Source organism: Ceratotherium simum, chromosome 3, assembly GCF_057802395.1.
Source record: "Ceratotherium simum simum isolate JZ-2026a chromosome 3, ASM5780239v1, whole genome shotgun sequence".
Lineage (NCBI taxonomy): Eukaryota > Metazoa > Chordata > Mammalia > Perissodactyla > Rhinocerotidae > Ceratotherium > Ceratotherium simum.
The window spans coordinates 39565374-40109719 of record NC_141902.1 but is presented as its reverse complement, the minus strand read 5'-3'; the positions used below and the strand labels follow the sequence as shown (position 1 = coordinate 40109719).

Below are 544346 nucleotides of genomic sequence, written 5' to 3'. Positions count from 1 at the left end.
TTCTATTGGTTGCAGCTTGTATTTACGGTCCTACTGAACACAAAGCAACTCCAATCATTATCTCCTCTTGGACACACCTGCTTTCTCATGGCACTGTGCCAAGTTCTGCATGGAGAAAGGCATGAGGCACCTGCCCTCCAGACACTGGCTACGTGACTGAGACCGCTGTTTAGGGCATATATTAAATGCACACACATTAAATAAAGAAGTTAAATACTTCTATTATACATAAACAAAAAGAGTAAGTGTAGTTAATGAAAGGGAGAGAAGAGGGTGTGGTGGGAATTACATAGTAGGTTGATAGTCTTGTTACAGAGTGGGCTGAGAACCAGGAGAACCTTGGCGACAGGGAGCTGGAAGTACCCTATAATTATTTCATTCTGTAATTATTGCCTGACAATCATGAAAAATGGTTTAAGGAAAACATCGTGGAGGGGAACATCTTACAGAGACAATGACCTCTGAGGTACTTGGAATATTTCAGCTATTGCACTCTCAGACTCTTTCGTGAATCTTGATTTTAACAGCACATTCATTAACTCTTTCACTCAACAAATATTCACTGAATTTCTACTAGGGGCCAGGTCCTGAGCCAGACATTGAGGACACAAGAAGGATCAGGGCCTGCCCTCAAGGAGCTGAAGTCGAAGCATGTGGAGAATGAAAAACAAACAGGAAGTTGTAACACAAAGTGGTGAGAACCACCAGTGGGGTGAGTGCAGGGCGTTGTGGGAGCACGAGGAGGGGCAACTAGTCCTGTTTTGGGATTGTGGATTAGGGAAGGCTTCCTGGAGGGAGTGGCATTTAAACTGAAAACTAAAAGACTGGGAGATAGTCAAATAGACTCAGAGTTAAAGGGGTGAGGGTGGAGTAAAGCAGTCAGGAAAACTGTAAGTCATAAAGACGGCTAGAGATCAGAGCAGGAGGGAGCAAGTAGCAGGAAAAAATGAGGCAAGAGCCAGGGGGTGAAGAGTTTGGACCAAGATCATCTTCAGGCATCTATTTCCTCTAAGTCTTGGATCATAGTCATTGCCTGTAATGTCAGTGCTTAAAGTTGATTCCATTTTGCAGAGCTGAGCAGACTTCACATGATTTGAGAAGAACTTAAAGGACAAATAATTCTCCATCCTGGAGGCCAGCTTTGAGCCTGCTGCTTTTTCAGTACAGACAAAAAAAGAATTTGATTGCGGAGTGCTCCCTGCTTGCATTGGACCCCATAGGATGGGACTTAGCTTCAGATTGCACTAGAGCATGGAGCTTCCTAAGGGGAGGCAGGCCACTGCTTGGCATAACAAGGGTGTTCAGGAAATGCTTGAGCCCGGATAATGGATGAATCTGTGGGAATGTGAGAAAGAGCTTTGTCATGGATGAATCTGTGGGAATGTGAGAAAAAGTTTTGTCATTTTTCACCAAGGTGGAGGGAGAAGGATCAAGATTAGAAACAGGGAGAATGAAAGACTGACTTTAGAAATAAATTCCTTACATTCTATGTATTTGTGCATTTTCTAGTTATCTTTTCAGCACTGATTTCTAGCCTAGTTCCGATGTGGTTAGACAACATCTACCTGATTTTAATCCTTTGCAATTTGTTGAGACCTGTGCTGTGGACAAACGTATGGTCCATTTTGATAGATATTTCACTTGCTCTTGGATGTATATTCTGTAGTTTCTTTTTTTTTTTTTTTTTTTTGGTGAGGAGATCAACCCTGTGCTAACAACTGCCAATCCTCCTCTTTTTTTGCTGAGGAAGACTGGCCCTGGGCTAACATCCATGCTCATCTTCCTCCACTTTATATGGGATGCCGCCACAGCATGGCCTGCCAAGCAGAGCGTCGGTGCGTGCCTGGGATCCAAACCAGTGAACCCCGGGCCACCACAGCAGAGCACGCACACTTAACCACTTGCCCCACCGGGCCGGCCCCTATTCTGCAGTTTCATGGCACATTGTTTATACATGTCCATCAGGTCAAGTTTGCTAATAAGTTGCTCAAATCTATATCCTTATTAATTATTTTTTTTGTTCTATAAATTACTGATGGAAGTGTGTTCAAGTCTCCCATTATGATTGTGGATTTATCTATTTCTCCTTTTAATTCTGTCTAGGGGCGGGTATTTTGAGGAAAGTGGCTATATACATGGGGGTGGGCAGGGGTAGGGAATCACAGTAACTGTGGGGCACTAAGATCTCTAGGCCTGAAGGAGTGAGGGGAGGGAGAGATTGTTGGAAATAGGAGACAGAAAGAGCTACGTGGAGAGGGCTGCCTCCCAGGACCTGACCTTTGGTGATGCTACAAGAAGAGGATCAGGAGAATTAATGTCCCAATCTTGCTCTTCTCCCACCCTCCCCCTTCTCTTAGGAGAAGAACACAACAGGGGACCAGAGAGCAAGGAACCCCTGTATATAGTCCACACTGCTCAGCTTCCAGGGTACAGGGCAAGACGGAGAAGGATGCAGATTAGATCTGGAGGGGCAAATGGAAAATATCCATCATAGAAAGTAACTAATCCAACCTGCTGACTTTAAAGGTACTGAGCCCCCACGGAGAAAGGCCTGGCCTGGAAAAACAGTGGGTGAGTTGCAGAGCTGGGCTGCGGTGCAAGTCCACACTCCTCCACTCTCCGTGTGACCCAAAGATCTCTTTTCTAAACGGCCTATTTCTCATTTACGGATGGTGTATGCTACAGCTACTTCTCCACGTACAGTCCACACTCCCCAGGAACGACTTCATAAATGGCTTCTTCATTCATTGTTGGGTGTTGCACATTTGACAAGAGAGTCAAGGTTCTGGCAGTTTAAAGGGGCTACAGCTCACACAAAAAACTTGCAGCAAGTATAGGTGTGCAAACATAACCGGTCTTGCAGAATGTGTCTGAAGTTCTGCAGTGAAGCCCAGCTGCTCACACACTTTCTCTGGGAGGTGTCCAGCTGGGGCACAACAAGGAAAAAGGAAGCACTCCCATCTAGAACCCCAGCTCAGCTCCTTGCTTTTAATGAGCTGACAGATCACTTCTCTCTCATCCTACTTAAATGCAGAAATAGCTGTGGAAAATAGGCCTCGACAAATCCTCCAGGAAATTTGAAAAGTCACATGGTCTTTAAAGCCCTTTTAAACTAGACTGCAGAACTGGCTGGCTAAGAAAACAGTGACTCATGGAGACTCTTTTTGTAGACATTAACTGAACTACACATTCAGGATGAAATATCAGGGATTATGTTACTTGACTCTCAGTTTCCTTATATATTTTTAAACTTTGTCTCCTTTGTGGAATAAGGAGAGCTATCCAATTCCTTGGGTAATAGACTTCTACCAAGAAAACCATTAAAACTATCAATGATTAATCTCATGCAGATATTAGCATTATCACTCTACAATTTAAAACTAAAAACACTAGGGAATCCTTGTTCAGCTTCCTAATTTTTCATTCATTTATTCAGACGATAAGTCCACAAATGTGCCCTGAGCCCCTGTGCTTGCTGCTGTGGGCAGAACAAAGGATAACAAGCCATGCTTGTTTGTCTGGAAATACATGCCTTCATTTGTTGGAAAATATTTTCTCAAATATACAATTCTAGATTGGCTGTTTTTTCAAGATATCATTTAATTTGTCTTCTGGCTTCCATTGTTTTCATGGAGATGTCATCTATTTGTCTTATTTTGCTCCTTTGAATGTAATATGTGTTCTTCTCTGGTTACTTTTAAGATTTTAAAAATCCTGCTTAAGCATTATTCACTATAGCCAAGAAGTGGAAGCAACCCAAGTGTCCCTCGACTGATGATTAGATAAAGAAGATGTGGTATATATATACAATGGAATACTACTCAGCCATAAAGAAGACAAAATCGTCCCATTTGCGACAACATGGATGGACCTGGAGGGTATTATGTTAAGTGAAATATGCCTGACAGAGAAAGATAAACACCATGTGACTTCACTCATACGTGGAAGATAAACTAACACATGGACAGAGAGAACAGTTTGGTGGTTACCAGGGGGAAGCCTGGGGGGTGGGGATAAGGGGTGAAGGGACACATTTATATGATGACTGACAAACAATAATGTACAACTAAAATTTCACAATGTTATAAACTAGTATGACATCAATAAAAAAATACTGCTTAGAGTTCTTAGCACTTCTTGAATTGGTAGCCTTAGTTTGGTGACATTCTTGGCATTATCTCTTCAAATATTTCTTCTGCCCTATTCTCTCTTTCTCTCTTCTTCTTCTGAGACTACAATTTCACAAAGAATTTTTTCTAAAAGTCTTTTATGTTTTGATCTGTATTTTCCATTTATATTTCTCACCACGCTTAATTTGAGTCTCTTCTATTGGTCTGTTTTCTACTTCACTAATCCTCTTTTCTCCTGGGTTGAATCTGTCATTAAACTCATCTATGATGTTTTAAATTTCAATTATTGTATTTTTCAATACTAGAATATCCACTTGATTATTTTCTACATATTTCAATCATCTGCTGAAATTCTACAGGTTGTCATCTATTTCCTTGAATATAATAATCACTATTTTTAAGTCTCTGATGAATAACTCCAATATCTGGATGTCCCTATGGGCCTATTTATATTGCCTATTTTTTTCTCTTGATTCTCAGTCATTTGCTCTTGTTTCCTGCTATGCTTGGTAATTTTTGGTTGAATGTTGGATATTATGACAACAATATACAGAGATAATGTCAGGTTTTTGGATAATGCTAATATCCTACAGGGAATTTTCTTTTTGGCAGGCAGTTAGGATACAGCAGAGCACCATAATCCAGGCTGATTTAAATGGAGTTTCAGCACAGGCAAAAATAGACAAATGGGGGCCGGCCCCGTGGCTTAGTGGTTAAGTGCACGCGCTCCACTACTGGCGGCCCGGGTTCGGATCCCGGGCGCGCACCAACGCACTGCTTCTCCAGCCATGCTGAGGCCGTGTCCCACATACAGCAACTAGAAGGATGTAGAACTATGACATACAACTATCTACTGGGGCTTTGGGGGAAACAAAGGAGGAAGATTGGCAATAGATGTTAGCTCAGAGCCTGTCTTCCTCAGCAAAAAGAGGAGGATTAGCATGGATGTTAGCTCAGGGCTGATCTTCCTCACACACACACAAAAAAATAGATGAATGGAACTACATAAAACTTTAAAACTTCTGTTCATCAAAGGACACAATCAACAGGGTAAAAAGGCAACCTATGGAATGGGACAAAATATTTGCAAATCATAAATCTGATAAGAGATTAATATCCAGAATCTATAAAGAACTCCTACAACTCAACAACAAAAAAATCAAATAACCCAATTTAAAAATGGGCAAAGGATTTGAATAGACATTTCTTCAAAGATGATATAAAAATAGCCAACAAGCATATGTAAGATGCTCAATATTACTAATCATGAGAGAAATGCAAATAAAAACTACATTCAGATGTTACCTCACACCCATCAAGATGGCTAATAACAAAAACAGAAAATAACAAGTATTGGTAGGGATGTGGAGAAGTTGGAACACTTGCGCGTTGTTGGTGGGATTGTAAAATGGTGCAACCACTTCAGAAAACAGTATGGCATTTCCCAAAAAAATTTAAAATAGAACTACCATATGATCCACCAATCCTATTTCTGGGTATATATCCAAAAGAACTGAAAGCAGGGTCACGAAGAGATATTTGCATACCCATGTTCATAGCACTATTCGCAATAGCCAAGAGGTGGAAACAACCCAAGTGTCCATAAATGGATGACTGGATAATCAAAATGTGGTATATACATACAACGGAATACTATGCAGCCTTAAAAAGGTTCATCACATGGATGAACCTTGAGGACATTATGCTAAGTGAAATAAGCCAGTCACAAAAGGATAAATACTGTATGATTCCACTTATATGAAATACCCAAATTAGTCAAATTAATAGATACAGAAAGTAGAATGGTGGTTACCAGAGGTTGAGGCTGAGGAGGGAGAGGGCAAAGCTGAGTTGTGTTTAAGGGGTATAGAGTTTCAGTTCTGCAAGATGAAAAGGTTCTGGAGATCTCTTTCACAATAATGTAAACATTTACAACTTTACAACTTTGTTAGATAAATAATACTGATAATACTAGTCTCCATAACAATGCCAACAGGAATAAAAAAGCCCCACTGACTGAGTGTCTAAAAGCAAACAAACAAAATTGGGTTTCAGTCTTTGTGAGTGTTGGTATATTTCGTATTTACATTTACTCCCGGGGTACAGCCCTTCAGGGGGTCCAACAGAAAACCTGCAGTATTTATTGGGGCCCTTCATCTTTGGTGGCCTTGGAACTCCAATTTTTATCCTCCAACCCTGTGAGGCTGCCAGAAGATCTGCTTAGATTCTCAAGCTGTCATCTGCCAATTATGAATCAGCAAATGCCCCAGAGGGAAAAGTGATGCTCTGTCAGGCTCACCTCTCTGTGCATCTCTTATCTCCAAGATCTTGATCCCTCAAATCCCTGCTGCCTTGATGCCTTCAGAGAGATATTTAAAATATTTTATTCAGCTTTTCTAGTTATTCTCAACATGGGAGATGGTATCAAGCTGGTCTTCTATATCTAGAAGCAGAAATCCTGGAGAAATTTTAAAAAATTGAATAGAGAGACTTTCTCAGGGGTGGTTTGGATGATAGGCTAATGTGAAATCAAATGTATGGGATTTTAGCTGGAAGACCCTAGTGTAAGCCCAGTCTTTACCATAAACTGTGAGATGTTAGGAAAGCCTCAAGTCCTGGGAAGGCTAGAGATAAATTTCTTGTGTGTGGACAGCATGTGTATAGGTAGGTTATGATGTGTATTTTTGGCTTCATCCTTAGCTCTGTTTTATCTCCATCTCTATCCATCTTTTATCCTTTGCATCATTTTAATATATGCTCTTCTGAAACATCATGTTTCATTGTTAGTCATCTTTAATTTTTTCTGGAACGAGACAGTATGCTAATTGATTTATTCATTAATTAATTCATTAAAGTAAGCATGTTTACTCCCTGAAACTGTCTTCTCACCGATAAAATTGGAATAATGATCCCTTACTTAGTTTACAAGATTGAGGTTCAGATAATATGAGATAAGGTATGTGAAAGTGCTTCGTAAAGCAATGTACCAGCAAATTAATTTGGACCTGGGAGTCACATTGAATATCTTTTCTTCTTTGCTCTCCATATCCTGTTCATTTGCATGTCTTGCCAATTTAACCTCCTACATTTCTGTCAAATCTGTCCACCTCTATCTTCACCAACACTCTCCTGACCAGGCCACCATCATCTCTCACTTGAACCATTATGGTCGTCTTTTATTGGTCCTTTCTCTTCCACTTTTGTCCCCTCTAAATAATTTTCCCTATTTTAGCCAGTGTGGTATTTGAAAAATGCAAATCTGTGGTATTTGAAAAATGCAACTCTACTCCCTTGCTTAAAATACCATTCAATAGCTTCCCAGTGCTCTGAGGATAAAATTCAAAACCCTTAAGTCAACTCTGCAAGATTTCGCCCTTGCCTTGCCTTGCCTCTCCTGGTCACAATCGGTGCTCCAGACCCACTGGCCTTCCTTCAATTGCTGCCTGCCTTAGTGCCTTTGTACTAGCTGTTCTCTCTCCTCCTCCCCGCCCTACCCCTTTCTCCATTGCCTAGCTAACTCCTACTTATCTTTCCAGTTTCTCAGCTTAGATATCATTTTCTCAGGGAAGCCTTCCTTGATCTCTACACCCGGGTCCTAAAATTCAGAACTTCTCTTTTATAGAGCTTATCACAATGGCAAGTGAATAACTAACAGTGTAGAAACTTAGTACTGTTGGTTTCTCCCTGCTGGAACATAAGCTCCTTGGTGGCAGGACCATCTATCTAATTTATTACTACATTTCCAGTGCCTAATACAGTTCCTGATGCACAATGGTACTCAATAAATATTTGTGTCATGAATGAATAAATGAATCCTTCTTAGGTACAAACCAGCTGAAGATCTGTTTTTCTGCCAGAGGCTGGGGAGTTGAAAGGTGTGGGTGCAGTAGGAAGCAGGACAGAACTTTCTGGTAAGCCCTCCCCTCCATCCTCCTCACATTTCCCATTCACCTTTACTCAGCTCAACCAAAACGCAGCAGTATCTGTCTCATCATGGGCTCGCCCAAAAGTGGCCCAACCAAAATACTGCCCGAGAGTGGATATTTGTGAAGCTCCATGGAAATTGTATCAGGTGAGAGAAGATTCTCTTTGCTAGTACCAGGAGTGGAACAAACCCCCAAGAGGGAGCCAGTCCATGACTCCCCCATTGCCCTCCCAGGTAGGGGGCTCACAGTGGTGAAAACAATCTTCTGGTCAGCCTTTTCTTTCCCTTGTAAGTTTTGTTATTTTTTCAACATTAACATATAATATTTTCTTGTGGTACAAAGATACTAACGGATATACAGAAAAAAACCTTACTCCTAGGCACTGAATTTCCCTATACAGAAGCAACAACTTTCCAGAAATATTCTACATAAACACAAGCAAATTCATATATATTTCCCCCCTTATACCAAGGTAACATACTATTCATGCTGTTCTATACCTTGCTTATTCCACTTAACAATATAGCTTGGAGATTGTTCCATATCAGTTTATATAGAGCTGCTTCATTCTTTTTCACACTTGTACAGTAGTCTATTGAATGCATGTCCCATAACTGATCTATCTAGTACCTTAATTATGGACATTTATGTAGTTTCCAATATTTTGCTATTATAAATACCAGTGCAATGGATATACTCATATAAATTTCATTTTACACCTGTTTTGTTATTTGCATGATAAAGATCTAGAAGTAGAATGGCTGATTCAAAAGTACAAGCATTTAAAGTCTTGGTAGACATACTTAATTTCCCTCCACAAAGCTGCACCAATTTACACCCCTACCAGCACTATAAGGGAGTAACTGTTTCCCCAAATCATAACTAACTCAGAAAAGTGTCAAACTATTTTATCTTTACCAATTTGATAGGTGAAAAAAATGATATCCCAGGGTAGTTTTATTTTACATTTATGTTAAAGGAGTCTGGACATCTTTTCACATATTTAAGAGACATTTGAATTTCCTTTTCTGTGAATTGTCCGTCATATCCTTACCCATTTTTCTACTGATTTGTTTTTCTTTTCATATTGATTTGTAGGCGTCTTTTACATTAAGGAAATTAACCCTTTGTGATATGAGTTTCAAACATTTTTCCCCAATTCGTTGTGTATCTTTTAACTTTGTTTATGAGTTTTTCCATGTAAAAATTTTGAAGAAATTGAATTTATCAATCGTTTCTTTATGGTTTTTGGGATTTGTGTAACATTTTAAAAGGCCTTCCCCAAGTGGACTTAAGAATAAGTCTCTTATCTTTTCTTCTAGTACTTTAGAATTTAATTTTTTACATTTAAAGTTTTGATCCATCTGAAATTTATTTTGTTGTATGGTGCAAGGTAGGAAATCAACTTTATTTTGGCAAGACAGTTATCCTCAAACCATTTACTAGTGAGTCCTTATTTTCCCCATGGACTCAAAGTGCCACAGTCAGCACATACTTAATGTACACATTTTGGTCCATGTACTTTTTCACTTACAGTAACGTCATATTACGTTTTAACATCTAGGAAGCCTGGTCACACTACATTAGAAATTAGAAATGTAGTTTGACCAGGCTTCCTAGATATTAAAACATATTCTAGATGTTTTAATCTAAAACATCTTTAGATCTTTTTTAGATTTTTTAGATCTTTTAGAAGTTTTCTTTCTAGTTTCAGAGAAAAAACTTGTTAGACTTTTTATTGGGAATGCATTAAATTTAAGATCAGCTTACTAAATTATCTTATCTTCTATAATCATTTTTTAGTAGATTCAGGTTATCCAGGTAAAAATCATATCATTTTCAAATAATGAAAAATTTACCGTTTCATTTCTCATGAAGAATCTTTTTTGAGGGGAGTGAGAAGGCAGAAGCTTCATTTTTTCACATAATAAGATTCTTCAAATGAGCAATAGTTCAAAGTTGTAAAGGTATAAAAGGGTAAACAGCAGAAAAATCACCTTCCTAACCCAGTCCCCAGCTCCCCTCCTCACAGAGAAACAATGCTCGTTGTGGTTTCTTTATATCCTTCTATAGACACCCCATATAGACGCAGGCCAGCACAGCTGCCCCTGAGCCGGGCTTTAGAAGGCCAAAGAGGGCCAAATAGGAGATCCTCTCCTGTGTCTTGTCTCCTCAGTGACTAAACAATTGAAATAGAAAGACATAGGCCCTGCGTCCCAAGGTATCTCCAAACCTTCTCTGGCAGAGTGTCCCAGACCCGGCAGGATTGAAAGAGCCAGGGCTCTGGCTTCTGCTTTTACAAACTTTATTTTTCATCAACATATTCTACCTCCTTATCTCTTTCACACAGATGAATCCCAGACATACACGTTCTCTCTTTATATTATCAAAACAGCTCACGAACTTGCAGCCCATGGTATGTTTAGGGCCAGAGATTTTGAGTTGGATATGGGCCTCCTGTTTGTGGAGTCATCTCTTCCAGAGTCTTCCAGGGCTGTCCGGATAACATCTCTGAGGGTCTCTTGAGGCCACTGAAGCCACAGGCTTAGAAGTTTCTTTTGGGCTTCTTCAGCTGGCAGTTCTTCCCCCACTCTACCCCCCACTTCAGCCTGCCAGGCAGACCCCTGCCTGGGCCTCCTGGCACAAGAGATAAAATGAAAAAGGGTAACTCCCAGCAGCTGGTTCAAGAGATACCAGCAGGGAGGGAGTAGGAAAGAAGAAACATGTGGGGGAGCTCACAGGAGGAGCAGAAGCAAACTCCACTATTTACAGATTCTTAACTCAAGAAAAGTGCCTCCATCATTTTCTGCCTGGAGGACAGATTCAGAGAGGGAGCCCAGAGGACAGTTCAAGACAGGCATTTCCCGTGATCAAGTGGATAAGAGCAGCCTGCAGCCATGGGACAGGGTGAGCCAAGCCAGCACTCCACAGGGCTTACCGGACTGTCAGTAGCTCCTCCATCATTACATGTTTTCATTAAAAGTAGCAGGATGATGGTGGAGGTGATGGTGGTGTTTCTACAGTGTGTGAGGGTGTGGTAAATGGGTGCTGGTGATGGTGGTGTGACTATGGTGGGGGATGGTAGTGGGTGTTGATAGTGGTGAAGGTGATGGTGGTAGGGCTATGATGGGAGGATAGTAAATGGGTGCTGCTGATGATAGAGGGGCTATGGTGTATGGGGTTGGTAGTAAGTGCTGGTGGTAGAGGAGGTTGTGTGACTCTGGCGGGGAGGGTAGTAGTAGGTTCTGGTGGTGGTGGAGGTGATGTGGGGCTATGGTGGGGAGGGGTAATGGGTGATGTAGTGGTGGTACTGGTGGTGGAGCTATGGAGTGGCAACAGAGTAGGTTGTTGGTGGTCATAGTTGTGGTGATGGTGGTAAGATGGTGATGGTGGTTAACATGGATTTATATTCTGATCCCAGGATCATCGTAACATGACTGTTCTCACTGGGTTGTGATGCATATGGGGGATGACCCTGAGAAATCATGAGGTGATCCCTCAAGGCTGAACAGGAGAGAAGGGGAGGTAGGAGTCAGGGAACCCAACCAAAACGGGCAGAGACAGACAGAAAGCAAGAAAATAGGCAGAACCAGAGGATGCAGAAACCTCAGGGGCCTCTGCGTGGGTCTGTTAGAACATTTATAAGTCTCACTGTAAATTCTCATTGTAAAGTGAGAATTGCCTGATAGACGATCATAATAGTCTCAGCCCCCCTCTTTGTAGGGTTTTTCTGGGCTGCATGGTGCCATGGGTTTGGTGAGCCTTTAGGTGAAAGAGCCATGTATGATCTCAAGTGAGTTCGTTCTAAACTCTGGGCCTCACTCTTCTCATCTATAAAACAAGAGATTTGGACTTGGTGACTTCAAAACCAGCTCTAAAAAGTATGATTGTGTTCCAAGAAAAAATGAGCAAGGGTGAGCAAAATTCTGGATTTTATTCATTGTTTTTGGATTGGGACCAGAAAAGGAGGTCAACAATGAGAACAAGCATTGCTCTTATTAATAATAATAGTAACAATCTCATTTAATGGGACTCCCTATGTCTCTGACACTGTGCTACTTGTATTATATACATCACTTAATTTAATCTCCACAACTCTGCAAGTAGGGATGATTCTTGTAAGAGGAAACTGAGGCTCAGAGTGGTTAAGTTACTTGCCTGTCGTGGCACAGCTAGTAAGTTGAGCTAAGGACTTGAAACCTGGTCTCTTTGACTCCAGGGTCTGCTTTTACTTACGCTGTCACAGTTACCTAGTCTCCATGATTTCTCTCTTTTCCATGGTAGCCCTGGGAATCAAGAGCTGTGACTTTCAGGCAGCAAGAAACAATGAGGAACACCATACCAAGGCCATTAGCTCCCAGCGCCTCATCGTGAGAAGAGGGCAGCCCTTCGCCATCAGCATGCAGTTCCGGGTTCCAGTCCACAAATTTCTGAAGAAGGTGGTCCTCATCGCACAAACTGGTAAGTGGGGCAGGCCTAGACCCCTTTGACAGCAGGACTGAGGGGTTCTCTCTCTAGCACTCCCTCAAAAAACCAAGGAGCAAATGGACCACACCGCACCTGGGCCTCAAGAAGTCTGCCCACCTGGCAGGGCTGTTGTGAGGAGGAAATAACGTGTACAGTAGTCCCTCTTTATCCACAGGAGAGATGTTTCAAGATCTCGAGTGGATGCCTGAAGCCACGGGTAGTACCAAACCCTATATGTACTATGTTTTTTCCTGTACATACATACTTATGATAAAGTTTAATTTATAAATTAGTAAGAGATTAACAACAATTAATAATAAAATAGAACAATTATAACAATATACTGTAATAAAAGTTATGTGAATGTGGTCTCTCTCACAAAATATCTTATTGTCGTTTACTGACCTTTCTCGTGATGCTGTGAGATGATACAATGCCTACGTGATGAGATGAAGTGAGGTGAATGATGTAGGCATCATGACGTAGCGTTAGGCTACTACTGACTTTCTGATGATTTGTCAGGAGAAGAATCATAGAGTCATGATGATGTGGATGGTTGGATGTCAGGAGCTGACGATGTCGATGGTTGGGGATCCAACGAAGGGATGATTCACGTCCTGGATGGGACAGAGTGGGACAGGCTAGATTTCATCATGCTACTCAGAATAGTGTGCAATTTAAAACTCATGAATTGTTTATTTCTGGAATTTTGCATTTAATATTTTCAGACTGCTGTTGACTGAGGGTGACTGAACCACGGAAAGTGAAACCACGGATATGGAGGAACCACTGTGCAATAAATAGTGTTTATTATGATTCAGAAGTTGTTCAGTAGCATTATACTAAAGGGTTCCTTTTAGTTGCAAATATAATATCAGTTTTGTAGAAAAGCCTGAATGGGAGCTAATCCAGCCTAAATATAACATTTAATTGCTACTCTTTATTGAATCTGTACTACATGTCAGATATCGGGCCAAGTGCTTTACATGCAATATCTCATTAAGACCTCACATCGGCCCTACGAAGCAGGTATTATTACTACGCCCATTTTATAGACTATGATCCTTTTCTAGACGCAGGTCCATGGGTCTAAGAGCCTGTGCTCTCTCATCACTCTTTAATGTCTCCCATTACTGGATGGGCTGCTTTCATTCCCCTCCAAAACCAATTTTTACCTTCCCCAACTTTGTGATACTTGACTTTATTACTCTGAGTTGTGACCAAGAGGTCCAAATGACCAATTCATTTCTGTGTGACTGCAGGAGAGCAGCCTTCCAAGGCCAAGGGGACCCAAGCCACACTCCCGATTTCCAGGCCGGGGGACCCGAAGGGGTGGAATGCAGAGGTGGAGAAGAGAGATGCCCAGTCCTGGATCATCTCTGTGACCACGCCCGCAGACGCTGTCATTGGCCAATACTGGCTCCTGCTGCAGGTCTCAGGCAGGAAGCAACACCTCCTGGGCCAGTTCACACTGCTCTTTAACCCCTGGGCTCGAGGTGAGTTTGGACCTGGGCCAGTCTGGGCTGCAAAGGGACTCGAGGCACGGGAGCTAGGATGCAGATCAGGCAGGAAGCATCTGGCCAGGCCCCGCAAACAGCTCCCACTAAGGGCAGCACCAGCACTCAGTTATTGCGGTGCCTCCTCAGCGGGTGAATGGCCTTTCAGACTCAGGGTCCTGTCTTGGTGTCACCCCTGGCAGAAGCAGCCTGGGGCTTCCCACTGAAAGCAAAGGCTTCTCTCACCACCAAACGCTGGCACTGGCTCAGGCTATTTGGTCCCAGGAGTTGAACTTACCAAGAGGACCCTAGGAGAGTTACTCTTTATTGCAACAGTACAGGGACTGAGGACTGGAAAGTGCTTTCAGGAATGGAGGGGACCCGAGGGACAGGCTTCTCTGTTTCCTCCCTGTGCTCCCGCAGTCTATCTCCAGGATGAATCTAGGTTTTGTGGGACCTGAGGTTTATGTACTTTGGAAAACCCTCTTTAAGAAAAAGAATACATAATTTTGAATTGCTAAGGTCACTCCCAGGGCCTAAAGGGGTCTATGCTAGTGAGGGGCCCAAAGCTTCAGCTTCATCAGCTTCACAGTAAATCTGCCCCGTTTCGCTATCTCTTCTCTTCATTTGCTTGTTCTGTTCTTACTACAGACCGCTGGGTCCTCTCCACATTAGCCCATCTAGATCTCTGACTGAAGCCACAAATTAAACAGCCAGCCTCCTGTAGCTCAGTGGCCTATGGGTGGGTTTTCTTGGGGTCAGGTGATCTCCTGCACCCAACCCCACCTCTGGCAAAGCTCAGCCCAGGCTGTTGGGGCTATTTCATCTGGAAAAGGCCATGAGACACGGTTGATGTGCCCCAAATAGGAGCCAACAGGGCATCTCTTCTTCCTTCCCGTTCTGAAGATTGAGTCTGTCTTTCCCTTTTAAATCTGCCACCACCCACCTTATTCCTTTGGGCTCCCTGAAGGGTTGTTTGGGGGAGTGGAAAACATTTTCTTCCGGCTTTCCTATCCTTGCTACTCCAGACAACCAGCACATAGCCTTTTGCTTTCAAGAGTTTCACTGCCAGCCTGAAGGGGCCTCGTTACAAGGCAGGGCTGGGAAATGGGAGGCAACATGCGGAAGGAGAAGAAATCTTCCCAGGTTCCTGTGGCCCCTGTCCCTGGACCCCAGTTCCTGACTCCCTTTCTATGTGGCACCCAAATCCCAGTGGGCTCCCTCTCTCCACTTCTCTTGCCCAGAGTGGGGTTCTCCAATCCCCCCTCCTTCAGATGGCCCTACCTGTCTTCAGTTCAGGCCCTTCTTTCCTACCTCCAAGGGGGTGGGCAGATGGAACAATATATTGGAACTAGTGTCCCTTCAGGTGTCCCTGCCCCATGCAAGTGAGTGTGGATTCAGGGCCCCTTCACTTGGGGGAGGCCCTATGACTCTCTGCATACAGACAAAAAGACCCTCAAGCCATTTCCCTCCAAAGCTGAGGCTTTAGCACACCCGCCTCCTCGCTGACTCTGAGCCCACATCCAGAGCTGGGCCCTGGCAGCAGAGCAAACACACAGCAAAGATAGTCCTGGGACAGTGCTCAGTTCAGAGGGAACCCACAGTCTTGATTCCATGCCAGGAGTCCTGCTTCTGTGCTTGGCTTGTAGGGACCTGCCTGGGGAAGACCTCTCTATGTGAGTATATGTGGAGTGTCTTTCTGGGCAGGAGTGAGTTATTGGCTCTGCTCCTCTGGAAGGTGATTGAGAGATTTTCAGAGATTATCTGGGATGTAGTCTCATCTTAGCATACCGGGACATGGGGCTCTCCTGGATTCAAAAGGAAATTTTACATCCTATAATGAAAGTCAGAGTCCTATTCATAAGCCAGGAACTTTATAAAAAGGGGCTGAACCCAGGCGGAGAAGAGGAGGGGGGTGCTACCTGTGCTCCGATAAAGTGCTTCCCAGAGCCCTGCAGAGCCTGGGGCCAAACACCTCAATTTGAAGTGATTTCCAAAGACGTGATGTCCAGCTGATTTCATAGAGAGTACTCAGGATGGAGGGGCAGGAGTCGAGGGCTCCTTGGGCACATAATTCTGTGATTTTAGGCCCCAGGTTTTTCAGAGCTTCCTGATTTCTAATGCCCTATCCTTCTATTGCTTTGAGTACCCTCACCCCAACTGGATGCCTGGGGGGATGCCTTGGAGATCCTTTTCTCTTTTCAGTCCCCAGGAACCAGTCTAGCCACCCCTCACTCCACCCCCAGCACCAGGTGTGGAGAGAGACACTTGGCAGCAGAGCAGGTCCCCCTGCTGCTCCCAGCTCCCTAGAGTGGGTGACAGCCTCCTTAAAGCCCCCATTCTCCTCATGAACCCCAGCCCGACCCTTGGATGAGGACAGCAGGAGAGGCTGTGAGTCCTAGGCCCTCCTGGACTCTCCCCAGGGTGGAAGCCAATGCTCTGGCTCCCACTTCGCCCAGCCCCACTGCTCCCTCTGGCCCTGTCTTGCCAAATGCTCTTCTTCCCTTCTGCTGACCCTTGTCAACCTGTTTGATGAAATACGTTTTTTTTTTTTTTTTAAGGTGAACTTGTGGGAGATACATAACAGGCCCCCTGGGAAGCTCCCTGGGCTACTGCCAAATTCTCTTGGGCTGATTGAACTCTGGCTGCACATGTCATTGGGAACCAGTAGGCTTTTTAACATTGGCTTGTTCCTATCTGCCTGGCTGGCCATGAAGGCCACACCTTGGCTGACCCAGGAACTCGGACCCCTCTCCCTGCTCTCCACCACAGAGGAGGCCATGTCCCAGTGGGGACAGTGAAAAGAGGGAGTTCCTCCTCAGTCCTCATCAGGCCCAGGGATGAAGGGAAGGCCTGCAGCCGAACTTGACCTGGGCAGGGAGAGCAGAGGCCTGGATGTGGGGGCAGGCCTAGCACCCCACAGGCCCTCATCCCTGCCTGCTTCTCACCAGAGGATGCTGTGTTCCTGGAGAATGAAGCTGAACGCGAGGAGTACTTGTTGAACCAGAATGGCCTCATCTACCTGGGCACGGCTGACTGCATCCAGGAAGAGTCCTGGGACTTTGGCCAGGTACGGGGGCCTCCAGGGAAGGAGAGGGGACGGTGATTGCCCCTTCAGTGTTCAGGCTAGACAGAGCTGGCAGGTCCAAAAGCCCCTGGCCATGAGGCCATTTCTTTAGGCCGTTTCAGCCATGTGGTGCCACTCTTTCCTCAGGGCCACATCAGACCATCCTCCACAGCTTCCAGAGTTATCTTCTTAAAGACCATGCAAATCAAACCTCTGTTAAATCCCCACTCTACAAGACAAAGACCAAGTCTGTTGGCTTGACACACAAGGCCCTTCACAGCCAGGCCACTGCTTTCCTTTCCCCAAGAGCCACCCACGCTCCCGCTCCTCAACATCCCCTGAACATACAGGCTGACTGTTCCCTCTGCTTGGAATAGCTTCCCTTCTTTATCCCCTGGAAAACTCCTACCCATGTTTTAAGACCCTCTGAAAGCCCTCCTCAGCCCCCAAAGGCAGAGTGAATCTCTCCACTGTGCTCTCTGCTCTGGGTTGGCGTCTCTCCCAGGGCCCTGGCCACGTGGCTGAGATCTGTAGTCTAAGTGGCTATGTGTCCCTCTCCACTCCTAACCGCGGCTGCTCAAGAGCAGGAGCTGCCTTGGTGTCCTCCACACACAGTTCAGTGCTGACAGGAGCAGTAGGTGTGTACTAAATGGAAAACGATGGAAATGAAAGGAAACAGCACAGCCCTAGTCCTCTAGAGCTCACACTCTATCAGGCAAGTTAGACAACAGAACAGGCAAAGGACTGTGCCCAGGCACAGGGACCAGGAGGTGCAGGGGGACAACGAACGAGGCATGGGAGGAAGGAGTGGAGTCTGGGAGAAAGATGAGCTGACACAGGCTGTCTTGTGGGATGGAGACCCTTCACCATGGCCCTGTGTGTTCCTTACAGTTCGAGGGGGATATCTTCGACCTCAGCCTGGCCTTACTGAGCGAGGACAAGCAGGTGGAGCAGTGGGGCAACCCTGTGCGTGTGGCCTGCATTTTGGGCGCCTTGGTGAGTGAAAGGCGGGGGAAGGGGAGGCCAGAGTGGGAGGAGATGAGCCGGGAGCCCTCTGACAGAGCTGCCCACCTCTATGGCCCTGGAAATCTTCAAATCACCAATGGTCCCCTCCTCCCAGGGTTTGGGAGACAGTTCCTGGAGAAGGGTCTGAGTGAGGAGTGGAGGACAATAGCATCCACAGCGGGAGGGAAAAGCAAAGGCCGGTATCATCTCTCAGGACACAAGCCAGCCAAGGACTAAAACTGGCCTGGATTTCCTCAGAGCACTCCTCCCTCCCCTGCCTCCTCCCTACCCCCCACCCCCAGCCCAACCTGGAAGCTTAAGTCCCTGGGAGGGAGAGGGAGGATCCATCTTACCCAGTGTTTGCTGCTAAGGTGGTCAAAGGGGTTTGGTTTTATTTCTAAATTATTCCTAAGAATATGGAGACCATGCAGGTAGCTTGGTGCTTTCCCGTCGTCCCTAAAATGTGTTCCCCATTTCCTTTGTGCCTCTGCACTCCCCTCTGGAGAGGTGGTGAGGGACGAGGCCAGCCTGTGAGGAAGAGGAAGCTTGGGATAAGTGGGCCTCAAGGCCCCAGGTGCAAACACTCTCAAAGGAAGCAGGGCCAGGCAAGCAAAGGAGCAGTGAAACCAGCCCCCAGTGAGGGGCAGCTGGCATGCACTCTTGTGGCTCCAACTTTCTTTGCCAGTGGGTCCAAAACCCCTGGCTTCTGAAGGACTTGTTAAAAAGGAGGATTCCCGAGCCCCACCCCTAGAGGCTATAACCCAGTGGGCAAGAGTGGAGCTCAGGAACATGCAGGTTTAACAAGTTCCAGGTGATTCTGATGCAGGTGATCTGTTCACCACACTTGGAGAACTGCAGTGAGCCCTCCTTACTCACCCCCGGAAGCTGTTCTGTCCTGGCACTCACATAACATCCACACATTTCCCCAAACAGCTGCATGCTCATAAGGAGAAGAGTGTCCTGCCCATCCCGCAAACCAAAGACGCCCAGGAAGAGGCCTTGCTGAACAAGCGCCGGGGCAGCGTGCCTATCCTGCGGCAGTGGCTCACAGGCCAAGGGCGACCTGTGTATAGTGGTCAGGCCTGGGTGTTGGCCGCTGTTGCTTGCACAGGTACACACCAGCTTGCCTGCTGTACCCACAGGTCACCTGGGCCACTATACAGTGTCTGCCCTGCCTCTTGGGTTGCCCCATGGCCCCCCATGTGGTAGGGACATCTCCAAAAGTAGGTATACCTCCCCCTCTCCCCCTCCACCACACACCACCTTCTGCTCCTTTTTCCCTCAGCAAAGTTGGGCCCATATGGCAAACTCTGCTCCCAAACTCACTTTCTCCCCAAAACTCCCCCCACTCCTGCCCCAATAGACCAAGCCCCCAGTGCTCTGTTGTATATTCTGTAAGCCTCCCCCTGCTGTATACCCTGCCTGCTGTGTAACTTGTTCGTACCTCATTTCTTGGCCTGTATACGACCTGTGCCTGGGTGTCAGTTCTCACTTCCTGGTGCCCATGCCCCTCCTCTTTCCACAGTGTCACTGGGAATTTAAGACAGTGCTTGCCCAGAGGAGACACTGAAAATGCTAGCTGTATCCCCCCCACCTCAGGCCTCTCTGTTGCCCTCTGACTCTCTGCCCCCTTCCACACAGTGCTGCGATGCCTGGGAATCCCTGCCCGCGTTGTTACAACTTTCAACTCAGCCCAGGGCACCGGCGGGGGCCTGCTTGTAGACGAGTACTACAATGAGGAGGGGCTTCAGAACCGAGAAGGCCAGAGAGGCAGAATCTGGTAAGAAGCCCAAGGGGGATGAGGCCTTGGACCCGGAAGGGCTCCAAATAGGCATGGTATAACCCCATGGGAACCCCCACTGCCTTCAAGACTCTTGAAGGCTGGACACTGATGGTCAGTCGTAGCATGCATGCCCCTTCCTAGAAGTGTTGTAGTTACTTTTACACAGTGTCCTCCCATCCCCATGGCAACAACAACTCTGCCATTTCTAGAACCTCCTCAGGACTCCTTTTTTTCCCACTTGAATTATTCCCTTTGCTACTTTCAGGATCTTCCAGACTTCCACAGAGTGCTGGATGACCCGGCCTGCTTTGGACCGGGGTTATGGTGGATGGCAGATTCTGTATCCAAGAGCTCCTAATGGAGGCAGAGGTAAAGCCTGGGGGTGGGCCTGGGCTGCACAGAGCTGCACGAGGTGAAGGAGTCCCTCGGAGTGGAAACAGGAGCAGCAGGTGGTGCAAAGGGCGTCTGCATCCCCTAAAACAGGAGAAGCGGAAGGAATGATAGTGGCCAGCAGAATGCTGACCTGATGCCAGCAGGCTCAAGGGAACAAAGGTGTCAGCCATCTTGGCCACAAGGCTGTGGGGAGACTAGCCCCACCTCAGAGCAACAGGCGAGAGGTCTGAGTCTCCATGAAGGGCAGAGGGTCTTAAGATAGCTGGTGGATGTGCCAGGTCCAGGGCCTTGCGGGGTGGGACTCCTCAGATTCTGGATATGGATGAAGAAGGTATCAGGATAGGCTCAAGCTCAGAGAAGGAATCTTCAGGAGCCATAAAAGGATGGCTCTTCCATTCCCAGAAATAGTCACAGAGCCTGGCTCATAATCAGTGCTCACTAAAGGTGACCTATTCCTTTCATATCCTAGTCAAGTTGTGTACTACGTGCCTCTGGGGTTCTACCTGTCCACTTTCTGAGAGGGCTCCTGCCACAGGCCATGACCAAAAAGTATTGTCATTAAATAGTTGTGAGTTTCACCTCTGCAATGCCCTCTCAGAAACTGCCTAGTGCCCACCTCTGACCTTGATCCCAGGGGAGGGAACATAAGGTACAGAATGGGGACTGAGGTTATGCAGGTCTCACCCAGGCAGAGGTCTTGGTGTGGCTCCTCTTGCTCACTGACCTTTCTCTCCCTCAGTCCTGGAGGCCTGTGATCTGGTCCCAGTCAGAGCGGTCAAGGAGGGGAAACTGGAGCTGACCCCTGCAGTATCAGACCTTTTTGCCATGGTAAATGCCTCGTGTGTGGTCTGGAAGTGCCGTGAGGAAGGCACACCGGAGCTGACCAACTTCAACACTAAGTATGTTGGGAACAACATCAGCACCAAGGGTGTGGGCGTTGACCGCTGTGAGGACATCACTCAGAACTACAAGTATCCTGAAGGTACTGTGTGGGGGAGGGGCCCAAGCTTCTCAGAACCTGAAACAGAGGTTTCAAAAGAGAGGAAGGGATGTGCCAGACAGATGCAGGCCACAGATAGCTGCAGTCCTTTCCCAATCATATAAAACAGGATTTCTCAACCTCGTTTGACACTATTGACATTTTGGGCCGTATCTCTTTGTTGTGGGGGGCTGTGCATCATAAGACATGTAGCAGCATTCCTGGCCTTTTTTCACCAGATGCCAGCACCAGCCCCCACTACAATCACCACCAGTTGTGACAACTGAAAATGTCTCCAGACATTTCCAAATGTCCCCTGAGAGGCAAAATTGCCCCCAGTTGAGAACCACTGCTATAAAACAACACACTTAATACCAAACCCAGCTGTCAGATGTTCTCCCTCTCCTCCTCTTGTCCAACGCCCCCCCAACCCCTTCCTCCCTCCATGTTAGTTAATGGCACCACCGTCCACCTATTTGTCCAAACAAGAAGGATTGCATTCGCCTTGAGTCTTCCCGCATCACCACCCCACATTACTCTTACATCCATTTCCTCACCTCCTTCCCCATTGCCTACGGGTAATCCAGGGCCTCATCATCTCTTGTCTGCAGTATTGCAACAGCCTCCTAACTGGACCCTCTGTCTCCAGTCTCTTCATCATTATTCCCTTTCCAACTTTCAGTTTCCAGAATAAGCTTTCAAAGACACAAATGTAATTATGTTACTCTCCTGCTCCAGAATATTCCATGGCCCCCATTGCCCTTAGAATAAACCCAAACTTCTTCACTTGGGAAGATTCAAATCCCTGCAAAACTGTCCTCAGTGTGACTTATCCAAAAGCTTGCTCTCCTACTGTTTAAGGGGCAAATTCATAGCACTTGAAGAAGAACTTGGTCCTTGAGTGACTTGGAAGAGACATGCTGTATCTGTTGTGGATCTGCCTAACACAGACCTTTTTTTAGCTAAATATGGCCTTAGAGGCGTGCAAAGCTCTTGTGACTTTGGCATTTGAGCAGCAGTGAGTAGATGAATTTTAATCCTGGGCTTTTATTAGAAGAGTCTATACCTGCTGGGTAAGAGGCCTGTTTGATTTCTTCCATTCTTCAGGGTCTCTTCAAGAAAAAGAGGTGCTGGAGAGAGTCCAGAAAGAGAGAATGAAACATGAGAAAGACAATGGCATCCGTCCTCCCAGTCTCGAGTCTGCCGAGCCTTTGTACCTGTTCTTGGAAGCGCCCAGCTCCCTACCCCTGGGAGGGGATGCCCAGTTCTCTGTTACCCTGCATAACCTCAGTGACCAGGAGAAGAATGTGCAGCTGTCCCTTGGGGTGCAGGCGGTGTACTACAACGGCATCCTTGTTGCCGAGCTCTGGAGGGAGAAGCAGCTCCTTACGCTCACTGCCAACCTGGGTAACTGTCGATGGCCCCGCCAGACACCCCACACACCCAACTCCCACTCTGGGCAGGCAGCAACCATATTCACTCCTTGAAGGTCTGAAGGGATGGCTTCTAGCCTCTGGTGCTCTCTCTCTTTCTCTCAGTCATTCAACACATATTTATTGAGCTTCACTCACAAAAAACCCCCACAATTCCAATTGCAGTCAGATAAGTAAACAGACCATGGTAGCAGCATAAGAAGTGTTTAATAAGGTAAACAGAGTACAATGACAGGTGAGCACTCACCCAGGCTGGAGCAGGCTGCCCCCAAGTAAATCAGACCGTACTGGGTCTTAAGGGACAAGTAGGGTAGTGATGGACAGAAAAGTGAATCACGGGCATTCCAGGCAGAAGGAACAACATGTGCACAGGTTCCTCCTCTTCCCCGAGATTCTTATTTAATTGGTTTAGGATGGGATCCAGGCACTGGTATTTTTTTAAAGCTTCATATGTTATTCTAGGCTTGAAATTCCCTGGACTAGAGCAGTTGTTCTCAAATTTTGCTGCACATCAAAATCACCTGGGGAAGTTTGATGCTTAGCCTGCACCCCAGACCAATTAAATCAGAAACTCCATGGTTGGACCCAAACATCAAAAAATTTGTAAATTCCTTGGGTAATTCTAGTGGGCAGGCAAGAAAGAAGCAGTGGAATGGAGCTTGTCTACATTACTGCATCAGCCTCCTAACTGGACCCCTGCCTCCATTCTCTCCACCGTGTTCTCTTTCCAGGAGTAGGAGGGGTGGAGTGGGGGAGTAGTGTGAGGGCTGGCCTGGGCCAGACCATCAAGGGGCTTGTAGATCATGCTAAGGAGTTTGAGCTTTATTCTCTGGGCAATGGGGAGCTGGTGAAATGTTTTAACCAGGGGAGTCAATGTGACCAGAAATTCATTTTAAAAAAAGAACTTCTGGTGGAACGGAATGGAAGGGGTCATATTAGAGTAGTGCTTCTCAACCTTGGCTGCATGTTGAATCACCTGGAGAACTTTAAAAATACTGATGCCCGGGTCTCACTGCCAGATTCTGATATAATTGATTTGGGACATGGCCTGGCATTTGGATTATTTCATAAATCTCCCCATATAATTCTAATGTGCAGCCAAGTTTGAGAATCACTGGATTAGAGGTTGCAAGGTTTTGTAATAATAAGTCAAGAAATGAAGGACAAACTAAACTAGCAGCACTTTGAATGAAGACATATTAAGGAGGTAGGATAGGCTAGACTTGTGAGTATGTATATGTGTGGTGCGGGGAGGAGGGGTTGGGGGTTGCTTCCAGTTTTGGTGAGCCTCTAGACTAGGGAAAATGGCGAAGAGCAGGTTTGGGGAGAAAGATTATGAGTTGTGTTTGTGACACGTTAGGTTTGAAAGCCCATGAGACATCCAAGCAGAGATGGCCAGTAAGCAGCTGGAAACCTAAACCTAGTATTCAAAATAAAGGCTAGCCTGGAGACCAGATGTAGGAATCCCAGCACAGAGCGGGCAGCCAAGAGTCAGAGCATTGATGAGCTCACAGGGATGGGGGAAGGACTGTGAGAAGACAGAGGGTGAGGAGGGAACCCAGGGCAGCACCAGCATGTAGGAGGCAGTAAGGGAGAGAGTGGAAAGTAAGGGAGAAGGCAGAGAGAGGAAGGGGGCATCCAGTAAGGTCAACAGAGAGGCCATGAGATATCAAGGCTGGAAAGCATCCATTTGACAATGTGGTCTTACTGAGAAGCACTGGAGAATGCCAGCTTCCTGGGAGTTAAATGGATTGAGAGCTGAGGAGGTGAGACAAGGTGTGCAGTCTTGCATGGAAGAATGGATGGAAAAAGAAGAGAGGCTGGTTGGTAGTCAGCCAGGGACACTGGGTAGAGGGAGGGTGTTTGTTTTCTTTTAAGATGAGAGAGAGTGGACTCTGCTTACATGCAGAGGAAAATACAGGCGGTCCCCAACTTACAATGGTTCGACTTAACGATTTTCCACTTTTACAATGGTACAGTGCAAAAGTAATATGCATTCAGTAGAAACCGCACTTCAAATTTTGATTTTTCTTGGGCTAGTGACATGCATTTTGATCCTCTCTCATGATGCTGGGCAGCAGCAGTGAGCTGCAGCTCCCAGTCAGCCATGCAATCACAAGGGTAAATAACCAATACACTTATAACCATTCTGTCCCCATAAAACCATTGTTTTTCACTTTCAGTACAGTATTCAATAAATTACATGAGATATTCAACACTTTATTATAAAACAGGCTGTGTGTTAGATGACCTTGCCCAACTGTAGGCTAACGTAAGTGTTCTGAGCACATTTAAGGTAGGCTAGGCTAAGCTATGATGTTCGGTAGGTTAGGTGTATTTTTTTTTTTTTTTGAGGAACATCAGCCCTGAGCTAACATCCATGCTAATCCTCCTCTTTTTGCTGAGGAAGACCGGCTCTGAGCTAACATCTATTGCCAATCCTCCTCCTTTTTTTCCCCCAAAGCCCCAGTAGATAGTTGTATGTCATAGTTGCACATTCTTCTAGTTGCTGTATGTGGGACGCGGCCTCAGCATGGCCAGAGAAGCAGTGCGTCGGTGCGCGCCCGGGATCCGAACCCGGGCCAACAGTAGCGGAGCGCGCACACTTAACCGCTAAGCCACGGGGCCAGCCCTGGTTAGGTGTATTAAAGGCATTTCAACTTACAATATTTTCAACTTACAATGGATTTATCAGCATGTAACCCCATCATAAGTAGAGGAGGATCTGTAATCAGCAGAGAGGGAAAGACTGAAGCTTCAGGAGAGATGGGTTATAACCGACGGTGCAATCCTTGAGGAAATGAGAGGCAACTAGAATAATTATAACTCACATTTATTAAGCACTTATTTTTGGCAAAAATGGAGTTGTGTTCTATACGCATTATCTCATTTATCCTCACAACAGCCTTATGAGGAAGAAACCATTATTATCCTCACTTTACAGATGAGAAGACCAAGACACAGAGAGGTTAAATGATTTGTCCAAAGTTACACAGCTAGGCAGTGGTGGGGTCAGGATGGGGCACAGATTTTAAAAGCAGAGGACTCGACTGGGGCAGGAGGTACACTTCATCCTCCTGGTTGGGGGGAGGGGCAGTGACAGCAGGGGTAGATGTCTACATCTATAGGTTAGGAATGGGAACATGCTTGAGAGGATTCCTCAAGGATGAAGGATGGCTTCATTTTCTCTGCAAAAGGCAAAGAGAAGCAGAGAATGGGAGGGAAACTAAGTAAGCATATATTCAGCAATGACTGTGTGGCTGGGTCTGAGATAAGCACTTCATTTGCAGTTATCTCATTTAACAACACAAGCCATCCCACCAGGTAGGTGTTATTATTAGACAAGGAAACTGAGGCCAAAAGATCTTAACTTGTTCTGGTTCACAAGGACCTATCCACAACCCCATTGAGGTGATCTGCCAAGAGTGTTAGTGGAGGCGGTGATGGTGGTGTGGGGTGGGTTCTTAAGTGAGTTCAAATTTGAAATTGCTGTGAGGAATGAAGCATCTCTCTGGCTTCAATGAGATCCTGACTCCTTTGCATTGTGTGTGTAACTATTGCTTGTTTCCAGAGCATACACACTTACCCTTTTGCACTGACTCCACCTGTCATGTATTTCAGTTCAGAAAATCACCAACAGCCTGTCCTTTTCCTGCTTTGAGCGAAGCCCACCGGAGAACAGCTTTCTCAGACTCACTGCCATGGTAACACACTCTGAGTCCAGCCTTAGCTGCTTTGCTCAGGAAGACATTGCCATTTGGAGACCACGCCTTGCCATCGAGGTAGGCACCAGTCCTTTCCTGAACTGCTCTTGCTTGCTACTACTGAGGTCCCCATTTCAGAAGGAATCAGAGCCTCTCAAGCTTCAGAGCAGATGACCGTGCTGGAGGATTACCAGAAAATGCTAGGTTAAGAGCTCCTTCTCTTGCAAGAGATGGTTTCTTACATATACTATTAAGGTTTAAATCTTCCAACTTCTTTAGTTGGTTAAGCAAAGCTTTCTAAAATCAGGACCTTCCCAGTTGCTGCCTCCATACTTACAGAGATAAATAATAGCCTTTGTTTATTTAGCACTTTATACATATGCCAACATATTTTCCCCTTCTTTCTTTCTTTAAATACAAAAGCCCTGTGAGGCGGAATTTTTTCCATTATTCAGATGAAGGAACAGTCCTAGAAAGCAACATGCCCAAGATCATAAAAATGGGATGTTTTAGAGGCTTATGGCTCTTGGTCCAGTCCTCTTTCCACGTGTCTACCCTGGCCAAAATAAATGCAATCTGGTCCTTGCCCTCAAGGAGGTTATAGTTGGGTAAAGGAAACACAACATTTGGTCTTCTATGTAAGTGCTTTAATAGAGGTACAAAGTCACTATGGGATAAGTGAAGTAAAGAGGATTCATTCCAGCTGTGGGTTTAAGGAAGACTTCATGGAGGAGATGGCATTTATGCTGGGCCTTGAAAGAGGGGTAGGTTTTCAGTGCAGAGCTGGGGGGAGGCCATTGTGGGCAGCAGACTGAGCAAAGAGGCTGAAAGGAAAGGAGCTCGAAGGGTACACAGGGGATGGGAAAGTGCCCGACATGGCTGGGATGTCTTTTGGTCAAGGGAAGAACAGATGAGGTTGGAGAAGCAGTGGGGTCAGACCACGAAGGGTTCTGAATGCCAAATGAAGCTGAAACCTTCCAAGATTTCTAAGTGGAGGAGAGGCACCATCAGAGATGGTCAGTGATGGATCAAGGGTGACAGTAAATGCAGAAAAACCAGGTAGAGGGGTAAAGAATTCAGCTGTGGAGTTTGGGTGAGGATGGCAGACATAGGAGAGTAACTGAGAAGGCTACAAGGAGGGTGGCCAGGGCGGGAAGCAGTGAGTGCAGCTCTCGCTCTTGGTATCTGCTCCACGTTTTGCCTCTTCCCACAGATGCCAAAGATAGCAGAGCAATACCAACCTCTTACGGCCTTGGTCAGTATCCATAACTCCCTACATGATCCCATGGAGGACTGTGTGATCTCCATCTTTGGAAGGGGGCTCATTCACAGAGAGAGGAGCTACAGGTAAGAGACTGCAAGCTTCTCATTGCACTGAAACATCTCAACTGCTCAGAAAGGCAAGGACCAAGACTAATGACCGTCTTTTTGCCGTGTCCATAGAGACAGAGCAAATAACCTCCAAAGTTGAACTCAAGGATTAGGGCCTCTCTCACCCGGGGGCCACCATGTCTACAGGACTATGGGAGAAAGGGAGGCTGTGTACCCCTTGAGCACCCACCTGACCCTGGTTGCTGCCCTGGTCATGCAGGAAGATCTTGGGTGTTGCTGGTGATTGCAGACAAGGGGGCTATGGCTTGGTACTGGAGAATATCACAGGGAGGGCAGACTGCCTTCCGGTGCAGCCAGAGAGCTGCATTGTACTAATGACAACTACGATACAGAATTTTGTTTATTTAAACATTCCCTTTTATTCCTCTTCCCTACTCCCATTCCCACCACCACCCTTCATATCCTTTTGTTAATATGTGTATCCTATCATTACTATGTGTAAAATGTGTACTGTTGCTTCACAAGCTGTATTTTTAACTTACATAAATGATGTTATATTTAATTCTTTTTCTTACTTTTCACTCAGAACTATGTTTTTAAGGTCCATCCACATATGTCAAGTCCATTGTTTCTGCTACATGATACGCCACTGTGCACATCCTCCATTTCTTACCACTCTACTCCAAAGTGATGGGCACCCACAGTGCCTCCAACTCTCAGACACCACAAACACTGTTACACATCCTCGCGCATGTCCCTTTATATACTTGTTTGAAACTTTGATGGGGGAGGGGAGATATATATGTCCAGGAATGGAATTGCTGAGTCACAAGATACGACCTGGTTTGACCAGGTACTATCAGATTTGTTCGCAGAACGGCTCCAGGAGTCTGCACTCCCTCCAGCAGTACATGACAGTTTCTATACTCCTTCTGTTCCTCCACTCTTGGCAATACCCAGCTCTCTTTTTTCCAAACAAAACAAGGTAATATCTCATTATTGTTTTAATTTGCAACTCTTTGTATGTTTATTAGCCTTTTCCACTTCCTCCTCTGTGAAGTTTGTTCTTATCTTTGTCCCTTTTCTTTTGGTGTTCCTGCCTTTTTTCCTTGTTGATTTGTAGGAGTTCCCTGTATAGTCTAGGTATTAGTCCCTTGTTGGTTTTAGATGTTGCAAGTATCTTCTTTCATTATCTCTCCTTCTCTCATGTCCACTGCATCCTTCGTTGAATACAGAGTATACAGTTTAGAGTTCATGATGCCTACTCCTACCATCCCTGAGGGCCCTGACAGGTAGTCTGGTTACTGAGCCACTGCCTCAGACTCATGAAACTCAAAGAGTCACTCTTGCCAATAAGTTGAGAGGAAGGACTGCCAACATTTAACCAAACTTTTGTGGTCTCCCAGATCAATTATGGGGCAAAGCTCCTCAAAGGAAATCTGCACCATTCCCTCAGTCACCATAAGAACGTCCACAGGCAGGCCAGGGGTTGCTGATAGGGCTCCAAACACCACCAAATGACATATTGACATCTTCCCAATATGTCTGCTGTACCCACTGCACTTAGCAACGTGAGGGTTCCAAAACTATAGCTTTTCCAAACATACCCTAGTACTATTACCAAGGGTGGGACCAGACTGAAGTCACAGGTGATAAAAGAAACAATAGATGCAGCTTGGAAACCCTTAGAATAGGATATTTCTCTTCTCAACCATGCAATTGCTTACCGTAGGGTGGGTCCTGTCTTCCCTTGAAAGCCACCTCTGTTTTAACAGCAAGGTACTTAGATGTTTATTTCTTCACAGTCCACTTCTTCAAATAGGGAAGGATCAGAGTCACTGGGACCAGCAAAGCAATGAACCTGGGACAGAACTAGCACCTGCCTTTTCCTTTATTTCAGATTACATTCAGTGTGGCCTAGAAAAACCTTGCGCACCCAATTCCAGTTCACGCCGACGCAGGTGGGACTCCAGATGCTCACTGTGGAAATGGACTGCAATATGTTCCAGAACCTGACCAACTACAGAAGTGTCACTGTCGTAGCCCCTGAACTTCCAGCTTATACTTCCAGCTCTAGTGTCACTCTCCCCAACCACCCCTTTGAATCTACAATCTAAAACCAAACACGCTGGGAAGGGAAACTTTGCTTATCAGACAAACGAATCTCCACTGAGGTTGAGCAGAAGACTGACCAAGAACAAAACTAGATCTCCATAAATCAATTGAAAAGACATTCATTTCTGTCACCCCAGCTTAAGGGAGCCGTGAAGACTAGCTGTCTTAGATTGGAAACTACTGTGCTTGAGAGATAAAAGGAAGCCTTTGAAAAGGTACTCAGATAACTACATTCAGATTTTTTGGGTTCACGGTTTTTCATAACCATTTTACTGCTCACTAATATATTAATTAACTTACAGGTCAGGAAAAGAATCTAACATTTAAAGCATTCTTATATTTCTGATAAAGTGGGACAATATTAGCTAAAAATAGAATTTTCAAGTAATCCTAAGATTACACTGATTGGTGCTATCCCTGACCTGACCATTATCCTTAAAGATCCAAAGATGACTGAACAAAGTTATAAAATAAACAACAAAGAACCTGAGAGCAGAATGATCTTCCAGATTCAACTACAGATAAGTCTTTACTAGAGTTCTATATTCATTAGGTATCCCACAATTAAAGTCTGATGTTAATAACATGAATTTGGTCCAGCAGAGAAATATGAACATTATTAAATATTTTGAAAATAGGCCCTATAAGAAGAGACAGAAGAACTGGACTCCTTTACCCAAAGTTTTTTTTTTTTTTTTTTACAATATTTTGTTGCTTTGGCACTCTCTCAGTTTGATTTTAGTTCTTTCTCTTTATGACACTTGTTAAAAGTACAGAATGGCACTTTATACAAGTAAATTAGAACTCTTGACTTAAGGAATTTCAACCCCAAGTACACACTGCTCACTCAAAAGAATGGCTGCTGTTGCTATTGCTAAAGAGACCATGGGGACATGAGAAGGGCAGATGTGATGAATTACACCTAAACAAGGGAAAGGAGTGGCATGAGAGGTTGTGGAGACCTGCAGTACAAGCATAAGGCCCAATTCAGGTCACCAGAATATACATTATACAGGTGTACTTTGCTTTCCAATATGTGATCTTCCAGACTGATGCAAAAATATACTTAAGTGGCAATGGTTTCACAAAAAGATTAACTGAAGAGTCCCTTAAAATTATATAAACTCTCTTATACATTTAAAATTTTTTGATTTATAAAAATTTTGTATTTACATTTGAGGACACATAATATATATCAGTGAACAACAATACAGGTATGTATAAGAAAAACAAATCTGTTCAATAAGGTGGACAAACCTAACAAACGAGCTCAATACCGAAAAATAATTTTAGAGGCATAGAGTGACCTGGAATAATATTCAGAAAGACTTAATGATAAGAATAATGATATTATATAACATGCTGAAGTACTAAGCGGGGCTTTGGAGTCATTTTCTCTAAATAAATTAAAATCAATTGTTTAAATGTACTTCTAAATATACTTCTGATCAAATCAGATCTTTAGACCTATAAACTCAAATGAAAGCAATTTTCTAGTCTCAACCCACTGTATTTCTGGTAGAAAGAAACTCTGGAAGGGTACTCATTTAACCACTGGCAGGTTAGCATTTTATTGAGACTACCAACATCTTTAACCATAAAACGACAAACTTTATTGCAAATAGGGAATAAGGCAGCTTCCCTAGGAATCTCTGAGAGGCGATTCAGGAACACAAACTCATGCAATTATCTTCTTTATCTAGCACAGAAAAATATATCGTACTCATATGGTTTATAAATAATTGCCAGTCCAGCCTAACCAACAATCTTTGGTAATAGTGTCTCTGGATAAGTATAGAAAGGGACTCCCTTTCAATCCAGAAAGCATTCTAGCCCCATTTTAAAAGAAGACATCAGAGCCTGGCTGTGACAGTAAGGAAGGGAAAGAGGAGAGCACAAACGAGCCTGAAAACTCATAACTCAAGTTCATTCTGGGTGAGCTCCTTGATTCTGTTCATGCAATGGTCAACGGCATTAATGAGTAAAGGGATCCAACTATCTTCTGGCTTTGGGGTCACATGACTCGCTCTGCAAATGGAATGGGAAAAGAGAGGTCAAGTTTATTATACTGTCAAGGGAAAAACTATCCTCAACAGGGAGCACAGAGGAAACTATAGTAAGAAAAGGCAAGTTCCTTTGCAGAAACACAGCTGCTCCACAACTGAAGTTGAAAAAAGACACCACACACACCTTCTTGCACTCCTTGAAATGGGGGTTTGGGAGTTGAGAATGGCTGGACAGGTTTATTCTCAAAAAGCTATCTGGGGAGAAGTCCTCATACTCACTTTGTAATTTCAAGTGCCTTCTTTAAAACGGATACAAGTTTCGCAGACTAGAAAAGAAAGAGAAGTTACTCACCCCAAAACCTACCCTAAAAAAGAAAGGAGAGCTAAAATATTTTAAAACACTCAAATAATAAAAATGGTAAAAAAAAAAAAAAAAAAAAGAACCTTGAAGGAAATATGCAAAAACAAAAATGCTGATTAGATTAGGGTGGTAGGCTTATGGGCTCTTTTCCAATTAGCAAAATCTTATCAATAGTGTTGCTAAAACATTTTTATAATTTTTTTTTAATTTAAAATATTTCTTAATTAAAAAAAAAAAAACAGAAAAAGGAAGAACATAACCTGAATTTGTCCCAGCTGTTGATAGCTCAGACTATATAGCAGAAACAACTAATTTTTCTTTTTAAAAAAATCTATGTACAGAATTTTAAGAACCAATAGCAAGATAACATGAGGATGTACGTATGCCACCAATACATAGTACATATTTTAAAATTTTATTTAGGGTAATTGACAAGGCATATTGCTAAAGATGTTTATTTCTTAGGAAGTCAATTTTTAAAAAGTGAACAGGGAAAAAGAAGTTAATTCCCAAAAGGATCCCATTCTACTTCAAAGTGTTTGCACATTGTGAAGATACATTTGATGAATCTAATTTCCACTACCTAATTTATCAAATATTGTTAGCATTGATACATCTAGTTGTAAAAAGCCATTTGGCAGTTTTACTTCTCTTTCCAGTAACATTAGAGATAAGAACTTGAATTTATAAAAATAAGAGAACAGAACTCTCTCTAGCACAGGATCCAGGACTAGAAAGAAAACAATAAAATCAGATTTTTATAAAGAACTTGACCCTCCATAGTTAACTCACACAATGTGTTTACATTAGAACACAGTATGTGTCTAGAACACTTATTTTTGCCTATACTAGAAATTAGAAACTTGTGACTTCAGGTTGAGAGGATCTTTAAGTACTGTAATAATTAAGATGTTGTTTTCAAAGCAGCATTTTCTAAGGTCTTTGGGTTTTTCCAAATGATTACCCAAGTGGTTATGGAAGAGAGTACTACCAGAGCTCATGGCTATTATAATTCAACTTCAGCAAATATTTATCAAGGAGAAACACATGAAAGGACTGCCACATTACTGTTGCACTTGCATCAAAGTGTAACAAATATATTCCCTATAGCTTAGAGGAAATACTAGTGATTAGTGAAATTCTACCTATTAGGTCTATAGCTTTTCCCTCAAAGACAGTACTTACGTTGATTCGCACAGTCAGGTGGCACATGGGTGGATATATGCTCAGAGCCAAGTCATCCACACTAAGGGCAGAAGGCAAAAATAACCATTAACAAAAAAAAGAACAAAGCTCAGCTAGGTGGTTTCCAGTCCAGAACTAAGGATGTGACTAGTGAGAAAATGACTGTCCCAGAAATGCCTATCAGTTCCTTAAATTGGGCAACCAGGCAACCAAGAAAGAATCAATTCAACTGGTATTTACCGGACACATACATACCCCGTTTCACTAGGAAGCTGGGGGGAAAATACTCCTTAGCCTGTAGGATGGGACATGATTAATTCAGTTAAAAATGTGAGGATCTGAAACCATCAATTTAATAACTGGTACAGGCGGGGTTCATCTCTGGAATGCCACTAAAGTGGGCACCACTTTAACCAAGTGATCAAATTTAGTACCACCAATAATGGAACAAACATCATGTGCCTCCCCAATATGATGCAATGAGAAGCACAAAACACTCAACTATGTGATACTGTTGCCAAAAATCTTTAATCTGAATATAATCTACAATCATGAGAAAACAATCACATGAATTCAGATTGTTGGATATTCTACAAGACAAGTGACCTGGATTTTTAAAAATTTTAATGTCAAAAAAGGACAGGGACTGTTCTAGTTCCAAGAGACTAAAGTGATGACAACCAAATTCAATGTGACACCTTGACAAAACCCTGGATTTAAAAAAAAAAACCTATAAAAGACATTTTAGAGATAACTGAAATATTATATATTATTATTATATTCAATGTCACATTTATTGGATGTAATAATGCAAACAAGAATAAGAATGTCTGTTCTTAGGAGATACATGCTGAAGTATTTAGGCGTGAAATGTCACTGATGCCTGCAACTTACTCTCAAATGGTTCAGGGGAAAAAACGGCACATCTATCTATAGAGAAATAAACCAATATAGAAAAAAATGTGAACAACAGGTGATCTAGATGAAGGACGTATGGCTGTTCACTGCAATACTTTTTCAACTTTCCTGTAGGTTTGAAATTTTTCAAAATAAAAACCTGGGGAAAAACCTTGGGGTGAGAGCACAAGCTGAGACCAGAATGCTGGTGCTCAGAAGTTTCACGTGGGGATCATGCTTACCTAGGGCTGATCTCATCAGAAATATCCACAATGTCGTCCAGCTGGGCCACCTGATCCTTCTTCCCATTCTCTGCCACTGAGATCCGGATTTTCTTCAGGCCGGCTTTGGATGCTCTCACCAGTGCAAGGCATGGGATTATAAGTTCCTGGTCTTCCTCTGACCAATATAAGTCCCGATTGTTTAGAGACACCAACACATCATCCTCTTCATCACCATGGTTGTCAGAGGTGTCCTCCTCAGTGTCATTCAAGAGGCCACAGTAAGGGTCATATTCATCCACAGCCTAAGACACACCATGATATATTTGAATGAAAAAAAACAACCAAACCTATTGTACTTTTCAGTATCATGTCTGAGCTGTCCCCAAATCTCAGCCAGCTACTTCACTAAGGGCTACAGAGTTGAATCACTTCATAAACCTTGTTCTCACTCTCCTAGTCCAGCAATGGAACAGAGGGGAATGGTACTAAGTCACACATGGGCATGGGGTGGGAGATGGGAGATGGGGGACAGGAGTGAGGACAGGACCTATGTGGTCAATCGTCTCTCTTTATAATCAATTCTCATCTACTAGTCACAGAGTTGCCTTCCAATGGTCAGCAAAGACAAAGGTCGCCTCACTCGCTCCATTTCCTCATGTGCATCCTTCACAAAATCCACACTCTTCGTCAGCATTAAAAGGGCTGCAGCTTTGTTATCTATGAGTGAAAAATCAGAAGCACTAGTATTACAGCAGAAATCTAATAATTTTCTTAAGTCTGCAAAGGGCAACCAATAGTGTTCCCATCTGAAGGGAGTGCCAAGGACAGTCAACAAGCGTAGCGGTTTAATGTAAAACTCTTCTCACATACATCCTCTGGGTGCCCAGACTGGGGGGCTAAAAAGCTTCTCCTCATTCACCACAAGAAGAAATAAAATGGTCACATAATGTTTCCCATCATGGTCCTCTTAAACAACCACTGCTTTTGGCCTAGCTGGCCCTACCTTATAACTGCTTCAGTGTGTCCCATAATACTGCTTCTGGGGCAGGACCAGGAGAGAAACACACATTTATTCAAAGAGAGGGCCACAACAAGAGGGGAGTTTGAATTTATAAGTATGAGAACTAAAAAGACTGGCAAAAAGTATTACTACCTATCTTTTGACATTGGTGATAAACTATATAAACTCCACCAACTTCCTTACATAAGTTAAAATACATACATGCTATAAAACTGGAAGCTAGATATGAGAGGTCTGTCTGCTTTGGCCAGCAGAGTCAATGGCTCACTTCCCACTTTCACCCACCTCTTGGTATCCGAGGCACCTGCTGGCAAGCAACCCAGACACTGTTGCAGGAAATAAGGTCATTGTTCTCGGGGCTGAGGAAAGGAATCAACAAGGATATATCAATAACCTAGGTTCCTATCTCCTAAAAAACTCCTTCCTGCTGGTCATTATTCTCAGCTATCAGTAACTTTGCTGTTGAAATGAGTTTTTTCCCTCCCTGAAGCAAGGAACCCCATTAACTGATAACCCAACCATGGCATCACTACCTCTGAGCTGGAGTAATGAAAAGGACTTCCACAAGCTGAGCCATGCCATCCACGACGTCCAGAGTGGCGCTCCGTACCAGCTTTCTCAGGGTGATTCCTGTAGCCAAACCCAAAGACTAAGCAGCCTGGTCTTCTTTCCAGAAGTCACGATCTGCTTTCCTGAGAGTTTAAGCCCTACAGAACTTGAGGTAATGTGCACCCAAATGCTTTAACTGGAATGCCAACACAAAACTCAGGTCTTATTTATATCCCATGTCATTTTCTTGCTCCTCCCACCACTCCTTAGTGCTCTTCTCCGAAGAGATCCGGAACAAAATCCTTCCATGACAGCATGTATTCATTCATTAAGAACAGTGCTCCCTTGACAACAGTGGATGAAACACTTAAGAGTTTAAACCATTTGTGAGTAAGCCTGAAGATCCATGAGACATGTATTCATTTATAATTTTGGCATGATTATAATCAAGGCATTAATCTACAGGCAGGGCTGGGGGTCACGTAACCTATAAGGGAGCTCAGAAACAGGGTGGGATGTAAATGGGTAGAGGAGCCTGGGGATGACCTGGGCCTGTGTCTGGGGCTGAGATTCAGCCAGCATCTGTGGTGATTATAATGGGTTAGAGAGGGAGGAGCCAGTGAGAATTAAAAACCTCAAAGTCAGGAAAGGCTGGGGAGATGGGAACACAGCATCTGTACCTTAGCATAAAGGCTTATTTATGGAGGTTATTGATTATTATAAAATTATCCTTGACTGCATTTTATGGGAGAAAATTACATTATATGCTCAAATTGACATAAGCTGTCATATTAGCAAAGATCTAGCCTATAAACTGAACATTTATGTGTACAGAGAGGCTTACCCTGATCCTTGGGGAGTGAATAGTATACGGCAATGATTGCCTTGATGGTAGCGTGGACTTGTTCACAGAACCTCTGGGTTTCCTATGAGGTGATGGACCCGTTTCATAATGAAAAAAAGGAAACAGATTATATCAATGCAGTCAACCCATCTACTGTGGAAGAGAGCAGACATCTGTACAGCATCATCAAACATTTTCTGAAGTCCTATTATGAGTTAGGCCTTGTGCTATTCTCAGCACATACCAGAGAGGAGTGAGCTGGACACCAGAGACTGAGCTGACAATTCAATAAAACATTAAGAAACAGCAGGAAAAACTTATTTCTGATACTCTATATCCCAAGGTATTCATGATTTGCTGTGAGGTATTCACTGTATCTTAGACCAGGAGTTAGCAAACTATGGCCCACAGGCCAAAGCAGGCCCACTGCCAGTTTTTATAAATAAAGTGTTACTGGGACAGAGCCACACTCTTTAGTTTATGTATTATCTATACAGATCTTCCTTGAATTAATGATGGGGTTACATCCCAATAAACCCATTGTAAGTTGAAAAGATCAGAAGTTGAAAATGCATTTAATACACCTAACCTACCGAAGCTTAGCCTAGCTTACCTTAGCTGTGCTCAGAACACTTACATTAGCCTACAATTGGGCAAAATCATCTAACATAAAGCCTATTTTATAATAAAGTGTTGAACAGCTCATGTAATTTATTGAATACTGTACTGAAAGTGACAAATGGAATGGTTCTAAGTGTATCGTTTACCCTTGTGATCATGAGGCTGACTGGGAGCTGTGGCTTGCTACTGCTGCCAAGCATCACCATCACAAGAGAGTACGTACTGCATATTGCTAGCCTGAGGAAAAGATCAAAATGCGAAGTACAGTTTCTACTGAATGCATACTGCTTTCTATTGAATGAGTATTGCTTTCACACAGCACCATCATAAAGTCAAAAAATCGTTAAGTTGAACCATCGTAAGTCGGGGACCGTCTGTAGTTGTGTTCGCACCACAAGGGCAGAGCTAAGTAGTTGGCCTGCAAAGCCTAAAATATTTACTATCTGGCCCTTTACAGAAGAAGTTTGCCAACCCTACCTTAGACCACTAACCAGGTGTCTGATCTCTCTGTCTCGCCATCTGTCTCTCTCTTAACAGAATCACAGTACAGTCATATGCTGCATAATAATGTTTCCAACAATGATGGACCACGGTGGTCCCATAAGATTAGTACTGTAAAGCCTAGGTGTGTAGTAGGCTATACCATCTAGGTTTGTGTAAGTACACCCTATGATGTTTGCACAACAACAAAATCGCCTAAGGATGCATTTCTCAGAATGTATCCGTCATTAAGCTAGTCATGACAGTATACCTAAAGGTAATTAGCATGGACTCTACAATGCTCAATGCTGACTATTTTCCTTCTAAGCAGTCACTGGCTTTCTCTTATCTTCCTTGTCTTCGCTTCTCTACTAAACTCTAAGCCAGTGCTATGCAAAATTGGTCCACAGATTGGTGCTAGTCCATAAACGGTTCATCACAGTCTAGGATGGATAAGTACGGTGAATGAGAGTGTTCAGAAACTTTTGTGGCAATTTGACACTGCTTCAACATCCAAACATAATTTTATAAAAATACCAGTCCATATGGACTGGAATTAAAAAAAAAAACAAAACCATTCTTCAGTAGGACTAACATGCTGAGATTCTAAGAAAGCAATTGTGATTCAAATATATATATAATTCAAATAAAACCAAATTCTAATTTTTCATCCATGAGTGAAACCACTGTCCTGAGCATGTACAGAAAAACAGTTCTATGCTGCCACCTCATGGTATCTTACTAGCTATGAATTTTAGCAGCAAGTCCTAAGTGTATTTGAAAGAAAGCAGTCAGCAGATTGAAGGTAATACTACTACTCCTTTTGAAATAAATATTGACTTTCACAAAGCTTTTAAAGTGCTCTCATACAATTCATCTCTTGTTTCCTCATCACAGATCTCTGAGGTACGTAGGGGGAGAGAGTTTATCACCGTAGATGCAGCAAAAAAGTTTTTTTTTTCATTTCAAAACATCTGAATATATAGATTGAGAAAAAGAAGGAAACTACTGACTATGGAAACCAAATATGGCAACGAATATGTCATTCTAAAATAACCCTACTCCCAAATTAAGTACATCTAGCTCTAGAAAAACTGGTCACAGCCAACATGTTTACTTTCATTAGTTTTATAATAAAGTTATTATAGTTACAGTTATTAAAAATGCATACATTCTTTGTTCTAGCAATTCCACTTCTGAGAATTTTTTTTACAGATACACACACAAAAAAGACTGTAATTCACCACAGCACTGTTTATAATAGTTACAAGTTGGAAACAGCTTAAATGTCTACTTAGAGTATTGGCTAAATAAATTATGGTTATATCCACTCTATTGAATACCATGCAGCCATTAGAAAGACCTGAGCAACTTTATATGTGCTGCTAAGAATCAATTTATATGTGCTATGATTGATAATTTTTTTAAGAAAGGAAGGTCCAGAAAAGTGTTTATGGCATCCTTTCATTTGTGTAAAAAGAATCATAGAATATATATGGAATAATACAAAAGTAACTGGGGAGGGGAGATATAAACTTTTTAGCACACTTAACTTTGATATCTTTTGAATTTCACACTGTATACATATGTTACTGATTAAATATAAGAAATAATACAATACAAAAAGGGTATTATGTAACATAACAGAAAAGGCATAGCCTAGACATCAGATAGACTCTAATTTAAATCCCATCTCCACTGCTTTTTTACCTTAACTTGAGCCTCTGAGCCTGCTTACTCATCTGTCAGATGGGGATCATGCATGTGAAAACACCTAGCAAATAGCAAGTGCTTAAAAAAATTATCAGGAAGGAGATGACCAGGATGAACTTCAAATTGAACCAATATTTAGAAGACTTTCCCACTCCAAGCCAGGTACTGCACTTGGCAATTTGGTCTTCGCAACAATCCTGAAATCTTATTTGACAGGTGAGAAAAATAAATTCCCTGGCTTAAGTGCAAAAGGTGGAAAGAAAATGAGAGCATTCCTAAGGAATAAGGCGGCAGCACATTGATTCCAGGAAGGTAAAGCCCACCTGTGGAGACGGCAACGGAAGTCGAGAAAAGGCTTCGGTCAGAGTCGTGGCTTCCCTTGACACTTTCACAGCGGCCTCATCTAGGGGTGACAGACGAGGAAACAGGAGTCAACATGTTAGCGCTAAAAGGATGATGCTGCAGCTGCTGCACGGACTTGGAAGATAACGCGCTCCCTTCTCCACCCCTGCCGGCTGAGAAGTCTCAAAAACACCTCCAAAAATCAATGTTTTATATCAACCCCTGAAATGCCGAGGATGTACCGGTAAGGTGAGGTATCCCCACAGAGAGGATGCGGCGGGGGGAAAGCGAGAGGGAAAGGGGTCGGGACGCTGGAGGACATGACAGATGGGAACAGGAGAGGCACTCACTGAGTCTTCTCCAAAACGTCCCCCGATTAAACTCCTTGGTGGTCTCCTGGGCTTCACCGACTGGTGGGTGAGGCGTGTGGGCCGGGTAATGGCAAAAAGACGAGAGAGGTAAGCGGAGCCACCTCCTGCCCCCACCTCCTCCGCCCGGGCCCCCGCCTCCGCCGCCGCCACAGCCTGGCCTCTCCCCCACCCCAAGCGCGCCCCTGCCGTCGCCTGTCCCAACTGCGTCAGCTCACCCCGCACTCCAGGCAGAAGCAACCGCAGCTCCCTTGCTAAGTGCCGGAGCTGCTCCAAAGGCGGAGCCAGGGTAGAGAATGCGGCTGCAGGCGCAGCTGCGCCCGCCATCTCAGTAGACCTCCCAGAGCCTGCAGACAAAAGCAGCCAAGGCAGCTGCCCATGTCCCACTGCGGTAGCCGCTCCACTTCCGGGCGTCACAGACCGGGATTCGCTTCCGGCAACAACCCGCCCCCACGCCGCCCCGCCCCGCCCCGCCCCAAAGGCCCGGCCACACCCCTCCGGTCCCCAGAGGCCCGGCGACGCCTTCTTCCGCCCCAGAGGCCCGGCCACGCCCCCTTGCGCCCCAGAGGCCCGGCCACGCCTTCTCCCGCCCCAAAGGCCGGGCCACGACTCCACCTCCCCGTCCCCAGAGGCCGGGCCACCCCTCCTTCCGCCCTAGAGGCCGGGCCACACAAGCAAGGACCTCTCCGAGTTACTTCTTATTCGTTATTCATTTATTTGATTAGTTGAAAACACCCCCGACTAAGGAAGCAGAGAACCCATAACCCTGCGGGAAAAGAGGACTGGGAGCTAATATCTCAAGCGTAGTCAGGGTCGGGCCCAAGTTCGCACTGGTTCTCCGCCCCTAAAGTGGCACCCGTAATGGCTGCTGAGTTCCAGACACTGTGCTAGATACTTTACATGAGGTAATCTTAAAAAACACACTCGGCCTCAGATACTCCCATACACCCAGTCCCTGCCCTGTGGATCTCCTAGATTAGGGCTTTCTCTTCACAAATGTAAATCAACCCTTTGCCTTCTTGGGGAAGGAAGGAATCAACATCATTTAGACACTTTTCTGCAGTCCATGCTGCAGAAATCAGTAGTGGGTAATCCCCCCAACTCCCAACCATCCAAGCAGCAGCAGCCCACCAATACTGGCCTTTCACCTGTTGCTGGGGCAGAGGCCTGGGCTACTGAGGCGGATGGTGAGATGGCCTTCAGGAGCTCAGGTGGCTTTTTAACTGCACTATGAAGGTTCCAAGCTCAGTAGAGTTCAGTGTCCACACACAACGAATGAAAACAGGTGTCAGCAGTGTCAACCAGGTCCGCAGTGGGGAGAATAAAAAAGCTAAAGTGCCATATGTCATATGAAGAACATAGCAGGAATAAATCTGCCAGATGTACAGCAGTACCATCAGCAGGTGAACAAGTATGACTTTCAAGTATCTTCCTTGACGGAGATGAGACCTGAAGTTGTGACCAAAGCACCGCTGCAGCAAGCTCCAACACAGGTAAGCCATCAAGGGGATGTTAAAAAACACCAGCTGGAAAGAGAAGCAGGACAAACCATTCACTTAATAGCAAGCCCCTGGAAGGGTGGGGTCTCACTAACACATTATTGGTGGCTCCTAAGAATATGTTGCTTTCTCTCTTGGGGGTTAACTCTCTGATTCTTTAAGCTTCAATCACACTTGCATATAACACAACAGTTGACTTGTAGTTAGCTGTATATTTGCCTGTATCCTTCTGTTCATCTTAAAGGCAGGTATCATTTCATTTATGTTGAAGCCCTCAATAATGTTTAAGGTAGAAATGAATTGAATATGTGCAGGTCAATATATATACTTGGGGTTTTTTTTTTGGCACAGTGAGGGAGGAACTTGGGTGTCAATATTTTTTTATCTGTATTTTTATTTGAAGTAGCCTGATGAATACTAGAATACAAATTAAAAGATTTAAGTTATAATAAGGTTAGCTGCTGTATGATTCATTCATTCATTCATTCACCAGATAATTATTGAGCACTCATTATGTGTCAGGCACTGTGCTAGCTCTAGACTAGGAACATACTGGTGAGCAAGTCCGAAAAGATGCATCATAGAGGTTACATTCTAACAGGGAGAAGAGAAACCAAAAAAAAAGATAATTACAGATTGTGATAAATTCAATAAAAGAAATAACTGAGTCATGAGAGGGTAATTGGGAGATGGAAGGACTGAAGCCTTCCATCTCTGAAGCCTGAAGGACAGGAATGAGTCAGTGAAAGGAAGGACATTTCAGGCAGAAGAAACAAATGAAAAGCAGTCTTGGCCTATTTAAGGCCAATAGGCCTGGAACAAGATGAGCCAGGTGGAAAGGGGGGCAGTCAGCAGGACCCAGATCATGTCACTGCTCTGGTTAAAGGGTTTTAAGCTGAGAAGTGAGCTGATTAAGGTTTTAAAAGGACCACAGTGGATGCTCTGTGGTGAACTGATAGTAGAGAGGCAAGAGCAGCAGTGGGAAGACCAGTTAGGGGGTTAGTGCAGTAGCCCAGGCAAGAAATAATTATGACTTAGACTAGGATGGCGTAACAGAGATGGAGAGAAGGGTGGATTCAAGATATGTATTGGAGGTAGCTCAAACAAGGTACTACTTGCTGATGAACTAGATACAGGGTATGAGGTAAGGGGAAGAATTGAGGATACATCCTGGAGAAACTAAGTGAATGGTGGAGCCATTTATTGAAATTGGAAAGAATTTGGGGAGGAACAGGTTTGGGGGTAGAAATTAAAGGTCTTATTAGAGATGTAATATTAAGTTGAGATGGCTTTTAGATATCTAAGGGAAGATGTGAAATGGCAGTTGGATATATAGGCACTTGAAGTGCCGAGAAGAGGTCTAGGTCAGAGATGTAGATTTGGGAGTCATGGGCCTACATGACACATAAAATCCGTTATTAGTGTACTTTTATTAAAATATAAATATATACCCACCTTTCGGTAAGGATCAGGTTTTACTTGGTATAAGAGTGCGCCACACACAGATGGAGGGCCAGCCTCCATCTACATAATGGAAAACTGAACTGGACCCGGGACCTACTCACATATACAATGTGTACAGAGAATGTTCTGGCTTGTAGTCAGTGTTTGCTGGGCAGAGGTCTTCCCTAATCCTGCTGATCATGTTTTACTATCCTATTACAAGGCTGTGAACTCATTCTGAACAATGTTTTTGGATCTCTTCCAAAACATCAGATCATCACTTCAGATTTTGGTCCATTAGCCCCATTAGGTGAGTAAAATAAATTGTTAGGTAAATAGTTTTCAGACCTATTTATAGAGATTTGCTACAGGTCAGAGGTTTTTGTGTTGGAATCTTTGTGGGTTTTTTTTTTTTTTTTGCTGAGGAAGATTAGCCCTAAGGTAACATCTGTTGCCAATCCTCCTCAGTTTTTTTCTTGAGGAAGATTAGCCATGAACTAACATCTGTGCCAGTCTTCCTCTACTTTATATGTGGGTTGCTGCCACAGCATGGCTGATGAGTGGTGTAGGTCCGTGCCTGGGATCCGAACCGGAGAACCTGGGCCACCAAAGTGGAACGCACCGAACTCAACCACTATGCCACGGGGCCAGCCCCTAAAGGAATCTTAATCCAAGTGTAAATCTAATGTATGAGTGTTTCCCAAACAAGTGTACTGCTAAGACATCACTAGAAAGCCAAGTCTGGTTTTTGCCCAGTGTAGCTTCCAGTGGGTAACTGACCCGCTTTTCTTGTGCGTCTGTTTTTCCTTTCCTCCCTCTGAAACATTTTCCTTCTTCATTATCATAATCAATTTTGGTTTACTCAGAAGTCTATCATTTATTCTACCATAAGTCCTTTATTTCAGTTTTTGTCAATGCAAAAGCACAGTGAAACAAACAACAAAAACAAAAACCTCTTTCACCTCTTATAAACTCTGCTTGCCAAAAATGTATTTTAGATATTTACAAGACAGTAGTGGAAGAAAGAGCTTAGGAAGCACTCTAAAAGCAAACAAAACACCAGATATTAAAGATTGCCCTGCCAGTAAATTAGGAAACATGATCTATGGTGTTTAATTTGGGATTTTGGATTTAATTTGTAACTGTTACGCAATTAGTCCAACAAGGCCAAGATGTTCTTAAATTGCATTTCTGACTTCTTACCTGGAGAACTCCAACTATAAATGTTATGCTGCCTTGTAGGAAATGTCCATCAACAAAGATCCCAAAGGAAAAGCAGCAACCCAATTTGCCCTTAATGATTTCACCAACAAACCATGGTCCTGAAAGAAGCATTGGACAGGAAAGGAGAAGATTAAATAACTAGGACTCTGATTACATACATCATGAGATGCACTTATACGAATAACAAAGAAATATGAGACTAGTCATCTATAAGCATTTTATTTGCATAGCTTTTCTTCTTTGCTAATCTCTTTGTTGTACCCAATGTCCCAGCTAACCAACTGTTTGCTCCTTTGCTCCATATTTCTCTGGATTATAAAATCATGTGAGTACATGCTATACCTGGAATAGATTCCAGAAACAGACTGGAGTACCTTCACAAATTTTAGAAAATTCTGTTGCAATAATAACCTCAATATAATGCATTAACATTTCCTTTAAGAAGCAAAGAGGTATTCCACAAAAGTTAATTTTCCAGGTAACTGAGATTTACTCCTTTAAGCAATAAAACTTCAACCACTGTAATCTTTCTGAAATGCACTTCTTCTTTCTTGTTAATATTAATGAATGTATTTTAACCTTTTCTTGCTGACCCACAGTCTTTACTTTGTACATCAACTACAGATTCAGGGTTAACGTGTTAACTTGCTTCTTTAATTTTTCATCTAGAATGCCAGAATGACTTTTCTCTCCTCCCTACTATTATTTACTTCCCCTTCCCAGTGTGCAGGTTTCTGGAAATACTATATGTCAAGAGTGATTAAGGGACAGTCAGACTTCCTTTCTCAAAATGCAAATATCATCATTTGCTGGTAAGAGTAGAATTCAGCTTTAAAAAGTCATTGGTAATTTTCTCAGATATATATATATAAACGCCATTAGATACATATTAGCCTAAAAAAGTGTTTTTCCTTCAAGTTTCAACTTTTAAAAATGGAGCAACTTCTGCCCTTTTAATGTTTTCTTTTACAGCCAGGAACCAAATCACGTGCTTTGCCTCCTAGTGTAAGAAAATTGTGTAAAACAGCTTCAACCTATCTTCTAACAAGGAAACGGAGCTCCACAGGGGAATCTGCCATAGCTTGTTATATAGACTTGTGAAGTGTCATATTTCTTATTTAACTACTTTCTGTTCTCTGGTGGGAGTTAGAATGAGCAAAGAAAAGTCCAAAGGTGGAATAAAAGTGTAAAACAAAGACTAAGCAACAAATAGGCTAATCTACTCCTAATTGACTTTTAGTCACTAAGGAACATTAGTAAAAAGTATTAAAAAGAGACTAACAGTGTTTTCTGCTTTCAAGTGGCTAAGTGACTTTGTAAGTATTGTGTATAATAATTAACATAACAGAAGAGCTCAGATATGCCTGAACTCATTGCTCATCTCAGTTTCTCTTTTTTTTGAGCTGAGTTTTTAGGAGCAACACATTAGTAAATATTCACTGAACTACATACCAGGCATTGTGCATAGAGGTGAACAAGATAGACAAGACATTCAAATGAGAAGAGAGATGATAAACACAAAAGATAATTATAAATTCTGATAAAGTAATGAAGGAAATAAAAAGTGTGATGAAATAAAAGATAAAACTTTAAGGTAGTCAAAGAAGGCTGCTCTGAGGAGATGGCTTTTAAGCTGAACTTCTACATTCTATTAGGTTTCTACACGAATACTAATTCTGTAATGGTCTTCTCAGCACACTTAAGTTAACTTGGTATCGACTGAATGTCCTTTAAGCATGTTAGGAAAGAACTTTATTTCCTAAGACCATGTCCCAGGAAATGACTTATGAAGGAGCAATGTGCTGTCTATTATGCTCGCAAGGGCCTAAATGACTCTATTTTCAAAATTCTCAATATATTCTTTGGCAAAATTCTCCACAATCTCCAGGTTTCCTAATTGACTTACCAAGCACTGTATATAGGGTCAGCAACAACACAGAATAGTAGAAGATGTTTATTTTGCTCAAGACATGAAGGGAAAATGAAGTCAAATTTATAAGTCCTGGAGGTCCTAAACAGAATAAATTTGAAAAATACAGTACAGTGAACACATGCAAAGTTCAATTTCTTTATAACATTTTCTAGAAGACTTCCATGGGCTATCTACTACATATTCAGCAAATTTTTTGTTACATGATAACTCTACAGATGAGACCACTTTAAATTCACAAGTTGGCAGGAAACCTGGTGAGGCAATTCACTTAGAATTGCAGAGGGTAGGAAGTTCAAAGCAATGGTGTAGCTGGGAGACATGCACACACACACATATATATATATTTTTTATTTTATTTTATTTTTGTGAGGAAGAGCAGCCCTGAGCTAACATCCATGCCAATCCTCTTTTTGCTGAGGAAGACTGGCCCTGGGCTAACATCTGTGCCCATCTTCCTCTACTTTATGGGACGCCGCCACAGCATCGCCTGACAAGCAGTGTGTTGGTGCACGCCCGGGAACTGAACCCGGTGTGCACTTAACTGCTACGCCACTGGGTCAGCCCTGATATATATTTTTTAAATGACTGAAAACAAGAGAGCAATACCTGCCAGAGGACTATACTCTTTCATCTTCATGTAGGCTTGAAATATAGTGCTGTGCTCAAAGAATGAGCGTTTATTTTTTATGGGATTTATTATCCAAATGTACAAACTTCCGAAAGGTATATCAAAATATATCAAAAGCATATCAAAAAAATATCAAAATTTCTCCAGTCTACTCTTAAGTATGAGCGTCTATCCAAATATTCCTTTCCCATATGTGATATAGCTCTCAATTCACAGCTATCTTCTTACTCCACTTGAAAGGGATTCCTAAAGCTCTCCAAATTAACAACCCTTAAAATACAGTACCAAAAAGCCCAAGCATAAGGGCTTCACACAGAGAAGCTCCATTCTGTGGCCACAGACTAAAGTACCCAGATCCTCAACCTTAGCCAGCCATTGCAGTCATGCATATGGCTGATTGTAAACCAATCAGCAGAAGACTATGACAGGAAGCTCAGTGCACACTAAGCAACACTAGAGGTGAAAACTATATAAAGAACAGGTCCCAGTGAAAGACAGCCTGACATAAGTTAAATAGTATATCTTTCCTAATGGCCAGAATATTCATTTTTTACTTATAACATTGTTCAGCCTGCTGACAGTTAATTTCATACAAAGCCTGATAATGTATGACCTTTCTCACTTTGTATGTTACATACTTGCTACTCATTCCTCTCTCAGCTTCTTTCTTGTTCTAGTCTGGTACTTCTCAAAATATTAATCTACATATCCACCTATAATAATTATTATTTATTATAAATAAATAATCCTTTAGCCTTAGAGGCAGTTCTGCTTTAAACTTTAAGCAATTATTCTCTACTTTGGCTGAACATTAGAATAACGTGGGGGAACTTTTAGAAAATACTCAGGCCCAGGTCTCACCCTCCAGAGGTTCTGATTTAATTGGCCTAGGGAAGAGAGGAAGCTTGGGCAGCAGCCCAGGTGATTCTCAGCAGCCAGGACTGAGAAATATTGCTTTAGACACAGCTGTGCTTCTCAGCCTTGACTGCACATTGGAATGATCTGGGGAGCTTTAAAAAATACTGATGCTTAGGTCCTACCTCTAGAGATTCTGATGTAATTGGTCTAGGGTGCTGTGTAGACACTGAGATTTAAAAGTTCCCCGGGGGTTTCTAAGGTGTAGTCAAAGTTGAGAAATGTTGTTTAAAGAAAAGAACTGACCTAGGGTCAGAAGACTTAGGTTTTGAGTCTCTCCTCTGTCCCTGATTAGCTATGAGAGTTTGGACAACGTGCATAACCTCCCCAGTCCTTAGTTTTCTAATCTTTAAAATAGGGCTAATGATACCTACCTCACAGGATTGTTGTAAGGATTAAGTGAGATAATGTAGGTAAAAATATGTTGTAAATTTTAAATAACTACACAAAGATATTGGTAACCCCACATAATGAGGCTGGGCCCCTCCCTCAAACATTTATTTATTTACATTATGTGCAGGAAAATATATGTGTGCAATAATGCTCCTCGAACTTTTTCATAGAATTTTAAAATATATATATAAGAGGAAAACATTCAGTAGGATTTGTGTAATACCTATTCAGTTAAACATTTTACTGATAAATCATTACTACAGGGGCCAGCCCGGTGGCACAAGCAGTTAAATGCACGCGCTCCGCTGCGGCGGCCCGGGGTTCGCCGGTTCGGATCCCGGGCGCGCACCGACGCACTGCTTGGCAAGCCATGCTGTAGTGGCATCCCATATAAAGTGGAGGAAGATGGGCACGGATGTTAGCCCAGGGTCAGTCTTCCTCAGCAAAAAAAAAGAGGAGGATTGACAGATGTTAGCACAGGGCTGATCTCACACACACACACAAAAAACCATTACTACAGTACTCCCCTCCCCCACAATCAGTCCCTAATCCCAGGGATTTCATCCAAGACAGGAAGGGATAAGGAAAATTTAATTCAACAAATATTTATTGTCTATTATGCACAAACTCAGTGCTGGGTGCTGTGGGAAACAGAAAAGAAGTAGACAACAAGAGCTCCTATATTGAGGAACTTAGTCTGGTTGAGGAGAAAATGTATATACATTTGAAGTGGTTAAGGGAAGCAAAGTGAATGGCTAATTAAGTATAGAATTGATAGTTAGGAAGGACTTTAGGGATTCAGAGAAGTGAGAGCTCATTATGACCTGGAATGGCTGGAGAAAATGGTATGGAAAAAGAGGGTTTGAGGTGAACCTTAAAGGAGGCAAAGATTTAGATAAGTTTAGGAAAATAATTTAAATTAGAGGTAATCGCCTGGGCAAAAGCACAGAAGCAAGAATGAGCATGGTATGTGTAGAGAACAGTGAAAAATCATCTAGGCTGAAATAGAGGTAACTGGTTGAAGACATGGTTAGTTAGATAATACCAGATTGTGGAGGATCTTTAATGTCTGGCAGAGATGTTGGTCATTTAGAGCTATATTGTGATTTCCACCTCCCCATTTTGGTTGAGCCTCATTTTACTGCCATGTAGCAGCAAAAAATTGAATTTTTTTTTAAAGATAAGAGTATTGTGGAAAAGGATGCACCTCACAGAGCTCAGACAAAGACAATTTATATTGACATTTATCACTTGGTAATAGTGAGCACATCATGTGATACTTTAAAATATTGTCTTCTAAGAATAAAGGAACCAGTACTAACCTTTATGCTCTGGATATCCTCGATGCCTAAAAGTAATGAGAATGGTGAGCTGGATCAGCACAATCATTACAAAAAGGACCCGAGCCTGCAGAGAAATCGATGTTAATGTGAAATAGATACATGGGTAGAGCTTCAGTTAAGGTTTTTAAAATGGCCCAACAAGAAAGGAAATGACATCATTAGCAGAAATGACTATATAAAAAAAATATATGGTCAAAGAGAATCAAACATCTGATCCACCAAAAAAGAAAATTATAAGTTGCCTCAGCATTACTCTTTCAGAATTTGGTTACTTGATCCAATGGTGAAACTAAGTAATTTTACACAGTTATGAAGTGATCAAATTAAAATAGTCCACTTTCATTGTGCTAGAAGATGTATAATTTGTTTTGTTTTATTTAAAGTTGTATAAGAGTGGGCCGCCCCCGTGGCTTGGCAGTTAAGTGAGCGCGCTCCGCTACTGGTGGCCCGGGTTCGGATCCCAGCCATGCTGAGGCCGCATCCCACATACAGCAACTAGAAGGATGTGCAACTATGACATACAACTACCTACTGGGGCTTTGGGGAAAAAAAGGAGGAGGATTGGCAATAGATGTTAGCTCAGAGCCAGTCTTCCCCAGCAAAAAAAGAAGAGGATTAGCACGGATGTTAGCTCAGGGCTGATCTTCCTCACACACACACAAAAAAAAAGTTGTATAAGAGTGGAAAAAAAAAAAAAAAAAACGAGTACACCGCAGGTTGAGTGAATAGAGACAGCACTTGCTTTTACTTTCTCCATCAAGAAGTCATTCACTTGGAGATTAACTCACAGTAAAGAGATATGTCATCTAGGTCCTTGTTTCTCAAAGTATGGTCCCCAGATCATCATTGGAATCACCTTGAGCCTGTCAGGAATGCAGAATCTCAGGCCCCATCTCAGCCCTACTGAATCAGAATCTGCCTTTTACTAATATTCCCAGGTAATTCAAAGAACATCAAAGTTTCCAAAGCCTGCTCTGAGTGAGTATTAAAAATCCCACAAAGAAAAATAAGTGACACAAAAGCAATTTGTAAAAATAAGATACAAATGTCCATTAGTCATATTTTTAAAAAGCTCAATCGTACAAGTAATAAAAGTTAAAATAATAATTCACATTTTAAGTCTGTGAGGCTATACACTAAAGCTTTCTCTGGGAGGAAATTAAAGGAGGTTTCAATTTTCTTCTCAACATTATAGTGCATATCTTTTGTGTATTTTATGTTAATACCCAGGATAGGTGAGATCTAAGGGAAATAGAATATAAATTGCCATAGCTTCTCTGGAAGACAATTTGACAGTGTATATTAAAAACTGAAAAAAAATACCCATTTATTCATTCAAGAAATATTTACTGATGGCCTACTTTCTGTTAGGCATACCAAACAGACAAAGATCCCTGCCCTCATGAAGCTTATATTTTAATGAGGGAGGACAGACAAAAAACAATTAATATAATAAATAATAAATAATTTGTGTAATTAGATAATAAATAAATATATAGAATAGTGTGTCAACTCCTTGTTCCAACAATTCACTTCTAGGAATTTATCCCAAAAAACTAATATATGCAAAAATTTTGTGGCAAGCAGTATTTATTTGGTAGAGGGAAAAATTAGAAAGAAATATCTAACAATAGGGAAGTGGTTAAATAAATTAAGGTATATCTATGACAATGTAATGCAACCAGTAAACATCATGAGATAAAATGATATAAATTTATGTGAGAAAATAGTCAAAACAAATTCCTCAGTGGAAAAAAATCAGACAGCATAAGAGAATGAAAAGTATGTTACTACCATTTTATATTAAAAACTCATACACCAATGTATATGAGAGAAAAATAAATAGAGAGTATCATAAAGACAAATACAAAGGTTATAATGGGTAGTGTGATAAAAGAATGATGTGGGGCTGAGTTTACTCATCTATTTCTAAATTTTCCAAGTTTTCTCCATTAAGCATGTGTTATTTTTGTAGGAAGAAATATTATCTTGCAAAGATCCTTAATCCTACTTAGCACAGTCTCTATAATTCCCTTAGTTATCCTGGTATTATGGCTTTAGAACCAGGTCCCAAAGCAGGTATTACTTATCCATTTTCTCTGCTTCTTTTAATTCAAATCAACTTAAAAGCATTTTACTCTTCTAGACAAATAACTAAACTTTTAATTTTAAGGTTCAGCTTTCTCATCACATGATTATATTATGTATGACTTTGGACCTACCAAATCCAGTAAAAAACACAAATAACGTTAAGTTGAATTTACTCACCACGGTGCAGTGGTCAGTAAGGAGAATAAATGATGCCAGGGGATCAAATTTGAGATGAATACCCTCTTGAAGAGAAAATATGTGCTGAACACTCTTACTTCTTCCAGCAGAATCCTAGTTATAAGCACAGCAGAGAAATAACTCTCATATGTGTTTCAATATGTATAATGTCCCAAGATCAAGTTTCCAACAACTTTTGTCAGTTATCTCTGAATAGCTAATTTTTTTCATTTACTTTTGATTCTTCCTATAAGTACTTAAAATAGAACTTCTTTTAAACCTTGTAATTCCAGATTTGAATTGGAAATATCAGCATGTACTCACAATGTATTTTCTCTTAAAAAAAAATCTATATTTCCCTTTGTTCACTGAAAAGGCCTAGAAATAACAAACCCAATAGCAATGAGCTAGCTGGGATAGTGCCCAGATTGTCTCAAAATACCTTTTTTTTTTTTTTTTTTGCTGAGGAAGATTAGCCCTGAGCTAACATCTGTTGCCAATCCTCCTTGGTTTTTTTCTTGAGGAAGATTAGCCCTGAGCTAACATCTGTGCCAATCTTCCTCTACTTTATATGTGGGTCACCACCACAGTGTGGCTGATGAGTGGTGTAGGTCTGTGCCCAGGATCCAAACCCGTGAACCCCAGGCTGCTGAAGCGGAAAGTGAACTTAACCACTATGCCAGCCACGGGGCCAGCCACTCAAAATACCATTTCTCACTACAAGGAACTAGTGCTCTTTAGAGAAAAGGCTGATTCCAGTTCTTGAGTAAGAAATGCACAAGAAGAGCCTGGACTACTTTGTCATACCAGAAAGCAAGGAAACTATCAAAGATTACAGGGATTGTATCAAAGGAGTTAGTGGCTAACTTGGAGAGGCTCCCACTAGCCAAAGAGGAAATAATTTGAGCATCAAAAAGAAAAAATGCAATGGATTGAAACATACCAAATATATTTTTTTTAAACTTTGAATTCATAATGATACTAAAAGTAAAACACTCATTTAGGTACCTTTGACAGACGCTAGAGAAGCAACTCATTGTTCTGAAAACTAATTTAGTAAAGGGGGGATGGGGGAAGAATTAAGAATTTATCCTGCCTTTCCTGTATGAACTCTATATCTGGGTACCAAATAGGTGAGGGAAATTTTTCCTTTATAGGATTATTCTAATTAATATTCCTATAATAAGGAGTGGTAAGTTGAATATCACCATTTTATAACTCTAATGAAATAATGGATCTAGGCGAAGATTATCAACAGCTGCTAGAAATCTTTTGGTGAAAAGCTGATTGGGTACTTCATAATAAATGGAGAGATAAGCCAGCAGTGTGCTGGAGCTGACTTGACTAGCTCACAAGGGCCAGTTGTTAAATTTTCAGAAATTTTGTTGGTGTTGGGTTGGTAGCTTAAAACCAGCTATGGTAGGCATATTTATACCATGGAAATTGGTATAAATCAGGGAAATGCTACAAATCAGGGTCCTCCTCTTCAAACTTGCCCCAAGCTGGTTGTTAAATATTTACCAGCATACCATTGGATAAGGTTAACAGTACCTGAATACACTGATCATCTTAACATTAGTGAAAGAGAGACAAACAAATTTATAGGCTTCTGATAAAAGCATAAAACACCAAATGACCTATTCTTGCCAAAAAACAAACAGACTCAAATCTGATCAAACCTCTAAATCTAACTACCAGTTATAGAAACTAGAGGAAGTGGAGAAACATGCTAAATGACACCACATGGATATAAACAGCAAAAGTCCAGAATACAGGAAACTCTACAGGATAAAAGATCCAGTTTCCAAAGCAAATAAATTGCAAGGAAAAAGAAAAGGGAGGGAAGAGGGAACTTACAGAGAAAGAGACTGAAGAGACAAATCAGCTAAATGCAATATTTGAGTCTTGTTTGGATTCTGATTTGAACCAACCAAATGCAATATATATAGCTATGACAAATTGGGAAAACTGAATACTAGCTGGATAGTTTGATAGTAAGGAATTACTGTTAATTTTTCAGGTGTGATATGGTATTATGGTTACATTTTTAAAAAGTCCTTATCGTTTAGTGATTCATACATATTTACAGATGAAACGACATCTTGGTGCAGGGAGGAGAGAAGTGGATGGGGTATAGATGAACCAAGATTAGTTATGAGTTGATAATTGTTGAAGGCGGCTGATGAATACATGGGAATTCATTATATTATCATCTCTTTCATATATTTTTAAAATTTCCCATCATAAAAAAGTTTTTAAATAGCAAAAAGAACTTGCACTGGTGTTTATCAAACTTTTATTGCTCAAAATGTTCTTACTTTAAATGATAAATTCTTGTTTTAAAGCAGAGATTTTCTTTAATTTTGAGATACAGAAATTTCTAGAGGCTTTAAATTGGCAAAGTAGGCAAAATAACCTAAAGTACTGGTTCTTAAACTTTGTGCACATTGGAATCACCTGAAGGGGCTGTTAAAACAGAATGCTGGGTCCCATTATCTCCAGAGTTTCTGATTCACAGGTTTGAGATGGGACCCGAGAATGTGCATTTCTAACAAGGTCCCAGGTTATCTTGATGCTACTAGTTCAGGAACCACACTGAGAATTGATCTAAAGGTCTAGTTGCTACTAGGCTGCCAGGAACCTAAAGATATTCAATAAATATAGTGAGTAGATAAAGGATAAGATAATAAATTGATGTCTGCTCTCACAGTTTTTGAGTTTCAAATCAGACTTATCTGTAGTGTCTGTATTTAAAAGGACAGAACTTTCCCACTGATGAATGAGGGGACCAGGTTCCCTATTCAATATTTAGTAGACTAATTTTTTAAAGTTATACATATAGACAGAAAACAGATGAGTGGTTGCCTGGAAATGAGAGTGGAAGGAAGGCACTTGCAAAAGGGCACAAGAAAACTTTTGAGGGTGATATATCATATTGATTGTAGTAATGGTTTCAAGGATGTATATGTATGTCAAAACTCATCAAATTGTGCTCTTTAAATATGTTGAGTTTTCTGGATGAAAATTATACCTCAATAATGTTGTAAGAAATGTTAAAACATAAAAAGTACATGTGGGGGCTGGCCCGGTGGCGCAAGTGGTTAAGTGCGCGTGCTCTGCTGTGGCGGCCCGGGGTTCGCCGGTTCAGATCCCAGGCGCGCACCAATGCACTGCTTGTCAAGCCATGCTGTGGCAGTGTCCCATATAACGTGGAGGAAGATGGGCATGGATGTTAGCCCAGGGCCAGTCTTCCTCAGCAAAAAGAGGAGGATTGGCAGATGTTAGCTCAGGGCCAATCTTCCTCACAAAAAAAAAAAAAAAAGTACATGTGATTTCATATTTTTACTAGGGATTCAACTAAGCAGCCAGAGATGTTTCAAGGAATGTGAGCTTTCTTCCTCATAAAACTCCAGAAGCTGGAGATCTGAAGCAATCCAAGGATTTGGGAGTTCCCATTCCTATAGTGTGTGACACACACACAAAAAAAGATAATGAAAATAATTACATGTGTTTTCTGAGGGATTACTTGGTAATCTTCAAACCAACACTTAACATTAGAAGATTAAATAGTTAAAAACTCATCAAATCAGCAAGTTGTAGAAATTGACAGATTTTTTTTTTTTCCAGAAACTTATTTTTGAGCACAATCTATCTCCTAAAGAGTTTCATAATGTTAAGAAACTGCTCTATTTTGGTAATGACGATCAATTTCTACTCTGGCAGGTGCTAGTGAATTAAATGCCCCCAAGCTGAATCAGAATAAGGACAGGCAGACTGTTACTGATGAGCTATCAATGCATACTCCCCAAACAAAAAATCCTTTGATGCCTTGAAAATTCTCTATCCTAGAGCTTTCAAAATAGTGACGCAATTTTCCTCTACTTGGAGACAGCAATCAAAAGCATGGATACACAAATACATGTTTTCTGACTTATTCTGTTATCTTTGGGTATATTGGGGAATTTGTTCCCATTATTAAAAGACTCTGGCCAAAGTTGGAAGAAAACAAAAGACTGATTCCCTGGGATTAAAAAAGGGGGACTGTGGCCAGTAGTTGCACACTCTTCTCCTCTGCCCAATTTTTAGTCTAATAGTAGAATTACTCCTGAATGCCCATTTTCAGAATATACTAAATCCAGTGTATTCAAATTTTTTATTAACTTAGTTTCATTTTTATCAATTGATTGAAAAAAAAAAAAAAAGAACCCAAATCAGAGTTCAATGTGGTTACAGCCTAATCATTTATATAGCAAGTTGAAAATTACTAACTTACCTGGACGATTACTTCTATGTTATGTGTCCTATTACTATAGTTTCTTGGGTTCCACTTCAGTATGAAAATAGGACCAGACAAATGAATAGCTTGCCCTAAATGAACTCCATCAATCTTAACTGTGACAGAAGTAATGGAGGATAAGGAAAAGGCTAAGACTCTAAAATGAGAGCATACATAAATGCATGGTTTTAGGTATTTGTCATTGTTTTTATAAAGGAGAATAACCCTACTGTAACCTAAAAAGTTATAAGTATAGGCAGAACCATCACATTGTACAACTGTTCATATGACCACTTTTCATATGATCTGGTTTCTTTCTGAATGGTGGCTTTTGGAATTGTATAATTCAGCAAATGTGAATTGGTGACAAATTAGAAACTATTCTTTTATTTCTTAGAAAGGAAAATCATTTTCTTTTGTCAAATCGAGCTGGAGTAGATCCAAAGTTCTTTCTGAAGAAACTCCTGAAGTCCTGGTTTTTCTCACAGGAAAAGAACATAGGTTAGACATCTCACTTTGTTAATCTAACGTCAAGCCTACCATCTATTCATTTGGTTCCCAACGTCACAAACAGAGCTAAAGCTACCAGGCCCTTTCAGAGAATATAATGTCTAAATCTGATATCCAGCACCTATCAAAAAACCTGACTGAGAGAGGTATGTTCCAGTTCACTAGTGATCAAAAAAATAAATTAAAACACCCTGGTACCAGTTTTTCTAGATTAATTAGTAAATCTTTTTTAAAGCACAAATATCCAATAATGATAAGAGTGCTGTGAAACTGGCACTCATATTGCTTGGTGATATTATAAATTAGTATCTGTTTTAAAAAGTAATTGAGTACCTTGTGCACTGCTGGTGGGAATGTAAAATGGTGCAGCCACTATGGAAAACAGTATGGTAGTTCCTCAAAAAATTAAACATAGAATTATTGTATGATCCAGAAATTCCACTTCTAGATATATACCCAAAAGAATTGAAAGCAGGGATTTGAACAGATATTTGTACACCCATATTCATAGCAGCATTATTCACAGTAGCTAAAAGGTAGAAGCGAAAGTGTCTACTGACAGATGAATTGGATAAACAAAATATGGCATATACATACAATGGGATATTAGCCTTAAAAAGGAAGGAAATTCTGGGGCTGGCCCGGTTGCATAGCGGTTAAATTCACACGCTCCGCTTCAGCTGCCTGGGGTTCGCAGGTTTGGATCCCGGGCACGGACTGATGCACCGCTTGTCAAGCCATGCTGTGGTGGTGTCCCATATAAAGTAGAGGAAGATGGGCGTGGATTTTAGCCCAGGGCCAATTTTCCTCAGCAAAAGGAGGAGGATTGGCAACGGATGTTAGCTCAGGGCTAATCTTCCTCACAAAAAAAAAAAAAAAAGGGAAGGAAATTGTGACACATGCTACAACATGGATGAACCTTGAGGACATTATGAAAATGAAAGAAGCCAGTCACAAAAGGACAAATACTGTATGATTCCCCTTATATGAGGTACCTAGAGTAGTCAAATCCATAGAGACAGACAGTAGAATCGTGGTTGCCATGGGCTGGGGGGAGTGGGGAATCAGGAGTTATTGTTGAATGGGTACAGATTTCAGTTTTGGAAGATGAAAGAAGTTTTGGTGAGGGATGGTGGTGATGTTTGCACAATAATATTAATGCACTTAATGCCACTGAACTGCACACCTAAAAATACTTAAAATGGTAAGTTTTATATTATCTATATTTTACCAAATTTTTTAATAAAAGAATAGTGATTTTAGTTACAAAGAAAAAGTAATTGGGCAATCTTGATCAACAGTCATAAAGGAATTCAAACTCTTTCATGTAGAATCCCACTTCTAGAACTCTATCTAAAGAAATTATTCAAATGAAGGAAGAATCTATATGCATCAGATGCTCATCCCCAAATTAGAAAAAATCTAAAAGTTCACCAATAAGGTAGGAAAATGATTAGATAAACTGTGGTACATTCTCTCTGTTGAGAGAAAAAAAGTAGGAATTAGAAGACCATGCCCTATGATTATAGCTATGTAAAAACATGCCTGAAAGAGAATGTCTGAGAAGGAAAACTCAGAAATGAAAGTTACGTTCTATTACTTTTCAAAATAAAATTTAAAAGAGTATATATATTAAAAAGAGTGCCCTTATGTTTGAAAAAGGTTGTAAGTCTCTTTAATTCACATTGTTAAATTCACATGCCAACTGAATTTTCAATTCCATAAGGTTTATATAGCTTTTGCTTTTTTGGAAGGCCATGTAGCAAAAGGAAAAAAAAATATTTCTGATGTATAATAGGAATTTTTAAAAGTAGGATACAAAAGAACTATGTACATTTTAATTTTATTTATTTATTTATTTATCCCCCAAAGCCCCAGTAGATAGTTGTATGTCATAGCTGCACATCCTTCTAGTTGCTGCATGTGGGACGCGGCCTCAGCATGGCCGGACAAGCGGTGCGTCGGTGCGCACCTGGGATCCAAACCCGGGCCGCCAGCAGCAAAGCGCACGCGCCCAACCACTAAGCCACGGGGCCGGCCCAAACTATTTACATTTTGATTATAGCAATGTAAAAACATGCAAATAAAAAGGCTGGAATAAAATACACAAAAATAATAATGGTAGGAGTATGCACTTCTGGGTGGTTTTTAAAATTTCAGCAGCTTAAAAAAATTACATAATAAACCAATGTTACTGCAATAAACAAAGTTAAAAAAAAAAAGATAAAAAAAAATTACATATTTTTTAACTGAATGGGAATGAAACAGTAAGCAATTTATCTTTATATAACATTTAGATTGTTGAGAACACTAAAGTGGGGCATCTCATAGCTTTCACATGGGAATGCAGTCACAATGACTGATTCTCCATCAATATCACACTGAAGGTAAATTCTGAAAAATGACTACATACCTGATGTGTGTTGAGTGGAGGAGTCTTTCTAGTGGTTCATGGTTAGCACAACTATAGAGGAGTGACTTAGGATTGGTGATAAGAACCACAGGCCACTCGCCAAAGATCAAATCTGCAAAGCTAAAGAGGTCATGATCAAAAGCAAAGATCCGGTACCTAGAGACCAGAGGACAATAAGGTAATTTAGTCACCTCATATTATAAGAGGGCATGAAGGTTATATCAGAACAAATGTAAAAGTATAAAACTCTACTTTCTGAGATCATGAGTTTGAATGCAGAGTAAATAATATTGTTTCTCTATCTTTCTTCCCTTGCCCCTATTACTGCATACTTCACATCTGTCAACAACTGGGATCTGATCGAAGCAATGAATTTAACTGTGCCCTAGAACAATGGCTGGTACATAGCATGCACTCTTAAATTTTTAAATAAATCCTTTTTGAATTTGATTTCTATATTTTAAGATTATTTTAGGGCCGGCTCTGTGGCTTAGCGGTTAAGTGCGCGCGCTCTGATGCTGGCGGCCCGGGTTCGGATCCCGGGCGCGCCCCGAGGCACCACTTCTCCGTCCAACGCGAGGCCGAGTCCCACGTACAGCAACTAGAAGGATGTGAACCTATGACATACAACTATCTACTGCGGCTTTGGGGGGTAAAAAATGAATAAATAAAATCTTTAAAAAAAAAAAAAAAAAAAGATTATTTTAAACCTGACATTCATCATAAGCCTAATACCTGACATTCTTCATCCCATCAACAATGCTACATAATATTAAAATGAACACGATTAGAAATCTTTCATTTTTCTTTTAAAACTTTATTTCTATAATTTCAAAGAAATTAACAAAAGTTGTTTTGATTTTCTAAATGCACGATGAAAAGTATAACCGTTCATTAAAGAGTAACCAAAGTTTTGTATTTTCTAACTTTTAGAACTGAGAGGAGAAATGATTAACTATGGCAGAAACAATAGTGCTCACCAAACACTCCACGTGCTCCCCTGCATTTCCCAGTCTCCCTGTTATTAGGCTGGGACCATGTGACTAGTTCTGGCCAATGGGTTGTGAACAGAAGTGACAAGTATCACACTTCTGGTCCACAGTACTTAAGAGTGAGTGTGAGGGGCCGGCCCAGCAGCGCAGCTGTTAAGTTCACACGTTCTGCTTCAGCGGCCTGGGGTTCGCTGGTTCGAATCCTGCGCGAGGAACTACTCACCACTCATCAAGCCATGCTGAGGCGGCATCCCACATAGAAGAGCTACAACTCTACAACTATGATATATACAACTATGTACTGTGGCTTTGTGGAGAAAAAAAGAAAAAGAGGAAGATTGGCAACAGATGTTAGTGCAGGGCCAATCATCCTCAAAAAAAAAAAAAGAGTGAGTGTGAGTTTGCGCTCTCTTCCCTGCCCTGGAACTGAGGTGTTGAAATAGTGGCATTATAAGATGGAGGAAGTCTGAATCCCTGAGTCATCTTGTGGAATAGAGTTGCCCTGATTCATACCAGATTTATAAATGAAAAAATACACATCTCTTGAAGCCACTGATATTTCTAGATTTATTTGCATCCACAACAAAGCTTAGCCTAATATTACTCATACACTATTTTTTAAAACTCTTCTATTGTACTAATAGAACTTAAATGTTTGTAAGGTCAGGCAAAGGTTAGGTCCTTTCAGTAAAATTCCAGATAAAATCCCAGGGTTAGAACACAGGAGAGCAGGTGGAAAGAGAAAGAAAGGAAACAGTTTCATAATTAACATCACTTAATTTGTGACTGTAGCATTTACAAGAAATCAAGAAGCTGATCAAAGGTTAGGAAGGCTATCTGGTCAAAGGCAATCCCAGCCCAGCCCACAGCCTCACAGTCAAGAATAGACAGGTCTTGGCTCAAAGTAATTACAGTTGCCAACTAATTACAGGCTTCAAGTGTCGTTCTTATACAGTTTCTAGAAAAGACAACTGAAATAAGTAAGTACCTTCTAAGATGTAAAGCTGTTGTTTAATTAAAGTTATTAAAAATAGATAACATTCAGCTCAACAAATATTTATTGTTGATATCTTCAGAGTACTGGATTTGAATAAATTAAACAACAATTGATAATAGTTCAACAATGAGATGATAACTCACCTAGACTTAAACTATTTCACTTAAATAGCTATTCTCAAAATATATACATAATAAGATGATACTCATCTATACTTAAACTATTGCACTTAAATACTCTCAAAATATATATTTACTTCTCAGTATATGTATATTTAACTATATTATATGCTTTTGATAAATAAATTATGTTTTCTCTTAGAAAGACTTTAACCTTAATAAAACCAACTATCATCTATTTGAAGAACTTAAATCACTAACATCTTGTAGCAATAACTAGACAGGCAGATATAAAATTCAGTGGAAAAAATGACATATTTCAACTCTAGTATTTTTCAAAGTGTGGTCCATAGAGCACCTGGTGGGCTTTTTACAAAATGCAGTTTCTTTGGTCCTAACCCAGACAAACAATCAAAATCTCTAGAGGTAGGGCCTGGAAACTTTTATTTTTAATAAGCTCCTCCATTATTCTTGTGCACACTGAAGTTTGAGAATTATTTCCTCATGAATGCATCTTGAAAATCCAATGTTAACATAGTGATGGCAAACATAACTGTTGCAACAAGGTTTTTGCACAAGGACAAAGACTGCCAGATACATATATTACTTTAAAACCAGAGACATCACATGTTTTTTCTGAACTGGATCACCCATGATAGCAATAAGAAAACTATCATTGCTTTAGCAAAACTTACATGTATATGTTTTATTCTGTAGTGTAGTTCCTTACCTTCTGTTATCCTTCCAGTCTCCCACCTCAAGTTCCAAAGTGCCCTGGAAGTGCCGAGTATGCAAAACAGGCATCAGTCCACCGAGTGTATGGAGGTGCCCACACAAATAAGCTGTAGCTGAACTAACCAATGAAAAATAAATGGAATAAATGAACACAGATAACTTGTGATGCCAAACTAATAAAACTATCTCTTCAGGTAGAGCAACATAAAAGAATTAAACACAATTAACTTTGATTTTGGTAGCCTGCCTCACCTCATTATTGACCGAATTCCTGGTGATGGAGAAAGGATAGTGGATGTCGTAAAGTGTCCAAACCAAATACTGTGGTTGCTCTGACTACTTTCCTTGGCCAGTAATAAAAGCTCTTCCATCCGTTTCTGAAATGGGAGAAAAATAGAAGGATCTTTAATTAGAGCTCAGGCTGAAATCTAATGTCAACAGATTAAGCAACTCCCCTGAAGTTTTATAAAAATAAGTATATTATGTCTAGGGCTTAAACCCTATTAATTAATGACCTGTATGGACCTCTATAAGTTTCAAACTGTTTCACATGCATTATAATCCATTTGATCCTAAAATAACCGTGCTAAGTAGGGCAGATATTATCCCCATTTGATAGATAAGGAAACTGAGAAATAAAAAGTAATCTTTAAATTATATAAATTTCTTTCTTTCTTTATAAATTTCTTTATAGAAATAAAGAAGAACCACTAATCTTTTCAGCCCTGTATACTACATTGCAATTAATAAAGAGGATATTGAAACTAAACTTCTAAAACAAGATGTACATATGTCCACAGAAAGGCTTGTACCTGAATGTTCATAACAGCTCTACTCATAATAGCCGAAAACTGGAAACCATCAAAAAATTGCAGTATATCCGTACAATAGAATACTACTCAGCAATAAAAAGAAAAGAACTACTGATACAGACGATAATATGGATGAATCTCAGAAACATTATACTGAGCAAAAGAAGCCAGATACAAGAGTGCATACTGTGTCATTTCATTTATATAAAATTCTAGAACAAACAAAACTAATCTATACTGACAGAAAACCAATCAGTGGTTTCCCAGGACTGGAGATGAAGACTGACTGCACAAGAGAACCTTCTGGGGTGATGGAAATGTTCTGTCTTGATGGTGGTGACAGTTACACCAGCATATACATTTGTCGAAACTCTTGAAATATTAAAATGAGTGCATTTTATTGTATGTAAATCATCCCTCATAAAGTTGATTTCAAAAATAAGTTGTACATGTATAAATATACATTAATATTATCTGTAACGTATTTATAGCAATGAATTCCTGGAGCCTATCCTCAGGGTTTCTAATTTGGTAAGGCTTAGGTGAAGCCTGGGAATCTGCATTTTACAAGACTCCAGCTGACTTTCATGCAGATGATCTTTGAATCATACCTTAAAAAAGACTATTCTAAGTAGTAGGCTTTAAAATAATAAGTTAATCAACTCTGTCTAAAGACACTTGGTAGATAGGAAACAAAATATACCTCCATTAAATAAAATACCCAATATAACACAATGCATTTGACAATATTCTGTTCACTTGATTTCAAGCTCCTCTGAACCCTCATATCACTTTGAATCTCTTTCAGCACTTAGCAAATCCTGCCTTTTATTATAATTATTTCTATACTGGTCTTATGCCCTACCACTAGATTAAATATCCTAAGAGACCAGGGACGTGAACTTATTGCCTTTGTATACTTACATATGGGCACATATATCTTGCATATGGACATGTGCTCATTAATGAGTTGACATTTGTTGTACCAAGAAATAATGAGAGGTTCTCAGATGGGACTTTCCAGACAGTTTTCATCTGGCAACAGTTTTCACCAGCTTACAAAAAATACTTGAAAAAAGAAACCTATTTACTTCAATGGTTGCCCTTCTCTTACCGAAAAAAAAATATATATATATATATAGAGAGAGAGAGAGAGACCATTAGTTACAAATGGCAACTATGGAGATTTAGGAATATACCATATAGAATACAAAGCTGTATGCCCTGCACTCTTGAAAAGTGCATGCTGCACTTAGTACATATTTAATTAATGTTTACTGAATAAATATTAAGTGTGAGTTACTTCTTTCCCAGATTTTGAGACAAGAACAGGAACAACAATAATAGTGCTGAAGTAGCCAGTAATTTCTTCTAGCTATAACTGTAACCACAGTAAAATTTTTCTCAAGCATTTCTAGATAAGAAGTTGTTTACCTAGGATAACTTTAAGTGAGCCACATGTATCCAAGAAAAAATAATATAGGTTAGCTACAAAGGGAAGTGAGATTTTTACTGTACCTCATCTAAAATTCCAAAGAAATTATAGGGTCTCTTAGGCCCTGGATTTTGACTGGCATCCAAAGAGATGAAAGAATAGTTGCCAAACGGAGTATTGTGGACATAATGGAAAGAGCCATCCCTAAGTACGGCAGAATATTTCCTAAAAAATAAGACAGGAAAGTTTTAATGCAATCATAAAAAGACAGAATGAGTTTAAATTCCTTCCCTAATATCACACTATATTTTGCCTCCCTTTGAAACGAAATTTCCTGATCTGACAGAAATACACTAAACTAGATCCAGAATGGATAAACGATTAAAAGAAATTTTAAAGATTTTTCTCCCATCGTCTCCGAAGGTTTAGGCAAACTAATTCATTAGTAACCAAACACAAGGTCACCAAGCAAAGCAGAGAAGCAGGCAGTTATTTTAGGCAGTCCACTAAACACTTAAAAAGAAATCAATCAGGGGCCGGCCCGGTGGCGCAAGCGGTTAAGTGAGCACGCTTTGCTGTGCGGCGGCCCGGGGTTTGCCGGTTCGGATCCTGGGCGCGCACCGAGGCACCGTTTGCTATGCCATGCTGTGGCAGCATCCCATATAAAGTAGAGGAAGATGGGCACGAATGTTAGCCCAGGGCCACTCTTCCTCAGCAAAAAAGAGGAGGATTGGCATTGGATGTTAGCTCAGGGCTGGTCTTCCTCACAAAAAAAAAAAAAAAAAAGAGAGAGATCAATCAGAATCCAGTGAAATGGTACTTATCAATCATTAAAAAATTTAGTGAGGACCTAATAAGTACCTAGCAGAATTCTTGGTGTAGTGAGATACAAAAGGTGTTTACTTCTTGAGACAGGACTATGGAGGCTTAACTCACAATAAAGCCTTGCAAAGATGACGTCATCAAGTCAGGAGAAAAATGTTAAAGTTAGGTCTAGGTCAGTAAATCTTTTTCAGTTCCTAAAAATATATTGATAACATATACAGGTCCACACCCATTAATCAAAGTCCTTACCACCTTAAGTATTAACAGTGTTCAGGTGTCCATAAAGTTGGAGGGTGAAGAGCAGGGAGAAAGGATGGGTAACATAGTACACAGGGTGAGCACTCATTAAGTATTTGTTGAGTAAACGTGAAGGAAGGTACAGATTATATTGGGGGCATACCTATATTACTCAAATGTCAGAATATTGTAAGAAAATATCTAAGTGTCTCAAATGATGTTTTACCTAAGAACATAAATGAAAAAATACAAATAAACTTTTGAAACTTAATGTGCTATCAGGGAGCTATATTTAAGGCCATCAAATACATCACAAAATAAATATATTATCATAGATAATACAATTAACAGTCAATTAGTTGTCCTGCCTCTCTTCTTGGTGGTTTTTTGTGTTTTTTTTTGGTGAGGAAGATCTGCCCTGAGCTAACATCTGCCAATCCTCCTCTTTTTGCTGAGGAAGGCTGGCCCTGGGCTAACATCCATGCCCATCTTCCTCCACTTTATATAGGACGCTGCCACAGCATGGCTTCACAAGCCGTGCATTGGTGCGCGCCCGGGATCCGAACCGGCGAACCCTGGGCCGCCCCAGCAGAGCACGTGCACTTAACCGCTTGCGCCACCGGGCCAGCCCCCGTTGGTATTTCTTAAATTTCTACTTCAGGATTTTTTCCTCATTAAAATTTTTATATTTTTCCTGCTTAATGTGTTTTCAGAATTATTCTTCAGAATCTTATCATCTCACGTGTTCTCCCTTTCCTATATTTTTGACACATTAAAATTCAACTATCTAAAAATAAATCCAACTATTTGAAAGCAAAGGTTAAAATATATGATAGTTAATAACATTTTTTTTTTTTTTTAGTGAGGAAGATTGGTCCTGAGCTAACATCTGTGCCAGTCTTCCTCTATTTTGCATGTGGGACCCCACCACAGTATGGCTTGACGAGCTGTGTGTAGGTCTGTGCCTGGAATCCAAACCTGTGAACCCTGGGCCACTGAAATGGAGCGTGTGAACTTAACCACTATGCCACTGGGCTGGCCCCTTAACAACATCTTTTGAATTCTGGATTTTGGCATTCTCTGGGGCATTCTTAAGGTCAAAATTTAACTTTAACATTTTTTTCCTTCAGGTTTATATTTCCGTAATGTCTGTATCTCTAGCAAAATACCATTTATTAAATTCAGATAAAGTTTAGGTGGTTTAGAAACAAAAATATAAAGTTATGAAACTTTAAAGTGACTAATTACTTTACTTTCCCAATAACCAGTCAGACCCTACATGCTATTAATTCTTCTTTGAAAATGTTTAACTCCATTCCCATAATCACTATCAAAGATACAGATAATAGGAAATGAAAAATTTTTATCTCTGTCCTTTTCCTTTCTCACATTAACAAAAGAGGACAACCTCTTCTTCCAAATTATGGTGACTCTAATTATATGTTAGTTAACCAGTGCTTTTTGACCTATCATCCACAAATTGATTTCACCATCCCCATGTCCATGAACTTTGTTCAGGTAGGTATGTCTTCTATTCATTTCAGGCCCCTTCCATATCATGACTGGACTGTGGCAGGACTCTCCTGTTTGGTCTACATAACTCCAATCTCTCCCTCTTTTTTCCTTTTTAGCCCTATTTTTTTGTTGTTGTTGTTGTACAATTGCCCTTTATAAAATACTGTTTCCATTGTTACTCGTCTCCTTAGGAATCTATACTGGATTATGAACTATTACTCATCACATCTAAATTTCTATGCTTGTCACTTAAGACCTCAATAAATTGGCCTCAAGCTACCTATCCAGTATCATACTAGTACTCTACATGAACCTTTATTCTGGTGATACTAGTTTCCTTACTGCCCCCAAAATGCTAGCTTTTAAAGCTCTGGATTTTTGCCTAAAATATACCTTTCAGAATTTCTTACTTCTCGAAATGCTACCCATTTTCTAAGACTGGACACAATTTTCACTTCTTTTATAAAGTCTTCTCTAATTTGCAACTAGTAGATATATAAGTTCTAGAGATCTAATGCACAGCATAGTAACTATAGTCAATAGTACTGTACCATAAACTTCAAAGCTGCTAAGAAACTAGATCTTAATTGTTCTTGCCACAAAAAAGAAATGATAATTATGTGACATGATAGAGATATTAGCTAATGCTACAGTGGTAATCATACTGCAGTATATAAATGTATCACATGAACACGTTGTACACCTTAAACTTATACAATGTTATATATGTCAATTATATCTCAATTAAAAAATTTAAAAGTCTCCTCTATGTCTACCCCATGCTGACCTCTGCTTTTTGATTTCTCATAGTGATTATCACATATACCAAATAATCCAGCATTTCATCAGCCATTCTTCATGTTCTTTTCTAATTGTTTCCTAAACAATTTTTATCTCCTTTAACTAGATTTCTTTGAAGGCAGAGACCATATTTTTTAATATTAGCTCTTGTATCTCATACTATTCAACTAATGATGGGCTCTCAATAAAGACCTGCTACTTGATTGATTGACAATGGAGAACAAAGCTACTGAATACCCTGGAACTGAAAGTGAAATTACAACCAAACTAAGAATCCCAACACATTGAAACTAGAGAACTGGTTTTCTAACTAAAAGATCCTTTCACATTCACAGCCTTTTTCACATTCACGGCACATAAAGTAAATTTTAGTATTTCTATGACACACTGGGATGAAAGGACAAAGCAGCCAGGGGTGATCAGCTAGGCTCTTCAGCCACCCTAGAGGCTGAAAGAATCAGTATCTCAGCCTTCCTAAAATCCATAGTATTTTGACAAACTCTGATCCAAATGACTTCTGATGTACAGCCTGGTGACGATAGTTAATAATACTGTATTGTACATTTGTAAGTTGCCAAGAGAGGAGATCTTAGAAGTTTTCATCACAAGAAAAAAAAAATTTTTGTAACTATGTGTGGTGATGGATGTTAACTAGACTCATTGTGGCGATCATTTTGCAGTATATAAAAATATCAAGTCATTATGTTGTACACCTGAAACTTACATAATGTTACATGTCAATTACATCTAAATTAAAAAATAAATGACTTTTGCTGTGTATCAATGACAAAAAAAAAAGTCTGTGTGGACTATTAAAAATACCATTAGCTGGGACTGGCCCCGTGGCGTAGTGGTTAAGTTTGGTGTGCTCCGCTTCAGCAGCCCGGGTTCATGGGTTCGGATCCTGGGAGCAGACCTACACCACTCATCAGCCATGCTGTGGTAGCTACCCACATACAAAGTAGAGGAAGACTGGCACAGATGTTAGCTCAGGGATAATCTTCCTTAAGCAAAAAAAGAGGAAGATTTGCAACAGATGTTAGCTCAGGGCAAACCCTCCTCAGCAAACAAAAACCAAAAACTACCATTAGCCAACAAAAAGCATTAAAGTATATGAAATAAAAAGAATTAGGGACAAAGTCCTTAAACAAAAAAAAAATAACTAAATCTGTCACACACACACACACACACCAAGTCTCCTTTTCTAAATTACCAGAGGTTCTTTATATAGGAATTTTATCTGTTAAAAAATGTTTTCACCCATTCATTGAAAATTGACTACACCCTCCTTGTAACACACCGAGGTCTGTCTTTTGTTTGTTGCAGTACCTGTAGTAATTCTCAACACTCTCCAGACTTGGAATGTTGAATGTATCTAATTAAAAAGAAAAGAGCAAACATCATCTATATTGAAAAGAAAAATGCAAACATGTTAATGACTAAATAAAAATGACAGTTCTTTCAATTACACCTTATATGGTAGAATGCCAATAATTAGATTGATAATTTTTTTAAACTTAATAATAGAATTCAGATTATCTAGAAACTTATTTAAGGAACCTAGTATACTGGAGAATAATAAATACTTTGGATTATGTACTATTGAGAATAAATCAATCTGAAGTTATAAGAGTGGACTGTTGTTGCTGCTGTTTTAATTATGTGATTCTGGAAGGTAGCAAGGACTGGATTTATGCCTGATATATCGATCCAGGCCAAGTGCTTCTCAACAGCAGATCACTTGGATAACAGGGCCAAGTCCCTCTTTTCATAAATCTTAAAAAAAGATTCAGTAAGAAAGGAGTTACATATGGTAAGGGGTTAAGGCCATCATAGAACATTTAACTGGAAACAGAGCTTGATTGCCTGGTTGCAATAGCTAAAATTGTTTACCAGCTTGACTTTCAGGAATCCACTACATTTCTAATAACCTTAAAGAGTAGGCTATAAGTCCAGTGTAGGCCAATAGAAATATTGTCATGTATGTTATCCTCTTGCTAATTTCTGTTACAGTTATTTCTTAATAAAGATTAGTTTCCTCTCCTATCTTAACACAATATATAAACATATATAAGCACATACCATAAGCATTTATGCCTATACAAGTCAAATTATTCAAAGAACTTGAAAACACCAATGTGTAAGGATACATGCACCCCTGTGTTCACTGCAGCATTATTCACAATAGCCAAGACTTGGAAGCAACCTAAGTGCCCATCAAGGGGCGAATGGATAAAGAAGATGTGTATATATACACAATGGAATACTACTCAGCCATAAGAAACGATGAAATCTAGCCATTTGTGACAACATGGGTGGACATTGAGGGTATTACGCAAAGTGAAATAAGTCAGAGGGAGAAGGTCAAATACCATATGATCTCACTCATTAAGTAGTAGATAATAACAACAACAAACAAATACATAGAGATAGAGATTGGATTGGTGGTTACCAGAGGGGAACGGGGGAGGGAGGAGGGCGCAAGGGATAATTAGGCACATTTATGTGGTGATGGATTGTAATTAGCATTTGGGTGGTGAACACGAGAACATGATGTAATCCATGCAGAAATAGAAGTATAATGATGTACACCTGAAATGTATACGTTATAAACCAATGTTACTGCAATAAACAAACAACCAAAAAAAAAGTCAAATTAGATTATTATGAACTCCAAAGGACTATCCAAATTATTTACTCACAAGAGTCTGATATTTATTACTTGAAATAAGTCAGTAGCTTGGCTTGGAAATAATATACGCAGATTTGCTATTTATTGCAAAAGAATTCTACCTGTAGCACTAATCAGGATCAGGAAAAACGGGAAATGTAAATATACCAGAGAAAGCCATAAGCCAGATATCCTTTTTTTTTTTTTTTGGTTAGGAAGATTGGCCTCTGAGCTAACATCTGTATCCATCTTCCTCTATTTTTGTATGTGGGACACCGCCACAGCATGGCTTGACAAGTGGTGCATTGGTCCATGCCCAGGATTTGAGCCTGTGAACCCTGGGATGCCAAAGCGGAGCGTGTGAACTTAACCTCTATGCCACGGGGCTGGCCCCCAGATATCCTATTTTTAATTTATAATTCCTAGTTGCTTTATAAGAACTATTTATAAAGAGAGCATTTTCTGATCAAACCAATAGCTATATATTTCACTACGTAGAATTATCTGTTTAAAATGATAGCTTTTTTAAAACATATAACTAAGGTACTCATCAACAATGAATAATCAAATGAAGCAGACAAATGAATTACTTAAGTAACCAATATGGAAGTCAACCTTTATAAAAGAAACAAACCGGGCCAGCCCCAGTGGCCTAGCAGCTAAGTTCAGTGCACTCCACTTCGGTGGCCCAGGTTTGGTTCCCAGGCGCGGACCTACACCACTCTCTTAGCAGCCATGCCGTGCTGGCAGCACACATACTAAAAAATAAAAGGAAGATTGGCACATATGTTAGCTCAGGGTGAATCTTCCTCAGAAAAAACAAACAAACCCAGTATCAAGACTCTTTTGGAGAAGAGTTCATTTCCTTACTAACACAACGGTGATAATCTAAAAAATGGGAAGGGATTATCCATCTCTCTCCCCATGCATATGGGGATTTATTTGCAATTTTAATTTTTAAATGTATATACAGTAAAATTCAATCTTTGTGATGTACAGTTCTGTGGATTTTGACAAATGCACAGTCATGTATCTACCACCACAATCAAGATACAGAACAGTTCCATCATCCCCTCAAAATTCTCTCATAATGCTTCTTTTTTTTTTTTTTTGTGAGGAAGATCAGCCCTGAGCTAACAACCATGCTAATCCTCCTCTTTTTGCTGAGGAAGACCGGCTCTGAGCTAACATCTATTGCCAATCCTCCTCCTTTTTTTCTTCCCCAAAGCCCCAGTAGATAGTTGTATGTCATAGTTGCACATCCTTCTAGTTGCCATATGTGGGACACGGCCTCAGCATGGCCTGAGAAGCGGTGCATCGGTGCGCGCCCGAGATCCGAACCCGGGCCGCCAGTAGCAGAGCGCACGCACTTAACCGCCAAGCCACCGGGCCAGCCCTCTCATAATGCTTCTTTGTAGTCAACCTCTCCTCCCATCCTCAACCCCTGGCAACTGCAATCTGTTGTGTCTATAGTTTTCCCTTTTTTTTTTCTTTTTTTTGCTGAGGAAGATTAGCCTTGAGCTAACATCTGTGCCAGTCTTCCTCTATTTTGTATATGGATTGCCGCCACAGCATGGCTGCCGAGTGGTGTAAGTCCACTGAAGTGGAGTGCACCAAACTTAACCACTAGGCCACGGGGCTGGCCCCAAGTTTTGCCTTTTCTTGAATGTCATATAAATGGAATCAGAGTGTATGTAGACTTATGGGTTTGGCTTCTTTCGTTTCGTAAAATTATAGATTTTTAAACACCCACCTGCATAGGTTTTGCTAGAAGCTTTTTTTCCATGTAAAGAAAGGACCATACTAAGTTGCCCCTCAAAGGCTAACAGTGACATCTGAAGTTTTAAAATCACATATTATAGTTGTATTTCAGAGTTGTGGCCTTCAATATATCTAAACCTATGTTACAATGTCCCATTTTATAATTTTATAATCTAAATCAGAGAATCTAGGCTCCTAAAGGAAAAAAAATCTAGTCTAAAATTATATCTGAGTCTTGACTCTTACCATGATTTCCTTTGACATCGAGCCACTTGGTTTTCTCCATGACCCTTGTCTTCTTCAGAATACTCTGGTAAGTCTGCCATTCTACCTCATGCTGCCTGGATCCCCAGTGTTGCTTTGTTCTGGCATCTGTCAGGTCTCCTGTAGATTTATATAAGAATTGAATCACAATGCAAAATAAACCCCAGGAGGTTCAAATTTTTTAAAAATGCACACTGAAGGACTAAAGATACTTAAAGTAATCAACAAGTATAAGCATAAGCACTTATGAGTCCATCTATGTCCAAAGCAATCCATCTAAAATAAGATTTTTCTCAGCAAGGGCTTTGTCTGTTTCTTATAGGTAAGCAAGTGCCTATTTAATCTCCTGTGATATTAGAAATGGGTTGTGAAAAAACATGTTTTTAAAGAGAGTAGTACTTGGGGCTGGCCCGATAGCGTAACAGTTAAGTTCACACATTCCACTTCGGTGGCCCAGAGTTCACCAGTTCAGATCCTGGGCACGGACCTACTCGCTGCTCATCAAGCCATTCTGAGGCGGCGTCCCATATAGAAGAGCTACAACTCTACAACTATGGTACACAACTATGTACTGGGGCTTTGGGGAGAAAGAAGAAAAAAAAGAGGAAGATTGGCAACAGACGTTAGCACAGGGTCAATCTTCCTCAAAAACAAAAAATAAATAAATAAAAATTTAAAGAGAGTAGTACAAAATGCATCATGAGACTCTGATAAAATGAAAATTCTTTATAAGAAATGCCAACGATCTGGGCAGGGTGCCTAATATCTATGATGACCATATTTTCCACACCCAAAATCAGGATATGTGATTTGACCAAGTATTACTTTTACAGTAAGAAATAATCTGGAAGGTGTAGTCTGGACAATAAAATACCAAAATTTCTAGGAAACTGGACACTTGAAATTGAGGTCTTCCATAAAATGAAGACTGATACTACATCATATCAGCAGAGGTGTTTCAACAGAGTGGGTGGAAGATGAATCCTCCAGTGGACAATATAGACGCTCCTTCAGCTTCTTCTCCACCACAGTTTGGAGCAAATGGTTAGGGGTTTGAAGGCTCTAGGGAACCCAAGAAACAGAAGTACCAAAGGATGAAGAAAAAGTGCCCTAAGTCACCTGACGCCTCAAACAATTGACAATATAAGACCAATACTGTAAAGAAAATGGAAAATTTAGTAAAAGAAGAGAACTTTTGATTTGTGGTTAAAGAGATTTTCCTAATTCTCTCTCAAATCCAGAACTGCAGCAACAACAACAAAGAGATACATAGCAGACAGCACACTAACTTGAGAATCGTTAGCCTTGCTTCTACCGCTTTGACAAAGCCTTGCTAGTCATTTTAGCCTGGATCTAACTATCCACGGGCAAAGGGAATTATAATGTCACATCTCCTCTAGGACTCACCCGGGGCTGTGGCTACAGTGTTCGCAACGTCCCCTGGGTGAAAAGCTGCAGCCCTGGCTAGCATTCTACCATCCAGACCACAGAACAACACGACAGCACGGCAATCCTCCCTACCTGTTGCTAGGACGAGAGCCGGTTGAATGATGTCAATTGTTTCAGAACAGAACTTCTCTAAGTCTACAGCTCTGCCTGGATCGCGAAACCTGCTCAGGTGAATGTCGGATATCTGCCGAAAGCAGGTATTAAACAGAGATATCTGAGTCAGAAACAGGCAGCACGGAGAGAGGCGAACCAGACGCTCTCTCAAGGCAGAACGAAAATGCAAAGATGTAGTGCATCAACGACCCCCCAGTAAAGAATCGAGCCTCCCAGCTGGAGTTTGGGGCCCTAACAGGGGCGAGTGACGCCCCCGCAGAAACTGCCCGCGTCTCACCGCGTCCTGGAGCTCTGCACCCACTCCCACGCCCGGCTCCCACTGCATCACCTGCAGACCCCAGAAGATGTTGCTGGCCCCGAGGCCCGGCGCGGGGTGGCGGCTCCGGGGGGCGCGGAGCTGGGGCAGCGGCGAGGGCGGGCCAGCCAGACCGTAGTGCTCCAAGAGCACTGCCGCGAGCGCCGCGGCCGCCAGCCCCGCGACCACCTTGACGGCCAGCACTGCAGCCATCCCGCCTGCCCGGGTGCGGCCCTTGCTGGTCCTGACTAGTGACCCGGCGGCGCCCCCCGGGAACTGCTCTGGCCGCACTTCCGGACTCTATGGTCGCCGGGCTTACGGCGCCGCGCTTGTCCGCCGCCGCCGGCACCTGCGCCTCTCCGCGTACTTCCCCCTCGCCGCCCGCCTGCGTGTCTGGGCTGGGTTTGCAAATGTAATGAGGATGAAGAAAAGGAAACCCAGAGCCCCAACGCCAATCACGGTTGCCAAGGGGTGCCGGGGTAGGAGCCCTGGACCGGGAGGCGGAAGCTAGAGTCCTGACTCCGCCTTAGTCAATCATTCCTGAGCTCGGTGGGTCGGGTTTCTCCTGTGGGTGCTTCACAGGGTTGTGAGAGTCAAAGTATGGATGAGGACGCCTTTTAAATTGCTGTACAAATGTGACAGGAGGCTTTCTCTGGCCCCTTCTGGTTATGAACAACGTGCTTTCAAAGGTTATTGTGATACGTATGTTTTGTGAAAGTTATTTTTTCCTAAACGTGATTTCATATGCACTTTGTTACATAATATTCCAGTATGGTGGTATACCATTGATTCAATAAATTTTAAATACTTTCTATGGGCCAGGCGAAGGAGAAGAATTAGATTCGGGCACTGCCCTTAATTTATCTAGCCCTGCCTTTATTGAACTTTTGGATTGTTTATCATGTTCTGAATAAACATTTTTGAATAAACATGTTTTGAATAAACATTCTGAATAAACTTATTGCTGTTCTGAGTAAACATTTTTATGTTTACATAAAAATAGCATTTTACAAATAGCATCTTTTTTTAACCCCTCTTTTGAGTTATTTTCTTGGGGTATGTTGCCAGCATTGGAGTTATGCCAATTTAAATTCATTAAATACTTTTTGAATACCTTTGGAATGTGTAGGGGAAGGGAAAATTGCCCCCCTTCCTCTCTTGGTTCTTATGGCTGGCCCAATAGTTAACAAGAGAAAATCAAAGTTTAATACCTGTGCGTGGGGAATTCACATAAGCAGGGAAAACTCCAAAGACTGTCAGGCAAAAATGAGGTATATATGTCATTCTCGACTAAGGAGAAGGGGGCAGGGGTCTGGGCCTTCAAAAGGAAAGAAGGCAATTTACAGGAAGACAGAGTTAATGTTTGGTAAACAAATGTTTGTTGGGCCATCTAGAAATAATGGGACACAGAGAGGACTTTGATCAAATGAAAACTTGCTAGGTTTCTCCCTGTCTATCACACTTAGTTCATATTATACTATAGTAATCTGTGGTGATAGCTCCTTCTGGAACAGGCCCTTTTTTTTTTTTTTGATGTTTTAATAGTTTATAACATTGTGAAATTTTGGGTTGTACATTTTTGTTTGTCCATCACCATATATATGTCTCCCTTCACCTCTTGTGCCCACCCCCTGCCCCCATTGCTCCTGGTAACCACAATACAGTTTTCTCTGTCCATGTGTTGGTTTATATTCCACATATGAGCGAGATCATACAGTGTTTGTCTTTCTCTTTCTGGCTTAATTCACTTAACATAATACACTCCAGGCCCATCCATGTTGTTGAAAATGGGACGATTTTGTCTTTTTTTATGGCTGAGTAGTATTCCATTGTATATATATACCACATCTTGATCCAATCGTCAGTCGAGGGACACAGGTTGCTTCCACTTCTTGGCTATGGTGAATAATGCTGCAATGAACATAGGGGTGCATAAGCCTCTTTGGATTGTTGATTTCAGGTTCGTTGGATACATTCCCAGTAGTGGGATAGCTGGATCATAGGGTATTTCTATTTTTAATTCTTTGAGGAATCTCCATACCATTTTCCATAGAGGCTGTACCAGTTTGCATTCCCACCAGCTATGTATGAGGGTTCCTGTTTCTCCACATCCTTTCCAACATTTGTTGTTTTTTGTCTTGGTGATTATAGCCATTCTAACAGGCGTGAGGTGATATCTTAGTGTTGTTTTGATTTGCATTTCCCTGATGATTAGTGATGTTGAACATCTTTTCATGTGCCTATTGGTCATCTGTATATCTTCTTTGGAGAAGTGTCTGTTCATTTCCTCTGCCCATCTTTTGATCGGGTTGTTTTTTGTTGTTCAGTTGTGTGAGTTCTTTATATATTATGGAGATTAACCCCTTGTCAGAGAGATGTTTTGCAAATATTTTCTCCCAGCTGGTGGGTTGTCTCTGGAACAGGCCTTTTATCTTACGTTCTTTTAGGCAGTTAAGGGGAAGATGAGAGTTTCTTCTCGAGTCTTTAGTTCTTAAAAATAATCAGCCCAAAAATAGTCCTCAAGTTAAAGAGACACATTTTGGGGTGGCAAATTTTGTTCCCCTTTATAAAGTACCCCTTTTGAAACTTCAAACAAGAAGTTTCGTAATCCAGGAGCTAAATTGATAGATTGCTCCATCTCAATGAAACAGTCTTAGTCCTGACAACAGGTCAGCCCAGTTAAATTCATCTCAGGAAGTGGTGATGGAGGTGGGCTCCCAAAATATTGTGCAAGCAAGCAATCAAGTATTCAATAAGAGGCATTTGTATGGAAACAAAAGAAAAACAAAAGTTAATGCTTGGAGCAAATTATAAACCAGTTTCTGAGCCCAGGAGGCAGCCAGCCAAGATTTCTGGATGTCAGGGTTGAAGCATCTTTTGCAGTTGGACATCTGATGATGTCATTGGGTGTATAAGTAACATTCCCAGTGGCTTACACAGCAACAAGCACGAAAATTGTCTAAACATGGGCTATTGTGGTGATCTCCCTTAAGTTTATATCAAGTTGTTCAGCTTCAGTTTGCAGGGCTTCAGGAAAAGGGCAGCTTTAGTTCTTAAAGATTCCAATTCAAAAGTGGGAGAAAAAATAGAAGCATTAGATTGGAGAGCTGTAGCCAAAAATTTGAGTAAACTAGAAGAATTCAGGATCTAGTCCAGTTTACAGGTGGCAAATAAAACCCGAAAGACAATTAACACAACTGGAATCTAATGTCCCAAGTGTGTAGTATAGTTTCTACTGAAACATAATTTTTCTCTCTAAAACCACCCTCATTTCTACCAAAGATAGCCAAATTAAGACTAATTTCTTAGCAAAATAAGTCTAATTTCAATAAACTTGGCCTGTCTGCATAAGTATAGCAAGAATAGTGATTGGTCATAGAGGCTCTTTTAAATCTGCTTTGATGGCACTTTTCATGAGGCATCACAGATTGGACTTTGAAAGGCCTCTCAAGACTGGGAAAGCCATGCCAAGGACTTGTCATCAGACTCCACCTGCCATACCGATAGATTTGGATGAATTCCTCTCTTCTTGAGGACCCTAAAATATCCTGAGATTTTTCTACCTCCTAGGAAGTGACCTTCTTTACTCACCTAGATAGGCTGCTGAAAACCCTGGAAGCAAGCAAGGTATCAGGCTGTTTTTCCAAGGGGCTTTACTTGGCTCCATAAAGTTCCTCAGTTCCTTAAAGCTGTTTGGTCATATCTGAGTCTACGCATGTCTCTCTCAAATATGACATTCCAGTCAAAGCCTTGGTAATATAACTAATGTTTCCAATTGTGTCCTATTATAAGGAGAACAGATTCTTATTGAACTTATGTAAATAACTATATTGCCATGAAAATAAGAATACTCACTCACTAAGAGTTTCCAAACTCTGGAGGGATCAGGTAACGAGAAAAAGATAAATGTTTCAATTCTGCTTACAAAGGTATAATTTACCAAATTGTTCTAAGTTATAGACAGCTTAGAAGAAAAGAGAAAAAGGTTTAAAAAATCAGCAATGTTTCAAAAAAAAAGTCATAAAAATTATAATCATCATCATCAGTTCATTCAGTTCCATGTAATCAATTCTTGATCTTGTGTTAGCAGTTTTATGATGCCATGTTTATTAGAGTTCTGTCATTTTTCACCCAGCTCAGTTTTATGATCTGAAATTTTATCAGAAATGTGTTAAGTATCGGAATCCTTTCCATGAATCCCTCTAAAGATGAAACATTTGCAAAAGCATCAGAGTAAAACAACAACTGTCTGTAAATGACAAAAGACTTAAAGTGGCATGGTTAAAAATCTGATTACAATGCAATTGACAAGGAAATTTGGTTATTTCTGACATACAACATTTTAAGATAACTAGAATTATGACTGATAACATTATACCAGGACATATTAGATTGTTAGGCATTTCATATAATTTTTAGACACATATTAATAACATTCACCCAGGCAATATAACTTAAGAAGGTTTATCATCACTTATTTGACAATGCTTCCCATGCAAGTTAACAAAGCAAACAAACGTAATTAGTTTAACAAAACTTTGGAATGTTTCAGGGGCCCTCTGGAAAAATCCCAAAGTTTCTTCCAGGTCAAAAAGACTTCATTTTGGGGCTAGCCCAGTGGCATAGTGGTTAACTTTGCGTGCTCCCCTTCAGTGGCCCGGGATTCACAGGTTCAGATCCCAGGCACAGACCTATGCACTGCTTATCAAGCCATGCTGTGGCATGCATCTCACATATAAAGTAGAGGAAGATGGACACAGATGTTAGCCCAGGGCCAATCTTCCTCAGCAAAAAGAGGAGGATTGGCAACAGATGTTAGCTCAGGGCTAATCTTCCTCACCAAAAAAAAAAAAAAAAAAGACTTCATTTTTAGAATTTGATTTTGGGAAGTTTGTTAAAGATATCAAAGGTTTGGATACTTGACTAAATAGGATCACAGATCAATATGAAACAATACTTAATTATCTATTTAACCAGAGTGACAATAGAAGATGTTAAAAGCAAACACAGAAAGTTAAAACAGTTGGAAAAAAACCAGAGAGATCTCAGCTTTTTGAACACAGGAAATTATTATTATTATTTTTATTTTTTGTGAGGAGGACCAGCCCTGAGCTAACATCCGATGCCAATCCTCCCCTTTTTTCTTGAGGAAGACTGGCCCTGGGCTAACATCCGTGCCCATTCTCCTCTACTTTATATGGGACGCCGCCACAGCATGGCTTAGCAAGCAGTGCGTCGGTGTGCGCCCAGGATCCAAACCTGTGAACCCTGGGCTGCAGCAGCGGAGCGTGCGCACTTAACCAGTGCGCCACTGGGCCGGCCCTGGAAATTATTTTGATAAAAATAAAATCCCTGCTTTTTAGGCAGACTACTTAAAAGTAAAGAAAAACCTTCCACAATCTCTCTATCAAGAGCAGACCAAAGTTCAAGAAAACTGTCAACAAAGAGAAAACCAAATTCTCATTTTGCACTAGTTTACTTTTGATATTAAAACTCATTTACTTAATTAAATTCATTCCAATCTTAGCCAGCTTGACCATGCATAAAACTCTTTTCTCAAGGTTCCTTTTTTATAAGCCTTCTATAACTTCCTTATTTACATTCAGATTTTGTCCTACATTTTCCCTCTCTTTTTTTTTAACAAAATGCATTTCCTTTCCTTTTTTTTTTACTGAAAACCCACATTTTATTTCCTTGAATATTAAGATATTTCCCTTATTATTTTACTACCTTTACATATATTAATTAGAATTTTTAACCCTTAGAAACCTTAATTTCCAGTGAAAAATAAAGCTGTAAACAATAATGAACTGTCTTTTACATTAGCATTCTGTGGCTTGGCAAATATAAATACTTTTCATAATTTCTAGAAACATATGCTACTTTATAGTACAATCTTTCAATAAAGCACAAGACATCTGCACTAAACGACCCAAACATCTTTGGCTTCTCTGTAATAAGAAGACAAAAGTAGATAAACCTATGTTTAGTAATTAATGACAAATATTTTATCTTATTTGGAAATGATCTAGATATTCAATGAATTTTCCATCCTTTTATTTAACATAGCAAAACTCTGAAGTTTCAAGCTACCAAAGAGATTTTGGAACCTATTTTAAGTACACATGCTATAAAATATAATTATTGCTAAAAAGTTTCTCTATAAATTCTTATCTCATTTACATCTATCTAAATCATTTGCTCCCAACAATTATGTTTAGATTACCCAAGAAACTTCATGAGACATTAGACAAAGTCAGCCGTCAATTATTCTTTGCTGCCAAATTTTGTAACAGAGAAAATATGAATTTGTTTGACTTTTAGTAAACCTAGGTAGAACAAAAGTTTTATTTTTAATGCTGGCAATTCTAGAGACATGCCTATTTTAATTAGCCCAACAAACTTAAGTCATCTTTAATACTGAACGTTTTCCTAGATCATGTGATTCTGAAATTCATTTGAGTTAGTTTCTGTTATATTTTTGAGAGTACACTGAATTTATATAGCACTTGTTTGTTTTTAAGCCAATTAAATAGAGCTCCCTTATGTACTAGTCCTGATAATAACATCTTGAGGTATAAAAATATCATATATTTACAACATACACATATGAACACACACATAAACACAAACAGATGCAGAGATCTTATAGCCTCCATTTTAAAATTTTCCTTAAATTAGATTTTTGGGCAAGGGTGCTTCCACAGCAGTCTGCATCTCCAAAAGCTTCTTTCCCCCTGTATACATAGTTTTATTTTAGTTTAGGGAAGAAGGCCTATAAAAAGATTCCCATCAGCTCTGAATATCAGCTTCCAGTTTGGCCAATTTTTGATCATAGAACTACTAAAAAACTTCTTCTAAATATCTTGCCAGTTTTTAGCCAGGACAAACAGTAAATATCTCTGGCAGTATTAAACAACTCCATGGACCCAAGAGGCATCCTCAAAGGTTATTACCTTCTCAGATCCAGAGTCCCTCCCAAAGACAGCCAAAAAAAAGAACTGATGCATGTCCCAGGCAGGCAGAAAGCTAAGCCAAGCCCTTAGGACACAAAACAAGACAAGCAAGAAGGTAATAGTTATCCGTGGGAGAGATGTGGAAAGGAAGGGACAATGTGACATTTTATTTTTCTCTCTTAACTGGGCATTACAGAATGGCCATTGAGTAGAGGTAAAAGGGCTTTTATCCAGGGGACATGAATTCCCTGGGAGGCAGTTCTAGGATATATCCATAAAGGATACCGTATAGGAAGGCTGGAAGCTGGCAGAGCCTAAGTGTAGAGCCCAGTAAAGCGAGCTTTACTGTCTGTCCTAGGTACTTCTGCTAAATTCATTTTCTGGCTTTCAGCATTTATATGAGCAACACACAAACTCTTAGAGATTAGGCTGAAGTGCTCTCTGTAAATCTTACAAGAAAAAGGGAAGCTAAAACAGGCAGATGGGGCTGGATTTTAAGACAGGGGTTTTATGCTGGATTTTTGTTTTAAGTCTAAACTTTTGTTCTTTCATCTTGTTAGCGAGTCCCTAAGTTTAGTTGTTATACATTATTTTTTTCCTTTTTCTTCTTGGGTGCTGGACAATTGTACTTTCAGTGTCCTGATTTTTACAATATCTGCAAATGTCTGAAGTCAAATAGAAAGGGGTCTGAGTGGACTTTGATTTTGTTCTAATTTCTGTCTTTCCATCTTATTAAGCGAGTCTTAATGACTAGCTGTTATACCAATATAAGAGCTCTCTAAAAATGTTTTTTTCAATTTAGAAGTTTTTCCAATTTAAAGCCTCCATCATCTGGCCATTGACGAGTAGGATCTTAATAGTGACTCAAATCAATAAGCCTTTTATGGCTAACCATGGATGCAAGAGGCGTCCCCAAAGGAGAGTGCAAAAGATGCAGCCCTCCCAAGATCCAAAGTTTTCACTCTCAGAGTTAGCCTAAGTAACTATGAGGGGCCCTGTTTTTAAACAGCTGTTCCAAAACACGGGAAATCACGTGTGTCCCCCGCCCTTTTGAACAGAATAGGGTGACTTAAGAGTTCACCCAATTTTTTTTAGATTCCCTAAACTTGATCCACAGCCTACCTGGCTGTCCTCCAGATGCATACACATCCTCTGACTGGTGGAGATAAAAGACCATTTCTGGAAGGAAAGGATCAACAAAATAAAGAATACTCGTCCCAGATCTTTACTACAGTCACTTATACCCAAGAAACTAATTTCGCAAATATTTTCTCCTGCTAATCTAAATTTAGAAAGAGAGAGAAAAAACATTCTCATCACTTGCTTCCACCAGACCCCGCAGATAGAGACTCCAGGAGGCTGAAGAAGTGAGAAATAATCTTACCCCTTGCTGGCCTTCGTCAGACAACGCAGAATCTTTTCATCTGCAGCAGTTCTTGGGAGAAAGCAGTTCCAGCCAGAGAAGGCAGTTTTTTTCCAGCCAGAGAAGATCTTGCCAGCTAATGAGTATCCTGCTGACTATGCTAAAACTAGTAGGGGGAGGGAAAAATATCCCCCTTCCCCTCTTGGTTCTCATGGCTGGTACAATATTTAAAATGACATAAGGCAAGTTAACAGGAGAAAATCAAAGTTTAATACATGTGCACGAGGAATTCACACAAGCATGAAAAATTCCAAAGACTGTCAGGCAAAAATGAGGTATCTCATTCTGGACTAAAGGAGAAGGGGCAGGGGTCTAGGCCTTCAAAGGGAAAGGAGGCAATTTACAGGAAGATGAAAAGAATTAATGTTTGGTAATCAAATAAATAGATAGGTTTTGTCTAACACTGTGCCACTAGAAAACACCTGCATGGATATCTTTAAACCAAATTTGGAAGATATGGTTGAAATTATTTGATTTAAAACATAGGCAGGGGCCGGCCCTGTGGCGTAATGGTTACGTGCGCGTGCTCCACTGCTGGCGGCCCCGGTTCGGATCCAGGGCGCACACCAACACACTGCTTGTCAGGCCATGCTGTGGCGGCATCCCACATAAAGTGGACGAAGATGGGCACGGATGTTAGCCCAGGACCAGTCTTCCTCAGCAAAAAGAGGAGGATCTGCATGGATGTTAGCTCAGGGCTGATCTTCCTCACTAAATAAATAAATAAATAAATAAATAAATAAATAAATAAAAAAACACAGGCAATGTGGCATATATAAAATGCATTTGGAGAGGCTTTGGAGGAACTTCAAAGATACAAGAATCATTTTCCAGAAACAGAATACAACCAGAAGCTGTGTGATAGATAGGACCAGACACAGTGTTAAGACATTCTAGACAGAGAAACATGGTTTAAAGTCAAAGGCCAGCCATCTGAATTGCAGACACTGAATTGTAACCAAGCTGCTTCACTCACAGTGCTCAAAGTGAACAGAAACACGAATTTGTTTACTTAATGATGGTTAATGAGTCTCCAGGGAAATACTGGTTTGATCAGCTAATCACTACAAATCAGCATAAAAGGTGGCTCTCGGTTCCTGACAGTCAAAGGAGAAAGGTAGATTTCTTGTTATCTCATCAAGAGAGCAAGCAGCAATTCACCATGAAAGCAAACTTTCCTAGAACTAAAATCAAAGGAGAATATATCACTTGGACACTTTACAAATAATGTACATTGTCATCAACAGTCATAAATTCAACTATGTGACTCAAACATAAGATGTAGAAATTATCTTCAGATCACTTTCTTATACTAATCATGTTAAAAAAAATCCAAAAATATAGTAATAAATCATTGTTCTGTGAAGTCATTTCTATAGAGCTAAAGTAATGTAATCAAAATAGTTTTTTGTATATGTAAAGATTTTTAAATTATTTTTCAAAATTGTGGTAAAATACATATAACATAAAATTTACTATCTTAACCATTTTTAAGTGTATAATTCAGTGGCATTAAGTATATTCACATTGTTGGGCCGGCCCTGTGGCTTAGCGGTTAAGTGTGCACGCTCTGCTGCTGGCAGCCCCGGTTTGGATCCCGGTCGCGCACCGATGCACCACTTCTCCGGCCATGCTGAGGCCACGTCCCACATACAGCAACTAGAAGGATGTGCAACTATGACATACAACTATCTACTGGGGCTTTGGGGAGAAAAAGGGAAAAAAAGGAGGAGGATTGGCAATAGATGTTAGCTCAGAGCCAGTCTTCCTCAGCAAAAAGAAGAGGATTAGCATGGATGTTAGCTCAGGGCTGATCTTCCTTACACACACACACAAAAAGTACATTCACATTGTTGTAGAACCATCACCACCATCCATCTCCAGAACTCTTTAACATGTCAAACTGAAATGCTGTTCCCATTAAACATTAACTCCTCATCCTCCCCTCCCCATCCATGAACCCTTAGTCACCACTATTCTACTTTTTGTCTCTGTGAATTTGATTATTCTAGGTACCTCATATGAGTGGAATCATATAACATTTATCCTTTTGTGTCTGGCTTATTTCGCTTAACATAATGTTCTCAAGGGTCATCCATGTTGTAGCATGTGTCAGAATTTCCTTCCTTTTTAAGGCTGAATAATGTTTCATTGTATGAATATACTACATTTTCTTTATTCATTCATCTGTCAATGGACATATGGATTGTTTCCACCTTTTGGCTATTGTGAACAATGCTGCTATGAACATCAGTACGTACCAGACATTTTTAAAGCTTTTTAAGGAGCACTCCTTTTATTCCTTAGGAAAACAGAAATTTGAGGAAAATTTTACCTTGGTAGGCTCTGTATAAGGAAACGGAAACACCTGTAGAAGTAAGAAATTACAGAGCAAGGAAATTCTGACACAGGCTACAACATGGATGAACACTGAGGTCATTAGGCCAGTAAAATAAGCCAGTCACAAAAGGACAAATACTGTATGATTCCACTTATATGAGGTACCAAGAACAGTCAAATTCACAGAGAAACCTTTGGATCCAGGACTGAGAGTGAACTCAAGATCCAGGCCTATTTATGACCCCTAACCTCGGTCTGACTCAATTTGAACCAGCAATCTGAGTTTCACTCCACAAATGACTCCCCAGGTATGGAAATCCTCATCTCCAAAAAGAAGCTAACCTCCACAAACCTAGGTCTCCAAGCCAACCTCAGAAATGTAATCTCAAAACCCAGGACTGATTTTTCCAAAACTGATGCTAAAGACTGCAGCCCTGCCTAACTCATCACATTTTCAGGACTTTCCTGGTTCTAACATAGGGCTGATCCCCCCACAGCTGGGGGAATGACCTTAGTCCAAGACTGATAACTCCCCTCCTACTGGGGACTGCCCTCTCCACATCCTGGCTTTGACTCTATCAACCTCAATGACCCCTGCTTCTCAACTCAATATGGACGCCTCTTTCTTCAAGTACAATCTGCCACCATATGGGGTAGTCATGGTCCACAGATTCCCTGAGAGGACAGATGGCCCCAGCCCCTTTCCTCAGCTCAGAAACCAGCACTCTTGGGAGAGATCCTTGTAAATAGCAGGAGCAGAAGATGAGAAGGAATTGAGTCAGAAGATAAGAACAGTGGCGCCATTCTATAATTTTCTTTCTTTGTTGTTTGCTGCTTCTTTAAAATTTATATTTCCTTTAGTAAGCACAAAACTCAGCTTAGGTTTATATTGTTTTGCTTTCTAAACTAATCATAAGATAAGAAGTATCCCCCTTCTGAAGGGTCTGGGTTAACTTTTCCACCAAATACCCCAAAACAAACAATTATCACTCAAACTAATAAATATTCTCCTTACTATAAATGCCTTTTCAAATTTGCAGAGGGTACATGGGATTTGTTTCTGAACGTGTTCCGTTTTTACACCTGTGTTCCAACATTGCAACATTCAGGTTGTTGCCATTTTAAAATCATGCCCAAGGGCTTCCCAATATCTACATTTCCAACAGACCAAAGATTAAGCAAAATGAAAAACAATCCCTAATGTTAAAAAGGAAGGAAATATTTCTTGACAAGGAACATGCCAGGCCCAACTGAGACAATCCAGGAACTCTAGTCAACGAACAAAACAAACATAAGGCTAAGAATTATCACAGACTTAAATGAAAGAATAACAGGAAGTTGGGATATAATTTCATTAGAATTGTAAAAATAACTTGACAACTTTTACAAACAGAAACCTTCAGTTCAACCTAAATACTTAACATACACATACATGTACATATATATTAGTTTTACCTTTATATTTATCCAAGTTCTGCCTGCACATGATTTTTTTTTTTGTTTTCTCAACCTTCTGAAGCAGTCATTTAAAAAAAAAATACATATATATATATATTTGTTTTTCCCATAATCTGAAACAAATTCATCTTATCATCCAAAAATTTGGGATCTGGCCATGATTATTTTTGGCAGACGTTCAAGTTCTGAGAGTCTACTGTGGAGCCAGGAGATGGCCCTCATCAAACACGGGAAAACATCAGGGACTGGAGAGCAAGACCTGCCCACGGTGATAACCCCAGAGTTCCAGCCAGAAGAGGAACAGTACGCGGTGCTCACCAACGTGCTCCGCCTCCTGGAAGTGCGCTTTCTAGCAAAGGGCCCCGAACTTCACTGACCTTCTGGCGGGGGCAAGGGTGTCTGAAAGTGGAACCCGCCCCTCCGGTGCTGGCCACGCCCTCTCTAAGCCCCGCCCACTCGGCGGCGAGAGGTTGCGGTTTCCGTGGGGACGGTAAACAGAGCTAAGTTTTCTCCTCTGCTACTCCTGTCGTACCCATGATATGATGATACCCGCCGAGCACTGGATGCCAGAGTGGGAGGAGCTGGTGCTGGTGAGCTGGAGCTCGAGAAATGGGATCCCCAAAGTGGTGCCTGGGGTGGGAGTGGTCCTGGGTGGCCAGCACAAAGATAGGTGGAGTTCCAAATTAAAGTATCTCAAGCCAAATACCCGGGCACCAAAGACTGTTGGAGTTGAACGTTAATGCTTAGGGAAGGAGATGGGAGGCGAGTGGGGCAGAGGGGGCAGAGCCAGGACCAACAGGGGAAGATCAGGGACCTGGGCAGGACTCTAGTAGAGGCCAAACTTCTTCATATTGTCTCTATTCAGGTATAAATCAGGCGCTCTGGATAACTAATAGCCCTCCCCGTCCCACGGAGGCACTGGAGGTACGTGAAGAGAGACCTGAGCTCTTCTTTCAGGAATATTGCATTGTTAATGGGACTAACACATCTGGTGTGGAGGGACTAGGAGGAACAACTTCATCTGTCCTCTTGGGTTCAGTAAATGGAGGCCTATGAATTTAATTGACAAGAGACAGATTGAGAGGAGAAAAGGAATACAACTTTATTAATATTTTTTACAGGCACAGGTGTTCACAAAAAAGAAGTAACTCAAAGAAGCAGTTAGACTTGGGAGCTTCTATACCCTTCTTTACAAAGAAAAGAGGGCTTGGGGCTTCAAGGTAGTTTAATTGTGGGGAAGTAACTAGGAAACATATAGGAAAACTAATGGAAGATAAGACTTATTTTTTTAGTAAGTTTTGTCCATGCAGGTTCATCTTGGTGCTGGCTCTCTGTCTCTGGTGATAAGGGTCACTCGCCTCAGCCTGGTCCAGGAAAGGAAGGGAGGAATTTATGCCACCTTCACAAAGGGAAATTTATGCCCTGCTTTTAGGCAGATAAAGGCAGAGAACTCTTCGTGTATCTGTTGATTATTAGTTGCCTTTCAACTCAAAATAATCCTTATGCCAAAATGGCATATTTTGGGGGGGCATATCCTGATTCTCTTCATGGCTCTATTTTCTTTTTTTTATTTTATTTTTTTTCCCCAAAGCCCCAGTAGATAGTTGTATGTCATAGTTGCACAGCCTTCTAGTTGCTGTATGTGGGACGCAGGCCCAGCATGGCCGGAGAAGCAGTGCGTCGGTGCGCGCCCAGGATCCGAACCCAGGCTGCCAGCAGCGGAGCGCGCGCACTTAACCGCTAAGCCACGGGCCGGCCCTTGGCTCTATTTTCTAATGTAATTTTTATTTTACTCAAAACTATACATGCACTCAAGTTTAAGGAGGCAGTATTTCAACACATTTGCGACTAAGAAAATGGTGTTTACTACCAAGAAAATGTTGGGTCCTAAATGCTCCCCATTCACACCTTCCAGAGGAGCTTTTCAATTCTGGAGCTCACTCTTCTGTTATTGACCTTCACATCTCTCTTGACTTGCCAGTGGTGACAATTTTGGGCCTTCAGAATTAAGTGATATCCTACTGACTTCCACTAAAGAACTAGCTCTCTTTCACAACCACCACAAGAAATGCTCTCAAGAACTACCTTCATCCATACTCCCAGATCCTATCCCCCCAAAACAACTGTATCACAATTTTGGTTAGGTCAATATTCAGAGTTGACCTCAGTATGACTATGAAATTTCTATTCAGAGCAGAGCTGTATTGTATTCTAGGACAGGGGTAGACAAACTTTTTCTGTAAAGGGCCAGATAGCCTATGTTTCAAGCTTTGTGGGCCATCTGGTCTCTGTAGCAAGTACTCAGCTCTGCTTTTGCAGCACAAAAGCAGCCAGAGACAAGTGGCAGTATTCCGATAAATCTTTATTTATGGACACTTAAATCTGAATTTCAAATAAGTTTCACATGTCACAAAATGTTACTATTCTTTTCATTTTCCCAACCATTTAAAAATGTAACCACAGTTTGCTGACCTCTAGTATAAGCTGTTAGCAGATTATTGCCTTAAGTTCCTTTATCTCATCAAATTACTGTGAACTGCTGTGAACAAAAAGGTATACTTTATTACATGAAGGTGATTATATTCAAAGATAAATTATTTTGAACTTCAAAACATAAAACCCATATCTGAACTGCAGTATTTTGGGATCTAATCATTCAAACACTACTAGATCCATTAACAAACAACCTACAGTGAACATAGAAGAAAAATAGTTAACAGTTTACTCTTAATAGTTACTGAAAATTTTGGCATAGCCAACTGTCAAAATTGACTATAGTGCAGCCATTTTAAAATGGAGTTGGAGCTGCCTTTCCAGAGAAACTGCCTGGCTGTCTTGAAACTTGGACTGGGCCAAACCTTTGGACTGGCCCCAAATGGCCATTGTTTTACAAGCAATTGTTTGAGAAGTCAGAAGGAAAACGGACATCCTGATCACAAAGACTGAGGATTGTGGACTTTCTGAAGATAGAATCAATAGTCGATCAGTGAAGACTAGCTTTTGCCTCCAACTCCAATTAAAATTCTTTGTAACATGGGCCGGCCCCATGGCTTAGCGGTTAAGTGTGCGTGCTCCGCCACCGACGGCCTGAGTTTGGATCCCAGCCGTGCACCGACGCACCGCTTCTCCGGCCATGCTGAGGCCACGTCCCACATACAGCAACTAGAAGGATGTGCAACTATGACATACAACTATCTACTGGGGCTTTGGGGGAAAAAGGAGGAGGATTGGCAATAGATGTTAGCTCAGAACCCGTCTTCCTCAGCAAAAAGAGGAGGATTGGCATGGATGTTAGCTCACGGCTGATCTTCCTCACAAAAAAAAAAAAAAATTCTTTGTAACACAAACCTCCCTTCTTTGCCTTTAAAAGCCCCTGACTTTTTACTCCCTAGTGGGATACTAGATCTCTACCTGAATTGGGTTTACCTGAATCTATGCTCCCCGAATTGCAATTGTTTGATCCCAAATAAACATTTTGACTCTTAAACTGGATTCTGTTTTTGAAAGTTGACATATGGTGTCAGAAAGCGGGACCTGAAGCGATCTCACCTTCATGGACTGGCATCCCCTGGAAACAAGTCCGACACCCACACGAGTCCCGTGTTCACCACTTCTGTGGACCGCTGGCTCTTCCAATCGTAAGTCCTCTCAGGTTCTGACCTCTCCCCCTTTTGGTTGAACTCATTAGTTTACTTTGGGATTCTGGGGACAATAGCCCAATCTAGGGTCAGTCGACCAGGAGACAATTGTCTTAAAGCCAGCTCACAGCTATTGCCATCTGGAAGGGTTTCTCTGTTTGAGCCAGCTCACAGCAGTTCACAGCTGTTGCCGTCTGTAAGAGTTTATTCCCTATCTGGTGAGTACTCAAATTCTTTCTTTTGTGTTGTTTTTCCAAACAGCTGTAGCTAATGGGTCAGAAGCACAGGTAACAACCTGGGGCTTGCAACTGGTATCTCTTTGTCCAGCTGTGCATTAACACGGGAATTTCATCTAAAAGTTCCTGAGAAGTTCCTCCCTTGGAAACACCCGCTGGGTTTATATTTAAGAACTACAGTCCTTCCTCTTGTAAATTTTTGTCTCAGTGGACTGATAATACAAAAGATGATTTAAAATTACAGTGGCCACTTTGCAGCTCCTTAAAGCTTCTAAAACTTGTCTTTTTCTGCACTAGATTTGAGTACAGCAGACCAGACAAATTGAATGCTATCTTTAATTTGAGTCAAGCATGCCACCTTCCAGCACACCTCCTTAAAAACTATGGTCCCAGGGGGCCAGCCCTGTGGCCTAGTGGTTAAGTTCAGTGTGCTCCGCTTCGGCAGCCCAGGTTTGGTTCCCACGCATGGACCTATACCACTTGTTGGCAGCCATGCTGTAGCAGCAACTTACATACAAAATAGAGGAACACTGGCATAGATGTTAGCTCGGGGTGAATCTTCCTCAAGCAAAAAGAGGAAGATGGGCAACAGATGTTAGCTCAGGACAAATCTTCCTCAGAAAAAAAACAAACCAAAAAACTACAGTCCCAGAAGCTATAAATATTTACAAAGAACAGCAAAATCTTACTAAGCTTGTTTCATGTTCTGAGAACTTGGTTTGGTAACTGTCAGGTTGGGGGCCAAAATATGGTTGGACAGAAATGTGGCTCGCACCCCATTTGTAGCCAGATATGGCTGCGAAGAAATGGGGGTTTAAACTCCATTTGTGGCTAGGGTCCTACCAAACTGCTGCCAGCCTCAGGGGAATTACATCGACCATTAGAAGGAATGTTCCAATCAGAGAAGATAATTTAGGAAGTGCACTTAAAAGCAAAGTCTTCGAAATTCCAAAATAGCCTTATTGAAAGATTCATTGCAAAAAGCTAATGAAAGTTAAGATGTAAGAGGTACCTAAAAGAAAAGACTGTACAAAAGTCCATTAAGTTAATGGCTTTACAGACACCCTCATATCTACCTTCAAAGAAAGATCCCCATATGGGCCTCTCCCAGAGTTAATGAGACTCTGAGAGATTTTCTGATAAACTGCTACATTATTCCCTTAAACAGTCAAAGGGAAGATAAAATTTGAAATTAATGGAGTTAATACTGCCAGAAATATTTACTATTTGTCCTGGCTGAAACCTGACAAGAGATATGATAGGATTTAGTAACTGATCAGAAATTTGGCCAAATTGGAAGCTGATATCCAAAGCCTGAAAAGAATTTTTTTCTAGGCTTTCCCCCCACTAAGCTAAAATAAAACTATGTACTCAGAGAGAAAGAAGCAAATTAAGGATAATGTAATTGGATGGGTATGTCACTCTTTTGATAAGCAACTAACCTCCCCTGTTTATCTCAAAAGGCTTGTAACCTCTCCAGGAACTCTTATCTAAACCATCCCTGATTCCTAAGACTGAAGGGGAAAAAAAAAAAAAAGAGAAGAAGCTTTTGGAGATGCAGACTGCTATAGAAGCACTCTGGCCCAAAAATCTAATTTAATTTTTTAAATTTTTTTTTAAAAAATTTTTCCCCCAAAGCCCCAGTAGATAGCTGCATGTCACAGCTGCACATCCCTCTAGCTGCTGCATGTGGGACCCAGCCCCAGCATGGCCAGAGAAGCAGTGCGTCGGTGCGCGCCCGGGACCCGAACCCAGGCCGCCAGGAGCGGAACGCGAGCACTTAACTGCTAAGCCACGGGGCCGGCCCCTAAAAATCTAATTTAAGGAAAATTTTTTTTTTCTTGGTGAGGAAGATTGGCCCTGAGCTAATCTTCCTCCATTCTGTATGTGGGACACCGCCACAGCATGGCTTGACAAGCGGTGCATCGGTCCTGCACCTGGGATTTGAACCCATGAACCTCGGGCCACCAAAGCAGAGCGTGCGAACTTAAGCACTATGCCGCCTGGCCACCCCCTTAAGGAAAATTTTTATTTATTTATTTTATTTTTTTCCCCCCAAAGCCTCAGTAGATAGTTGTATGTCATAGCTGCACATCCTTCTAGTTGCTGTATGTGGGACATGGCCTCAGCATGGCCAGAGAAGCGGTGCGTCGGTGCGCGCCCAATTAAAATTCTTTGTTACACAAACCTCCCCTCTTTTCCTTTAAAAGCCCCTTTTACTTCTTAGTGGGACCCTATTTGTGCTCCCCAAATTTAAATTCTTTGATCCCAAATAAATGCTTTGCCTTTTTTTTTTTTTTAAGATTTTATTTATTTGTTTTTTCCCCCCAAAGCCCCAGTAGATAGTTGTATGTCATAGCTGCACATCCTTCTAGTCGCTGTATGTGGGACGCGGCCTCAGCATGGCCAGAGAAGCAGTGCGTCGATGCACGCCCGGGATCCGAACCCGGGCCCCAGCATCAGAGGGTGTGCACTTAACTGCTAAGCCACGGGGCCGGCCCATGCTTTGCCTCTTAAACTGGTTTGTTTTTGAAGGCTGACCCAACCAATACAAATACAACAAAATAAAACACACACACACACACACACACACACACACACAAAACAACCCTGATTTATGTTAACAAGATTGAGATAAGACCATTATAATTCAAGACTCATTAGCTTTAATTTTAAAGCATCTTTGTACCCTCAAAGAAAGATTTTCATATATGTTGGTTTCTTGGTAAATTGGATACCTTAAAAATGTTGTTTAAGTTAAGTGACACGGCATAAAATAATTATTATAATATCCTTGCCCTTATGATTACTATAGGTTCTTGTGCAAAGTAGTTCCTGGGATTGTTAAACTATGTCACTTAATTTGTGACAAAAAGTGTATGTATGTGTGTATTTATGACAGGAATAGGACCTTTGAGTAAATTTACCCAATTGTGTCATATCTTTTTTTTAAGCAGTCTGAAAATAAATAATAAATGAATGTCATATTCTTTTCCTCTTCTTTCTTCCTCATCACGTTAAGAGCTCATCATCTCTATTTCCACTAATTCTCCTTTATCGTCTTCGTCCCTCGCTCTGATCTCCTCATTTCCCCTCTTCTTACTTTGTCTCTTGCCTGGAAGGGCATTAGACTCTTCTATAATCCAACTCCATTTCTTTTCACTCAGCTCCTTCTTTCTTCTTTTTTCCTCTCCCAAAGTAACAATTATTGTGTTCTCATCTTTTTCATTCTTGACCTTCAGTTGTGGCATTAATGAAATAGGTAAGGCAGTTTTGCATATTTTAGGTAAAGATAGCACATCCATTTAAATCTCAGTCTTTTCTAGGTCTCCCTGGTTTTTATCCACGTGACTAATCCCACCTAGCCAGATTCTTTGGGTCACTGTCCTTTCTTTTATCACTTTATTCATAAAAGTTATTTTTCCACCACTGCCACCCTCCTTTTGTCATTCTCTCTCCTCCAGGAGTACCCCTTGGTTTCAGGTTGAAACCATGCTCTTCAGGCAGTATAGCATTGTGGCTAAGAATCTCAGACAAACCTGGGTTGAAACCAATTAGCTGTGTGACTAGGCAAATCTTGTAACCTCTTTGACACACTGTTATCTTACCTCTAAAATGGGAACTATAGTAGTCTCTGCTTCACAAGACTGTTTTAAGGAGTAAATGAGATAATATGTTTTGGGTTAGTGGATTTTCTTATGGGCTCACTGCCTAAACCCTTTCAATCTCCATCAGCTCAGGTTTGTCATTCCCCGTATCTCTCAAAACCTTAAGCTGCTCTGTATCTCTGTCATCCTCTTCCTGAGTTCTTAAACTTCCTTCTGTTCTGAGACCACCAGTTCCCACATTTAGAACTTCATGTATGGGCCATAAATTATTTATCTCCTTGAAGCATTCTAACATAGAATAATTCACGTATAATTAAATTACATTACAATTCTTCTGGCCCAAGACAATACTACCAAATCCACATGCATCTTTAGGGAAGGAGTTTATTGCACTGAAATATAGTAAAAAGTAAAAAAAAAAAAAAAAAAAAAAAAAAAAGAGTAGGCATCTTGGCAGCCTCCTGGACCAGTGGAGCACACCCACCAAGAGCTAAAGATGAACTGATACAAGAGTTGTATTTGGTGATGCTTTGCACAGAGCAGTCAGAATTAGTCTGGAGCACTACATTTCATCCTCCCTTACCATCACTGTGAAACAAGGAAGAGAAAAGCCCAGCTTGGGTTTCAGCCAGCCACATAGCAGTTTTACTATTCCCACCACTACTACCTCTCTGTTACCTGCCTAGTTTTCAAACAGAGGAGTACTAGTTACCTTAACCAATAAATCAATATTTGTAACAACACCATATAGTATTTGTATGGCACTTGATAGTTGATAAAGTAGTTTCATATATATTTTCTTGTTTAATTCTTGCAACCACCTATTCAGGCAAATTTTTTTCACCACATTTACGGATGAGAAAATTGAAGCTCAGAGACTCTGTGTGACTTGCCTAATACTTTGCAGGTAGGAAGTGGTGAAATCAGGATTCAAATCCCAGGCATTTTGGGTTCCACAGTCTTTCCCATGTATCACACAGCCTCCCAAGAGTATAGGCTAAACTGAAGAAGATAAGATTTGCCTTTGGGCTTTTTTAGTTGCTTTTTTTCAACCCTTTCTTTCTCATCATTCCTATTTCTGGTGGCAACTATAATGTACCACCCAGACCCCCCTTTGGGAATGAAGGACTTACTTCCCTAGCTGCTAGGAATGCTGCCAGCTGTACTGCCTCAGTAGGAATTGCCTCTGCTGAAGAGGGCTGCCTTGCTCAAGGTGACCCCTCTTGCCAGGGCTGCCCACATCTAACGACTGATCAACGTGAGGGTATAAAGACCTACCCACCCTGGTCTCAACTCTGAAGAATTAGTCTAGCTTCAGAAATCTCCAGAGTTAGTTGAGACCTTCATTCAGATTGCATTGCAGCTCAGCTTCTCCCTCAGCCCAATCATGTTTCCTTCCCTTTCTCTCCCCTCTAAAGGTGTTGACTCCAAGAACTCTCCCTAATAAACAGAGTCAGCTTTTTTTGAAACCCAACCTCTAAAACCACATACAATTCCAAAGAACTTGGTTTTCAGGCATCTGTTAAACTAATCCCTACTAAGAGGTAATCTGATAAGAAGTCATCCTCCACAAACATAACTGGCATTTCAATAAGGTCTCAAGCTGAAAATGCTAAGATCCCTAGGAAGAAACCTCTAACAATGAAATAAATATGAAAAGTGCTAGCTTCTAATCTGGCTTTGGAAATTATCGTGGAACCACTGCATATTTTGTGAGTTGATTTTTAAGACTGTATTTTAAGAACCATTTATAAATTTCAATTACAATAATTTGTATCTGTGTAGTATTTTAGTCTTTTCTGAGTTTTTTCAGAAATATTGAGCATCCATAATATAGTAGGCAGCCACTGTGTGCTATAGATACAAATCTGAGACAAAATTCCTACTCTCAAGAAGCTCACAGTCTAGCAAGGTCAAAAGGCATCTAAATAACTCTAATGTCACATGATAAGGGCTGGGCCAGAGCCATTTAAAGTGATTGCACAGAGGGAGCAATTCTATCTGTTGGAGAATAAGAGAATCAGAAAACATCTCAGACAGAGTCATATATAAGCTGATCCCTAAAAGATAAGCAGAAATTCCTTTATAGAAAGAGGTGTTGTGGTGGGGGAGGGGGCCCTCTAGGCTGAGGAACTAACCTATGCAAAAGCACAGAAGTATGAGACTGTATGTGTGTGGATAGTTTAAGGTGAGGAGTGGCAAGGGATATTAGACTAGCAAAAATCATTTCAAGCCAGATTGAAAAGGACTTTGAATGCCATGCTTAAAGATTAAATTTTATCCTATAGAGCAGTAGTATAATATATTTAGGTAAGAGAGTCACAAGACCAGATTTATATTTAAGAGTAATTCTAGTAGAATAGAGGATGAGCATGAGCAAGAAGTGGAAACAGCAGGCCAATTAGGAAGGCTGCTCTTCCCTAACCTGGATGAGGACTATCAAGATTTGTACCAGGCAGGAGTCATGTAGGCACTACTATCATCCCACATAAGAAAATATCCTGGAGAAAGAGGTCAGTTGAAATGGAATCACCCAGGGGTTCTCAACTCTGGTTGCTTATTAGGATCACTTAGAAGAGGTTTAAAAAAATGGACGCTCAGGTCCCACCTCTCTTTTTTTTTTTCCTGAGGAAGATTCGCTCTGAGTTAACACTTGTGCCAATCTTCTTCCATTTTGTATGTGGGTCACCGACACAGCATGGCTGACAAGTGGTGTAGGTATGTACCCAGGATCCAAACCTGTGAACCCATGTCACCCAAGCAAAGTGCTTGGAACTTTAACCACCAGGCCACGGCGCTGACCCCTCACCTCTTTTTCATTAAATCAGAATTATAGAGTGAGGCCTGGCATTGGAAATTTTAAGAACTTCCCAGGTGATCCTAATATGTAACCAGGGTTGAAAAGCTCCAGCACAACCCATGAATGAAGAGTCTAGGAAAAACACAGTTCTGAGCATGGCTGTCCCAAATGACTGTGTCATATTGGGGCATTGAGAAAGCTAATTAATGTATATTAGTCGTTAATAATACTTTAAACAGTAAAACAGCACCTGCAAATGACCTTGTAGCTTATTTACCTATAAAAGTTACTGTGAACTGATGCTAATTAAGAAAAGAAATATGTCTTTGCATAAAAATCAAAGAAATTCAGGGCCAGCCCCGTGGCTTAGCGGTTAAGTGCACGCACTCCGCTGCTGGCGGCCCGGGTTCGGATCCCGGGCGTGCACCGACGCACCGCTTCTCCAGCCATGCTGAGGCCGCGTCCCACATACAGCAACTAGAAGGATGTGCAGCTATGACATACAACAATCTACTGGGGCTTTGGAGGGAATAAATAAATAAATAAAATCTTTAAAAAAAAAAATCAAAGAAATTCATAATCCTGTTCTAAACTAGGCCAAGCCACACTTGGGTCTAGATCAGAAAAGAGCAATGATAATTCATAAGTCATTATCTATTTTATCTGATTCATGCCCTATAAAATGGCTAATATAAGTGTACGAGGAGGTTAAATATGTGCCAGATACCTGATGAATATTTTTGTTTATTTAATAATAGACATTTATATTACAACATATAAAGTGGTAAAAGAGACAAAATTTTTTTTACAGGAGGTAGGAGAGTGAAGTGGTTAAAGGCACAAATTTTGAAGCCAGACAGACCTAGGTTTTGAAAACTAAGGTTTTCCAACCTAGTAATTGCAGGTCTTTGAACAAGTAACCTCAATTGTTCAAGTTATAATTTCTTTGTATGATGGTGATAATAGGAACTACATCACGGGATTGTTTTGAGAGTTATACTTTAAAATGCAGCTAAAGTCTTTAACACAGTAGCTGACATTTCTATGTATATGTCTTGGTTCCTGCACTCAAGGAACTAACAAATCAGAAAGGGAGGTAGATAGGCCGTGAAAAACTGTGACATAAGGCAGTATTGTTATAAATAATGAGTTAACAGTTAACACATCAATTAGGAATCTTTCAGTTTCAAATAATAAAAACACCTTTAGCTATCTTAAGAAAAAAAGTTATCTATTGAAAGGATATCAGGGACTCACAGATTCTGCAGGAGGCTGGAGACAGGCTTGGAAAAAATGCAGAAACCCAAGGAACTGCAGAGGACCAAGAAGCAGAAGCAGAAGGCACAACTGTCTTTTAGCAAGAATAGTTTGAATGGACACTGCTGCCTGAGAATACCAAGCAGGAATGAATTCTAGTCACATGTTTGGCAACACTGTCTCCTTCCAACAAGACTTCCCACAATGGAAAGACCTCACACACACACATACCGCCTCCCCACTCCACGCGCACACACACACCAAACTGAGAAAGTGCCGCTGGATGCAGGACAGGCAGAAAAAACAAAAACGTCCATCCTGGACACTAGCAGGCATTGTATTGAACAATGCTAGGCACTGAGGGCTTTATATGGAGTGTCTCATTAATCTTCACAACAATTATATGAGATAAATTGTCTCACTACCACATCTATTTTATAGATGAAGAAACCAAGTCTCAGAGATGTTAATTAGCCTAAGGTCATATAACCAGCAAATGGTAATAAAGATATTCAAATCCAGAAAATTTGATTCCAGAGGCGAGGTATGCAGCTACTAGTTCCTCCAAGAGGAGGGTAAGATCCCACCATATCTGGCTAGATCAGGGAAGACATTATCAAGGAGGCTTTTTGAGCTGGGTGGATAGGCTATCTATCTACCTATCTATCTACCTACCCATCTATCTATCTATCTATCTGGGTATTTGGCATTTTATCTACCTTAATAAACAGGTAGATTAAAAACAAAGCATTTTAAGTGACGTCAGCATCATGGCAGACTGAGCTTCCCCCACTGAAGTCTCCCCCTCTAAGACACAACAAAAAGGACATTCATATTCCAGCAGAAGCTATTCACACAACACAGGGGACGTCTGAGGCACCGAGGCAGCTGTACACCCGAGGACTGAGGTGCTGGAATCTCCAGAGTAAGTGGAAGGAGGTAAGAGGAGCTCCCTTCCTTCCCCAAGGACTGCGACCCAGAGACTGAGACCATGTGGCTCTCAGAGGAGAGGGAGGGGCGGCTCGCTGTGTGAAAAATGGTGCTCTCCAAGACCCCTCACAGCCCAAGGGGATGCCCCTACGGAGGGAGCGGAACTGTTGCAAGGGTAGTTTCAACAAGCTAGACCCTCAGGAGAGCAGAGAGCAACAGCGAGGCGAGAAACCTCTGAGATCAGGGAGGTGAAAGTAAGTGCCCCTCCCCCACCCGGCCCGCGTGACTGGTGCTTCAGCACAGCAGCCCTTCAGCTCAACCCTGTCCCCAGATGCAGCGGCCCCCAGGTGCCCAGCCCGACCAGCAGTGGGGTGAGCCTGCACCCCCACACCAGAGGCAGCAGCAGCTTAGTCCCCACCACGCCACAGCCCCAGCTGCTCCAGCTGGACCAAGGCATGGCCCCAGCTTCCCCGGCTCCACCATGTCACGGCCCCAGCTCTTTCGGCTGGAATGTGCCCCGCCCCCAGCTCCTTTGGCTTGACCACCCCCGGTCCCCCCCGGCTCTAGCTGCTTCGGCTTGGCCTGTGCGCAGGCTCCAGCTGACTTGGCACCAGCAACTTCGGCCCACCGCACTCCAGTTCCAGCTTCTTTGGCCCAGTGGTGCTCCAGTTCCAGCTTCTTTGGCCCAGTGGAACTTCAGCTGCAGCTGCTTCAACCCACCCACACCTGAGCCCCAGCTGCTTCAGCCTAGCTGCATTCCAGCTCTAGCTGTTTCCATGCTTCCCCCCCAGCAGCCTCCACTCAGCCACACTACAGATCAGCCAGGGGCCGACAAGAGTGCCCATGGATAGAGGCGGGCCAGAATACACAGCCCTTGACCCCCACTCAGCGGCAGCAAGAGGAAACTGCAACCATATATTTTCACTATGAGGAAACGTAAGCCAACACCAACAGGCCCCATGCAAAAATATATTAAATCTCCAGACAAAGAGGAAAACAACAAGCACCCAGAAGTCAACCCAGAAAGCAAAGAAATGTATAACCTTAACGACAGAGAATTCAAAATGGCCATCATAAAAAAGCTTAATTAAATACAAGAAAACACACACAGACAATTCAGTGAAATCAGGAGTTTCTTCACAAAAGAGATTGAAACTATAAAAAAAAACAATCAGAAATCTTAGAGATGAAAAACACAATAGAGGAGATAAAGACAAATCTGGAAGCCTTAAGCACCAGAGCTGACAATATGGAGGAAAGAATTAGCAATATTGAGGACAGCTATGCAGAAGTGCTCCAGACGGAGGAGGAAAGAGAACCATGACTAAAAAGAAATGAAGAAACTCTCCGAGAAATATCCAACTCAATTAGGAAATCCAACATAAGGATTATAGGTATTCCAGAGGGAGAAGAGAGGGAAAAAGGAGGAGAGAACTTGTTCAAAGAAATAATATCTGAGAACTTCCCAAACCTAGAGAAGGAGCTGGAAATACCAGTAATTGAAATCAATAGATCTCCTAACTATATCAATACAAAAAGACCTTCTCCAAGGCATATAGTAGTAAAGCTGGCAAAAGTCAAAGAAAAAAAAAATATTAAGGGCAGCTAAACAAAAAAAAAATAACATACAAAGGATTTCCTATCAGGCTTTCAGCCGATTTCTCAACAGAAACTTTACAGGCTAGGAGAGACTGGAACAATATATTCAGAATTCTAAAGGACAAAAACTTTCAGCCAAGAATACTCTATCCAGCAAAAATATCCTTCAGATATGATGGAGAAATAATAACTATCCCAGATAAACAAAAGCTAAGGCAGTTCATTGCCACAAGACGCCCACTACCAGAAGTGCTCAAGAAGGCCCTCACGCTTGAGGAAAAAAAGCGAAAGGGGATTCAAAGTTTTGAACAAGGAGGTAAATAGGTCGACGAAACCAGAAAAATTGCAGTCCTCTATCAAAATAGATTAGCAAACACTTAATTATAAAACCAAAGATCAAGGGAGGGTAAGCACTAAGCATAAATATAACCTCATCATGTTAAACACGAACTCACAACACAAGAAGGAACAAGATGTGACAACAATAACACAGAAGGGGAAGAAGAAAGGGATCAAATCGACTTAGTCTAAGGGAATAAGAGGCCATCAAAAAATGGACTGTCACATCCACAAGATTTTTTATACAAACCTCATGGCAACCACTAACCAAATAATCAGAGCAGAATCACACACGATAAAGAAAAAGAAAACTGGGCTGGCCCCGTGGCTTAGCAGTTAAGTGCGGGCGCTCCGCTGCTGGCAGCCCAGGGTTCGGATCCCAGGCGCACACCGACGCACTGCTTCTCTGGCCATGCTGAGGCCACGTCCCACATACAGCAAATAGAAAGATGTGCAGCTATGACATACAACTATGTATGTCATACATCTACTGGGGCTTTGGGGGGAAAATATAAATAAATAAAATTATAAAAAAAAGAAAGAGAAAACTAAGAGAACCCCCATACAGAACTACCAAACTGCATTGGTAGTCCGAAACACATGGGATGAGAAACAAAAGAAATGCAAAAGAACCAGAAAAAGAGTGATAAAATAACAACAACAAGCCCCCATATATCAATAATCACCCTAAATGTAAATGGACTGAACTCTCCAATCAAAAGACACAGAGTGGTGGGATGGATTAAAAAACAAGACCCAACGATATGCTGCCTTCAGGAAACACATCTCAGCTCTAAAGACAAACACAGGCTCAGAGTGAAAGGATGGAAGACAATACCCCAAGCTAATGGCAAACAAAAGACAGCAGGTGTTGCCATACTTATATCAGACAAAGTTGACTTCAAGATAAAACTGGTAATGAGAGACAAGAGGGGCAATATATAATGATAAAAAGGATACTCCACCAAGAAGACATATCACTTTTAAATATATATGCACCCAATACAGGAGCACCAAGGTACATAAAGCAACTATTAACAAACCTAAAAGGAAATATTAACAACAACACAATAATAGTAGGGGATCTTAAAACCCCACTCTCATCAATGGACAGATCATCCAGACAGAAAATAAATAAGGAAATAATGGACCTAAATGAAAAACTAGATGAGATGGACTTAATAGACATATACAAAACACTCCATCCAAACACAGCCGATTACACATTCTTCTCAAGCGTGCATGGAACATTCTCAAGAATAGACCATATGTTGGGAAACAAGGCATGCTTATATAAATTTAAGAAGATTGAAATCATAACAAGCATCTTTTCAGACCATAATGCCATGAAGTTAGAAATCAACTACAAGGAAAAAACCAGGAAAGTGACAAAGTGTGGAGACTCAACAACATGCTACTAAATCACCAATGGATCACTGATGAAATTAAAGGAGAAATCAAAGCATATCTGGAGACAAATGAAAATGAAAATACACCGTACCAACTCATATGGGATGCAGCAAAAGTGGTCCTGAGAGGGAAACTCATAGCAATACAGGCCCACCTTAACAAACAAGAAAAAGCCCAAATAAGCAACCTCAAACTATGCCTAACAGAATTAGAAAAAGAAGAACAAACAAAGCCTAAAGTCAGCAGAAGGAGGGAAATAATAAAAATCAGAGAATAAATAAATGAAATTGAAATTAAAAAAGCAGTAGAAAGGATCAATGAAACAAAGAACTGGTTCTTTGAGAAGATAAACAAAATTGACAAACCCTTAGCCAGACTCACCAAGAAAAAAAGAGAGAAGGCTCAAATAAATAAAATTAGAAATGAAAAAGGAGAAATTACAACAGATACCACAGAAATATAAAAGATTATAAGAGAATACTATGAAAAACTGCATGCCAACCAATTGGACAATCTAGAAGAAATAGATAAATTCCTAGACTCATACAACCTCCCAAAACTGAATCAAGAAGAAATAGACAACCTGAATAGAGTGATCACAAGTAAAGAGATTGAAACAGTAATCAAAAACCTCCCCCAAAATAAAAGTCCAGGACCAGATGGCTTCTCTGGAGAATTTTACCAAACATTCAAAGAAGACTTAATACTTATCCTTCTCAAACTATTCCAAAAAATAGAGGAAGATGGAACACTTCCCAACACATTCTACAAGGCCAACATCACCCTGATACCAAAGCCAGGCAAAGACAACACTAAGAAGGAAAACTACAGACCAATATTGCTGATGAACATAGATGCAAAAATCCTCAATAAAATACTGGCAAACCGAATACAGCAATGCATTAAAAAGATCATATACCATGATCAAGTGGGATTTATACCAGGGACTCAGAGATGGTTCCACATCCACAAATAAATCAATGTGATATACCACATTAACAAAACGAGGAATAAAAACCATATGACCACCTCAATAGATGCAGAGAAGGCTTTTGACAAGATCCAACATCCATTTATGATAAAAACTCTCAACAAAATGGGTATAGAAGGAAAGTACCTTAACATAATAAAGGCCATATACAACAAACCCACAGCCAACATCATACTCAATGGGGAAAAACTGAAAGCCATCCCTCTGAAAACAGGGACAAGGCAAGTGTGCCCACTCTTGCCACTCTTTTTTTTTTTTTTTGCTAAATGATTTTTTTAATAATTTTATTTATTTATTTTTCACCCAAAGCCCCAGTAGACAGTAGTATGTCATAGCTGCACATCCTTCTAGTTGCTGTATGTGGGACACGGCCTCAGCATGGCCAGAGAAGTGGTGCGTCGGTGCACACCCGGGATCCGAACCCAGGCCGCCAGCAGCGGAGGGCGCCCATTTAACCGCTAAGCCATGGGGCCGGCCCTTGCCACTCTTATTCAACACAGTACTGGAGGTTCTGGCCAGAGCAATTAGGCAAGAAAAAGGAATAAAAGGAATCCAAATAGGCAACGAAGAAGTGAAACCGTCGCTGTTTGCAGATGACATGATCTTATATATAGAAAACCCTAAAGAACCATTAGAAAACTATTAGAAATAATCAACAACTACAGCCAAGTGACAGGATACAAAATCAACTTACAGAAATCAGTTGCATTTCTATATACCAACAACGAACTGACAGAAAGAGAACTCAAGAAGACAATCCTATTTACAATTGCAACAAAAAGAATAAAATATCTAGGAATAAATTTAACCAAGGAAGTGAAAGACCTATACCATGAAAACTATAAGACACTATTGAGCGAAATCAATGATGACATAAAGAAATGGAAAAATATTCCAGGCACTTGGATTGGAAGAATAAATATAGTTAAAATGTCCATACTACCTAAAGCAATCTACAGATTCAATGCAATCCCAATCAGAACCCCAAGGACATTCTTCACAGAAATAGAACAAAGAATACTAACATTCATATGGGGCAACAAAAGACCCCGTATAGCTAAAGCAATCCTGAAAAAGAACAAGGCTGGAGGCATCACAATCCCTGACTTCAAAACATACTACAAAGCGATAGTAATGAAAACAGCATGGTACTGGTACAAAAACAGACACACAGATCAATGGAACAGAAATAAAACCTCATATCTATGGGCAGCTAATCTTTGACAAAGGAACTAAGGACATACAGTGGAGAAAGGAAAGTCTCTTCAATAAATGGTGCTGGGAAAATGGACAGCCACTTGCAAAAGAATGAAAGTAGAACACCTTCTTTCGCCATACACAAAAATTAACTCAAAATGGATCAAAGACCTGAAGGTGAGACCTGAAACTATAAAACTCCTGGAGGAGAATATAGGTAGTACACTACTCGCCATCAGCCATAAAGGGATCTTCTTGAATTCCATGTCTACTCAGACAAGGGAAACAAAAGAAAAAATAAACAAGTAGGACTTCATCAGATTAAAGAGCTTCTACAAGGCAAGTGAAACCAGGATGAAAATGAATAGGGAACCCACCAGCTGGGAAAAAATATTTGCAAACCGTATATCTGACAAGGGATTAATCTCCATAATATATAAAGAACTCACACAACTGAATAACAAAAAAACAAACAACTCAATCAAAAAATGGGCAGAGGAAATGAACAGACACTTCTCCAAAGAAGATATACAGATAGCCAATAGGCATATGAAAAGATGCTCAACATCACTAGTCATCAGGGAAATGCAAATCAAAACCACACTAAGATATCACCTTACACCCATTAGAATGGCTATAATCACCAAGACAAAAAGCAACAAATGCGGGAGAGGCTGTGGAGAAATGGGAACCCTAATCCACTGCTGGTGGGAGTGCAAAATGGTGCAGCCTCTATGGAAAACAGTATGAAGATTCCTCAAAAAATTAAAAACAGAAATACCTTATGATCCAGCTATCCCACTACTGGGTATCTACCCAACGAACCTGAAATCAACAATCCAAAGAGGCTTATGCACCTCTATGTTCATTGCAGCATTATTCACTATAGCCAAGACATGGAAGCAACCCAAGTGTCCCTCAACTGATGAATGGATAAAGAAGATGTGGTATATATATATACCATGGAATACTACTCAGCCATAAAGAAAGACAAAATTGTCCCATTTGCAACAACATGGATGGACCTGGAGAGTATTATGTTAAGTGAAATAAGCCAGAAAGAGAAAGACAAACAGTGCATGATTGCACTCATATGTGGAAGATAAACCAACACATGCACAGATAGAACTATTTGGTGGTTACTAGGGGCTGGGGGGTGGGGGGTGGGCACAAGGGGTGGAGGGATGCACTTATATGGTGATTGATAAACAATAATGTACAACAAAAATTTCACACACACAAAAAAATTTTACACAAGGAATAAATAGTTATTAAGAAAATACAGTTAGGTAGAAAGAAGAAAATAAAAATTTCCACAATTATGCAATCCTGGGATACCCAAGAGTAACACTTTGGTCATTAGTATTTTTCATTAAATATCTAGGTGCATTTTTTGTCTTACAAAAATAGATTCATAGTGTTTTAGTAACTTGCTTTTTCCAACCGATAATATATAGTGAATATCTTACCAAGTCAATAAGAATGCTTTTACAACAGTGGCTTTCAAGTTGTATGGTCTCAGGATCTTTTCATACTCTTTAAAGTTGGGGATCTCAAAGATATTCCTTTTATGTAGATTATATCTACCGATATTCACTGTATTAGAAAATAAAACTGAGAAAATTTTAAAATATCTATCGATTTGTTTAAAATAAGAATTATCAACTCAATACATGTTAACATAAATAACATTTTTAAATAAAAAATAAGTTTTCCAAACCAAAAATGTATTGAAAAGTGTGGCAATGTTTTGCATTTTTGCAAATCTCTTTAAAAGAAGACAGCTCGGTTCTCACATCTGCTTCTGCACTCAATCTATTGTGATATGTTGTTTTGGTTGAAGTATATGAAGAAAATCTGGCTTCACACAGATACATAGTTGGAATAGGGAGGAATATTTCAATAGTGTTTTCAGATAATTGTGGATATTCTTCTTTGAAACTACACCAGAGCTGGGCAAATAGTAAAATCTTAAAGATCAACTCAATGTGGAATCTGAAATCATATCAATGAAATTTTTGTACTCCATAACATTAAATTCTATTGGTCTATTCAGCAACATGAATGGATCTTTTACCTATGCTTGATCTAGTAACATCCTGCATTTGTCATTTGGAAAATATTGGTTCAGTGAGTTAAACAGATCTTCCAAATGTCAATACATTTCAATATACAATATCCAAAAAATCATACATGTTAATATCACCACCAGTTTCTTTGGGACTTTGTCAAACTCACAGTGCCAGAGACAAGTTCTCCACAAAATGTTTATTTGAAAGCTTGATTTCTATCATAGAGAACAAAATCTGTTAGTTGTTTTTCTTGAAGAGAAAGGCTCACTTGTTCATATCTGAGAAAATGCCTGCCAAATATCTAAGTCTGAAAACCCTAGGGAATCTGTCAGTTGTTCTTTTAAGTAAATATGGTTTTCCATGAAAAAAAGTGGCCAGTTCAGGTAGCAAATCAATCACAGAAGTGCTTCTCAAGTCAACCATCATACTTTTTTACACAGCAGGAAAGCTTTATGTGTGCTTCCTCCTTCATCACATACAGAATATTTAAAAGACTCATGAGTGGGCCAGCCCCATGGCTTAGCAGTTAAGTGCACGCGCTCTGCTACTGGCAGCCCGGGTTCGGATCCCGGGCACGCACGAACGCACCGCTTCTTCAGCCATGCTGAGGCGGTGTCCCACCTACAGCAACTAGAAGGATGTGCAACTATGACATACAACTATCTACTGGGGCTTTGGGGAGAAAAAGGGGGGGGAAAAAAAGGAGGATTGGCAATAGATGTTAGCTCAGAGCCAGTCTTCCTCACAAAAAAAAAAAAAAAGAGGAGGATTGGCATGGATGTTAGCTCAGGGCTGATCTTCCTTACACACACACAAAAAAGACTCATGAGTTGAGATTTAATAAAATTAATAATTTTTACTGCTTCATCACAGACATTGTTAAGAGAAACACACTTTTTTGTTTTAACTGCAAGAGCATGGTGGTGAAGAAATTACTAATTCCTACTTTGTAAGTCACTTTGCTGACTAGTTGAGTTTGATGCCACTAGTTTTATTTTGTGGTAAGGGGCCAGCAGTTTCACCTACTATTGCTTCTGCACTATAAGTACAAATACCAACATGGTTTTAAAAAAAGGCACATAACTTCTTTGTTATTACTGTACTATAAAAAGTTTTTACTTCACAGAATTCCAGAGTCTTGAGAACTCTTAGAGGGTCTGTGGACCACAATTTGAGAATCAATGTTCTACAACATTTTTAATGGCTGCAGGGTATTACATTGCATGGGTGACTACAGTTAATTTAGCCGATATCCTTTCTTGTTGGACTTTTGAGTTGTTTCTAATTTTTCTCCATTTCTAGTAATGATGTAGTTAAAATTTCACTTGCATCCTGAATTATTTCTCTAGGACACAGTCTTAAAAATGGAATTGCTGAGCCAAAGAGTATGCATTTAAAAAAAAATGCCTTTTGGGGGCCGGCCTGGTGATGTATTGGTTAAGCTCACATGCTCTGCTTAGGTGGCCCAGGGTTCACAGGTTCGAATCCTGGGCTCGGCCAACGTACCACTCATCAAGCCATGCTGTGGTGGTGTCCCACGTACAAAGTAGAGGAAGATGGGCAGAGATGTTAGCTCAGAGCAAATCTTCCTCAGCAAAAAGAGGGAGATTGGCAACAGATGTTAGCTCAGGGCCAATCTTCCTCACTGAAAAAAAAAAAAAAGGCTTCTGAATATTACCACATTGTCTTCTTGTGGGTTTACCAATTTACATAACCACACATGAGTATCCTTCCAGCTTACCAATAATGGTTATCATTTTTTTTTTAAAGCATTTTTTTTTTTCTGGGAAAGATTCGCCATGAGCTAACATCTGTTGCTAATCTTCCTCTTTTTTTCTTTTTTTTCCTCCTTAACGCCCCAGTAGTTATATATTCTAGTTGTAAGTCCTTCCAGTTCTTCTATATGAGCGACTGCCACAGCACCGCTACTGAAAAGACAAGTGGTGTGGTTCCTTGCAGGAACCGAACCCAGGCTGCTGAAGGGGAGCCTGCCAAACTTGAATCACTAGGCCATCAGGGCTGGCTCAACAATGGTTATCTTTAAGAAAAAAAAAAACTTACCAAATTTTTAGGCAATATATAGAATCCCATTTTTGCTTAATTTGCATTTATTTGCCTACTAGATAGGTTTTTAAATACATTTATAAAAATCGGTAAGTTGCATATTTATGTATTTTGCCCTTTTTCCTATTGGAATAGTCTCATTTGGGGTTTTATCCTTTAGTCTGTCATGAATGTTGTAGACATTTCTTCCCAGTTTTTGTTTACTTTTTAACTTTGTGTAGTTTATTTTATATGTAAGTTATTAATTTTGATAAAATTACTTATCAGTCTTTTTATATTTTCTCCTTTTGGTGTCATGCTTTAAAAAGCCTTCTCCATCCCAATATTAAAGAAATATTTACTTATTTGCTTTCTTTTTTAGTAGTTAACTCATCAATTCATTGGGAATTATTCTGATATATGATTTGAGATGAAGATCTGACTTAATCTTTTCCCAAACAGTTTATTTATTCTTTCCAGAGTGTTATGAGCTTTATTATTATTTTTCCCTTTGTTAAAAAAAATATTTTAACATCATTTGTTTTGTAAACAATTTAAAACAATATAAATGAAGCTAAAGTAGCTCTTGACCACCTTCCTCCTCTCTTGGTCCTCAGAGCTAACTATTATTAGTTTGTTCTCTTCCCTTTCAGGCTGTTTCCTTCGTATTTACATGTAGGTAAGCACAAATATATAGTCTGTGGCAACTTGGTTGTTTTTCCCCCCTCAATTAATTTATCTTTATCTTTTTACATAAATCTATCTTGTTTTTTTTAAAGAGCTGCATCGTGTCCCGTAATGCAAATGTACCATGTTTATTCTGTCTTCCCTCTACGGAAGAACGACTAGAAGGTTTCCAATTTTTCATTTCTTCAGCACCTCCCCCCAAAACGCTGGGGCTCAAGCTTTCTTGTGGCACGTACAAGTGGCCACAGACTACATTCCTAAAGATGGAAGAGCTTTGAGTACTTTTTCATTTTGCGGGCTCTGGGGAGCCACTGCAGGTACGTCGAGAGACAAAACAAACCCAGACCAACAACCGGGCCAGGAGACCCAGAACAGGTCCTTGGCCTCTCACAATTTTCTTCCTTTCACAATGGACGCTGAATTTGTTTTTTATCTCGCAGACGCAACGGTTCCCAGGACCGAAACCGAATTTACAGCCACTCACCCACCAAGCACTATGATTAAGAAATTACGGGAAGGAAAACCTCCAGCCGTACACGCCACGCCGTGATGCTTGCTTCCGGGAAGCGGAACGGAAGCCGCTCTTCGATTCTGCGTCAAACCCGACTTCAGGGGCCGTCGTAAAAGTGTCGCCCCTCGTCTCTCGAACCGGTCACAGGTTTCCGCTTGTCTCCGGCCGGGGGTCTGGAACTACGGGCGTCAGTTTCCCTCAAGATGGCGGAGAAGGAGGCGGTGGGTAGGGAGAGAATGGAAGTCAGCACGGAGTTGCCCCAGAACCCTCAGCGACTGGCGTCTGTAAGTCTTTGTGGGCAAGTTCCTCCCCTCCTCCCCAAGTCCGTCCCTACCGCGCTCAGGAAGATGTGGGACTTCACCCCTTATGGAGGCTCTGGGGAGGGGAAGTCGTATGGATTGATCTGGAAGGAAGCCACTTAATAAAAAGTTAATCATCACCCACACTCCTGCAGGCCAAGTCTACGGAAGATAATGACTTTGCCATTTATTAGTCTTGACGAGCTCAAGCGTGTCTCTATCCTGAAGTAGAAAGAACTGCTGATGTTATTAGAGGGTCTGGTGTGGGGGGCTGAGGCGGGGTTAGAGGAAGAGCCATTTTTCCTATAGACGCAGTGCTAACCTTTCTTGGTGGTAGGAATCCAGGACGCAGCACCTAGTGTTGTATTGCATAGCTGGCTGGGTGGAGCCTGATAGTGGCAGGAAATGCTGCCACTGTCAACTCATGTCAAGATATGGGGTGTAGAAATTGTAGTCCTTCATTCTAACGTCTTGAGAACCCCAGGCCTGATCCTCAGTGGAAAAACCTGTCATCTGTCGCTGCTATTTAAAGGTGAAGAAGAGACTTCCAGACATTTCAAATCAGCAATACCTTTAATTAATTTCGGAATGTATACTTTGCCCTTATATTTTGAAAGAAGGGGAGGGCAGAGATAGTGAGCAAATTTGAATCAATAGTCTGGCTACAGGGAGAAAGCTGACTGAGGAGTAGGGGGTAATATTAGGGAAGGCTCTGGATGTCCCCAGGCATCTAGTGAGGAGATATATAGAAAACATTCAAATGTTGATCACTGCATGATGTTGAGTTTATCAGTTTGTCTTTGTTGCTGCATATAGAAAAGTGTGGGATATACACCTCTTCCTGAAGTTTCTCTGGTTTGTAGTTTTAATAAAGCATTCTTGAAGTATTTTAACCCTGCAGACACTTGAGCATTGTTTTATGAGAGAACAGAGTGAGCTCCAGAAATAAGAGACCGGCTGGGAGATAAAAAACAGGTAGGGAGGGAGTTGAAATAAAGGTTTGGCCACCAACTAGGGCAGTGCTTGCAACCATCCTCTACCCCAAAAAACAGTTCAACCTCTTCACCTGGTATTGAAGAAGGAAGCATCTATTTGAGATGATAAGAAATGAGAAGACAGGGAAAGTTTAGAAGCAACTAAAACATCTGGTCTTAATGATAGCTTGTGCTTTGTACATCTTAGAAGGAGTGGAGAAACTAGGTGCTGTGGTCAGATGTGTTGCTGTAATTTTGTATTGCCAAAGGTAACTAGTGCTGATTTAAAGCTTCGATATATTAATTCCTTCCAGGTGGTACACTAAAACCTTATCAATCTGGACTTCGCTTATTTGGAATTGGAGATAATGGTACAGGAATCAAGCTAGAATTAGGAAGCAAACTCTTTACTTCAAGAAATATTAGATTTCTTTAGATAAGGCTTTGAATTTTGCAAAGTAGTAGGTTGATTTCAGAAGTGTAATAGCCTCAGGGAACTCACAGTCTAGTGACAGATAAGACAAGTGCTCAAAGAATTGTAATACAAGATACGGTGATGGTAAGTGGATGAAGACTTGTGACTGTTAAGCCTCATGATCACTTTTTTGGCTTAGATCTATCTACTTGAGGACTCCAGATATCTTCCTACTTTCCTTTTCTTTTTAAAGCTACCATCTTCAATTTTATCCTGACAGTGGAGTAGGATACTGACTTTCCAGTTTACTTCTTTGCTGTTAAGCAAAACAAGTTCAGAGATTCTTTAACATTTGAATGATTTGTATTCTAAATCACCATTCGGAGACAGGGAAAACAAAAATAATAAATATGGGACAGTTACAGAGGTTTAAGAAATCTTACCAACTTTATTAGAATCTTGTTCCTGGTTATAGTTTCTGTTATTCTTAAATCAAACTTCCTTCTTAGACCCCACGTCATTTTTCTGTCATATTGCTATCAACAAGCATGAAGGCTCTCAAATTCCTAACATCACCTAACATGCAATTAGTGTGAAATAATAGGTATGAATTATCGGACATTTATAAAAGCCATTGCTTAAGAATCATTAGAGAAGTTGATTCTGTAGGTCTGGGGTGGGGTCCAAGAATTTGCGTTTTCACAAGCATGGCCTGCTGATTCTGAAATCCTGGTCTGTGGGCCACATTTTGAGTAAGACTTAGCTAGACATTTGGAAGTTCTCAATATAGAATTGACAGTCGAGGTTGTGGGAATGGATAAGATCTTTGAGGAGGAGAGAGAGAGAGAGAAAAAGAGAGACAGTGTGTGTGTGTACATGTACGCAGAGAGAGAGCCAGACACACATGGACAGAGGGAGGGAGGGAGAGGGAGAGAGGAAGAAGGAGGAGAGACTGGAATGATTGAATTTCAGGGGTAGAAGATGGAGGAAGAGCCAGGGAAGGACCTAGAAAGGGAGCAGCCAAGCAGGTAGGAGGTGAGAGTAGTGCAGTGTCATAGGGTGTAGTTTCTACAAGAAAGTGGTTTATTGGATTCAGGAAGATGAGGACTGAGAAAACAATTTTTTAATTTTTTGAGGAAGATTGGCCCTGTGCTAATATTTGTTGCCAATCTTCTTTTTTTTCTTTTTTCTCCCCAAAGCCCCAGTACATAGTTGGGATCATAGTTGTAGAGTTGTGGGTCTTTTATGTGGGACTCCACCTCAGCATGCCTTGATGAGTGGGGAGTAGGTCCGTGCCCAGGATCCGAAGTGGTGAACCCTGGGCCACCGAAGCAGAACGCGCGAACCCAACCACTTCGCCACCAGGCTGGCCTCTGTGAGAAAAATTTTAACTCAGAGAGTATGTGGGATGGTCTGACAGAACATCTGCCTTCTGTCTTCTTTGACTGGATTTTCTTTCATAAGTCCATCTCAGAAGATGTCTCCTGGCAGGGTACTAAGCTGTTTTCTTTTCCCTGTCTATGCCCTCTGTCTCTGTGATTTCATCCAGTTCTGTGGCTTTAAATATCATCTGTATGCGTTCAGTTCCCAAATTTATATCTCTAAGTCATCTCACTTCTGAGCTCCAGAATCACAAATACAAATGCCTACTTGACGTATCTACTTGCATGTCTGATAAGTGTTTCAAACACAGGGAGCAATTAGGAAGCTGCTGCAGTAACCCAAGTTATAGTTGATGGTGGCTTGTACTAGAGAGCTGTCACTAGAGATGAAGAGAAGTGGATGGATTTGAGAGAGATTTTGGAAGTATTGTAGAAGTAAAAAGATTTGCTTATGGATTAGGCATGAGGGAAAAGGGAGGAAACAGATGACATCTGGATCCCCAGTTTTTGGCTTAGGCATTCATGGCTGTGGTTGTGCCATATACTGAGAGGAAGGACCGGGTTTGGGGAGAGGAAAGGAAGGGGACAGATCAAGAGTTTTGTTATCCCTGTCTCAGTAGATGACACTTCTATAATAGCTCTTGAATAGAAACAACTCTCTCTGTTTCCACTCCACCTCTCTAGTCCAAGCCATCATCTGTTGCCTAGGCAATTGCATTGCCTCTTAATTGGTCTCTTTGCTTCCATTTTTGCCCTCTTCCAGTCCATTCTCTGCAGAGCAACCAGAGTAGTAATCTTTTTAAGACTAAATCAGATCATGTCAGTCTCCTGCCTAAATCCTTCAGTGGCTTCCCATTGTACTTGGAATAAAATCTAAACTCATTACAAGTCCTTCAAGATTCTGCCTGATCCAGCCCCTACATCTCCCCTCATTTCTTGTTACTTTCTCCTCATTCACTTTTAGCCACCCTGGGCTTGTTAGTTTCTAAAACAAGCCCAAGCTCTATCTTGCTTCAGGCCCTGCACCTTTGCTTGCTGTTCTTTTTTCCTAGAGTGTTTGTCCTATGATTTTTCTTGATACTCACTCTGTCTAAAAGATGGGTTCCTCTTATCATTCTCTGTCAAAGCACCCTGTTTATTTCCTCCACTGCACCTATTACCATTTGTAATTACTGTATTGTCTTTACTTATTTAAATGTCTGTCTCTCCCACCAGAATGTAAGCTCCATGAAGGCAAGAATCACGTGTGACTTCTTCACTGATGTATCCCAGTATGCACTTGATATAGCAGATATTTACATACTCTTAATGAATAACTGAGGATCAACCTCAGTGATTTATTTTAGCAAGATTGGTAGTGATTGGGGAGGGAGGTTGTGGATAGAGGGAGGGAGAAGAGTGAGGAGGAATGTTAGGGTAGTGGCTAACCTCGGAGTCCAGGCTAAACAGGGAAGTAAGAAAGGCCAAGGGAATTTGTGGGATTTGAGGTATTAAAGGTTATGTTGTTGACGTAAGTGGAAGGACTGAACGTTATCATCAGAAAGGGGAATTTTGGAGTTTGAAAACATGAAGGCACATCAAGTTTTTGTCATAGCCAGGTTAGACGCGCCTCTGTGCATTCCTGTAGTACCCTTTCCATACTCTGTTGTATATAGCGTGTCTCAAGCTATGCTCAGCATTGCCTGTTTACTGTCTGTCTTTCCTTCTAGACAGTAAACTCCTTGAGAGCATGAACTGTTTCTTGTTCACATCTGAATGTCCAGTACCTAGCACACTGCTTCAAAATTTTTATTGAATGCGTGAATGAATGAATGAGGAGACATTAGCTGAGGTGGTGTAGGGGTGGAGGTAATAGGAGTTGAGGAGGTTAAGAGATAATGAGGTTAAAAAGTTTAAAATTGAATAGGGAGGATTTTTAAAAAATTGACATTATTGAGGTATAACTTATATACAATAAAATGCGTCTGTTTTAAGTGTTTGGTTGATGAGTTTTTTTTTTTTTTTTAAAGATTTTATTTATTTTATTTTTCCCCCCAAAGCCCCAGTGGATAGTTGTATGTCGTAGCTGCACATCCTTCTAGTTGCTGTATGCGGGACTCGGCCTCAGGATGAACGGAGAAGTGGTGCCTCGATGCGCACCCGGGATCCGAACCCGGGCCACCAGCATCGCAGCGCACGCACTTAACCACCAAGCCACAGGGCCGGCCCTGGTTGATGAGTTTTGACAAATGTATACACCTGTGTAACTGCCACCAAATCAGGATGTAGAACATTTCCATTACTCCCAAAGTTATCTTGTGTCCAAATGGGGGGATTTTAATTTTTTTAAAAAGTTTAATATTGTTATGTTTGTGCAATAATCAGGAAAATCAAGGAAAAAAATCACCTACAATCTCATATGTGTGGGGCTTCTTTAAAAGATAACATAATCTTTTAATAGTCGACTTAAAAATATTGAGATATAGAGGAAGGAGTGAGGAGTTACATGCTATTTTGAGTAGAGGTGTTTTTCCTGAGAAATTAGAATCTATATCATTTTAGGCCAGAGCACAGCTTTCTGTAGTAAGGACACAGAGTGAGAAAAATAGGATGAAAACCACAGTCTCTTGAGTCTTAACTGAAATGCTTTGTCACGAGATCATAGTAAGACCTAGTACCTGTTTTTTCATCGTCTCCTAATTTCTGTTGTGGGCAGCTAGGGAAAATTCTGACTTTCACTACCAAATTCTGTAGCGTCAGATGTGAAGTTAAGTTCTAAAACTGCAGATCAGAGTGACGGATTCAGTCCCACTACCTGTAAGAGGCTAGGGAAGGATAGTACCTTAGTATAGATGAGCTGGTGCTGGAGACTGACTTTTTATGTTTAATAAAAGACATTGACCTGCAAATAAAGAGGTTTTTTCCCTCAATACTGCATAGAGAGTCTGTCTGGGTAGATATGTGTCTAAATTAGTGATGCAGGATGCACCAGTGCAGTATGCTGCGCCTCCTTTCTTCATGTGTGCTGGCTTTGAGGGTTACCTCAGATATCCTTTGCTATCGTTTTACCCATTTCTCTAAAGGTGTTAATCATACACTGTTCTGTGAAACAATTTTCTCTAAGCTTGTAACTCATTGCCTCAGATGGCTTAAGACAAAATATTAAGATTTCTTTAGTCCCAGGTGATTTACTGTGAACTCCTATGTGTTCTTCTAAGGTATTCGGAGTTAACATGCCTCCTATTGAAGAAACAGTAGTTATTTGATGAGTTTGGTTTTTTAAAGCATTTGGTACAGCCTTTTTTTTTTTTTTAATGTTAAGTTACACTCCTGTAATAAGCTAAGTGCTTATGGAAATATGCTGTGCTGAATAAATGTGACTGAAAGACTCCAGAGTTATTGTGTTTCCTCCCTAAGTGCCTGCTTGCCATCCGGGAATGACATAGGCCTTGTCCAGAATGGAGTCTACTATTACTCACTTGAATATAATTCTCCTTCTAATAGTTTACTTAATGCCTTTCTTCAGAACAAAGTCTATTTGACTTGTTTGGAAAAGTGGGGCTATAACCACTTACTGTGTCTTTATGGACTACCTTTTAAAATGCCTTTGAACTTTTGGTATTTATGGGTAAACTAGAAATAACTTTAGTCACAGGAGGAAAAATCTATTAATTTATCCATTAATTTTTTGATACACACATACTCTGCCTTGTAATCTAAGAAAGGATTTTTGTTGGTTTGCAAATGTATATTCCATACAGTAAGAAGCAAATATGAGCTATGTACCCCAGAGTTTACAACAGCAGATTTGATTCATCCAAAGACTTCAAGGAGAGCTTAGAAAATTGGAGCATGAACCAATGGTCAGAGAAGAAAAAGGAGACTCTGGCTTAGGAGGGCCAGGATGCTTTCAAAGGCAAATTCTGACAGCGTGCCTGTATATTATCTCAACAGGAAAGAAAAGAGAGGGGCCTTGTTTGACCCAGCCTATTTTATCAATGCCATGAAGACATAGCAGACTTGCTTATCGTATTCTCAAACAACCTAAGGCTAGCAGGGGTAACAAATACATTATAGGACAAAAGGTAAAAATCTCCTGGGGGCTGGCCCACTTGTGTAGCGGTTAAGTTTGCGTGTTCTGCTTCGGTGGCCTGGGGTTCACCGATTCGAATCCTCGGCATAGACCTACTCGCTGCTCATCAAGCCATGCTGAGGCGGCATCCCACGTAGAAGAACTAGAAGGACCTATAACTAGGATATACAACTATGTACTGGGGCTGTGGGGAGAAAAAAGAAAAAGAGGAAGATTGGCAACAGATGTTAGCTCAGGGCCAATCTTCCTCAAAAAAAGAAAAAATCTCCTTTTTTTTAAAAAAAAAAAACTCCTTAGGCTGAATATTGTTACGAAACCAACAAGGTAAAACTTTTTTTGTTTTTTTTTGTGAGGAAGATCAGCCCTGAGCTAACATCCATGCCGATCCTCCTCTTTTTGCTGAGGAAGACTGGCCCTGGGCTCACATCCGTGCCCATCTTCCTCTACTTTATATGGGACACCGCCACAGCATGGCCTGACAAGTGGTGCATCGGTGCGCACCTGGGATTCGAACCTGGGCCACCAGCAGTGGAGCGTGCGCACTTAACCACTACGCCACGGGACTGGGCCCCTAGGTGAAACTTGATTGAGATGAAAATAAAGCCTTATACCTAGGTGCATTTGTGTATAAGACTAGGTCTCTTACATGTGATTGATATAAATTATTTTATTTTATTTATTTTTTACCCCAAAGCCCCAGTAGATAGTTGTATGTCATAGTTGCACAGCCTTCTAGTTGCTGTATGTGGGATGTGGCCTCAGCATGGCCGGAGAAGCGGTGCGTCGGTGCGCGTCCGGGATCTGAACCCGGGCTGCCAGCAGCGGAGCGCGCGCACTGAACCGCTAAGCCACGGGGCCGGCCCCGATGTGATTGATATAAAGGTTTTAGTTGTCTGCAGACTAACTAGGTCATAATGTGATGTGGCTGCCAAAAAAAGAATGTGATCTTTTAAAGCAGTTTAGTGCCCCAGATAAGGAAGGTAATAAATAGTCACACTCCTCTGTACAGAGGCATATTGTGCATGTTCCATAAAAGAGTAATCAGCATGGAGAGTGGTCTAGGTAGTATGTCATCTGGGATGGCCAAATTTCATTTCTAGAGTTGGATGGATTTCTTTAGTTTCTGTCTTCCGGTTTAGCCCTGGAATGAAGAGACTAATGAGAGACATAATAGTTATCTTCATTTATTTGAAAGGCTGTTGGGTGAAAGAGCAGAGTAAATAGTATTGGATTATTTCAGGCAACATAGGATAAAAGTTACAGGAAGGTAGATTTTGGTTTAATTACGAGCTGTAAGGATGGAAGTTGGCTGAGAGGAAGTGTTCAGACAGGCTTAGGGAGCTAACTGAAATATGTTGTAGACCGGGTTTCCCTATGAGGTAAGCAGTTGAAGTAGGGTGGTGGTGGTTTTTGTTTTTGTTTTCTTGTTTTTAAAGTTTATGAATCTGTGATATAGTATTACAAGAAAACTTTGCATAATGAAAAGATTTCCTGGTGCCTATAGATGCTCCAATTACTAATACAGTACTTGCTATGAACAATTCTAGAGCCTTCGGATTTTGTTACCATTTTAAAACAGAAGAATTAGAAAAAGAATTACAGGGCCTCTGAAGGCTCTATAGATGTCCAGCAGTTGAAGGAAATATAAGTTGTGGTTTGAGCAAAAGGAATCTACTCTACTTAAAGCAAGTTCCTTTTTCAGAATGATGTTCCCAAACAGGCATCCAAGTCCCTGGGTCAGAGTTGAAAACATATCTTTAGTCTCCATGGGGATGAGGAAACTGTTTGGAATGTTTGGGAATTTAAATGTTGTGAGAACTTGTTTTCACAGAACAGTCAATTAGGACAGCCTTCCCTTAATTCCAAATGTTGAAAAAAAAAATGTTTGGTTTTTTTTTCTGGACCTTGAATTTTAAAATTCTTGGTTTTATTCTTGTCTCAAATTGGAGAAAATACTAAAACCAACCAAAGAAGAAAATCAAACCCACTCCAGTCACCAATAATTCCTGAACATGTTACCCAGTAAAATATATCCTATGTAGTTTTTCTTATCTGGAAAAAACAGACAGAAATCTTAGTTGAAAAAAATTTTCAGTGCCAGCCCCATGGCTTAGCGGTTAAGTGTGCGCGCTCCGCTGCTGGCGGCCTGGGTTCGGATCCCGGGCGTGTACCGACGCACCGCTTCTCCGGCCATGCTGAGGCCGTGTCCCACATACAGCAACTAGAAGGATGTGCAGCTATGACATACAACTATCTACTGGGGCTTTGGGGGGAAAAAAATAAATAAATAAAATTATTAAAAAAAAAAAAATTTTCATAGTTTTGGCAGTCATCTAGGAAAAAAATCTTCGTGAAAGAGTATACAGTCATGCACTGCATAATGACGTTTCAGTCAGCAACAGACCGCATATATGACAGTAGTGCTGTAATATTAGTACCATATAGCCTAAGTTTGTAGTAGGCTGTACCATCTAGGTGTGTGTAAGTACACTCTATGGTGTTCACATGACGACGACAAAATCACCTAACAAGGTATCCCTGTTGTTAAGCGACGTGTGACTATAATTGTACTTTATCTCCTATGAGAATTCTATAAACAAAGTTTTAGAAGGCTTAATGTTGTCAACATTGTTTTCTTTGTTCTCTCTAGCAAGAAGTCTATAACCTTCAGCAGTGATTGAGAATTTTTATGTACTTGTGGTAGGCCTGTGGGGTTACAGGGATTTGGAAGGCAAATTTCCTCCCCTCAGGGAGCTGACAGTCTTGTTGAAGAGGCTAGATATACACATTTAAAGTTATCTGGCAGTAAGTGCTGTATTGGAGTTACAGGGGAGAGAAATTTTCTTAGGCTGATCAGTGAAGTGTTCATGGAGGTAGGTCTTGAGCTAGGTGGACCTTGAGGAATAGCTAAGGTGGGGTGGGGGTGGAAGGATAGAGAACTAGTAGTAAGATCAGTGGAGAGGGCATTTAAGGCATCAACACCTAGACATTCTGCCCAAAATAACCAACAGTATAAGGATAACATTTAAAAATATTAGTTCTTCACACTAAGACATGTAATGACAGAGATACAATTTAAGAACATTTAGTAGTATCCGTGAATGTGGGGCAGTTGTTAGCTAAGAGGCTTCATTTGGAGGAAAAAATTAAGAAGAAGACAAAGCTTTGTTTTTTGTTTTGTGTTACTATTGAAGTGAAATTGAGCAAGTCTTAAGGATAAATTTAAAAGAATTGTGTATTTATATTTGGTTAAGTAGAATGAGCACTGAACTCTAGGAGTTAGGATACCTATAAGTTTAGTTCCTGAGTCTGATACTAATTGGTTATTCGATCTTAGCCAAGCCAATTGACTTCTTTCCTGTGACTCAGTTTTCTCATCTGTAAAATGAGGGACTTGAACCAGAAGATCCCTTAGGTTTTTGGTGACTCTCAAGTTTCTCCTGTTCTTGAAAGTATTCTTGAAAAATTTGAAAGGAACTAGTTGTGTGCCTTCCATAGGTAGGTAGGCCAGAAAAGTTTTTTGTTTGGTGTATAGCACTGAATATACAGGTTGGTTGTTTGTTTTTTTCATTTAGTACTGTTTGAAGAAAAGAACCTTAGATATGCCATAGAACATTAGATATTATCTATCTGCTAGTTATAGTTGTTGCCGGATATGTGGAGAAAACAAGTTGTTGGTCTGTGAGTACCCTAGAAAAGTTGGAGTTAGAATATTGGAAGGTATAGTTTTGTTTAAAGGCTTTGGTAAAATATTTTTAATTTTACAATTAAAAAATTACCCCCAAAATATGCAATCACTCACTATAAGGATATTATTTATATTAGGTAAGCCAACATACAAACAGATTCCATGAAAATATGCTAAAATCTCACTACCCATCACCGTTAACATTTTGGTTATATTCCTCCTGATTTTTTCCCCATTTAAATAAATATATATAATATTTAACCAAAATGAGATTTTATACATACTGCTTTGTAACCTACTTTACTGAACTTTATATTACTAATGCCTTTCCATATTAGTAAATAAACATCTTTAGTATCAGTTCTTTTTTTCTTTTTCTTTTGAACTCATTTTAGACTTACGGAAAACTTGGAAAAATAGCACAAACAGTTCTCTTATATCCCTCATGACTGCATCCCCTAATGTTAACATTTTACATAACCATAGCACAATTATCAGGGACAGGAAATTAATCTTTATACTAACTGAACTACAGAGCTTATTTGAACTTTACCAGTTTTCCCATTAACATACTTTTTCTGTTCCAGGATCCTGTCCAGGATTCCCCATTACTTTAGTTATTTCTTTGTCTCTTCTAGTCTATAACAGTGTCTCAGTTTCTCCCTAGTCTCTTCCAGTTTGTAACAAGTGTCTTAGTCTTTCCTTATTTTTCATGACCTTGACTTTTGAAAAGTAGTGAGCAGTTATTTTGTAGAATGTTCCTCAATTTGGGTTTGATTTTTTTCTCATGATTGAAATGAGCTTATGCATTTTTGGCAAGAATAACGCAAAAATGGTACCATATCCTTCTCAGTGCATCATGTTAAGGGATTCTTTTTTTTTTTTTAATAATTTTATTTATTTATTTTCCCCCCAAAGCCCCAGTAGATAGTTGTATGTCACAGTTGCACATCCTTCTAGTTGCTGTATGTGGGACGCGGCCTCAGCATGGCCAGAGAAGCGGTGTGTCGGTGCGCGCCCGGGATCCGAACCCAGGCCGCCCGCAGCAGAGCGGGCGCACTTAACTGCTAAGCCATGGGGCCGGCCCAAGGGATTCTTTATATCAATATTTCTCATTACTGGTGATAATCTATCTTAATCACTTGGTTAAGTTGGTGTCTATAGGGTTTCTCTACTTTATAGTTACTGTCTTTTCCCTTTGGAGTTAATCTTCAGAGAGATACTTTAAGACTATTCGGCATCATTTTAAATGGGTGTATTATATCTTATAGATTTTTTTAGAGGTTTTTTTTTCCCCTTAATTGCATAAGTATTGACACTTGTCTAACAAAGTCAAACAATATAACATAGTTTAAAGTAAAATATGAAATTCCTAGACGCTTTCCTCAGTTCCTTCTCTCCATGTAACCACTGTTAACAGTTTGATGAAACTATTCCCCTATTGACAGACATCAGGTTTTTAGTTTTTTGAATAACTTTGTATATGAAATGTGTAGATTGAAAAAGCTTTAAAATTATTTTAATGTATTATATATATATAGTAAAAAATTGAAATAGTAGAAAAGGGTATACAGTAAAAAATAAATCCTTTCCAGGGTTCTTCCCAATTGTTAATTTATTTTGAATCCTTTCAGAGATTTTCTGTTCAAATGTAAGCATATATAGATATATCTCCTTCTCTTCATTTTCCTCCCTTCTCCCTTTATAAATAGGAGCATACTGTACTCACTGTTCTGTACCTTTTGTTTTTTATTTAACAATATGAGTTAAAGAATGTTCCATATTGGCATATATAGATCCGTGCCCTCTCTCTTTTTATAATGACTGCATTGAATTTATGTATCATGATTTATTTAACTCTTGTTGTGGGACATTTAAGTTGTTTCTAGCCTTTTACTATTATAAATAATGCTGCAAATAAAATACTTATATATATTTCTTTTTACACATTTGAGTTTATCTGAGGAATAAATTCCTAGAAGTGGGAATTTCTGGGTCAGAGGATATATAAATTTAAAATTTTAATAACTGTCTCAAAGTTGCCTTTGAGAGAAGATTGGATAATTTAATTCCTACAATAATAGCTAGTTTTAACATAATATATTTTACCTAAAGTTTCATTAAGTTGCACTTATTTATGGAGTCATATTGAGCTTCAGGAGAGAAACCTCAGAAAGCCTTATTTTTAACCAAATATCTGTATCCTTAGTTACCTGTTATGGAACCTTATGTAAGTTCTTAATTCTAATTATATGTTAGCTTATAAAACTCTTTGGACAAGTTTTGTGAGTTTATCATAGCTAAATAGAATTCTCATTCCTTTTCTTTGCCCTGAAATTTGTTTTTACCACTTCAAGGGGGCACCTGCTAATTTACTCTAAGATATAGTGAGTAAGTGTATTTTCACCTCGTTAAAACTCTTTATGATTTTATAAACATTATCTAGCCTTTGTTTTTATAGACTGAAGAGTTCTAATTTTCCATCCCTGTTACTTTCATTGGGTTCCTTCCTTCTCTTGATAATTTTCTGCCTAGATAATACTTCCCAGTGGCCGGAACAGTCAGTCTCACAGCTTGGGACAAGAGTGTTCCCATGCCAAAAGGGCCAGGGCTTTAGCTACATAGGTAAGCTATGCATGGCTACCCTTGCCCTATTTGCAAGTTGGGTTAGTATATGATAAATATACTTCTTAGTTGCTTCCTATTTCTGTGTAATTTCATAGAAGGTGTAGCTAGATAGATTCAAGAAGCAGAGGCATGTTCATTTTAACATATAACCATTTCCAAATTCATCTTCATTATTTGCTTGTGTGAAAAATTTGAAAAATGCATAGTGAATACCAGAATTGGATATTAGTTACTCATGTTCATTTTGAAGAGCAGAAGGTTTTAATTTTGATTAAGTCCGTTTTATCCTTTCTTTTTTCATGATTTGCTCTTTTTGTGCCCTGTCCAAGAAATCGTGGCCTGCCCCAAGGATGTCAAGAGTTTTCTCCTATGTTTCCATCAAGAAGGTTTAGCTTTTATGTTTAGGCCTATGATCCATTTCAAATTAATTTTTGTGTATAGTGTGAAGTATGGGTTGGAGTTCATTTTTTTCATAGGAATATCTGATTGCTCCTACACCATTTTTGGAAAATACTATCTTTTCTTCTTTGAGTTGTGTTGATTCCTTTTCAAAATCAATGGACTATAAATGTATGGATTTATTTTTGGACTCTTTCTTCTGTTCCGTTGATAAATATGTCTATCTTAATGCTAATACCACACCGTCTCAGTTAGTGTAGCTTTACAGGAAGTCCTGAAATTAGGTAGTGTAAGTCTCTTCTAACTCCTTGACATTTCCTTATTCATTTTAGAATCAGCTTGTTAATTTCTAAAAAAAAAAGCTTGCTGGGATTGTGTAGGATCTGTAGATCAGTTTGGGAAGTATAGACATCTTAGCAATATTGAATTGTATGATCAGTGAATGTGATATAGCTCTTAACTTATTTAGGTGTTTTAGAAATTTCTTTCAACAATGATTTGTAGCTTTCAGTGTAGAGGTCTTACACATCTTTTATTAAATTAATGCAGAGATATTTTATGTTTTTTGATGCTACTATAAATGCTGTTTTTTGAAATTTCATTTTCCCATTGTTTGCTGGTATACAGAAATACAGTTGATTTTTATATATTGATCTTGTATCTAGTGAGCTTGCTCAATTTACTTACAGTTCCTATGTGTGTGTGTTTTTTTTTGTGAGGAGGATCAGCCCTGAGCTAACGTCCATGCCAATCCTCCTCTTTTTGCTGAGGAAGACCGGCCCTGAGCTAACATCTTTTGCCAATCCTGCTCCTTTTTTTCCCTTTTTCTCCCCAAGGCCCCAGTAGATAGTTGTATCTCACAGCTGCACATCCTTCTAGTTGCTGTATGTGGGATGTGGCTTCAGCATGGCCGGAGAAGCAGTGCGTCGGTGCGTGCCTGGGATCCGAACCCAGGCCGCCAGTAGCAGAGCGTGCGCACTCAACTGCTAAGCCACGGGGCCCAGCCCGTGTATGTTTTTTTTAATTGATTCCTTAGGATTTTCTATGAAGATAATCATACTGTTTGTGAATTGAGACAGTTTTACTTCTTCCTTTCAAATTGTCATGCCTTTTTTTTGCCTTGTCTTATTATACCAGCTGAGACCTCCAGTACAGTATTGAATAGAAGAGAACAGATATCCTTGCCTTGTTCCTGATCTTTGGGGGAGAGTAATCAGTGTATTATTGCAAATATTTTCTCTTGTGGCTCTCCTTTTCATTTCTTTTTCTTTCTTTCTTTCTTTTTTTTTTTTTGCGGAGGAAGATTAGCCCTGAGCTAACATCCATTGCCAATCTTCCTCTTTTTTTGCTTGAGGAAGATTAGCCTTGAGCTAATATCCGTGCCAGTCTTCCTCTACTTTATATGTGGGACACCACCACAGTGTGGCTGGTGAGTGGAGTAGGTCTGTGCCCAGGATCCGAACCCACGAACCCGGGCAGCCGAAATGGAGCACGCAGAACTTTAACCACTCAGCCACGAGGCTTTTCATTTCTTTTCACTTTTTCATTTCTTAAACTCTGTCCTTTTTAAATTCACTTTAAAAATTTACATAAAATAGATAACTTTTTTTTTATCTTGGTGAGGAAGATCAGCCCTGTGCTAACATCTGCCAATCCTCCTCCTTTTTTTTTTTTTTTTTGCTGATGAAGACTGGCCCTGGGCTAACATCTGTGCCCATCTTCCTCCACTTTATGTGGGACACCGCTACAGCATGGCTTGCCAGGCGGTGCGTTGGTGCGCGCCCGGGATCTGAACCGGCGAACCCCGGGCCGCCACAGCAGAGTGTGCACACTTAACTGCTTGCACCACCGGGTCAGCCCCTAGATAACTTTTTATTGTACAATTCTGTGAGTTTTGACAGTTGCCAGCAGTTATGTAACCGTCACCCAAATACATAAACAGAACAGTTTCATTGCCCTAAAAAATTCCAACACTGCCACTTTGTAGTCAACCCCTGGCAACCACTGTGCTGTCCTCCATCTCTATAGTAGTTTTGTCTTTTCCAGAATGTCATATAAATAGAATCATATAGTATGTAGCCTTTTTAAAAAATTTAAATTGTTTTTAGAATATAACTTAAATTTGTACAAATATAAAACTCAGTATAAATGCCTTCTACTTACAGTTTTTATGTAAATATAAAACAAACGTGAAATACTAATAAAAACCAGAAAGCTAACCCATTTCAAATGAACAATATTAATTTAATTGTAAAGATGTTAACTACAACTAATTGCCAGTGTTGGGTTGATAGTAGAGAACTGTGCCCTCAACCCTCTTCTTTTTCCTCTGCCTCTGTTCATTTAAGCCTGCTGTTAGTGAGTGGTATTAAAAATGTTGAGTTGGATGGTTTGGGGTAATCGGACTTCACATTTAAGCCCAAATTGCCAGTGAGTAATCCTTGAATGTCTTTTTTTAACAGGGCATTTCTTGATAGTTGGAAAGCTGTCTTGTTTGACTGAAGATAAGGGTGGAATGGTGGTGTTATTGAAATCTGCGTATAGTCTCTGTTAAACACACTTATCTTGGGTATCAGGAATTTGGCACAGAGATAGGCTTTACTCAATTCACAAAGATGCTGTCAACACGAACATGGTCTTAACTGCTAAGAGGCAGTACGTAGCCTTTTGAGTTTGACTTCGTCCACAATAATGTTTTGTGATGTTGCATGTATTGATAATTCATTCCTTTTATTGCTGAGTAGTATTCCATGGTTTGGATGTCTCACAGTTTGTTTATGATTTACCAGTTGAGGGACAATTGGGTCATTACCAGTTTTTGCCAATTATAACTAAAGCTGCTATAACATTCGTGTACAAGTTTTTGTGTGAACATAAGTTTTCATTTCTTGGGTAGATACCTAGGAGTTTGATTGCTAGGTCATATGGTAAGTGTATGTTTAACTTTATAAGAAATCGCTACACTCTTTTGTAAAGTGGCTGTACCATTTTGAGTTCCTACCAGCATTTTCCTTTTCATTTTCTGCATCCCTGTTAATACAAGGATGGTATTACTAGTTTTTATTTTATTTTATTTTATTTTTTATTTTTATTTTTTGCTGAGGAAGATTCACCCTGAGCAAACATCTGTTGCCACTCTTCCTCTATTTTGTATGTTGTTCACTGCCACAGCATGGCTGCTGACAACTCATGTAGATCTGCACCTGGGAACCGAACCCAGGCCACTGAAGCGGAGCACACCTAACTTAACCACTAGGCCATGGGGCTGGCCCTTTATTTTATTTTTTTACCTACACTCTAATAAGTTGTGTAGGGGCATTTCACTGTCGTTTTAATTTGCATTTCCCTAATGACTAATGATGTTGAGCATGTTTTCATGTGCAAATAGGCATGGCAAATAAGCTATCTCTAATGATTTCTTTTTTTTTTTTTTTGTGAGGAAGATCAGCCCTGAGCTAACATCGATGCCAATCCTCCTCTTTTTTTGCTGAGGAAGATTGGCCCTGGGCTAACATCCGTGCCCATCTTCCTCTACTTCACATGGGACGCCGCCATAGCATGGCTTGACAAGTGGTGCGTCGGTGCATGCCCGGGATCTGAACCTGCAAACCCCAGGCTGCCAAAGTGGGAGCATGCGCACTTAACTGCTGCGCCACCAGGCCAGCCCCTCTAACGGTTTCTTTTGAAGGACAGAAGGTTTTACTTTTGTTGAGGTCTCATTTATCCTTTTTTTTGCTTTTATGGACAGTGCTTTTTATGTTCTAAAAATTCTTTGGCACTCATTCATTTTGATCTCTTGTTAAACACTATGGTCCCTTAAAATAATTAAACTAAGAGTATGGGGACCACTTTGTCTGTATAGCCTCTGACTGATAATAGAATCACCCTCACACACCAGGATTTGGTCTTACAGAAGGGAAGGCTAATTCTCATCCACTATAGCTGCTCTTCTTTTTTCTGCAGATATCTATGGTATATGGGCAACCACTATTCCAAGGCTATTTTTTCTTAGTCACTCACTTTCGTATTGTATTGGTGAAGGATAAAATAAGAATATATTGTAAATCAGTTTATCTGAAATTACAGAATTGTGCCATTATTTGTGCCCCTAGATCTTTAAGAAGGAACTTGTAACGAAGTCTAATTTTTCATTTTCTTTTCTTTCAGTGGTGGGATCAGCAAGTTGATTTTTATACTACTTTCTTGCACCATTTGGCACAATTGGTGCCGGAAATTTATTTTGCTGAAATGGACCCAGACTTGGAAAAGCAGGAGGAGAGTATACAAATGTTAATATTCACTCCATTGGAATGGTACTTATTTGGAGAGGATCCAGATATTTGCTTAGAGAAACTGAAGCACAGTGGAGCATTCCAACTCTGTGGGAAGGTTTTCAAAAGTGGAGAGACAACATATTCTTGTAGGTAAGAATTAGAAATTTATAGGATTGATTATAATTACAATCTTGGTATTTTATTCCTATTTCATGATGTATCTTTCTTGGTTTATTACTATTTGTAATTAATACTATTTAACGTTCTTTTATTATGCACTTATAAGTCTGTTTTTCCTAGTACAGCTTGTTTTTGAATATATGACTCATACTTAAACAGTGCTCTCACTTTTTCTTGATGTTCTTCAAAAGTATATAAGGAATAGGTTTTTGCCTTGTTTGTAATGTAGTCCATATACTCCTACCTGATACCCATGGGACCAGGTGTATTTGAGAATTCTAAATACTTTCCCAGCAGAGTCAGGCAGAATTGTGTATTCAAATACACCATTTCTATAAGAAATCTATGAATATTTATAGCCAGTGGTATAAATAAAGTTTATAGTCTCATGTCATTTCAGGTCATTTTTTGCCACCAAGTGAGATTTGGTGTCAAAGGATTGCGAACCTGTAGGAGCAGTTGGAATTTAGTTAGATAGAAGAGGCCAGTGGTAGGAAAACTGGAAGCAGCTTTTTAGGATTTTGCCCTTTGTGAAAGCAGTTGCCTTAAACATCATGGTAGTACAGAGAACATTTTTACTCCCTACTCCTGCCTGAAATTTTCAACTTTTAGATCTTAGCAACACTTTTAGTTTTTTTCCTTTATTAGAGGTAGTTTAGGTTAGGAATGTGAATTTTTAGACTTTATAAATACAGAGAATTGTTTTTTGCCTCACTATAATTCTAGGTTTGACTGGTTTATGTATAGTTAACGGTTGTTTAGAACATACTGTCTTTATCCTATTCTTTTCTCAGGAAAAAAGTCAGCTTTTGTATTTTGTGTACTATTTTGCTTTTTAGCATAGTAAGGTTCATTTATCGTTTTATATATTTTTAGTTTCAACTAAAGCATAGCATTATTTGTAGACCTCATTTCTCCAGAAGTGTCATAGAGACATTTTTAATTGTCACAAGTAGGGGAATGGTACTGACATCTAGTGGGTAGAGGCTACAGTTGCTGCTTATACATCCTACAATGCACAGGACAGTCCCCTCTACCCCCAACAAATAATTATCTGGTTCAAAATGTCAGTACTACTGAGATTGAGAAATTCCGCTCTAGATAGATCAGTAGGTCATATATGTTTTAGAGAATATTATTAAGCAATCTTTATTTCCTATTAGCCTTTTAAAATTCATTTTTAAAACTTCCTAATTCCATCTCTTCAACTCTTCTAAATAAAATATTTTAAATTAATTTTGCATGTTGCACTAATTTATATTGCTCTTAATGTTTCCCTGAAAATGTTAAATAAAATAGTACATTTTAAAAGTTGTTGTCAGGCAAGAGATTAAGGGAGATTGAATTTCTTTCATTTATTCAATAAATATTAATTGAATACCTACCATGTATCAGGCACTGTTCTAGGTGCTTGGGACATATCAATACATAAAATAAATAAAAATTCCTGCCATTTTGTTGCTTACAGTCTAATGAATTTTGTCTTTATCCAAGCGTCATTTACCAATGAACAATCAGTGTTTGTAAAATGTATTTATAAATGTAATAGGGTCAGATGGTGGCAGGTAGTGAAATAAAGCTGGCTATTTTTCAAAACACTAAGTTTGAATTGTAATTTAACAGTTTGAAACCAGGTGAAAGCTCAGAGTAATGAGGATGATTTGAGAAACAAAACTAAACATCCAAACTTAGACATTAAAATATAGCTAAAAAGAGGCTAAAATTATTTGGAATTCAGTTTTTGGAGCATTTTCATATTCAGTTTGTGCATCATACAGGAAACTCATTCACATTATATTATTGTCATTCCTTAAGCATCAGTAGGAGTCATCTAAATTTAGGAACCTAATTTTCAATCTTTTTCAGGGACTGTGCAATTGATCCAACATGTGTACTCTGTATGGACTGCTTCCAGAATAGTGTTCATAAAAATCATCGTTACAAGGTATGGAAATAGATGCATAAAATCTCTAGATTAGCAGGAATCTGATGAACATCTAGTTCAAATTCCTGACCAGTACTTGAATTCCTGCTATTACAGCTCTGAAATGTGAACCTTTAGTCCTGGTTAAACATATCATGTGATAGGACATCTACTACCTCAAGAAGCTGCCCCTTACAATTTTTTTGTGAGATATATAATTTTTATACAAAAGATTGTATAAAGCATATGAACAGTTTAAAGAATAATGATAAAGCGAACACTTGCGTAACCACTACAGTAGTCCCCCGTTATCTATGGTTTCACTTTCCTCAGTTTCAGTTACCTGAAACTGGTAAACCACAGGTAAACTGTGGTCCAAAAATATTAAATGGAAAATTCCATAAACAATTCATAAGTTTTAAATTGCACACTGTTCTGAGTAGTGTATCCACGTAATAAGATTGAAGGCTTTTTCTTTTCTTGTTACATTTTTAGACAACCTTGTTATTTTGAGCTGAAATGTATTTCTCAAATAATACTATTGATTCTGTACTCTGGACTTAGACATAATAATCGATGTTTCTCATTGTACATATAACATGCCTAAAGTCCTGTGTAAATGTAAATAACATCTTGAAATTATGTAGACTCTGTCTTCCATAGAGTTGGAAGTGCTGTTCACGTTTTTAGACTGGCCTCAACATTACCGCTTCCATCTCCGGAAGTGATGGGCTATAGGTATAGGTTATAGGTATTATTATTACTATTGTGCACAAGAAAAACAGATTGAGGAGCCTATGATATAGTGTGGTTAAAATGTTTTCCCAAGATTGCAAAGCTAATCACTCATGAAATTTACAAAGTTGATTATTGGTTATATTCCATATTTCCCAATTGTGTCCATTAATTACAGTTTATCTTATGCTGGAGAACTCAAGAAAGAATATCCAAAGTGGACTCAAAAAGGAAATTAATTTTTTCTCATTTTTACTCTGGGAGACTAATGGGGAGAGATGCTGAAGCCTCAAGACCAGAGTTCATTTCCTCAGATTAAAGACTCCTAAGCCCTATGCTTCCCAAACATTGAAATTTTGAGGGCCAGTACAATTTCACACAACTTCGGGTAAGACACAGGGTTTTTGAATTTTTATTTGGCCAAGTAAGTTTGATTTTAATTTTTAAAAGGGCACATGAGAAGCAACCAAAAAATACCTGCCATCTCCTATCATTTTATAAAGTAAAAGACATTTTAATTCCAAGAAAATAGGATAATCTCAGAATAAAGAGCAGTCCTTTATTTTTTATTTTTTTATTTTTTTGTGAGGAAGATCAGCCCTGAGCTAACATCCATGCCAATCCTCCTCTTTTTGCTGAGGAAGACTGGCCCTGGGCTAACATCTGTGTCCATCTTCCTCCACTTTATATGGGACACCACCACAGCATGGCTGGACAAGCGGTGCCTCGGTGCAAGCCCGGGATCCGAACTCGGGCCACCAGCAGCAGAGCGCATGCACTTAACCGCTACGCCACGAGGCCAGCCAAGAGCAGTCCTTTAAATTGCATACATGTAGCTCTGTGAAAGAGCTCACCACGTTCCTTCCTTTTTCGATTTCTCTCTGGACTGGTAAAAACTTGTCTGTTAATTTTTGGGAACCTCTTCACTAAGCTACCTTCAAATATTTAAAGCTTACCAGTCTAGGGCCGGCCCCATGGCTTAGCGGTTAAGTGCGCGTGCTCCGCTGCTGGCGGCCCGGGTTCAGATCCCGGGCGTGCACCGACACACCGCTTCTCCAGCCATGCTGAGGCTGCGTCCCACATACAGCAACTAGAAGGATGTGCAACTATGACATACAACTATCTACTGGGGCTTTGGGGGAAAAATAAATAAATAAATAAAAATTATGAAGCTTACCAGTCTACATCGCCACCACAAAGCACTTTTTTTTGTGTGTGTGTGTGTAGGAATATTTTCCCTGAGCTAACATCTGTTGCCAATTTTCTTCTTTTTGTATGTGAGCTTCCACCACAGCATGGCCACTGACAGATGAGTGGTGTAGGTCTGTGCCTGGGAACTGAACCCAGGCTGCTGAGGCTGAGCACGCCAAACTTAACCACTAGGCCACCGGGGCTGGCCCACAAAGCACTTTTATGGAGTATCCTTAGGTTTACCATCGTTAGGTTTTTGCAGAGCTCTTTTTGGCACTTGTATAGCTTACTCAGGAACTTTTGTCATCAGAAGGATAGGCTATTATATGACTAATGAAAAATTATGTTTATAATCTTAAGAAAATATTAGTCGTAAAAGTGAGTGTGAAGAGAATGGAACACTTTTGGTGGGAGAATTAGTTGATAGAATCTTTCTAGAATACCTGTGTGTGTGGTGAAATTTTTAAAGAAAAGCAAGAGAATGACTAATAAACACAACTCAGGTGAGTAGTTACCTCCAGGGCAGGTAAGAGAATGGGACTCAGTTGATTATACAGGGAGTTTCAGCGGTATTGATATTCTCTTAGATTGGATGGTGGGTTCATGGGTGTTTGATTTTTATACTTTGTAACTTACCTATACATTGTATATATTCTTTTGTATAATAAAACACTTCATGAAAGAGAAATGAAGCCATTAAAAAAAAAGGATTGGAAGAGATAAGAAGGGGTATATGTTGCTCCAGAGAAGAGGAAGAAAAAAAGAGTAATGACGGTGGGGAGACCCAAGATCAGATACTATGAGAAAAAAAGGACCAAGAAACCCTCGACTGACGATTGGATTAAGAAAGTGTGGTATATATATACAATGGAATACTACTCAGCCATAAAAAAAGACAAAATCGTCCCATTTGCAACAACATGGATGGGCCTGGAGCGTATTATGTTAAGTGAAATAAGCCAGAAAGAGAAAGACAAACACTGCATGATCTCACTCATATGTGGAATATAAACCAACACATGGACAGAGAAAACTGGACTGTAGTTACCAGGGCAGTGGGGGTGGGGAGTGGGCACAAGGGGTGAAGGGAGTCATATATGTGGTGATGGACAAACAAAAATGTACAACCCAAAATTTCACAATGTTAGAAACCATTAAAACATCAATAAAAAAATAAATAAATAAAAAAAAATAAAAAATAAAAAAAAAAAGGACCAAGAAAAACTTTTAGTGTCAGAATAGCCAAAATAACTTTTGAGAACAAGAAAATAACAAAGATATCACCTCACGCCCATCAGAATGGCTATAATTAACAAGACAGGAAACAACAAGTGTTGGAGAGGATGTGGAGAGAAGGGAGCTCGCATACACTGCTGGTGGGAGTGCAAACTGGTGCAGCCACTACGGAAAACAGTATGGAGCTTCTTTGTAAAATTAAGGATAGAACTACCATATGATCCAGCTGTTCTACTGCTGGGTATTTATCCAAAGAACAGGAAAACATGAATGCATAAAGATACATGCACCCGTGTGTTCATTACAGCATTATTCACAATAGCTAAGACTTGGAAGCAACCTAAGTGCCCATCAAGGGATGAATGGAAAAAAGAAGATGTGGTGTATATACACAATGGAATACTACTCAGCCATAAGAAACGATGAAATCCAGCCATTTGTGACAACATGGATGGACCTTGAGGGTATTGTGCTAAGCGAAATAAGTCAGAGGGAGAAGGTCAGATTCCTTATGATCTCACTGATAAGTGGAAGATAAAAACAACAACAAACAAACACATAGACACAGAGATTGGATTGGTGGTTACCAGAGGGGAAGCGGGGAGGGAGGAGGGTGAAAGGGATGATTAGGCACATGTGTGTGGTGATGGGTTGTAATTAGTACGTGGGTGGTGAACGTGATGTAATCTATGTAGAAATCAAAATATGATGTACACCTGAAATTTATATAATGTTATAAACCACTCTTACCACAACAGAAAATAAAGAGGTTATGTCTGATGGACAAAAGAAAGAAAATAACAAAGATAAAATTTGGAGCTATTTGTTCTGCTGTGAGTAATGTGACCCTTTGCGATCTCCAGCTTTTCAATAGTTTACCCCCTAAAAAAACCTGCAGTAAGGTGAGTAAGGTCTGAGGATCTAATGTATAACATGATGACTGTAGTTGATAACACTGTATTGTATAATTGAAATTTGCTAAGAGAGTACAACTTAAACGTTCTCACACACAAAAAAAGTAAATATGAAAAAAAAGAACATACTGCAGTACTATCTTTAAAAAAAAAAAAAACCTGTGGGGGGCTGGCCCCATGGTGTAGCAGTTAAGTGTGCGTGCTCCACTGCTGGCAGCCCGCGTTCGGATCCCGGGCACACACCAACGCACCACTTGTCAGGCCATGCTGTGGCGGCATCCCGTATAAAGTAGAGGAAGATGGGCACGGATGTTAGCTCAGGGCCAGTCTTCCTCAGCAAAAAGAGGAGGATTAGCATGGATGTTAGCTCAGGGCTGATCTTCCTCACACACAAAAAAAAAAGCTATGAATTTTTCTCCTCAAAATAAATAAAAACACCCACTGTGAAAGATGATTTTTAACAAAGAGATATGTTTCCTTTATGTTGTTAAATGAGAAAAGTGAGTTAAACAAAAACAGTATATTCATATAACCATCTCCTCTCATCAGAAAAAAATGAAGTTTTCAAATGAAGTTTATAAAGTTGTAAAAGAAAGAAAAAAATTTTCATGTCATACTTGTAAACGTTAAAAGCAAAGTATATAAAATTATGCATTCAATTTTTGGTGTTTGTTTTAGAACGTATTGTGTATATAACATTTTATCATAATTTATGTTAACCTTTTACCTATTATTGGGGAATTTATTTGCATTCCAGTTTTTTTTTAAATGGTAAACAATGTTGCAATAAATATCATTATGTGTAAATCATTTTTCCATGTGTAGGATTATTTCCTTAGGATAGGTTCTCAGAGGTGGAATTACTGGATTCAAAAATACAGACCTTTCACACAGTAAAAAGACAAACCGCAAACTGGGTGAAAATCTTTGCAAAACAAGTATTTGATAAAGGACTGGTATCCAAAATATACAAAGAACACTTAAAACTCAACAGTAAGCAAATGAACAACCCAATTAAAAAAGGGTCCAAAGATCTGAAACAGAATCTTCACCAAGAAGATATACAAATGGCTAATAAGCACGTGAAAAGATGCTCCAAATCATGTCATTTGGGAATTGTAAAGTAAAACAAGAACATACCACTACACACCTATTAGAATTGCCAAAATTCTAAACACTGACAACACCAAATGCTGGTGAGGATGTGGAGCAAGAGAAACTCTTATTCATTGCTGGTGGGAATGCAAAATGGTACAACCACTTTGGAAGACAGTTTGGCAATTTCTTACAGAACAAAACATACTGTAACCATGCAATTCAGCAGTTGCACTCCTTGGTATTTACCCAAATGAGCTGAAAACTCATGTGCACACAAAAAGCTGTGCAAGAATGTTTATAGCGGCTATATTCGTATTTGCCAAAACTTGGAAGCAACCAAGATGCCCTTCGATAGGTGAATAGATAAATAAACTTTGGTATACCCATACAATGGATTATTATTTAGCGATAAAAAGAAATGTGCTACCAGACTACGAAAAGACTTGGCGAAACCTTAAATACTTATTGCTTGAAGAAGCCATTATGAAAAGCCTACATTCTGTATGACTCCAGCTGTATGACATTCTGGAAAAGGCAACACTATGGAGACAGTAAAAAGATCAGTGGTTGCCAGGGGCTGGAGGATGGTGGTGGGAGGAATCAAGAGGTGAATGGGTATAGCACAAAGGATTTTTAGGGCAGTAAAACTACTCTCTCTGATACAGTAGTGGTGTATACATGTCATATGTTTGTCAAAACCCAAAAATGTACAACACAAAGAGTGAACCCTTATGTAAATTATAGACTTTAGTTAATAATAATGTATCAACATTGATTTCTCAATTGTAACAAATGTACCACACTAATGCAAGATGTTAATAATAGGGGAAACTGTACAGTGGGGAGAAGGGATGTGTGGGAACTAGCTGTTTTCTACTCAGTTTTTCTGTGAACCTAAAACTGCTCTAGAAAATGAAGTCTTGATTTTTAAAAATGATCTTTTAAAGGTTCTTAGTATAATTTGCAAAATTACTTTAGGAAAGAATTATACTAAATGTATGGCAAGAAGCAGTGCCTGACAACCTGCAGAAACCTTTTAAGAAACTTTTTTTATTGGTGTCATAATAGTATATAACTATGAAATTTCATTTGTACATTATTATTTGTCAGTCACCATATATATGTGTCCCTTTACCCCTTATGCCCACCTTCCAACCCCCTACCCCTTTGGTAACCACTAATCTGTTCTCTTTGTTCATGTATTTGTTTATCTTCTACATGTGAGTGAAATCATACAGTGTTTGTCTTTCCCTGACTGGCTTATCTTACTGAACATAATACCCTCAAGTTCCATCCATGTTGTTGCGAATGGGATGATTTTGTCTTTTTTTTTTATGACTGAGTAGTATTCCACTGTATATATATACCGTGTCTTCTTTATCCGTTCATCAGTTGATGGGCACTTGGGTTGCTTCCACATCTTGGCTATTGTGAATAATGCTGCAGTGAACATAGGGGTGCATAAGACTCTTTGAATTGTTGATTTCAATTTCTTTGGATAAATACCCAGTAGTAGTATAGCTGGGTCATATGGTATTTTGATTTTTAGTTTTTTGAGAAATTTCCATACTGTTGTCCATAGTGGCTGCATGAGTTTGCATTCTTACCAACAGTGTATGAGGGTCCTCTTTTCATCCTCTCCCACATTTGTTGTTTTTTTGTCCTGGTAATTAGAGCCATTCTAATATGTGTAAGATGATATCTCATTGTAGTTTTTATTTGCATTTCTCTGATGATTAGTGATGTTGAGCATCTTTTCATGTGCCTGTTGGCCATCCGTATATCTTTGGAAAAATGTCTGTTCATATCCTCTGCCCATTTTCTGATGGGGTTGTTTATTGTTTTGTTGTTTAGTTGTATGAGTTCTTTATTTTGGAGATTAACCCCTTGTCAGATATATGATTTGCAAATATTTTCTCCTAGTTGGTGGGTTGTCTTTTTGTTTTGTTCCTAGTTTCTTTTGCCTTGCAGAAGCTCTTTAGTCTGATGAAGTCTCATTTGTTTTTCTTTTGTTTCCCTTGCCTGAGTAGATATAGCATTCAAAAAGATCCTTCTAAGACTGATGTCAAAGAGTATACTGCCTGTATTTTCTTCTAGGAGTTTTATGGTTTCGTGGCTTACTTTCAAGTCTTTAATCCATTTTGAGTTAATTTTTGTGTATGGTGAAAGATAATGGTCTAACTTGATTGTTTTGTGTGTGGCTGTCCAGTTTTCCCAACACCATTTATTGAAGAGACTTTCATTTCTCCATTGTATGTTCTTAGCTCCTTTGTGGAAGATTAGCTCTCTGTAGATGTGTGGTTTTATTTCTGAGCTTTCAGTTTTGTTCCATTGATCTGTGAGTCTGTTTTTGTACCAGTACCATGCTGTTTTCATTACTATAGCTTTGTAGTATATTTTGAAGTCAGGGATTGTGATGCCTCCAGCTTTGTTCTTTTTTCTCAGGATTGCTTTACCTATTCAGGGTCTTTTGTTGCCCCGTATGAATTTTAGGATTCTTTGTTCTGTTTCCATGAAGAATGTCATTGGGAGTCTCGTTGGGATTGCATTCAATCTGTAGATTGCTTTAGGTAGTATGGACATTTTAACTACGTTTATTCTTCCAATCCATGTGCATGGAATATCTTTCCATTTCTTTATGTCATCATTGATTTCTTTCAATAATGTCTTATAGTATTTATTGAATAGGTATTTCCCCTCCTTGGTTAAATTTATTCCTAGATATTTGATTCTTTTTGTTGCGATTGTAAAAGAGATTGTATTCTTGAGTTCTCTGTTAGTTTGTTATTCGAGTATAGAAATGGAACTGATTTTTGTAAGTTGATTTTTTACCCTGCAACTTTGCTGTAACTGTTGGTTATTTCTAATAGTTTTCCAATGGATTCTTTAGGGTTTTCTATATATAAAATCATATCCTCTGTAAACAGTGAGAGTTTCACTTCCTCCTTGCCTCTTTGGATACCTTTTATTTCTTTTTCTTGCCTAATTGCTCTGGCCAAAACCTCTAGTACTACATTGAATAAGAGTGGCAAGAGTGGGCACCCTTGTCTTGTTCCTGTTCTCAGAGGGATGGCTTTCAGTTTTTCCCCATTGAGTATGATGTTGGCTGTGGGTTTGTCATATATGGCCTTTATTATGTTGAGTACTTTCCTTCTATACCCATTTTATTCAGAGTTTTTATCATAAATGAGTGTTGGATCTTGTCAGATGCTTTCTCAGCGTCTATTGAGATGATCATGTGGTTTTTATTCCTCATTTTGTTACTGTGGTGTATCACGTTGATTGATTTGTGGATGTTGTACCATCCCTGTGTCCCTGGTATAAATCCCACTTGATCATGGTGTATGATCCTTTTGAAGTATTGCTGTATTCAGTTTGCCAATCTTTTGTTGAGGATTTTTGCATCTATGTTCATCAGTGATACTGGCCTGTAGTTTTCCTTCTTTGTGTTGTCCTTGTCTGGTTTTGGGATCAGGGTGATGTTGGCCTTGTAAAGTGTGTTAGGAAGTGTTCCATCTTCATTAATTTTTCTGAATAGTTTGAGGAGGATAGGTACTAAATCTTCTTTGAATGTTTGGTAGAATTCTCCAGAGAAGCTTTCTGGTCCTGGACTTTTATTTTTGGGGAGGTTTTTGATTACTGTTTCAATCTCTTTACTTGTGATTGGTCTATTCAGATTCTCTGTTTCTTCTTGATTCAGTTTTGGGAGGTTATATGAGTCCAAGTATTTATCCATTTCTTCTAGATTGTCCAATTTGTTGGCATATAGTTATAATCTTTTGTATTATACTTATAATCCTTTGTATTTCTATGGTAACTGTTTTAATTTCTCCTCTTTCATTCCTAATTTTATTTATTTGAACCTTCTCTCTTTTTTGCTTAGTAAGTCTGGCTAAGGGTTTCTCAATTTTGTTTATCTTTTCAAAGAACCAGCTCTTAGTTTCATTGATCCTTTCTACTGTTTTTTGTTTGTTTGTTTGTTTCAATTTCATTTATTTCTGCTCTAATTTTTATTGTTTGTTTCAATTTCATTTATTTCTGCTGTAATTTTTATTATTTCCCTGCTTCTGCTGACTTTGGTCTTTGTTCTTCTTTTTCTGGTTCTGTTAGGTGTAGTTTAAGATTGCTTATTTGAGATTTTTCTTGTCTGTTAATGTGGGCCTGTATTGCTATGAATTTGCCTCTTAGGACCACTTCTGCTGCATCCCATATGAGATGGTATGGTGTATTTTCATTTTCATTTGTCTCCAGATATTCTTTGATTTCTCCTTTAATTTCTTCAGTGATCCATTTGTTGTTCAGTAGCATGCTGTTTAGTCTCCACATATTTGTCACTTTCCCAGCTTTTTTCTTTATTTTATTTCTAGTTTCATAGCATTATGATCAGAAAAGATACTTGTTATGATTTCAGTCTTAAATTTATTGAGGCTTGCCTTGTTTCCCAACATATGGTCTATCTTTGAGAATGTTCCATGTGCACTTGAGAAGAATGTGTATTCTGTTGATTTTGGATTGAGTGTTCTGTATATATCTATTAAGTCCTCTGGTCTAGCTTTTTTGTTTAGTTCCATTACTTCCTTATTGACTTTCTGTCTAGTTGATCTATCCATTGATGACAGTGGGGTGTTAAGGTCCCCTACTATTATTGTGTTGCTGTTAATGTCTCCTTTTAGGTCAATTAATAGTTGCTTTATGTACTTTGGTGCTCCTGTGTTAGGTGCATATATATTTATTTTTATATGTCTTTCAATATAAATTTTTATATGTATATGTCCTCTTGGTGGAGTGTTCCTTTTATCATTGTATACTGCTCCTCTTTGTCTCTCATTGGTTTTTTTTATCTTGAAGTCTACTTTGTCTGGTAAAAGTATGGCAACACCTGCTTTCTTTTGTTTGCCATTAGCTTGGAGTATCGTCTTCCATCCCTTCACTCTAAGCCTGTGTTTGTCTTTACAGCTGACGTGTTTCCTGGAGGCAGCAAATTGTTGGGTCTTGTTTTTTAATCCATTCAGCCACTCTGTGTCTTTTGATTGGGGAATTCAATTCCATTTACCTTTAGAGTGATTATTGATATATGAGGGCTTAATGCTGCCATTTTATCACTGTAACGAACTTTTTTTTTTTTTAATTTTACTTATTTATTTTTCCCTCAAAGCCCCAGTGGATAGTTGTATGTCATAGCTGCACATCCTTCTAGTTGCTGTATGTGGGATGCGGCCCCAGCATGGCCGGAGAAGTGGTGCGTCAGTGCGCGCCCGGGATCTGAACCTGGGCCACCAGTAGCGGAGCATGCACACTTAACCGCTAAGCCACGGGGCCGGCCCTGTAACAAACTTTTTCACTAAAACCTTTCAACTGAATGCGAATTGAAAAAGAAATTTTCCCATCGCTATTGAAATGTATTTTCTCAGTTGTTCTTAATGTTCTTTGTTTTTGCTTATTTTGGAATGGTGAATATGGAAAACCCTTACATTGCTACTTACCTTTGCCGTCTTCTTGCTTAATTGGAACAAGATCTTTGGCTGTTTATTTTGTTGTTATCCATGCTGACAGGATCAAGGTCTTTATTTGATGAGTCGATTAAATGCTGAGAAGCCAAGATCTGAATAATATTATAACTTTGATCAAATAGAACCGAAATAGTGCCTGACTTCATCTAACTAGGGTTGTCTTGTATCTTGGAAGCTGATTACCAAAAACCAGGTCCACTTGTAACCTTGAGAGTGATATGGTACTTTTATTGAACACATTCCACAGTCAGTTAGAATGAATCTGGAGAAGAAAACAAAGCTCACTAACAATCTTTGTTTTCTCTGTCCCTTTCCTGTGTATGCCTCTATCTTCACTCACTAAATTGCAACGATATATTTATGTGTTCTTTATCCCCACCGGACTATAAACTCTTGAGGACAAGGCCCAGGTCTCATGTACCTCCTATGTCTGTCATAGTTCCTGGGACATAGAGGCTTTCAACAAACATTTGTTAAAATGAAGTGGTAGGATCAAAAGGGCTAAATCATAGGCAGAGCTAACAACTAAGATTTAATTATAAAAATAACTATCGGAGTCTATTTTAAATTAGCTTACTTTATACATTCTACATTCCTACATGATGAAAATTTATAGTCATGTATCGTCTTTGAAACACAATAGCATTAAAAAATTTTATATATCTAGGTAATATACTAAAACCTACATTTAAAAAAATTCAAAAATACAAAATAATATAAATAAAAGTTATAGTTGCCTTTCTGCCCCATTCTACTTGCTTTGTTAAACTAAATAAACAATTTAGTGTACATCCTTACAAATTTTTATTTATGTATTTACAAACATGCACACACATATATTTATATGTTTAGGGAATGGTGTTTGTGTATGCGCAATTGTATAAATGGGATCCTACTGTATATTGTTTTGCAACTTGTTTTTAACTTAACAGTATATCATGGGGGTAATTCTATGTTGATACATATAGTAATTCTTGCCTTATTTAATTGCTGCATGTATTCCTTTGTGCAAATATATCATAGTGTATTTAATCTTTCCCCTTTTTCTAAACAATTTCATTGTTTCCAGTTTTTCACTGATCAACAAATATTGGAACATACATATATATCTTTGTTTTTATATAAGTGAGTATATATTCAAGAATGCCTGAGGCTAGATTCTTAGAGGTAGATTTTCTGGATTGAAGGGTATGTGCATTTAACATTTTGATAGATGTTAGGGCCGGCCCCATGGCTTAGCGGTTAAGTGCGCGCACTCTGCTGCTGGCGGCCCGGGTTCGGATCCCAGGCGCGCACCGACGCACTGCTTCTCTGGCCATGCTGAGGCCGCGTCCCACATACAGCAACTAGAAGGATGTGCAGCTATGACATACAACTATCTACTGGGGCTTTGGGGGGGGGAATAAAATAAAATAAAATGCTGTATAAAATTTTGATAGATGTTTGCCAGATGTTTTTCTTGAATTGCTGTGCCAACTTACATTCCCATTAAAAGGATATGAGAATGTTCTTTCTCCACACCTATCCCCAAACTTTATTTAGTCTTTTTACTTTTTGACAATCTGTTAACAATGAAATAATTTCATTATTTTAATTTTAATTTTAATTTTTACTAGTATTATTAATGTCTTTTCTTATTCTAACTGTATGTTTAATTTCTTCTGCGTATTGCCTATTTCTATCTTTGACTCATTTTTCTGTTGCATTTTTCTTACTTCTGTATGTACTTTACAAATATTTTCTCTTAGTATGCTTGTCTTTTTAAAACTTTTATTTTTATTGCAGATTTATTGAGATAAAATTTATATACAATAAAATCCAACCTTTCAAGTGTACAGTGGCATGAGTTTTCACAAACATGTACAGTTCATTAACTACCACCATAATCAAGATATAAAACATTTACATCATCCCCAGAAGTTCTCTAGTGCCCGTTTGCGGTCAGTCCTCTTTCCCCCTTACCACCATCTCCTGGCGGTCACTCATCTGTTTTCTGTCCCTATAGTTTTGCCTTTTCAGAATGTTATAGAAATGAAATCATATAGTATGTAGTGTTTCCTGTCTTCTCTTTTTTCACTTAGCATAATGCTTTTGAGATCCACTCATGTATCAGCAGTTTGTTCCTTTTTATTGCTGAGTAGTACACCACTGTATGGATGTGCCACAATTTATCCGTTCACCAGTTGGTGAGCATTTGGGTTGTTTCCAGCTTTTTTTTGTTTTGTTTTGTTTTTTTGTGAGGAGATCATCCCTGTGCTAACATCTGCCAATTCTCCTCCTTTTTTGCTGAGGAAGACTGGCCCTTGGCTAACAATTGTGCCCATCTTCCTCCACTTTATATGGGACACCGCCACAGCATGGCTTGCCAAGCAGTGCATCAGTGCGCGCCCAGGATCTGAACCAGCGAACCCCAGGCTGCCGCAGCGGAGCATGCACACTTAACCACTTGCACCACCGGGCCAGCCCCGGGGTTGTTTCCAGCTTTTAAATAAAGCTGCTGTAAACATTCAAGTATAAGTTTTTGCGTGGGCGTATGTTTTTACTTCTCTTTGGTAACCTAGGAGTGAGATTGCTGGATCATAAGTGTATGCTTGACTTTATAAGATCTGTTTTCTATCTTTTTTTGGGGCGGTGGGGGCGGGGAAGATCAGCCCTGAGCTAACATCCGATGCCAATTCTCCTCTTTTTTTGCTGAGGAAGATTGGCCCTGAGCTAATGTCTGTGCCCATCTTCCTCTACTTTATATGGGACACCACCACAGCATGGCTTGACGAGTGGTGCATTAGTGCACGCCTGGGATGCAAACCTGCGAACCCCAGGCCGCTGAAGCGGAGAGCGCACACTTAACTGCTGTGCCACCAGGCCGGCCCCTGTTTTCTATCTTTTTAACTTACTAACATTTTAAATTAGTATGTTGTTAAATTTGTCAGATTTGTTTTTAACCTTCTGGATTTTATGCCTTGCTTCCATGGCATTCCTTATTCTAAAATTATGCTTATACTTTCTTTCAGTCCAGCTACATTTTTAGTAATTATGGATGAGTCTGGCCTTCTTCAGTATACTGTATATATGAAGGAAGAAAAATTGATTTGTGTATTCTAATTTTGTTTGGTACTTTTGTTCTAGTGGTTACCTCTAAAGTAGTAATTTTTATGGTGCCTTTAGTTCTTTTTCTTCCTCTTAACTTTTTTTTTTTTTTTTGAGGAAGATCAGCCCTGAGCTAACATCTGCCAATCCTCCTCTTTTTGCTTAGGAAGACTGGCCCTGGGCTAACATCCGTGCCCATCTTCCTCCACTTTATGTGGGACGCCGCCACAGCATCGCTTGCCGAGTGGTGCGTCGGTGCACGCCGGGATCTGAACCAGTGAACCCCCGGCTGCCAGAGTGGAGCGCATGCACTTAACCGCTTGCGCCACCAGGCCGGCCCTCCCTCTTAACTTTTTATTATCTAGTCTGTCAGATTTAATGCTATCTTTGACTCCCTCCTATTACCTATAACAGTTAGTGATCTAATGTTACTTTCTTTTTCCCTTCTCTCTTTTTTTTTTTTTTTTTTGCTGAGGAAGATTTGCCCTAAGCTAACATCTGTTGCCAATCTTCCTCCTTTTGCTGAGGAAGATTTGCCCTGAGCTAACATCTGTGCCCGTCTTCCTCTATTTTGTATGTGAGCCATTATCACAGCATGGCCACTGATAGACAAGTGGTGTAGGTCTGCGCCTGGGAACTGAACCCATGCTGCCAAAGCAGAGTGTGCCAAACTTAACCACTAGGCCACCGGGGCTGGCCCACCCTTCTCGTTTTTTAGTTGTAGTCTTTCTGATGGTCAGATCATGTGATGTTCACATTCTTCTATCCATGTCCTCACACTTGATGTGTTCCTAGCTCTACAATTAAATATATAAAATGTTCACCATCTGTCCTTTTTCTGAAGTTTCCCCAGTCACCTCTTGGTTGGATGAAACTCATCCTCTAGAGGTCTGTAAACTGTAGGTTGTGCGTCAAATGTGGCTCACCACGTGTTTTTTTAATGGCCTGCAAGCTAAGCATGGTTTTTATATTTTTAGATGGTTGGGGAAAAAAAAATATTTTATGATACACGGAAATTATATCAAATTAAAATTTCAGTGTCCATAAATAAAGTTTTAATGGAACATAGTTGTGCTTATTCATTTATTTATTGTCTATGGCTGGTTCTGCACTACAACAGTAGAATTGAGTAATTCAGCAGAGATTGTATGACTTACAAAGCGCAAAATATTTACTGTCTTCCTTATACAGAAAGTTTACTGATCTCTGCTCAAGTAGATTCCTCAGGAAGGGCACATGTATACAGTGTTCCGTAAGTTCTGACATGTTCAAAATTGTATTTTTATAGCTTGGCTGCAGATAATATCCTTAGTTTGCATTTTCTTTCCTTAAAAATGCTGCTCTGCTGTTTTCTTGTTTTATATGTTGTTATTGAGAAGTCGGATGCCCGTCTACTTTTCTTGCTGTTACATTATTTCATCTTTTTACCTGAAGGCCTTTAGGACTTCTATCTTTAAAGTCTAACAGTTTTAGTAGGATATATTTTGGAGTTGATCATACTGGGTGAGTTTTTTTCTCACTCATGGACCCTTTCAATGTGTAGATTCAGGTCTTCTTTTATTTTCAGGAAGTTGTCTTAGATTACAGTTTTAAATGTTAGCTCTGTTCCATTGTTTTGATTTTCTTCTTCCATGACTCGAGTTATACTTACATTGGCTCTCTTATGCTTATCTTGTATTTCAACTACTTTTTCTCTGACTCTGTATTTCTTTACTTCATTTCATTTTCGTTCTCTTCATTGTTTTCCTGCTTTGTTTCAATGCACTTTATTAACCTTTCATTTGAGTCTATTATTTTGGACACTGTAATTTAGAATTCATTTCTGATATGATTTTCTCATTTTCTTCCATTTTTTTTTTTTCCTGAGTTCAGTCAAGTCTCATTTTATTTATTCTTGGTTTTTTTTGTCCATTTCTGTTCTTAGTTTTTGTATTTCTGATTAAATATGTTTTAATTTGATTAAGGGTTTTCATATCCCCAAATGCTTGTTTGAAGTGATGTAATCCACTTGGAAGCATTGTGTTACAGTTTTTTCCAGCTTTCTGATTGGGTTTTGGCTCTTATTTGCATTTTTTGCATTTTTTTTTTTGCAATAGTTTTGTATGGATATGGTTCTATTTTATATGGCTATGAGTCATATAAAATAGAAAATTTCTTTCTATTTTTTATTTCATGTACAGGGTTCACAAGTGCTCTCTTCTGTCAGTTCTGCCCTCTTATATGTAATTTCTTTTATAGATGATGCTGGTGGTAGTGGTGAGGTGAGGGGAAGGTTTGGGATGTCTTGTTTCTCTAGGATCCTTAATTTTCCCTTCTTGTTTTTGTTTCATTTACTGCCACATGTTTGATTTTCCTCTAGAAGTAATGCTTCTCTGAAGTTGCTACTTCTGGTCCTGCTCACTTTCGATCTCTTTCCCTGTGAATCACCAAGTCCCAACCTGTGTTCAGTATTTGTCCCTTATTGGGTTTTCTCTTTTTGGGTGTGGTTTTGCCTATGCTTCATCTAAGTCCTCACTACCCCTCTGCTCTCTTTCGTGGAGTCTCTTAGTTGTCTACATCTATAAGCTTGAAGTGATAGGCAACAGGAACTCTGATGGAACAAGTCTTTTGAAGGTCGTGGTGTTTATTTTTTGTCTCTTAGTAATGCTATAAACATGGATCATGTGTGGTTTTATTGCTGTCCTTTTTAATTGTATATTTTGGAGTGGGAAGTTTTGGGGAAGATTCAAAATCAGGCTGTCATCATCCTCTATCTGGATTAGTATATTTTAGATAATTTTTTACAGGAACCCTCAAAGGAAAAATGTTGTGAATAAGTTTTAGTTGCTGTGGGACATCAGTATAGATGAAAATACTTCATGTATTTCTTAAGTACTATATAATATCGTTATAATGATTAAAAAGATGTTTAATCATAAAATTTCATTACTCAGCCATTCTGGGTGTTGCATAGATTATTTTTTGCACACTTCACAATCTGTTCTGTTTCTGTTCCATTAGTATAAAATTATAGAAATTATTATTTTAAAAATTAGAGTATATTTCAAAAATTTATCAATGTTGAAGGTCCATTTTTGTTTTAAGTATTCAGGATTTTTTTTGGTTAACTAATCAAAGTGGTTTTTGATATATTTAGTTTTTATGACATTAAAGGCAATTAAGGTTGAAGTATTAGGGAGCATTTATTATTTGAATCATCTTTATCATTCTTCCTTGCTTTGTTAATATGTTTTGAAATGAAAACAAACTGATTTTTAATTTATCAGATGCATACTTCTACTGGAGGAGGATTTTGTGACTGTGGAGACACAGAGGCATGGAAAACTGGCCCTTTTTGTATAAGTCATGAACCTGGAAGAGCAAGTACTACAAAAGAGGTAAGAATATTATTTTTAAAAATTGCTAACTATTTTAAGCTTGATGAAATTAGATAGAAACAAATGTTAGGTGTATGAGTTGAACTGAATTCCATTGAGAATCCTAATTTTTATGTTCTAATATTTAAATGTAAGGAGTTTTATTTGTCTCTAGAGAAGTTAAAGATTTTATAAGTATATTCTTTATTTCTCTAAAGACGAAATGAATTCACAATGAAAAAATGAGCTCAGAATACTTTTTGTTAAGCAATTTGATAAGAGTGAACAATATATAAACCTGAAAGAGTAAATGGCAGTAATTTTTTTTTTAAATTTTATTTATTTATTTATTTTCCCCCAAAGCCCCAGTAGATAGTTGTATGTCATAGCTGCACATCCTTCTAGTTGCTGTATGTGGGACGCAGTCTCAGCATGGCCGGAGAAGCAGTGCATCAGTGCGCGCCTGGGATCCGAACCCGGGCCGCCAGCAGCAGAGCGCACGCACTTAACCGCTAAGCCACGGGGCCAGCCCAGGAAGTAATTATTAATAGATAGAAGCAGAATGTAGTGAATTAGAAAACAGTAGAATTGACACATAAATTCAGTAATTGCTTTTCTCAAAAAAAAGTCAACAAATTGATTATCCATTATATGTCCTAATCAAAGGGAAATGAAGCCGTGAGCAAGCCCAGACATAGACAATTAGAAAGGAGAATGGGGAAATAACCATAGAAACAGATATGAAAGGATTATAAAAGACTCTTATATGATTCTGTGCAAATACATTTTAAAATGTGTTATTTTATCAGACAGTATAAAGTGCCATAATTTATTCAAAAACAGATAAAACTTGAGTAGTCAAAAACCATTGAAGAAATTCAGAAAATTGTCACAAGAAAATACTGTCTAAAAAATACCATGCTCAATTAGTTTCACAGAAGAGTCCTTTTCAAAACTTAAAGAGTAAGTAGTTCTTGTACTCGTTAAACTGTTCACTGCTACAGGGTTTTCTGACCCTGTAGCAGTGTACACCCTTAGGGCCCAGATTTTGGTCTCTTAAGTACCATTCCCCACTGAAGGAAATCAGGGCTGATTGTAAAAATACCTGATTCAGAGTCTGAGTTGGGAAGATATAAGGTAAGTTTGTGAGGATGGGTTTGTATCAAAAGAACCCAGGACCCAACTAAAGGCTCCCATTGACCTGAGTTGGGCAATTGAAGCATCAAAAAAAATACTAAATAACAATTGATTGAATTATACTGAATTATAAAAATCCATGAATTGTTGGGGCCGGCCCAGTGGCGTAGTGGTTAAGTTTATGTGCTCCACTTTGGTGGCCTGGGGTTCACTAGTTAAGATCCTGGGCACGGACCCACGCACCGCTCATCAAGCCATGCTGTGGCAAGCGTCCCACATATAAAGTAGAGGAAGATGGGCACGGATGTTAGCCCGGGACCTATCTTCCTCAGCAAAAAGGAGGATTGGCAACCGGTGTTAGCTCAGGGCTAATCTTCCTCACCAAAAAAAAAAAAAATCCATGAGTTCCTAATGAAACTTATGTGAGAGCTAAATAGAATAAAACTTGTTTGTTGCCAGGGCAGTGGTTATTATATCAATACCTTGCTCTAAAAATTCATAATTAAGGGAATGAACTAAGGATTTATTCTGCGTTTTCATAGGAATTGTATTTCATGGTAAACAAATATCCCCAATTCATGAGGTAAAGCTCTTCTTTCTGGAGGAGGGCTGGCTAATAGGGAAGAGATAGTAGAATTAGAAAAATCAACATTTTGCAAACCCTAGAGAAATATTTGATTTAGGCAAAGATCATTAATGGATGCTAAAACCCTTAAGATTTGAGTTGATGGCGAACAATATTCACATGGTTCTAAATTGACATCTCGTAGATTACTTGCTAATCATAAGGGAAAAAAATGAAACTTTACAATGCAGGTATCCTACTGTCATCATCTGAAACCAGTCATCAATATTAGCACTGTTCTAATAGTGGGATGATATGTCATAGTGAACTTCCTCTTATTTATTTATTTATTTGATTGCCATAACGTTGGTTTATAACATTATGTAAATTTCAGGTATACATCATTATATTTTGATTTCTGTATAGATCGCATCATGTTCACCACCCAAAGACTAATTATAATGCATCACCACACACATGTGCCTAATCACCCCTTTCGCCCTCCTCCCTTTCCCCTTCCCCTCTGGTAACCACCAATCCAATCTCTGTGTGATCGTTTTTTGTTGTTTTTATGCTCTGCTTATCAGAGAGATCATACAGTATTTGACCTTCTCCCTCTGACTGATTTCGCTTAGCATAATACCCTCAAAGTCCATCCATGTTATCACAAGTGGCTGAATTTCATTGTTTCTTATGGCTGAGTAGTATTCCGTTGTGTATATACACCACATCTTCTTTTTCCATTCGTCCCTTGATGGGCACGTAGGTTGCTTCCAAGTCTTGGCTATTGTGAGTAATGCTGCAGTGAACGTAGGGGTGCATGTATCTTTATGCATTCGTGTTTTCATGTTCTTTGGATAAATACTCAGCAGTGGAATAGCTAGATCATATGGTAGTTCTATTCTTAATTTTTTGAAGAATCTCCATACTGTTTTCCATAGTGGCTGCACGAATTTGCACTCCCACCAGCAGTGTATGAGAGTTCCCTTCTCTCCACATCCTCTCCAACACTTGTTTCCTGTCTTGTTCATTATAACCATTCCGACGGGAGTGAGGTGATAATCTTATTGTAGTTTTGATTTGCATCTCCCTGATAGTTAATGATGTTGAACCTCTTTTCATATGCCTGTTGGCCATCTGTATATCTTCTTTGGAGAAATGTCAGTTCAGGTCTTGTGCTCATTTTTTAATCAGGTTGTTAGTTTTTTTGTTGTTGAGATGTATGAGTTCTTTGTATATTTTGGCTATTAACCCCTTAGCAGATATATGGTTGGCAAATATCTTCTCCCAATTGTTAGGCTGTCTTTTCGTTTTGTTGATGGTTTCCTTTGCTGTTCAAGAAGCTTTTTAGTCTGATGTAGTCCCATATGTTTATTTTTTCTATTGTTTCCCTTGCCTGGTCAGACATGGTACTTGAAAATATGTTGCTAAGACCAATGTTGAAGAGCATACAAGCCTATGTTTTCTTTTAGAAGTTTCATGGTTTCATGTCTTACATTCAAGTCTTTAATCCATTTTGAGTTAATTTTTGTGTATGTTGTAAGATAATGGTCTACTTTCATTTTTTGCGTGTGGCTGACTAGTTTTCTCAACACCATTTATTGAAGAGACTTGCCTTTCTCCATTGTGTGTTTTTGGCTCCCTTGTCGAAAATTAGCTGTCCATAGATGTGTGGGTTTATTTCTGGGCTCTTGATACTGTTCCATTGATCTGTGTCTGTTTTTGTGCCAGTACCATTGTGTTTTGGTTACTATAGCCTTGTAGTATATTTTGAAATCAGGTAGTGTGATACCTCCAGCTTTGTTCTTTTTTCTCATGATTTCTTTGGCTTTTTGGGGTCTTTTGTTGTTCCATATAGATTTTAGGATTCTTTGTTCTGTTTCTGTGAAAAATGTTGTTGGAACTTTGATAGGGATTGTGTTGAATCTATAGATTGCTTTAGGAAGTATGGACATTTTAGCTATGTTTTGTTTTGTTTTTTGAGGAAGATTGGCCCAGAGCTAACATCTGTCACCAATCTTCCTCTTTTTCTTTTTTCTCCCCAAAGCCCTGGTACATAGTTGTATGTACTGTTGTGTGTACCTAGTTGTAGATCCTGCTAGTTCTTCTGTGTGGGACACCGCTTCAACATGGCTTGATGAGCAGTGAGTAGGTCTGTGCCCAGGCTCTGAACTGGTGAACCCTGGGCTGCTGAAGTGGAACGTGCGAACTTAACTGCTACGCCACCGGACCAGCCCCTAACTTTGTTAATTCTTCCAATCCAAGAGCACGGAGAGCACGGAATATCTTTCTATTTCTTTGGGTCTTCTTCAAGTTCTTTCAACAATGTTTTATAGTTTTCAGTGTATAGATCTTTAACCTCTTTGGTTAAGTTTATTCCTAGGTATTTTATTCTTTTTGTTGCAATTGTAAATGGGATTGTATTCTTAATTTCTTTTTCTGCTACTTCATTGTTAGTGTATAGAAACGCAACTGATTTTTGTATGTTGATTTTGTATCCTGCAACTTGACCATATTCATTTATTATTTCTAAAAGTTTTTTGGTGGATTCTTTAGAGTTTTCTATGTATAAAATCATATCATCTGCTAGTAGTGACATTTTCACTTCTTCCTTTCTGATTTGGATCCCTTTTATTTCTTTTTCTTGCCTGATTGCTCTAGCTAGGACTTCCTGTACTATGTTAAATAGGAGTGGTGAGAGTGGGCATCCTTGTCTGGTTCCTGTTCTTAGAGGGATGGCTTCCAGTTTTTCACCATTGAGGATGATATTAGCTGTGGGTTTGTCATATATGGCCTTTATTATGTTGAGGTACTTTCCTTCTATACCCATTTTATTCCGAGTTTTTATCATAAATGGATGCTGTATCTTGTCAAATGTTTCTCTGCATCTATTGAGATGGTCCTGTAGTTTTTATCCTTCATTTTGTTAATGTGGTATATCACATTGATTAATTTGCAGATGTTGAACCATCCCTGCATCCCTGGAATAAATCTCACTTGATCGTGGTGTATGATCTTTTTAACATATTGTTGTATGCGATTTGCTAGTGTTTTGTTGAGGATTTTTTGCATCGATCGATGTTCATCAGTGATATTGGCCTGTAATTTTCTTTTTTTATGTTGTCCTTGTCTGCTTTTGGTATCAGGGTAATGTTGGCTTTGTAGAATGAGTTAGGAAGCTTCCCCTCCTCTTCAATTTTTTGGAAGAGTTTGAGAAGGATAGGTATTAAGTCTTCTTTGAATGTTTGCTAGAATTTACCAGGGAAGCCATCTGGTCCTGGACTTTTATTTTCTGGGGAGACTTTTGATTACTGTTTCAATCTCCTTACTTTTGATTGCTCTATTCAAATTCTCTATTTCTTCTGGATCCACTTTTGGAAGGTTGTATGATTCTAAGAATTTATCTTTTTCTTCTAGATTATCCAATTTGTTGGCATATAGCTTTTTGTAGTATTCTCTTATAATCTGTTGTATTTCTGAGGTGTCCATTGTAATTCTTCTTCTTTCATTTCATATTTTTTTTATTTGAGCCTTCTCTCTGTTTTGCTTGATGAGTCTAGCTAAAGGTTTGTCAATTTTGTTTATCTTTTCAAAGAACCAGCTCTTGGTTTCATTGATATTTTTCTATTGTTTTTTTAGTCTCTATTTCATTTATTTCTGCTCTGATTTTTATTATTTTACTCCTTCTACTGATTTGGGGCTTTGTTTGTTCTTCTTTTTCCAGTTCCTTTAGGTGTACCGTTAAATTGTTTATTTGAGATCTTTCTTGTTTGTTGAGGTAGGCCTGTATTGCTATAAACTTCCCCCTTAGAACTGCTTTTGCTGTATCCCATAAATTCTGGCATGCTGTATTTTCATTTTCATTTGTCTCCGGGTATTTTTTGATTTCTCCTTTGATTTCTTCATTGACCCAATCATTGTTTAGTAGAATTTTGTTTAATCTCCACATATTTGTGGCTTTTCTGATTTTCTTCCTGTAGTTGATTTCTAGTTTCATACTATTGTGGTTAGAAAAGATGCTTGGTATTATTTCAGTCTTCTTAAATTTATTGAGACTTGTTTTGTGGCCTAAAATGTGATCAGTCCTGGAGAATGTTCCACGTGCATTAGAAAAGAATGTGTATTCTTCGATTTTTGGTTGGAATGTTCTGTATATATCTACTATGATCTAGTGTGTCGTTTAAGGCCAGTGTTTCCTTATTGATCTTCTGTTTAGATGATCTATCCGTTGGTGTAAGTGGAGTGTTAAAGTCCGCTACTATTATTGTGTTACTGTCTGTTTCTCCTTTTATGTCTGTTAATAATTGCTTTATATATTTAGGCACTCCTATGTTGGGTGCATAGGTATTTGTAAGTGTTATATCCTCTTGTTTATTCCCTTGATCACTATGTGGTGCCCTTCGTTGTCTCTTATTAATAAGTCTATTTTGTCTGATATAACTATTGCTACCCCAGCTTTCTTTTCATTGTCATTTGCATGGAGTATCTTTTTCCATCCCTTCACTTTCAGTTTGTGAGTGTCTTTAGGTCTGAAATTTGTCTCTTGTATGCGGCATATATATGGGTCTTGTTTTTTATCCAATCAGCCACCCTTTGCCTTTTGATCGGAGCATTTAGTCCATTGACATTTAAAGTAGCTATTGATAAGTATGTACTTACTGCCATCTTATTACTTTTTTTCCAGGTATTTTGGTAGTTCTTCTCTGTTCCTTTCTTCTTCTCTTGCTCTCTTCCTTTGTGGTTTGATGGCTTTCTTTAGTATTATGTTTGGGTTCCTTTCTCTTAGTGTTTTGTTTATTTATTATGGGTTTCTAGTTTGTGATTACCATGAGGTTCATACATAATAACCTACGTATATAGCAATCTATATTAAGTTGATGGTCTCTTTAGTTTGACCTCTTTCTAAAAGCTCTGCTCCTTTACTCCCCTCCTCCCACACTTTATGTTTTTGATATCGTATCTAACCTCTTTTGTGTGCATTTTTATCCGTTACCCTCTTATCATGGAAATAGATAATTTTTTCCTATTAGTGGTCTTTTCTTTCCTCTTAAATAAGTCCCTTTAGCATTTCTTGTAGGACTGGTTTCTTGGTGATGAACTCCTTTAATTTTTGCTTGTCTGGGAAACTCTTTATCTCTCCTTCCATTCTGAATGATAACCTTGCTGGATAGAATATTCTTGGCAGTAGGTTTTTTTCCTTTTAGCCCTTTAAATGTATCATGCCACTCTCTTCTAGCCTGTAAGGTTTCTGCTGAGAAGTCAGCTGATAGCCTTATGGGGTTTCCTTTGTATGTAACTTGTTGCTTTTCTCTTGTGGCTTTTAGGATTTTCTCTTTAATTCTGGACATTTTAATTATGATGTGTCTTGATGTGAGCCTCTCGGGGTTTATCTTTTTTGGTGCTCTCTGTACCTGGATGTCTGTTTTCTTCCTTAGGTTAGGAAAGTTTTCAGCTATTATTTCTTCAATTATATTCTCTGCCCTTTTGTTTCTCTCTTCTCCTTTTGGGACACCTATAACACGGATGTTAGTGTGCTTGATGTTGTCCCAGAGGTCCCTTAGACTGTCCTCACTCTTTTTAATTCTTTCTTCTTTTATCTGTTCAGCTTAGGTGATTTCCTTTAGTTTTTTGTCCAGCTTGTTGATCCATTCTTCTGTATCATCTGCTCTACTTTTGAGTCACTCTAGTGAATTTTTCATTTCCAGTATTGTATTCTTCATTTGTGATTGGTTCTTTTTTATATTTTCCATTTCTTTGTTGACGTTCTCACTGAATTCATCCATTCTTTTCCCAAGATCAGTGAGCATTCTTATGACTTTCTGTTTGAACTCTTTGTCAGGTCGATTGCTCATTTCTGTTTCATTTGGTTCTTTTTCTGCGGTTTTGTCCTGTTCCCTTACTTGGAACGTATTCTTTGTCTCCTCATTTTGCCTCTTTGTCTGTGCTTGTATCTGTGTATTAGGTAGGTCAGCTACATTTCCTGATCTTGGAGAGGTGACCTTATGTAAGAGATGACTTATGAGGCCCAGCAGTGTGCTTCCCTCATCACCAGTTCCACATGTTCCAGGAGTGACCCCCATGTGGGCTACATATGTCCTTCTGTTGTGGCAGGATTGCTCTTGCTGTAGATGCCCAGGGAGGCTGAGCTGTCCCCCTGGCAGGCTGGTTGTAATGCTCAGCTGTGTGTGGCTATTATGGACCCTTCAGCCTCTTTATCGGGTGTAGGAAGCCCCAGCACAGTTGGCTGCAAGGTCTAATAGCACATTCCTGTTGCAGTTTTTCTGTTAAGTGACTATGCCACCTGCGTGGCTGGTTGTTAGGCTCAGGGGCTTACAATTGCTGTAGGCCTCCGGCCTATAAGGCTCTTGTCAGCTCTCTCAGGATTGCAGGTGGGTGGGGCTAGCCCCAGATGGGGGAGCACCCAGTTGTTTGAGGCATTGGAAGGTGGGGCTGATCCCCTATGTGGCTGTTTGAGAAGCACAAGTCTTCTGCAGCTGACAAGCCCCATTGCCCACAGGGCCACACACCATCAACACAGTCCTGTCCCATGGGCCTCTCCCAACCCCCTGAAGCAGACCTAGTCATCCCATGCTCTCCACCCATGCCCCACACACTCTGTCTGCTCCTTGCACACACCCTCCCCCACCGGGTGGTGGACCCACTTGCCGGGCTGCAGAGTTTCCAGGCATTCCGCCTGTGCAGGCCCACAGGTTGCCCAATGGCTTGTTGTTGGGTGGGGCCAGTCCCTAGTGTGGGCTGCTTGCCCTGGCTAAACTGGATTAAATCGGTGCTCTAGTGAGTGGGGCAGACCCTGTGCTGAGAGGCTTGGGGAGAATTCCAGTGGTGGCTGCCAGCGACTGTGTCAGCACACTTGCCCTGGTCACAACAATAGCTGCCACCAATGTCTCAGTCCATGGAGAGATCTCACCTTTCACTGAGATGCACCCAGGACCTATCAGGTGAGTCTGTTTTCACCAAAGGACTGTGCACCTTTCTTTCTGGTGATTTTAGGTTGCTTTCCAAAACAGGTGAATTTGTGTGTGGGCCCTTTAAGAACTGGGTTTTTTTCTTCTTATGTCAAATAGCTTTTCAGGGGGTATTCCCCATTGTTGTTAGTAGCCAGCAAAGCCAGATATTATGACACATCTCAGTTGTGTTGGGTCCAGAAAATGCTTATAGCAGCAAAGCTCCCTCACTCAGGTCCCCAACTCCTCCAGGGAAGGCTACATACCTTTGGATTGCTCCAGGGTGGCCCTGAAGTGCTGCAGCTTTCGAAGGTGGCTTTTTTTCTCTCCAGAAGGGAATTTCTGTCTCTTGCACCTCAGTCAGGACTGTTGCATAGTACAGGGGTTCTTCTTATCCAATTTTCAGTTCTCTCTCAGGGGTAATTGTTCCAAGAGTGGTTGTAAGTCTGTTTTCCCCTGGAAGGAGGTGAGTTCAGAGTCCGCCTATGCCACCATCTTGATACCAATCACCTGAACTTCCTTTTATGATGTAAAATGAAGTACATAGTTTAACATCTGAAAGTCAGTTAATGTAATATACTATATAAGTAGAATAACAAACAAAACCACATGATCATCTGAATAGATGCTGCAAAACCATTTGACTAAATCCAACACACTTTCACGATAAAAAGACAAACTTATAAAAGAAGAGAACTTCCTCAACCTGATAGAGGGCATCTATGAAAAACTCACAGCTATAATTATAGTGGATACTTTTCCCCTAAGATCAGGAACAAGACAAAGATTCTGCTTTTGCCACATCTATTCAGTATTTTACTGGAGGTTCTAGGAAATAAAAGGCATCCAGATTGGAAAGGAAGAAGTAAAACTAGCTCTATTTGCAGATGCCATGATTTTGTATACAAAAAATCCTAAGGAATCCACTAAAGAATTATTAGAACTAATAAACAGGTTCAGCAAGATTACAGTATACAAGATAATTATACAAAAATTACAGTCATGTGTTGCTTAATGACGAGGATACGTCCTGAGAAATGTGTCATTAGGGCATTTTGTAGTTATGCAAACATCATAGAATGTACTTACACAAACCTGATCGGTATAGCCTACTACGCACCTAGTCTATATGGTACTAACCTTATGGGACCGCTGTTGAATATGCAGTCCATTGTTGACTGAAACGTTGTTATGCAGCACATGGCTGTACTTATATTTCTCTACATTAGTAATGAACAATCCAAAGATGAAATTGAGGAAACAAAGTTCCATTTATTATAGTAACAAAGAGAATAAAATATTTAGGAATAAATTTAACAAAAGAAGTATAAAATTTATATTCTGAAAACTATAAAACACTATTGAAAGAAATTAAAGAAGATCCAAATAAATGGAAAAATATCCCATTTTTCTGGATCAGAAGACTTATATTGTCCATTGTGTGTTTTTTCCCAGTACCACCAAGAAATTAACTCAGTTCTCCTGTGACCAGGTGTCTCACAAATTTAACTCAATTCTAACACTGTGCACATGGAGATAGCATCAGATTCTACAGGTTAAGGGCTGAATCCCACAAGACTGCCCCCACTTCAGGTGCTGAAATCCATCTTGTTGTCTGTGCTTCTGACCAACTGGCTTTAAATCACAGGTTGCCACAAGCCCCTCCTCACGTTTTATTAATTTGCTAGAGTGGCTCATAGAACTCAGGAGACCAGTTTACTTACCAGATTACCTGTTTATTATAAAGGATACAACTCAGGAACAGCCAGATGGAAGGGATGCATAGGGCGGGGTATGTGGGAAGGGGCTGTGGAGCTTCCAAGCTGTCTCCCAGTGCTCCACTCGCCCAAATCTCCAGGTGTTCGCCAACCCAGAAACTCTCCGAACCTTGTTCTTTTATGGAGGACTGATTATATAGGCATAATTGATTAAATCATTGGCCATTGGCGATTGGTTCAACCTCTAGCCCCTCTCCCCTCCCCGGAGGTCAGGGGGGTGGGACTGAAAGTTCCAACTCTCTAATCACATGGTTGGTTCTCCTGGCAACCAGCCCAGCCTTAGGTACTTTCCAAAAGTCACCTTGTTAACATAACAAAAGACATTTTTTTGCTCTGTTCACTTAGGAAATTGCTGGAGTTTTAGGAGCTCTGTGCCAGAAACGAGAATGAAGACCAAATATATTTATTATTGTAAATCACAATAACACAGGCCATATTCCCCAAATTGATTTACAGATTCAACACAATTCCTATCACAGCTCCAGCTGGGATTTTTTTTTTAGGTAGTTGACAGGCTGACTCTAAAATTCATGTGGAATTGTAAGGGACCCAGAATAGCCCAAATAACCTTGAAAGAAGAACAAAGTTAAGAGGACTCACACTTCCCTATTTGGAAACTTACTACGAAGCAACAGTAATCAAGACAATGTGGTACTGGCATAATGATAAACATATAGATTAATGAAATAGATTTGAGAGCCCAGAAATAAACCCACAGATCTGCTGTCAACTGTTTTTCGACAAGAGAACCAAGACCATTCACTAGGAAAAGAATAGTCTTTACCAAATGGTGCTTGGACAGCTGGATAGTCACATGCAAAAGAATGAATCTGGACTTCTAACTCACACCATACACAAAAATTAACTCAAAATGGGCCGGCCCCGTGGCTTAGCAGTTAAGTGCGCGCGCTCGGCTACGGGCGGCCCGGGTTCGGATCCCGGGCGCGCACCAGCGCACCGCTTCTCCGGCCATGCTGAGGCTTCATCCCACATACAACAACTAGAAGGATGTGCAGCTATGATATACAACTATCTACTGGGGCTTTGGGGGAAAAATAAATAAATAAAATTATTAAAAAAAAAATTTAACTCAAAATGGATCAAAGACCTAAATGTAAGGGCTAAAACTATAAAACTTTTAGAAGAAAACAGAGGGATAAATCTTCATTGCCTCACTTTTGACAATGGATGTGATACCAAAGCATGAGTAACAGAGAAAAAATAGATAAATTGAACATCATCAAAATTAAAACCTTTTGTGTTCTAAAGGACACCACCAAGAAAATGAAGACAACCCACAAAATGGGAGAAATATATTTGCAAATCATATATCCGAAAAGAAACTTATAAAGAACTCTTAAAATTCAATAATAAAAAGACAACCCAATTTTTAAAATGAGCAAAGGATCTGAATAGTCATTTCTTCAAAGAATATATATAAGTAGCCAATAAGCACATGAAAAGATGTTCAACATTAGTTATTAGAGAAATGCAAACCAAACCATAATGAGATACTTCTTCACATCCACTAATGGCTATAATGAAAAAGGTAGATAAAGTGTTAATGAGGATATGACAAAATTTGAACCTTCATACACTGCTGGTGGAAATGTAAACTGATGCAGCCACTTTGGAAAATAGTCTGGCAGTTCTGCAGATGGTTAAATGTAGAATTACCAGCAATTCCACTCCTAGGTATATACCCAAAATAATTGAAAACAGGTATTCAAACAAATATTTGTATGTGGATGTTCATAGCAGCATTATTCATAATAATATTACTATTATTCTAAAAATAGTATTATTATAGGATAATAGAATAGTATTATTCTTCATAATAAAAAGTAGAAACAACCCAAATATCCATCAACTGATAAATGGATAAACAAAATGTGGTATATCCATACAGTGGAATATTATTTTTCTATAGAAGGGAATGAAGTGCTGAAAGTTGCTTCAACTTGGAGGAACCCTGAAAACATTATGCTAAGTGAAAGATGGCAGTTACAAAAGACCACATATTATATGATTCCATTTATATGAAATGTCTGGAATAGGCACATCCATAGGGATAGAAAGTAGATTAGTGGTTGTTTAGGCCTAGGAGGATGGAGGCATGGGTGAGTGGGTGGGGGCAATCATTAAATGGGTTTTTTTGGTGTTGAAGATGTTCTAAAACCGACTATGGTGATAGTTGCACATATCTGTAAATATACTAAAAACCATTGAATAGTACATTTTGAGTGAATTGAATGATATGTGAATTATATCTTAAGCTGTTAAAAAATTGAAATACATAGCCTCACTTATGAAATAGTCTTGCTAAAAATATTTAACTTGAATTTAATAAAGCCTTGAGTTCTTGTAGTTTATAGGAAATTCAGGGGAGAGATGAAGAAGATAAAGAATACTACAAGGAAGATAAATATAAAATGTAGGACATTTCATGATAAATCTGGAATGTAGGACTTTTTACAGGAAAACTGGCCTGGTCTCTGTCATGAAGAAGAGGCTGGTGGGGATGGGAGATTCATTTCGATGTAAACAACTTGAGACATACACAACCAAATATAATAGACATATGGGGAATAATTAGGAAAATTGAATATGGTCAAGATATTAGATGATATTTAAAAATTAATGTTATTATATATACTAATGGTGTTATGATTATGTAGGAAAATGTCCATTTCTTATTTTAGAGATACATATTAAAGTACTTAGGGGTAAAATATCATGATGACTATTTTTTACTTTAAAATTTTACTTTAAAATATTTGAACAACAAAAAAGAAGCATCTATGGAAAAATAATGTTATTAAATTTAGGTGAAAGTTGTGTTTATTGTACTATACTGATCTTCCTGTCTTTCTTTAAAAATTTTAACTAATAAAAAGATCAAAAATAAGAAATAAAAATCACCCAATTACTTAAACACCAAACAAATAACAAAAACATACAAATTGTTCCTGAGCATAGAGGAGGAAGAAAAGGAAAGTTTCCAAATTTGTTATATAAAGCCAACACTATACTGACGTCAAATTTGACAAAATATAGAATTTACAGATCAGTCTTATTAATAATTGTTATGCTGAAATCCTGAATAAAATAGTAGCAAGTGGAATCAATTTTAAAAGAATAATATAACACAATCATGCTTACATTCTTGGAACGAACCCTTCTTGAAATTCAATTGTGAAACCGTTTGTGCCTGGCATTTTGGGGGAAAGTAGTTCTATGATAACATTCTCAATTTCTTCCAGGATTATTGGCTTCAAATCAAAAGCCATTAATCATGCTTAATGATGAAACACTAGTATATTCCCATTATAAATAGAGATAAGATAAGGAAATCCACTATTGCTCCTATTATTTACCACTATTCTGGAAGTCAATCAGATAAACAAACAGAATGAAATAAAATACATAAATATTGCAGAAGAGGCAAAATAGTCATGATTGTATACCTGGAAAACCCAAGAAAATTAACTGAAAAAGAATTAGAAACTATAGTAGAGTTTAGTCAGGTTATTGGTTATAGAGCTTATATTAAAAATCATTAGTTTTTCTATTTAATGTGTTCAACAAATATTTCTTGAATGCTCTTACAAGCAATAGCTTTTAGAAAATGTAATGGAAGAAAAGATCCCATTCACTATAGCATCAAAAAAAAAAAAATCTAGGAAAAAAACAAGAAGAAATCTGCCAGCTCTATTTTAAGAAAACTTTAAAACTGTCCTCTGATGGGCATGAGAGGAAGAAAAATCAAGGACATACTTCATTCTTGAATTGGGGGATTCATATTACAAAGAAAATTTTTTCTAAAATTAATCTATAAATTCAATATATTTCCAATCAGAGTAACAGCCAAATCCTCTTTTGGAACTTGACAAAGTAATCAGAAGTTCTTCTGGAAAAATAATTTGTGAGAATTGCTAGGAAAAGCTGAAAAGAAGAGTTATGAGTGTGAGTAGGTCCAACTGATTTAAAATGTATTAAAGAGCTGTAGTAATCCAAACAATGTGATTCCTGGTAAAGGAATAGTTACCAGATAATGGAATAGAAAAGAGAATCTAAACCCAAATTGGTAGTAAAGATAACATTTCAGGTTGATGAAGGTAAGTAATTGGATACCCATATGAGAGAAATAACAAAAAAAAAGCTTGATCAGTGTTAATATCAGATAAATTCCAAAAATATCAAGGATTTTAAACAGTTTTTTAAGGAAAGAACTTAGAAACTTATTAGAAGAAAATATGGGTGAATTTTAGAAAATAATCTTGAAGTAGATTGGGCCTAAGATTTTTTTAAAATTCAGAAGCCATAAAAAGGAAAAGATTGATAAATTTGACTCTACAAAAATTTATAACTTCTTTATAGCAGACAACTAAGTTGTGAGATTAATGAAAAACTGGAAAAGACTTTGCAATATATTGACAAAGGATAGTCGTCTATCATTAAGAAACCCTTCGTATTCTGTATATTTGTGTTATGAGACCACTCACATATGTAGTATACCCTATTTTACAAAACTCTAAATGGAAAGAAATGGAATTATATTTGGAGAAGTAAAATGTGTTCCCTTCCCTTGAGTAGAAGCATTAGACCACAACAGCATGGGCTCTAAGACAGGTGTTCTCGGTTTGCTTTAAACTCCCCTAATTAGCTCTTTGACCTTGGCTAAGTTATTCAACCTTTCTACATTTAAGTTTCTTTATCTCTAACCTGGAGGTAATAGTGGCTGCCTCGCAGGGGCATTGGGATTAAATTAGATAATACGTATAAAGTGCTTAGCCTGAGAATATACCTGGCATATTGTGAGGGCCCAGTAAACGTTAGCTATCATCATAATTATTAGTATTATTATTACTACTCTTTCAATACCTACTGCTTTTCCCATTACCTGTTCTTACTTCTGATACTAACAATACCTCACATTTCTATAATATTTTAGATTTAACAAAGATCTTTTGCATGCGTTTTATCATTCTATCCTCATTTCTGCTTTATGAGGTAGATATAGTAGCTCCATATTACAGTGTGGAAACAGAGCCTCAGTAAAGTTAAGTGACTTACTCAGGTTTACATATCTACTCAGTGGCAGAGTTGGGCCTGAAATTCAGATCTTTAGATTCTGGGCTCCAGCACATTTTTTTAACCTTGAATTTGGAAATAATTTCAAATCTATAAAAAGTTGCAAAAGTAAAAATAGTACAAAGAATATTCATATACTCTTTACCCATTCACCTATTGTTAGCATTTTTCCCCATTTACTTTATCATTCGGCACTCTATTTTTAGATTGCCTTCTCTCTTACTCATTTGCTCGTCCTGATCCCAAATGATTATTCCTTCATTTGACAAATATTTATCGAGTGCCTATTACTTGATTAAATATCACCAGATGTCCATTACCTGAAACATTCTATCTAGTTTTAACCCTTTCAATTCATTCTCTTGTTTTTGTTTTGTTTAAAGAATGCTTTTAATTCTGATTATTTCGATTTCCTCCTCTAATATTTTTTAAAGGGTAGTGGAATATTTTGTCATATAATCAGAGAGTGCTTTGTGGCTTGATTTTTCTATCTTCTTCATTCCATAACTTTTCTTCTTCTTCTTTTTTTTTTTTTGTGAGGAAGATCAGCCCTGAGCTAACATCTGTGCTAATCCTCCTCTTTTTGCTCAGGAAGACCAGCTCTGAGCTAACATCTATTGCCAATCCTCCTCCTTTTTTTTTTTTTTTCTTTTTTTTCCTCCAAAGCCCCAGTAGATAGTTGTATGTCATAGTTGCACATCCTTCTAGTTGCTGTATGTGGGACGCGGCCTCAGCATGGCCGGAGAAGCGGTGCATCGGTGCGCACCCGGGATCCGAACCCGGGCCGCCAGTAGCGGAGCGCGCGCACTTAACCGCTAAGCCACGGGGCCGGCCCTGCATAGCTTTTCTAGAAGACAGTTTTTACACTTTAAGTAGCTGAAGAATCCTTGGGAGTTGAGTTGTCTCATTGAATTTACAAAACTAGCCTCCCTCCCTCTACGTCATGGGGTTCCAGTCTTTTTGAGGGTTTTCCTGAATCAAATGGCCTTAGAACACTAAATTTAGTCCTGACCTAATCTGATCTTTTTGGATTTCTTTGGATTTCTTTGGATTTATAATTAGATTCCAAAGGTGATTGGTCATTCGGGCTCATCCTAAAGGTAAATTTGGATATTCTGGAACTGATTCATGATCTGGAGGTGAGAGAAGGACACTTCATGTCTAGCACATAATTAATCAATTCATGCAACACAAACAGTCCTGCGTACTTAGCATTTTGTTTCATCTCTGCTTTGGTGAATGTGAAATCCATATTCTGCCAGGTGCATGGCATTGTGCCAGCCGTAATGGGGATTTACCAAGTGTAATCAGACCTGGCTGGTGCTAATCCGCCAATCATCCAGCATTTGGCGATATGTTTTGAAGAGTGGCTCCTTTCCAGTATATGTAAAAGAAGTTTCTCTCTAGTTGTGCAGTACATTTCTGGGTTAATTATGAAGTTGTTTTTTTTTTTTTTCTATTTAGATTATAGCCTTTTTGTATCCTCTAATTGACCTTCTTATTTTCTAAGCTAAAAATGCTTTCCATGAAAGTTTCTTATGTACTTACGAGACCTCTTCTAAAGCACTTAGCCTCTGACTGGTACAGTGTGGAAGTAAGCAGTAGAAAGAATCTTTTTTTTTTTTTTGGACTACTTATTTTTATTGGACTTATTTTTAGGAAAACTTCTTATTTTCACTTTTGTTCCCAAGTGCCTGAATGCTTTAGATATTCAAAATAATCTTTACCTTGGCGGTTTTATTGGAACTCCTTACATAGACAACTCTTCACCACAGACTACTTTTCTGAAGAACTGAAAGGATATATTGAGCTAAAAAAGATAAGAAATAGGAATGTAGTGGACAATATTGGTCTTAGTACCTTTGGCACTCTTTTTAGCTCTAACAAAGACTTCTGAGCAAAAGCTCCAGAGAAAAGGTGACATTGAAGAGAGGGTAAAAATTGAAATCATAAAGCATTGGGAAATGAGAGAGAATAGGTGCAAAAAAGAAATGTTTAGGTTAATGGTTTGGTGACCACAGCATAAATACAGTTCATTAGTACAGTCTGCAGCAGGTAGGTTAAAATTTAGTATTAAAAGCCTTAGGGCCGGCCCCGTGGCTTAGCGGTTAAGTGCGCGCGCTCCGCTGCTGGCGACCCGGGTTTGGATCCCGGGCGCGCACCGACGCACCGCTTGTCTGGCCATGCTGAGGCCGCATCCCACATACAGCAACTAGAAGGATGTGCAGCTATGACATACGACTATCTACTGGGGCTTTGGGGGAAAAAAATAAAAAAAAAAAATTTTAAAGCCTTATACTGAATTTCTGTTGGATTTTTTTTTTTGTCTTAAAGAGCTACTACTTTTTTCCTGTTTATTTCTTTGTTTAAACAGCTTATTGAGGTATAACTTGCATACCAAATAAAAAATTCATCCATTTAAATTGTACAATTCAGTGTTTTTTTAGTGTATTCACAGAGATCACCACAATCAATTATAGAATATTTTCATCACCCCGAAAAGAAACCTTATACCCATTAGCAGTTGCTCTCCATTTCTTCCAAACTCCCCAGCCTTAGGCAACCACTAATCTACTTTCTGTGTCTATAGATTTGCCTGTTCTGTACATTTTATATAAATAGGATCATACACTATGTGGTCTTTTGTGATTGGCTTCTTTCATCTAGCATGATGTTTTCAAGGTTCACCCACATCATAGCATGTACTTCATTCCGTTTTATGGCTAAATAGTATTCCGTTGTATGGATATAGACCACATTTTATTTTTTTATTCATCAGTTGATGGACGTTTGTGTTGTTTGCACTTTTGGGCTATATGGATAATGCTGCTATGAACATTTATGTATAAGGTTTTGTGCTGACATATGTTTTCATTTCTCTTGGATAGACACCTAGGAGTGGAATTGCTAGGTCATATGGTAACTATGCTTAGCATTTTCAGCATCTATCAGACTGTTTTCCAAACTGGCTGCATCATTTTACATTTCCGCCAGCAGTGTATAAGCGTTCAAATTTCTCCACATCCTAGCCAACACTTGTTATTATCTGCTTTTTTGATTATAGTCACCCTAGCAGGTATGAAGAGGTATCTTATTGTGGTTTTGACTTGCATTTTCCTAAATGGTTTATGATATAGAGCATTCGAATGCATTTTTTTAACTGATTAGTTTGAACAAGCTTTTTATTAAGGAGGTGATGTTCTGTAATGAAAAGAACATTGTTTTTTTGTGGAAGTCAAAGACCCAGATTTTGATCTTGCTTCTGCTATTTATAGGCTCTTTGACCTTGGATCGGTTCCTTGTCCTTTAAATGTCATTAATTCTCTGCCTCTCTTACAGAGTGGCTATGAGGATCACTTGAAATAAATTATGAGAAAAGTTTTTTGTAAGCTATAAAGGATAACGAGTTGTTCTATGATATTCTCATAATTAGGGTACTCAGAAAGGCAGAGAAGAATGTTCGTGAGGGAGAGCATCACTAAAAGAGGGGGCTCTATGATTCTGCCTCCTTTCCTTTCTGTCGGTAGCACCAGCTTGGCCACAAGGAGTTAAGTTAAACTGATGTTAATAGCTACCCTCTTGAGCTCAACTTAAATTCATTCCTGGAGGATGGTGTAATGAACTCATTAAAATAATTATTACAAATTAATAGCATCTTCCTCATCCATTTATTTGTATACAGTGTTGGTAGTATGTTTTTCTATACTTTCCTACAGAATTTACGTTGTCCATTGAATGAAGAGGTAATTGCCCAAGCCAGAAAAATATTCCCTTCAGTGATAAAATATATTGTAGAAATGACTATATGGGAAGAGGAAAAAGAACTGCCTCCTGAACTCCAGATAAGGTAAGGAAATTTTTCAAAAGGGAGAAGTTTTAGCGGTGGTTATTTAAATTTCAAAATTTTAAGCTAAAAATCAGCAATTTCTAACAGCCATAACTCTTTCAGTGACAGTAGTATTTACTGTTAACTTATAAATGCAAAAGGGAATTCCAGACCTGATATGAAGATACAGTTTCGGCCTTGTGGGACTTTTTCTATCTGTGTAATAGGAATTTCACAAAGTGGCATCACAAATCTAAATACCATTGTTCTTTGAGTTTACTGTTTTTTTTTGTTTTATTTTAGAAGGAGAGAGAATTAAGAATTTTAACTTATAAAGACATTAAATGTGTTGTTTTGACTCTTGCTGGGCCGTAAACTGATTGGGGAAATAAAGGTCATCAGAGATTGTGTCCACAAATCTTTTAACTTCAAATACAGTTAATTTAATTTCAAATGTCAGTTAAACCCTTTAAGAGACTTTGTGTTGGTAAACATAATACTAGCAATCTGACTGCCTGAAGGGAGGGTTGCTTGAGTGTAGGTATGTATGTAGCAGCACTGGACTTCAGGTTTACAGATCTGCGTGCTTGTCCTTCTCACTTCTTGGCATTGTGACCATGGAGAAGTCTTTTTGAGCCTCTGTTTCCTAAGCTATAAGAGGCCTGAGAAAATCTGCCTCTTGATTATGAGGATCAATTGAGTGTATTGTGAAAGCATATTGTAAACGGCTTAAAACTGATAATAACATCTGACATTAGTGTAGCCCATGATAGGTGTTTTCACATATTTTATAAGATCCTCACACCACTCAAATGTAGATACTATACTCTTCTTAGAGGTGGAAGAGGCACTGTCATCTCAGCAAGATTAAAAGCTTAAGCGGCTTGTCTAAGATCTCTCAGTCAAATGGTAGTGCTGGCACTTTAAATCTGTATACTTTTTTTTTTTTTAACTTAAATGTGCTATAAAACTAGTATCACTTAAAATAGATAGAAGGTAAAAACAGAAATAAATTCAATGAAGACTAAATGTTAATAAATTCTTGCTATTTATCATTGCCTGCTTGAAGGTTCTGAGCCTAAGACCTGTCTCCCTTTGTCAAAAATGGGAGGTTAGCACGAGTTAAGAGTGATATTAAAGACATACTGCAACTAAACTGAACGTAATAAGAAAAAATGGGGAAAAAAATATGGAAAAGGTAATACTTTTATCAGAGTTCTTAAAATTTCCTGGCACTGTACCCTTAAAATCATTCCTATGTCAGTTTTACAGTGGTACTTTCTCATATGTTAAGAAACTACACAGTGCTGCTTCGGTACAGATGTTGTATATTATTTTAGTCTATTTTTCACATTTTTCTTTATTTATTTGTTGCAGTGTCTGAATATATATCTTTTTTTTTAACAGGGAGAAAAATGAAAGATATTATTGTGTACTTTTCAACGATGAACACCATTCATATGACCATGTCATATATAGTCTACAAAGAGCTCTTGACTGTGAACTTGCAGAGGCCCAGTTGCACACCACTGCCATTGACAAAGAGGTTTGTGAGCTTCATTTGAATTGTGCTGCTGTCTTACATCAGCTTTCTGGAAGTCAAGTGTTGACTGAGCCCTTGCCAAGTGCCTTAGTATTGTGTTAGGTACAACCATCCTCTTCATTTATTTCTAATATTCTAGGTAAATTGCTTAAAACTTGATTTTTCTGTGTGTATCATAATTTTAGATAACTATTTTTAACTTTCCTCTTTTATTCTAAATTATTAGAAAGTTACTGAATATATTCGGCAAAGAATAGTTAAGATTGTTAGTTCAACTTTAGTCTATTTGTATAATTATTTATTGAATGAATGAATAAATGCATGAATTATGAAAAGTTGATAATTTGTGAGGTTTTAATGTTGTTTATTAAAGCTATTTTTAGAATAATATTTATTCTGTGGTTTTGCTGTAATATCCATCCAAAGCAAAATGTGTTCCTAAGCATATAGAAGGAATATTAATCTCTAATCCCTACCCTTAAGAGGAGTCTAATATAGTGGAAGAAGCAGCATGGCATTAGTAATTAGTAGTTAATGGAGTGATTCTGGGACTTCAGGAATCAATATCCTGGCCACACCTCTAACCCACCAGTGGACCACAAATGTATTGTGGAACACATGTTGAGGAACTTGAAGTTCACTCGTGAAGAGTATTTAAAACATAGAGCAGGAGTTTAGTAAACCGAAGTCATTATTATTGGATAGAAATAAGAGTATACTATAATAAGTAAAGAACTGACATTCTTGCCAAGCAGGAAATCCAGCATCCTAGAGTATAGAAATAATAGTGGTATTGAAGGTTCTGAAGCTTCATAAAGGTGTTAAACATTTATGTTTATATTCCAGATATTGCTCATCTTACAACTTTTAGGCAGTTGACAAATGGTTAATAATTAAGAGCTCTTTAGGTCTTCGGGCTTTATATATTACTTGTTGATTGGGATTGTCATTCTATACTTAATTCTCATGTTTGTCTATAATTAGGGTCGTCGGGCTGTTAAAGCAGGTGCTTTTGCTGCTTGCCAGGAAGCAAAGGAAGATATAAAGGTAATTTTCTGAATTAGGGACAAAAAGAGAATTTTAAGAGGAATGCACATTACAAGAGCCCAAGTAGAACAGTTATGTTGTTGAGTGGTTTGGCATTCTAAGTAAAGATAGGATTGGGGCATGTAGACCCAAAGCTTTGAAACTGCAAGGGTTATGTGATTTCTTTTTTTGAAGAATCGATTACTTAGTTAAAACAAAAGTTTTCAAACTAGTTTTCTTTTTTTTAATATTTCTTTCATTTGTAGAGTCATTCAGAAAATGTCTCTCAACATCCACTTCACGTAGAGGTATTACACTCTGAGGTTATGGCTCATCAGAAATTTGCTTTGCGTCTTGGCTCCTGGATGAACAAAATTATGAGTTATTCAAGTAAGCATATAGCCTGTTTTTCTTATATCTCATAAAATACTGGTTTTTTTTAAATAGCCACAAATTTTAAAATGTCATTGAATATAAAATAAAATTTGTTTCTCTTTTTTTTTTTGGTTTATACATTTTGATTAATTTTCAGGATTGCATTTCAAGTGCTGTTAATAATGTTTTATTTCCTCTTGATTCTTTGATGTTGACAGAATTATTCTTGACATCAAGTGTGGGAGGATTTAATGTTAATTTTTTCACATTATTTTAGGAAACATACTTTTGGGAGAAATATTATAAGAATAAAAATTATATGACTTTTGTTTGTAGGTGACTTTAGACAGATCTTTTGCCAAGCATGTCTTAGAGAAGAACCTGGCTCTGAGAATCCCTGTCTCATAAGCAGGTTAATGCTTTGGGATGCAAAACTTTATAAAGGTAGGTAGATCTTTGCTTATGCTGCTTGCCATGAAGCAAAGGAAGATTATGACCTTAAAATGGAGCTATAATCTCTTTTGTTTATTAAATCAGTGATCTTCATTGATAAGATATTATACTTTAAAGTAAGGTTAACCAACCAATATGTATTCTTCTGTGTTAAAACCCATGGATATTGCCTTTTAATTATAGTGCCTTTTCATTTAGTCAGGGCCAGAGTAAAAAAGAGTATGTATATATATTCATGTAGTAGTGCCATTATTAAAGCTATATTAATTTTCACTTCTAAAATCTGGGCAAAGAACAAAAAGTAAAAGGTGAAAGAAAGGCTAAAAGGGATGGAGAAGGGACAATACAGAGTAAGAGTATTTTTGAGTGAAATAGAATGAAAAAGAATGGAGAAAGGTTGGGAGAGGTAGAATGAAGTGAGATAAAGTGGTGAGAGGGGTACAGAAAAGGAGGGAAAAGGCAATATATGTATGTATTCTAAATCTAGCTATTAAGTGTTAATGTAATAAATGCTGCTCATATTCAAGTCTTTGAGGTCTATTAGCATGTGAAATATTTTTATAATATTCTGCCACTTCTAATAGCTGGAATTTTTTTTTGCTTTGGTGATACTCCCCCACTTCCCCAAAAAATGATCTATAGGTGCCCGTAAGATCCTTCACGAATTGATCTTCAGCAGTTTTTTTATGGAGATGGAATACAAAAAATTCTTTGCTATGGAATTTGTGAAGGTAATTGCTCTTTATAAATAGATATCAATAAACAGAAGTAGAAAACCGTTTTTGTAAATAATAGAAGCAAAGGAGATAATTATGAATCAAGAATTTAATTTTATGATTCATTTCTTTGTCAAAATTCATTTATTTTCACATTTTGTAGAATGGAAACAGTAGTCTGGGAGAGGAGATAGTTGGAAAATGACCTAGTATTTGCCTAGACAGAGCAATAAGAAGCTATCACATTCACACATGCATTCATCCTTCCTAATCATTTGCCTGTTAGTAAAATTATACCAGTTTTAGTAGAAGTGACAAGTTGAAAGGCATAACAGAGAAAAGGCACACATATGCATGCTAAAGGGTGGCAGAAATTAGATGGGCAAGAGTTATACTTAACTGTTTGAGGCTAAAACATAAAGATAAAACTTACATCTTTTTAATATTGTTTTATTGATCTTTTGTATATTCCTTACATTGTTATATATTGTTTGTCTGTCTCTCAAGTTAGATTGCAAGGTAATACAGATCAGGGATTTCTTTGAATCTTCTACTTTCCCTTATACAAAGATATTCAATAAATACTTGTTAGTTTCCTCTGATTTTGAATTCCAGGCAGTTCTGTAAAACTTAAGACAGGGCAGAGCTAGGACCCAGGATGGAATTGGAAGCAGAGAGTGAAATAGTAATGATTGTCAAAGGCAAATGATACTGTGCGATAAGACACCTGCACTCCCTGGATTTTATAAGTAGATTGTTAAAAGTAACTAAGACATTTGATTTCTTGAAAGGTGATGACAACTCAAGATGTCAACTCTATTCTTCTAAAACTCTTTAGAGATAGAATATTAGACCTTATTTGTGATTTGAAATGATTTATTTTCTCGTGCAAAAGCAATTCTCCCTACTGAGATGAAATTTTTTTGTACACCATGGTCACCTCTTAAACTTTGTAGGAATTCTAGTGGATAAAATTAAGTATGTAGGTCAAGGATCTAACACTATGCTTGATACGTGGCTGGATGTATTATTATTTTTGTTCTCCCAATATTATCAGGGTTGATTTTTAGCTGGTATGCACCAGTATGGAAGTTATAAGTTATGTGAAAGTACAAGAAGTTATTTGCAGCCAGCATCCATTCGGTTTAAGGTTGAATTGAATCTGATTGGTTGGTTTTCTGGGTCGTATCAGTTTTTAAATACTTTAAATATAGCCCCTGCCCTGTACCATTGGGATAGAATTTGCTCAGGATTGCCCCAGATTGTGTTTGGAGAAAGGATATATGTACCATTGCAGTCCTCTGTGATTTTTACCTGTTTGTGTGTTTTTGGTTTTTGTTATTTTATAGTTATCACTTCCAACTCTGCTAGCTTGGGTAGCTGAATTCATATTTGGTCTTTTGTTTGTCCTTCTCTAATATATTTTTGTTGAACATATCTCTCCTTAAGAAATGGGAACTATAACACTTGTTGTCTTATATGTAGAAATAAATTTGCAGCTGCTGTTAAAATTAGGATTTTAAAAGTTTTCAGTAGTCATTTATAATTGATTCTCCATTTATTATTATATCTTTCAGTATTATAAACAGCTGCAGAAAGAATATATCAGTGATGATCATGACAGAAGTATCTCTGTAACTGCACTCTCAGTTCAGATGTTTACTGTTCCTACTCTGGTATGTGTTGAGAATTTCTTTGCGATCTTTCTAAGTAAAACTTGTTTTGCTTAGTGTTGAATCACACTAAAACAATGTCAGAATCACTATATTGGGCTAATTTGGAAAATTGAATACTATACTTCAGTGGTACCTGCATGTGAATAATACTTTAGTGGTACCCCAGGACCAGGTAACTTGTGGAGTGGGAGCAATGGCACTACCTTTATCCAAAAGTCCTGGTGAAGTCCAGAGCTCGTTTCTCAGTTTCTAGAGTAACTTAGGAGCAATGCCTTTTCAATACCAAAACAATTTTTTTTATGTTCTTTTGTTCTTTAGTTATTATTAGGGGGTAGAGGGGATAGATTACGATACAACAAAGCAGGAAGAGAGTATGACTGTCAAGCTTTTGCATGAGACATGGTGCTTTGTGGGTCTGGGAGGAGAGTGGAGGATTCTGCTTCCTTTTTATACTAATTCTTTTCCTGTTTCTTCTGAACAGTTTGGTTAACTCTTCCTACTTTCCTGTTTCTAAGACCAGAGAGGAGAATGGGGAAGAGACATTGGATTGGGAGTAAGGGAGAGGTGCCAGAATAGATAGTAGTGTGATAGAAGTCATGAAGTCTATCTGTGTTTGTTCTACTTTGCTCATTGTGTGATTACCAATGGTAAACATTTATGTTGATGATCTGTGTAATGGCCTGGGGTGTCCAGACAGGTGTTTTCTAGTTACTGAGGAGTAGGGAATTTTTACTTTTAAAAAATAACTTCTCAGAAATTCCTGTTCTGTGAGACTAAAGACTATATTTGATGCTCAGTAAACATTTATTAAAAATGACTTAACTGACCAACCAAATGAATGAATAAATAAGTCCATACTCTAATGAGTTAATACTAAAGATAATATTCTTGAAATATTCTGCAGGCTCGACATCTTATTGAAGAGCAGAATGTTATCTCTGTCATTAATGAAACTCTTCTAGAGGTTTTGCCTGAGTACTTGGACAGGAACAATAAATTCAACTTCCAGGGTTATAGCCAGGACAAACTGGGAAGAGTATATGCAGTAATATGTGACTTAAAGTAAGTTGTTCAAGAGGTGAGAGTGCCTGTTAAACACAGTGTGTTTATTTGTTTTGTCTTATAAATAACCCTCTGATCCTTTTGGTTATCTGGGTTTCTCTTGATAATGATAAGTACAAAAAACTGTTACTGTCTCATGTCAATAAATGTTTAAGTGAAGACTTCTTAAAACCAGGTTAATAAGGTACTGAGGAGGAGCCTGTCACAGGAATTTAGGGTCTCTTGGGGTCACTAAATAAATCTCCATTGTAATTACTATGCTTTCTACTCACTTCTACTCATGCACTTTGGTTCTGTCCCTTTTGTATAGTCTCTTTGTGCATAGTTTCAGATTATATCGTTGATGTGAATTTCTTTTTAGCTTTTTTCATACATATAACCAAGTTATTGATACTCCTCAGGGGTTTCTTAAGTTTTTCTCCCTGAAAAGAATGGAGAGTTTCCTTTTATTTATTTATGTATGTATGTATGTGAGGAAGATCAGCCCTGTACTAACATCTGCCAATCCTCCTCTTTTTTTGCTGAGGAAGACTGGCCCGGGGCTAACATCCATGCCTCATCTTCCTCCACTTTATATGGGATGCCGCCACAGCATGGCTTGCCAAGCAGTGCATCGGTGCGCGCCCGGGATCGGAACCAGTGAACCCCGGACTGCCGCAGCGGAACGCACACACTTAACCACTTGCGCCACCAGGCCGGCCCCCGAGAGTTTCCTTTTAAACTAAAGTTGGATTCACATGCTAGATCACATTTGAGATTGTTGAACCTAAAAAGAAAGAAATTTTGGAGGCCAGCCTTGTGGCGTAGCAGTTAAGTGCATGTGCTCCGCTGCAGCATCCTGGGGTTCAGATCCTGAGCACGCACCAACGCACCACTTGTCAAGCCATGCTGTGGCAGCGTCCCATATAAAGTGGAGGAAGATAGGCACAGATGTTAGCCCAGGGCCAGTCTTCCTCAACAAAAAGGAGGATTGGGAACAGATGTTAGCTCAGGGCTAATCTTCCTCTCCAAAAAAAAAAGAAAGAAATTTCTATTTATTTTAGAAGTAGCTGGTGAATATTATAAGGGTTATGATATATCAACTATTCAATTAATCATAAACTTCAAAAAATTCTTTTAAGAATATATTAAGACTAAGTATATTTCATTTAGTTTGCTGTTTAAAATAAAGAGCTCCAGGGACTGGCCTGGTGGTGTAGTGGTCAAGTTCACTCGCTCCGCTTTGGCAGCCCGGGGTTCGCAGGTTCAGATCCTAGGCACAGACCTACACACCACTCATCAAGCCATGCTGTGGTGGCGACCCACATACAAAATAGAAGAAGATTGGCACAGATGTTAGCTCAGCGACGATCTTCCTCAAGCAAAAAGAGGAAGATTGGCAACAGATGTTAGCTCAGGGACAATCTTCCTCACCAAATAAATAAATAAATAAAATAAAGATCTCCAAGGTATATATGATTAATTATTTATCGTCCCTAGGGGAAAAAAATCATTCTAATTTTGTCCACTTCTTCTTGTAACTATGTAGGTATAGAGAGGTGGAAACAAATAGGCTTCCAAACCAACTTAGCAATAGGTTAGTCTATTTAAAAAATATATTTGATAGACTTCTGGAACTATGCATTGGATCCTTATGTTACTAAGGAAAGTGCTTCAAGACCTTTTCAAATTCCTCAGTTTCTAAATATGATTATGACATATAAATCTTTCTTTAAAGTTCCATAAATTATTATGTTGTCATGTCTTCAGTACAAGTAGAGATAGTGAATTACCATTTAGCCAGTGTGATTCATAAATTATGCATAAATTACATGTTATTCAAAACAAACAAAAAATACACAAAAACTTCCCATGGCAGTACTTAAAGTTATCAGTGTTAAATTAGTGTATTTATCATTCCTTAGTCTATTGTACAGGATAGATCTCTTTTTTTTTTTTTTTTTTTTGTGAGGACGATCAGCCGTGAGCTAGCATCCATGCCAGTCCTCCTCATTTTGCTGAGGAAGACTGGCCTTGGGCTAACATCTGTGCCCATCTCCTTCCACTTTATGTGGGATGCTGCCACAGCATGGCCTGACAAGCAGTGCATCGGTGCGCGCCCAGGATCCGAACCCCGGCCGCCAGCAGCGGAGCGCACACACTTAACTGCTACGCCACGGGGCCGGCCCCCAGGATAGATCTCTTTACTGAGGCTCTCATGACTGTCAAGTATTCTTATAACTGAGTTATTTTTATATCCAGAGAAGTGTTGCATAATCACATCATTGTTCTGTCATATTTTATTTTATGGATCTCTGACTATAGTTATTCTCCATGGTGAATAATTTAGAGCCAGAACATCCCTAGATACTTAGCTACATGGTAAAACTTGAGGGTCCCTGATTTGGTATGTAACTTTAAAATTTTCCCACTCTTCTGATGCTTACAACTTCTCTCCTACATCCTTACCTAATTAGAGATATCTCTAATGACAAGGAGAAGAGAAATGAACGTATTTTGAGCACCTGTTCAGCAGATACTGTGCTAGACTTATCATATATGTTCTCATGTAATTCACTCTCACAAGAGTCCTATGTTATTTATTAGTAACTGCTATATGCTAAGGAACTTTGCTTATTTTACGTCATTTTATTCTTGCAACGTTCTTATAAGGTAGTTGATATAATCTCTATTTATAGATTGTAATTGTTTGCCTAAGGACACAAAGCTAGTAAGTGGCAGAACTTGAATTTGAGCCTAGCACTATTTATCTGTAAAACTCATGTTTCTTTCACTATATCATGTAGCCTCACAGAATACATAAACAACAAAACTTTCTCTGAAACCTGGCCTAAAACACCAATCAGATAGACCTTGCATTTAACAAATAATTTCTGAACCCTATTTTCTTAGTCTCTCACTGTAGAAATTTTGTAGTCATATCTTATTCTTTCCCCATATAATTATTCATTCATCACTTCTTCCTGAAACCCTACTTTTAAATCGGTTACAAATAACCACAAATTGTTTGCAGAATAAAGTCTAAATTCTTCTAGAATTTGTAGCTCTCCATAGACTGACCTTATATGCTACTTATCTGACTATACTTCAGCATGAAATAAGTTTGTTGGTACTACTAGAAGCTCTATTCAGCCTGCCTCAAGAAATTTTCATTCTCTCAAATCAGTGCATTCCAGCCTTTGAGTAGCCCCTTCCAACTGTTAGAAATTTTCTTATTTTATATTGAACTCTTTTTGTAGCTTTCATTCTGTGGTTCTAGCTCTCCCTTTGTCCATTCAGAACCACTTCAGTTCTCGTTTAACTTGAAAAAGTATTTAAAGACAGCAGGCATATCTGCCAGGTCTTTGCTAGGTTAGGTTGCATCGCTTTCTTTAGCTGTACCCATTTCATATTTAAAATTCCTTCTAAATCATTGTCCTTCTCTCCTGAACCTGTTTTAGTTGAATATATACCATTTAAGGTATATACCAAGAAATAAACACAGTACTCTGACGTGTACCTAGTAGAAGGAAGGGATTATTACCTCCCTCATTCTAAATAATATATCTATACTAATTTAGTTTCATTTGTCCCTCACTCTATGGAAGGTATCTGTTGGGATTCTTTGTTTCTCAGTTGCTAAATCACTGTGGACTGAAACTTATGAAAAGAAATGCAGTTGAATGTTGGTTCTATTAAGTGAATATTATCTTTTTCTTACTCTCACCTGTTCCTTCCTGTTTCTGAAAAGTATAGCAGACTCGCAAACCAGATCACTCCCTTACTCTCCCACCCTGTTGTTGGTTTTCTCCCTCTCCTTCCACTGCGTTTGCCTCCTATTTTTATCTACAGACTGCTTTTCTCTTCCTTTCCTTCCTTACTCTTTCCTTTCTTCCTGTCCCTTAGGTCTTCTTTACTTGCTAGGTCTGCTACAGAGATCAGGCATACTATGTGAGGTCACTAGAAAGTAGAAATATATATTCTCTTCTCTAGATCAGTGCTTCTCAAATTTTAATGAGAATGCAAATCATTTGGAGAGCTTGTTAAAATGCAGATTATTATTCAGTAGGTCTGACTAGAACCTAAGATCCTGCAATTCTAAAGAACACACAGGTGATGTTGATGCTTCTGGTTTGTGTACCATACTTTGAATAGCAGTACTCTAGAAAACAACCAAACTTTGATGCCGTTTGTTCATTGTGACAGATTTTAAACTTTAGTCTTTTTTACTTTTACTTGAAAGATTTAGAAGGTGGTTAGTATATTTCAAAGTTATTTCTTTGATAAGGTCCTGATGGTTGTATTTTTAATGTACTTTCAACATATTAATGGATATCTAAAAAAAAGGGAAAAAGTAAACCACAGTCCCTACTATCTTTACAAATAAAAAAAATATTTTCCCTATATTTGTTTCCTTGTCTTTTTTTGTGTTCCTACATTACTTCCCTTGTACCTTTTTTTTTGCGCTTAACATTGGATTGTGGTGTCTAGTATACATATCTCTTTTCCGTGCTACACTTTGGACCTCAAGGGCAGTGTGTTGTCCATGTTTATGTTCCCAATACCTGGTGTGTAACATGAATTGATTTGGCTTGATTGAGTGCAAAATAATTTTTAATAATTGTTAATGATTCCTTCCTGAGAAGTCATTTTATGATAAACATTGTTCCCGTTGGATATGAAACCAGTCATTGTCTTTACAGCCAAAAGAAATATTGATCTTATAAGTTGTAGGCTAAAATGGGTCTGTTTATCTCTTGAAACAAATACATCCTGATGTGCAAGCCAAGATGACATAGGTGCTTTACATCCTTCTTCTGAGTTCTGGGTTAAGAAAACTTGGAAGTAGGAAATCTGTTTCAAATATCCTGATTTTTGGGCTGGCCCCGTGGCTTAGCAGTTGGGTGCGCGCTCTCTGCTGCTGGCGGCCCGGGTTCGGATCCCGGGCACACACCGACGCACCGCTTCTCCCGCCATGCTGAGGCCGCATCCCACGTGCAGTGGCTGGAAGGATGTGCAGCTATGACATACAACTATCTACTGGGGCTTTGGGGGGTAAAAAATAAATAAATAAAATCTTTAAAAAAAAACAAACAAACAAATATCCTGATTTTTGTCTCCCCCACAGAAGTAGTATATTTGTTATGCTGAAATCGGGTAGTAGAAATGAATAGCTCTGGGGAACCAGTACAGAATGTTCCCAAAGATTTACAAATCTCTAGTCATTACACACTGAGCAGCAACAACAAAGATATTGAATCCTCTTAGACCGAACTACTGTATGTGTTGCAAATTTTCTATAATTCTCATGACTACATGCCCTTGGGGAAAAAGTGTATAATTTTAATGCACAATAAATATTTTATAGTTTACAAAATATTCTGAAAAATTCTTGTCTATGCAAACAGCATACATCCTGCACGTGCAGTTTTGACATGCATTTTGAGGCTGAAGGGGTTTCAGCTGGCCCTTTGGGTGAAGGATGTGAACAGTCCTAGAAAATCTGTACTGTCATTGTCCAGCTGTGACAGGCTAGGTTGCTTCTAGGTTCACTCAATCAGACTAACTTGTAAGTGAAGTCTGGTGTAGCTTTGACATTTACCTCTCCTAGATAGAGCATTCACATTTTGCTGGTGTAATTCTAGCACTGCCCAGAGCTTCTAATTATTGTAAGAAGTTAGAATCAATAATTTTAATGAATCAACATTGTCTATAGCCCTGAGAACCTTAAAATTATCTCAAAATAGGAAAATGAAATATTTCTTTGTCTCTCGAAATGATAGGTATATCCTGATCAGCAAGCCCACAGTATGGACAGAAAGATTAAGAATGCAGTTCCTTGAAGGTTTTCGATCTTTTTTGAAGATTCTTACCTGTATGCAGGTATTATAGTTCTTCTGTACATCCGTAAGATAAATTTATTTTTAAAAATTTACCCCTAATCTTTCATGTTTTGTTTTATTTTTTTAGCAAGTTGTCATTTTTATTTGAGGAAGAATGTATCTAGCAAAGTAGAAAAATTTAATTACTGCCTCACTGATCCTACTCTAATAGATCTTTCTATATACCTTAGTTAACCACTGCTATTACTGTTAATGTTTATTGAATGATTACCATGTGATACTGTAGCAAGCACTTTATATGCATTATCTGTTTTGAGCCTTAGTAATCTTATGAGATAGTTATTATTATTATCCCCATTTTACATATAAGGGAATTGAAGCTTAGAAGTAATTTGACCAGCGTCACAAAACTAGAAAGTGACGGAGCTGGGGTTTGAATCTATGCATTCTGTCCTAGTGTGACAGCCATATTAAAAAGCTATGCATATATGAATATGAATCCTGACAATTTTTTATTTTGCCAGTAGAGGAGCAAAGAAAGGGGGCCCATGTGTATATGTTAACCCCTCTTTTCTTGCAGGGAATGGAAGAAATTAGAAGACAGGTTGGGCAACACATAGAAGTGGATCCTGACTGGGAGGCTGCCATTGCTATACAGATGCAATTGAAGAATATTTTACTCATGTTCCAAGAGTGGTGTGCTTGTGATGTAAGAAAATTCATTAGTAGGATTAGTGCCTTTTTAAGTGCTCTAATGGTTATTAATAATATAGTTTTATGTTGCAACTTCCTTGACATAAAGTTTTATCATTTGAGTAGTTTCTTATATATTTGAATTTGTCTTATTAAATTTAGGAGGAAAATCCAGTTTTTTACACTTAATTAGAAAATGTGCTTCATAGTAGTTTCATTTACCTTTGGGAATAGTGGTGTTTAAAAAATACAACACACATTTATTTATTTATTTCCTTAGGTATGAATATTAATAATATGAAAATTAGGATCACATAGATTTTTGTATATTCCAACATAGGAAAAGTGTAGATGTTTATTCAATCAAGAGATTTCTTGTGTGTGTTAAACCATTATGAAAATTAATTTCAAAATATAGAACTAATGTATTTCTTTAAGCAATAATTTCAGACCATAACCCCCTTTAAGCACACAATCCTATCCCAGATTCCCTTGTGGGAAGATGACCTCATTTGCGTTCTGAGAAAATTGACATTATCTGAGTGAATTCTTTCATCTTCTCTGGTTTCTTTGTAGCTCTCACCACAGTCTATTCAGTGACTAAGTTTCTCTATATCTTCACTGTTGGTCTCCATCTTTTCAGCCTTTCTAAAACTAATGTCTCTACCCAAGCTCTTGGTCCCAACCTTATGTTACTTCTTCCTAGAGTTTGCTTCCTCAGTTGTCTCCTCTGGTATTTCCCACTCTTTCATTCATCTTCCTATAAACACACAGGACTCCCCTATCCTTAAAAACAAGAATTAAAGCTCCTTTGCTGGTCTTTGCTGTCTCTGTGAACTGTATTCTATCTCTCTTTTTTCCTCTTCTCTTCTGCGCCACCGCCAGCAATTGGTCACAAGTCCAGAGTGGCAGTCACACTCACAGACACAATAGACTTTAATCTTGCACAGTAGCTTTATAGAACAATAAAGACAGGAAATATTATCCAGCAACTAGCCACAGCACATATTTTTTTGGCTCCCTTCACCCTGATGGAGGGCATGCATAATTATTGGAGATGAGGTCAAAGTGTCTGCTGTCATCTTGACATCTGCTAAACCTTCTGAAGTCACCTACATTTACTATCATCACTCTTTAGCCTCTAAAACTTCTTTAGAGCCTAGCTTTTGCCCTTACCAGTTGAGAGGAACTGCTTTTTGAAAGAATTTCAAGGGAACTATTTGGTAACCAGATTCAGAGTTCTTCTTTAAGTCCCTATTTTCCTTAATATGTCTGTAGCATTCCATTCTGTTGAATACCTTAGTCTTTTTGAAACTTCTTTTCTCCCTGATTTTCACAAACCTATATCATCCTAGTATTGGTAATTAGGATTACGTAATTGATTACCCATTTCAATCTGTGATTGCCTTTTTTCGCCCAGTTCGTTTGCCTACTAAATTAGACATCCCCCAATATTCTCTTCTCTTTCTTATAGATCTTTTATTTCTACCACCTCAGTTAGAACTTCATAGAGACGACTCTCCCAAGCTATAGTCTCACTTTTGTTTGCATGCTAGATATTCTTGCTTAAGATCTTACATTTATATTTCAAACTCAGAATATATTAAATTGATTTGTCATCATTTCCTTCTTCCAACCTGCATTTTCTCTTCTTGATTTCCCTTGTTCTATTAATGGCACTACGATTCATACATTCATACATACAGGAAATCTCAGCCACTGCATTCTGTGTGTTACATGTTAACAGGTTTTTTTCTGTGTGTGTGAGGAATATTGGCCCTGAGCTAGCATCTGTTGCCAGTCTTCCTCTTTTTGCTGAGGAAGATTGGCTCTGAGCTTAACATCTATGCCCATCTTCCCCTATTTTGTATGTGGGATGCCGCCACAGCATGGCTTGATGAGCAGTGTGTCAGTCTGCATCTGGGATTTGAACCTGTGAACCCCAGGCTGCCGAAGTGGAGCGTGCGAACTTAACCACTACACCACTGGGCCGGCCCTGGATGTTAACAGATTTTGGAGGGGGATAAAAGTTCTATGTTCACATGAGATTGGGAAATGCTAGGTTAAACAAAATCAAACAATATTTTTAAGTCACTGAATTTCTCAACCCTTTATTAGTTAATCAGTGTGCTGATTTCTAAGAGGGATATCCTTGAAATTTATTTGACCATAGAATTCCTTTTTTAAGATAGAGTCACTGTGAGAAACACTGTTTGAGAAAGTGACCTTTGACTCCTGTCTCCCTGCCATACTCACCCAGATTTATGTCTTCCTTATCCTAAATGTATTTTATAATCCTAACTTATTTCCTATGGATTTATTCTTTTTTGCCCTGACTACTTCTACCCTAGTTGAGATCCTTATCACCTTATACTTATACTTTGTATTAATCATCTTGTCACTTTCCTTGTCTCCAAACATTACCCTCTCCAATCTGTCGTCTTCGGTGACACCCATTAATTCTTGAAGCAGTGTTGACTATATTATTACACTTCAGACACCATCAGTGTATTAACATGTTGATGCCAAGTTATATTTCCAGTTTCATCACTCATTGATTCCATCCATAAACCCTTTGATTTATCTAGTTTTTATTCCTCTCCACTGCTTGAACAGGAGTTGTACTTCCCCTTATTTCTCTCTTTGTTTATTCTATATCTCTGTTTATAGCACCACTGTCTCCTCTTTTCCCCATGCTTAAATTCTGCATATTCTTTTAGACTTCACTCAAAAGCTGCTTTCAGAAATATGTCTTCCCAATTGTTTGTGATTCTTTTTTTTGCCCTCTTAAGGTAATTAATTTGTACCACTTACATGGTATTTAGAATTTTTTACTTTGATTGTAAGTGTGTTTGTGTGTGTGTGTCTTTCTCTCTGTCTGTCTGTCTTATATTTCCTGCTGGCTTGCAGATCCTGCGGAGGTAGCCCTAGTAATACACAGAACAATTTTGTATGTGTTTAGTTTAATTTAGAACAATTAGTAAATATTTATTGAATGATGTAATAAAGTAAATAACTTGTCAATTTATTTGCATTTTTATTTTCCTTTTAGGAAGAACTCTTACTTGTGGCTTATAAAGAATGTCACAAAGCTGTGATGAGGTGCAGTTCAAGTTTCACGTCTAGTAGCAGGACAGTAGTACAATTGTGTGGTCATACTTTGGAAACTAAGTCCTACAGAGTATCTGAAGATCTTGTAAGCATACATCTGCCACTCTCTAGGACTCTTGCTGGTGAGCGTGTGTTCTTCTTTTGAGTGTTTCTATTAGCTTTGTTTTCTAGATATTCAGAGTAATAGAATCATTTCTATTTTTGTTCTATGTAGTCACGTGTCACTTAACGACAGGGATATGTTCTGAGAAATGGATCGTTAGGCAATTTCGTTGTTGTGTGAACATCATAGAGAATATTTACACCAACATAGTTGATATAGCCTACTACACACCTAGGCTATATGATACTAATCTGATGGGACCACCATTATATATGCGATTGTCATTGACTGAAACATCATTATGTGGTGCCTGACTGTACAGACATACTCAGATCAGATACTGCAGTGAAGAACTGTCACTGTCTTGGGGGCTGGCCTCGTGGCGTGGTGGTTAAGTTCGGTGTACCCCGCTTCAGCGGCGCAGGTTCGCAGGTTTGGATCCTGGGCACGGACCTACACCACTTGTCAGCCGTGCTGTGATCTGGGCCAACTAATGGATCCTTACAGTATATACTTACGGACTAACTTGGTAACTCACCTCCCACCCAAATTTAAATATAGTAAAATCTTGTTGCTGGTTTGTAACCCTCTTCTCCACCTGATTGCACCAGTGTGTTGTCTGAGTCACTGTTCCTTTCACCACTAAAAGAAAGAAATTATAGATTTTCTTTAAGCATTCTTTGATTTACATTTCCATGTAAATTGGCTCTGTCAGGTTTTTTTTTTAAACAACTTATGGAAATGTATTTATTTGTATTTTTAAAATTTATTTATTTATTTACTGTGTTTGTGTGTGTGTGAGGAAGATCAGCCCTGAGCTAACATCCATGCCAATCCTCCTCTTTTTGCTGAGGAATACTGACCCTGAGATAACATCTGTGCCTATCTTCCTCCACTTTATATGGGACGCCACCACAGCATGGCCTGATAAGCGATGTGTCGGTGCATGCCCGGGATCTGAACCCAGGCTGCCAGCAGTGGAGCGTGCACACATAACCGCTATGCCACGGGGCTGGCCCCTATTTACAATTTTAATTGTAAAATATACATAACGTAAAATGGTAAATTTTAACCATCCTTAAGTGTATAGTTCAGTGGCATTCAGTACATTCACATTGTTGTGCAACCATCACCATCCATCTCCAGAATTTTTTTCATCTTCCCAAACTGAAATTCTGTACCCATTCGCCGTAACTCCTCATTTCCGCCTCCCTGCAGTCCCTGGAAACCACCATTCTACTTTCTGTCTCTGACTTGACTGCTCTAGGTACCTCATAAAAGTGAAATCATACACATACCCCTTTATGTTTCACTTAGTATAATATCCTCAAAGTTTATCCATGTTGTAGCATGTGTCAGAATTTCTTTCCTTTTGAAGGCTGAATAATATTCCATAGTGTGTATATACCACATTTTGTTTGTCTATCCTTCCACCAGTGAATGCTTGGGTTGCTTCCACCTTTTGGCTATTGTGAATACTCTTGCTCTGAACGTGAGTGTACAAATATGTATTTGAGTCTGTTTTCAGTTCTTTGGGGTATATACCTATAAAGTGGAATTGCTGGATCATAAGATAATTCTACTTTTTAATTTTTTTGAGGAACCACTGTACTATTTTTCATAGCAGCTGTACCATTTTACATTCCCATCAGCACTACACAAGGATTCCAGTTTCTCCACATCCTTCCCAACACTTATTTTCTGTTTTTTAATAGCCGTTCTAATGGACATGAAGTAGTATCTCATTGTGGTTTTGAATGCATTTCCCTAATGATTAGTCATATTAAGCATCTTTTCCTGTGTTTATTGGCCATGTGTATCTTTTCTTTGGAGAAATGTCTGTTCAAGTCCTTGTCTATTTTTTAATCAGATTTTTCTGTTGGAGTTCTTTCTGTATGCTGGATATTAATTGCTTATCAGATACATGATTTGCAAGTATTTTCTCCCATTCTATGGGTTGCCTTTTCACTCTCTTGATAGTGTCCTGTGATGCACAAAATTTTTAATTTTTAATTTTGATGAAGTCTAATTTATTTTTCCTTTGGTTGCCTATGCTTTTGGTGTCATATCCAGGAAATTATTGGCAAATCCAGTGTCGTGATGCCTTTTCCATATGTTTTCTTCTAAGAGTTTTATTGTTTTAGCTCCTATGTTTGTCTTTGATTCATTTTTAATTAATTTTTATATATGTTATAATTGATGTGATTTTATGTTGCTTCTATTTTTTTTTTTTTTCCGTGAGGAAGATCAGCCCTGAGCTAACATCCAATGCCGATCCTCCTCTTGTTTTGCTGAGGAACATTGGCCCCGAGCTAACATCCGTGCGCATCTTCTATTTTATATGGGACACCGCCACAGCGTGGCTTGACAAGCGGTGCGTTGGTGCGCACCCGGGATCCGCACCTGTGAACCCCAGGCTGCCGAAGCGGAGTGCACGCACTTAACTGCTTGCACCACTGGGCTGGCCCCTGTTGCTTCTATTTTTATAAAAAGAAATACTTAGATTAGTTTTCATTTCTTTTGATGCTTGGTTAAGAGCAGAATAAGCATATCTTGAAAGGCAGGGTATTATTTTTATATAATGTATAAGCACACCTTACACAATATAGGATCTTAAATACATTAGTAGTATTGTGTTTCAAAATTAGAAGTCAAAAGTTTGCATTCTAAAACGTTTCTGAATTCATTAAATGTATATTTAAATCTCACAAGTTTCCAAACTTCATTAATTAACTAGGAAACAAATTAACTGGGTTTATTGCTTTCTCATTTTTCTCCTTTTTTTTTTTAACCCTTAGGTCTTCATGTACGTTTAAGCAGGCTAGGCGCTGTTTCAAGACTGCATGAGTTTGTGCCTTTTGTAAGTGACTCTATTGAGTGCTGATTTGCTTATATCCTATTTCTAAACACCTCTTGGTTGAGGAGTGGGAAGAAAAATAATATTTTGAAACCCACTTGATTAATTCTCATTTAAGAATTTTATGTCTATATAGAGTACATTGAAATCTGAATCACAGAGACTTGGAGTCATCTAGTTCAAGCCCTTCCATTTTACAGATGAGAAAACTGAGGAATATGTAGTGCCAAAACTTTAAGATACATCCAAGCCCTCTGAGAAATAATGAAATTGACCACACTCTGTTTCAGGGGGACTTTCAAGTAGAGATATTAGTGGAATATCCTTTGCGTTGTCTGGTGTTGGTTGCCCAGGTTGTTGCTGAGATGTGGCGAAGAAATGGACTCTCTCTCATTAGCCAGGTATGGCAAGGTCTATTATTCACATTTATGAATGTGTTCATTTTCTGATTTCTTTTTCTTTTTCTTTTATATAAATTTTACCTGTGTCCCTGGATTTTGCTGATATTTGCTTTCTGTTCTCTTGTACAAACTCAGAAATGAAAGTTGTAGTGACCATACACAGATTTTTCCATTTATCCTATTGTGTGGCTAGATTAGGTGAAAGCCAGCAGTACCACCCGAAACCTGCCCATCTAGGTCTATTCTGAAGGATACCTTACTTGAGGACCTGTATTCCCACCACCTGTCTTAATTGAAGACTACCTTACACTTTTTCCTTCTGTTTTAGAGCAAATAAGGAGAAGTACTTTTCCTAAAAGGTGGGGAAACAGGACTTGTAAAGATACCACTTGTAAGAAAAATGATGTTATGATTGATTGATTGTAGAAATTCGTTTACTTCTATTGAAGTGGGTATTTTAAGTTTAGGGGAAATAAATTCTTTTGTTACACATGTCGAGAGTAATGACTAATATAGAGCATTTTTAACTCTGAAGTATTTTCATGCTGTATTTCCTCACTGTATCCTCATGAATCCTTTAAAATGAGTCATAATTTATAACTTATTTTTTTGTCAGTAAGGAGTCCTTGGGTTTTCTAGTTTAGAGAAAGTTTTAAGAATAGTTTTTATTGAGAATTCTGTTAGAAATAAAATAATTAGTTTAGCTTCTATTCTACTTTTTATTTTATAGGTGTTTTATTACCAAGATGTTAAGTGCAGAGAAGAAATGTATGATAAAGATATCATCATGCTTCAGGTACCTATTTAAATTACTTCTGATATTTATGTCTTAACCTTTCTTCTTAGATTCTTTATAGTAAGAGAAGACATTGGTTGGAATTATTTTTAACTTGATTTACTTTACTTTTTCTCACTGTTAAATCTGAATATGGTATCATAGAAATGGAAAGGACTACTACATTATCTTCTGCAGGCTGACTTTATAATTTTTCTGACAATCCTACTGGAGACACAATGTTTCTCCATTTAATACATGAGAACTGAATCTGGATTTCTTTCACAGATTGGCGCGTCTTTAATGGATCCCAACAAGTTCCTATTACTGGTACTTCAGAGGTATGAACTTGCTGATGCTTTTAACAAGACCGTATCCACAAAAGACCAGGTAAGCAACAGAAACTGATATGTGAATTAATTCCAAAGGAAGTATTACTAACAATTTTAATTATATTTAACATTTTTATTTCTTTATGTGTATCTCCAGAAATCACACATGTACATATTACATGCGTATATATCTACATTATGCTCTTTTCACTCTATAAAAATTAGAATATGTAGATTAACAAAAAGAAGAAGAAAAATCACATGAAACACTGCCTCCTAGAAATGAACACTTTAAAAGTTTTGGTGTCTTGTTTGTTTTTAAAGCAAAAATTGGATCACTTTATATGTGCTATTTTGTAATTTGCTTCCTGTGCTTAATGAAATATTGTGGTAGGTTATTTATTGTCACTAAATAAATATACAACTATATTATCATTTTTTTTACATCATAATTTTTAAAGGCTGTATAGTATTACACTGTATGAATGCATCATACTTTAGTTCCCCCATTGCTGAAGAGGTTTTTCTAGTTTTTTTGGTCTTATAAACATCTCTGTACCTCAAGATTTAAACACTTGCCTAATTATTTTATTAAGATAAATTCTTAGAAGTGCAGTTGCTGGAGAAAACTATGTGCTCTTTCTTAAGACTCTTAATACATATTGTCAAATTGCTCTCAGAAAAGTTACTGCAATTTAAACTCTCTGTAGCAGTATGTACATCTGTAATGGCACTGGTATTTATAATCTGTGTTGATCTGATAGGTGAAAGATGGTGTTTCATTTTCATTTGTAGTTCTTTATTTATTAATGAGATTGACCATATTTTCATGATTATTGGCCTTTTTTTTTTCTTTTTGGTAGTGAGTTATCTATTCCTGTCCTTCACTCTGTTTTTCTGTTTTTGTAAGAGTTCCTTATTTGGTAAAGATATTAATTCTTCATTTATTGTATGTGTTACGTTTTTGGCATTTTATAATTTGTCTCTTGGAGTTTTGTCACATCTTCATTATTTTAACATTTGATACCAAGTTATAAAGTAGCCCTTGACTACTTTGAATTTATGAATCACATTATTTTATTCTTTCAAGTTAGAAGTCACTTGCAAAGGACCAAAGAATAGAATACAAAATACAAAGCTAATTTTTAATCGTTTTATACTCAGTTAAAATGAATATCTAATTTACTACAGTGCTTAAATAAGAGGTGTGTTAGAGAAGGGTATTCTCACCGTAACTGTTTATCTGTTTGAAGCCACTGTCTCACCAACCCAGGTAAGAAGGAAGCCAAAAGTAGAGGAAAAGTTAAAGATTAGAATTAGTTTGTTGACTTAAGGCTATATGGGGAATAATGATAATGAAAGCAATAATGGTATTTAACAATTCTTATTGAGTTCTTATTACATGCCAGGTATTGTCAACCTTGTTGAATTTGATGTCAAAAAATGAAATTACTCACCTCATAATTCTCTGTTGCTGTGGTCTGAAAGAAAATACTGAACTGAATGGAACATGAGTCTGATCCAGAAATGTATGTTTTATGGAGGTTTTTGGTTCTTATTGTAACTAATTTATTCTTTTCGATTCTGTAGGATTTGATTAAGCAATATAACACATTAATAGAAGAAATGCTTCAAGTCCTCATCTATATTGTGGGTAAGATTAAAACATGTTTTGAAATAGAACATCGGTTACTTTTTAGAAAGAACATTAATAAAAACTATATCATTTTACTCTTCTGCCCAATACAGCATAGAATATTGAAGATTAATGTGACTAATATGTTTAGAAACCCACCTTTAAAAAAGCACAGCTATTACATCTTTATTTTTCAACCTCTGATTTGTAATTGTTTGGACTTGTTTATAGAGGTCTGTAATATAATTATCCTACTTAGAAATGTAGATGAAAAATACCTATACATTGAGTGCTAAAAATTTTATATATGTATATATATGAAATTTCCAAGTAACATGGGTCTAAGTAGAATATATTTTCATTATGTCATTCTATTAAATTACTTTCTTCAAATATTGGCCATACTTTTGTATATTCTATATTATAGTCTCTGTTGATTTTACCAGCTAAGTAAAAGTTCTTGAATTCTCGTTCTGGCTCTTGTTTCTTACTTTACTGCAACAGACACTGCTTTGTATTAATAGTTCCTAGTCAGGATTCTAGCCATTAGCTAAATCTGAAAACATGGGTTCATTTTATTTGTTGTTTGTCAGAGAGCTGGTTATTGGACTAGCTGCTTGTCATAGCAGGAAGTGTGGTAAGCCTTCATTGCTAAGTGAGATGTAAATCTTCCACGTACTCACTCTTCCTGTCCAGAATATTCCATAGAAATGGACAAATTGAAAATGTGTAAAAGATTTTTAAATTGATGATATACTTTATTAAATTGTAAAAACTTGAGAATTTTTTTGTTCTTGGAATACTATATGAAGAATTTCTAATACTGTACTGTATTTTTGCTATTTTTTATTTATGCTATTATTGCTACTATTATTTTACTGTTATTGTGTTTATCCAGATTTATTGGATTTTTTCTTCTACGTGATTTGATTTTTAGTTAATATTTGCTGTATTCTTGAGTATAAGTTCATTACTTTCAAGAGTCAACATTTAATATATATATATATATATATATATATATATATATATATAATCTCTGATTTTATAATAGAAAAAACATTAAGAAGTAGAAAAAGATTCAGATTAGGAATCAGAAGATTTCGTCTTGGCATTGCTGTCAACTATCAAGAGCATGCCATTTACATTCTTTGGGTCTCAAATTCCTGTTTGTAAAATGTGAAGGGAATCTCCATGACCTCAAAGGTTCCTTCTAGCACTAAACTTCTAGGGGATGCTGTTTTTGGTGGAAAAAAAAATTGAAAATTACAAAGTGCTTTACAAATGTAAAGAGGAATGAGTCTGTTGGAAATGAATTCACTTAACAATAAGTCATTCTTTGGCTAATTTGTAGAATTCATCAAATGTCTTAGGCAAAGGATTCCTGTCTTTCTAATAACCCTCTTGTAGATATCATAGGACTTTGTACACGTGTTGTAACATTGAAAATCCATAGTGACAAGGCCAGATATTGTAAGCCTTATTGAGACAATGGGAATCAGATGCTGCTTCCACCAATGAAGTTCCCATAGTTAATTTAGCTATTTTTTTTCTCCATTTGGCGGTTTATTGAGATGAAAAATGGAAACCTGATCACGTGGGCATTTTAGCAACACTAGTCCTTCTTGATACATATTACTGTTTTGTCATTTAACCCATAAAGACATTTTTAAGTATTTTGTTTTTCAGTTTTCGCTTTGTTTTTTCTTAATAACAAGTAGAGACAAAATTGTGGAAGATCTTGAAAAAAAGGCTTTTGTTCAATGATGGCCACTGCTAATTCAATGCCACTTGCCTTGTTTTCTGGATTAGAAACACATGCTAATTTAATTGAGGGGCCTTGTTTGTAATGTATATGTGTATGTATATTTATGTTTGTGTGTGTGTAGAAGTTCAGAGAAAGCCTCTGTTTCTCAGATCTCTTCATTTTTCTTCCTCTGTCTTTCAGCAAATAGACTTTTGTTGTTCAGATTTAGGAACATGTCCAAATAATTTTTGGTCTCTCCCTCATAGACTTAATTTAATGCAATGTTTTGTGTATTAAGTGCTCCAGGTGGGAAGAGATTTAAATAGAAACAATTAATTGTTTTTCTTTTCATTGTTTGTATTAGGAGAGCGTTATGTACCTGGAGTGGGAAACGTGACCAAAGAAGAGGTCACAATGAGAGAAATTATTCACTTGCTGTGTATTGAACCCATGCCTCACAGTGCCATTGCCAAAAATTTACCGGAGAATGTAAGTCCAATTTTGCTTTTTACTCCATTCACCTCAAGATGGGATAGTTTTTTCTTTTTCTTTAATTGGAAGCTACTTAGAAGGTTTAGGAAAATTTGTTTAGCAAATTTTGCAGATGTAAAGCTATCACCATTCATTTTTTAGTGGTATAAACTTTAATTCTGGGCTTTTGAGCATTAGGAAACATTTTAGAAACATTCTGGCTATTTAGAAAACATTGTAGAACAAGAAACTCCTTGACTTTTTGTGGTTTTTTTGGTGAAGAAGGTTAGCCCTGAGCCTCCTCTTTTTGCTGAGGAAGATTGGCCCTGGGCTAACATCTGTGCCCATCTTCCTCTACTTTATATGTGGGACACCTGCCACAGCATGGCTTGATAAGCAGTGCATAGGTCCACGCCTGGGATCCGAACCTGTGAACCCCAGGCTGCCGAAGCAGAGCACGCAAACTTAACCGCTATACCACCAGGCCAGCCCCCTTCTTTTTGTTTATTTTAAAATAAGATTTCTCCGGAGGAAAAGGGGAGTCCTTGAAACACTGAGACTATTTAGGTGGTGAGTTAGTCTGAGTCTTCTGAGAAGCAGATATCAAGACAAAACATTTAAGATTTTATTAGGAACAATGCCTGTGAGAGAAAATGGTGAGGGAGTTGGGAGAGGCTGGGGGAACCATCAGACTGTGATGCAAGTCTGACTCCAGGTGAAGGAAAGAGGGAAGGAAGGTTAGATAGAAGCATCCTAGACTGCTGGGTAGTCTAATCAAGTTTGATGCCTTCCCATGTCTCCCAGAGTGAGCCTACATTAGTATGTCTAGTCCCTCTAATTGAAGGTCTGCACGGTGCAGTCTCATGGCCGCCACAGGTGCTATTTATGTTTTTGTATGTACTGATACTGAAGTAATAGTCTTAAAGATTATCAGTCTCATATTTTTCCCCTGAGATTTCATTATGAATTAGAACAATGATTCTTAAAAGAGAATTAGACTTATCTACACATTGAAGGCTTTTCAGAGAAGTAGAATAGAGATAAGCTTAGACAAATTGGTCGTTATCCCCCTAAATTATTTGTATATTTTTTCAGTTTCATTGTTAACTGATTCTCAAACTGTAATCATTTGGCATATCACCTTCATAAATTTTGCGTCTTCATATACCGATTTTATAATTATTAATACATTTTCAAATCAACTTATGTTTTTCTTTAGCATCTTGCTAAGCAGTGATATCCATGAAATAGTAGGTTTGACATCCTAGATTATTTCTTTTCTAATATATATTAAAATAAGTGTATTAACTATTCAAAATTTAAAAAATATATCTTGTGTGCCACCTAAAATAATTTCACATACCACTAGTGATATTACCTACTATACTTTGCAAAAAAAATGCTTTAGGGCATATGCTAACTTTTCACTGCTTATCCTAAGTACATTTTTTTTTAAGGAGACTAAATTTCTTAATTTTTATAAGACTGAGTTTACTTTAGTATCTTGACTAGGTCCTTATCCTGATTTTAAATGACTTCATAAAAAAATAATAATAATATTTTTTGTTCAAGGAAAAGTTCAGGCCGATCAGAAAAAAAATTTTTTAATTGCGGAAGCCAGAATACGTTTGGACATCTACATATGTGTTTTGCTGTAGATCCCATTTATCTTACTACATTGGTTTTAGGGATTAGTACAGCATGGACGTGTGCTTAAATGATGTGGGTGATGAGCATACTGCCTAAAGAAAAGCTTTTTTTCTTTGAACTGTTGGTAATGTGTGTGTGTGTGTATGCATATGAGGGCAAACTTAGATAAAATTTCTTCCTTGAGCAGTTTATACATAGGTCTTATCTCTGCTAAGAAATTGGTCCCTCAAAACAAAGCTAATTGGTTTTAGACCTATTTTTTTAATATTGGCAATTGATCTTGTTTTATTGTTTGCAAAGTACTTCAGGAATGCTGTTGAAAATGTATTTCAGTTTATAGTCAGAGAAGAAAGTCATTATATGAAGGTAAAAATGACAAAAATATTGTTTCAACAGGAAAATAATGAAACTGGCTTAGAGAATGTCATAAATAAAGTGGCCACATTTAAGTAAGTACTTAATATTTATACATATTCTGAGAAGTAGACTGATCTTTGTTCTTGTACTCTGGATACGTTGTAGAAGCTCTTGCCTCAACTCCCAAGAAGAAGAATGGAGTACAGATTAGAAGGAGTGAGAATGAGGGGCACACAATAGGCACTTAGTATGTGTTTGTTGAAGACTATTTTGGGCAGGTGAATGAGAAATATCTATGATAGTAGGTAACTTAGTAAGTAAACAAAGAAATCTTTCCGATAGTCTCTTTTCCATCAATTCTGAGCCATGACTTTATTTAGTCTATAAATTTTTATTTTATATACTAATTTTAGACTTTTCTCTAGTAAGCTTAACACAGTATTTTATAATCCTTTGATTTTTTGAGATATATAAAATGAAAATAAGATTTTAAGTAGATTAATTCTTGAAACTTAAAAAATTGATACTGGTAGTGAATTTCTACTTGTTATGGTATTGCATTTATAGGTAAATTGCTAGTTTCAAATAACTTTAAAAAGACGATGGAGGGCCGGCCCTGTGGCTTGGTGGTTAAGTGCGCGCGCTGCGATGCTGGTGGCCCGGGTTCAGATCCCGGGTGCGCATCGAGGCACCACTTCTCCATTCATCCTGAGGCCGAGTCCCACATACAACAACTAGAAGGATGTGCAGCTACGACACACAACTATCCACTGGGGCTTTGGGAAAAATAAAATAAATAAAATCTTTAAAAAAAAAAAAAATAAATAAAAAAATAAAAAGACGATGGAGGTCTTTTTATGCTCCAATAATGTTTAGTGAAATAGTTCACTTAAGAATTTAGTTGAAACCAAAAGCTATTTAATGTGCAAAACAAATATGGTTTACTCTTTTTAGCCTTGATGCTTTTTTTCCTTATAGTGCTGTACGGAGTATTCAACACTGTATTTTCATCTACAATTTGCTAAGGACATGATGTCTCACTGCCATTTTACATTTGACCTTAGATAATGCAATGTGCTTTAGTTGAGCAGGCAAGCTTTACACTTCAGAGGCTAAAGAAGAAGCCTTAGGGATTTAAGTAGGGCATGGGATCCGGCCTATGCAGTGTAAAATAAACTTCCTCAGATTTGTTTGAATTTCATAATTGTGAAACACAGCTTAGCTGTTATCAAGACTTTGAGCTCACAATGTAGGTTTTTAGTTTTACTACTGGAATAAAATTTGCCATTTCAGTTTATGGAAGCTGAATGAGATATATTTTCTTCCTCTGGATTTGACTTTCAGATTATTTTTTAGGTTCTTATTTTGTCTGTATTCTATGCTTCAAGAACACTGCACTTCACCTCTGTATTTTCTGTCTATTTAGGAAACCAGGTGTATCAGGTCACGGAGTTTATGAACTGAAAGATGAATCATTGAAAGACTTCAACATGTACTTTTATCATTACTCCAAAACACAGCATAGCAAGGTAGGAAAAGTTATGCTCTTCAGTAAAGAAACCTAAAATGCCTTATGCTTTCTAACTCCACAGAAAAATTCCTGGTTTTTCTGTTGTTTCATACTGGTTCTCATTAGTAGAGGCTGTTATCTCACCCAAGAAATTACAATGGAGGGCCGGCCCCGTGGCTTAGTGGTTGGGTGCGCACGCTCCACTGCTGGCCGCCAGGGTTCGGATCCCGGGCGTGCACCGAGGCACCACTTCTCCGGCCATGCTGAGGCCGCATCCCACATACAGCAACTAGAAGGATGTGCAGCTATGACATACAACTATCTACTGGGGCTTTGGGGGAAAAATAAAATTAAAAAATTAAAAAAAAAAGAAATTACAATGGAATCAATAATGTAATCTAGTATACAGGCAATATTCAAAATTTCTTGATTATACTAAAAATAGCCTTTATAGCTGTCTTAGGGGGAGGAGGATTCAATCAAGGATCATGCACTTCATTTGGTATCATGTTTCTATAGTCTCCTTTAATAGAGGATAATCTTTTTGCCTTTTTTGTCATTCATAATGTTGACCTTTCTCTAGAGTACAGACTAATTGTGTTTTAGAATATCCTATATTCTGGATATGTCTGATTGTATTCTCATGATTAGATTCAAGTTAAACATTTTGGGGCAAGAATACTGCATGGGTGATATATCACATCAGTAGGCACATAGTATCTATTTGTTCCATTAAGGGTGATGTTAAGTTTGATTTCTTAATTAAGGTGATATCTAGTTTTGTCCTTATAAAATCAATAATTTCCAACCCATAGTACAATGCCCTGTATATAATAGGCACTAGGTAAATATTGTTAACTGAAACAATGGAGGCTAAATTCTTGACAAGGGATATTACCCATCTATTTTGCAGTGGCCTTCCCTAGAACAGTCATTTGGTTTCTGGGACAAGTTTAGCATTTGGAATACATACTTCAGTATGTAAAGTATTTTGGTAGGTTGGTGGATCTTTCCTGCCTACTTCAAAGTATTCCATTGGTTTCATGCTTGCCAAGCAGTGTATTTAAAGATAAACTTTTTTTTCATAGGCTGAACATATGCAGAAGAAAAGGAGAAAACAAGAAAACAAAGATGAAGGTAAAAACTTAGATTTTGAATTGACTCATTTTGACTATTTTCTGTGATTTTGTATCAGCAAAGTGTACAGTGTTCTTTTGTTTTGTTTTGAGTGTGGGCAACTAATGGAAGTGCAAAGAACTCTTTGTCTCTTGTTCACATGTTAAGATATGGCCTACATCAGTAGTGATAAAATTTAAATTGATAGCAAATGGAGTTTATTTTGGGTGACTGACATAGTGACTTATATTTCCCTTGACATTAACGTTTTCAATGCTGTAAAGTTTGGTAACAAAAATCATTTGTTGTTGTGCATGTTTAGCATATAGGAGAACCCAAATAAAAATGTACCTGTTTGTCTCTTCTGCCATCCATCTCCCGCCCACCATAGCATTACCACCACCACCACCTCCTGAATTCTGCCCTGCTTTCAGCAAAGTGGTTAACCTCCTCAATTGTGATATCATGATGCACATTCTCAGGACCATATTTGAGCGGGCAGTAGACACAGATTCTAACTTGTGGACTGAGGGGATGCTCCAGATGGTATGTATACCTGAAATATTTTCTCTACTTCAAGTCCTAGAGATCTTAGAGATCCCTGGTCTAACTTTCTAACTTCAGTCAGAACCACAACTAGAGCACTTGAAACCTAGGGGACATTAAAAATAGCTTAGATGTGAATTGTACAGCATGGTGACTATAGTTAACTGTATTGCATATTTGAAAGTTGCTAAGAGAGTAGATCTTAAAAGGTCTCATCACAAGAAAAAAAGTCCCGTAACTATGTATAGTGGCGGATGTTAATTAGACTTATTGTGGTGATCATTTCACAATATATACAAATATTGAATCATTAAGTTGTATACCTGAAACTAATATAATGTTGTATGCCAGTTATACCTCAATAAAAAGAAAAGGACTCAAAAAAATAGCTTACATGTGGCACAGATTTCCTTAGTGACATAGTCTCATGTTTGTAGCATACTTACTCTTGGGAATCATTTATATATATTTTTTTTAAAAGTCCTGTTTTCTGCTAATAATAAATTGGCATATCATTATTACATCATGATTTTCTATATTTTTTATTTTACTTGTATTATGAGGAGACAGAATAATAAAGATTTGAAGACAGATAGGTCTAGGATTGAATCTTGGGTTACCTCACTTTCTATTTATTTATTTATTCATTCATTCATTCATTCATTTATTTTGCTGAGGAAAATTTTCCCTGAGCTAACATCTGTTGCCAATCTTCCTCTATTTTATACATGAACCACCATCACGGCATGGCCCCTAATAGACGAATGGTGTAGGTCTGTGCCTGGCAACCAAACCCAGGCTGCCAAAGCAGAGTGCGCTGAACTTAGCCACTAGGCCACTGGGGCTGGCCCCTCACTGCCTATTTAGGAGCAAAGAATAATTTCCCCATTGGTAAAATGGATATAAGTGTAATTATTTCATAGAGTTATTATGAGAATTAGCTGATTAAGTGGAAGCAGCTGTTTTTTCTTGATACCATTATAGGTAAATTACTTAATAATGCTACCTTTGGTAGCTGTAACTGGATATTTATTTAGCACCTGCCTAACTAAATTCTTGTTTTTGTTTTTGTTTTGTTTTGTTTTGTGAGAAAGATTGGCCCTGAGCTAACATCTCTTGCCAGTCTTCCTCTTTTTTGCTTGAGGAAGATTGTCCTTGAGCTAACATCTGTGCCAATCTTCCTCTATTTTGTATGTGGGACGCTGCCACAGCATGACTTGATGAGCAGTGTGTAGGTCTGAGCCTGGGTTCCGAACCTGAGAACCCTGGGCCACTGAAGTGGAGCGTGCAAACTTAATCACTACGCCACCGGGCTGGTCCCTAACTAAATTCTCTTTTTCTTGGCTGTTGTTGGGCTGGAGTCTCTAAATGCTGTCATACTGTATGTTTATCTCCATTTTTGTTATAACAGTGGTAAATACATGCAGTAAAAAATTTCAAACCATAGAGATATATTTGAAATCAAAAGTTAAAATTTCTTTCCCTGCCTCCCAGTGCCCTACCTAGGAAATAAGCACTGATAAAGGTTTGTATCTTCTGGAAATCATTCCACATTATCACATGTAAGCTGTGATAGCTACATATTCCATTGTGTGGATATCTATAATGCGTTTAACCTGTCTCTTAGTAATAGAGATTTAGATTGTTTTTAGGTGTTTGTATAACAAAGAACGCTAACAGGAACATCCTTGTACAAATGTCTTTGCATACTTGAGTGTATCTATTGTGCTAATTCCTAATACTAGGTCTGTACCTTTCTATTTTTGATAGATATTGTCAAATTGACCTCCAAAAATTTTACATCGATTTACTTGCCCATCACCAGTGTAGTGAAAAGTGCCTGCCTCCCCACACCTTTGCCAGCTCTGTTATTTTCCTAAACTCTAAAATTTTTGCTGCTCTAATAGGTAAAAAATAGGATGATTTTGTTTTAACTCAGATTTCTTTAAATGTAAATGAGGTTGAACATTTTTCATGTGTGTATCATTTCTCTTTCTGTGAACTGCTTTCTCTTTCATAACCTTTCCCCATTTTTTACATATCAGATTGCTTCTTTTTATACCTCCATTTAAAATATATTTACCTGAAGAAATACAACTTTAAACATCTTCTCATATTTTCCTCCTTCAGGCATTTCATATTCTGGCATTGGGCTTATTAGAAGAAAAGCAACAGCTTCAAAAAGCTCCTGAAGAAGAAGTGACATTTGACTTTTACCATAAAGCTTCACGTATGTTTTTAGTATCACTTTTTTCAACACAGTTTCAGCTAATTACCAATTTGTAATTGAAAGTTTAGCTCTCATAGAGTTTTAATCTTTCAATCCTTAAAACACAGAGAACTCTGAAATTGTTTGTCTTTTTCTAGCATCTTTAGTTTTTAACTAATATTTTCAACAATACAAATGTATTTCTTAAATCCCCTGCTGCAATCCTTTTACTGCATAATCCTCGCCCGCTTTTTGGAAGGGCTGCATACATTGATGGTTTCTTGCTTTCGTTCCTTGTCTCAGTATTACCAAATATTTGCTGCTGCATGAACCATAACATTCATACTACCCATCTACAGAAGATATTAACGTTCCTAAATTTAAAATGATTACAGAAGTCTGAGTGAATGATAATGTGTTCCTTTTGCACTCTTTTCAACCTGGAAGAATAGGATAAGTTTAGATTCGATTTTTATTAAATGCTAGCTTATTAAGATAGTTTTTTCAAAGCACACTCCAGGGACATTGATTATAAGACCAATAGGAGAAAGGCATCTCATTTTCTATTTACACACTGTATTTTTTAGATCCCTGAAGACATCATAAACCTATTCTGTTTATGGATATAACAGCTCCCACTTCCATATTTTAGGGAGCTTTGGTTTTCATTAAGTACTTTCGCTAGACAATGAGGTAAGTGGAGGAAGGGCAAGAGACAGATCGTTAAGGGTAGCTTTCACTTAACAGCCCCAGTGGAAAATATATGAGAAAGACCTAAAGTAATTCAAGTTTTTCAGGTTGTTTAATTTAGTACTTAGTACTTCATGTAATTGCAGATTCTTCCATTGAAAAATTAATGTAGTTAACGTATTGATTGCAAACTTTGGTTATCAGTGTGAATAACATTAGCTATAAATTATAATTTGTACATAATTTTGAAGACACACATTTATGATATGTAATTTTTGTGTTTTAAAAAAGGATTGGGAAGTTCAGCCATGAATGCTCAAAATATACAGATGCTTTTGGAAAAACTCAAAGGAATTCCCCAGTTAGAAGGCCAGAAGGACATGATAACATGGATACTCCAGGTAAACCTGAAAACTAAACTGATCATATCTTGGTTTAAACATTTAAAAATCCTCTGCTTGCCTCCAAAATTAAACCACTATGTTCTCTAATTGTAAAGTCGTTTACTACTGATTTTCATGGTCATTCGTATTTTTTCATATTAGTAATTCTATTTTCTCTATGTTTTAGTGGAGCGTTTTCTTAAGTAAAGATTTATTCATTTGTCATTATTCATTCAACATGAATTGAATGCCTACTGTGTGCCATGCTCATTTCTAGACTCTGAACAAGACAGATAAGCTTGCTGTCATGGAGCATACACTCTAGTTGAGATACAGACAATAAATAAGAAACTATCAGGATAATTGAGTAGATGAGTAGGGGGTGACTTTAAATGGGTAGTCAGAAAAGGCCTGCCTCAAGAGGTGACATTGGAACTGAATGACATGGAGTCAGCCTTATAAAAATCTGGAAGAGTACTCCAGAAAGAGGAACAGCAGTGCTAAAGCTCTAAGGTAGCCAGAAAGAAGGGTAGTGTGACTGGAGCACAATGGGAGAAGGAGAGAAAGGTAGGCAACAAGGTCAGAGAGGTAGATGGGCCAGGTTATATAGGACCTTACAGGTCAGGTGTCAAGTGGTGGATTTTAATTTTGAGGACAATGGGAAACCGTTGAAAGATTTTAAGTGACATAATCTGGTCTATATTTTTACAAGATCACTCTGGCTGCTGTGGGGTAAATTAATTATAAGGGATCAGAGTAAAAGCAGGGAAACTATTAGGAGACTGTTGCAGTAATCCTGGTAAGAAATGAGCATGTTGTAGGCTAGGATGCAGATAGCAAGAAGCCGGACTGATTCTAGTGTAATTTGGTGGTAAAATCTATAGAACTTGCTGATAGATTTGATGGAAAGGATGAGGGAAATCAAGGAGTCAAAGATGACTCCTGGGTTTGGAGTTTGAAATATTGGAAGGATGGCAGTGCCTTTGGGGAGGAGTGAATAGGGTAAGGAGAAAGGCCAGGAATGTTTTAATAGAAAACCCTCCACATGGAAACATGAAGCCAAGGTTATAAAGCTTCCTCACTCACAGTGTTTAGTAAAATATTCTGATGTTATCAGCTAAAAATTGTTTTGATAATTAGACTATAGAGTGGTTATTTTCCACATTCGTATCAGTCGGAGATCTTTGTACTGATTTGTACTTCAAGAAGTCAGCCCTTTTTACTACCTAATCAGAGACACTCCTTAAACAAGCTTGATGTAATTGGATGTGTAACTATAAGATAATGATGTTGTTATTAAGATTTTTCTTGAACTAAATTTCATGAATATTTAGTATTTGTGTTAGATTCACCAGTGTAATCATTTTAAAATATAAAACCAAAACAGAAACAAAGGAAGTAAAGTAGATAACAGTTCTACCTTTATTAAGAAAGTAAATTGAACTGTCATTTATGCTGCAGACTGAATCAGCTGATTTTGCTACCCGACCACCTCCTTAGCTGGGTTGCTGATTGACGGACGAGGGGAGGTGTTTGTCACAGTCAGGAGTCACTTTATATATATATTTATATTATATATATATATAAATAGTTTAAGTCAAAGACATTTGGATACATGGTGGCAAAATCAGATTAGTAAATTTTTCTTTTCCTGGTCAATCTAACTGAATCTTTTAACATTTCATCTGTTTTTCACAGATGTTTGACACAGTGAAACGATTAAGAGAAAAATCTTGTTTAATTGTAGCAACTACATCAGGATCAGAATCTATTAAGAATGATGAGGTAATAACATAATAATGGTGACATTTATCTCTGGCTTTGAACTTTACTGGTATAAGAGAGCTGCTTCTTTTTGTTGGAAGGAATCTGTTGGTTGTAAAGTACGTGAGATGTCCATCTTCTTTTGTTCATTGTGTTTCTATATTGCAGGGATTAGTGATACTTGAGACATAGTTACCAGTATAATATATGTATTTTACAAAAGCAGAGGAAATTGATGTATAGTGGAGCTCTATTGGAAATACCATATTGTCTTAATTTTTAAAATATTTTAATATCTGAAATTGGGATGTGCCTTACATCAATGGTTTCTTATAATTTAATCTGCAACATTCTTTTCTTAGTGGACATAAGATAATGATACATCTTAGATTCAGTGACATACAGTAATATTTGGGTTATGAATTTCTATAACAAATCAGGTTTTGATGATTCTAATCTTAAAATTATTAGAATATTATTACTTGTGGTTAACTATCCTTCCTAAAAGAAAAACACTGGACTTAAGTTAGAATAAACAATAAAAAGGCACCAATACATCTCAGTAATATTTTTAAAGTTCTCAGTCTTAGCAGTGCATCTAGGAGTAACTGTTAGACATCATCAAGTTGGTTTAAATTGGTTAAATGTCAATGATTAAATGATTAACAAATGATTTAAAAATTTTGTTTCATTTAATTTTATTTCTTAATGTACCTGCATTGAATATAAGAGGCAGTTTATTAGATATTTCAGGTACTTGGCCTTTTACATTAAATAACCAAAGGAGCAACTAATTCTATAATGTGATGGAGCCCGTATGCTAATTTTGAGACATTAGATTGAATCTAGGTTCAAGGGGTAATTAAGTTCTATCAGATTCTTACTCTAGGAAATTTTGCCTGATGAAATAGTATATGTAAATTTTAACACTTGATCTTACCTAATCTTTGTGGTTTCTTAATACCCAGATTACTCATGATAAAGAAAAAGCAGAACGAAAAAGAAAAGCCGAAGCTGCTAGGCTGCATCGCCAGAAGATCATGGCTCAGATGTCTGCCTTACAGAAAAACTTCATTGAAACTCACAAACTCATGTATGACAGTACATCAGAAATGTCTGGGAAAGAAGACTCCATTATGGAGGAAGAGAGGTAAAACTAAGCAAAACTAAAAATTAGCAAGTCAGTTTTTTGGAGGAAATATTACATAGTCACTTCAAATAATGTTTTTCCAAAATATATTTTATAGTAAGAGAAATTACACTATTTTTAAGCTAGGAAAGGCACATTGAAGGCTCTGAGGTACTTACTGAATTTAATTTTATGTTGATAAACAGTTCAAGTGCCCAGTAAGGTTTGTTGGGAACGTTTATGCACAAAAAGATATGAAGATGGGAACAACAGAAATAGAAATCAGGGCTGGCCCCGTGGCGTAGCGGTTAAGTGCTCGCGCTCCGCTGCTGGCGCCCCGGGTTCGGATCCCAGGTGCGCACCAACGCACCGCTTGTCAGGCCATGCTGTGGTGGCATCCCATATAAAGTGGAGGAAGATGGGCACATATGTTAGCTCAGGGCCAGTTTTCCTCAGCAAAATGAGGAGGATTGGCATGGATGTTAGCTCAGGGCTGATCTTCCTCCCAAAAAAAAAAAGAAATAGATATCAACTCCTGTTATCTTGTATGCATGGGCTTTTTTAGATACACATTTATATCAGTTCATATAGTCCACATCATTTTTTATGATTTCTGATAAAAATGACTGCAGTTATTACAGATTGAAAAAAACCCTTCATCTGAAAAAGGTATTTTATATTAGTTTTTCTTTTTTTCTTAAAGAGAAAGAAGACAATGCCTATAGTTATAGTCATAGATAGCATGTTGGAATGGGAATCAGTAAACCCGGTTTTCTGAGTCCTGACTATGATGTGCTCTTGGGGAAATCAGTTAACCTTCTGAGAGCCGTAGTCTGTGGGCTGTTCTGTAGATACGATGAGAAAAGGAAGGAGGCAAAATAACAGTACTTTGAAAAGCATTCCAATTTAAAATATTGAAAATATCTCCTATGCTCATTTTTAAAAACAAGCTTTCACTGCTATTCAAAACAATGTGTGTTATGGATACTTTCAGGAAATTGTACTTTTGCAATAATAGTAGAAACATTGTACTCTACATAGAGTGTCTGTAATTCTGAAGCTGCGTGTGCTAACAAGGACCACAAAGAATAAAGACTATTTATTTTAAAGATTAAAAAAAAGATATGAAGGTAAGCTATCCTTGGCTGACTATAGTAATAAAACTAGAAATTAATATAAAACTTTAAACAATAAGCAGAAGTCCCAACCCTCTAGATATTACCTATTAACAGCATACTGTTTAGAAAGTAATGAAAAAAGAGGCTACTATATATTTTTCCAAACAAGAGGATATAAGCAAAAATGTATTCAGAGTTAATTAATGGCCTTAATGCTTTCATTATTTATTTTTATTGCCTGATTGATTGCATACATAAAATTATGAATATGTTCTCGTTGAAAACAATTCAGATAAGGCAGTAAGTCCCCTTTGACCATCCTCTACATTCCTGATCTTTCTCCACAGATAACCATTGTAGATGTAGAATCTACATCATTCTTTATGACTGTCGTATAGTAATCGGTAGTGTGGATATACAATATTTTATTTATCAGATGTTGGATATTTAAGTTGTTTTTCCCTTATTACAAACAATGTGTCAGAACATTTTTGTATGTGCCCCTTTGTGCAATTGTACAAGTACTTCTCAAGGATGGAATCTAATAAGTGAAAGGGCTGGGTCATAATTGTTTAAAATTTTAGTAGATCCTTCCATATTACCCTCCAAGGAGTTTTACCAATTTCTACTCTCAATGGTGTATGAGAGTGCCTATTTCCTTCATTCTCACCAATACTTAATATTATCAGTACCTGAAACTATTTGATATAATGAATATTATAAATTTGTGCCAGTCTGAATTTCCCTGGTGACTGTTTAGTATTAGATTGAGCATCTTTTCATATGGTTGTTCACCAGCCTATTATGTTTTGTCTTCTGGGAACTGCCTGTTATTCTTTGCCCATCTCTTTTGGGTGCTTTGCTTTTGTCTTATTTATTTGCAGAAGTCCTTTAAAATTATGGATACTAAACTTCGTTGCATGTTTCCCATATTTTGTCTCTATTTCTTTAACATTAATTATAAAATTCAGCCATAGAGAAGTTTTCAGTGTTGATAAAAACAAATTTATCAGTCTTTTAGAGTTTTGATGTTTTTGTATCTTGTTTAAGAAGGCTCTTCCTGTCCCAAAGTCACAAATATATTCTCTTACATTTTTTAAAACAAAATTTTAATTACAGTTGTATTAACACATTTTCCTTTTAAAAGTGATATGTTAGAGATAAAGCTAAAGTTTCCTTTGAGCACTGGCCCAAATCCTTGATCCCTTTTTGCCCCTCCTCAGAGATGCTCTGGTTATAAGTTTTATGTATATCTTGTTAGAATTTTTACTATGCTATTACACACAAATATATATAACCATAGAAATTATATAGTGTCATTCAGTCTTTTCGTTTATTGGCATAAATGGTATTACGTACATATCATTCTGCAGCTTCCCATTTTCACTCAATAGTGTGTCTTGGAGATCTGTATATGTTCTTACATGTAAAACGAGCAGTGTTTCTCAGTCTTGGCATTTGGGCAGCAATTCTTCTTCGTACCCCACTAATTGCAGGACATTTAGCATTTCTGGCCCCACATCCACTAAATTCCAATAGTGCCCTCTAGTCCTTATGATAACCGAAAAGTAAACCCTACCACATATTGCTGGATGCCTCCTAGGAGGTGGTACCACACCTAGCTGAGACCCACCTTTTAAAAACTGCTTTGTATTCTGTAACTTAATTTATGTTGATAAACGTTTAAGTTATTTCTAGTTTGTTGAATGATCTAGGACATTACAGGGAGCTTCTTGCACAGATGGAGAGACAGTACTGCAGAGTAAAGTAGTTCAGAGTGTGGCCTGTGAAGTCAGATCACCTGAGTTAAATCCTGGCTCTGCTACTTCCTAATGATGAGTCATTAGCTAAGTCTTTTACTGTCTCTAGGCCTCGGTTTCTTCATCTAAAAAATGGAGGTAACAGTAGTACCTACCTCATAAGATTGTTGGAAGGATTAAATGAGTTAACATAAAGTGTTTGAAACAGTGCCTCACAGCACAATTAGTGCTTTCTAAATATTTGCTAGTATTATTCTTGCACACATTGAGTAGATCTTAAGAATTGCTAAATCATTAAGTTGTAAGTTTTTTATTTTAATAGCTTCCAAAATAGAATAGAAACTTCAATGCCTAATAAGAGGGAATGGCTCAAACTATTATGGCACATATAGTAAGAGTAGTGTGTAGCCATTTAAAAATAATATTTATGAAGAAATTTTAATGACGTGAGAAAACAACTAAGATATAAGTGAATAAAGTAGGACGCAAATCTCTATTTGTAATGTGATCTTAATTATGTAAAACAAAGTTATAAATAGAAAGCAGACTGGAAGGAAATAAACAAGTGGTTATCTCTAGGTTGTGAGAGTATAATGCTTTTTATTTTCTTCTTTATATTTTCCTAGATTTTCCAAAAGTTCTAAATAAGCATGTATTACTTTTATAATCAGAAAAAACAGATAACCCAGCTTCTAGTACAGTAAATTAAATATAATTGTAATATACATTCTACTTGGTGATCTGTTTTTATTGTACTTAGCAACACAAAATGTATTTTCTAATAAGCAAATTAACTGATAAAAGCTAGAAAAATCAAGGGGAAAAGATTTTAAGCTAATATTGCTAAATATCATTTTTATTTTATTATTTTTATTCTTAAAGTTCTTGCCCTACAGTTACTTAAAATCTACCAAAATATAAAGACAAGTGACCAAAACATATGTCCTCATTTCTGGTCGTTTCTCTTGGTAGCACCCCAGCAGTCAGTGACTACTCTAGAATTGCTTTGGGTCCTAAACGGGGTCCGTCTGTTACTGAAAAGGAGGTGCTGACATGCATCCTCTGCCAAGAAGAACAAGAGGTGAAAATAGAAAATAATGCCATGGTATTATCGGCCTGTGTCCAGAAATCCACCGCCTTAACCCAGCACAGGGGAAAACCCATAGAACTCTCAGGGGGTATGTATTGTTTAATAAATATTCTTTTGAGCATTTCTTTTCGTTCTTATGTAATTAGAAAAATTACTATCTGAAAGAAATTTAGGAGTGAGATTGTATTTAGCCTTGTTTGGTCAGATCACAGTTTACCCATATAAAAAAATAGACTCTAGGTTTTTACATGCCATGTTGGCTCCTTTGTTTTATTTTTTTATTTTAATTTTTGTTAGCACTTGGCCACACTGTTCATTCTGTCTGTCTGTCTGTCTATCTATCTCCGTTTCTCTTTGCTGCACCATTTGAAAGTGGGATGTAGGCATCATGACATTTCATCCCTAAATATTTCCTCGTGCATTTTTTAAACTAGGGACAATCTATTTTATATCTACCATACCATTATAAAATCTAAGAAAATTAATAATAATTCAGGAATATCACTTAATATAAAATCCATATTCAAATTTCCCCAGCTGCCCTCAAAATGTTTTTTGTTTTAGCTAGACTTTTTATTTTCATTTAGGATACAGACGTGTTTCATGCATTACTTTTGTTATGTGTCTTTTAGTCTGTTTGAATCTAGAATAATCACTTGCCTTTTTTTTTTCACGACCTAACTTTTTTGAAGAATGCAGGCCAGTTGTCTTATACAATGTCTTACATTGTGGATTTGTCTGGTTTTTGCCTCAGGAGTAGGTTCATGTTAAACATTTTCTTGGCAGAAATGTTACTTAGGTAATGTATTCCATTCCTTAGATCACATCAGGAGTTAGCTGCTTTATTTTTAAAATACCCTAAGAATAATAATGATTAAAAAAATCTAACATATATTGAATACTTATCATGTGTCAGGCACTTAGTAAGTGCTTTATGTGTATTTACTCACTTAATCCTCACAACAGCTCAGTGAATTAGGTACCAGTATTGACTCTATTTTACAGATGAAGGAACTGAGGTGCAGAGAAGTTAAATAACTTGCCCAAGGCCACGAGTTATAAGTGATGAAACCAGATTTTGAACCCCATAGTCTGTGCTTTTATCCAGTAGATTGTAATGCTCCTAAAGACTCCTTAAAATTACCCAGTCAAATTACTCTTAAAATTACAAAAGTAAATTGTGCTTGAGTCGTAGAAATCACTTCAACAACCAAGATAATGCAACTTAAACGCAATGTTCAAAATAAAAATGTAAATCAAGAATAGAAGTTGTCATTAATCCATACTAATTTTAGAATCATACCTGGACGTCTAGCTTTATATTTTCCTCTTTTTATTTACTATTAAGAATATATATCCTGCTATCATGATATTGTGACACTTTCTTGGACGTTCCTAAGAAAGTTTATGATTAGAATTTTAGACCTGATAAACCTCTCCCCTAACCCCTTTTTATGACTGTGGGAGAGGTGAGTACATAACTCTTTATTTTTGTCTTCCTGTACCAGAAACCCTGGACCCACTTTTCATGGATCCAGACTTGGCTTATGGAACTTACACAGGAAGCTGTGGTCATGTAATGCATGCAGTGTGCTGGCAGAAGTAAGTTGATCTTCTGACATGTTCTTGAAAGAAACTAGGAATATTGAAGTTCACTAAAGGCCACAAAAAGGCATGTTTTCCCATGTCTTCTTTCCTTCCTTCTTATTTGAATAATGGAAGCAGTTTTAAGTACTAAGTTTGTTTGCTTGGTACTCGTTATATTATCACCCTTAGACATTGGTGTGTAAAGTTATCAACTTAACATTTCACTATTCTTTTGTACTTGCTCTCCACAAACTAATTAGTTGCTTTTGATCAGTATTTGTGTAAAAAAAGCAGTAATCTTTATAAAAATCTCATTCCACTCAAAACATAGAGTGAAAAGTATCTTTGACATAGAATAGGGAATGAAATTCTAGTTCTATCTCTGGAAGAGATAAAAATTCAGAAATATAATTCCTGGGAAATCTTTTGTATACGATTTACCCTTTTGGCATTGGATTAAAATACATGTCTTCCTGTAATAGCCCTTACTACTTCAATTGGTCATTGGAAACTGACGGAAGTAGTGTCTACGTTGTATCTCCATGCTGTTGAGGCAGGAGACAAGTTAGGATTCATTAAATTATTTTAAATTTATTTCTTCCCTGATGTGTGTTCCAGTTTGCCCCCAAAAGAATGGGCATCCTATTTCTTCTGTAATTATAACTTGTGCATTTTTGCATATAAATTCTAAAGACGTTTGTTGAGGCAAAAATTCCAGATTTTTTTCACTTGTATTAGAGCAAAGATACTTGTATAGTTCTGAATGAACCTATGTCTTGGAATTTTGCAGATATTTTGAAGCTGTACAGCTGAGCTCTCAGCAGCGTATTCATGTTGACCTGTTTGACTTGGAGAGTGGAGAATATCTTTGCCCTCTTTGCAAGTCTCTGTGCAATACTGTGATCCCCATTATTCCTTTACAACCGCAAAGAATAAGCAGGTATATTTTAATTTATGTTTTGGTTAATTTTTTGAAAAGCTGTCTTTAATCCTTTCATTTGTACCTGTTTTGGTATTAATACTCTTTTATTTCATAACTTGTATTCTACTTAAAAAATATGATTAAAAGCCCCAATTTTTGGTCTCTAAAAGATCTGGAATATTCATTTATTCAAATCTATATGTTGTGCATATATCTTCCAGCAGCTATTAAAGCAATAGAACTTTGATCTCTATCTTCACATTCACAGGAAGAGAAAAGATACAAAGAAGATTCATTCCTTCAAATAGTCCTTTGCCACCATTAGAGTTGCTAATTGGAATTTGGTTTCATTAAAGATCTTTGTATTATTATTTTTAATTCTATTTTTCTGAAGATCCAAATGCTGTAGTTGTAGAGACATGGACAAAATGTTAACTATAAAAGTAAATAAGAACACTAGGTTCATCATATGTCTTTGGATAGTTTTTGAACATTTAGACTAAGTTGTTAAACCTTTATATTCTGACCATCTGTAAGCAGAATTTAACAGCAAATTCACTCGTTCTTTATGACAACTAGAACACTCAATTATGTATTTTGTACTCTCACTGTCCTAACTGATGATAACAGTACTATTTATTATTGTTGTTATTATTTCAGTTTCTTTAAAACTCACTGAATTTTTAATGATAGACCTAAGTTTCAATAAAGAAAATGGTTTTGTTGATAAAAACAGTTTTAACATGTTTCCACAACAAAAGAGTTCAAAGGTTGTAGGTTTGGTAAATAGGGTCAATAAGTAGTTACTCTATCTCTACTATTCTGTGTCATCAGAAAACCTAATTTGGAAATTTTCTACTTAGCGTAATGGGACATAGAATGTCATCTTTGAGGAAGAAGGTGGCATCAGAAAGATTTATTATTTATTTTTTGAGTAACTGATATATTCTAGGCACTCTACCAAGCACTGGCTACATTTATTTTTTTTAATACTTAAAATAGTCTAGTGAAGGTAAGTACTGTTATTCCCATTTAAAGATAAGGAATTGGAGACTATGAGTAGTTTTTACTTGTCCCAAGACAGACCCAGGATTTGAACCCAAACCTGACTCCAAAGCCTTACCTAATTATACACATGAAGACAAAGATACAACAAATCATAATAAAATAAACTAACTTTCCAACTTCTTGTTAGCCTGTACAAGCCTTTTTTACACAATAAGAATTATTAACCATGTAAAGTAGTCTCTAAAAGAATATTCAGCACCTTCTTTCCTTGATATCTTTAAGAATAGGATGCTTCAGGGCAATCCCTTCTAAAGTTAGACTGTTCCTTACAGCTGGGTCTCTCCAAACCCTGTGACACTTTTCATCTGTAGTAACAATTTTGTTACTTAGGATCCGAAATACATAATTTATGTAACATTTTTATTTGGCACTTGAACTTACCTGTGTAGTTGAATATATTTGCCTCTTTTGCTTTTAGAAAATCAGCATCAGGGCCAGCTCCGTGGCTTAGCGGTTAAGTGCGCGCGCTCTGATGCTGGCGGCCCGGGTTCGGATCCCGGGCGCGCCCCAAGGCACCGCTTCTCCGTCCAGCGCGAGGCTGAGTCCCACGTACAGCAACTAGAAGGATGTGAACCTATGACATACAACTATCTGCTGGGGCTTTGGGGGGAAAAAAGTGAATAAATAAAATCTTTAAAAAAAAAAAAAAAAAAAAAAAAAAAAAAAAGAAAATCAGCATCAATATAATCTAAGATATTAAAGTTAAGAGCACACAAAAACTTTATCAAAATGAATCATAAGCTGGTATTTTTTTAAAAAAATTGGTCATAACCGTTCATAGTACACTTTCATTTCTGAGAACTGAAAAAATTCTTAGGTCAAATTTGTGCCCAGATATGTGAATTTTGGCACAGTTCATTATATATTTTAGCTTCACTCAAGACTTTCCTTTCAATAAGAAAATTCCTATTTTATAGTCTTTTTTAATAACACTGTTTCTGTTCGCCCTTAATAACAGTTTGGATCAAGTCACTGCCCTTATGGAGTTTTTCATCACAGAGAGGAAAGACCAACAATAAATGTATAAATACAAAGTGTTGAGTAGTGAGAAATAGTAAGAAAAAACTAAAGCATCAGGGTAAAGGGCTAGAGACAGAGCAGTGCATGAGGCTATTTACGGACAGTGTTGTCAGGGAGCTCCTTTCTGAGATGATGACATTTGAATAGAGATGTGAATGAAGTGAAAGACAGCAGTGCTACTCTCTGGGAGAAGAGAAATACAAGCACAGGCAAAATATCAAGAGCAAAGGCCTTGAGGTAGGAACACGTCAGCATGTTCAAGGCACAGCAAGAAGGCAGCATGCTTGGAATGGAGCAAGCAAAGAGTCAGATCATAAAAGGGCCTGGGAGCTAAGTTTAACTTAGAATTGTAATTTATGTGTAATGAGAAACCATTGGAGTATTTTGAATAGGGGAGTGATACAATCTGATTTACATTTTTAAAAGATCCCCATGGCTGTTGTGTGATGAATACACAGATAATAATGAAACACCATTGTGGAAGCAGGAAGAACAGTTAGTCTATTGAAGTAGTCCAGGTGAGGGATAATGTGACTTGGATTAGGGTAGTAATAGTAGAGGTAGGGAGAAATGATCAACCTGGGGTATATTTAGAAGGCAAAACCTGTAAGACTAACTGATAGATTAGAATGTGGGGTGTGAGGGAATCAAATATCAGTGACGACACCTAGTTTTTGACTTGAGCAACTAGAACGATGATTCCATGTACGGATGTTTATTACTTCTGGGTGATGGGCAGATGGGTAGATTCTTATTCCTTGTACTTTTTAAGTTCCCCTCCCTCAATACTACGTTTTTAGACACGTGTTTCTATGATGTACGAAGTTAATCTGGAGGAATTTGACTTTTTCATACAGCCATTTATCTAGGGAAAGACTCTACAAGTTCACCTTTTCAGTTTGACTTTGTGCCAATGGCTTTAATGATTTTTAAATATCATTTTTCAGTGAGGATGCAGAAGCTGTTGCTCAACATATGACCCTGGCACGATGGATACAGACTGTTCTGGCCAGAATATCAGGTTATAATATGAAACATGCTAAAGGTTTGCTTAAAATTATTTTATATTTAGTTATGGGAGATTTAAGTGTCAGAGTTTTTAGTATTTTTTTTTGAAAAAAGTATTTATTGCTCTAAAATATGGTTTGCAAATATAGATTTGTTGAATATCAAGAAATAGAGGGTTCTGAAGCCAAGGCTCAGTTTGACTTAAATCACTTTACTCAATTTAATAATTTTTCGTACTAAAAGGCAGTATAGGCAGTGATTAATCTGGAGTCAAACTGCTTGAATTGAAATCTTAGATCCATCACTTACTGTCTGTGTGATCTTGGACAAGTTACTTAACCTCTCTGTGCCTCAACTTTCTTATTTGCAAAGTGGGAATAATAATAGTACCTATCTCATTGATTGAACAGTGCATGGTACAGAGTAAATACTATATAAGTGTTGGCCATTGCTATTACTAATATTGCTAATATGTTTTAAAATTAATAGTAAAACCATTTTTAAACTGTTACCTATTTATATTTTCTTTACAATTGAGAGATAAGACTACCTAAAGACTCTGAAAAGTAAACAATGGCAGGCAGATTGGGAAGTCAAAATTTGAAGAGTGATTAGTACCAGGCAGTGAGTTTCCTGGGGTTTTTTCCCCTTCTTTATTTCCCACCTTTGACCCCGGGGTCGTCTGAGTCACAGAACTGTGCAATGGACAGGAACAGCAAAAAAATCCAAGGGATATGCCCTCTTTCTGGTCAGAGGACCAGGAAAAGAAGCTCCTTAGAACTGGAGAGTGTAAAGGGAATTCCTGTTCTGGTTTATTTCCTCTTCTGGCCCTTTCCTGAGGCCAGTCCCAGTCATTTAGCGGCACTGCCATGGTGGCCGTGTAGACACCTAAAATCCCAAGAGAAAACCAGTCTCTCTGGCCAGAGAAACTGGGAAAAAAAGGCACCTGTGTTCTAAAGAATGCAGGGTCAATCCTCATTATTTTTTCCTGTCTTCGCCTCACAGCTTCACCCCAAAGGTAGCCCCTGTCACATGAATCTGCATGACAGCACAAGGGACTAAAACTGAGAAACTTGTCATTTTGATCAGAGGAACTGGGTAAAAGAGCCCCTTGGAGCTAGCAAGTATGGGGAAAATCCCAGAGAGGAGAGAGCTGTAGAAGGGGAACCTCCTATTTCTGAGACCAATACAAGTCTTGGGCTCACCCACAAGCTGCACATGTGCAGAACAGGCCCAAAGAAGCATAGCAACAATTTTGAGAACAAAGCTGCAAAGAGAGAACAAAGGAGAACAAACCCACCCGAGGTCCAGACTAACCCTTGAATAGTACATGTACTAACAGACCCAAACAGCATAGCAGAGGCTCTGAAAACTAACATTGGAACCAGCACCCACAGACAGAAAGAATTTGTTGAACCTAACTGGGTTGATTGTCTACTAAAACAAAAAAAAAGTGCTTTTTTCCCAGAGAATTTTAACAGGAGCCAGAACCTCACAATGTAATATTCAAAATATCCAAGATACAATCCCAAATTACTCAACATACAAAGAACCAGGAGAATCTGACCAACTCTCAAGGGAAAAACAACCAAATGCCAATCCTGTCATGTTTTAATGTTGAACTTTTCAGACAAAAAGTTTAAAGCAGCTTTATAATCATGAAACATAAGGTAAAGGTGAACACTCTTGAAATGAATGGAAAGATAGGAGTTCTCAGCAGAAAAAATAGACACTATAGAAAAAGAACCAAATGGAAGTAATAGAATTGAAAAAATACTATATGAAATAGAAATTAACTAGATGGGCTCAATAGTAGGATGGAGATAGGAAGGTGAGAGTCAGTGAATTTGAATTAGATCAGTGGAAATTATCCAATCTGAAGAATAGATAGAAAAGTGATGGAGGCCGGCCCGGTGGTGCAAGCGGTTAAGTGTGCGTGCTCCGCTACGGCAGCCAGGGGTTCGTGGGTTCGGATCCCTGGCGCGCACCGACGTACTGCTTGGCAAGCCATGCTGTGGCAGCGTCCCATATAAAGTGGAGGAAGATGGGCACGGATGTTAGCCCAGGGGCAGTCTTCCTCAGCAAAAAAAGAGGAGGATTGGCAGATGCTAGCACAGGGCTGACCTCCTCACAAAAAATAAAGAGATAAAAATGAATTATATTTGGGCCGGCCCCGTGGCTTAGCGGTTAAGTGCGCACGCTCTGCTGCTGGCGGCCCGGGTTCGGATCCTGGGCGCGCACAGATGCACCGCTTCTCCGGCCATGCTGGGGCCGTGTCCCACATACAGCAACTAGAAGGCTGTGCAACTATGACATACAACTATCTACTGGGGCTTTGGGGGGAAAATAAATAAATAAATAAAATCTTTAAAAAAAAGAAAAGCGATGGAGAAAACAAAGAACATGGCCTTAGGGACATATGGAATGATTTTTTTTTTTAATCCAAAATTTGTGTCATTGAAGTCCCAAAAAGAAAAAGGATTGCACAGAAAAAATACTTGAAGAAATAATGGCTGTAAACTTCCAAATTTGGTGAAAGACATACATTGACAGATTTAAGAAATTCAGTGAACCTCAAACAGATAACCTTAAAGAAAAGATAGATAGATCATCTAGATAGATAGATCATACCCAAACTGCTATAAAGCAAAGATGAAGAAAAAAATCTCAAAAGCAACCAGAAGAAAAACAAGTTATTCTACATAGGGGAACAACAATTCTAACTTGAGGAGGAAATGGAGCCACAAAGAGGTATAGTATTTACCCAAGGTCTTAGTTACGGTCAGTGGCAGAGCTAGGATTCAAACCCAGGCATCTTGGCTCCAGTTCCTTTGCTGTTATTCACTGATGCAGCTGCCTTACTAATAGAATACTATGCACTCATTAAAAATGGAAATATAGAGGGAGAGTTACTGATGTGGAAAGACATTTATGATATATTGGTAAAAAAACAGGATACAGAACAGTACTATAGATAGTATTCTTTTTAAAAAAAATCTGTATAGGGCCGGCCCTGTGACTTAGTGGTTAAGTGCACATGCTTCGCTACCGGCGGCCCGGGTTCAGATCCTGGGCGCGCACCGACGTACTGCTTCTCTGGCCATGCTGAGGCCGCATCCCACATACAGCAACTAGAAGGATGTGCAACTATGACATACAACTATCTACTGGGGCTTTGGGGGAAAAAAAAGGGGGGGGGATTGGCAATAGATGTTAGCTCAGAGCCGGTCTTCCTCAGCAAAAAGAGGAGGATTAGCATGGATGTTAGCTCAGGGCTGATCTCCCTCACAAAAAAATTAAAAAAATAAATAAATAAAAAATCTATATGTGTAGCATTCATATGGAGAACAGAAGAATTATCACCCAAATGTTACCTGGTTATCTGGGTGGAGAAATTTTGAATGATTGTTTATTGCCTATTAGCATTTTCTAAGTTTTCTAAAATGATCATATGTAATTTTAAAAAGCTAAAAAAGTGTCAGACTCTTCATGATTTTTCTTCCTTTTTCCTTTTAATTTATAAGGAGAAAACCCAACAATTCCAGTCCTGTTTGATCAAGGAATGGGTGATTCCACTTTAGAGTTCCATTCTATCCTGAGTTTGGGAGTTCAGTCTTTGTAAGTATCTAAATAATTCAGAGAAGTTTGTAAATGGTTGTGAAAATAAGAGTGAAGAATAGTCCTTCATTCCATCCGTCCTTCCTCTTGTCCTTCCTTCCTTTCTGCTTTATTTGTAATTGTTTCTTTATCCCATTTTTATCTTGTCTCTTTCTCCCTGGAATTTTATTTGTATTAATAAAATTAAGTGGTTTGAGACAATAGAGTAATGTGTATTAGGGTGAACCATAGTTATAGGGTGAGCCTATAGTTAACCATTTTTAACCAAGAAAAATGCCATTTTTATATAGTCCAACTTACAAGAAGAGCAGAATTTGAGACTCCGGTTAAAGTCATATCTAACTTGTTCTGTGACTTCTGAAAAGTCTCAGATCACCTCCCCCCTCCCCCAATTCATTCTTCTTGTTTGTAAAATTGAGATAGTGGCCTCCTAACTTGCCTCATAAAGTAATTGGAAAGATATTTATGTGACGATACTTAGAAAAATATAATGGATCCAAATCAGTTATTATTATTTAATGAATATTATCTGAGGTGCGTTTTTCTAGTTCTGATCCTTGTTTATATTATGTATCCCATTGCTACTGAAAATACTTGTTTCTTGTTACAAATGGAAGTTCAGGAAACCAGAAATTATCACTGCAAGTACATGGCATTATCACACACACACACACCTCTGTCAGCACAAAAGTACCTCTTTGTCCGTTTTCCAGACATTAAAATTTGTTAGGTCAGATCTGTTTCCTCTGAGAATTTGATTCCTTCTCTGTCCAGTCTGTCCCTTAATCTGGATCCTTTCTGCTGTGATCATTTACTGCATCTTTTACAGGAAGTGAAGTTATGTGGGCCATTACCATTTTGTAAGAGATATTTTTCTACCTATAAAAAATACAGTTCTGATTTTCCCATTTTTTCTTAATGAATAAATATTCTTCAGAGGTTCTAATCTCTAATTTGACAAAGAGCAGTTTACTTTGTCAAAAAGAGTTAAATTGTTTGTTGCTTCAGTACCTAATTGGACTTCTCAGTAGGTAGCCCCTTTTACTAAATCATTAATACAAATTTTTCTTGTTTTATTTTTAGGACAATCGTTAATATATATCTTCCTTGTTTTAATTCTAGGATAAAATATTCTAATAGCATCAAGGAAATGGTCATTCTCTTTGCCACAACAATTTATAGAATTGGACTGAAAGTGCCTCCTGATGAAACAGATCCTCGAATCCCCATGATGACTTGGAGCACATGTGCTTTCACTATCCAGGCAATTGGTAAAGCCTATAAGAGAACTGGTTTAGAGGTTTCATAAAAACAGAATTTACATTGATTGACCAAAAATTATTCCTTTTTTTCCCTGATGGCCCAGAATAGTTGGACTTGTTTGAGGACTATTAGTGTTTCAGTAGATTAGTGGCTTGATGCCATTTAGTCTGAGAATTTTTTAAATTTTATTTAATATTTTTAAAATTATTTTATTGAGGTCATCTTGGCTTATAACATTGTGTAAATTTCAGATGTACATTATTATGTTTCAATTTCTGTATAGACAGCATTGTGTTCACCACCAATAGTCTAGTTTTTATCCATCACCATACGTCTATGTGTCCTTTTATCCCTTTTGCCTTCCCCCCACCCTCTTCTCCTCTGGTAACCACTAATCTGTTTTCCTTATGTATGTGTTTGTTTATCTTCCACATAAGTGGAATGAGTGAAATCATACGGTATTTGTCTTTCTCTGTCTATTTCACTTAGCATAATACCCTGAAGGTCCATTCATGTTGTTGTAAATGGCACAATTTTGCCTTTTTTATGGCTGAGTAGTATTCCATTATATATATATATACTCCATCTTCTTTAGCCATTCATCCATTGATGGGCACTTGGGTTGCTTCCACATCTTAGCTATTGTGAATAATGCTGTGGTGAACATAGGGATGCATAAATATTTTTGAGTTGTTGTTTTCATGTTCTTTGGATAAATATCCAGTAGTGAGATAGCTGGGTCATATGGTATTTCTATTTTTAATTTTTTGAGAAATCTGCCTACTGTTTTCCATAGTGGCTGAACCAGTTTGCATTCCTACCACCAGTGTACAAAGGTTCCCTTTTTAGTCTGAGAATTTTTTATATTGATCTCTTTTAACTACAATAATGGCCATATGCAACGTAATCTAAAAATATTTGAAAGGGACAGCATGAAGCAAGCTATATTTAAAAGGTGGAAGATTTACAACACTAGAATATCAAGAAAAAAAGGCAAAGGAAGAAGAATCAACCCATAAATGTCCAGTAATTTTTGTTTCCTTTACACTTTGAGAGAAAAAGAAAGAAACCAAAGTAACCTAAAAATTGTCCAGAAAAGGGAAAGGAAGACTGAGGTGGTCAGGAAAGACAGATTAGCAGGTGGAAACTAACCAAGTCTGAAGGGAAGCCTACAATCAAATTCTCTGCCATATTGAAAGCTTCTTATAGAAGAGTGTAACAATCAAATCAACATGTTGTACACCTTAAATTTACACAATATTGTATGTCAATTATAACTCAGGAAAGCTGGGGTGGGGGAAGAAAGAAAAATGTAGCAATGAAGAATCACTTAGATTTTTAAATTAGCATATTTGCTCATTACAGTCACGAGATACAGTACTATATGAAAAAGCATAAGAACTGTAATTCTTTTCTTTTCTTTTGTTTGTTTTTGGTGAGGAAGATTGGCCCTGAGCTAACATCTGTGCCCATCTTCCTCTATTTTGTACGTGGGATGCTGCCACAGCGTGGCTTTATGAGTGATATGTAGGTCCACGCCTGGGATTCAAACCTGCGAACCCCGGGCAGCCGAAGCAGAGTGCGTGAACTTAACCACTACGCCACTGGTCTGGCCCCAAAAACTGTAATTCTCTTATATCATCTTTATCCAAGCCAGTTTCAATTTCCCTTTCTAATATATATTTTTGGTAATTGTTTTTAATGGAGTCTACCATATTTTATTTAAAAATATTTTTGGAAAAAGACATGATTTCATGATTTGAATTAAGTAGCATGAAGCCACTTCTTTCACAGAGCCTTCCTGCATACCAGCATCAGTCTCTGTGAACAGATTTTGGGAGTCACTTGCAAACCTGTCAGACTTACATCATGGGTAAAGGATAATATACAGGTTTATATTTACTATGATTAAATAAAATGAGAAATAGGAAAAATGAGGCTTAAATAGGATAGAATATGAGCAAATTGATAAGAAATGTAAAGCATTCTTTTGGAGTCATGATCTACTCAAGTCTCTTAAAACTTTCAATGAAGGTATTTTATACTTTACTATCTTTTGCAAGACAAGCATTAGGAATCAGGAATTTATGTTTAGACATTTAGGTCACAATTTTGTCATAAAACAGATGATAAATTCAGTGGAGAATAGGAGTGAATCTCCATATGTGGTTCTAGAACCTAGTAGTTGGATTCTCTTTGATTAATATAGTGTTATATTGTTTTCACTATAGTACTTTTTCCATCCAGTAGACATAATGCTGGACTTTATTCCTAGTGCATAAAGAGCTAACTTACCTCATTCCCTATGAGTATCAGAGATATATTCAAGATGTTTTGGCATACTTAGGAATAATAGTTGAGGAATCTTTTATTACTGTCCATTCAAAGATGGAAAAAGAAAATAGGAAATAAACCTCTACACTCATAAATGTGTCTGCTGCCAAGGATCAGTGAAAATAATAGTTTAGCAATAAATACCCTAGCCATGAGGTAAAATATATTTCTGAGTCTGTGGTTTTTGGTATTTTCAATTTCATGTTTTTTTCTATAAATCTAATTATTTTTTAATAGTACCTATTAGCAATAATGTTGCTTGCATCTGCCTTATGTATTATTTTTAGGCAAAATAGGTTGTGACTATATATAAAAATTACTTATTTAAAAATTATTTTGCATAGAAGAGATGTTAAAAGGAGGGAAAATGAACCAGGATGCTTTGTTTTTCCCAAGTATTCTTTATAGATTGCTGCAGGGACTTTATTATTTATAGTAGCAATTTGTAAATGATCTACTTTTGCTTCTATAATATTCTCTCACTCAGAAATTTGGAAATTTTGGCATAGACTTAAACATGAAAACTTGAAAGGGGAACAGTGAAAATCATCTGGTCAAAAATATAATTAGTTAACATCTGATATACAGAAATCAATATACAATTGTGGCAGTATTCAGGATTTATTTTTATTTTTCTTACTCTTTGAGAAAACCTCTTGGGAGATGAAGGGAAACCTCTGTTTGGAGCACTTCAAAATAGACAGGTATGTATATTCCAACAGGGGCCATGTAACTCATGGTATCCTTTTTTAGGGAGTCCGTGTTAATTTATCATTTTAAAAAATCCTTATTCACTTCTTTTTTGGTAAAAATTAGCAGAGTTCTGAAAAAAAAAACAAGCTACTTCACTCTCCTAGGAGACTAAATAGCCAACATTGTACACTTTAGAGAGTCCACTCAATCTCTGTGGTTAAATGTAATTAATTAGCAGAGAGATTTCAGGTGATAACTTGGTTACTTTTTCTCTCTTTCTCTGTTTATTGCCAAATCAGAAACTGGGTGCCTCCTACAATTTTCTTTCTTACCATTTTGTAAGATTAAGTATTAATGCTGGCTTAGCTCTAAATAAATCATCATACTAAATTCAAAAATAAAACTAAGCCAGGCTCCTTAATGGGCAGATCATGACACTACAGGACTATACTCCTGCCTCAGGCCTAAGCCTCATAATGCAGGGGACTCTGAAAAACAGTACTCAAGAAATGTACACAGTTGCCCTGTGAAAACAGATTGGGCAACTGAGGATTGCCTAGACTACCCCCCTCCTAGCTATTTCCCTCCCTTTTATTTTCCTGACAGCTGCACAGGGGACTTGTAGTCCACAGTGTGCTTCCCTACGGTTCCTCCTTCCGTTTGGGAAGCAGAAGATCTTTTACCTGAATTCAGTGGTTTTCTGCCATCGTTTTAGAATTTCTAAAAATACATTTGTTCACATAGGCCTCAATAGAATAAATTAGGCCAGACATTTAAGAAATTGACTCTGGGGAAAATTAGTACTTAAATAAGAATTGAAATGATTATAGCTTTTTTTTTTTTTTTTTTTTTCTGGGAAAGATTCACCCTGAGCTAACATCTGTTGCCCGTCTTCCTCTCTCTTTTTTTTTTCCCTCCCCAAAGCCCCAGTACGTAGCTGTATATTCTAGTTGTAAGTCCTTCTAGTTCTTCTATGTGAGCCACCGCCACAGCATGGCTACTGACAGACAAGTGGTGTGGTTCCATACCCAGGAACCAAACTTGGGCCACCAAAGTGGAGTGTGCTGAACTTTAACCACTAGGCCATCAGGGTTGGCTCTGGTTATAGCTTTAATACCTCTTTGTCATGGGAAAATCTATTAAAAATTTGTGGAAGTCATAAAACATTTTAGAAGTATTAAAAATATTATAATTTATTTGCAAGCATGTAAGGTATATAAATAAAGTCTGCAATTAATTCTTGCTGACTGGGATTGATTTTTGCAGTGAATGACTTAGGTCTATCATCTTCTCTTATCTTTTTATCTTCCCCTCTCTTACACTCTAGCATAATGGTCTGAAAGCATTAATGCAGTTTGCCATTGCACAGAGGATTACCGCTCCTCACATCCTGATACAGAAGCATCTGATTCGTCTCCTATCAGGTAGAGTCTTCTCTGAATTATTATTATCATGTTATTATTTACATGTCTTTTCCATTGCATTTCTGACAGTGTATTTCATTAGGAGACAACACTAATTGTCTCCTAATTGCTAATTTTGAACACTACAGCAGGCTTACAAAAGAAAAAACAAAACACATAGCTGCCCCTGTAATACCTGCAGTCTTATTTTAAAAATCAGATATTTTCCAAATGTTTTCAACTTATGTTCCTTACCACCTAGGGGCTTTATTGAACCAACATGTGCAACCACTAACATCCTTGTATCCCAATCTGGTTAGAGAAGGGAACAATGACGTGGATAGATCTTTAAAAATATGTTTATATTTTGCTGGTAAATCAAAGTCAAAGTCATGTAAAATAACAGAAATGCTAAGTGTGGCAATCTCAGAACACAGGCCCAAGGATGCCCTTTCCTTTAAGAGGCAGGCTATAACAGCTGGTGTTCTCAGATTCTAACAAGCTAGAAATTAAGCTCATATGGTGCGCTCAATTAATATAAAAATAAAAAGAAGGATTAAAGATTACACAGTAGTAGAATGATTTGGCTTTCATTTTTGTTATCTGCATATCCGTTTGGGCATTTGTGCTACAGGAGCCCCTCTGCACCTAAACAGGACAGGCCTAAAAAGGACTATTTATGAATCTATTTGTTCATAAATTCAGAATCTCTTTGGTAGGAGGATTTAAGCTTGCACTTCCCAGATATGTTTATGCCAAATGAGAGAGTCACTCAGTTTTTTTAAGCTTTCAAGCCAGGCATAGTTTTCTTCTAGCTGATCTAGCAGGCATTTTTTTCCAAAATTGACCAGCTACTTTATCTTGAGAGTCTGTTGAGACAGATCACTGTCCTCCTTGTTAAACCTTACAAGCTTCTTAGGGAGCTCTTCCTGAGCAGCTTTCTGCTCATTCTGATGACATGGGGATTCCACAGCTCTATCCAAGGCTGCCATATAAATTTCATTAGAACTTCCACCACACTTAGCTTTTATATTTCCAAATTAACTTCCAGCTATCTCCTTAATTAACCTCATGCTAATAAGAATCTAATATTGATGCTGTTCCCCTAGCTACACACTTTACATTTTTTCCTTTTTTTCATTTACTTTTTTCTCTTATTGATCGGTTGCTTGGGCCCAGAACTTTGTGCATGCATATGTTCCTGTCTTTGTTCTTAGGACCTCTTCCTATTGTTGAACAGTTTATTCTATTTGCATAGTACTGGTTTTTTTTTTTTTTTTGGTGTCTCTTCGTTTCAGTCATAATTTGGATACCTTGTTTTACTAGCACTTCCAAATTGTCTCCCTGCTTTCACATTTATCACAAATTATGGGATTTATAATGTTTAAACACCTCAAAATAAGCACCAAACAAGGAGACTATTTAACATCCTCACAGATAGCAGACACTAAAATAATAGTGCATAATCTCTGATTGGCAATAACTAACAGAATTGGCACGCTTTTGTGCCCATATATGAGTTTGTCATGTGAAAATTTATTTGCAGCAACATGTTTATTTGCAAGGTGTTAGGGTTATAAACTCTGTATAGAGGTATAAGATATAGTCCCTGCCATTATAGGGCTTATGACTGAATGAAAGAAGCAGAACCTCTGTGAAAACACACATTACATATAAAATAGCCAAATGCCAGATGTATGGTACAAATATGTGCTTCAAGAATTGAGATGAGAATGAGATCACTACAGGGCTCTGCTGTTCTCTTCTCTAACAGGGAGTAGGATTTGAGTTGAGCCTTTCAGGGAAGGTACATAAGGATAACTCGAGAGAGACAGAGGCATCGTTCTAAGCACAGAGCACAATTTGAACAGAGATTGAAGAGGTAGGGAAGTGTGTGGTATGTTCAAAAAGTTTGAGATGATTAATGGTACCTATAGGTAGAGAAGCACGAAGTTGTTTTGACAAAAATAGAGGGTCTTAAATGCCCCAGTGAGAAGTTTATTCTGTAGGTTATTGGGAATTTTTTAAACATTTTGGGCAATAGTATTCTAAGGTTAATTTGATATTACATAGGTTGGGTTGGAAAAAGGAAAAATTAGAGGTAACATATATCTGGATGTAGTAGCAGAAATTGGGGTGGGCTGGGCAGGGTCAAGATTTTGAATTAAAATGAATAACAGAGTGATTGAGAAAAATAGGGAAATCCATAATAGAGAGCTATTTTGTGTGAAAGGTGATGAATATTGTTTTAATATGTTGATTCTGCAGTAGCAATAGGACATACAATGCTCACTGCCAAGTAGGTGCTAGGCACCATGCAAGGATCTTTGTATTATTTTTTTTGTGAGGAAGATCAGCCCTGAGCTAACATCCGATGCCAATCTTCCTCTCTCTCTCTCTTTTTTTTTTTTTTTTTTTTTTTGCTGAGGAAGATTGGCCCTGGGCTGACATCTGTGCCCATCCTCCTCCACTTTACATAGGCACGGACAAGCGTGCTTGACAAGTGATGCATCGGTGTGCACCCGGGATCCGAACCTGTGAACCTCGGGCCGCCGAAGCAGAGCGTGCACACTTAACTGCTGCACCACCAGGCTGGCCCCACAAGGATCTTCTTATATCATCTCATTTTTTCTAAGCACCTTCCTTCAAGAAAATTATCATTATCCCCATTTACAGATGAGGAAACTGAGGTACAGAGAGGTTATATGACTTGACCAAGGTTATAAAACCAGGAAGAGGCAGAACTAATATTTGAACCCAGGCCTGACCATAAAGCCCATTCTTTTCCCACTATATCACATAAACTTTGCTGAGGTATTTAATTTAGCGTAAAGGGAAGGTTTTACTGATTGATGAAATGAAAATATGCATGCCAAAATTAACTTATTTCAAAGGAGTTATAAAATAAATATATTCAGCAGCCAGGGAAAAAGAAGTTTCACAACTGCTTGTAAGAATAATTTGATGATAGAAAAAAAGAATATTCCACTGGCTGAAAAGCTGTGGAATTCAGGACAAAGGATTAGGAGTTATTAAAATGTCCTGAGAGCAAAAGAGTTTGTAACACTGAGAAGAAAATAAGGTAGGTAGTATCATGGGCATGTTAACTGATATATCAGAAATATTATTGAAAAATTTTAATATGAAGAAATGAGAACTAGAAACAGCAAGCAACTTGTCAAGAACACAGCTAGTTAATGGCAGAGCCCTGTGATCACTTCAGTTTGTTTCATAAAGCCAATAGTAGTAATGTTTAATGAGTGGTTACAATGTGCCAAGCTTGAGATAAGTGCTGTAAATGCATATGTTAATGAACCTGCCAACAATTTTGTATATACTGTGGACTTAGAGAAGTTAAGGAGCTTGCCTATGTCAAATAGTCAGAGCCGGTACTGGAACACATTTCTGACTCCAAAGCCCATGAACTTTTATGGTTTTTGTTTGGAATATTGGATTTGGGGTTAAGAAATTGTTCTCTCATGTTTATATGTACAAAACCCTTACTGTTGTTTTGAATTCTTGGTTTCACCTTGTCATGCTTTCCGTGATTTCTAAATTTAGAGACTGGCCAAATTAGAAAGACAGTAGCTTTTGAGCTATCTGTATTTCCTTCCAATCTTCAAGCCATGTAAACCATTATCTAATTTTGTTCTGGAGGATCTTCTTCATCCTCATTTCACTTACACTGCTTTGCATGTTTCCCTGCTCCCCACCCTAAATTTGTTCACATGTTTTATGTATCACAGAACATTTAGAAATGTGTAGTTAGGGGGAAAAAAGTTTTAGGGAACATTGTGTAAAAGTAATTCTTACTCATGTAGCAGATATTTATTGAACAATCTCTTATTTCAGTTATCCTAGCTTATTTACCTTTTCTTCCTAGATCTTATCTTTCAACCCTTAAAATTATATCCAAGGCTTTCCAGGAGCCTTTTCTCAAACTAATAAGATGAACTAATTTTTAATTATAACTCCCATATCTTAAAAGTGTGATGTGCTGGTTTACCAGTTTCTGTATTTTATAACTTTGTTACATTTTTGTTTTAGAGGTTTATATGTTGCATTTTATTTGACTACATTGCTGTCTTACTGACTAAAGTACATTACATTTTTTTTTCCAGTTGTTCTTCCTAACTTAAAATCAGAAGATACACCTTGCCTTCTATCTATAGATCTATTTCATGTTTTGGTAAGTGTTCAATAAAATTTTTTTAAAAGTCACACAAGTTGATAATTTCATGTGTTTTCCTCATTCAAATTCATGCTCTTTGTTCAAGACTATAAATTATTGGTGTTCAGACTATGAAGTTTAGTCTCATTTGTCCATTCTGTTTACATATAGATACAGATTTGACTGAGACCATCAAAATCACTTTAAAAATGAAAGGACATTTACTCTTTACTTTGTAATAGGTCTTGTCCTAGTTGATTATATTTAGTTGGTGTCTGTACAAGAAAATTTTTTCTAATAATATATTATGCTTTCCCCCTCCCCCTTTTTCTTAACTTGTTTACATTATAAGCAGTGCATGATGATATGAGCTGTCTTAAAGTCATTAATTATTTGGTGATAGGGACCAGGCCATGCATGTGTCTTGGCTTCCCCTAAACACCTGTGGATAGGTGGCAAATGTTTTATGAGTTTCTTGCAGAGCTTTTCCACCCCTGTGATGATCCCATTTCTTCAAAATGAATTCTGTAGAGAGAGCAGTGGTGAGGTTGGGAGCATGGATTGTGGATGCAGGGTTAGCCAGTATCCTCATCCCTCTACACAGGTCTCTGTTATCTACCCTCTGTTATCCAGACCTCTACCCAGTGGTTGTCACCCCTGTCTTTTGGAATCTCTTGGGGGAACTTTGAAAAGAATGCTGGTAACTGGGTCCTACCCACTGAGATTCTGATTTGTTGGTCTGGGGTAGGGCCTGTGTATCATAAGAGCTCCCCAAGTGATTGTAATGTTGAATCTTCTGAACCACAGGGTTGCAACCACTACTAGAATAAGTAGACTTAGCAAAGGGATAACCTGTTTGGTGATGACTTTTGTCCTTCGTTTATGGTACATTATATTCTAAGATAGTTTGTTGAATAATTAGGAAAAATATGATGGTTATTAAAAAAGAAACAACAGTGCAGCATCTGGTACCCTTTCCATTTAGTTATGAGATTAATTTGTGTTGGTCTTTGTTGTTACACATGTTGATAATCATTTTCTTTTATAGGTAGGTGCTGTGTTAGCATTCCCATCCTTGTATTGGGATGACACTGTTGATCTGCAGCCTTCATCAATTAGTTCTTCCTATAACCACCTTTATCTCTTCCATTTGATCACCATGGCACATATGCTTCAGATACTTCTTACCATAGACACAGGTAAAGCTCCCATTGGTTTTTAACTGTAAATAACATTTGCCCATGATTTATTGGCAAAATTAATTATGCTTGTGACTAATCATATTACATATTTCTATATTATGTCTCTTTTTGAATGGTCATTCAGTTGTTTCTTTATGAATGCTGTTTAAACAGAAAAGAGAGCTGTGAAAGGGATAATTAGCTAAACCACTTGATTCTCTTTAACTTTTGGCTGCTCTCCAGATATACAGAGAGACCTGCTTTTCCCTTTTTTTCAAATTCCCTAATCTCAAGTTTGAAGATTAGTCTCTCCAAGGTTTGTCCCTACCTAAATACTTTCAGCCTTTTGGTAAGCCTGTCTGTGAAACCACTCTTCATTCCTCCAACTAGAATGATAGTACTTTGTTGGTCTTCTAGCATTTATCACATAGCATCTTGCTTTATGGTTTTATCTTATTGTGTTCCACTCCTTTCCCTGCTTCTCCTTTCTCCCTACTCCTCCATCCCCACTGTAAGTTACTTGAGTAGGGAACATTCAGATTTCAAAATCTTCCCTCATAAATTTCAAGAGTCTAACAACTTTTATTATACCCAATAAGTATACATTAAATGTTTTTTGAGTGAACGTTCATTTGAGGATACATGAGTAATATAACACCATGAAATCATGATATAGTTGTCTTTTTAGACTCTGCTCTTAATAGAAAGCAAAGTCTGATTCTGGGTATCAGTGATCAAAGGGCTACTGAAAGTTCAGATAATTTAGAGGACAGATAATTAAAATGAGCTTAGAAGAATATCTAGCAGAATTATATATGCATTTACCCTTTGACCCACCAACTCCACTTGTAGCACTCTCTCCCAAAGCTATACTGGCAAAAATATGAAAGGATACAAGCACAAGATTATTCATTGTGGCATTATTTGAAATAGCAAAAAACTGGGAGATTGGTTTAATATCCTATGGTATGGCCATATACTGGAATGCTGTGAAGCTGTGAAAAGGAATGAGCAGGATCTAGTGAAGAAGTGATCTCTGGCATATATTAAGTGAAAAAAGTAGGGTACAGAGCAGTAGTTATAGTGTGATACCTTTGTGTAAGGTATTTTATGTGTATGTATGCATATATATGCTTACATATATTCATATTTGCTTATATTTTTTTGTAAATGAAAATAGAAGTATAAACCAAAAACCAAGTAAAAAGAGTTGCCTCCAGGGCATGGTAAGGAGTACAGGGATTTGAGCAAAGACTCCTGTGAATGTCTTTTTAATGTAGTTTTGATTTTAGAATCTTATAAATATGTTAGTTAACTGAAAAAAAAATCAAAATGGAGAAAAATAATTTAAAAAAATTGAAAACAACAAATGAACCTAACTAAAACAAAAGTATATTGAGTATATAATTAAAATAATTACTTAAGTGACTTTAAAACACCATATTTCACCTGTACTTCCCTAATAGATATATTCTGACAATAAAAGAACCACAAAAAAAACTTAAACTGAGTTGATGTTAGCGGTACAAGTATTGTTATTTTGAAATTATTTTAGGTAACTTTTAGGATAAACCAAATAAGTGATTGTCATAATGTCATTGGGCACCAAGATTTTCAGCATACGAAGGAAGAGACAAGAGAATAAATTCAGAAAAGTTAAGTAAAACCCAATAGTCTCCGAGTCAAATCCCAGCAAGTTATTTTGTGGATATCAACAAACTGATTCTGAAGTTTATATGGAGAAGCAAAAGACCCAGAAGAGCCAACTCAGTATTGAAGGAGAAGACAAAGTCAGAGAACCAAGTCTGACACTACCAGATTTCAAGACTTACTGCAAAGCTACAGGAATCAAGACAGTATGATATTGGTGAAAGAACAGACAAATAGATCAAAGGAACGGAATACAGAACCCAAAAATAGACCTACATGAGAATAGTCAACTGATCTTTGATGAAGAAACAAAGGCAAAAGGAGCAAAGAAATGGTGCTGGAACAACTGGACACCACATGTAAGACACGGACACAGACTTTATATCCCTCACAAAAATTAACTAAAAATGGATCATAGACCTAAATGTAAAACACAAAACTATAAAACTCTTAGAAGATAACATAGGAGAAAACCTAGTGACCTTGAGTATGCAGTGATTTTTTTTAGATACGATACTAAAGCCATGCTCCATGAAAGAAATGATTGATAAGATGGACTTCATTAAAATTAAAAACTTCTGCTCTGCAAAAGACAATAGAGAGAATGAGAAGACAAGCCACAGACTGGGAGCAAATATTTGCGAAAGATGCATCTGCTTAAGGACTGTTACCCAAAATATATAAAGAACTCTTAAGATGCAACAATAAAGAAATAACCTGATGAAAAATGGGCAAGCTGCGAACAGACACCTCACCAAAGAACATAAACAGATGGCAAGTAAGCATATGAAAAGATGTTCAACATCATTTGTCATTAGGGAATTGCAAATTAAAACAACTATTAGAATAGTATACCACTACACCTATTAGAACGGTCAAAATCCAAAACACTGACAACGCTGGGTATTGGCGAGGATGTGGAACAACAGGAATTCTCATTCATTGCTAATGGGAATGAATTCCATGCTGCTTTGAAATAGTTTGGCAATTTCTTACAAAACTAAACATGCTCCTAGCATACAATCCAGCAGTTGTGCTCCTTGTTATCTACCCAAATGAACTGAAAACTTATGTCTGCACAAAATCCTGCACACAGATGTTTATAGCAGCTTTATTCATAGTTGCCAAAACTTAGAAGCAACCCACATGTTCTTTAGTAAGTGAATGAGTAAACTGTGGTACATCCAGACACAATGGATGTGGAATATTCTTCAGTGCTAAAAAGAGCTATCAAGCAATGAAAAGACGTGGAGGAACCTTATATGTGTATTACTAAGTGAAAGAAGCAGATCTGAAAAGGCTACATACTGTATGATTCCAATTATATGACATTCTGGAAAAGACAAAACTATGGAGACAATAAAAAATATCAGTGATTGCTAGGGGTTAGGGGAGAGAAGGATTAACAGGCAGAGCACAGAGGATTTTTAGGGCAGTGATACTATTTTGTATGATACTGTAAGTGGATGCATGTCAATAATCATTTGTCAAAACCCTAGAATATACAGCACCAAGAATGAACCCTAATGTACGTTATGAACTTTGGGTGATGATGTGTCAGCATAGGTTCGTGGATTATAACAAATGAACCACCCTGGTGCAGATGTTGATAGTGGGGGTGATTGTGAGCGTGTGAGAACAGCAGGTATATGAGAACTCTCTGTGCTTTCCACTCAATTTTGCTGTGAACCTAAAACTGCTTTAAAAACTAAAGCATTAATTTAAAAAAATCCTGTTACACAGGTGTGTGCGTTTGTCAAAACTCATCAAATGGTGCATTTAATATTTGTGCGTTTTATTGCATATAAAATTTACCTCAAACAAAAAAAAAGAATCATATACAAATATTGAACTCTTACATTTAAATTGGAAATATCAATATGAACTCATGGTATAGTTTCCTCTTTTAAAAAAAGTGTTTATTTCCTGAAGAGATCTTAATTGAAAAAGGAAAACAACTAACAATATTCATCCAGAGTAAGAGACTCAGGGTAATTGTAGCCTTTCAGATGAATTAATGTATAAACAAAAGTATTTTTTTGTGTGTGTGTGAGGAAGATCAGCCCTGAGCTAACATCCATGCTAATCCTCCTCTTTTTGCTGAGGAAGACCAGCTCTGAGCTAACGTCTATTGCCAATCCTCCTCCTTTTTTTTTTTTCCTCCCCCGCAAAGCCCCAGTGGATAGTTGTATGTCATAGTTGCACATCCTTCTAGTTGCTGTATGTGGGACGTGGCCTCAGCATGGCCGGAGAAGCGGTGTGTCGGTGCGCGCCCAGGATCCGAACCTGGGCCGCCAGTAGCGGAGCACGCGCACTTAACTACTAAGCCACGGGGCTGGCCCCAAAAGCATTTTTATAACAAGAGAGCATATTCAAATGTGCTATAACCATCCCTCACAAACTGCAAGCTAGGCATTTTTATCCCTTTTTAATACAATAAAACTGAAGTTCAGAAATAAAACTGAAGTTCGGAGAACTTAAGTGGCTTACCCAGAGCTTTAACCTAGGTGGGGTAGTTAGCAGTTGCCAGAAAGGTTTAGGATGGTCCTCCTTAAGGATAGATTAATGAAGGAAAGTGACCTCACAAAGTTCTTTTTATGTGTTTCTTTGAGCATAAAGGCAGGACAGCAACTTACTTCCTTTTCTGCAGGTTGAGTTTCTACCTGCTGGCTAAGACTCCTAGGAACCCAGAGCAGGGAGATGACCATTAATTTGTTTACCTGGTCATATTATAGTAGTGTAAATATTTATTGAACATCCATGTTTAGCAAGACTGTGATTTTCCCCAGCTAACATACTGTTAAAGTTTACCTAACAGTTTTTTTTTTTTTTTTTTTTTTTTAAAGATTTTATTTATTTATTTTTCCCCCAAAGCCCCAGTAGATAGTTGTGTGTCATAGCTGCACATCCTTCTAGTTGCTGTATGTGGGACGTGGCCTCAGCATGGCCGGAGAAGCAGCGCGTCGGTGCGAGCCCGGGATCCGAACCCGGGTCGCCAGCAGTACCTAACAGTTTTAATATTCAGAATCAACTATTTAGATTGGGAACAAGGGAAAGAACCTCAGTTGAGCTGACATTGTTTATTAGCCTGGAACCATGAAATTGAGGCATAATTTATAAATCAAATAGCAAATTCGTAGATTTATCCTTCAGAATTTCTTTTTCAGGCCTTCCCCTTGATCAGGTTCAAGAAGAGAGTGAAGAGTCTCGTTCTGCATCTTCTTTCTTGGCAGAAATTTCTCAATATACAAGTGGGTGAGTAGCAGTCCATTAGTCCAGTCTATTTCATTGTTGTTTTAATAATCCCACGTCTTTGTTCAGTTGTTTGGCAGTATAATTTTTGAACCATTTTAATTCCAGTTTTTAAAACTCAAAGACTCTTGGAATAACAGCTACCCATTTGTTTGTTTCTGAGATTGAAACAAGTTTTAACACGTCTCTACTTTTATAAACTATTCTTGGGAACGTAGGCAAAAGATGTTAGAATTTTAACAAATGGCAGTATTTACAATTTTAATAAATGTAGAAAATAGAAAATAGGTTGTCCTTTTAAAGCAATTCATACAGTTGATGCACTTAACTAATTAGAGGTTTTTTAAGGCTGTCATGGGTAATATGGGAAATACATTGGCAGCGCAGAGGTTAAAACCAAAAGTATAATAGGAGTGCTCTGCTGAGCTTCACCTGCTGCCGTCTGCCTCTTTGTTTTCATCTTCTTCATCAATTTTTTTTTTTTTTAGTTTAGGTACTGAATATATGTGTGTGTGTATTTAATAGACTTTTATTTTTAAGAAGTTATAGGTTTACAAAAAAGTGAACAGAAAGTACAGAGTTCCCATTTACTTTCTCTCCTCACCAATTTCTCTTATTAACATCTTGCATTAGTGTGGTACATTTGTTAAAGATGATAAACCAATATTGATACATTGTTAGTAACTAAAGTCCATAGTTTACATCAAGGTTTGCTCTTCATTTTGTACCATTACAGTATCATACAGTTTCACTGCCCTACAAATCACCAATTTTAATACAACAATCAGGAAAGTATGAATTCTTTTTAGCTAAGGTGGCTGCTTTGATTAGTTGTTGATAAATGTATCTGCTTCACATTTCATTACAAGGGTTAGGAAAAAGAAGAAAGTTCTTTGCTTTAAAAATCTACGTGGTAAAAGATGTAAGATTTGTGATTTTCTTTAGGAAGCTATTGGATTTAAAAACTGAATCTAGGGGCCGGCCCGGTGGCACAGCAGTTAAGTGCCCACGCTCCACTTTGGCGGCCCAGGGTTCGCAGGCCTGGATCTCAGGCGCGCACCCATGCACCGCTTGTCAAGGCATGCTGTGGCGGCGTCCCATGTAAAGCAGAGGAAGATGGGCACGGATGTTAGCCCAGGGCCAGTCTTCCTCGGCCAAAAGAGGAGGATTGGCATTGGGTGTTAGCTCAGGGCTGATCTTCCTCACACAAAAAAACTGAAGCTATAGTTAGTTACGTATTTTGTTTTAAATGTTTAAAAATTAAATGAATAAAAATTATTTAAATGCTTAGCTATGTTTTTGAAAGGGAATGTGTTTAAAATCTAGGGTTTTAGTCTGATCAGTATTCTGTCCTGTTCTGGAATTATTGCCTCTAGCTGCATTGGGTGTGGTATTCCTGGCTGGTATTTGTGGGTCTCGTTGAAGAATGGCATCACCCCTTACCTTCGCTGTGCTGCATTGTTTTTCCACTATTTACTTGGAGTAACTCCACCTGAAGAACTGCTTACCAGTAAGTAGGAAAATAAAATCACAGAGTGGTAAATAAGAGCCTTTTTTTTTTTCTTACCTTCAACCTCAAGAATACAATGTGAGAGCAGGCAAAAGTACTTCTCCATTCCCCACCTCTTTCATCAGTGTTCACTCCAAACATGTGTGCCCCTGCGCTGGCGTGGGTTAAAGGTGAGGCCAAAAACCAGATTAGCCTCATAATCTGCAAAACCTACTCATGTCTTCTATCTATATGTAATTGATGTGTTTGAACATTAAAATGCCTGCACGCAGAATATAACCGATAGGATATACAAGAAATTAGAAACATTGGTTACATTTAGGGAAGAGAACTGTTTGTCTGGGTGGGAGGAAAACTTTATTGTATACTCTGTTATTTGAATTTCGAACAAATGAGTATATCTATTATAAAACAAATGCTGCTGCAAAAGGCCTGTTGTAACAAACCAAGGCCATGTATATTTGAGTAATGGAGTCATTTTCTTTCTCCTTTATTTGTCTTAAATCTAGATCAAAGTAGAGAAGGCTTCCTTGTGGCTTTGTATGGGTAAAAATCAGAACATTTGTATGATTTTGGAAGAGTTACCAAAATTGCTCAAAGATTTTTCCTTTTCTCCTTTGAGATTAAACTGACAGGTCAGCTTTACTGGCTATCAGTTTCTTTATCTTGAACTCAGTTCAGCTGGGTTTGTTGGCTCTAGGTTTGTTCTGATTCTATGTAAATAGGATACTACTTTCCAAGTAGTTGCCAGTACAGATCTGTTGTTTGCATTAAAAAAAAATCATGTGTTAATTTATCTAGTCAGTGCTGTAATATGGCAGTGAATAAGGTAAAGTCCTTTCTTTTATTGGGAAGACACCAAATATAGACAAACAGATAAATCTATATAATATAATGTCAAATGATAAGTGCTGCAAAGAAAACTAAAGTAGGTCATGGGAATAGAGAATGCTGGGGCCAGAGGGGGTAATACTTTTAGATAGAAAGTCATGGAAGGCTTCTCTGTGAGGAGACATTGAGCAAAGAGACGTTGAAAAAGGAGATGGAGTTGAACTGGGCAGAGCTGAAGGAAGAGTATTCCTAAGCAGAAGGAAAAATAAATACAAAGGCTTTGCTTGACATAGTCATGAGTGTGGCTGAAGCATAATGAACGGGGAGGGTGGTAGGAGATGAGGTCCAAGAGGCAGGCAGGGGCAGGTCATGTAGGGCCTTTATGCCATGATGAGGACTTTGTATTTTATGTTGTGTGTTGGTTTGACATTGGAGAAATCTGATCAGGAGAATGGCTCAATCAGATTTATGTTCTAAAAGGATCGCTGTGGCTTATTTGTCACCTACAGTTTTATAGAGTAAAAAATATATTCTCTTACTATATAGAGAGTATAGAAATGAGCATAAACAATGAAGAAACTCTACTAACAGGTTGACCAGGTAAGAATAATGTGCTTATTAAGTGTATTTTTATTCTCTTGCAGATTCTGCAGAAGGAGAGTACAGTGCACTCTGTAGCTATCTATCTTTACCCACAAATTTGTTCCTGCTTTTCCAGGAATATTGGGATACTATAAGGCCCCTCCTCCAGAGGTACTATGGGGGCAAAATATCATTGTTAGGTTATTATACAGTTTGGAAATTTTAAATTAAGATTCTTTGCTAAGCTTTTAGTTTGATATATTGATTGAAAGTGGTGACAAAAATATAGGAGATTCCTAATTCACAAACTTAAGGAGTTGGGGATAAGACGAGCAGCCGTGGGCAGCTGGAATTTCTGCTTGTTCTACCATGACTAACATTCATTGTACTTATTTTCCCCACTGCTGCTGTCTCATCCTAGTTTTAAATCAAAGAGTGGGGGGGAGGCAGTAGTCATGGTGTCAACAGCCATAAAGTCACCATTAAGTATCACAAGTACCCAAATTGGGGCTATATCTAAAACAATAGCATATCTCACATGGTAGCACACATCTCAGGAGGGTGACTGAGGAGGAAAAAAGTCATTTGATAAATCAAAATGTATCACTTACATTTCCTCGGGAGAAGTGTGTCTTTCTTTCAGAAAAACTTCCAACCCCATTACTTAATGGCCCTCCTGGTCACTCTCTACCCTCCTAACCTCCAGTCTCCTTACCCTGTCTTTGCCCCCACCATTTTACATCTTTTTTTTTTGAAGATATAATTGGCATTTACCACCATTTTAATAATCAATTTTCACTCTATTACTCTTATTTTATTTCCCTCATTAAAGATTCTGACACCCAATTCCAGTGTATGGGGGTGGGGGGGTGTTTCCCATATATGCAACCAGCAATTCTCTGATACCATCTGGGTGTCGTACAACTCAACTCAATTCTGACATTATCTGCCTGGAGATAGCATCACATCCCACAGGTTAAGGGCTCAGTCCTACAAGACTGACACCCCCATGCACCCACACTTCAAACAGACACCAATCAAAAGTCCGTATTGTCACCTGTGTTTCTGACAGAACAGCTATAGATCTGAGGTTCCAATGACCCCCTCCTTTGGTTCGGTTAATTTGCTCCAGTGCCTCACAGAACTCAGAGAAACATTTTACTTACTATATCACCAGTTTATTATAAAAAGATATAACTCAGAAACAGCCGGATAGAAGAGATGCAAAGGGCAAGGTGTGGGGAAAGGAAGCAGAGCTTCCATACTCTCTCTCTGAACTCGCCACTCTCCCTGAATCACTACGTGTTCACCGACCTAGAAGTTCTCCAAATCCCATCCTTTTGGGTTTTTATGGAGGCTTCATTACATGGGCATGGTTGAGTAAATCATTGGCCATTGGCTATTGATTCGACCTCCAGCCCCTCTCTACTCCCTGGAGGTTGGGTAGGTGGGTCCTGAAAGTTTCAACCCTCTAATCATATGATTGGTTCTCCTGGCAATCAGCCCCCGTCCTCGGGTGCTTTCCAAAAGTCACCTCATTAACGTAACAAAAGATAACATTCTGATCTCATCACTTAGGAAATTCCAAGGGTTTAGGAGCTCTGTGCCAAGAACTGGGTTGAAGACCAAATATGTGTTTCTTATAAATCACAGTATCACACCCATGATTTCCTTTAGTCTTTTCAATTTTATGCCTTTTTTTAAAATCACTGTCTCTTTTCCTCCATGCCCAAGTTAGGATTTGTGTGAATGTCTTCCTGGCTCCTACCACCTTTCTCTGTGCTCTCATCTCTTCTGTTAGGTTCTTTTCTTGTTTCCTTGTTTCTCACCAGGTATTCTAATCTCCAGTATGATAAAAATGAATCAAAGTGGATTAAAAAATCAGTATCGTGCATTGTGTTGAGTACAATAGTAGTAGGTTATACTAATTTTACTTTTATATTCTTGGAATCAATATGTTTTGAACTTGCTATTCTTGTTTCATGTTAAAAATTCAGACTTTGAAACAGAAAGTCCTTGCCCTTTGTACCATTCCTGGCCCTGCTTGCCTCAAAGCCTTTCCTCATCCTCTGCTCTCTAGTGCAGGGGACTGACCCTTGCAGGCCATATTTCCCAGTCTCTCTAGTCATTTGGCTTCTCCCTACATTCAGTCTGTGGGAGACACTGGCAAGATATTGGAGGCCTGGAGAAAGAGAGAAGCCTGAGTGTTTAGGCCACCTCTCTGCCTTGTGGAGCATCTCTGGCAGTGTCTGTAGCTCTTCTGTGGCTTCAGTTCCCACCAGACAAGTCTTCTGTGGTTCCAGTATCCACCAGTGACCCTAGCCCTTGGGCTCCAGTAATACCGCTATTTCCTTTTGTTCCTCCAGCCTGGGAGGGCTGGTAGCTTCCTGTTATTGGCTAATCTTTGGGTTGCCTTGCCTTTTTGTCTCCTGGTTGGCTTCTCAGCCCTCCTATCACCTTTATTACCAACTCTTGGTATTAAATTCCCTCTTGTTGAAATACTCAGAATGGTTTCTATTTTTCTAGTAAGACCTTGATTGATAAACCCTTTAAAAAAGAAATTAATAAAAGGTGGGGGGGAAATAAATAGGAAGAAACAAAAAAGAAAAAGGGGGAAGATGTAAGATGAAAGAAGCCTAGCAGAGGGAACATGGAAAGAAGGGACAAGAAGATTTAAAGAGAATGACTCATTGATGAATATTGTGCTGAAGTTGTGACGACCCATTTTCTTTTTCTCTTGGCTCCACATATAGGTGGTGTGCAGATCCTGCCTTACTAAACTGTTTGAAGCAAAAAAGCACCATAGTCAGGTTGGTTTCACATCTTGGTCCTTTTTCTCCATCTGCAAGTTGTGTTTCCAAAAGTAGTTGATTTGTTGAGCGTACTTTCTAGTCTGTCTTCTTCATTCTCACTTAGTACATTGTTTCCTACATTTCTTTAGGTCTTTGCCAGAAATTAGATTATTCTTACTGTTGATTTTTTTCTCAGAGTAGCTGTCCTTTCCCTCTTAAATTATTTGATACCACCAGCTCCTCTTCTTAAGTTAGTGCATGCCTATTAAAAGGCAAAGGAGGAGATGGCATTTGGAGCTGCTGGTATGCTAAAATCAGAGAGTAGCAGCAGTGGGGCCAGCCCCGTGGCTTAGCGGTTAAGTGTGCACGCTCTGCTACTGGCGGCCCAGGTTCGGATCTCAGATGCACACTGATGCACCGCTTGTCCGGCCATCCTGAGGCAGCGTCCCACATACAGTAACTAGAAGGATGTGCAACTGTGACATACAACTGTCTACTGGGGCTTTGGGAAGAAAAAGAGGAGAATCAGCAATATATGTTAGCTCAGAGCCGGTCTTCCTCAGCAAAAAGAGGAGGATTGGCATGGATGTTAGCTCAGGGCTGATCTTCCTCACAAAAAAAAAAAAGAGAGAGTAGCAACAGTATTCATATAAACCACCACTTTTCCTTTTGAGAATAAAGTAAGATATAAATAAAACTATTCCCTCCTCTCCTTCCCTTCCTATCTGTATGCTTAGAGACTACCCAACAAAACTCTTCTTCAGCCCTCCTATCTCACTTAAGTTATGGCCCAGTCAAAATCTTTTTACTCTGGGAGAGTTAAAAGACATAACACATACAGCTTTTACTCGTAATTTACAATCTTATTATGTACATAAACTCAAGACATAAGAAAAGTATAATAATATATGGAATACACTGTTAATGCTATAGAAATTTAAAGAGTAAAATGTTCTTAATGATGCAAGGTTAGTCTTAGAGGAAATAATTTTTAGCTGAACATAGAAGAAATTATAGATTTTAAATTAATTGGGGCTTGAGGAGAGAATTCCATATAACTCAGATGACCTTCCCCAAGGCATGCATGCAAGGCTTTTAATGTATCTAGTATGGTGAGAACAAATAATACCATTTGCAGACATGTATCAAGTACTAAGTAGATTATGTTTCACTTTAATATCTTATTGAGTCCTCAGCAGCTCTGTGAAATTCCTTGATACTATTATTCATATTTATTTCCTAAATCAGCAGGAGTCTTTTATGTTTCTCTTCACCCCACCCCCGAAAATATGCTATTACATTGATGGTGTGCCTTATGATTGAGAAAGTAAGATATTCATCCTCAGTTTACAGATCAGGAAATACAGATTTAGGTTCAATGACTTGTCAGATGTCAGAAAATTTAGGATTTGTAACCATGTCTCTGATTTCAGAGGCCTCTGTTCTTAATCACTAGTTTATGTTACCTTCCTAGACAGTATAAAAGTCTAGCTATTAGCAAATAGTAGGAGTTGAGTTTGGAAAGGAAGACAGCTGATGAAAGATTTGGAATTCTAGGCTGAGAAGTTTGGATTGAATCTAGTCAACAGTGGGAATTACTATGGATTGCAAGCATGGATCCTTTTGTTATTTTTAAGACATTCTTCCTTCTATTACTTGGTCAGTTTTTGATCTGGGCTTATTTACTCATAAATAAAATTGCCTTTTAAATTACATTTCTAGGTACCCTAGAAAAAGAAATAGTTTGATAGAGCTTCCTGATGACTATAGCTGCCTCCTAAATCAAGCTTCTCATTTCAGGTAAGAAGAAATATATATTTTAAATTTTTTTGAGCTTGCAATTGGTGTATACCACCAATAGCAAACTTTGTTTAAAGTGACCGCTGAACATCCTCTCCAGCAGTGATTGTCAATCTTCTTTTTTTCTTTTGAGGTGAAAACTACATAACATACAATTGACCATGATAAAGTATACAATTCAGTGGCATTTAGTGTATTCACAGTGTTGTGCAACCACCACCTCTCTCTAGTTTCAAAACTTTTTCATCACCCCAGAGAAATACCTTGTATCACTAAATAATCACTCCCTATTCCCCTCTTTCCTGATCCCCTGGTAACCAGTAATCTGCTTTCTGTCCCCATGGACTTGCCTATTCTAGATATATCATGTAAAAGGAGTCATACAATATATGACCTTTTGTGTCTGGCTTCTTTCACTTGGCATAATGTTTTCATGGTTTGTCCAAGTGTACCTCATTCCTTTCTTAGCTAAATAATATTCCATTGTATGTATATACCAGCGTTTGTTTATCCATTCATCCATTGATGGGCATTTCGGTTATTTCCCCCTTTGATTATTATGAATAATGCTACTATAAACATCCATGTACAAGTTTCTGTGTGCATATATATTTTCTATTCTCTTGGGTGTATATATCTAGGAGTGGAATTGTTGGATCATTATGGTAATTCTATGTTTAACTTTTTGAGGAACCACTAGACTGTTTTCCACAATGGCTGCACCATTTTACATTCCCACCAGCAGTGTACAAGGGCTCCTATTTACCCATATCCTCACCATTTGTTACTTTGTTTTTTTAATTAAAGCCCATCCTAGTGGGTGTAAAATAATAGCTCATTGTGGTTTCCTTTATATTTCCTTAATGACTAGTGATGTTGAAAGTCTTTTCTTGCACTTGTTGGACATTGTCTGTGTTCTTTGGAGAAATGTCTGTTCAAGTCCTTTGCCCATTTTGTAATTGGACTGTCTTTTTTGTTGTTGAGTTGTAAGAGTTCTTTATATATTCTAGATATTAAACCCTTATCAGATTTTTAATTTGCAAATATTTTCTCCCATTCTATAAGTTGTGTTTTCATATTCTTCATAATGTCATTTGATGTGTAGAAGTCCATTTTATGTATTTTCTGTTGTTGCTTGTGCTTTTGGTGTCAAAACTAAAAATCCGTTGCCCCATCTGAGGCCATGAAGATTTACCCCTGTTTTCTTCTAATAGTTTTATAGTTTTAGCTCTCTTATTTAGGTTCTGGATCTGTTTTGAGTTAATTTTTGGAATAAGTAGGAGGTCCAACTTCATTCTTTTTTTCATGTGGTTTCCAGTTTTCCCAGCACCGTTTTTCAAGAAAGAGTTCTTTCCCCCATTGGATAGTCTTGGCACCCATGTTGAAAATCATTTGGTCATAGATGTATTGGTTTATATCTGGACTCTTAATTCTGTTGCACTGGTCTATATGACTGTCCATATGCTGATACCACACTTTTTAATTACTATAGCTTAATAGTAAGTTTTGAAATTGTAATATGTGAGCCTTCCAACTTTGTTTTTCTTTTTCAATATTGCTTTGACTATTTGGGGCTCCTTGCAGTTACATATGAATTTGAGGATTGGCTTTTCCATTTCAGCAAAAAGCAACTAGAATTTTAATAGAGATTGCATTAATTTATAGATTGCTTTGGGGAATGTTGCCATCTTAACAATATTAAGTCTTTCAGTCCATGAACATGGATGTCTGCCCTTGTTTAGGCCTTCTTTAATTTCTTTCAGCAATGTTTTGTAGTTTTCAGTGTGCCAATCTTTTCCTCCTTGGTTAAATTTAGTCCTAGGTATTTTATTCTTTTGGATGCTATTGTAAATGAAATTATTTTCTTAATTTTCTTTTTGGATTGTTCGTTGCTGGTGTATTGAAACACAACTGATTTTTGTGTGTTGATCTTATACCCCGCAACTTTGCTGAGTATCCATAGGGATTACAGTTAACATCCTAAATTTAATTTGAATTGATACCGACTTAGTTTCAATAGCATACATCAACTCTTTCCAATTCTGTCTCCCCTCTTTATGTTGTTGAAATCACAGATTACTTTTCTTTTTTTTTTTTTTTTTTGGTGAGGAAGATTGGCCCTGAGCTAACATCTGTTGCCAATCCTCCTCTTTTTGCTTGAGGAAGATTAGCCCTGAGCTAACATCTGTGCCAGTCTTCCTCTATTTTGTATGTGGGACACCGCCACAGCATGGCTTGATGAGTGGTGTAGGTCTATGCCTGGGATCCAAACCCGCAAACCCGGGCCACTGAAGCAGAGTGCACCAAACTTAACCACTACGCCACCAGGCTCGCCCCCAGATTACATTTTTGTACACTGTGTGCCTATTAACATATAACTATTTTTTTGTACATTTGTCTTTTAAATCATAAAGGAAACAAAAAGAGGAGTTATGTATCAAAAATTACAGTAGCACTAGCTTTTATACTTACATATATAGTTACCTTTACCAGTTATCTATATATTTTTATATAGCTTTGAGTTACCATTATTGTTCTTTATTTCAGCTTGCAAGACTCCCTTTAGCATTTCTTTTTTTTTTTTGAGGAAGATCATCCCTGGGCTAACATCCGATAACAATCCTCCTCTTTTTTGCTGTGGAAGACTGGCCCTGGGCTAATATCCATGCCTGTCTTCCTCTACTTTATATAGTACGCCGCCACAGCATGGCTTAACAAGCAGTGCGTTGGTGCACGCCCAGGATCCGAACCTGCGAACCCTGGGCTGCAGAAGTGGAGTGTGCGCACTTAACCACTGCACCACCAGGCCGGCCCCCCCTTTAGCATTTCTTATAGGACAGGCCTACTAGCAATGAACTTCCTTAGCATTTTTTTATCTGGGAATGTCTTAATTTCTTCTTTATTTTTAAAGGATAGTTTTGCCAGTTATAGAATTCTTGGTTGACAGCTTTTTTCTGTGACCACATTAAATATATCATCCCACTGCCTTATAGCCTCCATGGTTTCTGATGAGAAATCAGCTGTTAATTTTATTGAGGATCCTTGTACTTGATGAGTTGCTCTTCTCTGGCTGCTTTCAGGCTTCTCTCTTTGTCTCTGAGTTTTGACAGTTTGATTATAATGTGTCTCAGCGTGGATCTCTTTGAATTGATCCTGCTTATAGTTGAGTTTGATTTTTAGATGTGTAGATTCATGTCTTTAAACAAATTTAGGTAGTTTTTGGCCATTTTTTCTTGAAAAAAATTTTTTCTCTCTTTCTTGTCCATTTAGAACTCCCATAATGTATGTATATGTTGTTATACTTGATGGTGTCCCCATAAATCCCTTAGGCTCTGTTCTTTTTTCTTCATTCTTATTTCTCTCTGCTCCTCTGACACAGTAATTTCAATTCCCCTGCCTTAAAATACACTGATTCTTCTGCCTGCTCAAATATGCTGTTGAACCCCTCTAGTAAGTTTTTTATTTCAGCTGTTGTACTTTTTTGTTTCCTTTTTATAATTTCTCTTTACTGATATTCCCTGCTCTTTCATACTTTTTAAATTTCCTTTAGTTCTTTGTCAGTGATTTCCTTCAGCTCTTTGAGCATATTTAAGAGAGTTCAAGTCTTTGTTTATTAGGTCTCATGTCTGGACTTCCTCAGGGATGATTTCTGTCAGTTTCTTTTTTTCCTGTGGATGTGCCATACTTTTCTGTTTCTTTGTAAGCTTTGTAGGTTTTGTTGAGAACTGTACATTTTGAATATTGTAATGTAGTAACTCTGGCAATCACATTGTCCCCCATCCCCAGGAACTGCCATTGCCACTTGATAAAGGTTGCAGCTGTCTATTTAGTGACTTTTCCAAACTATTTTTTACAAAGACTATATTCCTTATTGTGTGTTCAATAAAGTCTCTGTTCTGTTATCTCTGCGGTCAGCCAGTGAACTGACAGAGATTTCCTTAAATGCCTGGATCCAATAAGAAAATAAAAGAAAAGGAAAAAACATAAAGAATATTTTGTCTCTTTAAATCCCTTCCTCCATCACCACCAAGGAAGCTGCTTCAGCCCCTGGAGGTTGAAACTGTAGCCATCTCTTTGCTAGCCCCACAGTGACCTGCCCAGCAAAACTAAACACACAGCTCTGTTTTTTGAGGACAAGGACCCTTTTGCCCATCCCAGCACCAGCAAGCCACACCAGGATTATAGGCAGCCACCACCATAGGGTTAGGGGGTAGGGGATGATAGCCACTACACAAAATGCCAAAATTCACTGACATTTACCAGCCTGTTTCTTTGTCAAGCACTCCTCTGGATGCTGCAAGGGTTCATCTAGACTCCAGAGTTCCACTTCTTGCCAGATCAATAGTTGTTTCAGTAGAAGAACCAATTCCTGGAGCTCCCTACTCCATCATCTTCTATGACATCCCTCCTCAATTTTTTTTTTAAGCTACAAGAACCTTTTTTTTTTTTTAACATTCTAAGAGTCGTCATTTATTCACGTATCTTGAAATGTGTTCTACATGTAGAACAGTGTGGTCAACACATCCATTCACTGAAATAACACTGTTCTCAACTTCACAAGCAAGTAGCACACTTAGAAATATCTTTTATACATCTGTCTTTAGACACCATTTTACATACATTACAGTGTGGTGACCACATCCATTCACTGAAATAACACTGAATAACCCTTTTTTTCAAACAAAATCTTATATGGAAGCCATTTATAATAGTAAAGCAGATAACAACATTGTGACTCAGGGTCAAGCCTGGATACTGGAAAGAGGAGTATACCTCTTTAGCTTTTTTTGGCCCCGTGTCCTCTCCGACCTCAATCAGATTAAACACTACTCTAAAGCAGTGTTTCTCAAACTTTCTTTTATCTTCCTCTTCCCTTTCACTGATCATTTTCAAATCAAAATAATACTGGATGATAAAGACTGGTGAGAAGCAAAATAAACAAGTTACTTTATACTCATTACTAATACCCTAATAATATTTTTTTTACATTTACCTTGCTGTAATGTGATGTCACTTGTTTGAATAGCATAAATTCATGAGCAGCATACCACAAATGAAGTGTCACTGAATGGAGAAATTATATTCATATCTGCTTTAGCTATTGGTGTGTGAATATGTCATATTTGAATCACAATACATCATGTCTTGAAAATAATAAGCCAAAATTACTCTTTGGCTAATTGCTTATTACTAATTGCTTTGATGCAATTATGTATCCTTGACAGTCAGGTGGCATCACACCACCACCCATAGCAAAACAGATAGATAATGATAACATGAAACTAGCAGTAACTTGTAATTAAAAGGCAAGGATCTCAGCAGCCTGAAAATCAAAGCCTATTCAAGACTTCATTGATGATGTACTAGTAACAAATCGTTCTTTTCCCAAATTGCAGGAATTCCGAAGGTCAGTTAGGAGTTTTATAATGTTACTAAGCATTGTGCAGCAGCCAAACTTCTTAGTAAAATTAATTAGAGCTCTCACTAAACACAAATAACTCTTAAATTTTGTTTTAAGGATACCAGTTAGTAATTCCAGTTAACTGTCTTGGTGTACAAGGTGACTATTAGTAGTCCTCAGTCATGTGTTAAAAAATTGCTGTCGTTTGAAGGAGCCAGAGAAAGGGATTGTAGTTTGAGATCATTTTGAGGGCTTGAAGAGCCCTTCTTTGGCCCATTCTGAGAAACACTGCCCTACAGAATGACTAAGGAAATTCTCTTATTTAGGTATAACCATTGCTTTGAGCCATGAAGCCAGGGGCTTTAACTAGCCCGGCAGGGACAGGGCAGCCCACACTCCAGCCTCTGTTACCAGATAGAATTGACCGGGTGTTAGTTCCCTTGCTGCTTCTCTCATGCAGATTAAGGTCAGCCAACTGAAGAAATGGTTGAGTCACTTTACCTCTCAGCCCTCAAAAAATCAGCTAGATGATTTCAAAGATTGCATCCAGCTATAAATTCAGTGATTCTCCTAATCTTAGGGCTGCATTGCTACCACAGAAGCCCAGTGAATAGGTATTATCTTCCAGATATTAAAGGGTATCATGCTGTAGGCTCTTAGGAAGATCTGAGAAGAGTGTTAGTCATTAATCACAGTGAAGATCCTCTTAGGTGATATTACTACTTACTGGTTTCAAGTAAAAATGAAAATAAATCTGATGATCTCTTCCAGTTTTATTGTCACCACCAGTTTCCATTAGGACTAACCATCTCTAGTGTAGCAGTGTGGCTGCTCAGTTATTATACTTTAGACATCACCCTTATTTTCCTCTGTAGGATGGCTAGTGACTCAGACTCAGCCATCCTGTGCTAAAGGTGAAAGAAGATGTTGGCTTTGTCCAAAAAGAGATGTAATTACATTCTTGAACAACGCTTTGCAAGTGAAAATAGCTCCCTCACCTACAGAAGACAGGAATGAAATACCTATGCAGAGAGTCCCTCTGCTCCTATGTGGTTTTCTTATCTTGCCTGAGAAACTGGGGATCAGAGAATAAACTGTCAATACCCTACTGGAGATTCTTTTTGGTGCTCTTTATTCTGACCCCATTGTGGGCCTCGCTGGATCTCTCCTGTGGTTGCATTTATTTTTTACTGCCCAAATTAGAGAATTCTTGATGTTTCCATTATGTCCGTTATACAGCAGAGATAGGAGCATGAGAAGCTCCTCTTTTAAAGATAACCATTGTCACTTCAGAGAATGATACCCCCTTTGGGCATTATAGCAAGGCTCTAGCATGCTACTACGTAAAATAGTCAGATTCAAAGTACTACTTGGTTCCAGCAAGTCAGCTCTGTCACTTTTTCCTTCCTAAGACTTGCTGTGTTTCCCAGATGGAAAGGTGCATCAACTCAAAGACAGCAGTCTCTCATTTCAACTCTAAGGATCTTAATACTTCAAAGAAATGAGGGAAAATGTGTTTGAACCCTTATTGCTAATTGTGATTTTTTTTAAAAAACAATTATACCTCTATAAGGTTATATTCCTCCAACACTGAGGACGCCAGCTTGACTAAACCGATCCAGAGGAGGCAGTTGACTGTAAATTGGTCATGTCAGTTGAAGACTGGATTCTATAAATGCATCTCAATCTCAAGGCAGACTTAAGAACAATTATCAGTACATTGTATATTTAATAATAAATTTCTTACTATGGATTAATCAGAAGATTTTTTGTTAAGTCCTCTTAGGAGGAAGTATTAGAGAGAAGTCATCTAATTAAATGTTTCCTTGTGTTTTAAGAGCTTTTTTGCTGCAAAGTGACCAATGATAAAAACATGTTTCATTGCTAACTGGATATATCATGCTTTTTTTGTTTCTCCACGATATTAATATTTTCTTCTCTTTCGAGGTGCCCACGGTCTGCAGATGATGAGCGAAAGCACCCTGTCCTCTGTCTTTTCTGTGGGGCCATACTGTGTTCTCAGAACATTTGCTGCCAAGAAATTGTGAATGGGGAAGAGGTTGGTGCTTGCATTTTTCATGCACTTCACTGTGGAGCTGGAGTCTGCATTTTCCTAAAGTGAGTAGTGAGTGATCTAGAAGCTTCCTAATGAACTTCGAGAATTTGGATCCAATCTAGAGGCCATTATGGCAGGACAGTGTGTTGATAGGAATGATCTATCAGAAGTTAGAGTATAGACCTGTTAATCACATGAGATTGCATTTGAAAAGATATTACAGAATAAATTTTTTTAAAGGAAGATTCTGTTCACATTTTCATTATTTGTGGAAACTCTTAAACAAATGTGGTAGACTTTGTATTGATTACTTTGGTATTGTATAATACAATACAATGGTATAGTGAAAGAGCTTGGAGTCCTAAAACTTATATTTAAAGCGTACATGTAAATTGTTACTTTAGATTGTCCTTTGAATGTTTCAGTTTTCTTCATTTCCTCTATCAGCCAACCATTGTTTTCCCTGGTCTCTCAATAAAAGACTAAGAGTGACTATTGTCACTCAATTTATGAAAGTAGAGTGTAGGTTACCTGAGAGAGATAAAATTTAAAGTGGATGCATGTGCTTTTTCTTTCCGTTCTCCACATGTAATGTGTTTCTGTTTACATAAGCCCAAATATCTCACTCACTATGGAATATATAATCATTGCTTATAGGCATCTGTTGGAAAAAGGGGAATGGATGTGTGGAAGCCAAACCCAAACACCTGTTTTCTTCTTATTTTCTTTTTCTAGGGAACCTATGGGTAAACCCACTACCCATTCCAACTATTTATTTTATTATTTCTCTCTGTAGTACTTATCCCTCTGTATACATGTACACAAGCATTATTCTTCATGTCTCCATTTCTCTACTGTGAGAGTTCCAAGTACCTTCCAGCTGGCAGTGGTTCTTTATGATCTGCACTATCGGAGGCTGGCTGTAACCAGAAAGGTTTAACACTTCCGTAGTTGACCTTCTTTCTGGCCCAAGGTTATCAGTCTGGGAGATGTGGTTCTGTTCTTCTGTTAAGCTCCCTCCCCTCTCCAGGTCATAGGTCAAGAAACAGAACAGAAACACCCCAGCCACCATTCTCCAGGGCATCTGTGGCTCAAGTAGGACAGCCTCCTTCCTCTCTTCAATATTCAGTCAGTATTACTGATTCCGTTTCCCTAAATCTGTTGATCCTTTCCCATAGCTTCAACAAAAATAGCAGTGTTCATTCTCTTTTAGACAAAACACAGTTTAGTCTGTCTGTATTTATATTGTCTTTATTTATACTGAATTCCTAACAGATATTGGCATGTCTTTTCTCTAGATTAACTTTGATGCAGTGCCTGTCATTTGCACAAATGCAGTTAATAATATTTCCTGTTGGTTGTTTTGTCCTTCAGAATTAGAGAATGCAGAGTGGTCCTGGTTGAAGGTAAAGCCAGAGGTTGTGCCTATCCAGCTCCTTACTTGGATGAATATGGAGAAACAGACCCTGGCCTGAAGTAAGATTTTTTTAGTCATATTATTGTGGATGGTAACAGTTCTTTAAACACAAAAGCTGATGCTAAATATTGAGAGATATTTTTAAAAGCTATAAGTTAAAAATGTTAAGTATGATGCCATCTTAAATGTAACACATAGTTTTCAACAACTTTATGCTTTTCCAAAATTTGAGAGTAATACTTCTCCAGAATTTTTAAAGATGCCAGCCATCCTAATGCTTGAATGCTCTTATTATTTTTAGTCAACCTTTCTTCAGAATTACTTAGAAGGTTTAATTGACACTGATATATAAAAGAAAGAAATCTCTGTAGTGTCCAGTGAGGGAATTTGGTTTAAAATGGATATTCATACTTGAAACTTTTTATTAGCCAGCTGTATCAGCCTTCTTTGCTTCCAAGCATTGGCAAAATATTTAGAATCCTGAACTTTTCTATATCATTCCCTGATGTTAGGAAATGGAGTACCACTCATGGTTTAAGAGAAAGAGGAAGTAAGGCCACAGTGGTCCTAAAAGTACATACAGATACAGATTAGATCCTCTTACCATAAATTATCTCTTTTTGTTTAACTGAAATTCTGTTCTTTTGAAATATTGCTTGGAATGAATAGGCTTACTAGATGGGACTTGGAATCTTTGATCATACAGACATTTGTTTATATTGTGATGGCATTTGACCTGTATAGAGATAGTCTTTGGATTAAGGGAGAAAAAAGCTAAGTGGTGAAAGTAGTTAATGACTGAGGATAAGAGATCTGAGTTGTTCTAAAAGGTACAAAGAAGCAGAATTTTTTAATTAATCAGACAATTTGAAAATACCCAACCTTGAGGCCGGCCCGGTGACGTATCGGTTAAGTGCGCATGCTCTGCTGTGGCAGACCGGGGTTCGGATCCTGGGCACCGAAGCACCGCTTATCAAGCCATGCTGTGGCGGCATCCCATATAAAGTAGAGGAAGACGGGCACGGGCATTAGCCCAGGGCCAGTCTTCCTCAGCAAAAAGAGGAGGATTGGTGACAGATGTTAGCTCAGGGATAATTTTCTTCACAAAAAAAAAAAAAGAAATACCCAACCAGCTGAGACACTTGGATGCCTCAGGAATAAGAATCTCACAGTTCTCCATTATTGGCAACAGCCAAACTTTAGTCATTTTGGATTAGCTGTTATACAGTGTTACAAACTGTACAACCTTAAAATTGACGTGGAGTAATTTTGTTTAAATATTTGCTAATCACCAGCAGCTTTGTTGTGTCATAAGGACAACTATAACCACATATTTCTGAGGAGCAGAATATAATTCAAGGGCTTAGTGTTACACCTCAGACCTAACCTCTACTATGCAAAAATCAGAAATCAAAGCTGGATCAACTATATGAGGCAAAAAAGCCATTAGAGCCCCATTCAGGCTAACCACCCAAAAAAGAATAGACTGCTTCAAGTTATAAACCTCATTAGCCATTTAAGTGGGGTTCCATAATGCCCATGGTGTACTTGACCTATTTTCTGAATAATCAAGGAGTAAATTTCTGCTTCATTAGCTAAGTAACCTATCAAATTCATAGTGATCAATGGTGAAAGGAAAATATCCCATTTAAAACTCTGTCCTGGTGACTCCTCCCAGCTCCAAGAATATCTCAAGAGTTCAGACTAATTTAGGCAATAAAGATGTGGCAGTTATTTGATTCAAACTTACATGTTATTTTTTTTCCTGAAGGAGGGGCAACCCCCTTCATTTATCTCGTGAGCGGTATCGGAAGCTCCATTTGGTGTGGCAACAACACTGCATTATAGAAGAGATTGCTAGGAGCCAGGAAACTAATCAGATGTTATTGGGATTCAACTGGCAGTTACTATGAGCTCCAACTCTGCCTCGGGACAATCACGAATGAAGATAGTAATGAAGATTGATTCAAAATTATGGAGCCCTTTCTGAGGGCTGGGGAAGGGTTGGAGGGTCTTTTGCTCCATGTCCAGATTCACATACGTCAATAAAATATTCCTTAATGGAGTATTGCTTTCAATTAGTGAACATATGCTTAAAGGAAAAAAAGGACGTAGATTAATCTATTGTATGTTTCAAAACACTAAAGAAATGCTTCTTCACTCCATATGTCTGATTCTGCTAATGTTTCCAGAAAACTCATTTCCCTTCGTAATCTGTCCCATTTCATTTCATCCACCTGGTAAATGAAGTCACATTAAGCAGTGGTGGACATTTTTATATGTTGGTTAACTCTTCTACATACAATTTGGTATTTGGTGTGCCTCCCCTCTCCCCACCCCGCCACCAAGTTTAGGATCACTGACAAGATTCTAATAATCTGTGATAGTCTTCTTTGCAGCTAAAGAGGAATTGCAGAAACCATGCAGCGTACTTCAACTGAGAAAGTCTTCAGAAAAGTAAATCTTTTATTATTTCTCTTTTAAGGAAATACCCCTAATGTGCCACTTACTGTTTCAGCCAGAAGTTAAACTAAATCTCTATAAGGACAGAGCTGACATTTCAAGGGAAATTTCTGCCAGTGTGGAAAAGCATTTTTCCCACTGTAGACCTCAAGAAGAGTTGGGATAATGTATTCATTATTCATCCCTGATGGGACAAAGAGCCCGTAATCCTCACCTCTGGCCACAAATAGCTTTGTTGAATTTTGAAATTATACTTTCCACTTTCCAAAGGCAAGTTTCTAAAATGAGCTCACTTATCTCTTGACGGTGGCACCATCCTCTTTGACTCTTAGAAATCTGATGCAGTCCTATGTAAACTATCTGTAGAATAAGGATAAGAAAATTCCCCTAATGAATGGAGCGTGGCAGCTGTAAATTAGAACAGTCAGATTTAAGCCAATCCTGTAACCTTCTATGTCTTTGTAAAAGACAGATCTTTCATTTGTTATCTGTGTGCAACCTTCTCATAAACTCTGGTTTTATGACTAGTACAAACCACCAAAAAAGCCATGTGATCAATAGTCTGTGCCTGTTATAACATGCTGTGGTTGAGCCATCTTGTTTATAAATAATAGAGCTCTCTTGAATCTGTGCATAGACTTCTTGGTTTTTGGCTTTAACTTTTTATGTCAAGAACTTGTGATATGAAACAGCAGACAGAAGATAAATTGAAATCTTCCATTTTAGCTTCTGTTGTCTCTGGGGTAATGTTAGGAGTTTGAAAGATGCAGTCAAAGACCATCCTAATTTGCCTTTGGTAACCACTGTCATGTATGTGTGTAAATGTTTTCCTACCTTCTTTTTGCTCAGCAAAGGCAAGTGAATAAAAATTTGTTTGCAAAGTGATTAATGATGCACATTTGGGGTTAGGTTTTTTGGTATTTTTATGTAAAGTAAAGAAAAGGTGGATTTTGCAGTAAAGGATTTGCATGAACAGGCATCAGAATCACAATCATGATATTCTACTTGAATAATTATTATTCAGAAGGTATCAGGAAATACAACTCCAGTGAACAATTTGTAACAATTGATGGGTGAGGATCAGAAAATTCAGTATTCAGTTTGTCAAATTTGCCAATATGATTAAATGATTAGAACATTTCCCTTTATTTCTTATATGATTTTGTTGGATGGATTCTCTAGGAAGTCTGAGCCAGAATAGGCAAGAGAAGATGCTGACTTCTGCCCTAATTGATTGGCCCCAGTGTAACAAAGATAAACTGACTTTTTATTTCTAGTCTTTTTATATTAACTTCATAAATCCTGGAGTTAAGCTCTCAAGCTGCCAGAGGGACTATCCTGCAGTGGCCAGTGAGACCCTTACTGCCAAAGAACCCATTTCAGATCGAGTTCCACTTATTGAGATTGATCAGATCTCCACACTGGAGATGAACATATGTCTCAGTGCTGCCCCCAGCCTAAGGGATTTCTAATTATATCAAAGATCCTAGTTCTTTGCCTTCATCATTGCAAACAATTTAATTATGCTTATGAAGTTTACTTACAAATGAGCAAAAAGTCACTTTATTTTCTTTAGTATAGTATGTGGAGGAACTGGTTCAACAGGATGGCTCCAAAACTGTGTTTTTCTAATGTTTGATGAGGGGCCGGCAGGAATTTTAATGATACAGTGAAGAAAAACATATATCTGTATAATTAATTTATTATGTTGGTGTGTGGGCTGTGAGTTCACCCTTTAGTGGTCATTTGTCATTTCATAACAACTATGCATTTTGGTTCACTGTGATGATGATCTACATTTAGTGACTGCAATATGTTTATACCACTGATTCAAATTCCATCCATGATGAGGTTATACAAATAATGCATATATTGATATCTTTTATTGCAAAATGTAAATTTAAAACTTGTATAATGTTCTTGTGCTTTTTGAAATAAAATATATGTGTACATTTAAAAAGAAAAAAAGGATTTCTCATGTTTGGGGATTTGGGTTTGAAGTATAAAAATCTATACCTAGAAAGGAGCTCTAGTTAAAAGTTATCTTTGTCAGGGGGCCGGCCCTGTGGCATAGCGTTTAAGTGCATGTGCTCCACTTCAGTGGCCCAGGGTTCACAGGTTCGGATCCCAGGCACACACCGACGCAACACTCATCAAGCCATGCTGTGGCAGCGGCCCATATAAAGTAGAGGAAGATGGGCACGGATGTTAGCCCAGGGCCAGTCTTCCTCAGCAAAACGAGGAGGATTGGCATTGGATGTTAGCTCAGGGCTAATCTACCTCACCAAAAGAAAAAAATGATCTTTGTCAGCCCAGAGAAAGTCTTTAAAAGACAGGTATTCAGTGTAATGGGCTCCAAACTTTTTGACCATACACTCTATCAGTAAATCATTTTTAAGCATGCATATTATATATATATAATTATTTTATATTCATGCAATACTGTACTAATACATTAAGTACATTATAATACATTGCCCAAAAATGGAGATTTAAAAAATCAGTTGAAAACTAGAATATTTCTATTTAAATAAACCCAAGTCAATCTATGCATCCCTTTGGATATACACACCCTATTGTGGAGACAACTATCTAGAGCAACACTGTCCAGAAGAACTCTGCAATGATGGAAATGTTCTATATTTGCTCTGCAATATGGTAGTCACTGTCCCCATACAGCTATTGAACATTTGAAATGTGGCTTGTACAACTGAGGACCTGTATTTTTAGTTTTATTTAATTTTAATTAAATAGTCATGTGTGGCTAGTAGCTACTGTATTGGGCAGCATAAATCTAGTGTAATGGTTCTCAAACTTGACTGTGCATTAGAATCACCTAGAGAGTGTTAACAAAATACAAATTTCTGGTTTTCATCCTAGATCCTGAATCAGAATCTCCTGGGATTGAGCCTTAAGATAAACAGTGTGATTTCCTTCTGTTTCTAAACCATGACTCTACACTTAGAACTTGCTTTCTTTTTACCTCAGTGATTTCAGGCTAAGTGCCAAAGAGCTTTTGGGAGAAAAGTAGACCAGAGAGGGGAAAAGTGCTAAACTTGGATAGTTGTGATATTTCATTTGGAACTTCTATGTAAGCTTTCATTTAAGGAAAGGGTACTTAGAGTTTTTTAAAAAGCCATTGATTTAGTTTTAAGACTTTAAAATATTCTGGGAGGGTAACACTGAAGGCAATGAAGGAAGGGTTTTAGGGGATGGGAGATGAAAATACAAGGTACTTGTAATTGGCGGGGAGATGTCACTAAGGAGTCTTCTCCATGCTTATATTGGAGTAGCTGGGCACTACTAGGATAAACAAATCATACAACCAGGCAAGTTGTTCGCAATTTGACTGCATTAAAATGTAAAATTTCCATACAACAAGGGGCACTGTTAATAAAAGATATCCAGAGTTAGGTGGTATGATCACATTAACAGTGTAGTTCTGAATCTCCCCAAAACTTTTCCTGAAAACCGTATACACTAACCAGGATAACAAAACAAAACAAAAAATTCAACATAACTAGATAACAGGCAATCTCCATGAACTCTGAATTATGGGTAGATATACCCAAAACACCAACAGCAGCAGGACTTGTGCAGTGGAGGTAGTGGAAAGTGAAAGGGGATACTGGAGTAAGGGTTGCAGAACTGAAAAATTGCTAACCTGCAAATGGGGAGAACCCCACTCAATAGGAAACCCGGACAGTCAGGACTGAGAACTACCAGCAAAGCTAACAGAAGTTCCCACATGCTTTAAACTGAGGGTGGGTGAAAAACTGCTCAGTCTTGAGAGAATCAAACAACATAGGGCAGCCTAAATTCTCTGCATTCTTATAAATAACCATTAAATACTGCCTTCATTAAAAAAAGAGCCTCACCCGGTGGTAAACTGCTAAAAACAAACCAGATTGAGAATAGCAGCAATACTGTGGGTATAAGAAAGTTCAGATTGTGTGCGTGAGTGATATATAAAGTAATACATTAGCAATATGCAACATTTAAGATGTAAGTACAGGAGAGTAGTATTTAGGTACTTGACATTAACAACAGAGGAGGGAACCCTGGAGCTGTGAAGCTAAGAAAGTTTTCTTGGCACATCCCTGCCCTTCCTACAAGCACCTCCTCCTAATGGTCCAGAAATCCCATTTTATTTAAAAAAGAAATAGAATTGTGATGGTTAATTTTATGTGTCAGCTTGACTGGCCTAGGGGATGCCCAGATAGCTGGTAAAATGTAAATTCTGGATGTGTCTGTGAGGGTGTTTCTGGAAGAGATTAGAATTTGATTCAGTAGACTGAGCAAAGAGGTCAAACCTCACCAATGTGAGTGGGCATCATCCAGTCCATTGGGGACCTGAATTGAACAAAAAGGTGGAGGAAGGATGATTTCCCTCTCTCTTCTTGAGCTGGGATGTCCATCTTCTGCTCTTAGACTTCAGAGCTCCTGGTTCTCAGGCCTTTGGACTCAGATTGAATTATACCATCAACTTTCTTGGTTCTCTAGCTTGCAGACTTCATATTGTGGGACTTCTTGGCCTCTGTTATAACAGCATGAGCCAATGCCTATAATAAATCTTTTCAATGTATATTTATTTGTATTTAATATATATAATATATATTTATAACAGGACTTGTACAGTGTAAGTGTCTGCATGTATCTCCTATTGATTCTATTTCTCTGGAAAACCCTAATACAACAACCTAGCCCCAAACAAAGTTGTTATAAGAAAAACAAAAATGAGAAAAGTTGCAACTGATGAGAATACAGTAGAAAATTGTATCCCAAAGCAGATGAAAACTGTAAGTTAATATTTCAAAATGAGTTATAAGAAATTAAGAAAATGATAAAACTTTGACAGAAGAACACAACTCAGAAATGTAATGGAAGATCTCAAAAATGATATGGCAAGAGAACAGGAGGACGTGAAGCTCAAGTAAAATTAGGGAAAATTTTTAGAAATTACTAAATTAGAAGGAATACAAAAGTGAAAAGGCAACTATGGAAAGCACAGTAAGGAAATAAAAGATACAAAGAAGAAAAATCAAAGATAAAAAGGATTTGAGATAAAGCAAAAAATTTAGAAAATAAGCAAAGAAGATTAGTATATATTAACTGGAGTCCCTGAAGAAAACCAAAGCAATGGAACAGAACACAAATGAAAAAGTAATTGGATAAAACTTTCCTGAGGGGCCGGCCCCGTGGCTTAGTGGTTAAGTGCGCGTGCTCCGCTGCTGGCGGCCCTGGTTCGGATCCCGGGCGCGCACCGATGCACCACTTCTCCGGCCACGCTGAGGCCGCGTCCCACATACAGCAACTAGAAGGATGTGCAGCTATGACATACAACTATCTACTGGGGCTTTGGGGGGAAAACATAAATAAAATAAAATTATAAAAAAAAAAAAAAAAACTTTCCTGAAAAAAAAACTTGAATATACACATTGAAAGGGAACACTGTAAAATTCAACCCAGAAGAGTCAACAGCAAGGCATATCCTAGGAAAGATGTTGGATCTTAAAAACAAGAAGGACAAAACTGATTGGACATCCAGGCAAAAAATCCAAGATTATAAGATAAAGTCAGAGTGTAGCCAGCTCTGGTGGCCTAGCGGTTCAAGTTTGGCACACTCTGCTTCGGCAGCCCAGGTTCAGTTCCCGGACACAGAACCATACCATTCATCTGTCAGTAGCCGTGCTGTGGTGGCAGCTTACACAGAAGAACTAGAAGGACATACAACTCTACTGAGGATTTGAGGAGGGGGAGAAAAACAAAAAAAGAAGAAGATTGGCAGCAGATGTTAGCTCAGGGCAACTCTGTCCCAGAAAAAAAAAAGAAAAAAGATTGGCATTAGACTTCTTGGGAGCAACATTTTAAAGATAAAAAGGATTTTCAAGGATTGTTATATCCAGTCAAACTGTCCAAGTATAAAGTCCACACAGATAGTTAAAAGCATGTTAATACTCAAAATATTTTTCCCCATGAGCCTTGATTGAGGAATTTACCAGAGAACAATTTTTAGACAGTCACAAAATGGTTATAGAAGCTTTGGCATACGGTCTGGGGGTTGAGTGTTGCATATGTTTAACTGTAAGAGTTAAGATTAAAGATGGGGGTGGATAAGGGAGACAAAATTAGAAGCTCTGATAATGTAAAATTAATACAACTAAGCAAAAAATGGGAGGAAAGAGATGAGTAGGTAGAAAGTCAAATAAACTCACTGTCTGAATGGTATTAGCTAGAAGTAACAAGATATCACCTGAAGCTGACAAATCAAGAAGTAAAAACTTTACGCAAATTGACGCTAGCATAAAACAAATGGCTAGATAGTGAGAAAAAGGGGGCCTGTAAGAAGTAGTTTCAGGGGGCAGCCTGGTGGTGTAGGTTAAGTTCAAGCACTCTGCTTTGGCGGCCCGGGGTTTGCAGGTTTGGATCCCAGGCACAGACCTACACACTGCCACACTGTGGCAGCAACTCACATACAAAATAGAGGAAGATGGGCATGGATGTTAGCTCAGGGACAATCTTTCTCAAGCAGAAAGAGAAAGATTGGCAACAGGTGTTAGCTCAGGGCCAATCTTCCTCAAGCAAAAAGAAGAAGATTGGCAACAGATGTTAGCTCAGGGCCACTCTTCCTCAAGCAGAAAGAAGAAGATGGCAACAGATGTTAGCTCAGGGCCACTCTTCCTCAAGAAAAAAGAGGAAGATTGGCAACCCATGTTAGCTCAGGGCCAATCTTCCTCAAGCAGAAAGAAGAAGATGGCAACAGATGTTAGCTCAGGGCTGATCTTCCTCACCAAAAAAAAAAAAGAGTTTCAAAATTGCTCATATATTAGGGAAGCAACAAACAAGTATTTAAAGAAAGAGAGTCCTAAGAGTATTAAGAGTATTACATAAAGACATTAAAAGTTTACAACTGGAACTATGGTACAATACCAAAGAAGGGGGAGAAGCAAAGAAAATAGACTACATAGTGAAACAATATAACAAAATTCAGACCAATCAATAAATGTAAATGGCTTAACTCACCTATTTAAAAAAAAAATCAGATGAGCTAACAAATAGATTCAGGTGAAAAATAAAGAGATGAACCAAAATGGGCAAAAGATTTGTGTAGATATTTCTGCAAAGAAAATGTGCAAATTGCCAATAAGTACATGAGAAGATGCTCAACATCATTAGTCATTAGGGAAATGCAAATCAAAACCACAACAAGATAACCACTTCACACCCACTAGGATAGCTATTATCAAAAAGACAGACAATAACATGTTCGGCAGGGTGTGGAGACATTGGAACCAAATGCAGGCGCTCATCACTTTTACGGTAGTGAATTACTGCAGATATAGCCATGCAAGCTGAAACCATACAAAGCTGTCTTAATATCAGTGGGAATGATTATGATTGTTCCATGGCCTTTAAAATTTTAGTCAAAACAAACTCTTACTGTCAGTTATAAATATAGAGGGAAATGAAAATAGTAAAACTAATTTATTTAGTACAGTGTAATTTATAACATTAGGAACATTGAAAATTGAAGTGTTTTATTCTTTAAAAACTTATCAAGGAAAAAAACATCAAGAGTGCTTGCCTTCTCTTTGTATAACTTATGATATGGAGTGAGCATCTTTCCTATGCCTTGACAAATTGTCATACTTCTAAGTTTGGATCTGCTTCCAACATTTTATCCTTTAGGTTGTGAAATACTTCCACGAGTTTCTTTAATGTGAAGTTTTTTGCCAGTTTGCCTTCACTAAGTTCCTCTGACTGCATATCTAGAGCCTCTCAAACAGCAGCAGTGTCAACAATTCCACAGTTAACTGTTTCTCCTATAACACAGATATAACATTTATATTTGACCCGAATTTCACTTCCAGCATTATCACTTTAGTTTCTTTGCTGCACTTTTATCTTTGTTGGTCAATTCCCTATTTTGATTATCCATTTTTTGTAAAATGTCACGTGGGTTTATCACTGGGAGACAAGGAAACAACACAACTACCTGCTTTGCTCTCTTGACCCTGAACTGAATAACAAATGTGACATAATTGGTCACTGATCGTGACATGCATTTGTTATTTAGTGATTTGTGGACTGAAGAGCTAGCTGCAAAGTTTGCACTTTACACAATTACTCACAGTAAATATACCATTGTAAGCGAAATTTGAACCATGTTGCTGAGGCATTCATGTTAATTTAATTAAAACGTGGTAACTGAATATCTTGCATGAAGGAACCATGTAAGCTGAGGACAGCTTGTAATAGAGCAGCAACTTTCATAAAGCAAAACTACAGGATATAAAAGGATAAATAGACACAATAATAAAGGAGATTTTAACAGACATCTCCCAAATCTAGATAGATAAAGTGGACAAAAAATTAGTAAGGATATAGAAGATCTAAACAACATAATCAGCTTGTTAGTTGGGTCCTACAGTAAGGAGATACTGAGACAGATTTGGGAGCACAAAAGGTTTGAGTTGCTGCACTAATCCATTCGGTCAGAACTGGGCAAAGGCGTACCAAGAAGTACCCAAGTAGATCATCTAAATTCCACAGATGTTCCTCTCTGCTCTCTTTACCTGACGGCAGCCCTTATCTTTTCCTGCTGATCTATATCAGTTATCCCTGCCAAGACGGTTGACTCCTTGCTTGCTAGTCCCTAGTTACATGTAGTCCAAAAGGCTCAGGCTGCAGCCATATTTTGTAGTCCAGTGTGTCTCCTGGCAAGAGTGAGCCCCTTTAGGAACCAAGACCCCTAACCCTGAAGAGCCCAGAGACAGGAAGCAGAGTCCCCCAGGGAGTCATTGGGAATGATGTTGAGTGAAGCCACTGCTTGGTTCCTTTCTTTTTTTTTTTTTTTTTTGTGAGGAAGATCAGCCCTGAGCTAACATCCATGCTAATCCTCCTCTTTTTGCTGAGGAAGACCGGCTCTGAGCTAACATCTATTGCCAATCCTCCTCCTTTTTTTCCCCAAAGCCCCAGTAGATAGTTGTATGTCATAGTTGCAGATCCTTCTAGTTGCTGTATGTGGGACGTGGCCTCAGCATGGCCGGAGAAGCGGTGCGTCGGTGCGTGCCCGGGATCCGAACCCGGGCCGCCAGTAGCAGAGCACGCGCACTTAACCGCTAAGCCACGGGGCCAGCCCCTCACTGCTTGGTTCCTGAGCCCCATGTATTCTTCCTATTGGAAATACAGCACCATATAAAGGTTTCTGATTCAGTGCACATACTGCATGCTGGAGGATGGCACCCCACCCTCGCAGAGCATTGCCTCTAAGCTGACACTTAAACTGCACCTTCTGCACACCATTCCAACATTCTATCAGCCCAGCTGCTCCTGAGTGACGCAGTATGCAAAACGACCAGTGTATCCCGCAGTCATTGGCGCACTCCTGCACCTCCTTAGCTGAGAGGTGTAGTCCCTGATTGCATGCTATATTGTGGGGAATTCCAGGCTAGTGGAACAGGTACTTTAAAAGCTCCCAGATAGTGGTGCTACCTGAAGCTCTGTGGGCAGGAAAGGCAAACTTAGACCCTGAATAGGTGTCCAATCATGTGAGAATGAAGCATTGACTCTTCTAGGATAGAAGCACCCCAGTGTGGTCAACTTGCCACTAAGTTGATCTCCTTGAAGAACAGTGTGATATCAATAGAGCATTGAACTCTGTTGCTGACAGGATGGACATTCAAAGATGTCAATAGCTCTAAGAGTCTTAGTAAGTGAAAGTCCATGCTGTTGGGCCCATGCTTAACCTCCATCTCTCCATTGGTGTGCCTACTGTGTCAGTTGCCAAAGGGTGCTAATGTCTGTGTTATTTTGATTACTCTTGTTTAGTGCCTCTTCTGTAATGGATGCTTTCTGGTGGATATTAACATCTAATGCAAAAATCTTCACACTTTGTGCACACACCCATATGTCCATCCATAGTATCATACTGTATGTACTCTTTGTGTCCAACTTGTTTGGCCTGTGAGATCTATCCATGTTGTATGTATCAGTAGTTCTTTCCTTTTGTTGCTAAGTAGTATTCAATTATATGAATACACATCAGTGTTGTTTCTAATTTTTGGTTATTATGAGTAAAGCTGTTAAGAACATTCTTACACAAGTGTTTTATTGTAGACATATGCATTCATTTCTCTTGGATACTGTATGAGTATATATGTGTGTATGTGTATGTGTATATATACGTGTGTGTATGTGCATATATATATTGTGAAGTGTGAAGTGCTGAGTCATGTTTAACTTTTTGAGAAATTGTCAGATGTTTTTCCAAAGTCCCACTTGCTCCATATCTTGGCATTGTTTGTCTTCTTAATTATAGCCATTCTGGTGGGTGTGTAATGGTAGTTCACTGTCTCATTAATTTTAATACTTTCTCTTTAGATGCTTTTGAGATTTACTGTGTAGATAATAAATGTATTTCTTCTCTTTCCTTCCAGTATTTATACTTTATTTCTTTTCTTCTCTTACTGCAAGGGCTGGAGTATAGAGTGTGGTGGCTTAATGGCAAGAGTGGAAAATGATCATAAAGAGCTTTGTAAGTGACGCTAAGAGCAATGCAGAATCACTAATATTTTTTTCACAGATGAATAATGTGGTCAAATTTGCCTTTAGAAAGAGCTCCCTGGCTACAGTGTGGAAAAAACAAAGACACTGGGAAGACTAGAGGGAAGACCAGTTAGAAGGCTCCTGAAGTAACGTAGATGAGAAGTGGTGACCTAAGCTAGGAAAGTGGCAATGGGAATGGAGAAGAATTGATTTTTAAAAGATAAAATTTGTCTGTCTCCACTTAGTCCACATCAAGTATGATTTTAGTAAATGAATCAATAAAAATATGCACATATTTCAAGCCATTTTAAAAATAGACATTTCCTTTACGGGAAATTCATCTCCAGAAGCCGCTAAAAAGAACATTGCAACAAATGTTATCAAACTGTTAAAAAAAAGGACTGGAAACAAATGAAACTATTGGATTCAGTGTAAAATAGAAAATAAAATAATGCAATTCAAGGACTGCAAAATCAGTTACTGGAACTTATTTTCTTATAAACATGCCCCAATGAGGGCAGGTCACATGTTGTTTATGCTAGCTTCCAGAACTGGTTAACTAGATTGTAGTAATAGTTGATGTGGCCCTTGATAAGCAAGAGAGATGAGCTGAAAAAAGTAAATTACCTCTGTCTGATAGTAAAATAATAAAATCATACCAATTTAGGAAAAAAAACAATGACAAAGACATTATAAGCTGGAGAGCAGGTGACAAAAGCAGAAAATTTGAATTGAATTATGCAAAAAGACAAAAGTAAGTAACTTTTGGAGAATGTAACTCATTTAGCTGTGACATTTACCCAAAGCCTCCATAGCTCTAGAACTGCCTCTTTCTACTACAATAGTCTCCCCTTAGTCAAGGTTTCACTTTCTGCAGTTTCAGTTACTCATGGTCAACTGCAGTCCAAAAATATTAAATAGAAAATTCCGGAAGTAAACAATTCATAAGTTTTAAATTCTGCGTAGAATAATGAAATCTCATGCTGTCCCACTCAGTCCCACCTGGGATGTGAATTATCCCTTTGTCCAGTGTATCCATGCTGTATATGCTACCCGCCTGTTAGTCACTTAGTAGCTGTCTTGGTTATCAGATCAACTGTCCTGGTATTGCAGTGCTTGTGATCAAGTAACCATTATTTTACTTAATACTGACCCCAAAGCGCAGGAGTAGTGATGCTGGCAATTCAGATATGCCAAAGAGAAGCTGTAGAGTGCTTCATTTAAGTGAAAAGGTGAAAGTTCTCAATTTAACAAGGAAAGAAAAAAAAGTTGTATGCTGATGTCGCTAAGATCTACAGTAAGAACAAATCTTCTATGTGCGAAACTGTGAAGAAGGAAAAAGAAATTTGTGCTAGTTTTGCTGTTGTACCTCAAACTGCAAAAGTTACACTCATAATGTGTGATAACTGCTTAGTTAAGATGGAAAAGGCATTAAATTTGTACAATAAGATATTTTGAGAGAGAGAGACCATATTCACATAGCTTTTATTACAGTATACTGTTATAAGATGTCTATTTTATTATTATTGTTGTTAATCTCTTACTGTGCCTAATTTATATTATATTAAACTTTATCACAGGTATGTATGTATAGGAAAAAACACAGTATGTGTAGAGGATTGAGTACTATCCGAGTTTCAGGCATCCACTGGGGGACTTGGAACAAATCCTCCTCATAATTTGCAAACCATACATCTGATAAGGGCTTAATCTCCAAAATATATAAAGAACTCATGCATCTCAACAACAACAAAACTAACAACCCAATTAAAAAATGGGCAAAAGACCTGAACAGACATTTCTCCAAAGAAGATATACAGATGGCCAACAGACACATGAAAAGATGTTCAAAATCACTATCAGGGAAATGCAAATCAAAACTACAATGAGATATCACCTCACGCCCGTCAGAATGGCTATAATTAACAAGACAGGAAACAACATGTGTTGGAGAGGATGTGGAGAAAAGGGAACTCTCATACACTGCTGGTGGGAGTGCAGACTGGTCCAGCCACTATGGAAAACAGTATGGAGATTCCTCAAAAAATCAAGGATAGAACTACCATATGATCCAGCTATTCCACTGTTGGGTATTTATCCAAAGAACTTGAAAACACCAATTTGCAAAGGTACATGCACCCCTGTGTTCATTGCAGCGTTATTCACAATAGCCAAGACTTGGAAGCAACCTAAGTGCCCATGAAGGGACGAATGGATAAAGAAGCTGTGGTATATATACACAATGGAATACTACTCAGCCATAAGAAACGATGAAATCCAGCCATTTGTGACAACATGGATGGACATTGAGGGTATAATGCAAAGTGAAATAAGTCAGAGGGAGAAGGTCAAATACTGTATGATTTCCTTCATTAAGTAGTAGATAATAACAACAATAAACAAACACATAGGGACAGAGATTGGATTGGTGGTTACCAGAGGGGAAGGGGGGAGGGAGGAGGGTGAAAGGGATAATTGGGTACATGTGTGTGATGATGGGTTGTAATTAGTATTTTGGTGGTGAACATGATGTAATCTATGCAGAAATAGAAGTACAATGATGTACACCTGAAACTTTTACAATGTTATAAACCAATGTTACTGCAATAAACAAAAAATTAAAAAAAATAAAAAATAAAAATAATTAAAGTTTATTGAATAAAAAAATAAATAAATAAAAAAAATAAAAGAACATGAGATATTAGAGAGATTATGATGCTGGCCTCAAAGAAGAAACAAACACCTATGTTGTGAACTGTACATGGGGAGGGGCAGCCTGTAGGAGCTAAGGACCTCAGTCCTACACCCACAAGGAACTGAATTCTGCCAACAACCATTAGAGCCTGGAAGAAGATGTTGAGCCTCAGATGAGATCTCAGCCACAGCCAATACCTTGACTATAGCCTATGAGACTTTGAGCAGAGGACCCACCTAAGTTGTGCCCAGACTCACAGAGGAAATGGACCCACATAAACTGTGAGAAATAAATTTATGTTGTTTTAAACTGCTAAAAAAAAAAAAAAAATCCTCCTCATATAAGGGGGACTACGGTACTCTGCCTCCTTTGCTCTTGGTCTTCCTTCCTTCTGCCCTGAGCCCTCCCCTCATATCAACTCCTTAGTGGATGCCCCACTTCTTAAGAGTTTCCCACAGCTTCGATTTCATCTCTAGGTGAAAATTTTTCAAATCTCTATGTCCAGTCTTGACCTCAGGCCTGCATTTCCTTTTTACCTGGTAGTGCTGCTGGACCTTCAGGCTCACAGAGCCTAAAATCCAACTCATCCTCTGTCCCAAACCAGTTCTTCTTCCTGTCTTTTATTTGTTAAAAGTACCGCCGTTCTCCAAGTCATGCAGTTTTGACATCTAAATCATCTTTGACTCTTCCTTCCACTGTAAATCACCTGCCAAACTTGCCGTGTCTCACCAATTGTTTTTTCAGATTATACTCTGCACTGTGCTATCACCACCCCATTTCAGGCCCTTCTTACACCTTTGCCAGAACAGTTGCAATAGCCTCCTTGCTGGTCTTCTTGTCTCTAATTTCTTACTTTCTTGAATTAATTTTGTATATTGTCACAAATTTAATCTTCCTAAAGCATAAACCTGGTAATATCTCTGATTGAGACAGTGGCTCCTCAGTAGCAACCTTGATCCAAAGCCTTCAGTAGTTCATGAAACTCAAGAGCCTCTAAAACATGGCTCCGGGCCGGCCCCATGGCTTAGCAGTTAAGTGCACGTGCTCTGCTACTGGCGGCCCGGGTTCGGATCCCGGGTGCGTACCGACGCACCGCTTCTCGGGCCATGCTGAGGCCGCGTCCCACATACAGCAACTAGAAGGATGTACAACTATGACATACAACTATCTACTGGGGCTTTGGAGGAAAAATGGAGGAGGATTGGCAATAGATGTTAGCTCAGAGCCGGTCTTCCTCAGCAAAAAGATGAGGATTAGCATGAATGTTAGCTCAGGGCTGATCTTCCTCCCAAAATCAATCAATCAATCAATCAATCAATCAATCAATAAAACATGGCTCCAAGTTATTTTTCTGGAGTTTTCCTACCTTCCTTTGCCACCAGCTATACTCTGACTTTTAGCCAATTTGTAAAAATATTTTTAACACCTACTTAAAGTTCCCCATTTCATCTCTACTCTTTAAGTATGGGCTGCAGATAGTGACTTCCTTCCAAAGAATATAGTATGAAAGAGGGGGAAAAAAGAGTAACTTCACAGTGGAGAAAACTGACAAACCCTACCTCAGCAAGGTGATCAAGGTCAATATCAATAGTGATAAATCATGTTGATAGTGTGTATCCTTGATATGATGTGATGAAAATGGCACTTTATGTGCTTTTCCTCCCCAAAACCCTTAACTCCAGTCTAACAAGAAGAAAAACATTAGACAAATTCCAATAGAGGGACATCTTACAAAATACTTGGCCAATACTCCTCAAAACTGTCAAAGTCATCAAAAACTAGGCTGTCATAGCTAAGGGAATCCTAAGGGAACATGACATGTAAATGTAATGTGGTATCTTGGATGGGATCCTAGAACAGAAAAAGAGATTAGGTAAAAACTAAGGACACCTGAATCAACTATGGACTTCAGTTAATAATAGTGTATCAATATTATTTTATTAATTATAACAGATGTGCCATACAAATGTAAGTTGTTAATAATAGGGGAAACTGAATGAGAGGATATAGGGGACTCTCTGTACTACCTTCTCAATTTTCCATAAATCTAAAACTATCCCAAAAATATAAAGTCTATTTTCTAAAAAATCTTGTTTCCAAATGAACTACAATGATTAAAAAGAATGAAGCAGATCTTTATATACTAATATTGAAGAAACTAAGAAAATATTGTTAACGAAAACAGAAAGTTGCAGAACAGTGCTTGCTGTTTGTGTAAAAAAAAGAATCTATAGCTGTATGTGTTTGCATATGCCTGGGAAAGCTACACAAGGAACCAGCAATAGGAATAGGGGAAGTGAGTGGCTGGGAAGCATGCATAGGAAGGAGGCTTAGTCTTCACAGCATTCCCTTTTAGTACCTTTTGGATGTTGAACCATGTGAATATATTTTCTATTAAACAAAGAAACAAGCACACAAACAAATAAAATCAGAAAAAAAGAAGATGGCCTGCCAAATCCTCCTTCCGACATTTCTAGTCAGAGTGGACTAGGGTTTTTCCTGTCAGGAAAGAAGAGGCAAGGGGCGGCTGAGAATAAACCAACCTGTTCTAAGATCCTTTCAGGAGGAGCCTTAGGTAAAAGTAAACACAGTGGAGGGAGGCACCTGGAAAGGTGAACCTTGATCTCAGGCAGGAATTCTTTCATACAGATCAAATTGCCCCATCAAATGGCCTCTCCTGACTCCTGTCCAACCATCTTCCTTTTAAAATTTTTTTTTTTTTTTTTTTTCCCCCAAAGCCCCAGTAGATAGTCGTATGTCATAGCTGCACATCCTTCTAGTTGCTGTATGTGGGATGCGGCCTCAGCATGGCCAGACAAGCGGTGCGTCAGTGCGCGCCCGGGATCCAAACCCGGGTCGCCAGCAGCGGAGCGCGCGCACTCAACCGCTAAGCCACGGGGCCGGCCCTCCATCTTCCTTTTAAAGATTTTATTTATTCATTTTTTTTCCCCCCAAAGCCCCAGTAGACAGTTGTATGTCATAGGTTCACATCCTTCTAGTTGCTGTACGTGGGACTCGGCCTCGCGTTGGACGGAGAAGTGGTGCCTTGGGGCGCGCCCGGGATCCAAACCCGGGCCGCCAGCATCAGAGCGCACGCACTTAACCGCTAAGCCACGGAGCCGGCCCTCCATCTTCCTTTTAAATGTTAGCTTTTCTCCAGGTTCCAATCTTGCCCTTTTGCCTTCTTGCTCTGTATGCTCTTCCGTGTGGGTTTCATCAATCAAGTCATTGGTTCTAATTAGGGCCAGGATCAAATGATAAAAGAGAGAAAGATACTAAAGCTATTTGTAGAACAGCAGCTAATATCGTTTGAATCTCAGTTTTATGGTCTATGAGGGTTTAACACTTGGGTGAGTTGGTATAGTTTAAAGGTAGGAAGCATCCCTATATTTGTTTATTCTTGGGTTCTTGTCATTTTCTCATTATTGTGTGTGCATGACTCTGGGCTAGGCACTGTGTAAAGGTTAGTAAGTTTACTCCTGCAGAGTGGGGCTTTATAATTTGAAAAAGGCCAACACAATTACTATCCAATGTATAAAATGGCATGAAGTCAAAGCAACAACTGAAGGAGCATCAACATAAGCCTGATTTGAATTTTAAAAATTTTTGGTTATAATTCTTAGCAAAGATGACACAAGCCATAGGAATTTACAGCCATTTCTTGAAGGAGTTCCTAACTTCTAACATAAATTTAAATAATCGATGCAGAAATGACAAAAGCAAGAATATATAAATGAATAATACAGTGAACGAAAATTAACAGTTGCAAGAAAATTTGAGAATGAACTCGTGTTACTTTTTCCAGGAAGTTTTTCTTAACTCTCCCTCTGGTAGGCAGAATAATTTCCCCTTCCCTCCTCAAGATGTCCATGTACTATACTGGAACGTACAAATACTTTACCTTACATGGCAAAAGGGACTTTGCAGATGTGATTAAGGGTGCAGACCTCGAGATAGGGAGATTAGCCTGGATTATCCAGGTGGGTCCAGTCTAATCACGTGAGTCCTTAAAAGTGGAAGAGAGAGGCAGACGAGTGGATCAGAGGAATGTGCCATGAAGACTTGTTCCACTGGTGTTGTTGACTTTGAAGATGGAGGAAGGGGGCCAAGAGCCAAGGAATGTGGGCAGCCTCTAAAGCTGGAAAAAACAAGAGATCTGATTCTCCTGTTGAGCCTCAGAAAAGGAATGCAGGCCTGCTGACACTTTGATTTTAGCCCAGTGAGACCCATGTTGGACTTCTCACCTAAAGAACTCTAAGATAATAAATTTCTGTTGTGTTAAGCCACTCTGTTTGTGGTAATTTGTGATAACAGCATAGAAAACTTACATATTCCCCTTAGCCCTAGGTAGAATTGAACAATCCCTAAATTTGCATGCCCACTGAATCCTATGTAGATGTCTATTGGAGGACCCATTTCCAAGATGGCTAACTCATCTGGTCATGAAATCTTTTTCCCAAATATTCTATTATGAATATTTTCAAACATACAGCAAAGTTTAAAGAACTTTACAGTGATCATCCATATTCCACCACTTAAATTCTACCAATAATAATTTACTATACTTGATTTGTCACATATCTATCCATCTATCCATCCCTCTATTCATCCATCAATCCAACTTACTTCTTGGATGAATTTCAAAGTGAATCGCAGACATCAACACATACCCCCCTATATACTTCAGCATGCATATAATGAATCAGAGTTCAACATTTGTTCACAGTTTTTTTTTTGGATGTAAAATTTACATACAATGAAATACACAAATCTTAAGTGTACATTCACTGAGTTTTGACTAGTGCATGCACCTGTGTAACTCAAACCACTATCAAGATATAAAACATTGTCATCACCCTTCATCCCCTTACCTTATGATGCAGCTATCCCACTACTGGGTATCTATCCAACGAACCTGAAATGAACAATCCAAAGAGACTTATGCACCCCTGTGTTCATTGCAGCCTTATTGACTATAGCCAAGACATGGAAGCGACTGAAGTGTCCCTGAACTGATGAATGGACAAAGAAGATGTGGTATAGATATACAATGGAATACTACTCAACCATAAAAAAACACAAAATCGTCCCATTTGCAACAACATGGATGGACCTGGAGGGTATTATGTTAAGCAAAATAAGCCAGAGAGAGAAAGACAAACACTGCGTGATTTCACTCATATGTGGAAGATAAACTAACAGACAGAGAGAACCGTTTGGTGGTTACCAGGGGCAAGGGGGTTGGGGGGTGGGCACAAGGGGTGAAGGGAGGCATTTATATGGTGACTGACAAACAATAATGTACAACTGAAATTTTACAATGTTATAAACTATTAAGACATCAATAAAAAAAGTTTTCTAAATTAGTAGGATATCTTTGTATCATTGTTACTTGGAACCCTGAATCTAACAACATAGGAGTATATGTAGTATTTTTATTTACAAAAGGGGTTTCTATTGATATTGCTACTGAAACATAAGGGCAGTTATCTCCGGCTCATTGGAGATGTTTTAAGGGATAAAATATTAGTATAACCCATCTTATCTCCAGGTTGTTGCCACTCAGTCAAAGATTAAAAAAAAAAAAAAAAGAATGATGTCCTTCTGCAAGAGGGTAGGCTAGAGTTCGTCTTCAACTCAATCTAGACATCTCCCACTTACTTGCAACCCTGAATTAACCAGAGCAATCTTAACATACGGACACACAATGGGATGCAGTGCGAAGAATAGGCATGGATTCTATTTGAATGCTGTGTATAAGACAGACTGGCCCAGGAACCTAAAAAGTCCAGTTTCTGGTTCTATACTGTTGTTCCACTTCTAAGGTAAATTTAACAGGATTTTTCTCTCTCTTCTCTCTCCTGAGGTCTCCACACTGGGGAATTTTTTTCTTTGCGGTGTGTTTTTTAATGATCACCCTTTGTTATGTTTCTGAGTAAGAATTAAAGAAAATCAAAGAGCAATGTATAATCATCTTAATACAGAAGATACAGAAAAAGGCAAACCCAGAGGTGTCTGTAGCACTTGTTTGGAAGTTACTACAAAGTATGAGGGCACTTGTATTTTTGTACTTATTAGTATTTAACTTTTTGCTTTAATTTATTTAAAAATACTGAGTGTATTTAATAAATATTTACAGAGTGAAGAAAGTATGGAAAATACAAAGTATAAGAAATAATCCCTCTGTAGCTTATAGAAAGAAATAAGACATGTGCACAAAAACTATAATTCAAAGTAGCCTATATAGGAACCACATCTTATATTTCTTTAATCCTCCATAGGCTATTGTACAGTACCTTGATATAGATACCCAATACATTTCTGGAAATTTTATTTGCCATCTGCAAATATATTTTATTTTGTAGAACATACAATGCCCAAATAACACCACCAGAAAGATATTTTTAAAGATAATCTTTGTCATCACCATCATCAGGTCTCTAAAAATCCCTAATCACTGGATAGTCTCCTTTGATTAATAAGACAAAAGAGAAGAGACCATTCTAAATTTTATTTTGATATATCCAGCAGTAGACTACTATGATCACTAGGGTGCGCTATTAGCATTGCCAGCCAGTTAACAGTTCCTGGCAGTAGAGCCTGAAAATCACAGAAAGCAGTCCAGTGTTGGGAGTAGCTAATCTCTGAACCAGACTGCAAGTCACTGAACTTTTTCCAGACTGTCGCAGGCACACCTCAGGAATCATATCACCTCACCACTTTCCTATTTGAAAATTGTGAGTATATAACTATATTATGTTAATAGATGACCTTGCAACAAAGAGGAAACCTAAAAGACTGAGCAAAGAGGTGTAGAATTCAGTGTTCTAATAGGATAAAACTTGTGAAAAGTTAACTGTTAACATTTAATGGTATAGTTGTTCTATATTTCATAAAAGTTAGGCATAAATAGGAAGTAGATCAAGAAATAACTATAATTAGAACTACTTTTGTAAATGTAAACTAACTTTTAGTTTCTTTTCTAACTTTACTAGTTCTAATCAGTGTCAGTCTTCCCTGATATTATGGTCTATTTTAAGAATCATCAAACATGATTTGATATTCAATAGGTTAAAAGACAATAGACTCACATACCCCAAACTGAGATTACCTTGCCCCCTCACTCCAGGCTTCTCTTCTTTTTTGTTTGAAATTTCTTTAATTAGAAATAGAGCTTTTCACGACAAAATAAAGGATGAAGTTTTCAAAAACACAAAACACTTGAGGTAGTTAATATATTTGATGTGAACGCACTTCTGTCAAAATCAGAATGCAGCTGACACTGGCTTAAAGAGGTCAAGCTCTCAGAGGACCCCAAGGATTTGGCCTACAAGCTATACTTTACTGACCTCTGTTCTAGAGCATCTATATATGCTACATAATATACCTCTAAGATAGCAGTTCTTGCAATGTATTGTAACAGGGTTTGCATGTTTGCTAATCCATTGTGAAAGCCTTAAGGACAGAGACTAAGTTTATCTATATTTGTTTTCCCAATGCCTAGCAGAATAGTTGGCATTAATAGGCTCTAAAATAATTTGTCTAGTGGATCAAGTAATATTCAAATAGACACTGGTTAGATTGACGAAAAATTAAAAAACATGGCTGTTCGCTGGTTTGTGGAAGCCCTTGAGCACCAGTCCACTATTGAGTTTCATATTTCAAAGGACTGTGTAGAGTTTTTTAAAAGAGCTTTGTTGAGATATAATTCACATACGATACAATCCACCCATTTAAATTGTACAATTCAGGGGCGGGCCCCGTGGCTTAGTGGTTAAGTGCGAGAACTCTGCTACTGGCCGCCCAGGTTCCGGTCCAGGCGCGCACCAATGCACTGCTTCTCCAGCCATGCTGAGGCCGCGTCCCACATACAGCAACTAGAAGGATGTGCAACTATGACATACAACTATCTACTGGGGCTTTGGGGAAAAAAAATAAAAAATAAATTGTACAATTCTGAGATTTTTAAAAATTGAGATATAATTGACATATAACATATTAGGTTCAGGTGTACAACATGAGATTTGTTTTTAAAGAGAGAGAAGGAAAGCAAAAGGGAAGGGGTCTGTTTTCCCTGAGTTGGGCACACTGGTTTGTACTGTGGTGTGGTCCTTCTGATAATGATGTAAATAACCCGTCTAGATCAGTTCCTGTTTGGATTAGGGGAAGGTTAGAAAGCGGTAAATTGATGGGTATCTAAAGATGGGTGGAGGAGACCAAAATGGAGGAAAAGGGAAAGAAGAAAGGGTTTCTCCAGTAGGTTATTTGATTTGTGCAAGGAGAAAAGAAGCTGTGTTGAAAGGGACTTTAGGCCGGCCCTGTGGCTTGGTGGTTAAGTTCGCGCGCTGCAATGCTGGCGGCCCGGGTTCGGATCCCGGGTGCGCATTGAGGCACCACTTCTCCGTCCATCCTGAGGCTGAGTCCCACATACAGCAACTAGAAGGATGTGCAGCTGTGACATACAACTATCTACTGGGGCTTTGGGGGGAAAAAATAAAATAAATAAAATCTTTAAAAAAAAAAATAAAAAAGAAAGGGGCTTTACATTCTGTGTGGGGACTCAGTACAAATCTGAACTTTGCTCACTATCCTTGAATATGCTCTAAGACTTATCCCAGGAGGAGAGTCTCGTTCTTTCAGACTCAGTTATCCAAGGCACACATCCCTAGACTTGAGTCATTCTTCTCTCCCTTATTTTCGCAAATTTTACTGTAGGTTATCAATTGCTGCATGACAAATTGACCCCAAAACTTAGAGCTTAAAGCAACAGTAAACAATTATTATATCACATAATTGCTGTGGGTCTGGATTTTGGGAGTGGCTTAGCTGGGTGGTTCTGGCTTGGGGTATCTCACAAGGTGGCAGTCAAGAAGCTGGGCCCACAGACATCTAAAGGCTTGGCTGGGGTTGGAGGATCTGTTTCCAAGAATGGCTCACTAACATGGCTGGCAAGCTGGTGCTGATTATTGGTGTAAGGCCTCAGTTCCTTGCCAGGTGGCCACTCCATGGGGCTGCTTGAGTATCCTCATGTTATGGCAGCTGACTTCTCTCTAAGTAACTGATCCAAGAGAGCAAAAAGTGGAAGCTGCAAAGTCTTTTAGGACCTAGCCTTGGAATTTACATACCATAATTTCTGAAAAAGCCTATTGGTTACACAGGTCAGCCCCATTCAGTATGGCAGGGACTAAACAAGGATGAAGATACTAGAAGGCAGGGATCATTGGGGGCCGTCTGAGAGGCTGGCTGTGACATTTTTTTTTAAATATGCATATTTGAGATATATATAGCTCAAAAGAGATTCCTGAATTCTGGTACCAGCTCTTGAATAATATATTACTTTGCCATTTAGCCTAACTGAAAAAATATCTCTTAGGACAGTCCAATAATTCTTAAATGTAAAAGACTGGAGAAAAAGGGAGGCCTGGGAAGCTGTTTTCCTTGGACAGTTCAATATCCCAGGATTCCCACTCCTGTGGCATTATCTTTCACATTTATTTATTTATTTATTTATTTTTGGTGAGGAAGATTAGCCCTGAGCCACCATCCGTTGCCAATCCTCCTCTTTTTGCTGAGGACGATTGGCCCTGGGCTAACATCCATGCCCATCTTCCTCTACTTTATCTGGGACACTGCCACAGCATGGCTTGACAAGCGGTGCGTCAGTCACCCCTGGGATCCGAACCTGTGAACCCCGGGCCTAGCGTGTGAACTTAACCGCTGTGCCACCGGACTGGCCCCTTTCACATTTATTCTTACACTTCCTACCCTGAGATATACGCTTGCCCTATTCTCAAGAAACTCATCATGGAATACTTCCCTCTGCTCTGCACTTTTTTTCTTTAACTCCTCCTTGATATACAGCTGCTGGACGGCTTTCTCACTTACTCTTATCCTTCATGGATTTGTAAATGAGAGTTGGTCATAGAATAACAATAGAATAACAATCAGAAGATTAATCATCTTTCCATCATTTGGAGAATCTAGCTGTACCTACCGACATTTAAAATAAACACAATGGTAGTTCTGTGAATAAATTCACTTAAACCCTTAACCTGGATAGCAGAGTTTATATCTGGTAGCTTGAAAAGAACATACTGTATTTGCTAAATGAGTGAAAAATGTTCTCTTCAAATAGGGGATAGCTATTTGAAATGTTGCTAGGCATCATTTCAATGAATCTGGACATTTTTTCCCTATAAACTTCTTTAATTGTAAAGAAAAGTATTTACAGACACCCTAATCCTTTCCAATTCAAATTACTTGCCCGGGCCAGCCCCATGGCTTAGCAGTTAAGTGCGAGAACTCTGCTACTGGCCGCCCGGGGTTCGTGTCTGGGCGCGCACCAATGCACTCGTGTCTGGGCGCGCACCAATGCACTGCTTCTCCGGCCATGCTGAGGCCGCGTCCCACATACAGCAACTAGAAGGATGTGCAGCTATGACATACAACTATCTACTGGGGCTACGGGGGGAAAAAAAATTACTTGCCCAGCCGATACTCTGAAGTGAATTATATTCTGTTAGACAAAGTAAAGGAAAAAGCAACTTGTGGTTTTAATTAGCGGAAAGAAAATAATTTGGCAACTTCTTGAAGTTTGTATAGAACATGAGCTGCATTATCAATTGCCTTTAATGCACATTTTGGTCTGCTTTTTATCCAAGGATCTAGACATGATGGTAGAGGTGGCTGCTGTTTTCTAAAGAATGTCAGAAGGCTGTGGCATTTCCTGAACAAGAAGAAAGAGATTCTGTAACAGTTCTGAGATTGAATATAGGATTCATATTTAACCCTTCTATATTCTTAATCAGCTTTAATCATAATGTCACTCGAGTGAAGAATAAGATTTAAAGTAAAATGAAGCTCATAATTCATTACATTCTTTCAGTCCATGGCAGAGTCCCGGGAGTAGGGATTATTGAGTAGAAAGCACTGGACACGGGAGGTTTAAGAGTCCTGAGTTTTGGTTTTGCCACTAATTAGTTTTATAGCCTTCAGAAGGTGTTTAACCTCTGAGTTTTTTCTTGGTGGGTAGGGATGGGGGAGGGGTTTAATCTCAAGGTTTCCTCTTCACCAAAGAGCTCGACACAATCAACACCAAACACAAATTTATCCCACACAGCTTCTTCGCTCCGCCCTCCTCGCTTTTAAAGTCTTCGAGGGGCTCCCGCATTCTCTTGCTTAGAATCCCATGGTTGTCCTCACGGGGGCTGCTCATTGAACCCTTAGCTGGCGGTGTTTAAAAAGGGAATGAAATCTCGTTTTTCATGGGTTGTGAAAACCATAAGGATACTCCGGGCTCCAGGCTGATATTCCTTTCAGGAGGTCTCGGTCGCCTTCCTTCCTTCCACCTTTTAGGCCTTTCCCCAGTACCCACCGGTGATTAGCTTCACGTTAGGCGGTCTGGGGATAGCGCCAATTTGCCAGATCCCGGAACCTCTCGTTCTGAGGAGGTGGAATGGCAGGGTCTCACGATTTGGGGCCCTTCTTCGCGGCTGCCTCAGAGTATGTAGATTCGTATCGTGTCCGATTTTCTTCCGAAAAGCCCAAGGCTGGGCTCACAACCATGCCTCTATAACCAAGTTAACTTCGGAGCTATAAGAACAGCACTGTGCTGTTCGGAGCCACTAAGCTCCGAAGCCTTTCTTCTCTGCTCCAGACCGGCAGGCAGTTAGGCTGCAGCTGGAACTACAAGGCCCAGAATTCCCGAGCGCACGCGCGTTACCATTGTGATGCTCCGTTCCTGGTAACTCGCCCTCTCAGGCAAACCTGAAGATAGCGGCAATTCTCCGGTGGGGGGCGGAGACGCTCTCTGCCTTACTCTACGCCCCCTTCGTGATAGGCAATGGGATTAGCCAACCGACGTGGCGGGCTCAGGAAGCGCCCTCCAATCAGCACCTGGGGCGGAGAGGTGGGCGTGCGCACTGGAAGGGCAGGTGGGCTAGGCTGTGCCGGGTTGCGAAGCGGGAGAATAACGTCGGGTCGGGTCAGCGGGCGCTGCAGTAGTCGCCGCAGCGGCGATGGGAGCGGTGGGGACGAGGTGGCGGCGGCGGCGGCAGGAGGAGGAGCAGGGGCTGGCACAAGAGCAGCGGTTGGGGGCGGCCAGCAGCAGCAGTAACAGCAGCAGTAACAGCAGCAGCCGCCGCCGCCGCCAGTAAACGGGAACGGTACCCGACGGTACCCAGCCGGCCGGCCCTCGAAGCCGTGCTCCGGTCCCGCCGCAGTAGGCGGCGGGGGATGGGCAGGCGGCGGCGGTCCCGCCTGCTGAGAGTTAACCCCTGCTAGTCCCGGCTCTGAGCTGCACCCGAGCCCTCAGCCCGAAATCCCTGCGTCCGCCACGGCCCAGGTAGGACACACCCCCCGAACTCCCAGGGCGCCGCTGGGGGAGCCCCGGGCCCCGCCGTCCCCCAGTCCTGGCCCCCTCCTCCGGCTGCACCCCTCGCGGAGTGACCGACCGTGGTGTGGAGGCGAGGGGTACGGGAGACTCCTTGGTGGCTGCCCACGCCCTGGGCTTGTGCTAGACCCAGTCACTTCACCTCGGAGACCGTCTGCTTCTCCGCCGTTTCCCCCAAAGGCTTGTGCCCCGTTCTCCCAGAGGCTTTTGGTGTCTTCATTGAACTTGGAGGGTCACGAAGCTTCTTTCTGTTTCTCTGTGGATGACCCACATATCGCTTGTATTCATGCTACTTCTGGTACCAGGACTGAACGTAGGATTCTCAGGATATACCGAGCACTTCTTTCCCACCCTGCCTCTACAAATGTAATAGAAGGGGACATGGGACTCTAGAATCTGTTTGTTGTGTAGTAACGACAGTGAAGGCCCTGACTTTCTGGTGCGAAGTAATGACTTGAGGGATTTGCTCGTCATTTGCTTTGACTAAGATGATGTTGACACCCTGGGATGCTGAGGGAGGGACAAAAGACTCCACACATAGGTACTGTCAAATCAGAGAAGTAAATAATCCATTGGGATGCCAGGATACTTTATCCCACCGTGAAGTTAATTTTCAGTCGTGGCTGCATTAGGGGGAAAAATGACATTGAGTTGTACTTTGCTTTGAATTAAAGTTGATAGGTGGCAGCAATCCCGGTATTAACTCTTCTCATGCCTAGTTTTAGAGATTGTTTTTCTTTGAACAGTAAAGAGGGCAATTTTATTATAACCTGTGTATTATGTAAAGGTGTTTCTGTATGCATGTATGAAGATCACATTATTATGAATGGGCACATGTACACAAACACACACACGGAGGATCCACTCAGTGTGTTTTGTTACAGTGTTTGGTTCTGAGCCATTAATAACAGTTGTGTTGATTTCTAAACATTGATTTGCTAGGACAGACCACAAAGATGTGTCTGCTGTTTTCTTTTGGCTAAATGGAATAGAGTAACGTTCATTTGGGGGGAAAGCAAGATATTAGATTGAAGTTAAAGTATTGAGGGAATTGAATGCTATATATTTCGTTCTTTTTTTAATGAAGAAGCAGTAATGATGACAAATGTTACTTAATATGACTAATCTTGAAGAATTCATCTTAACTCTAAAAATTTTTCAAATAATAAGTGTGTGGAGTTAGATGGCATGTTGTGATCTATTCAAATTGAAAACATACTGAAAGGAATCTTTAATTTAGAAACTTACGTTTTCCTGTGTGATACGTTTTTGTCAAGGCACTAAAAGGGATGTTTGAAGCATGGTTTTAAAGGACAGTTTCTCTTAACACTTTTCCTTTATGATAGATTGTTAGGAAATGCTTTTTCGTCTTTCAGTTTTAGACACATAAAAGAAATTGAAGTCCCTAGCTTCATTAATTTAATTTATAGTATCAAATTGAAACAAATTTGATCTTCAGTAGGGGACTAAGAATAATATATCTTGCTCTTTGTCTTGTACTATGGTTAATACAGAATTTAGTGAATTCTCTATTGTACTATATGTGACTTCAGATTTTTGTGTCTTCTTTTGACTTTCTTTTATTTATTTATTTATTTATTTTGTGAGGAAGATCAGCCCTGAGCTAATATCCGTGCCAGTCCTCTTTTTGTTGAGGAAGACCCGCCCTGAGCTAACGTCTATTGCCAATCCTCCTCCTTTTTTTTTTTTCCCTTTTTCTCCCCAAAGCCCCAGTAGATAGTTGTATGTCATAGTTGCACATCCTTCTAGTTGCTGTAGGTGGGACGCCGCCTCAGGATGGCCAGACAAGCGGTGCGTCGGTGCGCGCCCGGGATCCGAACCCAGGCCGCCAGTAGCGGAGTGTGCACATTTAACCGCTAAGCCACGGGCTGGCCCCATGTAGTGTTAGAAGTTAGTTTGTATAATTTAGATAACTTTTGAGGGTATTTTACGTTAAAAAATGCGCTAAAATGTGACAAGTAGCTATAGGGTGTTGGTTTTTTAATGTAAACGAATATTATGGAGCTGAGTGATGGAGTTTAATGATCATGGAGTTTAAATTTCACTTTGGCAGGGCATAGGCAATTCTTGTTAAGTTTTATTACTTTAAAAAGTAATGGAGGGCCGGCCCTGTGGCTTAGCGGTTAAGCGCGTGCGCTCCACTGCTGGCGGCCCGAGTTCGGATCCTGGGCGTGCACTGACGCACCGCTTCTCTGGCCATGCTGAGGCTGTGTCCCACATACAGCAACTAGAAGGATGTGCAACTATGACATACAACTATCTACTGGGGCTTTGGGGGAAAAATAAATAAATAAAATTATTTAAAAAGTAATGGAGATGACAGTTTGATTGAAGCTCATGGGAGACTTTGAGCTGGAACACCCAACTAAGACACTGTCAGATTCCTAATCCTCAGAAACTGTGTGAGATAATAAATGTTTGTTGTCTAAAAACAAAACAATATATAACAAGGGAAAATGTTTAATGACCGTTATTGAACTAGTGGGGGCTGAATTGATTAGCAAAATAAAATAGGCTTTGAGAATTAATAGTGAATATAGATCTCCTATAAATTAAATTAAAAAAATTTTTATAGAAAAATTCTTTTATAGATATCTGACAGTCTTTACAATTTGAGTGCATGTTACTCAAAATTACTATAGTCATGTATTCCTTTTTTTGCATTTCTTTTCTTTTTTTTTTTTTGCAGGGTAAGATTGGCCCTAAGCTAACATGTGTTGCCAGTCTTCCTCCTTTTTTCTTCCTTTCCTCCCCACCAAAGCCCCAGTACTTAGTTGTGTATATAGTTATAAGTTCTTCTGTGGGAGCCACTGCCACAGCATGGCTACTGATGGACAAGTGGTGTGTTTCCCTGCCTGGGAACCGAACCTGGGCAGCTGAAGCCTAGCACACGGAACTTTAACTGCTAGGCCATCAGGGCTGGCTCTCTTTTTTTCTTTTTTTGGTGAGGAAAATTAGCCCTGAGCTAATTTTTGCTGAGCAGGATTGGCCCTGGTCTAACATCTGTGCTCATCTTCCTCTACTTTATATGTGGGACGCCTGCCACAGCATGCTTGATGAGCAGTGGGTAGGTCCATGCCCGGGATCCGAACCTGCGAACCCCCAGCCGCCGAAGTGGAGCTTGAGAACTTAACCACTACACCACTGGGCTGTCCACCTGGCTCCCCCCTTTTTTTTTTCTTGCTATTTTTGAGAAACACTCAAAGTGTAGCTGGAGCTGTATCAGTTTATTTGATTAGTAATATTGCAAGACATCTTTAATATTTATAGATTTTTGAAATTAAACATATTTCTGCTGTTTTATTTGCTTCTTTTTTTGTTATCTAGTATATTATATAAACAATAGTGATGGTTGTGGTAGATTTTTTTCTTTCAGGATTCAGTGGATAGAATCCTTGTGTGAAAATACTTTTACAGCTTTTGTGGTGTAAATATTCAGTGCCTTCTGGTTAAATATCGTACTTCCGTATTTGATAAAAGAGCCTTTAAGTCTGTATGAAAAAGTTGAGTGTTTTAGAGCTAAATTTTGAGCATAAGTACAGCACATACTACCACTTAGAAGTTTCTGTCCTCCTTAATATCTTGTGATCCTTGATTGAGGTTTAAAATACAGACTGAAATTATATTATTTACATAATGTGAATGTCAATTTTGCCAGAAAAATTTCATCTTTTAAAGAAGTGATTTTTTGTGTGTGTGTGTGTGAGGAAGATCAGCCCTGAGCTAGCATCCATGCCAATCCTCCTCTTTTTGCTGAGGAAGACTGGCCCTGGGCTAACATCCGTGCCCATCTTCCTCCACTTTATATGGGATGCCGGCACAGCATGGCCTGACAAGTGGTGCATCAATGCACACCCAGGATCCGAACCCCGGGCCACCAGCAGAGGAGCACGCTCACTTAACCGCTATGCCACGGGGCCGGCCCCTAAACGAGTGATTTTTTTTTTTTTAATTTTTTGTTTATTGTAGTAACATTGGTTTATAACATGTAAAAATTTCAGGTGTACATCATTATACTTCTATTTCTGCATAGATTACATCATGTTCACCACCAAAATACTAATTACAACCCATCACCGCACACCTGTACCGAATTATCCCTTTCACTCTCCTCCCTGCCCCCTTCCCCTCTGGTAACCACCAATCCAATGTCTGTCTCTGTGTGTTTGTTTATTGTTGTTATTATCTACTACTTAATGAAGGAAATCATAGGGTATTTGACCTTCTCCCTCTGACTTATTTCACTTTGCATTATACCCTCAATGTCCATCTATGTTGTCACAAATGCCTGGATTTCATCTAAACAAGTGATTTTTAAGCAGACTTCTTGGTGTATTTTCATTTATATTATATGACTTTAAGTTCAACATAATTATTCTTCTCTTTGGTGAGGAAGATTAGCCCTGAGCTAACATCTGTGCCCACCTTCCTCTATTTTGTATGTGGGGTGCCGCCACAGCATGGCTTGATGAGCAGTGTGTAGGTCCGTGCCCGGGATCTGAACCTGCGAACCCCGGGCGCTGAAGCAGAACACGCAAACTTAACCACTATGCCACCGGGCCGGCCCCCAAAAATGGAATGTTCTTTGAAAAGAATCCTGGGGTGTTGTAGTGTCTTCTGAAGAATGGAAAGTAGTAGCTTCTTGGCTTTCTTTGGTAAGCTGTCACGATTTAATCTAACCATGTTTAAAAAATCAGTATTTTTTCTTTACAGAGAATTTGCATCTTTATTGAAAATAAGAATCAGTATTTGTTAATGTTTAAATTAGAAAACTTATTTGCTGTTGTATGTTTTTACCAAAATGCTTTTCTCATTATTTTTATACTTGTTTTTTTTTCTTTCTGTAGTTTCAAGAGAATTGCCTTTTTTAAAATTTATTTATTTTTTATTTATTTATTTTTTTTTTGGTGAGGAAGACCAGCCCTGAGCTAACATCCAATGCTAATCCTCCTCTTTTTTGCTGAGGAAGACTGGCCCTGGGCTAGCATCCGTGCCCATCTTCCTCTACTTTATATGGGATGCCGCCACAGCATGGCTTAACAAGCAGTGCGTCAGTGCGCGCCCAGGATCCGAACCGGCGAACCCTAGGCTGCAGCAGCGGAGTGCGCGCACTTAACTGCTCGCACCACCAGGCCAGCACCGAGAATTGCCTTTTAAAAAAAATGATTTTTCAGGGGCCGGCCCTGTGGCTTAGCAGTTAAGTGGGCGCGCTCCGCTGCTGGCGGCCTGGGTTCGGATCCCGGGCACGCACCGACGCACCACTTGTCTGGCCATGCTGAGGCCGTGTCCCACATACAGCAACTAGAGGGATATGCAACTATGACATACAACTATCTACTGGGGCTTTGGGGAAAAAAAAGGAGGAGGATTGGCAATAGATGTTAGCTCAGAGCCGGTCTTCCTCAGCAAGAGGAGGATTAACGTGGATGTTAGCTCAGGGCTGATCTTCCTCACACACACACAAAAAAAGATTTTTCACTGTTTCCCTTATCTTTTTCTAGCCATGTGATCATCTCAGTGTTTTGTTAATATTTGTCTGATATTTAGTTTTCCACATGTGTTGTGTATTATGGATTAAGTTTTGAAAGCCCACTCTTGTTTTTTTCCTTGATCCACTAAGTGCCTCACTTTGTAAAATATCTCAAAAATGGTTTTATCGACATTTTTCAATGACTGATAAGGCAGAGACGAGGGGAGGAAAATGGGAATAATGAATAAAGAGAAAAGTGTGAGCCTTACCTCTCATGAAATTTGATTTGAAAAAATTACCTAGGGGCCGGCCCGGTGGTGCAACCGGTTAAGTGCGCACGCTCTGCTGTGGCAGCCCGGGGTTCGCTGGTTCAGATCCCAGGCACGCACCAACGCACCGCTTGGCAAGCCGTGCTGTGGTGGTGTCCCGTATAAAGTGGAGGAAGATGGGCACGGATGTTAGCCTGGGGCCAGTCTTTCTCAGCAAAAAAAGAGGAGGATTGGCAGATGTTAGCACAGGGCTGATCTTCCTCACACACACACAAAAAATTATCTAGAAGGCAAATCATATGGTAGATAGTAAACCAGATTAGGACTTCATTTCTGCTGGACTTGTCTAGCACATAAAAAATTCAGCATATCCAAGACAAAAAGTCAGCCTTCTTTTAACTTCTTTATTTCTGTAAATGAAGGTATCGCTATTTAATCAGTCACCCAAGCTCAAAAATCTCATTTATTTTATTATTTTTTGGCTTCCCCTTTCCCCTGGTTCTACCTGCACAAAACCTCTCCTTTTCATTTCCATTGCTACCATCTTAACTTAGCCTCTCTGAACCTCATTATCTCTCCTCAGAACTGTTGCAATAGCCTCATCCTTTCATTCGTTAGATATTTGTTAAGCATCTACCATGTTACTGTGCTAGGGGTTAGAGATTCAGCAGTGAACAAGCCAGAGATGATCTCCCTTTTGGAGCTTTCGATACAGTGGGAGCAGACAGTTGTAGAACAGGGAATTACAAGTGTTCCACGTATCATGAAGTGAAAATATAGACTACCACGTGAACATATTAACAGATAGACATAAGAGTCTGGGAGGTGGGTTCAGGCAAGTAGTCTTCAGTTTTATCAACTGCAGTTTATTCTGCATACTCTATCCATTAGTGGATATGGTATAGCTATAAGTAAATATTTAAAAATACTAAATAATTAATTAAATGTTTTTAAATTTAAAAAATTTAATAAAAATTAAATGTTCACACAACTCCTGAAACAGCTTTAGACAAATCCTTTAGACTGCTAGAACGCTTTGGAAACTTTTGTCCTAAAGAGTCCACTTCTCTCTCCCTCCAATATGGGTTTCTACTTTGGGTTCTCCCAGGCCTCACTTGCTTGAGTACTGACAGAATTCCTATGTTATGTTTCACACTGTCTATTTAAACCTCAGAATTTAGGACTAGGCATTACCAGTAAGAGTGTATGTATGGTTATAGGAAAGAGGTCTTCCAGATGAGAAATTAGAGTCTCTCTGTAGCTAGAGTCCAGCAGCTTATAGTGAGTTATTAAATCTACAAGTAATTAGGATATAATTTGAATATCTTTGTAAACTTAAAATTATAGAAATGCATTTGTAAATCAGAAAAAAATATCCCTTGTCATATGCTGGCACCTAATTTTTGGTTTAGAAAATAAGGTTAGTATGAGCCTCTAACCTCTTAAATTAATAAATGCTTACTAAACAAATGAATATAAAATGTTAATTGTGCATCAAGATGAAATGTGAATCTGTTCTCATCTTTACTATAACATATCATAGGACCTTAGATTACTTAATCTCTCTTTGCCTCGGTTTTGCTATTTTTAAAATGGGAAATTAATATACTTAAAATCCAATTGCAATGAAGATCATTATAGAGAAGTTTCTGTATTGATTTTTTTTTTTCTTTATCTTAGTGAGAGGATCATAAACATAATGCTTTGTTTGGTTGATCATACTACAGTAGATTTTATTTAAGGAATGGTCTTGTTTAGTGTTTTCCTTACAATCTGGCCATGTAACTTATACTGTACTTTCTATAAGGGAAAGATTTGTTTATATGTTGTTAGTATAGTAGCCAGGGAGAGGAGAACTAGGTTGTTTACACTTTCATTCTGTTGTCAGTAATTGTAACCATACTGACTTGTAAAATTTCTCTTCACTTTTAATAGATATTTTACTTTCTTTAATATATTTATTGAGCCCAGAGAGATTCCATGCTGCTGGAAGTATAATTTGCCTCCTGTGAAAGTTTAGAAGGAACAGTTGAAGTGTGAGTGGTGACTAAATTTTCTTTTTTTTTTTTGCTATGAGCAAAGAGATTATTCACAAATCTTCATCTCTTTTTACTAACTGTTTAGAGAGGCTCTTGCTAAAACCTATGGGATAAAAAAGACAAAAACAAAGTCCCATGGGTTTATCCTATTCTTGACCCTTATTTCTGTTGTTTACATTAGTATTATTAGATGTCTTGAAAAACTTAGCTGGTGTGTAGTCTTTGTAAACTTCTGCCTATACCTCAGCTTGTTTTATTTTAAAACATAATTTTTTATAATGTGAAAAATGTATTATTTTGACTTTTGAGATATATGAGGTAGCTACTCTGCATCTAACTATATTTTAATCTGTTTTTGGAATATAGATCAGGTATTTTAAATACTGTTTACATAATAGATTGTGATGACTTTGAAAGCATCTGATCTTTTACTTTAATAATGGGGGTATTTGGGGTATTTATAGTTTTCATCAAATTTGGAAAAATTTCAGACATTTTTCCATCAGATTTTTTTTTTTTTTTAGCATGGGATCTCTCTGGGCCTAGTTAGTGTATCCAGAAACTACAATATATACTAAAAGTAGAGAGAAACTTTATATAAGACAGTGTGGTTACAATAACTGACAACAAAATAAAAATGTAGGCAAACTCTCTGCTCTCTCCTTCTGGGACTCCAGTTATATGTATTTTAGCCTTTTTAATGTTATCCCATAACTCACTGATGCTCTGTCTGGTTTCTGTTTTTTCTCTGTTTGTTTCATTTTGGATAGTTTCTTTTTCTGTATCTTCAAGTTCGCTAGTATTTTCTTCCACAGTAGTTAATCTGGTGTTAATCCCATCCAGTGTGTTTATCTCATATATACATTTTTCATATCTAGAAATTTAATTTTTTTTATATCTTCCATTTCTCTCTTCTATTTTCTCAAATATATTGAATGTATTTATAATAGCTGTTTTAAAGTCCTCATCTACCAATTCTATCATCTGCACCATTTCAGGTTCTGTTTTTATTGATTGATGTTTCTCCTTGTTTGCCCTGGTAATTTCTGTTTGGGTGCCAGACATTGTGATTTTACTTTGTTATATGCTGGATTTTTTTTTTTTTTTTTTGTATTTCTTTAAATATTTTTGGAATTTGTTTTGAGATACAGTTATTTGAAAATAGTTTGATGCATCCAACGCCCTGGATGTTTTTGAAGGTCTTTTTTACTCTATCTGGTGAGTATACAAACTGTTCACAGCCTTGTGTGAGCATCAAGGATTGTTCTGCCTGCTCCTTTCCAGTGTTTCTTTCCGTGGCCTTCATCACTTCCTCACACAGACATACACTCTTAAGTGCTCAGCCAGAATGTCAAGGGAAGCCCTCTCTAGATGTCCAGAGCTTGTCCTTTGTGCAGGTCTCTCTTCTCCAGTGTTCTGCCCTGCCTTGGCCTCCCCAAAACTCTGAATTCTGTCTCCTCAGCTCAGTGAGACTGCTAGGCTCTGTTTGGGTTCCCCATTCCTGTGCTGTGGCCTGGAAACTCCCTCCAGGTGGTGAGCTGGGGCCAGTCATAAGGCTTGCTTCATTTATTTCCCTTCTCTTGTGGATTCCTGTTGTGTGCTGCCTGTTGTCTAGTGTCTAAAATCCATTGTTTCATATATTTGGTCTGTTTTTCTGGTTAAGGTAGGAGAGTAAGTCTGGTCTTTGTTACTCTATGGTGGCCAGGAGCTGAAGTGTTTTGGTGAGGGAGTATTTGAATCTCCAAGAGGAGTCGTGTTTCACAGTTATGCTGTCTTTAGAAATCTGTTTTATCTTTATACCCAAATATAGCTTCAAAAATATTTTCCTTATCCTTTAGACATGTCATAAGCTCTTCTGATGATTAATTCTAGCACTCTTCCCATTGAGATTAAAGTTGTAGGTAAAAATAATTTTCCTATTTTTCTGTTAAAGAGCAGAATCTTACATAAATTATATATGGCACTTATAAATTATCTAGCTTCTGTCCCGAATGTAGGAGAACTTCATTACTTCAGCCTAGATAGCAATAGTCCTAACTGGGCTTCCTTTCCTCTTGTGTTATATCCTCTCTTGCTTTGAGGTCCTTCAGTGGCTCCCCCTTGTCTACTGAAGTAGAATGAAAGGCATCCTCTTCCTAGCCTGATATTTGCAGTCTGAACTCAGTTTGCCTTTCTGGCCTATGTATTCTTTCTCCGTAATCAAAACTCTTTTCCACTTAGGCTAATCTATGCATTCATTTTCGCATGCATTTGTATGTTGTGCTCATTTCCTTTTCTGTACCTTTGCTTACCTCCTCAGTCAGTTAGCTTTTGCCTTGAGACAAACCACCCTGAAGTTCAGAGGCTAAAACAATAATCATTTATTAGTTAACTCTTCTGTGGGTTGGCAGTTTGGGCTCAGCTGATTGGTTCTTCTTTTGGTCTTGTCTGGGCTCACCTATGTGAGCCAGTCAGCTACCTTGGGTTTTTTCACCGTCTGGGTTCCAAACCAGCAAAAGTCCAGTGCATAAGTGCTTTTCAAGGTTTTGGGTCATGTTTGCTAATGTCCCATTGGTCAAAGCAAGTCATGGGGCCAACCTCAGTTTCCAGGATGGAGAAAGAAATTCTACCTTTGGATGGAAGATGTAGCAAGTTCACGTTGTAAAGGGATGTGTATACAAGAATGGGAGGAATTTGTGGCTATTTTGCAATCTACCAAACCACTATATATTCTATCTCCCTCCTCTAAAAAACTTGGTATGATCATCTTAATCCGTGTCAACCTCCCCCCAGTACTGGTTTTGTCATATGCACTTGGCCCTTACAATTTGATGTTGATTAACTTTTTATATTTTTTACCTTTTAAATCCAGAGAATTAGTATTAATTTCTGTTTTTCTATTTTGTTTTCTATTTCTATTCTAGTTCAAAGAATAATTTGGAAATAATGGTTTAACTTTTTTTCTTCCCTAGTTTGTAAACTCATTGAGGGAAAAACTGTGCATTATACTTCTTTCTGCTCTTCTATGTATTCATAACAATTTATTGAATGACTATATGTTGAATTTTCAAATCGACTCTCAGTTATTTGCTTTAGGAATATTTAATTTCATTCAGCTGTATAGGAGGTGAAAGACATTTCATTCATTAAACATTTATTGAAAGATTGTTCTATGGTTGGTATTACGCTAGGTACTAAGAAAACAAAGATAAGTAGAATTCTGCTCTTGACCTCAAGAAATTTGTAGTCTATTAAGAAGACATTGTAAATTGTGTATGTGCTTCTAAGCCTATATCTTTACTCTAAACCTAGATTTTTGCCTCATGCTCAACTCACAGGTTAACTGGCTTTTCACCATTGCGTAGATGGGACAGTCTCCTGCTATCTAGCACACTGCTAGATGGTTATTTCCTAATCTATTCTGTGTCTGGCTTTCCCTGCCTCTGGTTTATATGGCTATGTTCTGTTATTGTTCTTTTTATAAGAGATATTAATCATAGAGTACATAAAACACGTGTGCAATTTAAAGAATAATTATAAAACCAAGTGGTCAAGAAATAGAACATTGCTGGCATCTCAGAAGCCCCTTCCTCATCTCATCCCCCTTCTTTACCCCAAAGGAATCCATTCTTGTGATTTTTGTGAAAAATCATGTCCTTTCTTTTTTTTGTAGACTTATTACCTATATTTGCATCCCTATTTAACTAGTTTAGTTTTGCTTTTTTTTTTTTGCTGAGGAGGATTGGCCCTGAACTAACATCTGTCACCAGTCTTCCTCTTTTTGCTTGAGGAAGATTCGTCCTGCACTAACATCTATTGCCAGTCTTCCTCTATTTTGTATGTGGGTCGTCGCCACAGCATGGCCGCTGATGAGTGGTGTAGGTCCGCACCCAGGAACCTAACCCGGGCTGCTGAAGTGGAGTGTGCTCATGAACAGACTACAGTTTATCCATTCTTTTGCTGGACATTTGGGTTGATTCTGGTTTTTGGCATTTATAGATAGTGTAGCTATGAACGTTCTTGTATATGTTTCCTGGTGCACATGAGAGAAGGGTGTTTTAGGATATATACCTAGGAAAAGAGTCGCTAGGTCACAGAGTGTGCATATTTTCAGCCCTACTTTAAAATACAGAACTGTTTTCCAAAGTATATTCCTTCCAGTAGTGTATGCGAGTTTTTGATTTTCTATTTTTAAATAATTTCTTCTTTGATATTCACTGATACTGCTAACTTCCTTTATGTAAGTGGGTACTCAAAATTTGCTTCAAGTCAGAACACATTTGGAAACTAATTTATGCTTTTTCCAATCTAGATATAGTAGGTGGCATTGGTTTATTTTTATTACCTTTTTGATCAACTAATTTTTCTATTCACTTTAAAAGAAAAATTATAACAATGTGAATGCTGTAATTTAATTTGTAATCATAGTTGTAGAGTAATAATTTTCTCTTGCTGACAAGAACATTTTTATATGAATTTGATAAGTGGTAGTTGTATAATAGGTTTAAATTCTAGACCTCCATGAGAACGTGATAATTTCCTTTCGTCAACATTCAAGCAGTACAGGTACTGTTTTGGACAGTGTTATGTCTGTGAATGTGACTTGTTCTCCTTCTATTGGTTAAGGAGCATGCAAAATGATGTACTAAGTAATGACTACTATTTATTGAGCACAGTTTGCCAGGCACTGTGATAAACAAACACTTTACATATATCATATATTCTCACTTTTAATCCTTAGATAGCCACCATTGTTATCCCTTTTTTATAGATAAGGAAATTGAGGCACAAGGAAATTAAGTAATGGGCCTTAGTTTATATAGCTAGGATTTGAATCTAGGTAATCTGGCCTTAATCTATCTTGTGAGGAGTTCCTGGAGTTAGACAAAAAACACTGCAGTGCTATGTGAATTTCTTAGATAGTACTCTTAGAGGGAGTTCTCTTCATTAAGTGTGGTTTGGTCTAGTTTATGTTTTTGGAATTCTTATATAATTTTTTATCCATTTACCTTTGTGTCTCTTATCATTCTTATTTTAATTCTCCCTTTATTTCTCATTTTCCCCCTCCTCTTTCTGTTATATTTGTATCTGTGAATCTGTATGACTTTTAAATTACATACAATTTGATGTCTCATTTTTAGCTAGTTGCGTAACTTCACGAAATATCTATTGATTACCTACAGAGTTCATAATTTTTGATTATGGCTGAGGATATAATGATTATGATATGGTCTTCATCTTCAAGAAGTTTGTAATCTAGAGGATTGTCAGTGTTTACTTATTAATTTGTTGGCTATTTTCTTCTCAGTCTTTTTCTGTCTGGCAAATGTTTCAAATGATTTTTCACCACATGTTATTTTACAAGTTGAATCTCCATTTGGTATGTTCTGTCCATATTTTGATCATCTTTGGGTCTGTTTTGGCAACATCTCCACATTTATCATCATTGTCTGAATTCATTAGCATGCTGTTTACTCCCTATTTTAGATCATTGAGGATATTGCCAAGGAGGAATTTATTTAGTTTCTCTCTCACAGTATCTAGTTTTCTTGCACCAAGATTGATTATTTTAAAGTTATTAGTGTTATTGAAAAAATGAGTCCCAAACAAATTATTTGACAGCACTGATACCACAGCCAAATTACATTAATATTTTCAGATATAATCCATGATGTAGAATCAAAAAGAACCTGTGGTTTGTGCACAACTTTGAGAAACTATTGCCCCATACCAATGAAGCCTGGTGTATTAGTTATCTATTGCTGCATAACAGATTACCTAAAACTTAGTGTTTTAAAACAACAATATTTATTGTTTCACAGTGTCTCTGGGTCGGGATTTTGTTTTTTTTTTATTTTTTTTACTTTATTTTATTTTTATTTTTTTTGTGTGAGGAAGATCAGCCCTGAGCTAACATCTGTGCTAATCCTCCTCTTTTTGCTGAGGAAGATCAGCCCTGAGCTAGCATCTGTGCTAATCCTCCTCTTTTTGCTGAGGAAGACCGGCTCTGAGCTAACATCTATTGCCAATCCTCCTCCTTTTATTTTTCCCCAAAGCCCCAGTAGATAATTGTATGTCATAGTTGCACATCCTTCTAGTTGCTGTATGTGGGATGTGGCCTCAGCATGGCCGGAGAAGCGGTGCATCAGTGTGCACCCAGGATCCGAACCCGGGCCGCCAGTAGCGGAGCACGTCCACTTAACCACTAAGCCACGGGGCCGGCCCTGGGTCAGGATTTTGGGTGTGATTCAGCTGGGTACTCTGTTTCAGGGTCAGTCACAGGCTGCAATCAAGGTAGGCTATACTCATCACAAGGTTCAGCTGGAAAAGGATCTTTTTCCAAGTTCATTCTAGTGGTTGTTGGCATGATTCAGTTCCTTGTGGGTGGTTGGACTGAGGGCCTCCAGTTCCTTGCTAGCTTTTGGTACCTATTATAAGTGGAATCATATAATACTGCTAGCGGAGGCTGTCAGTTCTTTGCCATGTAGGCCTTTCCTTGGGGCAACATAGCAACTTGCTTCATCAGAGCAAGCAAGTGGGAAGAGCTAGAGAGAGAGAATGTGAGCAAGATAGACGTCACAGTCATTCATAATGTATCTGGGAAGTGACATCCTATCACTTTTGCTGTATTCTATTCATTAGAAGCAAGTCATTACATCCACCCACACTAGAGGGGAGGGGATCAGTAGCAGGAGTTGGGATCATTGGGAGCCATTTTAGAAGCAGTCTGGTACGACTTGCTAGCTTATAGGATTCTGGGCTTTTTCCCTAGGGTTTTCAATTCTTTTTTTTAAAGATTTTATTTATTTATTTTTTCCCCCAAAGCCCCAGTACATAGTTGTATATCATAGCTGCACATCCTTCTAGTTGCTGTATGTGGGACGTGGCCTCAGCATGGCCAGAGAAGCGGTGTGTCGGTGCGCGCCCGGGATCCGAACCTGGGCCGCCGGCAGCGGAGCGCGCGCACCCAACCACTAAGCCACGGGGCTGGCCCGGGTTTTCAATTCTTAATTGGCAACTGGTGTATTCTTAGATTTATTTCAGTGTTCTGAAGGACTCAACCCAGAATACCACTTTGTTCTATGATCTTTCCACTGGTAATTCAGAGTGAGATAGTGAAAATTATTTGGCTTTTGTAGTTATATCTGAGGGGCACCTAGAAGTCTTATTTAAAATTTAAACTTTTTTTGTATTGTGGTAAAATATTTACCATTTTAACCATTTTTAAGTGTACAATTCAGTGGCATTAAGTACATTAACAGTGTTGTGCAACCATTACTACCATCTATCTCCAGAACTTTTTCATCTTCCCAAAATGAAACTCTGTACCCATTAAACACTAAATCCCCATTACCCGCTTCTCACAGCCCCTGGTAACCACCATACAGAAACTACTTTCTGTCTCTGTGAATTTAACTAATCTAGGTACCTGTTATAGATGGAATTATATATTTGACCTTTTGTAACTGGCTTATTTCACTTAGCATAATGTCTTCAAGGTTCATTCATGTTGTAGCATGTGTGAGAATTTCCTTCCTTTTTAAGATTGGATCGTATTCCATGGTATGTATGTATTACGTTTTGTTTATCCATTCATCCTCACTTGGGATGGACACTTGGGTGCTTCCACCTCTTGGCTATTGTGAATAATGCTGCTGTGAACACTGGTGTACAAAATTTTTTGAGTCCTTCCTTTGAATTCTTTTGGGTATATACTCACAAGTAGAATTGCTTGATCCTATCTTAATTCTATGTTTGATTTTTTTGAGGAACTTCCAATACTGTTTTCCACAGTGACTGCACCATTTTACATTTCCATCAGCAGTGCACAGGGGTTTCAATTTCTCCACATCTTTGCCAACACTTATTTTCTGTTTTCTTTAAAAAATTGTTTTTTTCATAATAGTCATTCTAATGGGTGTAAAGTGGTTTGATTTGCATTTCCCTAATGGTTAACGATGTCGAGCATTTATCCATGTGCTTATTGACCATTTATGTTTTCTTTGGAGAAATTTCTGTTCTGTTCAAGTCCTTTGCTTATTTTTCAATCAAGTTATTTTGTTGTTGAGTTGTAGGAGTTCTTTATATAATCTGGATATTAACTCTTATTAGATATGATTTGCAGATATTTTCTCTCATTCCGTGGGTTGCCTTTTCACTCTGTTGTTAGTGTCCTTTGATGCACAAAAGTTTTTAATTTTGATGAAGTCCAATTTATCTATTTTTTTCTTTTGTTTTGGTGTCATATCCAGGAAATCATTGCCAAATCCAATGTCATGAAGCTTTTCCTCTGGGTATTCTTCTAAGAGTTTTATAGTTTTAGTTCTTATATTTAGTTCTTTGGTCCATTTTCAGTAAATTTTTGTGTATGGTATAAAGTAAGGGTCCACCTTCATTCTTTTTCGTGTGGATATCCAGTTTTCCCAACACTGTTGAAAAGATTGTCCTTTCCCCATTGAATAGTCTTGGCACCCTTGTCAGAAATCATTTGACGTATATGTGAGGGTTAAAATTTCTGATTTTTAAAAATAGTGTTTTTTCTCCTTATTGTAAAAAATAAAGGTTTTCTGTAGTAAATTTACAGAAGAAGAATCCTCCTCTCCAAAATAATCATATTATATAGAAATAAGCATTGTTAATAGTTGGTAAATATTAGTTCAGGTTTTTTCTATGCATAATTTATGTATGCACTTTTTTTTAGTAGGAATGGGATCATACATATATACTGTTCTGTAACTCTTACTTAAAACATATAGAACAACTTTTCATGTTTAAATGTTCTTCTGTAAGTTGCTTTTTAAATTTAGTTTTCATTTTTAATCAGAGTTAAATATGTATGTAATTTTAAAAGTTGAATGATTCTATATGCTTTATTATAGAAGAGAACAGTCTTCTGGCCTCCTCACTCTGCCCTATTCCAACTCTGCAAAAGTACCCACTTTTAACACTTTTTTGCTAATGATTTTGGTATTTACCTTGTCAACTTAAAAAGCAAATTCGCCTATTATTTTACCCTCACAGCGAGTTTATTTGGGAACAGCCTGAAGAGTTGCAGTTCGGGATGTGCATGCTATGGCAAACCATAGGCAAAATCCAGAGAACAAAGGAGAGGAGCTTGCTTTTATAGAGGAAAAGAGAGAGTAGGGAGGGGCTGTTCTAAATGAAAGTCCATTGGGGGGAAGTAACAGTTCAGGGCAGCAATGGCTTCTTGTTGGCTGAGCTGCAGTGTTTCTCATTTTGGGCTATTGCTGGGTGGGGAGAGAAATCTTCCTTCAGTAATAAAGTAGTTGTACTTCCTGTGAAGATGCAAGAGTATGTTTCTGGAGTAATTGTATGATAGGGCATGAGAGCTCCCCCTACAGGCCTTCCTGACTCCACTTTAGTTGAGGTTTTTCTTCATTTCACATCCTCCATGTCTCAAACTGACATGCTTGTATTATTGCTGATTAATTTTTAAATTTTATTCATTATCTGTTGGTTTTCCATTATGTAAGATGAAGATTTAGCTTTTTCACTACCTGTCTTATTCCTACCACAGTTGGTCTTCCTATTTTTCCAGTAATGTTGTATCTTAATTTTGGTTAGGGCAATATTCAGAGTTTAAGTTATCATGACTCTGTAAATGCTTTTGACATCTAAGCCATGCAATTTATATCTATATGGGTATAGATATAGATATATAGTATGAGTACCTTTTCTTTCCTACACTAGTTTTTTTCCCCCCGGAACTAATAATTGCATTGTGTTTTTGTTTGCTTAGTTTCCTAATCACTAATTCAATCCCAAACTTTCCATCAGTTGTCTAAGTCTCCTCTTAATGCAGTCAAGTTCGTGTGTAGGTATTCCATCAATAGCATCATCTAAGAAGTCTCTCCTGGGGCCACTCTTGTTCTAAAGGCTAGGGACCATGACTTATTCATCTTAGTATTTCCATAGTTTTTGGCAGGGTACTCATCAAATGTTTGTTTATTGAAAGAATGATTGGTAAAAGTTCAGATTGTAGAATTTTAAAAAATGTTTATGCATTCAAATAACTTTGTATACCATAAATCAAGATTATTAATAGAGGAAAAATTGATTCAGATATAGATCTCTATAAGATAATTTAGCCATTCTTAAGCTCTGCGGTCTCAGGACCTCTTACTAATCTTAAAATTTATTAAAGACCCTAAAAAGTTTTTTTTTAGCATTGATTTATGTCTAATGATACTTACTATATTAAAATTAAAACATATTTTAAATTTATTTATTTTAAAATAAGAAAACTATTACATGTTAACTATTTTCCAAAACAGAAAAACAAATTGGTGAAATGAGTGGCATTGTTTTACATTTTTTCAAGTCTCTTTAATGTCTGGCTTGGTAGAAGACAGCTGGATTCTCATACTTCTCTGTTCAGTCTCTTGTAATATGTTGCTTTGGTTGAAGTGTATGAAGAAATTATGGCCTCATACAGATACTCAGTTGAAAAAGGGAGGAATATTTTACTAGCCTTTTCAGATAATTGTGGATTTTCTTTTTGTAAATTAAAATTTTTTTATTTTAAAAATTAATATATGGTAAATGACTTTTGAGTTCGACAGTTCTTTGAGTTCTAGCACATATATAGATTCATGTAACCCTCACTGTAATCATAATTATAATCATAATAGTTCATAGTAGTGTTCATAATAGCTCCAACACCGCCCAGAAACTCCTTCATACTATTGCTTTATAGTCATACCCTCATCCCACCTCTTACCCTTGGCAACCAGTGATCTATTCTCTGTCTCTATAGTTTTGTCTTTTTGAGAATGTCATATAAATGTAATCATACCGTATGTAACTTTTCGAGACTGGCAAGTGATGTCAGACATCTTTTCATGTATTTATTTGCAATCACTATATCCTCTTTGGTGAAGTGTCTGTCTTTTGCCCAGTTTTAAATTGGGTCATTTGTTTTCTTTGAATTTTAAGTGTTCTCTGTATTCGGATACAAGCCCTTGGTTGGATATTGTGATTTGCAGGCATTTTCTCCCAGTCTGTGGCTTGTCTTTTCATTTTCTTTTTTTTTTTTTTGAGGAAGATCAGCCCTGAGCTAACATCCATGCCAATCCTCCTCTTTTTGCTGAGGAAGACCGGCCCTTGAGCTAACATCTATTGCCAATCCTCCTCCTTCTTTTTTCCCTTTTTCTCCCCAAAGCCCCAGTAGATAGTTGTATGTCATAGTTGCACATCCTTCTACTGCTGTATGTGGGACGCTGCCTCAGCATGGCCGGACAAGCGGTGCATTGGTGTGCGCCCGGGATCCGACCCCGGGCCGCCAGTAGCAGAGCGCGCGCACTTAACTGCTAAGCCACGGGGCCAGCCCCTCATTTTCTTAACAGTGTCTTTCATAGAATAAAAGTTGTTAATTTTGGTGAGGTTCAATTTATCAGTTTTTTTCTTTTATGAATTTTGCTTTAGGTATCATGTCCAAAGCCCTTTGCACAAAGATTTGCTCACAAGTTTATTTCTAAAAGTTTTATATTTGACATTTAGATCTGTGATACATTGTGAGTTAAGTTTTGTTTATAAGGTGTGAGGTTTAGATTGAGGTTCAGTTTTTTACCTATGGATGTACACTTGTTCCAGTACTGTTTGTTGGAAATTCTGTCTTGTCTTTATTGAATAGCCTTTGCATCTTTGTCCAGTATCAGTTGGCGTAGAACAGCAAATCCTTAGAGATAGAAAATAGGTTAGTAGTTACTGGGAGCTGGGGGAAGGAGGGAGTAGAGAATGACAGCTAATAAGTTTGGAGTTTCTTTTTGGGATAGTGAAAATGTTCTGGAATTAGATAGTGGTGATGGTTCACACAACTGTGAATATACTACAAACTACTGAATTGTATACTTTAAAATAATTAATTTTATGGTATGTGAATTATATCTAAAGTTTTAAAAAGCTAAAAAATTAATTGACCATATTTACATGGGTCTATTTCTGGACTGTATTCTGTTTCGTTTATCTATATATTTGTCCCTTTGCCAATAGCACATTGGCTTGGTTACTATGTAGTAAGTCTTAAAATCATATAGAGTTATTCCTCCAACTTTGTTATTATTTCTCAAAAGTGTTTTGGGTATTTTGATTCCTTTGCTTAGCCACATAAATTTTAGAATCAGCTTGTCTATATAAAGGCTGTTGCTTAGACTTCAATTGGAGTTTTGTTCCAACTGATCAGTTTGAGGAGCTTTTTCCTTTTTAGATGCCCCTTATCAGGTTGAGAAAATTCCCTTCTAGTCCTACTTTTTGAGAGTTTATCATCATCAATGACTTTTGAGATTTGTCAGATGCTTCTCCTGCATCAAATGGTAGATCATATGGTTTCCTTTGTTAGGCTGTTAATCTGATGAATTATGTGAATTGATTTTTGAATATTGAACCGGTCTTGCTTCCCCAGGATAAATCACATGGAATTGGAGTATGTTATTCTTTTTATGTATTGCTGGATTTAATTTGCTGATATTTTGTTGAGAATTGTTGTATTTATGCTCACGAAGAAGATTGATTTGTTATGTTCTTGTATTTTCTTTGTTTTTTTATCATTTATTTTTTTTTTAAATAATTTATTTATTTATTTTTCCCCCCAAAGCCCCAGTAGATAGTTGTATGTCATAGTTGCACATCCTTCTAGTTGCTGTATGTGGGACGCGGCCTCAGCATGGCCGGAGAAGCGGTGCGTTGGTGCGCGCCTGGGATCGAACCCGGGCCGCCAGCAGCGGAGCGCGCGCACTTAACCGCTAAGCCACGGGGCCGGCCCTTATCATTTATTTTTATAAAATTTCCACATTAGGCATTACTTTTTTCCCCCAGCTTTTTCACTAGTTTTGATATCAGGGTAATGCTGGTCATAAAAGGAGTTGGAAGGTATTTTCTCCCCTTCTATTTCTGAAAGAGATTGTATAGATTTGTCTTATTTTTTCTTTAAATGTTTGGTAGAATTTGCCAGTGGAAAAAAATCTCTGGGCCCAGAGATTCTTTTGTGGAAGGTTTTAAATTATGGGTTCAATTTCTTTAATAGGACAGTTCAGGCTATTCCTTTCATCTTGGGTGAATTGTTGTATTTGTGGTTTTTGAGGAATTGGTCCATTGTTGTCGAGTTTATGTGTACATTGTTGATCATAATATTTCTTTAATTATACTTTAAATGTCTCTGGAGTCTGTAGTGATAACTCCTAATTCATTCCTAATATTGATAATTTGTGTATTCTCTTTTTTCTTTTGCCAATTTTCCTAGAAGCTTATGGATTTTATTGATGTTTACAAAGAACCAACTTTACGTTTCATTGATTTTTCTCTGTTGTTTTTCTAGTTTTAATTTAATCGATTGCTGCTCTTTATATTTCTTTCTTTGTGCTTGCTTTGTTCTTTTTTTAGCTTTTCAAGGTGGAAGCTTAAATAAATTAATTTGAGACTTTTTTCTCATTTTAAATAAAGCTTTTTTTTTCGTGAGGAAGACTTGCCCTGAGCTAACATCCGTTGCCGATCTTCCTCTTTTTTTGCTTAGGAAAATTAGCCTTGAGCTAACATCTGTGCCAGTCTTCCTCTATTTTGTATGTGGGTCGCCACCACAGCATGGGTGATAAGACTTGTAGGTCCATGCCTGGGATCTGAACCTGCGAACCCTGGCTGCTGAAGCAGAATGTGTCGAACCTAACCACTAGGCCATGGGGCCGGCCCCTAAATAAAGCTTTTAATACTATATTTTTCCTCTGACCACTACTGTAGCCCCATTCCCACAAATTTTTATATATTTTAATTTTTGTTCAATTAAAAACATTTTCTAATTTGCCTAGAGACTTCTCTTTAATCTATGGGTTATTTAGAACAGGCATTGCCGAACTTTTTCTTAAAAGTTCAAATAGTAAATATGATAGGCCTGAGTGCATATTCACTTGCAATTTCTTAACTCTGCCCTAGTAGTAAAAAAGCAGCCATCGACAACACATAAGTGAATGGGCATGGCTTTATTCCAATAAAATGTTATTTGCAAAAACAGGCACCTGGCCCTCATGTTTCTGTTTAATTTCCAAGTGTTTGCAGAGTTTCTGTTATCCTGCTGCTGTTGATTTTTAGCTTAATACCGCTATGATCAGAGAACACGTTATGTATGATTTCTTTAAACTTGTTAAGGTTTGTTTTGTGACCTAGGATATGACGTGATCTCTCTTAGTGTATGTTCTATGTGCACTTGAAAAGAACGTGTGTGTATTATGCTTTTGTTGGGTGGAGTGTTCCATTAAATGTCAATTAGTTTCAATTGGTCGATGATTATTTTCTGATTGAGTTCTGTGACACCATCTGGGTGTCCTACAATTCAATTCTGACGCTAACTGCTCAGAGTTAGTGAAGACCGTATAGGTGAAGGGGCTCAGTCCCACAAGACTGCCTCCACTTCAGACTCTAGCCACAAGTCCTGGGTGGCCCCAAGCCACTCATACTTTGCCTGGCTGGCTACAAATTTGAGGCTTCTCACAGGTTCAGTAATTTGCTAGAATCACTCACAGAACTCATGAAACTGCTATACTTATGATTACTGTTTTATTAGAAAGAATACAAATGAACAGCCAGATGAAGAGATATATAGGGCAAGTCTATAAGGGTTCTAGGCACAAGAGCTTCTGTCCTCATGAAGTCAGGGTACACCACCTTCTCAGTACATCAGTGTGTTCACCAACCAGGAAGCTCCCTGAACCTTGTTGTTCAGAGTTTTTAATATCAAGATTTTATTACATAGACACAAGTGATTAAATCATTGGCCACTCAAATCTCTAGCCCTATTCTCCCTGGAGGTTAGAGGTTGGGAGATGGGACTGAAAGTTCTAACCCTATAATCACATGCTTGGTCTTTCTGATGACCAGCCCCTATCCTGAATTGATCTAGGGGTCCTGAATAGATCTAGGAGGAGTTACCTCATCAGCATAACAGACATTCCTGTCACTCAGGAAATGCCACTCTGCCAGGAACTGGAGATAAATCTATAAATGTAAAGATATATAGACCAAGTATATTTTTTATTACACTACAATAGTGTTTATTATATGACACTAGTGTTCTTGCTGATTTTCTGTTTATTTCTTTGAGACAGCAGTGTTGAAGTTTCCAGTTATAATTATGGATTTGTCTATTTCCCCTTTCAGTTGGTTAGTTTTGATTTTGATACTCCTTTTTACACATTTATAATTTATTTGTAAATTGGCCCTTCTTTGATTATGGAGATTTATTTCTGGAGATTTTCTTTGCTCTGAAGTCTACACTGTCTGATATTACTATAGATACTCCAACTTTCTTTTGATTAGTGTTTGAGTGGTATATCTTTTCCCATTCCTTTGCTTTTTAAAATTTATAAATGTTTATTTATAATGATATTCGTATAATAAAAACAAAACACGTGAAACTCGCAAGTTATACAAAGAAACTGATGTATAATTTAAAAAAAGCAATATAAACTGACAGAAATTTAAATATTTAATAAAGAGTTAAATCTCAAATAGACAACTTCTAAATTCTACTGTGTCACACACATTGAATTGTAATTGAACAATGGCTCTCTCTTCAGGAGGTCCTGTACTGGAAATTCTAGAAACTGGTCAATTATATTTTGATAAGAGTTAAAAGTTAATGAGGTATATTTCTGTGTAGTACCTAGTGCTGCCTTAATATGAAGTTGCATTTGGTCTGCTTTGAGTGAAATATCTGTAAATTAATTTATTCTGCCAGGCCACAAAAATGTCACCCGTGTTTTGCTGATGCATGAAGATGTATCAGAATTAAACTACTATTTAGACAGTAAAGAGAACTGGAGCAGAAGTGGGCATCCCTTTGCTTTTAACCTATACATCTCATTATTTTTGAAGTGAGTTCTTGTAGAAACCATATTCATCTTGATAATCTCTGTCTTTTCAGTGGTGTGTTTAGGCCGTGTATATTTAAAGTGATTACAGATATATTTGGATTTAGGTCAACCATTTTATTCTTTGTTTTATGTTTATACTCTGTGTTTTTGTTCTTCTATTTCTCCCTTTCCTGCCTTCTTTTGGATTGTCTTAACATATTTTGGTATTCTATCTTATTTCATCTTTTTTGCTTTTTATTATATCTTTTTTGTATAATTTTTAAGGGGTTTCTGTAGGGTTTACAATATGCCTACTTAATTTTTTACATTCTATTAGAGTTATTATATTACCACTCCAAGTGGAATGCAGAAACCTAATCACCATCATATAGGTCTCTCTACCATTCCACCTTTTTGTTGTAGTAGTCTTATGAGTTATATCTATATACGTTGAAAATGCTTTAAGACAGTGTTATGGTTTTTGCTTTTAACTGTTAAGCATATTTTAAAGAACTCAAGAGGAGGAGATTAGTCTATTATATTATCTAGATTTCTGTTGATCTTCCTTCATTCCTGTTATTTCAAATTGCCCTCTGTTGTAATTTCCCTTTTCTCAGAAGAAATTTCTTTGGTAATTCTTTCACAGTACCTCTGCTGACAACACATAATCTTAATCTTCCTTTTTCTGGGAATGTCCTTATCCTTGAAGGATATTTTCTTTGGATATAGAATTCTGGATTGACATTGCTTTACTTTCAGTACTTTATTATTATTATTTTTTATAATTTTGTTTATTTATTTTTTTTCCCCCAAAGCCCCAGTAGATAGTTGTATGAAATAGTTGCACATTCTTCTAGTTGCTGTATGTGGGACGCGGCCTCAGCATGGCTGGAGAAGCAGTCCATTGGTGCGCGCCCGGGACCCAAACCCAGGCCACCAGCAGCGGAGTGCATGCACTTAACCACTAAGCCACGGGGCCGGCCCTTTTCTCAGTACTTTAAAAATGGTTTTTTATTTCTTGTTGGCCTCCATGGTTTCTAATGAGAAATTCACAGTCAATTGAATTGTCATTCCCCTGGAAGTAATGTTTCATTTTTCTTTGGCTGTTTTTAAGAGTTTTTCTTTGTGTTTAATTTTCAGCAGTTTGGTTATGATGTGTTTGGGAGTGGATTTTTTTGTGCTTATCCTGTTAGTTAAGGTTCTTCAATCTGTTGTTTTATGTCTTTCACAGAATTTGAGAAGTTTTAGCCATTATTTTAAAAATATTTTTTCTGGAGGAAGATGGGCACAGATGTTAGCCCAGGGCCAGTCTTCCTCAGCAAAAAGAGGAGGACTGGCATCAGATGTTAGCTCAGGGCTAGTCTTCCTCACACACACACACACAAATTTTTTTTTTTCTGCCCTACTCTTTTTCCTCTCCTGATATGACTCTTATGACACAAATGTTAGAATTTTAATTTTTGGTATTGTCCCACTGGTCCCTGGGGTTTATATTCATTTACAAAAATTTTTTATGTTTTCATAATTTCTATAGATTTATATTCAAATTTTCTGACTCTTCTGACACTTCCATTCTTTTATTGACTCCATCCAGTGACATTTAAAAATTTGTTATTGTATTTTTCACTTCTAAAATTTCCTTTTATTTATGTCTTCTGTTTCTTTACTGAGACTTTATATACCTTTCTATTCATTTCTAGGATGTTCACCCTCACTTCTTGGAACATTTTTATGGTAGCTGCTTTTAAAGTCTTTGATAAGTCCTAAATCTGTGTCATCTTGGCTTTTGCATCTGTTTATTTTGCTTTTATGTGTAAGTTGAGATTTTCTTGGTTCTTTGTATGCTTGTTAATTTTGGAATGTATCCTCGACATTTAAAAAATTATGAGACTTGAGTCTTATTTAGATTCTAGGGAGAATATTAATTTTTAAAAGTTTTAGCCACCAAGTTGTGTTCAGGTTGCAAGTTTTGACTAGCCTTTCATGTGTTTTGGTTTTAATATTAGTTCAGTTTTCAAAACCTTTGAAATGATACTCAGATATTTCTCAGATATGTACCACTGAGTGGTCAGTCTGGGACCTGGACAGTGGGTCTAAGCCTTAGTTCGGTTCTCAAAGTTAGTGATATGCTATTTAATGTCAGATCTTTTAGGGATGCTATTTAATGTCTGATTAATCATTGAGTCTATGTATTACCAGTTTCATCCATCTATTATTAAGTTCTAAATAAACCAACCTTTCTTTTTGTTTTGGTGAGGAAGATTCCCCCTGAGCTAACATCCGTTGGCAGTCTTCATCTTTCTTTTTTTTTTTTGCTTGAGGAAGACTAGCCCTGGGCTAACCTCTGTGCCAGTTTTCCTCTATTTTGTATGTGGGATGCCTCCACAGCATGGCTGATGGGTGGAGCAGGTCTGCGCCCGGGATCCGAACCTGTGAACCTGGGCCACCAAAGCAGAGCATGTGGAACTTTAACCACTTGGCCACCAGGCCGGCCGTCCCCCAACATTTCACCTAAGAGTTTTGGCAGCCACTGATAATCATGGCGTAGATTATTTCATTAGATGTTGCAAAATGGTGAATTTTTAATTCTGTAGTCAAGGAAAGCTATTCAGTTTCCTTGAAATCCAGTTACTACTACAGGAAAGGCAGGTTAAATGCTTGATTTATTTTCCTTTTATTTATATTCAGAGTAATGAATTAGTGCTCTAGCAGTTGTTCATAATGTCTAATGAGTTTTCTTTATTGTGAAATTTTTGTTTTACGTTATTTTTTGTCAGTCACCATATAAATGCATCCCTTCACCCCTTGTGCCCACTTTTCCACTCCCCTTGCCCCTGGTAACCACCAAACAGTTCTATCTGTCCATTTGTTGGTTTATCTTCCACACATGAGTGAAATCATGCAGAGTTTGTCTTTCTCTAAAGAGTTGTTTTTGAGTATCATTATGAACTCATGGATTATTATATATTTCATATATTTCAATTTGCTGCAATCATTATTCTTTTGGACGTCAAATTTTCTTACCTTAAACCAGTGTGAGCCCCTTCCACTTGACTTCAGTTTCTTTGGACTTGACTTCATTATCTTGGACAAAGTTGGATTTACCATGAAGATAATGAAACTTAAAACTTAACAGTGTTCTGTATTTGCATAGGCTTCTTTCAAGGCTTTAGGACCAAGGCTTTAGTAATTGGTAATATAGATATTGTAAAATTTGCAAAAGTAAGATTTTTAGGAGGGGGGTGCTCCACTTAATATAAACTTCAGGCACTGCAAAACCTGGATCTTTCCCTAGTCTTTGGTATATTCCCAGCTTTCAAGCACAGCAAGATCCTAGGCTCATCTTTTATATTTCCTGTCCCAGTTTTAGAAGTAGTCATTTCTCCAAGGAGCTTTTGTACTTTTTTTGAGGGAAATAGTATTTGTAACCCTTAGTCTGCATGCTAGAGATATGTAATGCTACTGGGCTGCATTGCTTCTAGGACTTCTCAATGGTTAGAGTTGTGAAATACCTATTTAAATAAAGATCATGATATTTTTTCATGTTTTCTTCAATGTAAGATTTCAGGATTTTAAGTTGACTTTGACTTGTGTATTTATATCTCTTTATGCTGAAAATGTTGATTCCTAGTGATTTAATATTATCACTTATTTGCTGTGTCCTGCAATATACCAATAATAGTTTTAGAATAACAGAACTGATATTACTTCTAAATTTATTTATTTTAATTGTTTTATTAAAAAAAATTTTTTTTTTTGTGGGGAAAGATTTGCCCTGAGCTAACCTCTGTTGCCAATCTTCTTCTTTTTTTTCTCCTTCCTCCCCAAAGCCCCAGTGCGTGGTTGTATATCCTAGTTGTAAGTCCTTATAGTTCTGTGTGAGCTGGTGGCAGACAGGTGGTGTGGTTCCATGACTGGGAAGCGATCCCCGGGCACCGAAGTGTTGAGTGCCAAACTTTAACCACTAGGCCATCAGGGCTGGCTCCTAAATGGAGTTTTAAGATTTGTTTGTGGTTCTTTTGTTCCTTAGGATATATCCCACTAGGGATGTACAATCAAAATACTGTATTTTAAAATCACTCAAATTATTTTTCTGTGATTATGCCACAGACTTGATATACAATGGGTTATTGGTTTCAGTTTGTTTTATATATAAATTTGTGTGTGTGTGTGTGTGTGTGTGTGTGTGTGAGTGTGAGTGAGGAAGATCAGCCCTGAGCTAACATCCATGCTAATCCTCCTCTTTTTGCTGAGGAAGACCGGCTCTGAGCTAACATCTATTGCCAATCCTCCTGCTTTTTTTTCCCCCAAAGCCCCAGTAGATAGTTGTATGTCATAGTTGCACATTCTTCTAGTTGCTGTATGTGGGACGTGGCCTCAGCACGGCCGGAGAAGCAGTGCGTCGGTGTGCGCCTGGGATCCGAACCTGGGCCGCCAGTAGCGGAGCGTGCGCACTTAACCGCTAAGCCACGGGGCCGGCCCTGTTTTATATGTTTAGAAATTGTCCACCCTGCATTTTTAGTGTTTTTTTTTCCTTTTTAATTTGTCTTTTGTCTTCAAGGAAGAGGCCACCACTCAACATCTGAACAAAATGCTAAGTTTATTGCTCTCTATGCAAGGGATTGCTGTGAAACTTAGAGTTCAGGGATTGGTGAAGTGAGAGTGTTTAGGAAGAGGTTGAACTTATGTTATGCAGATATGGTCATGGAGTGTGGCTGTTGACTTTCTGAAGTGTGGTCACTCATTTGAAGCTATCATTGATAGACTGGGATGAGTTTAAAGCCGGTTGTGATGATTACTTGTTGCTTTGGTCCTTTCTTGAATTTGGAATATAAGAATTTTTTTTCTCATATGTAAAATAAAATCACAACTATATCATAAGATACATTCATGGAAGTCTGACTTCCATCATTACTCCATCCTATATTCTCCTTTCTTTTGAGCAAAGATTGGCAAACAAGTGTCTCCAGCCCAAACTTGGCCACCCACCTCTTTCTGTAAATAAAGTTTTGTTGGAACACAGCCATACTCATTTGTTTATATTGCTGTATATGGCTTCTTTTGTGCTACAATGGCAGAGCTGAGTAGCTATGACAGAGATTATATAGCTTGCAAAGACTGAAATATTTACTATCTGGCCCTTTACAGTAAAAATTTAGTGACTTCTGCTATAGAGAATTGTTTTCATCACTTTTCAGCCTATCTTTCCTTTTTTTAATTTTTCTTTTCTTTTTTTTTTTGGTGAGGAAGATTAGCCCTGAGTTAAAATCTGTTGCCAATCTTCCTCTTTTTGCTTGAGGAAGATTGTCCCTGAGCTAACGTCTGTGCCAGCCTTCCTCTGTTTTGTATGTGGGTTGCCGCCACAGCATGGCTTGTTGAGTGGTGTCTAGGTCTGCACCTGGGATCCAAACCCGTGAATCCCAGGCCACTGAAGCGGAGTGCACGAACTTAACCAGTATGCCACCGGGCCAGCCTTTTCTTTTTCTTTTTTAAAAATAAAAGCAAGTACGTTAATATACTTAACATTTACCTTCCTTTTACACAAAAGATAGCATACTGTAGACACTTTACTGAATCTTGCTTGGTTTCATTTAACAATATATCCTAAGGAAAAAAAAAGAAAAAAAAACCCAGTATATCCTGAAAATCACTCTGTATCAGTGTGTATCCTATTCCTGGACTAGTACTCCATTATAAGAACCATTTTTATATTCAACCAATCCTCTATTGATGGACTGTTAGTTTTTTTCCTAGTCTTTTGTGATTATAAATAATGTTATAGTGAAAAGCCTTGTGAAGAAGTCATTTCACATATTTTTGCCATTGCACCTTTGGGATAGATTTCTTGAAGTGGAATTGCTGGATTAGAGTTTGTTTGTGTTATATTATTATGCTGAATATTATTAGATTCCTCTCTATGGGGCCTATACCATTTTTTTTTTACTGTGGTAAAGAACACAACATAATTTTTACTATCTTAATCATTTTTAAGTGTATAGTTCAGTGGTGGTAAGTATATTCACATTGTTTTGAAACAGATTTCCAGAACTTTTTATTCTTGCAAAATTGAAATTCTACACCCATTAAACAACAACTCCCCTTTTCCTCCTCCCCTCCCACCCCTAGTAACCACCATTCTACTTTCTGTTTCCATGATTTTGACTACCGTAGATATCTAATATAAGTGGAATCATGAGAGTGTTTGTCCTTTTGTGACTGGCTTATTTCACTCAGCATAATGTTCTCAAAATTTGTCTGTGTTGTAGCATGTGTGAATGGATTGACATGTGACAGGATGTGAATGTGACAGGGTTTCCTTCTTTTTTTAAGGCTGAATAATATTCCATTGTATATATACTACATTTTCTTTATCCGTTCATCTATTCTTTATCCATTCATCTGTTGATGGACATTTGGGTTAATTTCACCTTTTGGCTATTGTGAATAATGCTGCTGTGAATTTGAGTGTACAAATATCTGTTTGTGTCCTTGCTTTCAATTTTTTGGGATATATACCCAGAAATGGAATTGCTGAATCATATGGGAATTATCTGTTTAATTTTTTGAGGAACCACCATACTGTTTCCCATAGTGGCTTCACTATTTTATGTTCTCACTAACAATATACAAAGGTTCCAATTTCTCCACATCCTTGTCAACACTTGTTATTTTCTGTTTTTTTTCTTTTTGATAGTAGCCATTCTAATGGGTATGAGGTGATTTCTCAATGTGTTTGTGTGTGTGTGTGTGTGTGTGTGTGAGAGAGGAAGATTGGCTCTGAGCTAACATCTGTTGCCAATCTTCCTCTTTTTGCTGAGGAAGATTAGCCCTGAGCTAACATCTGTGCTGATCTCCCTCTATTTTGTATGTAGGACACTACCGCACATGGCTTGATGAGCTGTGCATAGGCCTGTGTCTGAGATTTGAACCTGCAAACCCCGGGCTCCCAAAACAGAGCACGCAAACTTAACGACTATGCCACCAGGCCGGCCCCCTCTCATGTGGTTTTGATTTGCATGTCTCTAACCATTAAAGATGTAGAGCATCTTTTCATATGCTTGTTGGCTATTTGTGTATCTTTGGAGAAATATTTCTCGAGGTCCTTTGCCCGTTTTTTGAGTTATTTGATTTTTTTGTTGTTGAATTGTTCTTTGTATGTTCTGGGTATTAATGCCTTATCAGATACGTAGTTTGCAGTTATTTTCTCTCATGGCTGTCTTTGATGTACAAAATTTTAAAAATCTTGAAGAAGTCCAATTTTTATCTATTTTTCTTTGGTTTCTTGTGCTTTAGGTGTGGTATCTAAGAAATTATTGCTTAGGGCCGGCCCAGTGGCTTGGCGGTTAAGTGCACGCGCTCCGCTGCTGGCGGCCCGGGTTCGGATCCCGGGCGTGCACCGACGCACTGCTTCTCTGGCCATGCTGAGGCCGCGTCCCACATACAGCAACTAGAAGGATGTGCAGCTATGACATACAACTATCTGCTGGGGCTTTGGGGGAAAAAATAAATAAATAAAATCTTTAAAAAAAAAAAAAAAGAAATTATTGCTTAATGCAAGGTCATGGAGATTTATGCCTTTGTTTTCTTTTAAGAGTTTTTTAGTTTTAGCTTTTACATTTTTTGATCCATTTTGAATTAATTTTTGTATATGACATTAGGTAGAAGTAAAAATTCATTTTTTTTGCATGAATATGTAGTTTTCCCTGCACTATTTGTTAGAAAGAGCTATAGATCTTTTTTAAACTATGCATATTTTGTTTTTTACTTTTAACATAGAATATTGCAACATACACAGAAATAAATAGTATAATAGATTCTCATTTACCCATTTTACAGTTATAAAAATTATATAAAAATTCTGTCATTCTTATGTCATCTAATCCTCCACCCCCAACACAATAAATTCTTTTCCCCTTAGAGTGCTTTAAGGCAAATCCAAGACCTTTTATCACTTTGTACATTGGTAGTTTATGTATCTCTGACAGAGAAAGACTTTTTAAACATAACCATACCACTATTATTACACTCTACAAAATTACCAGTTATTCCTTAATATTATATCATACCTAGTACATGTTCAGTTTTCTCTGATTGCTAGTTGTAGCCTTAGGTTGATATATATCTTGTTTCTTGTAATGTGTAGTGTAAGCTCTTTTATTTTCCATGCCATTTATTTGTTGGAGAAACTGGGTCATTTTGTCCTTTAGGATCTCCAGCATCATGGATTTAGTTCATTGTTTCCTCGTGTTGACATTTTTTTTTAATTTTATTTTTTTGTTTTTTTATTTTATTGTGGTTTGGTTTGTAACCTTGTATAAGTCTCAGGTGTACATCATTATACTTCTATTTCTGCATAGATTACATCATGTTCACCACCCAAATACTAATTACAATCCATCACCACGCACGTGTGCCTAATCATCCCTTTCACCCTCCTCCCTCCCCACTTCCACTCTGGTAACCACCAATCCAGTCTCTGTCTCTATGTGTTTGTTTGTTGTTGTTTTTATCTTCTACTTACGGGTGAGATCATATGGTATTTGACCTTCTCCCTCTGACTTATTTTGCTTAGCATAATACCCTCAGTGTCCATCCATGTTGTCACAAATGGCTGGATTTCATCCTTTCTTATGGCTGAGTAGTATTCCATTGTATATATGTACCACATCTTCTTTTATTATTATTATTATTATTATTACTATTTTTGGTGAGGAAGATCAGCCCTGAGCTAACTTCCAATGCCAATCTTCCTCTTTTTTTTTTTTTTTTTTTGCTGAGGAAGACTGGCCCTGGGCTAACATCTGTACCCATCTTCCTCTACTTTATATGGGACACTGCCACAGCATGGCTTGACAAGTGGTGTGTCAGTGCATGCCTAGGATCCGAACCCACGAACCCCAGGCCACTGAAGCGGAGCGCGCGCACTTAACTGCTGTACCGCCAGGCTGGCCCCTACTGCGTCTTCTTTATCCATCTGTCCCTTGATGGGCACTTAGGTTGCTGCCAAGTCTTGGCTTGGAATAATGCTGCAATGAACACAGGGGTGCATGTATCTTTACGCATTCGTGTTTTCATATTCTTTGGATAAATACCCAGCAGTGGAATAGCTGGGTCGTGTAGTAGTTCTATCCTTAATTTTTTGAGGAATTGTGTTGACATTTAACATGTGCCTTTATTCTCCTTATTTTTGTAAACTGATAATTAAATCTAGAAGCTTGATTAGATTTAGGTTTTTTGGGGTTTTTTTTTTTTGTTTTTTTAAGGCAAGAGACTTCATACGTGGTACTGAGAAAATTTTGTGGCATCATATCAGGAAGCACTTATGTTTTATTGTCCTGCCTTTTAGTGTTGTTAAGATTGATCAATGAGTTCAACTTGATCCTTCCATATTAAAGTTCCCCATCCACCTTTTACCTTACGGTTTTAGCAGCCATGGATGGTTGTTGCCTAGATTTATTATTTAACCAAGGAATGGAAGATGGTGATTTTCTTTTTTTTTTTTTTTTTTAGGTGGCATTTATTTATTTATTTTTTAAAATTTTTTGTTTATTGCAGTAACATTGGTTTATAACATTGTATAAATTTCAGATGTACATCATTATACTTCTATTTCTGCATAGATTACATCATGTTTACCACCCAAATACTAATTACAACCCATCACCACACACATATGCCAAATTATCCCTTTCGCCCTCCTCCCTCCCACCTTCCCCTCTGGTAACCACCAGTCCAATCTCTGTCTCTATGTGTTTGTTTATTGTTGTTATTATCTACTACTTAGTGAAGGAAATCATACGGTATTTGACCTTCTCCCTCTGACTTATTTCACTTAGCATAATACCCTCAATGTCCATCCATGTTGTCACAAATGGCTGGATTTCATCGTTTCTTATGGCTGAGTAGTATTCCATTGTGTATATATACCACAGCTTCTTTATCCATTCGTCCCTTGATGGGCACTTACGTTCTGTAATTTCTTCTGCATTTATTAGCTGTGATTATTCTGTAAGGAAACAGCTGTCCTCATCATCTCTTTGGTTTCCCAGAAATACCGTTCACATCAGAAAGGCAAGATAAATGCTTGATTCTTACTACTTATGTGCCAGTTTCCAGAATAATGAGTTATACTCTAGCAACCTCCAAAATTGACCGATGAGGAATTTTTTTTTCTTTTTTGAGTATCATTATGAACTCATGGGTGTTTATATTTTTGATGTTTTTCAGTCATTGCAGTCACCATTCTCATATATGCTGAAATTGTTCTGTCTTTGGCAGATAAGAATCCTTTCAGTTGTTACTGATTTCCTTTTGACTTGCCTGTAGTAGTATTGTTAATGTTTTGCTTTCAGATTTGACAAGATGTCCCAAGTTCATTGTGTACAATTTCCTGGGCCAGACCTGGAATAAGTCATTTTTCCGAGGAGCCCTGATTTCTTTTAGTGGGAAATGATGTTTAGAGACCGTAATCTGGAGGCAGGGGTGCTCACTGCTACTGGGTTATCATTGCTTTTAGACCTTTTCAGGCCAATCCTCGTGCCAAATCTTCTACCATAATTTCTGGATTGTCTGATACTTGTTATATAGTTGATTCCTAAGGGCATTTCCTGGGAACAATATTCTTTGAGTTCTGTGTGTTCATAACTGTTTGTTTCTTTTAGCCTTGAAGGTTAGTTTGACTGGATAAAACATCCTTGGCTCACATTTCATTTCCTTGGGAATTTAAAGATATAATTCTGTTGTCTCCTGGTATAGGCTTGTCTTTTGTCGGTCTAATTTTGTTTCCCTTATAAGTAATTTGGACTTTCTGCACAGATGCCCAATGAATTTTATTTCCATTTAAAATCCAGTAGTTTTTACTAGACTGTGTCTTGGTGTTGACCACCTGAGTTGTTTTCCCTGGTATGTAGTATACCATTTCAACATGCAGATTTAGCCTTTTTTTAATTCCCAGAAAATTTTCTTGAATTATAGTGGCTAGTATTTGTTCTATTTCCTAGATTTGGTTTTCTTTTTGGGGGCCTTCTATAATATATATTTTGTATTTACTTTGCCTCTTACTTATTACTTTTAATTTTTAATTTTCTTTTTAATTTTTTTTTCATTTTCTCCTTTTTTTTTCTCTCTTATTTGTGTGGTATCTTCTCCTATGTCTCTTCTGGTTGAGTCTTCACTTGTTTTTCTTTCATTTGTGATTCTTTTCTGAGTTGGCTCAGATTTCTTTTTATGTCTTACTGTTATCCAACTCTTTCATTTAAGAGCTTCTTAAATTATCATTTATGTTGTTTCAAAGCTTCTTTTTCTTACTTTCCTTTAGTTCTGTAATATTAGGTTACAGTTTTTCTCCTTCAGGCCGTATTTTTTTGCTGTATCTACATTTTCTACAGGTGTGCTGTTCATCTTATTATTATCCTCTTTTTCTTGCAATATCATTGTAATCTAAGATTGGCCCTGAGCTAACATCCGTGCCCATCTTCCTCTACTTTATATGGGATGCCACCACAGCACGGCTTGATAAGTGGTGCATATGCCTGCACACAGGATCCGAACTTGCAAACCCCAGGCCACCGAAGCAGAGCCCATGAACTTAACCACTACGCTGCTGGGCCGGCCCCAATAAGTACTTTTAAAATATGTACTGGGGGCCGGCTCCGTGGCTTAGCGGTTGGGTGTGCGCGCTCCGCTGCTGGCGGCCCAGGTTCGGATCCCGGGCACGCATCGATGCACCGCTCCTCTGGCCATGCTGAGGCCGCATCCCACATACAGCAACTAGAAGGCTGTGCAACTATGACATACAACTATCTACTGGTGTTTTGGGGGAAAAAATAAATAAAAAAATATAAAATATGTACTAAACAGATTTTGGAACTGAGTTTGTGGGGTTTTTTCCCACCTTTCCAACAAAGCAGCCTGATTAATGTATAGGATTAATAGTGCTACTTGGTGCTGGAATGTTTATGTTGATTAGTTAACCCAGATATGCTGTTGCTGTTTCTTTTGTTTTAGGTTAAATGGAAACCACTCTTGAGAGCTGGATGCCTGTGTAGCTGTTCGACCACATCAGTGAATTGCAATGAGTGGAGGAGGAGAGCAGCCAGATATCCTCAGTGTTGGAATCCTGGTCAAAGAAAGATGGAAAGTGGTGAGTATACATTTCAGAGAGAGAGAGAGAGAAAGGGGGGGAGAGAGAGAGAGAGAGAGAGTGTGTGTGTGTGTGTGTGTGTGTACATGTGGGGGGATAATTTTTGATATCTTGATAAAAATAGAATTTTATTAGGAAATGCATGTATTGTTTATATGCCTAAAGCAGCTGTTTTCAGTTATTTTCCTATGATTGTTCTGTTTATACCCTAATTCTTTTTTTTTCCCCTATATTTTCATAATTTCCTCACAACTGGATGTTCCTTTCCAATATATACACACCCACCCACAAAGGACCATCTTTCTTTTCTTTTTTTTTTTTTTGTGAGGAAGATCAGCCCTGAGCTAACATCTGTGCCAATCCTCCTCTTTTTGCTGAGGAAGACCAGCTCTGAACTAACATCCATTGCCAATACTCCTCCTTTTTTTTTTTTTTTCCCCTAAAGCCCTAGTAGATAGTTGTATGTCATAGTTGCACATCCTTCTAGTTGCTGTATGTGGGACGTGGCCTCAGCATGGCCAGAGAAGCGGTGCGTCAGTGCATGCCCGGGATCTGAACCCGGGTCGCCAGTAGCGGAGCGCGCGCACTTAACCGCTAAGCCACGGGGCCGGCCCTATACCCTAATTCTTATTCTTGCTTCATATAGTAGTAAATTTTCCTGACCTCTGATAGCTAATATTGAGTAAGGTAAATACAAATGTACTTAGGAAAAGAAGAAGTAAAAAAATATATATACAGTAAGATGAACTGCTTTCTTTTTTATTTTGTTACTTTTTATTTAGGGAAATTGTGAGTATACATAAAAATAGCAAGACATCTAATGAACCTCCATGTACTCATGCCCTAGCTTAAAGAGTTATCAATTTATGGTCAATCTTGTTTCATCTCTTTAACCTCTCTCCCAGAATATTTTGAAACAGACTTTTTACCTTAGCATTTCTTCTGTACATACTTCAGTATGTATCTCTAAAAGATAAAGACTTCTTTTTAAAAACGTAATCATGATATCATTATTGCACCTAAAAAAGTAATAATTTCTTAATATCAAGTATCCTTGTAGCTTTCACATTTCCCTTATTGTTTTGTAAATTATTTTTAATAGTTTGAGTCAAATCCAAATAAAATCTGGATATTGCAGTTGATTGACATCACTTAAGGTTTTCCTTTTCATCTCTCTCTTTTTCCTTACTATTTTTTTTTTTTGTGAGGAAGATCAGCCCTGAGCTAACATCCATGCTAACCTGCTCTTTTTACTGAGGAAGACCAGCTCTGAGCTAACATCTATTGCCAATCCTCCTCCTTTTTTTTCCCCAAAGCCCCAGTAGATAGTTGTATCATAGTTGCACATCCTTCTAGTTGCTGTATGTGGGATGCGGCCTCAGCATGGCTGGAGAAGCGGTGCGTCGGTGCGCGCCTGGGATCCGAACCCGGGCCGCCAGTAGCGGAGCGTGCACACTTAACTGCTAAGCCACGGGGCTGGCCCTCCTTACAATTTATTTATTGAAGAAACTAGGTCATTTGCCTGTAGAATTTCCCATGGTTTAGATTTTTCTGATTGTTTCTATGTGATGTTAACGTGTTTCTCTGCCTCACGTATTTTATGTAAATTATTAGTTATATATAGAGGCTTGGTTAGATCTCAGTTTAGGTTTGTTTATTGAGATGGGGCATTTTTTTCTTAAAGGATACTGTGAACTTTCAAAGGGAGGCACATAGTATCTTCATCATTGCTGAGGTCTGTTAATTCATTAGGGGTTATAGATTGGTGATATTCTATCATTCCTTCATTTATTAGTTGAAGTACATTTATAAGAGAAATTTCTCATCAACTATTTGATTATTCTGAGATACAATTTGATTAGGAAAAACAGGATAAATGCTTGATTCTTTTTCTTTTTTTTTGTTCTGAGGAAGATTTGCCCTGAGGTAATCTGTTGCCAGTCTTCGTCCATTTTGTATGTGGACCACTGCCACAGCATGGCCATTAACTAGTGATATAGGTCTGCACTCAGGAACCGAACCTGGGTTGCCGAAGCAGAGCGTGCTGAACTTAACCACTAGGCCACTGGGGCTGGCCCTTGATTTCTTTTTCTTAATTTACCAGTTTTCAAAATAATGAATTGGTTCCCTAGCATCTTCTGAAAGTGACCAAGAAGATTTTTTAAATATAATTAAGAATTTATGGATTTAAACATATTTAGTGTGTTTCAGTCCATTGTAGTTATTATCCTTACTGGTGCTCAAATTGTCTCATTTGACTAAGGAGACACCCTTCAAGTTGTCTTCTGAGTCCTTTTCGCATGATTCTAATAGTCTTTTGATGGTTTCCTTACCCTAGACTTGGAATCTGCTGTCTCTCCTCCTCTTAAAGGAGCTATTGTTGTTTTGAATAGATTTAAATACTTTTTATTGCTACCCAGTCTTTGTTATTTTTTTTTGTGAGGAGATCAGCCCTGTGCTAACATCTGCCAATCCTTCTCTTTTTTTGCTGAGGAAGACTGGCCCTGGGCTAACATCTGTGCCCATCTTCCTCCACTTTATATGGGATGCCGCCACAGCATGGCCTGCCAAGCAGTGTGTTGGTGCGCACCCAGCATCTGAACCGGCGAAGCCCAGGCCGCCGCAGCGGAGCGTGCGCACTTAACTGCTTGCGCCACCAGGCCGGCCCGTACCTAGTCTTTTTTTAACCAAAGTTTTGTTTCATTAGCAGGTTTAGCAAAGCTGTTTTAGTGGTTTCCTTAATCTATAACAGATTGGAAAAAGAAGATTCTTCCTTTAGAAATAAAAATTTTATTTCTGTGTTACAGTGTTTTACTGATTAGGCAAATCAGTAGGCTTTGAAAATTTACTTAAGTAAATATAGGAAAAGAACTATGGCATCATCATGGACTGCTGCAGGGAGATTCCAACAACTGGTAATCTTTTATGTAAGTCAGGCATGAGTGTTGCTTTGATGAGAACTTTGTATTAAGTGCTGTGATAAAGGTTGGCTGTTCTCTTGTAGATATATCAAAAGGTGATAAATGAAGCTATGCCTGTGTAGTTGCTCTGTCTTGCTAAGTAGAGGTAATACGTGTGTGGAGCATGTCCCCCAAATTTGGGAGGCATAGTGGCATTTTTAGTAAGAAATCATAGGCTCATTGTTTTTTTTGTGTGTGTGTGAGGTAGATCAGCTCTGAGCTAACATCCGTGCTAATCCTCCTCTTTTTGCTGAGGAAGACCGGCTCTGAGCTAACATCTATTGCCAATCCTCCTCCTTTTTTTCTTCCCCAAAGCCCCAGTAGATAGTTGTATGTCATAGTTGCACATCCTTCTAGTTGCTGAATGTGGGACACGGCCTCAGCATGGCCGGAGAAGCAGTGCGTTGGTGCGCGCCCGGGATCTGAACCCGGGCCGCCAGTAGCGGAGCGCACGCACTTAACCACTAAACCACGGGGCCGGCCCATAGGCTCATTGTTAAGGATGGTTCTTTGGTTATCTATTGTTATGTAACAAACTAAGAGGAAAACTTAGAGGCTTAAAATAGTCATTTATTTTGCTCACAATTTGTGGATTAGAAATTTGGGAAGAGTTCCTCTGGGTGGTTTGCTTCTTAGCCATGTGGCACTAGCAGGTTTGATTAGGTTGGAGGATCCACTTCCAAATGGCTTGTTGGGTGCTTTGGGGGTCCTTATTTCCCTCACCGCCCCCAAGCTGGTGGCTCATTTTCTAGGACCTCTCCACAGAGCTATGGCTTCTGGGAATTGTCACACTTTTTACATGGTGGCTTGCTCTTGAGAGACAGGAAACAAGCTACAAGGCTGGGTAAGGGCTATTCTCAGAACTGGTGCAGTGTTACTTTGCCATGTTTTGTTGGTTAAAGCAGTCACAAGATCCATCCAGATTTAAGGGGGTGTGGAAATGGACCCTACCTCTTGATGGGGGAGTGGCAAGGTCACACTGAAGAAGAACAAAAAGGATGGGCAATATTGTTGTGGCCATCTTTGGAAAATACAATCTGCCCCAGGCATTACCTCTGTTCTTTCCCTAATCTGCATACTCCCATCATACTAAACTGCCTCTGTACCTTGTAAACGTTGATGTCGTCTTGGGGCTTTGTCAAGCTCAATAAAAAAAATTAATGCTCTACTGTTGTTCAAATGACAGTGTAGGAATAAACCAAGGAGCAAAATCATTTACTTCAGCCTAGATTTTTTGTTCCGTCATTTGGTAAGGTTTTTTTGAGAGGTAAAATGTGAAGCCACCTCTCATCACAGTCTGTAATTAGAAAGATATCCCTTTGGTACTGTTTATGAGTTTTTTAAGTTACACGAGGCTTTGTTTAGTGGACAAAATATAAAGAATTGTAAATACCACTTAGGGCCCAACAAAGAGCAAATTTGTTTAACTGAAATTAACTTTTGGAACTTTTTTTTTTTTAGTACTTCTTTTTCTTTTTGCAGGAGGAGATTTGCCCTGAGCTAACATCCGTTGCCAATCTTCCTCTTTTTTTTTTCCTCCTCCCCAAAGCCCCAGTACACGGTTGTATATCCTAGTTATAAGTCCTTCTAGTTCTTCTATGTGAGCCACAGCCACAGCGTGGCAGCTGACAGACAGGTGGTGTGGTTCTGCAACTGGGAAACGAACCCAGGCCACCAAAGCGATGAGAGCATCGAACTTGAACCACTAGGCCATCAGGGCTGGCTCTGAAACTTTTTTTTTTTAATCCCAAACTCATACCAGAGTTCCTCATGGTATTTCTTCCCATCACCAAACCAGAATAAAGAGGGATTATGGCTCATATGTACAAAGCAATGAATAGTTATTTAGTAATATTTATTATAGTTACCACTTTGCCAAATGCTATGGGCAAAACAAAAAGTAGAAGGAGTGGCCTTCTCTTTGAAGAAGCTTGATTTCACTGTAGGGGGCTAGGACATTGATAATGGAAAGTTAAACAACGTAAGAGTTAGAAAGCAGTATAGTGTGTTAATACAAATGATATCTGAGGTATTTAGCCTAGTAAAATGATTAATCGTTTAAGCAAATAATCCCTATAGAAATTCAGAATATAAAGAAATCAGTCTAGATGCAGTAATAGTACAGACCCAGTGGAGAAAGAAGTAGGACTTGAGGTAAGGCCTCTGGACAGGTTAGGATTTAGGACCCTGTGCCTCCAGTGATGACTTCCTACATTATATCACATCCTAGATATTTGATAATGTGGTAAGGAGAAGACCTAGTTTCAGGAAATGGAAGACGACTAATTTCATGCTGTATCTAGCTTGAAGTATATCACCCATCCCCCTCCCACCCCAGTTTCTCACAGCTTTACAGGTCCAGTTGTCACTGGCTCTTCAGAACTTTCTTAAAATACTCAGACAAAGATCCTGATATTCCCTAGTTAGGCTAACACATTTTATCAGGAAGAATAAATTGTTTGATGAAAGTGGTTAAGTTGATTAGAGTTGACTCTTATTTGAGCATATATATAGAGAGAGAGTGAGAGTATATATACACTGAACTCTGAGATAGTTTAGAATAGGATCTTTCTGCCTGTTCTGTGGAGCCTATTCAGTGCTTCAGGAGGGTAAATGGTGCTGAGAGGGCTGGGCTCTGGCTGCCCCACTCCTACCCTCAGCCTCCCCATATACATATCTCAACCAGGTTCCAGATAAGATTTCAATTGGCAAAAATATTTTATGGTTTAAAAAGTCTTCAAATGATTGCCTTAGAATTAAAACAACAAATCTGGTTGTTGAGGGGCATTTATGGGAAGTGAAGCTTTCAGATACTGTGTTTTTTGTGACAGTTCTGATACTGGCTGTAGACCAAATTTTAAATTGTTTTTGGCTGAAATAATTTCATTACTTTTTCTAGACAAACCTGTGGGAAAGATTTTGATGTTATTTCTAGATATTTGCTTTCTTCTTGGCATATGCATAGTTAATTTAACAATGTTGAGAGCTTTTATTATAAATAGGGATAATAAAATTATATATTATTTTCTAAATATAAGAGGTGAATTGTTTCCTATTAGAATCTTCTATTAATTTTGTGTGTGTGTGTTCTTATTTTATTTCCCATGCAGTTGAGGAAGATTGGGGGTGGGGGCTTTGGAGAAATTTACGATGCCTTGGACATGCTTACCAGGGAAAATGTTGCATTGAAGGTGGAATCAGCTCAACAACCAAAACAAGTTCTGAAAATGGAGGTTGCCGTATTGAAAAAACTACAAGGTAAGCTGTTTTGTATGATATGCCAAACAATTTATAATTTATCATTATCTTTTTGAACCTCAATTACATTCTCTAACTATTAATTGAATATTCTGGTGTCAGCTTGGTATAAACATGCTGAACATTTTTCTCTTAGAAATTTTATCACTAGCTAGTAGTAGAAATATTGATTGCTTAGAATAATTGGACTTTGGGAATTCCTTTTTATGGTGAATAAGGATGAGAGAGAGTGAGTTACCTGAAACATTCTGCTTTACAAAGTGTTTTCATAAGTCTGTTATGGTAAAATTTGCCTTTTTTTAAACAACCAAATATCTATAGATACCTTTGAGTTATTTCTACTCATGTCTTTGGATATTAATCATGCTTTAATCACATTAAGGAAGGTGCCTTTAAATCACACTGCAGGATGAATTAAAAATAATATTTGTTATGTGTTTATTTCATTAACTTCAATTTCATAGAATAATTCTTTCTGGCCCTGTAGTCGTTTTTGAGGTTTTTTGTACTATTCGGGTCCCTATTTTTTTTACTACAAGGATAAATAATTTTTTTCTGACATCAATCCAGTGATGTAAAACCCTGAATACATTGCTAGTTCTATTATATTTATATTTTCACTTTAATGAAATAATTTGATATTACTGATATTTAAATGTTTTATCTGAATCAAATAGGGATGATTAGCACATTGAATGATCTTGTTAAGCTCTAGAAGGTTTGATATTGTTATGGGACATTCATTAGTATGTAAAGAAATTAGTACTAACATATAGAGCAAAGGAAGTTGCTATAATTGGTGGAAATAACTGTAGGTGGTAGAAAGAGCAAGGACAAAATGCTATGTAGCCTAGGACCCTCAAATTCACGACTGTGTAGTCTCTAGGGTGAATGTGCTCTCTTTCTGAGTCCCTGATATTTGGAATTCTAGTAAATTAGTTTCTGTTAAGTTAATGAAATGTGTATTATGTATTCTGGCAACATCTATTCTTTGAATCATTGCCCTTCGCCTTAAGCTTTCTAATTCTCCAAGTTTCCCTACCAGTTGGTTCATTTGATTAGTGATGCTAATAAAATTATGGATCTGTTTAATAGTTATTTTTAGCTTAGCTTTCCTGAAACATGGAAAATCAGGAAGACAGTGGATAGATCAGCACCCATTGTCACTACTAGAAAAAATGGATAATTGGAGAAGGAAGAATAGGGAAAAAGATGATGGTGTCTTTTTCTTACCTTTTCTCCTTTCTCCCTATTTGTTTCGAGCTGTTCTCAGCTCAGTGACATAGAGGCCACAAACAGGTGCAGCTGGAGCTAACCTCTTCCTGGGTTGTGCAGATCCCAGGAGATCTGTGTTACTCTCAGCCAAGCCCCTAAAGGGTATGTGAACATGAGCTTGGCCTGGACAGTGCCGCTTCACCTGTCTTGCTCCTACTTGGCCCTGAGGAGATGCATCCAGGTGAGGCAGGATACAGCTCTGTAGTCTTTTCGGTAGGTTCTCCTGCCTGTTTTGGCCATGGCTTTCTCAGGATTCTATGTGGTAAAGCTTGAAGATCAGTTTAGTACGTTTTAATGGATGAATTGGAGACCCTTGGATGCTAAGTCTCTCCTTTCCTTCTATCTATTTTACCTTTCATACTATTGCCTAAAATGTTTTTCCTACCTGCTTATAACCATATGACATCCTATTCCTCAGAACCCTTCACTTTCCAAAAATAATTAGGTTTTTTTCTTCTGATCTGTATTTCAACGAGGCAGCCCTTGACTCTCTTTTCTTGGCTTCCTAACTTATGCCTTCTGCACGCTTATGCCTCACAACTTCTTTTTGTTGAGGGTGCTTTGGAATCTGCACCCTTTTGGGAACGTTTTTATGGGGCTGAACTGCTCTTGCCTTCCTGTTGGCATAATGACTTCTTACTCAGTGACCCCAATAAAAAGGCTAATAAGTAGGTAAGGAAAAGGTGTATAACCAGAGGCTAACCCTTTATAGGATTGGTTGGTTTTAAGTTGATGTTCAATTTTTTTGTGTGTGTGTGTGAGGAAGATCAGCCCTGAGCTAACATCCATGCCATTCTTCCTCTTTTTACGGAGGAAGACTGGCCCTGAGCTAACATCTGTGCCCATCTTCCTCCACTTTATGTGGGATGCTGCCACAACATGGCCTGACGAGCGGTGCATCACTGTGTGCCTGGGATCCGAACCCGGGCTGCCAGCAGTGGAGTGCGTGCATTTAACCGCTACGCCACAGGGGCCAGCCCTGATGTTCAATTTTTATAGCTGGTATAAGGATTTGTTTCCTTTTTTTGTGTGTGAGGAAGGTAGCCCTGTGCTAACATCTGCCAATCCTCCGCTTTTTGTTTTTTGTATTTTTTTTTGCTAAGGAAGACTGGCCCTGGGCTAACATCCGTGCCCATCTTCCTCCACTTTATATGGGACGCTGCCACAGCATGGCTTGCCAAGCGGTGCGTCAGTGTGCACCCAAGATCCAAACCGGTGAACCCCAGGCCACCGCAGTGGAGCATGCGCACTTAACCGCTTGCGCAACTGGACCAGCCCCAGGATTTGTTTCTTTACAAGATAGAAAGATACTTTATGATGAATTTAGCCTGAACTCTAGATTTTGTTCCTTTTAATAAATCATTTCCCCTTTTCAAAATCCCATAATATCTTTTCCTGCATTCCCTCAGTTCTCAATTTTCTCTCAGTCTTTCCTGTGCTTAACAACCCTAGATTTCCTCAGATCATGCATAACTCTCATTGCTAGTATGTTCCTTTCTCATTGGTCCTCAAGTGTGAAGGCCTTAGGATTTTACCCCATCTTTTCTTCTGAATGACCTTCCCCATGCTACTACATCAGATTGCTCTCTTTTGAAAGCTCTCTGAACTATTCTGGATGTATCCTACAATTCTTTATTGAATCAAGCTAGACTCCTGAATTGTACTTGGTTTTTACAAATGTGTTTGGATGTTTTAATCACTTCTGAACTAAACCATCTGTCTATAGGCCTGTTAGGTAGTACTTCTCCTACGCTTCAGTTATTGTTCTTTAAAGTATCCTTAGTAAATAGAACCATAAACCTTATTAAGCTTTTCCTTTTATTAACATCATTGTTCAGAGATACATCTGAGATCTCAGAGATATAACCATTTATTTGTGTTTTTTCATTTTCTTCATTTGTGACTATGCTGTCTTCAAACCTTTGTTTTTCAATTTGCTTGCTTTGAAACTCTGTGCAAAGGGGATAATTGCCTCCCTAGTCTGTTAGATTCTTTTTTCTCTCTTTTCTCCCATCTTAAATAAATGTTTTATAGTGACATCCTACCTATCTTCACTTATCCATTTTCATGATCTCTTGAGCTGTATGTTACCACACCACTCTTTTTTTTCTTTTTAATAAATACAGTTTTATTTGCAGTGCTGGTATAAGAGGAAAAAATTACTGCTCACTAGTAATTCTGCAGTACCTCAGGAACCTACCATCAATACTTTTTAGAAAGTTAGATTTTCATTCCAATCTTAACAAAATTTGATACATGTCTAGAATCCTACGGTGAGATAGGCAAATCTTAAATTTGCTTTTTCCCCTAGTTTCTTATTATGAAAAATTTCAAATATACACAGAAATAGAATTATATCATGAGCACTCATGTACCCAATACTCAGCTTTAGTAAGTAGCAGCATTTGGCCAATCTTGTTGCATCTGTATTCTGCTCCTTCAGCATTTTTTCCCACCTTGCTGGAGTATTTGGAAAGAAATCTTAGACATCCTATCATCTGTAAGTACTTCAGTATGTATATGTGTCTTTACCTAATAAATAAGGGCTCCTTTTTTTTTTTTTTGTGAGCAAGATTAGCCCTGAGCTAACATCTGTTGCCACCCCTCCTCTTTTGCTGAGGAAGATTGGCTGTGGGCTAACATCCATGCCAGTCTTCCTCTATGTTACTTGGGACACCGCCACAGCATGGCTTTGATAAATGGTGTGTAGGTCTGTGCCCGGGATCCTAACCTGTGAACCCTGGGCTGCCGAAGCAGAGTGCATGAACTTAACCACTATGCCACCGGCCCGGCCCTGGGGCTCCTTTTTTTTTTTTAATTAAAATATACTTTATTTCATAGGGTCATGAATTACCAGTCAGATAGGGAATTTGTGGGGTTTAGGTGGGGGGTGTTTGGAGGTATATCAAAATTTAACAGACGTTATTTTGCTTATGAGAGCTTTGTTGATGATTGATATTTTGTGAATCCCTTAAATTGTGCCTATTAGAACATAGGAAATCATAGCTGCTTATCCCTCACCAAAAAAAACCCCAAAAAGAATGGTATGAGAACATATTAGAGGTAGTTTATGTTAAAACATTAGGAAAATTTGGGGAATCTGTATCGTTGAAAACATGAAATAATAAGGCAGTGGAAACTCCTCAGGTGACCAGTTTTTTTTTTTTTTTGTGCAGAAGATCAGCCCTGAGCTAACATTCGTGCTAATCCTCCTCTTTTTGCTGAGGAAGACTGGCTCTGAGCTAACATCTATTGCCAATCCTCCTCCTTTTTTGCCCCAAAACCCTAGTAGATAGTTGTATGTCATAGTTGCACATCCTTCTAGTTGCTGTATATGGGACGTGGCCTCAGCATGGCCGGAGAAGCGGTGCGTCAGTGCGCGCCCGGGATCTGAACCTGGGCCGCCAGTAGCGGAGCGCGCGCACTTAACCGCTGAGCCATGGGACCGGCCCCTCTCAGGTGACCAGTTTTAAGAACAGATTGGAGAACCTCATTAGAGAGGAATCCTGTGTTCCAGTTTTTCTTTTTTTAATTAATAGATTTTACTTTTTAGAACCATTTTGGGTTTACAGAAAAATTGAGCAGAAAGCACAGAGTTCCCAAATACTCTCTCCCCACTTACAGTTTCCCGTTATTAACATCTTGTATTAATGTGGTACATTTGTTAAAATTGACAAGCCAATATTGATACATTATTATTAACTAAAGTCCATAATTTACATTACGGGGAGTCCTTTTTTAATAACATAAACACAATAGTCTTAAACACCTAACAAAATTAAGTTATTTCTAAATACCTTCTAAAATCTAGCCAGTGTTTAATTTCTCCCATTGTCTCAAAAATACCCTTTTACAGTTGACTTGTTCAAATCAAGATTCACATTCCTAGTAGACACATTGCATTTGGTTGACGTATCTCTTCAGTCTCTCATAATCTATGTGAGTTCCCCCTCCCCTAACTTTTTTTTTAACCTTGCCATTTATTTGTTGAAGAAATGAAGTTCGTAGTTTGATAAAATAGTCCAAATTCTGGATTTGGCTGATTGCATCCTTGTGGTGTCTTTTAACATGTTCCTCTATCCTCTGTGTTTCCTGTGAACTGGTAGTTAGATCTAGAGGTTTGATGACATCCATCTTATTCTTGTTATTTTTGGCAAGAGTACATTATTTAGATCCATTGTTTCCATAGGGGTTGCAAAATGGTGATTTTTCTTATTATTTTATTCCTTCCAAATTTCTAAACTGGAATTATTCTACAAAGTAGAACTTTATTTCATCAGCTGTTTGTTTCCCCTACAATATAATTACTGCAAGAAGGACAAGATGAAGGCTTGATTCTTCTTCCCGTTCATTTACCAATTTTCAGAATAAGGAGTTATGCCTTTATGTGACCAGTGAGTTGTTTTTTGTTTTGAGTAAAACTGTGAACTCATGGATTTTTATATATTATTTCAACCCATTGTAGTCATTATTCTTTTGGTGCTCAAATTTTCACATTTGGCTAGTGGAAGCCCTTTCAGGTTGGCTGCTGTGTCCTGATGTAGCTCCAGCGTTCTTTGATGTCATCCTTGCTTTCTGGCACAGCACGAGTTTTGGGCTTTCCTTGAACTTTCCCTGTGCCATACTTAGAATCAGGAATCCTGTTTCTCCAAGAAGCCCTGTTTCCTTGTATTGGGAAACAGTTGAGATCACAATATGGGCACTAGGGCACTAATTGCTATTGGGCCAACACACCTATCTCAGTAAGTTTTTTTTTTTTGTGAGGAAGATCAGCCCTGAGCTAACATCCATGCTAATCCTCCTTTTTTTACTGAGGAAGACCGGCTCTGAGCTAACATCTATTGCCAATCCTCCTCCTTTTTTTTCCCCCCAAAAGCCCCAGTAGACAGTTGTACGTCTTAGTTGCACGTCTTTCTAGTTGCTGTATGTGGGACACGGCCTCAGCATGGCCGGAGAAGCGGTACCTCGGTGTGCGCCCAGGATCCGAACCCGGGCCGCCAGTAGCGGAGTGTGCGTACTTAACTGCTAAGCCACAGGGCCGGCCCACCTCTCAGTAAGTTTTAATAAGTACTAAATTTTGCCTGGTTTATTCTTACATGCACTTTTCAATTTGTTTACATTATTTTATTTTTAAAAATATATTTGTGTTCTTTTTTAAATTGCAAGCCTCTTAAAGGGCAGGAATTATGTACATTTAAACTTGACATTTGTGCTTAACGGCAAAATGAGAGCACAAAGTAGCTTTGTATTAGGTGATAGCATACTTTTGTAAATGGAGATGTGGGAGAATAGGATAACTCTTCTATTTCTGGTTATTTTTTTCATCAACTTCATTTTTTCTTTTTTGTAAGAAAAAGAAATATTGAAGTTCTGGAATAATTTGTTAAAGAGTACTATAAATACTAATTGATAAAAGTCACCTTTGGATGACTAGAGTTTAGATTCTTAAAACCATATTACATAGAGATTCATCTCTTTGTTGTTATAAAAGACAGTTACTTGGTGCTTCCAGAAAATGATTTTTATTTGGTTTAGCAGTTTTTATCTTTGCATATAGGTGGGTCTACTATTTTGGGACTTGAAAATATTGTCAAATTACTATAATTTATACTTAGTATATCTTTTCATCAAAGGAAGTTTTCCTAGGATCTTCAAAAGTTCATATTTTGTATACTTGCTTCCAATTTTTATAGAAATATATACCTAAGCATAACAGTAGTTTTTCTTTAAAAATAGGCTGTAGGGACCAGCCCGGTGGCGTAGTGGTTAAGTGCGCGCAATCTGCTTCCGTGGCCCAGGGTTCGCAGGTTCGGATGCCGGCGTGCACCGACGCACTGCTCGTCAAGCCATGCTGCGGCAGCGTCCCATATAAAGTAGAGGAAGATGGCCACGGATGTTAGCCCAGGGCCAATCTTCTTTGGCAAAAAGAGGAGGGTTAGCATTGGAAGTTAGCTCAGGGCTGATCTTCCTCACAAAGAAAAAAAATATATGTATGCTGTAGATTGGATTTCTCACTAATACTTATGTGTTCCCTCCATAATGTGTTCGTTCTAAAGGATTTGTTGTACTTAAAAATCACTAGTTAAATCAATAAATGACTAAAAAGTTGTCCGGCCTTTCTGTCCCATTTTAGCTCTTACCTCATGTTGTGAATGATCAGCATCTCTTATCTCTTGTGCCCTTTTAAAGTACCAACTTGAGTAAAACTGAGGTTTTTCTCTTTATATATTACCTTGGATGAGAAAGTAATTAATTAAAAGCTTATTTAATTATTTAAAAAGTTTTTCTCCGCTAGATCGTCTAAAAGCAGGTGAAGATCGTATTAACATCAAGAAATAAAAGTGTAGATGCCATTGTTTGATAACCCAATAATGTTATTATTCTCATTTGAAGTAGTTGATAGTTAAATTGTCTTGCTGCCTATAAATGCAGGGAAAAACTATGTTTTTCCTTATAGCCCATAAAGAAGAAGTGATTTTGACTTCCAGGGACTTTTTTTGTGTGTGTGTGAGAAAGATCAGCCCTGAGCTAACGTCCGATGCCATTCCTCCTCTTTTTGCCGAGGAAGATAGCCCCTGGGCTAACATCCGTGCCCATCTTCCTCTACTTTATATGGGACGTCGCCACAGCATGGCTTGACGAGCGGTGTGTGGGTGCACACCGGGATCCGAACCTGCGAACCCTGGGCCGCTCAAGCGATTGCGCGCACTTCACCACTGTTCCACTGGGCCAGCCCCCAGGGACTTTTTTTTTAACCCTGAAATATTGGTTCTAGATTTTATTTTTGCCTTGGAGACTGCAGAGCGCAAGCTGAGAGTTGGGAAGAAGGGTTACTATTACAGAAGAGCACCTGCATCTCTTCTGCCTTCCTTGCTTGAAGTCGCCAGCTACTTCTGCAAAGTATGACTACTCCCTTTCCTCAGTCATGAGAACGTAAGAGATATGTAATTTCTGGATTAGACCACTGATCTATCCAGTATAGAAGAGTGTCTATGAAAGTTACTCCAAAGTTGCTTGCCCTCAATAAGGTTCATCTGTTCCATCAAAGGGTTTTAGAAAATCTCTGATAACTCCTTTTGCTGGGGAGCCTAGTGGTTGAACTCTGGGACCTAAAAGGTAAAGGATAAACCATTACCCCTCATTATATCCTTTAACCTTTTATAAACCGGTCATCTTCCCTTTCGTTTCTTTCAACCTGTGCATTTTTCCCCCTAAAGTAATTTTGCTTGCCCTGGTGAAGGTTCATCTGTTCCATCAGAGAGTCAGGAGATCTCTGAGAACTTTATCTGTTCATTTTTACATTTCTCTTCTTAGAAGATTTAACATTATCTGCCGGCTTGGGGATTTGTCTGTTCATTACTCTGTTTGGGTTTAGAAAAACGACGTATAGGAAATAGACTAGGTGTAGATTATTTTAAGGAGCAGAGATCCATTTCCTTGAAAGAGAATGTTAAGTATATGTGTGTGTCTTTGTATACACGTACACACATATTTATGTGTGCTTTATGTGTGCAAAGAAAGTCTGGAATCATACAGAACTCAGGAAGCCATTGGGAATGGTTATGTTTGGGTATTGGAATTAGAGGGACCAGGAAAGGAGAGGATCTTTTACTTTTTTCATTTATACCCCTCGGTGCTTAGGAAATTGAAAAGAATAATGGAAACATTTCTTTTATAGTAAAAATGTAATATGATTATAAATATCTTCAAAATCCATTAATCTTCAAAATCTATCTTCATCTTTTCTTTTAATTTCTGAATGCTTAAAAATACATGGTAAATTAGTGCAATGTAATGTAATTAAAAAACTTCTGTGTTGTGAACTTATTTTATAAATGGTTGGTTGGTAATATCTTATTTGTGGGGAGATCTATAGCAGTGTTTGAGTGCTTACTGAGTGTTAGGCTCGTTCTTGCTTGTCTTGTTTTATTATCTTATATCTAGTTTATTATCTTATATCTAGTTCATATGTAAAAGTTCATCTTTTTTATAACCCCTTAATGGTGTAAATGTTCATGGTAAAAAAATTTAAAAATCAAACAGAAGAGTAAAGTGAAAAGTAAAAGTTTCCTTTCTCTTAGCACCTCACTCTCCTCCAAAGTTAACCGCTGTTACTGATGTCTTGTGTTTTTTTCCAGAAGTATTCAATACATATTATAATCTATCTATCTGTCCACACACATATATTTGTAATCATATGATACATATATTATGTATATAATCATATAGAATCATAACCATATATAAAATTATATACTTGGGTATATGTATATATATAAGTGGATATATAACCATGATCATATATGATATAAATAATGATGTGATTATGTGTGTGTGTATATAAAATCTCCCTCCCTTACATCCCCCAACAACGTGTGAAATCATACTGTGTATATGTACTGTTCTGCAACTTGATGAGACGCCTTAGACTGAGACAGTAAGACTCATTTTCTATGCACCTTTATGTTCTGCAGCAGGAGTGATCCTTCACTTGTACCGATTAGATCACGTCCCTCCCCAACCTTTGCTAAAACACTTCAGGGCCTTCCTTGTCTCAGGTAAAGTCCACCCACCTTAGCATGGCATACAAGACCTTGAATTGAGTCCTGCCTGCTTTTCTAGCCTCTTTCCTTGCCACTGTTGGGCTTACACTCAGAGTGTTGGTCATCCTGAACTTTTTTCAGTTTCTTAAAACAGTTTATGACCTCTCATCTGCAATCTGCTTCCTCTGTCACATACTTTGGATAACTCCTACTTTTCTTTTTTTCGTCTTTTAAAAAATTTGTAACAGTCCTAGTATGGATAAAAATCTGCAGTTAAAATAAGATTTAAAGAAATAGAGCAAAGTATAATTAAGAACTTCACTTTTTTCCCCTAAGCATATAATATCCAAAGTATATGTGCTTAAAAAAAATATGATCCTACTAGCCTTATTCCCTTTTCCTCGATAAGGTTATTACAGGATTTAATTAGTCTTAATTTTTAATTTCTTATACTCAAAGTTATAGAAATAATTTAAATAATCAATCAGTTCTACAAAGTTTGTTATGAAAAACGGTAGTCCAGATTCTGGGTCCAGATAAGATGGAGTAAACACACTTCACCTGTTTCTCCCACTGAATGCAGCTATAAAACCTGGACAGAATGCTTGGAATGGCTATTTGAGGACTCTGAAAAGTAAATAGTAGAAGGAAGATTGGGGAAGAAGACCGGAATTCAAAGTACCACTGAACCGGCGGTGAGTTTGCCATTTTTTTTCTTCCAGTGTACACCAGGCTGAACTTAATGTGTCCTGAAACTTGGAATTGAGCATTATTAACATGGACAGAAAAAGCTCCAGGAGAAGCCCTCTAGTTCTGACTCAAGGAGCTGGAAGGGGGTCTCTTTTTTCTTCTTTTTTCCTTTTCTTCATTCTCTTGCACCCCAGGCCTCAAGCAATCCTTGGCAGTGTCTACAGTGGCCTCAATGGGGGCGGCAGGAGCCCAAATCTCAGAGGGAGGAGAACCTTCCTCTTAGATTGGAGGAACTGTGGTCTCAAGAGATTGGGGCAAATCTCATTGCTTTTCTTTTCCCTCTGCTCTTCTGTTGGTTGGCCCTGATGTGGGCACAGTCATGGGAAGTACACAGCAGAATGTGGTTAATGAAGCCCCAACTTTCTGCTGGAAGGCTGGAAAAGGGGAGCCCCAGGGAACTGAAAGATTGCAAGAGAATGAGGAGCTTGGGAAACTGACCACTTAAAGTTGCTCATGGACTGCTGAGGTGACTTCCAAGTCTGCGTGTGTGAGTCTGATCCTAAACAGCATACATAAACATTGAGGACTGAATTATGGGATAGACCACCTCCCAAGCCCCAGGCTGGACACCGCGTGGGACAGTTACGGAATACATTCAGTATAACTGCAAAGGCCTTGCAAATTGAATTGAAATTGGAAATACAACCCACAGAAGGCTGATCAGAACTTGACGTGTGAACCCAACTGGGTCAATTACTGGCTAAAGCAAAAACACCAACATTCTCAGTGGGACTTAAATAAGACCCAGAGTCTCATAACATAATATTCAAAATGTCCAGAATACAATCTCAAATTACTCAGCTTAAAAAGAAAAATCCACACTCACATGGGAAAAAAACAAAAAAAATATGCCAATGCCAAGATCACACAGATGTTAAAATTATCTCAAAAAGACTTTTAAAATTAGCTATTATGACCGTGTTCCAGGAATGAGTGGGAATATAGAAAGTCTCAGCAAAGAAATAGAAGATATAAAGAAGAACTAAACAGAAATTTTAGAACTGAGAAATACAATAATGGAAATGAAAAACTCACTGGATGGGCTCAGTAGCTGAGTGGACATGACAGATGAGTCAGTAAACTTGAAAATAGATCAATAGAAATGCCCTAATTTGAACAACACAGAAAAAAGGTTAAAAAATAAATAAACAGCCCCAGGGACCTGAGACTATCATAAGGTCTAACATTTGTGTCATCAGTGACCCAGAATGAGAAGAGAGTGACTTTGGTGCAGCAAAAATATTTGAAGAAATAATGATATACAGATTGGAAAAGAAGAGAGAAGACTGTCCCTATTTGCAGATGGCATGTTTGTCTATGTAGAAAATCCCAAGGAATCCACAAAACAATTCCTAGAATAAATGAGTTTAGCAAGTGATTCAAGATTCAACCCCCAAAAAGCAATCAGATTTCTATATGCTAGTGATAAACGATTGAAAACTGAATTTAAAAAAATTTATAATAGCTCCCCCCAAATGAAATACTTACGTATGAATGTAACAAAATATGTATAAAATCTCTATCCTGAAAACTATATAACCCTGATTTAAAAATATCAAGATTTAAGTAAATGGAGACATATATTGTATTCATGAATTGGAGGATTCACTATGTAAAGATGTTGATTCTCCCCAAATTGATCTGTAGATTTAATGCAGTACCAATAAAAATCCCAACAGCACTGTTTGTAGTTATAGAGAAACTGATTCTAAAATTTCTGTAGAAAAGCAAAGGACCTGGAATAGCCAGAACAATTTTGAAAAAGAAAAATGTTGGAAAAATCAAACTGCATGATTTAAAACTTAGTACAAAGCTATCATAATCAAGACTGTGGTACTGGCAAAAGGATAGACATATAGATCAATTAAATGTAATAGAGAGTCCAGAAATAGACCCACACAAATATGGCCAATAATTTTTTTACAAAGTTGCAAAGTGGAAAAAGAATAATCTTTTCAATAAATGGTGTTGGAACAATTGGACATCCACATACAAAAATAATGAACCTCAGCCTAAACTACACACATTATACAAAAATGAACTTAGAATGTACCACACATCTAAATGTGAAATATAAAGCAAGATAGCTTTTAGAAGAAAACATAGGAGAAAAATCTTTGTGCCAGGGTATAGGCAAGAAGTTCTTTTTCATGACACTAAAAGCGTGATTCATGAAAGAAGAAATTGATGAATTGAACTTCATCAAATTAAAAACTTGGCTTTCAAAAGATGCTCTTAAGAGAATGAAAAGGCAGATTATAGACTGTGAGAAAATATTTATAAATCACATACCTGCAAAGGACTTATATTCAGAATATGTGAAGAACTCTGAAAACTCAACAGTTAAGAAAACAATCCAATTAAAAGTGTTTTAATAGGCTTTGACAAAGAGGACATAGAGTGGCACATCAGCTCATGAAAAGATGTTTAACATAACTAGTCATTAGGGGACTGCAAATTAAAACCATGGTGAGTTACCACTGCACATCCATTGGAATGGCTTAAAACTGTTGACAATACCAAGCACTGACGAAGATGTGGAGCAACTGGAACTCGCACACATTGCTTGTGGGGGTTTGCAAAATGATACAGCTCCTCTGGAAAACAATTAAACATATACTTACCATATGTTAAATATGGATTTACTGTGTGACCCAGCAATCCCACTCCTAGGCATTTAGCCAAGAGAAATGTATGTTCATACAAAAGCATGTACATGAATATTTATATCAGCTTTATTCTTAATTGCCAAAAATATGTCCTTTAAAGAGTGAATTGATAAATCAACTGTGTATATCCATACAATACAATACTATTCAGCAATAAAACAGAATAAACTACTGATAACACAAAACAACTCTTAATTTCTTCTTCTTAGGGAAATCTTTTTAGGAACCTCCTAGTCTCCTTCAGTCAGGCCTGGTTATTTTCTATGTTCACAACTGTCATCCTTGGATCACCCCTTAGTGTCTTCCTGGGGATTCCCATTACTTCTGTTTTATATTGTATGCCTTGTTGAATCTCTTTCTCTTTTTCGTTTATTCTCATTTTAGTGAAGCACCCCTCTACTAGCTTACTGAGTAAAGGGTGCATGGGAGGTATATTTTTGAGAGCTCTCTTGCGTATCTGAAAGTTTTTTTTTAATTAATTAATTTATTTATTTTAGTGTGTGTGTGTGTGTGTGTGTGTGTGGAAGATCAGCCCTGAGCTAACATCCATGCCAATTCGCCTCTTTTTGCTGAGAAAGACTGGCCTTGAGCCAACATCCATGCCCATCTTCCTCCACTTTGTATAGGATGCCGCCACAGCGTGGCCCGATAAGCGGTGTGTCGGTGCGCACCTGGTATCCGAACCTGGGTCGCCAGCAGCGGAGTGTGAGCACTTAACGGCTACGCCACGGGGCCGGCCCTGAAAGTGTTTTTTTCCTACCCTGATGTTTAAATGAAAAACTGACTGGGTATAGAATTCTGGATTGAAAATTTTACTTCAGGGCCGGCCCTGTGGCTTGGTGGTTAAGTGCGCGCGCTGTGATGCTGGTGGCCCAGGTTCGGATCCTGGGTGCGCATCGAGGCACCACTTCTCCGTTCATCCTGAGGCCGAGTCCCACATACAGCAACTAGAAGGATGTGCAGCTACGACACACAACTATCCACTGGGGCTTTGGGGGGGAAAAAAATAAAATAAATAAAATCTTTGAAAAAAAAAAAAAAGAAAATTTTACTTCAGAAATTTGTTTTTAAGCTCACTATAGGGTTGAGAAATGTAATTCAGTTATGATTCCTATGACTTTGGCAACTTATAAGTTTTTCTCTTTTTTTCCCCAGTGTTCTGCACTTTCATGATGATATACAATGGTATGGATATATTTTCATCTAGCATGCCAGGCTGTGTCTTTTATTGAAACTCGTGATCTGAAGGTTTTTCTTGGGAAGTTTTCTTGAATTACTTTGGTGGTGGTTTCCACCCCTCTATTTTCTCTGTCTTCTCTTCTGGAATACCTCTTATGCAGATATTGGGCCTTTTGGAGTGGTCCCCTAATTCTTTATCTTTTCTCTCCTAGTTTTGCATATATTCATACATTTTTATAATAGGTAAGTACATTTTTAAGTAGATAGGGTGATGAAATTGTGCTCGTTTTTTTGATTCTAACCACAAAGCCTGATAGTTTTTTTTTTTTTTTTAAAGATTTTATTTATTTATTTTTTTCCCCCCAAAGCCCCAGTAGATAGTTGTATGTCACAGCTGCACATCCTTCTAGTTGCTGTATGTGGGACGCGGCCTCAGCATAGCCGGAGAAGTGGTGTGTCAGTGCGCGCCCGGGATCCGAACCCGGGCCGCCAGCAGCGGAGCGCGAGCACTTAACCGCTAAGCCACGGGGCCGGCCCAGCCTGATAGTTTTAAATTGGCAATTGTGATAGAATAGAGAGTCTTGTTTAAATGATAGAATTCCCTGTGATGGTTATCTAGAGTAGAGAGTTTGGAAACGTCCTTCTGCCTTTGGCTCCTGGTGAGCTACTTAGAACCTAAGAGATTGTTAGATGGGCATCCTCATGAGAGCCCATAGGAGCCTTTGTTCCTTAGACTCCTTGGCTGAATTATTTTTCCTAGAGACTTGGTTTAGAGGACATCCCTTCCTTCTTTTTTTATCACTGTCAAGTTAATTCAGTCAAGCTCCAAGCTCTTTGATGCATTCTAATCCAACTAATCTATTGATTTCTCTGTAATGCTTATTCTTTGTTCTTATAAACTATCATTTGATCTTACACTGTCTATATTAGTCTTGTAACAAGTTCATTTTTTTTCAACAAGATTGTAAATTCTTTGAGAACCTATGCCTTATATTCATCTCCCATGGTGTAGATATTTCATGAGTTGTTATCATTAGGGTGGTTTTGTTTTGTTTGTTCATTTTTGATGGGGAGTGGGTGAATATGAAGAGTAAATATAGATGGGTAAGGAAGCTAAGACTGGTTTTGTTGTGTCCTTAGCAGCCTACTAGTCCAGGTTTGCAGAATCTCAGGATTTGCTAATTTGTAATTGACCTGGAATTTGTTCTTTGAATTCCAGGGCATCCTCATTAGTGGGTTTGGGATACTTTTAGCTCAGCTTTTCACTTTATTACTAAATGGCTTTTTTATTTAAAACGCAAAATGATTGATGCGCCTTTCTGATTGTTTTACTTTCCTCTTGCAGCAAGTCATGTAAAATTACTTGCCTTTTGCATTACAGTGTTACTTTTATTAATATTTAATGATGGGATGTAAACCACCACACCACTACCTGCCGTAGTTTTAAGCTCTTGAATTGAAAGCAAGAGAGAAGTAGATGATCATCTGAAATTCTAAGAACAAAAAGATTCATTAGGTTATATGCATTTAGTTTAGCGTACAAAATATCTATTCCTTTAAAAAAAGATTTTGGGCAGTTAGAGAAGGGTTTATCACTACTTTCCATCAATGAATAGAAATCCTTTTTTCTATCACAGTTAAAATCTGTGTTCAATTAGCAAAGTGCTACTTTACCTATAATATCTATAGATATTATCTATCTATTTAAATTAAGTCTACTACTTATTGTCTTTTTTGGGTGGAGAGATCACTGATTATTTCTCTTCTGCACTTGAGCTTGGTGACAGACCAGAAGCATTCCCTGTTGAGTTAGAGTGGTCAAGAGATAGAAGATTAAAAAAAGTCCTGAGTGGTGGTATTTTGAGTGACTGGTAAAGATCTGCTTTGTACGTTCAGGATTCCTTTTGTCTTTTAGAGGATTTCTTCACTGTAAGAGACACAAAAGCAGAAAGTTAAAATTGGTTTGTTGATATATTTGCATCCTGTATTTTCTTGTGGTCAACAATCTATGACTCCTAGTGATTAGTGCTACCTTGTTGACTCCTCTTCTTTCTCTAGTTCCATCTGTGCATCAGACTCTATTGCCCTTATTTGTCTCTAGGGAACTCTTATTTTAATAGTCTTGTTTATTCCACCTCCCCCACAGGGCCTTGCTAGGTGACTAACTTGCTAATATCTGAAAATCTTATCCTGAGTATTAATTGGTTGATATTGGCTCCTACAGGGATATTTGGATTTTAACAGTTGTATTTTATTTGAGGAAATGAGGTTGAGGAAAATACTGTGAGCAAAAAACAAAGTAGAACATTTGAGGGGGAGCATAAAAAAAGAAACAGACCTCATCATAGTATGTAAGTCATGTTGAAGAACTGAAGGAAATGACGTTTGATAAGTAATGTAGAATGAATCTTGAATTCTAGGCTCACCATTGTAATCTTATTTCTCCAGGCATTATTGTTTAAGGTTTCTTGAGTAGGCAAATGACATGATAAAAACAGTGTTTTAGGGAGATTATCCTATGAATACTGTATGGGCAGTGACAATATGGGACATGTTTGGCCTGGTCCAGTGAAGTCCAGTCAGATTTGACAGAATGGATGGGGTCAGAGAGAGGCACATGCTAGGGGTGAACCTGGTCAATAGACAATAGGGGGTAGTCCATTAGAGCAGTCAACATCGGGGGAGTCCAGTAGGATGTTTATAAGAGATAGATGAAACATAGGACAAGACAAGCTGATGCTTGTCATTCTAAAGTGGACATTTGATCCTGTGGAGGCGGGGAGGGGGCAGTAGAGTGGAGAAGAAGGGGCAAATGGCCTTAGCCCTAGAAAGTCCACCATACTAGATAGTTTATGAATCCTTATTTTCATTCTCTCTTCCTTCCTTCTTTCCTTCTTAGGCACCTCGTAAACTTGAACCACTATGCTAAGTGCTAGCAATATAAACAAGGCGTGGTCTTTGTCCAGGGGGCCTCACAATCAAGCCAGGCTATTGCAGAGAGAATGAATAATGACATTGTAGAATGATAATTTTATAAGAAAATGTATAAAATATATAAAAAAGAAATGTATAAAAAGATCCATAGGAGCATTGAGAAGGGAACAAAAGGGAAACTAGGCAGAAGCCCAGTTCTCAGAACCAAGAAGTTACATCAGAACAAGACTAGCAGCAAGGGTGAATGTATGATGACATCTAGATAATTGTGATGGATAGAACTCCATAAATGTTTCCTGCTGAGCCTAAGGGAGCGGGTGAGTTAGGCTTGAGTCATTAGTGCGAGTTAAGTGACACCAGTAACATGGAGAGGAAGGGTATGGTGGCAGGGAACCAATGAGGGCAAGTATTTGGAGAACACAGAGGCAAAGCATTCCAGTTAAATGCTCTATAAGATATTAGTGTCTCAAGCCAAGGTAGTCAGTCACAGGAGTGGACAGAGAGGGGATGAGCAAAGGATAAGAACTGGCAATTCACAAAAAAGGAAACCTAAACAATCAATAGACAGATGAAAAGATGCTGAGCCTCGCTTGTAGTTAGAGAAATGCAAATTATAGCAAGACACCATTTCATGCCCAACAGATTGGCAAAAATAAAAAAGTCTGATAATACCAAGTATTGGTGAGGATAGAGAAATGAGAAGTCCCTCATGTCCTAATAGTAGAAATATAAATTAGTACAACCACTTTGGAAAGCAGTTTGTACCTATCATATAATGATGATGCTAGCAGCAACTATTTATCATTCTTTCTGTTCCAGGCATTGTTTTGTGTGTTTTAAAAAATATTGTTTGATTTAAGTCTTACCGTAAATTTTCCCTCATTTTGTAGTTGAGTAAATGGAGTCTAAGAGAGGTTAAATAATCTGTCCATGGTCATAAAAGTGGTAAATACAAGAGCCAGGATTTTAGCTTAGATCTGTCTCATACCACAACTCGTGCTCATAATCACTAAGCTTTAATGATAGTAATAGGGAACATATATTGAACACTTACTAGGTACCAGGCAGTATATTAAGTAATTAGGCCTACCTTAGCTGATTTCACTTGGACAATAACCCTTTGAAGTAAGTGCTATTGTTACTCCTCTTGTGGCTTGTAGAGATTAAGTAGTAAACTAGCAAGTGAAAAAAACTGATATTTAACTTAAGCAGTCTTGAGCACATGTGCTTTTCCTCCACACCAAACTGGAAGAACTAGAGACAGGATAGACTTTAGGTATATTTTGATCTGAATTCTGACTCTTTTTTTTTTTTCTCCCAGTTTTATTGAGATGTAATTGACACATAACTTTGTATTAGTTTAAGGTGTACAACATAATGATTTGATATATGTATATAGTGTAAAAAGATTACCACAAGTTTAGTTAACATCCATGATCTCACATAGTTACGGTTTTTTTCTTGTGATGAAAACTTTTAAGATCTTTCTTAACTTTCAAATATACAATATGTTATTGTTAACTGTAGTCACCATGCTGTACATTACATCCCCTGGAATTATTTATTTTACAACTAGAAGTTTGTACCTTTTAACCATCTTCACCTACCTCCCCAATGTGTAATCCCCTGCTTCTGGCAACCACCAGTGTATTCTTTGTTTCTGTGAGTTTGGTTTTCTTAGATTCCACATATAAGTGAGATTATACGGTATTTGTCTTTCTCTGTCTGACTTATTTCACTTAGCATAATGCCATCAAGGTCCATCCATGTTGTTGCAAGTGACAAGATTTCCTTATTTTTTATGGCTGTATGATATTGTTGTGTATATATACACCACGTTTTCTTTATCCCTTCATCTGTTGATGGACACTTAGGTTGTTTCCATGTCTTGGCTATTGTAAATAATGCTTCATTGAACATGGGGGGGCAGATATCTCTTTGAGATAGTAATTTCACTTCCTTCAGGTATATACCCAGAAGTGGAATTGCTGGATCACGTGGTAGTTCTATTTTTAAGTTTTGGAGGAACCTCCATACTGTTTTCCATAGTGGCTGCACCAGTTTACATTCCTACCAGTAGTGCATAAAGATTCCCTTTTCTTCACATCCTGCCAATACTTATTTCTTGTTTTTTTGATAATAGCCATTCTAACAGGTGTGAAGTGATATCTCATTATAGTTTTAATTTACATTTCTCTGATGGTTAGTGATGTTGAGCACCTTTTCATGTACCTGTTGACCATTTCATTATCTTCTATGGAAAAATGTCTATTCAGCTCCTCTGCCCATCTTTTAATCAGATTGTCGGTTTTTTTGCTGTTGAGTTGTATGAGTTCCTTATGTATTTTGGATATTAACCCCTTATCAGGTAGATGATTTGCAAATATTTTCTCACATTCAGTAGGTTGCCTTTTCATTTTGTTGATGGTTTCCTTTGCTGTGCAGAAGCTTTTTAATTTGATGTAGTCTCACTTGTTTATTTTTGCTTTTGTTGTGTTTTATTTTGGTGTCATATCCAAAAAAAATCCTTGCCAAGGCCAGTGTCAAGTTGCTTACCCCCTATGTTTTCTTCCAGGAGTTTTATGGTTTCAGGTCTTAAGTTCAAGTCTTTAATACATTTTGAGTTGATTTTTGTGTATGGTATAAGATAGGGTCCAGTTTTCATTTCTTTTGCATGTGGCTGTCTATCTGACTCTCTTTTTTCCTATGATTATCTCTTCCGTATTGTGGACTTTATCTTCATGCTGGTTTCCTTCATGGTTTAGAGATGGTTGCTGATAGCCATTGGAAGGGAACTATATTCTTTCTCTTTGAAAATAACATCTCATAATTATACAAAAGTATTGGGTTTGCTCTGATTAGACCATCCCTGAAACAGTTATTCTTGTCAGAGTAATGTCATGCATTGATTGTCTTAGGTCTTGAATACCTAGTTTTCTTCCCATCACCAAACTGATCTCCATGACAAAAGAGAAATTTCTAAATTACTCTGATTGGCTTAGAGCAATTAATGCCCAGCCTTGGGCCTGGGAGTGGATCAAGCCCATTGAGACAATAGATACACGTTTGAGGAAGATCATTCCCCAAGGGAAATTTAGGTGCTGTTAGTAAGGGGAAATGAACACTGGATAGTTAATCAAGAAAATGCTTTATAAATATATTATCTCATTTAATTTTCAAAATAGCTCTGCTGAGGAAACTGAGACTTGTTCAAGGTCCCATAATTAAGCAGCAGAATTGAGCTTTAATTCTAAGCCAGTGCTTTTTGTCCGTCCATCAGTCTTGTGTCTTCTTCAAAGAAAAATAATAGGTTGTCTTTCATGGTATATGGCATTAATGACCCTACTTTCTAAGATTCCAAAGTGATTTTCTGCAGATTCCTTAATTAAACTTAATCATCACAAGATACCAGAAGTTATGGGGTGTAGTTTAAGCCGTGCTTAGAAGGAAATTTCTAACAGTAAAACCTATATTAAGAAGCCAGAAGGATCTCCAGTAAATAAGCTAATCTTCCACCTTATGACACTAGAAAAAGAAGAGCAAATTAAACCTAAAACAAATGGAAGGAAGGAAATAATAAAGATTACAGTGGAAATTAGTGAAATAGAAAATAGAAAAACAATGGGGAAAAGCCACAAAACCAAAAATTGGTTCTTTGAAAAAAATGAACGAAATTGACAGACTTTTAGCTAGGCAGACCAAGAAAAAAACAAGATTCAAATTACCAAAATCAGAAATGAAGGAAGGAACATTGCTACTGACCTTACAGAGATAGAAAGAATTATAATAAGAGAATACTACGTGGTAATAAATTAAATAACTTACATAAAATGGACAAATTCCTAGAAAGACATAAACTATTGAAACTGACTCATGAAGAAATAGAAAATCTGAATAGATTTATGATAGGTGAAGAGATTGAATTAATAGTAATAAAAAATACCCACAATGGAAAGCCCGGGCCCAGATGTCTTCACTGGTGAATTCTACCAAACATTTAAAGAAAAATTAATACCAATTTTTCAGAAACTCTTCCAGAAAAATAGAAAAGGAGGGAACATTTCCTAATTCATTGTATGAGGCCAGTATTACTCTGATATCAAAACCAGGCAAAGACATTAGGAGAAAAGAAAACTACAAACCAATGTCTCTTATGAATATAGATGCAAAAATCCTCAGTAAAATACTAGCAAACAGATTCCAGACACATATCAAAAGGATTATTCACCATGACTAAGTGCGATTTATCCCTAGAATTCCAGGTTGGTTCAAAATATGAAAACTAATATAATATATCATATCAGTAGAATAAAAGACAAAAACAACATGATTATGTCAGTAGACACAGACGATCCATTGAACAAAATCCAATACCCCTTCATAATAAAAATACTCAACAATATGGGGCCAGGCCGGTGGCATAATGGTTAAGTTTGTATGCTTCACTTCTGCGGCCCAGAGTTTGTGGGTTCGGATCCCAGGTGTGGACCTACACACTGCTTGTCAAGCCACGCTGTGGTGGCGTCCCACATACAAAAAAAAAAAAATGGAGGAAGATTGGCATGGATGTTAGCTCGAGGCCCATCTACCGCACCAAAAAAGAAAAAAAGTCAACAAACTAAGAATGGAAAAGCACTTCTTCACCCTGATAAGGGGCATCTATTAAAAAAAAAAAAATCCACAGCTCATATGGTAAAAGACTGAACGCTTTTCCCTGAAGATAAGGAACAAGACAAGGATTTCTTCTCTTGCCACTTCTATTCAAGCCAAAAAAATGAAATAAAATGTACTCAAATTGGAACGAAGTATAACTGTCTGTATTTGCAGATAATATGATCTTGTATATAGAAAATCCTAGGGAATCCACTAAAAATTATTAGAACTAATAAGTTCAACAAGATAGCAGGATACAAGATCAATATACAAAAATCACTTGTATTACTAGATATTAACAATGAACAATCCAAAAATTAAATTAAGAGAATTCCATTTACAATAGCATCAAAAAGAATAAAATACTTAGGAATAAATTTAACAAAAGAAGTGCAGAACTTATACTCTGAAAATTATTAGAAGTGCAGAATTTATACTCTGAAAATTATTAAACTGTTGAAAAAATAAAGATCTAAATGCATGGTAAGGTATCCCATGTTTGTAGATTGGAAGACTTAATATCATTAAGATAGTTGTATTCCTGAAATTGATCTACAGGTTGAACACAATCCCCATCAAAATTCCAGCTGGCTTTTTTATAGAAATGGACAAGCTGATTCTAAAATTAATATGGCATTGCAAGGGACCCCAAATAGCCAAAACAATCTTGAAAAAGCAAAGTTGGAGCACTCATACGTCCTAAATTCAGAACTTACTACAAAGCAACAGTAATCAAGCCATTGTGGTACTGGCATAAGGATAGTAATATAGATCAATGGAATAGAATTGAAAGTCCAGAAATTAATTGTCACATTATGGTGAGTTGATTTTTGACAAGAGTGCCAAGACAATTCAATGGGGGAAAGACGTATTTTCAACAAATGGTGCTGGGACAACTGGATTGGATAAAGTAAAATAATAGAAAATACATATATTGGTCTCTGCCCTGGTTCCTGGCACAGAGCTCCTAAAATCCATGTAATTTCCTAAGTGATGAGAGCACTAGGAGCATCTTTTGTTTCTAATATTTGGTCTTAGAGAATATTTGGTCAGGTTGCTGACACAGAGCTCCTAAATCCCTTGGAATTTCCTGGGTGATAGGAATATGTTTTGTTCTAGTGAAGCAACTCTTGATGGGTTCCTGAATAGCTTCAGGATTGTGGCAAGTCACCAAAAAGACCAAGCCATGATTAGAAGTTTGGAACTTTCAGCCCCACCCCCTACCCTCCGGAAGTGTAGGGTCTGGAGCTTGAGTTAATAATCAGTCATGCCTTACGTGATCAAGCCTCCATAAAAATTCCAAAAATATTTGGTTAGGAGAGCTTCTGAGTTGGTGAACACATGGAGGAGCTGGGAGAGTGGTGCACTCAGAGAGAGCATGGAAGCTCTGTGCCCCTTCCTACATACCTTGCCCTATGTATCACTAAATCTGGCTGTTCATCTGTATTCTTTATTCTATCCTTTGTAGTAAACTGGTAAATGTAAGTGTCTCCCTGAATTCTGTGAGCCATTCTAGCAAATTATCAAACCCAAGAAGGCAGTAATGGGAACCCCAGTTGATAGCTGGTTGGTCAGAAATCCACGGTGTTTCGCATCTGAAGTAGGGGCGGTCTTGTGGGACTGAGTCCTTAACTTGTGGGGATCTGATGCTAACTCCAGGTAGATAGTGTCAGAACTGAATTGAATTATAGGATACCTGGCTAGTATCTATGAGGATAGCTGGATGTGTGGAAAGCCCACACATCTGGTGTCAGAAGTATTGTGAGTGTGGTAGTAGTGTGAGAGTAAAAGAGAAACACAGGAGGACTGTGTCTTTCCAACAAAGTTATACACGTGCAAAAAAATGAAGTTGGACCCTTACCTCACACTGTTTATGAAAATTTACTCAAAATGGATCAAAAACCTAAACATATAAAACTCTTAGAAGAATACATAAGTCTAAGTCTTCATGGCCTTGAATTTGGCAATGGTTTCTTAGATATAACACCAAAACCACAAAGCAACAAAATTAAAAAATATATAAATTGGACTTCATCAGATTTAAAAATTTTTGTGCCTCAAAGACCACCATCAAGAAAGTGAATAGACAACCCACAAAATAGGAGAAAATATTTACAAATCATACATCTGATACAGGACTTTATCTAGAATATATAAAGAACTCTTATAATTCAAGAGTAAAGAGACAACCCAGTTAAAAACTCAGTGAAGGATCTGAATAGACTGAATTTCTCCAAAGAAGATGCTCAACATCATTAGTCATTATGGAAATGTAATTAAAATTAAAAATTATAATGAGATACCACTTTACTCCCTCTAGGACGGCTACAATCAAAAAGATATAGATAATAACAAGAGTTGGTGAGAATGTGGAGAAATTAGAACCCTCATATGTTGCTGGTAGGAACATAAAATTGTGCAGCTCCTTTGGAAAACAGTCCAGCAGTCCCTATGGACTGCTTAAGATTAAACATGTTGTTACCATATGACCCAGCAATTCTACTTCCAGTTATATACCCAAGAGAAATGAAAATATATGTCCACATAAAAACTTACATGTGAATGTTTATAGCAGTATTATTCATAATAACCAAAAAGTAGAAACAACCCAAATGGACAATCACCTGATGAATGTCTAAACAAAATGTGGTATATCTATACAATGGACTGTTATTGACAATGCAAAGAAATGAGATAGTGATACATGTTACAACATGGATGAACTTTGAACACGTTATGCTAAGTGAAAGAAGCCGGTCACAAAAGCCCACTTATTCCATCTTATGATTCTATTTATATGAAATGTCCAGAATAGGGAAATCGATAGAGATAGAAAGTAGATTAGTAGTCTCATAGGGCGGGGAGAGTTGGGCAGGGGGAGGACGGGAAGTGACTACTATTGGGTATGGGTTTTTTGGCAGGGTGTGGCGTAGAGCTGATGAAAACGTTCTAATATTGATTGGTAGTGATGGTTGCACAACTTTGTGAATATACTAAAAACCATTGAATTTTATACTTTAAGTGAATGAATTTTGCTGTTATAAGACATAACATAACATAATGTTTTAATAAAGCCGTTATAAGAAACTTCTTCATTCACCTGTTCATTTAGTATGTGCCGTATGCAGAGCTGTTAAGCTCTACACCTCTGTTAAGCTCTACACCTAAATTTCTGACACAACTTGCATGTCCTATAGATAAATCAGTGCACAGTCCCCAAACTAGAAATCATTTTCCTCTCATACACCATAACTTTTGTCTAGATTTATATTAATACAGTTTACCTTGTCAACTTAGCTTAAGCTAAAAGTCTTCCTATACTTTGTTCATCTCTCCATAATCTGTCTATTCTGTCCCTTAAAGCTTAATTTGAAATCTTTCCTTTTCTTTAAATTCTCACTCCCAGTGTTTTAATTTGAACCTTCCTCATCTTTTACCTGGACTATTGTATTAACCTCCTCATTGATCTCCCTGCCTCTTCATCTCTTCCACAAATCAGCATCTAATAGTGAACAGCATTACCTTTCCAAAATACAGGCCAAATCATGTAGCTTTCATGCTTGAAAACCTTTGAACTACATCCCTTCCTCCCCTCCGCTGCCCATTATCTGATAATGAGTCAAATCTGAATTCTTTTATGCAGCATACAAGACTTCAGTGTCTTTTTCTTGTCTCAGCATGCTCCCCACCTCAGCCCACCTTCTAACCTTTATCCAGCCCTCTAGCCAATTAACTCTATTAATTATCTTTCATATATGTTTGGGTCTTTCAGACTTTGTGGGTGCCCTCTCTGAATCCTCATCTCATCTCATACGTTTAAAATCTAGTACTTTAGCTCTCATGAAAAGCCTCATAAACAAAATTTTCACATCTTCTGTGTATCCATAGCAATTTGTCTATAATATAGAGCTCATCATACTCTATTACAGTTTTTTGTTCACATATCTGGGCTGTGAAGTCCTTGAGGGCATGGATCTTACTTAATTTATTTTGTATTCCTACTGCCTACTTTGGTGCTTGGTACATAGTAGGTCTTCTTGTCTGTGTTTTTTCAGTCTTTATTTATCTCTTAGTTTTAATACTTATTGACAAGGTGTTATTTCATTTTAAAATATGTTTCAATTATTTCTGGCATAAAGACTAAGAACAGGGCCGGCCCTGTGGCTTGGTGGTTAAGTGCGCGCGCTGCAATGCTGGTGGCCCGGGTTCGGATCCCGGGTGCGCATCGAGGCACCACTTCTCCGTCCATCCTGAGGCCGAGTCCCACATACAGCAACTAGAAGGATGTGCAGCTATGACATACAACTATCTACTGGGGCTTTGGAGGGAAAAAATAAAATAAATAAAATCTTTAAAAAAAAAAAAAAAAAAAGACTAAGAACAAAGATTCTAGAATCAAACTGCTCCATCATTTTCCAGCTGTGGAGTCTTGGACAAAGTACTTAATTTCACTGAGTCTCCATTTCAACATCTGAAAAGTAGGGAAAATAATAATATTTATGTTATTAAGTTGTGAGGATTAAGTGGATATAAAGCACTTAATATATTGCCTGGCAGAATATGCTTGTATATTATGCATGTTTTATTAGCTATTATTATTTCTATTAATTTGTTCATTCACAAATGTTGACTGAGCATTTTACTATTTGCTAGGTACTGTGGTAGGTACCAGAACAAGATAGATATAGTCCCTGTATTCATGGAGTGATACCTCACTTTGTACTAGTTACTACGGAAGTTATTTTAACGATTACTCTAAGTGGTGATGAACAGTTACTGTTCCAGTTTAATTTCTCCATGCTTCCAAAAATTTTTACACCTTTATTGAACTAACTTTATTAAGTAGTTTCATTAATTACGTAATCTAAAATATAGGAGTGGTAGTACGCTATGCCATAAAGTATGAGATAAGAGCTCATTAAGCTCTTACCTAAAGCAATGAAGAAGTATTGGTGAATCCTAGAAAATTTGCTTGTGACTTTGTATTTTGGTTACCCAATAAAGGATCTACAGTTTATTTGATTTCTATCTTTCTTCTTTTTAAAAGCAGGGTGGTTTTAGTATCATTAGATAAATGGTGTTTTGGTATAACTTATTATAAAGATTTTTCTTTTTTTTGTGAGGAAGCTCGGCCCTGAGCTAACATCTGCCATTCCTCCTCTTTTTGCTGAGGAAGACGGGCCCCGGGCTAACATCCATGCCCATCCTCCTCCACTTTATATGGGATGCCGCCACAGCATGGCTTGACAAGTGGTGCCTCGGTGCACACCCGGGATCCGAACCAGCGAACCCCAGGCCGCTGCGCTGCGCACTTAACTGCTTGCGCCACGGGGCCGGCCCCCTATAAAGATAATTTTAAAAGAGCATTCCAAGAGAAGTTAAATCTAGTATGGCCTTTTGTTTTTAGATGGTTGAAATGTCTTTGTAGTAGAGATACTGCATTTAAATTGTCATGTAATAGGAAAGTGGAGTCTTGAAGAATGGATAATAAGAGGAAAACACTTTTTAAATGATTTTTTTATTGTTTCTCTGAAGCTGAGGAAAATAATAAGTTGCTGATTGACCATCATTTTATCCTTTCATTCTTACTACAATTTACTAGATGACACAGTTTTGCAAATTTATGTAAAATGCACGTAAAGTGATGACCATGCATTGTACACACTGTGAATTATTGTTCCCATTGCACCTATTCTTGCTAGTTACAACCGTTTTCAACAAAAGCACAAAGAATGAGAGAACAATGTGATAACCCAGATGCCAAGGAGAAGTGTGGAATGATTAACTAAAATAAGTCTGGATTATATTTATATTTTGTCAGACAGTGGACAAATTCTTTTTGAATGTTGAGATATAGTTCTCATCTGTCTACCACATCTTGCCCTTCTAGCTCTTGGTCTGTGACTTCCTCACTTTATAGGCAAGCTCCTTCAAAGATTGCCCTCGTTGTCTCATATTCCATTTACTCTTTAACCCGTTATAGACTGGCTTCTGCCCCTTTCACTCTCTAGTGACTTCCTAATTTTTTATATTAATGAGCATGTCTCAGCCTTTCTATAGCATTTGTCATTGGCTACTTCCACCTTAAAATGCTCTTCTCCTTTGGTTTCTATGATACCCCTTTCTCATAGTTTCCTCCTGCCTCTCAGGCTATTACTCTATTTCCTTTGTGGGTTCTTTTACTTCTGCTCTTGCTTTAAATTTTGCATTTTTGGGCCGGCCCCGTGGCTTGGTGGTTAAGTGAGCACGCTCCACTGCTGGCGACCCGGGTTCGGATCCCGGGCTTGCACCGACGCGCTGCTTCTCTGGCCATGCTGAGGCCACGTCCCACATACAGCAACTAGAAGGATGTGCAGCTGTGACACACAACTATCTACTGGGGCTTTGGGGGGAAAAATAAATAAATAAAATCTTGAAAAAAAAAATAAAAAAAATAAATTTTGCATTTTCTAGAATTCTGCTCTTAGATTTCTTTTCTTCTCATTCTTTTTTTTTAATTTATTTTTATTTTTTTTTGTGAGGAAGATCAGCCCTGAGCTAACATCTGCCAATCCTCCTCTTTTTTTTTTTTTTTTTTTTTTTTTGCTGAGGAAGACTGGCCCTGGGCTAACATCCGTGCCTATCTTCCTCCACTTTATATGGGATGCCACTACAGCATGGCTTGCCAAGCGTTGCATCGGCGTGCGCCTGGGATCCAAACCGCTGAACCCCGGGCCGCTGCAACGGAGCACGCTCACTTAACCGCTTGCGCCACTGGGCCGGCCCGTCTTCTCATTCTTTATTCTTTCAACTTGGCAATCTTCCATCTATGTTTGTAGTCCCATCTACATTCCATGAACTAATGGTTCCCCAGTGTATTTCGGGAGCTCAGCTTTTTGTCTCACCACCAGGCTTGACATGACAGTTGTCTACTGAATTCAACTGGTTGTCCTCAAACTCAATGTTCTAATATCCCTTAAAATCTATACAACCTACTATATTCTCTTCTTTTGGTACAGGTTTTCATTTAATTGTATCAATTTCTAGTCAAAAACTATGTCTTTAATATCTCTGATTTATCCTGTTTTTTCTATCTCTACTAAAATACTGAAAATTCAAACCCTTATTCTCTCTCGATATTGTAACTGTCCCCAGAGTGACCTTTCTGCCTCCACAATTGACCTCTCTGTTATCTATCCTCCTCATTGCCACCATAGTGATGTTCTAAAATGCAAGATTTTAGTATGTTTTTCCTTATCTTAAAAAATCTTTTAGATGCCTCTCATTACCCTAGTTTTCAAATATCCATCCATGGCCCATCTGCTTTTGGATCATTTAGAGAACTTTTGAAAAGCTTCTGTCCTGTATCTTCCCCTACAGATTCTAAATCAGTATAGAGTTTAGGAATCTGCAATAAGTTTCCCAGATGATTTTGATAAGCAGCCAGGGTTGGAAAACATTGACCTATACATGTAGTTCAGATTCCTTATAATGGAGTCTAAGACTCTTCAGGATCTAGTGCCTGCCTGCTTCTTCAGCACCATCTCATTCTGTCCTCCCTCCCTTCATTCACTGTGCTCCAGCCGGATGCCCTCTTCTGGCCCTGGAACCCACCAGGCTTGATCCTCTTTTAGGACCTTTGTTTGCTTTTGTTGAAACAGGGGCAGTTCCCTAGATTTCTACCTGTTCTACCTCTGCTTCCCTCTGCACCCTAGCCAGCACCTCCTTGGATTTCACCTATGGAACTCGGGTTGAAAACCACTGAGCTAATCCAAATCAATGAGGCCCAGAAAGGTTAAGTGACTCACTGAAGTCATATAATAGTGAATGCAAACCGTATCTAAAATTTCAGGGTTTATGTTCTTAACAGTTCTTATTTATTGCTTTTCTGTGCTTTCATATGTATAATGTCTAGGCAGTTGATCTGAAATGACCTCTTAATTCTTTCCTAAATAAATTATCATTCGTATATTTATTTATTCATTCAATAAAGGAGCAGTGTAGGATCTGGGGGGAGGTAGGTAGAAAATTTGAATAATACAAATTTCCTATTCTTAAGGTTCTTAAGACAGGTCCTTTATATTCAATCATAAAACACTATACAGAAAAACAAATTATTTTTTACAAGAGAAACCATAGTATAACCCTTTCCACTGTTTCCTTTCTTTCTTTCTTTGTTTTATCCAGGGAAAGACCATGTTTGTAGATTTATTGGCTGTGGAAGGAATGATCGATTCAACTATGTGGTCATGCAGTTGCAGGTAGGTTACTCTGAAAAGGTATCTTAAAATCTTTCAGTTTTGATCAAAGTACCTAATTACAGTGGATATGAATAAAAATAACATTCTTTAGTATCATCTCAGAAGTTTTTAGATGAAACTTTATTTAAAGAGACTTGATACAGATTTTTCCAAAGATGGCAGGGTTTCCTTGTCAGCTAATTTAGTTGATCCTTATCTTCATTAATTGTCATCATTGCAAAATTTTTAATCCCCACATGGATTGGTGGATGTGATATGAGTCTGCCCTGTCCCTGTCCCTTCCCCTTCCAGCCTTCATTGCTTTAAGGACTCTAGTTTTCCATTATACGCTTGAGTGCCAACCTTGACTATTTAAAAATTTAAGTATTAGTTGAGATAGAGGACAAATACCATTCCTCTTTCTCTTTTCATTATTAACATAGCCCTGTTCCCTATCCTTTAGATGGAGAGTGGAGTTGGGTTGGGGCAGCAGAGGAAAGAAATTCAGAAAGAAAATATTGGAGTAACGACTGCAGCAGGGAGAAGAGGGACTCCTTTCCATTCTCTCTACACCACCTCTGCCCCTGAGCGCACACACACAGCTCTGAACGGTAGTCACCCTCAGAGTGAAAGCCATGGTTCGCCTTGCTGCCTAACTTAGAGTTGTCAGGGTTTCCTTTCATCTTTAGCAAAATTTGTTTGGGGCATTTGGTTCTTTTATTTTCTTTCAACTTAACTACATAGCAGTGATTTCAGAGACATAGATCGTGGCCTGAATGCTTCCTTTTCTCATCAGAAGGCTTTTCTTGTTTCTCTCAGCTGTCCTTCAGCATTTGGTTTAGATCTGAAGATATTAATCTCTCTGTAGACTATAGCCTTAAGTCTTTGAGTTGTGTGATTCAGTATCTCTTGAGCCAGCATAGTTTTATTTCTTGAAGCAGCTCTCCCTGTACCTTTTTAGGTCATTAATATGGACCCTGTCTCTCTCACTTTGGCTAATAATAAAACTTTTTGTATGATATTTTATAGTTTTCTTCTAGATGTATCATACATCTTATTTGATCCTCACCATATCCCCAGGGAGAGGACAGGATAGGTTTTATCCTCATTTTACAAATAAGGAGGCTGAAGCTCAAGGAGGTTTGTGGTTTGCCTGGGACTGACTAATTTGATAGGTATTAGGGCTGGGTGGAAGCCTGAGGCCAGTATTCTTGGCACAATTAGAGAGAACTCTTCAGTTTTGTCTTTAGGTTGCTACTGACTGGAGAATATGGACAGGAGCTTTTTTAATCTGCAGAGTCTCTCTCAGTCTTAGCACATACTGTACTCATTTTAATTTTATTTGCACTTATTTTTATTTTATTTGCAACTACCTAAATCTCACTTTCTGGAAACGGGGAGGCTCTTGGTCTGGGAAAACTAAGGAAACTGGTGTATATCAGATAAGATGGCCGTTGTGGCCTTTGGCAGGCTCCTGTGGCCTCATCTGAGAACCTTTCCATTTGACTTGCATGCTGTATTTTTTCCTGTCAATAGAAAATTAACCCACCATTACCCACCCCCATCCCTACGGTTATGGTTGACTTGATTTGGAACAAGGCTAAAGCTAGTATAACTGCTAGAGGGTACTGTCTCTTATTTGACATATTGAAGATAACTACTAGATTTCCCCCATATATTTTGATAAAGTTTACATGCTCATTCCTAATTTCTTCTAAAAACCCTAAATTCATTATTCTTAACTTTACTCTTTTTCTCCTGATGATTCAATTACATAATATCTGCCTTAAACATTTTAGGGAATAATCCTATCTCTGTGGTAGAAATTCCAGCTGTTTACCATTAAAATGGGTCTTAAAATCTTAAAGGATTCAAGCAGTTGTACATATTTCTTTTCTCATTTCTGCCAGTAAGACCTTGCTCAGGTCTCATTTAATATCCTGTTACCACTGAGGCTTTTTATGAGCATCCTTAGTATAGCCAGAGGATGATGTTTTGTGATAAGCATATCACCTTAGGGAGAGGCAAAAAAATATTTTGATTCCTGTAACCTGTACAGTTGTAGATCTAAATAGCCTAACATCAGAGCTGCCATACTTTTTTTAACTTTTTATTATGCAAAAAATAAAACATACACAAAAGTAGAATAGTATAATGAACATCCATGTAGTCATCACCTGGTTTCAATAGTTATCAGTGTATGGCCAGTCTTATTCCAAGTGTATTCTCCCTCTCCTCTCTCTCCCCAGATTATTTCAAATCAAATCCAAGGCGTATTTTATCTGTAAATATATTGGTATATATTTCTAAGAGTCAAGGATTTTTTTTTCCCTCTTAAGCGCAATACACAATAATTCCTTAATAGTAGCATCACATATCAAACCAATCTTCAGATTTCCTTGGTGATATCTCTCTTTTATTTTTTTATATTTGGTTTATTTGAATCTGGTTCCAGACAGGGTTCAGACATTTGATGGATGTACCCCCCTCAGTTTCCTCATCTGTAAAACAGGAAATAACAACTCCTGTTTAGAGTGCTGTGTGAATTAAATGTGATCATGAATATAATACATCTGGCGTAGGCTAGATACATTCATTGTATATAGCTTTTATCTACTGCTATAAGTAATTGAGTGTTTGTTTCATGTCATTTTTGTTCATAATAACAATAATTAGCATTTATTGAGTACCTATTGTGTGCCAGACATTATTCTAAACACTCTACATGGATCTTGTTTAATCCTTACAAAACACTGTGAGATAGGTATTTTGGCTCCATTTTATAAGGAAACTGTGACACAGAAAAGTTAAGTAGTTTGGGCCGGCCCCGTGGCTTAGCGGTTTAAGTGCGCGTGCTCCGCTGCTGGCGGCCCGGGTTCGGATCCCGGGCGTGCACTGACGCACCGCTTCTCCAGCCATGCTGAGGCCGCGTCCCACATACAGCAACTAGAAGGATGTGCAGCTATGACATACAACTATCTACTGGGGCTTTGGGGGGAAAAAAGATAAATTAATTAAATTAAAAAAAAAAAAGAAAAGTTAAGTAGTTTGTATGGGAATATATGTTGAGACAGTAATGAGGAATTACTGCTCTGGGTGTACATGTTTTATATCTTTTTAAATAATCAAGACTATATTTTGTTATGACATCAGAGACAAAGGGAAACATGATGGTTCAGAAACATAATATGTTCAGAAACGTTGGATATTCTTATATTTGTCTGAAACATTCATGCATTATTTTAAGAGAATCTCTACTCTTGAGTGAGAGGATCATGATTTGGGTAAAATCCTTGCTGTTTCAGTTAAAACATTTTTTAATGGTAAATGAATAATTTCCCTTAAAACCTTATAATTTTTATATAAATGAATAATTACTCTTAAAATGTAGTTTTAGTACCATATTTAGAAGTTTTTATTTGGTTTCCACAGGGTCGAAATCTGGCGGATCTACGCCGTAGCCAGTCTCGGGGCACATTCACCATTAGCACTACTCTTCGGTTGGGTAGACAGATTCTGGAGTCCATTGAGAGCATCCATTCTGTGGGATTCTTGCATCGAGACATCAAACCGGTAGGGAGCCTTTTCTAGCCAGACCACAGAATGAGCTTGCTTGGTACTCTTAATCTTATAATAAATTACAAATGTAGCTTTCTATATTAAATACAAAGTAATATTTTACTGTAGGAAAAATGTAACTGGAAGTAAAATGTAACTTGCCTTTTAATTTTTAAAAAAAATGATAATTACAAACTACAACTTATGTTCAAGAGCTTTGCTCATCCATGAAAATGTTGCTGGGCAGCCAGATTAAAAATGATTAATGCTTGTCTATTATTATTATGTGTGTTAACATTGCTAATTACTTAGCCTTACACCTAAATTGGTAGTTATTCTTTGGATTTCTTTTTCCTGATATTGGCTAAAAATGTATCCATATATTGTTTTTAGATGTTGGCATTGTGTTTTTTGAACTATTTCTCAGGTGACAAATTGTACTTATAAGAAACCACCAACTGTGAAGACCTTATTTTTTCTTCTGAGTGCTACAGTGGCAATATATAGTATTTTTTTCTATTCTGTTTTTCTCAGAAATTGTCATTCCATAACTGTGAAATATGCTTTTATTTTTTTCCTTCTCCGTTTTTTTATTGCTCACAAGGGGAAATGACCCATTTCTGATATAGTGTATTTACTATAAATTTATCATATGTTGGTTGGTACAGTTGAAACTTACACCCATATGTTGCTACATGATTTCTGAAATTAAGTAGTTTGCATGAAAAGCCAACATGCCACCTAGAATTAACACAGGAAAGTCAGACTTAATGTAATATAGATTTCTCCTGCTCCTATTTCTATACCAAACTAAATGTCAGTATTTGAAAACCATGGTGATTGAAGAGTTTCCATTTTCATCAGAAAGGTCCTTAAGTAGAACAGTATTTTAAAATAAAAGCTAATAATTCTGTAACAATTTCTCTTTTTGCCTTTATAAATTCCCTTGCTTACATTACCATCTTTCAAGTTTGTGATCATTTAAGGTTACATTTATTTTTATTAAGGGAAGAATGCAAATATGTTTTCCTTAAATCTGTTTTGGAATGTTTCCTTAAGTTGTATTTTAATTTTTACACTTAGTGAAATTCAGCTTTATGATACTTATAGAAAATTCATTTAAATTTATTCCTAGTTCCGCTCATTTTAAAAAGCAGGGATTGAGTTTTCATTTGAGTACAATTGCAAGGAATTTAGAATTCTGATTCCAGTTAAGTCAATGTTGTGTTGTATGTAACTTTATATAGTCGCTTAAGTTCTTTAATGGTCAAAGTTTACCTGATCCTAGGCATTAATTGAACCCACAACAAAATTATGTATTAGTATCCAGTAAACATCATTGACTGGAATACTGTATTTGGGACATGCGTGTTATATAGAGTTTAAATAGAAGAATTAAAATATAGGAAAGATAAGATATAAGGACTAAGTATTATAAGAGTATGTGTATTTTCCTTCTTTATTTTTCTAGTCGAATTTCGCCATGGGTCGCTTTCCTAGTACATGTAGGAAATGTTACATGCTTGATTTTGGCTTGGCTCGACAATTTACCAATTCCTGTGGTGACGTCAGACCAGTAAGATTTTTCATATTATTATTAAATATTTGAGAATTAACCTATTACTTATAGTATCACTCTTTTTAAAGATGCGATTTATTTATCAGAATGGATGTCATCCAAGGACCAGCATATAGATTTTATGATTAAATTATAGAGTGGAATTAATTACTCTTTTTTGTGTATGTGTGTGAGGAAGATTAGCCCTGAGCTAACATCCATGCCCCTCTTCCTCTACTTTATATGGGACACCGCCACAGCACGGCTTGATGAGCGGTACGTCAGTCCGCGCCCAGGATCTGAACCTGTGAACCCCGGGCCGCCGAAGCAGACTACACAAACTTAACCACTATGCCACCGGGCCGGCCTCTGGGGTTCGCAGGTTTGGATCCCGGGCACAGACCTATGCACTGCTTGTCAAGCTGTGCTGCGGTGGTGTCCCACATACAAAAAATAGAGGAAGATTGGCACGGATGTTAGCTCAAGGACAATCTTCCTCAAGCGAAAAGAGGAAGATTGGCAACAGATGTTAGCTCAGGGCCAGTCTTCCTCATCAAAAATAAAAGATCTATTAGATGCAGATTTAGAATGGTCTTGTCGTAAGAATACACATTAGCCCTTTAGGATCAGGGGTCTTTTTTGCGGTCTGTGACGATTCTTACACTTTTCATATCCAGAGTTTCCATTTGGTTCTTTTAAAAAATTTCTCTTTATTGATATTCTCTATTTGATGATGTTATCATCATACTTTCCTTAAATCAGTCTTTTTAAATCAATCTTTCCTTTAGTTCTGTGACCATATTTATAATGGCTACTTTGAAATCTTTCCCTGTTAAGTACAACATCTGGTCATTCTCAATGGCAGTTTCTGTTGCCTGCTGTTTTTCCCATGTATAGGTCATACTTTCCTCTTTTGTTGCATGCCTTATTAATTTTTTGTTGGAAACTGGACATTTTAGATAATATATTATAGCAGTTCTGGGTACTGGTCTCCTCTTCCAGGGCTTGTTATTGTTACTTGCCTGTTTATTTGTTCAGTGACTGACTGGATTATTTTAGTGAAATCCCCCCAACCCCAAACACACAGTGTTGTCTCTGTTGTTGCTCCTCAGGGAGGTGCAGCTTTGGGTCTGCCCACAGTCACTGTGGAATGACAGTGGTACTGGTAGGGCTCTCTTTTTTTTTTTTTTTTATTTATTTTATTTTTTCCCCCCAAAGCCCCAGTAGATAGTTGTATGTCACAGCTGCACATCCTTCTAGTTGCTGTATGTGGGACTCGGCCTCAGGATGGACGGAGAAGTGGTGCCTCAATGCGCACCCGGGATCCGAACCCGGGCCACCAGCATTGCAGCGCGCGCACTTAACCACCAAGCCACAGGGCCGGCCCTGGTAGGGCTCTCTTGTACACTCTCCCTGACCACACCCAGTTATTAGGCTCCACTGATTGCTCTGTTGTTTACAATAGTTACCTGGGGTATAAATTCCTTGACAAACTACTCAAATTGTGGCTCCTAAAATGAAATCATTTCTGAGGTCAGAATTTGATATTTGTTTTGACCCAGGCGGGCTCCTCACAGCTGTCTTATTCCACTGGTTCTCGCCTGGCCAGCCTGTGGTCTAGGCTATATCTTCATTAGAACCACAGTCTCCTCCCCTTTCCCTTTATCACAACCTCCACTATTTTGAGAGGGGTCTTAGGTTTTAAACTTCACTGTTGCAAGTGAAATAAGTTTCTTTGGGAAGAGATTAGGAGGTGTCTTTTTTACAGCGTTCTTCTGCCCCCATGTGAAATCTCTGAGCCAGGGCTCTGGAGTTGAGGGTGAGAAGTATGGCAAGCTTCTCTCTGAGTGACATCCTCCCTTTAGGAGCTGAGATGAGGTTGAGATGAGGCAGTAGCCTGAGGTGTTTTGGCTTGCGTCTTTTCGTGTGGAACCACTGACTACATCATGAGCCTAGAGAAGGGCTGTTGGGGCCCCCACATATTCTCAAACCACACCCAAGGTGGAGGGACCCCAAATATCCTCACACCACACCCAAGGTGGAGCTTCCATTCGATGAATGGAGCCTGGGTGCTAGACAGGAGCATCCACCTCGCCACCTGCACTTGCCCAGGCCTTAGCCTCCTTAGCAGCAGGCGGCTGGGGGAAGATGAGAAATGCTCAAGTCTTGCTCCTACGGTAAGAAAGCCCTCTGCCTAGAAACTGGGGAAGGAGGGAGCCCTGTGTTCTTGGCTTCAGCAGTCTGGAGTTGGAGCCACCCTCACTGATCTGGAAGAGAGGAAGGAAAGAGCAGTTTTGGTTCAAATACCATAGACTCTAGCCTTTCTTATCAAATTTTCATAGGTTTTCCTGAATAAATGTTTCTTCATTTGTTGTTTGTCCTAAGGACCATTTCCAGAGGCTTTAGTTGTTTTTTAAGATAATTTTCCCCACTGGGGAGCAGGTCAGTGGAGCTCCTCATGTTGTCATACCAGCAGTTGATCTCCTACTACACTTCTTCTAATGTCTACTTTTTACCTTTAGTTTTGTTTTAACTAGATATTGATTATGATTTTCATTTCTAGCAGATTAGTTGCACAGAAGTTGAAACACTGGTTTTGAATGAGCTAACTATATTATAATAAAGTTGTATACATAAATGTAAATTATATTAAAACATAGGAATATGAGAATTTAACCTGCTAGAAATTGCACGAGAATCTTTTGGTTCTAATGAATGTCTTGCATTAATAGATAACAAAGCAGGTGGTAAATTTAGGTTCTATGTAGCTTATTAGATATGAATACATTTCTGGAGTCCCATTTCTACTCCAAGTATATATATTTTTCTTTTTTTAGTTTTTATAATATTACCAGGTTATTGTTTATTCACTCATAAAACATATTTAATGAACATGTGTTATGTGTGAGGCATGGATCTAGGTGTTGGGACTACAGCGGTGAACAGGCAGACTAAAACGAGGCTCTTGTGCAAGTTATATTTTAGTGGAGAAGACAGATAATACACAAATAAATACATAATTTTAGACAGTGATAAATACTGCAAAGAAATACAAAGCAGAGTATTGACACTGAGAGATGGGCAGTGAAGACAGGAGACTATTTTAGAGGTATCAGTTAGAAAAGACTTCTCTGAGGAGGTATTGAGTTGAGAGTTGAATGAACTATGAGAGCAAGCCATGTGAATATCCAGAAGGAGAGTGTTCCAGGCAAAAGGAACAGCAAGGGCAAAGGCTCTGAGGCAGAGTAAGTTTGGTGTGTTCAAGGAAAAGCAGGGAGGCTGCTGTGGCTATAGCATAGCACGCATAGCTTAGCATAATGAGGGGATAAGTGGAGAGAGACGAGGTTTAAGAGGTTGATAGGTCCCACATTGGGTATGATTTTGCAAAGAGATGGATTTTATTCTAAGTGTGATAGGAAGCCTTTGGAAAATTTTGAGCAAGATTGTTGCATAATCTGTTACATGATCTGTCAGTTAGCTAACTGTATAGTAGAGTTATATACAGAAATAGATTATATTTAAAACACAATCATCTGAGAATTTAAGTGCCTAGAAATTGTGAGGAGACTATCTTCACTTTTATCAATGTTCTTGTGTTAACTGGTAGCCAGGCAGATAAAGAACTTAGGTTCTGTGTAGTTTATTAGATTTTAATGTATTTCTGGAATCCCATTTCTATTCTAAATAACAGTTTTTCAATTGTTAAAACATTTTTTTTAATCACTCTGGCTGTGAAGAAGAACTATTGAGAACAAGAGTGGAATCAGAAAGGCAAGTTGGAAAGCTAATGCCATGGTCTGGTGATCATTGATGGTGGGTGGTGGTACATTGAAGTGGCATTAGGGTGGTACAGTGAAGGTGCTGAGAAATGGTCATATTTAGGATATATTTTAAAGATAGATTTAACAATACTTCCTTCTGGATTTGATATTGGAATGTGAAGGAAAAAGAAGAATTGAGAATGACGTCTAAATTTTTGTCCTGAATAAATGGTTATGCTATTAACCATGATGGGGAAGAAGGATGAAGAGCGGATTTGATGAGGGAAAAGCAAGAGTTGCATTTTCTAGACGTTAAGCTTGAGATACCTCTTAGATTCCAAATGGAAATAACAAGAAGGTGATTTGATATAGTAATCTGTAGCTCAAAGGAGAAATCAGGGAGATAATATAATGGAGATAATATAAATTTAAGAATGATTTGCTCCCAGTGTTTAAAAATAAATTGTAATTAAAAAAATGAAACTAGATTAGATCAGCTAAATAAGACAAGAGATTCTGAGTCTGAGCCATTGGGGCGCTGGAGCAACTTGATGATGGATAGAGAACTGTGAGCTAGCCAAGAAGAGTGAGGAGGAGGATCAGCCTATGAGGTAGGAGGAAAATCAGGAGAGTGTGGTTTCTTGGGAGCCAAGTGACGAGAGTGCTTCGAGTATGTGGGGTGATTAGTACCTGCGTCAGATGCTACTGATAGGTCAAGTAAGGTGGGAACTGAGAACTGACCATCTGGATTTGGCACGATGGAAGCTACTGGTGACTTTTATAGGAGAGGTTCTGTAGAGCAATGAAAGCCTAATTGGCGTGGATTAAAGAGAGAGTTGGAGAGAGGAAGTGGAGAAAGGGAGTACAGGCAACTCTCTGGAGGAGTTTGTTTTGTTCTAAAGAGGAGTGGTAAAACAGAGAAGTAGTTGAAAGGAAAGTAAAATCTTTCTTCCTTCCTTCCCTAATTTTTTTTTAAATGGCAGTTATTATAGCAGGCTTGTGTACTGATGGTGATGCTCAGGAGACGTGAAAAACATTGATGATGTAGGACAGAGCAGGAACAATTATAGGAGCCAAGTTCTTGCATAGCTGACAGAGGAAGGAATCCTGGCATAAATAATATAAAATCAAAAGTTGCTTTTATAAATTTGTTTCATATAGTACAATTTTGTTTTTTTTGCTTTTAGGAAACTTGAATTGAGTTACTTGGATTATGTAGGTATGCCATCATGTTATCTGCAAAAACCAATATTTCGATTTCTTTTGTCTTGCTATATATATTCCAGAAGAGTATAGAAAACACATATAGGGGCTGACCTGGTGGCGTAGTGGTTAAGTTTGCGTGCTCTGCTTCGGCGGCCCGGGGTTTGCAGGTTTGGATCCCAGGTGTGGACCTACACACCACTCATCAAGCCATGCTCTGGCGGCATCCCACATACAAAATAGAGGAAGATGGGCACAGATGTTAGCCGAGGGCTACGGATGTTAGGTCAGGGCCAATCTTCCTCACCAAAAAAAAGAAAACACATATAAAAATTTTAAGGAAGAATATTAAAACATCCATGACCTCCATCTAGGTTAAAAAATAGCTCATTACTTTCTTAGAAGCATACTGTAGATCTTTTTCTGATCGCATCCCTTTTCCTTCCTCAAGCGGCGCTGTCCAATGGAACTTAACTGCTAAGATGGAAATGTTCTGTATCTGTACTGTCTAGTATGGTAACCACTAGGCGCGTGTGGCTATCAGGCACTTGAAATGTGTCCAGAGTAAGTGAGGAACTGAATTTTAAATTTCATTTAGTTTTAGGTTGCTATTATATTGGCCATTGCAGCCCTGGATATAACTTCCATTCTAAATTTTGCGTTAACCAATCCCTTGCTTTGCTTTCTTCTCTCTCCTGTAGACCTGAGGGTACTTGTTTTGGAGTATGGAGCAGATTCAGGGAGTTACTATAAAACAGTACAGTTATCATGTAACCTTCACCTAGCTTCCCCCAATGATGATATCTTACATAATCATAGTACATTGTCAAAACTAGGAAATTGATATTGGTATTATTACTTCAAGTACAGGCATGAGTCAGATTTCACTATTTTTTACATGCACTTTTTCTAGGGGGAGGGCATATGAAATTTTATCACATATATACATTTGTATAACCAACACCACAATCAGGATACAAAACTATTCCATCACCACAAAGAGATTCCCTTAAGGCATAAATGTATATTTATTTACCAAACTTATGGTATAGGACCATCAATCAGAAGGCATTACAAAGGGAATGGTGGATAGTGTCTGTTACACTAATGAGTTGTTTATGTGGTTGGTTTTGAGAGCTTCTACTATTTATCCTCTTTAAGATGTATTAGTTACATTAAATAGGGATGCGAGGTACAAAGAAGTCCTGAACTATATATATCTTTACAATACTTGGATCCATATGGTTTCAGAGTTGAACTTCTGTTTACTTAATGATTTGAATCTGCATGTTCATTTTTTTTCCTCCTAGTTTAAAGCCTGCTCCAGTTTCCTCAGCCCTCAGCTGGCATCTCACATTGGCCCTTTGTGTCTAAGCTCTTGGAATGCCATGTTTTCTCTTGCTGCTTCCTTCTTAACCATTCAGCTGAAACTTCCAGTGCCTAGGGCTATAGTGAGCTACTTAAGAAAAAATTTTAAAGTCTTTTTCTCTGTTACCATTCCAGAATTCAGCTATTTTCTTATTTCTGTTGGAGGTCTTATTATATGGTTCTCCATCCTTCCCTCCTCCCTCTTCCCCTCTCTTTGATTAGCAGTAGGTCTGGGCTCATGCCTGTCTGTGATCCTTCCCTTCTCTCTCTAGATTTATTCTCCTAGAATCTTATTCTGTCTGTAACATTCATCTCCTCCCTCACATTCACACTGCTTCTGTCCTTGTGCTAGTCTCCTGGCTTCTTGTTTGGATTATTAAGAAAGTTTCCTCACTGGTTTCCCTGCCTTCTCCTTCCAGTCTATCCTTTATACTTCCAGCAGAGTGAACATCCCAAGCACTTCCTCAATCATGTCACTTCCCTACTTAAAAATTTTTGAATTTCATTTGCCTACACATTATAAACCAGACAACTTAATATGATATTCAAGGCCGTCCTTAATCTGATTCCAACCTACTTTTCCGTTCTTTTCTGTCACCATTTGCTTCAACGATACCAGACTCTTTTCCCTAACACTTACAGGTCTTTCCTCCCTTTTTGCATTGTTCACTTTGTTTTTTTAACTTAAAATGCATTTTCTTCTTCCTATTATAATTCTGTCAGTTCTTCAAGGCCCAATTTATTTTTTCCTTTTCATTTTCATTCAGATATCAAGGTATTTATTTTATTAAAACATGCTCTTAGGTTGTTAATCATTCTCACTTTTTACTTTGTTTTTATTGAAAGATGTTTTTACATATAATTTTTGAAACAATATTATGTTCATATGGTACAAAAATAAAAGAATTAAAAATTCATCAAAATTAAACACTTCTGCTCTTTGAAAGACACTGTTAAGCAAGTGAAAAGGTGTTACAGACTGGGAAAAAAATATTTGCAAAAGACTCATCTGACAAAGGACTTGTATGCAGAATCTATAAACAACTCTCACAAATCAATAATAAAAAAATAAACCAATAAAAATGAGCAAAAGATGTGAATAGACATTTCATCAAAGAAGAGATGCTATAGATTGCGAATAAGTACATTATCAAATGCTGAACATCTTTAGTTATCAGGGAAATGCAAATTAAAACCACAGTGAGATACAACTACATAGCAATTAGAATGGTTAAACCTAAAAAACGGAAGTGCTAGTGAGGGACAGAAATCAGAGGTTGCCAGAGACTGTGAGTGGAGGGGAAGAGATTGACTATAAAGGGCAGTAAGGGAACTCTTGGAGTGATAGAAATATTCTGTATCCTGATTGCAGTGGTAGTTACATGACTATATATCTTTATTAAAACTCATAGAACTGTGTATACCTAAAGTGTGAATGTTGCTGTATGTAAATTGTACTTCAATAAACCTGACTTTAAAAAAATGAAAAGGTAAACAGTGAAACAAATCTCCATCTCACCTCTGCTATTCCAGATCCACTCATTTCCTATACTGCCCCATCCCTCCTTCTGCTTTAGATAGCAGTGTTGTTATTAGTTTCTTAATGTATTCTTCCAGAATTTTTTTATGCATATACAATAAATATAAATGTATACTCTCATTTTTCCCTTTTTGATTCAAAAGGTAGCATGGTGTACCTTCTGCACTTTTCTTTTTTTCACTTAACAGTATTACAATGTGTCTAGGGGATCTTTCCATGTGAGGATATAGAGCTTTTTCGTACTTTTTTGCAGCTGCAAAGTGTATTCCATTATATGGATGAACTGTAATTTATTTAATCAGTCTCCTCTTGATGAACATTTGCTATCACAAACACTAATGTAGTGAATGAATTCATACATCCATTATTTTTGCACCTACTGCAAGTGTATCTGTAAGATAAAATTACAGAAGTGAAACTGATGGATCAAAAAGAATATATGCATTTTTAATTTTGATAGATGTTGCCAAGTTGCCATCAATTGGGGAAGTTTCAAGAGATAGCCTATTTCAAGGCCCAGTTAAATGTTGCCTTATTCTTAAGACTTTTCCTTCTTCCGTAGGACTTTTCCTTCTTCCCTCTCACCAAATGGAACTAATCCTTACCACTCCTAGGCTTTCATAGCTCGTTGTACTTTGCTAATGATATTCTTTGTAATCTGCTTTGAATTCTAATTATTTTTATATATAGCTGTTTTCCCCAATTGGGTCAAGTTGTCTTTCCTGCTTTATATAAGGTGGCTGAATTTTCTTGACCTGGTATTATTTCTTTGATGAGTCACATCAAGATTTCTAAACAGCTGATCTCCCTTTACCTCTATCTCAACCTTTCCATGGCAGAAATAAGGTCAGAGCCAGGCCACAGAACTCTTAACTGGAAGGAGTCTCCTGGGCTTTTCTTGGCTACAATCCATCAGGGGGAAGTCTAGATCCCCAATTAACCATGGATTAGGCTCCAGAGTGTGATAATAGGTCTGGAAATTTTCATTGTGACAGTTATTGGAATGAAAATAACTGGGCAAAATTGCATGCTACAAAAACATTTTTGAGTCAGTGAAAGCTTGTCAGGTAATGAATAAAAGTACAACCTCTCAAATGTTATGTAGTGAAAAGTGTTTATAGTAGCCTTTCTTATATCCTCTTACACATTTCTCTTCTAGAAATAGATATCTCCAACTTCAGAGTTCCATCAACCAAATTGGAAATATTAGATATTCCTGTTAGTCATGATGTCTTAGGAAAATATTGAGATCTACTGGCTATGATTGTCAAAGAATGGCAGCTAAGAAAATAAAAGGGATTTAAATAGATTGCAGAAACATTTGATTACTGAGATGTCATTAAATACGAAGAATATTTTAAAAATAGTTAATTTTTTTTTTTTTTTTTTTTTTTGGTGAGGAAGATCAGCCCTGAGCTAACGTCTGTGCTAATCCTCCTCTTTTTGCTGAGGAAGACCGGCTCTGAGCTAACGTCTATTGCCAATCATCCTCCTTTTTGTCCCCCAAAGCCCCAGTAGATAGTTGTATATCGTAGTTGCACATCCTTCTAGTTGCTGTATGTGGGACATGGCCTCAGCATGGCCGGAGAAGCGGTGCGTCAGTGTGCGCCCGGGATCCGAACCCGGGCCGCCAGTAGCGGAGCGCGCGCACTTAACTGCTAAGCCACGGTGCCGGCCCTAAAAATAGTTAAATCTTAAAACAAAAACAGAAAGGAGTAATTAAAGGGTAAGAGAGAATTTCATGAAAGAAGAAATAAAATAGGCAACTAATTTGAATAGATTAAAACAGATTACAAAAATGAGCAAACAGGAAGAACACAAAGAATGTCTATCTTATGCTATAGCATATGACCAAAATTATTCTGGTAACTAAAGATTTTTAAAATAACATTTATTATAGTCTTTTTCTGACTACAAAAGTAATACATGTTAATTGAGGATAATTTGAAATTATTGAAAGAGACAAAAAGATCTGCTAGTGAAAATTATTGGCTGTGATTGTTTTCAAGTTTGTCAGTTTTTGTATTGACCTATAATGCCATCCATGAATCTTTAGGGTACTGACTTGATCCTTGTGAAGCAATTGAATGGAAACAGTATATGATTTCAAGTCAAAAGACCTTGGTTGATGCCTAGTTTTATCACCTACTAATTCTGTGTCCTCAGACAAGTTTACTTACATCTTAAAACCTGTTTCTATGTCTGTAAAATGACCAAGACAAAGACCCTGCCTTCAGAGTTTATATTCCAAAGGAAGAAGACAGGCAATAAACAAATAAAATAAAGTAAAGTAAAAATATAAATAAAATTAATTTTAGGTAGTGAAAAGTGTTATGAAAAAATATAAAGCAGAGTAAAAATAGAGTGGCACTGCGGGAGGGGTAGTATTTTAGATTAGAATGATTAAGGAATATTTCTCTGAGGAGGTGACATTTGAGCAGAGGGCTTGATATAGAGTAGAAGAGCTAGGGTAGCCATTGTAGGCAGGCAAAGAGATGGCATTCCAGTTGGAGAGAATAGCAAGTGCAAAGTCTTGAGCTAGAAACAAAATTGGTCATAGGAGAAACCACAAGCAAATCCTTGGAATGAGGCCAATGTCAGATCATGGAAGGTCTTGTACGCCAAATAAAAAGAGTTTGGACTTTATTCTAAGTTGAGCTCTCTGAGAATTGGGATCATATATTATTCATGTTTGGATTTATTCCCAATACCTGGCACATAATAAGTACCCAATAACTTGAATTTATAAATATATGAATTGCATACATAGGGAGAGATACAAGTTGCCACCATCTTTGAATTGAGTTTGGATGAAATAGCCAAGACACAAGGAGGTTGGCATCTTAGATTACTTAGAGATTCCTCACGGTCTTAATATACTTATTTGCAACCAGAGCCTGAATATTAATGGATATACTATGATGCTTGGCATGATTCTGGGTATGTGAAAGCATTTAATGTTTTCTCATGTACAGAGTTTGTCATAAATGCCATTTTAAAATGTAGATAGAGGGCCGGCCCTGTGGCTTGCCGATTAAGTGCGCGCGCTCCGCTACTGGCGGCCCAGGTTTGGATCCCGGGCGCGCACCGACGCACCGCTTCTCTGGCCGTGCTGAGGCCGTGTCCCACATACAGCAACTAGAAGGATGTGCAGCTATGACATACAACTAGCTACTGGGGCTTTGGGGGAAAAATAAATAAATAAAATTATAAAAATAAATAAATTAAAAAAATGTAGATAGAAAAAGACGGGACTCAGTGATGGCTAAAATGTTACTAATGGTTTTTTAACATGATTTAGAGATATTCTCTTTAATTTTCTATAATTTCACACAAAAAAGTTAGATATTTAAATAGTGTTTTATTGTGATAGTAATGCATATGTTTCTCCCATCTACTTCATGGGCTCAGGTGTGCTGAATCTTTTGCTATTTGAAGCTCGTTTATTCTTTGCTTGGTTTTGTTGTAGCCTCGAGCTGTGGCAGGATTTCGAGGGACAGTTCGTTATGCATCAGTCAATGCTCATCGGAACAGGGTAGGTATCTGCACTAGAGTCATATCTGCATAAGCATGCTGATGGCTTAAATCAGATTGACTTCTTTACATTAGAGGACATAGGTGTGGAAAGTGCTTGGGAGCAGAGGGAAAGTTGTTAGTAATACTAATGCATGGTAAAGTGTATAGTGGATAATAGATGTGTGCAGCTGCATAGAAAATAAAATTGGATTTGCCAGAAAAGGTAATAGCTAAATATATATATGTCTATGGGGAATCTTGTGTCCTTAATTAGGTATAAGTATTAATTTAATATAGAATTTTGAAGAAATAAAACATCTGTATTCTATCTCAAGAAGTTATTTGGGAATATAATACTATCAATATCTAATGAAGTATAAGAGTCATCATTTTATCTGTAATATACATCTAGTCTGTGATACCCCTCTCCATCAAATCTTTTGTTTGCATGAGGATCTGAAGTGCAGACAACTTGTAAATTTTCATCCTAGTAAATTATACCTTTCCTGTTGGGTTAAATTTTTTAAATTTCTCTCTCTCTCTTTTTTCACTTTGGTCCTTTTGTTCTGCTCTGATTTTTTTTATCATCTTCAACCTTAATTATGAGTAGGAAAGGTGGTTATTTTATGGATTTTCAATTCTTGAACTTGTTTGGATGGAGTTGAGAAATTTAACAAGTGATTCCTTGATAAAATAAAGATAAATCTTTTCTTGATCTTTTATTACCTTATTATTCTGTGAAGCCAAAATTCCTTTAATGAAAATTTGACCAGTGCTAAATATAATAGGAAGAGTATGCTGTAGTCTTATATGCTGTGCTATAGTTAATTTGATTTCTTATGGTAAGATTATAAATTGAAAATAGGAAAAATGTTTCTATCATTGTTAGCACTCTGCCAAGCATTTTAACTCATTTGGTTTGATTCAGTATTGCTTTATTTTATGGAAGTACTAGGCTTTCTAATTAATTCTATTAAAGAATTATGTCAACATTGGAATCTTTGAAATAGGACATTCTTTTTGAGGTAAGCATAAACATTTTCAGAGATCATAATATCTACATAAGCATTTCCAAAATAGCTACTAGAAAGAGATTATATATTTTTATTTTTTTTAATTTCAAGAGTAGAGATTTCTTCTAAAAGCCTCTTCAGCATAGAGTGCTCTAACCATTACTCTGTTAACCTGCTTATTATTTGTTATTCATCTAACCTTGGTAGAGGAATTTGATAGTGTATAGCAGTGGTTCTTACCCTTGTTTTCTGCTCCCAGCACACCTGAGGAGTAGAATGTTTTACACTGTAAGACAGCTTCACAACAACTATTGTCAGTTTATGTGGTGACGCAGGAGGGCAACTAGTGGAACCTTCAGAGAAGCTTGTCTAATTTAAAAAGATTTCCCAGATAATTCTAATATACGTCTTTCTTCCATGCTTTGTGACCCTGATTTGATAGTTTTTAAACATAATACACTCCATTTCTATGTTTTGGTGCTTTAATCTTAAACTTTTAACGTTCCCAAACCATACAAGGACTTCAAAACACTTGAATTCTGTTCGCTTTGTTTGTTGTGTTACAATTTAATCTTTTGTTAATATTTGTTTTATCTCAATACTTGGAAGAAATTATTTTACTTTCTTTTGGTTCTGTGGTTGCTATTGAGAAGATCTTTGTCCATTTAATTGTGGTTACTTTGTGTTACTGTGTATTTAATTTGTCCTTTTTCTTTGACTACTTTTGATACCTTCTCTTTGTCTTTAGTGTCCTGCAGGTATGTTCAAATATGCCTAGGTGGATTTCTTTATGTTTATTATGTTTGGGATTTGTTGTGCTTCCAAAATCTGAACATTCGTGTGTTTCATCAGTTCTGGAAGATTCTCAGATATTACTTCTTTAAACATTGCCTCTTTCCCTTTCTCTGTATACCTTTTTTTTTCATATCTCCAAGTTGGTGTGTGTTAGACCTTATTGTACTAAAGATAGCCCTTTGAGGTACCTAGCTATATGGTGCGAGGGTTGGAGGGAGGTGTCTTAGTTACAATTCCTATCTTGTGTAGGCTCAGTGCTTTTATACCTATCCCCTTCCTGATTGATAAAACCGTGGTTGATAAAACCTGTGACAGATGCCCTTTAAACAGCCAAAGCCAAAGCTTCAGCATCAGCTTGCTTCTCTTATTTCCAGCTTTATTTTAATTTTGGTTCTTAGGATTTCCTTTACTTTTTTTTTTTTTTTTTGGTGGTAAAAACCACATAACATTAAATTTACCATCTTAACCTTTTTTTTTTTTTGTGAGGAAGATCAGCCCTGAGCTAACATCCGTGCTAATCCTCCTCTTTTTTGCTGAGGAAGACCAGCTCTGAGCTAACATCTATTGCCAATCCTCCTCCTCCTTTTTTTTTCCCCAAAGCCCCAGTAGATAGTTGTACGTCACAGTTGCACATCCTTCTAGTTGCTGTATGTGGGACGCGGCCTCAGCATGGCCGGAGAAGCAGTGCGTCGGTGCGCGCCCGGGATCCGAACCCGGGCCGCCAGTATCGGAGTGCGCGCTCTTAACCACTAAGCCACGGGGCCGGCCCTTAACCATTTTTTTTTACAATCGGAGAAATTAACTTTATTTATTTATTTATTTTTTCTTTTTTTTTAATTTTTTGTTTATTGCAGTAACATTGGTTTATAACATTGTAAAAATTTCAGGTGTACATCATTGTACTTCTATTTCTGCATAGATTACATCATGTTCACCACCAAAATACTAATTACAACCCATCACCACACATATGTACCGAATTATCCCTTTCACCCTCCTCCCTCCCCCCTTCCCCTCTGGTAACCACCAATCCAATCTCTGTCCCTATGTGTTTGTTTATTGTTGTTATTATCTACTACTTAATGAAGGAAATCATACGGTATTTGACCTTCTCCCTCTGACTTATTTCACTTTGCATTATACCCTCAATGTCCATCCACGTTGTCACAAATGGCTGGATTTCCATTTTTAAGTGTAGAATTCAATAGTGCTAAGTATATTCACATTATTGTGCAACAGATTTCTAGAACTTTTTCATTTTGCAACTCTGAAACTCTGTGTCCACTAAACACTAATTCTCCCTCCCTCTTTCCCCTAGCCCTTGGCAACCATTTTCTCTTCTTAATAAACTCATTTATTAATTAATGGGCTGTTAATTATGTTATTTCCAGAATTTCTGGGTTTTGGGGTGTTCTTTGTATCAAAAAACTTTCCAGTGTATCTCTTCTGCCATGTGGATTGCTATATAGCTATATGTAGATGTATAGATATATTTACCAGACAATTTTATGGAACTACATTAAAATTTTTAGGCCTAATAAGATGAAACACAGTGGTTGGGCCTTAGAGAAGGTAGTATACTCACAAGAAGTGGTAATCTAATGTGACTGAATTCTGTTTTCCTTATGAAGGAAATGGGAAGACATGATGACCTTTGGTCCTTATTCTACATGTTGGTGGAATTTGTGGTTGGTCAGCTGCCTTGGAGAAAAATAAAAGACAAGGTATTTTGGAAATGGAAATGTCAGTTGTGGTAGGGGAAGGAATAAAAATTTCTCCTAGGTAGGCATTTTTGTTGAGAATATGCTTATATATAAGAATTAAAATTTACAAGCACTTTCACTGTATCCCAATATGTGTATTTTTCTGTGAGCTGATATTAGAGATCTAATTTATGGTATCACTTTTTCTGTGTACACAGAGAAGAGACACTGATTTAGGTACAATCATCACTTTTTTTTTTTTTTTTTGGTTGTAGGCAGTTTATTGAGCAGCAAAGGGAAACAGGACTGGGCAAAGGGAGGAATCAAACTGTGATGGAGGTGCAACAGTAGCTTCAGCCAACTTGCAGGGAGCTCTGAAGCTGGGCTATCCTTTTAGAGATGTCCCTAATGGAGGCAAGGGGATTGAACCTTTGTACCCCTGCAATGATCAGTCCATTGGATGTGTTCTCTCCCCGGGGGAGGGACATAAACTTGGTCAAGCAGCTCCCTTTGGCCAAGAGCAATTCTTGGGGGGAGGGTCATAGTTGATGAAATGAATGGCTTGGTCCTCAGGGAGGTCTGGAGTGTACACCACAGAATCCAGTACAGTCCAATCCCTGTGCCATTCAAATCTCCTTGCTTCATAATCATCACTTCTGATTTGATTTCTAGCTCTGTCTCTTAGCTTTTATTTTCACTAATTCTCTCTTTTTCTTTTTTGTAAGTCAATTGAGCTTTAACTTTTAATTGTCACATAGTATTATTTGAGTGGAAAATTGTGAACACGTGTTGATAAAAGTAGACCAGATTTAAGATCAACTCTTGTTTTGCGGGGGGCTTCATTGATGCAGAAGTCTGACTCACCCTTTTGGTTCTGCATTACGGTTTTCTCCTCCCCTTTAAAGCAATGTACATTAAGCTGTGATTAAGAGTTCAGTTCTTGCTTTATACTTAATTACCCGGTATCTCATTCCCTAGTACATGCCCTTGAGACTGTTACTGAGAGGTTTTTAATGTGTAGCTGCCAAGAGAAATTGACTGGTTTCTTTTCTCTTTACTTCCCAGGAGCAAGTGGGCTCTATTAAGGAGAGATATGACCACAGGCTTATGTTGAAACATCTCCCTCCGGAATTCAGCATCTTTCTGGACCACATCTCTTCTTTAGATTATTTTACAAAACCAGACTACCAGGTAATTGTCTTTGTGAGTTCTGTGGGTTAATTCTCTCTCGTTTAATGGGTTTTCACTCATTGTAGCTTTGAGGGTACTGTAAATGAATATGGGAGGTCCCTAGAATAATACTATTTTAGTACATTCTGAGAAATATGGTGACATTAACTGATGATGACAGTGTCTCTGTGTGTGTGTGTTTGCTCCCTTCCGGATGAACGTACTTCATTAGAGTTTTAGTTTGTTCATCATGTAACAGATTTTACTGTTCCTGCTGTGATTCATCTGGTGTACAGAACTGCTGATAGTTCAAGTTATGTAAATCCTATAGCTAATTTGTTGACCAGAAGGAAATGTCCAACTAGGTAGTGTATCCGTTGAGGGCTTAAGGGCTGCATATCATGTGTTAATGTGCTATGGGACATCAGGCAGTGAAGATTATTGGCTCCATTTTGTCTGTGGTCACTGAATCATTTCCTTAGAGCATTAGTTAATGAGGCCTTATATCGGTTGACTAGGTTTACCACAAATTGCATCCTTAACCCCAACCAGCTGTATTTCAGAAGATTCTGTTGCTCTCAGGGAGAACTTGGTTAAAGCTTATTGCAAAATAATCATTACCGCTGAAAACATAAATGAAGCCACACGTAGATTAATAATAATAATATGTTAGCATATCATTTTTATCTACAAAGCAAAACACATAGACTTTATTGCCTGTTAATGGAAGTTTTACATTCTTAAGTGTTGTCATTGTTGCCCAGTCAAAAGACTTAGACTGTCTACAGCACAGCGAACTTATTTGCATGTAATTACTATTTCTGTGTGAAGTTGCAACTTTTATATAAGATATAAACAGGATATAAAGCAGAGAGGCAACGTAAAACTTTGGGTCCTTAGAGATCTTAAGTGGATGAGCTTGTCTTTTATATGGTTATTTGTGTTATGAACAATATATACAGTCTACTAAACACGTCACTTTGGAACATGTTCTTATATTTACATTTTATATATATTTTCTGAAATGCAGAGAAGTTCACATTACTTGCAATAAAATAGTGAAATTTGGGGATGGCCCCATGGTGTAGTGGTTAAGTTTGGCATGCTCCACTTCAGCAGGCTTGGTTCGTGGGTTTGGATCCCAGGCACAGACCTACACCACTCATCAAGGCATGCTGTGGGGACATCCCACATACAAAATAGAGGAAGACTGGCACAGATGTTAGCTCAGGGCTAATCTTCCTCAAGCAAAGAAAAAAAAAAAGAGAAAGATTGGCAGCAGGTGTTAGCTCAGGGCAAATCTTCCTCAGGAAAAAATAAATAAAATAAAATAATGAAATTATACCTGTATGACTAGATTCAGGAGGAGCTAGAAAATGTCACAACTTTTCCATCTTGGGTGCTAATAATTTGCTTATTGACAAAGTTTGCATGGGAGTATAAAAGTTTAGCACAGCAAAAAATTTTTGATCACATTCTCTGCTTAATTATGTCTACAATCTAAAGAAGACTATCATATTCACTGACTAAAGTTTGAAACTTAGACCTATAATTAATTTAAATTAACAAATTACTGTTCTCAGGTTTTTCATTTGGACATTCTCTTAGGGGCTTCTCTGTGTTTCTGTCACCTAATAACAAAACAAAGTGTAATAATTTTCCTATTTCTGGAAGACAGAGAGCAGACATAACATTTTCTTTGTTTCCCAGATTCTCTAAATAATCTGGTACTTTCTTGCTCTCTGATCTTTCATAAGCAGTGAGCAGGAGCAGAGGGCAGGTGGACGGGAGAAGGATAATTGGGAAAAAGATATTAGTGTAAGTGAGTGGTGTGTTCTGATGACTAGTATCAGTGTGACATCAGGTTCCAAAAAGGTCTGATCTTTGCGGTTTCTGTCCCTTGCTTCCCTCACAGAGCCCTGCTGCGGTCTTCATTTTGATAAAAATTATACTACTTTGAATCTAAATGCTCTTCTGAACCAATGCTGTCCATATGGTTAATTTTACTGTTTGGAATTTGTTCCTGAATTTGAGTTTAATTACTGTTCTTCCAAAATTTTAAATTCCTCATTGGACAACCAGTGTAGTTAAAAACAACAGATCGCCTCCAGCAACAAAAAGTATATCAGTATTTAGCATAACTGCTTCCCTAGCTACATCTAAAGGTCAAATAACAATATATCTCCCACTTTGTATATTCTGAGTCAAGACCAAAGTGAATATATTTTGTAATCAAAGTGTTAAATGAGGCTGTTTTAACAAAGCCACTTTCACTTCAAATGTCTATGTTGTGTGAGTCTTTAAAAATCAGAGTTTCTTGCCAAAGAACATTATTATCTTAACAAATTTGCGTGTGGCCAACACCTCATCCAGTAGCCTGCTTGTGCTCTCTCTGACAGCAGGTGTAGACCTAGAGAGAAGAGCTGTTTTGCTCTTTACTAGGCATCTTTTATGCATGTCTCAATTGGAATAAAGGCTGACACTTGCTTTTGGAAAATGTTATGATGCTTTGGGAAACTGCTTTCAAGTTTATCAGTACGTCGTATTTATGTATGAGTCTGTCTTCTCAGCTGGCTTTTAAATCCTGGAGGTACAACCATGTCTTAGTTTTTTATCCACTAAATTGTGGATACTGTGCCTGGCACCTAAATTTTTAACAAATGTTAGGAAAATTGGATTGAATTGTCTAATAGTCTGCTACTCAGAAAATGTAAGAAAAATGAGCTCATAAGTGTATAAATACTATTTTCTGTCTGTTAAACTAAAAGTGAAGATGTCAGGATTATAGCCAAGATTAAAGCAAATATCTTATTATGAATATTGTTTTCATTATTAGATTCTGAAAGAGTATAGCAACTCTAAGAGACAAAAATGTGCTGGACTGTGAATCTCCTCAGGTGATAAAATTGCATAGATCTACACACACACACACAGACACACAGAGCTTATCTCAATACCTTCATAAGTAGTCTCTAATTTTCCTCTGTCCAATTTGCATGCACACAACTGCAAAAGTAATCCTCTTAAAACACAAACTGGATCACCATGCTCCTACTTATTAGACTTCCAAGGCTTTCCTGTTGTACTTAGAATACAATCCAAACTCCTTTAGCAAGGCATACAGGGCCCTGTGTCATCTGGTCTCTGCCTTTCTTTCCAGTCTCATCTCAGACCCCTCTCTTCTCTCGTTTACTATGTCCTGGCCACTTGTCTTCTTTCTGTTTCTTTCTTGCGTCAGAGCCTGTGCACAAATTCTTCCTTTTGCTTATAACATTTTTCCTCTTATTTTTCTCTTCACATGGCCAATACAGTCCCATTTTTAGGGCTTGGCTTAAATGGCAGCTTTGGACAGAGACCTTCCCTGACCCCCTATTTTATGGGAGGTTTCCCCTTTTTATTTTCTACCTCAACCTCTTACTTGTTTGCTTCATAAGCAGCTCATCCATGCCCTCTGAAAAATTTAACCCAGATGTTATTAGAATCAGGGAATCCTAAAATGGCTCTAAGTAGTACTTAAGTTGGGCAGCTCTGCTAGGCAATTCTCAAGTGGTAACTTGAACATCCAGGCTCCACCCATATTTGACATTGCTGTCATTAATACCTGGCCTTTGCAGTCATCGGGAAGGGGAAGAGCAAGTGTGGATGATGGCTTAGGGATTTTATCACCAGGCCTAGAAATGACCTAAACACTTTGGCATATACCCCTGTGGCCAGAACTCATTCACAGCGGCCCAATTCTAACTGCAAGGGAGGCTGAAAGAGTCTTCCCTTGGTGGCAGAAGACAACGAATAAAGATGGGCTTGACTTAGATATAACCAGTGGAGATGGAGAGAAGTGGATGAAATCTTGCTCTACCCTCTTTTAATTATCTCCTTTCATTCCCCATCATACTTATGTGATTCAGCTATATTGGACCCCTCAAAACAGTTAAGTGGGACCACCACCCCTTCTCCCAGCATGCTCTGCCTGGAATGCCTGTGTTTCATAGCACTGCTTGTCTTGTGAAATTGAAGCCCACCTCACGTGCCAGCTTCTCCACAATCTCCTCTGATTCCTTCCAGACAGGAGTGATTTCTTCTGCTAAGCTCTTGTAGCAGTACTTTGTTTTTGTGTCTTTACTAGATAAATTCCTTTAGAGCCAGGCCCTTGTACATTTATTTCAGTTTCCTCAAGTAATTAGCACAATGATAGGCATTTAAGAAAAATTTGCCAAATTGAATTAAATCTGCTTAATCTAATTATTGCTTCAGTTGATTGTAAACTCTGAAGACAAGAATGTGTTTTGTTCACCTTTGCATTCCTAGCCCCCAGGACGGTAGACGTTCACTGTATGTGTGAATCAACGAATGGGTATTCAATGTAGCTATAGAATACAGTAGAGTTACAGAACATCTGTGTTTACTTGACTCACTTAAATTCAGCTGTATATGGGAGATAGAAAATTTTTAACTATGATTCTGCCTGCCCTTTGGCTCAGTTAGTCATGCACTATGGTGAGGGTGATAGCCCAGTGCCCTTGTGAATCTGCTGTTCCCTCAGTCTTTCTCTCACTAACAGCAGTCCAGTCATCCAGAATCAGGCTGCACTGAGTGTGATTCTTACATCTAAAAGAACAGTCATTTTTTTGATACAATATAACCCCTACATTCAGCCAGCTTACTTCATTCACATTCATCTGAAGAAATAGAAGTCTCTCCCAATGCTGGAGGAAAAACTAGCTATGTTGTACCTCGTGCAACTACTGTACTATACTTTAGGGACATTTTAAGGGACTTTCAAGGATAATTTCAACTATACGCTGTTTTTGCCTTGCCTGCTGACTGGCCACACATCTTCTGTAGTGGAAATAGCTCTGCTGCACTTAAAAGACCTGTGTCAGTCGATGCTTTGCTACGCACCATTTGTATGACCTTTCAGAACCTGCTTTCTTGTCTGTGAAATGTTGCAAGTATCTACCCCCCCAGTGGTGTTGTTAAGATTTTAATGAGAATTGTGAGACTGTTTTGTAAATTGTAAAGCATCATGTACCTCGGTGACAGTGCATTTGCTTATAATTATCTCACTTCTCTTTCTTCATTCTTATGTTCTGTTACTTCTGTGTTAATAGAACTTCTTTCTGTTTCCTTTACGCTGCTTTGTCCTGTTAAGGCATAAAAGAAATGCTGCTTACCTTTTTCACTGACCTTGTTAGGAGACATCAAGAAGCTTACTACATTGCTGGTTTACGTTGTAGGCTGAGCACTGTTGGCTGAACAACCATGCTGCCTATCACTGCCTCAGGTCCCCTGGGGCAGCCGACCAGGGGGCACTCCTGAGTTGCCCTAATATCTTGATATCGATGGTGAAAACAGCGAAAACCCTGCAGCTTCTTCAACTCATTCTCTTTATTTCATCTCTTTTTCTGGTTCTGTTCTCCAAAGGTTGTTGTTTCCCTCTACCAGTGCTGCTAAAAATCCCCCGGAAAAGGAGAGAAATCTAGAACATGGGCATTTCTTTCCCTCTATTGCATCTACTTATCACTGAAGTGAGGCAATTTCTTTTGCAGTAAATAATCTATCTTTGAATCAGTCAAGCCACCATTGTCATTGTGCTCTGCTGGTTAAGGGCTTTATTGATCCATTAACTTACTATTTATTAACTGAGAATTCAGGAATCAGGATTCTCAGTGAGTCCTCAATATCACATTACAAATAATATTTGTTTTTGCAAAGACTGGACTTTGTCTACATTCTCTTTGGAAGGGCAAACTGGGATTTCATATGGAGATAAATATGATAAGCTATTGATTGCATTTGTGCTAAGGATAAGAGAAGGGGTGCTTCCCTAAGGCCTTATGTCTATGTAAGATGACTGATTGCTATAAAGAATAAGGGTATTCCAGGTGGTGGGAGCTAGCAGCAGGCATTTTTGTGGACTATACATGTTTAGATATACAATCAATTTATTTTATTTTATTTTTTTATTTTTTAAAGATTTTATTTATTTATTTTTCCCCCCAAAGCCCCAGTAGATAGTTGTGTGTCATAGCTGCACATCCTTCTAGTTGCTGTATGTGGGACGCGGCCTCAGCATGGCCGGAGAAGCAGCGCGTCAGTGTGAGCCCGGGATCCGAACCCGGGTCGACAGCAGTGGAGCACACTCACTCAACCACCAAGCCACGGGGCCGGCCCTAATCAATTTATTTTAGATAATACATTTTTGTCGGTTAAATTTTTCTCATTATTAAAAGAAATACATAGTCATTATAAAAGTTTAGAAATTACAGAAAAGTAGAAAATCCAAATTGTTCAGAATCTCATTACCTACACATAATACCTGATTACTTTTTTGTGTTTTGAATAGTTTGCTTTAGAAAAATCATTTTATTGTATATCCTCTTAGAATTTGGCTTAAAATCAAACTGTCTCTTATTCATAAGTGCAAGTCGAAGGGAAATTGACATAAATAATCCACAATGGTAGTCAAATAAAAAGTTATATTGCATTGTTGTCTGTCCAGACCTTCCTCAGTTCCTCCCTCCTCTTTTCTTTCTCCTTTCCCCAAAGTCCCCTTCCCCCAACCTCCTCCACTGCCCTACTTCCATCCAAGGAAGATTCACCTTCCTGATATTATGCTTCTAGTGTTTCTCACACTGTTTCACCAAGTTCTCCTGTTGCAGCAAAGTATGAGCATGTTTCTCAAGAGGTCTGGGAACAGTCTTAAAGTGTTAGCCATAAGTCCAAAATTTCTTGGCATTCTCTTGATTTCTCTTAAAGGTTCATGTGAATTTTGCTTTCTAACTTTTTTGTGTTCCTTGTGTTATAAAGTATCATATTAAATGTCTTACCTCTGAGTAAAAATTTTCAGGAAGCTGTGCCTCAGTTATCAGGTGACTTTAAACTCTCTCTGGCATATGACTGCGTCTCTGGGGGGATGTTACCCTAATTTGAGAAACCTGGACTCTTTAGATAAGTTTATATTTTCTAAGAATACATTATTAAGTAAAAGAAGTAAGGGAGTCAGATATATACTAGATTTCCAGTGATTCTCGATAGAGAGACACGAGACATGCCTTCTTAGAGGGAAGTATCACAATCTCTGGAAGGTTTTTTCAGATTTTGTTCTGCTTCCTTTTCAGTTTGAGAATTACTGCCACAGTTTCTAATCCTGTTCTGATTAGAAAGTGTTTTATTCTTCAGTGGTATTGGGGGATGATACCCCATAAAAAAGGATGAGGACCATAAGTTTTATGTATATATGATTTATATATATCATTTATAAGGTGACTAATTTATATTGTTCTCGAATCTATTTGAATGAGTAACTGAAGTGGAGTTTTCTGATTTTATTATTTATTTTAGCCAAAAGTGATATAATGAATTCAGTTACAAAAAAAAAAAAATGAGTACTTGACTTGTCCTGTTTCTACTATCCCAATCTGTTGAAGTTTAGGATTTAGAGCCACCCTGGTCCTGAATTAGAAAATTATTTTGCTACATTCAAAATGTTTTGCTCTTTGAAGTATCTGCAGAGCTCTACCTAGTCTGATCATTTGTTCCCACTAGGGTGCCTTTAGTGCCTCCATGCTTTCAGCTTTCCTTCTTTTTCTTTGTTTTGTGCCCCTGTCCTTCTGCCTCCGCTACTGGTCTCTAGTGTCACCATCATAGTAATAAACTGTTTCCTATTTGAGACCCAGTGGCATATGCTACATTTTCTAAGACATACAATACTGTGATAAATGTAAAAAAATAATTCCATGGTAAAAGGACATCTGGCATAAAAGCAGTTTAGTATCATCCATATCACAGCCCACTACAGTCAGAGGATTTAGCAGTAGCGATCTAAGAGCTCACACAGCAAGGACAGAGACTCCACCTTTCAGGAAACATGCATCTCGCTCTGTGAGAACCTATGAGAAGCTCAATTTCCAGAGTTAGGAGAGAGATCTAAGGTCTGCCGCTTCAGTTCCCATATGCTGGGTCTCAATCCATCTTCCTTTCCTCCTTTTTGTTTTCTACCTCTGACAATTTGGAGGAGTCTAAGCTATAACATAGGTAACTTATGTCAACAAAAGTATGACCAAAATAAAAATTGCGAGGTTTTATAACTATGACTTTTCCAATTCCTTTTATCTTTTTAGTTTTCTTTTGTACATTTGTTATTTTTTCTTTGGGACTTAAATGAAAGGTAAGGTCGTGTGAATCTTTCAGTTAAATATTATTACAAATAAACATTTATTCTTGAACTGTTTTTAGAGTAACTGTTTAAGGGTTCTGTACCCCCAATTCCAACATGGGTTTTTTTTCCCCCTACACTGCCAAGCAATTCTCTCACACTAGTTGGGTGTCCTAAACAATTCAACTCAATTCTGACACTATCTACCCAGAGATAGATCAGATTCCACAGGTTAAGGACTCAGTCCCACAAGACTGCTCTCTACTTCAGATACCAATTAGAAGTCCTGGTTGTCACCTGTACTTCTGACCAACTGGCTATAAATCAGAAGTTCCCAGCACCACCTCTTTGGGTTTGCTTAATTTGCTAGAGCGGTTCACAAGACTTGAGAAGCCAGTTTTCCACGAGATTACCAGTTTATTACAAAGGATATAGCTCAGAAACAGCCAGATGGAAGAAATGTGTAGGGCAGGGTATGGGGAAAGGGTGCAGAGCTTCCATGCCTCTCCGAGGGCGCCACTTGCTCAGCACCTCCACGTGTTCGCCAACCCAGAAGCTCTCCTAACCCATCATTTTGGGTTTTTATGGAGGCTTCACTACATAGGTGTGATTAATTAAATCATTGACTGTGGTGATTGAGTCAACCTTAGCCCCTCTCCCCTCTCCTGGACACCAGGGAGATAGGAGAAAGTTGCAACCCTCTGATCACATGGTTGGTTCCTCTGGTGACCAGCCTCTATCTTTAGATGCTTTCCAAAAGTCACCTCATTAACATAAACCCACTTGTGGTAGAAAGGGGCTTGTTATGAATAACAAGACACCCATTTCAACTTGATGGTTCTGAAGTGATTTCAGGAAGTGAGGACTAGAGACAAATACTATAACAAAAGATGCTCCCATTGCTCTTATTTCTCAGGAAATTCCAAGGGTTTTGGGTGCTGTGAGCCAGGAACCAAAGATCAAATATGTGTGAGAAATATATTTGGGTCATCTGAATGATGTTATATTTATAATAAATATGTGTTTGTTATAAATCACAATATCACACTATTATATAGAAGGCACTGTGTTAGGTACGGTGATAAGCAAGATTACATGTATACCGACCTCTTGGAGCTTACAGTCGGGGTGAAAGAGAGAGAGAAATCAATTAAATAATCAGAAATAACTATAAATTTACAATTGATGGCATTTGACCATCTCCTTGTTGAGATGATTTCTTCACTTGGTGTCTAGAACACCACACACTTGGTTTTCCGACCTCTCTGGCCACTCCTTGGTTTCATTTGCTGATTCCTTCTCTTCTTTCCATCCAAATGTTGGAGTGCCCTAGGCCTTAACCCCTTGGACCTCTTTGCTACCTGCTCTCCTTAGATGATATCATGCAGTCCTATGGCTTTAAATAATCCCTATTAATATCTATGCTGATAACTCTCAAATTTGTATCTGTATTCCCTCTTCCTTCCTAAACTCTGTAAAACTTTCAATATCCCAATCCTCAAACTCACTGCTTTCCATGTCAGTAAATGGCACTACCATTTACCCAGTGGCTCAGGACAGAAATCTAAATTATTCTTTATTTTTTCTTTACTCTCACAGCTTTCATCTAATCCATCAGCAAGTTCTGTTGGCTCTACAAATTATGTCCAAATCCTAACACTTCTTATCATGTCCACTGTCCAAATCCTAACACTTCTTATCGTGTCCACTGTTACCACGCTGGTTCAACTGACAGTAGCCTCCTAACTGGTCATCTGTTCCTAGCACCTTCTTCCCCATCCCTGATTATGGCATCTATTCTCCACTTCATAGCCAGAGTAATCTTATTAAAGCCTAAAACAGACCTTCGCAGAATCCTCCAGTGAAGAACTGCTGATTTCAGGTCTGGAGTGGGAAATGTACAAGACAAATCTCTGAGGATAGGATACTAACAAAGTAAGAGAAATGATGAGGAGAGAATGAAGCTATAATCGTAAAATTGAAAGTAGTGCATTCTCAGAAATAGTAAAGAAGGTCTTTGTGAGATCTTTCTGAAGATCACATCAGACTTTTGGAATTTAAAGACAAAAAATGAAATTATATATAATGTAAATCAAATAATAGGGCAGATTTCTTTTTGACATTTGTGTGTATATACACATATATATAGTTTAAGAACTTTTCAAATCCACAAAAAAATTGGAAGAAAGCGTAGTGAACTTCTGTATACCCCTTACCTTAGATATACCAATTGTTAACACTGTTCACTTATTTAAGTTGAGCTATATAAAAATGCTTTTTGACAAAAAAATGATCACATAGATGGTTGAAACTGAATACACAGATGCACATAGAACACATTTCCTTTTGCCAAACCATCTGAAAGTTAAGTTTTATTTATTTATTTATTTTTGTGAGGAAGATCAGCCCTGAGCTAATAACATCCATGCTAATCCTCCTTTTTTTGCTGAGGAAGACCGGCCCTGAGCTAACATCTATTGCCAATCCTCCTCCTTTTTTTTTTTCCCCAAAGCCCCAGTAGATAGCTGTATGTCATAGTTGCACATCCATCTAGTTGCTGTATGTGGGCGCTGCCTCAGCATGGCCGGAGAAGCGGTGTGTCGGTGTGCGCCCAGGATCTGAACCTGGGACACCAGCAGCGGAGCACGCGCACTTAACCACTAAGCCACGGGGTGGGCCCTGAAAGTTAAGTTTTAGATCTGATGCTTCATTGTGTATATTCCAAGAACAAAGACATTCTCCTACATAAGTACAAACCAGTACCTCAACTGAAAAAAAATCAATATTAATTCAATATCATTACCCACATACAGTCCTTACTCAAATTCTGCTATTGTACCATCAGGTTTTCTTAAAAAAAATCATACTGCAAAGCTGACTTATGAGTCTGGGGTGCTTTCTCTCATAGAATAAAGTGACTGTGTTTGCAGTTGGCTCACTCTAGTTTTTTTCTTTGTGGTTTAGCTTCTTACATCCGTGTTTGACAACAGCATCAAGACCTTTGGAGTAATTGAGAGTGACCCTTTTGACTGGGAGAAGACTGGAACTGATGGCTCCCTAACAACCACCACTACTTCTACCACCCCTCAGTTGCACACCCGCTTGACCCCTGCGGCAATGGGGTATGTCCGAAGCAGATCATTTAGCAGTATCTTAGCAGAAATGTCTTTTGTTTTATCCGGATTCCCTCATATGACCAAATGCTAGGACATAAGGGAAAGGCCATGGATTTCCTTGATATAAAATTGCTCTTATATATGCGTTTGTTTGAATTTACTTTTCTTAGCAAGTACTCATAGATCATTCTGTGCAATGGGAGCTTAGAGCTTGTGTGACTTGTCGATGTCAGATTTACAGTGGGTTTTCTTCAAAATGAGAAGGGGCATTTGTTGCATTTACTTCTAAAGAATATGGGACCCTGGAAAGAATAAATCACAATTATATCTAACTCTACTGTGCTTAAGTTTAGTGGGAACAAACTTGGAACAAACTTTTTTTTTTTTGAGGAAGATCAGCCCTGACCTAACATCCATGCCAATCCTCCTCTTTATGCTGAGGAAGACTGGCCCTGGGCTAACATCTGTGCCCATCTTCCTCCACTTTATATGGGACACCGCCACAGCATGGCTTGCCAAGCGTTGCGTCGTGCGCACCCGGGATCTGAACCGGTGAACCCCAGGCCACCGCAGCGGAGCGCACGCTCTTAACTGCTTGCGCCACCGGGCCGGCCCCATAAAGTCTTTAAATGAAAAAGCGAATGCACATTTCACACTAATAAAAAAATATAACTGATTGATCTGATACCTGCTTATATCATTATAACACTTAACATTTTCCTATTTATAGTTTTTCTTATTCTCTAAGAAAAATGGGTAAAGAATATAAAATATTAAAATTGACAAAGACTTCTTGGAAAATAGACCAAATGTTTCTGACTTTTAAAGTGATTGTGGGCCGGCCCCGTGGCTTAGCGGTTAAGTGCATGCGCTCTGCTGCTGGTGGCCCGGGTTCAGATCCTGGGTGCGCACCGACACACCGCTTCTCTGGCCATGCTGAGGCCGCGTCCCACATACAGCAACTAGAAGGATGTGCAACTATGACATACAACTATCTACTGGGGCTTTGGGGGAAAAATAAATAAATAAAATTATAAAGTGATTGTTAAGGCTGGCGCCGTGGCTTAGTGGTTAAGTGCGTGCGCTCTGCTGCTGGTGGCCCGGGTTCGGATCCCGGGTGCGCACCGACGCACCGCTTCTCCGGCCATGCTGAGGCCGCGTCCCACATACAGCAACTAGAAGGATCTGCAACTATGACATACAACTATCTACTGGGGCTTTGGGGGAAAAATAAATAAAATTATAAAAAAAAAAAATGATTGTTAAATCAGTGAGTTATTAGGATTTGTATTTTTAAATCAGCTTGAAAATTCTATTGATCAAAATGGAGAAGTTTTATTTTGTAGAATGGGCATGGCCTATGTTTCTAGGGTTTTTGATTTGGTTTTGTTTTACTCTCTTAATTATGTATAGACTTCATCATTTAAATCCAGAAAAAAAATGTAGGATAGTCTCAGTAATTTTTGATTCTGGTTTTTTTAAGTTCTACCCTTTTTTCACCCCATTTTTAGAATTGCCAATGCCACTCCCATCCCAGGAGACTTGCTTCGAGAAAATACAGATGAGGTGTTTCCAGATGAACAGCTTAGTGATGGGGAGAATGGCATCCCTGTTGGTGTGTCACCAGATAAATTGCCTGGATCTCTGGGACACCCTCGTCCCCAGGAGATGGATGTCTGGGAAGAGATGGATGCCAACAGGAACAAGATAAAGCTTGGGATCTGTAAGGTGCGTATTTCTTTCATAGGAAATAATGTCTTTCCATATGCTTATTCTTTTTCTTCTATTCCGGTAGCAAAGTATCATGATTCTCAGTTTTGAATGAGAAATAGACAGAACATTGTATTGCTAGTTATTTATGTATTTGTAATTGCAATATTTGGCAATTTTTTCCATAACACTCAGGTATGGACACCAAACATTAATCTTCATCTTGTATTTTGTGGAAAAGATGAAGATATTTTTAAAAAATAACTATATACTGAGACTATAAAAGAAGAGACATCCATAAGACTCTGGGCCCCTTATTTAGTGTGGACCAATGGAGCTATGAGTACCTGTTCTGAAAGCTGTCTCAAATGGAGGTGGAGATGTGAGGATTGGAAGTGGAAAGTATCAACCTGATCGTGAGCTGACAGAGTGGATGTTGAGTAATGACATGATTTTTTCTTTAGGACTGTAAACAGGTCTACTCTAAGTATGGGGAGAGATACAGATTTCTGAATTACATGGTTAATTTTTAGTAATCTGGGGGCAAATTATCCCAGAATTTCTCTTTGATCTATACTATTCCTTGTTACTCTGTTTTCATAGAAGATAAGATGAGGGTAAATGGGTTGGAGGGGCAGTGAATTACAAATCAGTTAGTTTTTGGTGCTTCCCATGTTTTCATAAAGGTTTAGTTGGGAAGGAGGTTAAATTTATAGGTGTAAAATGAGACTTTGGGCTCATGCCTGTTAATATAATTGATAGACATTTGGCTAGTCATGCTTTATGAATGAGAACTGTATCTTGAAAAGAATCTTCTGTCATCACTTCTGAGGAGCTTGGCCTATCTTTGGACAATATATAATATATTGTTAAACTATATAATTTGAAAAAATAACATATACTTTCGGTCATGGGAGTCATTTGCAAAAACATTCTCTGCATGGATGTGATAGGCTGCACTGTGGTCTGGCTGTTGAATAAGCACTATCTGGACTAATAGTAATCAGGAATGAGTAGTGAAAAGGAATCAGGAAGTCAGTGTCAGGTTTTTGTAATGTTGGCTGTGGCTGTCTTTATGCTACCAGAAGCAAACTGTTCTTATAAGTAAAAAATCTCTAGTGACATTCTCAGTTGCCAGCCCATATGGGTGTCTGTGTAGGTGAGAGGGTGAAATGGCACTTGACATAGATCTTCATTACTTTAGTTTTCCTTTTTTTTGGGGGGGTGGGGGAGGACTAGCCCTGAGCTAATATCCATGCCAATCTTCCTCTTTTTTTGCTGAGGAAGACTGGCCCTGGGCTAATATCCGTGCCCATCTTCCTCTACTTTGTCTGGGACACTGCCACAGCATGGCTTGACAAGCGGTGCGTCAGTCCACGCCCAGGATCCGAACCTGCGAACCCCAGGCTGCTGAAGCTGAACTCGCAAACTTAACCACTACACCACCGGGGTGACCCCATTACTTTAGTTTTCTGTTTTTGACCCATTATCACTATTTAATTTCTGTTTAGTTCTCTTTTATTTTTTTATTTTTTATAATTTTATTTATTTATTTTTTTCCCCCAGAGCCCCAGTAGATAGTTGTATGTCACAGCTGCACATCCTTCTAGTGGCTGTATGTGGGACGCAGCCTCAGCATGGCCGGAGAAGCAGTGCATCGGTGCGCGCTGGGGATCCGAACCCGGGCCGCCAGCAGCGGAGCGCACACACTTGACCTCTAAGCTACGGGGCCGGCCCCTTCTTTTATTTTTTAATTCCTTCCTTTAAAAAAAAATTACTCAGATTATTAGCATTATTGTTCTTTTATGCAAATAATGTTTATATGGGTTTTTCAAGGAAGTTTAACATATTCTTGCATTTTTTGAAGTCCTGGACTCATCTTTCTTCCTGAAATATTTCCTTTAGAAGTTGCGTTAGTTTGAGGTCTTTCAGTAGAGGACTCTTTGAATTTTAACTTAGCTGTAAATGTATTTATTTCAGGTTCATTCTTTAAAGATAGTTTATGATGGATTCAAAGTTTTTGATTGACAGGTATTTTTCTTCTTGCTTCAATTATTGGTGTTCAGAAGTCTGTTGTTATTCTAACTGGTTTTTTGTTCTTGGTAGATGATCATTTCTCCCCACCTTCCTTCTCCCTCCTCAGCTACTTTTTAGCTTTTCTCCTTGTCTTTGGTGTTCTGCATTTCAGCTACAATGTGTCTAGGCATGTATTTGTTTTTATTTATCCTGCTTGGGATATCTTATGTTTCCAGAGTTTTTGACTCAAAGTTTTGTATCACTTCTGGGAGAGATACAGCCGTTCTCTACCTAAATATTGCCACCTCTTCATTCTTTCTGTTCTCTCTTTCTGGGACTCCAATTAAACCTATACTATGCCTTTTTTTCTTGTCATATCTCTTAATATCTTTTTTCGTATTTTTCTTCTCCTTATCTTGCTCTGCTTCATTCTAGGTAATTTCTTTTGCTATGTCTTCTAGTTCACTAATTAATAACTTTGGCCTTTTATGGCTAATTTGCTGTTTAACTTAATTGAATATTTAATATTAAATTCATCCATTAATTCCAAATAACCCTGTGTTGATATTTGTGATCATGACCTTTATTTATTTAAACATTTTATGCATAGCTGTTCTATAGTATGTATCTGAACAAGTTTGATTTTCTGAAGTCTTCGGGAGTTTTAGTCTTTCTTTAAAATTATTATTATCGGGCCGGCTCCGTGGCTTAGCGGTTAAGTGCGCGCGCTCTGATGCTGGCGGCCCGGGTTCGGATCCCGGGCGCGCCCCGAGGCACCACTTCTCCGTCCAACGTGAGGCCGAGTCCCACGTACAGCAACTAGAAGGATGTGAACCTATGGCATACAACTATCTACTGGGGCTTTGGGGGGAAAAAAAATGAATAAATAAAATCTTTAAAATTATTATTATCATTTCTGCTGACTCTTAGTCATGGTGGCAAGCCTTTTCATGTGTGTGCCTCTCTTTAGTGTTTTACTCGTTAATTAATAATTGGTGGGGGTCTTCTAGACCTAAGTTGGGGATTGAGGAAATCTTCTTTCAGAGAAGATTGTCTTCTGCTTCTGCTGGTAGCCAGAGTGAACCCGCAATTTGAGACAAATTGGGTATCTTCTTGAAAGTCTCTAATCAGAATAGACATCCCAGACTTCCCTCTCTCACCCCACTGCTGGTGTAAGGTTTAATTTCTCTGATAATTGTGCTGCTGTAGGCATCTGTCCTTAGGCAGCCCCAGTCCTCTGGGCTGCCTCATGCTCAGCCTCCTTCTGCTTTACCCAGCTCCTTATTGTTCTAGCTCCAGGTTCTCTTGGTTTTGTTTGTTTTTTTAGAGAGGGCACAAGACAGGGTATTCAGGCTTTGTGACCTCTCCTACCTCTTGTGAGACCACTTAAGTCTCAAAGAAAATGTCCTTTTTAGGTTTTAGTTTTAGTTTAGTGGAATGGGGTCCTACAAGCATCTGGTTAGACATAATACGAAAAGCCAAGGTTGTTAAACATTTTTAGACTGTTTATCTTTGTACCAAAAATATAAAAAACAAATCATTACTGAAATTGAGAATAAATTAAGAAAACTCATTTAATAAAGGGTTAATAGACAAGTATGTGATGAAGTAAACTAGCCCAAATATCCTAATCTTCTGAAAAGACATCCCAATCATTTGCTTATGTTATTTTGAAAGACTTCAGTGATTCCTACCACATATACTAACTGGAATGCTTTTCATGGTTTTCTGTTATATTTCGTCTAGGTTGCTACTGAAGAGGAGAACAGCCATGGTCAAGCAAATGGCATTCTGAATGTTCCAAGCCTTGGTTCGCCAATTCGTGTCCGCTCAGAGATTACTCAGCCAGACAGAGATGTGCCGTTGGTGCGCAAGTTACGTTCTATCCACAGCTTTGAGCTGGAAAAACGTCTGACACTGGAGCCAAAGCCAGATACTGACAAGTTTCTTGAGACCTGGTATAAAATAGTTTTTTTTTAAAGCTACTAAGACACTATTATTATTATTATTATTAATATCTATTACATAAAGTCAAGTAAGAAATACTTGCATTTTTGTAGCACTGATTTGATTAAGCTCTCCTCTTCATGCATGTTTTTAATTATCATCCTGATTCTTAATGTGAATTGTCTTCCAGTACTGTTAAAAGTTCTATAACATAGCCTTTGGCTTTGAGATCTGAGCAGTGGGATCTGGTAACTTCATAATACTAGGTACAAGTTAAATGAACATTTTGAAGTGATTTTTTCTTTTATTGGGATAGAGAAGATGCAGTGTAGAGTTGGATAGGGCATGATAAAAATGGTATTAGGCAGGAAGGAGGGGAGTACATGAAGGAGGGAAAAAAGTAATTTATACAGAAGGGACAGGCAGTTCAATTCAATTTAATGAAGCTGTCTATGAGTAAGTGCTGTAGGAAAAAATAGACATGAATAAGTTTATCATTCTACCTAGAAAGAAGGAAAGATGGAACTTGAGAGAGCTCATAATCTACTTCAAGGGAAAGAAAGGTGGAACTTGAGAGAGCTATACATAGGTAATGACTATTTGTACTTCATGGATATAAGGCCCCTTATTTCCAAATTTCGATAAGAAGACAGAAATTAAACTTTAAAAAAGAATTTAAGATATATTTATGAATTATAGAAGGCTTCAATAATATTAAGACCTGAGTGACTTTAATAATAGTCACACCCTTCAGTGTACATCCCTGGTGGCTGCCATTGGCAATGAAATACTAGGTTAGAAGGACCATGTATTTGACTAAGAAATTCGTTACTGTGTCTAAAGACAATTCAGCCACTTCTGGGCTAGTCCAATCTAGCTTCCATTTTAAACAGTCCTTTACATATCTGTATTCTTCCTCACATGGTAATCATTCAAGTATCATAGCTATGTGTTGTAAGCTGTGTCTACATATTGATATGATCAAAAGGATGGACTAGGGTTAGGGCAGTGTGTAAACATTTTGAGTTGTGGCTAAAATTTGGAATAAAAATAAAAGTGCAATAGGGATAAAAGCTTGCTTTGGTAAAGAATTAGTCTAACAAAAGAAAAAGAATAGAACTAAAAGGAAAGTCTATGCTGAGGGAAGAGCTGAGAGACAAGACAGAGTTGAGAACAGAAGTAATCCAAGAAAATGAACTCAGGCCAGAACCTAGAATGAATAAGGAACAGTTGAAGGAATTGAAGCACCTAATTGCAAACTTAAGGAAAAAGTTTATTGCTTCAAGTGCTTTCCTGCAGATGAGATCAGTTCTCAGAAGCCAGTGCAGCCAAATACCACCAGTCACACTATTGCCTGCCCCTCAGCCAGCAGAGGGATTTGTATACAATGTCAACTGCATTTTGATCCAACAAAACTGAAAATATATCCTGAAGCTTGCCCCAAAACACCATCACCACCCCCTACCACCACATGTAGAGCTCTATGTGCATAGTGGGCTGGGTGTGGTTGAATAGATATAGTACCTTCTCTTCTTAAAAGCCCTGCCTTTGGAGGAATTTACTTGAATGAGTATATATTTACATACATCTCTGAAAATCTCTGAAGACGAAACAAACGCAGAAAGTATTTGCCTTATGTACACTAGCTTCTTCATTTCCTTTTGTAGGGCTTCTGGTGAAGCAAAAGCCCCTTGGGTAAGTTGTTTCTCAGTCCCCTCAGAGAGTGCAGAGAGCAGTGTGATTGAATTGGCAAAGCTGAGGTGAGATGGATCACACAGTCAACCCAGTTAGACTTCTCTTCTGCTCTGTAGCGGGAGAGACGTCCTCCTCCCATGGGCTCCATTTTCCAAAACAGGATGATAAGTGGAGAAGGGCATTGTCAACCTGTGAAACTTTCCTTATGCTTTGTTCATATTTTTTTCTCTCGTCTGTGTGTGAATATTACTTCTGTATAGAGCTTATAGGTTATGTAATAAATATTTCCCGAGAACAGTAGAATAACTTCTCTCTGTTTTCTTAAGCCTGGAGAAAATGCAGAAAGATTCCAGTACAGGAAAAGAATCTATTCTCCCTGCTCTACTTCATAAGCCTTGTGTTCCTGCTTTGTCCCGTACTGACCACATCTGGCACTTTGATGAAGAATATCTTCCAGATGCTTCCAAGCCTGCCTCTGCCAACACCCCTGAGCAGGCAGATGGTATTGGCAGCAATGGATTTGTAGCTGTTAATCTGAGCTCCTGCAAGCAGGAGCTTGATTCCAAAGAATGGGTGATTGTGGACAAGGAGCAGGACCTTCGGGATTTTAGGACAAATGAGGCTTTAGGCTATAAAACAACTGGAAGCCCTTCCGATGAGGAGCCCGAAGTACTTCAAGTCCTGGAGGAATCACCTCAAGATGAAAAGCTCCGATTGGGTCCTTGGGCAGAAAATGATCATTTAAAGAAGGAAACCTCAGGTGTGATCTTAGCACTTTGCGGGGAGTGCCCTGCCGCTGCTGCTTCAGAACAGTATACCGACAGGCTAGAACTCCAGGCTGGAGCTGCTAGTCAGTTTATTGCAGTGACACCCACAAGTCCGATGGAGGCACAAGCGGAAGGACCCCTTACAGCGGTAAGAGATTTGTTTCTGTCATTTTTCTCTGTTATCCCCTCAGGGTGCTATTAAGAAAGGACCAACAGTTGATCATCTAAGATTGTTTTAGCAAAAGCCTGAGTTTGGCAATGAGTACAGGGAGTGTTGTCTGGACTAAGTTCTGTAGTCAGTCTTCCACTAAGAAATTTCTCAAAAAGTGAGGTTTCCTGTCAGGATAGCAACTCAATACACAAAATGTGATTGTAACCTAATTTCAGAATAAAGTTTATAATTAGATCACAAGAACTATCTATCTATGTGTGTATCTATAATATGATTTTTTTAAATTTGTAATTCTAGAGATTTTGTATCTCTACATTATAAATATGGCAAGGAGGGCATATATTTAACCAGTCATGGTTTCTTCTTTGTATTGTACACTATTGCTAGGCCTAATTTTTTTTGTTCCCTTTCTCTGTCGTAACCTCTACCTGGAAATTTCTCATATTTTACATTCCTCTTAAACAATCATTTTCCAGCTTCGATGTCCATTATTTAAAATATAGAGTCCCAGCTTCATTTCCAGAACTTCTGCTTCAGTAGGTCTGGGATAGAGTGGCCCAGGAATCTGCTTTTTAGCAAGCAACCTAAGGCAGTTGTAATACAGGTCTGCAAAGGAACATTTTGAGGAAACTCTGTATTTACTCTCAATTTCGGCATTCAGCTGGAGACACCTGTTACTCTGTTGTTATCAGGAAGCAACGATGCCCCCCTATGACTGTGTGAGCAGCAGGAGCCCCAGAAAAGCCAGATATGGAGGCAGTAAGGAACTGTGTACACAAATCTCAGCACCAGCAGGTACATCTGTCCTTACATGGGTGGGAGTACCAGGTTTCCTTACATTCCATAGTGATCTGGCAGCCGTCTCCAACCTGTCAGAAACATTGTTACCCAAGCTGAAATGTTTTCTATTAGAACACAATTCTGCATGCAGGTGTAAAACAGTGAGAAAAGAAAACAAAATTTGATTTTGTGTACAGCTCTGTAGGAATTGACCTGCACTTCAAAATAAGGAAATAAATGCACACCTCTTTCTTTGTCAGAGTTAATTGATCTTTGCTTCTTTCCCAGGACTGCTTTGTATAGTTACACAGGATGTTCACTGCATAATGTGGCTTAGCCAAGGGAACAACAAGTTGGGGCTGAAATCTAGCCCAAACTTTGCTAGCCAAACTGTGCATCTTTGTTTGGGGCTGTTTCCTATTTGAGGAGCATCCTTTTCCAAATTGTACCAAGGTCCCCTGTGGGCAGAGGCAGGTCCTACCACCTCTCTCCCTTCCTTGCGTCCCTTTTTCACCTCACCTTTCCTCTTGCCATTTATTCCCTCTTTCCACCTTCTCAGATTCAGTTTCTTCTTTTTTTTGACTCTGTTATGCTATGTACTCACTGTTGGTCAAGCATTTTTCCAACAGCATTCTGGTATACTTCCCTTCATAAAGGCTCTCTAAAGCCTTGGCTCCATTTCTCCTAGTACTTTTTGCCCTCTGCCATCAATACTGTCCTATCTACAAGATTGTTCTCATGCACTATCTGCAAAATTGTCTCTATCAAGTTGTTGAAAGACTTGTATTCATATATTTGATACTCTAAGGTTGACTTTATTTTCAGATATTTTTAAATAAAAATATTTTTCTTAACTGCAAGTCTCTAAAGAAATATCAGATGCATCACCTGTATACTTATGTCTAAGGTATTAAACTTACCGTTTCCTTCATTTTGGGGGGCTTGGGATATAAATATATTTATCTTGAGTCTCTTCTTGAGGCCTAAATTCTAAGTTTACTTTTGCAAAGCAGATGTTATCAGCTCCCTCACTTACTGCAGACACATTAAATAGAGAGTACTGCCAATTAGTCTCTCCAGATCTCTTACAGCTCTGATTATATGCTGTAGCTTGGATGACATGGTAAACCATATTACCATTCTATCTGGGTATTTTAAATTAAGACATATTCTGATGGGAAACTGTTAGTTTGTATCTTTTTCACTCAGGCTTGCTTCTTTTTTATAATGATATGAAGGAAAAATGTACTGATATCCCAAAATATGTAGGAACTATAAAAATAGGCAAAGCAAAAGTTTATCTGTATTACAAGTATGGTTGGCATATTAAATTAACTGATGAGAACTTCACCACTTTTTAGTTCTTAGTGCAGATTTGTGAGCCTTCTTTAGGACTTCCTTTGTCCCTATACATGAAACCATTGATTAGCAAATAGCATGTATAAATTTTTTAGATAATATATTTTGAAAGATGGATAAATTTTCTAGATTGCAAAGAAATTGGTTTGGAGTTATTTTCGGAAATGAGATTTTTCCCCAAGGTAAGCAGTTATGAAATTGGCCCACTATCAATCATTTCTAAAAAGAAGCTGAACAACACGGACTTACAGGGAGTAAAATAAGACCAAGCTTTGGCTTACAGGAGAAATATTAAATTATGTTTTTATTAGCAAATAGAGAGAAAGAAGTAAGCTGGCATAAATGAACAAGTATAGAGAAGAAAAATAAAATAAAATAACTTGAACTGCTTCCAAAGAGGTCTAACTATTGGTCCAAAATGGTAGTAGCTGTAGGAAAGAGTGTGACCAGTTTTATGTGATGTTGGGTAATCACTGTTGGTAGGGAGAGGGCTGGACTTGAACGGTAATATAGAAATGGAGGGGTTATTCCTTACAGAATATCATGGCAAATTGTATCACATGATCCCTTAGTTCTAGATAGTCCTTTAGAAAGCCAGTGCTTCATTTTAATATTACCTTTGGAAACAGTATATGTGACTAGGGAATAATAATACCACCTATATTTTACCTATTGCTGTGTAACAAATTACCCCAAATTTAGCACCTTTAAACAACAAATGGTTATTATTTCACTCTGTTTCTGAGGGTTAGGAATGCAGCAGTGGCTTAGTCTGATGGTTCTGGCTCAGGGTCTCTCATGAGGTTGCTGTTAATCTTTCAGCCAGGGTGAAATTATCATAAGGTTTGAGATGGGAAGATCCACGTCTAAGCTCACTCACATGGCTGTTGGCAGGCCTCAGTTGCTCACTGGCTGTTAGCTAGAGGCTTCAGTCCCTCACCATGTGGGCCTCTCCGTACTTGACATGGCAGCTGGCTTGCCCAGTGAGTGATGAGAGAAAGAGCCAGAGATGGGGAGGGGGGTGGTAGAGACAACACACCTCCACCAAGATGGAAGCCACGGTATCTTTTATAACCTAATCTCCGAAGGGGCGTACCATCACTTCTGCCATATTTTATTGGTCACGCAGACCAACCCTGCAACAGTGTGGGAGAGACTATACAAGGGTATGAATACCAGAGGGCAAAGGTCATTGGGGGCCATCTTAGAGGCTGGCTACTATATTATCTTACATTTGTGTTCTACAGGATACTTCCATATTTGATCCTAACAGCAACTCTATGGAGCAAGCAGTTGGAATATTATTGTCACTTTTTGCACTGATGGCACCAAGTCTCCTCACTGCTTTCAGGGGTCTTCAGTCTAATAAAGGAACACAGTTGAAGTGTTATAGATGCTGTGATAGAAATCTGTAGGTTGGGCCGGCCCCGTGGCTTGGTGGTTAAGTGAGCGCGCTCCACTGCTGGCGACCCGGGTTCGGATCCCGGGCTCGCACCGACGCGCTGCTTCTCCGGCCATGCTGAGGCCGCGTCCCACATACAGCAACTAGAAGGATGTGCAGCTATGACACACAGCTATCTACTGGGGCTTTGGGGGGAATAAAATAAATAAATAAAATCTTTAAAAAAAAAAAAAAAAAGAAATCTGTAGGTTGGGGATAGTTGGACTAGACTCATCCCTAAAGGGTCTTCCAATATTGCATGAAGGGGCTTGAAAACTGACTGATAAATCCTGTAGCCATGTATGTGATATGTAATTACAGGAAAGCCAAGAAATATTTTTATTTCAGTCTACCTTTTCTGGGACTTCTATTCTTTGCATGTGAGTTGTAGGTTGCTTGTGCTTTTTAGTACCCCTACAAAATTTTTATAGTTTCAAAACCTCTTAAATAAACATTAAACTATTAATAATGAATGACTGTCTCTGAGGAGTGGGATAACAGGGGAAGGGACAAAATCAACTTTTACTTTTCATTTACTTAGGTCTTGAGGCTTCAGGTTTTCAGTTTTACCCACTGCTGTGGCAAAGACTGCTGCCCTCGTCATTCTTACCCCTGCCAGCCCCCATATCCATTCACATAAACCAAACCACAATAAAACAATATCTTCGGCAAAAGTAACCAACGTAAGTGTGGTCAGAGTAACAATAGGGCTAAAGAGTCAGTGAGTGGGACATTCTCTTTAGCATGTATGGCCTCTTAATATTCATATGTTACCACTTCTGTGTACTGCCTGTATAGAAAGAAAAATTTGGTACATAAAAACATGGGTCAATAATAGTATTTTAGTTTTATTCATAGTTTTCAACACTTGTATAAAGTATTATATAGGGCCGGCCCCATGGCTTAGTGGTTAAGTGCACGCGCTCCGCTACTGGTGGCCCGGGTTCGGATCCCGGGTGTGCACCGACACACCGCTTCTCCGGCCATGCTGAGGCCGCGTCCCACATACAGCAACTAGAAGGATGTACAACTGTGACATACAACTATCTACTGGGGCTTTGGGGGGGAAAAAAGGAGGAGGATTGGCAATAGATGTTAGCTCACAGCAGGTCTTCCTCGGCAAAAAGAGGAGGATTAGCACGGATGTTAGCTCAGGGCTGATCTTCACCATTAAAAAAAAAAAAGTATTATATAAAGATGCTTTTTAAAATTTTATTGAGGTCATATTGGTTTATAACATTGTGTAATTTCAGGTGTACATTATTATATATCAGGGTTTTTTTGCTGAGGAAGATTCACCCTGAGCTAACATCCATGCCAGTCCTTCTCTATTTTTTAGTATGTGGGCCACCAGCACAGTATGGCTGCTGACCGAGTGCCGTAGGTCCATACCCGGGAACAGAACCCGGGCCACTGAAGCAGAGTGTGCTGAACTTAACCACTAGGCCACCAGGGCTGGCCCTGTATATCAGTTTCTCTATACACTGCATCATGCTCACCACTAATAGTCTAGTTTTTATCTGTCACCATACATATGTGGTGTTTACCCCTTTTGCCAACCCCTCCACCACTTCCACTCTGGTAACCACTAATCTGTTCTCTTTATCCATGTATTTTTTATTAAAGATGCTTTTAACAAAAGAAGTCTATAGTGGAATTTGAATGGCCCAAAGAAACTTGAATGGTTAAAATTTAATGTTTTTAATAGGCTAGGAGTGTGTTCCTATAACTCAGTTATTCTTGGCTATAGTAGGAACCAATAGATTATTCTACTACCTATCTCTATTCTAATTTGTCAAAAAACCAGAATGAGATATAGATATTTTGTATACCACATACCTTTCATTTGGAAAAGAGGCTATTTGGTATAAATGTTGAACTTCCCAAAATTTTTGTTATCTTAATAGCATTACTATCCTTGAATGAAAGAAAAGTAAAAGGATAATTTGTAAGTTAAAATGCAAATAATAATTGGTTTGTAGTCTATTGTCTCTTGCTGTGTGACCAGTTCTAAACGTGGGGTAACTATAAAATAACGAGGCTGCTTTATCTGAACTAGAAAGTAGTGAGACTGATATTAGTCAAACTTAGTACCAGGCATTAATAAAAATAAGAAAATATGAAAGAAATGGAAAATATCGAGATCACTTTCTAATTCTGTAGAAAGGTGTACCTGATACAGTTAGAGAACAGAAGTCTAAGTGAAATCTCCCATGACAGCTCTGAATTTATTTTGCTTTGAATTCAGACCAATTACCATAGTTTTCCTAGAACTTAATGGGCTTCATTAAGTGAGTTGACTTATTTGATTTCTCAAAAAGGCTGTTTTCCTTACCAGTTTATGTGGTTGACATTTTCTGCTTCCTTACATGTCACTTTGAGGGGGAGGAGGAGGAGGAAGATTGGCCCTGAGCTAACCTCTGTTGCCAGTCTTCCTCTTTTTGCTTGAAGAATATTGGCCCTGAGCTAACATCTGTGCCAGTCTTCCCCTATTTATTTTGTATGTGGGATGCCACCACAGCATGGCTTGATGAGTGGGGTAGGTCCACGCCCGGCATCCGAACCCGCGGACCCTGGGCCACCAAAGCAGATCACGTGAACTTAACCACTACATCACCGGGCTGGCCCCTACGTGTCACTTTTAACAAATGTGAAGATGTAGAAACGTTAGGTGTCTTAAGAAAGGACGTTCTTATTAGCTGTTGAATCTTATTCACATAGAATTGAAATTACCTCAGTGGAAGGATGGTAGAATTTCATTTATAATAGGCTTGACCTTAAAAAATTAAAGATATGAAACATTAGTAAACATCTTTGTATGTCTTTGCTTATAGGAAGATATAATATTCCTAATATTGTTTGATTGATAGAATTTATGGGAAACGGCAAACTGCATGTAAATTTGGAGTTTTTCAACTTAGAATAATTTGCCAATACTTTTTTCCTATGTTCCTGTATCCAGATTCTGCTAGGAAATAGCTGGCACACTCAAAGGGACTTGGAGAGAATTTAATGAAAGGAACTTTTTACAGATGTGTGAGTAGAGTTAAGAAAACCAATAGAGGGAGCCATTCCTATCCTGAGTCCTGAGAGAGAAGGAAGAGGGGCTGTTAGCAGAAGCTGGTGAGAGTCACATCTGTGAAAGTGGGACCATGTGACAGGAGCCATGGCCACAAGTGGTAGAGTGTAGCCACCACCAAAGCTGCAGTCCCTCAGGGAGGAAGCAGAGAGAATTAATATCCAGACCTTTCTTTCCTCCAACCCTAATTCTCTGTTGGTGCTGCCCGTTGGGCAAACCCAACCAGAAATCAGAAGGCAAGGGAGCCTGGATAGTGCAGTCCTTAGAAGTCAGTCTTCCAGAACACAGAGCAGGCTAAAGAAAAAGTAGAGATGAACCTAGAGGGAGACTGTTCTGTATAGTTCCTGAGTAGGGGAACTTGAGTGTCATGCATTTTTATTCAGAATTGTTCGTAAGTATGAGTTGAGCAGACCTGGTCAACATCTGTGTTCCTTTTATAAATTAGAATTTGAGGTTTTAAGTCTCAAATCATGCATCTTCATTTATGTTCCCCATTATTGCATTTTAACTTTTTTCTCTTCTCTCTCCAGATTACAATTCCTAGACCTTCTGTGGCATCTACACAGTCGACTTCAGGAAGCTTTCACTGTGGTCAGCCGCCAGAGAAGAAAGACCTTCAGCCTCTGGAGCCCACTGTGGAACTCTGCTCTCCAAGGGAGAACTTCTCTGGCTTGGTTGTGACAGAGGGCGAACCTCCTAGTGGAGGAAGCAGAACAGACTTGGGGATTCAGATAGATCATATTGGTCATGACATGTTACCCAATATTAGAGAGTGTGACAGATCCCAAGACCTGGGACCAAAAGACATTCCTGACCATAACAGACTGGCTGTGAGAGAATGTGAGGGTCTCTCTAGGGAAACTGAAGAGAAGAGCATTCTTCTAGGGTCAGAGAATGAAGATGAAAAGTTAAGTAAAGGGCAGCATTATATTGAGATCTCCTGTCTGCCAGGAGACTTAGTAACTATGGAAAGGGACCGCTCAGCTCCTACTGAACCTTTTGATGTAACAAAAACACAGACTTTCAGTGTGGTGCCAAATCAAGACAAAAATCATGAGATAATGAAGCTTCTAGCAGTTAGAACTTCAGAAACTTCTCCACGAGTCATTGACCCACATGTTGAAGGACACATAGGCCAGGTGGCAGCAATGCAAAAAAGTAAGTTATCTAAGGATGATGATATGAAGAGTGAAGACTTGCCTGGTCATCAAGGAGACCTCTCTACTTTTTTGCACCAAGAGGGTAAGAGAGAGAAAATTGCCCCTAGAAATGGAGAACTATTTCCGTGTGTTTCAGAGAGTGAACACTGTCCCCCATCCCAGAAGGATGTGGTTAGGTCATCCTTTGTAACCAGACACAGTCGAATCCCTGTTTTAGCACAAGACATAGACTCAACTTTTGAATCATCCTCTCCAGTCTCTGCAAAAGAAAAGCTCCTCCAAAAGAAAGCTTATCAGCCAGACCTAGTCAAGCTTCTGGTGGAAAAAAGGCAACTCAGGTCTTTCCTTGGGGACCTCTCAAGTGCCTCTGATAAATTGCTAGAGGAGAGACTAGCCACTGTTCCTGCTCCCTTTTCTGAGGAGGAAGTCTTCACTCCCTTTTCAAGACTGGCTGTAGACTCGCATCTGAGCAGATCAGCTGAAGACAGCTTCCTGTCACCCATCGTCTCCCAGTCCAGAAAGAGCAAAATTCCAAGGCCAGTTTCATGGGTCAACACAGATCAAGTCAATAGCTCAACTTCATCTCATTTCTTGCCTCGGCCGCCGCCAGGAAAGCCACCCACAAGGCCTGGAGTAGAAGCCAGGTAATGCTGTGTGCTCTCCCTATGTTAAGTGTGTAGCATTTATTTCTGTGTCTGCTTGCTTATAATGTCAGTGGTTTCATTTCTTTGTTGCCTACTTCTGATCATCTACTTCTTTCTCTGCCTTTCCCAAGCATTATAGCACAGTGTAGCAGAAGAGATCAGATTAATCCGGGTTAATTCTTAGCTCTCCCACTTTCGAGGAGTGTGAACCTCAGCTTCCTCATCTATAAAATGGGTAAAACATTTGCCTCGTGGTTTTGGGAGGTGAAATAAGGTAGCATATGTCTAGAGTGCTTATTAGCATGCAACAAAGGTTACATCTCTTCCAGTCCATTTTAACTAGATAGTAATTTTCTAGCTTTGTCTAGTTAGAATCCCTTTATAACAGAGGTCATTATGGTGTCAAAGTCTAGTGAACAATACTTTGTCCATAATTTGGTGAATGGGCCCTGGTAACTGCTATTTATCTGATTATAATAAATTAAACAAAAAAAATCCTATAGGAGCTTTCCCTAGGTCTGATGGTATATATATACAACCATATATAATAAAGATATTGTTTTAATATTTACTGTATGGTATACTTGTTTATTGAAATATTCTCATGTATAGTTGACCATAAAGTGATTGTATTTTGAAGAAGAGGGGAAAATAAAATATTGGGAGGTGATGAGCCAATTCTCACTTTCACAGAGTAGAATGGTCTAAACCCTTGGAAAGAAAGAGAAAAAGGATGGTCTTTTAACAAAAAAAAAAGTGAAAATCAAAATACATTTACATGAAAACTGTAGCCTGTTGTAGATAGTATAACAGTAGGCCTCCACCTATTATAAGGATTTCTGAAATGTATCAAAGTGAGAATCGATCTGTATTATTACCAGCAGAATTTGCTGCCCTTACCTAAAATAAGTTTAGTTTTGACTTGCCCTAGGGTTTCAGGTTCAAGGGTAACTAAATATTGGATTTGAAGTGCCAGTGGGACAGGACTCCCAGAGGAAGAATGGTGATGAGTAAACAGCAGTCATTTAGCTGAGACATTTTAAAAAGGTGATTCCATGAACAATATTCACACATCCCCCTTTTTCTTCTGCATGGCATCTATTATTAATAGAGATGGTATATTTGTGGCTTGAGCTGCTTTGGACTGCCACAAACAAATCTTAATTATGATTTATTATTTAGCACTTTACATGTCCCCTAAAAGTAGCTCTTGGAGACCGAGCTAAGCAGGTGGCATTGTGCCAGTTATTTTAGAGCTGACCAGCCTGGAACTCATGTGGGAACTCACTGGAAACTCAACTTTTACGCTTAGGTCCTGGCACAGAGGAATTATTTTATTTCATTCTACAAATTTTACTGTCAGATCCATGAGGGTAGGCTTAACCAGAATGAGTTTCATGTCACTTGTCAGAATAAGTAGATGGTGGAGCAGGAGGAGAGAAAAATCAGAGGAAAAATCAGTAATTTGTTGCTGACCCATGATGGTGATGATAGCTACTGATGTCCCTGCATCCTGCAGGTGCTAATTGAACCTTGGAAGTTCTTCTCCCACTTTCTTCTATAATGAGTGCCATGTCAGCAGTGTGAGGTTTAAATTCTTAAACTTAATGGGTTTTTAGGGCAAGACAGGAAGACATTTAGGGCAGAGAAGACGTTGCTATTCATATGAATACTCTCTAGATTTAGAATTCTGAGGTCCAAGCTCAGTTGCCAGTAACAGGGGCAGTCAGTCCCCAAACCCAGCTCCCCTGAATCTTAGGCTGTTGTCAGGCAGAAACTGAGGCCAAGAGAAATCAGTGACTACTCTTTTCTTTTTGATATTATTAAATGAGTTGAAATATACTTTTATCTGTAGTTCCTGCTGTTCATGAGTACAGTTTGTGTTGAAGACTTACATTGTGGGGTTTAATGTTTATATACGTATACGCAGAATTCCCATCCCAGGAGCCTTAAACAAGATGGTTTACTCTCTCTCTCCTGTGCTAACATGCTAGAGACATTTCATTAAGTTAGTCCTCAAATTAGAAGAGCAGACATGCCCTATGAGGGAGGGGACCAATAACACTTATGTGCTTCTGAATGGCAGACATCCAACCAAGGACTTTACTTGGGCTCTTGCATGTAGCTGCTCGGTGACCCTGTGAGATAGATCGTATTCCCATTAAAGCTAGGAGAGGGTCAATAATTTGTCCAGGGTCATACAGCTGGTATGTGAAAGAGTAACTCTGTCCTGTAAGCATTTCCTGATTTTGACTCACATCACACACATTATGATTTGGGACATTGTGACTTTCTAGGCACAGTTGAAATTGATTAAAATGAAAATAATTCTTTGTTCTTTTAAGGCTCCGCAGATATAAAGTCCTAGGGAGTAGCAATTCCGACTCAGACCTTTTCTCCCGCCTGGCCCAGATTCTTCAAAATGGATCTCAGAAACCCCGGAGCACTACTCAGTGCAAGAATCCAGGATCCCCTCACAATCCAAAAACACCACCCAAGAGCCCAGTTGTCCCTCGCAGGAGTCCCAGTGCTTCTCCTCGAAGCTCTTCTTTGCCTCGCACGTCTAGTTCCTCACCATCAAGGTCTGGACGGCCCCACCATGACCAGAGGAGTTCATCCCCACATCTGGGGAGAAGCAAGTCACCTCCCAGCCACTCAGGATCTTCCTCCTCCAGGAGGTCCTGCCAACAGGAGCACTGCAAACCTAGCAAGAACGGCCTGAAAGGATCCGGCAGCCTCCACCACCACTCAGCCAGCACTAAAGCTCCTCCAGGGAACAGTAAGTCAGCTAATAAACTCAGCAGATAGGAGCCGGCTGCATCTCTGTGAAAGGTGTGAGATCTTCCTCCTAAACCTGATGCATGTGTGTCCCTCTACTGTCTATTTAAAAAATCAGTGTTGATCTTCTCTTGCAAAAGAAAGTAACATGATAATTTATAAGAAGACAAGTATATGATTAGGAATTACCTAAGGCAGGCAGCAAGCAGATCTGGAATCAAAGCCTTTGCATAGGAAGGGGCAATCCAGTAAAATCCAAGAGGGAGAAGCTAACTAAATGAACTCTCATTTTTCAGCAGCCTTTGAAACAACAGAGTTGAAGGTAGGAAGTGGAATGGAATTTTAAGGGGTTTGGCCTACTTTTTTAAAGGCTCTGCTCAAAGATTATATAGCAAAAGTGAAACTTCTTGATTTAATATTTTCATTCAAAACTTCCCAACCTTAGAGAGTTGAAATTGCTCTGATATTAGAGTACATAAGAAGTCTGTTGCTGGGGAGCCAGTGCTCATAAACATTTGGCTTTTGTGTTTATCTGGTGTACTGTGAGTTCACCCCTTTACTTGGCCTCATTCCTAGTACCCTCCCTGGACTTTACATTTTTTAAAGTTAGTGTTTCTCACCTGATCCACTCTCTCTTCTTGTAAAGAGTGCTGTTTTAGCAGCACATGCTGAGAATTTCAAATCCAATTACTTTTTTTTAGTCCCCTAATATTTTTCTTTGGAGCAGCAGTTCTTGACTCAGTATATTTTTATTGTGAAAAATAACTGATGAAACTTAGGTAAAGGAAGAAAAAGTCTAAATAGAGCTACTTTGCAGGCTTTAGTGCTTTAGGGAGAGAGGGATAGGGTGTGGGGTAATACCCTTCCAGATAGAAGAACCCTCTTCCCCCCTGTTAGTTTCCTCTTGTGGAAGGAAAACTTACCAGAGTAGATCTTGCTTCCTTAAGTCTTCTAAGTACCAACTATTTCTAATATCAACCTCCAAGATGATATCAGGGAAGTACAATGCTGTGGATTGTGACTTGATGCTTTTAGAAATTTAGAAAGAAAAGTAGAAAGAAATTAGGTATGTTGCTGAGGCTTAAAATCCTTAAACTTTGTATTTTATACATTTAGCCAATAAGGAATGAATATCTGGGGAAATAAATTTAGGCTCAATATTTATCTTTTAATGTTTTATTACCTGCTTTTCTTGTGCTTTAGTTTGAATATTTGGGCTTCTTGACCTGATTTCCATGTAATCTCAATTTATAAAGCTGTAAGGAGAATCATATTTGTTCTGATCTCACTCTTCTGCTAAGAGGAATCAGGCAAAATTAAATTATACTAGACTTTTAAAATGGGCTATTTTATACTCTGTAGGTGTTCTGTGTCGTAAAGACCTTATTAAGGTCAGGCACATTGGTCTGCTTGCTGTTGAAATTTGCCTTCTAGCAAACATCTGTGCTTTCTCTTTGACCTTCTGTTTGGTCAATCTAAACCTAGTATGGTTGAATTGGAAAACAAAAAAAGAAAGAAATCTATTTCCTCACCAAGTAAACATATTCTAATGCTGCATCAAAGCGGCCCTGAAGCTGCACTGAACTTATCTCATTCTCTTTATCTGTGTTGAGCTCTTTAAAAAAAACTTCAAAATACTATTGAGGCATATATGGTCTCCCATAAGAAATGTAGCCTAGTGTGGAATCTTAATTTCTCTCCGGTTCTAAGCACTACAGAGGAATGCAATAGATAAGACATATTTGCTGTTTAACTAAAGCAACTGTAATATTGGAAGACTGATCCTTCTGTATTATACTGTATAATAGTTGCTATAACACTACTTGCATGTCTTCATGGTAAATTATATAAATATTTATAAATATATAGAGAAACATATGCTTATATAAACTCATTCTTTCTCATTCTCCATTTCAAGAGAATTTCAAGATCACAGATGGTGAAATTCCTTTTTATTGTGTGCCTGGCGTACACTTGGGTCTTGCCTATCTTCATTTTCTGAAAATATGTTCCAGGCATGTGACACTTCAGATTCTTCTTGCCTTCCTTGTGTATAATGCAAGGGTTGGCAGTGTTTGCAAGCCAAGATAGGTTATTTAATTTTCATTTTTGAAAGATTTTAATAGGGGAAAAAAATTACTGGGACATGCTTGTAATACTGGTTCAAAGATTTGTCATGTTAATCACATAATTCTATCCTTATGGTTAGAATGGATAAACTGGGATGATAATCATGGGTCTGACATAAATTTTTTTAAAATCTCTTAAAAGTGACCATTCCACTTACCTCTTTTCACCTCACTTTTTTGGGGTGGTGGTGGGGAGTAATCTATAATTAAGAAATTATTTTCTTTTTTCTGTTGTGTTAGCTAAATTGTGCTAAGGGTAGCCAGCTTTAAATCTTGACCCCTCTAGTCAGAAATGTGCTCATGGTAACCACTGGAAAAGCTGATGAGGCTACAGTTGTGGTGTGTGTGTTATTTTATTTCTTATTGGCGTCTCTCTGCTAGCAGTCAAAACTGACAGTGATGGCAACATCTCAACTGAGTATTTTCTCTCTTTCTTGGTCCTTTTGTTTCTGTCCCAAATTTTCCATTGTGTTGCCTCCTTTTATAAAGGGCACTGACAGACTCAAGATCCAGAGAGAAACAGCCTCATTTTGTAAGAATATTTTATTTTGCATGTAGAGGAGAGAGTTAACCAAAGATGTTTCTGCTCTGATACTTTCAAAAGAAAACAGACTATATCTTATGTATCAATAGGTCCACTTAAAAGTACTAGCTTATATAGAGATGTACTTTATGTTTTTTAAAAGCATAGTTTGTGCTTTTAGATGTTAGTTGTCTCAGGCTAAAAAGAGAAGTTGGCAGCCCTGAGCAAAGCAGTTTTGGCACAAGGATTTTTGTTTTTATTTTATTTTTAAGTATGGTACAGAGAATGAGTTGATTTTTTTGTTGTTGTTTTCAGTTCTTTATTTTTTATTTTTGTTTTTTTTAGTGACGGCATATTTCAGTGAGAAACAGATTATCCAACTAATTTTAAAGCAGTTTGGTTATTCTACCTAAGATGAGGGACATGGCCATTATTAAAGTCAAGCCAAACTTTACTAAAAGTAGTATGGGACAGTTATCTTTTGAAAATCAAAGGCCTCCTGGTTTCTCCTGTCACAACAAAATGGCTGGTTACCTAGTCACACTTAACTTACCTTCCCTTGTCTAGTCTCTGGAGTTACTTGGGTGGAGTAGAAGATGGAATTAGCAACAGCCCAGTTCCTTTAGGTAGCCTTCTTCCTAAATTATGCTGCCAAATCTCCAGGGTGTACAGATTGGTTGAAATATTAAATTCCACATAGTAATTTTTTGCACAGCTTAAAAGCATTTAATGTAGAGTGAACAAAGAAGGAAAATTGGATCATATCAAATTTAACCTTAAAGCACAGATTATAAACATCTTTGAATGGTAAATCTTAGGCAGGCACTCTCATTCTCAAGTTGGTATGCAACCTGGCCTTGCTGATAGTGGCGTCATTACATTTACTGTTTTTTAAATTGCATGTTGTGAAGTGAATGTTTTTTGTAAAAGTTGTCAAGTTAATCGAGTCCTAAATAAGTAGCAAAATGGTAATTGAGACCCACTGATGTCATTATCTACTTTATATTATTTGCTTTAAAATACTAAATAAATCTCAACTGCTTACTAACTCAGTGGACTAGTTGTGCAGTAGCTCTTGCTATTTAGCTCCTAGTCACTCTAGGAGCTTGAGGTTCTTCAGTGATTATCAGCGAGTCCGTCCAGGCCACAGATTTTATGTGAATGTTTCTATGGCTGCATTCAATCTACAAGAAAACAGTGTACATTGGTACATGTTTTATAAACCCGGACACAGATAGTTGAAACTATAATTAGTTTTTCTATACCCAGTAGCTTTGAATTAAAAACAGATGCTTTTTCTCTTAGAGCAGAGAAGTCTTTGTTCTAGGAACTACATTCCTAATCTAACATTAGGAACTGGTGATAGGAGAAACAGGATCCAGGATTGAGAATTTAATGGCTTAGTGAAAAAAATGCATCTTACTCTGGCTATTTGAAAATATATTTATTTGTAGATAAGTCTAGATTTGGTCTTGGAGATCAAAGTTTTCACATTTTAAAACTTTTTTCATTCCTTTGTATCTATCAAAATGTGGCATATGTTAGGGAACCATTTCTTCTGTCTTGTTCATGTATTTTGGAATTAAGTTGTTCGCGTTCACTCTTTTAAAGTCTGCCCATTTCTGTGTATGTGCATTTACTACCGATGTGTTGGGGCTTTGCCTAAAAGAAGAGATACTTTAGCACCTGTATTACCGAGAAGATAGAATGGTTGACAACAACTGCATTGTTTAACTTTCTTGAGTTTGGTTCTGTATACAGTTTATTTGCAGAATACTTACTTATCTGTGTTTTAATACAAAAAGTATTACAGGATTAAGGCATGTAACCACTATGGTAGTCCTCACATGTCAATATTTACCCAAGTTTAGAAACCACAGGTACATATTTAGACCTTAACTTAGAAAAGGGAACAAGAGGCAATTCCAGGCCTCAGGCCATATGGAAGGATGCAGTACATGGAAACCCCAGGTGGTTGTTAGGACCTCCCACTTCCCTGTTATCATCCAGTAGAGCTCTGGTGTGTACCTTGAGAATGTGAGAGTAGTGTGGAAACATCGTACCACTGGATGTTCTCAATAGTTGGGCAATCCCTCTGGAATTATGAGAAATTTAATCCAGATAATCTTGGGAGCTATAGAATCAGTCACCAACATTGCTAGGGAGAACTGCAGGGAGTATATATGCGGAATTCCTGTAGTTCTTAGTAACTCCAGGACACGGGACAAGGATCCTTATTCATTTAAAAGGTAATTTGGATGCTGCACCCCTCAATCCCTGAGAAATCCCTGGGTGGACATGACATCATGGCGTTCAAGTCTTGGCCCATCAGTACATTTTCTAATTCAGTCGTGATTATCTGCTCCGATTTTTAAAGTGTAAGCTTGATGTTATTATTATTATTATTCCCCTTGAGCAAATCAAGATCAAGATCATCTTCAGGTTATACATAATCTCAAGACACTGAATAGCCAAGTAGTAACATTTTACTCAGTAATGATTTGAATATTTCCTTAGACTTTGCTGGATCCTTGGTCTTAAGGAGACATATGAAAGAAGTGAAGCCTTTCCTTCATTGCCCTGTGACACTTTAACAGGGTCTGCCTCTTTAATTGGAAGTGACAGTATGGACACAGTATGTATCACTGGCGATGCTGACATGTCTCTCAGATTCCCTGGGCCAGGGGTTCCGGGTTCCTTGACCTAGAGAATAGGATTCAGTGAGGCAGATCTTTGAGCCCATGTGACTACAGAATTTGCTGATGACATGATTTTACACACTAACGATGGATAGGAATTTTACCTCTCTTTTCAGTAGTTTAATATTGTTTCATATTGTGTACATAAGTGTTCACTCACCCTGTTAAAAACATTGAGTAAACCAAGTTTTTATATATACAACACTTGCCATATGATGCTTTTTTCCTGCTTATAATATGCAGTTTAAATCCTTAAAATTCATGCACAGCACTTCTCCATACCTGGAGTCTGTCTGGGTGTTCTTCACTCACCCACAAGGAATAAATAAGGCTATCAGAGCTTGAAGGTGATTTATTTTAGGGAGCAACCCAAGGAGGGGAAAGCCCTCGGGACTTTTTCACAACTATTTTCTTTTTAAACTACTATTCACCAGATAAATTAGTTCACTAAGGTAAAGAGCATTCAGAAATACAAAGATAGGAAGATAAAAAAAATGTAATGCTGTGCCACTTGGGGCTCTGAAATTGGATTGGGTGAACTGGAGAGAACAGATAGATGACCCAGGCTTGAGCCCCCTCACTTCTCCCTCATACAGAGTTCCTGGTCGTCCTCCTGATTCCTTTCCTGAAATAGCCAGTGCCGATTTCATTAGGCCATTTACTTACAAGGTCACAGCTTTTAGGAAAAAAGTGGGAGGAGGGAAACTTCTAGTTTTGAATTAGATATAACTCTTCAAAGTTATGAACTATTGGCAGCTATTAAATCAGATTGAACCACAAACCAGAAGAATTCTCTCTTGTAGAGCAAGACCAGTTATTTGGAATAGAAGACTTTAATGATTCCAATTTTCTCCCTTTCTTCTCCTCTTCATGAATCAGAGTGATGAGAAATTGCTCTGAAATACTACAAATGTATTGCATTGTGTCCCTTTCCCCTCCAAGCAGCCCTCTTTATGCATTTTTGCTCAGGCAACCAAGGATATAGAGTATTGGCAGAAACACAGAGTGCTTTTGTATAGGCCATCTGTACATAAAAGTGTAATTATTTATTTAATTTTCCCATTTGTATCATATTAAAGCCTTGTACAGTGTTTTAAGTTCTGTTTTAAAATTATTTTGTATTTTATTTTTATAATCTAGTAATAAAATATTCATTCCGCATGCAAACTCCAGTTCTATTTGTGTGATGGCTTGGATTTCAAAAGTGGGATATATTATTTTTCTAATTTAATAAAGTTATTGAATGCACCAGAGGTTACAAGATCAACAGGGAACAGAAAGTGTTACTATAAAAGCAGTACCACATCCAGAAGTGACCTAAAAAAAGAAGCACTGGACTGAATAGAAACTAGGTGTTCAGTATCCCTGCAGATAAAAATCAAGGTTCAGGGATATGAGGAGACAGTTCCCCATGTAATAAAACTGAAAGTGTTAAAAAGCTCCTTTTCAGTCCATCATTCTATTTCTGGCTGGAAGTACTTTTTCCTTCTCTGCAGGAAACATCCCTTTTAGTGATTCCTGCTCCCCAACCCCTCCTTTCCACCTGTAACTTTCCTTTGAACTAGAGGAACTCGCAGGAGGCATTCACAGGGGCACTGCAGTAGGCACTGCTTCACCCCTCGGGGTTTGGTTTGGCCTGGGGAGTTAGGCCATCTGTTTTTCTCTGCCTGGTTTCCCTTTCTTGATTTCTCAGTGAGCAGCAACATCCAAAGAGCTGACTTTCGTGTTTTTCGAAATAAGAGAAATTCAGAAATAACTCAAGCTTCCAGAAGCTAATCATGAATGTGCCTATTAACAACTGCAAAGCAGTTGAAATATTAACGTGGTGTAAAGCCTCTTCACAAGGTGTAAGAGAGGCAGAGATACGGACAAGCGACTCCGTGCGCAGGGTTGCCTGAGGGTTGTCGTGGGCTCAAGGGTTGTGGGTTGAGGATTATAAAAAGCCTACCTGCTAGGATTCCGTCTTATAGCCTTAAATGGTCATCCCCTGACGGTGAGTGCTGGGAAACCAGTGCGTACGGCATGGGCCAGGGGATTGAAAACTCAGCCTTTGAGAAAGACAAGGTCAAAATGAGGTTAGGCTAACTTTATCGTAAGACCTTTAGGGTGGTGACGGCTAAATCTAGAAAACTTAAACTCTTGAAAGAAAAGAAGGAGCTTGTCACATAAGATGTAGGCAGGTGTCTCCCTCCGGGGAATCGTTCAGCTTTACCGTCCGGCCGTTCACCCGGGCCCTCGGTCTCCTCCTCCGCGTCCCCGAGTCCCGGCAGATCGCCCCTCGGGCCAGGGCAGCCGGGGCCGGGCCTCATCGATAGCGGTGCGGCTGCACTTCGCGGACCACCGGGCCTTTTGCGCGGCCTAGACGGAAGGCCTGAGCTGAGCTGCAGCCTGGAGAAGCCCCGCCGCCGCCGGTCCCGCCACCGCCCCTTCCCACCGCCCCCTCCACCCAGCGGCCCAACGGTCGCACTTCGGCGCCGGCCCCGCCCCTCCCCGGCCGCTCCCACCGCCCCCTCCGCCCAGCGGCCCAACGGTCGCACTTCGGCGCCGGCGCCGCCCCTCCCCGGCCGCCCGTGGCGCGCCCGCGCCTGCGCAATTGCCTCCGTGCGTCCCGACCGGGATGGCGGCCGTTTTGGAGTCGCTGCTGCGAGAGGAGGTGTCGGTCGCAGCCGCCGTGCGGTGGATCGCGCCCAGCGCCCAGAGTTCGGAGGTAACAGCGCCGACACGCCCCCAGGCCTGACCCGAATTTGCTTCCCGCGGGAAATCCCAGCCCTCCGGTCCCCTTCTTCTCGGTGCCTGGCTGTCAGCCCGGGCCGAGTGTGCTCCAACTGCGGGCCGCCCGCCTCAGCGCGCCCTGCGGCCCTGCTGCTCGCGGCCGCGGGCTGGCAGCTGACCCTCTCGCCCCTCGCCGCTTCTCCCTCAGGATGACCCCGGGGAGGCGGCCGCGCTGCGCTCACTCCGGCCACTGCGGAAGGAATTCGTGCCGTTCCTGCTGAACTTCCTGAGGGAGCAGAGCAGCCGCGTCCTCCCGCAGGGCCCCTCAACCCCCGCCAAGGCCCCGGGCTCCTCGGCAGCCCTGCCAGGGAGGCCGGGGGGCCCGCCGCGGGGCGGCCGCGGGGCGCGCAGCCAGCTCTTCCCTCCGACCCCGCTCTCGAGCCCCGCCGCCGAGGCCCCTTCGGCCCGCCGCGGGGGCAGGAGGCGGGGTCCGGGGCCCGCCCGCGAGCGAGGAGGTCGCGGCGCCGGGGCCCTGGAGGAGGGGGTCAGCGGGGAGAGCCTGCCCTCGGCCGGGGGCCGGAGGCCTAGGGGCTCTTGCAGCCCCGGCAGCCCCAGCCTCGCGCGCTCTGATCCACCAAACCTCAGCAACCTGGAGGAGTTCCCTCCCGTAGGCTCGGTTCCCCCCGGCCCTGCAGGGTGAGAATCAGCCCTCCTCCGGGAGATGGGTGGCACGAAGCTCTGCTAGGGGAGTCACTAAATTAGGGCTGGGCGCTCCGCAGTAGAGTGTGGGAATGGCTAGAAGGTTGAGGGTGAGATAACTACAGTGGTGAGGGGCGTTTTGCAAGAGGCCCAGCTGTTGTGGTGGTGGAAGGGGAGATGCTTGAAGATAGGAATTTGAGAAAAATCTGGCTACTCTCAGCAGGACGAAGCCTTCACGCAGGATCAACCCAACTCCGGTGAGCGAAGAGCGGTCACTCTCCAAGCCCAAGACCTGCTTCACCTCACCCCCAATCAGCTGTGTCCCCAGTTCCCAACCCTCAGTCCTGGACACTAGCCTTTGGGGCCATGGCCTTCCCCCAGGGTGCAGAAGTCTGCAAGAGGAGCGGGAGATGCTCAGGAAGGAGCGGTATGGCCTTGCCGCTCCCTGGGATGTCAGCTTCCTCCCTGTGGGGATCTGCAGGGCTTTTCCCTGAGGTTGATTTGCCCCCTGGAACCCCTGGGTCTGTTTCCTGGGCTGTGAATGTCCTCTCTGGAGGAACTTGAGTGTGGCTGTGGAAGGGAAGCCAGGCTGACTGCTCATGACGTCTCTCTATCTCCATAGCTCTAAGCAGCTGCAGCAGTCACCTGCTCTCGCCTGTCCCACCCCAGAATCAGGGTCTCCCCTCCCCAGCCGGACAGGAAACCTCACAGCTGAACCTGCTGACCCTGCCAGAGTTTCTTCCCACCGGCGCCTGGAGCTGGTAGCCCTTGTCTATTCTTCATGCATTGCAGGTGAGTGAGAGCACAGGGCGCTGGAGTGGAGCTGCTAGTAGAACTACAGGGTAGGAGAATTGATAAGGCACGTAGAACTGAACCTTGGTTCTGAATGGTGCCCAATACCCTGGGGTTTCTTTTCATATCTAGAGAACCTGGTACCAAACCTCTTCTTGGAGCTTTTCTTCGTCCTTCAGCTCCTTACTGCCCGGAGGATGGTGGCTGCCAAGGACAGTGACCTTGAACCGAGTCCAGGAGCCTTAGGTTGGTGAGCAAGCCTCTTTTTGAGAAATGGGGTCTGGAGATGGAACAATTCTTAACTGACAGACAGCTTGGTACGATCCTTCTAGATTCCCTGGAAAGCCCACTGTTCCAGAGCATCCACGACTGTGTCTTCTTTGCAGTGCAGGTTTTGGAGCATCAGTTTCAGTGAGTTTCCCCAGCTGGGGCATTTGAACCTTAATTCCTGTGTCCACTTGGTTCTCTGGCCACTCGGGGTACATGCTTGTGCTTAACACAGATGCAGTGACCCTGGACTTTTTCCTACGTGTAACCTTTAATTTCATGTCAAGACTATGAATTTAGCCCCTGAAAGAATCACACTGCTCCTCTGGTCTTGGTAGCTGACCTTTGGGTTTATGTCTGATATTCCTCTCCTGCTCTCTTGCTCCCTGCTCCCTAGGTCTCATTTCCTCCCCCTTTTTTTCCCATCATCTTTAATCCTTGGCCCATGACTTTGCCTTATGTACCTGCTCCATGCTCCAGATAACGCTCTGTGTGGTGTACAGTCTGTGTCCCATTCTCAGTCTTATGTGCTCTTGTCCCTGTAGAGTTCTTTCCTGTCTGGATAAAGGGACCTTGAAGCTGTTGGCCGAGAATGAGCGGCTGCTGTGCTTCTCACCAGCTCTGCAAGGCCGCCTTCGAGCTGCCTATGAGGGCAGTGTTGCCAAGGTAGTGACCCCATCTTAGATGTTTACTAGCCTGGACCTGACCCTTCCCAGCCTCATAATTCAGACAGCCCAGCTCCCACCACTCTGGAGTCATGTGGGCTAACGGGGCAGGAATACGGGGATGAAGTTTTCTGAGCATGAACTTTACAGGCTTCAGTCCCTAACATCACTGCCATATTTTAGGTCTCCCTGGCGATGCCACTCTCTGCTCAAGCTGTCTCCTTTCAGCCAGAAACTGACAATCGTGCCAACTTCTCCAGTGACCGAGCCTTTCACACTTTTAAAAAACAGAGGTGATAAGAAAGGGAACTTTTGGGGAGGAGATAAGGCGCATTTTCTCTGGGATTACCGGTCTATGCTGTATTCATAGAAACTAGGAATTTGGCACTAATAGGTGGTGGTTTAGCATCAGCAGGTCCTTCCTGCCAACCATCATAAGGGCCACTTAGTTTCATTCTGTTTCATGCCCATGGACTTGAACCTCTGACCTTAGCAGCCTTCTCACAGGTATACGACTTTGGTCACAGGGTTCTCAGACAAGAGAGAGCTGAACCAACTTTCACTGCCCACAGAAGTAGGTGAAGCATGTGGCGTGCTGCTACTGGGTCTGGACGTTATCATCATGTAGAGAACTTTGGAGACAATAAGGAATGGGACTGTGGACAGTCCTATCATTGGTTCTTCTGAGCTAGGGAAGGCACTCCTGGGAATGAGTTAGATCAGCAGTGCCTCAGTTGACCAGGCATTCTTGTGTGTCTCTCAGGGATGTGTTTTATGAGGTGCTTCGAGAGTGGGAAGATCGCCATGAGGAGCCTGGCTGGGATTTTGAGAAGGGCTTGGGTAGCAGGATCAGGTAGGTGCTCACTGGTCACCCTTTCTTTCTTGGTTCTAGCAATGAGCAGCTTAGTGGGGCTTGGGTAGCTGATTGGAGGAAGGCTTTTCTCCCCTCCTTCCAGCCCAAAGCTGTTATCTTTTGTCTTCCTTAATCTCTCCAGTTATTGTCAACTCTGCCTCTTCTCAAAAGGGATTTGTCTCTCCAGCTCCTTCCACTCAGAAATGACTCATACTTGTTCTGTGATGGCAAACGCTTGGAAAAGTGCGAAGCTCTTATTCCAGGTTGCTTGAGTTTTGGCCCAAGTCACTAGTTAGACGCTTTCCAACCTCTGTTTTCTCCATCGTCTAGTTTGGCAATTCTGATAACTTTGCATAGCTAGATAATTAGGATGCAGAGAGACTATCCTCTGTCCAGTGATCTACCTTCCACATTAGTCATGAAGCTCACTGTCACTCAGTGTAGACTGAAGATTAGAAGGGTGTATTATTTCTTGTTTGGTTAAATGTATCTCTAGCCTTGAGGGATCTTGGTGCTGAGGAAAGTGTCCCTTACCTTTTCCTATATCCTTATGCCGGCCAGCTCTGGCAGAGATCTGCTCAAGCCCCTGGTAAAGGGCTGAAAGGCCCAAGGATTGGCTTGTTCTCTCAGATCTTTCTCCCCGTTATTCCTTCCCTTACACTCCATTCCTGCCTCGTATTCCTTAGAGCCATGATGGGTCAACTCTCTGCAGCCTGCAGCCACAGCCATTTTGTTCGGCTTTTCCAAAGACAACTTCTACAGGTAATAACCCTAGCAAGAGACGAATCTACAGTGGACATTAGGTATTATAGGCAGCCAAGTAATGGTTGGCACTTTGGGATAGGACGAACAGCCGAGCAGATCCTGGGCTAGAGTTTGAACAGGAGTTCTGCTCCTTGGGTGGTGGCTGAAACTTAGGCAGCCAGAGAGGAGCCAGAGTGCACTCGCACACACCCTGCACCCCTGCTGCCTTCAGCCCCTCACTGCTTCCTTGCCCTTGGTTTGTGCTGTGGTAGAAAGAGCCCAGGTTTAGGACTCAGACAGGCCTGGTTTCAAATCCTAGCTCTGGTGATCCTAGGCAAATATTTAACCTTGCAGTTTTAGTTTCTTCCCCTATAGAACAAGAATATAATCCCTACATCGAAAAAAACATTTGCAGCACCCGATACGTGGTTGGCGTTCTGTAAATGTTCATTACTTCCTCCTTACTTTGTTCGGTCTTTCTTTCCAGAAAAACTTACTGGTTTTTCGATTTCTCTCCTCCTCCCCTTGCCCCAGATGTGTCAGAGTCCTGGTGGTGCTGGGGGCACTGTCTTGGGTGAGGCTCCGGATGTGTTAAGTATGCTTGGAGCTGACAAGCTGGGGCGGTTGCGGCGCCTTCAGGAACGGCTTGTGGCCCCTCAAAGCAGCGGGGGCCCCTGCCCACCCCCCACCTTCCCAGGGTGTCAGGGCTTCTTCAGGGACTTCATCCTGAGTGCCAGCAGGTAAAGGTGCCCTGTGTCAGAGGCCAGGAGAGGTTTGTCTTCCCAGAAGGGCAGACAGTTCTCTCTCATAACAGAGTGGGTGACGTCTGGGCTCCTTCCAGCTCACACTTCCCGCCTCCATTTCCCTTCTCATTCTTTCACCCATATAGGTAACCTCATTGCTTCTTGGCCTCCCCTCTCTGCCCCACTGAGCCTTTGTCTGGAGCACTTCTTCTCTATTCTGGTTCTTCCTACACCTCTTCCAGTGCCTTTTTTTTTTCTTTTTTTGCTCCCCTTCCTAGCTTCCATTTTAATCAGCATCTCATGGATAGTCTGAGTTTTAAGATCCGGGAGCTCAATGGCCTTGCCCTGCCTCAGCCTGAGCCTAGTGATGAAGATGGGGACTCAGACGTGGACTGGCAGGTTGGAGAGCAGAACAGGGGAGCCGACGGAGTCCTGATCCAGAAGGGAAGAGGGAAGGAAGGGAGATTTTCATGAAGAACTTTGTAACAGATTTGGAATTATTCTAGAAGCCTTATGCTTAGGACCTTTTACTTCCCTGATCCCCTGCAGGGTGAACGGAGGCAGTTTGCTGTGGTGCTGCTCAGCCTGAGGCTTCTGGCTAAATTTCTGGGCTTTGTGGCTTTCCTGCCATACCGGGGTCCTGAACCACCCCCGACCCGTGAACTCCAGGACTCTATTCTGGCCCTTAGGAGCCAGGTGAATGGGGGCTCTGGTAAGGAGGGAGCTGGGAGGAGCTGCAAGGCACTGGAGTTAGAGGGTATTCCCCAGCCCCCTGGGACCCACCCACTGACTGAGCGCCGGCCCTGCCAGGTGCCCCCGGCTCTGGACGTGCGGGCTCTGCTGCAGCAGGGGCTGCGGGCCCGCCGAGCAGTGCTCACGGTGCCCTGGCTGGTGGAGTTCCTTTCCCTCGCTGACCACATTGTTCCCATGCTGGACTATTACCGCAGCATCTTCACTCTCCTGCTACACCTACATCGGTGAGTAGAGAAAGGGCAAGCCTTGAGAAAAGGGGGTGGGGAGAACGTCGCTGAGGCTGCTGTTGATGAAAAGTGTTGAGCAGCCTGTGCTTCCCGTGTGGTACCACAGCCATAACCGACGCTTGGGGAAGAGGTGGGATTTGGTCTACAAGGAAAGGCAGCCTGCGGGCAATTATTTGCACTTTCATTGGCCCTTTTCTACTTATCCTGTGGCCCAGCTGAGAGGGAGGACAGATCTGGGAGGGGGCAATGAGGAGATCCTGGCTGCCTCATGACAACAAAGCCTTTTAGGTTTGCTTTTGAAAATCACCTTCCCAGTGACAGCTTTCTTTTACTCCATTCCATTTCTTTTCTTTGCACAAATTCAGTTCCCTCGTTTACCTTTTAGGAGCTTGGTCTTGTCAAAGGAAAGTGAAGGGGAGATGTGTTTCCTGAACAAGCTGCTGCTCCTTGCTGTCCTGGGCTGGCTTTTCCAGGTTGGTGGAGTGAAGGTCCAGGTGAGGGAAGGGGAGTGGCTACTGTGGTGGGAGAGGGAGAATGTCTTGAGTCAGAATGAGGTCAGGGCCAGAAGGTGAAGGTTCAGAGGAGGTGTGGGAATTACCATAGTTTCAGAGGAAGGTTGCTTTGAAGCTGGGGCCTAAACCCTGGCACCCTGAGGTAGGAGGTGTGATGAATCTCTGAAGTGCTGACTGGAGCTTGCACTGCCCTAATATCTTGCCAGATTCCCACAGTCCCTGAGGACCTGTTCTTTCTGGAAGAGGGTCAGTTGGAAGCCTTTGAGGTGGACACAGTAGCTTCAGAGCATGGCTTGGTAAGTGTTGGGGTCCAGCCAGAGCCACGGGAACCACAAGAATAAAGGAGGCAGGCTGTCCAGGACAGCTGAGCAGGAGACAAGCCAGGATAGAGACTGAATTCTTAGATAATTCTCTTACCTGACTGTCCCATTTCTGGCACACTGGGAAGGAAGAGAAGCCTGCCTGTCTTCCCAGCTCTGGCATGTTCTCTCCTCCAGGATGGCATGCCTGTGGTGGACCAGCACCTGCTCTACACCTGCTGCCCCTATATTGGTGAGGATACTGATCTCCCCCTGAGGGACCTTGGTCTTTGGCCTGTCCCTTCATGAGTACCCAAAAGGCACACCATGAGCCTAACATCCCAATACGTCGTTCTGTTCTTAGGCACTCCCCAGGTGCCTCAGCTTCTTTACTCCACAAATGCTTAAAGTCCACAGTGCTTGGGAGGGTGGAAGTGGTTCTGGAACTAAGCACTTGGGCTTCCCTGATGCAGGAGAGCTCCGAAAACTGCTTGCTTCATGGGTATCAGGCAGCAGTGGGCGGAGTGGGGGCTTCGTGAGGAAAATCACCCCCACCACCACCACCACCAGCCTGGGAGCCCAGCCACCCCAGACCACCCAGGGGCTGCAGGTAAGGGGGCAGGGGGGAGGCAGGGGGCTGCCTAGTGGGGAAGACAAAGGGAACCTTTCACTGCTCCCTCCTCTCCATAGGCACAGCTGGCCCAAGCCTTTTTCCACAACCAGCCGCCCTCCCTGCGCAGGACTGTGGAGTTTGTGGCAGAGAGAATTGGCTCCAACTGTGTCAAACATATCAAGTGAGCGTGGGCTGAAAGGGTTGGAAATGGAGGTGTTGAGGGTCCTAGTCTCATTTCCTTACCATTTTTCCCCTTTTAACTCAACACCTTCTTGCCAAACTGAGGACAGTCAGCTGGAGGAGTGGGAGGGCTGACGGTGGGATAGGGGGACTAACCTTGCTAACATTCTTTGAAGTCAGTTCTGACCAGATTTCCTTGAATTTCCAGCCCCTTTCCGATTCAACCCTTCCAACTACCTCCAAACCTTGCTGTCCCTGCTGCAGGGCCACTCTGGTGGCAGATCTGGTGCGCCAGGCAGAGTCGCTTCTTCAGGAGCAGCTGGTGATGCAGGGACAGGAAGGGGGAGATCCAGCCCAGCTGTTGGAGATCTTGTGTTCCCAGCTGTGTCCCCACGGGGCCCAGGCATTGACCCAGGGGCGGGAGTAAGAGACGCCACTCTCTCGTCTCCTCTTAGCCTTTATTTTTCTGACCTTTTTTCATTCTTTCTCATTTGTATCCTTCGTTCCATGTCCTCTCCCCACCCCCTTTTTCCATTCTCTTTTTGCTTCCTCTGTAGGCTCGTATCTTTGGCTTGAGGGTTTGGGGGACCCAAAGACCAAAGTTAAATTGGAAGAACAGGTGGCTGGGTGTCCTTTTCCTCCCAGCATCGGGGGTGGGGCCTGAGGGGTGACAGTGCTTCCCCCTGAGGCAGAGCCCTCCTGGTTCAGGTGATAGGTGCACTCAGGGCATTTCCTTATGTGAGCTGGACTGAAATATCTAGATGTCACTGACCTACTCAGTCTCCTTTCAGGTTCTGCCAAAAGAAGAGCCCTGGTGCTGTGCGGGCACTGCTTCCCGAGGAGACGCCGACAGCCGTACGTAGGAAGGAGGCCTTGGAGCTAGCAGGCTGGGCAGTTGGTGGTGGGAGAGGTGCACTGCTGGGTCATGTGTGTACACGTGACTGTGTACATGAGGCTCCTAGCAGTGTGTGGGTCAATCCTGGACGTGGACATTCATCATCGTCCACTGGTCCCTAACTCTGCCATCCTGTGTCACAGGTTCTAAGCAGTGCAGAGAACATTGCTGTGGGGCTTGCAACAGAGAAAGCCTGTGCTTGGTTGTCAGCCAACATCACAGGTAAGGTTCAGGAAAAGGGAATCACTGACCAAGTTTTTCAAAAGTGTACTGGCTGGAAGTAGGCAGCCCTTTGGGGGAGAGGGGACACACAGCCAGTTGGAAAAGATGAAGGGCATGGGTTGGCCTAGTGCGCCTATGCAGGGTTGCTCTGGTGACCCCTTTCCTGTTCTCCCTGTGACCTGCAGCGCTGATCAGGAGAGAGGTGAAGGCGGCAGTGAGTCGCATGCTTCGAGCCCAGGGTCCTGAACCAGCCGCCCGGGGGGAGCGGAGGGGCTGCTCCCGTGCCTGTGAGCACCATGCTCCCCTCCCCTCCCACCTCATCTCCGAGATAAAAGTACACAGCTCCCCTATTCCCTTTGGCTCCCCTCTTCCCTCTCCTTGCTCCTTTCTTGGTCTCCCTCCTTTCTCACATCAGCTCCAGTATTTGTGTAGCAGCTCTCCGTACTGTCTAGCTAGTTCCTGTTTTACTTGTTACTGAATGGGATTAGGTAGGGCAGAGCTGAACTGAATGGTTTTCCTAATTGCTCTTCTCTGACTTTTGGTACTTGAGTCATCCAAAGAGGGTGAAAGGTAGATATGAAGATTTTTGACTAAATATATATTAACCAGATGGTGATGGGAGTGAGGTGGTGAGTAGCTGTCCAGTGTAGTAGGAAAGGCTCTATGGGGTCAGTCACCCTGGTATTGGGATATGATTTCAGAAATGTTCTCCTATGTGGGAGGTAATGCTTGTTTAGTTACAGTTAGTAAAAATAAACTATCAATGCTTTTGATTTAAAAAATTCAGAGACTGCTGACCCCTGCTCTAGACAAACAGCCCATGGGCCAAATCCAGCCTGCTGCTTGTTTTTGTAAATAAAGTTTTATTGGAACACAGCCACGCCTGTTCATTTATGAATTGCCTAGGGCTGCTCTTGTGCTACAGCAGCAGAGTTGAGTAGTTGGGGCAGAGACCTTATGGCCTGCAAAGCCTGAACTATTTAATGTTTGGTCCTGCTCTAGGGTAGTAGTGTAGGAGTAAAGATTTGGAGTAGGGACTAAGAAGGAATGACTAAAATTAGAAAGTATAGAGGATGAAGAAGAAGAAGCTAAGTGGCCATTAGCTACTGGTTTTCAATATGCAACTACCGAAACCTCGACTTTCCTGAGATGAACAGCGAAGCCTGAACGACAGAAAATATTACGATGTGTATGCAGTAGGATGGTTCCCCTAAATGCCTTCAGAGTAAGATGCTCTCTGGGAATTGGCTAGGTACGGCTTTGTCCCAAAACAAATGACATCTCTCAAGCTCTCTGGCAGGACGTTGTCCCTCAGCTTACCTGCTCCATCTGTTCCCTCTGCTGTTGTCCATTTGGTTGCTTCTCCCAGCTGTGCTGTCCTGCCCAAGCCCCAAATCTAAGGGCAGCTTGGCCCAGCCACTTCACCCCAGGGGCCCTGTCTTCCTTTTCCTCTGCCTCTCTCCACTGGCTGATCCCCACCTCAAGCCACATTCTCTGTGGCCTCCTGGGCCCCAGCCTGGCATGAAGTCTCACTCTGCTCCCACCCCTCCTCTCTCCAGGATGTGCTCTCACTAGCTGTGGGGCCCCGGGACCCTGAGGAGGGAGTTTCCCCAGAGCATCTGGAGCAGCTCCTAGGCCAGCTGGGCCAGATGCTGCAGTGCCGCCAGGTGAGACGTGGCAGGACTTTCTTCTTGTGTGTCCTTGTCCAGTGCCTAATAACCAGAGCTGCATTGGCTTGGGGCTGCTGCTCTAAGGATGGTGCTAATGTCCAGGGTCTCTGCTTTCTCCCCACAGTTCCTGTGCCCACCTGCCGAGCAGCATCTGGCAAAGTGCTCTGTGGAGTTAGCGTCCCTCCTTGGTATGGCACCTATCATGTCACTCTCTTGCCAGATCTCAGAGTTGGGTACAAGCAAGATTAGAAACAGGGAGCTTTCTTCTGCTCTTCTTCCTCCCAGGGGCTGGCCAGGTGACCCTGCCTCCACTTCTTAAAGCTTGGCTTTCCTTTCTTCCCATAGTTGCAGACCAAATTCCCGTCCTAGGGCCCCTGGCACAGCACCGGCTGGAGAGAGGGCAGGCGCGAAGGCTCCTGCACATGCTGCTTTCCCTGTGGAAGGACGACTTTCAGGTGCCCGTTCCGCTGCAGCTGCTGCTGAGCCCAAGAAATGTGGGGCTTCTGGCAGACACTCGGCCCAGGGAGGTGAGCCAGAGAGGTGGGGGGCAGGCAGGATTCTGAGCCCTCTGCAGTCATGTTCTTGGACCCACCACTGTCACCCAAACGTTATGAGCTGCTTTCTTTCCTTTATTCCTCCCCCTTTTCTGTTCCATGCTCAAGTGGACTCCCTTAGTTAATCTCAGGTCTCCTCTTCAGCAGCCCTGTCCCTTGTATCAGTCAGTCACTGTGCAGTCCTCCTAGCCATGGTGACCTCCTCCCTCACGTGTATTGCAGTGGGACCTGCTGCTGTTCTTGCTCCGGGAGCTGGTAGAGAAAGGTCTGATGGGTCGGACGGAGATAGAGGCCTGCCTGGGCAGCCTCCGTGAGGCCCAGTGGCCAGGGGTAAGGAGTCCTCATGTCTCTTTTATCCTGAAAGGGGACAAATGAGGGGGCCTAGTATTCTTAAGATCTTTGCAAAGCCCAGTGGATTTTGTCAAGTGTCTTCAGGGCTGCCCTGAAATGGAGTGGCTATTCTGGTGGCCCTTCTTCACATTTGAGTAGCTATTTATAAAGGACCATGTCAGTGGAGGAAGGGAAGATGGAAGGCAGGTAGTTGGAAAGCCTAGAGAGTGTGGGTTTTTAAAATCAGAATAACCTGGATTTTGATTTCGGCTAGTAGTTATTATTGTGACTTAGGACACAGTAATCTTAGTTTATTCATCCATAAAGTGGGAATAACTTATACCTCCTAGAGTTTGTCAAGATGAAATAATGTGCATGTTAATTATGTAGTAGAGGATGGTAAGTAAGTACTCACTAGATGGTTCTGAGCCTCTCATCAGAGTTGACTCTCCCTGCCAGAACTTGAGCATCCCAGAGTATGAATGGGACAAAGTTTTAAGTCAATTTCAGTGCAGAAGGCAGTTGGGAAAAAATAAGATAGCTAGGTTGTCTACTCACTGGGTAGCTAGGGCTTGATATTTGAGATTTTTAGTAGAAAGGATGAACCATCCAGAATTATGTGTCTGCCTTTTCTGTCATCTTTCTGCTTATTCCAGGACTTCTCTGAAGAATTAGCAACACTGTTCAACCTGTTTCTAGCTGAGCCCCACATGCCAGAACCCCAGCTAAGAGCTTGTGAGCTGGTGCAGCCAAACCGGGGGACTGTGCTGGCCCAGAGCTAGGGCTGGGAAGTGGCCCTGCCTTGGGCGTCTCACCCTGGAACTCACCTGACTGTACCTCAGGAGGAGGCCGCAGAGCCCAGCGCTGCCCCAAGTGCCCACTGCTGACCCTTGCTGGTGTGGGAGTAGCTGAGTCTATAATCAGGCTTCCTGCTCATGTGCAAAGGAAGCATGTGGCTCCCTGGCATCCCACTGACTGCAGGCTCACCACCTGAGTCCTAGAGGAAGGAGAAAGGGGTCACCTGATTCAGGATTATGGTGGAAAAGCCTAGAGACTCCAGTACTGGAGCAGAAGAGTTGGCATTTATAACTTGGATACTAGATGAAATGACGTGTAGTGGCTTGTCAACACAGGATGCGAGCCCCACTTGCTGCTGTCCCAGCATCTCTTAAAACTTGGTGGTTTGGGAAATCATGACAGGCAAATGACTCCTGCTTAACTTGTATATAAAGTTAAAACATGAATCTTGGGAGTCTACATTTTCTTACCACCAGGAGCTGGACTGCCATCTGAAAAATGCACAACAGATGAGGTGGCACTCGCCTGATGGAAACCGGCTTTACCCTGCACCTTCCCTGCCTTCAGCCCTGTGCAGGTAGTAATTCTCCACCCTCTCACCATCCAGGGGCCACACACAGGGCAGAAGATTAGAGCTTTTTAAAATAAACTGTTTTCTTTATCAAGGGCTTCATGTCTAGTTATTTTCACCTGACTCTTCCCTGTACAAAGCTGCAAAATCTTAGGTGGGCTTGGAGATGGGCATTGACAGGGTAGAGCTGTATTAGCGGCTTGGCCACCTAGCAGTGCTTGAGCCTGGGGCCCTCTTAACTCACTGCCAACAGTATTGACTTCTGTGCACCTCCCTCGAAAGGTTTAGGATAATGTGCAAAGTTTCCACTCACTCCCTAGTGAACTAGGGGGCAGGGCAGCTCTTGTGATGCTTGTTTTTTTAGGGCTGGGGGGTGTCTGACTTGGCTCAGAACAAAAGCATTCTGCGTGTCTATAAATGATCCGTTGATTGTGACTAAGCTAACAACCCTAATAACGTGCGTTAAGTTCACTGCTGTAAAATTCTTGGTTTTCCACGTTGGTAGTGTGTACAGAGCGATTTGGGCTCTGTTGGGGGAAGGTGGGGGTATTCAGTGAACCCTCTTGCAGTGGCTTGCAAAATCTTTTCTGTGCATATGTGTGTATTTTTAGGGAGAAAAGTTCATAGCTGTCAAACAGGTCTCCAACCCAAGGAAGGGTAAGATTCTCTGGGCCTAGAGGGGTCTGCTGTGTGACCTTAGGAAATCCTGTGGGAAGCCCTTACTTGCAGTAAGTCCCATAAGCACAGAAAGTAAAAAATGGGGGCGTCTCTCAATCACCACTTTGTAATCATGCTTCTGCCCATTCAGGCTGGGCCTTTTTCTTCCCCTCAGCTCATCCCATTCACTCTTAAGTTTCTACATCTGAAGCTTTTTTCTTAATCTCTTCATTTTCAAAGGACTATCTCTGTCCTTTAAATCCAATTTATACACAGCAAATCAGGAAGTTCTGAATGCCTGAGAAGCAAAATAGTTAAGAAATGTTTTATCTTTCTGCACCCATTAGGTGTGGCTGAACGAAACACTGCCCCAGGAAGCTGAGGCCCGAGGTAAGCAGCTACCTCAGACACCCAGCTCTGCATGAGGTGGGACAGGCAGGTGAGCAGAGAGGAAAGCCTGAAGCCCACTTAGTTTGCTGAATTGGGCCCATGCTAAATTTAACTTAATCCTTGCCTGTGTGAACCTTAAAGGCCTACTCTAGGCAGTAAGATAACAGAGGAATTACAGAGACAGGCAGCTAATGAACTAGTGAACTAATTAAGTTCCTTTCCATATATTTGCTCTCTACTAATTGTCTAAAACAGTGGTTTTCAAAGTGTAGTCCCCAGACCAGCAGCCTCAGGATCACCTGGGACTTCTAGAAATACAAATACATGGGCCCTTCTCCAGGCCTACTGAATCAGAAACTCAGGTGTGGCCCAGCCTGCGGGCGGGGCGGGGGGGGGGGGGGGTAACAAGTCCTTCAAGTGATTCTGATGCACAACAAAGTCTGAGAACCAACTATCTAAACCAAAATCTGACTTCATCATGATCATTTAGAGCCAGGTCCCTGGATTATCTTTAACACTTTTGCATTTTGCTATAAGATCAGCCTCATTTAATATTCTTTATATTGCTGATTCACAGCTTTAGTAAGGGGATAAGGTCACCTCTGGGCTACCCATATGTTCAGATTCCCATTGCTGGCTCTGCCTCAGAAGCCCCCAGAGGTGCACACCTGTTAAAGAGCTTCCTTCCAGGGGATTGTGGTCACTGTTAGGTGTGGCAGTGACTATTCTGGAATCCTCCCTCATGTTCATATTTGGGCTACAGCTGGCATAGTTGGGCAACTAATCTGGTTGCTATTTACTTGCAAAGCAGTGCTGAGCCTTTGGGAAGCACTCAGTACATATGTGTAACTGTATAGCTTGAAACTGGGCCACAAGTTGTTATTGCCACCATAATCTCCAGGCTAAATTCCGAGCTCAAATGATACTCTTTGCTACCCCAGAGTAGTCTTCACTAAAGAAAAGTACACATCGGACTTTTAATTTGCAAGTGTTCTGACCTTTTCAATCAATAGTAAGAGATTTATATGAAAAGAGATGGGAGTACATAAATAGGGTGTTAAATATATCAAATGTCACCAAAAAAATTAACCAGAAAAATAAAAGTTTAAAAGCAATTTAAAAAACCTTCAGTCAATAATATATAAATAACTTAATCTGAGGTACAAGAAAAAAATTCCTGCAAACACTTTTAGAAAAATAAATCTCTGCTGTACTACAGAGAAATTTACCTTTTTACCACATCTTCTCAATCCCCATATGCTCACCCTCTTCCACCAAAGATTCTGGGCAGCAGAACGGAAGCTGGGCATCTCCCTCCCCCCCCACTCCAGGTAACCATACAGAATATTCAAAACTCAAGTTCAGTCAGGCTAAGGTACAAGAAAACTGAACCCATTCTCCATCCCATCCTAGAATAGGTGGGCCTAAAAGCAGCAGTGTGGAATGCTTAAGAGATCACTGAAGGCTGGGACCAAGGCTCTGAGTGAGGTAAGGAATGGAACTGAGCTTTCGTCTAACAAATCACTTACCACCTCTAGGAGTTCCATTATCTTCTCTCCTGTCTTCAGTTCATCTCTTTGAAATTCCTCTTGCCTTGTCAGCAGCTAGCATCCGGCTGCCCACCCCCCGACCCCCCAGTCCTCCTCAAAGAGCTAGGCCCCCACCTTGACCCCAAATCTGTCTAACCTACTTCTACAGTGGTCTTCCCATTCTACTGAGCTCTGGAGTGATGGCTCCATGACAGATCATTGCTCAGTACCCCTGACTGAGGCAAAGACCGAAGTCCTCTCCTGTGAGGGAAAGGAAGAGGAGGGAAAAGCAAAAATTAATAATAAAGCATTTTGTAAAATTCAAGAAGGAGAAACAATTCTGAATCAATGTTCTGGTTTGTGCAGCTGTTTTTTTAAACTGTTTTTCTGTTTTGGTATTTCCTAACACTCCATCCCACAGTGGAGCTGAATGCTGGAGGCAGATTCTGAGCAGACTCGTGGCCAATGGCTGCTTGTTTCCCTACCAGCCCAAAGGCTGGGCCAAACTAACAAAGCACCACTCTGCAGACAGCACTGCAGTCTCCCAGCTCTGCTGGCTGTGCCCAATCCTGGTCCTCGAGCAGCTCATCTGCCATAGGATCCCAGAGATGAGAAAGAAAGGTGAGAGAAATCCAGAAAGCTGAGTTCAGCTTCATTCACAGCCAGGACCAGGAGCTCAGGCCCCCTCACTCTGTAGAGGTGCCAGCCGTGACCAAGTACTGAGTGGGCTTTACTGGCAACTCGGGGCTGAGTGCTGTCTGTCCAGTTGGCCACAGCAGGTAGCCTTGGCTCTTCTTGCATCATGGTACAGAGAGTAACAAGAGCTGCCCCAGCATCTTTGGATTATCCTGGGCCTGCATCTCAGCAGCACCATCTTGACGGTGAGATGCTAACTACCAAGGAAGGACGCCAGTCTGGCTATAACCAGTGGCTGCTGTTTGATGAAGGAGCTTAGGAGTGGAGCAGGGAAGCCTGGAGCACCAAATTCTACCTGAAATAAAGCAAAGAGGGAAGAGTTAAAGGTGCAAACAGACCTGAGAGAGCGTGCCAGGGCACACTTAAGCCCCAAGTAGCCACGCCAGGCTGTGATGGGAGAAGGTCCTCAGACTGTCTATGGTCCTGGAGCTTACAGGCCCCCGGGGCTCTGCTTTTCAGATCCAGGCATCGGCTTCATCTCCCAATAACAAAGGTCAAGTCAGGGAACTGGGAGTAGAGAGCTGAATAGAATGGGTCATGATATCTCTGCTCTGCTGAGGCTGCTGCTTTTGCCTCGCAATAACTCATCTATCTCCTGAGGACCCTGGGAACAGCCAGAGGATGTAGGCTGCAGGGCCCTCTGGTAATAGCAGCTTCAGAGAAGGTTCATCAACTCTGTCTCAATCTTTCCTCTCTGATTCCCCACTGACTCCCTTTACTGTGACCCAAGAAGCCCTTCAGTCTCCAGCTCTCAGGCCACAGGGCCTGGGCACTGAAGGATGATGAGTAGCTAAACAGAAAACTCCCATGGGGCTGTGGAGTCAAATCAAGGCATGCAGTGAGGCCAGCTGCACTGGGTGGGTCACCTGGACCAAGTAGATGACTCTGGTGATCTCCTTCCCTTCCACGGTGAGAGGCTGCAGGATCCAGGCACTGGGCAGGATCTCCCCTCGGACCATATCTCTGCTGGGTCTTGGCATGGATGTGTCATACACAGACTGAGCTGCCATGATAGACAGATGCCCCTGGGGACAAAGAACAATGTGAGTCCTGCCTACATGATGTGGATCAAACAGGGACAGGCTCCAGGGCAGTCAGTATCATGGAAGACAACACTGGGCCAGCCTTCAAGGCACCTCCACCCCCACCCAACTTGACCTCCTTCCCCCACAGGACCTGATGCCCAGAAAGATTGCTTCTCACAACACTCCAGCCCAAGTTCTTCCCACAATATCTTTACCACCAGCAAGGCAGGCACCTCTTTGGCTTCCACGCAGACACAACAGAAATCCCGCGGCTGCTTCAGTGCACACAGGGTGTTATTGCACACTAAGTACACTGGAAAGTCAGGGATGGGAAGAGTCAAAAGGCACATGGACAGACCTGGTCCTAAATCCTTCTCGGCTCAGGAACCCCCCCACACCCCATCATTCTGCAATCTGACACCCAGCTGGACCTAGCCTGAGGCCCAGCCTCCCAAGAGGGCTGCCTCCAACCCTACCACCACCTCTGTCCCCTGGCCAGAGCCCATGGAAGCCTTCCCTGGGCTCACCCAGGTTGATGCTGTTGGTCACCCGCTGATGCAGCCGTGCTGTCTGGATGGGCTTGTGGTACAGTGGCCACAAGGTGGGGTCACTCACAGCGGCCCACACATGAGACACCGGCTGGGCCACCACACCTGCCCCCAGGAAGCCATGCCGAGTAGAGGAAAACACCTTGTAGTAGAGCTGCACCTCCTGCTCCTCACCCTGATAGCTGGGGGACACCAGGACGGGGAGGAGGAGGAGGTGAAACTGGGTTCCAGGGTCACAGAGGAGGGGCTCAGGGCAAGGGACTCAAGGAAGCCAGGGTGAAGAAGGGAAAGGAGAGAGAAAGCAAGTAGGACAACAGGGTTAGGACAAGACACTGTACAAAGGAACTTACTTCCAGCCGGCTGCTGCCTGGTGACTAAAGAGGTTGTGCAGATTATCTGAGCAAGCAGCCATTACCTGGGGACACAGTGACCACACCCAAATTAGGGGCATGGTCCAAACCAGACCTCTGGGTTAGTCACTTGGGCCAGCATTTACTGAATTCCCCCTTTGTACAGATGGAGGGCCACTGAAGAAGCCCACATCAGCCTGACTGCCCTCATCTGCCCTGCTCTTTCCCTGCTCTTCCTCCCCGCCCAGCAGAGGTCTGTTAAAGGAACCGTGGAGACAAGTGGAGCAGTTCCTCACATCAGCCATAGAGATGTCCACAATGTGCTTGGCCAGGTCCTGGTAGGAGGAGGAGAAGCAGGTCCCCAGGCTGGACAGGCTGGATGGAGAACAGCAGCAACTGCCCAGGGAGGCTCTGCGGCCTACAATGAAGACAGCATGAATGTCAAGGCCTCAGGACAACAAAAGCCTCCTGAGGGACAGTGATTTGGAGCTCATAACGCCAGGCCAGTGACTCCCTAGGATCTAGCAGACCCCTACCCACATAGCCCCCAGACCAGGCAGGTGGCTATGCCCCCACCCCTCACCACTCACTGTAGGCTAAGCTCTTCCAGGTGGACCCGGCCAGATTCAGGTGACTGTTCCTCACTGCAGAATGGCCCCGCACATCCCCTATCCAGGAGACTCTGGAATCAGGCAAGTTTGTGTCTCCCTGCAGAAGAGAAGATGCTCAGGCCCAGAGTAGAGGAAGAGAGAGAAAGTGGAGCACCAGAAAGCCAGCATAGGATTATCTTCCCTGCCTCTGAACTGCAACAAGAGTTTCCAACATAAAGGCTCAATTGAAAAGATCTTCCCCATTTGGATTACAGGAGGCTGGATGCCCCTGAGAAGTCAACAGCAAACCAGTCCCTTGACAGTCTCTCCTCGCTCTTCAAGCCACAGGCTCAAAGATTGCTTGTAGGAGAGTTTCAACAGGGATCAAAACGAACTGGGGCCTGAGAAGATGGGGTACCAGGGTCAGTGGGTGGGGGGGCCCTCTGCACCACTGCGGCAACACGGATGAAGCCATGGCAGGAGCTGGGTTTAGTGTGGGCCACAAAGAAAGCCCAAGTGGGAGGTAGGATGGGGAGGAAAAGCAACAGGCTGTGAAAAGCTTGACCCTTGGCCCCAGATACAGCAGCTAAGCCAAAGGTCCTAATTTGGGTCCAGATGGGGATGATCCTATGATCTGCAATATGGTCACCCCACCTTTACCTGAGCCAGCTCCCCACTAACATGACCATTGACCTCTGCTGGATCTAACAGGCACCCACCATCCTACCTCTGTCAGCAGTTCCTAACCTAGTGCTACTTTAAAGACAAGAGGAGGTGAACAAAGACAGTTCTATCTCCATCCTCACCTCTTCCTCCTGCTGCAACATGTAAGGGGTCTCTCCTACTTCAGGCAGATTGAGATTTTGTGCCACATTCTTAGGAAACTTTCACTACGGATCATCTCTTTCTTCAATTGTTGCCTCCACCTCTCCCTCTTCACTAGATTCTTCCTATTAGTATTACAGCATTCAAAACGTTCTCCCACCTTTAAAAACCTTCCTGTACAGGCTTCTTTGTTCTCCTGCCCTTCACAGATAAACTTCTTGAAACAGTTGTCACTATTGGCTGTCTCCCACCTATTACTCCCTTCTGAACGCACTCGAATCTAGCCTTTACCTCACCACCCCAGCAAGCTGCAATCACCAAGGTCCCCCATGAGGTCCACATGGCTGGATCTGGTGAACAACTCCCAGTCCTCATCTCACTGAGCCTCTCAGGTACTTCAACTCAACCAGCCTCTCCCTTTCTCTTGAGATACTCCCTTCTCAAGTCCCCAGGCCCCTGGCTCCTATCTCTCAGGGTGCTCCTTCCCATTTTCCTTTATTGGCTCATCCTCCTCATATTTAAGGTGATATTTTGGGATTCTTTCAAGATTCAGGCCTAGGCCTTCTTTTCTCACTCTATAATATACTCCTAGGTGACCCCATCTGCTCCCAGTGCTACACTGATGACTTCCAAAAATAAATATCTGTGGATTAATCAATAAATATTGCTGAGGGCTGGCCCCGTGGCTTGGCGGTTAAGTGCGCGCGCTCTGCTACTGGCAGCCCGGGTTCTGATCCCGGGCGCGCACTGACGCACTGCTTCTCTGGGCATGCTGATGCCACGTCCCACATACAGCAACTAGAAGGATGTGCAACTATGACATACAACTATCTACTGGGGCTTTGGGGGGAAAAAAAAAAAAAGGAGGAGGATTGGCAATAGATGTTAGCTCAGAGCCGGTCTTCCTCACAATCAATCAATCAATCAATAAATAAATATTGCTGAGACCACAGGGTTGCCAACTGAGAAAAAGGCTACATGAGAGACTCATTTCATACAAAATGCCAAAATAAATTCTTTGTGTTTTGTGGCTCAAAAATATATGGGGTAGGGGAGAATTTAATATTACTACAAGAAAATAAAAATTAAAAAAAATAATCTCATAGTGGGGAAATGGCTTCCTAAACAGGGCACAAAATCCAGAAGCCAGGAAAGAAAAGATTGATAAAAAGTAGACAACATAAAATTAAAATTTTCCACGTAGTAATAAATATCATAAACAAAATAAAAACAGATACAGAACTAGGAAAAAACACTGGCCTCTCAAATGAGAAAAAAGGGTAATTTTCTTAATATAAGAAGACAAAAACAAAAGGAGAACAACCCAACAAAGAAACAGACACAGCACACTGGCAGTCAGAGCACAAAGACCAAAGGGCTCTTAACTATCTGAAAAGGCACTGGGTCTTGGACACAGAAGAGAACTGTAAACTAAAACTAAAATGAAATACTATTTTATGCCTATCAGATTGACACAGATTAAAGGAAAAAATCCTTGATAACTCTTAAGCAGAATGTAGTTAAGTAGGCAGTTATATATTGTCATTTGAGAGTGTAAATTGGTATACTTTGGAAATATTTATCACATTTTAAATTAAAAATGCACATATCCTTTGACCTAGCAATCTCATTTCATTCTCAATTTAACCTACAGATATTCTTTCATTTAAGTATAAAGGCAATAAACAAACATTTTCAAATATGAACTCAGAGAACCTAGAGAATAGTGCCCTTGAGTCTCTTGAGGAACTTATGAGAGGAAGAATTACTAGGGTGGAAAAAAGAAAGCATGGCAAAGAACTGGAAGCGAGCATAGTCCATTTAATCTAGCACAAGAACTAGAACAACTCTGAATGCAAATATAAACAATGTAGAGATACTCTAACAAAAAAGGTAAAGAGAAAAAAGGAGAGAAGGTGGAAATATACTGATTTCCTCATGTTCTATAGCCAGAGTGAAAAGAAAACTGCTAAATCAAGAAATAAAGACTATTTATGGCTGGCCCCATGGCTTAGCGGTTAAGTGCACGCGCTCCGCTGCCAGTGGCCCGGGTTCGGATCTCGGGCGTGCACCGACGCACCACTTCTCCGGCCATGCTGAGGCTGCGTCCCACATACAGCAACTAGAAGGATGTGCAGCTATGACATACAACTATCTACTGGGGCTTTGGGGGAAAAAATAAATAAATAAAATTTAAAAAAAAATTAAAAAAAAATTTAAAGATACAAAAGTGATTGTGAAAAGAATTAAAAAAAAACAAACCTCAAATTATCAGAAAGAAGACACATATACACCCCGAAGCAAAGAGAACACACACTACATAATGAAGATACAACAGTTTTTAGATGCCCATGGAATGAATATTCATGACCAAAAAACCCTCAATAAATACAAAAAATAGAGGGCCGGCCCCGTGGCTTAGCGGTTAAGTGCGTGCGCTTCGCTGCCGGCGGCCGGGGTTCGGATCCCGGGTGCGCACCGAGGCACCACTCCTCCAGCCATGCTGAGGCCGCGTCCCACATGCAGCAACTAGAAGGATGTGCAGCTATGACAGACAACTATGTACTGGGGCTTTGGGGGAAAAATAAATAAATAAAATCTTTAAAAAAAAAAAAAAATACAAAAAATAGAAATCACACTTTCTCTGAAATCATACATTCCCTCAGCACATAGCAAACTAAAAATTAATAACAAAATCAGAAAACACAAGGGGCTTTTTACCAAAAAAGTTTTAAAAAACTCTTTCTTAACAACAGTTGGATCAAGGAAGAAATACAAAGTGAAACTGCAAAATTACTATTTAAAAAATTATATATATATATATCAAAACTTATGGGATACAACTAAAGCACTGCTCAGAGGGAAATTTTTAACTTTAAATATTTACATCAATGAAAAAAGAATAAAAATAAATTAATACTAGGAACAACTATATGCCAACAAATTAGATAACTTGGATGAAACAGACAAATTCCTAGAAAGACACAAACTACTGAAACTGACTCAAGAAGAAATAGAAAATCTGAATAGACATTTAACAAGTAAAGATATTGAATTAGTAATCAAAAAAATTCCCACAAAGAAAATTTCAAGATGAGATAGCTTTATTAGTGAAATCTACCAAACATTTAAGGAAGAATTAACACCAATCCTTCACAGTTCTTCCAAAAAATAGAAGAGGAGGGAACACTTCCCAACTTCTATGGGGCCAGATTACCCTAATATAAAAACCAGACAAAGACATCATAAGTAAACTAGAGACCAATATCCCTTATGCATATAGACACAAAAGTCCTCAACAAAATACTAGTAAACGGAATCTAGCAACACATAAAGAGGATTATACACCATTACCAAGTAGAATTTATCCCAGGAATGCAAGGATGGTTCAACATACAAAAAATCAGTCAATGTGATAAACCATATTAATAGAATAAAGGAAAAAAACCACACGATCATCTCAATAGATGCAGAAAAAGTATTTGACTAAATCCAACACCTTTTCGTGATAAAAACACTCAATAAGCTAGCACTAGAAGGAAACTTCCTCAACCTGATAAAGATTATCTATTAAAAACCCACAGCTAACATACTTAATGGTAAAAGGCTGAATGGTTTTCTCCTAAGATCACTAACAAGACAAGGATGTCTGCTCTCACCACTTCTATTTAACACTGTACTGGAGATTCTAGCTAGGGCAATTAGGCAAGAAAACAACAATAACAAAGTCTGATTATATGTTCTTGTTTGTGGAATATCCTAAGGAATCTACTAAAATACTATTAGTACTAATAAATGAGTTCAACAAGGGTAAAGGAGACAAGATCAATATACAAAAATAAATTGTATTTCTTAATTTTAATTTTATTTATTTATTCCCCCAAAGCCCTAGTAGATAGTTGTATGTCATAGCTGCACCTCCTTCTAGTTGCTGTATGTGGGACACGGCCTCAGCATGGCCGGAGAAGCAGTGCTTCGGTGCGCGCCCGGGACCGAACCCGGGCCGCCAGCAGCGGAGCGCACACACTTAGCCGCTAAGCCACGGGGCCAGCCCTAAATTGTATTCCTGTATAAATTGTATAGTAGCAATGAGCAAACCAAAAATGAAATAAGAAAACAAGTCCACTTATAATATCATCAAAAGTAATAAAATATTCAGGAATAAATTTAACAAAATAAATGAAAAACTTATACTCTAAAAACTACATTGTGGAAAAAACATTGTTGAAAATAAAGAAGACCTGAATAAATGGAAAGATATCCTATGTTCATGGATCAAAAGACTTAATATTGTTAAGATGGCAGCACTCCCCAAATTGATGTATAGGTCCAATGCAATCCCAATCAAAATTCCAGCTGACTTCTTTGCAAAAGTTGACAAGCTGATCCTAAAATTCATATGGAAATTCAAGGGACCCAGAATAGCCAAAACATCTTGAAAAAGAATAAAGTTGGAGGACACACACTTCCTGATTTCAAAATCTACTACAGGCCTAAACAATAATCAAGACAGTGGCATAAGGATAGACATATAATTCAATGGAACAGAATTAAGAGTCCAGAAATAAATCTAGACATCTGTGGTCAGTTAATCTTTGACAAGGGTGCCAAGACAATTCAATGGGGGAAAGAATAGTTGTTTGAACAAATGGTGCTGGGACAACTGCGAAAGAAAAAAATTCAACCCCTAATTCTCACTATATACAAAAATTAATTTAAAATGGATCAAAGACCTAACTGTAGGAACTAAAACTATTCAAATTAGAAGAAAATATAGGTATAATCTTTGTGACTTTGGGTTAGGCAAGTTTCTTAGATATAAAACTAAAAGCACAAGCCACAAAAAAAAATTAGATAAACTGGACATCACGAAAATTAGAAACTTTTGTGCTTCAAAGGACACCATCAAAAAAGTAAAAAGACAACACAGAATGGAAGAAAATTTTTGTAAATCATATAACTAATAGGGGACTTGTACTAGAATATATAAAGAACTCTTAAACATAATAATAAAAAGACAAATGACCCCATTAGGAAATGGACAAAGGATCTGAATAGACCTTTCTCCAGAGAAAATTTACAAATGGCTAATAAGCACATGAAAAGTGGGCCGGCCCCGTGGCTTAGCGGTTAAGTGCACGCGCTCCGCTGCTGGCGGCCCGGGTTCAGATCCCCAGTGCGCACCTACGCACCGCTTCTCCAGCCATGCTGGGGCCGAGTCCCGTATACAGCAACTACAAGAATGTGCAGCTATGACATACAACTATCTACCGGGGCTTTGGGGGGAAAATAAAAAAAAAAAAGCACATGAAAAGATGCTCAACACCATTAACCATCAGGACAACGCAAATCAAAACCACAACGAGGTACCACTTCACATCCACTGGGATGATTATAATAAAAAAGACAGGTAATAACAAGTGTTAGCCAAGATGTGGAGAAATACACTGCTCATACACTGCTGGTGGGACTTGTAGGGAGCTTGTAGAATAGTGCAGCCACTTTGAAAAACAGTCTGGCAGCTCTTCAAACAATGAAACATAGAGTTACCCTATGATCCATCAATCCAATTCCTAGGTTGAGAAATGAAAACGTATGTCCACACAAAAACTTGTACATGAATGTTCACAGCAGCATTACTCATAATAGGCAAAAAGTAGAAACAACCTAAATATCTACCAACTGATGAGTAGATGAATAAAATGTGATATAATCATACAATGTGATATTTTTGGCCATAAAAAAGGAATGAAGTTCTGATAAATGCTACAGTGTGGATGAACCCTTACTGTGGGTTGAATTATTGTCCTCCAAAAGATACGTTGAAGTCCTAACCCCTGGCATCTATGAGCATAACTTTATTTGAAAATAGAGTCTTTGCAGATGTAATCAAGTTATGATGAGGTCATACTGGATTAGAGTGGGCCCTACATCCCATGACTGGTGTCCTTATAAGAAGACCATGTGAAAACACAGGGACACAGAGACACAGGGAGAATGCCGTGTGATGCCAGAAGCAGAGGCTGGAGTGATGCTGTTGCAAGCCAAGGGATGCCAAGGATTGCTTACAACCACTAGAAGCTTGGGGACAGGCATGGAACAGATTCTCCCTCCAGAGTTTTCAAAGGGAACATGGCCCTATAGATGCCATGATTTCACACTTCTAGCCTCAAGAACTATGAGAGAATAAATTTCTGTGTTTAAAGCCATGCTGTTTATGATAATTTGTTATGGCAATCCTAGGAAATAAAAACAACTGTGAAAACATTATGCTATGTGAAAGAAGCCAGTCACAAAGGACCACATATTGTATGATTCCATTTGTATGAAATGTCCAGAATAGGCAAATCCATAGAGATAGAAAGTAGATTAGTGGTTACTTAGGGTAGGGGATGGTGGGTTTGGGGAGTGATGACTAATGGGCATGGGGTTTATTTCTGGGGTAATGAAAATGTTCTAAAATTGATTGTGGTGATGGATATACAAGTGAATATAATTAAAAGCCAATAAATTATAACAACAAAAAGATAAATGAACTAAAGTAAGGAAGTGCTCAAAAAAAGGATGGGCATGTTAAAAAGGGATAGGACCCCATCTGAAAGAACTCCAAATAATGAAATCTTGAACAATCTGAGCAATGAAATTAACAATAGTATTAGATTATAACTCATAGAATGAAATATTTATGATTCCAAACTGAACAAAATAAATAACTGAATAAATTAAATAGGGAGAGAAGGGATAACACTTCCTTACAGAAAAATTCCAATTAATAAATGTAGAAGAAATGAGGGAAATACAAAATTGCCATTAAAACACCAGAGTAATAAATTTTTCAGGCAAGATATAACAATAGATGCTAAAATAAGTGGGTGAAAGTTTGAGGAAAAATAAAATATTTGCATAGTCTCAAAGTATCTCTCCCAAAATGTTTATTAATTATAAAGGGAAAAATAGTAACTTTCAGTGCAGAGATCCCAGACGCCACTGTAACTTCAACGTTAACATCACTAAGAAGATATACTGACATCAGGTACCCTCTGCTATAATGTATTGAGGATAAGGGATCCCATGGGACATACTTATACTACACCACCATTTTTTGTTTCTCTGAAATTCTAATTTAACTGGTGTCCTGTACTTTTCTTTGCTTTATCTGGCAATCCCAACTGAGAAGGGCACATCATTTCTATGATATTCTTGCCAAAAAAAGCATAAACATACTCTAATCACGAGAAAAAACAGCAAACATTCTACAAAATTACTGACCATGAGACAAGGAAAGACTGAGAAATTATCACAGGAAAAAAGGAATTAATTTAAAAAATTGTAGAAATTAACAAATTAGAGTTAAAATGGACTCCGGAAGAGATGGAAAATTGAAACCAGGGGTTGGCAAACTTTTTCTGTAAAGGGCTAGATAGTAAGTATTCAAGGCTTTGTGGACCATTTGAGTAGCTGCAACTACTCACCTCTGCTGTAGTAGCATAAAAGCAACCACAGACAACACATAAATGAGTGGGTGAGGTTATATTTCAGTAAAACTTTATTTACAAAAATAGGCAGTAGGCCAGATCTCATCAAAGGGCCATAGTTTGCCAACCCCTGATGTCAACAGACCATTTTCCAAAGAACTAATCTCCCCAAACACCATGCCTTGTCAGTCTCAAAGGATAATTATACCAAATTTTAAAAGATTAGATAATTCTAAAAATGTTTTAAACTTTCATCCTCATTTCCCTTTCCCACCCACCTTATATCTTTCTGATGAGTTTAGGGCATATCTTTTTGTTTGTATATGTTTTTGCAAAAAGATTTCTGTGTATATATAGTTTTAATTTATACAAATAGTCCTGTGTTATACCTCACTCTGTTTCATAGGGTTTTCATTCAGTACTTTGCCTAGGTATCCATCTAATGTGTTGATTCTGACTCTTGTGTAGTATTCCATATGTACATGGACCACATTTTACCTATCCATTCTCTCAGTGATGGATTCTCTAATGGCTTCCAACTCGTTGCCACTTCAAATAATGCTTTATAATAAACAATTTCATACATGTTCCCTCATAAATTTTGCAAGCATTGCTGGGTCATAAGAACCTATAAGGGTTTCTATATCCTCAAAGTCTTGCCAACATCTGGCATCACCTGGCTTTCTAATTTTTGACAATTTAATAGGTATAAAGTTTCCATTACCTTTGTAACTATTCCTGACCATTGAAAAAGAAATAAAACTTCCACTTATTTTTTTGTATAAAAGGAGTATAACATTGATAAAAAACCTGAAATATACTGCAAAAACAGAAACTACAGAAAAAAACTCATAAATATTGATGCAAAATCCTGAATAGAATATTAGCAAATAGACTCTGACAGTGCATTAAAAATAGCAATATATCATATGCATAAGTATATAATGTATTATAGGATTGATTCTAGCAATGCAAGAATGGTTCAATATTAGCCCCCAAATCAATCAATCAAATGATCATCTCCAAAGACTATGAAATAACCATTCTGGATAAGACTACTCTATAAAATAGGAATAGATGGATACTTCCTTAGTATTGCAAAATATATCTATCTCAGCTCAAAAGCTAGCATCCAGCTTAAATGGGGAAACACTAGAAGCATTCCCACTAAAGCCTGGAATAAGACAAGAATGCTGGGCTGGCCCCGTGGCGTAGAGGTTAAGTGCACGTGCTCTGCTGCTGGGGGCCCAGGTTTGATACACTGCTTGTCAGGCCATGCTGTGGCGGCATCCCACATAAAGTGGAGGAAGATCGGCACAGAGGTTACCTCAGGGCCAGTCTTCCTCAGCAAAAAGAGGAGGATTGGCCTGGATGTCAGCTCAGGGCTGATCTTCTTCACACACACACACACAAAAAAAGACAAGAATGCTCACTCTCATTACTACTATTTTATTTATGCTGGGATACTAGGTAATTCAATTAGAAAAGAGGAAAAAAATAGCAGTACAAAAATTAGAAAGGAAATGGTAAAATGATCACTGTTTGCAGATGATGTGGTTGTATACCTGAAAAAATCTACAGCAGGCTATACAATATGGTAGCCACTAGCCACATGTGATTATTGAGCATGTGAAATGTGCCTAGTGTAACTTAAGAACAAAAACTTTAATTAATTTTTTTTTTGCAAGGAAGATCTAGAGAATCGACCAAAAACAATACAGACACAAAATTAATACACAGCAATCAACAGCTTTCATACATACAGAATAACAACCAGATAGAAGATATAAAGGAAGAGAAAACCTATTTACAACAGTAACAAAAAAAGATAAAACACTTAAGAATAAATCTGTCAAAAAATTTGAGAGACATATGAAGGAAACGTTAAAAACACAAAAACAAAGCTTGAACCTACTATGCTCTTGGTTAGGAAATTCCACAGCATAAGATATAATTTCTCCCTAAGTTGATTCATAAATTTAACATGATCCCATTAAAAATACTAAGAAGTTTTATAGTCGAACTAGACAAGCTGATCCTAAATTTCATATAAAGAATAAAGAATACCCTGGAAAAGCCCAGAAAAAGAAAAGCAATGGGTAGTAGAATACATTATAATACATTACAAGAAAAGTTGACATCTTAAACTGGTGAGGCAAAGATGAGCTGTCTAGATGAACTATCTAACAAGCCTCGTAGGGACAACTGGATACCCATCTGGAAAGAACAAAGTCAGATCCATATCTCATTCTATATATACATTCCAAATGGATCAAAGACTTAAATATGAAAAATAAAACATGGCAAGTTCTAGAAGAAACCACGGGAGAAATTCCTTATAACTTTGGAATGGAGAATGTGTTTCTAATTATGATTCAAAACATAGTGATTCAAAACACTATAAAAGGAAAACCGATATGGGCCGGTCCCGTGGCTTGGCGGTTGGGTGCGCACGCTCCACTGCTGGCGGCCCAGGTTCGGGCCCCGGGCGCGCACCGACACACCGCTTCTCCAGCCATGCTGGGGCCGCGTCCCACGTACATCAACTGGAAGGATGTGCAGCTGTGACATTCAGCTATCTACTGGGGCTTTGGGGGGAAAAAATAAATAAAAAAAAGGAAAACCGATAAATAAATCTTTCTGAATGGCTCCAAACACAAGCAAAGTCAAAAGCGAATGAGGAACTGGGAAAAATATTTGTAATTCATATCAGGCAAAGGACTGTCTTGCTAATATATGAAGAACTCCTGGGGACCAGCCCCGTGGCATAGCGGTTAAGTGCGCGTGCTCTGCTGCTGGCAGCCCGCAGTTCGGATCCTGGGCATGGACTGACGCACTGCTTGTCAAGCCATGCTGTGGCAGCATTCCATATAAAGTGGAGGAAGATAGGCACAGATGTTAGCCCAGGGCCAGTCTTCCTTAGCAAAAAGAGGAGGATTGGCATGGATGTTAGCTCAGGGCTGATCTTCCTCACAAAAAAAAAAAAAAAAAGAACTGGAAACTGGTAAGAAAAAAATAGAGAAATGAGCAAAGGATATGAACAGATGGCTCAGCCGACATCCACACATTTCCAATGTTTGTGAGAGTGTGGGGGAAGGTGGACTCTCACCTATTGCTGTTGGGAGTATAAATTAGCACACCTGTGAGGGAAAATTTGTCACTATCTATCAAAATTTCAAATGCATTTACTCTTTGTACAAGTCCACTCCTGGGAATTTATCTGACAGATATATTTGCACATGTATGAAATAATAGTACAAGCACAAAGTTATTCACTGCAGCATTGTTTATAACAGCAAAAGATTGAAAACCCAAGGTGGAGGACTGGTTAAATAAATTACAGTGCATCTCTACAATGGAAGGCTATGCAGCAATGAAAAAAAGGAGAGAAAGTTCTCTACAGGCTCATGTAGAAAGAGCTCAAAGATATGCTGAGTGGAAAAAAAAAATAAAGTACAGAGCAGTGGCATAATATGCTTTATTTGTATGCATAAGGACATTATAGTTCCCCCACAAAACACCACTGTTTCCTTGGGTGGGGTGAGGGAGAAGGACTAGGTAGACCAACACACACCTTTATATGTGTGTATGTTTTTTGCCTTTTCTACCATGTGAATATATGTCTATACAAAACATCACATTTAAAGATTTTATTTTATTTTTTTCCCCCCAAAGCCCCAGTAGATAGTTGTATGTCATAGCTGCACATCCTTCTAGTTGCTGTATGTGGGACGCGGCCTCAGCATGGCCGGAGAAGCGGCGCGTCGGTGCGCGCCCGGGATCCGAACCCGGGCCGCCAGCAGCGGAGCGCGCACACTTAACCGCTAAGCCACCGGGCCGGCCCCAAAACATCACATTTAAAAGCATGCAAAGGGCCGGCCCTACAATTTAAAATAATTGGGGGCCGGCCCCGTGGCTTAGTGGTTAAGTGCGCGCACTCCGCTGCTGGCGGCCCGGGTTCGGATCCCGGGCGCGCACTGACGCGCCGCTTCTCCGGCCATGCTGAGGCCGCGTCCCACATACAGCAACTAGAAGGATGTGCAGCTATGACATACAACTATCTACTGGGGCTTTGGGGGGAAAAAAATAAAATAAATAAAAAAAACATTAAAAAAAAAGAAAATTGATCACTCTCAATGTTAAAAAAATAAAATAAAATAAATAAATAAATAAAAGCATGCAAAAAAGAGGAAAAAAGAAACACTATTCAACTGTTAAAAAGAATGAATCAGGGGCTGGCCCAGTGGTGCAAGCGGTTAAGTGTGCGCACTCCACTGCGGCGGCCGGGGGTTTGCTGGTTCAGGTCCCGGGTGCACACCGACGCACTGCTGGTCGAGCCATGCTGTGGCGGCGTCCCAAATAAAGTAGAGGAAGATGGGCACGGATGTTAGCTCAGGGCCAGTCTTCCTCAGGAAAAAAAAAAAAGAAAGAAAGAGGACTGGCATCAGATGTTAGCTCAGGGCTGATCTTCCTCACAAAAAAAAATAAAAAATAAAAAAAAATGAATCAGCACTAGGTTTACTGATATGCAATGATATCCAAAAAATGTTTTTAGGGAAAAAACACAAAGGGACAAAGTGGGTACAGCATGCTTCCACTCACATGCTTTACAAAAAGATATATTCTTATAGATGCACAAACTGTCTCTGGAAATATACACCAAGATAGGACGGACGATAGCTTCTGAGGAGGGCAAACAGGAGACTTGAAGACGCACTTGATATTGTATGTCCTTTGCTACTGTTTGGATACTTTTTTTTTTTTTACTATATGAAGTTTTACTTATAAAATGAATTTCAAATTTTATATCCTCAGCCAGATCTTACCTCTGAGCTCCAGATCTGTATTCCAACTGCCTGATTTCCAACTGCTCCCCTGCATTTCTCACAGACACTTTCAACCCAGTAAACACAAAACTAGACTCCCGCTCTTCCTCACAAAGCCTGTCCTCCTCCAGTGCCCCCATCATTGTCGACATCACCATCCCTTCAGGTGCTCAGGACAAAAGTGTATGTTGTTCTCGACTTGTCCCTCTCCCTTCCCTCAACATCCAGCCAGTCACCGAGTCCTGGGATGCTCTCTCTTCACTGCATCCACATCTGTCCACCTTCACTGGCAGTGCCCTAACCCCAGCAATCACTGTCTCACTCGGCTTTGCCATGATCGTTAACAGGTCTACCCAGAGCCGCTCTTGCCATCTCATCGTTCCGCTCCCCTGCTTAAAAGCTTTTCAGCAGCTTTTGGGAAGTAACATGATCAGAAGGATTAGAAAGGGGCCAAAATTCTCAATAGACTCTATGTGATCTTGCCTTTTCTAGTCCTTTCTCATGTCATTCTCCCCTCACTCTTTACAGTCCAGCCGCACTAGCCTTCTTTTAGTTCCTCAAACTCTTCCTCCCTCAAAGCCTCACTTGCTGGGCCCTCTGCCTGGAAGGCTGTTCTCCTGCCCCCACATCTCTCCCGACACCACCAGCACTAGCTTTCACTGAGTTAACTCTCTCTCACCCTTCCAGTCTCAAATTTCTTTTTTTTTTTTTTTAATTTATTTTTCCCCCAAAGCCCCAGTAGATTGTTGTATGTCATAGCTGCACATCCTTCTAGTTGCTGTATGTGGGACGCGGCCTCAGCATGGCTGGAGAAGAGGTGTGTCGGTGCGCGCCTGGGATCCGAACCCAGGCCGCCAGTAGCGGAGCGCGTGCACTTAACCGCTAAGCCACGGGGCCGGCCCCCAGTCTCAGTTTAAATGCACTCTCTTCAGAGCACCTTTACTGACCTTCCAGACTAGGTCAGGTCCCCTGTTTTACACTGACTTAGCGCTCCTTCTTCATAGAATTTATGCAATGATAATTAAATAATCATAAAATAAGCTTTTTAATATTTATCCCTCTAATAGTTTTTTTTAAAGATTTTTTTATTTATTTTATTTTTTCCCCCCAAAGCCCCAGCGGATAGTTGTGTGTCACAGCTGCACATCCTTCCAGTTGCTGCATGTGGGACTCGGCCTCGGGATAAACGGAGAAGCGGTGCCTCGATGCGCACCCGGAATCCGAACCCAGGCCGCCAGCATCGCAGCGCGCGCACTTAACCACCAAGCCACAGGGCCGGCCCTAATAGTCAGTTTAAGGACAAGAACTGTTTTGCTCGCTGCTGTATCCCCAGTGCCTAAAATAGGGCCTACAAAATGAACACTTGTTGAAAGAGTGACTAAACAGGGAGAGGGAGACAACCAGAGGCTATCGTACATGAGAAGGGCTCATGTCATCACTGGCCTCCAGGAGGCACAACTTTCTGCCCAAACTCTTGCCTCAGCCATCCTGGCCCCTGGCTCATGCCTAGCATCTGCTTACTCACCACACTGTCTGGGGACTGAAGCTGGCTTGGCAAGGCTGGGCTGCTATTGTAGCCAGAGGTGACACCAGAGGAGAGGCTTCCATTGGAGCTGGTGCACAGGGAGCTGGAGGTGGCCAGGGTATGTAGTTTTTCCTCTTCCTGGGAAGGACAGACCACTATCAACCAGCTTCTGGTGCATCCTCACTACCCATGCCCCCACCACCCTCGAGACCACACATCTCCCCTCTCCAGCTCCCATCACCTCCCACCTCAGCCTCATACCCTCACACCTCCCCACACCCTCACCCCAACTATATACCAAAGCCGCCTCCTCCCAGACTCTGACCCAGGGACAGGAGCCGGTCTGATGAGGATGACATGTAAAGAGAGAGTAAGCACAGCTCTGAGCTGGCAAAGGGAGTCCAACACCCTCCTCCAAATGCTACGTCCCAAGACTCAGAGGCAGCCCTGCAGAGGCTGACCCAGTCTGAGGTCTGCCCAGGCTCCAGATCTACTCTGAAATCAGAGGCTCGCCCCACTCCACACCCTCAGCAGCTGGGAGATGATCTGCTGGCGGATTCTCAGCTTCTCCTGTTCAGCCCGCTCCCGCAGTCGGTCCCGGGCTTGGGCAATCTCCACCTTGGCCTCCTCACGGGCCCGCTGGTATTCTCGTAGCATCAGCTCTATGTCAGAGGGTGGGTGAGCAGACCTTGATGCCAACCCTTGGCTCCTGGGAAAGACCATAGGGGTGGAAAGATGCCTTCTAATATGGTGGGTGGATGATGGCCCCTGCCTGCTCACCCTAGGCCCACTCAACACCACCTCTTGAAGGACCCATCCTCTCTTTTCCCACAGGATCTTAAAGTTTGGTTTTACATCCCATTCTGAGGCTCAGGCCTGCAGTCTAACATAGCATGTCACAGCCATTCTGTCTTTCCTCTCCCACGACTTCTCTCTGCCCTCCCACGTCCTCTTCTTTCCCTTTGCCCCCGTCTCTCACAGCTGCCTCCACTTGTCCACAGCCACGTAGGACCCACTCCTGGAATCGCTCCTGTCAACGGAAGCTGCAGCCTCCATTCTCTAGGATGCTAAGATCCAGGCCCTGCTCCCACAACCCCCTCACCCCACACAGCACCTGCAACATCCGCACCTGGTGGTCTCCACAACATCCTTCCTCAGTTGCTGCAGGTATTCTCGGCGCCTACTGGGTAAGTCAGGGTCCCGGGTGGGGAGATCTCTGTTAGGCAGGAGGCTCAGTTGCTTCTGGGGGCTGAGGCTTCGTGTCCGGCGGAAGTTCTGAAGTCGCTCAGCCCGCTCTCTCCGGAGAGTCTCAATGGTTTGTTTTTGCCTGAGACAAAATGTGATCAATTTACTGAAGCTGGCCCTGAATGCCCTCTCCATCTTAAGGTCTATCTCTGACCCCTGGAAGACCCCAGAGCTGAGCAAGGGGAGAGGTAAGAGCCAGCTCTTACCCTTCACTAGTTCTCTTTCCTCTCAGCCCACCCCTGGCCCTCCCACTCCAGGCTGGAGGCCCTTACCGGGCATAGAGCTCCTCCCAAGTGGACAGCACAGGCTCATCGGCCATGAGTGCCTCCCCGGTCCCGTTCTGCAGCACCTGCAGCAGGGCATCTGCCTCGCCAAAGCCGTGGTGCAGTTTCGCTTCTGTGAGTTCCATGCTGAGTGAGAGGTTCTGGGCCCCAACTTGCAGGGTGATCTGCTCCTTCTGGGACCACTCAGGATCCTGGCTCTGGTTGTCAGGAGGTTGTGGGGGCCTCTGTGCCTGCTCTCCAGAGCTGAGATCCATCATACCCGGCCCCCTAGGAGAGCCATCCTGAACCCCACACCAATTACTGAATTTGTTATGCATTGGGAGGTCCCTCAGGCTGGGATGCTGGGGCTCAGGTGCCATGCACATCTGGGAACTGAGGCGCAGCAGCCCCTCAGGTTGGCAGACCTCAGTCGGGCCCAAGGTGGAACCCTGGAGCCCTGTGGTACCAGTTAGTTTAGAGACACGACAGGGGCTAAGGTGCTGGAGGCCTCCCCACGAAGAGGAAATATCCAGAGTGGGTTGTGGCTGCACAGGAGATGCTGAACTCTCACCCCCATTTTCTGTCTTGCTCTGTCCTTGCCTTAGCCCCCTACTGCTCAGTGGGCCACATTCCAGGGAAGCCACGCCCTCAGGCACAAAGCGATCGGCCAGCCTCTGGCTCCTGCTCCGTGGTGGAGGTGGCAGTCTGCTTTGGACCCAGGTGGTGGTCCTGGGCTGAAGCTGTTGAGGGGGCTGCTCTAAGAAATGAACTTGGAGTTTCGGGCTCTGCTGTGGGCTGCTGGGGGAGCTTATCTCAAGGAAAGACCTGCCATCGCTCCTTTCTAAGGGACTTCTGACTTCTCCACAGGGAGCCCTCACTCTCTGGGAGCCATCTGACTCTTCAGTGGTTTGAGAATAATTATCCCTTGGAGGCCTAGGGGCATCAAGTGGAAGGTCTGGGCTGGAGACAAGCTTCTGGTGGCCTTCAAGAGGGTGAGCTGAGGGGGCCCAGAGAGGCAAAGAGGCTGAGGGCAGCCCCAATGCTTGGATGCTGGCACTAAGTGTGAGGATTGGGGAAGAGGCCCTGTCCACCAACAAGGCATTTGTGGGGCACAGATCCTTCTGAACCCCAGGCTCCCTGACAGACTCCACAGCACTGGGGCAGGGCCCCGGGGAATGCGAGATGCTGAGGCTGGGGCTGCTGACAGCCAAACAGGAGGGTTCCTCTGGCTGAGAGCTGGGAGGCAGGGAGGCATCAGGGGAAGCCTGGAGGCTCACAAAAGGGAGGTTCTGTCCAAAGGAGGCTTTCTGAAACCTCAAGTGGGATAAGGGTCCTGGAGGGCTCTGGGGCCTGCAGTGGGGGCTTTCTTCCTGAAGATCTGGGGGCCCTGCTGTTTTCCATGCTGTTTCCTCTGCCTCTCTCTTCTGAAGTATCCCTGGGACATGTCCTTTTTCTTGAGACATGGTGGAGATATCTGTACCCAGCACCTCAAGGACTACACGGACCTCCTGAGGGTTGGCCTCTGGGGCCTGGAGCTGCAAAGGTGGTGAGGCCAGGTCAGTCTGGATGCCCTCATCCACAGTGGTCTGAGTACAGCTGTCCATCATAAGGACCTCAGGCACCTCATCTGGGATCTCCCTCTTGGTATTCTGCTCCTTTTCAGTCACACTTGGCTGGGAGAGACTCCCCAACAGCTCAGAGGTACTGTGCAGGAGCCGTGAGAGGTGAAGAGACAGGTTGTGCATGCTGGTCCAAGTGGCCAGATCAGGGACCGGCATTGCACTGGCTTCTGACTGAGCAGAGGAGATGTCAGTGTAGCTCCAGTGGAGCCTGCAGCCCTGGGTCTGTGTGCCCTGCTCCAAGGTGCTCACCCTGGACTGCTCCACAGGGCTGCCCGCCTCTGATGGATACAGCAGCATAATCTCATCCACTGGACCTGCAGCACTTCCTTCAGCCAAGGGGGCCTCACTCCTCAGACAGCCTGCTTCATCAGGGGTGCCTGGGAACTGGGCTCTCTTGTCAGGACCCTTAGTGGGGGCTGCTCCTTCAGAGTCAGTTAGGATGCGGGAGTTTCCCAAGGCAAATGAGGAACCCCATACTTCCCAGGCCTCATGTGAACCTCGGGCATTTTCAATGCTGCTGTGTGTGCTCAACAGGCCCCGGGCACTGGCATAGGTGCTGAGGTGGGAGTGGAATAGAGCGTTCTGGTCGTCTAGGCCGTTGTCCATGCTGGAGCACCCGGCAATGTTTGATGGTATGAGGCCCTGGGGTGTCTGGCTACAGGAGACATCGACTGCACTGCCAAACACATACTGCTTCCAGCCAATGCACGCAGGCCCCTCTGGCCACCAGGGCAGGACATAGGGATTGATGTCACTGGAGCCAAAGTGCAACACTCCTTTGTCCGCCTCGGAGTGCCGCTTCTCTGGGCTGCGCTGGTCACCTCGTCTCGCTGGCTTTCCCTGCCGGGCCTGTTCCAGAGTACCAGACTTCCAGCTGGTCATGAAATCAGGGGTTGGCATACAGGAGACAGCTGAAGACGTCGGGTAAGGAGGGGTGGCAGGTTGCAGGGGCCTGTGATCAGCAGTGCTATTTTCCACATTAGACAAGGCTTTCTGACTGCAGCCCTCAACTTGCAGAGATGTTCTCGCCGCCGACCTTCCTGAGGAATAGTCCCTGGGATGTGTGTTCCACAATCTGTTAGGGTCCTGTGTATCCTCATCTGTAGGAGAAGGAGGCTCCACACTCAAGTTCAGCTCCTGAAGAGACCGGGAAGAGCTGACCACAGAGAACTGTTGTCTAGGGGAGGACTTGGAGTGTTTGGGGCCAGAGAAGATTGCAATCACAGGAACCGAGCACCTGTGGCGGGGAGCCGGCTGCTCCCTGCCAGAAGAGGGCTGGTCAGGGCTCTGGGCTGCAGGCCATGGTGCTCCACTTTGCCCCAAGGGGACAGCAGCTGAGCCTTTGAAGCCTGATGAAAATGTCTTGGACACAGGGGGCTTGGCTGCAGCCACCTCCTCTCCGCGCGCATCTCTAACCTGACAGCCATCCAAGCTACCTTCATCGGAACGTGGGGGACTCCTGCCCTGGGCAGGTTCATCACCACCGCCTGAAGCCTGGTCTCCCTCCTGTTCTTCCTCCTCCCAGGGACTGTCAACCCGGGGACCGGAGACGTGCTTTAACTTTGCTATGAACTTGGCTTGGGGATGCAAACTACTGTGATTCCTGGACTCAGTGGAAAGTTGTGGCTTTTCTGGAAGGCATCTGACCACATTTTCTAAACATCTATGCTGTGGTTCTACCACCAACTCACTCTCGACAAACTCTTCACTTAAATTCAGAATGTGTGGTCTCCCAGTTGCTACAGGTGGTTCTGGCTTAGTTTGAGACTCCTGTGCATTCTGGCCACCTACAGAGCTGTGCTGAAGCTTCCTCAGTGGCTCAGAGTATATGCCTGCAGGGAAAGCGGCAGCCTCATGCTCTTTTATGGTTTTCTCAGCAAGCTTTTTCTCAGGATCCCCGACTGACTTTGAGCTTCCATCAGCTACTGAGTGGCTAAGGGAAACTGTCCTCACATCAGGGAGAGCAGGGGAGCTGCAGCCTTCAGCCAGAGATAGGACAGCAGCAGTAGTGGAGGGCTCCAGAGTGCTGCTGTCTGTTGCCCCAAATTCCACATTAATGCCTTTGGGTTCAAGGCCATGTGCCAAGAGCATCCCAGGTTCCCGGGGATAGCTCTCTCCTTTTTCATCCATTCTACAGGCCCAGGAAGGTACTATGCAGGGTGGGTGGAGAGTGTGTGGGGCAACCTTAGAAGTCCCTTTCCCCATGTCACCATCTCTATAACACAGTAAAGTGGAGGAAGGGATGAAACAGGCATGAGAAGCAATGGGTTGAGGACTGCACAGTTGTTGGCAAGGAAGAGTTCTGCTGTCTTCTTGCCCCCCAGATGGGCTCTTAGTCTTGCTGCCTTCAATGCTCCCTGAGAAGACAACACAATCTAAAGTTTCCTGTGGGCATCTGCATAGGGCCTCCTCCCTAACTCCTCCAGGATCTGGGCTAGGTCTTTGATCTGGCAATGGAGTTGGCCTGGGATGTTTGCTGCCAGCCCTGCAGGCTTCTGCCAGCCCAGAGCCAACACTCCCCTTCCACTTCACACACTGCTGTGAGGGAGCTTCCAGTTCAACCCTTCTCAGGGCTCCAGGCAGGACGGTACCTTGTTTGGGACTTGCCCTCCCTTCTAAGCCAGTGGAAGCCTCAAGGTGTTGGACATGGTCTTGGTTAGGGCCTGAGAGACTGGCAGAATTCTGAACATCACAGATCATAAGCTGACTTTCAAAATAGGTTGTTTTTACTCCCTGTGCAGCTACTAAGAAGTTACCTGAAGCTCCTCCAAACGTAGTGTCTAGAATTCTAGGTTCTTGGTGTGCCGGGCTGCTCTCCTGATTGCCAGGGGGCATGCCCTCTGCAGTCTCCCATGGAGCTAATTGGCTTTGCCCATGCAGAATCACTCTAGGATCATCAGAAAGGGCCTGAGAAGATAAGGCAGCCACTACTTTCTCTGGTATTACCCTCCTGTCCTCCTCTACAGCTGTTGAAGAAGGAAGACTATCTGAGCCCAAAGGACCAGCAGAGGAAGGCATTTTGGTTGCTTCTTTCTTTTTCTCTATGATTTCAGAAGAGCTAGAGCGACATTTAAACTGTTCACCTGCTCCCAGGAAATGTCTCAGTTCTCCAGGACAATGGCTTTTGCCCAGAGCAGGGTCAGCATGGGAGGAAGTCTGTGAGGGATACCACGGCCTTGTGTTAGTTTCAGTGTTAGGCAGAGGTTGAAAGCTGTCTGCAGAGAGGGGTGTGGCCTGAAGGACTTTCCTTTCATCAGTCAACAGATGTCCTGGTTCAACAGAGAGAGATGCCACATGAAATCCCTGTGCTTCACCCTCATTCCTGGTCACGTCTGACACTGATGGGTCCATTTGTTGACACTGAGGCCTGCCAGGGGCCCTTGAAGAACATTCAGGTTCTAACAAAATCTCATAGTAAGGAAGGACTGTGCCCCCAACCACCAAGTCATGAGGCTGCTTTCCCTGGGTCTTTACCTGTCTGGTCTCCTCCAACATAGCTAGACCCGTGGATGTATGGGCAGAGGCCTCTGGGTGAGGCACTGTTGGCAGGGACAGGGGTGCTGAGAAAGCACCACTGGTAGGACTGAGGTCCTCAGCCAACTCCTCTGCCTCTTGCCTCACCTCCCTGCCTTGGTTGTTACCCTCCTCTAAGGGGCAGCTGGCTCTCATTTCAAGTGGGCTAGAGATCCTGTTCAGGGAACTGGCTTTTTTTGTTCCTCCTTGTACAGCTGCCTCGGCTTCAGGAACAGAACCCACCCTGGTACTCAAGCCCATCGACATGTTTCTAAGGTCTCCTCCTTGGTCTTGGGGACTGGTGCTTACTGATCTCCTGCCCTCTGCCCCCAGGGCAATGCTCTCTGGTACACTGGATTGACCACGAGATCCCATGGCCATGGATATTGCAGACCCACACCAAGCAGAGTGTGCCATAGAGGAGCCGCCTCTAACATTTCCCTGAGGGCTGTGGCTTCTGGGCTCTCCACAGTGGTCCTGGCACCCTGCTCCAGTTACCAAGGGACTGTCAGGCATTTTCAACATTGTGGGATCCAGCACATAATCAACTGAAGAGACACCTATAGTATCAGGTGCATGAAGATAGCTTCTTTGCAGCCTTGGAGAATTCAAGGGCAAAGTATTACTCAGGTCTTGGTGAGGAGCCATAGAGGAGCGTGGCTGGCTCAGCAGTGGGCCAGTCTCCTGGCTGGAAAATGTGCCCATACAATGCTGGCTTGGACTTGGAAGTTTCTGAGTCAATGAGACCATTTTTTTTTCCTCCTGTAGGCTCCCTCCTCTTTGCACAGCCATTTTGTCAACTCTGCCTTGAATTTTTGGCTCCTCTTGCTTAGAACTACTTATGCATTTGGGAACGTGGCTTTCTTGAAAACCTTTCACAGTCTCTAATTTCTCAAGACTTCCCAAGGCACAGGGCTGCCCTTTGGGGCTTGCTAATGCATCCACCAACTTACCCTCCTTCTCAGAAGACCTCTCAGGCCTGGACTGCAATGGCAGAGCTCTAGCCAATTTCGTTCTCCTTCGATTAACAGAAGGGTTGGTGGACCCCCTGTGAGCTGTACATGTCCCTAAATAATCACAAGTGTCCCTGGTGGGTCTGTCTAATACAGCTGGCTGGGTGTGCTCTCTCACAAATTTAACATCTTGTACACATTCCCTTGACTGGAAGGGGCTCAGGGTGATTTTCTGGACCTGGAGATCTTCCCCACTGCTACTACTAAGCTCCATTTCTCCAGCTTCACCATCCCTAAAGATAACATCATCTGTCTGTTTTGGAGAAGATGGCTGATCCTTGAAGGAAAAGTGATTTCCAGAGCTGCCTGGCCCCGGGACATGGTCAGCAATATCCTGGTCCTTCTGGTCCTGGATCACAAACTCTTTACTGATTCTCAGTATGTTGGAAGCATATGGCTGCTTATTCTGCTTGGATTCCATTTCCAAGATGCCATTTTCCAGCTGCGTTACACTCCTAATTAGCTTAGCCATTTCATCACCATTATTAACTCTTTTATTCTGTTTCTTTCCAGAAAGTTCTTCTTTGGGGTTTAATGTTTCTTGTGACTTTCCAGGGCCCTTGCCTTCACTGGAGTTTATTTCCTGAGAGCATGTAACTGACTGGAATCTTTTATATGTGGACTCTGTCCGTGGAACCTCTTCTGAGCTGTCTTTGGGATGGAAAGCTTTTCCAAGAAGCCCAGTTTCATTCTTCCATTCCCCCTTATAGGTTGGACTCTCATCCTGGGCCATTATCTCTGGGCTGCTTACTCTATGATGTACTGATCTGGACTTCCAAGAAAGAGCAGGTTCCCCTAACATGTCCTTGTCAAGGCCTAAATTGATGTTTTTATACATGAAATCAGACCTGGCCCCAGAAGTAAGCTGTCTGTTGTTATCAAAGGCCTGGGTCTGTCTTAGGACTGCATTCTGATGCTGCTCTTCTTCCCCACCTGCCTCAGATTCACAAACCTGGAGAGGCTTCCGAGACCCAGAACCATTTGAGCGAACATTGCAGTAGGACTGTCCAGTGGCCTTTTCTCCCTCCTTGAGTGCTGGAAGACTGTGTTTATTTAAAATTCCAACTTGATTTTCAAATTCACATACTTTTGTGCTAGTAGACGGAAGAAAACGTCTGTTCTGGGCAACAAAAAAATAAACTGAATTATGGCTTTCTTCTTTAATATTTCCAGGGCATTTCCCTGTTTCTCCGCTAACTTCCTTGGTGTTCAGATCAACTGGCCTCTCTGTTGTGACCTGCTGAGATGAAGCAATCTTGGAATTTTGGTTTTGTAACAACACTGGCACACTCTTCTTCAAATAAACATTTTGTAGGGCTTGGTGGTCATGACCAAAGCCCCAGGCTTCCCTGGGGGGTGGAGAAGGCACTCTTGCTTCTCTGCAAGCCGGGATCTCTAAGGCAGTTTCTGTCAGAGCATCCCGGCTTTTGGTCACATAGAATGTTTCCACGAGAGGTGGCTGCAGGGAAGATGGAAATGGATTCCAGGGAGCAGAGTGGAGATACAGCTCTGGACCTGACGGAAAGGCAAAGGAAAGATTGGTGTGTCTCCCGACTACTTCCTTGGAACTCTCCTGGTAGTCTGCCTTCTCTTCCTGAAGAGGGTGGTGGCTGTTGTGACTTAATTGCCCCGCCTGGCCTGCACTATTCTTCCTGAGGGGAGCCCAGCCTTGGGGCCAATGGTCTTCTTTGGTGGCTATGGTGACATTACTGTGACAAGGATTCTTTGGGAAGAAACATTCATCAGAGGAAGTCATTAGTCCAGGTTTCTCGCTACTCTGAGAGGATTCTTCCAAGTTGTTCTGTTTGACTTCACATGCTTCTACCATGGAATTTGCTATCCTGTTCTCTGCTGCAAAGACCTGCGCATTTGTAGTTCCAGAAGTCAATGATTCTACGTCTGCTGAATAAGTTCCACTACAACTCACCTCTTTCTCACTAGTTGTAAAGAAATCTGAAGTACCTTCTAACTCGACACTCATACTGTCCTGTTCTTTCTCTGCTCTCAAACGCCTAATTTTGGATAGATGGATAGGAAAGTTGTTGAAATCCAGACTGCTAGATACCCCAGAACCAACTGGCAATAGAGTATCTCCTCCTTTGATAGAAGCTTGGGTCAGGGATCTGGAGTCTTCCTCGAGGGAGGGGAAAGATGGCCTGGGCTCTCCTACAGCCTCCAAAACAGGATGAGACAGTTCAAGGAAGTACTTTTGCTGAAGGGCAGCCCAGTCCTTCTCACAGGCACTGCCTACATGAGGGAATGAGGCAGCAGAGGCAACCAACATGCTGGACACACTAGAGTTGTTGGATGCTTCAGAGTTGCCCTGCTGGACCATATCAGGAATACTTCTGGCCTGAAAGGTGCCATCAGCTCCTGGCTGAAGAAGCCTGTAAGACCCCCAGAGTGACAGCCTGGACGTATCAGCAGCAGGGATTGTGTACACAGCCCTTACACTGTCAGGCACCTCAGCACCACCTTGGGGCAGTTTGGGGCTATAAGGCAGGACTGTTTCTGTACCTGAGGGCTTTAATTCCTCCATATTTAGCCAGTATCCAGGCCTCTCCCAACCACAGGGCTGAAATTCCTGGACATCAGGACTTGGACACGAAGAACTCACTATTCCTGGAGGGCTGCTGGAATTGATCTTGGAGTCACAAGAAAACCAGGAATCCACAGACAACAGAGGGCTCCCTCTTGAAAGCTGTATGCCTTGGAGAGTGTTGGCCTGTTCAGAGGACCTTGCCTCGACTTCCGACTCAGGCTGTTCACAGTGGGGCTGGGGCTGGGGATCAAGGTAAAATGAACTGCTCATTGGCAGGATGGCATCCAGCCTGGCTCCTGTTCTGTAGTTGATGGGACTGAGACTGCACATTGCCTCCTCGTCCCCTATGGGCAGACTGGACGTCTGCAGGTGCCAAAAAGTCTCCGTGGGCATCTCATCAGCTGAACCGAAGAAAGGCTCTTCTTGCTGATCTTCCCCCAGTTCTTCCTCAGCGTCAATCAGGCTATCCAGGGAAAAGCTCCTGTGAGTTTGGGCGAATAGTCCACTGTCTGAGGATGTGGTGAAGCCCCTCACAGAGACTCTAGCTCTGGCCCTGGTGCGGCCCTGGCCGTTGGTGAGATAACTGCCCTCTGGGCTGTCTTGTGGGCTTTGGTACCCCTTCTCAGCAAGTGAGTCCTTAGATATTTGGCTGTCATCACTTTCGGAGTTCTCTGGCTCTAGGAGATCCCGCTCCTTCCCCTGGGGATCCTCTGGCTTCAGCGGCTCCGTCAGGGCTTTGGCACAGACACAGGAGAGAGAATCTACTGAGTAACTGCTATCTGCGTCAGATAAATCATCATCCTTTCCTCTTGCATGATCCACTACTCGGTTGGAATCTGTGAGTGACGCCATCGTGTCTGGGTCCCCTGCACTGTGTTGCCTCTTCAAAGGGCTGCCACGAGGCAAACAAGAGGACTTTTTGGCAACGTCTCTGACCCTAGCTGCCAGCACCCTCTGCTGCCTTTTTGATGTCCTGCTTGGGGAAGGTGGTTTGGATTCTGCCCATAAAGCCCTGGCTGGCGTTCCACACCCAGCTGCCTGTTTGGGTCCACGGGGATGTGAGGAACTGTAACCAGCTCCCTTAGCAGCCTTGTGGGTCCCAAAGTTCCCTTGTTTTCGCCACCCTGCTGGTGCATGGCCAGAGTCCGCTGGTCCCTTACCCCTCCTGGTGTGGGTGGAAGGGGTGAGGGCCTTTGGCTCATCCCCTGGCTTTAGCTTGTTAGCTGATTGGCCCAGAGATGCTAAGCTCTGGGACACCATCCAGTGGGGCTGCTTACCAACTCTCTCCATTTCCTGGACGCTGGCAGACTCAGAGCTCATGGTGAAGCAGGTGTCTGGGGCTGAGGCTCCCTCCCTGGCCAAGGCCCCCCTGGCTGTGCAGAGCTGCCCCTCACCTGAGGAACAGAGGGCATTCTTGCTGAAATGCCCTGTCCTTGGAAGGTAAGAAGCCGCTTGGGGCAAGTAATCTTCTGATGGGGTTTTCTCTGATATTTGGTCAGTAGGGTCAGGAATAGGAGGTAACGTGGTGGAGGGATCCCAATTCAGGAAAACACTGTGGAGACAAGGAAAGCCATCTCAGAAAAGTAAGAGGTCCTTATTTCCCACTGGCAGAGGGAATATCAAGTCCCACTTAGTCTGCTTTGAAAAAGGTTAAAAACTAGGCCAATGTCACTGTCTCTTATAGTCTTTGCAGTCAGAGAAAAGCTCTATAGGTACAAAAGGAAACTGTGGACTATAGTCTTGGCTCTCAAAGAGGTCCCAGGGACACTCTGTTCCTCAATTTCTTTATCTTATAAAAAGGTTGAACTGAATCTGAATCTAATCACGCCTTTAGGGAAAACTTAATAGGCAGTTAATGTGCAATATGAGGAACAATTTAAATGATACTACAAGGAATCAAAAAAACAAAATTAATTATTCGATGCAAGGTGTGATAATCACAATGTGGTTATAAGAAAACTCCTTATTTTCTGGAACTGTATACTTGGTAGGACAGAAATGACATAATGTTTAGGAATTGCTTTATTTTTTTTATTATTTTTGTGTGTGTGTGTGAGGAAGATCAGCCCTGAGCTAACATCCATGCTAATCCTCCTCTTTTTGCTGAGGAAGACCGGCTCTGAGCTAACATCTATTGCCAATCCTCCTCCTCCTTTTTTTTTTCCCCTCAAAGCCCCAGTAGATAGTTGTATGTCATAGTTGCACATCCTTCTAGTTGCTGTAGGTGGGACGTGGCCTCAGCGTGGCCAGAGAAGCGGTGCGTCAGTGCGCGCCCGGGATCCGAACCTGGGCCACCAGTAGCGGAGTGCGCGCACTTAACCGCTAAGCCATGGGGCCGGCCCTGGGAGTTGCTTTAAAATACTTCATCAGAAAAAGGAAGGAGGGGAGATCAAGCAAGTATGGTAAATCTTGATAACTGCTGTATGTAGGTGATAGGTATACTAGTCTCTCAACTTTGTGTATGTTTGAAAATTTTTCATAATAAAAAGTTAAAAAAAAAAAAAAAAGCCTGCCTAGTACTCTGAAGACCAGAGAGGTGAGCAAACATAACAGCAACAGACATGAACTGTACACCCACTATGGGCAAGGCTCTGTGCCAGGCCTGGACGACAGAAAGGGGCAGACGCAGCCCCCTGCTCCAAGAGCTGGGGAGGTAACATATCCTCATGACTGAATGTAAGGAGTGAAGGACAAAAGAAACAAGGGAGGGCTGGCCTTGTGGCTTAGCGGTTAAGTGCACGTACTCCGCTACTGGCGGCCCGGGTTCGGATCCCGGGCGTGCACCGACGCACCACTTCTCTGGCCATGCTGAGGCCGCGTCCCACATACAGCAACTAGAAGGATGTGCAACTATGACATAAAACTATCTACTGGGGCTTTGGGGGAAAAACAGGAGGAGGACTGGCAATAGATGTTAGCTCAGAGCCGGTCTTCCTCAGCAAAAAGAGGAGGATTAGCACGGATGTGAGCTCAGGGGTGATCTTCCTCACAAAAAAAAAAAAAAAAGAAACAAGGGAAATCCCAAATTGAACCTGGGAGTCAGAAAGATGGTGTTCCACTCGCTCACCAGTCGAGAGGTGGGGTCAGGAAGCTCACTTCAGGTAGCAGGTCAGATGGGGAGGGAGAGGAGGAAGCGTGTGAGAATGGAGTCTGGTTTGAGGCAAGATGAGACGGAGGTGGAGGCAGAACTTACACAAGAGATGTATGTGGATAGTGAGGGTCTAAAGAGCAGGTGAAAAATGAGGCTGAGATGATCACTCAGAAGATATCACCAAAGAAGCAAGAGTTGCTATTCAGAGTGGGAGAAGGGAAAAGCCTGAGTCTCAGAAGATATCAACCATAGAGAAAGAAGAATAGTCAGAAGAGGGAAAAGGTGATGAGGAAAACAGGAGTAAACACATCTTTCCATTTCACAGACGGAGGAAACCGAGGCACCGGGAAGTAAAGAACACTGCTTGGGCAACAAGGCTGTAAACCTCAGCCAACGCTTCCAGGTGACAACCGCTGTCTGTACCTGCGTAGCTGGGGCAAGTACTGGCTGCAGAGCCTTCGGAGGCTCAAAGAACTGCAACTTGTCGATTTGCTTCTATGTTGAGGCTCTGGGACCACGGTAGGGGGGCTGGGGACCTGGTATGGAGGCTTCTGGGGGCAGTCATTCTGGAGCCAGCACAATGCCTTTAGCTGCTCTAGTCTCTTCTGGGCCTCCAGCAGCCTTTGATTCTTGATGATTCTCTCTAGCTGTAACGAGACCCTTCTTCGCCGGACGTTCCGCTCTGCTGCCCGAAGAGCGTGTCTCCGCAGAAGCTGCAGTCGCACCACCCTCTTCCGGCTTCGGGCCAGTGGGGATGGTTGAGTCTCAGGATCTGTCTGAAGCCAGGCATCAGGTGGCAGAGAAGCCTCAAGTTCTTTCTCTGCTACGTAGTCTTGCTGTTGCTGCTGCTGCAACCTGGCCAGCCAAGTCTCTTCTCTGAGCAGCCACTGCTGGTCTGGGAACCAAAAACACCCTGAAAGTCAGCACCTCCCTCCCTGCCCGTGGCTGCCTGGACTCAGACACTTCTGGCCATGGCTGGACCTGTACAGAGTGAAAGAGCAGGCCAGGGCGATGCGGCAGATAAGGGCTACAGGGCCCTCTGGGGCAGGGCTACCAGGCCCCTTACCACAGGGCAAGGGAACGAAGCCCCCAGGCCTCAGCACAGTAGTGGGTGCATGCTAGAGCAGGCAGCAAAGCGTGGGCACATGCACAGGTGAGGAGTGAGCAGGAGGTCCATCCCTCGGGGGGTCAATAAGGAAGGCAGCTTCCTTATTCTTGCTTCTAGCCCCTTGTAAGAGCCTCTGGTCTCTAAAAGGGGAGAGAACACCTAATACCAAAGATTCCATCATATCACAAAGAAAACAAAGGAGAGAACACAGAAGGCTGGGAAGCATGAAGAGATGAGAAGGTGAAGCAGACACTGAGCAGCAGGCACCTACTGTCTTTAATCTGCCGGCTGGCGCTCGCCTGGTTGACTTCCAGTTCCTGTTTGGCTCTAATCTGTCCCGCTAGGATTCGCTGCCTCAGATCCCCCACGTAGCACTGCTGCTGCTGAATCTGGGCCCTGTGGGGCGTCTCTCCAGCCCTCGGTGGCTGGTGGTCCTCGTCACTCTGCTCTCCCAGCACTCTCCTGTCACAGAGGGGCTGGGGTTACCCAGGGGAAATCCACACCCAGCTCTGTACAAACCAGTGGCCGTCTCAGCCCCTCTGAGAGAGCCCTGGATTCAACAGGGCAGAGAGGGCTTTGGACTTCTGGCAACTTGGGACACACAGGCACGGCGTCACAGGCAGCTCATGATGTCACAGTGCAGGAGGGGAGAACATCCTTAGACAAGCATATTCTTAGATTGCAGGTTTAGCAGAAACATAAATTCATTTTGGTTAAGGAAAATATCCAAGAAAGTAAAGCAGCTGTTTTTTAAAAACATTTCAGCTAAATCAAGAAGCTTTGTCCTTTAAAAAAGAATAACAAGGTATCTGCCAAAAATAGAGTAGAGCAGTAGCTCCAGAACCATTGTGGGAACGGAAACTTTCCTACATGTTCAGAGGTTACGGCTGTGCCTCCATTCCCTATGTGAGCTGGTAGGAGGAGGCAGCCAGTCCAAGGGAGAGAACTGATCCGCACGCCACATCTGTGTGTGTGGCAGGAGACCCAGAGGAGAGCTAGGTTCCACTCAAGGGCTCTTCTCCGTGAACGAGCCCTAGAATAGGGTTCAAGAGTTTAGAATCTCCCATACCTTACAGAGATGTAGGCTGAAGCATCTCCTGGTGAAACTGTCTGGGATTTGTTTGGATCCAGTGCGGAGGGGTGGGGGAAACTGAGTGGGGATATAAGTGAAACAAGATTAGCCATGAGTTGATCGTGTGTGGTGTATTTGGAGTTTTCCATAATATAAAGTTTAAAGAGAATTCTAGACTGCAGTCATGCTTTACTCAGCCACCGGGTTCCTGTGTGACCATGGATGAGTCAGAGCCTTCTTCTGAAGACTGACAGCTTCCACCTGCATGCTAACCTTTCCCTGGGTCACACATGGCCTTCTATGCAAGGATGTCACATGCTGTTTCCACAGGGTCTCTCCATCCCTGTCATTCGGGTTTCTACAGGAGCCAACTGCGTGGGCACTTAAGGGTGGCAGTGGGAGGGGGAGTGGCTTGGGAAGGGTCAGGATCTGCCAGAGGCTAACAAAAAAGCCCAAATCTGGCCCTGCTTAGCTTGCCTTCAGCCCTCATTCTAGTCCCAGGATGCCATGACTCTCAGGCTTGGAGAGGCTCCCTCAAGGACTTGACACTAGAACCAGATCTCAAACAGTGTGAGCAACGTGCTCTAAGGGGTTCACTCTGCTTAGGAGATTTACCACTTTGTAGAGCAGAATGAAATCACAGAGAGTATCAAAGCAGAAGTCCACAAACTAGAGCCTGTGAGCCAAATTTGGTCCACTGTTTTTATGAATAAAGTGTTACCGGAACACCGCCACACCCATTCGTTCACATATCGTCTAGGCTGCTTCTGCGCTACACTGGCAAAGTTGAGTAGCTGCAGCAGAGACTGTATGGTCCACAAAGCATGAAAAACTATCTGGCCCTTTGCAGAAAGTTTGCTGCCTCTGTCTTAGAAGAAATTAAGATTTTTTAATGTAGCCTTAGGAGGACAGTGAAGGATGGATGTATGGGAGACTGAATAGATGGATGAGGGGTGCATAGGTGGGAGATGACAGAACTGCAGTCTCTTCTCTGGAAAGGAGGCTGTGAAGTGATTCAATCAGCAATGGGTCCAAGGACTAGGACAGGCCCAGACACTTGAGCACGTGTGCTCTGGGGAAGGCTCGTGCTGACTGCTGTGGGCAAGAGGCCAAATACATACAGTGGGATATAGAGAAAAAAGGAAAGGCACCCTTTGTCACATGTGAGGCAAAAGGCCAGGGAGAGCAGTTGGAATAAAAAACCAGTTAACACCACATGAAAAGAAAAAGCAGTTAATAGAAAACATTTTATACATATATTTATATGTATCATGCCTGAGTTACTGCTCCAAATTTTGTCTGACCACAGACATGGCTGAATTACAAACATGAGCCCATCAGAGGGTCTTAGACAAATTCAGCTAAGACTCAGACCATCAAATGCAAGGGGCAGGGAGGGGATCTTTATTCTAAATTCCCTGAGAGTATTCTGCTTCCTTCTCCATCTCCCAACCCTCAGATTTACAATTTGCTTCTCCCTAGAGGAGAGCTCCCTCTACCATTCCCCTAGGAAAGCAGCAGCTAGCCAGTCAGCCTCTGCTGACTCTTCATAGCAGCAACGAAACCTGCAAGGAGAGGCAGTCTGGGAGGATCACTATAGACACAGCGTATTCACTCGGATGCCACATGCCGTCAGACTGAAAAGGGCTCCTCTGCTAAGCACATGAGCCAAGTTCCCAGAAAGCAGGTGAAAAAGAAAATACCAACCTTATGCTACATGTCTGGGTAGATTACCCAGGGCAAGTCTTCCGTTACCTGCCAGCCAAGCACCTCTGTCTCTCTCAGATGACTGCCCTTCATCTTGGGCGGCTCCGGCACCCCTCAGCTACTGCCTGGTCCCCTGCTTGCCACGACTCCATTGCGCCCTCCTGGCTGCCTTCAGGGTCTGACAGCTTCTGCAGCAGAATGCAGCAGCATCTACTCACTAAGGCAGCAGGGCCATGACAGCGGCGACAGTGTCTCCTGGGCTCTAGGCACTTAAGGTTAAGCCCCCAAAGTTCCAAATGGGAAAATGCGAAGAATATGGGCATAAACAGTTTTCAAGGACAAATTCCTCTCTGCTCCAGATCACTCCTGCAAGGAGAAAAGGAGGCAGACTGGCCAATTTCCCCTGCCTCTGGAGTCAGCTCGGGCTTTGCAGGCTCCCCACAAGTGCTCCTCCAGAGAGAAAGAGAAGGGAAAGAAAGCCTAGGACAACGGGAGGCTTTGGAGCCGACCCCACCCAAGAGCAGATGAGACACTCTCACAGAAACACAGCCACAAACCCAGACTGGGAGCCCAGCTGACAACGTGCAGTTTTCTCCACTCTCACGGGCTCTCTCCCTGGTCTCTCTGCCCAGTCACAGGCCTGAGCCTCACACCACCCCACTTCTACCAGGGGCTGTCAAGACGGATGCCGGCTACGGTAGCTGGGCAGGACTAGCCCAGCCCACAGCCTCCTAGAGCTGGTGCTGAAGAGTGGAGGCAGCGAGTGGGAGAAGCCTCGATTCTCCAATCCCTCTGTGTCCTCTCCGAATGAAAGGGTGCATTCTTGGTGTTACTGAAAGGTCACGTCAGTGCCCATGGGACTGGAGAGCCCGAGAAGGCCTTAAAAAAGCAGGAGAAGACCAGTGCTCTCTGGGGTAGGTGGGTCAGCTGGGGCAAGATGGGAGGACAGGAAAGTGAGAGGGAGGCTCATTCCTCCCTTTCCTCCTCTTCGGGGAGCTCCCCACAGGAGCCTCCCAGCAGTGGGGATGTGGGATGTCAGGAACTGGGCAAAGCACTCACAGGTACCTGCTCTTTCAACCTGTATCACAAGGATCCCTGGGAGAGAGATGGTAGTATCCTTACTTAGAGGTGAGCAAACAGGCTCAGAGACTCAGTAACTTCCCTAGGGTCACACAGCTTTTCTGTCATAGATCCAGGAGGTGAAGCAGCTTTATCCAACATCCATGGCTCTGTAAGTTGCAGAGCCATTCTCTGTAAACCTCTGAACTCAGGGAAAAACAGATCTTCAGCATGTCTTCCCAATAGAAACCTTACCTAAGACAAGGCCTCCTTTCATGACTTCACTATAAAAAGGGAGGGCCACTCTGGCAAAACAAAAGTCCCAGCCTCAGTCCTGAGTCCACTTTGGCCTTGATACGCTCCACCCTGTGTTACCTCTTCCACCTCACCCGTCACCTCACAGAGCCCTCAGTCACTTGACACCAGGGTCATCCTCCCTTGGACTCTGGTGCGTTGTCCTTCAGCTCTTAGCAGCCCTCCTGTGAGGATATGCCTGCTGTTCAAGCTCCCTGTGTGAGAGCATTTCTGCTCTTGCATCCAACATCCCTCACTAGCAAGGTCAGACCCAAGACTATCTTCAGCTGCAATCAAATGCTCCTGGCCTGAGGTAAGAGCAGCTAGATCCCTCTGAAGGAACCAGGGGCCCAAGGGCCATCACAACCCTCCCAGGAGCCATGTGCTCACAGTGCTGGACAGCCCCCTGACACCAGTGGTCTGGTGTCACAGGCACCCTGCTGACACTTTCTAAAGGAAGTCCCCAAGGCAGAGGCCACTTTGGCTTATGAGAATAGAAGGATACCACTGTTCCCAGTATCAAATCCGCAAGGCATCTAGATCTGGGAAGGAGATTCTATGTAGAAATGGATGAAGAATGACTCTGAAGAAGAAAAGTAGTTGCCACCAATCACATATCAAACTTTGACTCCAGGCTTCACAGTCACAATGCAAGTAAAGTGGGTATGAGAGGGCAGACCCCCAAGATGTTTTCTTATTATTCCTGGAGTTCCTGCCCCTCTTATGCATAGTTCTAGACCCTTGGTTACGAGGAAAAAAGGATTCTCAGTCTCACAATATCTTTAAAAACTCAAAGGAAGTTATAGCCCTGGAAGCTAACTGACACACACCAGCAGTTTACACACAGGTAGCCAGAATTTAAAGGGGTATATAGAGAGGTAAGTTCAGAAGCTGTATCAAAGATATCTACAAACACATCACATTTAAATCTTGTTAACAGAGGAAAGTGGCCATAGGAAACATCAAATGATACTCTTCTTCCAGTGATGAAGTTGCAATACCGAATAGGAAATGAACGAGGGCCAAGATCACTTCTCTGCCAACTATCAGGTGAGCAGCTGGCTGAGCATCTTCAAATCACTTGCCCAAGTTGGTTCAGACATGCTACACTCATCTCCTCCCCACTCCATCTTGTAATGGACTAAAGCAAAATCAGCAGGTTCCGCAGCAAAATGAGCAGCTGTTTTCTCACCTTTCTTTCCAAAGCAAAGGGCAGAGACCCAACCGGGAGGCAGTGACATCTCCATCCAAGTCCAGCCATTCCAAAGAGCCACTGCCACCGACAGCCTCTCCGACCTGGGAACAAGGAAGAAAGCACAGTGAGGCCGCTGTCATCACCCCCACCCCAACAGACCAGACAAAGCTCAAACTCCTCCCCCAGAAAGGAGTAGCAGGGAGGCCAGCAGCCACAGAGAAAACACAGCGTGCTAACCTGCCTTCTCTGCCGAAGGACAGCAGCCTCTGCTGGGTGGTTGAATCGGAACTTCTGTGCTTTCCCCAGGGTTATGACGGCTCCTGTGGCACAGAGACAGATGAGAATCCAATCAATAGTTCTGAGTACACATTATGTGCAGGGCACGGTTCTGCGAGACAAAGTCCTGCCCTCAACAAGTTGATAATTGAGCTGAATCAATAAAATATGTACTCATTGGATATCACACAGCATGTGCACTGCATTAATGAAATGAACAGGAGGAGCTCTGGTACTCCAAGGGAAAGCAAGATGAGTTCCAGCTGGAGTAGTCAAGGAGCGCTTCATGGAAGAAGGGGAATCTAAGCTCAGCAACAAAGGACAGATGGAATTTGAACAGATTAATAGTAATAGTGATAGTGATAGTAATAATGATGAAGAGTGTTACTGAATGCCAAGAAGACTGTTAAGAACGTTAGTACTACTGAGTTAGCTCATTCAATCCTCACAATGATCCTATTATTATCCCTATTTTACAAATGAGGAAACTGAGGCTCAGAGACTTTCCCAAGGACACAGAGCTAACAAACACAGGTACAAATTTCAGAGAGTCATTCTCCACTCTAGGGCCCTAGAATTGGGGCTTCTTTGTTTACGGAAAGAGGATCATATTAGGAAATCTTCAGATCTCTGGGTGTTCCATCTTTAAAGCCTGCTACACTGAGCTCTCTGGGTCTGGCCTATGAGAACAGAGCTGGTCCATCACTCATCCTGGCATAAACAGGGCTGTAGAGAGTCCTACCTTGGGTCAGACGGCAGGAGGCAGTGACCTCCCGGCCATTGACTGTGCAGCGGGCCCCCTGGGCAGGCCGCAGAATGACTACCCCACAGGCGCTGGTGATAGTGCAGTGGTCTCTCTCAATCCACTGACCCTGCAAGACTACAGAAGAGGTGGGGGTCACTTGGGTGGAGGCACAGCCCAGTGAAACACCCTCTCCATTCTTTCTATGAGATCAGAATCCACATCTGGAAGATTTCACAACATGACACAAAAGGAAGATCCACCACCTGAAACCACCCAGACCTGGATCCTCCCACGGTGTGGGTCTCCTCCTCTCATGCCTTAGACATGCAACCTAACAGCAAAAGAGGAGGAGCCCCTTGAGACTTCAAAGATTCCTTCCTCTCAGAGCACCATCAGGTTCCTCTGAAGAAACCTGTCAGGTGTGAATACCTGCCACAAAGCGTCAGACCCATATGCTCTGTCACTTACCAATGTCCTGTTCCTGGTCTGAGTCAATCCTTCCTATTTTTGTTGTTCCCTCCTAAAGGGAAAAGCAAAGCCATTTTAATGAGAATAAAAAGGGACACAGCCCTGCCCCCAAAGGAGAGTCCACCTGTTTGAGTGTCATCACTGTCTTCCCACAGCCATCCCAGCCTTTTCCGCACAACTTCTCAACGTTGGTCCAGGCTGTCCTGACTGCTCTGCCTACTCACTCTGCAGCCCGGGAAGCCCGAGAAGGTGGGGGCAAAAAGTATACGAGGAAGCAGCACCAGCTCTTTGCAAAGTCCAACAAGTGTTGGAAAACTCCTTTCTGTCCTGTAGCCTGAAGTTAGGGAGCAGCCATAGCTGATGATCAGAGATCCTGTAGTCTGAGGAAGGGGGCACACAGGTATAGGTTTCTCCCAGGGGCTAAGGTTAGTGTGGTCCAAGTTTGGTCCAGTCAGTCTCCAAGAGACCCGCGTTCTATGAAGATGTATGAAAGCACAGGATTTTTACCTTCTTGATCCGCAGATGAAGTTTAACAGACACCAGAGTCTAAGAAGGGTAAAGCACAAATAGGAGAAAAGCACATCTAGAATCAAAAAGGACTGGAAGAGAGTGTAAGAGAGGAGGGGGAACTGCAGTTAGTATAAGTGAATCACTGGGTTAGCAGAAGACAAGGCCTTTTGGCCCTAGGATTATGGCAATTCTGTTTAAGACCACACAGCTCCGTTTGAGGAAGGCAGCCACGTGGCAACAGAAATGCTGAGTTTAGATACACAGTTACCATTTATTCAATAACCATTCAGTATGTCCAGGCATTGCGCTGAGCACTTTATAGACATCTCTTATTTAATCCTTTAACAACCCCAAATGTAGGTATTATTATCCCCCTTTTATAGATGAAGAATGTGAAGGTGATAGGGGATACATGGCCCAGGGAACCCACACACTAAACCGGAGAGCTATGGCTAGAATTCAGGTCCCTCCAGGTCCTGAGCTCATGCTTTTCCAATACCTCATCATACCGCCTCCCCAGTAACTGATGTTTTCAAAGTGACCAGAGAATTCCACGGTAGGTTTCACTATCAGCAGCCAGAGGGAGAGGTCCCTGCAGCTCCCCCAAAATAGCTTGTGAGAAGGAAGCCTCCTGGAAGTAATGAATGAGGCTCTGGCCTCAGTGTGCCCCGCGCCACACGCACACCCACAAACAGCCAGGGCCCAGCCTTTCCTGCTCAGCCACTGAGGGTCACACAAGCCAATGGATGCTAGCTTCCAAACGCCACCAAACAGAATCAAGACTCCTCACGTGGGTTCAGGGTCACTCTGATGAGGAGGCACATTCCTCCCAAAAAGATAAGGCCATAGCACATCACAACTTCTAAATCTACAGGGCAGAAACTACCAAAAAACGTGTTGGCAGCTTGTTTAACAGGGACTGAGTCGGCATCTGTGCTTGCTGCCCCCGGCCTCTTTTTGCCAGGAGGGTCAGCGGCACAAAGGCGATTACGAGGATGAAATCCAGGAAATCAGTAATCTGTCCTCCACCCACCCTTCCCTGTGCTCCCTTCCCACCCAAGGTGCTTCCCGAGGTGACCCAAGGGAAAATAGCTTCCAGACTAGTGCTGGGTCTACAACAAGTTAGCCAAGCAAATAAAAATACAGAGACTCTTGGTGATTACTGTTATATTATTATCCAAACCAGGATCTAAACAAACAAAAAGGGAAAAAATGGGTACGTAAAATGCAGAAATGCCAGGATTAGAACTAGACTGAAACCTCACCCCCCAGGTTCACTGGAAATGCACCAAGGAGGGAGCGCCACCCTCAACGTGCACTGACTCAGCAATGAAAACCAGCTCCCACATTCAGAGGCCGTCACAGGCTGCTGTTTACGATTCAATCTAATAGTCATGTCCTTGAACCCTCGGCTGCTACCCTAAGCTCTACCACTTGACTTCTAGCTTCATCTGCTCACTCCTCATCCAATCAATATATCAGATCAGTTCTACTCAAATACTGACCATTTTAATCCATTAATCCATCTGATTGCTTTCTGACCCCCCACCTCTCCCTGTGGCTCTGACTAATGGAAGGATGGATAGCCTTTGGTATTCAGATCTGTTATTAAGCTAACAGCAACTTCTGCCTGAGGCATTTTCACTGAGATAATTTATACTGTATGTCAGAAAATAAGCTACTTTAAGTTTCTGTCTGAGAGGCTCAGTCTCTGACATCATCCCTGAGGGCTTATCCTAAGAACACAGACTTTCTAAACAGGATGAGCTTTGGTAACATCTCACTACCATATCCACTGCAGCATTAGGAGTCTAATTTCTCCAGGGATAACAGCAGCATTATGTATGTCCCCTAAACTCTGTTCCTTTTAAATGTCAGCTGGGGACAATTATGAGAATGATTGGATTTTCAGTGAGCATAGGGATTTTGGCCACATAATGTATGTTCTGCCATCCATAGGGACTGTCCTTCTACAGTAGACAAACTTTTTTGATGAGGACAGGATATAAGACTATCTACTATGGGTCACTAACTCTCAAATTGCTTCATCTAGAAATGAGGACCTGGCTTCCAGGTGACAAAGAACCAGGTGAGGCCAGGTCCTTCGTGGAAGGCCTTAACTTCATTCTATTTTTAATAGGTGGTAGTATGTAGGCCCCCACCCCCCTCTGCCCACCAGCTCTTTGGACTCTCCCTCATGCTTTCTTTAAGCTTCTTATGTCTACTTTCTCTCTTTTCTTTCCCAGGTAAACCTAGTAATGGAGAAATGGGAGGGGCATTTTTTGTTGATTTGGGGGTTGAATGAAGTGGGGAAGTATCGGAAGGAAACTGTTTCAGATCTTTTGATTTCCCCCTTTAGTCTCTGAAAGCCATCCATGAGCAGCCTGTATCTGCAGAGCTCAGCGGTGCCAACGGTATTTCAAGGTTAGGATTTCACCTCCATGACCTCACTCCTGTGCTTCAGGAAGCCAGAAAAGGAATACGAGCAGCATCATTCTGACTTTAAAATGAGGAAATTAAGGCATAGAGAACAAAAGAAAGTTATATAAGAGCAACAGTAGCAGCCACTGAAAAACAACTGATTGTTCTGATTTCAAGTCTTTTGCTCTATTCATACAAAAGCAAAACAGATCATAATTGCTTGGTTAGCCCAGTTTCCTGAGGGCACACCTGAAGGCAGCTCTGTGGCACCTGTCTCAATTCACAGACCGTGGCTGCTGCCCCTGGCTTTTCCCTCCTTGACCTCTGGGGCCAGTGGCTCAGGAAGAGAGGGAATACACCGGCCTGCTCACCTTGAGGTGATAGAGCACGACACCTGTGCTGAGCACATCGTCCTCCAAGACCATTAGGTGTGGCAGGCTGGAGTCGATGACCACCCCAGCCCTCCTCCTGTTGATGTCCACTCTGTAATGCTCCACAAGGGCCTGCCACTCGTTCCACTTCCTGGTCCAGTCTTTAGTCAGCTGGTCTATCTGCAGAGATAGAGGAGGCGGTCCTAGACACTCAGCACGGGGAGCAGACTGAAGGTCACGTGTCATCCTGGCCCGATTCCTCATGGTATTACTTCCTCACTTTCCTCACTGTTAGTATTCAAAGCCCCACACAGGCCATTGCACCTTCTCTGTCAGCTCTCTGTGTTTTCTAAGTTTTCTTCAATTAGCAAGTGTTACTTTCATAAATAAAAACTCCCTCAATAAATGTTATTTTTAAAGTTTTCTGCAATGAGCATGTATTGTTTTTATAATTAGAAAAAAATGCCATAAATGTTATTTTTAAAAATTGATTGGGATGTTAGTCAGACATCTATGTTTATAATTCCCTTTCCCCATCCTCCTTCTATGTGATCTATATTGGGAACCCTTTTGTGACCTAACACTTCTTTCCCAAGGCGCAGTACCTTGAGTTCTGATGTTCTTGTGTGTGGCTCAAAGACCCACAGAGCACCAAAGAACCTCCCCAGGGAGAATGAAGCCGATATGAAACTGGTCTGAAAGAATATGTAATAATAAAATAGTAACAATAAAATACTAAGGGCCTACTGTGTATCAGGAACAGAGTTTTAAAAATAAATATATCAAGGCCTGAGGCTTTAAGCTAAGACCACCTGGGGAATGTGAACAAACAATGTTGAATGCAGGGTCTTTTTTCTTCTTATGGTGGAAATTGACGTCTAGGCAGGAAGCTTATCCTGAGAATGGAAGATTTGAGGAAGCCCAGGAAAAGGAACTGGATTCAGCTTAGTACTTCGCTCATAAAGGGAATATTCAAGAAAAAAGAAATTATGCAAAGTTTAGGTACAAGTATTTTATGTACTCTAGAAACATTATTTTTAAAGCTATAATCATTGAGTTCAAGTTTGAAAACAGTGAAACTATAGGACACTGGCATTGAGACCTGGCAGAGGCAAGTGGCAGGGCACTCGGGCCAACCTGGCAGAGCTCCCTGGAGGCACTGCAAAACACACCTCCCCTCTGCCTGGCTTTCATCACCCATTCCACACTGCCTAAGGTCGTAAGGGTAGCAAGTTGCAAATTCGAGTCTAGGTCTGCCGGCCTGCATATTGCAAAAATGCTAACGAGCCTGGAATGATTCTGACTCTTCTACTTCATCTCTTATGTATACAGGGATGATATTGTTTAAACCAAAAATCAGAACATATGGTCAAACGAGGAATTTTTGAGAAACTTCTGGATGCATGATGTAGTCCTAAAGTTTAGTTTGGGTAACAAAATGTTGACACAGCCAGACGCTTTAATAACGTATAAGTATGATGCAACAGAATACTGGAAATGGGGACAATTGGTTGCAGTATCTAAATCTACCTGTTACCAAATAACACCTGCCATTTCTTCCTTTTAAATGCCTCTGGGAATCACCATTTAATCTAATCTCCCAAAATGTCTTGTCCTTGCCCTCACGGGGTCACAACAGCAGTCTCTTTACTGGTTGGTCCTTATGCTTCCAGTCTTCCCTCCCTTCAATCCATCCTACATAAAACTGTCATATTATTTCCCCACTATACTCCTTTATTATGTCACCAGCCCGGTTCAAGAAGCTATGATTAATTCTGTTCATGTCAAGTTCAAACCTCCTAAACTGGCCCCAACCTTACCTCCACTACTCTCTACCATGAGCACCTACTCCAGCCAGCTTAGTCTTCCCCACACTGTGTGCTTCCACATGGCTCCTCACACCAGTCCATTCTCTCAGTTCCATGGCTTTGCTTATGTTATTCCTTCCTCATCCAAAATGTCTTACCCTTTCTCCCTATCTAACAAACTCTATCAGTCCTTCAAGGTCTAGTTCAAGTTCTCTGACTTTTAGCTCCAGCACTGTGATGCCTGCACTGAACATTCCAAGCCATAATGACTTCTTCCTTCCCAGCGCTTTTCGTTTACCTCATAGAGTTTATTACATTTAACCATTCTCTAAATTGTGTTTCCAACTAGACTGCAAGCCACTTGAGGACAGGGACTTCTTTGTATCTCTTACAGCATCACACTGAGCACCTATTTGGTGCTCAGTGAATACATGTTGGTTGGGTGATGGTTGATTTACTGACTGGAAAATAATTTTTTTTTCTAAGCTACTGTCACTATCCAAAGGGAGTTATCATGACCTTTTGAGAGAAGAAAGCAAAGTCAGAAAGCGGGTCACCAGCCCTTCAGGCAAACAAATTCCCCACGCAAGGCTCCATGGCAAAAAAACTGTCTCTAAACTAGACAGAGCCTCTCTATCCTCACAAGGGAGCAGCCCTGGCCCAGGAAGAATAGAGGGAGATCAGACCTGCTCCAGGGTGATGTAAAGCACAACTGAGTCCACCCAAACACCCACCTTCAATTCATTTTGGAGAACCAGCTCCTTCAGATTTTCATCCTTTTCCACATTCAATGAACTGAAGTTTCTCTGCACAAACAAAGACAGAGATGAGCTTCGTGGATCTCACTCTTACTCTTGTGAAGGAAGATATGGTACAGATAAAGGAAAGACTTTATCATTAAAATCAGAAAACAAATCAGAAGCCTAAGTATTTGGGCTCAGACTGGCACAAAATGGGAGAGTTCAAAGAAACTTTTCTGGAGGGCTCCATTCCCCAAATCTTCCCCCACACAGAACAAGGGCCACTCAGGCAAATGCCTTTTGAACAACAGAGATGATACAGTGAGAGGACGCCTACCCATCTGAAACTACACAGGTAATCAGAGTAATCCCCATCCTGTCTTTGCTGCTGCCTCTACTCCACAAATGTCACTTAACTGAGAACAAAGAATGCAGCAGGGCTCAGATTCTATGCAGAAGAAAAGGGGCTCTTGAGTACAGAAAAGTTCTGATTGCCTGCATACCAGTTCGAAGCTCAGCAGCATGGCTTTCAGTCTCCCAATCTCTTCCCTGAGTTCTCTGATCAGCTTTACATTTGCATCCTGGAACACAGAGAACTCGGTCACCATTGATTGAAATCAGGCCCCAATCCAGCTATGAGATGCTACATGCAATTAGCTTGGAAGAAGTGGATTACTCCTTTGGAGTAACTTCTGGGGCAGTCTTCTCAAAGTGTGGTCCCAGGACCAGAGCATCAACTTCACCTAAGAACTTGTTAGAAATGCAAATTCTGCCCTCACCCAACGTTTAATAAATCAGAAATTTTGAGGGCTGGGGCCCAGCTGAGGTTTAACAAACCCTCCAGGTTATTCTGATATACACTAAAGTTTGAGAATCACTGCCCTAGAGCAGGAAATCAGGCAGGTAACACAAATGCCAGGGCATGTATAGGTAGTAGGTGCTAATTTTCCTGTATTGTGACTAAACTTAGTACCTGCCTAATTACATTGCCTTTTAAAATAGTCCATAGACCCCGTGGCTTAGCAGTTAAGTGCGCGCGCTCCGCTGCTGGCGGCCCGGGTTCAGATCCTGGGCGCGCACCGACGCACTGCTTCTCCGGCCATGCTGAGGCCACGTCCCACATGCAGCAACTAGAGGGATGTGCAACTATGACATACAACTATCTACTGGGGCTTTAGGGGAAAAATAAATAAATAAATAATTATAAAAATAAATAAATAAATAAATAAAATAAAATAGTCCATAGATGGGTTATATATGTCTGGCCACCAATTCGTGATCCCTGCATTGGAATTTTTCACTAAAATTGCAGAGTAGATAAGGAACTTTTGGAATATTTTCATTATTATTCAGTTTTCAAAACTAATGAATTCCTTATATGCCCCCTTTAACCCAAAACAGAGAAATCACTGCAATTTGCAGAGAAAAAAATAATAAAACACAGGCATATATCAACATTAACTCAAAATAAAAGTAGTAAACACAGAAACTTTTAAATGATCCTTCTTAGAATGGCAATGGTGCACCGGGGATCTTAAGAGGAATGGCCTTAGAGAAATATCTAAAATAAACTATTCATAAAAGGTTACTGGGAAGTCAGTAGAGATAGAAGGATATGACACTGGAAGAAAGAATTTCACTCCCTCCTCATTTGGAGAACAAGTCTGGCAAGTTGAAGTGATTCCCAAGAGAAAGAAATCAATGGGAGGAAAAAAAGGAAGAGAACTTTGTATAAACATTATCAGACCAGGACAAACCAGATGAAGGTCTCACCTCATTTACCCGTGGCTTGTTGATGATGTTTTTGGCGTTGGATGCATATCTCAGTGTGCTCATGGTCTCACTGTAGCTAGTGTGTGCAGGAGACACGGCTGAGGTAGAAGGCGAGAGTTAAAAAGTATGGCAAGCCCTCCAACCCAGCCCATAACCACTTGCCTTGCTGCTGTCGTCCCTGCCACATAAGAGACCCTTGATGAAATGGGTGGTCATGGCCCTTTCTCTGAGGCAGAGTACGAGTCCCAACACAGAACCAGCTCCTGCATCCCACTCACTGGCAACCATGATGGTTTTGGAGTTGCCTCCAAGGCTGTCCTTCAGCAGCCAGGTCAACACAGAGTCTCGATATGGGATGTAAGACTGCCTCCGGGAGGGTCTCCATCCACTGCTGGTCCCAGAAGGACAGCTAGGGATCCCACTGTCACCACCATCACTGGCTGTGCTGTTGAGGCTCTGGCAGCTGCTGACTACTTGAGAGTTCTGGGCTTAAAAGACAAAAAATAATAAAAGTGGAAGAAAAAAGGAATTATGAAACAAATGCATTAAAACAAAACAATGGTTGGAGAGCACAGACTTAAGTATCACACCTCCTAATCCCTTTCTGCACGTGATAGGATGCTTTAAGTTTAAGCCCTGAATTAGACTTTGGACTCATGACATGAAGTATTTGAGTCACACAATTTTTTAGTCTTCCTTCTTTTTGAAATGAGAGTGCTGGGATGATGGTCATGTTGTGTTCTAAAACCACAGACAAATGTCAATTTTTCTTGCCCCAAACTAGAAGGTAACTTTATCAAAAAGAACCTTGTATCTACCCCATTATGACAAAATTAAAATATGAGTTGTTTTCCAAAGTCTCCCTCCCACTCTGATGATCCAGTCTATCAACCAAATACCTAAGGTGGAGATCACAATTCCCAGAGTCACAAGAGACTTGTTGATATTGGCTCCTTCAGTAATCCGGTCCTTACAGTAACTGGGATCTGCTCTTTCACTAAAACAGTCAATGAAAACAAAAACAAAAGCAAACAAGGAGACACTATCCTTATAATGCTGTTGAAAGACATGTTGTACATCATGTAAAAGATATACATGATAAATTCCTTTTAGAATTCAGTTTCAGAAAATAAATGTTACCATCTTGTAATGAACTGGCATTCTTCAGCTTCTCAGGCAATAAAAATCAAATAATTCATTACATTTCTGTTTTCATTTTGGTTATCAGAGCACTTTCAGCTAACTGAAAATGCTCATTTACAGTAATGATATTACACAGCTTTTTGATATATTCATTTCCCCTTTTCTTTATTGTTGTAATTTCACCTATTAATGGCTTTATGGCATCTGTGCCATTAACTGTCAACTGTCTTAAATTCCTTTCTAAGTCAGTGGGAAATATGAAAAGTTCACACTTCCAGTTGGCTGACATAGTTTCTTCCAGACAGCACTTAGTTTTTAAGGGAGTGCTGCACCATATTAATTATTTAGTAGTTTTAAAATAAGAAAATTTGCCTCATTTCATCTTACACTTTTTTTGTGACCACATTATCCCCAAGACTGTCTTCTTTCTGGATATACAAGTGACCACAATTCATGCTTCCTTCTAATACTTAGAAGGCAGTATCTTTTCCCCAATGCCACAATATATTTTTTTTTGTGTGAGGAAAATCAGCCCTGAGCTAACATCCATGCTAATCCTCCTCTTTTTGCTGAGGGAGACCAGCTCTGAGCTAACATCTATTGCCAAATCCTCTTCCTTTTTTTCCCCAAAGCCCAAGTAGATAGTTGTATGTCATACTTGCACATCCTTCTAGCTGCTGTATGTGGGACATGGCCTCAGCATGGCCGGAGAAGCGGTGTGTCGGTGCGTGCCCGGGATCCGAACCCGGGCCACCAGTGGTGGAGTGCGCACACTTAACCACTAAGCCACGGGGCCGGCCTGCCACAATATTTTTAAAGCTTTCTTTTTTTTTAAGTGATGTACAGAGCTGCATAAAATCACTATTAAGTCAAAGGAAAAAAGTGCTATTTCAGTTACCTCCACTTATATAGAGCAGTGGTTTTCAATCTTGGCTATACCCTGGAATCACCTGGGCAGCTTTAAAAACTACTGATGCCTGCACTCTCCCTAACCCCACTAATAATCTGATTTATTTAATCTGAGCTGCAGCCCAGGCAATGAGAGTTTTAGAAGGTCCCAGGTGATTTTAATGGGCAGCTAAGATTGAAAACCCCTGAAACAGAACTTTTCAGTCCCTGGAAAACTATAATTTCTTAACATAGCATTCAAAAAATGTGTTTCTTTAGTAATTTTCTCAGGATGATTGAAATGCGAAAAAGGTTGGAACAAGTTTATTCCCTGTAAAGGGGGCAAGGACAAGGTCACTGTCAAGGGAGTAATTACCCTTGGCTTTGGAATTCTAATTACCTGCCTGCTAGGTCCACAAGGTTGATCTTGCTAGCAATTTCAGAGGGAAAGTTGTTCTCCAGGATTGCCTGAGGGAGAAAACACATTTAAAGCTTATCATTTGGAATAATGTGGTTTTCTTCCCCCTGGATATCCTAATTAAGGTGATATTTTGGATTTTGTCCAACTAAAGAAATCTGTACTTTTTTTAATTTAGATATAATTGACATATAACATTATATTAGTTTGAGATATACAATATTTCATGTTTGAATATATTGAGAAATGACCACAATGTCTAGTTAACATCCATCACCACATGTAATTACAACATATTTTTCTCGTGATAAAAATTTTTAAGATCTACTCTCTTAACAACTTTCAAATATACAATACATTAACTATTAGTCCCCATGCTGTACATTACATCCCCATGACTTATTTTATACCAGGGAGTTTGTACTCTTTTAACCCCCTTCACCCATTTTGCCACGCCATCCTACCCTGCCCTGCCTCTGGCAACCATCAATTTGTTTTCTGTATCCATGAGCTCGTTTTTTTTTTTTGTTAGTGATGTTGAACACATTTTCATGTACCTGTTGGCCATCTGTATACCTTCTTTAGAAAACTGTCTATTCAGACCCTCTGCCCATTTTTTAACAGGATTGTTGGTTTTTTTGCTATTGAGTTGTATGAGTTCTTTACATATTTTGGATGTTAACCCTTTATCAGATATATAACTTGCAAATATTTTCTCCCATTCAGTAGGTTGCCTTTTCATTTTGTTGATGGTTTCCTTTGCCATGCAGAGGCTTTTTAGTTTGATATAGTCCCCTTGTTTATTTCTGCTTTTGTAGCCAAAGAGATATTTTGGATTTTTACGTAACTCAAGAAATCTGTATTCTAATGTGCTCTGAATCAGATGAGCTCTCGATATCTGATAGATACAATCAGTAAACCCTGGGTCCTTACTTCATTAAAAATATGAACAGGATGTCCACAGAGGAAGCAGGCAAATCCCCACGAAGTCCTCTGAGCACAACTTTCAGGGGCACCAGGAATTTTAGCACAATTTACCAGGCAAATCGCTCAACTTCTCTTCAGGGCCTCAGACTCTCATCATTAGAGATCCACAGCAGTGGGGGGCCCTGATGGAGGTCTCTCTCTCTTGTTAACCTGAGTCACAGCATGTTAACTTGCTAGGGCAGGCACTCTGCCTCTCTCTTCAGGGGCATCCAGCCCTCAAGAGCAAAACTACTTTTCCTTTTTTTTTTTTTAATTCAATGTGGGGTTTTTTTGTTCGTTTGTTTTATTTTAATGTTGTGCATCCATTACCAAAATCCAGTTTTAAAACATTTCCCATAACCTCCCAAATTCCCTCAAGTCTGTTTGCAATCAATCAATATTCCTATCCCCAGTCCCAGGCAACTACGCATCAACTTTCTAGCTCTATAAATTTGTCTTCTCAGGGTATTTCATACAAATGGGATCACACAATGTCTGGCTTCTTTCACTGTGCATAATTATTCTGAGGTCATCATGTTGAGGCATGTATCAATAGTTCATTCATTTTTATTGCTGAGTACTGTTCCATTGTATGAATATACGATGGTTTGTTTATCCATTCACCTCTTGATGGAATTTGGCTGTTTCCAGTTTTGAGCAATCACAAATAAAGCTGCTATGAATACTTGTGTACAAGTCTTTGTATGGACATACAATTTCTTTTCTCTTAGGAAAATACCTCGGAGTGGAATGGCTGGATCATATGGTAGATATATGTTTAATTTTTAAAGAAACTGTTAAATTCTTTTCCAGAGTTGTGCCATTTTACATTCCCACCAGTAGTGCAGTGTATAAGAACTCCAGCTCCTACACATCTTGCCACTATTTATTATAATCACTCTTTTTAATTGTAGCCATTTTAAGTTGGGTAGTGGTATCTCACCTGGTTTTAATTTGCATTACCCTAATGATTAATGATGTTGAGCATCTGTTCAAATTTCTTCACTGAAGTGTCAGTTCAAAATTTTTGCCCACTGTTTTGAGTTGTTTTCTTATTACTGGGTTGACAGAGTTCTATATATATTCTGGATACAAGTCCTTTATCAGATGTATGTTTACAAATAAATTCTCCCTATCTGTGGCTTTTCTTTTTATTCTCTTAATACTCTTTCAAAGGGTAGAAGTTTTCCATTTTGACCAGTTCCAAATTTCAATTTGTTCTTTTGTTCAATTAGTGTTTTTAGTGCTGTATTTAAAAAATCTTGGCCTAATCCAAGGTCACAAAGGTTCTCCCATGTTATCTTCTACAAGTTTAATAGTTGTAGGTTTTACATTTATGTCTATGATCCAGTTTGAGTTAATTTATGGATAAAGTACAAGATATGGATCAAAGTTGTTTTTACTTTGTTTTGGGTTTTTTTTGCATATGGATATCCAGTGTTCCACTACTATTTGTTGAAAAAACTATACATTCTCCTGAATACTGAATTGCCTTTGCAACTTTGTTAAAAATCAGTTGCCTATATATGTGTGGGTCTATATTAGACTCTGTTCTGTTCCGTTGATCTATTTATCTGTCTTAACGTTAATGCCACTCCATCTTGATTACTTTAGCTTTATGCAGTAAATGGTTTATCCTGGAGAATGTTCCACATGCACTTGAAAATAACAAGTATTCTGTAGATGTTAAGTGGAATGTTCTTTAAATGTCAAGTCACACTGGTTAATAATGTTGCTCAAATCTTCTATATCCTTGCTGATTTCTGTCTAGTTGTTCTACCAATTATTGAAAGTGGGGTACTGAAATCTCCCACTATTGTTATTAAATTGTCTATTTCTCTTTTCAATTCTGTCAATTTTTCCTTTATGTATTTTGGGGCTCTACTGTTAGGAGCACATACATTTATAATTGTTATATCTTCTTGATGTATAAACTCTTTATCATTATGAAATGTATGTCTCTAGTATTTGTCTTAAAATCTATTTTTTATCTGACATTAATATAGTACTCTAATTCTCTTATGGTTACTATTTGCATGGTGTATCTTTTTCCATCCTTTTACTTCTAACCTATCTGTATCTTTGACTCTAAGGAGTGCTTCTTGTAGACAGCATATAGTTGGGTATTGCTTTTATCCAGTATAATTTGTACCTTCATCTGTTCACATGTAATATAATTATCGATACGTTCAAAATTATGTCTGTTTTCTATTTATTTTCTATGTCTCATGGTATTTTGTTCCTCTGTTCCTCTTTCACTGCCTTCTCTGTGTTAAATAAGTATTTTTAGTGCACCATTTTAATTTCTGATGATTTTTTTATTATATTTTTGAGCTATTTTCTTAGTGGTGGCTCTACAGATCACAATATGCATCCTAACTTATCATAATCAACTTCAAAATAATACTAACTTGGGGCCGGCCCGGTGGTGCAAGCGGTTAAGTGCTCGCGCTCCGCTGCAGCAGCCCAGGATTCGCAGGTTCGGACCCCAGATGTGCACTGACGTACCGCTTGTCAAGCCATGCTGTGGCAGCATCCCATATAAAGTGGAGGAAGATGGGCATGGATGTTAGCCCAGGGCCAGTCTTCCTCAGCAAAAAGAGGAGGATTAGCAGATGTTAGCTGAGGGCCGATCTTCCTCACAAAATGAAAAAAATAAATAAAATAATAATAATACTAATTTAATTCCTATAAAATATAGAAACTTTACTCCAATATATCTCCTTTTCTTCCTCATTCCTTTGTGCTATTATTGTCATATATGACACTATATATATGTACAATAATAACAGCATTATAATTGTTTTATACAATCTTATTCTTTTAATGACATTAGAAGAAATGAGCAAGAATATATGTATGTAGTTTTTTATATTTACCCACATATTTACCATTCTCAGCGCTTTTCATTGCTTCCTATAGACTTAAGTTACTATCTGATATCACTTTCTTTCAGTCTGAAAGATTTCATTTAGTTTTCTTGTAAGGGGGGCTGCTAGCAATGAATTCTGTTTTGTTTTGAATCTAGGAATGTTCTTATTTTGTCTTTTTTGAAAGCTAGTTTTGCTGTATATAGAAATCTTGGTTGACAGTTTTATTTTCTTTCAGCACTCTGTCTCCTGAGGTCCAGTGTTTCTGATGAGATGTCAGCCATCAGTCACGTAATTTTTCTCCTGTATATGATGAGTCACTTGTTTTCAAGATTTTCTCTTTTTCATTCAACAATTTGACTATGATGTGTCTAGGTATGGATCTCTTTGTGTTTATTTTACTTGGCGTTCTTAAACTTCTTAGATCTGTAGATTAATGATTTTCAACAAATTTGGGGATATTTTAGACATTATTTTTCAAAGTTTTATTATGCCTATTCTCTCTCCTCTCTTTCTGAGATTCCCATTACACTTATTTTGCAGATTTGATGTTGTCCCACAGCTCTGTGCGGCTCTGTTCATTTTTCTTCAGTCTTTTTACTTCTTCAAATTGGATGATTTTTTATGGGTCTATCTTCAAGTTTACTAATTCTTCTGCCATCTCAAATCTGCAACTGAGTTCCACTAGTGAATTTTCCATTTCAGTTATTATACATTTCAATCCCAGAATTCCCATTTAAAAAATTTTTTTCTATCATTTTATTGAAATTCCCTAGAGTCAATGTCATCATGTTTTCCTTTAATTCCTTAAACATGGTTTCCTTCAGTTCTTTGAACATATTCACATTAGCTGCTTTGAAGTTTCTGGGGGCTGGCCTGGTGGCGGAGTGGTTAAGTTCACACGCTCCGCTTCCATGGCCCGGAGTTCGCGAGTTTGGATCCCAGGTGCAGACCAATGCACCTCTTATCAAGCCATGCTGTGGCAGCGTCCCATATAAAGTAGAGGAAGATGGGCACAGATGTTAGCCCAGGGCCAATCTTCCTCAGCAAAAAGAGGAGGATTGGCATCGGACATTAGCTCAGGGCTAATCTTCCACACACACACACAAAAAGAATGAAGTCTTTGTATACTAAATCCAACATCTGGAGCACTTAGTCAGTTTCTGTTGACTGGATTTTTCCTGAGCCTGGGTCACACTTTCTTGTTTGTTTGTTTTTGCATGTCTAATAATTTTTGGTTGAATACTATTCATTTTAGATAATATATTGTAACAAATCTAGATTCTGATTTTTTCCTATCGAGGGTGGTGGTTGTTTTATTTGGTAATTGGTCTGGACTAAATCACTAAAATCTGTCTCCCCCACAATATGCAGCCAAAAAGGTGTCTGCTCAGTTTTTTCCCTTGTTTTTAATTTTAAGCTTGGCTTCTTAGGGACCACCCTGTGTCAGCATAGCTTAGAGCTCAACCAAAGATTGATCAGAAGTTGTAATTGAACACCTTGAGCCAATAAGACTTCCATTCTCTGTTGATGGATCTATGTGTGGGCAGGAGAATGCATTAAAAGTTCAGGCAGTTTTTAAGTTCACCCCAGCATTCATTAGCCATAGGGCCCTCTTGTGTCTCCTGTGCACATACATGCAGATTCTGTTGGTCAGGGCTGTGTGGGTGGCTTGAGCCCACTTAGTCTCTGCTGCATACGTGCACAGCTTCTGTTCCTCAGCATATGTGAGGATCTTATCAAGCCCCCTCTGGCTGTGTCATCTCCCAGAACCTCTGCTAAATCCCCAGATATTCTGCCAGTTCATTTCTTGCCTAAAACACACCCATAAACTCAGGCTAAGGGAGCCACTGGCCCTCCTTGTTTGCTTGCCACCAAGATCACCACTTTAACTGATGATTCCCCAAAGCAAGAGAACAACTGTGGCAGTGGCAGCAACAAAGCTGCTGGTTTTCACAGCCTTTTCTTCCCTGATTGAACAACCTTACTGATAGAGATTGGGGTGTGGGTAGGAACGGGAGCAGCCCAAGGCAGTACATCACACATTTGCGCTGTTTTTACCTGCAATTCAGTAGTTTTCCTGAATAAACGTTTTTCAGTTTACTATATGCCTGTGGTCTATTCTTAGAACAGAAATGGTTACTTTTGATGATTTTGTCCATCATTATAGTTGCTTTTGGGGGATAGGATTTGTCGACCTCCTCACTCCATTAGAATGAAAGTAAATCTTTTTTATTCTAATGCTTATTTTCATTTCAATGTTGCTTTTCATTTTAAATGCCATACTGATCACATACATATGAAAGTGCTTTGAAATGTTAAAAGCAAAATAAAAGTAGAAGATGTTTTGATTAGTCTTTATGAAATGCCTCTACCTTTTCTAGGTGTATAGCTTAATAGACTGTATATAGGTCCTCCTTACATTAGGTCATATCAGAGGACCTGTAAATTGAAGAGTAGGAGAAAAGGAAAAGAAATAGGAAAGGAGACAAGAAAGCAGTCAAAACGGACAAGGAGAGGAAGAAATCTAACCAAATATAAGAGGTAACCAACCTGTGTATAGTGGATAGTGAAGATGGCATGGGATCTGCTGCTGGCCTCATGAACATGGGTGGCTGCTGTGATTCTGTGTATACAAGGGAAGACAGTTAAAAGAAGGATTGTTTATGTATGGTGGATCCTTAAGGATCCATGGGGAACACAAGAAACTTTAGTGCTGAGGTTCACAGATGAGAATCATAAAACATCCACATTTAGTCCAGTATAGTTAGGAGAGTGGTCCAAAGAGGGCAGAAGCAGTGCTCTAGGTACTGATATCTGAGAATAAAAGGGAGTGTATCTTCATACTTAAAAAAAGTTCTAATGTGGTTTAGTAATAGAAAAATCAGAAATGAAAAGTGGAATACTAGAGTGTCATCAACATGGAAGACACACCCATTAAATCAGACAAGTGGAGGTAGAAAGCTTGCTGGAGAAGCTTCAAAGACATAAAAAGTAAGTTGTGGCTAAAAAGAGAATATTAATCTAAAGATTTTTATTTATTTTATTTTTTCCCCCCAAAGCCCCAGTGGGTAGTTGTACGTCGTAGCTGCACATCCTTCTAGTTGCTGTATGTGGGACTCGGCCTCAGGATGAACGGAGAAGTGGTGCCTCGATGCGCACCCGGGATCCGAACCCGGGCCACCAGCATCGCAGCGCGCGCGCTTAACCACCAAGCCACAGGGCCGGCCCGAGAATATTAATCTTATAGTGCCAGAAAGGCCTATATGAGATCTTGAATTATGTCAATGTCATGCTTAAGCCTGATGGAATTCATAGCCTCCCTCAGAAACTCACTCTAATGTTAACCCTTAAAGTCAGGAGAGTCTTTCCTTTATCTAAATCTAAGTCAATCATGCTTCAGTTTAAGACCATCTCATTGACTTCTGTTCTCAGAAAAGCTGGAGAAATGAAGAAAAGAGTCAAAATCTAGAGGCTGGTCTCATGATTCAAAGATAAAAAGGAAAGGTGAAGCCTGAAACTTAAAGATCAAGGAACTCAGACCAGAAGCAAGTGCCTCTAGGAGAGTTCCATGAAACCCAAAGAGTAGAATGTTCAATTTAAATTTATTCCTTTAGGGCCGGCCCTGTGGCTTAGCAGTTAAGTGCGCACGCTCTGCTGCTGGCAGCCCGGGTTCGGATCCCGGGCACGCACCAACACACCGCTCCTCTGGCCATGCTGAGCCTGCGTCCCACATACAGCAACTAGAAAGATGTGCAACTATGACGTACAACTATCTACTGGGGCTTTGGGGGAAAAATAAATAAAATTATGAAAAAAATAAATAAAAAATAAATTTATTCCTTTATGTTCAATTAATTTGTACATGTTATAATAGGGTAAATAGGAGACTCTAAATTCCTCCCCTTTTAAAAAAAAGGCTACTTTTTCAGGCATATATACTAATAATATTCTGGGTATTTCATAGTAATTAACAAGATGAAATGTTATCACAATTTACAATAGCTTTTAGGAGACTCTACAGCCCTTAGGAATTCATAGCAGATTCAAAACAGTCTTTTTTGGGTAACTTCTACAAGTGTACAAAACTAGAAGAAAAATGGTTTTCTGAAACATTTTACACGATATTGGTCTTATCTCTATCAAGCCTGAGGAGAAGACAATGCAGGTGAGAATCTTTTCTTTGATCAAAATAGCAGAAGTTGTGTATTATAAGACAAAGCACTAACTCTCTGGGCTTACTGCTTAATATTATTATATCTCGGACAAACTCCAGCTTCAATACTAGTGAGAAGAGCACTAAATCTTAGTCACTGCACCTTGCCGTGGGTACATTACTGTTCTGAGACAGGCCTCTTGATTGTTAGTGTGGGGAGCTGCAGAGAGAAGTGTCATCATACACTCCAAAAGGGGATGAGAACACAGAAGAATGAGGATGACAGAATGACAGGAACAAACTGGTTACCTGTTTGCTATTCCCTCCTCCAAGAGTTGAATTACTTGCTTATAGTTGGTAACTACGTGTTGAGACAAACCTATCACATTTGTGAAGGGGGAGAAAAGAAATTAAATAAAATTTTTGGTAAAGTTTAACCTTTTCCTGTAGGTGTTTAACTTTATTATTCCTATTTCATATCATTTGATAGACATGAGGGAATTTTCTAAGTTCATTCAGATAATAAATTAAATCAACAGATATTTATTGGAAGCCTACTATCAGGCATTGTGATAGGCTCTGAGAACATAGGTCTATGCCCTCACAGCGATTATAGTCTAGAATTCATACAGTAGTTATGCTAACAACAACAAAAACAAAAATAATTCCTTACAATTTTGCTACATAGGTTATAAGAAAAGTTCTCATATATTACTTCATTTGGCCCTCACTAAATTCCTGAAATGCACAGGTACTATGTGCTCCACAAAATGGCAGACTCAGTTTGGCATACAAAACATACAGTATACATGCCCCTATCTTCCTACAGTTTACAATCATGAGAAGTTATACTATACAAGACAATCTGGCCAAGTGCCACAGGAGTAGAAGAGATACTAAATGCTAAGGAGATAAGAGGAGAGGTCAGGGAAGGCTCCACGCAGGAAGTGAGACTTGAATTTGGCCACTGTAGAACAGGTAGGATTTAGATAGGTGAAGAGTTGTTTAAGGGCATGAAAGTAAATCTTCATGGCTGGTTACTGATCAAGTCAAAAAGGGCCTTCACAACTGTGCTAGCGAATCTCTACATTAGAGATTCAGGAACAAAGTAACTTCACAGGCTCACTGCTGAATGCAATTACACTAAAAATTAGCAAAGTAATTTAAACATTGGATTGTTTTGTATTAAGGAATTATTCTTATTATTTAAATGTGATAATAGTTTTGTGGGTATGTTTAAAAAAATTCCTTATCCTTTAGGGCTACATACGAAAATATTTATAGATGAATTGATGTGACATCTGGAATTTGCTTCAAAATAATATAGGATGAGGGAAAGTGGACAGAAGTGTATAGAGAGCAGGATTGGCCAAGGGTTAATGGTTATTGTGAGTGGGTAGTGAGTACATGGGGGTTCATTATAGTAGTTTATTTTTGTGTATGGTCAAAATTCTCTATAATACAAAGAGTTTTAAAACTGTAACCAAAGATAGAGATCTTCTGCTTTTGGTAATGGCAAATTAGATAAAATAAACCAAGCCTTCCACTAAAGACTATTAGAAAAAGCTGGACATGGAAATATATCCAAGGAAAACGAAAACACTAACTCAAAAAGATATCTGCATACCCATGTTCATAGCAGCATTACTTACAATACCCAAGACGTGGAAACAACCTAAGTGTCCATCGATGGATTAACGGATAAAGAAATTATAGCATATATATATACAACAGAATATTATTATACCATAAAAAATGAGGAAATCCTGCCATTTTTGAAAACATTATGGACCTTGAGGGCATTATGCTAACTGAAATAAGTCAGACAAAGAAAGACAAATACTGTATGATCTCACTTACAGGTGGAATCTAAACAAAAAACAAAAAGACAAGAACTCACAGAAAAAGAGATCAGATTTGTGGTTAGCAGAGGTGGGAGGGGGGATTGGATGAAGGTGGTCAAAATACAGACTTTCAGTTATATGATAAATAAGTAATGTACAACATGATGACTATAGCTAACACTGCTGTATAATATAGAGGAAAGTTACTAAGAGTAAATCCTAAGAGCCCACATAATAAGAAGAAACTTTTTTTTTTGCTTTTTCTTTTTAATGTATCTATATGAGATTATGGATGTTAACTAAACTTATTATGGTAATCGTTTCATAATATCTGTAAGTCAAACCATTATGCTTGTTGTTCACCTTAAACTTATACTGTGATGTATGTCAATTATATCTCAATAAAACTGGGAAAAAATTAAACAATAAAGAAGGTCCTGAGACAAAAAAAAAGAAAAAGCTGGACAAAATATAAAAGACATCAGCTTGAAGGCACCAAGGGACAACCAGATAGTAAAAAATCTAGGCCATATAGTGAGGGAAGATGGGAGCCCAGAGAGATAAGCCCAGCATCTGGAGATACTTTTCCCCTAGGGCATTTGTCCAATCTTGTGGCTGAAAGTAGTTCTCTTGACAATCTCATAAAACCATGGAGACACAGATTGAAGTTCAAAGCCCACCAAGAGTGCGCCCTATGGAATCCCACTTCTTTGGGTTGGCAACCTGAAAGGCTAAAACACAGGAATAAGATTAACTTAGAAGTAAACAGCCTTTGAAGGGATTTCAGCTAAGCTTTGAACATTCTCAATCCTTAGAACTGGACTGAGGTGATTCTGGATCATTAGTGCGTGTAGGAACTTGGCACAGTATGTCTTTTGTACAGGAAGATATTATTGTCCTAGATCTTCAAATTATTTCTACAAACAATTTAGCAAATACCATCTGGCACAAAATTATAACAAAATAAACACACAAGTAGATCTGGCAACATAAATGAAAATCAGCAAAAATAATAGGCAACAGAAAGAGACCCAAGAAAGATCCAGATATTGAGTTATCAGTAACTTTACACCCTGCTTATTATTTTCAAGGAGCTAAAAGACAAATTATAAAATTTCACAGAAAATTGGAAACTATACTGAAAGGATCAAATGGAGATTTGAGAAATGAAAAGTACTATAAGTGAAAATAAGAACTCAACATATAAGTCTAACAGCAGGTTAGACACAGCTGAAAAAAGAATTGTGAAGAGGAAGACAGGTCAGAAACATATATCCAAAATAAAATACAGAGAGACAAAAGATAAAAAATACAGAAGAGAGGGTAAGAATCATAGAGTATACAGAGAATAAGTCTAACATACCTGTAATGGGAGTTCCAAAAGGAGAGAGTAGGGTAAAAGCAATATTAGAAGAAGTATTGGCTAAGAAATGTCCAAAACTAATAAAAAGATATAAAACCAGAGATTCAAGAAGCCTGGCACAATTAAAAAAAAAAAAATCAAACTCCACCCCTAAGTACTTCACGGTAAACTGTTGAAAATAAAAGACAAAGTAAAAAATCTTAAGAGAATTACTGAATGATGACTTCTCAACAGAAACAATGGAAGGCAGAAGACAATGGAATAATTTTTAATTGCCAAAAGAAAATAATCATCAACTTGAAATTCTATACTCAGTGAAATTCTCCCTCAAAAGTAAGAAGAAATGAAGATATTTTCAATCAGTTGAAAGCCAAGAGAATTTGTCAGTAGCAGACCCAGACTAGAGAAACACCAAAGATTATTCTTGAGGCTGAGGGAAAATCCCAGATAAAAGGCAGGAGATTAAAAAAAAATTAAGAGCCATGAAAATGGCATATGAATCAACACAGGATAAATGGAGTTCAAGTCTTCCATGGGTCTTTCATTATCTAGGAAGAAGTAAAATTAGCAGTTAACATTAGACTTTGATAAGTCAATGATCCATGTTGTAATCTCGTGCGTAACTACTAAAATAACAGACAATGTGTAAATAATAAGCTAACAGAGAAGAAATATGGAATACGGATAATTTTAAAAATTAATCAACCCAAAAGACAAGAAAGTAGAAAATAAGAAACATAAAACAGGCAAGGTAAAGAGAAAACAAAAGGTAGTAGTGGATTTAAACCCAAATGCAATTAGTAAGTATATTAAATTTAAACAGACCACATGCTCAAATTAAAAGACCAAAATTGTGATGCTAGATAAAACAAAGCAAAAGCCAAATAAATATTTTTATAAGAAACACATCTAAAACATATGCATACAGAAAAGTTGAAATGGTAAAACCTTCCTGAAATGGTAAAAACTTTCTCCACAAAAGAACCCAACTGTTCCTACTTAATAGCAAGACCTAGCCTAATGGAATAACACAGATGGTACCAAACATCAATGCTTGATGAGGAAGCAGCTCAGACCTGCCCCATGTCTGACATCTCCCCACCTCCCTCACTTTCACCACCAATGGAAGAAAAAGTACCCAGAAAAGGAGACTGGCTGACCTGGGAATCAGTCCAGGCCCTGATGGAACTGGCACTGCAGACGCAACCTTATTCTAGGCCACTTTCCCCCCCATTGACCATGCTTGAAACACACTGGCTTCCTTGAAATCACCAAGCCCTTCCCTCAGGGCTCTAGCTCAGGCTGCTCCCTCTACCTGAAACACTCTTCCCCTCACTACACCATTCCTCACATGACTGGTTCCTGTATCCCCTCAGCGTTCAGCTTAAAATGTTACCTCCTCGGAGAAGCTTTTGCCACCACCCCATGCAGACGGGTCGCCCACACCACCCAAAGTTCTTTTCCATCACTACATCTATTTATTTTTTTATTAGCTTTTATCACAACTTGTAATTAAGTGCTTGTTTTCTGACTCACTCCAACAAGACTGTAAGCTTTCCTGTGAGGGCAGGACTGTCTTTTCTATTTATCGGTACATATCCAGTGTCTAGTACAGTAGCTGGCACATAGTAAGTATTCGTTTTACATTTGTTGAATGAATTATTGACCATTAGGAGAGCTTCCCAGGCTTCAGTTTGGTCTCAGACCTCCAGGACCACAGAGGCTCACCTTGTACATAGGGCCCCATCTCCGGATGTTCCCTGACCCGCAGGGGGTAGGACTTTTTTTGATTAGATTGCTTCAACAGATCCTGCACCCGTTCATTATAGATTTCTAGGAAACTAGAAAGAGACAAGTAGAAAAAGGCACATAATTAGATTTTTGAAAAATGGTGACATATTTTGAAAATTGGGATTTGGAAAAAGGGAATATAATTAGATTTTGAAAAAGGTGGGAAAAACACTAAGCCAAGGATCAGAAGGTCCTAGTTCTTGTTCCATTTCAACCTATGACACTCTAAGACCTTGATCACACCAGGGTTCCTCCTTGAGTCTCTTTCTACATGTGTACGATAGGGCTTTTAGCATTGGCTGTCAGCACTCCACTGCTCTAGGTTTACATTGTCAGTGCTGATTCAAGTTTAGCCTTCAACAGGCTATTTCAGCATGGTTTTAGGGCATGCTGCCATCAGCCTGTGCGTTGATCAGGCCGCCACAGCACAGAGTCAATAAGCTTGTTTCTTAAAGTGATTTTCAAATGCGATATTTGAGCTCGGTTGCACTGTGACGGCATCTCAAGGCCCACTGCTGAGCAATGAAGGAAGCTAAGTGAGAAGGGTTCGGGCCCCATCCCTAATTTAAGTAGGACAATTCTCATCTTACCTGTTTTATACACCAGGATTCTGTATAAGATATACTCTATCTTATAGCTATCTACTGGCATTTTATTCCTTTTTAAAATAGTAACACAGCTACAATTCTTTATTAAAATCAGTAAAGATTTTGTTAAACAAGAAAATGGACTTTTCACAGAAAGGTCTTCCTCACCAAGAACATGGATACACGCCTGTGGAGCCAGCAGGCAGAAACAAAGGCTCCAGCTCAAAACTGATCTCTACAGACACTCCTCTCATAAATTGTTTCTCCCTAACTTTGTCATATCTGAACACAGGAACCCCAGCTGTCTCTTAGAATAGTGGTTCCCAGATTTCATGGATAGTAAAACATTTAATATGTGTGTGTGTGTGTATATATACATGTATCTGTGTATATATATGTGTGTGTATATATATGTGTGTGTGTGTATATATATATCCACATATATAGGTTTGCAAATTTTTACTTTACAAACAAAAAATGTAAAAATCGTGTTCACAATCATTTAACTTTTAAAAAGTACATTTATTCTTTTCGGGGTGATGAAAACGTTCTGGAATTAGTGATGATGGTTGGACACTTATCATCATAAAAATCACTGAACTGTACACTTTAAGAGCATGAATTTTATGGTACATGAATTATATCTCAATTTTTTTAAAAAGAACATTAAACACTAGAAAAATAGAATACAGGGGCTGGTCTGGCAGTGTAGTGGTTAAGTGCATGCGCTCTGCTTTGGCAGAGGGGGGTTCGCGGGTTCAGATCCCAGGCGCGGACCGACACACTGCTCGTCAAGTCATGCTGTGGCAGTGTCCCATATAAAGTAGAGGAAGATGGGCACAGATGTTAGCCCAGGGCCAGTCTTTCTCAGCAAAAAGAGGAGGATTGGCAACAAATGTTAGCTCAGGGCTAATCTTCCTCACACAAAAAAAAAGAAAAATAGAATACAGAGAATTAACAGCAATTGGTAACCTCATGCCAACATTTTCATTACAGACTGGTTAAAACTTCATCTTGGAGTAGCCAGCCCTAGTCTGAGAACCAGAGTTTGGGAACCACTGCCCTGGAGAACCCAGTAGTGGGCTAGAAGAGAAATTCTAAAAGCTAGCATGACCCTGTACAGAAAGTAAAGGTAAGGAAACCAGGCAGCCAGGGCACACTGGTCCACAGGAGGAGACATCTGCTTGTTAAGCTCGAGGATAGGAATTAAGTTTCCTACAACCCAAGGACCCATGTACGTTTCTCATCTCCCTGTACTGCAAGATAGTTTTGCTGTGGCTTTTCTCCATTCCTCTGGATGACTCCAGAAGCAAAGAGAGGACAACTGAACATACTAGAATTTGGAGTAGAAATAGAATAGAAACGTTTTAGGCTCCAGAGCCTGACAGGTTCTTACCTTACTTTTATCCTACAGGAAGAAGGTGGTGGGGCATGGTCTTCCTCCCTGATGAAGAGACCCTGCACAAACCAGAAGGTTGGGGTTTCATTGAAAGGAGTATACAAGGGACACCTACTTTGACAGGATTGAGTCAAAAAAGAGTCTATACCTCACATATCCGCGGCGTCAGACCAACAGAGGCCTGGAGAACAGAAGAAAGGAAAGCATTACTATTCACTCATGGTGATGCTCTCCCTCCAACACCCAGGAACCATCCTCAGCATGGGGATAGGTACGTGGGCTCATTGCGCTAGCCTCTTCACTTCAGGCAGTTTCACTAGCGGTATGTAGAAGACTCTATTTGCCAGTGCTCTCAGGAGACACTCACAGGAGGAATGCACCAGATGAGAGGCCGATCACCACATGAGAAGGACAAGAGGAGAAGCTAGCAAACTCATGCAATGAAGGTTACATCCTTCCCAGATAAACCCACTTGACCACTGTGGTCCCTCCCAGAACCTTACCTCCCACCCCTACACACACAGGAGGACTCGAGTACATAGGTGTTCAAAATACACATTTAGAGAGAAGCGGTTTCTTTTTTCATCTTGAATTCAGTGCTAACTTGTACTCAGGTTAAGGACATTAGACCCCAGGTCTAGTGGGCATTTTCTTCTTTTAATTTCATATATATCAATCACACTAAACATGGACATAGTAATCAATGAGCTGGGCCCCAAGGCAGCAGGGATAATCTTTCAGGAGGAATGGTGTCCTAGAGAATCTACCTGTGTAGTGTTATTTTTCACCCTCCCCACCAGTTCATCTCACCAGGGTACTTCTAAACCTAAAACAAAGAGGCATTCTTAAGGCACTCTACCTTCCTAATTTTCCACGATAAAGGAAGGCTCTCACGAGTCCTACCCACTTGTGAAAGCCCCCATCCCAGTAGTTGGTTCCCCTGCTTCTTTCTAACACGTGTAGTCCCATTTCTACACAACCCTAGTCAGCACTTAAGATTCAGCCAGGAGGCCCGGTGCCTTAGCGGTTAAGTGCCCACGCTCTGCTGCTGGCGGCCCGGGTTCGGATCCCCAGGCACTCACCGACACACCGCTTCTCTGGCCATGCTGAGGCCGCGTCCCACATACAGCAACTAGAAGGATGTGCAACTATGACATACAACTATCTACTGGGGCTTTGGGGAAAAAATAAATAAAATAAAATAAAATTAAAAATTAAAAAAACAAAAAAAGAACTTTAAAAAAAAAAAAAAATTTTAGGGCCGGCCCCGTGGCATAGCAGTTAAGCGTGCGCACTCCACTGCTGGCGGCCCGGGTTCAGATCCCAGGTGCGCACCGATGCACCGCTTCTCCGGCCATGCTGAGGCCGCGTCCCACATACAGCAACTAGAAGGATGTGCAGCTATGACATACAACTATCTACTGGGGCTTTGGGGAAAAAATAAATAAATAAATAAAATTATAAAAAAAAAAAAAAAAGATTCAGCCAGGGGCTTGTCCACACCAAAAAGTTAAAAAGCTTCAAGTAATGAACTTGAAAATGATATGAGGAATTCAGAAGGACTGACAAAGTCTACTTCATCAAAGGGAGTTGTAAAATTCTAATGTTCTTCAGAGTTTAATAAAGAGAGGCTAATTATTCAAAGTTTACCTTTCAATTAAAGTGCTGAGAAACCCATTCTTAATACAGAAGAGGGCCCGTTAAATCTTGTTCAAGTTGACTGACTATGGAACTCACATTCTCTCTCTCAGTGGCAAGGACAATGCAAGATTCAGGCTTGCTGTGGCATTAGGAAGATAGACATTCCAGTACCAATACTCACTGGGGTCCCCAGCATGGTGTATGTCTTCCCAGAGCCTGTCTGCCCATAGGCAAAAAGGCATATGTTGTAGCCTTTGGCAGCTCCAGACAGTACTTCAGTCCCCAAATCCTGGAACACCTGTAACAACAAAAGTAGAGAGCATGTCACTGTGGTCCTTCTTCCCATAGCAGATTTAGAATTATTTTTTAATCTAAAAATACTATAAAATGTTTCAAACATACACGACTATAAATTCCCCACCATTTCACAAGAATCAATTCAGTTTCAGAAAACAATTGCTAATAAAAATTCATTCAGCCAGGCATTCATTCAAATATTTTTAAAGTGCTTACTGTATGCTGGGTACAACGTTAGACACTGAAGATACAAAATTGATATGGTCTCTAATCTTAAAGCAAAGAGAGTCTGGGAGAAGAGCAAAGACACAGAGGCAAATTAGAGAAGAACCACCATGTACATTAATTCTTTTTCCTTTCCATCACAAGAAAATGATTAATACAGTTAATTGGTAAAGTTACAATGAAATATTGCACGGTAACATAGCATACAAATTCAGAGTCTCAAGATACCACACAGAGGACCAGGTAAGCCCAGAAGTTAGGAAGGAGCTTCCCCTACAGGTCCATTTTCTATATGCTCCCTCCTCAGATTGATCCTAACAGCTGACTGATTCTGCTGGTCACTCACCTCTGTGGAGGCCAGTTTTAGTGAATCAGAAACAGCCAGAGGTCCTCATGTGAAAACCGCTATATGTTTTGTATTGCCTGAAAGTCCTACTGGACTCTGTTAGGCAGACCCTGGTATCAGGAAAAAACAGCCTGACTTATGAGGAAGGCACAGATTTCAGTTCAACCAGTCCTTGGCAGAATGCCACATGGACATCTACACACCATGGCTGGTGTGGTGAACGTTTACCCTTTGTACTGTTGTTGCTCAGCATCCACAATATTTGGGCAGAATCTCTCATAGTGTCAGTCTCATTGGGAGTAGGGCCCAACTCTCCATAACAGAAGCCAAACAGGCCAGATACCCCTCTCCACCTCCTGGCATCTAGAACACTAACACGTGAAATGAGGCCCACCAACTAGGTGCTCCTACTTGAATTTTGAAAGAATAACACAAAAACAAAGGAATAGTTGATAAATTCTCCATGGTGGCATTGAGAGTCAAATAGCACTGCACCCTGAGCATACAGTGGGGCGAGCCCCAAGTGTGGTGCTCAAATCAGACTATTCTGTGATATGGCTTTGCCTGGCTTCCCTGGTACCTAGGGTCCCATGGTTTCCTGCCCATTTTTTAACTTTTCCTTCAATCCTATGAACCACCTGATACGGTTCCAAATTGGAATGTGATACCTACACTTCACAGCTGTGTGATCTTGGGCAAGTTACCTAACCTTTGTAAGCCTCAGTTTCTTCAGCTGTAAAGTGGATATTTGTATCTATATCACAGGTTTGTTGTGAAGATTACGTGAGATAATGCACGTAACTAGGAACAACAGGGACGAAGATAGGAGTTGCTGACTCAAGACTACACGACCCTCTTCTATGTTTTAGCAGCTGCCGTTATGCTTCTCGGCCAATGAACTATTCATGTTTTGTTTTGTTTTTTATTTTTTCTTTAATTATTTATTTATTTATTTATTTTTCCCCCAAAGCCCCAGGTGATAGTTGTATGTCATAGCTGCACATCCTTCTAGTTGCTGTATATGGGACGCGGCCTCAGCATGGCCAGAGAAGCAGTGTGTCGGTGCCCGCCCAGGATCCGAACCCAGGCTGCCAGCAGCGGAGCGTACGCACTTAACCGCTAAGCCACGGGGCCGGCCCTCATGTTTTGTTTATTAATGCTTCTAATATTCAGGCATAGGGCCAAAAGAACCCAGGGAGTGGTGAAAAATTTGGGCCTTGAACCATTCTCACCTCCTTCCCCAATCTCCCTCCCAGCTCTGTACTTCTCCCCTCCATTCATTCACTTCTACATTAGCAAAGCTGAAAATTGGGCAGGGTTCTCTTTCCCTCCTGGCATCTGTCTGGGTTCAATTCCCAGGTACTGAAGGAGGAGGGGTCATTTCTCTTCATCAGACCACTCAAGTTGGCTGCCATCTGTTCACTAGTTGGAAAATGTTCCACAAAACTCAACCTTTCTTTCTAGTGCCCCAGCAAGAAGTGGAAACAGAGGTACAGACAGAGCAAGGCCACAACTAATCCAAATGTCATTTCTTCCCACTGCTCACACACAGCTGAGCAGATAGAGCTCAGTGGACTGTGAATGAAAACAACAGAATGTTACTTTGTCCATGTTTTTATCCAAATTCAAATCACTGCCTGAAGGTTTTATGAAAAACATCTTTGAAAATACCATTTTCACTCAACAGCAAAATATGTCAACAGGCAAAACCATAGGCTCCAAACCTGGAACTGGTGGAAACTGTTAAGATGCAGTTACCATTCTTCAAGAACAGTGAGGCTTAATTCATCATAAGTTCTGGAAAAAAGCACAGCCCCAGATAGACTACAACAGAGCCAGATGACACCATGGTCCACTCTCACCATGATAATATAATGAAGCAGATAGAAACAGCTCATTGTGAATACTAAGAACAGTCTGAAAGCTAAAATAAGCCACCAAAAGGCAATCTAAAGCTAGAGGGTCCAGTTCAGGAAGGGAAATGGGTAGTGTGACCTTTTTTTCTGGAGTATAAGTAGATGAAAGCATTAAATAGATTAATTATAGGTAATACAGCCGTCCAGTCTTTTTTGTGTGTGTGTGAGGAAGATTAGCCCTGAGCTAACATCCATTGCCACTCCTCCTCTTTCTGCCAAGGAAGACATCTGCCCCCATCTTCCTCTACTCTACATGTGGGACGCCTGCCACAGCATGGTTTGATGAGAGGTGCATAGGTCTGCGCCTGGGATCTGAACCTGCGCACCCTGGTCGGCCGAAGCAGAGCGCGCGAACCCAACCACTACACCACCAGGCTGGCCCCACTTCCAGTCTTTTTAAGTATTAGCTAGATAGGGTACAGCCTATTGGATGCTGCTGTACTGAGACTCCCAACACCTAAACCCAAGACAAAAGCCCTAGCAATACCCATTTCCTAAGAGAAACTAAATTTAGAAATCAGAATTTTTAAAAAATAAATTTTCAAAAGAATGAGAAGACAAACCACAGACTGGGAGAAAATATTTGCAAAAGACACATCTGATAAAGAACTGCTGTCCAAAATGTACAAAGAACTCTTAAAACTCAACAATAAGAAAATGAACAACCCAATTAAAACACGTGCAAAAGATCTGAACAGACATCTCACCGAAGAAGATATACAGATGGCAAATAAGCATATGAAAAGAAGTTCAACATCATACATCATCAGGGTTGCAAATTAAAAGAAGGAGATAACACCATACACCTATCAGAATGGCCAAAATCCAGAGGACTGACAATACCAAATACTGATGAGGACGTGGAACAATAGGAACTCTCATTCATTGCTGGTGGGAAAACAAAATGGTACAGCTACTTTGGAAGACAGTTGAGTAGTTTTTTACAAAACTAAATATACTCTTACCATACAATCCAGCTATCACGCTCCTTGGTATTTATCCAAAGGAGTTGAAAACTTATGTCCACACAAAAACCTGCACACAGATGTTTATAAAAGCAGCTTGATTCATAATTGCCAAAACTTGGAAGCAACCAAGATGTTCTTCATTAGATGAATGAATAAATAAACAGTGATGCATCCAGACAATGGAATATCATGAACTAAAAAGAAATAAGCTATCAAGCTATGAAAAGACATGGAGGAACCTTAAATGTATATTTCTAAGTGAAAGAAGCCAATCTGGAAAGGCTACATACTGTATGATTCCCACTATATGACATTCTGGAAAATGTATAAATTATGGAGACAGTAAAAAGATCAGTGGTTGCCATGGGTTAGGGGGAGGGAAAGATGACAGGTAGAGCGTGGAGGATTTTCAGGGCAGTGAAACTACTCCATATGATACTATAATGATGTATACATATCATTATACATTTGTCAAACCCACAAAATGTACAGAACCAAGAATGAACCCTAATGTAAACTATGGATGTTGGGTGATAACAATGTGTCAATCAATGTAGGTTCATCAATTGTAACAAATGTACCACTCTGGTGTGCAATGTTGATAGTTGGGGGACAGGAGGTATATGGCATCTCTCTGTACTTTGGGCTCAGTTTTGCTGTGAACCTAAAACTGCTCTAACAAATAAAGTCTACTTTTTTTTTTTACTGAGGAAGATTCACCCTGAGCTAACATCTGTTGCCAATCTTCCTCTTTTTGAGGAAGATTCCTCCTGAGCTAACATCTGTACCAATCTTCCTCTATTTTGTATATGGGTCACCGCCACAGCCTGGCCGCCAATGAGTGGTGTAGGTCTGCACCCGGGAACCAAACCTGAGCCGCCAAAGCCGAGCACACCGAACTTAACCACTAGGCCACGGGGCCAGCCCAAATAAAGTCTATTTTTAAAAAATAAGATCAAGAAGATAAATCTTAAGGGATGGACTTCCCCGATTATCAGTGACATTATAAGACATACCCTTCTTGAAACCAGCTAGAATCAACAATGTCTCTGGAGATTTCATGATGACTGTTTAAGGTCCAAGAATAATGGTTGCCCTGTATTTCCCTAAAGGAATTTTCCACTGATAGATTTTTTTGTTTGCTTGTTTTTAGTAGTTCTGTAGTTCTTTCTATTATATATTATGTTCTCTAAATCCCAAGTAGACTTATAATAAAAAATTTGTGACTTCAATTTAAGATGAGAAAGAGTTCAAAATAATGAAATAAATATTGATTTCAAATACTATCAGAAATAGCCAAATGAGTGAGAAAAGGGACATTTCAAGGAGGTCAAAAAACTTGGTTAAAAAAATCTAAAAACTAATTCTGTTAGCAGGAACATTTAAACTGGAAAATAATTCTAGACAACTGCTGGAAACTATTTGAACATACGTTTTCACTAATGCTGTTAGTTACTTAGGAAAACCTCAAGAAACTCGGAGTTGTACTTAGACGCTTCTCATCACATGAGACGCTGAGGTAAGGTTCATACTATTTGTGGAACTACTGACCTATCCTCTCTCCAAACTTGTGGTAGTGGCATGAAAAGTAGGGTTCAGGGCCCATTATTTGGAGAGAGAGCATTCATGTAAAATATATAACTTAATGGGGCCTGGAGTTAGGGAAAGGACTTAGAATTATTTCTCTTCCTCTAAACAGCTACACTTACAGTTTAATGGTTAAGAACACAGGCTTTGGAACTTTCTAGGTTCAAAACCTGGCTCTTTGGGCAAGTAACTTTACCTCAATTTCCTCATCTATGAAATGGAGATAAAAACAGTACCTAAAACTAATATGGATTTTGAGAGGATTAACTGTGTTAATACATGTAAAGTCTTTAGAACAATGTCTGGCACTAAGTAAGCACTAAATAAATGCAAGCTTTTATTGCTGTCACACTTTAGTTTTTCTATTTTTCTGTATAAGGGACTACTTAAAAGAGTCATCTTTCTCTCTGGCACTCTCATATATTTTAAGGGGAACCATGTACTTATTTTGGAAGATAGATACCTGAATACAGATACCATAGTTAATATGTCCCACCTTCATATAGATACCTTTTGAACAGTTTCTACCTTCTAGCCTATTAAAAATTTATTTCCAAAAGTTTCACAAACCATTAAACTAAAGTAAAAAAATAATTCAAACTCTTTCTTCATATCTTGAAGGTTTTGCTAGGGCCTAGAGATTACTCTTTCCCTTTTATAAATATGAAAATCATGTCACTGAGAGGGAGGTTACCCATGTAATAAAATACATGAAGTTCTTAGCACTTAATACTTTCCCACAGAAAGGCTTCATATATTTTTTATAATTGAGGTATAATCGACATAACATTATATTCGGTTCAGGTGTGCAACAAAACTATCTGATATTTGCATATACTGCAAAATGATCACCACAATAAGTCCAGTTAACATCCACCAGCACAGTTACAAAATTTTTTTTCTCATGATGAGAACTTTCAAAATCTACTCTTCTAGCTACTTTCAAATATGCAATACAGTATTATTAACTATAGTCACCATGCTGTACATTACATCCCCATGACTTATTCATTTTATAACTGGAAATTTGTACCTTTTGACCCACACGTTTCTATTATAAAATGAAACTGCTATTATAAACTAAGATTTTTCACACAGAAAAGAAATTCTTCACCAGTTTTTGTTAATTTACATAAAGAAATATTTATGAGAAAATGGCTTTAAATTCTATGATGCATGCTGTTTAAATGGACTTTAAATATTACTTATCTCTCTTGGTCTATAACTTCATTTTTAAAATAAAAGAATTGTACTAGAAAACTTTTTTCCCTTTTAACAAAGCTGCTACTTATGCAATAATAGATGTCATCTTTACTGACAAGGGTCAGTATTTGAGAATTCACTATGAGAATTATTCTTATATTTCTTTACATAAATAATATACTAAAAATAGAAAGAAAAAAACAGAAAATGCTGATAAACAAATATAATCCCACCATTCAGAAATTAACATTTTGGTGTATAGCTTACTCTTTCAGACTTTTATTCTACTCCTAATCAATATTTAATGTCTCTTTCAGGTCTTAAATCCTGACGTAAATATAGTAATTAAGAATACTTGAGGAGCTGGCCTGGTGGCGTAGTGTTTAAGTTTGCACACTCCGCTTTAGCGGCCCGGGGTTTGCAGGTTAGAATCCCCGCGCGGACCTACGGCACCACTCATCAAGCCATTTGTGGCAGCATCCCATATACAAAATAGAGGAAGATGGGCACAGATGTTGGGTCAGGGCTAATCTTGCTCAGCAAAAAGAGGAGGATTGGCAACAGATGTTAGCTCAGATCCCATCTTCCTCACACACACAAAAAAAGAATACTTGAATATAATGAGGATAATAAACTGAACCTAGTTTTCATTTTTTTATCTTGTTATAATTACTTAAGATACTAATAAGTACACTTTTATCTATGTTTATGCTTAGACAACTTAATATGTTTTATTTTAATTTAAAATTTCTATTTAAATTCCGAAGTGGGAAAGCATGCTATAGCCCACCTTTTGGATATCCAAGTCTATCTAAGCCACATGCCAAGCTCACTGTCCACTTGGGAGTAGCTTACCCAAAGGGAAAAAAAGGTATTGAGGAAGAGAAAGAAAGCCTCATCTGTGCCAGCTTTGCCAAAACTCCACAAAAATGTCAGGAAATACTGTCCACTCTTCATAAATGTCAGGTAAATTCTGGGCTAGTCCCTTAATCCCACCGCAGGTCACTCATTTTTGGGTTTCTACCCAGTATAAATGTTTACAGACAGTCCATTCCCATTGTAAGCCTGGCAAGGGGTTATCTATATCATCTGAGCTCTGATCCAAGTACAGACCAGGTACTGTCCCTGGTCTTTTGTAGCAGATTTCTCCAGAGAAAACAGGCAACTACGTATATTTGACTTTGACAGATGAAATTAGATTTCCTACTTGGCTTCTCCATTTTATACTGTGAACTACAGAGAGATTTATTTCACATATTTGTTCACATTGTATATGTATCCATGCAATGTATACCATGGAAATTGTTGTTTAAACAGTTTCAAAGGAACATGAGGAGAAAGAAACTACAACAGAAATTTTGAAATTCAGGTAAACATGAAGAAGGCCAACCAAAACATATGCCATACCCAACGGAAAGAGAGAAGAATCATTATCCTGAAAGAAACCAGTCTTGAGACAGGCAGGTCCCAGAATTAGATTTCTTTTCACCTTGGGCAGCAAGCATGTATTAAATTCTCAGCAGGGACCCAGCTCTACACAGCGCACTGTGAGAGATTTTAAAGACATTTAAAACAGCATCTCAATCTACAATGAGCTTACCATACAGTTGGAGAGACAGACCACAGAGTTAGTAAAAAGTTCAGTACTGGTACATAGCAGAATATGAATGAAGGGTAAACATAAATATTATATTTGGAGAAGGGAAAATGACTGCAGGCTGGGGTAGTTAGAGAAATCTTCATACGGGCCGGCCCCGTGGCTTAGCGGTTAAGTGCGCGCGCTCCGGACTGTATCACCACAAGATCTAAAATGCATCCTTGTACCCTCATTCACAGCTGGTGGGAACGCAAACTGGTGCAGCCTCTATGGAAAACGGTATGGAGATTCCTCAAAGAATTAAAAATAGAAATATCCTATGATCCAGCTACCCCACTAGTGGGAATCTCTCCAATGAACCTGAAATCAACAATCCAAAGAGGCTTATGCACCCCTGTGTTCATAGCCAAGAAGTGGAAGCAACCTAAGTGTCCCTCAACTGATGACTGGATCAAGAAGATGTGGTATATATGTACAATGGAATACTACTCAGCCATAAAAAAAGACAAAATCGTCCCATTTTCAACAACATGGATGGGCCTGGAGGGTATTATGTTAAGTGAAATAAGCCAGAAAGAGAAAGACAAACACTGTATGATCTCACTCATATGTGGAATATAAACCAACACATGGACAGAGAAAACTGTATTGTGGTTACTACAGGCAATGGGTGTACGGGGTGGGCACAAGGGATGAAGGGAGACATATATATGGTGATGGACAAACAAAAATGTACAACTCAAAATTTCACAATGTTATAAACTATTAAAACATCAAAAAAAAAAAATGTATCCTTGTCATTTCAATCATTCAGGAAGCCAGAGTTCTGGGTGAAACAATAGAACTCCCTCTGAAAAACCGTTGGCTCTCCACTTGCCATCTCTTAATACCTGGCTGTCAACCTTGGAAAGTTCACACCTAGGACTAAAGATCTCCCACCTCAGGAACAACAAACATCCAGGCAAGTAAATCTAGAAAGAGCCAGACCAATCTGTCTGCCCCATCCCTTTATTCAAGTTATTTTTATTTGAACAAAGAAATATAGATACAAAAAGGACAGACATCAGCAGCTATATATTCTTAGTCTCAATGAAAGGGGCCCACTGGTAGTGGCAGTGGCCCATTCTCATTACACAACCCTTTAGTTGTGTAATGAGAATCTCGCTCCCTAAAACAAAAATTACTCTGTGACCAGATAAAACAGGGTCTTTCTGGGAGCTTCTGCTTGGGTTTTATAGACTAGCCCTCTTCTCAGAACCCCTCATAAGCTAATTGATCCATGAGCTTCCACCTAAAGAGGGAAGAGGAAGAGACAGAAGGGCTGCAATTTTCTTAACATGACCTTGGCCTAAAGAATATCCCAAAGTGTCCCCATTTAAAATTTCTCTGACCCTACAGCTACTGTCATGACTATAGAACTAGGAGGCTTTTGGAGAAGACCAAAAGATTCAGTCTTTATCCAAGTGGACTCATTATATTGTTATAGCTAGTAGAAAGAAGGAAAATAAAGGCCGAAATATACAGGCATTTCTATCTCATTTTATTCTGTCTTCTCCAAAACTGTATTTATTATCTATAATGTATAATGTATTGTTTACCTATAAAGATTTACTGCAATTTAACATTACCATACGTAATCAGTAATTCCAAATAAGTAATAGTCAACATCCCAAAAAAAGAAAAAATTCAAAGAACTGTCCAAATGCCACTGCTGAGCACAAAATATTTTCATTGTACTTTTCGGTCTTTCGACATATATATAAATTTTATATGGTTGCTACTCAGAGTACATAAACTTTTGTATACTGCTTTTATTCCTATATTCCTAAAACCTTAAGCATTTTAAACATTTCTGTTTTTCATTTTCACAATTATAATTTTAGAGGTTCATAATTCAAACTATCCTCAAGAGTTTTTAGCAATTGACAATTTTCTTATTCTCATACCAACATGAGATGAACAAAATCCAAAACTCCCATTAAGAAACATCAGTAGCAGCCAGTACTTATAACTGCAACTCACCGTCAATGATTCCCACTGGTATGCAGCACAAAGAAAAAACCCAAAGGGCCAGCCCAGTGGTGTAGTGGTTAAGTTTGCACGCTCCGCTGCACGGCCTGGGGTTCGCAGATTCGGGTCCCGGGCATGGACCTAGGCACCGCTTATCAAGCCATGCTGTGGTAGGCATCCCACAAAAAACAGAGGAAGATGGGCAAGGATGTTAGCCCAAGGCCAATCTTCCTCAGCAAAAAGAGGAGGATTGGCAACAGATGTTAGCTCCGGGCTAATCTTCCTCACCAAAAAAAAGAAAAAAAAAAACCAAAGACTATTTACAAAAGTGTCAGTGGGGAGTAGGAAAACTATAAGGGATAGTGCAGTAACCTGGAACTAGTAATTGGAAATTCACTATCCCTAGGTCTCACCAAAACCTGGAAGGAGAGAATCATGCCGAGAGCACCACCTTGAGAGAAGCTCTGACCTTAAATTAAAGGAAGAGGCCACACCAAGACAATCCTACAGGAGGAAACCTCTTCCTCTGATCTCCTGCTAGGACTTTCCATTGTTCAACCCCAACCCCAAGCCGGAGGGCAAGGGAGCCCATTGTTTAGTCCAACAGGTCAGTCCTTGGGGCAGAGAATAAAGTGGAAAAGTTTGAAGAGTTGATGTGGAAGGGCAAAAGGAAGATATTCAACAGAACTTAGAAGGGTAAGAGAATGCTAGCTGAAGAACCCAGGAAGACTTCATGAAATAGAGAACATCTGAACTGGTCCTCAAGACATGAATAGGATTTGAATGATGGGGAGATTTTCCAGGCAGTATGAACAACACATGTAAAGCTGTGAGTGATGAAAATGCATGGCTGTCAGGTATAATTTAGAAAATAAGATATGTTGGGAGATAAGACTAAAATATTGGGGTCATGCTAAGGATTAGGTTTTAATTTCTTTCATCTTAATGTGCACTGCATTATTAATGGCAGAGTCTCAAAGAACGTGATAGGGGAGCCACTGTTCTGTCACAAAAAATTAGCAGCACAAGGACAACCAGATAGGAAAGAAATTAAGAGACACACCTACGGAAAACCCTTGAATCAAAGAGGAAATCAAAACTGAAATTATAAACTACTCAGAAAGCAATGAAAAGGATAACATACCAATGAAATATAGCAAAAGTTATGATTGGAGAACTTTTTTTTTTTGAGGAAGACCAGCCCTGAGCTAACATCTATTGCCAATCCTCCTCCTTTTTTTTTCTCCCCAAAGCCCCAGTAGATAGTTGTATGTCATAGTTGCACATCCTTCTAGTTGCTGTATGTGGGACGCCGCCTCAGCATGGCTGGAGAAGTGGTGCGTCAGTGCGCGCCTGGGATCCGAACCCGGGCTGCCAGTAGCGGAGCACGCACACTTAACTGCTAAGCCACGAGGCCGGCCCCTATAACATTTTGTTCATGCATTCGTTTCCTGACTTTCTCCACATCTTCCTTTAGTTCTTGGAGCATCTTTAAGACAGTTGGTTTCAAGTCTTGGTCTAGTATATCTGTCTTTAGGTCTTTTTCAAGGACAGTTTCTGTCGATTAATTTTTTTCCTTTGAATGGGCTATACTTTCATGTTTCTTTGTAGGCCTTGTGATTTTTTGTTGAAAACTGGACATCTGAATCAAATAATGTAGTAACTCTGGAAATTAGATTCTCCCCTTTCCCTAGGGTATGCTATTTCTTATTAATTTTGTTTATTGTTTTTGGTTTTTTGATTGTTGTACGCTGTCTCGGTGCTGAAGATCAGCCTGAGGTATAAACCTAAGGTATTCTCAAGCCTTTTCTGAGCCTTTCCCTGGGCACATATGGTCACGTTCTAATTTTCCCCATGTAGGTAGTTGTTTTTGAATGTCCTGGTCTCTAATGTCTGGCTCCCCAATGGAGAAAAAGGGAAAAATGAAGTGAGGGTGGGGGGTGGGGGGAAGGGTTGCCAGCCCTTTAAATCTTCTGGAAGTCACTTCAGCTGGATGGGGAGGGACTTGCAATAATGGGAAAGGTGCACCAACAAAGGTGCCCACCTATTTGTCTGTTCCTTTGTGATCAGAAGCAGCAATCTGCCATCAGAGCACAGATTCCTGATATTGGGAATACAGGGTCCTTTTTGCCCACCCTGACTCCAGCAGGCTGTGTGCCAGATGCTCCAAGAGCAGTGCACAGCTGCCTGCCACGTGGATAGGGATGGGGAATGAGTCACTGCTACTGTGCTAAGATCTGAAACTGACTGAAATTAACTGCAATTTATCCTCCAAGTCTTCCTCTGGAAGCTGCCAGCCTTCAATAGACTCCCAAGTTCCAAAACAGTTACATCAGACAGATTCTGCCAGTGCAATTGTTGTCTAGGTGGGGAGACATTATTGCTGCTTCCTACTCCACCATCTGCGCAGAATCCTCTCTTCCATAATGATTTTTTAAAATACAAATCAGTACCCTCATATTCCCCTATTGAAAGCTGTGTATATTTAAGTACATAGGAATCTCTTTTATTCTTGAATCCGTTAACTATAATTCACCCAAATTATCACCCTATAAATGTACTTTTAATTTTCTGAAAAATAGAAATATGTGAAATAATGTTAATCTAATAAGAGGCTCTAATAAAACCATGTGAAAGAACTTAAAATTTTTTAACCAATATTTGTAGAGTGCCTACTAAAGCAAAATACTGTGCTAAGCACTGATCCTACTGTTTAAGGATAATTGTTAGGATTACTTTGCATAATGAATACTTCATTAGAAGTGTTTTATTCAAAACCAGGGTTTTAGATCCACATAGCTAGTAACATTTATTAAGCAATTATTTTGTGTTAGGCTCTCTTCTAAGCACCTTAAATGTTATTAATTCATTTAATCCTCACAATACATCTATGAGGTAGTTACTATTATCATTCTCTAATTTTCACATGAGAAAACTGAAGTCCCACAGGTAGTAAGTACTTCTCAACAAAGCTCTCGCTCTTAACCACAGTGATATTCTGTTGCTAACAAAATAACTGTTCACAGAGTTATCAGGAGAGGCAAATCTTATGTTTTGAACACTAAGCTATTACCCTACAATTTAAAACTGTTCTTCAAGGTTTTCTTATTTCCTGTTGTTTTGCTTTACGCTGGGAGAAATTTTGCCAAGTCTCCCTTTCAGTATTTCTGAACAGCAGTTTCAGTAATACTTTGTTATGGCCTTTGGCCAAAAGCAATAAAAATCTGATCCTGCTGCCATCTGTTAATCACTTTTAGAGGCTTGTTGCTCCATTAACCTTTTCATTTGCACATGAAGAAAATTATAATCTCATCCCCAAGTTTCACCCACACTACCACTATTAAATGACGAGAATTTGAAGCCTTGTTAAAGACAGATATAATTACATTTTTTCTTCTTTGCTGTTTTTCAAATTACAAGCGAAAAAATACAACAATGCATGAAGAAAAAGCTAACCTTCTATCCCTCTCCTCACCCCTAATCCCACTCATTGAAGTATCCAACCGGTACCCTTCAGGTTCCAAAGGTATGGAAGGACATACCTGTGGGGTATGTCCTTTCTCCACATATACAAGGATATATAGTTTCTTCTTTTTATTTTTTACTGAAATAGACACAATACACATCAACCTGCAACTTGCTTTTTATCACATAATATACCATGGAAATACAGGTTATTTGCTATAAATACAACTCTTCCTTTCTTCATGCATACAGAGAGGAGTCAAGATGGCGGCGTAAGCAGACTCGGAACTCACCTCCTCCCGTGGACACAGCCAATTTACAACTACTCGTGGAAAAATTACCCCTGACACAGAACTGAAAACTGGATGAGAGGAACTCCTGCAACAACGGACAATCCTAACTGGGGTGGAAGAGGCAGAGACTCCCTTCTGGAGAGGAAAAACGCCGCCTTCACAAGCCGCCAGCTTCACGGCCGCCGGGAGCAGCTCACAGGTACGCAGCCTCCCTGGAGGCGCGGGGCCCTGAGCCGGGAGCGCCCCCGCTGTGGGCATATTGTGGACCCAGCACAATCGAGACCAGCAGCATAATATCTGACTGTGCCTGCTACTAAAACACTGGGGAGCACCCCCAGAAAACCCGGTTCACAAAGAAACTAAAACTGGCTCTTAAAGGGCCCGCGCGCAAACTCACCCGTTTCAGGAAGCACCCTAAAATCACCAGAAAGAAAGGTGTACAGTGCTTTGGTGACAAGAGACTCACCTAATAGGCCCTGAGTGCATCTCGGTGAGGGGTGAGACCTCTCCAGGGACTGGGACATTGGCGGCGGCGATTGTTGTGGCCTGGTGTGGGCGTGCTGACACAGCCGCCATTGGAGTTCTCCCTGAGGCCTGCTAGCCCAGGGTCTGCCCCACCCACTAGAGCACCGATTTAATCCAGCTCAGCCAGGGCAGGCAGCCCACCCTAGAGACTGGCCCCACCCAACAACAAGCCCTCAGGCAACTTGTGGGCCTGCATAGATTGGTGACTGGATTCTCTGCAGCCTGGCAACTGAGCCGACTTGAGCAGGGCAGGGTGTGCACAAGGAGCGGGTGGAGAGTGTGGGGCAGTGGCAGAGTGTGTGGGGCTCCCGCCGTGGAGAGACTGGGTCCGCTTGGGGAGGTCGGGGTGCTCACACGGGGCAGGACTGTGTTGACTGTGTGTGTGGACCTGTGGGCGGCAGGGCTTCTCAGCCGCAGAAGACTTGTACTTCTCAAAGACCCACATAGGAGGTTTGCTCCACCTTCCAAAACCTGAAACAATTGGGTGCTCCTGTGCCTGAGGCCAGCCCCACCCAGCTGCAATCCTCAGAGAGCTGACAAGAGACCTAATAGGCTAGAGGCTTACAGCAATTGTAAGGCCCTGAGCCTAACAACCTGCCACGGTGGGGGCCTACTCACTTAAAAGAAATACTGCAACACAAATGTGGTATTAGAACTTGCAGCCAACTGTGCTGGGGATCCCCATACCTGATAAAGAGACTGAAGGGCCCACAACAACTACAAGCAGCTGAGCATTACAACAGCTGGCCAGGAGCATAACTCGGCCTCCCTGGGTGCCTACAGGGAGAGCAAACAGGCCACTGCAGAAGGATACACGTAGCCCACATAGGGGTCACCCCTGGAACATTGAGAACTGAGGGAAGCACACTGGAAGCCTCCTAAGCCATCACTTACATAAGGTCACCTATCCAAGAGCAGGAGACGTAGCTGACCTACCTAATATGTAGACACAAGCACAGGGAAAGAGGCAAAATGAAGAGGCAAAAGAATACATTCCAATAAGGGAACAGGACAAAACCCCAGAAAAGGAACTAAGTGAAACAGAAATGAGCAACCTACCCGACAGAGAGTTCAAACTAAGAGTGTTAAGGATGCTCACTGATCTGGGGAGAAGAATAGATGAACTCAGTGAGAATGTCAACAAAGAAATGGAAGATATAAAAAAGAACCAATCAGAAATGAAGAATACAATACTGGAAATGAAAAATTCATTGGAGGGACTCAAAAGCAGAGTAGAGGATACAGAAGAACGGATCTGTGAGCTGGACGAAAGATTAGAAGAAATTACCCGAGGTGAACAGGTAAAAGAGAAAAGAATTAAAAAGACTGAGGACAGTCTAAGGGACCTCTGGGACAACATCAAGCGCACTAACATCCGTGATATAGGTGTCCCGGAAGGAGAAGAGCGAGACAAGGGGTCAGAGAATCTATTTCAAGAAATAATAGATGAAAACTTCCCTAACCTAAGGAAGGAAACAGACATCCAGGTACAGGAAGCACAGAGAGCCCCAAACAAGATAAACCCAAAGAGGCCCACACCAAGACACATCATAATCAAAATGTCCAGAATTAAAGATAAAGAGAGAATCCTAAAAGCCGCAAGAGAATGTCAAGTTACGTACAAAGGAAACCCCATAAGGCTATCAGCTGACTTCTCTGCAGAAACCTTACAGGCTAGAAGAGAATGGCACGATATATTTAAAGTGCTAAAAGGAAAAAACTTACAGCCAAGAATACTCTACCCAGCAAGGTTATCATTCAAAATGGAAGGAGAGATCAAAATTTTCCCAAATAAGCAAAAATTAAAGGAGTTTGTCACCAAGAAACCAGTGCTACAAGAAATGTTAAAGGGACTGATTTAAGGGGAAAAGAAAAGACCACAAATAGGAAAAATTATCTATTTCCATGATTAGAACGTAATGGATACAAATGCACAAAAAAGAGGTTAGATATGATATCAAAAACATGAGGGAGGAAGGGAGTTAAAGAGTACAGCTTTCAGACAGAGGTCAAACTAAAGTGACCATCAATTCTGTATAGAAGAAGAAAGGAACAGAGAAGGACTACTAAAACACTGAGAACAAAAAAAAAAGTTAAAAAATGGCAGTAAGTACATACTTATCAATAGCTACTTCATGCATACATACACAGCCACAGTTACACAGCCACAATTTAAAATAATTGGGGGCCGGCCCCGTGGCTTAGTGGTTAAGTGCGCGCACTCCACTGCTGGCGGCCCGGGTTCGGACCCCGGGCGCGCACCAACGCACCGCTTCTCTGGCCATGCTGAGGCCGTGTCCCACATACAGCAACTAGAAGGATGTGCAACTATGACATACAACTATCTACTGGGGCTTTGGGGGGAAAAATAAATAAATAAAAATAAATAAAAATAAAAAATAAAATAAAATAATTGGAATATTATTCATGCTGCGGGGGAGTGCTTTATTTCCTTTTTATTTGTCTTCTCTTTTCTCCCCTCCTCTTTTCCTTCTTCCTACATTAACCCCCACCCACTCTGAGGTAACATGTTAACAAGTGGCATCATTTCTTGCTCTTCCCACAGTTATAATCATAAGCACACACACACACACTCTTACATATTTAATGCTTTTGGTTACTTCTTTTGAAAAATGGGATGTTATTATACAGCTTGTTTTTCTCAGTCAACACCATATCACGGAAATTCTTCTAAGTCATCTGCAATATATTCCATGGTATAAATGCACCAAAATTGATTCAACCATTTCCCTATGAATGGGTAATTCCTTTGTTTCTACTATTTTATCCCTGCTAACAATGTTTCAATAAACATCTTTGACCATATATCCTTATGTACTGTGTTTTTACTTTTATAGAATAAGTTTCAGGAATGAGACTACTAGGTCAAAGGGTAAAATATTTCTTATTTTCATAAATATTGCCAGATTGTTTTCCAAAAAGGCTTTAACAATTTACATTTCCATTGACAATGTAGACAAGTACCCTTTTCTTCATATTTCCACCAGCAATATTACTGCTCTTTTTCACTGTTCTTAGTTTGAACAATACAAACTCATATCTCACTGTTACTGTAATAATAGTGAGTTTGAACTTCTTATCACTCATTTTTTGGCCATTTGGATTTGCTCTCCTATGAAGGGCCTATTCATATCCTTTGCCCAATTTTCTACTGGATTGTTTTTCTTGTCAATATGAAAGACTTCTTAGTATATTATAAACAGCAGCCCTTTATCTGCCATATGCATTGCAATATTTTTTCTCCCAAATCTATTGCCTTTTTTTAAAGTCAACAGATTTTATTTTTTGAGCAGTTTTAGGTTTACAGAAAAACTGAATAGAAAGTACAGAGTTCCCATGTACCCTTTTAGCCCCCCTCCCATTTCTCCTATTATTAATACCTTGCATTACCGTGGTACATTTGTTAAAACTGATGAACCAATATTGATATATTATTATTAACTAAAGTCCATAGGGTTCACTCTCTGTGTTGTACAGTTCTATGAGTTTGAAAAATGTATAATGACGTATCCATCATTACAGTATCATACAGAATAATTTCACTACCCTAAAAATCCTCTGTACTCTACCTAGTCATCCCTCCCTTCTCCCTCCTCCCTCCTGAACCCCTGGCAACCACTGATCTTTTACTATTTCCATAGTTTTGCCTTTTCCCAAGTGTCACATACTTGGAATCATACAGTATGTAGCCTTTTCACACTGGCTTCTTTCACTTAGTATCATGCATTTAAGATTCCTCCATGTCTTTTCATGACTTGATAGCTTATTTCTCTTTATCACTGAATATTATTCCATTGTCTGGATGTACCACAGTTTATTTATCCATTCACCTAGTGAAGGACATCCTGGTTGTTTCCAAGTTTTGGCAACTATGAATAAAGCTCCTCTAAACATCTATGTGCAGGTTTTTGTGTGGACATGTTTTCAACTCTTCTGGGTAGATGTTAAGGAATGTGACTGATCAATGTCAATTTTCCCCTCGTCTCGCACCAAGATCTCCCGAGAATCCACGCGTTCCAATCCCTACCTCTGGGCATTCCAAAAGCCGTACCAGCTCCCTCTATTAGAACTGCAACGAAGCCTGAGGCCTCCCCTGAACTCTCTAGGCCCTGACTCCCTGCTGATCCCACAGCTTCTTTTTTTTTTGAGGAAGATCAGCCCTGAGCTAACATCCATGCTAATCCTCCTCTTTTTGCTGAGGAAGACTGGCTCTGAGCTAACATCTATTGCCAATCTTCCTCCTTTTGTTTTCCCCAAAGCCCCAGCAGATAGTTGCATGTCATAGTTGCACGTCCTTCCAGTTGCTGCATGTGGGACGTGGCCTCAGCATGGCCGGAGAAGCGGTGCGTTGGCGCGTGCCTGGATCCGAACCCGGGCTGCCAGCAGCGGAGCGCGCGCACTTAACCGCTAAGCCATGGGCCGGCCCCCTACAGCTTCTTGACTTAGGAAAATTGGGGGCTAGGAATGAAGAGAAGCTGAGACACATTCAAGTCTCTATCATTCCAGATATTCCCTAAGCATGTGGTTTCCCCTGATTCTTCAACTTCTTGGCACAACGTGTCCCAAATGATTTTCTCCACCATCCTGCAGAATACTAAAAATTCTCTTTACTAGAGTAATTCATCTGAGTTAGCTGTAACTTCAAAGTGTCCCTATTAAAATGCACATGCTACCTGGAAAGACAGATGGATACATTATTTTGAACGGAAAAGGGACTGCAGAAATTATTGTATGCTATATAAGATCTTGATCAGGGCCGGCCCTGTGGCTTGGCAGTTGAGTGCGCAGGCTCCGCTGCTGGCGGCCCGGGTTCGGATCCCGGGCACGCACCGATGCACCGCTTCTCTGGCCATGCTGGGGCCGCGTCCCACATGCAGCAACTGGAAGGATGTGCAGCTATGACATGCAACTATCTACTGGGGCTTTGGGGGAAAAAAATAAATAAACCCTTGGAGAAAATTAAAAAAAAAAAAGATCTTGATCAGGTATCAGAGAACGCAATAAAATAATAATAATAGACAACACTTATGCACATTTATTTTCTGCTCAACACAGTTCTAAGTGCTTTATATTTATTTATTCATTTAGTCCTCACAACAACTCTGAGGTAGGTATCATTATTATCCCCATTTTACAGATGACAGAACTGAAAGCACAGAGAAATAAAGGATCACAGGATCACAGCCAGCAATTTGTGAATCTGAAAATAAACCATACTTTTAATGACTATACTTCACCACCTTTCATCTAGGAAGGAGACGGGGTATCATGGAGGAAAGTCTAGGGTCTCTCTGGTATCAGACCCTAAAATATACCCTTTCTCCTGAACGAAACTCTTTTATCACCTTTAACAAAAGATAAAAATAGAAATTCCTGTGTCTTTAGGCAATCCCTCAGTCCATTTGTCTAGGGCCTCCGTTCTGAAAAGTTAAAAAAAAAAGGAAAGAAAAAGAAAATAGCACACAGCAGCAGGTGCTCATGTAGAGGTAACAGATATACATACTCACCTATACAGACATACATGTGTGCAGAAATGTAAATTCATTATTTCCAGTTTAAGCCCTAGTTCCTGGAGGAGCTCTGAGATCACCAAAACACATGTCTTTGTTTATAAAAGATTTTGCTATTTCTAACAATATTTTTTTTCTTATGAAAGAATGTTCCCATGGACAACTGTCTGAGTGGCATGTGAGATCTGGTAGATCCCATGTGCAGCTGTCCTACTCTCTGGATATAAGTAAGGAATTCATAGGACAGACAGATGGCTATCTAGCTCTAGTGCTTCCCTCCTCCCTGCAACAAGATGGATTCATTAGACAGGATCTTGTGAGAAGAGATGAAAGATAGCTTTATGGGAATAGAGTCCAAAGACTCTAAGTTCTTGCCATTCCCACAGCTCCTTCTAAAAGACAAACACAAGTGACTCCTTGATCATAATTTGCCATGTTTTATGTTATCTGACCCTGTTTTCCAGGCCCCAATTGACTAGACGCCAAGCAAAAGCAAGCACATTCAGCAAGGTTATAACAGAGACTTCCAGACGTTAAATGACCCAAATAAGAAAGCTAACAAGGGTATGCCAAATTGGATAAAGATTAAGTGACAGGATCAACTCTCTTGGGGAGCTCTGAATGGGAGACAGAGAGCTGCCGTTGGCCTCCTATAGTTATTGTTGAGTTCTGAACAGTAATGAATAACGTTCCAGTGTCATGTGGCCTGGCTGTGTGACTGCTGACAGTTTCCAGTTTCCTTATTTCCCCACATAGCCTTAACATTCATGACCCATCATGAGATAACTCGATCAGGCCTCTCTTTCACGTGGCCTGAAAAACTCTATCACAATGGCAAGTTCAACTGTCAACAGCAACAAGCACGAAGCAGAATCACTGAGCAGCAGTTGCAAGGAGAAGTGAACTTGTTAGCAGTTTGTCCAACAGCTGGCCTGGACAAAGACAACGAGGGTGGCAACATGGGAGATGGTTTGATGATCAGGGCTGAGGGAGTCTTTGCTTAGTCATAGGCAGAATCCAAGAAGGGTAAGCTGTGCCACTGCCTTAAGGATAGCAGACAAAATAAAGAGACACTGGAGATCCAGGAGAAGGCCTTCATTCCCTCAAGTAGAACTTCCGAGAGCTAGGGTGTCTGTAACAACCGAGGAAACCATCTGGGAATCTTTCCATTCCTAATAATTAAGGATCCTCTAGGACAGGGGTCAGCAAATTTTTTCTATTAAAGGCCAGACAGCAGATATATTAGGCTTTGTGGGCCATATGGTCTCTGTTACAACTACTCAGCTCTGCCTTTGTAGTACAAAAGCATCCACAAACATTACAAAAGCAAATGAGCCTGTTTCAATAAAATTTTATTAAAACTTGTGGTGGCCAGATTTGGTCATAGTTTGCCAACCCCTGCTATAAGGCAAAAATCCTTTTTAGAGCCAACTTCTTCAAAAATATAAGTGCGTTTGTGGGTTCCAAGAGGAAAAGGAAACAAAGCAAGACTAAAGAGAGTCCTGCAAACGTGAAAGGCCTACTAATCCTTAGAAATACATTAAAATCATTTATCATTGAAAATAAAGTGAAAGTACATGTACAGATCACCTTGACCCATTTTCTTACAATGACTGACATCGTACCAAAGTTAAAGTCATTCAGTAAGCTCAACATTGAGTAGTCTATCAGCCAGTACAGGCTAAGTTAGGTTACTGTAGCAAACCCCCAAAGCATAGGAGCTTAAAACAACAAAAGTTTATTTCTGGCTCATGCTACATGTGGGTCAGTAGGGGGCTCTGACGATTGTAGCTTATCTAGGCTCCAACTGATAGACAACCTATCTCCAATGTTGCTGGTCATGGTGTCAGAAGGAAAGAGGGCTTTGGAAGGTCATACCCCAGCAACTGAATGCTCAGACATCATTTCTGCTCATAACACAATAGGCAAAACTAATCATATGGCCCCACCTCACACAATGGGACCAGGAAGTGAAATTCTATCACACAGCAGGAGATGAAGAGCCATGAATATTCAGTGAGCAGCATGAATGACTATAGCGATGGTTAAGCCCCTTTCACCTAAAGGATCACAAAATGAGGCTCTCTTATTAAAAAATATTTCTGACTAATTGGTTAGCTAGAAACCAGTGTCAATTTCATTTAAATTAAAATTTCAAATTGTTTGGTATATTTTTCCTTAGTGTCTAAGGATTTTGAAATCACAGGACCCTAAGGTCATCATTATGAACATCAATTCTTTTCTATTTTCTTTTTTTTTTTTTCTGAGGAAGATTAGCCCTGAGCTGACATCTGTGCCAATCTTCCTCTCCTTTATATGTGGGTCGCTGCCACAGTGTGGCTGATGAGCAGTGTAGGTCTACGCCCAGGATCTGAACCTGTGAACCTAGGCCGCTGAAGCAGAATGCACTGAACTTAACCACTATGCCACGAGGTCGGCCCTGAACATCAATTTTTAACGCCCACATTGGTAGATGCAGAGGATATAGGAGACTGAGCGTTTACTGACCATGGGACATAACCAGAAACTGCATGTGGGAAGCAAGGCTCTCCCAGGAAGGTTGGGGACAGGATACACAGAGTGGTTTTGCCACATCCCACTTTGGGTCCAGCATATATTTCACAACTCCTTAGTTCCCTACTGCAGTCTTCTAGATCAGCTTTGATGGGGTAGCAGGTGCTATTAATGTTCCACCCATATATACTTGGATTTTTTTACCATTTTCATGCACACCAGTGTACTTTCACTCCTAAAAGTCAGTACCTGTGTCTCTTTGACTCTTTTTTGGAGAATTGCCCTCAGGTTACTGGAACTCCTTTTGAGAGCCAGATATTCTAGGAGGCAGCCTTATCCAATAACTGACGGGTGTAGGAAAACTGATCAGGAAATTCTTGATCAGGAAAACTCTACACTCTGTTTTCAAAGCACCCTGTGGAGTTTCTTGGCCTCCTTCCCGTGCTGGTCTCATTTCCCCATCCCATCTACCACTTCTTTCCTGACAATACTTCCTAATAAACTACTTTCACACAACTAATCATCTTAGGGTCTGTTACTGAAGAAGCCAGGCTGAAAACAGCCCACCCACAGCTTGAAGATAGAAGGGCTATGTGTGCTATGGAAAGAGGCCAGGATTTGTACTCAGAAGACTCCAAATGACATGGGGCCGGCCCTGTGGCTTGGTGGTTAAGTGCGCGCGCTGCGATGCTGGCGGCCCGGGTTCGGATCCCGGGTGCGCATAGAGGCACCACTTCTCCGTCCATCCTGAGGCCGAGTCCCACATACAGCAACTAGAAGGATGTGCAGCTATGACATACAACTATCTACTGGGGCTTTGGGGGGAAAAAATTAAATAAATAAAATCTTTAAAAAAAAATAAATAAATAAATAAATAAAATAAAAAAAAAAGACTCCAAATGACAAAGTTCCAGCTCTACAACTTATTAGATAATGGCAGTCTCTATCAGCCCTTCTAAATGTAGAAATAATGGTACCTCGCACAACAATTTTGTGGCAATCAAATACATGTGACTATGACAATACATATGAAAACACTTTGTAAACTAGAGAATACTACACTACTGAGAACTTAGCTCATTTAAGATATTAGAAGCTGCTTCCCAACTTCTAATGCCTCCCCTAACCTATAATTATGACTATGCTCCCACCTTCTACAAATAGAAAATTTGTAGAGCAATGGTTCTCAGATTTTAGCATGCATCATGATCACCTGGAGGGCTGTTACAACAGTTCGATGGGTCTCACCCCCAGAATTTTTGATTCAGTGGGTCTGGGGTAGAGCCCAAGAATTCGCATTTCTAACAAGTTCCCGGGTAATAACTGACACTGCTAGAGACCTCACTTTGAGAACCACTGTTATAAGGAAAACTTCAGCCACCTCTGCAGAGTGGAACTGATCATAGTTTACAGTAGTTCTACCTTACTATAGAGAGAATTTCTAGGAGACAAAAACTGAGCTTTAAAAAACTTATTGTGAGGGGCCGGCCCCGTGGCTTAGCGGTTGGGTGTGTGCACTCCGCTGCTGGCGGCCCGCGTTCGGATCCCGGGCACGCACCGACGCACTGCTTCTCCGGCCATGCTGAGGCCGCGTCCCACATGCAGCAACTAGAAGGATGTGCACCTATGACATACAACTATCTACTGGGGCTTTGGGGGGAAAATAAATAAAATCTTTAAAAAAACATAAAATAAAATAAAAAATAAAAAAATAAAAAACTTATTGTGAGATTTTCTTTCTCATGCAAGGGATGTCCTCATCTTATGAAATAAACATGTGCAAGCAAAGTTGGCTGTAAAGAAAATTTCTGTAGAGGAAACTCCATATTCCATCTCAATCTCATACTGACTTGTGTTTAGTCAAAAAAAAAAAAAAAAGAGGTTCAGATAGCTGCCAGTTTAGTGTCATGACAGATGGGGTTTTTTTGTTTTTTTTTTTTATTTTTTTGTGTGAGGAAGATCAGCCCTGAGCTAACATCCATGCTAATCCTCCTCTTTTTGCTGAGGAAGACTGGCTCTGAGATAACATCTATTGTCAATCTTCCATTTTTTTTCCGCAAAGCCCCAGCAGATGGTTGTATGTCATAGTTGCACTTCTTCTAGTTGCTGTATGTGGGACATGGCCTCCGCGTGGCCGGAGAAGCGGTGCCTTGGTGCGCGCCCGGGATCCCAACCTGGGCCGCCAGTAGCAGAGCACACGCACTTAACCGCTAAGCCACGGGGCCGGCCCATGACAGATGTTAAAGTAACAACACGAACAACAATTTATTCACTATTGAAATGTACCAGGTAATATTCAAAGTACTTTACATGTATTGATAATTTACTCCTCACAATAACCCATGCTATTATCATTATCATCTTCATTTCACAGATAAAGTAACTGAATCATAAAGAGATCAAGCAAGTTGCTCAGAGTCATACAGCTAGTAAACGTCAGAGGTGGGATTCAAACCCAGGCACTTTGGCTCTAGAGTCGTAACCAAAAACATCATCACATGACGGGTGATATTCTAAAATTCCACCCAGTTTACAAAATTCTAACTCTGTGATCTTTCTTATTGGCTCCCCTTTATGTATATACCTTTCATTCTTATATGGGCCATGTGATCAAAAGTGGAGCCACCCCAAAGCTCAGGCACGGCTCCCAGGAAGCTTGCCAGTTGCTTTGCCTGCATGTGGATAATAACTCATATTGCTGGGCCGTAATACAATCAGTAATACAATGCAAATATTAAATATGGCATGTACTCAACGTGAACAGTACCAAAACTGAGGAGGGGTGATATACAGCAAACATACTAAAACCTCACTGATCTATTCTATTTTGAAGATGTTCTGCATGACATACAGATTTGTTAAAGAAATGTACTTTTTAATTTTCAGTATATTTTATAAATGTAACACAAAGTAAGAACAAACTAAAATTCATTTCTATAGCTAGAAACCAGCCCAGGGCTATATATAAGAAGGTTAAGAGGATACTGACAGCTCTCAGTCTAATCTTATAAAGACTCCACATAAAGAAAGCACAATATAAACAGAGATTAAAAAAACAAGAGAGAGGAAGAGCTGCATTGTCTTGAGCCTCAGTGGGAGGTTGTTCAGGGAGTCCACATACAGTCCTGGAAGTCAGAAAAAGAAGGGAAGGTTGACGAGAAAGCCTGGCAGGGCTGTGTTTGGCCCATCTGCCCTCTCTTAGATTTAGAGATTAGCAGGTTAGGTAGGGACATTACTGATGTACAGGGAGGAGTAATTTGCTCAGGTTCACACAGCAAATTAGTGGTAGAAGGAGGACCTATACCTACCTCCAAACTTTCTATCCACTTGTACCCTTAGGCACTTGTAGGTAGACCATCCTGATTTCTGTTGGGTCTATTTTGCACAGAGTCTCCATTGCTGCTGTTTCAGCCTCTCTTCACCAGGCAAACTCTAAGACTACATATAAGAGTAATCTCTGCAACCAAACTCGATCACCATGACACATTGTAGAATTTAATAGGTCTGGAGAAAGGTAGAGACTACAGTAGTCCCTCCTTATCCACGGTTTCACTTTCTACAGTTTCAGTTACCCAGGGTCAACCACACAAAAATATTAAATGGCAATTCCATAAATAAACAATTCATAAGTTTTAAATTGCACACGATTCTGGGTGGCATGATTAAATCTCAGGTCCTCCCACTCCGTCCCACCTGGGATGTGAATCATCCCTTTGTCCAGCATATCCACACTGTATATGCTACCAGTTCGTTAGTCACTTAGCAGCCATCACAATGATCAGATTGACTGTGGCAGTATCACAGTGCTTGTGTTCAAGTAACCCTTATTTTACTTAATAATAGCCCCAAAGCACAAGAGTAGTGATGCCGGCAATTTGCATATGCCAAAGAGAAGCCTAAAGTGCTTCCTTTAAGTGAAACAGTGCAAGCTTTCGACTTAAGAAAAAAAATTGTATGCTGAGGTTGCTAAGATCTGTGGTAACCTTTATTATAGTATATTGTTATAATTGTTCTATTTTATTATTAGTTATTGTTGTTAATCTCTTTTTTTTTTTTTTTTAAATATTTTATTTATTTATTTTTTCCCCCCAAAGCCCCAGTAGATAGTTGTGTGTCATAGCTGCACATCCTTCTAGTTGCTGTATGTGGGACGCGGCCTCAGCATGGCCGGAGAAGCAGCGCACCGGTGGGAGCCCGGGATCCGAACTCGGGTCGCCAGCAGTGGAGCGCGCTCACTTAACCACCAAGCCACGGGGCCGGCCCTGTTGTTAATCTCTTATTGTGCCTAATTTATAAATTAAACTTTATCACAGGTATGTACACATAGGAAAAAACACAGTATATATAGGGTTCGGTACTATCTATGGTTTCAGGCATCCACTGGGGGTCTTGGAAGATATCCCCCACGGATAAGGGGGACTACTGTATTCTCAATCATTTTTACAAGACCCTCTGCTGGGTCTACTAGGAAGCAGCATGATGAGCGTCACTCTTGAACTGAGAAGAGAGACCTGTCCACAAGTAGCTCACCTCTCAACATTTCAGAACATTCACTGAAAAAAAAGAAAGAGCTTTAAAATATATTTTAACATAGCACAAGTGGGACTTCTAAGGTGCTGGTAACGTTCTATTTCTTGATCTGGATGCTGGTTACGTGGGTATGCTCAGCTTATGAAAATTCAAGTGGATAGAAAATTTGAGCTGTACACTTATAATATGTGCATTTTTCTGTACGCATATTTCAATAAAAAGTTTTTAAAAGAGTAGTTCCTTTTTCTCACCAGCAAAAAATGACGACACACATCTGCTGAAGAATCTTTTGACCACACAGTCTCTTCTACTGCAGAAGTTTGTTCATGACATATCAGTTGAGCCAGATAAAGGGTTGTGAACAGAGGCTGGGGCAACAGAGAGGGCTCGGGTCACGTTCGCTGAGGGCTGCAGAAGCCTTCCTCAACACTGTACTATTTAGGCAGAGTGACATCGGAGCGGGGGAGGAAGAAAAGGAGAGCATTTCCTCCCTAGCTTTTAGCTTCCTCTTTGTCTCCAGTGCCTCCTTCCAAAACGTCCCCTGTCCACCCCCACTAACCTCAGTAGCAAACCATGCAAAAGAGCAGCAGTCCCAGGAGTTGGACCCCTAGATCCAGAGATGCCCTGGGCTGACTGTCACAAGCAAACCCGTGCAGGCCCCTGCAATGCTAATGAGGAGAGAAGACATCACACATCTGAGCCTGCAGCTGGGACATGGCACCCATGCACAACACACAGTATGCACTCAGTTAACACTGACTGAATAAATGAATACATAATCTATGGACTGAATCCAGAATGTGCAAAATAAATGTGTGGTGAATAAAATTAAATGATGGCTGTTTTCTAGGTCTTCCCTAAATCCTGCCTGCAAATTTCACATATTTGATCTTCAGCCAAGATGAACATCACCAGGTCCTCCACATAGCACTGTTTTCGTATTTTTGAATGCGTTCATCAGGACTTCTTTACCACCTTTTGTAATGGGTCCCAACAGGTAGCACTCCGAGAAGCTGTCATGTAAGACAAAGATGCTTTAAGTTGTTTGAGTTGCTAATACTTCTATATAAGAAGAAAACAAGCCTGGAGGATGGAGTTTCTGTTTTTAACTCTCTTTCCTGCCCAAGTGGAAAAAGTTTTCCTGCCACCATGCTGCTAGGAGTAAATTTCCTGTTTTTAATATTGTTTAGTCTGAATGGGTCTGCAGAGACGAATCTTAAAGCCGGAGAAGCAAATGAGCTGAGCCCCCGAGACAGTTCCAGTTTCATAGCTGGATTCAGCCAGCCCAGCTGAAGCCTGTATCATTCTCAGCAATCCAAGGTCCAGTTAAAGAGGTTAGTTTTGTGTTGATCTGAAGAGCATCTGCCTCATGCATCCCACTGGTAGGGGATCTTCCTCCCTCAAGCCACACTTCCCTCCTGCAACTCTGAAGACTAGTTTGCAGAAGAGAAGAGCTGCACATTAGAATCACAAGATCACTAACCACACTGGTCTTATGGCGCTTCTTGCGGCTTAGCCCCTCATACAAAGTCACCTCAACCAAATAAACAAAGCGTGGCTCCAGCCTTAGCCAATAGCCCTGGGACAAGGGTGCTTCTCAGGGTTGCCGCAGCCACTTACCAAAGTACATGCAAAAGACAAAAAAATAAGATGATGGAAGAGAGACTTGACAGTGGTAAGCACTCAGTGAGCAATTATCTGCTGATGACAATCAGGAGATGCACTGACACAAACCTGGACAGTCACTCAGGAACTCAGCACTGATTTTCAATGAAGCATAGTTAATAAGCCTCTAAAAATGCTAACAGAGCTGACAAATGCCTAAGAGATTCATTTTCTCTGATGAATAAATGTTTTGGTGTGGAAGATACTGAGCAGATGAGGTTCATCTTTGCCGAAAAATATATACTGGGAAGTTAAAGCCAGTGGAATTTAGGATAAACCTAGAAAACAATGTAGGATTTCATTTAATTCAAAAACGTATATTAAGGTTCTTCTGGATTCAGTCTGGAAGCCTTGCATTCATTCTTTCCCTCCCCAATATGAAACTGGTCACCCTAGGGTACTTCACAGATCGGAAAGGACCTACTCAGAAAAAAAGGTACCAGGAAATGCTGAATTGTGCCAGGAAGGAAAAGGAGCACACTGGCTGAAAGAGTTAGTTCATGGCCCCCAGATTCCTTCATGGGCACCTCTGGTTACATTTCACCACTTTTAAAGTCCATTTCAAAACCTGGCCCCTGGGTCAGAATAGTGAAATGAAGCATCCATTTATTATGAAGTGTGAGCTATTTCTTGTGTCTCAGAGAGTGGTTGGGTCAATGAGGGATAGTCAGGGGATTCAGAACAAAACACCCTGACTACGCCTGTAGACAAGCACTTGCTTCAGATACAAAACTAAAAATGGGTCGTGGTCTCCATATCTGAGAGAGAGGCATCAATAGGGAGGCTTGAAAGCACATGTTTCTTATTCATGACTCCTGGGTCCTTTCACACAGTAAACACAAAGTTTAACAGTCAAAATTTTTCTAATTGTCAGCTAATTCATATCATACTTAAAACATTAGAGGCAAGCACACAGTTAGGAGGAGTTAGCTCACAGAGCAGGCAGCAGGGTGTAGTGAAAAGAGCAAGGGCTTTGGAGGCAGACTGGGTTTCAATCTGGGCTCCAGCTCTCAGCAGTGCAGCCGTGGACAAGTTACCTAACCTCTCTGAGCCTCAGTTTTCACATCTGTACAACAGAGATGATAATAACCCACTTTACAAGGCTGCTGTGAAGAGTGAATGAGATAATAAGCCACGTACTCAATTCAGTACCTGGAACAAAGTAGGTTCTCAAAAAGTGATATTTTCCTTTCTCACTTGCCACTTAAGTGAGTCAGTCATGAGAATATTTTCCAAAATTAAGTGCAACTTTTCCAAACCCTGAAATCAAATCTCTAAACTACACGGGAATGTTTCCAGATGCTTATTTAAAAAGGAAGTTGCTTCTATTTTCTCAAAAATCTCGGATGTGGGAGAAAAGGAAAAGCAATACCAGAGAGAAACCACTCCATACTTGTGCTTTAAACCACAACACCACCACAAACAAGATGGGGTTAGTTTAACAGAAGAGGAATAGTAAAGGCAAAAAAGTAACTGACGGTTTCCATTCCTGTCAGATCTCTTCTCATCTGAGCAGAACCAGTCTCTCTACCAACTGCACAGAAGCTGTATTAATTCTTCCTCCTACGTCAATTCAGCACATATCCCATGAAAGCATTTGTATTTTGTCTAACTGCCTAACTGCAGAGACAAGAGTTGAGCAATGAAATGACTGACAAAGGAATAATCCCCTACTTTTAGAAAGAGGAGCAAGAAAAGAGTTTGAGCCCACTCTTCTGTTTACCTCTTCCACTGCTGGGGACCAGACATAAAGGGTTGTTTGTATACAGAAGATGATCTTATGAGTGAATCCATCTGCTTCTGCCCTGAGACCAACTCGTCAGGGTCTCTGCCTTTTCCAACTTCTAAATATGAACTGGGAGATGCCTGGGCACATCTGGTCGCCATTTGATTTCAGGCTTCTATTGTGTTCAGTCTGTGGAGGGAAGTGAGTCTATAAATAGCTCATGCTCCTCTGCCTCACACTTGAAAAATGAGAAACCATCAACTTTGCCTTTCCTGCAGAGAGAACAGAGGTTTTCACTGAACTTAGCTCCCTCCATAATGATCATACATCAAGTTAATATGCTAAGCAGTCAGCTGCAATCAAATGATTCATACACCTATTTTATTATAAGACTAAACAGTATGTAGAATGAAACCGGGGAGGAAGCTCCAAGTTAAAATTAGTGAATGATTCCTATGATGCTTTGAGAAGTCTGATCTTTTTGGAAATTCACCAAGGTCTGTGCTTAAATCTATGTATGTGAAGCACCACCTTCAAGTCTTAAGAAGAAACATCCTTCCCACCTTTGTAAGAAAACTACAGGTTTAAATCCTATTCGATCCCAAATACAGCAATCATGCTGTGAACAAGATTTTGTGACTTCCCCTCCCCACCCCCAAAATAAAAGGCCTACTTCCATCTTCAAGTTTTTTCAAATGCTTGATTAAAATATTTATTATAATATTTACCACATTGTGAAGCAATTTTCTCTTTATGTAGCTGTCTCCCTCAAGAACTATGAATTTTTAGTGGGTAAGTACAATCTCCAATTCTTTTTTTGTGTGTGTGAGGAAGATCAGCCCTGAGCTAACATCCATGCTAATCCTCCTCTTTTTGCTGAGGAAGACCAGCTCTGAGCTAACATCTATTGCCAATCCTCCTCCTTTTTTTCTCCCCCCCAAAGCCCCAGTAGATAGTGGTATGTCATAGTTGCACATCCTGCTAGTTGCTGTATGTGGGACGCAGCCTCAGCATGGCTGGAGAAGCGGTGCGTTGGTGTGCGCCCGGGATCCGAACCCGGGCTGCCAGTAGCAGAGTGCACGCACTTAACCACTAAGCCACAGGGCCAGCCCCCAATCTCCAATTCTTGTTGGTTATTTCTAGTGCCTAGCACAACTCTTAACGTATTTTTCGGTAGACATATACCGAATGAATGAATGAACAAGGTAAAATAATCACATACTATACGAACTTAATGAGCTTTCACAAATAAAAGTAACATCAAATTTAATGTTGATTTAAGGAAGAGGTGAAAGAAAAGGGGGCCAACCAAGTAGAAGCAGACAGAACAAAGATATAAACAGATCGTTTCCTTTTCATCCCCACACCTGCTCAGAATTCTAAAGAGGCTACTTTTGCTGGAAGCTAAGCGTATGTAAATGTATATAAATCACAGAATAATTAGTGCCAGTATACTGTAACACCACTCCTAACTTCAGATCCTAGAAAAGAAAATATGAAGCCAAACTCCTGTCCCAAAAAATGCAGCCCCGAAAGAAAAGCAAGCAGCAACAAGGATGTTAAATAGCCAAGACCCACAACTGAAAATGTTCCAAAATGTTTAATAGTAAATTATCAATTTCTGATTTCATTTGGCTTTAGAATATAAGAAAAAGTCTCCTGTCCATGCTCTAGAAGCCACAGCAGACTATCATTGTGCCTGAAAAAGGCTATGACTGCCTTTGGTTTAGGAGACAAATGCTAAATTAAAATTTGCTCCGCTAGAGTTCATAGAGTAAATCACAAACTAATGTGGATCATCTGCTGACACCAGACTTAATGACATATGGTTTGCGGGATATAAATCAAACACTGTCTCCATCTTTTCAGTGTCCACAATATCATAGGTGAAATAAAGTTAAAGAATATACTAACAGACAGAAGGAAAATGACACCAGAGGGAAATATGGATCTACAGAAAGAAATGAAGAGCACCAGAACTGGTAACTACATGGGTAAATATATAAGATTTTTTCTTATTATTTAAATTCTTTAAAAAATAATTTACTGTTTAAAAAAACATCAATAATGTATTATAGAGTTCATAACATATATAGCCATAAAATGTATGACTTGATAGTATAAAGACTGAGAGAGGAGAAATAGGAGTATTCTAGAGTATCTTATTTTATGCAGGAAATAATATATTATCACTTGAAGGTAGACTGTGATAAGTTAGAAACATATACTATAAAACCTAAAGCAACCACTAACAAAACAAAGAGTTATAGCTAATAAACCAACAAAGATAAAATGGAATCATAAAAAATACTCAATCCAAAACAAGGCAAAAAAAAATACAAAAAAAGGAACAAAGAACAGATAGGACAAATAGAAAACAAATAGTGATTGTCATAACTGTTATCAGTAATTACACTAAATGTAAGTGGTCTAAATAACCCCAATTAAAAGGCAGAGATGGTCTGATTAGGAAAACAAAGCAAGATCCAATTATATATATGGTGCCTACAAGAAATTCACTGTAAATATAAAGACATAAATATTTTAAAAGTTCATAGTAGCAAATAAATTATGGTATACCCACACAGAAGGTTACTATGTGGCCACCAAAAAAAATGAGGTAATTATACATATAGATATGAAAATGTCGGGCCGGCCCTGTGGCTTGGTGGTTAAGTGCGCGCGCTGCAATGCTGGTGGCCCGGGTTCGGATCCCGGGTGCGCATCGAGGCACCACTTCTCCGTCCATCCTGAGGCCGAGTCCCACATACAGCAACTAGAAGGATGTGCAGCTATGACATACAACTATCTACTGGGGCTTTGGGGGGGAAAAATTAAATAAATAAAATCTTAAAAAAAAAAAAACAAAAAAAAAAAAAAGAAAATGTCTCCAAGGTATATTAACTGAACAAAGCAAAATGCAGAATATGTGTGTGCTACCACTTTTTTAAAGAGAAGAAATATACAACTACATGCTTATATTTGCACAGAATTCTCTGGGAATATATACAAGAAATTGATAACAATGGTTGCCTCAGTATAGTGGAAGGAGGTGGCTCAGGATAGAAAAGAGAAATTTCACTGTATATCCTTTCGTACTATTTTTTCTACCATGCGCACACATAACTATTTTTAAAATTTAATAAATTACAGTATTTTTTTTTGTGTGTGTGAGATCAGCCCTGTGCTAACATCCGCCAATCCTCCTCTTTTTTTTTTTTTTTTGCTGAGGAAGACGGCCCTGGGCTAACATCCGTGCCCATCCTCCTCCACCCTACATGGGACGCCGCCACAGCATGGCCTGCCAAGCAGTGCATCGGTGCGCGCCCGGGATCCGAACCAGCGAACCCCGGGCCGCCGCAGCGGAGCGCGCGCACTCAACCACTTGCGCCACCGGGCCGGCCCCTAAATTACAGTATTTTTAGAAGAAAAATATTTTTATTAAGGAATTGAGAAGATACTCTCATTGGCAGCCTATAGAACTCTACAAAGAGATTGTCTTTCTTGGCACAGAAACAACAGAGAATGTATTGTAGTAGTAATAATACCAACTGATACTTATCTAATGTTTCTAATTTTCTCCAAAGTCCTCTCAAGCCTAATACTTCATTTTATTCTAACAATATTCCTGTGATATTGGTAGGGAATTATCATTCCCTCTTGAAAGATAAGAGAATCGAGGTTATATAAATCACATAATATAAAGCTTATTCCACTAGACCAAAAGCCATCAAGGTTTGCCTGAGATGGCAGTTATGTAAGTGAATACATCAGAGACTAACACAGCTTCTTTCTTGAGTCAGCCAGACAGACAAGTAGAAGAAATGTCCATCAGGGAATAATCCGTATTTTACAGCCAAAGCAATAGCACAGTTAACTGGGCCTTGGGAAAAACAGTCATCAATTCAGAGTTGTATAAATTAAGGTGGAAATATCATGTGCTCTAGAACCTTGTTACTAAAGTGTAGTCCTCAGTCCAGCAGCATCTTAAGCTCCACCCCAGACCTCTTGGATATGAATCTGCTTCTCTAACTGTAATTACTCTTACATGCGTAAGTATCACCTCGTGATCTCTTTAAAAAATCTCTTTTTTTTTTTTTTTGCTGAGGAAGATCAGCCCTGAGCTAACATCTGCGCCAATCTTCCTCTACTTTGTATGTGGGTCGCCGCCACAGCATGGCTGACAAGTGGTGTAGGTTCGCACCCAGGATCCAAACCTGTGAACCCCAGCCACCAAAGCAGAGTGCACCAGACTTTACCACTACGCATGGCGCCGGCCACAAAATGCAGATTTTGATTCAGTACATTTAGGTTGGGTCTGAAAGTACATATTCCCAACAAGCTCTAGGCAATACCAAGGTTCACACTTGGAGTGGCAAAGCAGAACAACCCCAGGCTGTCTATGTCTGTGTTCTCAAAGAGTAGGAAGCATGTCCTCTTCCTCTTATGGTCAGGAGGCATCTGGACACGCACGGTCTTTAGTAAAGCTCAACAGGCACATCCAGAAGGAAGAACCAGTACTCTGCTCCTGGGAGGCTATTTTTCTACCAAAAAATGGCTTAAATGTTAAAATCAGAATACTTCTACCATTCTGGAACAAGAAAATATCTCTATGGTGCCCCACGGGCAGGCTCCTGAGAGAGCAGCAAAGATGGAGACACCATGGCCCCAAGCCAAGGGTCTGGAAACAAAAGAAGGCAGTGGTGTCCAAGCAACAGTGGGGTGGACTGATGATTTGGGCATAGCCTATTAGAACCTCTAGAAAAGAAGCATCCTTAATGAGACATGAGATTTGCTCAAAATCTGATCTGCAGAAAAGGAGACAGATCAAGTAAGTTAAAGAAACTGAACAAAATTCTGTCTCTCATATATATACACAGACATACACATACATACATACACATACATACATACACACACACTCTCACAGTTTGTTTACCCAGCACCTAGCATATGCCTGGGATACAACAGATAAATGTTTGTTGAGTGACTGAATGCAGTTTCTTTTACCCTGTAACCCAGAATATTCTGCTTCCTGACCTCAGGTCAAAAATCCCCAAATTATCTAACATGAAAGTACCCACCCTCCCTTTCTTGCTTCTGGAGTGGAGGTGATGACATGGCCTGTATCTGATGGACTCAGCTAAGCATTCAGGATGCTCCTGAGGCCACTTTGCCACTATACTAGAGAAACTGTGATTAGCCTCCATATCCCCTATGAGTCTGGAGAAGCTCAGAGGTGGAATGTCAGAGTCTGGCCTCTTGGAACACTTGGAGAGATGGGCACTGTGACTACATCCTCTTAGTTTCACACAGGACTGGCACCACTAATCCATTCAAGCACATCTTGTACATTCCTGCCTTACAATCTTCGCTTATGCCTTTCCCTCTGACTGAAATGACCTCCCTCGAAATCATTCAAAGCAATCTATGGATAGTACATTATTCCTCTGGATTCCTGAAATACTTACTGTATTTCACTTGAATGCTTGGTATTGTTGATTATTTTTATGTGCCTAAAGCCTGATATTCCCAATAAGACTGTAAGCTTTCTGAGGGTAGGAATCATGTCTTATATCACTCCGTATTCCCCGCAGCACTCAACTCCATTGTGTTGCAGATGGTAGTTGCTTCCCAAATGCTTACTGAATGAATGAATGAAATGTCACTGTGCTAGGGAATGTGGGGTATTCAAAGACGGATGAGGCCTAGTCAGCTTCAAGGATCACTCAGTCTAATAAAATAGGTAAGTCATGTACCCAAAGAGCATTAATTTTAGTTAATACACAGAAAGTATCACAAGAGAATAACAAGATAATATGAGAATCTAAGGGATGATGACAACTTCAAGGAGGAAGTACCATTTTACCTGGGTCTAGAACAAGCAGCATTTTGAATGGCAGGAACTAAGGAGGTGAGATATTTTAATATATTTTATAAAGAGAAGCCAGCATGAGCAAAAAGCATGGAAGTACATGGCATTTGGGGAAAGAGCAATAGCCAAAATAACCAAGATAGTCTGAGACAGAAATGAGAAAGGACTAGCCCTGTCTAATATTAAAAAGTAGTGAAACAGTATGGTATATCCTTTTATGGTTTTTTTTTTTTTTTTGGTGAGTAAGATTGGCCCTGAGCTAACATCCATTGCCAATCTTCCTCTATTTTGTATATGGGATGCCACCACAGCGTGGCTTGATGAGAAGTGCGTAGGTCTGAGCCCAGGATCCAAACCTGCGAACCCCAGGCCACTGAAGCGGAGCACGTGAACTTAACTACTATGTCACCAGGCCAGCCCCTTTTATGTATTTTTGAAAATTTCTGAAACAGCATGGTTGTGTTTAGAATATAAATAGATCAATGAGTCAAAGCAGAGTTTTAAAAGAGACCCCAAGTATATACAGGAGTTTAGTAAATGAAAAAGTGGCTGTTCATATCAGTGGAGAAAGGATGGGTGTTCAATAAGTGGTAATGGTACAACTGGTTAGCTATTTGGGAAAAAAAATAAAGCTGAAGTCCTACCTCATTCCTCATACCAAAAAATTTCAAATGGATCAAATATTTAAATATTAAGAAGAAAAACTATTAGCATGCCAGAAAAAAAAACCATGGTGAATACTTTATAATCTCAGAATGGAAGACTTTTCTAAATTTAACACACCAGGAAGCCATAGAGAAAGGTTGATAAATTTGACCTCATTTAAACACACATACGGGGGCCGGCCCTGTGGCTTGGTGGTTAAGTGCGCGCGCTGCGATGCTGGTGGCCCGGGTTCGGATCCCGGGTGCGCATCGAGGCACCACTTCTCCGTTCATCCTGAGGCCGAGTCCCACATACAGCAACTAGAAGGATGTGCAGCTACGACACACAACTATCCACTGGGGCTTTGGGGGGAAAAATAAAATAAATAAAATCTTTAAAAAAAAAAATAAATAAACACACATACGGAAAAAAATTCCCATAAATGGAAACAGGGAAAATATTTGCAACATCTAGGACATAAGGATCAATTTCCTTAATATGCTACTGCTCTTAAAAATAAGAAAAAGATGAACAATACAGTGGAAAAATGAGAAAAATATATGACACACCATAATTCACAGGGAAGAAAAGATACCAATGGCCAAGAAACATGAAAAGATAATCAATCCCAGTTATAATAAAAGAAAAGAAAAGCCACCAATAAGATACTATTTCTACCTATCAGATAGGAGAAAATTAAAAAGCTTGATAACACCTAGTGCTGACAAGGGATGTGGTAAAATATTCTGATACATTATTGTTAAGGGTGTAAATTGGTACACTCTTTTTGGAAGGTAATTAGACAAAAATCTATTAAAATTTAAAATATACATACTCTCCAAACATGCAACTGCACTTCTAGCAATTTACCTAACAATTATACTTGCAAAAACGCAAAGAGGCTCACTCCAGTATTATGTATAGTAACAGAAATCTGGAAATAACCTAACATCCATCACTAGAAAACTGGTTAAATTATAAGATCTTCATAAAATGGAATTCTATGCAGTACTAAAACAATGAGGTAGAACTATAGGTAGTGCAAATAAATTAGGGCCAAGATAAGCAGAATAAAGCAAGTTGAAAAATAGTATGTACAGAGTAAGTCCTTTTATATGTTTTAAAAGATATGTAATATATGCTTACTTATGTTTAGAGAATGTCTGGAAGGATACTACTGTAGACAGTAGTTACCTCTAGAGAATGAGACTAGTGAGGAGGCATGGAAGGGGAAGATTTTTTCACTTTTTACATTATATCCTTCTGTATTGTTTGAATATTTTACAATTAGCTTGTATTGCCTTGAGGGCAAAATATTTTAATAAACTAATTCATTTGCTGACACTTTTTATGCAGTTGTTTCTTTGCAGAGCACAGCACTAGAGAGAAACCAGTCCCATTTCTTTCCCCACACTTTCTGAACCTTTTCTGAGCTGCACTTAGAAGGGGCCTTTTGTTGGTCAGCTGGACTGGCTCCCCCAAACAGAGGACCATTGAAATGGTGCTGAGAGGGTACTTGGACACAGACTTCCTGTGCAAGTACGTAGGAGAACATTTAGCACCTGGCAAGGCCAACCAGGTGGCTTCCTCTGGAAAGGCCTACTGTTATCAGCCTGACTACGCACACTTGTCTACTGTGGCGGACACGGACCTTTTGTTCAAAGGACTGCTCTTCATTTTATATCCTCTTATTTAAATGACTTCACAAATCAGTTTTTCCAAAGACTCTCAAAGTAATAACCTTGCCATCATCATACTTTTCTTTTTCAAGCAATTAATTAACAACCCTTTTAAACTCTAGGACAAATTCAAGTGTAAACGGGGTGGGAGCACAGGGCAACTTCTCAGCATTGCAGATGCTTCTGAGTAAGAGAACTTCTGAGTAATGTCAAGGACAATGGTCTCAGAAACTCTATCTATATTATGCTTAGGTTGCCCCAGGTCTGCAACTGACTATCAAGCTTTGGGCATGCCTCCCTCCCCTACAGATAACCTCTCTCTCCAGACTATATCAAGGACTCCAGACACTACCAGAAATTCCTGTTACTCTTGCCTCACAGAAGAGAAAAAAGTCCAAATATGCTTTTGCATTTTAAAAGATGTCTCTAGTTTCTGCTGTTCATTTTTGCACAGGCATCCAGCACCAGCAGCAAACATTAAATGTCAAGAATCTCTGTGGGCCGGCCCTGTGGCTTGGTGGTTAAGTGCGCGCGCTGCGATGCTGGCGGCCCGGGTTCGGATCCCGGGTGTGCATCGAGGCACCACTTCTCTGTCCATCCTGAGGCCGAGTCCCACATACAGCAACTAGAAGGGTGTGCAGCTATGACATACAACTATCTACTGGGGCTTTGGGGGCAAAAAATAAAATAAATAAAATCTTTAAAAAAAAAAAAAAAGAATCTCTGTTCTTCAGATTTTTCTATAGAGTCTGAAAGCTACTCTTTAAAGACTCATATTCAAGTTTCTAGAGAGGGGAAAAATGAGTTAGATGAAGCCAAAACAATGACCTTACTCCTTTAAAATCCAGCCCAAGGACATGCTTATGGAGCTGAGCAGCTGTGCTGCTGGCAGAGGGAACATAGTGAAATGAAACACTCATGGAAATCTCCCTTCCCCCGCTCATGCCCTCAGAATCCCATCCAATTATTGCACAAAAAGGCTTTTTCTTATAAACTTCTCTCTCTTCTACTTCTGTCTCCATCTTGGCTGGGAAGAAACAGCACTAGTGATGGAATGTACACAGCTCTGCAAATATATTCATGAGAAAATGCTTTGACGCCTACACAATCCCCAGCTCCCCTAGCATATACGTGCACCAGGGAAAGGGGACGCACAGAGAAACTGATAGGCATCTGCGGTTCTCTAACTCAGGCAAACTGCAGGCTTTCTCAAAACAGGCAGCAAGATTCAAGAAGGCAGACTTCTAACTGTCTCTCATTCATTAAACCATAAATTAAATAATTAATTCAATAATGAATAATTGATCATTTAAGACATGCAGCACTGGAAATACAGAAATAAACAGAGCTGTATGTGGTGCAGGGTTTGAGAGCTTGGACTTGGGAGTCACGGGTCAAAGGTTTGAATGTGGGTTCCATCACTTGGTTGTGTGACCTTAAAGCAAGCTACTCAACCTATCTGAGCCTGTTCCTATCCCTAAAATGGAGATGATAACATCTACTGTAAAAAGTGATATAATCCTAGGCCAGCCACAGTGGCCTAGTGCTTAAGGTTAGCATGCTCTGCTTCAGTGGCCCAGGTTCAGCTCCTGAGCTCGGACCTACACTGCTCTGTTAGCAGCCATGCTGTGCTGGTAGCCCACATACTAAAAAATTGAGGAAGATTGGCACGAATGTCAGCTCAGGGCAAATCTTCCTGAGCATAAAAAAAGTGATATAATCCTAACAGCAACCCCCCTCTGCGAACTCTCAAATTCCTTCTCACCTTAGTTTCTTCTTCATGTTTCCCCCTTCTCTTCCTCCCCTAAGGTCCCTCCTCAGTTTCAGTCACTTTTCCAACCTTCTTTCCTGTTTCCTCCAAGTCTTCATTCACACTCCAAGTTCAGGAGATACAAAAGAAGCAAGGCATAACCTGGAGGGATGTGCAGCTGTGACATGCAACTATCTACTGGGCTTTGGGGAAAAAAAATAAATAAATAAAATCTAAAAAAAAAAAAAAAAATTGCAAAAAAAAAAGAAGCAAGGCATAAAAGAAGTGAGAGTCATACTCCTTCCCTCTGCCTCAGCCTGCTTACCTTCTGAGGTAGGAGGTAATAGTCATTTGTCTTCATCTAATAATGGGTTGGGGTTCCCAGACAAAAATGCTTCTGTGGCAGCAGTATCTAATGGCAGCCTGATCACATTAGAGAACCCCAAATAATAGGCACTCAATATTCCTCATACTACTAGATGGCAACAGTGCAATTTCCTCAGTTGGCTGAGTACAGAGCCAGGGACAGGTCTGGTCTAAAGAATAAGATCTTTCCTTGGGATTCTGCTAAATAGCACATTTCCTGATTCTGCTAAATAGCAGGTTCCATGCAGAAACCCCTTGTCACTAAAATAAGCAACAGGCATTTCTCTGTAACTTCAAGCACAATTCTGGACTTGCCAAAAAAGAAAAAAAAAATTTATAACTGTTATTTTTGTCTTTCTAGGCCTTCATCTTTAAAATAAGTGTCTTGAATGGTCTCTAGCATTTCTTCTAACATCAACATTCCAGAATTCTAAAGTAAAACTATTTAGCTACCACATATCAGGATTCAAAAATTCTGCACAAGGTACTCTTCATGTCCTAATTATAGTCATGCATTACTTAGCGATGGGGATACATTCAGAGAAATGTGTCGTTAAGTGATTTCATCATTGTGCGAACATCATAGAGTGCACATACACAAACCTAGATTGTACAACCTACTACACACCTAGGCTATAAGGCACTAATCTGATGGGACCACCGTTGTATGTGCACTCCGTCATCAACGGAAACGTCCTTATGCAGCCCATGACTGTACACACAATCCTCTGCAATTAAATTTGAGGTCCTCTATTTTATCCTGATGGCAATGAAGACCAGCTGGTTCTAATGCTCCATAAACTGTTAAAATCATCATGTTATGTACTTGCAGAGCATTATCATCATCTATCTTCCTGTCTCTGGACCAACATTCCTTCATTAAATAATCCTATGTAGAATGCAAACAAGGTGTACGATACTGATAGTGGCTTTCCTCTTGCTTCCTGCATTCAGTCCTTTAATCACTTTTTTTTCCCTCCCCAAAGCCCCAGTACACAGTTGTATATTCTAGTTGTAAGTCATTCCAGTTCTTCTATGTGAGCCGCCGCCACAGCATGGCTACTAACAGATGGGTGGTGTGGTTCCGCGACCGGGAAGCTAATCGGGCCGCCGAAGCGGTGAGCACTGAACTTTAACCACTAGGCCATCGGGTCTGGCTCCCTTTAACCATTTTTTGGGCGTGTGATTTTCCTCTGAAGGCTCTCCAAGTTCATGACATCCTCAAGCTGAAGTCTGGAACTGAAGAAAATATTCACCAAAGAATCTGTAACACACACACTCACATTCCCACACTCTCACTCTCTCTCCCTCTCCCTCTCTCTCTGAGGGCTCTTTGAGGGTAGGCAATAGTTGTACTCTGTGTATTGTTTGGTGTTCGTGTATTGTGGAGACTAAATAAGTATTAAAACAACAAGCACAATCACATTGCTGCTATAATTTCAGTTTTGGATTCGATGGTTGCAGGGAGGAAATCTTCTGCTCACTCACATGATTTTTTATCTGGAAAAGCTACAAGTGTTTTAGATATTGTGTTTTAGCAAAATAACAGACCATTTTAAAACAAAGGTTCCCAGGAGAATAGGAGCAATTGCTTTCCACAAAGGGCTGAGTAGTTTTTTTGTTCCTGGATGGGCTTTCTGTTGATTTAGTCTACACTTGTTTTGACAGCCACTTACAGTCCTTGGTGGGTAAAGCTGAGCTAATGCTGCTCATGGAAAGTTTTACAAACACACAATCACTCAAACACAATACGCTTGAGCAGAGGACTCCCGCTCCAACAGATGTTCCTGACCAGGAGGAAGGGAGGGCAGTTAATTTTCCAAATGGAGCATGCTGATCAGAGGAGGGATCATAACCAAGTTCAAAGCAGAGATTTTCAAATCTAGTTCAGCTCTCAGAAAGAAGCATGGGCCTCCACTTCTCTCGTGCTGTTAGTGGTAATCACAACCGGGACCCAAGCCACAGCACTCACAACCTCACTTATTCAACTCCTAGTTGCCAAGCCCTGGGCTGGGCCCTTTACATAATTATTTCCTTTTCTCCTCAGTCACTGGAGCTGAAGAAACCAGGACTCAGAGAGGTTAAGCAACTTATCCAAAGTAAGCCAGCTAATAAGTGACTGTGCCTGAATTCAAATCCAGCTCTAGCCTCAGAGAAGGAGTAAATCAGGCCAGCGCCATGGCTTAGCGGTGAAGTGCACGCACTCTGCTGCTGGCAGCCCGGGTTCGGATCCCGGGCGCGCACCGACGCACCGCTTCTCTGGCCATGCTGAGGCCGCGTCCCACATACAGCAACTAGAAGGATGTGCAGCTATGACGTACAACTATCTACTGGGGCTTTGGGGGAAAAAATAAATAAATAAAATTATAGAAGTAAATTAAATTTAATATAGATTCGAGCCAGATAAAACGTAGGCCAATTTTGAAGAAAAGCCTTGGCTGCAAGTCCAAATATTAACAAACAGTAAAAACACAATTTATTTATTTATTTCATTTTTTTTTTAATAATTTTATTTATTTATTTATTTTTTTCCCCCAAAGCCCCAGTAGATAGTTGTATGTCATAGCTGCACATCCTTCTAGTTGCTGTATGTGGGACACGGCCTCAGCATGGCCGGAGAAGCGGTGTGTCGGTGCGCGCCCGGGATCCGAACCCGGGCCGCCAGCAGCAGAGCGCGTGCACTTCACCGCTAAGCCATGGGGCCAGCCCTAAAAACACAATTTAGACCAATAATGAATGACCTGCCTTAAGAATGGGAAGCAGATGAGACCAGGGTCATGGGGTAACGGACAGGACAGGTGGTATGATCCCTACCAGGCCCCATTCACTGTCATCATCTCTCTCTCTCTTGCCCCTTCACCCTCCCTCCTCTTCCCAAATTCTCCATCTCTTTTCTTTCTATATCCCTCTTTTTTTTTTCTTTTTATACTGTAGTCTAGTGAAGAATATAAACTTTGCCTTCAGATGATCCTGTGCTCAAATCTAAGACTCATTTTTTTTTTTTTTTTTTGTGAGGAATATCAGCCCTGAGCTAACATCCATGCTAATCCTCCTCTTTTTGCTGAGGAAGACCAGCTCTGAGCTAACATCTATTGCCAATCCTCCTCCTTTTTGCCCCCCAAAGCCCCAGGAGATAGTTGTATGTCGTGGTTGCACACCCTTCTAGTTGCTGTATGTGGGACGCAGCCTCCGCGTGGCCAGAGAAGCAGTGCATCAGTGCGCGCCTGGGATCCGAACCCGGGGCCGCCAGCAGCGGAGCGCACGCACTTAACTGCTAAGCCATGGGGCCGGCCCTAAGACTCATTTCTTATTGTGTGATTTGGGCAGATCATGTAACTTCTCTAAGCCTAAATTTCCTCAACTATGAAAGAAGGATAAAATCTTCTACTTTTTAGGCTGTTGAAGGGATTAAATCAGATAATGTGCATTAAGAGATGACCAGGTCACTAGAAGACTAAAGGGGAATTTTTTCACTTTGAGAGTCAGTGATGTTGGTGGAAATGGCATACAACTTAGAGTTCTAAGGGTGATAACAGTCCTTCCTTCACAATAGGAAGAGACCCAGGGATGAAAAAGGCACAGTCCTCCAGGGACTTGGTCCCTCACTCTTTGCAATTAGAATCAGTGCTTGCAAATCCATGAGATTCTTTAGTGCAAGAAGATGATTTAAATAAGTCTGAGTCAAGGTCAGAATGAGATATGATACACACAACAGCAGAGATGAATCTCAAATACATCATGCTAAGTGAAAGACGCCAGACTCAAAAGGCTACATACTGTTTTATTACACTTATATGATATTCTGTAACAGACAAAACTGTAGGGACAGAAAACAGATCAGTAGTTGCCAGAGGCTGGGAGGAAGGAAAATAGTTTGATTACTAATGGACATGGAGGAATTTTGGGGATGATGCACTGTTTTATGTACTGACTGTAGTGTAAGCTCATAGACCTATACACTGTACACTAAAAAGGTGAATTTTACTGTATCTAAATTATACTTCAATAAGACTGACCCCTCTCCCCCTACCTCCCAAAATATGATCACAAATGCTGTAGAGAGAATTGTTGTACTTTAGGAGAGGATGAACTGGATGACATCTAAATTCTTTCCCACCCCAAGTCCTATGATTTTATGACAATCTCCCTCTCCTACTCCTGGTGACCTCAGAGCCATAGTGATTAGGATTAAGTCTGGGCTCCAATTTCTGTGTTAAAGCAATGAGTCCCTCTGACTAAATCAAGTGGATATCAGTCTTGCCACCACTCAGGGATCTCTGGCCCTACTTCAGACTATGACAGACGTTCCTTTCCTTCTCTCGCCTATTGTGACTCCCCTTCGGACTGATGAGGACCTTAGACAATTAATAAACAAGCCAGAATAAACCTTAGGAGACGCTGATTTTCTCTCTATGTACAGGCTTCCTGTCCAAATCCCGTTTGATCTTTCCACTGAACTTCAAATCAGGCAACAAAATAAGAATCATATTTATGAATTTCCCTCCTCTATGGACTTCTGGGCTTCCACTATATTATTTTTATACACTTAAGCTACATAAATGTAAAATGCGAGCCTCTCACCAAAATCATACCCAAACTTGTTGATATATACAGATAGATATAGATATGTCGTTTTTTTTGTTTACACACCTCCCAGATTATTAATCTATCAAATGTTACACAAAATAGTCAATTTTTCTTATATGCAGAACAGCCCTAAGCATGCTATAGCCAGGGAGGACTAAAATAGCCATCAGAATGCTCACACTTTCTGCTAATAGAAAGACCACTGTCTTCTTTGCCACAGAGTCACAACTGTGAACTGCTATAGGAGTCCCATCCTCTTATTTGAAAGTCAGTTCCTTTCCTGGCTCTTCTTGGAGGATCTCAGTGGAATAGTTACAAACACCAATAACCAGAAACCTCATGCATGCTTGAAAGCTGGAATGAAAATCAAGGACCACAAGACAACCCTAGACTTGCCAGTGCCCTCATATTCCAAAGGACAGAGAAGACGTGGTAGGGACCAGATAATGTCCACACTGCTCTTTTCTGCTGAGCATTTATAGCAAATGCTTTGTGACTACAAAAGTGGGGTGCTCATATTATAACAGAAGGGGCTCACAGTGGTCTAGGGTCTTGTTTCCACATGTTCTTCTCAGAAGGGAAGAATGGGGGAATTACACTTCCATGGTTTAGAACTATCCAGTCATCTTCAGAAGTCTGCATCAGCAGAAAATAAGTACCTCGCCCTAAGTCACTCAAATGATAACATTGCTCCTTTGGCATAATTAGAAAAAAATTCATAAAAGACTAAAATACTTAGCAGAAAACACAGTTTGGCATTTTATTCAAAGGTATACAGATTGACAGGCAATGCTTGTCCAGGGTTCTCCCCAAAATATTTCCATTTTCAATGGTATTTCCTAAGGACATATTCCTACAGTGTTTTTTTTTTTTTTTTTTTTTTTTTTTTTTTTTTTAAAGATTTATTTATTTATTTTCCCCCCAAAGCCCCAGTAGATAGTTGTATGTCATAGCTGCACATCATTCTAGTTGCTGTATGTGGGACGTGGCCTCAGCATGGCCGGAGAAGCGGCGCTTGGGTGCACGCCCGGGATCCGAACCCGGACCGCCAGCATCGGAGAGCGCGCACTTAACCGCTAAGCCACGGGGCCGGCCCTACAGTGTTTTCTTTCATACGTAAGTTATGATGATACTGACCCACAAAATGCCAAATAAATGTTTTTTCTAATTTTAAGGATGGACTTTCACAGAGAATATCCTGGTAGCTGCTAGAGTGAGGGCTATTGTCTGTGATCATAGAATTGAATGAGTCAAGGCTTGCTGGCCATCATGGGGACTAAATGCATGACTTTTGACAGTGCTCAAACCAGGACAATGCTGCTGCTTCACAGAAGCAGACAGAAGTCCTGTAGACCCACCTGGCCAGACCTGCTGCCTCAGTGAGAGAGCTAAGTAGAACCACCAGACACAGGACCGGTGACCAACAGCCTTAGCTGGCGAAGCCTTAGCTGATCCTCTCAGTCCTCAGCAGATCAACAGAATTCACATTTTAACATCTTTGCAAGCTGGCAGACTAGCTGTCTAGCCCTTTTACACTCAGCCTAGGAGAAAAGCACAAGCCTAAGGTTCAAAGAAGATACTAGCCTCTAGGATTCCTGGGCCCTCCTGCTATATACAACACAAGGCCAAGTTTAAAGTGAGTCCATTCACCTACCACAGCAGCAGAACACTACCTTAACTAACTTGTACCCACCTGAATCAAGCCTAAATGGACACTAGCCAACTACCATACCCTGAGCAAGCAGTCTTTTCCCATCTCCTTTGCTCTTTCTGCAACGGATGCTTCTCACTACCACTTCTCAGATCAAAACATCATTAGTTTCTGACCAAACTATCTTAAGTAAGAAATAGCCAGGGCCCAGATTCCATGTTAATTTCCCAATAATTATCCAGTTACAAAGAACTGAGGAGAGTGAAGGAGAAATGACATTACCACATCCTGAGATGCATACTCGGGGTCCTCTGGGTTGACCGACCAGTAGCAGTAATCAAAGCCGAAGGCCACAACCTTCTCCCGGGAGTCGCCAAAGCCATCTGGTCGACCATCCACCTAAAATCAAACACAGGATCCAGTATCTTCTCTATTATAATATCAGAATCTGGCCAGTGGCACTTGATTCCTCTCTGCTGTAGTTAGAGAGACTTGGACTGGTCATAAGAATCTTTATATCTACTTGAAAAAGAAAAAAAGTAACCTTTGTCCCCATCTCATTAAGTACAAATAAAGTGCCAGATAATTAAACTTGTCTATCTTACTATCATATATCTGCCTAAGTATGAACCAACCATATGAGGCATAGGACAGCTTAGGAGAGAAAGCCTTTCCCTCTCTGGTCATCTTCTTATCACTATCATTTTTCCTCTAAGTATTTCTGTACAGGATACTGAGAGTGCATGAGTAGTTCAGTCCCTGGGCCTGACAGGCTCTATCAATCAAAGGCTTTCACAGAGGTCCCTGGGTAACCACGCTCAGTGAATTAGAAAGCACATTAGACAGAAGAGCTAGGACCAATCCAACTGCCCAAGGCAGACGAGGGTAAAGCCAGAGCTTAGAACTGCATTGACCTCCAGGTACTGGGGAGATGTCATTACTCCCAGAAATGTCTTGTCTTACTATTTAAAATTTAGATTCTGGACAGGGAGAGACAACCCCTAGCACTAGCCACCATAAACTACAGTAGAAAGAGGCTGTCAGAATGACAGATTCTTAGTGGATAACTGACCTCAGGGAAGTAAGCAGCTAGGGAGATGTGCAAGAGGAAGATTCAAGTTTGATCCTGGCCAGGATTTATTCTTAAGAACAAAAATATGAGCTTTCAGAACAAAGCAGCTGAAGTGATTAGGCAACAGAGATATAAATAACAGACAGCAGAGAATAAAAGGTCTTTTTCCCAGGGAGCTCCTGTTGAAAGTCTGGCAGGTCCCGATCTTATTTAGCAGAGAGCTACCGACAAGAGGAAACAGATTACATCAGAGTAACACAGGAGTGGGCATGGCTGGGAGGCCTGGGGTCCAGATAACCCTTACTCTTGCAAATCGGCTTCCTCAGCTCTTAGGAATGCTGAGTACCACCTGCAAGCTGACTACAGCAGCAGTCACATGGCCAGGCTCCCTGTCTCCCTCCACTCTCCAAGGCCCAAAAAGAAAGAATCTCTTCCACTTCCGCTGGCCTGGTAAATAAGGAAACGGGATGGAGGAAATCAGTCCTAGGAGGGGGTAAGGGATGGAGGAGGAAGTTCCTAGTGTTTGTCCAATTGTGACTCAAAGGTCAGTCAGTCAGATCTACGAAAGAGAATTTGTAGCAAAACCCAGGTTAGTGATCGACTCCCTTCTGGGATCTGCAGGCTTTTACTTGGACCTCATTATGCCCAAAATGAATCCTGTATTAGCAGATGCATACTAAAACCCCTAGTAATGTCTCTAGATGAAGTGATATCAAGTGAGAGGCTTGAGACAGTCTAACTGGTGGTCAGGTGAGTTAAATATACACATGGATTGTGCCCAGCATGATTTAAGCTAGTCACGGCCCCCATAACATCCCTTGTGTTTCCTCTCAAAGTAGTTACTGACCAGTTTCCAAAACAGTTGCACCCTATTTGAGAGAACTTGGGCTGCAGCAGCCACATCCCCTACACTTCTTTCCTGCTTTATTTTTATATTTGCTTTGTGGTTGGTCAAAGCTCTTCCCACAATTCCCCTTATATGCCCTTCCCTCTCCCACTACTCCACTCTAAACACATTCACATACACACCTTCATCCCAGAAGCCCCTGTAATAATACTAGCTCCTCAGTGGAAAGAAAAAGGAAAAAAATTTCAGGCTTACCTTTAAATTCCTGATTTTTGCCACTTTGCCATCAACTTCCACAATAATTCTTCCCCCTTCTTTGGTCTCCCTAAAAACAAGACCCAAACCCATATGAGAAGAAACATTGCTTTTTTTTTTGTTTCTTAATCAAGAAAAGAGGAGCTGAGACCAGTGCTATTGGGACAAAATGCTTCCCTACTGCTGCCTCCACAACTGGGGTGTCTGTTTCCACAAACAGCTGTAATCATCACATCCAGCAGTCCCCCAGCTAACATGCTTCTCTGGATCGTTAGAATTTGGCTCTGGGACAGCTAACAGTTACCATTATTGAGCACCCTCTATGTCCTAGGCACTGTATTAGGTACAGTACATATTGTACTTCATCTTATGCAATCCTCCTAACACATGCTCCTGACATAGCTTCCTAACATATCTTCATTTTTTCACAGATGGAAGATTAAAGCTGAGAGAAATTATGTAACTTGTCCGAGGTCACACAGCTAACAGGGGCAGAGCTGGGATTTAAACCCAGATTTGTCTGACCACAATGCCTGGGCTCTTAACTATACCTTAGAAACCAGGCTTGGAAACCCTGGAGAACATCCTCGGTTCAGCACACAACATGGCATCACTTCTCGATTTTTCTGGGATTTTTGAGCACAAACAGCAATGAAAAAGATTGTGGAGTCTTCTCTGTTGAGATCCTGAGAACATATTTCCCAAATCCTTTCTTATGTCTTCCTAAATTGGAATGAGAGCCAAGATCCTTACGAATCTTCCTAAGTTGCAGTTATGTAGTAACACTAATAACTAACCAACCCCCAAATTCGCTTTAAGGAGCTTAATCCAAGAGACCCATATACCTGAAGCCCAAAATGAATGGAATATACTCCATTCTAGACATGAAATCCTTTTTCATAACATAAACAGTTTTAGCTAATGTGCTCAAGGCCAGAATGTTAACAGATAAGAATTAAATTCATTAGCACTTCCTCCACTACGATGAAAGTTACCAATTAAATTACTACTAGCCTGGCGCCTGAAAGTTGATAAAATACGTTAGGTCTCATTTTTATCCTTTCTCAGGGTTCCCAGGATGTGACCTTGAGGATTAGGTTGTGGGGCACTCAGCGAGACAGGGGTCTTTTAGAGTTAAAATTATTTCTTTAAACCTGTCAGTGACTCGGGGATAAAGCCCTGGATAGGAAATTTCCCTCTCCCAGGTAATGACATTTCTGTTACTTAAATTTCCTCAAGGCCCTGATGTTCTTTCCTTTGAATTTCATATTTGATAGTACTTAAGGCAGCAGAGATATTCTTAGTCCCCCAGGATCATAAAACTGCATCCACTCCTCCCCCCCTCCACCCACCACCAGCCCTCAGCTCACCTAAAGAAAATCTTTCATTTTTGCTGTTAACATTTTACAAGATAATGTTTTTTTCCTTTCTGCATTTTAAACAGGTTTTATTATCCCTCCAGCCACTATAAAAGTAACACACAGATTATAGTATATTTGGACAATAAAGAAAATAAGAAAAAAATCATGCAATAACTTTTCCAAATCTATTATCTAATTTTTTTACTTTTGCCCTTTCTTGAGGATTCATCTAGGACTCTTGGGCATAAAGCAGCCAAAAAAAAAGTGTTCTGAACTTGACCTCTTGCAGAAAGATATGACACTATAGGAGGGTGAAATGCTGCTCCTCCCCTGCTTAGATCACTGCCATTGGTAACCTAGTGGTTCCAAAATATTCTAAAACAAAATGAGGGCAAAAAAACCTCAACTGGGGAGCTAGCCGCACAGAGTTCAACATAAGTCTACCGAGGAGGAGCCTTACACACGGCAGAGTGGCGCTACTACCACTTGCCTCTGGGTCCTGAATTCTACCAACAGGCGTTCAGTCCTTACGGTTAAATGTTTTGCACAGGGATAAGTCCTTAGTTACACATTTACTCCTAGGACAGTGTTTCTCAAAGTGTGGTCCACAGGCCACCTACATCAGAATTATGGAGACCGTGGCTAGTTAATTCAAATTCCTGTTAACAAGCTGCAATATAATAAGCTCCCCAGGTGAATTTTATGCATACTATAATTTGAGAACCACTGTCCTAGAGGGGAAAATAACCAAGCTATTACTTGTTATCTATTCATTTGTAAAACTTTAAAAAAACAGCTAAGTATAGGGAGGAATAAAAATGGTTGTTAAAAATTATATAGCTAACACTTTATTAGACACTTAAAAAGAGCTAGACTCTGTCCTAAGTATTTTTAATGTATTCTTTCATTTAATCTTCATAAAAAACCACCGAAGTAGTTATTTTTTTATTTTTTATTTTTTGTGAGGAAGATCAGCCCTGAGCTAACATCTGCCAATCCTCCTCTTTTTGCTGAGGAAGATGGGCCCTGGGCCAACATCCATGCCCATCTTCCTCCACTTTGTATGGGACGCCGCCACAGCATGGCCTGACAAGCAGTGCGTCGGTGCGCATCCGGGATCTGAACCCACGAACCCCCGAGCCGCTGAAGTGGAGCGTGCGCACTTAACCACTTGCGCCACCAGGCCAGCCCCCGAAGTAGTTATTTTATAGGTAAAAAATAGCATAGAAAGGGAATATAGTGTATGAAAACTAACTTTTGATAGGGCAGTGGGGAGCATTCCAGAGCCTACAGTATTGGCAGAAGAGAACATGTTCTCTCAATGATGAATGATTTTGGATAGACAAGGGGCAGCATCTCATAGTGAGATACGACTTCCTCATTATTGGAAACAACTGTGAGGTAGAGGGGAGGGCATCAAAATCACTTCCCATGTTATCATTTTACTGAGCGTCAGTTCTAGTCCTACTAAGCAAACAGGCATTTGATTGAGAAAGAAGTGCAACTTTTCCGTAATCTCAGAAAGGAGCAGCTTGGTCTGGTGAATCAAATCTTGGCTCTACCTACTTTTACAAGACCATCTTCTCATCTAGAAAAACAAAATATAGAAGCTTAGACCAGATGATCTCTAAGATTTCTTCCCAAGTACAAGATCAGAGTCAATGACTCTGTTAATAAGTCTACACCAACGACTTATTTGAACGTTGGAACAATCCACATAATCAGTGGATTCCCTAGATTCAGATGAGCCTCAGTGAAGATGGTGAAAGTTAACAAACTCTGGAGAATAACTACATCTCACAGAATTCTGTGAGAAGAGGGGAGTGGTGTCGACTTCTTAGCTGTGGTCACATTGGGTTTATCCATATTTGCTGCAGAGTCTGTGCTCCTGAATCCAGCCTGCTATAATCTGCTCACACCTGGATATCTGCAGTGTTGGTTCTACCACTTGCTGCTCAAGGCTCTTAACCTGAGCTAAAAGTAAATAAGCTTTTGTGCTCTTCTTTTCCTCTCACTTTTGTTTGATGAGATATGTTATTCTCCACTGTGGCTGCAAATAACAACTCAATTTCAACAGCATTTTTTAAAATGAATCCATGTTATCACAAATTCCAAGTTCCCGAGGAACTGAAAAGTTACTGTTAGGAGTGGTTAGTGTTGTTATCCTGAGAACCCTAAGAGAACAGTTCTGCAAACAGAGGATCTGCCAGAGGCTACCTCCAGGAAAGCAGCTGCACCTATGAAAACCCCGCAACTCTGAGCCACCACATCCAGTAATGCAGAAGCCAGATGTCATAAGCCATTTACCAATCTAAACACAGCAGTTCAGGCACATGCTGCTTTTCTTCTTTCTTCATTGTACCTCTTTTGTCTTTTTCCTATTTTGTTTTTCTTGTTTCTTTCCCCCATCTATTGCTTTCCTCATTATTGTTATTTGCATGACTTTTCAACATGAGTCCATATCAGGACAAACAAAATCCCCGCTAGTACCAAATTTGACTATGGGGGACAATGCCTTTTTTGGCCCTTCTGCCCAATTTTCAAGCCCTTTTATGTCCTGGAAATTTTTAAACCTCCCAAATAATTCCAGTATGTGCCTTCTGGTCCCAAACCACATTCTGCCGGCTTTATCTCCACCACTCACCTCCCTCCACACACCCTCTCCTCAAACAACCAAAACTTTTCTGTTTCCTCACAGCATAAGTCCTTTTCTCTCAGTGTTCTTACTACACAGAGTGCTCTTTACACCTTCTCCACCTATCAGCAAACTCTAATAGCTCCTTACAAAACAGTTCAAACACCAACCCTTCTGTGAAGCCTTTCCAAACCCATCAATGAAAAGGGGAAGAAATTATGTGGCTGCACACTGGATGCCTCAAGAGCTGAGAAGGGCAGGATCAGATTAACCCGTGAGGACATAGGCCTGACGACGTTGAGGGAAGGGCTTAGAATAACTTCCCCCTACTTCACAGTTCTGCTGTGGAGCACAGGAGGGAACTACGATCTTTCTGGGCCTCAATTTCCCTCTCACGCCTTACAATCTGCCTTTCTCCACATCTTCGCAGAGAACCCATGTGCACCCAGGAACACACACAATTCTGCCTCAGCTGTTGCCGGTACTCCAGATCCACCAAGAGAGGAGACTGCCGGCCCCTCTCCCCGCGTAAAGATATTTTCCCAGCCCTTCCCAACGTACCCAGTGAGAAAGGCCCAACCCGTGCATCAAGCCTAGAGCCGCGGTTCCTCAAAACTCCTGCTGGCAGGACTCCAGAGACACCTACACAGGACAGCCCACCCCTGAGGCCATGTAGGAGCCGCTATCCCCCGGGCACGACGCGAAAGCTCGACCAGGAGCCTTGTCCCGCCAGGCCCTTCCGGTTTCCGGATGCTGGCCCCTGGGCCACTTTGTGTCTGACTTCTCCGGGCCACTATCACTTGAGAGGGAAGCAGGGACCTTGCCCTCCTCTCAGTTCATTTGACGCCTCAGGCATCCCCTCCCGCCCAGACTCACCTCTTGCTAAGAGGCCGGACCCTCACAGCCACCCTCACGTTCGCCATCCCTCGTCCACGGCCCAAGCCCGGCAGCTCGACCCAGCTGCAGCATCCCCGGCCCCAGCCCCAAGCCCAGGCTAGGCCCAGCCCCAGCAGGGTCCCGCCCGCCCCACGCGCCTCACGGGACGGCCCCGCCCATGCGCGCGCCGCAGCCCGGCCGGGGCGGTGCCTACAGAGCCTCGGCCAATCCTGAGCCCTGTGGGCGGGACGAAGCCCGGCCCGCCCCGCCTCGCTCCGCCCACGCACCTCCCGGGACGGCCCCGCCCAAGTGCGCGCCACAGGCCGGCCTAGGCGGTGCCTGAGGAGCCGTGGCCACTGAGCCCCGCAGGCGGGAGAGCGCAGAGCCCGGCAGGGTCGGGTCGGGTCGGGTCGGGTCGGGCCGGGCCGGTCTACTAGGAACTAGCTTTTGTTCTCCGACAGGCCGACAGTCCTATATACAGTCAATTGAATCTGTTAAGTTTCGGTTAACGCCCGACAGTTTACAGAGCAATTTGCTAAATACTTTTATTCACTGCCTTGGCCTGAGCTGTCAATTCTGTGGTTAAATTTTAAGGGTAGAAATGAAACGTGGAACACCCATGTTTCTGAGTTTCCAACAAGGTAGTGTCTCTCTTTGAAGAGGCATTTGGAGTGTGAAGGAATTTAGAGTCTACTGGCGAGCTGTGCCAGTACCTCATGGCCACCCCTGGCAGTGTTTGCAGTCGCAGAGAGAATGAACTGGTTCATTAATTCGTCCAAGAAATAACTATTGAGTACCTACCTAGAGTCAAGTGCTGTCCTAACGCACTGAGGAAACAGTCCCTGCCTTCGTGGAAATTAGAATCTACAGGGAAGGGAAAAGAAACAATAAATACATAAATATATAATGTGTCAAATGGTGCTAAGTGCAATTGGAAAAAAAAAAAAAAAGGAGGATAAGAAGCTGTGGTAATGGTCTCTGCGAGTGTGTGCCTATGCGAGGAAAAGGTGCTATTTTATATAGGATCTTGAGGAAA

At 39.9% G+C, this 544346-nt stretch overlaps 7 protein-coding genes and 1 long non-coding RNA gene across 35 annotated transcripts; 4 read left to right on the top strand and 4 right to left on the bottom strand.

Annotated features, from left to right (window-relative positions):
* Positions 1 to 10938: 10938 nt before the first annotated feature.
* On the top strand, positions 10939 to 29938 carry EPB42 (erythrocyte membrane protein band 4.2). The gene is made up of 13 exons (XM_004421478.3): positions 10939 to 10963; positions 12341 to 12517; positions 13786 to 14019; positions 16971 to 17089; positions 17978 to 18082; positions 19025 to 19202; positions 19733 to 19871; positions 20140 to 20243; positions 21007 to 21249; positions 22354 to 22653; positions 26301 to 26461; positions 27597 to 27730; positions 29616 to 29938. The coding sequence occupies exons 1-13, from the start codon at positions 10954 to 10956 to the stop codon at positions 29830 to 29832; spliced, it is 2121 nt and encodes a 706-aa protein (XP_004421535.2). The 5' UTR covers positions 10939 to 10953; the 3' UTR covers positions 29833 to 29938.
* A 1435-nt stretch (positions 29939 to 31373) lies between these two features.
* CCNDBP1 (cyclin D1 binding protein 1) lies at positions 31374 to 40863 on the bottom strand. 3 transcript variants are annotated; one of them, XM_004421477.3, is made up of 11 exons: positions 40660 to 40862; positions 40424 to 40483; positions 40055 to 40134; positions 36918 to 36999; positions 36058 to 36154; positions 35810 to 35883; positions 35144 to 35220; positions 34522 to 34805; positions 33383 to 33443; positions 32116 to 32162; positions 31374 to 31858 (listed from the first exon to the last, which is right to left on the bottom strand). In XM_004421477.3, the coding sequence occupies exons 1-11, from the start codon at positions 40766 to 40768 to the stop codon at positions 31744 to 31746; spliced, it is 1086 nt and encodes a 361-aa protein (XP_004421534.1). In that variant the 5' UTR covers positions 40769 to 40862; the 3' UTR covers positions 31374 to 31743. The 3 variants fall into 3 exon arrangements, with proteins under 3 accessions (XP_004421534.1, XP_087282286.1, XP_087282281.1); XM_087426160.1 differs by lacking the exon at positions 32116 to 32162 and having other exon boundaries at positions 40660 to 40863; XM_087426155.1 differs by lacking the exon at positions 40424 to 40483 and having other exon boundaries at positions 40660 to 40863.
* A 273-nt stretch (positions 40864 to 41136) lies between these two features.
* On the bottom strand, positions 41137 to 109845 carry TMEM62 (transmembrane protein 62). 9 transcript variants are annotated; one of them, XM_004421476.3, is made up of 14 exons: positions 74342 to 74821; positions 73972 to 74083; positions 72433 to 72570; positions 69084 to 69129; positions 64460 to 64601; positions 62382 to 62506; positions 62125 to 62247; positions 59287 to 59442; positions 56361 to 56520; positions 52088 to 52201; positions 49799 to 49883; positions 46514 to 46618; positions 44587 to 44705; positions 41137 to 41967 (listed from the first exon to the last, which is right to left on the bottom strand). In XM_004421476.3, exons 1-14 carry the CDS (start codon positions 74519 to 74521, stop codon positions 41641 to 41643), a joined length of 1932 nt encoding a protein of 643 aa, XP_004421533.1. In that variant the 5' UTR covers positions 74522 to 74821; the 3' UTR covers positions 41137 to 41640. The 9 variants fall into 9 exon arrangements, with proteins under 9 accessions (XP_004421533.1, XP_087282252.1, XP_087282245.1 ...); XM_087426126.1 differs by lacking the exons at positions 69084 to 69129; positions 74342 to 74821 and adding an exon at positions 109777 to 109845; XM_087426119.1 differs by lacking the exons at positions 73972 to 74083; positions 74342 to 74821 and adding an exon at positions 109777 to 109823.
* Positions 109846 to 109919: 74 nt separating this feature from the next.
* On the top strand, positions 109920 to 252654 carry UBR1 (ubiquitin protein ligase E3 component n-recognin 1). 2 transcript variants are annotated; one of them, XM_087426079.1, is made up of 47 exons: positions 109920 to 110087; positions 127828 to 128084; positions 129981 to 130059; positions 147076 to 147186; positions 166421 to 166551; positions 167938 to 168076; positions 169058 to 169120; positions 169366 to 169489; positions 169811 to 169918; positions 170570 to 170658; positions 172221 to 172319; positions 173224 to 173381; positions 179144 to 179243; positions 179784 to 179912; positions 182949 to 183129; positions 185909 to 185970; positions 186258 to 186368; positions 187099 to 187164; positions 187432 to 187533; positions 189066 to 189129; positions 191220 to 191344; positions 193373 to 193425; positions 194760 to 194862; positions 195932 to 195980; positions 196351 to 196505; positions 198636 to 198735; positions 199696 to 199805; positions 201486 to 201572; positions 202520 to 202701; positions 206531 to 206736; positions 208157 to 208250; positions 209026 to 209175; positions 212193 to 212290; positions 215778 to 215871; positions 216994 to 217142; positions 220117 to 220172; positions 221489 to 221585; positions 225686 to 225753; positions 226784 to 226934; positions 231734 to 231821; positions 233195 to 233328; positions 234804 to 234912; positions 237495 to 237551; positions 239256 to 239333; positions 246682 to 246852; positions 248165 to 248266; positions 250595 to 252654. In XM_087426079.1, the coding sequence occupies exons 1-47, from the start codon at positions 110007 to 110009 to the stop codon at positions 250608 to 250610; spliced, it is 5136 nt and encodes a 1711-aa protein (XP_087282205.1). In that variant the 5' UTR covers positions 109920 to 110006; the 3' UTR covers positions 250611 to 252654. The 2 variants fall into 2 exon arrangements, with proteins under 2 accessions (XP_087282205.1, XP_004421532.1); XM_004421475.3 differs by having other exon boundaries at positions 249979 to 252654.
* A 23258-nt stretch (positions 252655 to 275912) lies between these two features.
* Positions 275913 to 407043, top strand: TTBK2 (tau tubulin kinase 2). Of its 3 annotated transcripts, XM_087426069.1 has the most exons (16): positions 275913 to 276256; positions 311946 to 312081; positions 318152 to 318299; positions 332692 to 332721; positions 348469 to 348542; positions 351954 to 352094; positions 353551 to 353655; positions 364979 to 365044; positions 368465 to 368557; positions 369602 to 369727; positions 380826 to 380983; positions 382489 to 382705; positions 386450 to 386661; positions 388672 to 389260; positions 396474 to 397747; positions 400093 to 407043. In XM_087426069.1, exons 2-16 carry the CDS (start codon positions 312013 to 312015, stop codon positions 400553 to 400555), a joined length of 3765 nt encoding a protein of 1254 aa, XP_087282195.1. In that variant the 5' UTR covers positions 275913 to 276256; positions 311946 to 312012; the 3' UTR covers positions 400556 to 407043. The 3 variants fall into 3 exon arrangements, with proteins under 3 accessions (XP_087282195.1, XP_004421531.1, XP_014636102.1); XM_004421474.3 differs by lacking the exon at positions 332692 to 332721 and having other exon boundaries at positions 275914 to 276256; XM_014780616.2 differs by lacking the exons at positions 275913 to 276256; positions 311946 to 312081; positions 332692 to 332721 and adding an exon at positions 328701 to 328812 and having other exon boundaries at positions 318153 to 318299.
* On the bottom strand, positions 403424 to 408251 carry LOC147917535 (uncharacterized). The gene is made up of 2 exons (XR_015550287.1): positions 408089 to 408251; positions 403424 to 407924 (listed from the first exon to the last, which is right to left on the bottom strand). It is a non-coding gene; the product is annotated as an uncharacterized LOC147917535 (long non-coding RNA).
* A 231-nt stretch (positions 408252 to 408482) lies between these two features.
* CDAN1 (codanin 1) lies at positions 408483 to 423661 on the top strand. 9 transcript variants are annotated; one of them, XM_087426048.1, is made up of 29 exons: positions 408483 to 408583; positions 408797 to 409284; positions 409508 to 409714; positions 409910 to 410079; positions 410212 to 410325; positions 410412 to 410490; positions 410892 to 411012; positions 411195 to 411304; positions 411775 to 411864; positions 412551 to 412626; positions 413143 to 413348; positions 413630 to 413750; positions 413901 to 414047; positions 414162 to 414328; positions 414717 to 414825; positions 415050 to 415139; positions 415341 to 415395; positions 415616 to 415752; positions 415833 to 415936; positions 416200 to 416358; positions 416727 to 416790; positions 416974 to 417052; positions 417238 to 417386; positions 418612 to 418719; positions 418847 to 418910; positions 419068 to 419249; positions 421980 to 422022; positions 423303 to 423353; positions 423436 to 423661. In XM_087426048.1, exons 1-29 carry the CDS (start codon positions 408494 to 408496, stop codon positions 423438 to 423440), a joined length of 3585 nt encoding a protein of 1194 aa, XP_087282174.1. In that variant the 5' UTR covers positions 408483 to 408493; the 3' UTR covers positions 423441 to 423661. The 9 variants fall into 9 exon arrangements, with proteins under 9 accessions (XP_087282174.1, XP_087282178.1, XP_087282164.1 ...); XM_087426052.1 differs by lacking the exon at positions 423303 to 423353; XM_087426038.1 differs by having other exon boundaries at positions 423303 to 423661.
* Positions 423662 to 423671: 10 nt separating this feature from the next.
* STARD9 (StAR related lipid transfer domain containing 9) lies at positions 423672 to 543404 on the bottom strand. 7 transcript variants are annotated; one of them, XM_087425982.1, is made up of 36 exons: positions 543311 to 543404; positions 538439 to 538508; positions 536547 to 536663; positions 489495 to 489611; positions 487821 to 487853; positions 487670 to 487731; positions 485624 to 485736; positions 480998 to 481067; positions 479086 to 479158; positions 472679 to 472746; positions 471147 to 471244; positions 470526 to 470735; positions 470248 to 470345; positions 468978 to 469055; positions 468469 to 468540; positions 465927 to 466106; positions 463132 to 463170; positions 462625 to 462676; positions 462154 to 462291; positions 461373 to 461455; positions 461133 to 461236; position 461049; positions 456080 to 456284; positions 455124 to 455613; positions 452887 to 453161; positions 442929 to 452343; positions 442541 to 442738; positions 441937 to 442120; positions 441412 to 441549; positions 426761 to 426878; positions 426467 to 426588; positions 426171 to 426235; positions 425800 to 426002; positions 425506 to 425585; positions 425114 to 425272; positions 423673 to 424542 (listed from the first exon to the last, which is right to left on the bottom strand). In XM_087425982.1, the coding sequence occupies exons 1-36, from the start codon at positions 543355 to 543357 to the stop codon at positions 424441 to 424443; spliced, it is 13677 nt and encodes a 4558-aa protein (XP_087282108.1). In that variant the 5' UTR covers positions 543358 to 543404; the 3' UTR covers positions 423673 to 424440. The 7 variants fall into 7 exon arrangements, with proteins under 7 accessions (XP_087282092.1, XP_087282108.1, XP_087282073.1 ...); XM_087425947.1 differs by lacking the exon at position 461049 and adding an exon at positions 456878 to 456958 and having other exon boundaries at positions 425488 to 425585; positions 442929 to 453161; positions 455124 to 455595; positions 456080 to 456270; XM_087425992.1 differs by lacking the exons at position 461049; positions 463132 to 463170 and having other exon boundaries at positions 425488 to 425585; positions 455124 to 455595; positions 456080 to 456270.
* Between the last annotated feature and the right edge of the window lie 942 nt (positions 543405 to 544346).

What these genes read in the sequence shown, in the direction of transcription:
- UBR1 (XM_004421475.3), top strand. Translation starts at nt 110,007, where the DNA reads ATGGCGGAGAAGGAGGCGGTGGGTAGGGAGAGAATGGAAGTCAGCACG. An exon ending in GAGCAAGTACTACAAAAGAG is followed by an intron (nt 147,187 to 166,420) that starts GTAAGAATATTA and finishes ACTTTCCTACAG; the next exon opens with AATTTACGTTGTCCATTGAA. An exon ending in CAAAATTATGAGTTATTCAA is followed by an intron (nt 169,490 to 169,810) that starts GTAAGCATATAG and finishes TTTTGTTTGTAG; the next exon opens with GTGACTTTAGACAGATCTTT.
- EPB42 (XM_004421478.3), top strand. An exon ending in CTTTAACCCCTGGGCTCGAG is followed by an intron (nt 14,020 to 16,970) that starts GTGAGTTTGGAC and finishes GCTTCTCACCAG; the next exon opens with AGGATGCTGTGTTCCTGGAG. An exon ending in CCTGCATTTTGGGCGCCTTG is followed by an intron (nt 18,083 to 19,024) that starts GTGAGTGAAAGG and finishes TTCCCCAAACAG; the next exon opens with CTGCATGCTCATAAGGAGAA.
- STARD9 (XM_087425947.1), bottom strand. Translation starts at nt 543,357, where the DNA reads ATGGCGAACGTGAGGGTGGCTGTGAGGGTCCGGCCTCTTAGCAAGAG. An exon ending in TGACGCCGCGGATATGTGAG is followed by an intron (nt 487,732 to 487,820) that starts GTATAGACTCTT and finishes TGGTTTGTGCAG; the next exon opens with GGTCTCTTCATCAGGGAGGA. An exon ending in TCATCTCCCAGCTGCTGAGG is followed by an intron (nt 441,550 to 441,936) that starts GTGTGGAGTGGG and finishes TGTCCTTCCCAG; the next exon opens with GAAGAGGAAAAACTACATAC.
- TTBK2 (XM_087426069.1), top strand. Translation starts at nt 312,013, where the DNA reads ATGAGTGGAGGAGGAGAGCAGCCAGATATCCTCAGTGTTGGAATCCTG. An exon ending in TCAAAGAAAGATGGAAAGTG is followed by an intron (nt 312,082 to 318,151) that starts GTGAGTATACAT and finishes TTTCCCATGCAG; the next exon opens with TTGAGGAAGATTGGGGGTGG. An exon ending in GACAAGTTTCTTGAGACCTG is followed by an intron (nt 386,662 to 388,671) that starts GTATAAAATAGT and finishes TGTTTTCTTAAG; the next exon opens with CCTGGAGAAAATGCAGAAAG.
- TMEM62 (XM_004421476.3), bottom strand. Translation starts at nt 74,521, where the DNA reads ATGGCTGCAGTGCTGGCCGTCAAGGTGGTCGCGGGGCTGGCGGCCGCG. An exon ending in GGAATTCGGTCAATAATGAG is followed by an intron (nt 62,248 to 62,381) that starts GTGAGGCAGGCT and finishes TTCATTGGTTAG; the next exon opens with TTCAGCTACAGCTTATTTGT. An exon ending in TTATAGTTGGAGTTCTCCAG is followed by an intron (nt 41,968 to 44,586) that starts GTAAGAAGTCAG and finishes TTCTCTTTCCAG; the next exon opens with CTGGTGTTTTTTAACATCCC.
- CDAN1 (XM_087426005.1), top strand. Translation starts at nt 408,494, where the DNA reads ATGGCGGCCGTTTTGGAGTCGCTGCTGCGAGAGGAGGTGTCGGTCGCA. An exon ending in CACACTTTTAAAAAACAGAG is followed by an intron (nt 411,305 to 411,774) that starts GTGATAAGAAAG and finishes TGTGTCTCTCAG; the next exon opens with GGATGTGTTTTATGAGGTGC. An exon ending in CACCTGCTGCCCCTATATTG is followed by an intron (nt 415,396 to 415,615) that starts GTGAGGATACTG and finishes TCCCTGATGCAG; the next exon opens with GAGAGCTCCGAAAACTGCTT.
- CCNDBP1 (XM_004421477.3), bottom strand. Translation starts at nt 40,768, where the DNA reads ATGGCGGGCGCAGCTGCGCCTGCAGCCGCATTCTCTACCCTGGCTCCG. An exon ending in GCTTCTGCCTGGAGTGCGGG is followed by an intron (nt 40,484 to 40,659) that starts GTGAGCTGACGC and finishes CTCACCCACCAG; the next exon opens with TCGGTGAAGCCCAGGAGACC. An exon ending in TTCACTCCCCAAGGATCAGG is followed by an intron (nt 36,155 to 36,917) that starts GTAAGCCTCTCT and finishes GTTTGGCTACAG; the next exon opens with GAATCACCCTGAGAAAGCTG.